The 576,716-nt window shown below is 41.0% G+C and overlaps 4 protein-coding genes across 9 annotated transcripts; 2 read left to right on the forward strand and 2 right to left on the reverse strand.

The window, feature by feature from the left end:
- Positions 1-51,799: 51,799 nt before the first annotated feature.
- AFF2 (ALF transcription elongation factor 2) lies at positions 51,800-395,325 on the forward strand. Its single transcript, XM_082323594.1, has 21 exons — positions 51,800-51,871; positions 139,684-139,804; positions 148,932-149,822; positions 239,580-239,624; positions 264,519-264,605; positions 267,368-267,404; positions 267,655-267,706; positions 304,887-304,938; positions 320,653-320,690; positions 362,299-362,461; positions 362,994-364,013; positions 366,142-366,266; positions 372,452-372,686; positions 374,635-374,774; positions 375,329-375,392; positions 378,796-378,932; positions 382,319-382,390; positions 382,750-382,843; positions 386,256-386,305; positions 390,216-390,430; positions 394,964-395,325. The coding sequence occupies exons 1-21, from the start codon at positions 51,825-51,827 to the stop codon at positions 395,083-395,085; spliced, it is 3,807 nt and encodes a 1,268-aa protein (XP_082179720.1). The 5' UTR covers positions 51,800-51,824; the 3' UTR covers positions 395,086-395,325.
- Positions 395,326-492,620: 97,295 nt separating this feature from the next.
- On the reverse strand, positions 492,621-514,795 carry IDS (iduronate 2-sulfatase). 3 transcript variants are annotated; one of them, XM_082322823.1, is made up of 10 exons: positions 514,694-514,795; positions 513,776-513,912; positions 512,531-512,708; positions 511,566-511,654; positions 510,089-510,289; positions 509,310-509,480; positions 508,520-508,646; positions 506,809-506,982; positions 505,772-506,102; positions 492,621-492,707 (listed from the first exon to the last, which is right to left on the reverse strand). In XM_082322823.1, exons 1-10 carry the CDS (start codon positions 514,788-514,790, stop codon positions 492,629-492,631), a joined length of 1,584 nt encoding a protein of 527 aa, XP_082178949.1. In that variant the 5' UTR covers positions 514,791-514,795; the 3' UTR covers positions 492,621-492,628. The 3 variants fall into 3 exon arrangements, with proteins under 3 accessions (XP_082178949.1, XP_082178950.1, XP_082178948.1); XM_082322824.1 differs by lacking the exon at positions 492,621-492,707 and having other exon boundaries at positions 505,559-505,873; positions 505,967-506,102; XM_082322822.1 differs by lacking the exon at positions 492,621-492,707 and having other exon boundaries at positions 505,559-506,102.
- A 17,325-nt stretch (positions 514,796-532,120) lies between these two features.
- On the forward strand, positions 532,121-546,219 carry TMEM185A (transmembrane protein 185A). 3 transcript variants are annotated; one of them, XM_082323042.1, is made up of 8 exons: positions 532,121-532,266; positions 534,944-535,120; positions 536,339-536,546; positions 539,333-539,416; positions 540,384-540,560; positions 540,891-541,014; positions 542,513-544,838; positions 545,499-546,204. In XM_082323042.1, exons 1-7 carry the CDS (start codon positions 532,229-532,231, stop codon positions 542,755-542,757), a joined length of 1,053 nt encoding a protein of 350 aa, XP_082179168.1. In that variant the 5' UTR covers positions 532,121-532,228; the 3' UTR covers positions 542,758-544,838; positions 545,499-546,204. The 3 variants fall into 3 exon arrangements, with proteins under 3 accessions (XP_082179168.1, XP_082179169.1, XP_082179167.1); XM_082323043.1 differs by lacking the exon at positions 539,333-539,416 and having other exon boundaries at positions 545,499-546,206; XM_082323041.1 differs by lacking the exons at positions 532,121-532,266; positions 534,944-535,120; positions 536,339-536,546; ... (1 more) ...; positions 540,384-540,560; positions 540,891-541,014 and having other exon boundaries at positions 542,763-544,838; positions 545,499-546,219.
- A 413-nt stretch (positions 546,220-546,632) lies between these two features.
- On the reverse strand, positions 546,633-549,768 carry LOC309595977 (protein EOLA1-like). 2 transcript variants are annotated; one of them, XM_082323618.1, is made up of 3 exons: positions 549,690-549,768; positions 548,830-549,113; positions 546,633-547,408 (listed from the first exon to the last, which is right to left on the reverse strand). In XM_082323618.1, the coding sequence occupies exons 2-3, from the start codon at positions 549,080-549,082 to the stop codon at positions 547,191-547,193; spliced, it is 471 nt and encodes a 156-aa protein (XP_082179744.1). In that variant the 5' UTR covers positions 549,083-549,113; positions 549,690-549,768; the 3' UTR covers positions 546,633-547,190. The 2 variants fall into 2 exon arrangements, with proteins under 2 accessions (XP_082179744.1, XP_082179745.1); XM_082323619.1 differs by lacking the exon at positions 549,690-549,768 and having other exon boundaries at positions 548,830-549,164.
- Between the last annotated feature and the right edge of the window lie 26,948 nt (positions 549,769-576,716).

Here is a 576,716-nt window from a genome sequence, read left to right on the forward strand (position 1 = left end):
TGGTGTTCCCCTTAATTGATACAGTTGTGTTTTGTTTGTTTGTCTATATGATCTGTATCACGTAACTGAACCACACGTGTGTAATTAATATAACAGAAGTGGCAGGTATCACACTACCAGAATGGTGATAAAAGTAGCCAGGGGCGATGGCTGGCTGAGCAGAGTACAGAGATGTGACATACTGTCTACACTAGAGACTGGCAGTAGAATAGAAATCCTGAGCACAGAATGACTGTTTGACCACCATACTGCCTATGTGCAGCCACTAATGACTTTACCAGTCTTACTCATTGAAATTATGTCTTGTTCAGTGCCGTAGAAACCATTCAAATTGTTCCTATTACTGCCTTACTGATCCAGGACATGATATACTGATGTGGAGAAAAGGTCCTGCACTCTATCTGTGAAGCAGACAGAGAAATAGGAAAGTAAATGTTTGAGTTATTTACCACAAAGTTTGACAAAATACAGAACCTTCTGACATCCTTAGAGGATAAAAAACTCTGACAATCCCTGCCAAAAGACAGTCTTGGAGAATGAGATGGAAAATCATATGTTTCGTTGAAAGATTCAAAGTAAAACTGTGACAGAAAAAATACGGCATAGCGGTGCAAATAATTGAGGATTTCTCCTAAAAGATGCATAGGTTCTTAAAAATAGCTTGGACCCTTCCAATGACCTTAAGATTACCGCCACCACAGAGCCATACACTTGCCTCCATTCATTTCTGTGTCCAGTCTTTGCTCTCATATTGTCCGAGAGCACATCCCCGAGAACAGACAATCTATATTTAAAGAATTCAAGTGCAGAGGAATTCATTCCAACTGTGGATATATAGTTGTATCACTCCATTATTGTCACTATTTATTACCAAAAATATAAAAGCTTCTTTCCTCTCTACATGAAAACCTAGTTGCTGTTTTCACTAATGCCGCTTTCCTAATAAGGATTATTCTTCCTTACTTATGAGTGAATCGCCTGTTGACCTTCTCTGGCATAACATAAACAGCCAGAGTTTCTGGAGTCTCCAACTGCAGGATGGGTTCTGCGGTCTTGAAATCTTTGCAAAAGTGTTTCTGGATCATTTCCAGCTTGTCAACAAGCTCCTAAAATGTGTGGATCGAATACTTAGGGCTTAACACTGTGTCAGAGGGCAATTTACTAATTTCTTATTTTATGTCATATTCTCGGGGGAAGCATTAATGAATATCCTGGCTGTATCTGTCCTTATCTGCTGGGGTGCACACAGTATAGTTCCATTTCCCTGTCACCAAAACATATAGGTCAGGCAGGCATCTGCTCAAAACCTTTTGGAGTTTCTGTTCAGTCCTTGCACCCCAAAGCATCTGTACTCAGGAACCAGACATGCCTGCCCATCTGGTGATAGACATAGTGCATGTTGTTTTCAAGTGAGACTCCTGTCCATCTTATGCCATGGGCTAGGGGGAGAGAGAGCATTTACATCTTGCTTTCTGATTTGTAGATTGAAAACACTAAAAAGACTGCTCACCTGGAGAAGGAAACTGTACTGAAGCTTAGCTCTATAAATGGTATCAGTCTTGGATGCTTGTCATCACTGCACCTAGCTTTTAAGGGCCTCACTGTCTGTGGCAGCTGTGAATCTGAATTAAAGGCTTTAAATTGGTTTGTATGGGCAGAGTTGGGCATCTCAGAAGGGTGTTCATTGAGCAAAAGCTACCTATGCCAGCCCTCAACCAAGACTGCAAAGAGCGCATCTCAGCTCCCCAGGGTGATGGGAAGCGCTCTGTGCTTTAAGCAAGTCCTATAGAATTTTTTCTCTATCATCTCTAAAGATAATCTAATGTAAAATGTCTGAAAAATTTTGGGAGTGCAGACTAAAAGTCCTGCCCCCACTTAGGGTATCTGTTGTAGTTTTCTTCCTCTGTAACAGGGAACTAGAAATGTTTTCCTGCACAGTGCTGCAACTTCAGTTTTAAGAGCGGCGAGTCCCAGAGCCAAGAAGAGCCACTGGTCCTCTTACAAGACGGGAGAGAAGGTTTTACGCTCCCTTTCCTGAAAGGCTGTTTAGCCCGGACCTCCTACATACTGAGCAGAGCCAGTATAGACAAGATGGACACCACCACCCAGCTGAATGAAAGCTGCCCTCACTGCTATGCTTTTGTGTGCAACTCATTCGCATCTGTGCACGCTAAGCTTGGTTTGGGTGTCTGGCTCTGGCTCCTGCAGTGATTTGGACTGTGGTTTGACAAATTGGAGAGCCCCTGAGCAGGTGAGGCAATAACTTACTGTGCTGTTCTGGGAGGGCAACACTTCTTGACAGGCAAGTTAAATGCCTACGGGCTTTAGAAATGCAAATTTAGACATCTGGGGACTCCAGCTAGGCTTTATGTAGGACATTTTAGGAATTCTACATAAGTGCCTAAATTCCACCCATGTTCCACTTCAGGCTTATTAGTCCCTCTGTGGATTTAGGCCTGGGAAAATAAAAGGCAGGATGCAAGAACCACTAGACTGTACTTAATAATGAATCTCTGAGCAGAGAACACACAGGCTTTGGTTTGAGGTCCAGCCAAAATTGGAGTCAAATAAGAAGAGAAAACACATGTCTTTGGGGATTGCAAATCAGCAAATTGGTGCTGAATAGAAAGAGAGCAATAGAAGAAGAAGCTGGGCGAGAAGAGAAACCTGGGACTTAAAGAAAATTGTCCATTCTCTCAAAAACATTGGCAACATTTTCTACAAGTGTGAGCTATTAAAATACACACAGTCAAAGATGTTCCATTTTGTTTGGTTTGGTAGCAATCTCAAAATGGCAATTTTTATGCATGATGAATGCTTAGTTAGAAACTGTCATATAACATTGAAATCTTTCACACCTGGATTTCATATATATTTCTTTATACAGCTGCCTTACACCAAAATGGCTAATGAGGTGAAAACTTGGAACCTCCTCTCAGGTTAGTTTTATATTGTGCAAGGAAGAGAGGTTCCCATTTCAATGGAAAGAGTGGGCCATGGTCACAGTAAGGTCACAGGCAATGTTCACCCGCTGTTTGGCATGAAGCCGATATAGTCCAACCACAAACGCCCAGCTGAAGTTTTCCAGCTGGAAATCGCCATCCAGTGTGTACATCTACCCACTCCGTACTGTTCCTGAACATCGTTGCCTGCAATTACAGCAGCAGCCTGCTTGTGCTGAATTGGGGCTGGGAACATCCAGCTCAAGAGTGACCTTCCCAGCAATCCCCATCTCCCTTAGCCTTTTTAATCTAGTGAAATAATAATAGTAACAGTATTAGTAGTAATGTAATCACCAAACTAAGAACTTTGTTCATCACTACACGGAAGTTCAGACTGATGTTCTAGTTCATGCTGAACAACGCTTTAAGCTACAAATGAACTTGAATGAGGGTAATTGTACAGAAAGCGATTACTCAGACTGCAAACCCTGTGGGACAGCCACAATCTCTGCTCTCTGTTTGCATAACACTTAGATGCACCAAGGTCCAAGTCTCTTCTGGGGAATCACCATCTGTGCTGAGATAAACTCTAACTAATCTCCGAGGCTTAATGCCATCAGCACTATAGAGTCTGTTTTCTCTCTTGATTTCTCCTCCGCCATTTATTCAAAGATCTTAAGCAGAAGCAGTGAGAGTAACAAGCATATAAGGTTATGCAGAAGAACTCTTTATGGCTTTTTGGGGGGTTGGCACAAAGGGGGAATCATCTTTAGCGCTATGCTTTCCATCCACATCGATTTTCTGCCATTGGCAGAAAACGGAGAGAACCTAGGGCAGCTGGGCAACTCTTTCCCTCTGTGACTCTGAAATTTAAGAGATCAGAAAAATATTAGAGAAATAATTTCATAGCTAAGTTCTAAAAAACAAGCAGAAATGTCAAAGATGTTTCAGGAAATAAAATGTAGTTGTCTTGGTCACTGGAGAATAATTTAAAATCTATTTTGTTTTATGATGGCTGACTGTCATATGTTTTTCAGTGACTGATAGAATGACTCTTTATGAGAAAGGCTGCGTTTTTTTCCAACAACAACGCCACATTTTATTCCATTTAACCAATGAAGAGGAGTATGAATATTGGAGGCATTGGCTCCTTTCTGTGTTTGGGGTACTTCTACTTTTTGCTTTGTAACTCTTCTATTATGGTCATAAATCCATAATGCCAGGATACTGTGAAATTCAAATTCATAGCAGTTTCATAGTTGTCCTCATAAATTCGAGTTATGGCAGCATGCACATGTTCTAGGGAGGATTGGAACTAAATTGCTCTGGGTGCTGAACAAACATAGGAAAGGTGATTCCTCATCCTCAGTATGAGTCTATCTAAAGAGGGGATAGAAATACTTTCCTATGATTAAAATGACCAATGGACCAATAGAGTTTAAATCTGAGATATTGTGTTTTGCAACTGATCCTCACAATAAAAGAATGTAAACAAGTTAATATATGTACATATTGTCAAGTTAATTCAATTGAATAATTGGAGAAAATCACAACCTGTTTACATATACTCTATGCAGAAAGTGAAGCTATATTAAATCATGTAAATTATTCTCTGTGAGCTGTTTACTCTTTTCCAGTAATGATGTTATTTGTCACCCCAAGCCCCTGTATGTGGATGTAAACCAAAGCACATGTTAGGAAAAGGAAATAAGTGTACACAACATGAGCTTTTCCTCTCTAGAGAAGTCTAGTGCTGCCCATTTACACTGTGGCCTTAATTAAGCAGTGATTGATGCTTATTTGGAGAGCTAAAGATAATTACTGCCTTTTCCGATGTGAACTGGCTATCCATTTGACCTCAATATTTTAGCCAAAGAACGTTGTGGGGAGTACAGTTCTTTTCTAATGCAAAAGAAAAAGTGCTCTTTTCTGTTCTTGCGTCTGGTAAGTTTTGCTCCTCAGAACAAGACTCGTTCCCCCTGCCACGTGGGTTTCCCAGCTCCTGTGGGACACAACAGGAGGAAAAGGTGCTTCAGGATGATACCTTCTTAAGATGAAGGAAGATCTGCCTACAGCCTGCTCCTCTTTCAAGAAGGGAGAGAAGGAACATCCCAGTTGTTGCCTGTTGCTTCTGCCATGTGTTTGGGTGGCTACAAGAGCAGACAGAGACTGCACATGCAATGTCCTCACAAGTGGCTTTCAAATATTTTAAAAGCTAGAACATTATCACCATTTCCTTCAAAGGAACCTTGTTAAGTAAGTCTCTTTACCATTGCTAGATTTTTTTTGCATTAATACAGAGGTGTGTTAATGTCTCAATTTTATGGCAAAAAGGAATGAGAAAAAGATGAGGAGCACGCTTTCTGCCATCCATCTCTGTCCATCTGTTTGCTTGCGGTCAGCAAGAAAATAAACTCCTCTCAAATACAAGCTTTTCCTTTTTCCTCATTCTTTTCCTTTGTTGTTTTCCATGCTGACACAATGTGAGGCCCTACAATGGCAATCTCCAAAACTGTTGAGCTCCCTGCCTTATCTTGATTTACATTACATGCAGCTAGTTGGGCTTTATTTTAAAACAGCCATCTGGAGAGGTTTAACCACCTCCAGCAGGCTTCATGCTTCAAATAAAATGTGGCAGATACCTGGGCCAGTGATCTGATGACATATTTTACCATTCTAATGGGCATTTCCCATTCTGATAACAGCAACTCCACAAGTGCCATCATGCCACTGGGAGTAAAGAAAAGATTAATTTCCATTCTGTCCAAGACAATGGATTGGGTTTCTGTACGACAAGCTATAAGCAGGTTAATTGACTTCTGGGTATCTTAGAGAGACATGAGAAATCTTTGTGCTAGATATTTTACTCCAGTGTGTGGTTCGCATGCTCCCCTCCACAGCAGCACCTGCTTGCTTTTCTGAAGTGCTGCACTGACAGTCTAAGAAAACACCTCTTTTCAAAACCACCTTGGGAGATTTCAAATGGTGTGATAAAACAACTGTGTGATAGAAATTAGAAATCATACAGTAAGTACTCAACTGGGGATGTTTAAAAAACTATGGAAGTGTGTGTGTATGTATATGGCATCATTAGGAACTATCTGAGTCCCTTTCTGATTTTCCTATTTTTTTTTTTTTCAAGTTCTACATTCCTTATTGTATTCCTGAAACAAACAAATGGGAGCAAGAGCAGCAGATCCCATCCACAGTCAGGGAAATGCCAGTCGCAGCCCCAGCTCACGTAAGCAGGTGATGGCAATTGCATTTTAGAAGCAAATAAAGGAACTTCTGGAGTTTCCACATGCACTCTGTGATTTGGCAGCATGGCAGAATCGGAGAGATTTTAATGTTAGTGCTGAAAGATTGTAAAATCATGCCTTGCAATGTAGAAAATGGAAGTTCCTTTGAAAGCTGCATTAATGAGCTCATTTTGCTAAACTTCATTAAACCAACCATATAATCTGTGCAAACTTAGTCTGCTTCTCAATTACATGGAAATGGAGTGCGCTCTGACAAGTTAGGAGCCAGTGGCCATTACTGATTGTGTCATGCCAGGGAGGCTAAACTATTGCAGATGTCTTCTTTTATGATTTTTTGAAGCTGTAGGTGAAGAAGAGTTTGGCTGAGAAATGCAGCATGTGGTTGTGGGTTGATAAAAGACCTGCGGGACACAGGGCTGTGGAGATGGACCGGCAGATACAGCGGCACTGTGTTTGGGTCGGTGGCTGTGCTGGCTCACAGAGCAATGCTTCTAGGGGTACAGATGCAAATGGATGTTTCCAGTACTCATCAGAAATGAGCTTAGACCTGTGAAAGGACAAGGAAGATCCTCAAAGAGGATGGGATGATCAAATCTATCACTGAGAAAAACAAGATGCGGGTAAAACTTCTATTTAGCAGAACAAATTGCTGCTTATCTTCCTCCTACCCTAAAATTTCTGCTGTTGTCTCCTGGTGTGTTGGACAGGGATGGGGTGGTGTCTGTGCTCTGCACCCCTGTGCAGGAGAATCGTGGTCCCACAGACACTGTTCTCTGCTTTATGGGGGACTGTATGGTGCAGATGTCTTCCATAGAGTATTTTGTTTCATTTCACATCCTTGAGAGATGTCAATCCATCAAATCCAAAATGTTGTTGAAAGAAATTCAGTTTTATGGAATTTCAGAACTCAAAACATTCCTGTCAAAATATGCCCCTAATACTTATGTTCCTCTATTAGGAAATTTGGGGGATTAACTTAAACGTCACCTAGTCCATACCCCCTGCAATGGGCAGGGACATCTACAACTAGATCAGGTTGCTCAGAGCCCCGTCCAGCCTGGCCTTGAATGTTTCCAAGGATGGGGCATCTACCACCTTCCTGGGCAACCCGTTCCAGTGTTTCACCACCCTCATCGTGAAAAATTTTTTCCTTGTGTTCAGGAACTTAAAATTAGAAATCGAATGGAGGAAAGGAAAAAAAAAAGGAACTGAAATCAAAACATTGAATTAACCTGAACCAAATTCATCGTTTTCTGTTTTCAGTTAGCAAACAATTCTGACAATTTAACTTTTCATGCCATTTCAGGGATTTATTTGAAACTTGTGACATGGAAAACATTGGAAAGAAAGCATTGGAAAGATCAGGTGCCTTATGATGTGTTGCAGCCATGTCCCCATTGGTGAGGCAGACTAAATTTGTGCCTTGCACCTTTTGGTGGAGTTTTGTTTAAGTATCTGTTTATTCAAACTCTATTCCAAACCTATCGTATATATTAATTGCTAATCAAAGACTCCAGTTGTGAGGAGCAGCTGTGGCTTGCTTGCCTGCTTTCCATTTTATTGTATCAACCTGTCCTTCAAGTGTCCCGGTGTTTTTCTTTTAATTATGTACCAGTTGTGCCGTATTCTGTCTTGTGGGACACAACGTGCTGTAACAATTAAGACCAGAACATCAAGGCTGACTCAGCTTTTATTGGTGAGAGGAGAGTAATGTAAGTGGTAAAACAGCACTTCTGGGATACCGCAGACCTCCAGCCACAGTTGGTGAAACCAGAGGTTATAAAAGAGAGCTGGTGACTTGGTCTTCTTCTCAGTGTCTTTTAATGTGACTTAAATAAAGATTTTAAATCTGATACAAGTTAAAAATTTAAAAATTACTCAATGTGTATGAATCACCTATTGGTTTAGAGATCCTAACCTGAGGCGCTCAAAAGGGAGGCAGTTTTCAGAAAGTGTTAAGTATCTGTCCATCAAAAAGTTTGCCATCACTACAGTGCTGAAACAATATCTGCTCTGCCTGTGGTTAGAAACATTGAAGAGTGGCAGATGATTTACAGTCCTGGTGGCCGCCACTGCACCAAACCACAGGCAGATTTACCAGAATGCCACCAGCCAAAACAAATTACGTATTTGGACTGTCCATGATACCTGGATAATGTATTTAGAACCTCCCTATTAAGGCTTATAGTTCCTACACCGCATATAATCCCTCATTATATCACAAAAAACATGCTGTAAATGTAGTTTGATCTGATGCAAATGTTTGAAAGAGAGTTTGTGATGAGGTTATGTAAATGAACTGGCTATGCCTGTTTTGCCTGCATGTGGGATGATTGGTTCGAGGCAGGATTATTTCCAGAGGAAAGGTCATATCTCACAGAAAGTTTGTGAACAAGGATGTGTTTAAGGCCTATCTGCAAAGTCCTGTGTGTTGTTCTACAAGCCCAGGAGATGCATAACATTATAGTCTAATGTTGTGGCATTAATCATAATACTAACATTAAGACAGTGACAGCAAAACTGACTTTGGAAACACCAGAATGCTTAACAGGACAAGAGGAACCACATAACGTATGAACAGGACCATTTTCAAATCCTTTTGTAACTGGGTTCCTGCACGTGGCTCTGTGCACAGAGGAGGCTTAGGAAGACTGTTTGGAGGAAAGGGACGGAACAGAAAGACTGAGAGCTGGCTCTCAGGGTAGGATGGCAGAAATGAGGCAACAGCGACTCTTCCTTAAGTCATTCCGAGTTTTGCGCTGGGCCTGGCACAGACTGGTGTATGAAATGGGGAAACTGTAACTGGTTGCTGCTATTCCCCCAGGCCTCCAGGCTGAGCAGATCTTGTTCAGAAAAGGTTCTCGTTGAAGGCAGTAATTATCTGGTAATTAAATGATGCTGTTGCATATGGTAGATTTCCAAAGTGGGATTGTCCTGGATTAATATAAACCTGTATATGAAGAAGGTGAGCAAAATCTTGCCCTAAGACTTCCATGCATTTTTTTTCTGTGTGCTTTCTGTAATATAAAGCCAATGTTAAATGAAACTATAAAGTGAAACTATCAGCTATTTGGCAGTGGTTCAGGCAAGAAATACTTCTTAAAAACAAATTATAATATAAGAATGAAACTTCTGAGTGGCTGTGTTCAAGGATAAACAATAGTTGTAAAACTAATAGCAATTGCATAAGAGGCGAAACAACATGTATAGCTAAGGGTTCAGTGTGAGTAAACTTTGGAAGCTCATATGTTAGATCTAGTGTTTGGGGAGTGTTAATAAGATATTAAGAACCATCAGAAAACTCCTTCTCCATCTGTAATTTTTCCAGTGCCCTCCTGGAACAATTTTTTTTTGCAGCAGCAATAGTAGAAGCACTTGCATAGGTTAGTCTACAGACCAAGACATGCTAAGATTCAGGCTAGCAATTATTTTGAACACAGAATGTAAATTTTCTCAAGGCAATGAGATGTTCAAAGGCTGGCCTCAACCTGCCATTACAGCATTTTTCTAATTTTTCCTTATTGCAGAAAGCAAGTAAAATTTACATTAAGGATCCATATTATGTTTCCTTTAGTGTCCTTTCTGCATAAATAGGGCATCTAACCGAATCTTCCAAAATTTTATCTTTTTTTTTTTTTTTTTTTTTAACATTTGTGTCTATGGTCCTTTTGTCATCCTGAAATATTGACAGGATTTCCATCCTTGTTGGATCATTTTTTTACCTTTGAGAAAATCTATGTGTACAGTGGGGGGCAGGGTGTGATCAGGAGATCTAAAGTACTGTCCTGGTGGGGTCTGAATCAGTGCATGGAAAATTCTGTTCCGATCTGAGGACTTAGATGAAATGTTTTCCCTGAGGCCAGAAGCATTTCAGTGATGGGTCAGTTCTAAAGATGAGTCACTGGGGTTGAGAAAAGGCTGACCAAAGAACAGCCAAATCATGCTGCTGATGCAGAAGTGTGTAGGGAGTGATGACAATTTGGGTTAAGAAATGAAGAACGTACTTTTCTCTGATCCAATTTTATTCCCAAAAAGCAACACTAAAAATAAAGCAAAAGCTTTCTCAAGAGGTTTATTCTGCTGTTCCTATCCAAAACAAAGTAGATATGTTGCTACTGAATAAAACCTCTCTTTTTCCTACATTCTCCAGTGCAGTTTTAGATTCCCAATCAATACAGCCCACATTCACAAAAGGTATAATTTCTTCAGGTGTTGGCCATAGTTGCTTTGTTCCTTATCGTCTGTGGAGCACAATCCTACTTCAAAGAGACAAAAACAGTCCTCTGCAAGCCATGGGGTGCATTCTTGCAGTTTCCTCTCTGTCGTCATGCAGAATTTATGAAGGCCTGTTTTTTTGTACTCTGATGTGATAGGATATGGAATATGGCCAGGTTTTCAGAGTATTCTGCAAAGCCTGTGCCCATGGCCCCCAGCCTGCAAGGTGCCTGTTGATAACCCATGTCGGCTGCACCAAAGGGGAAATGGGGCGAGGGCAGGAAAAGGCCTGAGCTCTGCTCCCTAGTGACAACAAAACTCCATCAAAACTCTCAAATCAAATTAAATACACCTCCTGTTTATATTCAAATTGTTGTTCACTTGGATTGCAATGGCAATTGATTGATTCTCACTGAAAGCCTTCCTTTCACTCAACCATCTTGTTAAAAGTCAAAATGCTTGTCTTATGGATCAGAAAAGCTTGAAGCTGGATATTCATCAAAGCATGCTTGCACAGCTCTGGTAGGAGCAGAGGTCAGAGGACTCCAGAAGAGTTTCCCTGACCATCCAGAGGGGTGGATAGAAGAGGATGGGATGTGGACTGTAAAGAGGAGGGGGGTCTGAGCTATGCTCAGCCTTCTGTCAGAGAAACGATGGTTTCCCTGGAGATTTAGGGAGATGAATTAAACTCTCTGTATTCCAAACTTCATTTTAAGATTACTTCCTGATAGTCTATTTTTGCTTGGAGAGTGAATCTGTACAATTAATTCTGGTGCAATATTTTTTGTTGCTCTGTTTTCACTAGTGTAGCTTAAAAAATCTAGCCCTGTAATAAATAACAGCTCAGTAAGCCCTGAACTCTCTGTCAGTGAATCTCTTTTAGTGCCATCTGATTCATTTCTAAGGCTCCAGTTTCTCATTGTGGCTTATTATTACATTTTGCTGTTCTGAAAGATGACGTAGGTAATTGCACTGGTCCCTTAGCTAACTATAGATTCTTTTTAGTTTCTTAATAATAATGAAATTGCCATAGATGCCTTATAATATTTTTCTTCAGAAATAAACATTTAAGTAGAGGTTCACACAAAGTAATCCTGGGCTGCCCTGTGGCAACAATTATAATTAAAATATAACTGTTTGATTACATAATTGAAATTGCTTCCATTTGATTAGCTTGGATCCTTTCCATGGCCATACCCCTCTTTTTTAATAGCTCAGCCTTTGTACTCTGTGCTGCAGGAACATCAATGTAGATGCAGTCATGGGCTGAAAAATACATGCCTATTTCAATCCACAGGTAAAGAAAACACTTGACTGTAATACTAATTGAAAAAATCTGGTTTGCATGTAATTAGATGGCTGCACAGTCCTGCTAGAAATACAGGTCCACTGCTTAAAAAGACCAAAACAGACGGTGAAGAGCAGAGCTTGAGTCTCTCCACTCCACCGATGATCAGTCTAACAACATGCTCATGGAGTCACACTCGCCCTTGCTCACGGGTGTTTTTTACTCTTGTGCATATTTATCATCAGAATAGGTCTAGAGATGATCCTGAGAGCTCCCCTTGTCCATTACTCTGTCCAAATGGCAGAAAATGCAGGCTGCCTGGATTTCTTTTAGATCCGCCCCAAGAACACTGGTATGATACAGTATGGCGTGGCATGGCATGGGATGTCCCCTGCAAGGGAGCCAGAGACAGATGTCTGCTTTGTGCACCCCAGGGCGGTTTAAGGAAGAGAGAAACACAAATATATTCACTTCTGGGAAGACTGAGGCATTGCTGGCAGTGGAGCGCTTTCCCGGTGAAGCTCGAGTGGACGTTACATTCCTCCTCAACAGCTGTATGGTGAAACGTGGTGGTGAAAGCATGTAAGGTTTACGTACAGGGACCTGAAATGGCCACTTGGCATATACAACTCACCCCAAATCATCCCTGGGAGTAGCGCCGAAGGGCAATCAGTATTCTTTTACCACAATACGAGTGAGCTCAGAAGCTGTGAAAGGGCACGGCATGTAGAGAGTAACTGATTATTTAATTTACACAGTTTGCAATCAAGTTGGGTTTATCTGGTAGCAGAAACATAAAGCAGATCTAAATATTGCTAGAAATGCACAGAAGAAATAAAATAAATTTGACAGTATAATTACAGCTTCCTTTTATGATTCCATCAACGTTATTTAAGTGCACATGAACCTGTGCTTTTACAAAAAAGCTTTATGAAAATCCCAAATTGTATTGAAATTTGGGAGAACAAGGGAAGAAAAGTCAAATTCCATGTTTTGATTGTTTTATAGTGAATACACACAGAACCCTATTGTAGTGCACTGCATACAAAGCATGACATTCAATTAAAGTGTTGGTTAATGATTTCTTCATTTAGTGACAATCATGTAAACAGCAAAGTTGGAACATAACAAGAAAAGGACTGTGGAATAAATTTCAATTCAGGTTGAAAGCTAATGAATTGAAATGTCAAGTCAATCATTTTAAAAATTAGAATTCAATAGTTTAAAATCGTTTAATCATTTTTATAATTATTTTGTGACATGGAAGGAGCAAAGGGTCAAAATACAAAACTGCGAGCATATTTTGGCTAATGTGAATATTGGAATGAATGGTTTAGTTGCATTTCACCTGGAGTACATTAGCAACTTTCACAATGATTATTTTTCTTGCTTTCAAGGAAATTAAATAATCAACCAGCCAAGACAGTTCTAAAATAAGCACTTGGCCTGTCACAGGATAGAGGGATTGATTATTCTATAGTCTTCATTTCAGTTTACTAAATACATATCAAAGCAGACTTTCAGAGGTGTCTAAAGGTTAGCTCAGCCATTTCAAGCCCCAGCCTCAAGGCTGTGAGTACATTCAGTTCCCACTGAACTTTATAAAAGTGAACCATGGTTGATTAAGCATCAACCCTTAATCACCTTCAGACAGTGGATGTTGAGGTGGGACAGGAAGAATGTGTCAGGAGCACCTAAGTGCTTTGCTCTAGAAACACAAATATTAAACAGTTTACAGCGATGCTATGAAGTATGAATATGCCAAACTGCTACAAGAGTCACTGGGTTGCTTATTTTGTGGTTCCTATCTTCTAAATGTGATAGGTGACTAATGGAGGAATGAAAGGGTTGGCTAATCTTCAGTGCGAGAGTATGGGAGAAACACCATGTCAGCAGGTTGAACAACCATTACATGATGATGGTTTCCTGATGTTATGCTCAGTAAGAGCTGAAGCTCTATTTTTAGAGAAGACATTGATACCACTGCAAAACTTCTAGAAGCTTATTTGTGCTTTGTCAAAAGCATGGGGAGAATTTATTTTTGGTAGGTGCCTGTACAAGAAGAGAGGGTCAGCCACAGTGGGATTTTCTTGGTCTGTGCTTTGCATGCTGGACTTCCAGGGAATCCAGAGGGCTCTCTGTGTCCTCCAGTATTTACAGAATAAACACCAGAGAACATCAAAACCATGCTTTGGTTTTGTTCTGTTTGTTTTTTTTAAGAAAAAGAAAATGAGATTGTTTTCCAAGTAATACGATTTCTGACTACAGTATTTAGTGCTGGTGGTGATACTGGGTTTTTGTTAATAGCGGACAGCAGGGAAAATAGTCTGCTTGCTTCCTGGGCACTGTATGATATAATTAAGGATATAACCACACAAAATAATTGTCTTTAAGGACAATTGGGAAAAGCCAGAGTGGTTGCATCAGTACCCACGCACAGGAAAGCAGAAATGACCACCTGAGACAGCAAATAAGATGAACAATCTGAGAAAGTCTATCAGACGCTACTCCACGTGCCATCCCCCAGCCCAAGACAGTCTCCAGTGTCCCAGAAGAAAATTAAATTCTATTGTACAAACCCACACTGACCAATAGTCCCAGAACAGATTGTATTTGTCTTGCTGTGGTCAGCTTTTCGTAGTTCACGTATCTTCCGCAAATGCTTGTGCCGTGTGACAGCTTGCAGACTGCACCCAGGAATGACAGGAATTACAGATGGAAAGGAACTGTTAACCTTGGCCCCACGGGACTGCTATCCACTTCATATTTTAATGCAATGTGCAGTTGGCCCATTCTAGATGATCTGATATAGATGTTACTGTCACTTTCCCTCTTAGTCAGAAGAGCTCATAAGTGACAATGGAACAGATTATGTTGCTGCCAATAGGAGAAATGCCTGCTGAAAATCTGAGCTACAACTCTATAGGTTCTTTTGAAGGAAAACGACTTAATTATAAGGCTAGAAAATTACCATGGAGTAATTAATATGCTTGGTATTTACACTTAGGAAAGTGATTGTAATGCATAAAATACAGTATTAAATTGGAATTAGCTACACTTATTTCAGTTACTAATATAGCCGCCCTCCACACCACCTCTTGTGGGACCTCTCCAACATCTGTTTGAAAAAATGAAACCAAATCAGCCCACAGTTTCTGCATGATCTAATTGTAAATCTCCAGTAACTTCTTGGGCTCTATCCAAAACAACATGAGTTCCAATTTTTCCAGTTTTTCCTTATGCTGGGAAGTCAACCACCCATGTTATTACTGGGAAACATGACCCTGTGTTATGTTCCCTCACTGAGGTCCTTGAGTCAATAATCCCAGCAGTGCCTCAGCTTTTTTAGAAGTCTTGTTCTCTTCTTTCAACACGCTTTACTCTCGACATAGTGCCAAATGTTACAACAAGTTTCTAGAGGTGCCAGAGTTATGATAATTAATACTAAGAGAATTGTAGAAGGGATGTAAAAGCTCATACCTTAGGGTTTCAAACACTTTCCCACTCTTAGAGATTAAGATGAACCCATCAAGGGGGGTAGATTATTCCCTTTTTGCCAAAACTGAGATTTCTTGTGCTTTTGTCCAAGGCATCTGGTTCTGGCTACTATCAGAGACAGGAAATCGGACTAGGTGGACTCTAGCTCTGATCTAGTCTGGCAGTTCAGATGCTGGGGGAAAAAAAAAGGAGGCAGGCTTGTTCTGTCACTAGCTTGTGGTTTTTATGCACACTAGCACAGAGACAGCCACAGCAGCTGCTTCCACAGAAAGGAAACGGGGCAGAGCAAGGCTGTACCAGGCCATCGAGATTTCCAAAACGAAACTTTCAGTTTCACTTCAAAGTGTGCAGACCAGTACTTCTGAATTCCTGTTTTAGCCACGTGTTTTGCATCTTTAAAAGGTTTCACTCAGAAGACAACAACCAGCAGTAATTCTGTGAGAAAACAAACCCTGACTGGATTTTGCACAAGTCAAGATCTTGTACCCCTTTTCCTCAGCCATACTTGTAATGCTCTTTTTCTGAAACCCCCAGTGCCTGCCCACACAGGAGTCAGGGTGATATTCCCTCACCAGGAGTTTGCTGCCTTCAGAAACAGTGTTAACATATATTTCATGTTTGTATTTCCACTTTCTGCCTGTCTTGCCAAGCATTGAGCCCCAGAGCAGGTCCTGATGCGGATGCCGCCCTTCACAGGGTTTTCACGAGAAAGTGGCCCAGCGTGCTGCACTAGCCTGGCCCGCTTGCGTCCCATCCCCGGGCAGCGCACAGCACAGAGGGACCCTCTGTCGTGGGCTGAGGGGGGTTAATCTCTTTGGAAGACTTTCATTTTATTAGAGGGTGAGTTCCAACAGTTTTTCAGCATTGAGAAAGAGGTTGTGACCCTCTGACAAAATTTTGGCTGCAAAATGAAATTTCCTCTCCATGCAGGAAACCACTGGAGAGAATATTTCTATAATACTTCCATTCAAGTAAATCCAGGTATTCCAGTAATTGTATGGTCTCCAGTAAAAATACCAAATAAACCTGTCATAGACTTTTCTCCCAGATGCTTAGATACTGTCTCCTTTCACTGCTCATCCATGTAACACTGCCTGAAATGCTAACGGACATCCAAGGTTATGCTCCTGCAGTTCAGGCTCCGTGGCTTGTCCTGGAAGGAGACAATGGTTTCACTATGCTCCAGGGTCTGCGGCTCCACGGCGTTCCTGCTGGCCCAGTAAATGAGGTCAGAGCAGCACTCTCTGCTAATATATTGGGTAACACAGCCTCTCGGAGAGAGCAGTTTGAACGTGATGCAATCAAAGCTCATAACTATATAATTTATTAACTTGCTTTGTAAGGCAAAAATGGCATGGCACAGAAAAGGTGTACTCCGTAAGGAACATACAGCAGCCACAACGGTGTAACTGTCTAATAAAATGTTTGTGCTGTTGGAAAGGTTTGCTGCAGTGGAAGATAAAAGACAAAGATCAATAAAATGTAAAAACCTTTACTTGGAAGTCTTCTGTCTTAAGACGAGACAGGTCTGCTTAGCCAGTGTGCAGAGGGCGCGTATTCTCACGGCTGCCTTTGTGCTAAGCCTCATGTCTGACTGCTTCTGCTCCCTTCAGGTCCACAAAAACTTGTCTTCACCCATGCCAAGGCCTTCCAGTGTCAGCCCTTGATAGAGCTCTCTTTTGATACAGAAACATTTAAATAACTGTTGGTCATTTACTTCAATTTGCTTCCACAGCAGCCCTCTCTGCTCATCCGCCCAGCTGCAGAAGGGCATTTTCAGCCTTTTACATGCAGCTCACAGCCTCAGCACAGCACCATAGACTCAAGCCCCCCAAACATTTTAAACAAACCAGAGATGAAACACTAACACAAGTAGTAAATCTCAAAGACAGCTCAGTGATAGCATGTGCCGCTTTAGCTATGACATACAGTAGCTTAAAAAATTAGAATTAGTTACGAATAGTAGATTTCTCACACTGCCAGACTGTATCATTTATCTTACATAATTTACTATATCATTTTCTCTTATAAACAGCTCAGAAGCTCAAGACTCGGTTAAAAAACAAAACAAAAACCAGAAATGGATTTATTATTTAACAGTTCCCAGGGGACCAAACTCGTTCCTGGCAGAAGTGAATGAGTTTGACCCACTCTGGGCAATTCCCATCAGCTTTAATAGACTTTCCTCAGGGCGGGGCTCCACCCAATCTGTTTTTTAGCTCTTCTCTGGATGACACTCTATTAAAATTAGAGTACCTTGACCTCCACTGGCAAGAGACAAAAGCCCAATGTATTTTTCTTACTAATTGGCACACCCATAATGACTTCCATTTCAATGCAAGCACTTTGGAAATATGAATTGATGGGTAGCAAAGTTCATTGATTAGAGCTTGTGTACAGGCACCTTTCCTCTTGGTATGGTTTTTGCACATAATCACTCAGCGGTAGCCAGCACTTACTCATGAAAGAGAAATCCAGAAACATATGGCTAAACATCTACATGCAGGAAACATTTATCCAACCACATACTTGAGCATTAATTTTACATACAGGAAGAGGGATTTCCCTTTTGATGGTGATAGTTCCTGTAACAAAGAGATGGAACGGTCTGAATAGTTTATACTATTTATTATTACAAAATGGGCAGAAGAAATTGAGTGACCTTCTGGGTTAATAAGAATTTTGAGCAATGGTTTCATTGAGATATAATTCAGTGTTCAGGAGGCATAAGTCTTATATCTTAATTAATAATATATAGATATTTTAAAATAACATTTTAGGAGTATTAAATCTATTATCACAATAAGACACTTCAGTGTGTGAACTAGTGTGAATTAATTCACACCTAGTTGTATGGATGGCTCTTAGCCCTTTGGCCCCATACTTGACAATATGCTAGGCTTGAATTAATGCACTGTAATTCACAGCTTGTCATGTCTTATTGCCGAAGCATATCCCTGAAGTGGCTTCACCAATATATAGGGTGGCTTCACACTTTCTCATAGAAGAATGGCTTCAGCTCTTCCCAGTCACAGCTACTCTCCAACGCTGTGACCTCTGAGAAAGGCGTCACACTTCCCCCTGCCATCAGCTGGCATTCCCCATTCACGGAACTATTACTACTACCTGTATAGCCTCGGTGTCTGATGTGCAACACACAGCTCAGGAGCAGATCTTCCTGCAAATAAATAAAGTACAGTCAGCTTCCTTGCTTCCAAACATGGATACGCTGTTTGGAAAACCACAGACTTATTGAGAGACACCTCACTATAACTTGAGTGCGACTGTGGAGTGAAACGTTGTATTGCATCAGCACGGTGCTGGCAAATATGAGGGCTCACATACAGTGGAGAATAAGATTTCTCCTCCTTTCTTGCTGAACAGAAATAATTCTGAATAAACCATCCAAGAGAGACAGTGACTCATCCACTGCAGGAATTGCTCAAGAGAACTTCATTTCAGTGCGTGGGAAAATACTACCCCTGTAATATTGCTACAGACTGCATCATCTTGATTTACCTTCATTCTAGAAGTGCAAGCATTATTTGTTGCATCCACCTGGATGGTGGCCTCACATAACCTGCTTAGTTTCTTGCTTATTCATTTGTTTGGTCAGCTGGCTGGTTGTTTTTCAGATGCATTTGATCCCATTTGACATTCCCGATTTGGAGCTGTATGTGGCAACACCAGAGCTGCTCCAGCACTCCAAAAGAGTAGAAAGAGCCCCAGTTTTGTAGTGAGCCCACAGTAAAACAGCTAGGGTGATGAAGTCTGGGAAGTCCAAAAAAAAACAGAAAAAAAAAACATGTAAAAGTGAAGAGCTCAGTAGGTGTGGTGATAAACCTGAATAAATAAATGAGAGTTGCTGCAAGACACGGAGGTAGCAGTTTTGCTGAGCTATGTTGGAAGAAAGCCCTGATTGTGTGCCAAAGCAAGAGAGCAGCTGTGAAACGCTGGGTGTGGGTACTCAGCAGTAATCTGTTTTAACCCTGTACATAATGATATAATGCAGTGTCCAGCCCGTGCTCAGTAAGTGGTAAAGCACACTAAGTAGGTGCCACACAGGCATAAAATATGCATAACCTGTTTCTTTCGTTCTGCAGCAATCTACATGAAGACAGCAGTCGTTCTTCTGTCCATCTCAGGAACCATGAAAAGATGAGGCTGAAGTCTTGGTGTGATCAAAATCTCTCTCCAGACCAGGTCACAGGGCTGTGTTCTTTCCTGGTGTCTTCCTAGTGCTCTTCTCAACATTTCCCTCACATAAATCGCCAAAGTTACCCTTCAGTGTCAGAGTGAAGACAGCTAGAAAGTTGTAAAATACAACTACAACAACAACAGCGTTTATTGAGCTGCAAATTCTACAGAAATGTGTGTTTTCCCAGGAAAAATCCAGAAGATCTCAGTGGAATTATTAAAATATAAGGGCATTCCCAAGGTTGTCAGCTCTGGGTTTTTTTCCCAGTTGTTAAGATCTGTTTTCAAATGTGAGTCCCCAAAGTAATTTATCAGCACTTTAGTACAGGTGGCACTTTTTTTCCTCACCTGCCATAGATGTCACCTATTCAGAAAACAAAGACCTGTCTTGTTAACAAAATTAAATACGTATTTAGGAAGATGGTATCAGGTATTTCAGTTTGAAAATGTTTTCAACATTGTTTTTGTTTCAAGGCACACCTCTGCTAATACAGCATGCATATACAAAAGCTGATAAGTAACTATATACATCATGTCTGAATATATACAGAAGTTCAATATTTCTATTTACAGGGTAAAGTAATGGAGTCAGTCTGATCTGAGAGAGGTTCTGCATGCAATTTGAGGGAATCTATGTTTAATTTAATAGGTCATGTATCTGTCTCAAGTGGGGATTACAGTATCTGGTTTAAAGTGATCTACAGTATCAGGCTTATTATGTAGCTTTTATTTTTAGCAAGGAATGGATTTAACAGTTGACACTCCTACTTAAGTATGAAATACATCAAATTTACAACCCAGGCCAGCCTGCTGGCTGTACTAGTCATACCAGTTTACAAACAACCTTGGGACTTCCACTCGTCGGGTAGTTAGGGGCAGTGGGAAGTGGCAGGCTGGAGGCATAAAATCATCATGATCCTGCAGCAACCTGGGCTGATCTATGGAGCAGTATTGTTGGTGAGGTTGTAAAGCTGATTGGAGGACGGGTTGATCACTGCACTGGGAAAAGTTATGGAGCAAAACAGGGCAGAGGGAATCCGGAGTGAAAAATAGTTCATGCTTGAATGCCCTGGAAAAGTGTATCACACGCTCTGCTTTATACTTGATGAGTGCTAATACAGCCAGACAGTGGGACCAGCAGAGCTAGTCTGCAGTGAAGGAGAGAAAAACAAACAAGCAATAAAGAAATAACACGAGCATAAGATTTCTGAGGGCTGAAGGGGAATATATAAACAGTTGCACCACACGCTGAGGCAGAATGAGGGTTTTCACGTGATGCTGTTGTTGCCGGTTACAATGTTTAAATGATTTGGATACAGCAAGAGATTAAAAGATTATCGTATTTCCTGTGATGATTGGCTGCTCCCTTGATCTCTCCTTGTCTGTACCTGCCTGTTCTTCACTGCATCCATCACTGTAGCTGGTTTCCAGCTAGAAACCAGTAGCAGGAAGCTGAGTGCTGGTACAGTTTCTAGCATAATGAGATGACTTTCATTTCGCTTGTGTAATAAGAGTGGCAAAACAGAGGTAAGTCATAAAGAGCTTATCTGTATTCTAATTAACTCAACTTTTGCTTCTGGCCTGGTCTGTAGGTTTTCTTGGCACAGGAATGAATCCTCTCAGGTGCAGAGAAAGAGGAGTGTAATATCTAGTCATCATAATTGCACCAGTGAAAGCTGCTATATAAACAGAATTATTCTGCTAAAATTGCACTTCTCCAAGGAAGCCTACTCTACTTCTGCAAGTGGCTTTACTGGAGTGATACAAAACTTTCCTTGGATGGCCTGGCTACACAAAGACTGCTGTGCCGGGACTGAGCAATACTAGCATGCGTATATGAGCAAAAGGCTTCCATAGCAGACATCGCTTTGGTCACTGACATAAAGCTTAGGATTTTTTTTCCCCTTTATTTTAACTCATTTATACCTAGCTGTAAAATCAATATCTCATGACCAGAAGTACAGCTATAAAAATTCCAATAAATCCATTTTCAAGTGCAATTTTTGCTCCTGAAAATGCTGTAACAGAGTCATCACACAGTTCCATGTCCACCACTGAACAAATCTGCTTCATTTGCAATTAAAGGTTAGCTTTTCTAATTGCCAGCTCTAGTAGCTCTCTATCTGAGCTCTGGCAGCCCAGCCAGGGTCAGCCTTCCTCACACATCCTTACCAGCCCAATGACTTTGCAAGCTGAATTCTGCCCTGCCTTACCCTGGATTCTCACACGAATGCATTGAAACCGTGAGAATGGACGAGGGCATAATTTCACCTTTCACCTCAGTTTTGTACAAAAGGGAGGGAACCTGGTCCAGGTGACAGAGCGCACGCTGAGTTCGCTTCTCTGGCCTTTAAGGTTTATTCACTTACATATTTACTTGGGCACAGTCTCTCCCTGGCGTTGACTCTTTGGGATACCACAGGCAAGGAGGCCAGGTTATTGCCACAGGGTGGTTGTTTTGACGAGGTCAGTAATGGAAACAACTGAAATCTTCTTTCTTTTGTCTTCCTCTTCTACTCTCCTAAAGGATACAGCCCTGAACTAAACTCCACTTTCCCAGCCACTGCACAGCAAGTTGGTTATTTCTGTAGGCAAGGTGGCAGGTTAGTGGCAGGAGGACACTGCCAAGCAGATGATGTCCAGGAAAGTTTAATTGGCTCCCCACAGGTCCTATACTTCCAATATCGCTTTTGTAATAAATCCAAAACGTCACTTGTTAAATAACCCGAGACCTTTCTTGTAATCACAGAGGATTACATTAGAACATTAAATCAGACATAATTGGACTGTCCCATTTAGACATAATTTTAAGGTAAAAATAAAAAAAAAAATCACAGTAGTGTATTATATGTAATGAGAAATTTATTGCAGTTCCAAAAATATCTTCACTGAAAGCATAAAAGAATTTATGGGCTAATTTTTTTTCTTGAATATAAAAAGGACTAACTAGAGTGTTTTAATCTGCAGCCACTGAAGTAAGCACTCTTTCTGACACAAAGGGTTTGCTTTTACTAACAGTAATTAGATCGCTAGTCACCTGTAGAAGAAAATATTCAAATACTCTGTTCTTTGCTGGTCTTATCTCTTTAAATTACACTTTCTACTTGTTCTTGAAATAGCATCAGCATAACTTCATTGGCTTGGATATTTTGACATATAATCAACTCACAACTGATTTCTCAAATGAAGGGCTTAGAATTAAACTTGAGTCTGTTGAACCGAGATGTATAAAAATATTCATTTCCTTTCTGTAAAGTTTGTTATTATTTATAGCCAAATATATTCACTATCAGTACACTTCGCTGCAAAAGAGGTTGAGAGAAGGCAGAACTACTATCAGCGTTGCCACTTTCCTGGAAATTTATGTTCTGCAGGTATGTTCAGAGAAGTTTTTTACAGAGATTTCCCACTCCAGAGAGTGAGGAAAATGATTAGGCAGTGGGAAACTACCCCGGCGGCACAGACATCCTGCCCACAGGGCAACCCCGGCGGCCCGCGGGTGCGTGCACAGGATGCGGGCGAGTAAAGAAGCACGCGCAGGATGCGCGCAGCTGCGTCACGCCAGCAATGCTTCCTCGCAAGGCTCCTGCGATGCACCAGAGCTCTCCTCTGCCACACAGCCCGGCATCAGAGCAGGGTGGGCAATGGGTTCCTGAGGTGGCTCACGCTCCTTCGCAGCATGTTCCCATGCCCTGCTAGGGTTATGCCTTTTTACAACTGTAAAACTAATATACGTGCAGGAGGTTTGGCTTAAGAGCTGGTGTAAATTAAACATGATCTTGGCATTTTTGTATATCAGCCAGTCTCTGCCTTCAAACAATTTCGTGCTAATATTGCTCCCAGAGAAAACTTGTGCTTCAGGAAGAGTTCTGAGACTTCAATCTTTATTTCTCAAGCACTCTCTTTTTGGTGTGCTTTGCATGCGTTTTAAATGAGATGGTTTGGAACTTATGGATGGTGTGCTTCCATCTGTGTTTTATAGTCTTAAGATTTCTAAATGCATACACTTCATATTTATATCATAGAGAACTCTAATAACCTTGTGTTATTATCATTTATTTCAGCTTGACATAAATCAAGAGCCAAACGAAAGGGAGGACAGGTTTTTCTGTGTTTAACTAGGTTGCTTCACGTTGCTTGACATTCTCCATGACTTTATTTAAAAGCTTCCCTCCAGCTTCATTAAACTGCCTTTGACAGGCAGCAGCTTAATATACACGTGCACACACACATATGTATATATGTATTCATTTGAATTTGGGCTCTTTCCCTCCGGTCTCTGGTAATTATGATTTGTGTCTGGAGGAATGAACTGTCTAAAAAATAATAAATAAGAGGCCATGAGAATTGAAAGCCAGTGTTCAGGTTCATCTAGAAAGAAATTAAGCAAATCAAGTTCAGGTTTATAAAGGGAAGCAAATTACCCTGGGGTCTCCACACACTGGATCAGAACTGACTTGACATATTTAATTATTTTGCATGTTCCTGCCCTTCTAAAGAAAATTGCAGTACTTTTACTACAGCCACCTAGGGAGGTGACAACGAGGATACCAGGCAGTCTAGAACTGCTGCAACAGGTCCTTAAATACACCCGGCCAGGGAGGGCTCCTAGTGCTAACGACACCTCCTTATACCAACAAATTAATGCCCAGCTGGCCACTAACCATCCCCAGGGCTGACGGGAAGTTTCAGCCTTTTGCAGGTGTGGGTGGGAGGGAGGGAAGTGCCTCCTGAGGAGATAAAGGAAGAAGAGATGGCTGGGAGCTGGCCATGGGAGAAGCCACTGATCACACAAAGTGTGCCTTCAAAGCAGCAGCGGGCTGGCGCGGAGGCCACCTCTGCCCGCTCCGCTGGGTCTGGGTGGCAGCAGCTGCTGGATTTGCAGTCCAGTTGCAGATGCAGCTCTCGGTATGCTGAGAATGCTGTGTACCGCAGAGGTATGCAAAAGAGATGACTCAACACCACTCTGATCATGATCCTACAAGCAGCTTGGGGATTTGGTCCTGATGGTGAGCTGATTATTATCTCTTACCAAACTGCATAATTCACAGCAGTCTAATGTTTGTGTGTTTTCTTTGTAAGCTACTCTTGCTATTTTATTAGTAGCTGTGTTAAAAGAGAAAAATGCCTTTCCCCCCACAAAACTATTTACTCTCTTTCATGCAGACTGCTCCCAGCCTTTCTACCTCTCCACAGAACCCTTAGCCCACTTGAAGGGTTATATTTTTGTAATCACTAAACAATCCATTTCAGCTGGATGCAGAAAACCATCTTTGATTTCAATTTCCCCTTAAGTGATTTAACTAGGCTCCTGGTTGAGAACAGACTTTGAGAGGGGTCTGGAGTGGCTTCTGCATTCAGCCACCCAGAGGAGAAAGCCAGATTTAAAAATGTTTATGAGTGTGCACAATGCACCCTCGCACACCTGCAGCCACAGGCTGCAATGACAAGTTGATTGCTGATGTTTTGACCTTGCTTTGCCAAGAACTTGACTGGAGTAAATATGTAAGTAAATAAATTATTGATACGGTAGGTCGTTGCACAGTTACCTGGAGTGAAATCCAGATTCCGATTATTTAAGGGTTTGATTCTTATATAGATTTTTTTTTGGGGGTGTTTTCAAATTATGACCTAATGTGTTACCTGAAACAATGCAAATATGACCACTCGGGTAACGACTTGCTTGTCTTGCTTGAGGGAGAGGAGGGGATCGGACAAGGTATGAACCTGCGTGCTCTCAGGCTATCCAGGCTGTATTGTTGCATTTCTCCTTCACTTAATGATTCTGATAATCTGATGACACCTTCTTTAGTCTGTGAATGTCCACATTGATAAATAGCAACTGGTAGTTATTTTGGCAGTATTTAGCAGCAGCCGAGGCCATGTCATACTCGGTGGGGAGGTCCCTGTCCTGCTCGATGCTTTGTTACAAGACAGAGTGGATTTTTTGCTGCAGTTGTTGCCTGTTGTGTTAGTTCTGTAGTGCAAGAAATAGCAGTTCATAATTTTGCATCCAAAACTGCAGGCTCAAAAGCTGCTGGCTGCAATACAGGTGACAGGGGCTGTACAAAGGGAGGAATGGTGAAGAAGCATGGCTGCCAAGTCCTGCCGGTCAACACGCTTCTGGTAAAGCCAGACTGTAAGCACAACTTTTGGATCACAGTTGTTTTGACAGGGCTTTTGGATAAACTGCATTGTGACATTGCGTATGTTGTGGGCAGAACTGCACTTTTCTTAGCCTGCCTGGATTCTGGATGTTAAGGTCACTTTTAAAAGGTGTGCAAAACCTTTCAATCAACCCATCCAAAGGTTGTTCAATTTGCTTATACAAGAATATACATGCAAATACTTTTTCTAAAGTAGAATGGTAGTGTCCAGACAGAACCAGTAGTTTCAAACAACCTTAAATATCTCAGGGTAGTCCTCAAAACTCTGTCTCCATCACTGAATAGAAGCTGCTTTCAGCTCAGGGCTTGGGGTTTGCTGTTGAGCCCAATTGAAGGCTGCAGTTTGAAGAGCCTAACCCAAGTATGCGCAGTGAGGCTGTGCAGGTACAACACGCTCAGAAAACTGTGAGCAGGATCACCAGGTTAGCTAAGTGCATGCAAGGGGATGAACAAGTAGATTCAACAGGGATGCTCATTTTAGGCCATGAACACCAGGTACAGCAAAACCAGGAATCCTGGCCTACAGAACATCTCCTATTATTAGTAGTGATAATCCATTTTACTGATAGTGCTGGAGTACTTGTACATTTGGAAGTATGAACAGATGATACCTTTACAGACTCACCTAGAAACACGTGAGTTGGTGTCTCCTCCACAACCTGTGCAGTCTATTCCTATGGCAACATGCAGCCGCAAAGATGGTTCCCACGCTGTGCAACAGAGCAATGAATAAAACAACAAAGTGCCAACCAGTAGGTGATACCGATGGTGTGTATCGGATAAGAGGTTGGAGGGAAAAGGGGAAGGGGAGAGTGCTGCTGGAGCAGCACATGCTGAGACACAGCTTATATGATGTGGTCCTGAGGACAGGCCTGCTCACCCTGTGATTAGAAACAATAACTGACAGCAGAGGGAAAGGCATGGGACTCAGCCTGGTCTGTGTTGCTTTCCGAATGGGAACATCATTTGGCTGAATGACACTCAGCTGCTACCGAAGGATTTGGAAAGCAATGCTGTGAACACACCAAATGCCAGTGAGAGTGGAAATAGGAAGCCCCTTCTGAAAACTGGGCTGTTCTTTGCTACCTTCTTCAAATAATTGACTCCCGTTTCATTTGTTTTTGGAGGGGTATTTCGGCATTTGTTTCTTTAAAAATAAAACCACAAAAGTAGTAAAATACTTGTATCTCATTGGTAAGAACCATGTTCTGCTCAACTTGCTCTTTCAACAAGTCCCTTAAACTTTATATTTACTGTATCCCCTATAAAATGTGTCTAAACTGTTCCTTTGGTTTTGGAGGGGTTTTTGTTCTGAACGTGGCATATTTTTGCAGCCACAGCTTGTGACAGTTACTAGGCGTTCCTGCTTTACTAACAAACGAGACTTTCACTTTCAAATTCTTTACCAAATTGTGCAATACACATTCTTTATGAGACACTGAGTTAGCATTTAAAAAAAAAAAAAAATTGGCAGTGGAAAGACTGTTATAGTAGTGTGACAAAATTCAGATTGGAAAGAAATAGCTCACAAAAGCATGAATTAAACATCTAATTAAAAGTGTTAAATCTCATTTTAATTTTCTTTAAAACACCAAAGACAGAAAAGAAGCTGTGTGCCTGAAGAATGCAGTATGATAGGATCCAGTTGGGTATGAACACAGGACTGATATGGAGAGCTCAAGGAAACATATATTTATGGAAAATGTGGATTTTTGGGATTCTTGAAGACATGATTTATCATGGAGTAGATGTTTGTAAGGACTGCTTATGAAATGGCATCTGAAATGGGAGTGGCAGAATGATGTTTTTCCTAATTTGTGGTGAGCAAATATATATTTAATTAGCTTCATCTTTTCAATTAGCAGATGGTACTCCTATGCATAATCTTGCGCCATGCCTCTAGTTTTGGACTAATGGGTTCACAGGGGTCTGACATAAATGGGCTCATATTTTTAAGTGACTGCTTTGAAGCTATGCAGTTGTCTCAGCTCAGGGTTGCAGTGTCCTGCAAGCTGTGGTTTCAAAATGTTAAGAAATGATTTGGCTCCTTCTCCAGTTAGAATTGCAATTCTAAGCCAGAAAAAAATGATGCAAAAAAAACCCTGTAATTTTAGAAGAATACTTTTTTTAATCTTCCATATTACATATCTACTTAAAAAGAACATAGAGCATAACCTAGGACTGTTATCTATTGTTCAATAATGTAACTGGACAGTCTAATATTTGCTCTATGAATATGAAAATTGGAACATTAAATTGCTTGGGCTATTTCATGTGATTATGGGGAAAAAAGCTCCTTGCCTAATTACAATTGTGATTCAAAATGTATTTTAAAATATTAAAAAGTTATCTGCACTTGCAAAACTCAGTCTAACCAAAAAGAACTGTGCTGTACTTGTATCCCTCCCTGTGGGCTGTATTCTGTCAGACGCTGAAGTCAGGTTCGGAGAGATGAGCAGTGGAGCTGTATGAAGTGCAACTCCCCTTGTTTCAGCCCCAAACTATGCAAAAGCCTACCTGCCCAGCCCAGGCAGAGTCCAGGTGCTTCTGCAAGTTGAAAGACTAGACTTGGATCTGCCCTCTAAATTAGAGTGGTTTTACACTGGCGCAACTGGGATGGAACTCCTGATTTATACCAGTTGCTAGGAATTCAGAAATGGGCTTTTGAAATCAAAGCATTTTTCTTTTCAAGTCTGCCCTGATGTTGGGATGGTCCCTGTGCAGAGATTCCTGCTGAAACAACCGATGCTTCTAAGGAAGCAACACCAGCGAAGGGCTGTATTTTATTCTGGCTTTGCAGGCACTGACACCCAACAGGCCAGGTTCTTGGGTTTATGCCTTGCATGTCTGAAAATCTGCGACCAACAGTGAAACCACACAGTGGAACAGTTCTGCCCCAGTTCTTCCCTCTCCCCGAGACAGTGACGCAGCCGCCTATGGCTGAGTGTTCCTGCGTGTGGCTTGGGGAATCAAGCAGAGCAATACATGAATTTCAATAAGTATGCCCCCCCCCTCCATGCACAGTCCCACATGCCTTTCTCAATTGTGTTTCTGGATGGAACAATTAAGGCGCACGGGCTGTGTGAAGCCATGGGCAGCTAGAATATGGGTGTAATTTAGCACTGCAGACACAGTACTTGTAGACAGGCACGTTGGGCAGAGAGAGTCAAATTCAGTTCTTTTGTTATGGAGTTCCTGGGTGCTAGTCTATACGGGTAGAATATGTGCATAAAAATGCATTTAACTTTACTGTGGGTGCTTCTTTATAAATACTCTGATCAGGTCTAGATCTATAAAGAATGCCTTACGGTACAGCCAGGAATCATTGCGCACGCCTTGGATTAAGAGAGGAGGAAGGATAGTGTTCTAAGAAAAATCAATGAAATATTTAAGCAGAAAAATAAGTAATTTTGTCTCTTTGATTTCACCTGGTAGCAACTGAAAATACCTTTTAGGAGCCTTTGAAGTACACCTAATTTTTTATTCACTGTCAAAAAAAGAAATTTTTCCAGTTATTCATAAATACAAGAGCAGTATGAAGTGGTTACTCATTTATTCAATACATTATTGCACAACAGTGTTCTAAACTAAGAGGTTTAAAGGGACTGGAAATACAAGGCATTGAAGCATAGCAATGGTAATATTAATTTGCAGAGGGCAGCTTTATATGGCTGTAACAACTGAAAACTGGGTGGGGGAAATGGGTTGGATAACAAGATCAGGAACTCATAAACTGAACATTCCCCCCCCCCCCCCCCCCCCCAAAAAAAATCCAAACCAACAACCAAAAAACTAAAACCAAAAACCCTCAACAAAACAAAGAAATCGGAGAAGCTGCTGAAATCAAACAAAACATCAAACCATAACCAAGAGAGGGGTGGGAGAGGAGAATTGGGTAAGTTATTGCTGGAGAAAGGGAAATGCACTGGGAGACAAATGCTGGAAAGGTAACACCACAGTGAAAAGAGCTTTCTAATTAAAAAAAAAATATTACAGTCACTAAAAAGACGCCAACCTCTGGCCTAAAACTCAGAAATATTTCTCTGCATAGAAAAGGATACTTGTATGCACATGCTGAATTCTCTGCCCACGCACAATACGTGTGAAGCTTTATAACTATTGAGGCAAGGGTTGAGCCAACAGCTGGTGCTGAGGACCCGGTGTCTGCTTTGTCCGGACTTTGGGCATTCATGTTTCAGGTCGGCTCTAGCCTGGTCGGGCTTCATGTCCTGGCTTGCACCGTGGAGCCAGCCTGGAGTAGGCAAACAGGCTTCCTTTTGGTGGAAACTAAATTGAGATGTGGCCCAATTTGATGCAGACTCACTTCAAAAGAGCTGTCTTGACCTGAGCTGCCAACACAGACACCCCCAGCCTGGGAGCATGGGGTGCACTGCTGAAGTGCTTGTGCCCAGGTGCAGCCGTTTGGGGTTTTGGTACTTGTAACCTTGTCCAAAGTTGATCAACAAGATCATTGCTTGCAGCTGATGAGTCTTCTGCACATCTCGTGTTTTAAGTAATACTTATTTTTGGCAGAATGATCATGTACTGCTTCTGCTCCTCTCACCCACAAGTAAAGGGCTGATCAAAACAAGATTGCTGCAACAGTTTGTAAAATGATGATTGCTGGGGACTGCTTGTACTTGATGGGGAGTTTACCTATATATTTTTATGTTGACGAAGTCAGATGACCCTGATAATCCTGCCTTTCCTCCCCATGTTTATACAAAGAGCAATGCACGGTCCCAGTTATTAAATACCACACAGTTGACAACAGAATTGATTTTAGGGCAATCTTCTTTAACTTCTTGTGCATCTGTACCTCTGCATTTTGTCTTGGTCGTTACCCAGAGGACACTACTCATAAATTGCATGGCATTTGTGAGCAGGGTATTAGGTTAAGAGTTGTGTACCCCATCAGAATTTTAGTTTGTTTTATTTAAAGTCCCATTTGTGATTAAGAAAAACAGGAGCAAACCAAAATGTACTGGAAATGGTTAGCATCAGTGCCTTGACTATTGCATAGGAAACAACTAGATCTTTACAGTGCTCTCCAGGCACTTTATCTGTTCAGAAAAGGCGGTACAGGAGGCTGTGTACCATTTGGCACTCTTTTCATGTAAATGAGCACAGCTGAGGATTGTGGCTATTAATATATTTTTAATTGAGAATACATTGACTAGGCAAAAAGAGATGTTTACTCTACAGAAATGCTATTGGCAGTCTTCTCTCCACAGAGCATCAACCAGGAAAAAAAAAATGGTGGCATAGGGGTTTCATAACTTAAAGATACATTTTTGAAGTAGACCATAAAATTCAGCGCAGGATAATAAAAGCAAAAGTTTCTACTGCATTGTCTTGCTCAGGCTGTCCCAAGGAGAATAGTGTAGGTGCTGGCCTGGCATGGAGAGCAAAGGTGCCCAGAAGAATTTCCCAGCACTGTGTGTCTTTCGTCATACTGCTTTAGTTTGTTCCCAGCAGTAGCACCTTTGGCTAGCCCCCTGCCTTCAAGAATACAAATAGCCAAATACCCTTAAAATGGTGTATGGGGAGCAACAGTAACTTAAATTAAGCCTGATCCAAGAGAGTGCGAAGTCACTGGGCCAAAACCTGCTCGCAGTTCCACCAGTGCAAACACCAGCATCCCACGGCTGTGCTGGCAGAGTGCTTTATCACAGCCAATAAACCTAATGAGCACCGCGGAGTCACCTCACACGCGTGGCTGGGCCCGCCGGGACCTGGCTTCTCTGGGCCAGTCTGGGCTCCTCTGCTTTGCCGTGTGTTGCATGGCGCATGTACACCTGAGGTCAGGCTTTATGCTTGTGGATAAAATTGAGAAGGATTTGTCTCTAGTTATTTTACTTAAGGAATTATTTCAGTCTGCTTAAAGTGAGTTAAATATCTTGTATATTGAATTTTTGTATCAATAAATAAGAAAATAAAATCTTGATAACCACTCATTATCTATGTGTCCTAGGTCTTATCTAGCATGAAGACATTACTTTCATTACTTTTTTAAAGTATATCTTATTCTTAAAACTGTAGATTACTCTGAGTCATTTTGGTTTTTAAACCATGAGAGTTTTATAAGATTATATTGTCCAGCCTAGAAAAAGGAGGTTGAGTTGTCTCAGATAGTACAAAATGAAGTTACAGATAGGGCCACCCAAAAATACTGGTTCTTAACTGGCTTAATTTGCTTTGAACTATAGGAAAAGCAGAATTCCTGGTGAAGCGGGGGTCAGGAGAGGTGTAGGCTTGATGTTTGGATGTAGGGGATTTCCCCTGTGTCAGATGGGTAGGGAGCAGATGGCTAGTGGAAGGTGTTTGTACCGCAAGATCTGAAAACATAAGCAAAGCAGCACTCTCATTTTCCAGTGAAACAAATATTCACTCCGAGTACTTTAAAAATGAGGCTCCAAGTGTGGAAAGAAAGGATAAGTGCTCATAGCAGATTCTCAAGCTTCAAGGACACCATTATGACAGGTACAGCATAAGAGTAGGGAAAATGATAGGAAGCAGAACAAAAAATAAGCTTTTCTTTATAAAATTCTCATGTTTATTCCTGAAACCTCCCACAGCACTATTAGGGCCATCATATCTTGGTTTAGTTCCCTAAACGGATGGACTCGCTTTCCAGATAAGATAGTGGCAAAATGCATGTTTCAAACTAGAACTGGTCCTGTGATTCTCAGGAGGTGAAACTACCTACAAGGCAAATGAGCCCCTGGACTAAGTCTCGGTGTATGTGAATAAATGTCCTCCCTCAGCACTGGGGCGGCTGCCTCCAAAATGCTGCAAGTTTGGGGAGCAGTTAGATCTAGGAAATTAGTGCTAACTCTGTAGGAGGAGACAAGTGTGGTAAATCAGCCCATATAACTCTTAAAAGGAAAGTGTTTATCCAAAGGATAACTTCCACCTTCCATTATCCGAGAGGCTGGTGATGCTGGGGAAGTACTGAGCTAGCTACAAAGGGGCACAGGACAGTGTGCTGCTACAATGTTCAATTCTGAACATCTGATAAAACTGAAAATTAATGCTTTGCTATGAATCACACGGCCCAAAATCAGAATAGCATGAAATAGTGGTACTCAAGGGATACTGAAGTGGGACTTGAAGGAAGTAGAAAACTCCAGCAATGGAATAAAACATAATCAAGTAGAAGAGTTTTGCATCAATGTAAAGAATAATTTCAAATTGCCACAATATTTTGTTTAAGTGAGAACAGGCCCATTAACACAAGGGAAGTAAAAATCCTGCGTTGTCAATTAATTCCTGAACTGTGGGATTTTTTTAATGAGGAAAAAAGACTGAACTTGAAGCGGGGAGGGGGATAAAGAAGGAAAGTCTTTATACCATTCTGGGACTGCTCTGTATCTACAGCAGGAAAGTAGTCTTAATTTTATACCATTTGCTGCCTGGGGAGTGGCGGTTTAAAATACGGTCATATCTGCACTTCTTTGGCCTTTTATAAAGCACTATCATTTCAATTGGCACTTCTGTTTTTAAAAAGTCTTGTTACTTTTTCTCAGTTCAAACTCTTTGTCCTCCTGGAGCTGTTTTGTCCCCTCTGATTCTGATACTGTCAGAAATGAATTTCCTGAATATCATTTGTGGCCTTTAATTATCTCTGGGTTAATCTGCCTTCTTACAGGAAGGCTATCTAGCTACCCAAACCAGTCTACAGGGAACGGAAAGTCCTGTTCCTACGCGCCATCCCTTGGGGCTCTGCTGGCAGGAGGTGCGTTAGCAGCGCTGGTGAGGGGGCTCTCCCGCAGGGGCGAGGGAACTTATGGCAGCGGCAGCACCGCTACCCAGTTCACCCCACTCTGACTTTCCCAGTCAGATGCATCCTCACGCACTGTCACCCCTCATCACTGCAGACTTTTTACTACTCTGTACCTATATACTGGTCTAAAATGGCAGAAGGCAAGGTAAATAAGTTGTTAATTTTATCCAATGCTATGTGACTGTGCAGCTAAAGAATTTATTCACTGGAGATGCCATGAGCTAAAGGTCCTTTTTGGCTTATTCTTTCTCATGAGCTGAATTTTAATGCTACGCTCAGTTTAAGTCTGTGTAATAACTGATGTACTATTGGATGGTTCTGGATAAGGCTACACGGGGAGAAGCCACTTGCAATTAAAAAAGGTTCAAGACTGAGTAGGCTGTGATGGAACAAAGTTGCCTTGTAAAGGATTGGTTTTCTTCCCCATAATTCTAATCTGGAAAATATTACCTGGGTTTGGTTTTCATCTATTTATCCATTAACTATTTTTAAAGGTAATCACTTCCTGAAGCAATAAAATGTTAATGTTTGTACAATTAACAATAGGAACACATGAAATGATGTAGCAGTGCTTGTCTGAATGCTTAAATGCAATTTGGCATCTCTGATGCTACTGTGTACCTTATGACAAGTAAAGGTAGGCGTGACGTTATGAAAACAGTAAGTTGATTTGCACTTTGCCACAAAAGCTTTATCTGTAGTAGTATAGCATCTTAAAAGTACAGTGGAATTATGAAAACGACACATTTCATACAGTGAAAATGGTGGCTGTGACTTTACCTTACCAGCAGTCGTGTCAGTAGCTTCATCTCCCTAGAAGCAAAGAATTAAGTCAAGAAGCAAGATACTTGAAGTCAATCAAAATTAATTAAGAAATTACAAATCAATCAATAATACCCCCAAAAAGTCTTGTTATGACCTCAGTTACTTGTTTAAGCATAAACAAGTTAATCGGCTACATTTCCTGTCTAGAAATAAGATCATTGCCAATTAACGTAGGACTTAATTAACTCTCTAAGGTACTGAACTTTAGATGCATCATAGACTATGTCTTAACATTATTATTAGTTATTGCAGTGAATCTAGTACGTTCTTGATTTATTATTATTATATAACTATTACTTTTACACTTATGATGCTATTAAAAAACAAAGCCTTCAATATTACATTAAAGTTAATGCCACATAAAGGACAGAGGCATTAAATAAAAGCAGAATTAAACAGACAATATAAGTTTACATTGGAAACCCACTAGTCCAGCTTCGGTTCTTTGCTGTGAGGCATCAGCATAAGAGTTTATATGTTTGGAGGTATCAATTTTCCATTGCCCAGCTATAATTGCACTTTATTTCTGGTCATGAGCTATTGGATTTGCCAGCCCTTTGGCAGCTCAGAGAAGTCATGGTATAGTACTGTAATGTAATCCCTACCTTCTTTTGAAGATCCTTCCTGCTTGTCTCCTCTATAACAAAACTTGGGACAATCTTCATTTTTTGTCTTTTTCTTTTCTCTCATGACATCCCAGCAATTTCTTTTTTCTGACACCTCAGTGACCCAGTTTTCTTCTTTTACTTCTCTTTCTGTTTTAATAACTACAAGCTGCTCTTTTTCCAAGGCTGAGAAGAATTTGTTCCGTGTTTGCCAGGAATAAACAGTCCAGTGGAACAAGTGTTTGTCTGCTGAACAGAGGAGTGAAGAGAGAAAAAGTTGGAACAGTGCAGACATTTAAAGCTGTTCCTTTGCTCAAAGTGGATGTTAACATTAGTTGTTTGGCAGCGTATGATAAATGTCACCAGAACAGTGAGTGTCTGGAAATAAACCTACACTATAAGTAATATGCAAGTGTAGCTATCGCCTCGCGAGCTGGCAATAACAACACCAGCACGCATCTTTTGTAAATGGGTATTTTGTCTTTTTTACGACCCTAAAAAAGTCACTACAAAAATATTCCAATCTTTTATTTCAGAAATACTGTCACCTTGTCTATAAGTCAAATCCTTTTTGGGTGCCTTTATGTGCTCTTTCCACCAGACAGAAGAGTACAATCTAGTCTTCACCTTTGGCTTTACCACAGTTTTAGCTGGCATCCAGGCTTTGGCTTCTTTACCATTTTATGACTGAGCTGGACAAATGGGGCTAGGAAGGCCAATGTACCTTTTGGCACTGATTATATTTACAGCAAGAGTGGGCTAACAGCAATATTCTGTTTCATGAAAGAATCGTTTCAGCTTTAAGAAAAGCTCACAGCTCCCATGTGTATTATCTTGTGGTTTTGGGTTTGTTTGTGGGTTTTTTGTTTGTTTGCTATGTCCAAACTTAGGAAGTAAAACAATCTATCTGCTTCAAATCCGGCAACCTAGACATATGTGGATTTAGGATTTGCAGAGCTTCTTTTGAGAAAGAAACAGGCTCACAAAGAACCCTTTGATAGGATTGACCCTACTCCTTCACAGCGTCTGAAGATCAGGAGCTTCCTTGTCCAAAACACTCATGGGTACCTGTTTTGTGACCGACTTGTTAATGATATGTGCATGTGGTAGTGTTGCCACAAGCTAAACTGAAGCTTCTGCATCTCTCCATCCACTGGTCCTAGGCTGGGACTGTAGTTAAGATCTCCAACTCCACAGCATCTCTGACAGGTGCTATATATATATTCAGTACTTCACGCACACATTTTCCCTTAATTCATGTCTGGCTTGGTCACATAACATTTTACCTGGATCTAAGAATAAGTCCCTTACAATAAAGGGGGTGTCTACCCAGGGAAGTGGATTTGGCAGAGTCTGCCAAATATAACAGGTGAGCTATTGTTTCTAAAAAGGCTGAAGGAATCCAAAATGAGAGACTTTTGTTCTAGAATAGAAATATCCATGCTGGGAGTGTCCTTTCTGGAAGTGAGCCAGGAATAACTCCCTGGAATAATGCCCCATGAGGGCTCAGCCCTTTCTGTTGTCTTGTGGGCTTTTTACTTCAAAATGTGAAGCAGTCAACACAAAAATCTAGTGCTACATAGAGAGATGTGCTTGATTATCTTAGCGTATAGGTTTTTTTCCCAGTTGCTCTGGGACTTACTATTAAACACTTTCACAAAACTCCCGGTGTTATCCAAATTCATTTACTGAGCGCATTTTCTATAGAGGTCATGTTGTTATTTCTTTGTAGGAAAAGAGCAAGCAATGAAGAATGCCTTTTTCTTTTAAGATGTAGTCCTAGCTGCCCAGGATATATGGTTAGTTAGAGCAACATTATCACAGGACAAATGGATCACTTTTCACATACGTGTCTGCCTTAGTTTGTGTACGTGGGCTTGCTAGCAGAAACACGGCTGGGAGGAGATTGAGGAGAACTGGTGGTGCTCGTGCAGAACTCATTTCTTTAGTATTATGACTCTTGCTCTGGTGCCTTTCTTCTAGGTCCTTTGCCCCTTCCTCGCCATTCTTTATTTCCCAGGGTAAAACAAAATCTAACTCTGGGGTAACTGTGTCCATTGTTAATGTCAAGGATCACATCAGCCTCAGCTCTTGCGCTCTGTGGTTCAGCTGCTGCTTTGCCTCTGCTTGGCCCCAAAGCCAGGCTGAGCAGGGAAGCAGCTTCTGCAATGAACTTCTCTGGGTTGGCTTGTCAGTGGCTTCCGATGTGCAGGGAGAAAATGATGATGTTATTGCTATTGCTGGGTAGTGCACAAGTGCTAATATCTTTACAGGCATTAAAGAATTGAGTTATGCCTGGGCATTTGCTAGTTATGTACTTGCTCAGAGTCACGCAAAGAGCCTGTTCAGAGATGGAATAGGGCACATCTACTCTGCCTCCCTTTCCTGTGATTTAAAGGCCACTCCTAATCACGACTATTATGCCTGCCACACACTGCTTATATTTCTGAAAGGAGCTTGACTGAGAGTACTGACATTTCTTAATGATATTTTGATCATTTTCCTGTAAATTATACTATTAGGAAATGTGCCATGAGGAATAGAGGAAGGAATGGAGAATTTTACTTTCAGTCAGACTTAGATGACTAAACCTTTCCATAGTCCTGGGTGCTCGAGGTCTTTTAAGATGCGCTTAAGATATTAGGGGCCACATTTGAAACTTCTACTGAATTTAAATAGGCTTTGGGTTAGACCCTTGAACATGTAACCATTTTTTATTTTTTTTTTATACAGACTGTCATCATACTACTTTTGTAGTCTTCAGCTGACCAAGTTCTCATAGCCTCATGAGCAAAAGTAATGCCACCATTGCTGTTGCTCAGGAGCGGTTATTGTACCGGGTACAGCAGCAAAGAGTTAGGAGATTCACCTCCCCATGCCGAGTGAGGAGGGAGGCAGCCTATGATGGGAGGTCAGGCTGGTGGCAATTAATGGCCTTTTCATCATATTCAAGTACTTTGCTCTATTCTGGTAGCTGGTGGCTTAGGCAGCAGAGATTAAACTTCTGGGAGATAAAATATAAGGGAGGGAGAAGGAAAGGGGAGGAAAAACATGAAATGTGTGACACATTGCAATGATGCAGTTATCTTGGCAGTTCATGAATGACACAGCAAATCCCAGACACTACAAACAGTGTTAATTCTGTGGGCTGTGATACAGACTTATCATGTTCAGCCTACCCAGATCAGAGGATCTATCATCAGTAATTGTCACAGGCAGAAGCCTATGCTGCTGAAAAAACAATCTGACATCAATGGCAGGTGGGACTGGAGCTTGCAGCAGCTATGGAAGGTTTGCTTTATTTATATTTTGCTCCATGATGTATGGCACTGTGCATGGACCAGAATCTGGGGGTCCATTCACAGATTTACCACCTCCCCTACCCAGCATTCTTTAATCCTGGTGCAAAGGGTCTTGTCATCTGGAAGGGAGAGAAATCCCCACTGACAGAAATGACTTTGCAAATTGGAGGGCAACAGCTAAGAGGGTCCTTTATCAATAACACATACTGGATGCCAGCAAAACCATGAGCCTATCTGAAATAAGGCAAGATAACCTTTTTCAAAACCTCCTTCAGCATCACACTGAGACCAGGATTTTACTGTTAACTTAATAAAATCGTCTTTTGTTTTCATGACATGATTTACAGGACAGACTGCACAAGCTCACTGGGCTTTTGGTTGCAGCCTGCATGGCCAAGTCTTCATTGCTTCCAGCCCTTGAGTAACCAGGCAAAATCTGGTCAAACATGTTGACCCATACTGAAGCTCCACTTCTGATTACACTATGGGTCAGCACTTACGGTATGAAATAGTTTGCTGGTGAGTTCTTAAAAGAAGCAGCAACAACTTAAACCCTGACATTTAAGTTCTACTTCCAGATGCTTTTATAGAACTATCCAGCCCAGGCAATCCTACCAAAGTTATGTCCACTTAATGGCATTTAATTCAGCTGCTTTGTTGTTGTTTTTTCCCTCCACAACCAAATGCTAAAGCTCTCCATTTCTTCCATGAGCATGTTCTTGCAGAGCTCAATTCTGAACTATAAACCACAAAAAGCTGCAGCCAACTGCAAATCTAAGGAGCAGCTGGAAAACACAAAATGTAACTTCTGAACTTCCTAATGGAAAACATAAGCATATCACACCTGCGATTGCTCTATCCCTAGCTAATGTACCTACTGCCATTTGCAAGTAGTAGTTTAGCCCTTCTGCTTCAAAATTCTTCGGTCAAGCAGACCACACACTCATAAATTGAGGTTATCTGAAACAAATATTGCCTCTTCATTTTTTTCCTCTCTAAAATCTTTAAAGGTTTTAGACACATGTAAAATAGAGCTTAGCAGAATATGTACTGTTATCGGTGACTAGAGCCAAGCAATCAATCTTAGAATCATCCCTGGAGTGCACTAGCGTTTCCTTGCACATGGGTGCTTTCAGAAAGCAAGTAAATTACCTGTTTAGAGAGATTAAGTGAGTTGGTGTACTAACCTGCAAACTATAATTTAAGGAGTCAAAAGCCTTTCTCTCCCCACCCCCTTCCACAGAAATTAACAACTCCAGTAGCATAATGGTTTTTTGTACTGCTGCTCTCTCTACAGTAAAATATACTTTATTACTATTTGGAGGCTTTATCCTTTATGACAACCAGTATCAAGAGTAATATTACACCAATAACTTGGTTTGCTAAGTATTAATACAAGGGAAATTATGCTAAGAGCACTGTGTGAGTTTAATTGCAATTCACACTTTAATATTTTGATGCAGCTGTAAAAATGTAGAATGAGAAACATTACAATTCTATTAGATACTAATAAATTGTGTTGTGGAGGAGGAGATGAGCTGTACTTGCCATAATGAAGCACATTCTACTTCCCATCTCTCTGTTCTGATCCTGCATGTATATGGTTTCACAGAAAGGTTCAGCAAAGGTGCCACAGAACAAGTAAGAAATGAATGCAGGGTTATATATTTTTATTTCCAATAATCAGAAACTAAATGAAAATGTAAATCATCTTGCTCATGAAGTGTTTAAGTCAAACGCTACATTTTCTTTATGTAAAATGTGAGATTGTTTAGAATTAATCCTATCATGTTTAATTTTTTTTTTTCTTTTCTAGGCTTAAGCTTTCCAGGTTTGGATGCATCTAATAAAATGGCATCCTGAGAAATATTCAGACGTTCATCCTCTTTCATTTTTTCCTAATAGAAATGACATTTTTAAACTTCTGTGCTTTTCTCTGCTATTTCTATTCATAAATGAGGGATGCGTTGTGGCAGCAATGCTTCCATGGAGCCAAATCTTGCTGGCCTGCTCAATTAGTCCCGTTGCATTTCTCTGGGTAACCATTTGCTGAAGGCAAACGTATATTTGGCCCCGGACTAGTAGCTTCAGCACATAATATCTGAGGCTGCCCCATAAGAGCCCTCAGAAGGAGAATGTGATCCGTGGTGCATATAGCACAAAATTACATGTGAGATATTTGGGTTGTTGACCCCCTTATGGTGTTTCCAAGTACCTCTTTTTTGGTCGTTTTGTGTGTGTGTGTGTGACAGTAACTAGTTATGCTTCAGGAACTCGCTTTCAATCAGCTGTCTGTGCCCTGGATCAGTTGCTACAAAAGACACTAGTTCTCATGTTCAATAATTACAGCTCTCTGAGAATACAGCCAGGATCAAGGACTCTTATGCTGGACACTGTAGATATCTTTAACTCAGGACCATATCTTTTTTGTAGCTCTTTCAATTAAGGCAAGTAAATGACTGAAGAAGGTAGACTGCACTCAAAGATCCCCAGCTTCCATGTCTTGTGTGTTCTGAAGTAACTTGTGGGTGTTCAAAGCATAAATCTCATGGGTTTTCCCCAACAACAGAAAGGAGACTGAGCTAACAGTTTAGTCTTATGATCTGACATCCAGACTAAAATACGTAGAACTATGTGACTTCAGGCAAATCACTCAAGCTCTTCTTGGCTTCTGTTTCAGTAGCTGGGAAGCAGAAATAAAAATGTATCTCTCCATCCCCAGTACATTCTTCTGATTAAATAAGAATGTTACTTGTGTCCATTTTGGCCTAGATTACTTAATTGTCAGAGAAGTGCACGTATGAGTGGGAATGACCCCACTGCTATGCCACTGATACAGAGGGAGCATACTCTCCTGTAGCAACACCTTCCTTAATTTATCATTAACAAGGACAAGATTAGCCACAAAATATTTTAGCATCAGTGCTTTTGGTGTCACACTACTGACAGCAATACAAGACTTCATGGAAGAGCCAATAAAGACCCAGCTCACATCCTCAGGGAGGACAGCAGAGCACCAGTTGAACAGATCTGCTGACCATCTGCATGTAACTGATATTAAATGGTGGTTTACTGTGATTTTTTTCCTTTGAATGTATGTGAATCATTGTGTGCATGTAGGGGATGATGCAAGATTGCTGGTTAATTTGTTCTCCTTTATAAAGTAGATATTCAGAGTGAAACCAAGGCTCATAAGAAAAAGGTAAATGTTGCTATTATCAGGCTTGATTCTCAAAGGTCAGTGTAGTTTTCCACTGGCAACAGTGGATTTTTTTGGGGGGGATGAGAATGATTTAAGTGAACAGGTGTTTGTAGACCACATTGCCAGCCCAAGTATTCTCACCAGCAGGTTATGTCCTTTCACATCTCCTGGCTTGTAACACCTTGCCTCTTCCCCTTCAATCCCTTCTGCCCCTCCTGATCTGGGTATTTTGTTGTATCTGGTTCTCTGCCTTCTGTATGCGCTCTCAGGCTGAGCACAGCCAGCTGCACATTTCTCTCATTCCCGAATCTAAACCCATCCATGTGTCTTGAATGAGCAACTTACACAGGGATCTTCTCAATTAAAATGTTCACAGAGTCATTAAACTAACTAATGGTGGAAACTTCAGTAGAAATAATGCTGTAATGAGACAAGCTTTCATCATCTTGCTGAGGAAAACATATTTCACTTGATTCAGATAAATTATATGCCCCTACATATTATGATCAATATTTTAGCAAGACTTAGCATTTAACTATGTCATTTTTGAGTAATGAATAATCACGTTGAGTATATGAAAAATGAGTAATGACAGATATCACTGGACTGGTACGTTTTCTACTTCTCAAAATGATGTTTAATTTTTTACAAAAATGTTGTATAAAGGATTCAATGACTCAAACTTGTTCCTTCTAATGGGTATCTATCATTTAATACTGTGACTGCTCTCAAAGTACAGGTTAACATAACTAATTCTAAAATACATTCAAATAGTTCTGTATTTTGACCGAGGAAAATGGAACCCAGTTGTCAGGAATCGTATGTGATAAAACTGGACTTCAGAAATTGAAGGCCTGAGCAGACCACTAAAATTACTGTCTCACGTTACATAATGGCAGTAGTACTTAGTACGTCATGGCTACTTCATGGCTTTGCTATTATACGAAATGTAAGAGGTCTAAAGTGCTTTTATCAGAAAGAATATCTAAAATAAATAATGCTTTTCAAATAACATGCAGAAAACTACAGCAGCTGTCCTGACATAGGCATGCTTTAATTTATTTACTTGCCTCTGCTTACTGTATCACATTTCTTTTGTGTACAGCCTTCCCAATGGCTCCTGCCCTGATTTTTAAAAGGTTTATGATTGAAACTACATTCTTAAAAGCACAAAACAGGACCAAAAGAACTGTTTGGATTTTCCTCTAAAAATGCCAATGCTATTTCAAGCACCTACTTAAGAAAATCTTTGCCTCTTCTACGGCCTGTTGAATGAACCATCAGTAAATGCGTGCAGGTCTTAGAAAGATCAGGAAGCATTTGTCACTGTAATCCAAAAAGAAATCTCTCTATGCATAGGATACTAATTTTTTCTCAGTCAAGTAATCAGTCACTTGATTACATTGATCTGTGGCTGACTTTTTTCCTCCCAACAACTGATCTGTCACGCAGTTTTAAGGTTGCAATTGGGGTGATAGATATTGTTCTATATTTTCAATATCCTTAGGCTGTAGTTGGCTGTTCTGCTCTTGATTGACTTTTTTTTTTTTTTCAGGATGACTAGCAGGTGCCTAAAAGTAATTTGCAAGTATGACCACTGACATGGTGACTTGCTCTTGTCAGAGCAAGAGCTCTTGCTCTTGTCTTGTCTTGCTGGGTTTAGCGGTGCAATATTGTACTTGTACCTTTAAAAAAAAAAAAATGGTATTCATGAGTATACCATATTTCAATTGCATTAAAGAGATGCATCATTGGCTTCAGTTGTTATTTCTGGGCCTTTAAAATTAAAACACAGAGAACAAGCAACAGAAGGGTCCATGATCACTTAGGTCAACTTTTCCGTCAAGCAGCTCCTTACGGAGGTTTGCACTGTTACCTGTAACAAGCACTGTTTGGTTTTAGTCACCTGTAGTATACAAAGAGGTTTCTATTCCTAACAGAGTGGACAAAAGGCTTTTCAGGTGTCCACTCATTGTAGCTGGCTGTAAGGTTTCCTTTCAATATTTAGTTATTTTAGCATAGTCCTGACAAATTTCTAATATTTCTGTCATGTTACGGAAGAATAACGTCAAGGAGATCAGCTATAATCTTCTCATTATATTTACATAAATACTATTCTACTTTTAAACTCCTTGCCAAGCACGGCTTTTTCACTCAAAGTGAAATTCTCCCTTTGTCAATATCAGTGTTTTCCTTAGGGATGAAACAGCTAATAATCTATACTATATAATCGGAAAATTCACATTAATACTATCACAAGGATGATGATTACTGACTCTTATAGGACTAGTTTTCCACAATGACAGAAAGGCATTCTAAAATGCATTTTCATAAATTAGGTCATTTAAATCAGTTCAATATGTAAGTCATGGTAGCAAATTTTTCACTTGGCAGCTCTTCATTATGTAGCTTGGATTAATTCTGATTTAAGAATTCGCTTCAGTTATTCACTTTTTTCCTCAAAACTTTATTTTCAGTAAATGTGGTGACATCACAAAACAGTATAACATCATTTGATGCCACCCGCCTCTTCTAGCTGTGGAGATGACTTCATGAGGCACAGTCACAGTAAACAGCAGAATCACAAGCGAACCAGATAAGTGACAAGGCAGCAGTTTTTCATTGGGGATAAGGGAAAAAAGAAAGTGGGAGCAGAATTGCACCCGAGGCCCAATGATGGGAGTAAATAGAAGTTATACTACTCACTTTTGGGGATAGATTTTAAGAGCATAAGTCATTTAACCACTTTTAAAGACTTTACTCTGGGGTGCCTCAGTGCTAGAGCTGTACAAACACATGGTAAAAGACAATCCATACCCCAGTGAGCTTAATAGCGCTCTTGGTTTCCCCCCCGGCAATGCCATTACGCTCCGACCCTCTTCTCTTGTGTAGGATGAAGGCCTCTGCCTCGTCCTCCTGATTATTTTAACAGGCCTCCGGTTAGTGCACGGAGCGAACCCTCTAGACTTTGCCATCAGCACTACAATCCTTTCAAAGCTCACCTGGCAGGTTTCCCAGAAAAGCAAGACACGGTCGTTTAAGCTGGTTGCCAGGAAAAAGGCTGAATAATGCTCATTCTAGCTATTTGTTTGGGATACTGGTTCTCACTTTATGAAATAAATATGCCAGACATTCATCTCTTGAATGAAAAGAAATTGCTCCGATGGTCTTGCACTGTTCGCAGCAGAACCTTTCTGAGACCTCTCAAAGGCCTTTGACGGACCATCTTGGATGCTCTAATCCTAACGCTATTTCTGTATGGAGTATCAGTTTCACCGGGTCTTCCAGGGCTCAGATGGAGTTTGACTGGGGAGGCTTCTCTATCATTCTCTTGTAGGTGGCCCTGAATATCTTTTTCTCAAGTCAGAACTGGCTTTTGTTTCTTGTAAAAGGCTGGGGGGGTGTGAACACCCAAACCCACTAACTTTCATGCAGTGCTCTGTGCTTGCCAAAGACTGAATAGGTGCACTGATACTCTAAAGGTATATTCTGTACCATAACATTTGTTACATCATACCTACATACATAACTAGGATGTAATAAATTTACACGATCCATCCATTAATGGCCGAAGTGTCTGGATGAGCGGCTGCGGCTGCCCATGGAAAGCAGACGCTTCCGTTTTTCTCGCAACGCAGCCAGGAAGAAGTCTACTGACTCAAGTCTATCGGCCTCCCCACGCACCAGCAAAATGCTCCTGAAATCCTGTGAAACTGATCAAATTTGTGAACGAAAACTCCAGATACCTTCAGCTGGGTATGCATTTGTGAAACACAGTGATCCTGCAATTAAGTTGACATAATTTATTAATGCTTTTTACTAGAAAAGAAACATTTTGTCAGTATTTATGAAACTCGTCTTGGGGAAAAGTCGCTTCTTAAATGAATTTCAATTTTGTCTAACCTCTTCATTGCATACATGCAGTATTTCCTATATGCAGGTTCTATTTGCACTTTTTAATGCTTTGTATTTATCATCAAATTCCTTTGTTTGGTATTGGACATCTAGACAAAAACTCAAGCTGCTGGTTGAATTGTGTTGGTTCCTTATAGTTAATCCTGAATGGCTACAGGATCTGCTCTCAACATATTTGTTAGAGATACTGTGCTCTAACGTTAGTAGAAGACAGGAAAGTCTATTTTCCTAACATAGGGTGCCCAGACAATTGATGTTGAAGGGGATGAACGTAACAGCGTGATCTTATCAGAATAAGAGAAGAAAGGGGGGGAAGAGAAAGGGAACAAGAGATCAACTTTTCTTGTCTGATATTCCACCTCTGTGCTAATGCTATCTGCCATACATTATTCTTTTTGTTTCTTTCATAAAAAGGAAGCTTTGCCTAGTCTTACATTTCTGCAAAGTGCATTAGAGAATATCATCATAAAAATCACTGAAGACAAGACAGTACTTCACAGCGACGATGTCTGTATATAAGCTGTTGAAGTGCTTCTGGCTTTTGAAAGCAACATGGCAGAAAGAAGAAAACTTGATGTGAAAAGCCTTTTTACCATGCTTTTGCACTTCAGTTTTCTGGTTGTGTTTGTGTTTCTAAGTTGGTACGGTAGTTTTGTTTTATGCTGTGCGTTAGCTTTGGTTCCACTCGTAAGGAACATATGGTCATGCAATCGGTGAAAAAGCTACTCCAGGGATTGCTTCTGCATGCCTGGCTAGGAGAGGGTAAGAGCCATGCTAAGGCTGTAAGCGATTGGTTTGGTTAAAGGAAGGGATTGCAACAGATGGCCTCCTCTTTAGCTGCTCGCTTTGGCCCATCCTTTACAATCAGTTAGTAAGCATGAAATAAAATTTTGTTCCTTAAATCTTAGAAGAAGGTAGCCAGCTGCTTTAAAACCTGCAAAACAAAGTATTGCTCATAAGCTTAAAAGCAAGAAAAAAAGAAAAGAAAAAGGGGGGTGATTGAGAGAGAAGGATCAAATTGTGATGATCCTAATTAATTAATGAAATGTCTATTTGAAAGTCAAATTGGTTTTGATTTTTTTTTCATAGAACTTTTGTACTTTTGACCACTGGTGCTCTCCAAATTCCTGGTTGTGTTACCCTCCCCCTTGCTTTTTGCAGTTGATTTGCATCTGTTTTCCAATAGATCTTTTTGGTTACTTCTTTCTGAAAAGCGACTTTCTCATAGCTTTTGAATACGGTGACTATCTTGCCTAGTTTTGAAAGTTTAGACTATTCCTGACAGTGTTTTAAGAGTTGCCTGGCTAATGTGCAGAGTGCCAGTAATAAATAGGAATCTTGTTATTATGGCCTCTTTTCCCCTTGATTTTTTTTCTGACAGTGGCCAAGCATCACGGTGAAGCCGTGCCTCGGTCAGGTCACACAGTGTGGCAGTCTAAGCACCACAATACTTCTAACGTGATTACTGGGTTATCTGCGTGCATCTCTTGAAAGCGTTAGCTTGCAACCTGTATTAGGCAGGACTTTCTCACCACCTGAATGGTATTCCTGGGGCTTTTGTTGACATGTGGTCAACATACGGAGAGGTACCAAAAGAGGGAGCTGAAATCCCCTGTGACCAATCCACATCCGACTATCGTGGGACCTTGTAACATCCACCGTGCACCTTATATGAGCAAAGCGTGATGAAACTTGGTGTGTCCTTGCAGCTAGCTGTAGACGCGTCTTAACGTGTGATACGTAAGAGCTTGCCATTGTGAACTCTAATATAATAAAAATACCAAAATGTCATGTTTCCTAAAGAAGTCTAGAAAAACTTACTGAAGGAAGGATTATTCAGCAGGATGTGAAAATTTACCCCCTTCTTACAGTAAGAAAACTTTATCAGTATATTTTCAGAAGTGATTATTTTATTAAATTATTCTTGTTTCATAAAATAGGAGTAGCAACTCTAATAAGAGAACAGCTCTGCACAGTTAAATAAATCACTCGGGCAGCACGGAGATGATAATTACCATTAAGATGGCACGAAAATAAGGGTTACCTACACATATGCACTTGAAACTGAGTAGCAACATACTTTCAGTAACTAAAATTCTTATGTACTTCCAAACGGGAAATTTAGCCATAGAGGCAGCACATGATGGGTTCTTACTTTATATATGCACATCTCAATAGTGATTTTTTTTTTTCTGATGTAGCAGCTTTAGGATATGTAAGATTTATGCACTCATGCCAACGGCCTGTTCTCATGGAATTGGGCTAAATGTTCTTGTGCTCCCTTCAAACAGACGCTAATGTTAACTTAATTTTCAATATATTAATGTAATCGGTGTACTTTATCTAAGGTGTTACAAGTTTGTTCTCTATACATGTTTAGGGTAGTATGAATGAGACACAGAAAGAAAAATCAATCATTACTTCACAGAGAAATATGAACTCTGTTAGCTTCATTTTTCACACTGTGAAAATGACTTGACCTTCCTTTCCTCAGAAATCCAAATATCTGCAATCTGTATTCAACAGCATAGCTGGGCACAAATTTTCCATTAACATTTTCTGGATAGAAAACTGTGATTTCATTCTTGTTGTTTAGTGGAAAAATAGGGTTTTTCTTTGGAGTATTCTCAGCAGAAAAGGTTTCTGTGCTGTCTCACAAGGGTTGCAGTTCAGTTACCTTTTCCCTCTGCGGCTGTGGACCGCTGACCTCAGTCCCCCTTGCCCGACACACCATGGCCACAGTTCTGCCACTGCTCCTTCAGGAACAGGGACGCCAGGGTGGCTCGTGGTGGCTGCAGCCGGGCTGCCGAGCCCTGTCTTTGGAGCAGAGCACCGAGCGGGCCCTCATTACTACATCTCCACGTCTTCCTCTTTGCCTTTGTATCTCCCTTTGCGTATACAGGGCATGTGTGCAAAGCCTTCGGGTAAGGAGGTTAGCACGTCACGTGTGCAGGTTTGAAAGAGAAAGGATGAAGCTGGGATGCCCCTTCCCTGCTTCAAACTCTGCACCCTGCTGTTTGATGCTGAACCTGAAGGAGCCGGTGGGAAGCCCGACCATTTTGGTGCAGCCTCAGCAGCTCCCTTGGTTGTACAGTGCTTTCAGCCTTCTGCTTCCACCCACGGCTGCTCAGTCTCAACCACAGCAGCAGCAGCCGTCCAAGGGGACCAGGCATTTGTGCCTTCATCAGAGGGGCGCTCCGGCAGCCCTCCTCCTCCTTTAAACCCAGTTTGGACAACTGCCAAAGCCACCCACCAGGAGCATCTTGCCAAAAAGCCGGCTCTGGGCTTGTAGAGCAGGATGGGCAGGGGAAGGGCTGGCTGGCGCAGGGCAGGGGCGAGTGAAATGGCAGCAGGGCTCATAGCCTGCAGCCTCGTCGGCAAAACCAGAGCCTGACCCATGCTGAGCCAGCGTTCCCCTTTGTAGCAGGCTGCGGGAGCAGGCAGTGGTGAACAGGGCCAGGAGGCCTTGCTGATCTTATTGTCCCTGTCCTGAGCTGTTGCAGGTGCTGGGAACCACAGTTGTATTTTCCACTGTAACTGTAAAAGAGGTCACGCTGAGGGCAGTTGAACTTTCTATTCCTGGCAGTTCGGGTAAATGAACCCTTCGCTCTTTGAAGCTGGAGCCGGGACAGCCTCATGCTTGCGCTTGCCCCATAGCTGACAGTTTGCAGAGGCTGCTTGCTCCCTGCTGCTGGCAGCCACGCACTACGGGAGCACGTACAGCCCTGACACGCTCCCCGCAGCCCTTTGCTCCTGTGGTCCACGGCCGCAGTGAGCAGGCAGCGAGCTTGGCCAGCTCTTGCTCCGGCTGGTGGGCACTGAGGTCGTGTGGGGCCAAGTGCGGCCGCTGGCAGCGGAGCGTGCTGTGTCCCGGGGGAGAGGGGTGGTGAAGGCACCCTCCCACCAGCCCCTGTGGCAGCAGACAGCGTGTCTGGCGCTGGGCCTCGGTGAAGCCTTGGCTGGGTGCCTACAACGGTGATGCTCAAGTGCGTCCTTGGGCAGTTTGAAACCTGACTGCCAAAAGCTGGTTCATGCACAAACTTTCTCATGCAGCTGAGGGCGCGGGGTGCTTGGAGAGCTCCAGGTGCCAAACGTGTAACTTCTAAGGAGAGGGATTACCTCTACTACTGCCCCTCATGGGAACAGGAGGTTTCCTTGCTCATGCAGGATCTCCCACCCTTATCTTTGCTATGAGCTCTGAAAGCCTTTTCAGGAACTATTTTGTGCAGCTTTTGCTAGTTTCTGAAGAATTAAAAAGGGTTTACTTTAAGAAAGTGCATGCACTAATACCTGAGAAGGGGTTTTTCTTTCTGCTGGGTAAGAGCAACTGCTGTTGCGGATCCTTTCGGTGCAGGAGCGGCTGGCTGGCAGCCACCAGACCCCCCTCCGAAAACAGGGGGAGCAGGCCAACTCCTGCAGTCCCAGTGCGGAATGCTTTCAGTCGGTTGTTCAGGTGAGTTTGATGGTTCAAGCTCAAGATACTGAAAATAGGTGAGTTATTGAATGTAAGGGATTAGGTGACTAGGCTTTTACTTTTATTAATAGTAATTTTTTAAAAAAAAAAAAACAAACCTCTGTACCTGTTTGTAGAGAGAAGTTCTGAAAATGTGACCCCACCTCTCATGTTGGTTCAAAGTCTTGGCCACAAATTCTGATTTTGAACAGTGCTTTAAAAACCAGTGATGACGCTAAAATAAGAAAGAGAAGAGAGGGGGGCCTGACTCATGATATTTTAAAGCTCGAGGCCCAGAGCTGTGTGTTTGAGTCTGTTTGTGGAGAAAACAGATGCTAGAAAGGAAATGCTGCGTGCACCTGCCTGCCCGCAGCGGGTAGAGGAGCAGGGCTTTGGGTTTCGCTGAGTGCGAGCGCAGACTGTCAGCGGTGCAGCCTTGCCTGAGCTCCCTCCCTTTTGGGGGCCACAGGCCATGTGATGCAAATGCAAATCTTGCAGCGAAGCCCAAGCTAAGATGATGAAGTCTGTCACGTTTGACTTCCACTGATAACAGTCCCACAACTTTTCCTCAGCAATATTTTTAACCCAATAGCACTTATAAAACAATTGTGTACTCCTTAGGAAGACAAAAACTGTGGATTACATTAGCTGCTCTGCCGCTGATCTACTTTATAAGCTTGGGTTTGTCTCAATTCTTAGGAAGCCCATAAAGATGCTTCTGTTAGAGGGTTCACTGGAGCCTGGTCTCTGTGGCGGCAGAGCTGGCCGCTGTGACCCGCTGCGTGAGCCTCCCGGGGCTGGGGCGCAGCTGTAGAGATGGGACCCCACCAAAGCAAGGGTCGTTTCAAACTTCGCCAACACCAAGGCCCCAAGACTCGCAGCACGCAGGGAAGTTCAGGGTGCAATGGGTCCTGTGGAAAACCGGAGTACAAACGAACACCGCTTTGGTCTTGTCTTTGCAATACCCGTGTACATACTTGTTTGCTCAGTGGATATATGTATTTGGAATTTTATATTTAGCAAATGGATGTGGAAAATCATAAGATATTAGTTACTGTTTAGAAGGCAGTTAGAAACACAAGCATGCGGGCAGGGTGTGTGCACCTGGGTAGAAAATAATTTGATTTAGGGGACGGAGGGTGCAGCGGGCCCCTTTCCCCTTCGGTCGTGTGTGGGGCAGCCTGGGACTGGCCTCTCCCCGGGGTCGGCGGGGAGCGGGATGGTCTCTGCAGGAGCGCTTCGGGAGGCCCCTGTCCTGCCCGATGCCCGCAGCGGAGCCGTGCCGCTCGCCGTGGCTACTGAGGCACGCCGGCGGGGGAAGGGCGGCCACCCCAGCGGTGAGCAGATGCTGCCCGGGGGGGGGGGGGGGGGGGGGGGGGCAAACCCCAGGAGCGCTCGGGAGGACCCCTCTTCTTCAGCCCCCCCAGGGCTGCCCGGGCCTGTGCTGTCCTCTGCCCCCTTCCCCTGCCATCGTGCATCTCCCGGTAAGGCTGACCCAGAGCGTCGTCCGTGCCACCTCTCCTGTCAGCGGGAGTCAGCTTTGTTCACTCGCAGGAGTTGGCTTCGGCAGTTAAATTATAGGTGCCTATTTTTTTTTTTCCCCTCTCCCCTGCCCCCAGTTCTTTCTCCCCCTCCTCGAGCCCAGCCCGGACGCTCTCGGATTACCCCGAGGCGCCCAGCCGCGCCGCTCCGCGCCATCCCCGCTCCTTCTCCTTTGCTGCAAAACTTCCCCGCGCACCCGGGGCGGGGGGCTGCGAGGGAGGCCCCGCCAGATCCCGCCGGTGCTGCCGCGGCGGCTCCATGCCGCGGCTTCGGGCCGCCCCGGCTCCTCCCCTCGCGGTGTGCGAGCGTGTGTGCCTGTGTGTGTGTGTGCGAGTGTGTGTGCGTGCGCCAGGGCCGCCGCCGCCGCCGTGCCTGCCTCTCCCAGCCAGGCAGCCAGCCGCGCCGCGCCGCGCTGCTGGCGGCGGCCGGAGCGGGCGGCGGCGGCGGCGCTCGGCGAGCCCCGGGCGGCTCCGCGCGGCCCCGCGGCGGCCGCCGCTCCCCGCGGCGCCGCTGCCCATGCCGGCCGGGCAGCCCTAGCCGCGCCGGCTCGGCTCGGCTCGGCTCTCCTCGGCTCGGCGCGGGGCGGGGAGGGGGCACCACTTCTCTGAGTCTCCCCACCAGATCGTTATGGACCTATTCGACTTTTTCAGGGACTGGGACTTAGAGCAGCAGTGGTAGGTTTTTTTGGGTGTTTTTTTGTTTTGGGTTTTTTTTTTGTTTTGTTTTTTCCCCCCTGCCTCTCCACCCCTCTCCTTCTAGCAGCTGCCTCCTTCCTCTCCTCCCTGCTCGCTCCCCCGGTGCCTTCGCCTTTGTTGAGGGGCGAAGCGCCCGGTGCCCGCCGGGGAGCGGGTCGGCGCTGCGCCCGCGGGGAGGGCAGCCGGGGCCGGCCGGCTCCGGCCACGCTCCGCGGCCGCGCCGCCATCCGCAGCCCCGCCGCCGGCTCCGGCTCCGGCTGCGGCTGGTGGGGAGCACCTCGCCGGCTGCGGGGGGCGAAGTTGGCCGGAGGGGGAGAAGAGGCAGGGGAAGAGCTGAAACGTGCCGGGGTGCCGGGCGGAATACCGACAGCCACAGCAAACCCCCTCCCCGGGCAGGGAAGCGGTGTGGAGAGGCGATGTTTTCCCCGGGATCGCGGCTTTGCTAATGTTGTGTTTACTGCTGTCAGTGACAATATTCCTTTCACGGGGAGAAACGCAACTGTAGTTTTGCTGTGTGGCACAGTTCAACTGTAGCCCTGTCCAGTGTGGGGGTTTCTGTTGCTGTTTTTGCTGGTTTCCTATTCTGGATGAAGCGTTATTGAAGTTAGTTTTGGAAGTGGGAAGATCAGTCCCCGTGATATAATAACAGGTCTTTTTTGTTTCCTCTCTGCCTCTTTCTTTTTTCTTTCTTTCTTTCTTTTTTTTTTTTTTTTTTTTTTTTTTAGAGTGGAATTTTAGGCTTATATTGCTCTGCAATTAGGTGCACACCTTGAAAAGGTCGGTGCGTTTGTTTAAGCGTATTGTAAACTTGTTACCAAAGTCAATGTTAAGGAATTTTCGATGGGTGACAAGTAGCTGGGAAAGTTAGAATTTGGGTAGGTATTTAGTCACTTCCCCGGCTGGTTAATGAGATTATGCTTATTCTTTTGACTGTTTTTATTGGTTCTTTACTTTTCAATTTAGCAAATGTAATTCTTTAACTGTGCACGGTGAAATTCAGTGGTTGGTTACTGCTTTGTTAAATGCTTTTAGGCTGGAATGCGGTTTGCCAAGAAAGAGAGAGACTAAAATACTGTATTTTGTTATCCTAATCTCTGAATGTCACACAGATTATATGTATGTGTGCATGTGCATTTGGACCTCATGTTTTGCAGAGGGTTTACTTTACTTTGTTGGTAATATAAAGGTATGTCTAGGAAAAAGATCATATATTTAGTTAATAACTATCATTTTGCCAAACACAGTCTAACAGCTATGGTTGCAAATCCAAGATAATCAGAACCAAATACCTGTCACGTTCTATTTTACAGCAATTTGCAGTAAATCCTTGGAACCGTAAATTACCCTATATCAATATTAATCTGTAAGCAGGCGTTTTGGATCATGTGCGTGTTTTATCAGCTCTGCATAAACCATCATATTGCATCTTTTAATAACCATGCTGTTGTTATTTAAAAGTAATAATCACAATAAAATTAGTGCTCAATTAAATATTATGCTTCTACCACACTATCTTTGCTCTGCTAACTAATTTATTTTGCAGACAACTGATAACCACCGTATTACTACTCAAATAATATTTGCATACAATTTGCCTAATTTATGGTGTGGGTAACATCGTTAATTTAATAGAAGCTGTTACAACCCAATATGTGGGTGTAGTTCAAATACTAAGCACATTATAGGTATTGAGTTTTAATGTTTGCTTAATAACTTACTTTCATTTGACTATGGTTTTATGTGGATTTAGAGATGTGCATCAGAAAGAGGGGAACTCTTGTGCCTCTGTTTTTCCATAAAATATTAACATATTGCCACTCGTTCTAGAAATTCCATTTGCTTGCTTTCATACAGTGAAATTTATTGGTTTTAGTGTTTTTAGAGTCCATGAGGAAAGAACATATTTACTTTGACTGTTTCAAAGTGTTTGATATCTATACAAACTCTCTATATGGCACAGGCATTCACACACAATTACTTATTGCAGATGTCAAGTTGGATTTAGCTTTTAATAATCCAATTAATATATCCATGGGCACATGTATGTAATGTGTAGGTATGTAATCTACATGTACACACAAACATGACCTGTATTTTATTGTACATGTAAAGATTTCTGTCGCTGACAAGTAGTTGCTTGCTTAAGGAGATACGAATTTAGCTCATCTATCCATAAATATGCGCATGTGTATATATGTAATATATGTTATACATGCATCATCTCTACACACCCAGAAATATGCATGCTCACCCATCAAGATGTATTAATTTTTGTCTGCGTATCCAATATGGTACGGTTACTTCATAATATTTACACATAAGTATATATAACATGATGTGTGAAGTGCTGCTTCTTATTTTGAAACTGTCCTCCTTCCTTCTGTCTGTAAGCTGGCCTTTGTAAAACGTGTTTCACAAGCATTTATAAGGCAATTAGAGACCCTCTTCTGCATTCCTTGCAAACCCAAAACTTCTGCTAATCTGTGCTGCAATCGGCAAGAAGGCAAGCTCAGGCCTACAGCGTGTGTGTGGGTGTTTGTATGTATTAGCTGTATGCAAAGTACAACAGAAACATAGTTAGCCTGAGAAATATATTAAAAAATATTTATCGCTTGAGCAGAGATTTTTATCTGATGAAAAGGTATAAAGGTAACACTTTCTATGCATTGCTGTTATATCAGGAAATGATTCCCCAAAAGTTTTGGGCTGATGGGAGAAATACAGTTAATCTTTCCCCCCTCCAATGGAGGTGTGTCTTTGTGTCACTTCTTGAAATGTATTTTGTCAAGAACTGTCAAAGTTACAGCACGCGCTGCCACTACATGTGTTCTTAAATTCTCGCCTGGCATTCCGGATGATTAGTGGGAGCTTTGTCTTGATACAAACTGCAGAATCAGCCCTTTAGTTTCCCATATTAGGAGAGATCACAGTGGTATAAGAATGAGGTGTTTCATTGAACCTTCATCAAGAATGTGGTTGGGAGGGTAGCTGAGGGTTGCTGTGGGTTTTTTTGTTAATGCTTGGGTAAAATGTGTAAAATAAGGCCACAAATATCCCAGTGGATGTTTTGCCAGACTTGAAAAGCTGAAAAAAAACCCAAAACAATTTAAATGAATCTAAACTCTGGCTGGGGTGAAAGGGCCAAAGCTGAAGTCTGCTGCGATTCCTGGACAAATAAGACACGTTCACCTGGGCTTGCATTTAATATGAACCGTTCTATGAGGGAGAAAGGAAGGGAGATGGATATAATGAAAAGCTTGAATGGCTGTGTGCACCAAGGGGACCACTTGCTGTTAAAAATCAAATTTCATCTTTTAAATCACTTTCCACGCTTGTCTGTGGTAACCAAGTAAATGAAATCTTGAAGTGTCCTGGGACCATGTGGCTAGATTTGAACCTGCGTACGGAGTAAGGTGGTGCCATTAATCAGCAGCTGGGAAACAACAAAACCCAACAAAAACCCAACCACGCAGAATATATAGCTCCTCACTAACACAAAAAAGGCAGAGAGATTCATGGTTTATGTTATATTTATTGTCGTTGGTATTAATATTTTTTAAGTCCTCCAATCGGTAAAAAAAGTGGAAGTGGAAAAAATAGTTAGCGGGAAAATGCATGTTGAGGTATATAAAATAAAGCCTGGCAAAGGGAAATAAGATCAGCAGGTAGGAGTATCGTTGTAGTTGTGTGGTTGTGATAGGGAAGACTTCTCACTGCAGAGAAACAAACCTCCTGGTTTTTTTTCTTTTTTATATTATGTACCACAAGTAGCCTAATTACAGCAAAACCAGCAAACTGCCAGTTATACAGGAAGAGGCTTAAACTCACTAAACTGTTATATAAATAGAAAGTTCAAAGGTCTGTTTGTGGCTGACAAAGCTGAGAACAGGCCATCTGTGGGCCAGGTTCCTCTCCTGTGTGAATGCAAAAACATACTGCACGCCACAGCAGTGCGTACTTTCAGCATAGTCCTCAACCTGGAGGGGGTGATCCTGCTCTCCAGACAAAGGTGAACTGTTTCAGTGCCAGCCTTGGGTATTTCCCCTCCTTCCCCCACCTTCCCCCTTCCCTCCTTGCCCTGTGCCTCTGCAGAAGACCTCCTCAGTTACTGTTCTTTCACCAGGGTCTGGAATAGCTCACTAAATGAAAAGTCTTCTGAAAGTGGAACCAGTGTTGTGTTTTTGATGGGAATGTGTGAAATAGAGTAAATAGGCTCTTTGGGAAGCAGATTGATTTTTTTTTTTTTTTTTTTTTTTTAATTTTTTGGGGGGGTGAAGGTGAGAGTATTAGTATAGGAGAAAGTCACATCTGAATGGATTTCTATAAGGTTTTTCTCCCCCTCCCTTTGTTCTCCTTAAGAAATATTACAGTTGAATTGCAGTTACTTTTTGCATTTGTATTACAGACATCCCCGAGTAATTATTTGAAAACGTTTCATTTTCGATTTGCCTTGGAAGTGTAAATGGATAGATTGTGTGGCTGCTGGTGGGTGGGTGAGGGGGATTAGATGCTGTCAAAACAAGCAGCTGAGAAAGACCAAAAATAGTCTTGGGCCAAAACCTGTATTTGAAGTACATCCTGATTTAGTAATTCTTCCCTGGTTGATATTGAACTCCATGGAGTGTAAATCTTAAAAGAATATAGCCGTTTGCAAACATTAAGTTCACATCTATCCTATGAGGCAAAATTACAATCAGTTTAACAGCATTTGAATTGTTTTCCTAATGATTCATTCAAGAATTTAATGACTTTTAAAATATACAAATTGGGATGGAGAGTAGATACTTCAGATACTGTTCAGCTATTCTGATGCCAGGCAGAACTTCAGAGCATTCAAGCACTTTGTACGTGAATGCCAATTATATTGTTTGGGATTTTCTTCTTGAGTAAAAGATGAGGTTATGATGCAGGTCCTTCAGTCAAGCAAAATTATTCCTTTTGTCTGTCTGACAAGACTGTCACCGCAACCTGGAATTTAACTAAATAATTTAAGGAGAAAATGTGACATTCTGTAAAGTATTAAGTTAATTAAATATACTAAATGGTCTCTGAAAAAATGGGTGGACACCATTGGTCTTTTTGAGCTTCTTAGGACTGAAACAGTATGCTCCAGCGTTGTGGAAGGAGTGTTGTGATGCTTTTTGTGTTATGAGGCCCAAATTCTGTTTTTATCTGAGACAAGCAAAATTCCCATCATGCGAGATGGGACAAAATTGACTCTAAGACTTAGAAAAAGCACGTGGGCCTCAATATAGCAGGGTTGATAGGAGGGTATGATGTAGTTTTAGGTACACAAGCAGTCCTGTTGAAACAACTCTGATTTCAAGTTCAGTTTTACTGAACTGGGTTCTTGATCACTCCCAAAATGCGCAACCTGTTTTACTAATGACTAAACCCCAGTCCTCCATGTATTTGGTAATGGAAACTGATGTTATTTTTGACTGTACACATCCCTTTGCCTGAAATCTATCAGCAGTTTTACGTGATTGTACAAATAACTGGGCAGCCAGGAAGAATGCAATTATTAAATCTCATTTAAAAAAAAAAATCTAGAAGAATTATAGGAAACGTTTATACGCTGAACCCATGAAGTATGTGGAATAAGCATCTAAACAGATAGACCCCATCCTGTATTTCCCTGGTGCCTTTAGTTTGAGGTAATGGAATTTCTTTGTGTAGAGGACTTGAAGGATTGGGCTCCTGGATGCTTGTTAAACGTATATAATCAATAAATACCATAAAGTACCCGTGTCCTTCTCCAGGTTGGGCCTGAGCCTGTAGCCAGTGACGTCAATGGAGATGCTCCCAGTTGACTTCAGAGAGTACTGGATTTGACCCTGTTTTGGCCAAAAGGCAGACTTCAGGAAATGTGGAGCAACTCTCCAATGACCAGGATCAGCGAGGCACTTTGCGCACACCTAATACTGTGCATGTGGAGAAACTCCACGGAGCCCAATTCTGAACCTGTCTAATTCAAATTTACTGCCTTTCTTTTGAGAAGAAAGAAAAGAAAAATGGAGAGGAAAGCTTGAATCTTTTCTCTTGGTTGCAGTTAACAGAATAGATTTTATAAAGCCATCAAACATCTATTAACACTGAAAACTGAAACTGTGCCACAACTCTGGGTTTTTCAATGTTACGAATTCTTTCTTAAGCATTGAAAAAGAAGATAGTAAATCCAGTAATATGTCAAGTTAGTGTAACCTTCCAGACCACTCATAATATAATGTAGTCAGGAAGTCACAACAGTGACTCAAAAAGACAGTTCTTTCATCCTTTTATTGTTACTGAATGTTCTATATTGATGCTTTGTAATAAAAATATTTGTTTAAATTGTTCTAATAGCTTTGGTCAGAGGTCAGGAGGTATGTTAGTCCCGACTAATGGACAACTGTAGAGATAAAAAATGAGAGGAAGGATGGCAACGTGCATGTCAATAGCTTTTAAGCTCCATTTTGAATAACTTCTAATGATACAGTTGTTTGACCAAAGATTCTCACAAAGGGCATGTGATATTCAGTCTGCATTTGTGAGTCTTCATTTTGGGGAATGAGCTGGGGGGTTTGTTTTCAAAAACTCTGTACTGGAGCCTGGTCTCCCAGAAACTTGAAAAGAATTGCAGGTTGCTCCTTAATTTCAACAAGACTGCTGTTGAGTTCAGCCAGTACTATAGGTTTACAAGGTTGGGCTTGTAGTGCTGAAAAAATAATATGGAACTGGAGAGCTGAGGTAAGGGAATAACCCAAAACTTCCTGCAGTTAACTTCCCAGCTGTTACAAACTGTTTTATCATGAAGAGGCTGTTTTTCAACTCGTACATAGCAGATCCACACCATAAATTATTATGACTGTTAAACAAAGGTCTAGTCAGTAGTCTCTTCTTCTGTAAAACTTTATATCACATTTTAATGACATTTTATGAATGTGTTCAAATCAAGCCACTGAGAGAAGAAAACTCTTAGTTGTGGAATTTCTTTTCTTTGTGTGACCTCAGCAGTTAATCTATGTCTTTTTACTGGAGAATATCGATGAGTCCTTATTCCAGGTGATTTGAGATGGTGAGTTTTAAGGAGAGTTGGAGATGATACCACAACTGGAAGCTGATTTTCATTGTAGGTGACGCAGAGAATGGGGGAATGCCATTTATTATGTACAATGTGTAGGTCTTGTTCAGTGAGGAGCTGTAGTCAGCAATTCAGATTCCTGACTCAGATGCCGCATGGTGCTACCAGTTATAGTAAGACATGAATAGCCCACTCATAATTATATGTTTTTATAGGGGTGGGGTATTAACAACCAGCAAAGAAGAAAACGAGATAGAGCACCAAGTTAAAAATCACTCAGTTGTTCCTTTGACAAGTATTACAATAGCTATTTTTATCGCTGTGGGCGTACATGGTGTTGTGGAACAAGTAAATTCTGTAGCTCTACATTGCTTTCAGTGCCTGGGGCTCAAATCTGCAGATGTCTTACTACTGAGATTAGTGCTTTTTCCTCATGGCACTTTGCATGGATTGTTGTCAGGATCTGACTGTAGTTTAAAAGTTTTCTTCTTGGTCATTCAAGTGTAGGCCCTTATGATAGGTGATGATATCTGCGTCCTACAAAGTGGTAGACACCTAAAAGTAAGACTGGGTGAAAACAGAGCAGTAGTTGGTGGCTTGTGATCTGTGCTGAGAAGGTGGCTTCACAATGGAAGGTTTTTCATTTAAAATATTTTTGGGTCTGAGGGTAACAATCCATTATGTATGTCTATTTATTCTTCTTTCATCCTTTACTGTATCACTGGTTTAGGTCAAGATTTCACTTGTGAGGAAAAAAGCAAACAGCTGTCAGTAGGGAAAGCAAATGCAAAGCTTTAAATATAAAATCAGGAAATATAAATTGTCATTAAGGTTGCCAGTTCCCATTTATTTTAGTCTCATGTCATGAGGGAAACTAAGATCCTGCAGTAGTACAGTGTTTAGGTGAGTCTGTTTCTATGCTGCTGTCACTAGCCATGCTTCTATTTGAGAATGTAGTATTCAAGGCTTGGACAAATATATGCTTGTTGATTACGGACCTCTTTGTCTGCACAGAGACCATGTGAGAGATGATTTTGGGGGGCTTAATTTCAGAAGGTTGCATGCTTTTTAGGTCCCTGTCCTGAACTCTCAGGTGAGACACCCATAGCTTGGGGTAGCCAATTCATGTATAAAAAGTTTGGGCTGCTCTTTTGAATGTGGGGGTGATTTTTCTTCCAGTTTCTTTCCTGTAGAACAATGGAATGACATTCTTCCTGGTGTTTCCTATGAAGAATAATGATGAGGAATTATCTTCTCTGTCTACAAGTGTTTAAAAACTCATTAGTTAGGGTCCCTGAAAGAATTCCAATACAAGTCAGTGGGTGTGGTGAAGCTGATTGTAATGGGAAGCGGACTGGGCCCTGGGGCTGGTGGTCAGCAGGGAGGCAGAGCTGTAAAGAATACTGTGCATATGCTATAGTAAGCATTTTCATAGATCTTCTCTGTGGGAGAGCACAATGGCTTTGGAGCTCATATTTACTCAAAAAGCAGCCCTTTGATTTTCATGGCTTTATGCTTCATTGCACATTGGAAGGCCCATTTGTCTTCACCAAGCCTTTGAAGAGGGATAGGTGAAGGGATTGAGGCATAGGCCAATGGCTGAGGCTAGCGGTTGCTTGGAGAAGGAGCTAAGTTGCCTTGTTTTTTTGGTAATACTTGGCAGAGTTGCTGTCGTCCTTTTTAAGTTTGCTAAACCAAGGTGAATATATACTTAGGAATAGAACATGGATTCTGTTAGTGGCTCTGCCACTAGCTGCTTTACTGCCTTTGGAAAGTCACTTTGTGTCTGTCAAAGTGGGGTAACGATATTTATATCTTTGGTAATTTGCCTTTTTTTTTTTTTGTTCAGGTGGAAAGCATGAGAGAGAAGGGCCAGCTGTGTAGTTACCTTTATGTGGTGTTTCTGTTCACTTTTTCATCTTCCTGGGGGTCAGTTGGGACCTATTTTTGACATTTTTCTCTACTCTGAACTTCACGTTAGCTATATAGTCCTTAACTAGCTTGCTTGTACTGCATTACCTACAAGAAGAGCAACCAGTGTTGACACAGATTGTGTATGGCATAGCTTATGCATTGCGATCCTGTGTCGCATGCAACTTTTGTGCTGATGATATCAGACACATGTTTAGAAAAATGGGGTGATATTTCTGGCCACAGACCTTTCAAGCAATGTTGATTTACATATCTCTGCTTTACCTCCTTTTGTAAAGTGAGAAGAATAACATCTCAGAATTTTACTGGTAGACTGAGGCATTTTGCAGAGAAGTCGCTGTCATTGCCCCTTCGTATACGCAGGGGAATGGAAAGAGAGGAGCGAAGTGACTTGCAGAAGGACTCGGTGTTGGTCAGGACTGCTGTCAGCTGAGTTCCAGTTCACTGCTTGCCCACTCGGATGGGTATATTTTCCTATTCTGCAGGGGTGTGATGAGGTTAAGTCCCTTAATGTTTATGAATGTTTATGGTGATAGAGCAAGACAGGAACCTAGGCAGATATATTAGTAGGGGAAAGGCAAGCCTGTAAAGAGAAATGGTAGGATTTGGGCAGAGCGTATCTGCAAGAAAAGGTAATCAAAGCAGAGAAACTCTTCTGAAGGGCAGAATTTATTTACAGTGTGCATATTTGATATAATTTATCCTGCTCTCAGCTGGACAGTGAAGGCCATGGACCTTTCGGAGACAGAACTGTCTTGTTACTCCAGAAGACTTGTCACTTCCTGGGTCTTATAGAAAAGCTTTGTATATGCAGCTGTAGCTTAACTAAACATCATGTCTTGGATGCTTCACTGAATAGTACATCCACACTTTTTCAGAAGCGTTGTTGCTCTTTGAGCCAGCTGCCTTTGTTTCTAGCAGACCGCTGCTTTGTTGGTTAACCCTGGGCATGAGTTTTCTTCACATATGTTATTAGACTGAACATATTTTCTATTTATACCACTTGGGGATACAAATTACTGCGTTGTGTTTAGCAAGCACTAGGAAGAGTACATCTTTGTGATGTGAAAAAAAAAAAAATACAGAGGCAAAATTTTATTTGGAAGTCCTTTCTTTCAAGGTTCAAGGGAACACAGGCAGCAAAACCAATTGATGGTCTTTATTTTTATGTCCCAGAAAAGCGGGAGGTCTTTGCACATATGGGTTTTAATAGATTATGGTGGTGGAATTTGGTTCTGAAATGAACAATGGGCTTTAGAAGAAGGGAATGAATTTTGATGAAATCCTGTGTATCATTTTAAGGCAATTAGGGAGATTATTAGTAGCGTACATACTTAGAAGTGTTGTCTTCGTGGCTTTGATAATTATCTGTGGGCCAGGAAAGTTGCCCTAGAGGGCTTGAGCCGGAGGCCACTGCAGCCAGTTGAAGTTTTCCATTGATTTAGTAAGCTCTAAAACATACTTAGCCAGAGCTTCCTTTGCTTTCTCACTCCATTTCTGGAGATGACCTTTACCTACTCTGTGGTAGAGCTCCAGAAACATTATGCAATCTATTGCAATATTTTTGTTACTGCTCAGTCTTTCCTTTCCTCTTTAAAGAGCCCTTGCCCAAACTGACTGTTCTTTAGCGTGCACATAGAGGGGTCATAGGTAAGGGAACATGATTTAGGATGGTTTTGATGTTTGTGTAGGAAAACACCTGTGTGCTTGTTCAGAATCATACAGCCCCATCAGCAGGACATTGAGTACATTTGGATCGTAGACCATTATTAGGTGTTATCCTCATTGGAATAATAAATAATACACTTAAATAATACACTGTCGCTTCAGTCTGCCTGGTTCTTTCCCCATTACCCAAGACAAGCTGTTGTGTGAGAATTCTGCCTGGTTGTAGACTGCTCATGAATCTTGCAGTACATGACATGCAGACATCTAACAAACATGACTAGAAACTGCATAAAATACACAGACATAACACAGAAGTCATATGTTTGAAAACACATTAGAGCTCCACAAATAACCTGATATCTAGAAGGCTTTTTTTCTGCTGTATATCCATAACCGAGAGTATTCTGCTAGCTGCATTTCAACCAGATCAGGGTTATTTTACATTTTGTAATGATTTTCACTTGTGTAAACTCACACAATCTGCCTGCAAATTCAACTTCAGTGATAAAAGGTCTCATCAAAAAACTGAAGCAGGCTAGAATGTTTGGTTAAGATTTAATATCTTTCGAACTAATTATAATGCAGTGTCAATATATGCTCTAATATCTGTGGAAAGAAAAGGAACATAAATGATACAGTTCCATTGTACTTGGTCTTTTGTAAACAATTAAGGGTTAGGTGGATGTCTGAAGCAAGGGCGAGAGAATTGATAAACCTATTCCAAAGGGCTTGAAAAGTTGAAGTGAATTCTAAATGTAGATTAGGAGTAAATGATGACAGCCAAGCCAGCATTACCTCAGTTGATTAATTTATAAGGATACTGGTCAATGATTTTAACCAACAGCTATGCATAGTAGAATCCTAATGGGATCTGTCTGTTAAGATTACATAAAGTAGAGCATTTGATTTATTTCATAGCTTTCCAACGCTCCACGTTAACTTCATACAAATAATGCATTAGTCACACTGGATAAAATGGCGTATTGAATAAAGTTGTGATTTTGTCTGCTTCTTATAATCTGATTTTTATAAAGGATTAAATCTGTTTTAGTAGTTTATTCATATCATAAAGGAGATTGTCGGTTGAATGAAATCTTTACATCTGCCACTTTCTATCTCATTAGAAAAGACAGTAACATAAAGTTCCTCATTTCCTCCCAGTCTGTTTTATCCCCTGGTGTGTCTGAGTGTGTATATCTTCTGTACATGTTTGTATATTATAATGTCAGTGTGTTTTCGAAGTTGTGGTTAAGACTGCGTTGCATCTTTGGGGGGGGTAATACAAGGGGTTATAAATGTTCTCGCAAAGAAAATACCCAGCCAGGAACAAATGGGGATGCGGCAAGGGGTGACTGTCAAAAATCTGAAAATGATGGCTTTTAGTGGCATGGCCACGTGTGTATGCATTGCCAGATTCAGCAAGGTATTGAAGTACCCGCAGTACTTTGCTGTGAGTATGCCTACCTCAGTGGACGCCAGTGCATGCTTAACGATAAGTGCGTGTCGACTTATGGCTGATTTATGAGGACATAAAGGTTGGGCATTCCTCTGAACTTGAATGTGAATTGTCAGTTGGGATCAAACTGTCCAACTGTCATTCATCTGTCACGGTTCCAGTGGTTTTAAAAATATTCTTCTAATTCAAATGCATGGTTGTTGGTTTTAAACTAAATATTTAATGCAAAATTACAAATTCAGGTATTTTTATCCATTGTTGCTGGAATGTTGGCTTATTGTTTGTGTATTTTATTCCTTTTGTTTAAATGCGTGTCATAGACAGGATGCTGTTGTTACAACTGGCAGTTGTTTTCATGTAGACCTTTAAAGAGCAGCAGATGATCTTTTCATAGATGTTTTCTTCTTTGTATTTAAGGTTCTTGCCATTTCTGTTTAATCCCATTAAGTGTTTAGGGCCAGACGTGGTCTTCTGAACATGAGGTTCTCTTGGTTTCGGATGCTGAGTGAAGAGGTAGTATCCAGCTCTTTCAGTTGCCTTTTTAGTTAGAAAAGCAGATTCTGAGGACTTACTGAGGATGAAACTTCTTCATTCACATTTTCATTTGTTGATACATGTTGCAGTTTTACTGGCTCTGGCATTTCAATCTTGGCTCCTTTTCCCACATACTTTGAATCAGTAGGAGTATTTTGATATGAAATGTGTAGTCAGCCTCTTCTGTAGAGCAGGGAGCCACTTGCAAGCTTTGGTTGCAAATGCGGTGGGAGCAGCTGTAGCGCCTGGGTGGGCAGGGAGGCTCGTGCTGGGCTCTGCCCTTGCAGAGGGCCTTGGGTTGCCAAGGTGTTAATGCAGGATTATACCCATTTGACTCCCAGCGCAGGACTGGGCCTGTCTCTCTCTCCAGCAAGCTTCTTGAACCAGACTTTAAGAATCTCATACCGCTCATCAGCCCACCTTGTTTTAGGAGAAATGACAATGGGACCTAGCTCTTTGCTCCGCACTGGCCATTTTCTTTGCAGCGGTGGTGCACTCACTAACTGAGCTGTACAGTCAGAGCTGAGTCATTTTTTGCTTAAATTGTGTTTGTTACTGAAATTGAGGAAAAAAACCCTTTACTTGTCACGAAAGTGTTTTTGGTCGTGAGTACATTCCCGTGACGCAGAATGTTCCTCAAAAGGGCAGTAATGTGTGCTGAGGTGGAGATAGACCCTACGTTGTAGCTTTTGGGGCCAAATCTGGGGGGTATGCACGGGTTTGTTTGCTGAGGGCAAGTAGTTTCCATTTGGCATTACTAAATGAACAGTGCCCTCTTTCTCAGCTAAATTTAAGTATCCTCTGCAGCAGGTTTACCGACGCACATGAAGCAGCTCTAATATCTCTGACCTTGCTTTAAAAATGGGTAGTCATAAGAAGCAGACACAGCTCCAGTGTGTGCTGGTGTGTGGCCCCAGTGGCACTGGGGGAGGTGGGAATTGCAGGTGTCTCAGGAGCCAACAAGCCTTCCCCAGCCACCCTCCTCCCCAGCAAACCTGGCCTGTTGGAGGGGTCATCCTGGAGCTGCACTTGACTGGAGCACGCGTCCATCACTGCTATCGGAGAATGTCCAAACCTGGCACCTTCTGCATGCACAACTATTTAAGTGGAAGTATTTGTCAGCTTTCTCATATATGTAGTAGCATAATGTCAGGGGTGGAAAGTGCATACTGCTTACACATGCTTCTAGTTGGTATTCAAGAACGTGAGCTGATGCTGGACCCACGGTTCCGTAATACACTGAGGACTAGCGCAACCTTCCAGCGGTCGGTTACCAACAAATTATCCTGTGAGATAGTTATGGCAATAAGACACAGCATAAGTATTTAAATATGAAAGAGCAGTGCCACATTGTTTATTTTCTGTGAGGAGTACCGACTGTATCTCTGAATAAACAGACAACAGCCTTTTATGGGAGATTTTTGTTGTATTTTATTTGGCAGCTGTTTGTCTTAATAGGAATTCTTCAATAGTATTTATTGTATTTTGTGCTGGTAGGGGGGAGAGCCAAAGCAGAATCTGAGCAGTTTTACTTGCTTTCCTTGTGAACAATAAGAAAATATTGCTGTATTAATTACTGTTGTGCTTTATTGGCAAAAATAAAGAGATCCTATAATATGAAATTGCTAATATAAGAAAGGCTTTGATTTTCTCATTAGCACAGGATATTTTGCATCTGTTCTGGTTCACAAGTGCATTGTCGGCACTTAAATAATAATAATGACTCAGTAATGAATAAGAATAACAACAAATAGGCATGTGAGTATGCAGGCAGTCAGGCACCCTCCGGTGTTTATCAGTAGGTTGGTTTTGGAGGTCTTGCAAAACGAGCTGTTCCCATATGCCCATTCAGATTTTCTTAGATCATTGCACAGCCCGGAGATTCATTTCGCTGCTGGCATGGCTGGGTTGTATGCAAGCACTTTTTTTCATTGTGTGTCAGGAGTAAAGTGTTAAAGTTCTCACTTGAAATGGAAAAGATATGTTTCTTCCACTTAGAAACATTTAAGTCTCCATTTTCCCTCTGTTCTATTTTTTCTTTCCTTTTTTTTTTTGTGAATAGAGTCTTAAGTATCTCATTGTTTTGAATTCGTGAAAATATCAGAGCTCTGGATTGTTCTGCCAGTCTTTCAAGTATGTTCTTAAAAATGTAGCCTGGAAACCCCTTCACTACAGTTCAACTCAGTTTGTATCAAATTGTCCCTGCTTCTGTAGTTACTATTACAAAAACAGATAATGTTAAACTAATGTTAGCAGTCTGTCCTTAACATGAAAAAGCCCAGGAATCTAAAGTTAAGGTTCAAATTCTGATTTGACTCTTGGTTTATAGCACTGTCTCACCTTTTATAAAGTTGCCTGCCTGTCGGTATAATATGCCACCCAGTACAATTTACGGATTTCATTTTTTTCCAGGTCTTATCTAATGCTGAGTAGTTAAGAACAGTGGTAAGTGAAGGGTAGCACAATACTCCCTTTATTGTTAAAGCAGTGGCTAATTTCATCAAAGAATGTTAACTTTTAGCCTTATTCTCAAAATTATTTGGACTAATGATGTGGCTTAATGGTTCTGAGTTTACTCTAAGAGAAAAGGAAAATGCTTAGTTCAAGTTGGGGGAAAAATCAGCAATTATGCTTTGAGTTACGATTTTCTTAAAACACTACTCTGCATTGTAAATTATACCCTTCTGAACCTGCAGCTCAAGAGAAAGTCACAAAAAAGTGTGTGTGTATATAAACAGTGATCTGGAATTTGACAATTCTGGTCAAAATACTTAAAGTTCTGGGCTGACAGGCGAGAGGGCATCTTCTGCGTGAAAGGTCTAAATTGTACCTGCCATTTAATGCCATTAAAAGGCTACCTTAAAAAAAATTACCAAAAAGTGGCCTTACTGATCGCTCCAAGCGATACTTGCGTGTGTTAATGTGCACTTTAACAATATCTGTGAAGCAAAGGAAAGCAAAAGTGATTTTTTTTCTTTTTTCCTTATTCATTAAAATTATTGTTTTGGTCCAACAGCCCTTAACTATAATTGCACAAATCTTACAACACATGCAAGGGAGGAATAAAAAAAAAAAAAGAAAAACAAAGGAAAAAACAACCTTCCCCTCCAACTAAAACAGTTTAGCCCTGGATAAGCCAAAAGAAATTGGTAAAGCAAGTAGTTTATCAGCACATGACCTGTAAAGTACTTAAAGTGATCTGTGAATGGAAGCTACCCTAAGTCTGTTTCTTGTCACAGTAATTTGTCTGGCTTAAGGGCAAAGCAAGTGGGTCTCCTTGGCAGTACAAGAGCAAGTAGAGCACCAGGTAAGATCAGATAGGAGTCTCTGGTGGTAACAACAAAACTACAACAAAGCTCTTCTTTTGACACCATTTCTGCTGCTGTTACTGCTGTTAATAAGTGTGCTAATTATCATGAACCTGATAAGGCTTATATTAATTGACTGAACTAAATGTAAATTCTGGTTAAACAGAGAATAGTTTAGTAGACTTGACAGGTGCTGGTTTGCTTAGCTGCTGTGTTCAGAGTAAAGGCATGCTTCAAAACAAAATAAATATCTGTATTTTAACTCTTAGATTTTGGGGAGGCTTAAAATGTTCAGATTTGACTCCTAAAATAGGAGAGCTTAAGGTTTTCAGAATATCTTCTGCCTTTCTCCCCTGTCCAGTGATACTTTATGCAAGAGCAAGTAGTTCTTCCAGTTTTTGTATTGCAGTAAAATCCCTGTGTAGTTATTTGTCACATGTTTGCATGGCACAGAGTAGTGTGGCCTAACTGTTTAGTCTCCAGACACTGTTACAGTAGTAAATGTTGGATAATAAGTAGCAACAGCAACCCATCTGATGGCTGTAGACTAGATGTGGAGTTCCAGTCCGAGAGCATTCTTTGTTGGGCTTTTGGGCATATCATCTCTACCTCACTCTACATGTTTGCCAAATATAGTGTACGTTTGGCTTTAGAGGTGGCTTAGGGCATGCCTAGTAGTTGTGAAGACGCTTTGAGGTCTTTCAAATATCTTTCATATGTCCAAGCAAAACAGTATCAGTATTAAAGAGCTGTTCATTTGCCTGGGAGGAGGGCATTTCCTGACTTACAGAAGCATTTAAATACTCAGTATTTTAAGTGTAGACATGGAAGTGGACATGGAAAAACCAAACATGATACCTCTGGTGGTAAATGTCACAGACTTGCTTTGGAAATGCTGGAATATTTATAGTATATTTGATGTATTCCATAATTAAGCATTACCATTAGTGCACACGACCTCTTCATTTTAATTGCCAGGAGAGCTGTCACACAATAACGCATGCTGCAGCACGCTGCAAGAGGAATCAGCTTTTGTCATTTCTCAGCTACATTTTATTACTTTTTAAAATGTTTTAATTCTTTTCCCCCTTCTCCCTCCAGTAAGCATAACGCTCATGTGTAAGGCTGACGGCTCTGGAAACCGGTGTCCTCTTTGCCTATCAAGAGGCCTTGGCAGAACAAGGTTCTTCATCTGTGCTCAGGTCTGGCCGCTTCCAGAAGGAAGGCGGGTGTTTCAGTCCCCTTGTTCCTGTACTTGATGCCCACTGTAATCTGAATCATGCTTGCTAGGGACTGACTTCTGTGTTATTCTTGCTGTATAATACTCCCCCTCAAAAAACACTCCCAAAGCAATCTCCCACCAACCCAACAAAAGGGAAACCTATCGTGAGGCTCGTGCAGGGTTTCAAGACTCTGTAATCTCACTGTGAATGGGGCTGGAGGGGTAGCTCAGTTAGTTTTGATGCATGTGGGATAAAAATAGCTGTGTGCTTTCTGCCCTGTGCATGCCACCTGTCAGTGAAAAGAGGAAGCCTTAGTTACTTATAATGGTCACGAAACTAGCTGCTTTTTACTGAGACGTACAGGTGCAAATAACCCCCTATTTTAAAATATCTAAGGTGATAAATTGGCTGTTGAGAAATTAGAATGCAGCTGGACTCCTTTGCGGGGTGAGGGTGGCTTATTTCTTTGGGTGCTCCCTTTTCTATCAATGCATGGTAATTACCGGACGTTATACTTTATTTTGGATTACAAGATCATCACATGCTTTTACTACATGCAGTGCTTTATTGAAGCAATCCTGCATTATGTCTACAAAGTTAAAAAAAAAAAAAAAAAAAAGGAAAAAATTACAATTACTTCCTGCCTGAGGAACATGCTGCAGGGCTTTTTTTTTTTTTTTTTAGTTTTGTATTCACTAATTTACTGTTTGTTCTAGAGCAGCAGTGAGTGGGAGTTAAACTTTAAGTGCACATTTGGCTCTTTAAAAAGACATTTAGTGTACAATTACTGCTGTTTACCATCTTATAATTGTTGTGTGTTTAGGCTTAGTCAGGCTTAGGAAGATGGGTATCTGTAATCTTTGAGGGCTACAACTCCCTGTCCTAGTTTTTACAAAAGAGAAAGTAATTATAGATATTGAGATAGATACAGAGGTAACACAACACTTTGTGCTGTGATGTCGTAGTGATTAGTGTAAAATAAACACATAGACAGAGAGGTTGTGGTAAAAGATGCTGTATGTAGCTGCAGTTTCAGTCAACGGTATTCAATGTGATGCTCAAATCAGGTCTGGGAGTCAGGGCTGCTCTTCATGGAGTCCCCGGATTTGCTCTTCTGTTGTTGCACAGGTGCGCAGTTTGCAAAACACTGGGTTTCCGTAAGGGGCCGTATTTGTAGTAACAACTATACGTTACACCACATCAGAGTAAAACTAACCAACTGCAGTCATGCCTCGATTGGCAGCCCGTTGAACAGGGGTGTCAGCATGTCCAGTGACACAGAGGAGAAATATCTCCATCAGCCTGTTTTGGTGGACATCTTTGTTAGATAGGAAATAGTAGAAAGGTAGATGAGTATGTATTTGGGAAGACCCAGATCTGTATCAGGATCTCAACAGTGCTTGAAGTACAGTTTATGGGAGCAACCAAGGGTTGGAAGCAGCAGGTTTCCCAGTTTGATGTCATCACAGGAAAAGGACAACTATGTGTTCCACCCTGCCGTGTAGCTTGTTGCTCAGTAAAACCGTTTGTCTTTCCAGTAATGTATGCACAAAGCACTTGAGAAATACGGCTGAATCCAGGTATAAAATGCGTAGACAGTAGTAGTTCCATTTTACAGGCACTGAAATGTGGTCTTTGTGACTTGGCAAATGTTACTCTGCTAACCTATGTTGTCTGGATTTTCTTAACAAAGAAATACATCTCTGAGGAATGGACTGAGATGGGGATGTGATGTCTACAGTGAAAATGTAAATTAAGTTGTATGGGTTGATTTTGCTTTGAACTCGGGTTGAAAAGACAGTTGTGTGAAAACAAAATGTAACAAATGTGTAACTGAAAATACCATAGTACTTGAAAGGCATGAGAGGTAGGTAGTTAAAAAGCATCATTAGCTAAAAAAGTGTCGTCTTCCTTTAATTCAGTTTTATGACCCACTGTAATTGGAAGACATAGCTCCACTGTTTTTCTTTAAACAGGAGAATATTACTGGATTTCAGGCCAGTCATCTGAAAGTTTTCGCTTATAAACGTAATGAATGCTTTCAGCTGTATTTGTAAGAAATGTTTTTGGATTACAGATGCTCTAGAGAAACAAATCTGAGGGCTATTTTGTAACTGAAAGCCTTTGAGAAAATGTTCCTATCATTCAAAAAAGATCTGAAGCTCTGAGTATGTATTGTGAGTGTCATATTAACTTTCATACTCAGAATGCAAAGGACAACTAATCCTTCCCTCCTTGGTAGGAGTCGTATGCTGCTTTTTAACTTTCCTCACCATGTTTTAGTTTTAATGTAATTTTAATGAAAAGGTGGATCTGGCATTATAAAGTGGTTGTTTGTTGCTTCTCTTCTGATGTCACAGTGATAGGAGTTCCAGCAGTGTTACTTTTTTTGGAATAATATATATTCTGCACTTAAACTTTGATCTTATGTTTAGTCCTACGAGTTGAAATCCATGACACTTTCTTTGGGCTTTATCTGTAGCCTTTTAAAATCAGCTGATATTTTTTGAACAGACTGTAATAGTCTCTGCTTGAGTACTTGGGTGTTAACAAAGGTGGAATATGGGGAGGGAGGTGGTGAAGATCAAATCCACCCTCCCATTTAAAGGGTGGAGATAAAGGCTGATGTAGTACCCCACCTCTCCTTGATAAGACTGCTCTGTCTGTGTTAATGCTGTTCCTCCTCGCCATGGTGAACTTCACCCACTGACATTAAATCCTCTCTCATGAGTGACTGGTGTACAATCCTACTCTGTGATTTCCAGGCGTGTCAAGGGATTTAGCTGTACAAGCTTTTTCTTGTATTTGAAATGCAACTTTTTGATAGTAATAGGAAGCATGGATCAAAATGTGTGATTCATCCTTTTTTCTACCCATAAAATCCTGTAACAATAGCCAAGCTAATTAGTATAGTTAATTAATTTGTTCGGACTACTAACTAGTAGGGGAAAAAAAACCCACCCACAAAACAAATCCTAAAGCTTATCTACTTTAAAAAAGAAAGGAAAAAAAAAAAAAGGCTTTTTTTCATATGAATCCCAATTTTTTTTTGAAGCGTGAACATTTATAGGGGAAAATATATTTTTCCCATAAAGTATAAAATTTCAGCAATTTTATGTCAGTACTGGTGGAAAATTTTTTAATTTAGAAAAGGATCATTTTTGCCAGTGGAGGAGGAAAATTGTTTTGCTTTAAGAAATAAATCTGAGCATCTCTTAATAAACACTAACATTACTGTGTTTTTTATCTGTATGTGCTTTCATAAAAGGTTCTTTTTAGTGCAATACACATTTGGTTAAATCCTGCGATACCTTAATGCCTTTCATGCTAGTGCATCCCAAGGCACTTTACAATCTGTAAAGTTAACATTAGAAATGCAGCACATAAAATTCCCTAAGACAATCCTTTTTAAAATGCTGAATAAAACATCTAAACTGTTAAGTTTGGATTAAATGGCCCAGCAGTTGGTGCATTTTTTCTTTCTGTGGAAAATATGTTTGAAACAAATGACTGAAATGAATAAAGGCTCTGTAAATAATATGACTTCAAATGATATTCATGAAGGCCAAAATCTGCCATTCTGCAGGAGGAAGTCTAGACATGTACAAAGTTCAGCTCTGTTAATTAAGAGGGAGCAATACGCTGCAGTGAGTCAGAGCAATTTTATAATCCAAATGCTACTAAAAGGGACTCTTGTCAACCTCAAAATCTTATTTGTTTTATAATCACTGGGTAAGGAGACTTGCTGGCTGAGGAGATACGTGTCTCTCTTAGGTTTGAATGCCATCCAGCTTGGTAGTGACCAAAAGCTGTTACCATCTGATAACTGTTTGTTAGGCTATGTAAAATAATTGTAGTCTCCAAACAGTTCCCAGTGTCAACGTCACAAAAACGACCCCCACGCTTGGCACTAATTATTGCCCTTGCTGGCAGCCCCGGCGAGGAGGCCAAGGTTTGACTGTTATTTCCCCTTCCAGTGCTTGCAGTGGTCCTGCTGAGAGTGTGTGTGTCTGGTTTGTGGTTAAACGGTGTATGCTCTGTTCTCTGCAGGGCTGCCAGCCTGGCATCTTTTATAAGTACTGATTTTTATCATTAAGAAAACAAGATCCTTCATCATCTTCTCACTCCACCTTTAGGTCTGCTGCGAGCTGATTTTTTATGTTGATGCAGTTTTTTTAAAAAAAAAAAAAGAGAAACCCAACAAACCAGCAGAACAAAACAAAAGCAGTGGCAGGTATGAATTTGTTGTGCAGGATACGGTGAGGCCAGAAAGAATTGGTGCTTTTAAAAATGTTTTTTTTCAAATTAAAAGAAATAAAATGTACACTGAAAAATAAAAAGAATAACAGCCAGCTGATAGCAGTGGAATACATAAGAGGAAAAGAAACAGGATTATGCAGCTTCGGAAAGAGCCAACAGATGTTCAGGGCGGGTTAGAAAAACAACATGATCAACGGTATGAAAGCTGCGACAGATCTAAACAAAACCCCAAAATAGATGCAATTCTAGAATAAGCCTGAAAAAGAGAAAATCATTATAGGCTTTCCTCAGCACAGCCGCCCGTCTCTGATAAAACAAGATTGAAACTTCTCAAAAAGGAAATTTATACTGAGGTGGGTTTGCAACTTCATTGCTAGAGACTTCTCATGCACCTCTGCCAGCGAGTAAATTGGAAACAGGATGAAAACGAGCAGTCTGGTCCTCAGGCAGAAAAGGTGCCTGAAGTAAGAGCTAATTGCTGACCCCGTAACGGAGTGGCACTTTCTTAGGAATTGGGAACGTGGTTGTTGCATCACTTAAGGTAGTTTTTTTAATTTTGCTGGACAAATTGAGCTGGAAGGAAGTCCACACAGACCATGTAGTCGTATAAAATCACCTCTCTCGCCCTTGATGCGGTGGTGTGCATTCCCATAAAAGGAAGGAAATTTGAAGCGCGGGTGAAACCAGATCAGTGTGTGGTGGTGCCAGGGATGCTGGTGTCCCTCACTGTGGATCATGGCCGCGCTCCGAGGCTCAGATCAGTGTTATTGCCTGACTTAATCGTCCTCCTTCCTCAGCACCGGAGAAATCGCTTATTGGGGCGGTCCTGAGTGCAGGCCATTTCAGGGGGGTTCGGCTGGTACGAGCCGGGTTGTGCTCTCGGTGAGGTCCATAACAGCTTTCCCTCAGACACGGGTGAGATGGGAGTGGGTCCGTGTGATGTATTTAATGGTCTGAGGCCCTTTCGCTCGTACTTCAAATTGTGTCTGGCCTTAAGTGCCACTTAATGGGCCGGATGCTCCTGCCCAGGGAGGAGTAAAGCCAGAGGCATCTGCGGCCGCCTCCGAGAAGAGGGGACGCCGTGCCTGGGCAGGAGGCCACTGGTCGGGGCAGCTGCATGCGGCCCCACAGCCATGGTGGGGCCTTGCGGATGGGGGTTTGGGGCTGGCCTTGGCCACAGCACCACAGTGGGGAGCCGAACTTCGCCGGGAGGCGAAGGTGGAGACCGAGCGGCTTTTTTTCAGGAAACCTCCTTTATTGGGATATTGTCTGCTGCCTGCCGCAAAGTGAGACCACAGCCACTGGAACCAACAGGGCCTCTTAGCTGTGGCTAAAAAGTGCCATGTTGAAAAGGCAAGCGTGTACGGGTCTGGTTAAGTTACTCTAAATTTTAATAAGCTAGAATATCGCTCTATTTTTATCATCACATTAGAGAAACAGCAGAGCAAAATAGTGTTACTGTGAGAGAGGCTGGCTCCCCTGGCGTGGGCGCCATGTTGGGCGAGGTGTGCTCCTGCTGCTCGGGCCCACACGGGCCTTCTCTGGGCTCTAGGAAACCCTCTCAAAATGCTAATTATCAAATCTACATTAATTTGTGTAAATTATTCAAATCAAGCAGCACCGCTGTGGATTAGGTGGATCTCGTGCTGTACTTACAACTTCGCATTCGACTGACACAGGTTTTATTCACTACAACAAATGGTTTTGCTGTGGAGTGTTCGGAAAGCAGCCAGTGGTGGTAATTGGTTGTAGGTGACACTGGTGCACTCTGTTAAGGTTTATTTAGTAATATATTCTTCAATGGAGAAATCCAGAAGGTCAGAGAGCTTAACTGGCTGGTGAACATGGCTCAAACCTGCAGTACCTGGGCCATTTTGCTGTAGGGGGATGTTTGTGGAAACATTAAAGTGATTGTGTGCACTATTAAAAATAGGTAATTTATTTGTCTTTCCTCAGGTTTAGGAAACTGTGAAAGTAGTGTTGAATTGTACAGAAGTGGGGCAGTTTTCAATAGTTGCCTTTGTACCTTGGTTTTCAGTGTTGCCTCGCTTTGCAGCCCTGTGCCACTGGCTGCTCTCCCCTCCTGTCGTCTGGGGCTGACATCCAACACCTTCCTGCGGCACGCAGCGGAGCTGAGCTCTGGGCATATGTTTCCAGAAGGAATCCAGCTCTAGCTTTTCAGATGAAAAGGTTAAAGACTTTGACACAAGATAATTATAAAAGGAAAATGAATCTTTTCTTGGATCAAAAATTATTGTGTAAAAGAGTGTGTAAATTATGGCGTGCAAGTTAAGTAATGGCTTTTATACTGAAATCTGGAATTACTGTGATGAAGGAGATGGTGTCAGACTGTGGTAATTTATTTCGTTTTGGTTTCTCAGATCTGCAATGAATTTAGGAAATTCAAATTTATAGCAAGTGGGCCTTTGTAAGAATTTCTCTGTGAGAATGAGGATACTTTATGGAACTTCCATTGGGGTCATATTCATACCATTATTCTAGCTAGGACTTCCAGTTAGAAAGTTCCCACATAAGATTTGTTCCACTGGCTTCTGTAAATGGATTTTTCAAAATTTAAATGTTACTTTCATTTTCTCATTTAACTTGCATCACTGCTCTTCAGTGTTTGAACAGGGATACGATGATGAGCATAATGCAGTATTTTGCTAATAAACCATAAAACCTTCCAAGCACTGTTTACCTTTTTTTTTTTTTTTCTCTGGTGGAAGGTTTGGAAGTTGGTGGATTTCTTTCCAAGTCATGCATAATTGTAGCTTTTGTTATTACACTAGAGTACTAAGAGACCAATTTGAAGTTTCCCTGGAAAGAAAATTAAAAGTTCTTAAAGTTGTATTTTTGGGAGATTAAGTCAGGTTAACTACAAGGGCTCATTTTTATTCCCAGTGGAGGGTGGTTATGATTTGGTCATAAGCATAACTCACCTTTGAGTCGCAGCACTTCATACAGAAAAGTATTGTTGATGCTGCAGAGCATATAGTCTGCCTTGCAGTAAATCAAAACCTGGAGTGTAGAGTCTTTCCGTGTGTGTTTAAAGAAAGAAATGAGCAGGCTATATATCTGCTGTATCTAAACTGTGGTCTTTTGTAAACAGAACGGCTATTTTTGAACCTCTAGCAGGATGTTTCTGGCGAAGGGATAATGCAGATGGATCCTTGCGCGCACACAGACGCGCACCCGTGTTTATCACTCAGTGAAGGGGCGATGTGTATCATTCATTTAACTGGCAATTCTTTTGTGGTGTCAGTATCATTTCCTAGCAAAACCAGCTAAAGGAATTGTTTCAAACACAAAAGATGTTTTGAACTGGCCTAATTACTTGCTCAACAGCCAATAACTTCGGGAATTGTTTTCTATGTGAATTCTGGATACAAATTGGGATATCTTTCCATTTGTTTAAAAAAGATTAGGCCAATAGGAGAAAAAAGGATCTTTACCCATTTTCACTGAGCAGTGAAGTTTGAATATACAGCTTGCAATTGAAACTATTTTTTTTCCAAAGCCTTTGAGGGCTGTTTCTCAGTCTAGTGTAAACAATTTATTGTTAAAGTCCTAGAATATTTGCATTTTAATTAAAGACAATTTTAATTAAATACAAAACTTTAATCAGAAAAGCAGAGTTTAGGCAGATAGTGTACTTGCATGCTAAGCAAGCTTACTCTGAGGGGACCTGTACTCTGTGTAAAACTGGTTTGTGTGGTAGTTTAAGCAGGAAAGTTGTAAATGCATCTTTCTTGCCTAACTTACCTACAAATAGTAATCTCCCTCCTGCATCTTTTACCTTGCAGTAAGATATTCTTCCTACAGGCAATTAAGCGAAAGAGAGGTGATGCAGAAATCTTAAAGGGGCAGTGAGCAGAAAAAAAGTTTACTTTGAACTCATAAAGGTGCCTGTAAAAGTAAATGTTAAAATTACTGTTGCATTTTTTAAATGTTCTGTTTCCATGATGTGTTCAAAGTTTGTTTGTTTTAAAAAAAGCATAGGCAATACTGTGAGCGTTTGATGTCAAATAATAAATGTCACATCTGGATTTGCCTGTATTTGGTAATGCTATAATGCTGATGCTATAACAGCAATTTGAGTTATGACCCATTGGTTTTGCCCTGTTTGTAGATGAAGCTCTCTCCGCCCAGTCATAGAATTAATTAGGGCCCTAATGGGCACATGTATAATAGAAAGCTGGGGTCTACCATGATGTGGTTAAGTAAATTCTGAGGTCTAACAGGGAAGTGTATTTGTGGAGCTTTCCTCCTTCATTCTGATGGGAATTTGCTTAGGCCAAGACTACATACCTGGACATTGGGAGCAAATCCTTCCACAGTGAGGTATGAACTAGTCTTCTGAGAAACATGATGGTAGCCCAACTCTGAGAGGTTTTGATTTCTGGTTGTTGTATGAGTTTATTTTTATACATAAGGTTTTAGTATCCTACGGTAGACAAGAAGTAGGTGATCATCTGTGCCCCTTCCATCTGTCTGTTGGAATTCACTTAATCCTTTGTAAAATAACAACTAAGAACTAAAATGATGAACAGTCATAACATGAGAAGAGGATATTTCATGTTTACCCGTAGCTACGTAGTTTGAAAGCAGTACTTCTCATTAAGGTCTCATCATTGACAAACTGCTCATAAAAAATTAGAACGCAGGTGTCACTCAAGATCTGTTTAAGACTGAGACTTTAGCTGTGATTTAGTATAATATCAGCATCGTGTTTTAATTCAAAATGGATATATAGCACACATAAAAAAATATTTTCTCTGAGGCTTAAAGTTACTTGCGGTAACGGCAAAGCAGTTAATATATTACCTTTGCTAACAGGAAAAGTGCTGCATATAAATATTTTTAGTCAATAATGTATTTTAAAAAAGGTTTCTCAGTGGGATCGGATTTATGTTGTCAGAAAAATTTATTCAGCTGACAAGTGCAGATGCCCAGCACGTCATGTATTTTAAGATTTACAAAGCAGTTTCTTCCTGGACGTCAGTTGGATGTGGTTATGGCAGGGTTATGTAGAGAACCAGGGAATCAGTCCAGGAATCCTTTTGTGCGAAATCCTGCCTTAGATTGGTATGATCCACTAAACCTCTGCCTCTACATGTCCATAGCAGCTTCTGGTAGCGTTAGATACTCAGGTCAAGAAGGGGCAGAGCACTGGAGTCAGGATCTGTGGTATGGATCTGAGAACAGAATTTTGCCTGAAGCATTTGAGATTTTCCTTATATATTAAATGGGCCATTTTCCTCCCCCTATTACTTGTGTGTTGCTGCCAGCTGCAGTTCAGCTAGAAGTTGGAGCTTGCTCCTTTGGTTTCCACAGATGAAAAGTAGAGGATACTAGTACTTGTGCCTTAGATTTTGCCAAGTGTGCATGTTTCAACTGCTATTGTTAAAGAGCCTGCATATTGTTTGTTGTACAAGATATGTATATAATGAGAAAAATATGCTTGAACAGAGATTTCATGTTGCATAGCGTAGCCAAGCCATATAATGAGTAAAAAAGAACAATGCTGCGTAAATCCAGTTTAAAACTAAAGATCACAAAATTATTGAAATTCAACTCCTTTGAAAATTAAAAGCCTTTAAAGTATTTAAAAAGTCATAATTCCCATTTGGTTTTACAGTTCTAAGATCAGTTTGTGAACTTGTTGCATCAGCCTTTATACCTTTTGATGGAGCTGCATTCAGTTACACTGAATTTGTTCCAAAAATTTTAATTGGTTGAATGGAATCTCTTCTCCCAAGATAGAGGTAGCTAAAGCCAAGGAGGTTTTTAGCTGCTTAATTAGCCCGGTTTGTGAAATTATTTGGTAGAAGGGATGTCAGGAAGAATCTGACATATCTGTACTGACTTTGAGGTAATCCATCAATTTTATCAAATAAAGAGCTGGAATTTTTGGTTTTTTGATCAATAGGTGTAAAGTAAGGAGAATTTATTCCCTTCGTTTTATGTCCTTTCTGAGTAATTCTAGTTATCTAATCAGCATAAAATTTGCACTACAGTTAAATAGCAATGCATGATTATACCTGATGATACGAGTCTTTTTTAAAAGAAAAAGAATCTAATAACAGGATTCTTTATTGATTGTGCTGCTAATTCTGCCTCGTAGCACAGACTGGCAGAAGGCAGGTAGCTGAATTGTATTTAACGGTTTTATTGTGATGTGACTAAGATGGATGTGACATGGTCCTCTATTATTCGTTTGAGAGTGTGGACACTAATGAAGCCATTAGCTGAGCTAAGGCAAGTGGAGAAAATAGGGAAATTACCATTATTCTGAAGCCATTAAGTTGTAATCTGCCACTTTCTCTCCTTACTCAAAAAGGCATCTTCTTTTTAAGGCCTCCCTGACTGTCCTTTAAAGATTCATTAATTCATTAACTTTCCAAAGGAGATGGAGGAAACACAATTGAAATTTTAATCAGCTCGGCGTGTCATATTATTAACATTTTGAGTGTATCTGTATTCACTGTTGCACCACATCAGGTTAAGGTTAAATAAACTACATTACAGCAAATAATGTTCTGTTTCATACCGTAAAACATAAAATGTTGAAGGCAGAAATTGGTTTCATGGTTAAATTAAATTACGATACAGAGCTCATATTATAAATTCTGTTATTCAAATGTATGTTCTTTGAAGGAAGTGCAATACTACCTCCATGTTATCAGCATTCATATTTTCAAAATATTCATGACTAGTTATTCTGTGTGAAAGGATAGAGAAAGCACTACAAAACTTTTTTTATAAATGTCTGCTTTTACTATATACTCACTTATGATTAATGCTTTTATTTTATCTTTTGTAAAGTGACTGATTTTAATGTCTCTCTTCTAATGGGTCATTCAGACATTGTGTACAATTACAGCTGCAAAATTTTCTCTTTGTTATTACTTTCATTTAGATACTATGGAGTGCTATTTTTATCTATCTCTACTTTCTTATAAAAATATTCCCTTTCACCTCAGCTGTACTGGAGCTTCCTGGAGTACAGCAAGCAGCTTTTGGCCTGTGCTGTTGGAACTGATTGAGATACAGCTGTGACAAAATGGATGAGCGCTCTAGCTTAAGAATTACAATACCCTAAATGTACAGAGGGGGTGACCTCAAACCTGAGTGTGGGAACACTCTATTTGATTCCAGGTAACCAACAGGAACTTTTTTTGGGGGGAAAAATGCCTGTTTCATTTTGGGCTTTCTAAGAATGGTTTTATTAATTTATTTATTGGTTTTATTAATGCCTCAATTAAAACAAGCCTGGGGTTCTGACACTTTCTGGAAGGTGCATGTTTTAAGGGTTTGCCTGAAATCCTTTGAAACCATTCCAAGGATAGGGCTTGCACATACACAAGGGTATGGTAGAAAATAAGGTGTAAGAACAATAAATAGAGGGGTGCCGACAGCCTGCAGGTTGGAGGTAATACGAGGCACGAAGATGAAGGGAGGGTAATCAAGGCCTGAATGTGCTGTCGCTTGTGTGAACTTAAAGTTCCTTTCCAGGTTCTTCCAATTTCTTCCTCTTCTTCCTATACTTTTATGTTTGGAAACACTTTCTATTTGGTCCTGGCCTGTTTTGCCCTTGTGCTGTATCACAGAACTTTTAAGCAATGATATAACAAAGCCTGCATAGCTTGATGTTAGTATTTATGCTAGGCAGGCAAGCCTGGTATAAATCTGAGGTGTTTTTCTTTTTTTCTAGCTGTGATAGTGTCAGTTTGATATATCACCTTTTATGTTGTGTTTGTACTTGAGGTCAGGAAACTTCTGAGTTGTGCATATCATCAGCATTGTAAATACAAAGTAGCCTTTGGCACCTTAGTGTGGTGCCTTGCAGTGGATTTGTCAAAACAAAACAAAATCCCCTCTTCTGTTTTCCCCTGGAGTCAATTACACTCAGGATGAAGCAGTCAGTGACACCAAGGATAATAGTTGAAGCATTACAGGTTAACGTGCTTATTGGAAGTGCTGGCATCGGTGTTTTACTGGTATCACTGGCTGGCTTTACTGGTCCATTGAGAACTTCTGCTTTCAGCAGGACTTGCAAAACTCACTAAAACTTCTTTGCAGATGTTTGAGTTTCCGAAAAGCACCCACCTAAATAAACCAATTCTGCTGTGTTGGTTCTGACAGTCTTTCAGGGCAGGACCTTTCCCCTTTTGCCTGTGAACACAGGCTTTGATCAGGGAAGTGGAGCGGTCGTTGTGCCTTCCAGCCCTGTCCTGCATGCCCTGCTGCAGAGACGGAGGACGTGGCAGCCCTGCTGCCCTGCCCGATACCCACTCCGCCACTGTTGAGTGCATTCTGCACATTTATCTAGGATACGCTATCCATAAACAAGTCCTGAGTGTGTGCTATGGAGAACTCTCAGGCTTTAGAGAACTCGCATATAGCTGTGCATATATGTGTATACACACCCTTGTAGGTGCTGGTGTTGTTTATATGCTGTGTGATAATACCGGAGATATATATATGCATTATGTACATAGATATAACAGTGTATGGCATGTATATTATCATGTGTGTACAGTATATCCGTATGTTCTTAAGATGCTGCTTCTCAGCATCACGCAGGATGATGTAGTTGCAGCTAGTTTCTCCACACACTTGGAAAATGGGCTGGTGAGCTGTGGTTTTCCTAGGTTCAGTACAGCCGTGCTGTAGTAATTTAACAGCAGTTGGTTTTCTGTGTCTTGGATTTCAAAATGCCCTCTCCTATGCTTAAGTATATATAACTTTATAATATGAAATAATCTAAATAGACCTATTTCTGAACAAAGCTTTTGCTATTGTGGAGGAAAAGTTTGTTTTGACTCATTCTCAGATAGGTCAGCTCATTAATTTTGTTGCAGCTGCAATGGCATAGTAAATGTGGCTCAGGTGTTCCTATATCGCTGTTGCATGTCAGATACAAGCTGGCTTTTGTAAGTAGTTTCCATATGTAGGATTAGATTTTAGCCATGTGCTGAAAAAAAAAAACGGAATTCAAAATCCAAGGGAGAAAAATAACTGTGTGCCTCAGAAGCAGCAGAATGTAAATCATGTATTGTTTTGACGATGAGATCAGTAGCTGTTCATTACACATCAGTAGACTGAGAAACTACTATTGGTTTGGGATGGGGTTTCCATATCTGTCTGCTGACAAGCAAGGTTTGGGACCCAGTCACATCTGCTGTGATGTTCTTTGCTTGAACAGAGCTTTCTTCCCATCTCCTTTTGCTGGCTGGAGATTAGCATAATATATTTGAGTACAATAAAAGGTCCAGGCATCCTGGCCAACAACCAAAATACGCTCTATACTTAATACTGCCTCAAATTTCTCATAAATGGTCTGTGATTATTCCAGTCACAAATAACATAGGGAGGTTTTGAGATAGACTTTGTCATATGGTTATGAGTTCTTTTGTAAATAAAGCCAATCCTCAGGAGTGAGCATGAGTAATGGTTGATCCTGAAAAATGAGGAATAGGACTGTGTTTTGAAGCTGGATGAAAAAACCCACATGTTGTAATTTATTTATTTACTTCCATTACTCTGCACTTCTCCAAGCGCTGAAACACAACCAGAACATAAGAACTTATTGCAGATCTGCAAAGTCCTGTACAGCAGGGACTGCTCTTAGTTATTGCTATCAGCAGCAATAAATGTAATAAACATAAACCTCTCACGACAGCCTCATACATCCCTCAGTCTGTGACTTCCCCAGCGGCCAAAAAATAGATGAACTCTGCAGTGGGCCTGAAAGGGGTTATCGGCAAACTCTGGGTCTGCAGGCTTGAGGAAAAGATCAGGTTTCAGTGTCCCATGTTCTTCATGGAAAATACTCTCTCATTGGGGCCTTCTAAATTTTTGGGGGGCTCTGGTCATAATTGTTGCCATCTTCCATATAAGGAGTAGGAGACCTTTTAGTACGCAAAATCCAAGCTAGCAGGAGTGTAAGGAGCCTAAAGTGTCTAAAAGCCTTTGATGTGTCTGAAAGCCTAGGTCAAAATTAGCCAGCTGCCTGTACAGCCTTTGGAGCACCAGTGGCACGTGTGAAGTGGGACTACAGAAATAGGTGGCCCAAAAAGTGTACACCAGTATCTTATTTTGAAGTGAAAAACAAAGCATGGCTGATTCTGCAAAAATCTCACTTACAGCTTTCCTGAGTTTTTCCTAAGATCCTTATGAAAACTCAGACCCTGCTTGTCTTCAAATGGTGTGTCCCTGGTGAGCCCACCATTCCTGGCTCTGCTTCGACATCCATTGATAAGGGGGGTTCTGGGATTTGGTTTTGTTCCCCCCTCCCTTAAGTGTGTGTAGGCAGGGATCTCAGTGCTGTGGGGTGGGTCACCTGAGTATACTGAACTTAGGAAATGCACTCCTTGCGAGCTTGGTTTGGGATGGAAATATATGTGAACAAACAATGTGTATGATTCAATTCTCCCTCTCGTGGTCAGATGAGGTCCTTCTCACAACCTTCAAGTACAGACAGATTAGATGTTTGTTTGTTTGATGTAACCTGCATCTTTTGGAAGACTCCCATGTTTGTAGTACAACCAGGATTTAGTGGGGAAGTTACTGATAGTTCTTGAAATACATATATTGACTTTTTGCCACACTGAGTGGACAGATTGGCGATCTGAACTGAACTGCGACAAGAGGAAATAGCCTCAAGTTGCGCCAGGGGAGGTTTAGGTTGGATATTAGGAAAAATTTCTTCACTGAAAGGGTTGTCAAGCATTGGAACAGGCTGCCCAGGGAAGTGGTTGAGTCTCCATCCCTGGAGGTATTTAAAAGATGGGTAGATGTGGTGCTTGGGGACATGGTTTAGTGGTGGACTTGGCAGTGCTAGGTTAACGGTTGGACTCTATGATCTTGAAGGTCTTTTCCAGCCTAAATGATTCTATGATTCTGTGGAATTGTGTTAACCTTACTTACACACACCTTCCCTAAGTGCTTCTAATTTGTCTCTGTTTAGGTGTTAAAGTACTTCCGAAACATAGCTCTGTTTATCATCCTCCTGGCATTCCTGTTGACTCCTATCACCAGTGCGTGATACAGCGTAAGAGCTCTGTTGCTTATAAAGGATGCTGCAGTGTCATTGACTTTGCATAGGAGCAGTTCTCTAAATAAGGAGAGTAGGATTTGCCTCTCTGTTATAAATCCCACTGTTTGGTAAGAAAAGTCCTGAGGATTTTGTTCAATGATATTTAAGTTTCCCCAGAAGCAAAAAAAAAAAAACCAACCCAAACCCTGACTTAAAAAAAAATTGCACAAATGTGCAGGATTAAGCATTCCCAAATCAATTCTTAATTATTGTTTAATTGATTTCAGATATAAAAAAGAAACAAAAAAGAAGAAAATTTTCAAAGGTATTCTTTATACTAGGCTTAACAGCCATTTTCTGTCAAAGTGGATATTAGAAAAACACCAAAATTCTGTCATGGACAAGGCCACTGTACACCAATATGCCTTTGGTTTTATCACTGAGGAACAGAAGTTTTACTTTATTAGTTTTTCTGTTTTATTTCACAAATACTTTCTGTTGCATGCATCATTTTTAAGTGCTGCTAACACTTATTTTCATCCACTAGTGTGAGAAAATAATTGCCACTGTTTTTAAAACTCCTGTTAAATTCTGAAGCAATACATTTAATTGCTTATTATGTATTTCTAAGTAGTTAGTTTCCTCTAAGAATTGGCTAAAGATTTTCCTCACACAGATCTTGACTCAGAGATTGTCCTTTAGCTAGAAAATATTGATTTGCTTTTGTTTGGCCCCTGTGGAGAGCACCTTATCTCTAAGACCGGGTTTTGTTACGATGAGAGTTGACAGAATTCAGATTTAGCCAGGTGAAGTCTGTCACGGTCAGTAAAAACGTTAAAGAATCACAGTAATAAAATATGATATTAATCTTGGTTTGTTTTTTTTTATCAAAGGCAGTTTTTAGTGATGCAGAGATTTTGGGGAGTTTGGGCTTATTGAAGTAATTCATGCTAATTGTCTCATCTGCTTAGTATGTCACTTGTCTTCTATGAATATCAATGCCTCCATTCATTTAATCCAAAATAATTAATACCCAAACAATTAATATTGAAAGATAGAATCTGAATTGAAAAGAACTTTAAAAGATGTTTAAATATGTTCATGATTGTTAAGACAGAAGATAAATATTGCATTACATTTCAAATTATTTTATCAGAAAAATTATATGAACAACTAATACAAAATCATATGTATCTTTTTGTTATGCATGTCAATGTTATTATTTTATTAGCAAGTGTATTGTGGTAGGTCAGGGATCAGACTTACATACCATAGTTAGGCATTGTACAAGCTTAGTAAAAGGGTACTGGCTGTAGATGGACAGCCCAGACTATTTAAGTGAAGTGCAGCGGCTGCCTAGCTGATGTAAGCAGGGAGCTAGGTGCCTTTGAAGAGTGATTCAGCAGCTCTCGGTGCTGACTAATCACTAGATTTAGCCACTAGCAAATGCAAGATCCACGGTGATGTCTGAGCTCCTGCCTTTTAGGGCTGGCATAAGGCTCTGACTCAGGGTTGTATCTGCCCACTAATGATCTGGTGCCTACAGCCCTCTTCTGATGCGAGATACCTGAGCCCTTCTTGTTTCCTTAAAACTAGCAAAACCCTAACCAAAACATTTCTGCCTTAAGAGTACTTTGTGGCTTTTCTGTAATAACCTGGTGACAGCGAAAGCATGGCTTTGGGGCTGTCAGCACCCTGAGGGGGCAGAGCCTGCTGCCCTCGCCTGGGAGAGGGCATCCTGGAGAAACCGGCCTCTATGCACCCGCCTGAAGATGAGCTACGACACAACCGAAAATGCAGCAATCGCAGCACCAGCAGTAAGTCTGATCCTGTACCCTTGTGGCCTCGGACTCACCTGAAGGGGGTTGGTTGGGTCTTTGGTCTGAAGTGTTCATATGTTTTCTAGCAGGTAGGAATTGGACAAAATAACCAGGTTCACTATTTCTAGTCTTGGCTGACAGATGTGAGCTGCTGTTGTAACATGGAAGTGTACGTGTTGCCTGTGAGGTTCAGCAGGACCTATGTGACCATGACTTCCACACCTCAGTGGGGTGCTTTGCGTCTGAAGCGCTAGTTGCTTCCCAGTGTCTTTTGCTGGTTTTGGTTTTAGCAGATCTTTCATGCTGCTGAGGAAAGGATGTTAAAAATGTGGAGGACGATTAAGTAGATGTGCAGGCAGTAGCTGAGAACCTGTCTTTGGCTCCCAAAACCTGCTGCGCTCATCTGTGCTCTCAGGCATACTTGTGACATGGTGATGCGGGGGGTTAGCCAGGTGTGGCTAGCGGCGGCATGTGACCTGCAACACAATTTAACTGTCGTGTCTCTTAGTGCTGACATCTTTCTTCAGTCAACAGGGGACAGTGCACCCTTGACTACCTCTTTTCTGAATGTTTTAGGACATTGGCCTCATATGTTCTTCCTCAGCAGCTTTCTGGCGGTCTCTATACTTCAGGGAATTATCCCACCAAGCAAATTGGTGGGCTCCATGAGTGTGTTCTCTGGATGTTATTTAAGTTAATTTTCCTTACTACGGGTATGCCTACAGGCTATAACAGAGCTGGCATAGTTTGGCCATTCCAGTTCTGTAGTAATATCCTGATGTGCTACTGCTGCCTGGCACAGAGGACATGGTAATGTTGTCAGTTGTTACAGTGATATGTTTTATATGTAGTTATCTGAACCAGAGGTAATTTGGATTTCCAAAGGTGAGAGTTGGAGAGCTTGAAGAAGACAAAGGGGATAATGAACCTTGGATATTTTTTAAGCATCTGTAAAATACCCTCAGCCTGGACGCTGTCAGTTGTAGGTGCGTTTCTTCATTCACTTTAAATCTGACACATACACAGGCCGCCAGGACAGATGCTGTCCTGCCTTCCAGTCTTACCCCAGCTATGCATTTGTTCTGTCTGCCGTGCGATGGTGCTGGCTTTTAGGATGTCATGTTACGAATCAGATCAAGCAAATGATCCTGCTGAAAGCATTCTCTCTTTTTTTTTTTTTTTGGGGGGGGGGGGGGCGGGGGGAGGGGTGGGTGCGTGGAATGGAAGGGAGGGAAATTACTTTGCAGCTGGATTAATTTCCTGGTCTATCTGCCTGTGCAGTTGCATGAATGCCACTGCCAGCACAAGGAGGGGAGCAAAATTACTGCTAAATTAAAATGTTTGTGGACTGCCATCTTTAGATATGAAAGAATAAGTATGATTACTTTGTTAATATTAGTTTGCTCTAGGTTTTGATACACTATAGGCTAGGACCATATGTCTGTAATAATTATTCACTTTTGAAATGTAGAGTGATCATCAGGCATGTTTTATGGCTTCTCTGAGTATATATGTGTGCGTATGTATGTATGCGGTATTCTTTGTTTACTAGATGAAATACATTTATTGGTGTAAAAACATAACTTGACTTTGCACCACAGTAGTCTTAGCATGAATGATTATGCTGCATCTGCTTGATGGTGTTAGTGTCTTTTAAACACATGTTGGTCTGAAGATGGTTTATCTAATTGTCACTGGTGCAACTCCGCTGTTTGCAAAGGGCGAAGATGCTGAATAACTGAGTGGTCTGTGCTGGCCCAGTGACCGTGGCTTCTAATCTTGCCGTTGACTTTTACTGTGTATTTTTTCAGTTTCTGTATATGAATTTACCCAGCACTACACTGAAGAGTCTAACAGTTTTACATGGTGATTTACATTAACATAGCATATCAGTTCCATGTTAATGTTGCTATTATAGAAATCCTCTTGTAGAATTCCGTTTGGTCTTTAATCAATGACCTGCATATCCAAAGTAAAGAATGAGTAATTCTGGTATATATATTTTAATTCTGTAAACATAATCATAGTATCTTGGTCATAAAGTTCCTGAAGCAGACAATTGCTTCAAATATAGCTTATGTTGAAGTAAAGTGAATATATTCTGGATAGATGTCTATCCATTAGAAATTACCAGCTTTAGATAGATATAGTGAAATACTTAAATTCATTCTGTTCCCATATTTTTTTTAGTTTATTAAGGCAGAATGACTTCAGTGGATGTGGGAGGCAGTAAGGGAAAAATCTTAAATGCACATGAATAAACAGGTTTCCAGACAGGATACAATTTTTTCTTTCCTTGTAGTATGTATTTCAAATTATTAATTCACAAAGTACTTAATAACTTTGTAAATGCAGTTAGTGTTTTATATGCAAGATTCTACTTCTTTCCTTTTTTAAGCCTTTTACACAGAATTCACTCAGTTTACTTGTATCTCTGCATAAATACCAATAATGCTTTAATTTATGGGTGTTTGCTGTTGGGCTTTGTTTAAATGAGTTCTATCCAAAAGGAATCAGAGCCTTCTATTCTTGCAGAAATGAATAAACCACATGAGGTGAATTTTCATACCACCCATTTCAAACCTGAAGTTTTCAGGGTATAATTTAGATATTGCATTGGTGGTTTATGACCATATAAAGTGTAGGTGTGTAGGTAGGAGGTTAGATAGATGTACTTCTAAATGGCTAGAAGCACGGAGGCTGAGTATGGTCTCCAGCAGTGCATATTTCAGCTCACAGTTTCACATCTCTATCCTAAGGCATTAGATGTTACTAATTCTCCAAATGCCAAAGATTTGTTTTACAGAAGAAAATTCTGATTTGATTAAGATACTGCTTCAAGACCTAATGTTCCTTTAGCAAATCATGCCACGACTGGAAACGTACATGATTGGAAATAAACTGCATGTTATCTGAGAAAGAGAGAAAGCGCCTCATGATTTGGAATGATCCTGCAGAAGCAGCGTTTAGTGTAATGACAGTACACTTAGATTAATTATAGTGCTGCTTGCAGGCGCCACTATATACTTACTGTTGTGTCAGCACTTTTGCTGTTAACCCTGTGTTGCAAAAGTTTATAATTTGACTCTATAAAATGAATAAATCTTCTGAAGTCAGGCTTTGCTGCATTCACAGAATCAACTTTTAGTTAGGGCCTGAATTTTATTTTTGTATCCTTAGCCCTTCCAAGTGTATAGCTGTAGAAATAATCATATCTATTTAATATTGTGTATGTTTTCTGCTCCGCCCACTTTTGATGGAATATTTAATTTCAGTAAATGCCTAGACTGTGTTGCGATTACTTCAGATGGTCTGAAATAAAGCACCAAGATATTTGACCTTGAAAACTGGAAGGTGTAAGTATGAAGCCACCATTTTTCTACTCAGTACATGACATGAGCTAAACTTAAATTTGGCTTAATGTGTATTTGTATGATTAACTGCAATGGCTCTGAAGGATTGTTAAGGTCTGAAATAAGCCTTGAACAGAGCTTAAAAGGCTGTTTACACAAAAAATTGGAAGTACTCTAAAGAAGCTATTATAATTAGTCATGTAAACACTGCAGAGTGGTTTTTAAAATAAACATTCAAAATATACTATAGTCATAGAAGCGACAGTGAAATTAAGTAACTTTTTGACTAAGTCATCAGAATGCTCTTTATCCTCATTTTACTGTTGATGAGACAGTAATAAATGCTGAGCAAATAAACTTGCTTGTACCTAGAACATCTCATCCTGCAAATGCAGGAATCTCTGCACATTTTTCTAGCAGTTCTAAGTCTCTTATCCTCTCTTCTTTCTAATTTCCACTCTTAGATTGTATTTTACTTTTTTCTGAGTAGTGCTGGCAAGTGGCTCTTATCAAGAACAAATGATGCCATAAATCAGGACCAAAATCAATGATGCTGTGGGGCTGTAATAGCGAGATGCGGTTATGCGGGCCTGAGTGTTTTACCTGCCTCTGAAGCCAAGAGTGAGGCCCTGGGTACTGTTCCAACCCTTGGATTCTAATTTACTGGCAAGTATATATATACCGCTGTTATGTCTCAGTCTTAGAGTGGAGATACCAATATTAAACTCCTGGTTTAATATGCCTTTCCTCATAATGCAAACAGTAAAAAGCAAGTGGACATTCATATTCAAGTAGAATTGCATAGGAATACAGAAAACACTCGATCCCTCCATTCTTAATACTCCTAGAGTAGGATTTAGGACTGGCAGGACTGGCTGAGATGCCTGGCAGTGTATTGGCTCCCTTCTTTTTCTTTTGAGCATGTGTTCTCAGTAGGTGCAAAGGATACTGGGTGTTTGAATAGGACCAGTTCCTTCAGTTGGAGGAAGGTTTATTTGCCCAAAGCAACAGGGTCCTTAACATCATGACTGGCCATTTTCGGCAGTAGTTACTGCTCTTCTCCATGATAGGTGGTAGTATAAACAAGGAATGATTTGTGCCGCTGGAATAAGGCCATGTGTGTTATGCCAAATATAAAATGAGAGGGCTGATATGAGTGCCTCTTGGACATGTCTTTCATTACCCTTTACGCTTCTCTTTCCTAATAGAATTTGGAGGAACCAAACACATGCTGTATGCAGGGTTTTATTAGAGTGCTTTGCCTCGGGCCTTTAACTCCTTTAGCTGGTCATTACCTGACCAGTAAAGACCTCTAAACGGGTCATTAATGCTTAAGTAATAAACTGTTTCACAAGACTGTCTAGTACAGAACCTCTTCTATCATTTTTACAGTTACTGTTTTATAGATAAATCAATGACCAACAACTGGATATTCTTGTTTTGCTACATAATCTCGTAATAGCGGCCACAGCAAATAGGCAGTGGATTCAGTTAACTGTGTTCAGGAGAACTGGAGATGGCCACACGCAACTGGGACCTGGAGTTATATGTAGGGTAAACCGGGAATAAGGTAAAGAATGAAGGCACGTTCTGCTGTTAGCAAAATAAAGCGTATCTGCTTGTAAAGGTGTGGTATAATTTAAATAAGGTGGCTTTTCTTCTCCCACTGCCATATTAGGGATGAGTAGGCCTCAGTATAGTCTAATGTTGGCAGAGAGAGGTTTTATACTTTCACAGAGCTTTTCTGAACTAACAGTTAGTTAATAATGAAAGCCTTGCACTCTTCTATACCATACATCTGTTGACTTTGAGTTTGGCATGTATGAAATGCTTTCTAGATATGACAGTAGAAGTTAGCTGTGGCACACATTTTTCTCCTGGTTCTTGACGTGAAATTTTCAGGCCCCCTCTTTGACCAGCATATCCCTTAAAATAGGTTTGTGTGCTCTTTCTCCCTGGAGAGACAGACAGAGAACATGCATAGTAGGGACCATACAATTTTTTGGCAGATAACCAGGCATTCGATATTTCCATCCTTGTTCATATCAGTGTGTCGACTGCTGAGCGCTGGTATAAGCAATCCAGTCATATACATCTTTTCTCATGTTAACTTTTGAGGAGTGCCAGTCTGTGCTGGGACTGTTGGGCATTTTTTTGTTTGTTTGATTTTTGGTTTTGCCTTTTTTTTTTTTTTTTTTTTTTTTAGTCATAATGGATGAAAGTTCCAAAGCAGAATGACATTTCGTGCTGAAAATGGTTCTTTGTAGACACACAATGTTTTTCTATGGAAAAAATGGAACAACTCCTCTGCAAATTGATGACTTCTAGTGAGATTAGTGCCCATGGAGCAAACACTTTGTAATTATTTTTCTAAGAAATTGAAAATATGTTAGTTATGGGACAAGTTATCTCTAGCAATGTAATACAATTAATATTGAACAGCTGCTTCTATGATAGGACTAACTGTTTTGCAAAAAATACAACATTGGCATGTTTCTCTATTCAGTTCTTCTACACTGAATTAGAGTTTTGCATTTGGAGCTACCATCTTGAATCTAACAAGAAAAAGGATTAAAAAATATGAGACAAGTTATCTATTGAAAGAAACAATAAGTGCTTTTTTCTTTCCCTTCTCTTTTTGAGAAAAAATACCTTTTTGAGTAAAAGCCTCAACCAGACCCACCAAAGGCTTTGAGGTGACTTCAGTCCTGCACATTATTGTGCTTGATCCTCAAACATGATGCTGAAAGTCATAACGTTATATATAGCGGTACGAGAATTTGTGTGCTGCTGACTTACAGTTTAAGTGGGGATGAATCTGATACAGCACTTTGTTCTGTGTACAACTTACAATATTCTTAGCACCTGCAGAAGGATTTTAATTCGTTTAAAGCAAGAATGCACCAAAGCTAACATAGGATTAGAAAACAAATAACACTTCACAGGTTGCAACTTCACGATTGTCCCATTGTCATCTGTGCTGATAAGCAGACAGTGCTGGTGCGGTAGCGGCAGCAGCAAAACCCGTATTTGTCCTGAATGCTTCCTTCAGACTCGCTGGACAGAAGCTGTCCTGTGTGTCACTTACCTGTGTTAGAACAACATCAGGTATCAGTTTGGTCCCATCTGCAATCGCCTGATATAATCAACCTGTATTCTGTTTAGTTCAACTCACTACCTACAGTAAGTGATTTTTGTGTGCATGAATATTAAACTCTCCAAGTAAACCTGTGAGTAAATATGAGTTGACTATAAAAGAAAGTTATTTATGTGCACTGAAAATGAGTTCCCATTATTGTTTTTATAAAAAAGTATTATATTGCATCATCATGGTGTGAATAATTATTATTGCTTCCTTTTTCTCTGATAGGAGAGAACAGTAGATCCCAAATAACATCTTTGTATTACTGCTTTCACTTCTGGCCAGCGGAGTCTCTGTTAGTCTATTTGTTGTAAAGATTTTCTTCTCTAATTTTTTAAAGTCAAACCTCTGTTAGAGAAATTTTTCATGGCTCAACAGCTCTTAGTTTTTTTTATATGACTGAGTGCAAGTCTATTTGCCTAGTGATTACAACAAGGCAGATACAATATTTACAAGCCTTAGCAATTCCTCTGCAAATGCAGTCTCCAGAGAAGGGCACAATAACAAAGCAAGCAAACATCACAGTTATCTAAATAATAAGAAGTTGCAGGCATTGGGGTGGTGACTCACAACGCGGATGGGAACCCTGGAGTTTGAGAATAATTTATGGGGATGCTGAGGAGATGGATTTCATTTAAATACAGTAACTGCTGAAAAATTTCTAAGTTAAAAAGTCAACTAGTGGTTAAGTAAATATCCTCTTGACCCCTTTTAACTCTTGTGATGTACCGTTGTTTTAAAGTATTTACTTTGAAATGCTTGAGTCATAAAATGACCCAGGAGAGATGGATTGACCACAGATAGTTAATGCATAGGATTGAGTTGCTTAAAATTTAAACCCCATGCCCATTTTTTATCTAATCTATTGTTATTTAATTGGATAAATGAGGTTATAAATGGAGGGCTGTGGAGTCTAAAAAAAAAAAATTGGTTTCATACAGTACTGCAAAAAGCATTAGGGGAAAAAATTTAGAGAAGAACAGAGATTCCTTCTTGTTTCTATAGAAACCAATAGTGATCAGGAGGGGAGAGGATTTCTTTCAAGTGTACATTTTAGTGAGGCTGGCTCAGCAGCTCAGCGCACTGGAGGGCCGGTGTAAAAAAAAAAAAAAAAAAAAACCTCTAGCAGCTTGAGATGCGGTGTTCATGCCCTGTGATACCAGCTGGAATGAGGATAACACATCGCTGAGACTTTCTGGTTCGTACTGCTGTGGGTGAAGGGAGCTCTTTGCGCTGCCACATCCCCCAGGGAGTGCAGCCTGGCAGGAGGGCTCCGGGCAGCTGAGCATCACTGAGACGGGGAAACCAGCCGCAACAGGAGCTTGCACGAATTGGATGTTAGAAAGGTGGAGAGGACAAAAGAGGGGGGAAATACTGAAGCAGAAGTGTGCTGTCCTGTGTCAAAATTAACTATGCTAATTGCTTTGAAGCAATAATTTCCTTTCTTTTTATCATGACAGAATCATGGCCACTGAAATACCGTGTGTCAAAATGATTACAGCCAGGACTCGGTGACTTGGCTTTTGAATCGTGATCTTCTTCCTAATATACTACATAATAGATAATCCCCTCCACAACAGAATTATATTCTTAATTATGTTCTGTTTTCCTAATAGCACCTAAGTCTTACCAGAAAGAGCAGACCAGGGAAACATTTGAAAACCAAATTCTAAAGCAAATCTAAGTCTTAATCAATACTGTACCTTTAAAATAATTGCAGGATTCCTCTAAATGAAGTTCAGGTCAAATGCAATGTCACAAATAAGGCAGTTTCAATTTGCTGCAACCTGACAGATCCAAGAAGTGACTGAGGAATATCTAGTAACTGGCAAAGACACCTCTGTTTGACATTTATTTTCGCATGTAAACCGATGGAGCACTGTATACTGGCATCTGAATGTATTAGCTGGTGGTGATCCAAACCCTGGTATGAATTTAGATGGTTTTCCTTTCTGTTTATAAATACATAGTCTTGATAACAAGGGAACATTTACTGCAATCTTGCTCTGCAGTTGTCAGAGCAGGATGAATCATTTTGAAACATAAACCTCCTCAGATCTCAAAAATATCAAGAAAAACATAAAACATAAGGGAAAAGGATTATAAAATACAAATAAAAAAGGTTCTTAACATATTTAGAGGCCTATGGGCTGTAAACACTGTAGATTATCATTAATGAAACTCTCTGCCAAGTACACAAACCACAGTTCGGTAGCAGCTGTTAAGCAAGCATTGTTCAAAGCTGGATAATCCCTTGAACATTATACATCGTGGCTCTGTACCTCTTCCTATTAGTAATCAGATAATTGCCCTGCATTTTCTGTTACAAATTTTTCTTTTAAAATTCAGTTTCATTCCTTTTTATGTCAAAAGGCTTTATCTTGCAATAATCACTTAGGCAAAAATCCTGCAGAGGTCAACAGGCAGGGCTGCGGTCTCCTTTATTTTCTGGAAATCCGGTGTAATACAATTCAGCCCTGTGGTGTTACTTTGGCTTTACAATGGTAAAACAGAGAAGAATCCCACTCTGCAAACAAGGTGCTTGAATTGTATTGTAACTTAGTTACGTTTTTTCCTATAAAATGGGTTTTTCTAAATAATTTGGGAATTAATTGAAAATACTTTCTGCCACTGCCTTTTACTTTAAAAATAAGCTTGCTGTTACATGTTGGGAGGAAGAGGAGAAGGTGAGGGTCTTTCTGATTCCATTTGTCCAAGAGTTCAGGCCTCATAGGAAGGCTTCCCAGGACATGATATGCAAGTATCTTCCAGAAAGAAATTTGGAAATGATGGCAACTGTTTTTTTCCAGCATTAAAATATCCTTAAGTCATAACAACACAGAAATAGTGAGCCATAGCCCTGGTAATTGTGAGTTCCCTTGAGCTCCATTGGCTATTAGAGTTGAACCTAGAGAGTAGCTTATCTTGCACTTCTGGAATTTCTCATAACCCTACAACAAAGCACTATTGATTTTAATCAGCCGGGCAGGAGGGGAGGAGGGACTGAAGAAGGTCACATGTAAATGTGCTAAGTTTGATAAACAGCTGGACCAAATATTTCTCAGTCTAGAACCTCACCTATGCTAAGTAAATCCATTTTATAACCCCTGAATTATGCATCTGCTGTTTCCTCTCAATTAGCACATTGCGTCTCTGCATTGGAGTGTTTAGCCTAACAATACTTACTGACACGGGCCATTCAGTTTAAAACCACCACATCTTTTTGATGGGCACTGGCTTCACAAGCTGCTGGCATCAACTTTCTTAGTCCAAGATCTGGTTCCAGTCCCAAAAATCAAAGCAGATGGAGACATAATTCGGGGAGCAGAAAAAATAATTCATCCTTAAACCTGCAGGGTTGCAGGGACTGTTTCTGCCTAGTGCTTAAAATTATTTTACATCACATGGCATAAGCAGAAGTTTGAGAGATGGTGTCGCATCCCCCCATGGGCAAGGGATAATGGATATTTTCTAGCTAACATATCTCTGTACACGTGTTAGAAGAAGAAATCGTTTGGGTTTGGTGTGGTTTTTTTTTAAATTGCAACATTTTGTTTTCAAGAGAACCTAATGCTTTCTGTTCATTGCAGAAGCAATATTATTAAATGCCAGTCACCAGGAAAAATTAGAAAAAGGATGGTCTTAAAGACAAAAAGAAATGCATTTTCCCCCCATTCTCCAAAAAATAAATTACCATTGAAGCAGGAGCTGTCTTTAGGCAAGGTTTCAAGAGGCAGATTAGATAGCAAAACTATTTCCTTGTTCTAGTGAGAGGCAGTTTTCATTGAAGGCAGGAATTTAGGAGTATTTCTAAGGGAAAAGGTCTTGCAGCAAAACTGCAAATTGGGCAGCACTGTGCATAGAGCAGCTAACTCACTGATCCTTCCCTCAAAGTACTACCAATTAAAAAGGCATCCGTAACCAGCAAAGTACAAATATACTCATCTCAGTTGCTGTGAAAGGAAGACACGCATGAAACAATATGATTATTCTGAAGTGCAACTAAAAGGTTTGGAGAAAGTGTTCCTCAGTTGCTTTGTTGTAAGAAGCCCCATTCTGTGCAGAGTATCTGCTGACAAATTTCTTCTAGCTTATGCATTAATTTCTAGGATAGTCTAGAAAAAACAGCTCTGCAAAGATTCTAACTTTTGGATGAATTTACTGGCATTAGGATGTTAATGTTGTGCATTTCCAACAAAGCACTTTGACCTCTGTAAGAAGGCTGCGACAGTAGCAGTTTCTGTACCCGGTTTGGGTACAGCCATATGGGGCTTCCTGCAGTGACGGTGGGCTTCCGCTGAAAGATTTTCTTGCCTGTAATCATCTTTACAGTTGCATAAAACTCTTGCATTGTCTTGGCAGTTGTGTGTTGGTTTGGATTTGCATTTCTTTAGAATGCAGAATGCGTCAGAATCTGCCAAACTGTCTCAGCAGCACTGCTACCCAGGAAGGCTAAATAGTCTGTGATTAACTCCACATTTATAGAGGGTTTAGTGTGCCAGTGGTATGCAGCGGTTGAGGGAGTTTGCAGGTAACTGTTGGGCACAGAACACCAGCTCCTGTGCTAATAGCGCTGAACATTAATTTCCGTTTTATTGTTAGAGATAACGTTGGCCAACTACAACGGTTGTCCTGTGGTCTGATGCTTTCATTTTAACGTAGAAGAGCACATTAGTCATAGATGGTCTCTAAAGTTCAGATAGATGGACAATTTTGAGGAATGTTAATCTTTGGGTATTGGGTATGAATATGAAAATAAACCACTTTGCTTCCATCCTCTATTAATTATTGGCATTTTGCCTTTTGTGTAAGTGCAAAGGGAAGAAGAGGTATGGAAAACGGGGAAGAGAGAAACTAGGGTAGAGTCAGATCCCATAACTAATCCCGGTGTAGTTTTCAGAGAAGCTGCAAAGCAGTTGAGTGGAGTAAGGGGTTGAACAGTTGTTTCCACTCCCCTTCTCTTTACCTGCCCATATCCTGGGATAAAACATTGTTTCTGAGAAGTCTAAAACACAGCTGACCTGGTTGCCAGGCAAACAGAGAGTCTGAGACTTTTCTTACATTTTAAAAGAAAACAAACCCCAACTGTTCACAGTTCCCCTTGAGTGGCATCCAGGAATGCCTTCAGCGTTTGACTCCAGATGATGGAAGGCTCACAGCTTCGACTAGAACCCAGTCAGCTGCCGTTTGTGATTTGGGCAGTCTCTTTTGGGTGAAACGAAAGGATTGAAAATCTTCATCTTATTTGAGGGGAAAAAAAACACCATTCTTGTCATTGACCAAATGTGTAGGGGCTTTGAGCATAGAATTCTTATTCAAGGATTATTCAAATAAAATAAAATACTCTGACTTCCCTACTGGAGAAAACTTGCAAAAGCAAATAGTTGTCATTGAATCGGGTAGAACATACACTTTGGGAGTAAAAGTGGAGAAGTTCCACAGTAAAATTAAGATACTGTTTTGGGAAGGTGCAATTATTAAAAAAAACCAACAAAACAAAAAAACTATGGAAAAAATAAATCTTATAGAAAATGGGAGGGGAAAAGCAGTGCTTTCCTACTAATTTGCCCCCTTCATTCTGTGTTTAATTTAGTAAAGCAGTCATAAACCTTGCTAAACAGTCAAAAAATTAAATGTTGCTGTATAATTTATGGTGGTTACAGGATACATGAGAGTGCACTTTAATTAGCAAATTGCATGTTTATTTTATTTGCTTAGCATATAATTTAGATTGGATAAATGCGCTTTGACTGGCTATGGCACCTTGGTATCCTCATTTGGTATAATTTTTAATCACATTGTTTTGGAATTTTATTGCAACATTATACAGTTGATATAACAGTGCACAATTAAGTATGCTCAGTTCACACCTTGCTCTTGAGGAAATTACTTTTTATCTGTATTTGGATGGAGCACTTGGTATGGCAAGTGAGAACTTGGGAGTAATAAAGAATGCGCACTGTGGATGCTGGAGCTGCAATCTGAATAGTAAATAATAATAGTAATGATGGTGCCCTGTTAGTAAAATGTGTTTGGGAGGAAGATTAAAAAAACACAAACAAACCCTGGAAATAGGCAATTGGAAATTATTATTGTATGTAATAGTATATTAGCCATATTATAACAATGCGTTCCAGCTAAACTGAGGGAAGATGAGGATTGTGCTAGGTGCTGTACATAGCCAGAGGGTGAATGATTTTCATCCAGCAAACATTGGGAGAGGAGGCAGATGTTGAGAGAGGGTAAGTAGGTGATGCAGGGTGTGGGAGATTATCAGACAAAACTGCCATCGCGGGCCTGGATCCTGCTCCTGCATCACCGCTACGCTGTGACCCGCGTCAGGATGCAGACCAGCTTGTAAAATGTTATGAGTGTGAGGAGTACCGTAAAGAGACAGTACGCTGGGAGAGGCATGCACAGGCACGGTGTGTGTTCCCGTGATTCCGAGACTTAAAAATATTTCTGCACTTCTTGGTTTGTTTACTACTGTGTATTTGATCATGCTCAGGGAGTGTCAGTCTGGGATGTGTTCATGGTATTCTGACTTCAGCAGGCTTTGAATCTGGAGCTCTGTTTTCCTTGTTGTTCATTTGGCTTTTTTACGTGGTGACAGGACTAAAAGAAGGCTGTATCCATGCTTTGGGGAAATTTAGATTCACCTTACCAACTGCATTTAAATCCCCACTTTAGGTAAAAGGTCAGCAGCATGTTCGGATATTCTGTAGATGTTACTGGAGAATGTAATAGGGCTACAACTTGGAGGATCTGGAAAGAAAAAATAAATAGATTTTTTCTTTAACAGAAAAATATTCCCTAAACATATAGACATTAATAGAGCATATTATTTTTGCAGCTAAAATATGGAAGGAATGTAGAGTATTTCATTGAGATCTAGAATATATGTCAGCAGTGGCATTTTATATAGTGGTTTGACTTACAAAATTCTGCAGAAAAGCTATCATTTTCTCTTATATTCTATGGACTTTTTCCATAAGGGCTGCCCGAGTATTACATATATGCCAATCTGAGATCCCAAGCGACTCTGTGTCAGGAAGATTGATGCTGGGCCAGATTATGCTTTCAGTCACACAGGTATAAATCTGGGGTAACTCTATTGTCTTGCTTCCACTGAGAAGAGGATCTGGCCCACTTTCCTTTCTTCTCTGCCTTTGAGTAATTGGCCCCGTAATGCGCCTGTGCTGCTCTCCTGTGATTGGCACTGATCGTTTCGCTGTGACAGGACGTCGGCGGTGGTATGTACTGCTTGAACACTGACATTCCTTACTTTGTTACAGTGTGTTTTGATAACGTTATCTGTAAAGAATGTTCCTTGCACTGATTATGGTTATTAAAACATACAGAGATCAACAGATATGGCAAACAGCTGCTTAGTCACAGCTGATGTGAGAAATTTGATTTAATGTAAGTTTCACAATTTGAAACTATATCCCCTAGAAAAACACAGGCGATTAATCCCTGCTGCATGCAAGCTAGTTGACTTTGTTTAAAATAGGATTATATCAGGATGATAAACAGAGACTAGAATTAAAGCACCTTTTGGAAGATTGTTGAAAGACAGAAGAATAAAAGCAGAGAGGAGAGTTTTTCTGTTTTGGTTTTGGTTTTTTTTTGTTTTGTTTTGTTTTTATTATTGATGTACTGGAGTGTTTAAATAATATTTATGGGACCTATCATACAGATGTCATAGTGCTGTAAGAAAATATCTGTGGTATTCAGAGCCAGCGATGCAGTCCTTTTAAATATCTGTATTGCTCTATAAAGGCAGACAGTGCTTCCCAGCATTCCTTATGGAACGCAGGGAGAATGGCATGGACCTCTTGAATAATTAATATGGTTTTCAGAGCAGTAGTCATGGAAACCCAGGCAGTGTCACATATATGGATTTTAGGAATTAGGCACGTTTTGAATTGCACATTTAGCCAAAAAAGAGCATGCTGTAAGTCCTAAAGATCAGAAGCATTTTCTCAGTGAGTCTCTTGTTTACACTGACAAATACACATATCACATATATTTTTGGATTTAAATAATGTTTGGATGCCTAAAAATTTACATGGTAGCTATCTAACGGGCCGTTAAAGGCACTAACTGCCATAAGTCATCTTTTAGCTTACTCTTTTTTTTTTTTTTTTCCCCCCCCCTTCTTCATCCCAGACCTCTGAAGATTTTAAACTGTATAGCCAATTGCTATTCACTTAAAGGACTGCAGCTTTACCACTAAGTTGCTAGGCCCCTTCTATTAGTTCAGTTGTGTGGCTTTTTTATCTGTCTCAAAAAATGTCTCTTCAGGATCAATATCATCATTACCTTGGGTGTGTATGTGGAAGAAGTCAACCAGGCAGCAGTGAAAAGCTATCATCCAGTCCTCAGTAATATTGTACGTGTAAAGAATAAAAATACATGGAAGTTATTTATAGACCATAAACCCTCTGGTTTCATAAACCATTTTATACTATTATTTGTCCAAGTCTACAGAGTCTCTCCTGAGTTCACGGCACACTCAAAAGCCTCTGTTCTTTATTTCTGGTTGTTTGAATTGGGAAATTAATTAGAAATATACTTAGCAATTTATGGACATGAAAAAGCCATTTGGCCCAGTAAGCCTGCTTTCTTTCACCTTTTTTCATCCTCATTTTGTTTTGTCGCTCTCTTTCAATCTACTCTCTACTAATAAAAATATCAATCTGTTTCATAAACTCATTGAGACGTTGTGGCAATAATATTACTTGGCAGCATAATATGGCATATTCATTACTCTCTAAGCAAAATGATTTTTCTTTACATTTTGTGATCCAGATTCCTCAATTAGATGCACACTTGCAGCTTTCATTGAAGTCAGTGAGAGTTTTACAGCTGTCACCGATAGCAGATACTGCCTCTTTATTTCCAAATGTGAAACGGTGCCCACAGTTTTGTTTTGTTTGTTTTTTTTTTTATTTAAACTGGTAATGAACAGGTTCTCTGCCTCTCCCAAATCTCTGTGCTGTGTTCAAATTTTTCCTAATATGCAATGAAATATTTCTGTTCAGTCATTTCAAAGTTATCTCTTTCCTAGCAAGAATAAATTCAGTCACATTGGCCTGTCTTGACAACAAATCTTTAAGTATCCAGGGTGGTTCAAGGTTTTTAATGTTGCACCCCCTCTACAGTAAAACTAACTTACCTGTGTGATGCTTAAAACTGTGGATAGAATTCCAGTTGTGAAGTAGTTATTAGAGAAATCATCTCACTTCCTATGATTTGTATTGCAGCCCTTTGTTGATGCATCTCTGTGTCCTTGTTGCTTTTTCTTTTACTGCAGCCATACACAGAACAAATGGCTTCAGAGATTTTTCTATACTAAGCTCTAAATACCTTCCCAGTTGCTCTGAGCGCTGTTCGGCTGTTCCTTTTCATGTGTATTCCCCCTTTGCTGGCTTATTACGCTACAGCACTCCCAGCTAAGTTGTCCATCTGTAGACCTTTAAAAAGATGTATGTTAGTGATGGAAATAGTCATAAAATCAAGAGGACAAACTCAGAAGGATATGTAAATATCTGCTGCCTATTGGAAATGTCTCATAATTACCTGAGGACTTTCAAGACTCAACCCCAGAAATCCCACACAGTTGATAATCTTCTCAACTGTAGAGTTTTCTGGGAAGAGTCGCAGGGAGTTAATTAAAATGCTGATTGTCCTTCAGACTTTTAGAGCGATCAGAGAAGTTAAAGGGGGACAAGAATATGGTCCAGGACTGTAGCTGCATGCAAGACAATTTACGGATAAGTCAAACTGACATTCCCAGAAACGCAGCTTGGGTCACATAAGAATTACAACCAACTGAAGAGCTTGTCTTCTGGGCATGTTTGGCTCTCCTCATTTTCTGCTGCCTTTCAGGTAGGGCTCCAGTATGTTAGTGCTACATTCCGTCCTTCTTCCATTGAGAACCGATACATTCGTGGTACCAGTACTATCCTAAACTCTTTCCCACTCAGGGTTATTATGCTTCCCTAGTCATAGAAGAAGTCATCTTAATGACAACTTTTGCAAAAATCCAGTTGTCTCCCGGTTTTAATGCAGAAAGTTATTTAGCAGTTATTTAGTTTAATTCTCACGGAAATATATATATATTCTTACATACAGAGATACACACAAACACTTAATATTATAGTCTCAAAACAATTGATGCTGCTGTCATATCTGCAAGTAATCTGCAGTGCCATCATTGCTGCGACCTTTCAGACCGCTGAATGTAAATCAGATTCTTACCCTCTGGTGGTCTCTGTGGCAAACTAAAATTACCCACAGATTGTGTTCGAACAGTGCCTATCAAGTCAGATGACAATGCAAGCAGCATATCATCGTTCTGGTTGCGCTGGCATATTTCCAGCGCTACACCAACTGCAGTGTTTTACAATGCAATCTGTGGTTTGTCGAGGGAAGTGTGTCTGTGTCTGTTAGCTGTCACGTGCTTGCTCATAACCATTGTGTTCTCCCTGACTACTACCCCCTGTTGATGGAAATCCCTATTCCTGTTCTTAAGCCATCAAATCTCTGAAAACATTATTGGCTTTGTGGATTTGGGCTTTTCAGATTGACATGTTACAATAACATTGTGCCAGGTAGTTGGTGGAAGATACTTCACATGCCATATTCTGCCAAATTTGCATTGTTCTTTACAGGGACATTTTGAAGTCCAGGCAGGTGTTTTAGCACTTGGAAATTTTAAGCAGGGTGCAATACCAGGCCCCTGGGAAGACGGCAGTGCGAAAAGAAGCAAGTGCAATGTAGCGGGGTAGTACTGGAAATTCTCCATGTGGGCTATTAAAATCGTTTCCTGGCATGATCCCATGGAAAGACGTGTGTGGGTTACGTTCTGTCCTGCAGAAAGCAAAGTGACCATGATCACAAGTTTCATTCATTGCTAAAGCAAGGCTATGATTAGACTGAGGGAATAAGAGGATCAATAAATATGATTTCCACAGAAATTGGTAGGTAGATGAGTGAAGAGCACTGTTTTTTAGTTCATCCACTGGTGCTTCGCATGTGACTGTAACAGCAGCAGTCTTATCGTATCTCGCCTTCGTTAGACCTTTCAGCTTTATAATTTGTCAGTTTTCACCAAAAGATCAAACAAGGAGGAAAATATGTGTGTAAGCCAATCTAGGCTTTGACCTCTAGAGCCTTGATTCTCAGAGCAGTCACGTAGGGCGGGTGGGCTTGAACTGTAATTCTTAGGGCGTTCACCGCGTTCGGCTTTCTCCGGGATCCCTCTCTCCTCTCAGATGTGCTGTGGAGAAAATCAGGTAGGAGATTGATAGTCCATCCCTTTTCTTCTTCTCTGAAATTATACATTTAAGTGGCTGCAGGAATATCAAAATTTAACACATTTATTTCTGACTTAACAGAAGAGAAAATGTGTTTGTTTGGATATCTTGGTGTTCCTAGTCTGTTTTCATCATCTGTCCAGGATTGTGTAAAAGGGGCTGGTATGAAGCTAGATTAGAGAGGCTCAAAGCACAGCTGATCTGTCTTTTAATACGTTGTCAGTAGAAGAGACTGTCTGAATGCTGCAGTGGGCTTTAGATCTTGGTTCCATCATCTCACAGTGGAGATCAGGTGAACCACTGTACCTCATAGAGCGAAAGAAACTGAAACCATGGATCTTTGCCACAAGTCTACATGGCACGTGGCCAGTTAAGAGCTGAAATAGGTTGGTATTAGCGGCAGGGAAGTCTGAAAATGCTCTAATCATACCTATCCCAGCAGGGCTTTTAGTGCAATGACAGGACGATTGTCTTGACAGACTTTGAGAACTTTCTTCTTTAAACACATACAAAATGGGGGGGGGCTGAAAAGGGGAGGAGGGAGAGGGGAAGACAGAAAAAGCTTTAACTGTGCTGATGTGGCTTCTTTAATTTGCTGTCAGTGATGCCACCGATGTTAATTCTGGCAGGGTTAATTATGAGAAATTAAAAAGCCGCTCAGAACAGACTGTACCCTTCGTACTCCAATAAAGAGGCAGCTCTGGCGTGAGAAAATTTCTTCATTAATATACATCCCCAAAGGGCTACTGCGTACAGCTTTCTGAATATGAATCATAAACTCCCAGGGACCCTGCAGGAAGCAAGGGAGATAGGATTCAGAGGAGATTGACTGTGTTACTTTTACTGCTTCAGGAGAATGACGCTCAGGCTGGCAGGAAATCACCATGCCGGTGACATTTGGAAAGAAGAATTTATTAATTTGCATGTTGGCATGTTACAAGCTTTGAAATATGGTTTTAAATACGTTCTGTACAGACGCTGCTGTATCAATGTTCGGTATGTCAGTCTGTAATACATGCAGCTGTTAACATGGAGCTTAGCATAAGCATTGTAATTGTTTACCATTTAGTATTTTGCAAAAATGGCTTTAGGGCATGCATTTATTTCTCAGGAAAATTTCACTGGCTTCTCACAAACTAGGCACTATATACCCTTAATCTAATGCGTTATACTAAATGGCAATGTGGTTATAGCAGATACATTGTAGAAAGTAAACTGAGAAGAATACCACATACAAATTGTGCAGCTCTGAAATATAAGCTGAAAAAAGAATGTGTCCCAAAACAATAATCTATAATTTATATTAGTATAACTTGGCAAAGCCACATTACCAAGCAAATATAAGTGCAAATGGAGCTAGATAAAAGTGAAATACCTCAGTGATATTAACTTTCAGCAGAAATAAAGCCCTATTGTTAAAAAATTATGCACTTAGACCATTTGCAGTGTAACTCTCTGATGCTGACAGGGTGTTCCGAAGTGCTGGTGCAATTTTGAAGTCTCTTCCCAGGAAAGGTATTATGGTCTGTAAGTCATTACTACAAAGACAAGAGTTAAATAAAGTTAACTTACAGCACGGAGGTCTAAAAGGAGGCCAGAAAATTAATTTTCATAAGAAAACATGTCTTTTTTCTCCTTTAATATACAGTGAAGCACTGATATACAGTGTGTAACCTTTCATACAAGAATCTCAACAGTCGTCAGAACCATTAATTAATTAGCCATAATAGCAGCTATAGGCTATGAGTATTACTTTGCAACTTGTTGTAAATGGTCATTCAGAGGACTGATAAAAATCAATTGAGATGGACCTCTAAGAAAAATGAAACATTTCTTATAGCAATTGAGAGTACTTGGGGACAACCTCTTAGGAGAAGTTGTTATTTAAGCAGATTGCTTTTTCTGGCAGGTTACATTGCAATTAGCAGTGTAACTTTGGACAGGAGCAGTCTGGAATACAATGTTAGGACTTGTGGGAACCTTCTCCGCGTCTACAGTCCCAGCGTGCTGGGACCTCTGTTTTGGCAGCTCTTTGTATACTAAGTTAACCCTGCTTATCAATATAATTTTATTTTTCTAGTTGCTTTATTAACATGGAGCTAGAGGTAGACAAAGTGGCACGCACAAGGCCACAGCACAACGTGACGCAGTACTCCTGTGACTGAGGAACAAAGTCAGAAAACCTGATAGCCATTTTCTTTGTTTCAACACTGGAATCCCACTTTCTACCTATGTAACTTAACATCTGCTATCAAAACTAAGGGAAAGATTAGGTATGTGCTATAAAAATGGCATTTCCTTTGCCACTGAAAAATGACTTTAACATTTCCAGGAATAAAGACCTCCTTTGTTTTCTCTGATTCTAATCCCTGTCTCCAGTTTCACCTTAGAAGTGTGTGTCCCTCCCAAACCCTGAATCCCTGCTGTCACCAGCTGTGCATTTCTTGGCAGAAACCCACTTATCAATGTTAAGGATGAACTTTGAGGCTCATTGAATCATTCATTGTAATCCTCATGTAACAAACATAACATTTCAGCAAGATTTCTAATTACCTTTTGACTGTTTTTTTCATAATGCCCTGTTGCTGTTGGAATGGCTCTCATGGCATACACAGAAATAACATTAGACTGTAAATCTATCGACCGGAGCAGTGGTAGGAAGAAAAAATGTAGAAGGGGAGAAGGTCATTTTTATAATTAGTGTAATATATCAACATGCTAGGAAGCTGAAATGGAAGAAGTTGTTAGAAATGGAAATTTGACTGAAAGTGAAAGTTCATCTGTGAGTCTCTTCTTCCCCACTTCTGTTACCTTACTCTCCAAAGCAACCCTTCTGACAGCTCCTGGGTGTACTGTTCTCACAGTCTGAACCTGCAACCCAATACACGGGCAGGGTTAGCTGCTTGTACCCTCCTGGAGGACAGCTGCTTTAAAATATTCACGTAGTAGAGATGGGCACTATTCTCAAATGACTCCAAACCACTGCTTCCAAAGCCCTGAGGGGAGTAGAGCAGCAGACCAGTGCAGGACTGGGTTATGCAGCTGTGTCTTCACTACTTCCCATTCAGGTCTGCGTAGATCAATTAGAAAGCCCTGTTTGTGTCCAGACCTTGCTAATTGGTGACCACTGGGCACCCAATAGTTCCCAGCATTAAAGGGAGGAATAGCAGCATGTGTGAGTCTGAGATCTATGGTGAGGATGGTCAAAGTCTAGTCAGATGAGATAAGCCTTATGTACTGATACACATGATATCAATTGGGAATCAATATACAGGCTACTGTGATTGGGAATGGCTGCCCTAAAACCCTTTCAAAATCTTTTGATTTCTAACAGTCTTTCCCAGACATCAGCATATTATTTAGGCAAAGATCGTGAAAACTGCTCTGTTTTCAACTGGATTTTTCATCTAAAATGCAGCTCACTTGCAACTTGTTACTGTCTAAAGAGAATGCTAACACTGCCACATTTCCTCATTAGCTTTGCATAAGACAGACTCCTGTGTCACAGCTGATGGAGCCTTTATGAGCCTTTTAGCCAAATGACTGATGTTTCCCTCATTATGTCAGATCTGAGGGCACTGCTGGCACCTTTCTTTATTCGCTGTCTAACACCATCAATCGAGCAGCTGCCATGCACCCATGATCAGGCTGATGATTAAAATGTGCTCAGGAGGCTGCCGACACCAATTTTCTTTCATCTGAAGAGGCCAATATACACTGGCTCAAGCCGACAGTTATGTACATGGAATATTTAGTGCAGGAACCAGCAGGTAAGACTGAGGCTGATTCCTTACAATCTGGATCCAGTCCATTTGGATTATCATTAAGATGTTATAGAAACAATGGTGATCTTTGTTTTGTTTTTTTCTCTCCTTTTTTAAATAGGGAAGTTGTTCTTTTTGTTGGGGAGCACTTTCTCTAAAACATAGCCCTTCCTCCTATAGCTACATGTCCCTGGTGATGAGGGGTCACAGCCACTGAAGAGCTTGTTAAACTTGAGTCCTGCTAAAAACAGGCTCTTGCAGGGTTGCTCACCCCTAAGGTTTATAATACTGGTTTTGCTCTGCTGTCTCTTCATTCACTGATATGTCAGTCTCTTTCAAAGGGAGACAGCCCTTGCCTTCTTTCTGATGCTAATAGTAGAAAAAGCCTTCTGCAAACAGTGTAGTTCAGAGCCATGGGCTGACACAGCATGTCAGGGATTGATCAGGAGCTCAAGCTCGCCTGGAGTTTCCCTACCAACAGCAAACACAACAGCTTGGCCGCATGTTCAGGTGTGCAGCTAGGAACTCTCCTGTTAACCCACTTCTGCCTTTGGGGTCTAAAATCTTGAGTGTCTTCATCTCCAAATAGTAAGTTCAAATCTTTATTTCCAATGCACTTGTCATTTTGGTATTCAAGGATGACCTGTGAAGGTTTGATTGATTGTTGTTGTTTTTTGTTGTTGTTGTTGTGGGTTTGTTTTTTTTTTTTAACTCCAGGGTCATATGTTTTTTAAAGGAATATTTTAATGGTTATCAGATGTAGTTTTGTCTTAGTACAGCAGTGTGGTTGTGTGTGATGAAAAGGTACACCCAAATACATGTCACATAGAGGTTTTATGCATAGGCTCATGTACATGTTATGAGTAGAGTATAGCACAAGAGAGAAGGAGGGGAAAAACCTCTGTAGATGTCTGGACAAATCAGGCTGCAGAGCAAGGGGGGGCTGTCATTCACTTTCACCAAGTTCTTGTTGGAAAAAAGGGGGCAGAAGTTTTATGCTCAGATGTGTTGGATCTCCTCCTCGTGCCCTTGTCCTGCCCAGTCTGTTACTGTGCTCAGGCCTCCCTTTCTCTGCGTTGCCTTTTAAATAGACCGGTATGCTTCGGAAATGGTTTCTGCCTGTGAGAGACTGCTCATTCTCTCCAGTTGCTGCAGTGTTTAGACCCAATCTATAAGTTGGTTGGAGAGGAATTCTAGGAGCTGTACTGCTCCCTCCGTTTTAGTAATGTTATACCGTCTACTGTGGTCCTACAGGAAGTGCAAACCCAAGCTGTATCACACTGTATAAATACACACATTTTTCCACAATTCAGTTTTTATTTTTCTCAAAACAAACAAACAAACAAACAAACCCCACAAACAAACAAAACCCCCACACTACTAAGCTGTCTGTATTCCTAGGACATGGGGATCCCTCATAGACCCCATGATAATCAAAACCACCCTTAAACTCTTAATACTGCTGATTAGCTACATAACACTGCAGAGCAGTTAACACTTTTATTGTCTGTCTCAAGTTCACACCCAAGAGGTAATTTCTCTTGAAGAAAGCCCTCTCCTTAGGGAGGGACTAGAAAGGACCAGATGAGAGTGACTGAATTACCAAGATGCTGAGAGTGAAGCCCCAGGTACTTTGAAACCTGTCTTGCACCTGATGTACCAGTAGGAGGGTTTGCTGCGAGAGTTGGTGTAGGGACTTGTCATAAAGAAGACAGTCACAGAAAGAAGAATGTTTGATTATGGTCTTAAATCTCCAAACAGCTGTGTCTCTACGTTGCCTTTACGACGGTAATTTTGAGTGGCTGAGTGTCTTTGTGTGTATGTATGGTGTGCGCGCTGAAAATTCAAAGACCGTGGTCCTGTGCAGTTTTTAAACTCTTCTTCTGTAAATGCTACAGAATCAACACAAATTCTAATAGCATGATATTCTATGGTATTAAGTGAATACATTTTTTTCATGGCCCACCTGCTAGTGTAACTAATTAACAGCCATTCTCATTAATTACATTGATCAGGATCATAAAATAATTTCAAATTGCTGAATATGATCAACAGGAGTAAAATCGTTTCACTTTAATCCCTTAATGATTTTTTCATGATTAATCAAACAAAATATATGTAGTTATTTGATCCATTTTTTCTTCTTGGAACTGCAACTCAGAGCAATTACAGTAGACATAAAGTTGATGCAAACAGAACTACATTTCATCCGGTAGCTAATTAAGCAATAAGGCACAATAGGATGGGGGGGGTGAGTGTTGTGAGAAAATCACCCCCCTGAGGATTTAAAAAAAAAAAAAAGTGCACATGAGGACCTCTGGTCCCCCAGGAATCTGATTATCTTCGTATAACCACATACCCTGCAATTGCCTTATTGCTAGCAGGAAGTTCTTTAAGATTTTATATGAAACTGAATTAGGAGGGGGAAAAAAAAAAATCTTGCCGGAGTCTGCTCAGAGAAATGGTGAGCTGCAGTCTCAGCGTCTAACTGGGAGGCTCACCAAATCAGATGTCATTTACAACTCGTAAATACCCAGTCACCAGCTTTTCTCAATAAAACCAGCGTTTACTGCCAGTTCTTTGGATGTTGTATAGATCTGTCTTTGACAGTATGTAGCTCTTTTTTGATGTGCAAACAAATATGGCCTTTGTTCACATTAGCTTCAGACAGTTGATAAACCCTGAACTCAGGCTATTGAATTGGGGTGTTAAATATTGGTGGTTAAACTATAAAGAAGCTTCAGTATATCTATGTGCACAAAATAACATATGAATCCAAAAAAGGTTTACAATGATGTTTGTCGTAATTTATTATACTGTTATTACTCCTCATTATCCCAAATTACTGAGACATTAACAGCGTTTTGCATGGTCACCGAATCAGAATGGTTTATAGCCATACTGAGATACGAGCATGCTTCTGTACATGGTAATTCGTATTCAACATATCTGTATATTAAAAAAAAAAAAAAAAGGATGGCATCATTTCTGATAGTTATGTGCACATGAGCAGAGTTGCCCAGACTCAGAGACCATAATGCTCAGATACTTCCTAAAGACTAAAGATTAGCGTTTCCTCTCGTGGAGAAACGTGCCTGGTATCTACCGGTCCTGACGGTATCTGGAGCAGATGTGGTAGGCCGCTGTCACGCTGCCCAAGAAAAAGAGCTTGAGAGACCACGTGGTAGGAGCACCTTGTGCTCCAGCTGCCCTCTCCAGCTGGGGACGTGGCTGTTGGCGGTGGGAGCAGCGTGTTGATCCTCGGAGCAGTGCTGCTGGTGAGTGGGGTGGGGTGGGGTGGGTCGCCCTTGGCTTGCTGTGCCCTCACGCGCGCCGAGGAGAAAAGGGGTGCGTGATGGATGATGTTGTTGCTGGACCTGAACGACCAGGCAAGTTCAGTAATGCGTTCCTGTGAAAACTTCAGCAGGCAAACACTTTGTACTTAAGGCTTGATTTTTTTCCTGATTTGATAGCTTGTGGTTGGACTTACTGTGGCTTACCCAGCAACAGAAATACAATAGCGTAGTCTGTCATGATAATGCTTTCTGTGTGGTCATAAAGATCCACAGTATTTAACCTAGTTTTGCATGAAATAACTAGATTTAGATCAATCACAGTCATTTTGTAGAAGAGGGAGAGAATATTAACTTGGTCTTGAAATGTGATTAATTCCAATTTGCTGTTTTCAAAGATAAGCGATGCTCACAATCCTGTTAATTAAAAAATTTGGAGTTTTCCATTTTACTTCATGCACTATTTTTTAATGAAATAAGTTTGTCTTTTTGCTTCTTATTATGACTGATGCCTGGCTCAACATGCCACAGGCTTCCTGAAGGAAAAGTAGTGTGTACTTGTTGTGACCCTATGAAATGAAGATAAATGGTCTCATGCAAGATACATTATAGGCTTTATGACATGCATAAATATACAGTAGATTGTATTCTTTCCATAAAAATGTTCTTAGATTTCTAATATTGTGTTTTAATGCAGTTTTGTTAACAGGATGACAAATAGTAAAAATATGTAGGTATTAAAATAGGATCCCAGATTTGTGTGCTGTTCATTCAACTGTCAGCAATTGCCGCTTCTCAAAGAGCAGTCTGACTTTGACCTTGCTAAATATTCATTTCATGTCTCCACCATTGCTTGATTAAGTCAGGCAACTTTCTGTGTGTAGCTGTACTTGGCATGAGTCTGACTGCCATGTGGAAACACTTTTTTGGTCAAGGTTAGGAATGAGCAAGACCTTGTTAAAAACTAAACAAGCACAGGAGTTAGGAGATTTGCATGATCTAGAAACACTGGTTTCTTATGAGAACTACTGGTTTCACATCTTATCTTTAGTGCGCAGCAGTTGTCAGGCCTGCATTATATATTAAGAAGAGGAAATGTCAGTTATTAACGTACTGTAAGTGGCCTAGCTAGGAATACAAAATGACCTTTAAACCAAAAACCGCAAAAAAGGGGAGAGGAAATAAAACATAGATTTACTTTATAATTGGCTTTAGTATTTTTATTGAGAGTGTTTGGCATTTGGATCTTGCTTATGCTGCTAAACTCAGTTACTAATAAAAACAATGATGACAAAACCAATAATCGTCCTTAAAAAAAGTTTTACTGCGCTGTGAGTGTATATGGGGGGGGGGGGGTGTGTGCAGTGTTTTCTGTCTGAGCCCACATTGCTCCGTCGTTACCTCTGAAGCCCTGATTGAAACCCACTGTTGCTAACAAGCCGCACTGTGCTGAAGCGTAAGTCACCCGTTAATTGACAGGTTGTGGGACAGTTCCTGAATGTGCAGAAAGTTGTGCATCAAGTGCGCTGCAGTACTCCGCTGAGTCATGTTATTTGACATGAGCTTAGTGTCTGATCCCATGTCTTATTTGGAAAATGAATCTTAGAGCAAATTGTGTGTTTTTAAAATTGGATTGAGTAATTATTGTTGTTATTCAAGAAGGCAACAGGGTGTAGGAATGTTTATACCTGTAAATATCCAGGTGTTTTGCTCTTTTGAAGTAAGCAGCAGTCAGAGTTGATAAATGTCTTGGCTCGAATTTAGCAACACAATGAACCTCTGTATAGATATCCCACATGGTATCAATTGAAGCTCCATTTAAGACCTAATTGTTGGCCCATACAAGCAGAGGAAAGCTTGGCTAGACAGATGGAAAGAGCTGCTTTAAGAAGGGATCAGAAAAGGCATTGCTACTCGGCTGGCCTAAATCCACTAATCTGATGTTATTATTAGCGATAAGGAGCAGCGACCAGGATAAAATCTCATTCTCTGCAAATGTCATTTAAATAGGACTCTGATATTTTCCAGTCAAGTAGACAGGCTTTAGTCAAATAGTGAGCACTTTATTTGTAAATGCAGGAGGAAAAGAAAAGCTTTAGTTCAGCAAGTTCTTAAGATGTCAGCTTACCAGTATTGATTAATCGTTCAGCAGTGGCAGCTGCTTCTTTATTAAAAGCGTAGCTCTCCATACAAAAGATATCAGATGTAGGAAATGTTTGTTGACAATTTACCTTTTCTCACAATGTGGCAAGAGCTCAGTCTGTTACACATTCCCCTGCTTTCTGGCCCTGCAATTCAGATAATACCCGTGAAGGAATGTATTATCCATCTGCACGAGGTAGATTGTGGCAGCTGGACTCCGCTGGAAACATCACTCTGTTTGAAACAGACCTGCAGCACCCGTTCCCAGCATGGGAATTAATTCATGGAGAGCCAGTGCTGCTTAGGAAAAACCTTTGGTTTGACTGCGTATGGATGTGTTTGGAGTATACACAAAAATATGGCCTGACGAAGCCAGAGTGAAGAATGAGACGAATGCCTGAATGTCACACAATGAGGGATATGACCTAAGGTGCATTATTGGCCATTTGCATTTTGAATATTTTAAAACCTTTGATTCCACCCACTACTGAATCAAATGGTTGGTCTAGTAATTTGTCACACCACACAGGCACCTGGAGGTGTGCATGGACGTGGGGACTTATGCAGCTATGCACAGAAAGACGTTCCAAGATGAGTATTTTCTTCTAGCTCTTTGAATACATTTCTCCTTATACTTAGGACATGGTTCCTCTTGCTGAATTTTCAATGTCTGATTATGTAGACTCCCTCAATGGAAAAAGGTAGGCAATCTGATGCATTTCAGGCTGAAATGATTCACCTTTGGAGTTGCCCCTTTGCTGTTTAGTACAAGGGAAGCCTATGTGTTTAGTGTAGACTGCTGTCACCTCATTTCTTGAGTGTATTTCTAGAACTAATGAAGCTGAATCCCACTATTAACTGACTGTGGAACAGCGGAAGCAAATATTGCGTAGTGTACTAGGAGCACAAGCCAGGCTTATCCTATTGCCTATATCTTCTTTTCTTGCCAAATTCATAGCTGAAGAAAGAGTTGCTTTGCCAAGGGATTAGAAGGGTTCTTAAGTCACATCAGCATACATAATGTCTTTTCTTATAATGTAAGTACAGTTAATAACCAAATATTATTCTGGAAATTTGAATACTTTCTTTGCTGTACACCACCCTTGACTGAATCTACTGTCTCCTGTTTCCTCTTTTGGCTTCCTCTTTCAATCTGAGCTCTCCTGCCATGTTTTTCAGAAGTAAAGCGGTTTGACTGATACCCTCTGAATTTGACCTCAGCTTTCATGGAGGCAGGGGAATTAAAATGGATTAAAAACTACAAACTCTTGTCTCACCTTCAGCAAATACATAGCTATAGAAAGAAAAAAGAAAGATGCTTTTAATTCCTTGTAATTATTGAATGCTGAGCACTCCTCTTATTGGGTTAGTATACAGGGTTTTTTAGTATGTTAAATGTATCTCATGCTTGATGAGAACATGTCCAGCAGAGCCGGTCATATTAAGTGGAGTTGAAACTATTTGGTGTCTGAGCTATGGCTGAATAAACCAATTAAGGACTTATCCAAATCTTCACTGTCATGTCCAAGTCCTTGGGACACAATAAATTATTTGATACCTTGTCCTTGTCCTTTTCATTTATATGATTTGCTTTATACAGCAAGCTGGCTTTTAGTAGATATTAGGTGTATGAGCTTACTCCTTGAAATGCCAATTTGTTGTTTCTAAGAGCTTCTGTTCAGATGAAAACCCAAAGTAATTTTTGAGCTCTTTGAGGTGTTTACTTGTGACTAATTGTCCTAAACAGTTTTGCAGTAGGTGGTGAAATATTTGTTATTAGTCCCTGATCCAATAACTGCAAATTTTCACGAAGACTCTGTGACAGTAGTTATACTTTTAAGGTTTCAAAAAATGAGGTGTCTCTGTCAAACACTCAAGCAGACCAGATTTCACTTGTCTTCTCTTGTTACTGAGACTGTGACATTCTGTTTGTCTCAAATGCCTGTAGGTATAGGTTGGGTTTTAGGTGTTCTGAATTAGTAATTTATGGAGTCATCCAGCAGTAAATTCACCCGTTGACCTTTGTTTGTGCTGTCCGACTATTTACCGTTAAGAACCCAACTGGGGCTATCTGGTGGATAATGTATGTTACTGTGGTGTGTCAGGCATTTCTTTTCATTTAGAAATCAGGATTCATTTGTAAATGGTGTTTGGAAAATGGCATCTTCTACACTTACTCACTCCCATTTACTTACTAACCTGTTATATAGAGATCAGTAGGTGACTGTACCATATATTTTTGGCCAGGATTTGTATTTTAAAAAGAAAAATAATATTAATCAAAATGCCAATAACACTGTTCACTATTGATATTATGCCAGATTGAAAAAGCAGTTCCCTAGAGTTGACATTTCTTTACTTTTTACAGTAACTCTTCGAAAGCATATATAGACTCATGGAAGCCAGGGTTTGATATAAATTGATAGAGATATGGCTTAACATTGGCCATATAAATTTCATATTTGTCTTGCAAATGCTGTTACTGCTCTGTTGTTAGCTGCTTTGACCAGAAACTGGTATTAAATCTCTGTAGTGGATACAGAATACTGCCGCTGGTAGTGGGGCAGCCTGATCTGAGAGAGTGTATTTTCACTTGCGATTTGCCATCTCCAGCCAGGGTGAAGCTCCAGACTCCCCAGATAAAAACCATATTTCACTTAGCTCCATTGTACTGTTGGTATAATCCTTACTAAACAAAACCAAACAACAAACCAAACAAAACCAAAAACCAAACCCAAACAAAACTCAGAAACCCCCACCAAAAAACCCCAAACAAACAAAAAAACCCCTCAACCCTCCCAAAGACTTCAAGGAAACTAAAACCAAACACCATCGCTCCCCCAAAACCCTAAACCTGCAATGGCTTATGTAAAATGCCAAAGTTCATAGTTAGAAGAATCAAAGTTCCTGTAAGTTCCCATCTGCAAGTCGTGATGTGGTAAAAAAATCTGATTGTGCATTTATAGTGAAGTCAGTAGGATTTGAGGGCATTCAGTTGTATTTGAATGGTGTAATGTAGAAAATGAGCTAATCATTTGATCAGGGCAATAGTATTACGGCCAAAGTTCTGCTCCCCGGTACACATGAAAGTCCTTTGTTACTGGCAATACTTGCCCGTAGGTGACTGAGGGCAGCACTCGGTCTGTTGTTTTAGCCAGAGTTAGATATGTCAGCTTGATATCCATCCCCTCCTCCAAATGCACTCCTAATACAAACCGAGAGTTTTGAATTGCTAAGAACGGTCGTTACTGACACCAGTTATCTGTTTTTAAATATTGACTATTGTAAGTACTAAGATAATGAAATGGAGGAGGAGGGAAATGCAGCAACAAAATATTTGCTCATCGTTTTTATGTGGCACTCCCAAATACCGTGCATGAGCTCACCTTTAGTAACTGTCTGCGGAGTCAAGAATTACTGAAGTTTGGGGAACCTTCTTTTCCTTTTAATTACAAAACAGTGTTTAAAATATACGGTGTGAGGGCCATGTTTTATTGGCTTGGGCACAACCTGGCAAATACCTTCTGCCAGCAATGCCACTTTCTGATGGGAGGCGCTCCACAGTGTCCAGTAGGAAATGACTGCAGGCTTGGACTGATGTGAGAACACAGAGGGATCCTTTGCAACCTGTGCTGATGGATTTTAAAGACACAATTGTGTATTATTTTCTAAAACACATCTAGAACATAAGATGGTTTTGGTGTTAGCTCCTAGGGACCACAGGAATGCAAATCGAGAGCGCTGTATTTATAAAATAAAAATAGGTGCTGGTCTGAAGCTGTCTGCTAGAGTAGAAATGAATTTTAAATTGCATGTGCCTGAGGCTTTACCTTACTTGCCGTGGGCAAGGCAGATCCTCCAGCCACGGCACTGTACGCACAACTATGCTACTAACAAAACACTGCTTGGGGAATAACTGAACCTATACATTTTGTAAAGCTTTTCCTTCTGCTGAAAAAATGCTACCAGATGATTTTTTTTTTTGCCATCCTTCCTGCGTTTTTAGTCTGTCATGCTCAAGTTAATGCACAGTTAAACACAAGGCTGAACTTCCACTCTGGCTGAAAGCAGGGCTCTGCTAATGCCATCTATGAATCTGAACCTATGAGCCAGATTAATGGAAATGAGATGTTCCACTTTTCCACCAGCCCTAAAAGTGTTTCCCTACCTGGCGGGGTAAGTGCAGAGGAGACTTGCTTTCTGCTTAGTGTAATTATAAAATCCAACCAGACCAGCAGCACTTGAAAATATCAGCTTCCAGAATCAGCAGAATCAAAATACCAGCCCAGTCTTGCACATCCTACTTTTTATTTTTCTTGGAGCTCTTTGATGATGCTTGTATTTTTGAGAGGAGGATTAAAAAGAAGTTTTCATACACTGATTACATAGGTTTTTAATCAGTAGTTGTATGTGGAAGCATGTAAGCAGGAAAAAAAATACAATTCTTTAAGTGTTTTGGTTTGGTTTGTTGGTTTTTTGCTTACATGCTTTTCAGTGCCTGGGAAGAAGTATCTCTGCTTAATTGGAAAGATGCTGCAGCTGCTGAGTAAAGCTGTTGGCTTAAGTAGGATTGCCCATCTGAGCAAGGGCAAGTTCAGGCCTTTTTTGTGTTACTTGTGCCTCTGCTTCCTAGGAATATAAAATGTCTTTTGGCAATGGTAATATGAAATGATGAAACTAGCGCTGGAGAGTTTAGTATTTACAAAAACTCAGTAAAATAAAGAGCTCTAGAGATTTGATTCCTAAGTTCTGAAAGCAAGTATAAAAATCTCCCACATCCATGAATGTATGTTGAGCAGAAATGAAACATTTAGATTTTGCTTCTCTTTTTCGATTTGTGCCTTTAGGGGGCTGTAGTAGAAATGGAATACATAATGTATTGACAGGAGATATATATTCCACTTGTGAGTAAGGCTCTGAATCCTCTTGGCTTCACTGTTTCTGAATCATCATGTCTTTCCTCAGTGGAGAGATAAATATGGCATTCACTTCAACCCATTTAGCCCATTATTCATTTATATAAAGCAGGACCAATTAAGACATTCTTTTCTGTATTTGCACATTCTACATATGGAGCAAAAGGGAGTTAAAAATATCTGTTGCAGCAAATGTGACAGGATGCTCTCTGAATACTGAACACGTTACTCCTGCAACTCCTCTGAGCAGTAAACTGACATTCGGGAACTGCTGAAATACACAAATAGACACTTGTTTCGTTTTGTGTTTGCTCGGTTCCTGATGTGTAAGATTCATAGTCACCCACTCACTTATCTAAAAAAGTGCATTCCTTTTCACTTTCACAGCTGCCTGCTACTGAGTGGCGAGTGTATAGGCACAGCTCTTCAGCCGTGGACAGAGGCAGAACTGACCAAATAGTTTCTGAGGCGGATGTCTGTATCAGGGTAGCACTGGTGTATCAGAATGAATTATTTTGTTGGTATTGCTGCTTTCTTTCAGAACATGTGTTTTGACTTTTTGTTTAATCTCTGAGAGTTTGAGAGGAGAATGAAGTTAAAAATAAAATAATAAAAAACCCCTAAGAAATTCCCGCTATTGCAGGCTTAAGGAAGTAAGCCAAAATATGCATTTTCAATTCCAACAACATTTCAGAATGGTATAAGTCTCTGTTGGCTTAAGTGTTTCTTGGCACAAAATGCTGATTATATATGTCTCAAGGAGACAATCAGCATGTTCATACAAAAGTCTCAATCCCTAAAACACAATAACATGTGGTTGCCGCTAAAGATTTGCTGTCGAAATAGATAAGAAAAGTTCTTCTGGATTATGATATGGGGCTTTACATTGAAAAGCTTTGTTTTGCATTAAAAGGTAGTTTGTGGCATTGCGAAGTGATGAAATGGTATGCAGCATAATACAGTTTGAATGGAAAGGAAATACAGTAAGATATAAACTGGTTTGATGGTATTTTTCCTAGCAACTCAGTAATATTTAACTATTGCATTGCTGCCTGGAACAAGTCAGGCCAGTCCGTACTGGGGAAGATGCGGTGGAGCGCGAAGCTTTTCCACAAGGCCTCGTGTCCTGGCCCTGTGGCCCGGTTGCAGATGGGCAACTGCTGCTTTTGCAGAAGGGGTTGTCTGGGGGAACGCAGCAGAATGGCCCGATATATTTCGGTGGGTCAGAATGCATAGGAATAACTCCTGTCTTGCGGACCAGTGTAACAGTGATGGATTCAGGTGCATCACTTTGTATCTGCTAGGCTGAGGTTTATGTTTTTCACCTAAGACCTTTTCCAAATCTCTCTCTCTGTTGTGGCTTAGAACGTCAACATCTTTCTGTGCGCAAGTTTCTGAATGTCAGTGTGAACATATGCTGGAAACTTCTGGTCGCGCAGTTTTGTTGTGTTCCTGTGATGAGTCTTGTGGGCTTGCAAGAGGCCATTTATGGATAGGTCCGACTTTCTCAGCAGCTCAGGCCCCAGAAGCACACCCATAGAGCGTCGAGCGAGGCGCCCACCCGCTGGGCCGTGGAGGGCAAAGGCAGAGGAGAGCTGTGCTGCTTGGCTGGAGAAGGCTTCGTTTCATCCCTTCTACCAGGGCCCATGCCAAGCCCCCTGCGCTGTAGTGTATCTTTAAGAAAGACTTCCAATGCCTGTTTAAAGGCTGCAAATGGCAGTGAATCCCCTGCTTTTCTAGTTAAGTTGTTAAAATAGTTATTATTTTGTTATCGTTGAAAATTGATGCTGCATAAACTGGTTTGAATTTGACTGGCTTCAGCTTCCAAGCACTGGATCTTGTTACGGCTTTTTCTGCTAGATTAAATACCCATCTGCTCTCAGCAATCTCTTTCCTGTGTAAGTATTCATAGCCTGTGATCAGGTTGCCTCTTAACCTTCTCCTTTATGAACTAAATAGACTGAGCTGTAGTCTCTCCTTGTAAGGCAAGTTTTTTCCAGGCGCTCTAATCGCTCTTGTAGCTCTTGTCTGAATCCTTTCTAAGTGTTAGAGGAGGTAGGGAATAAACCAGCAAAGCAGCGGAGGCCCACTTTTGTGTGATTGAGCAGTTTGGTATCAGGAATTGTTCATTCCTATTGAGAAGACAGAGAGGTACAGCATGATGAAGAAGAAAAACAAAGCAGCGTATTTCATCTGGCAAATGGAGGAAAATTCATGTCTCTATGTCAAGCATCGCTTTTGTGGAAATTCAAACTAAACCTGTAGTTGCTTTTCCTTCTTGGTCCCTCTGTCATATATATTTCCCAACATGTCCCAGTGTTCACCTGTGGGGATCAGGTCTCATGACCTCTGATCCTACCCAGTGTCTGGGGTAAAGTTTCTATACTTGCTTTGTGTAATGCCAAAATAAGCGTTAAAATGACCACAAGAGGTTCCCAATAGAAGCACCTTGAAAATTGCACGATTTTAATTATTTTAAGAATTATTTTAAAATAATAAGTGTATTATTTGTTACTTTAAATATATCTAATGGACGACTGATCTACTTCTGCAGAACAAGGCATTTGTATGCACAGCTTAGCTGACCTATTAATATGGCTTTTCTGGCCAACTTTGGGGCATAAGGCAGTCATAGTTTATTATTTGTTATAACTGTAAAACAGTGAGTTAAGAGGGAATGTCTGTCTCCCTCTTTCTGTTTCTCATTTTCCAAATAGCAAAATAACTACCTATAGGCAGACATGACTATATCTTCATGCCATACTATTAAATAAGTTTTTATTGTATTGAGATTCTATTTAGTATAAACAACAAATGTGAATAATTGAAGATCTTAGTGAGGTCTTCATATTGATTGTATTGCCACTGGTTTGTTTGTGCTGAGCATTTGGGATTCAATAGAAATATGTTGTAAATATGTTCTGCTTTAATGCTGCTCACATTTAAACATGATACATTGTTAGGATGAAGCTTGAATTATTGAAGAGTCAGAACAACTAATCCTTGATAAAATCAGAATGCTTTAAAAAGTTTAAGCGAATCCTTTGTCCTTCAGGTTATATGACCTGAAAATAAAAGTATGCAAAAGGATTTAATAAAACATAGGCTACCCTGCGTGAGAGCTCTCTCAAGGCTTTTCAAGGAGTAAATGGTTACCATTACCAGAGGTAATGTACTTCATTTGCTTTCCTAAGAAGCTACTTTGATATTAAGAGAAACTCCTGAGCTAGGATTGGAATTTCAGCTCCTGTAGGGTATTTCATCTTGCGCCCTAACCGACCAGCAGCTTGTTTGATTCTGAGGTCAACTGTATTACTGGGCATCAAACTGGCTTTAATAATTTCAGTGTTATTTCTCAATTTTAAATTTTTTTTTTTGCTTCGTGCAGCTTCAGTAACTATTTTGAGCTGTTATGTGCTGTGATTAGAGTAGCTGATGATTACTCTGTTCAGAGTTTCCCATTAAAAAAATCCTACATATATTAATATTTTTCTCTCTCACCAGTTCTGTATTTTAAGTGCAAATTTTTTTTTATTGTAAATATGAAACCATACATGGTTTCTTTATTGTAACACAGCTGTAGTTGGCTCCCTAGAGTACTCCTCTGAGCAGTTTCCCAAGGGACTAATAGTACATGGGTTCTTTGAGGGTAAAGGGATTTCCCCCCCTTCTTAATAATGATTCAGTGGAAATATCTATGTAAAGAAGGTACTATATATGCGTGTGTGTGTGTGTGTATCTTTAAAAATATTTTATACTTGTGTGTTACATTATATATTTTGATGTGATTTTGATACATACCGTCTATCTCTTTGCAAAGTAAAGCCATCATTGGAATGCACTGGGGCCTGATTTAGTGTTCGCCGAGGTCAGCAGAGAGCTTCCACTTCATTTTGGTGGGATTTGGTTCTGGTGCACAAACAGGGAAAGCTGATCCGCAAGACTGTGGAGCTGTGCTTGGGATAGAAAGAATAGAAACTGCACGCTGCAATGTGGTACTTGCCTTTAGGCACCTGGAGGAGATGGTGACCCAATGGAACTAGAAACAAATATATTCTTGACATTTTTGCAATTTCAATTTCCATGTTGTATGAGAAAATTGTAGCCCATTAAACTCATTGCTTCATCTGTGAGCCACTTTTCCTCTCCTTGCTTTAAAACGCTGCAACAGTTTCAACACAAAAGATACCTATTCGCCTCCTGGGTTTTTCAAGCACTTACAGGTACGATTTTTACATTATATGTTTCTTTTAAATTTCCCCCTCTGGTAGCTCAGGTGGTGGGAAGTGTAAGCTGGGGGCATTTAAGAAACTGGTGCAGGTTAAATGCATCTACACATATATGTACCTGCTCTGAAATCTGCCTCGATTTAACCAAAAAAACCCTCAAAGATGTCCTCTTTGGTGTTTAACACCAGAGCCTTGTGTTGACAAGTGAACGCTAAATGTAAACATCATCTCTCCTTCCCTTGCTTTTGGCACTAAGAAATGCCATCGTCTTAATGTATAAAATGGTTATGTTTGGCAGATGAGTTTCATTTTGAAGCAGGACTATGTCTGCGTTTTGTTACAGGCATACATTCATTCCATTTATTTGTAAGTGTAAAACAAAGACTAGAATTTCATCAGGTATCGTACCCCCTTGGGTTTGTTTAATTGGACTTGCTGTATGCAAAGGACTGGCAGGTAAATGTATTAAGTATTCATATTGGATGTTGGTTTCTTAGGTAAAAACAAAAACTATTTGACTCCCAGTTTATCATGGTCAAGTAATATGTAAGAAAACTTTCTTCTAGTTGATGAGTGAGGATTATATTCTGACCTGTTACTTCGCTGACACTAGGTGTGCTCCAATATTTCACATTCTGTGCTACTGCACAAATAATAATAGTATTTTCAGTTCTCACAAAATATGATTATTACCCAACTGCTGACGACTGTTCTGTTTTCCTAGTCTTTTCCCTGGAAAGCAGTTTTTTGCTGCCATAGGTCTCTGCATGCTTCCCTACAATCCTGCTGCTCTCCAGTAGGGTTCTGTCAGTGTTTGCTGGATTAGCAGGATAATTTGCTTTCCTGGCATGTTTTGCTTGTCCATAGGGACGGGCTGCTCAAAAGAAGAGAGACCTAACCTGGTGCATCAAGATGCAGAAACTAGTAACTATCATTAGTTGTGAGTTCGAACCTCCCGGCGCTGAACTGCACGGTCTTCCAGAATAGCGAGATTGATGTGTCTGTTGCTAGTTTAACATGCCAGCCTAGCCTGCTTCCAAACTGAGTTGTAGCATTATTATCCTTCAGTGACAGATATGTGCCGTGATGGTGATCTTTGACCTGCATAAAATAAGTCAAAGGAACAAAGCAAAACTTCAAAGAACACGAGTGTGCCCAACACTTTCAAGCTTATGAGAACAATATACTGTTAGCGTGAGTATTGCGGAGATTTGATCGTTTCATCTGTACCTTAGCATGTTTTTGTAATTAGAAATCAGACAATCTTTTTAATTTTAGAGCTAGAATTTCTTTCTCTCCTTTTTCTTTGTTTTTCTCAGAAATCAATCCTATGCTTTGATTTTCTTTTAACATTTTGCATATCATATACTCCGATTTATCACAAAAATGTATGTTGCATATGCAAGTAGTAAAGAGCACTTATGGTCCTGTTTTTGCCAGAACAAGTCGTTTGAGCCAGCTGCAGTAAAATTTTCCTGATTCAGACTAATGATCAGGAGAGTGGTTGCAAATTCCAGAATTTTCTGATGTAGGGAATCAGCAAACAGCTATAAAACTCAGAACAAATGCATCCTATAACGTACTTTTCTTCATTTATTTCATACCATAAGGATAGTTTTGTTTTAATTATTTATGATAATAAACTTCTGAGTAAAGGCATTCTGCTGTATTTTGTAATGATAATGAAACTTGAGTGATGCAGGGCCTCTCCACAGCCTCCTGGTATTAAACGTGTCTTGTAAACAAAATAAGGATTTGGTCATATGCCCTTTTAGGTTTTTCTGTTTGCTATTTAAGTAGGGATTGAAAGCTTGTTTTCTCCTTCTCTCCTGTCTTTCCCTTCCCCTCAAGATAAAACAGGGGCCTAATGCTGTTTCGTGTATCAGAAATTCAGACTGTTAGAAAGAAGCTCTTAAATAAGGCTCACTATCCTGCACTTTTTAATGTATGAGAGCTCGTGAAAAGCATCTTAAAGAACCTTTCCGAACATCCTCTGCGAGCTTATAGGGAGCATCACAAATTTTGCCCACTGGCTGCCTTTATTATTATGCTAAGGGAAAAAATGGAGTTGGAAATACAATTAAAAAGGCCTTTGCAAGTCACCTGTAAAGTCTTTATGTGCAAATTATGGCAGATGCAACTCAGAGGCTCTACAGTAGTTCATTTCTAGTGGCGTGATTTTTTTTTTCTCTCGCTAGTGATCTATTTAAGCAAAGGCTATTGAAGCAAAAGGCATTTCCTGGGGAATTAATGATTGGATGGGAGGAGCTGATAACCTAAAGTACAAGTGAGGGCCATCTATCCCAGCCCATCATTAGTCTCCAGAAAATGCCCTGTACTGAGGTCACTGATTTACTGATTTTTTTTTTACTGTGGTTTTTTTTTTTTTAACGTAAAAAGGATAAAGAGCAGTATCAATTTGCTGTCTGCATTTTTGACGATGCTCAAATATTGTGCTTACGTTTAATCTGTTTTAACCTGGTAGATTGATAGGATGACATACTACACAGTGCTTAAGAACTTGATAAATAATAATGTATGAAGCATTTATCAAGAATTAATGCCTCTCTATTAGCCAGTGGGAGTACTTTAAAATTTGTTAGTATTTTATTAATTTGATAATTATTAGCCTACTGAGTGCTAAAATTGAAGTCTTACTTTGCTGGTGGTGGCTGTGGTGGCGTTACATCTAGAAAGAGACAAACACTATAAATAGCATATTACCAGTAACATCCAGTTTAGGTTTTAGCCCTTACAACATGATACACGGAGGGTGTATTTCCTGGTAGGGAGTGCAAATAGAGATGCTGTAATAGTAGCTCCTTACCGTTAAAAAGGGAGGTTAATCGAGTTGTAGGTAACGGGACTAAGACATGGGCAACGGGAAGTGGTTCCACTGCCGCTGCTGCCACTGGTTCGTCCCGTGGCCATGAGCAAGTCCTTTAATCTCTCCACGCCTCAGTTTCTCCATTTGGAGTGCATGTTGCTAATGGCAATTAACTGCTTAACTGGAGTGTTTGCATTGTTCTGAATTAATAGCTGTCAGGAGAGCTTTGTTCCCTGTTGTTGTTACCAAATTTGTAAATATTAACAATGGGGAAAAAAAAAAAGTGATTTATCTGATAATTCACAGGTTCTCATCGTTCGGCATGGCAGGCAGTCCCATCTTCTCCCTTTGCTTGATGATTTCTGTCAGCATTATGAGATGGAGGCCTTTAAAATGTTAAATCTTCTAGATCAGATCTGGCTACAAAATCCTATTTAGACTAATGCTCTGATGTGATTGTGCTGTAATCCAGTGAATTAACAGGACGATTTTTAAAAAGTGGGCAAACTACATTTTATTTAAGGAAATACTTAGCCAGAATCTGTGCAGAACTGAGGAATGTAGTTGGTACAGTTTCTTCAGGAGGGTTCATCCTTGACGGGTTGACCTGGCAGAAACCCATGAGATCAGTAAGTGTTGCTAGACCTGCTCTCCAGAAGGGCAAGCTGAGGTATGGAGGGACAAAGGCTGTTTCTGTTCAGGTAGTGAGACACCGACATAGAGGAGAAAAGAATCCAAGGAGTCATATAAGCAGATGCTTTTATATTTATAGAGTACATTCCTCCTCATATTAATTTGGTACAATACCAGTTAGAAGAACATAAAGCTGTAGTTCTGTCTTCTGACTGCTGCTTAATGTGTTTAATACCTGGCCTGCAATGGTGAAGAGATCCACACGGCTGTGGCCAGATGGCCTCCTTGAAGCTGAAATGATTAATTAAAATGGTTAAATCATCAAAATAAGTAAAGGTAGATGTGGAATGTGGCTATACATGTGCAGTCGCAGGGCTCATAGCTAACGATATGCAAATTGCTGTCGAGGCTGTTAGGGCGAGGCACTGCGCTCTCCTGGCTGACGCGCTGAAAAGCTGCATTTGGCCATGGCCGACCGATCCCAGGGACGTTGGCTGGTGGCTCCCGGTGTGCGGGGAGGCAGCCTCGCTGGGACCCCCTTTTCTGAGGGTTTGGGCTGTGCTGGCCACGGAGATGAGCTACCTTAGAGTAAAGGCTGACGCTTCCTGTGTGAACTTTTTATTTGGTGTTTAACTTAATGTTAGGCTGGGTTCATTTTGCTCCTTCCATCAGCTCTTTTAGGGCGTGTTGTCCGATGCGGGTGTTTGTGGCCCAGGAGGCCAGGCTATATCTGTCGAGGCCCTTGCTTTTGTGTCTCAGGCTTGTCTTAACCATAGGTGGGTGTTATGTGGCTATAAAATCCACTCTGTAGGACTGTTTGCTTGAACAGATGTTACATTGGCTTTAGAGCTGTAATTATTCTTTATTTATGTCTGCTTGCTTGAAACTGGCATTTAAAGAATGACAGGTTCTGGGGTAATACAGAAACGTGGCGGGGTTTGAATTACATACAGTATGTTAAGTTAATGTGAGGAGAATAATCCACATTGTAAAAATCAGAGAATCCTTCCTAGACTGACAGTGATATAGACATTTTTTTTTTTAGGCTTTCAGTGTAGCAATGCAAGACTTTCAAGTGGAAAATTGTTAATTTACTATAATGAATTGAAATGTGAAAAAACAAATATTTAGTTAATTGCCTCATAAATCTGTCTGTTACTATCAGTGGAATTAAATTGATAAACAGTTCTTTAAAATTAATTTCCACATGGCAATGTGCAGATTTTATTTTATTTTATTCAAACCCCATTAGGTATTTGTATGAAAGAAAACATAAATTTGTATTTCTGTCACATTAAAGAGTGTGTGTGACAAAACACACATTTCCTACCGTGGGTACTGAGGTTCTAATACATTTGGCATAATGAGGAGAGCTCAATGTTAGTTGTTTTCAAAGGCAATACCGGCTGAAAAGTGGAAGTGCATTATGCTATCATGGTTGTATCATGTTGCTTTACTGTCAATACAGCTTAACTGAGAGTCCTTTTGCTGTTGGGGTCAGAGGACCGTGGACACGATGCTTGAAGGTCACATGCGGTTTGGGGCTGTTGCCAATGCTGAAAGTGCTTCAAGAGGCTGAGGGGAAGGTGGGCTCTCTCAGGGGGACTGTGAAGCTTATTTCTGGTCACGGCCAGGATGGGACATCCTGGTGAGAGGAGGAGGAGGTCAGTGTTTTATGTTACTGGGCCCGTATTGTCTCTGCAGCCATAACTTTTCCCAGTTTTGCGCCTGCTGCAGTAGCACTTCTGCAGGCCCTTTGTATGAAAGGAGGTGGGAAGCTGAGTGCTCTTGTACTTTAATCACCTAATGACAGTATGCCCTGTGCGGTATCAGTTTGTCAAAGTAAGTGGGGCACTACACAAAATTAAATCATTTGATACACTCCATCCTTCCAGCAGATGTAATAAGAACATCCTTGCCGACCTCTCCCAGTGACATTCGGCAGGAGGAAACTTGTCTCGCCGCGTATGACCCAATGTTCTGGAAACGCACATAAAGATAGTTCCTTCTTGCTGTATGGTGGTGTTAGATAGTCTTAAATTTCAACTTGATGGTTGTCATCTCAGAGTTTAGTGGATGAATGGTTGCAAGTTACAGCTGGTCTTACGGTGAAGTTTAACATCTGAGAGTCGGGACTCCTCAGTTTTCTTCCCACAGCCATCTCTTACTTCTTGAATGACTGTCATCAACTTCCTTAAACTTTCATTCCCTCGGTTGTTTTGCTTGACAGTAGTTGCTCCTTCCCAGAGGTGTAATCGGGCATGACCTGCTCTGATTCATAAAGAGCTTTGAGATCCCCTAAAGAAGCCAGCTAGAGGGACAAAATATTAGTGATAACAGTGACCTTATAAGACTTCAGAGGAAGGAGGTTACAAACACATTTTCATTTAGCTTTAATAATACTTTAATAATCAAAAGAAGAAATGTAATGTTTAATATTTAAACAAAATTGCATTCACTTTCTTCTCATGTTAAGTGAGTATTAAAGCAGGATGGAAGCTAGTTTACATATTTTTACACTAGACTATTTCATTATTAAATACTGAAATGTGCTGGAGTTGGCCAGCCTCCAATGAATGAGACTCAACTTATATTGCATTTTAATATTTGCATGTTACATAGTATAATATTTCTATTAGACAAATGGTTGATGGTAGGGAATTTAAAAAGGATGCACTTTTATTAAATAACACATTGTGTTCATGTTATGAAAATAAGTGATATTCATTTGCTGATTGACAGCAGAAGGAACAAAAATATAAAGGGTTTGGCGTGTAAATAACTATTATTCAGGATGCAGTAATCCATGTATCTGGTCTTGAAAATGCATGGTAGAGTTAGTGCCGTGGGATGTGCGCCTGAGATTCTCCAGAGACTGAAGAGCACAGAAGCTTCCTGTCTGTTTGCCTGCAGTAAGTGTAGGTGCCCCCCAAAAATCCATGTGAGTTCTCTGCTCACATATTCACAAACAATCTTGTTAAATCAATCAGGTTTTCAGACCTATATGAGCGGTAAACCTAGTTTGAGATAAGGTGGTAATTTTCAGATGAGTTGTGAAGCTGCTAGCCACAGAGTATTCTGTTTGAGAGCATTCTTTGGAGAAAAGTCTTTGAGAGATGTTAAATACAAAGATACGAGGTCCTTTGTACTTAACACATAGCTTCATGTGCCAAAAATTTCTCAGGGCAATGTCAGTAGTTTGGGGAGCGCTTTGCTCTGTTCCTAGGGGCTTTACTGGGCATTTGCTGTTGGCCGTTGTCAGAGGCTGGATGGGTTAAACGGAGCTTTGGTCTTACTTTCTTCTGGGAATTTGGCCTTAAATGGCCGTGTTTTCTTCATTGTGATATTTCTATCATTCATGAAGTCAGTTTTACATGTGAGAGTTCAAACGCATTCAAAACATAATCGGGGAAACAGATATAGTTTCTGTTTGGCTCTGGAAACTGCAGTGCTGGGATAATCATTTGCATCACACCTACCTTAAAAATTCAAATAATTTCAGACATGAAGTTGTAGTTTTGACCACTCTAAATAAGATTGTGTTGTGATTTTGCTCTGTCTAAAGAAGTGAAATTATTTTACAATTTTTTTAAGTGCTCATTTTTAGCTTTCAAATCCCAGGGCACGTTTCAAACTTGTGTCAGTAAACCTACATGCTATATCCCCAATAGCACAGCATTCCTATGTTGAGTTAAATTTAAGGGCAGTGTTTTTCCAGGGAGCATGGTATATTTGCTTTACTACTTCTCAGCGACAAGGTCTGTGATCTGCTGCCTGGTGTGGGGGGGTGTGTGTGGGGGTGGGGGTGTGGGGGTGTGTGTGGGGGGTGTGTGTGTGGGGGGTGTGTGTGTGTGTGTGTGTGTGTGTGTGGCAGTACTTACTGTGGGGTAGAGGCAAATTTCATTATTCCCCAGTCGGTTGAGATGTCATGTGTACAGTCTATAACGTCACTAAAAAAAAAAAAAAGAAAATTGTGCTTTAGCTGAAAGTGGTATTTGGTATCTCGCTTGATTTTATTTTTTTTTTAAGAAATTCCTAAATTTCATTTAATTTGAATTTGTCAAACAGGAAATCTATGCAGTCAATATCTGTTGTAAATAATGACCATAGAAGCTCTGTAGCTTTGGCATCTGCTGATTAGTACTTAAGACTTTCTAAACTCTTGGCAGTGGATAAAGAATTTGTGTTAGCATGAGGAATATAACAAAAAAGCTAGTTTATACCAATAAGTTGCTGCTGCTTAGAGCTGTCTGTGTTACGAGACCTGGCTTTTTTGTCATTATTAAGTGGCTAGGTCCCATCCAACCCTCATTGAATTCACTGGGAAAATTGCCAGTAGCATCAGTTGTAGTTGAACTGTGACCTTAGAGAGGATGTAAACCTCAGCAATGCTGATGAACTTTGTGCTGCTTTGGGTAAATTATTTTGTCATACTTTGTACTCTGTTTATAAATGAGGAATAAACATTGTATGTTTGCTGAAGACATGAGCAGTATTTGTTATAGATTATCTTCCTCACTAGAAACCAATGATGATGATAATCCATTGACCTGCTGACTCTGAATCTATTTAGGAAAAATAAGTACAAAATATTATTATTCTTTCCTAAGCTGTGTGTAACAGGCACCTTATTGCTGTGAGGCTTTTTAAGGTCTAGTGGAAGAAGGCTTAAAATTTGGAGTTTGAAACGGTCTAGGTTCTTTCCAAGCTGATGTCCAGTAAGTCTCATGAAGCCACAAAATCATTGCATCTCCTGCAGTTTGCCAGTGCCCAAGATGGGCAATATATTTCATAACAGCACTGAAAAGGGGATGCATGTTTACTTGAATTTGAAACGAGAGCGCCTTGCATTTATTTGATCATCTCTTTCCTTTCCGGTAGATATTACTACAACAAATGGAGGCAATTATATAGGGTTTCAACTGAGAGAAGAATAATTTCTTAGAAGATAATTTCTCTAGCCAAACAGTGTCCTGAATAACAATCAATTAAATTATATTAGGCTTACAGCACTATTTTTCTGTGCATTGGGGTCTCTGAACCAGTCTGCATGTGTGCACAGTACACAGAAGACTACGTGCACTTCTCCTTCAATCTAAAATTGAGGAATGAAATAGTCGTCCTACTGAATTCTTAATTTTCCTGTGGTGGTGTTATTCAGCACATGTTAAGTTTAAGAACATGTGGTTAAAGAGCTGCTCAGCATGTGAAAATGCGCAAGGGAGTAGAGGTGCCTGTTAGTAAATGAGTGCATTTATTAGAGCTGTAGGAGTAGCACGGAAGCACTTCTGTGATAAAATACTCAAGCAGTTGAGTCTGCTGATTCATCTGTCTCCAAAAGGATGTGTTAATCAATGATTGTTTTGTAACATTTTTTAAAAGGCTAGATTTATTTCTGTTAGCTGTGTATTGCATATCATTGCCAATATTTCAAGAAAATACTTGCAAGATGTGGGATTCCCTTTTTAAGGAAGCATCCTACAGGTGCCTAGAAAAGTTTTGAGTAGCAATATTAAAGAACAATTTTAATTGTAAATACGAAAAAAGGTAAAGACAAAAAGTAGAGTTCCAAATGCTTTTCAGCTCAGATGTAAGAATGCAATCTGTACACATTAAATGATAATAAATTAAAAGATTTTGTGTTTCTGTATATTAAAATACATTTTAATCTTTGGAAATGGTGCATGTACAAAAAGAAACTTGCACATTTGCAATACATTTTTAATAATTTGAGGTACCCAGATGAAGGAAAAACAGCCTGTAACAAGCATTGTCAGAAGATCTTTAATTACATCAAATTAGTGTTATGCCTTGGGAGTAATATGTGTACAGATATACACTTTGTAGCAGTACTATGACATGTTTGCTGGTGATGCGTATAAAGAATAATGCACAGCATGCAACTGAGCACAACTATATTCATCCCTATCACATGAATACGTAGAATGCTGGTGCTGATGGGCATGTGAAGTATGATGGCAGCTAGGAAGCCGTTAGGAGATATGCTGTGAAATATGTTTGAATTATAGTGTATATACTTTGGCAAAGACTTAATGGCTTCATTGCCATCAGTGAATTTTGAAGAAACTTCAAATTCCAGGAGAGATCAACAGAATTAAAAACAAATTAAAAAAAAAAATAAGTACTGTCATATGCTGTTAACTCATAAGGGCGATGAAATTCAGAATTTAGGTTGAACCTCTTTCCATATTCAACCCCCTTGTATTAATCAGAGTCCCCTTACAGTCACCGCACATTACTCATTTAATAGAGCTTCCTAACCCAGCTCCTGTCCTGAATGTAATTCCTTTGATGCCAAAAGCGCTCAGAAATTTCAAATTTATGGAAGTTTATTAGAGTTTATCAGTGGTTTAGTATAAGTCATAACTGGATTCCAGGTGTTTCTGGGAAGTTGATATCAATGCCTTAATGTGCATTCATTTATTAAAGGAAAAAAATGACAACAAAACCAACCCCATAACATTAGCTAGCTCTTTTATTTACTTACCAGGTATTTACTCTAGAAATATCGCATGTTGGAAAGCTATTTTATGTTCTACTGACTATATTTGTCTTTTAATGTCCTTTTGGAGCTGTGGTTATATTGTACATTTTTTGTCTTCAGTTTTCTTTTTTCCCTCTTTTCCTTCCGTTTTGCTTTTGTTTCTCATACTACGAATTTGAACTGACAAGACGACTGTAATAGGACTCCAAAACATACCTTGAACACACATTGTTAGCCAAATTACAATCGCTGATGTCATTTACACATGTTGCCTTTCAAAGGATGAACATGTTCATTTAATTTGCTTTTTAAATATCCATAACCGTGTCCCCAAGCATTTTAATAAAACAGAAACAGTTAATTATTGCTGAATAAGGATATCCAAATATAGTGGTCTGCAGCTTGCATTTAAATATATCTGACAGCATTTCTCTCTTGAAGAGAAAATTGTGTAAATTGCCAGTTATTATCATTTTTAATAAATAAGTCTTATCTTGACTCTGTTTCTCTCTTTCTTTCCCACCCCTCTGCAATACTGTTCAACAACCATACTTTCAGTGGGACCATTTCTATTACAGAGTGATTGAGCTCTGATTTACACATCAATTACCCAACTTCATGGAGATTTTCATGCTCCCCTAGCTGACATCAATGAAGCATAACTGCGTAAGCGCTTTATTTCATCCCAGTTTTTGATAACTCAGACTGATAACTAATCATATCGAAAGACAATGTGCTATGATACAGGAAACAATAAATGCTCCCCTTTGAAACCTCATCTATTCTTTATACGCTTACTATTCAGGAGCTTATCTCTGTCATCCATTCCCCCAGAATCGTTCCTTCCAAATTCACGTTAAGGAAAGGTTTGGGGCTGCATAATACCAAAAAGAGGAGAAAATTGAGTGAAAATAACATTTTCTAGGTACTTAGGGGGGGAGAAGAAACCCTAAAAAGAATGAAGAATATGACAAATATAAGCCAAACCCTTAGCCTCCTAGCTTAAATTTCCATAAATTGCCCAGGGGTCTCTTGGGTGTTATTTTGTTCAGAGGCTTTAATCTTCTGTATTCTCTATCAAATGTGCTACAGGAATGGCATTGTTTTTAATGCAAATTGTTAAGAGATTTAGCTCATGTGGATAGATAACCAGTGACCATCTCAAGTGTTTCTCTACAGAACTGTTGAACATCAAAGACAGAATATTCTATATTTTAAAATAAATCATTTATCTTGAAGTGCAGTGGTAGATATGTTCTGTGCTAGATACCTTCAGTAACTATTCATGATATGAAGAACACCACAACATTAAAGTAAGTGTTAAATATGAAAGATAGTGAGAAGTTGTAAAGCTCTTCTGTCATGGCTTGATTGGTCTCTGTCAAGTAGTAAAATTACCAGGATGAAGATGCAAGTTCAATGGTGATAACCAGAGGAAGAGGAGTTGTGCTGTTTTAAGTGCTTATGATGTTTATCATTAAGTGAAACAGAGAGTTCAGATGAACAGAGAAGATATGTTGTTGGCCATATTTCTGCTTAAAGATCAGGTTTTGAATTTCCCCTCATTTGCTGAATATATTTTAAGACCTGCAATGAAATTTAAGACCCGAGGCTGCTTTTTCTCTTTTTCATTTGGAATACATGTATTGAAATACCAGAGTGTATACTGGGAGAATCTGAATATACCAAGGGAGCCTGTTCTCCTTCCCTTGTACAATATTGTGGTACTCTGCTTTTAAATGAAATCAATGGAGTTATGGTGAGATAAATCTGGAGTTATGTAGAGTTGAATTCCCATTGTAATGTATTTGCTAGAAGTAGTCTTTTACCTAGTTTGATTATCAGGTGAAATGCTTTTTGCCTTACATTTTTTACACGCACTGAAAAAGAATTGCCCTGGTGTGGAAAAGCAAGCATGTATTTTAAGCATGGCAGTATTCTCATTGACCTGAATTGGATTTCTCATGTAAGTCAAATATGTTCATCAGTAGTTTTTGATTTGGGATGTTTAATACCTTGTGCAGGCATACAAGTTAGTTTTCGAGGAAACGCTGTTTCTGAGCTTACTTCACCAACCTCCTGAGTGCTCGTGGCAGAGCAACAGTTCTGTCCCAAAGTCAGAACTATGAAGAAATAACCTTGGGAAAGGCCTTTCAGTTCTCAAATGTATACAGTTTTATATCCACTGTGTCTTAGTTTAGAAGCTTGTGTTTATTTCTTGTTTCCACAAATGACAAACATTTCAGTTTGAGAATGTCTTTCATCATTTAGGCATATCTGATATTTTAAGGAGGGGTGGAACTAGTGCAGGGGAATATTTGATTTGATCATGGTGTGCATTTTTGTGAATTCAGAGACATTAATGAGAACAGCAACTACTTCTTCCTTAACTTGTGGATAAATGCTGTTTTTCTTGAATATTGTTCATTTACCCTCATGGATGTGGTCTGTCACTACTGTAAAGCCTCTCTGCTCCAGCTTTTTTATTGATTCTTTCCCTATTGGGCTTTTGTTGTTTCGACTGAATCAACAGAGCAGTGTTCTGTTCTCATTCATGATTCTTGTGCAACATTAGGTGTTTGATCATTTTATTCCTCTTCTACTTTTCCTTCATATCACAGTGACTACTTCTTCAAACTTGTCTGCTCTGACTTTCTTCTACTCTTTCTGCCGCCTTTCAGGCTCTAGTCTGCCCTGCCTAGTCTTCTGTGCTTCGGGAGACTACTTCCGTAGCTTTAGATAAACCCCAAATGCTAGGTCTCAGCCTTCAGCTGTGGGTCTTACTCCTTCAGCTTTCCTTTAACTCTTCTCTCTAACCTCTTGCTCTGTTGCAGTCTGTTCTAAAAGGTTTTTTCTTTTCCCTCCAGATCTTTTGCACCACATCCTCTCACTTTCACCACATACGATTGCACTGTCCTTTCCAGTGCCCCCAATTTTATTCTTCTTCTAGTTCTCCTTTTTGTAGACAGTGCATATGTGACTTCCATCTCTTACCACCAGATCAGCATTTTTAGCTTCCAGTTCAAAACCTACATGCATGCCTGTTATCTTTTGCCTTGATATAACCTCCTCCTGCTCAGCCACCTTCTCCCCTTCTCCATTCTCTGCTTGATTGGAATTGTCCCCGGAGCCGTCGTGGGCCACAGCGCGTGTGAAGGGTGCAGCTCCGTGGGCCTCGCTGACACTGCAGATTGATACAGGCTGAGCACCTGGCCTGTCGCGGTGTCCCTTAGGGTGTCTGTAGCTGAGAAGAATGAAAAATGGAGGTATGCTGGTCTGATTTTAAAGGATTAAGTATCAAATGCTGTTATTCAAAACACATTTGCAGCCTGCCTCGATGTTAAACATACCAAAACAATAATACAGGTATGGTTACTATTCTTTCTGCTATATCCAGCTCACTGGTAATTTGTAGATCAGTGGTCTCGTGTGCTCTTGTAGCATTCCTACTGCTCACCGTTCCTGATCTTCTCAGATTTATGTGCAGACTTCCCCATTCAAATTCAGTTATTAATCTAATAAGTGGTAACAAAACAATAAAGCTCATGTATTTAAACTACATTGTCATGTAACAGCTGTGTCTAGGGAACTGGCCCTCTTGGATACAGTGAGTATCGTGGCCTGCAGCTGTTTTCTTCTAAATCTCTTTTTTAAAAATGTTTGCAAAAGTCTGTATTTGTGATTTCCTACTCTCCTGGCTTTAGAGGAGTCACGAAGTATTTCTCATACTAATGAGACAGACTGAACTCTGGTGTTCCTCGTGGTATGTGACTATAGGTTTCACTGACACCTTCACCACTAATCACATATCTGTATTTCACAGAACATTAGTTAAGCTAAATATTAAACATAAGTCCCAGAGATTGCGTTGTGGATGCATTAAGAGTTTCTGGAGAGCATCCCATTAGGTTCTCAGTGCACTGCAGCCTTGAGATCTAATCAGCATCCCTCTTTGGATTACCAAGCAACCCAAAGAAGTTGTTATGCTAATCTGTGTATGATCTTATAATATTTGACTTTCTGTAGCCACAATCAGCGCCCTGTCAAGCATTCCCATAGCAGAAGGACATTTGCAGAGAAATAAGCCAAGTAATTGACCTGACAGGATGAGCAACCACTTCTTTTTGAATAGATACTTTGTACACTGAAGGCTGGGGTGTGACTGTGCGAGTGGAAAGTCCAAAATGAACCTTCGCATTTTTTTGGCTTTGTTTTTTGTTTCACAAGAGAATATATATGAGAGAGAGATTTGGATTGATGCATAGGTAGCAATCCACTTAGGGCTTTGCTTGTGTTGTAAAATGGATGCTCACAGTCTGGTAAACATCGTTGGGGTCAAGGGCCCGAGGTGCACCTTTGTGCTTACCTCTTGGGTGCATGGAATAGATACCTTTCATAAACGCATGCGCTAAAAGAGAAATACTTCAGTATGTTGTGTTGGAAAATTATAAAATAAAAAATAAATATTTAAATAAAAAATAAAAAATTATGCCATTTTGAATTACTGCTGTTTTCATCAGGTTTGGATTTGTGGTTTTGTAATGTGTCACAAAACATATCTAAATAGCCTTAGAGCCTTTGCTGCTTTTTCTCAGATAGGGTATGGCCTCACTTGGTTCCCTAAATACTTTGCATGCTGGAGACCAGAGCCAGCTTTTAGATAACGAAGTGCTGGAACCTCACGTGAAGGGCGAGATCTGTTCTGTGCTGTGATCGGTGATTCTGTCATCTGTGTGTGCAGTGGCCAGATTCAGTTTGATTTGAACGGGCCCAGGATTTCACCCTGAAACTCCAGGCCAAGGTTGCCATTGGGAAGCTGCAAAACACGGCTCTAACTTTAATGAATAATTCTTTCTGAAGTGAATGCTGGCAGTGCCTGGGATAGGATGGCTCCCATAAGGAAAGGCTACTTGTGCAGGATATGAAATCCTGCTTACGCTAGATCCACTCTGCTGGCGTTGAGACTGGGCTCATAACCTCATAATGATCTGATCTTGCTGCAAGCGTCACACAATCTGTGGGTGAAACTGCCAAAGAAATCCCGTGGAGGATCTCCCGTGAGAGGGGTGAATACAGTGTGTTCCTACTGCTCCTGGGCTGGATTATTCCTGGGCTAAACCAGCCCCCTGCTCCAGAAGAGCTGTGGGGAGAGATGGAGTCAACTTTTTCCCTATCTTCATGTATCAGTTTGGGAAACAGGTTGTACTCACTTATTCCCATATCTGTAGATTTTAATCTTGATTTAGGACATGAAAGGAAGGGAAACTTGTGCCCCCATTCACCTTTTAGTGAACAGGTCGCTTGTGGTTTGCAGTAGTGTGTCAGCAATATGATCACGTGTAGTATAGTAAAGTGACTGTTGCTTACAACAATTTCCCTTCTGTCTCCCTCAGGAAACCAGCAAATAGTACTATAGCTTCTGCAAAAATACCAGGGATGATTATAACTGTTCTGGAGCTTGATGTTGGTGCCAGTGACGTCACTACATCAGGAGGGGTTGTAAATAAATAAATGAAATGTGGCATCTTTTCAGCCTTCTAACTTGTGAAAGGAAAATGTGGATAGAAGTTATTCAGCTCAGCCTATGTAGGTGGCTTTGCATTCTGTTTACAAGCCATACTCAAGCCTTATTCAATCCAAGCCTGAGTGATCTTGAATTGCTTAAACCAATTATTAATTCATATTTTTTTATTTAGGGGTCTCATGGTGGCATCAGTCTTTCTTTTTTTCTTTCCTTCCCTGTGCGAAAACAAGAATATGAGTGTAAGGATACATGGAGTCATCAGGCAACAGACATATGCTTTCCTGTGCTCTCTGCAGGGCTTGCAGGTTCAAACACAACCTGCCTGAATCATAAGAACTTTAATTGAGTAGATAAAGAGGTCCTCATAATTATAAACTGCAGTAGGTATAACAAGAGGCTAAATACATAGCTGTGGTTTTAATTAGCTGGTGCTTCAAATTAGTAATTGTGGTTTCACTCAGAAATCAGTGACTTTATACACTGTTAAAGCCTCATCACCGTGCAGTTCATTCCTCATTATATCTCTCGGTGTGAAGCTTTCAATACAACATCATGCTGAGCTAAAAAGGCAAAAGTTGTAGATATTTGGTTATCTTCCAAGTGCAGTGGAGCTCTACGGAGATTTAATTCATTCTCGCCAGAGATAGGAGAATTACCCGTTCTTTGTTACATATGTAATATGCATGTTTGTATGTATGCATTTGTACATAGAGCGTGTGCATGGATGTGTGCACGCATGTCCAGAATCTATCAGGGAAATACTGCTTACAGCAGATAACATCAGTGCGCGTACTGAATCTGCTATTCAAATTGTCGTCTGGAATTTGGTAGCTAATTAACTGACACAAAGCAGAGCCAAAAGCCTCATAGCAAATCAAATATGGGTTGAAAGCACAGAAGTGTCCCTTAATGCTTGTCACATGAGGGGTTGTCAGTGCAAGTTGAAGCATGCATCTTTTCCTTTCCTCTTTCCTATTTTTCCCCCTCCTTCAGGGTTTTAATTATATCTTTTCCCTCAGAGGAGCAGGAGGTAGTTTGCAAAGCCAAGAGACCAAAGTACTTCAGTGCTATTCAGAGGAGAAGTGAATGTCGTCTCTCAGCTTGTCATCTAGGTCTGGCAGGTGCACAAAGTAAGCTGACATACAGATAAGTGCCACTCGCCATTGCTACGCTGAGGCGCTAGATCCTTTTCTGTTTGTTTGCGTGTGGAATTATCTGATACTGGAATCAACTATCCTAAAGTCTCTTCCGGGAGCCTGCTACAAAAACACTGTTTAAAACACCCTTGACACCCACAATGAAGGCGTACATAAATTTTAACAAGTACGTGGGACAGAATTAGGTGGTCTAAATCACATGAGGCTGAACTGGAGCATTGGGATGGATGGAGACAAGCGTTACACAGTTAAATGGATTTGAAGATGTTGCTTTGTTTCCGTGACTTCACATTTGCTTTCTCTACGCAGACATACTCTTTGTGGGCACACATGCGTGCGTGTGTGTGTGTGCGCGCGCATGTATCTTACAGACTGTTCGTACAAATGCGTCAAAATGTATTTTATTCTTTTGCATAATGCTCTGTTAATTTAAAAAGAACATTTTTGTCTGTTTTCGTTTTAGAAGTGTACTGACTGTCCCATTGCCCAATTTCATATAGTATTATGATTCCAAATTTACACTTGGGAAAATTATTCAGAGGCTGCTTCTTTCTTTCAGAATTGTCCCCAGGAGTTGCATTGTTTCTGATGTTTTGCTGCTCTTACTGATAGTAATGAACATGTAACTAAATTGTGGGGAAAATAACGTGTTGTCTTTTTTTGTCTTTCTCCAGCCACTATGAGCAAGACCGGAGTGCACTTAAGCGGAAGGAATGGGAGAGAAGAAACCAGGAAGTCCAGCAAGATGAAGATCTCTTTGCTTCAGGTTTTAACCTCTTTGGGGAACCCTACAAGGTAAATTGCATTGTTATACTTGACATTTTCAGAATGTCTTTTACCTGAATGCATTTTACACATACAAATAAAGCTTCTCATCACCTGTAAGAAATGAAAGTGTCGCACCTGCCTTGGTACTTATACTCTTGAATACGCTGATTATCTAAATCGGCATACAGCAGCAGAATAAACTGAACGCTCTGCCTAGCATTGCATGCTAGCATTGACAGAATCAGGAATTCTGGTTACAGTCCAGTTCAAGATTTCTTCCTTTAAACACACAGCAAAGTCCTGCAATAGAAGTACGTGCAGCTGATATCTCTACAAGTGCGTTCGTACCTACAAAGCTACCACTTAGTCCTTTTAATTTTAAGAGGAAACTACACCTGAGTAGTTAAAACCGGTGTTCTCTCTATGGATAATGAGTCCATAAGCTTTCTTGTGCAATCATAACCATCCAAAGAATTCTTTTGGGAGACTGTCCGAATCTTTGGGGAGCATAACAAGCATATGAAAGGGACTTATGACAAGTCTTATTCTCTCTAAGGAGCTTTGCTGCCTGAGATTTTCATCACCAAGGGATGTCCCCCTTTATGATTTCTGCTGCTTTGATTTTCGGTAAGATATTCCCTGAAGAATTCATCAGAATGTAAATTTCCATATCTTTTTCTCCTCCCAATCAGTGACATCCATTGAAAGGCCACCACTTCATCTTTCCATTTTACATTGTTAGCAGCTATAGGGAGAATGAGGGGTCTTTGAAAATTGCCTGAAAAGGAGGAGGAAAGACTGGCATTATTATCAAATGCTGTCTAATAATTATAGACTGGGAGAGTGTGATGGATACACTTGACTCCTAGCTGTACTTTGGTTCAGGCTGGCTAAGGAACAACAGGCCATGGGGCCTTCATGGGGCCTTCATGGGGCCAAGTTCATCCTTGGGGTGAACTTGCGAGCTGGAAAGCCCCTGGCTCATGTACAAGGGAGGGAAGGTGTCTTGAAAACTATTTCAAAAGGTGATTTCAGAACCCAAAAGTGCAAGATGACCAAAGTACAGAACAAGATACCAGAACTAAAACAAAGGCATCTATCTTGTCTGTACTATTGACTAGCAGCCAACTACGTCACCACCCAATATTACCATCAGGATGGGCCCAATTTGAGCTCTCCCTGAATTGCAGCTGAACTGCACGCCAGGTGACTCTCCCCTTGAGCAGGGATGCCTCTCAAGGGTAGAGATTCCTCACCTGAGACTAAGAGATCCTTCCTTACCCAAGGTGGAGAGATCCCTTGCCCACGACAGATCCTTGCTAAGTGACTGATAGCATGCTGAGTTAAAAGTAATGAAACATTACCAATCCATGTAGCTACTCAATATTACTGTAAATATTGTATGGATAATTCCATTAGACATAAACCGTTGACCAAGTCTGACACTACGATTGGTCCCAGCTGCACCTGGGCTCCAAAAGCAGTTTGGGGTCCACTCTGAACCTCATGACTCAATGGGAGGGTCCTCCTTACTCTTTGTGTCTCTGGTGTCTGTGTGAATCATTCTAAGTTGATTCTGACTCAATTTTCCTTTGTATGTTTCTTCCATGCAGTAATTAATAAGGTGAATCTTGCCATCAAACTTATTGGACCTTGTCAAATTATTATTTTACTTCAGTAAAACATACTGCTGCTTTTCTCTTTTGAGTGAGGTGCATTCCACTCATCTATGACAGAGACTTATTCAGCCAAATAAGGACTATGCACTAGGACAGTTTGTTTGTGGGGTCTTTTTTGTTTTGTTTTTATAAAAATCTAATTAATGCACTATTTCTGCATTGGGCCACATTTTAGCATTCCCTTTATTTATGGGAATAATAACCTACTATGAACTGATTTTGTTGAGACTTCCTGCAGGTCCTGCAAACGTTTTTGTTCATGTAAGTGGTCATTTGGATTTCAGTAGGTAGACCAATATGCAAATCACTGCAAAGTTTTGTGTCTGCAACTAAAAATACACCCCGTCAATATCTATTGTACCATAAGAATGATAATATCTGATTTTACATCTGTTTAGTGTGCATTTATTTGCACCAAACATGCACAGAGCATATGTTTTGTCAAACATATGTCTCTTCTCCCTGAGGAGAAGGACTTGGGGGTGTTGGTTGATGAGAAACTCAACATGACCCAGCAATGTGCACTTGCAGCCCAGAAAGCCAACCATATCCTGGGCTGCATCAAAAGAAGCGTGACCACCAGGTCAAGGGAGGTAATTCTCCCCCTCTACTCCACTCTCGTGAGACCCTGCCTGGAGCACCGCGTCCAGCTCCGGGGCCCCCAACATAAGAAGGACACAGACCTGTTGGAGCGAGTCCAGAGGAGGGCCATGAAGATGATCAGAGGGCTGGAGCACCTCTCCTATGAGGACAGGCTGAGAGAGAGTTGGGGTTGTTCAGCCTGGAGAAGAGAAGGCTCCGGGGAGACCTTCTAGCAGCCTTCCAGTACCTGAAGGGGGCCTACAAGAAAGCTGGAGGGAGACTTTTTACAAGGGCATGTAGTGATAGGACAGGGGGTAATGGCTTTAAACTGAAAGAGGGTAGATTTAGATTAGATATGAGAAAGAAATTCTTCACCATGAGAGTGGTGAGGCATGGAACAGGTTGCCCAGAGAAGCTGTGGATGCCCCATGCCTGGAAGTGTTCAAGGCCAGGCTGGATGGGGCTTTGAGCAACCTGGTCTAGTGGAAGGTGTCCCTGCCCATGACAGGGGCGTTGGAACGAGATGATCTTTAAGGTCCCTTCCAATGCTAGCCATTCTATGAAAAACAACAACTAAAAAGCAAAAAATTGTCCTGGTGATTTTCCTGAGCAAATTTCTTTTTTTAATTGCTTGGCAGAAAAGTTTGTCATATTTGTGGGATTGAGCAAAATATAATGTATTGCTATCCTAAAAAAGCATTATAATTATTAATTGCAAAAGCTAAAAAATAAGAGGAAATTGCATACAAAAATAATGACATCTGTCTTAAGTTTGCAAAACAAAGAGAACTAAGACTGAATAGGAAAGCTAGGTCTTGCCCACATTTTACACTATAGGGGAAAAAAAAAGAACAAAGTGATTGACTGATATTTCCTTTGTAAGTTCTGCGTTGCAAAGAACCGGCCACAGTACAGTTTCCTGGGAACCAATGAAAGCTGGATCTAACTCTTAGTGGATATGTAGTGACTTGTATTCTTAAGCAAGTGCAAAACTAAATTCAGGGGTTTCTTCATGTTTATTCTAAAGTAAAATGAGGAGGCCATGAGGTGAGAACAAGTGTGCTGCACGTGCAGTTTGAATTCCTTTTCCATTTTGAGATGAACAGATGTTTATGTGTGGATGAGACTCAAGGCCTGGTGCACACAAGCTGCTCCCACCTTGTCTCTTCTGCTTGCTCTCAGTGGGAGCAGAATGAGATGAAACACTTCCCAGCAAAGTCAACTGTTGTGGCCTGTGGTGGGCACAAGGTCCACATCCTCAGCCGGGCTAGCTCTACTAATGTGTTGGGTTTGCGTGGCAAGGTTTTGGTAGCAGGGGGGCTATAGGGGTGGTTTCTGTGAGAAGCTGCTAGAAGCTTCCCCCATGTCTGACAGAGCCAACGCCAGCCGGCTCCAAGATGGACCCACCACTGGCCAAGGCTGAGCCCGTCAGCGACGGTGGTAACACCCCTGTGATAACATATTTAAGAAGGGGAAAAAGTTTCTGCTCAACAGCAATTGCAGCCAGAGAGAGGAGTGAGAATATGTGAGAGGAACAGCCCTGCAGACCCCAAGGTCAGTGAAGAAGGAGGGGGAGGAGGTGCTCCAGGCGCCAGAGCAGAGATTCCCCCGCAGCCCATGGTGAAGCCCATGGTGAGGCAGGCTGTGCCCCTGCAGCCCGTGGAGGTCCATGGTGGAGCAGAGATCCACCTGCAGCCCGTGGAGGACCCCACGCTGGAGCAGGTGGATGTCTGAAGGAGGCTGTGACCCCATGGGAAGCCCCTGCTGGAGCAGGCTCCTGGCAGGGCCTGTGACCCCATGGAGAGAGGAGCCCAGGCTGGAGCAGGTTTGCTGGCAGGGCTTGTGACCCCGTGGGGTACCCATGCTGGAGCAGTCTGCTCCTGAAGGACTGCATCCTGTGGAAGGGACCCAGGCTGGAGCAGTTTGTGAAGAACTGCAGCCCATGGGAAAGATCCTTATTGGAGAAGTTCGTGGAGGACTGTCTCCTGTGGGAGGGACTCCACGCTGGAGCAGGGGAAGAGTGTGAGGAGTCCTCCCTCTGAGGATGAAGGAGCAGCAGAGACCATGTGTGATGAACTGACCACAACCCCCATTCCCTGTCCCCCTGCACCATCGGAGGAAAGCAGGTAGAGAAATCATGAGTGAAATTAAGCCCGGGAAGAAAGGAGGGGTGGGGGGGAGGTGTTTTAAGATTTGTTTTATATTTCTCATTACCCTACTCTGATTTGATTGGTAATAGATTAAACTAATTTCCCCAAGTTGAGTTTGTTTTGTCTGTGATGGTAATTGGTGAGCGATCTCCCTGTCCTTATCTCGACCCACGAGCCTTTCGTTTTATTTTCTCTCCCCTGTCCAGCTGAGGAGGGGAGTGAGAGAGTGGCTTTGGTGGGCACCTGGCACCAGCCAGGGACAGCCCACAGCAACTAATGAGCGTCAGCTCAAGGGATGGCTGGTATGTTCCTGAAAGCTCTGGGGGCGGGAGGTAAGATGGAGACTACAGTGACAAAGGGAAGGTTGGGAATATCTGGTCTCAGGAAATAGAAAATGTCTCTTTTCCTTTCTTTTATTCCCATACCTAGTGCCCTTACTTGCTTATCATTCATTCCTCATTTGCTTCAACAGTAACCCAGGGAAGGGACTCTTGGGGTAGGGATACAAACACTGCTGTTTTGATGTTTTAAAGACTGAACAACTGGCAGCTGTTTTAAGACCTCTCTAAAGTTGGGGATATTAAAATGGTCAAAGAAAGGAAGCTAAATTTTCTTATGGAGCTTACTGCCATTGTGTATCATGAGATGTGTGGAGTATCTGCCTCCATCTATCATCTCTTTGCTCTAGCTGTTACAGCATCTTTATTTCTGTCCCTCTGTCAAATAAAACGTAGGTGGTCACTATAGTTTCGGACCAGTGCATGTTTATACATTGATTCTTTGTGGTATGTGTATGTGTGCACATACATGATGATGTATTTATTTCTGTGGGTATATAAAATACATTTGTACACCTTTATTAAAAGATGAAAGTGTTCTTTTGAAGCTCTGCTGTCTCGTGTGGGAAAAGAACACCTTTGACGATGTGATGACACCCAGTGTTATTTTGGGAAGGTTGGGCAGCGAGGGCTGTGTTACCGACATGTGGGTTGCAGGTCTTGCCTTCGAACTCCGGGGCAGCCTGCTAATGCTTGGTTTTGCAGAAGCGACCAGAGAAGAGCCTGCAGTGTTACGACAACAGATATTTGAAAAAGCAATGTCAGAGTTGTCCTGAGAGAAGCTGCAATTTTACTACTGAATTGTTGATACCTTTTAATGTCTTGAATTAGTAAAGAGTTTCAGAGATGCGTATTTTAGAGAAAACAGTAGGAGTACTTTTGTTACTTTTCAAAGGAATTGCCTCAGAAGAGTTGAACTTGAGAAAGAGAACCCAATGGGCAGCATTTCCATTGGGGAGCTTTTGGTGAATGTTAAATCATTTATCTTTTTCAGGTAAAGCCCCTCCCTGCTATTCTAGCTTAGCATAAAGAAGATCTCGGCTTCTAATCCATAGAGGTTAATTTAACTATGAGGCCTGAGAAGGTGAATGAATTATGAAGCCTCAAGTTTCATAAAAATTTTGCACAGAACCTTTGTAAATTGGGCCTATAAGTTTGAGTGTATTAGTTCTTTTCTTTCTAAAACTGTAATGCAATAGCTAGCTAGCAAATTAGTCTTCCAATAGGATTCTATTACAGATCTTTTCTGAAAGCAATAGAAGGAAATGTAGGAAGGTGTACATTTCCTAAATTAACAATAGCCTAGAGTGAGGGGGAACGCTACTAGCCGTGAGTCACAAACCAGGCATATAATTTATGCCTTGGAATACTCGGAAAATACTGCATTTTCTTGACAGTGGCAAAATTGTGATTCAACATGCTGTTCAGAAAGTAAGATGTACAGAGGTTTCCTTTAAGAAATCAGCCAATTATCCAGAATATGAAGGTAGAAATTGTCCCCAATCTGGAAGTAACAAAGAACAACCAGAAATTATGGCTGGATTTTGTGTTTGACTTGCTGGTATCCAGCCTTGTCAGGAATACTCTGCTTCTCACGAGAGCCCTGAATTTGTTGAGGAAATAAAATAAAAACATTCATGTTATGCTTTATGTCTTAAATGCAGGTAGTACACTGCACTACACACCTGAGCTCGTTCAGGCTGTGATGCACAAGTCTGGTCTTAGTTGTGTGTGCTCTGGTTTTATTTAAGCAGAAGCCAAATTACTACTCACATTCACTATGTGTTTTTGCTTTGCAGTCTGGTCCAAAGGCCGTTGAAGAGAGTAATAATCCTTCCATTGACTTCCGTAACTATTGGATATGAGCTTTAGTGCACTTAAAATATGCTAAGGATGTTTAAATTAATTTAATCTCCATGCTTTTCAGGAAATACATTTTTATTAATGCTCCCAGTAAATGACTACAAATAATAATACCTAGCATTTATGCAGTGTCTTTTATCCTCAGGATGCGAACATTCGGCATAAAACAGAGTTAATATCAAGCAAAATTTTATTTATCTTTATGTGACATGTAAAAGAAAATAAGTTGAGAGAATCGGATACCTCCAACACAGAAATGATTGAAAAGCTCTACATTCAAATTAAAATATTGATTCCCTCTGTGAGGATCTAGAGAAGAGTCGTTTAATGTGCTGTGATGTTGAAGTATTACAGTGATGATATGTTGTCAGTACTCTTCTTTTAAAAAAAAAAAAAAAAAAAAAAAAAAACAAACCAAAAAAAAAACCCAAAAAACAAACAACCTTTTGCTTTCTGAAAAGTAAGCTAAATGCACCCTGGAAGTGTAGCTGAACCAGAGGTGAAGGTTGGTGGTCAGGCTTTTTTCGATACTTGGTTGTTCCCCATGTGCTATCCCATAAGGAGTTAAAGTGTTTGGGGAAAGAGGAAACAGAACAAGTATGTAAGTGTTTAGACTTCGCATCATAATTCCTGCTGGGCCCTTAAGCACAATGGAATCTCCTTGTTTTAAATTTGGGGGTTGAACAGAGAGAGCCTGGTTTTGGCTGCTGCCCAAACAGCTCATTGTGCAACTCAGTTGAAGGAGACTGCTCATATACAAAGAGCTTATTCTTGGCTTAGCTAGAATATAATTTTTGCCACTAAAATGACCAACCTAGGGACTTAGTTAGTGAATAAAAGTGATTCGTGGTTCTCCACAACTGGGATTATTAACTGTGTCAGTTAGGAGCACTGACAAAATGTATATAGATGAGAACAACATTGAACAGTTAATTTTTAAATCACTGCCTCAGTGCAGTAGTAACGTATGTTACAGTCCCTGAGAATGAGCAAAAGGAAATTTGCATTTATTATCTTCTTTTTCAACATTTTTTATGGCATGTGCAGTACTAAGGAAAAAAAAAATAATATCTTTCTGCGATATTCTCATCTCCTGACTAGTTCAGCAGTGGGTAATACAAGCAGATATTTCAAAAGAAATCCATGCATGGATTTTTTTCATCACTCAAACTTCTGCTTAATACTTGAGGAAAATGGGATCAGTGGCATGGTAGGATCCCTTGTCGAGGAATGAAGCGCGGCACTCTCTGAGCGCAAGCTCATAGTGCTGCCTTTCTCCATCTTTATGGCCTGGTGTTAAGGTGTTTTTGGACTGTGGCACTACTCACTGTATTGAGTGAAAAAAACCCCAAATATAAGTAACAGTATAGTTGGCTGTATCCTGAAGGATCTTACATACACTGCAACTTTGTCATTTAATTCCAGACTGTAGAAGTTAACCATCTGCTTGAACAGGAACTATAGTTTTGCTTTGTTTTTATCCTTTGAGTCTTGTAAAGTAATACGCATGGGGAATAAGATGTTTTAGTTCTCTGCTGGTCGTTTCAATGGAACATGAAGGTCAGTAAGAAGGCTGGTACCTTTGGGTCTCTGTGGAGTGAGCTACAGCAGGAAGAGAGAGGAAATTAGCTGTGTATTAATTCTAGCTTCCAGCTTATTTGTCCAGCTTTTTACAAGTGAAAGGGAAAACGAAAAAAAACCAAAACACTTCATCGTTCAAAAGAAAAAGTATAATAGCAGTGAAACACAGATGAGTCAGTATTTCTTTAATAATTACTGGAATTCAAAGAAAAGCACGATTCACAAATACAACCAGCCCGCAGACAACGGAAGAATCCTGATACTTAAGAATGCGGCAATCATGTCTATTTATGTTCTATAAGAAAATACTTTTGAATGATCTTTTAGTTGAAGCTACCATAGCGTTTGAGTGTGTAGAAGCTTTTTCTTTTCTGGATTCAGGTGGTAGATACCTTAGGTGAAACTGAACCTTCTATAGAAGAGTAATTGGAGTTACACTGGAGTGAAGAGTTTGGCGCTATATGTTTATTACAGACTACCCAGCTTCTATTTATGGCAGGACTATGGGTCAAGGGGCTGATAAAGCAATAACATACTTAAATAAACTGTGTGATTGCAATTCAAATGCTCAGTAGCCAGTAATTGCACATTCATGTTTTGCACGATATGAAATGTACGGGCCCAACATCTCTGACATAAAACTAGGCTATTTTGCTCCTAACATCCATAACTGATGCAATTTAAACACTTCTCTGAGAGCACATTTAAGAAAATGGGAAGCAGTGTACAAGTGTTACTCATGCAAGCCTGTTTCAAGAGATTCTTTGAACACAGTTATTGATAGGTTTTTCTTACATAACATATGCAAAATGTAATTGAAATTAAATTAAATGTCAGCATGACACCATTAAACAGCTAACATTTGCCATCTTCTAAGACTATTCTGAGCAGTAACTTCGTAATCAGGAATTTACTCACTCTTTTCCTTTTTTTTTTTTTTTTTTTTTTTTAAATATTTTAGACAAATAAAGGCGATGCCCTTGCAAACCGTGTCCAGAACACATTGGGAAATTATGATGAGATGAAGGACCTGTTAACCAACCATTCCAACCAGAGCCACCTTGTAGGAATCCCAAAGAATTCTGTCCCACAGACACCCATTGACAAAAATGAACAGAACTTTTTCCCAGAACCTAGAAACAGGATGATCCCATCTCATCAGATCAGTGGCCACTCATCGACATCAATGCCTCCGCCTTCTTCATTGTCATCTAATTCTACTTTGCTACACAGTCACCAGAGCAGCCGGAAGTCGAGGACAGACTGGTCACGTGGTGGTCACAACGCTAGTGGGGCCCAGCCAAGCCAATCCAGTAGTCAGCAGAGTCGGACAAAGCATAACTCTTCTCATGACCAGCCACAGGGCAGGTATGAAGACCTCTATAATTGTCAGAGTGAGCAGCATAAAAGTGGAGGAACTGAGGAAGCAAATTCTATGGCAGCATCTTCACATTCAAGGAGGCATACTCATTCGAAGTCAGCAGCTGGAGAACATACTTACAAAGAAAACAGTCATTCGAAGTCACCCACAGAGCTTGAGTTTGTAGGTCATGGTCCTGGATCCCCACTTCCTTCCACATCTTTGTTATCTGCGAACAATGGTCTTTCGACCCAGAATTTCCCACCAGGACTTCACTGTAAAAACAGCATGGTCCAGCAAAAGCCTACAGCGTATGTCAGGCCTATGGACGGTCAGGACCAGGTACCCAATGACTCACCTGAACTGAAACCTCCGATAGAAATTGAGAGTGGATATGGAAATCAGTCCTTTGGAACACTGCTGGAAGGAAAAGTGAACACACCTAGTTCGAAGAACAAAGTACCAAAGCTCAACATTCCTCCTGTTACTGAAGTAAGTAGTCTAAAATATCTTCTCTCTCATACCGCTTGAGTATTTCATGCACTGAATATTTTCCTCTGGAAATATGCAGTTCCATTTCCTGGAATTATGGTCTAAACCATTCCTTTTTTTCTAAAACGTGCATGACTACTTTTGGCAAAGTTTGTTGTGATAGTCCTAGTAGCAATATTTAATGAAGTTTTAAAACCACAGTTTGGAAAACTAACATTGCTTCTTTCCAATTAATATTAAAAGGCTAGATCTCTGTTGGATGCAGTACATTTATACCAGCTAGAATTCTGGACAGAGAACTCTTAATATCTCAATTCATCTGCAGTTTTCGCTCTTGCGTTTTCAGTTAGGAGCTAGTTTGGTAGAAAGATTGCTGGTTTAAACTCTAAGGAAAAATGGCAGTGTTCAAATTTCAGTGGTACTAAATAGTTCTACCAGTAAGGAGTTTATTTGCAGAGTTTGCTAAATTCCCATTGCTTTTAATGGAATTAATGTGGCTTAAGTTCTGAGTAATGCTGATGAAAATGTGTCCCATTAAAGCTTTTATGCATTTTGAAGAGCTCTGAATATTGGGATTCAGTCCCAATCTCTGCTACCAACAGTTTAAGCTGTTGCATTTTGTATTGCTGGTCAGTACAGTAGTCCTGTGAGGAACATTTTAGTTGGTTCATATTCATGTCCATTCCAAGCACAGATGTATAATAAGGATACCAATTGAACTATTTCTACTGTGTATACTTTTTCTCTTATTCCGAGTTTCTCTAAAGCAGTAACCTTTGCAAGGTAGGTTTATAGTGTACATATGAGCAGAATTGCAGTATGGGTTTTTCATAGCTTTCTGTTTTCCCCAAAATATTTCCCTGCTTGGTAATATTTTAGAGTAGGAATGAGGAGCGATGCATTTTTAAACCACTTTATTGGAAAAGGTCAGCTTTTTCTATTGGAATAATTGTTTCAAGCCAATAATGTGTTTGACTATTTAAAAACTTGATGTTATTTATTAACATTCCAGGCAGCAACAAAGACTGATGTGTTTTGCAGTAGAGCTTGGAATAATTTTCTGGGAACTGCATCTGAAAACAGTAAAAGGCCTATTTATATCAAGTGGAAGCTGAGGGTTGCTTGCAGATGGTGTTTTATTAGAAAATGTATTTGTTAATAAACGTAGCTTTGTACAAGATTACTTTACAGATGTTTCTGTTTATTTTTACCTTAGGTTAAAAATCTGCTGATGTAGATGGCTTCATAGTCTGTTGCGATTTGTCGCTAGCATTGTTTGGCAAGTAAATAATTGCATGCAAAGGAAATAATGATGTTGCAAAAGCAAATACATTTTTTCACTTTTGCCATCTATTAACACTGTGAGTCAACAGAGGCACTTCTTTAAAGTGCAGCATTAATACGAAGTATTTTTGGAAATACAATGTACCTTTTGCAACTTGTATCAACTATTAAGAATGCATTATTTTTTTTTCTTTAATTTTTGAGTGAAATCCCGGCACTGTTGAAATCAGTTGAGCTGTTAGCAATGGTTTTTGGGTGCAGGATTTCACCCACAGCCTTCTTGCATAGCTCTAAGAACCTCTGATGTGAACTGTTGTTTTTGGAAAGATTCCTAGTCACACAGATGAAAAATTACATTGTGAATTTGTTGCTATAGCTGCTTTAGTTTATATGCTGCATAGTGAAAAGTATAGGTGTATAATTAATTTCATTTATGATCAGATAAATGGTAAACTCTAGGCACTTTAGAAACGAATGCAGATAATAATCTTAAAACAGTCTGCGTTATAAGAGCAAACAATAATTTGAAGAGGGAAAGAAAACCCAAAGCTGTGTTAAGGTGACGAATAACTTTCCTTTCCGATACAGAACATATGACAAGAGCCAGACTGATGGATCTTTTAGAGGCAAATCTCCTCCTGAGTTTGGAGGGTTGGATTATTTTTTTTTTTTGCCTGTGTCAGGACTGTGAACTTTGGCCCTCTGTGTTTTTCCACAGATGTGTATCCTGAATTTGATTTACCCTGCGTTCAGCAATAAAACTCCTTCCAATCCAACGTTATAGATAACTGGTTTAGTTTAAGCTTAATCAGAACTGACAGTGCACACCTGTGAAACCCATAACCTTTTCAGAATGACTGCAGCGAGTGGCTCTGTTGTAATCTTTATACAATTGATGTGGAGGCTTATGATCCTTCGGTGGTGCTTATCAATTTATGAACCTTCCCTAGCCACCTCGAGCCATAGTGATCTGCTCGAAACAATTTTGCTCCTGCTCCACAGGTTTCCATCCTAACGCTGTTCTAGGTGGTGATGGTGATCTTCTTCAGACTAGCAGTAGGAGAGTTACTTGTTTAGGGCACTTCTCCATAATTTGTTCTGTGGCTCTCCTGTATCTTTGAGTCCATTTTTTCAAGTTGCTGAGCTTACGCATAGAGATTGCACACCAAATGTTTTTCAGTGATTTCTCTCAAAATTTTGCATGCTTTTAAGATGAGGCACTCTGTGAAGAAATAAAATTCCTAGGTGATGGTCCTGCAATAATGGCATCTATTAAGGCATTCAAAGTTGGAAAAGAAAAAGACAATTTTTGCTATCTTAAGGAGGGGGAGGGGAGTAAGTAACCAAATATTTGAACCAGCAGATTTAAAAGATGAGTTCAGACTGATGTGGAAATATGGTCTCATTTATCATGGCTTAATGGAAGAGGATGTTGAGTGCCCTGGAAGCATTCTGCCATGTGTAAGGAAGTGATCAATTTTATAACATAATTTGTGTCACTTGAGGTGTTGCTCTAAGAATCTTGGCTCGTTTGCTGGGCCCAATTCTGCCCTTGGAGATGCCTATCCATCTTTCAGCTCCTCTGGAGTGGACAACATTGTTAATGCCTTGCTGCTGGCATGTCTCCACTGTGCAGTGGATTGTGGTTTAGTGATTTCTGAGCTTGTAGAGATTCATGGTAAGTTCACACAGACTTACGAGACCGGGTCAGCACGCAGTGTTAGCAGCACTTACGCACCTGTGGACTAATCCTTGCCTCTGAGTGGATGCTGTTGTGTGATTTCCAGACCTTGACTCACCCACACGGAGCTAGTTCAGACCTGTCTGCACCATGCGTGGCCATTCTTGTAGTGAAATAGGAACAGCAGAGACTCTGTAGACTTTTAATTATGTCCTGTAAGGATTTCTTTGTGATTTTGTGATCCTTTTGATTTCTTTTACCTTTCTTCTTCGTCTTACTTATCAGTATTGTTTTCTAAGGGTGAAGGTAAAAAATTTTATGGTTTGGTGCCTTGAGTAAAACCCAGTGTAACCACTAGCACCCAGGCTTGCCAGCCTCTGAGATGCAGAAATTGTGAAGCAGACCTTTCAGAACCGGGAGGCCATAAGGCCATCGTGTGACTTCAGGGGGACATGCAGAAGCGCGCCAGATATCATGACATAGAATTGATAACAGTGGCCCTGGAGCGGAAACTGATAGAAAAATTGATAGAAAGCCTCAAGCTGTAAACATTAGTTCCTATTCCTTTCTTATTAACTCTCATCTCTTTAGTCTGTATTTATATACATACTTACATACATATATATATTAATTCTGAGCTTGCATTTAACATCTGGTAAACCGTGGCAAGCCTGGGACATTGCAGAGAACTTGTGTATTATGTAGAATTCCACCTACTTAAATTGTATGATGGCAGATGATTGTTACTTACTACTCCAAGAACTGCATAGTTAAATCCTATGCATTTCTTCAAAAAAGTAGAGGATAGAGACCACAATAACAGCTGATCCTCTCTCTGCTGCATTAAAATCCAGAATCTTGATACATGTACGTATATTTAAACCTCTAGGAATCAGATGCTTACAAATTATTTCAAATCAACTAACTCAGTGGGAGATAGCTGAAAGAAAGCCTGTACTTTCCAGACTGGGCTCGAACACAACTTACTGACAGTACTGAGTAAAGAAAAGGGGTTTAAGGTCTGTGGGAACATCAGAAGATGCATTCCTGGAAAATCTTGTGTGCAGTTCTCCAGAGCAGTGCATGGATTTCCAATAAATGTTTAGGGATGGGAAATCAAGGGCACTTGAGATAATGTTTGATTCTCAAGGCAGAGTTTTTAAATCTCACTGCAAAATTGACCTCATGTTCCTACAAAGTAGGAAATGCTTGTATACCAAATTTTCCCCAAAATACAAAGCTAGGAACAAATCCAAAAGGCCTACAACATCTATGCCACCACCCACTTAAGTAATAAAAAATGGAGAACTTCTATTTTCACTTTACTTCTAGGAAAATATTTTGATGGGTTCAGTATACTGCAAAGTGATAAGCTTCTGTTACGTGTTTCAAATCATTTTGTTATCGCTGCATGTATTGATTAGCTTAGTACTTTCTGAGCTAGCTATAAAAAAGGCTGCTCTCTTTCTACATTAAAGAGCAAGAAAAATTGACAGGTAGATAACCATATTGATTGAACCTAAATAGTAAATGCAAGAGGCTTATGTATGACTTATAAAAAGTCTTTATAGGAACCAAAGCCAGTTTATTTTTTTTTTTAATTAAATGGAAAGTAGATGTCTTTAATTAACCACCCCCACACCCTTTTGATATACATGCTACTCTAGTTGCCAACTATAGTACATTACCATAGTTGTGGGCAAATCAATTTTTTCAGATGGAAGCTTTAGCAGTCCCCCAGACTTTGAGCTCTGAAGAAGAATGGACTGAATCACGCATTAAACTGAAATCCCTTTGCTTGGTTCATATTTCAAAAGTCTGAGGCCAAAAACAAACCCAAAGAGCAGTATTTCTTGCAGTATTACAGGTTACAGCCGTATGTTTTTGATTTGTAAATACTGTGAGAAGTAATGTTCTTGTGATACTTCTAAATGAAGACCATATGACACCACTCGATTGAAGACCTCTTATTGTGGCCTTTCTAAGGCTACTGTCCAATTGCTTGGACAATTGCTAGCAAAGCTATTTTGCAGGGATAGCAAGCGGACAGCTTGCTTATTTTAAATCAGACATAAATAAGCATATTTGGGACCTGATTTTGAACCACTGTGACCAATGGGAACTTCGCATTTCACATCAGACTGCAGAACAGGGCAGTTTTAATTTCAGTTAGTTGAATAGGTGTGGTTAAAAGAACTGACCATGTATATTTGGTTTGGGGAAGGAAGGGTTAGATAGCTTCTTTCCCATTGTGCATTTGCTAGTGGGTTTTTGTTTTTTAAGCTGCTCTTAATCTTTTCTTGCTGAGAGGAAGAAAAAAAAATCTCAGTGAAATTAGAGTACCTCTGTGTGAAGAGTCAGTCTTGAAAAGTGATTTTTTTTTTTTTAACCTTTTTGAAATTCCCAGTGCCAAAGTAACTGCTTATAAGTGGCTTGTTATTGGTCCAAGTTAAGTGTAAGAAATACTGTTATTCAAACGGTGTCATATGAAATGTCACAAAGTAAAATGACCTCAAAGGCTTTGGGGATAGCGGTAGTAGAATTTGTTTTGCTTGAGCAAAGATGTGGAGGCATCATTTAACGGCTGCAGGGGGACTGTAGGGTGTATTCGTAACTCCGCCAGTAGATTTGGTGTGTGACTATGGGACGGTCGCTTTGGTACTTCTCACACTCATTACAGCCAGTTTAATTTGTAGAGGTTTTTTAATCAAACAGAAGGCAGAAATCTTTATCAATCCTGTTTCTCCTTTTGATGAGTGGTCCTCAGTTCTTTGGTGCATCTGACTAGGAAAGGGCATTATAATATTTACTCTTCACCCTTAGAGGAATATTGTTCAGATATCTGATGAAAAAGCATTATTATGGCTGCTTTTCCATAACTAAAACTGCATCTTTTCCTGTTCCTCCCATTAATTTAAGGAAAACATCACAAGCCATATAAAAATGGTGTTAAGTGTTGTGATATCTTCACGTTGACTGGTAATGTACTTTTTGAATAATGACAAGGAGTTGGTAGAGCTAATTTTTCAGCATCTTGTTTCCATCCATCTGGCATGTAAGCACGTAAGGAAAGGATGCTCTTGGATCTTGATTGTCTGCTTAGTTGGAAGCTAACAAGGGCGTTCTTCTAGGACCAGTCCAGCAGGTGTAACCAAGTTGGAGCCTTTGCACTGTTTCTTGATCCTTTTCTGGAACATGACCTGCTTTAATAAATATATTCTCTGTGAACTGTAAAACAAAGAATGCTTATGTAAGAAAAGATGAGAAAATGCCATTTTCAGGTATTTGAATTTTTTATGATGTGTGTTTTCACTCTGGGCTGTGATCAGCCCTCGAGTGAACAGCATGCATGCTGCTTACTGAGAACAGGATTGGCAGGTATTTGGGTATCAGCATTTGGCCTTCTGTGCTAGAATGAATGGCCATTTGTAAACTTTACCATCAGCTATGTTAAATATTATTTTATCTGATGCAAATCTTTAAAGTAACACACAGCTAGTTTGAAAGAACCTACCTACATATTCACTGCTTTTTCCTGTTGCAACTTTTGGATATTTTTTCCACAAATTCTTCTGTTATTTTCTTTGCAGAGAGCACAGGAATTAAGGTTTTAAATAGTTCTGAGAACACAGAAGTCACGTGTTTTTTAAAGTACAGGCAAGAGAGTATGCACACATTTTTGCATGGGCAATGCCAGCTGTTGTGAATCATGACTGGGACTGAGCCTGTGGCTTTTCGGGACAACCTCTGCTTCTTGAACAAGAGTGGGGACTTGCTAGTAGCTGTAATTTACTTTCTCCCAGGGCCACTCATTTAGTGAAAATGAAAACACGACATCCAACATACACCTGTTAAATACATAAAAAGAGGCATAAAGAAAATACAAGAAAAGCAGTGGGTGTAAATGTAGACTCAGAGAAGAAAGTTCTAATCCTGATGAAAATGATAGTCAAGTAGAAGATTGGACTTTGCTTTATCTGGTAGGCGTAGATCAGTAAGGAACAACTGCAATGCTCTCTTGCAAATGCCAGGAATCTGGGCAGCTGAATGGTGCAGAAAGTGTGCTTAGATGTTGTAGAGGTAACAGGAAACCAAACACAAACCACTGTTCAGATGCTATGTTAGCAGTTGAGACTGCAGTACGGCTAGCGAAAGGTAAAGGAGGAGGGATAGTACCATATATTGTCAAGCTGAATGAAGATTTACAAAGAATATTGCAACAAGTAAAATAAGGCCTAGGGAAAGAATAAGAAGAAAAGGTTACTTACGCAACAGAGGTGTGGTAGACATGGAGGAGACACGGGTGTGATCTGAACACCCATGAGTGAACCTTTGCTTCAGCTTTCAGTAGGAACGTGCTGACCATGAAGCAGAGGATGGACAGGGAAACTGGACTCACCATAGACATAAGAGGAACTACAGTCCTCAGGTGTGGTCGGCTTTCTGGTGGGAATCGCAAGAGCAGAAGCGCTTAGCTGCTCTTAAGCTCATCCAACTCCATCTTGTGAAAAGCTGTATGTGATATGCAAGCAATTAACCCGTGATCCAGAAGGCAGCCTCCTCCTGCTCTGTGTTCTTGCATTTTTACATAAGATGCTTACTCGCATGCGTACCTCTGGGTATTTTGTATCCTTACTTCATTGGCATGCAGAATTATACTCAGATTTTAAACCATTAGAGCAATACCATATAAATCATGTTTATAAGATACCTTTGAAGTGTGAAAATCAGAGGAGGGTCTTACATGAGCATTTCTGGCTTTGTGGTCGGAGCCACCCCACTATAAGCTGTAAGTTGTCTCTGATTCAAGTATGGAGAAGCATTTAGGAGCTGCAGGTGAAAACATCATATGGGAATACTTTAATAAAAAAAAACAGAGTGAAAGAAAGTTGAACATATAACTTGGCAACTCTCCATGAACTGCAGATATAGGTTAAAGTTATTTAGTTGGCAGGCGATTGCTAGTGTATTAGCAATGTTGGAAAAGAAAAAAAAAAAAAATCTAATTTCTGTATTTTGGCTTGTGCAGTAAAGAAATTCCTCCCACATAAATATGTTCATTTCACCTTCTGGGAAGTAAAGAAAGGAAACTGTAGCTGCAGTCTGTTATTTAATCTTCCTGAAATTAGCATTTGGTGCTCAGGAAGATTGAAAGATTTAATGCCAATGCCTTCCTCAAAAGAAAGAAATGACACACCACATATGTTTTAGCACTGGTTAGACTGTTAAATGGAATTAATCAAAATCCATGTTAAAATATTTCCATGTGTTAATTAGCAACGGTTTGGAACATTAAAATACATATTGGCTTGGGAATAAATTAGTGAAGAAATATCAGATTGAGTTTGTGGGCTTTTAATTGCAACATAATATACTGTGTGTTTTAGAAAGGTAAATGTAAATACACTCCTATGAAATGCTATGGCAATGTGCATTTAAAAATAGTGTAATAAAACAATCTAAAACAGTCTTTCGTTACGGCAGAGAGAGTGATACCATTTCCCATTTTAAAAGAAACATTAAATCGTTCCCTCATATAATAAAGCAAGAGAAAAACAGTTTAAAAATGCCGAGAGTTTCATCTCAGGCCAAAGGAAGTTTTAAAATTGCTCCTTTGAAAATCACGATGATGTAGCAAGTACCAACACCAGGTCTCCTGTTGTGAGTAGAAGAATTCACTTTTGCCTTTCTATTCCTGCTGGGTCACTGCAGAGTTTGTTTCCTGTTCCCTCATGCTGAGTTGAGAGCAGCAGAATAGCATAAATTTAGTTAAGTATGTAAATGAGACCGGACAAATGGGTAAGTTCGTACTCTTAAATTAATACACACAAAGGAGGTAGAGATATCTATGTAGCATTATAGATACCAAACTCCTCACTGAGGGTAGAGGCCATGGTTGGCCCCCAGAGTAGGGAGGACCCATTTATCTTCCTAGGGAGGGCCTGACCATTCTTTTCCATGATAAAAGAATACGTAGGAACCACCTCCAAGAGATTTCCTGACGTTGCATCCTGGGGTTGATCTCCCACGATCACATTGGTGGGGATGATTTTGTGTACATCCAGCATGGGGGACTTAAGAAGAAGGTAGGTGTTGATTTTTGTTTTTTCTATGGTTGCTGTTCAAGTAGCCATTTGTAAAATAACATTGAGCGTAAAGAAAAGGTTTGGGGAGCAGAGGGACAAAGAGGCAAGGTAAGCAGAGATTCAATCACTTTCCAGGCTAATGAGCCTATTTTTGCTTGGATTTGCAAAGATCTCTGAGAAGAGTCAGTGATCATAGGTGTAAGCCTCAATCCCCATTAATACTGCCAATTGATACTGCCAGTCTAAACATATTTCAGTTAATACATGCTGCTTTCCCTTGCACGCTTCCTCGGGATAATTTCCCATTGTTATATCCCCCAGATGTGTAAACTCGTTGGGTTCTATTTCACTGAGCTGCAAGCTGTGACACTTAAATCCACAAGACAAGCTGGCAATTACTTCTGCTGTTTGTAAATATCCAGGCACCCATTTCCATTTGCCAGTATTTTAAATATAAACATTGAGATAATTCTTTCTTAAATATGTTAAAACACTGACACATACCCTTTGTAAACCTGGAAAACCGTGAAGATCCTCACATCACTTGCAGGAGTCAGGATTTGGATTTTATTACTCGGAGTTCACCCTGAATGAAGGCTTCACGTCCTGTGGGGTTTAATCCTTTTTGATGCCGAGAAACCCTAACTTCCATGTCATCAGAAACTAAAAACATCTCAAAAAGATATAATTTCTGCTAGCACATGCTAATGACGCTTGAATATGCTTAATTTTGAACCTCCCTCTACATCCAGGAGTAGCTTTCTTAAGCGGCTTCCTTGTGAAGTAAACCTTCACATGTATTTTGCGTTGGGAAGAAGAAGAGACTAACATCTTCCCTTCCCGCCAGCACATGCAGTTACACATTGACATGAAATATGGCACAAATTTAGCTAGGGAAATATTAAAAAGAGTAATTTTTATTCAAAGCAATTATCCTAGCAACCACATCATTTGCTGCACAATACCATGATCACAAAGGTCACCATTTAACATGGTTTCATGGCGAGGACCACGCACTGTGGTGGCATGGACCACAAATAGTTTGCAGATCCGAGTTTGGAAATCAGGTATTTAGGGCTTTGCCAATATTTCTGAAAGCAAAACTTTACCATTAAAGTTTCCTAAGGTCTGTGGAGTCACAAAAAGCCGATGAGGGGATATGCAGTGTCTGTGCCAACAGTTGACGTTTTTTCATTGTCGTAAATTATTTCTTCCACCACCAGATAGAAAACGGAATGGAGGGGGGATGTGGAATGGAGGCAGGGCTGCATTCAAAAAGTTTCTGCGTGTGAATACCTTTAAATCCCACTAAACTTCTACTTGCTTTGTCCTCTCCATGTAGTGATAAACTAGTTCTTGCCAGTTCCTTAAAACATAAAATACCCAATTTGCTGTACTCCAGATAAACAAAATAAACCAGACTGAGGAGTAGACCCTCCTCTAAGGGGTGTAGAGGTGATTGTAACATACAGCCAGGTTAGACCTGTCTTACCCATTGATGTTGGAATTGCTGTGCAGGTAATTCCACATGAGGACTAAGGCTTTCTGATTTTGAATAGAAGCAGCAAAATCAGGCCATAAATGATCAGTCTGAATAAGACTTATTTAGGACTAGCAGCAAGAGTAGGATGTAGCAGGGATATAGAGAATTATTGCTCTTCAGAGGAGAAGAAGAATTAAAATTTGCAAATGCTGGTTTTGTAAACACATTTTATTAAGATGTAACTGCACCTGCATTTCATCAAGAAAATTGTTTGCTACAGTTTTTAATATACTTTGGTATATTGAATATATTTGATTTATTTTGATAATAATATTTTTTCTGCTTGTATTAGTATTCTACGTACTTTAAGTCCCTAGTCCCAAGTATCAGATCTTGTGAGAGATGGCCTGTTTACTTGTAATTCTTATCCCACTTTTTCAGAACCACTGTTTTAGCTGTAAGGAAGACTTCAGATAAGCAACCAGATTTCAGATGTTTAGCCAAATCAGGAATATCATATTATTATTGACTTTGCTTTGTTGCAAGAGCCAGGTGCTAGAAAGAAAAAGGGTGCATTTCTGTTAGCATTTTAGTTTATCTTAGTAGCACACTTGGAAACAGATCTGATCTTCCCCAGTTGCTGCTCTTTGGTTCATTGGGGAGTGGTCTCAGGATACATGAACTAAATTTCTCTGGGTTGAAAGGAAAACAAGAGCCGCTCTGCAGGGATGCCCGTAACGTGCTCCGGATGCTCCCTGGTGCTCAGGAGAAGTCAGGCTAGTGCCACGCAGCCCCTGCTCTCGCCTCCTCGCCCCCAAGACGCGCACACTGCCTTCGCTGGCTTCTTGGTACCAACTCTTTCTCTCCACAGATCGACTCCTGTTGTGCTGCGCTTCTTGCTAATGTAGGTACAGTTTAATTCTCTGGCACTAGGACAGGTAGTGACCTGGGATAAAATTAACTGTCAGAGTGTTACAGAAAGGGTGACTGACTTCTATAGCTTGCCTATAGGAACTGTAAACACCTATCTGAGCAGGTGGCAAGAATGGAAAAGACTCTGCCTTCTCCTCACCACAGGCTGCACCTCTACAGAGACAGCCTAAGTCTAGCCCTTGTAGAAGGGAAAACTTCTGTAAGTGATGGAGGCAACTTCCATAACTAAGCACGTTAAAAGGGAGCTGATTTTTACAGCCTAGCATGGGAGATTTTCCATAACAAATCTTGCATGTGGTTTCAGAAGTTGGAGCCCAGAACAATTCTCCATGTTCTTGGCTGCTCCAGTCATTTTGGTTTCTAGGGTGAGGCACATGTCAGGTCACTGAAGGACAGAAGGGAACACAAGCATGAACAGAGAGAGGGATTTCACTTTCATTAGCCACAATAAATATGTTTGTTCAAGAACAAATAGCTGGAACAAGAAGACGTGCAGCTCTGATGCTGAAGAAAAGGCTATTTGTGTCAAATACATAGGAAATGCTGTTCACATATAAAGCATTGTAAGGATTGTCCTTTAACCAGGCCAAGTTTACTTGGGATCCTGACTATGTAAAGGCTCGTTCTTTTTTCCATTAGCTAACACGGGGCACTGCATGGTGAGTAAAGATGTGATTGCAGTCAGCTGGGCTTTAAACTATTTCAATAGAGTATAGTGCTTTACTGCAAGCTGCCTTGGACTTTGGTGCTGTCAGAAATCCTTATTGAGTGGGATTTCCAGGTTTAAAGTCAACAGCCAGAGGCAGAAAGAAGATGCTATCTCTGTGGCATGCCCTTAATAAAAAGTTTGCTTGAACGTAACTCCCTTATGATAGCAAACCTGTGTATAATGGCGAGAGTATTTACTTGGCCCTCTGCAGGATTACCCGTGGTATTTTGTTGTAATGGTGGAGACAGAGAGAGAGAGAGAGAATTCCAGAGGGAGACCCAGCCTGTGGCAGTGGAGCATAGCGGGGTACTTCCATGGCTGTCCCAGGCGGAGAGGTGGCACAGGGGCAGCTGGGCAAGGAAAGAGAAATGGGTTTGTTTTCACCAGTGGACTTGGGGCCCAGGCTGAAGGCATCTCTGCTAGTAAAAATGTGGCAGTTTGTGTTTGCAAAACAGGAGGCTCGATCAAGGGCAGCCGGAACTGAAGGCACGAGCTCCAGTAGGAGGCCGTGGCAGAGGACATGGGGGAATGCCTACAACGTGCTGAGGGTCCGTTACCTGACTTTCCTAGCTGCTACAGCCTCTGTCTGGGCTTCTCCAGAACCAGGCTGTTTCATCTTTGTGGGGTTCTTGCAGATCTCATCTTACTTCCCTTTCTGTGGGTACCTAGTTCTTCAAAGTACTGGAAGTAAAGTTGACTTCTGCACTGTGTTTGGGAACTTGAGCTTTTGTGGACTTCATAGATGATTATTTTCCTGGCAGTGGTATCATCGGTTTGTTTTCCCTGTGTGTGTGCATATGTACAAATCTGGATGTAAAATTATAGATAAGCAGTACATAGCCAGTCATACGACCACTTAGATCTACATCCACACTTGCAGTACGCAGGCTGAAAAGGCTTTCCCTGGCACAGTGCTGTGGTTTCACAATAGATCACACATGACGAAAGTGGAAAGGAATTACATATTTTGTTGCCTCCTCTCCTGTGACATAAAGCCACGTGGAGCTCTTCACTGCATCTGGTTTCTGATTTTGGCCCTGGATACAGACAAATACCGCAGGCCCTAACAATTGTCATTTCTGGTCCTCCCTCCAAAAGTGAGACCCAAGGGAATTAGTTTTCAGCTGAATGTTCTCTGTTATGTTCAATGCTTAAATTTACTGGCATTGCTTGTTTGTCTCTTGCTGAGTGGGATCATACAATTACTTCTTAAATTCCTCTTTGTTCCCACAGCTACTTTCACGCTTAGTCCCTCTCAAAACGAAGCAAGATCAGCGTTGCCCACAGTGCTGGTGTCCCATGGCTCCCAGCGCTTACCGTTTCCTCTGCCATGGGGAAGGGTGTGGGTCTGCGGTGTGGGAGCCAGAGGAGGGAGGGAGGGAGGGAGGAGAAAAGTTTGGCTTGTTGCCTGCGGTGTAGGGAGCAGAGCTGTGTGCCTCAGGAGCTGGAGGAGAGGAAGACACTGTAATCCCTAGGTAGAAGAGCAGAAAAGCGAAGGCATCAGTGCATGCTTTAGTGAACATGACAGAAAGATAAGGGCCTGGAGGGGGAAAAGGGCAAGGGCAGAGCAAGGCGGGGATTCATCCAGGTGCAGGGTGCTGGACTCCAGCTGCCTGGAGGAGGCAGCAGTAGGAGTGCCCACCTGGAGAAAAGGAGAACCTGGAAGATATTTTCTTGGCTGACTTCTGAACTGTCTTAGCCTCTTCCTGTGAGTTGTCTGCACCATTTGCAGGGAGTAGCGGTGACCACAATAATGTGTTTTTAGATCAGATCACTAATACATCCACTCTAAGGAGAGGTAAGCTGTGCATGAGACTTCTGCCCAACTCCAGTTTCCTCTTATATACCATCAGATGCACGTTGCAAATAGCTGTGGCTGTGATAGCAGCATAACGTGTACTGTTGTCATAGAAAAGCCTGAACATTTTAAGTGAGTGCTTGGTACCTGAGAAACAGTCCAATATCTTCTGTTAGGAAGCTTTGAGTTAGCAAGCTGCTCTTTAACCTTGAGGTGATTATAGTACGCATGTATAAGGTGTAGAACCAAAGCTTCTGTATTTGTGTATGTATATAAGAGAAGGTATTTAAATGTGTTCTCCCATCATTTTTCATGTATTTTTACGTTGGTGGCTGGATTTTGCATATGGATTATTGTAATCTTACATCCTTGTAGCAAAGCCTCACCTTGGATTGAGTGCCACATTGGGCAAAGAACATAGCAGGTATTTTGGAACAGAGTTTTCCTTTGTGAATGATTGCTTTCTCTCTGCTCTGAGGAAGGAAAAAGAAAAAAAGCCACAGGACTGCATTTACCAGAGCTCTGTGTCTGAGCTAATAAACTCTGCCGAGAGCTTCAGCTCAGGCTTACATTTTTTTTCCCAGCCTGAAACACAGGCTGAGATAACTCAGGTCTGCCCACAATAGACAGCACAAATATTCCTTGAAAGGGTTCCAAATGTTTTGAGGCCTGGATAGCTACAACAAAAGTTTGTATGTGTGTATAAAAACATATACCATACAGGATGTGTATAAAGCCATTTGAAAATCAAGCAAAATGTGCACACAGCTCTATTGAGATTGCTCTTGGAAAAAAATATTTGGAAAATTACAGAGTTCCTTTTAAAAAAAACAAAAAAAAAACAAACCAAAAAAACCCCACCAACAACAGAAAACCAAACAACAATGAAGAGCCAATACAGGCATTTTTGCATGTGGCTGTTACACAACTCTCCTTAGGGATTACCTTTGACACTGGGCTCTTAAAGTTGCAGCCTCTTGCATAACATGCCTGCACCGCAAGCACTGCGCTTCATGGGCAGCAGGTTTAGACCCAAGGCAGTAAGCAGTGATCGCTGCCGCTGACATTGTCTGCAGCATTCTGTGAGAATGGTCTGCACCATTCCAAAACTGAAGGGTAGAAAATGGAGTAAAGGAGACTGTTGGGGAAAAGAAAAAAAAAAAAATCCACACAGCACATCAGTCTTGCACATTTGGCTTTAAGTAAAAGAGATATAAGTAATTATTTCAAAATCTGGTGTCTAAGCTTATTTACTAAAAGTAAATTTAAAGTTTTTTTAAAAGGTTTATTTACTTAAAAGGAAAAATCAATGCATTTTCTCTAGGAGGATCAATTTGTGCTCCTGCCAAAGTCAGTGTAATTTTTATTTTTGGCTTAAATGGAAACAATTTTTGGCCCTTTATAAATAAGGTTAATAGATGAACAGTGTTCTCCATTCCCCCCCGACCCCCATACATCTATGCCTACTCCATAATATGCCAGACAGTGAGACCCAGATACGAACCTACTCTTCTGCAAGATTTTATTTTTAAGGACTGAATTCCATACCACTGTTGCTTATAGAAAACTTGTCATTGGCTTCAGTAATGTTTGGATCAAGACCTGTAAAAATAAACTGAGAAAGAACCGCTCTGAAATTGGCACGTACAGATGACGACTGCATTATAGATTGGACTGGACTGAGTATTTGTGCTATCCTCTTATGTAGCACTTCAAAACACCACAACTTGCACTGAAACAAGCTCTTGGGAAAATAAATGGAGAAGTTTCCAAATACTATAGCTGCTTCAGTATTCATACATAATAAACCCAGCTTCTGTAAATAACTCATTTTATCTGTCAAACATTGTAGGCACATATGCCACATTAACTGTCACCGGGGTCGTAAATAAACAATGTATCTGTCTACACATTACGTATGTCTGGGGGGAAATGAACAAGTACACAAGAAAACCAGTAAGGAACATATTTTAATTGTAAAATAAAATGTTGGTGTTGCTTTCGCTAATTATTTTAAATACACGTGAGCTTGAAATACAGTTCATAACTCAATGCAAGATGCAAAAGGGCAATATTCAAACAAAATCGAATTAATAATGCATCTAGTATGTATTTCTTAAATGCATTTTTACTTCCAGTCATTCAAGTACAACTCTGGGCACATATTGACTCTTTACTGTTAACACACCACCACAAAACAGCACATGCCCCCCCGCCAAACTGCACAAGCAGAGTTTGGAGCCATGGCACTGCCTGTAACTGATGCTCTAATGATGCTTGACTTTGTAGCTGGAATCTTCTCGAAACGGCATTTGCAGGTTTGGCTCAGAATCAAGGATGTTTTCTGTATATAACCATATAGAATTTACATTTGGGTTTAGAGTGTAGGTCCTGACTCTGCTTTACTGTATGTCAATGAGCTGAACTTACATCTCTTTAACATTGTCACAACGGACTCTCCTTTCTAATAGTCTGCTTGCGTGGTTTCTGCTTAGCAGTCTGTGCTGTACCAGTTGTTTGTCATCTCATTTAGGCACCAGAGATAGTAAGAGACTTCTAATGAGATGCCAAAATATCAGGAGTCTGCCCTTGACCACTGGAGTATCTTGGTTGTTGAGATGTGTTCTGTACGCTTTTAATTTTGTTTTCTGTAGGCAGTGTCGTCACTTAAAAGACCAATTTCTGAGCCTTTCTTAGAATAATTTGTTTCTTGATGTATGTTTGAAAACAAACAAATCCAAACCCAACAAACCCACAGATTCCTTTCAGCCCCTTCTAAATTTGTTGTACTTTTGGTGGGGGAAGAAAAAAAGTTCATCATCCAACTGGGTATGGATAGGGATAACAGGCTTGATTTATGATAGAGTAAAATTAAGTTAAGCTCTGTCTGAGCCAAAGTGATAGTAGATCTTATATTTATATTGTTAGATGATATTATCATTATTAATTATAGAATTATTATGATTTAGTGTCTGTACTAACCACTAGCACTGCAAGAGAGACAATGTTTTAAAACAAAAGCCTTTATAAATTCTGTTGATTGGCTAAAATACACCTTTTATATTAATAGTCTTTTACCTAAGCTAATGAGCCAGAATATTAAGATTTAAGACATTAGTGCTATTAATGTAATAGCTAATGATGATGAAATTCAGCCTTTAGATATTTCCATGGATCTCTTGGCAACTTATGAATGGGCAGAATTTGACCCTACATGTTTTGCTAAAACACCAAAATACCACAATGAAGGAGTAGGGTACATTTAATCCTGGGATGATGAAGTCACAAGGTAGCTTTATCTTTGAAAAGAAACGTATTTACTTCTGCTTGGCATGCATATAGCAAGCATCCATTCTGTGCATCCATGTGCTTTTCCTTTGACATTGTTAAATATCTGGTAAGTTGTTTTCTACAAATGTACAACATTGCAAGTGGCATGCTAGAAAGCATATACAATCTATAAGGAGCTCTTGTTGCTGGATTTAAACAGCACAGCTATGAGAAGAATTCCAGTGCAGACACCTCTTGTTAACAGCCCTTCCATAGGTGCTTAAGTTCAAATTAACTGTTCTGAAACCCAAATTAGAGTCAAATCTGATGTGAGCCAATTTACTCTGCACAACAATCATGGGCAATGAAAAGTGTTCTGCTAGATTGCTGTTTAAATCGGATCACTATAGCTCCCTCGGTGGGAAAGTAGTGCAGAATAACAATGGCCAGCGGCTAAATGTAATTTAATTATTGGGTTTACATATTGGTTAGTTCTCGCATTGTTTAAAAAGAAACGTTTTCCAGCCAGGTGTACAATGTCTGGCCAGTGTTAGAAATCATTATAAAAAGCTGGAGGAATAATAGACTGATGATCTAACACATTTAAATTAAGGAAGGTCTGATTGTCGAATGCTGAAGGGTGGTGAGTTCATTTCCATCGAGGGCTGACATTTTGTCCTTTTTGTATATTGCATTGTTAGTGGTATAATGCATACAGAAATATGATGATGAAAAGCCTGAAGACTCAGAGTTTGACAATAAAGCTTCGTTAGGGTTGAAATATCTGTTGTTTCACACAGCAGTTTTTCTGGTTGAAACCACATGGTAAATTTGAGACCCTCCATTTAATATTTACACCCCAAAGGAAAAGAGAACTAATAAGATGTCAGTCCATCTTTTATCTTTCATCTGGCCGTTCGACTTTCTCATAACTGAGAGATACTCCAGGTTGCTTAATGTAAGGTGGTGTAGGGCATCATTGTTCTAGTACTGCACTTTCTTCTCCAAGTTCCTTCTTTTGTATCGTAAGAGCAAAATTCCATATCGCATCGTTGTTTGATATGAAATTGCTTGATAGGGGTGTGATGACACGTTCATGTTATGTTAGCAGCATAATTTAACTGCTCCATTTTTTTAAACCATTTGCAAAAGTGCCTGAAATGTGTGCATTATAAAATAGGGTCATTACAGCTATGGTTGAATTGGCATTTCAGTAATAAACCCTTTGTAGAGGGCTAGATGTTAATGCAAATCTTTTATCATTATAAATATGAATCATTCAGCAACAATATGGAGTGACTTCAATAAATGGACACTGGAAAACCTGATTTGTTGAATGCTGATATTGGGGCTCTCAAAACCCTGACATCATGCCACCAAAATGTTTGCCAGGGGTGGTGCAAGTTGAGAGCGTAGTTTGTTGGTTGTTCAGGGGAGGAATGCTACTCACGGATCTGCTGGCACCGCAGGTCAGGAGCGGCTGGCATCTGTGTTTGGAAGGAAGGAGGTTGAAACGGATTGCCGTCTTCTAAACGTAGCCTCAGTTTGCGCCTGTATTTCATACAGGTGCCAAAGCCCATCTCATTATGTGCCTCTGTGGCACTGTGGATCCAGCCCTCTGTCTTTACTCAAATGAAGCCTACTACAATAAATATGAGTGTCTCCCAGTAAAACTGATACAGCCCTTTGCACTCTGTTTCAGAAGAATGTTTTTCATGCTGTGTTGAGAACAGAAGTGTCTGTATTGCACATAGAGAACTGAACAAAAAGATTTGTATGCCAGAGCTTCTTGTCTCATTCTTTTCCTGCCCTTTCTTTCCAAGGAAGTTACTTCAGATGAGGGATAAAAGACATCCCCATGGGAAAGTGAGAGCATCTGCTGTTGCGAAGAGGAGGCTAAATGCTGATCTCAGGTTTGGACTTGAAGTAGGTTAGTGGACACATGAAGAATCCTTCCAGGTGTGGCTCTCTGAGAGCAGAACCTCGTGTATAGTCGCGTATACAATTCCCTTCTCTTCTTCCTGAGGCAAGGGATGGAAGGAGCAGTTACCTCAGCTTCAGCACCAAAGCTTACTTTCGCCAATTCGTTACTTAAGGAATTTAATTGGCTGCATTCACTTAGCTTTTATCGGGATTTAGACTTTTAGAGGTCCATCTTTGGAGTACCTGTTACGAGCTCAGGAGGGATGCCAGCATGGCTGCAGATCTGAACACAAGCTCACAAAAGATGTGACTGCGCAGGTAGAGTGGAGAAAGGGGGTGGCCATGGATCCTGCCTACGAAGGGTCATGAATAACAAAGATTGATAGACATTGGTATGAATGCTCCCTCCATTAAGAAGCAATATCACATATATACGCCTGTCAGGAATTATACAGTTTATGTTGTCACTTAGGAGATGTGGCTCCTTTTCTGCTGAGTTTCACTAATTCCATTTTATACTCTGTCCATGACAGCAGCTAGTAAACTCACAAAAGCATGTTTTTACTGCTGTAGTTTTTCTGTGTACTTCTTTGTCATTTAGTACTGTCTTTTGTAATCCGTGCCATATTCTTCTGTCTTCTGTAGTATGATCCCATAGCACTGGACGTGGTAAGACTCATGGGACAAACTAGTAATTTCTTCAGCAGAGGCCTTGACTGTTCATAGACTTAATGATTTTCTTCATCTTTGTCAAACAATGGTGTTATCTCCAGTTGAAAAACTGCCAATAAACATGACTTTTTACTGTGTGATAAATTTGTCACTTAGTATGTTGGGACTAAAGAGGACATTTATGAATGAACCATGAATAAGCAAGGTCCATTCCCTCTGTATGTCCATTACAGAATGAAATGGTATAACTTGGTCTGTTTGTACACTCTATGATTTATAGAAATTTTAACTTTAAAATATCTAGCTCTTGTTATTGGAAAGGCTCTTGTAGTGGAAACACATACCCTAAGTGAGTACCAGGTGAAAATGCAAATGGCATTTCTCAATTTCAGTTCATTTTGTTTAAATTTAGAATAGTGTTGGATGGCTTTTTGAATGTTTGTTCACTCAATAGGCACATAAAAGTCATATCTGCCTGCATGGTCTATTTACTTTTTAGGTCAGATTTGACACATATATGTGTTATTTCAGGAGCGTAATCACTCAACTTGTTGCTGGTTTCAGGGAATACTTTTATATTTAGGTCCTTGTGAATTGAATTAAATGGATAAAAGATTAATTTGTTGTGGAACATAAATAAATAAATAGATTGACGGATATTATGCCTCTAATTAAACAGTGTGAACCAGAGAGATGGTTCTTCGTTATATTTCTGTGTGGAAGGCCAAATGTTTCAAGCGTTCGAGCCAGCCCTCATGTTGTAAACTTTAAGAAACTGAAATCAGTAAGGTCCTTCTGCTAGTGGAGATATGCCTGACCTCTGAAGTATTTGCAGTTTATGAGTCAGTATTATTGAAACCTGTAGTTTAAATGCAGTGATTTCCCATGTTGAAAAGGAACAGGGCATTTCCAAAATGATAATATTGTGGTATGTATATGCAAAATCTATAGGTGTTCTTGATGAATAACAATGCACTCTGACAGCGAAGAATCAACACAGAAAAATTAGGTCACAGCAGCTTGCTTGCTCTTTACACTGTCATGGTTGATTGGTTATTCTCATCACCCTTTGTTTAAAATCATTTCAGAATTAATTGGCGTTCATTAACGCAAGTCTTTGTAGCAGAATTGCAGAAACAGTCATTAATGTAGCTAATAAACATAAAAAAGAAAAAAGGATCCTATTACCAGGTCCCTACAGGCTGTTAACTAACATTTTGAATAAGAATACATAAACATAAATTAAACATTTTTACAAACTGCTAAGGATGTGGGAATTTAGCATGGTGGTCTGTAGTAATGCTTTGAACCAATTTGTTATATTATGTCAATTTTTTAAGGTTTCTGCTATACAGATAGTGGTACTGATTAGCTTAGATTTTCGCTGCAGTCATGCAGGTTTCTTAACAGGTCTGTCTACCTCTGCCAGCTACTACAGATGAGACTCTGATCCTTCTCCCTTGAGTTCAGGGAGAGTTTTTCTTGAGGAGTGTAGAGGTTCAAGTTCCTTTTGTGATGATTTGAGAAGAAACGGAGCAAACTTAGAAGCCAGAAGGCTGAGGGCCCAACAGCAGCTATTGACTGGTGCAAGCATCACCTGCTTCATTTATGTGGGTGAAGGTTGGTCGCTGACTTTGTCTGGGTGCTCTGCCATCTGATTTTCATGTTAGCTTTGAGTTAGACCAACTCAGTAAAATGCACTCTCAAATTTGCTGTGTATTAATTACAGGATATCCCTCATTTGAATATGCAATTTAGAAGGCACTGCTGTAGCTCTTAAACACCGCCCCCCCCCAAACTATTTTTTCTAATGGATCTCCCAAGGTTAAGAATTGTTAGTGGTCGACTACAACACATGTAGGAAAAGTCACCCCTGCCCTGTACCCTGGCACGCATGGGAGGAGTGGGGGATACGATGGTGCGTGTGCGGCTGTGGGTCTTGGAGTGTGTTTCTGCCTGACCTCTTGCAGGTCTGCGGGGATGCAGCAGGTCCCAGTTCCCAGTGCTCTGGCACAGGGTCTGGGGTTGAGTTGTTTGAGGAAGACAGGCTCATTCCTGTGCTCACAGGTACTCGTTACCCAAAACAGATGATGCTTGTACTGCCTACTTTTACAGGGAAGGGAAGTGTGGTTTTTCAAAGGGTGATAAAAGCAAGCGTGGTGCTGGGCATGCAGCAGAAGCTCCCAGCGCAGGCTCTGGCTGGCTCTTCAGGATCTCCTTCCAGCCGCACGATAGCTCCTCACACTGCCCATCCGTTCGGTGCAGCGCGGGGAGCAGGCGGCGGAGCCGGCAGAGGCGGCCAGGCTGTCTGCGTTCTCCCGGCCTTTCTGCACCTGCACTGGGCTGGCACAGCTGCCTCCTGGGCACCGGCCTGCCCCCGAGGGTCTGTAGGACACCTGAGTCCCCAATTTGCAGGCATGATGAGGCACCTAAGCCGCCAAACGAGCATGGCCTGGGAGCAAGTGAATGGAAATGCCAGATTATTTATCCTGAAATGTTGTAGACGTTGAAATGGAGCCTTAGTGAGGAGCAATTGGAAAATGCGTGCCCTACTATTTAATTTTTCTGATGTCTTTGCTACAGCTTACTGAATGTAAAGAGGGTAAGTTGCAGACGAACCACCTAATGTAGTTGGTACATTTTGAGGGCACTGTAATATCTGAACAGCGTTGACTGATGCACTCTCTGCTTTGGTTAAATGCAGAGTCTCCATGCAAATGCAGTCTTGGCAAACACAGTAAGTTACAAAAACATTTCAAATACAAAATCAACTAGACAAATATATTGCTCTGTATGTCTGACTCTTGATACACGGTGTCAGTATACATTCTGACATACGCAGAGAAACATGAAGGCTTGCCAGTGATCCGTATATATTACTTTTTATAGCATACAATTTCAAAGAATTGAAGCCTTAAGTAGGATACAATTGGTAAAGGGACAAAGAAATATATTTACCCCTACAATTAAAATATAATACCAGAAAGACTAAAAATTGTTTTAGTCTAACTTTTGTTTACTGACTAGAACATATAAATGGCTTTAGGCACTACTAAACAATAAAAAAAATGTGGCTCACTATTGGGTCTTTTATCCATTTTAATTTATTTTGATGCTGCATGCAGTTTCTGAATATCTTTTGTGGGTTGTAATAAAATAGCCGCAGTGCAATTTTGCATGTATGTCAAGCGGTGCGTGACCTGATATGCAAATTTAATACCAAGGTGCCAAAACTGAATTCGTAATGTTTCACATCTACAGAGCTGTTTAAGGCAGTTTAGAAATCAATGAATATGTAATATGAAGGTGATAAGACCTAAATAAAAACCCTATTTATCTACTATGAAAAGTATTTATACACAGAATATTTAGCACAAGCAGAAAATGGACAGAGTTTCCAATTATATGGTTTGCATAAACAAATGTTAAACCATGTGCTTAGAATAGATAATAACATAGCTAGTTCCTTTGCGTTATACTTTAGAAATGTTTACAGATGTCTCTCTTTTAGTGTATATATAAAATGAAACACTAAACTGAAGCAGCTTTTGAAGAAAACCTCTTTGAGGTCTCATTTATTTTTAATTTACAGTATATGGGGTGCTTCATTATAGGTTTCTGTTACCGGTTTTCAGGTTATTAAAGATCAGTGAAATAAGATACACTTTTGTGAAGTCTTGTAGTTTATGGTGAAATAAGGGACATAAATTTAACTGGTAATAAATAAGAATCAAATGTTTTCCATCTGCTTACCTTTAAAAGCAGAGAAGATCTAATTTTGGAAGCGTTTCGACTTTTGAGATCTTTTCCTGAATCGATGAACTGATTATTTCTATTGTTTTGTCCAAAAAGTTAATCTAATAAAGTTTCAGGAGTTTACCAAATGATACCAGTGAATTAGATTGGCCTTTCACTCAGCATACTTATATGTGGAGATGGACTGGGAATCCAAGTCTTGATTGATGGCAATCAGTCCCAGCTATACCACTGAAAAAATACGCTATCTCCCCATGGAGGAAGAGAGAGTATGTGTTTGATTGTCTGCGTTGTTTTACAGCACCCTGCCAGTCAGCACAGAGAGACATTTATATCTCTTGGCTTGAAATAAGTTGCTACAGTAATGACTACCAATGTGTTGAGCAATCAAGAAAAATGTAGGGGTGCAGCAGGTTTTGAAAAATGTCCATCATGCCATATGCGTACTGCTGATATTTGGAAGAGATTTTGCATCCACCTTGCTAGAGGCCAAGGTCCATCATAGGAAAAGTCAGAGCATTAGACTGACAGATGAAATAATGACTTGAAATAGATACTAATTGATCTTTGTTCTTGTGTAAGAAACTAGAGAAAACTCAAACCCCAGAAGTGTACGCTTTTTTTCACACCTGACCTTAAACCAGTTCAGGTGTAGTTTTCCTGAGACTGTTGGTCAACAGCCTGTTGACTTAATGTCTTGAACCTCAACAAGAGTTTAAAGTTCACAATAAATTTGAACACCTTCTTTCTCTGATCAGATACAGATGAGCAGAACTGGGAGGTAGATAATAATGAAGAAGATCTTAGGTTTTGTCCCTTGTGTGGCTACTGCCCCGTGAAATTGCTGCCTCCCTCTGAGAAATGACTGATGGGGTCATTTTTTGTTTCTGCATGAGGGATTGTCTACGTTTCTTCGGCAAGTGCTACAACCATTCATTTTTATGAAGTTTTCTTTGGCTCGTGCCACTATTTATTAAAAAGAAATTGTATAAAAAAAAAAATAGTAGCCAACATACTGTGAGTGTTGTACTCATACAGGAGCCTCAAGTTAATTCTCTGTACCAAATATGCTGCATTAACCGTTCTCAACTGAGGGGATGGCGCCACATTGCTTGGAGGGGAGGACATCCTAGTTTCCCTTGCTCAGAGGTGCCCCATAAAGGTTTGTTTTAAAAGGATCCATATGGATCCTTCCATATGGAAATGGAAAGGTCCCTGAGTCCTCACAAAATTCTCTTTGCATTGTCTTCATGGTCCTGAGGGGTGCTGAGCTCTCACAGGAGACCACGTCCTTTCCGGTCCTAAAAGAAACCTGCAGTAAAGGACCGCATTGAGGTGAACCCTGGAACTGTACTGTGGAGAGATCTACCTTCCTCCTCCGCTGGGATACGCTGTGCTTGTAGGAACTGTGCTGTTGTGCTCCCCTTTGGTTGTTCAGACATAGCCACTGAAGGGAATGAAAGCCCAAAACTTAAGAATTGATATAGTAAATAAATGAACTGGAATATACATGGTTTAGTAAATCAGTGAAATGGAGTATATTGTTTTTTTCAAAATTGAAATGAAACATATGGCATTCTCAGAAAGGAATATTTCTAGTTCTTAAATCTTCCTCTGGAACATAATATCATAATATTTCTGAATTTATCTTTAAAATTAATGGATGTTATTATGATCTTCTTGGAATTTTTATTTTGATCTTAGCTATGTTTTTCCCTTTCTGACTTAGAGGCAATTTTTTTTTCTTTTTTAAATACAGAGTTTTCCATGGAATGCAAATACTGGTTCCTAACCAAGTCACAGAGCACAGGATAATGTTATAGTAAGCAGTCTGGGTTATTTTTCTCCAGAATCATCATTTCCCTCTCCAGCATCATCATTTCCCTCTCCAGCCTCTTTCAGAGAACATGGAGGAAAACGGCAGGAAGAGCTGGTGGTGCAGAAGGACCTGAATGGGGCAGGAGACCACCACTTTCCTTTGTGCAAATTCTGGGTTTCCACCAGAGTCTTTAAACTGTAATAGAGATTTGAGCTTTGACTGCTTCCTCCTGGGTTCACCTATGAGGTTAGGTGAAAACTCCATCCTCACACCAAAACAAAGTGATTTTGCATTGAGCTGAGCTACTTAACCTTTCTTTATGGAAATCCTGCAGCAGCTGTATTATGTGTGGCTTTGAATTTTTCATAAATTTTGGACAAGCAGTTGGACATGGACCTACAGTGCAATGACTGATTAGTCAATGCCTCTAAAATTAAATGGGAAGTCTTAGTCTATCAGTGAGAACTGGGACCTTATTAAGTGACACTAGGCTTCCCTTGGGATTTCTCCTTGTACAGAAAGGTGTAATGCACCTTTATACTAATGTTGGTGTAAAGACTCGAGCTGCCAGTTCAGGGAAGCCTATACGCAGAAAATATATTTCTGGGAAGTTCATTTTGTCATCCTGCATTGTTACCTGCTTCATTATTCAGCAGTTATGTGAATTAAGAATTAGGGAGACTGATCTCCTTTGGAAAATATTCCTAAAATTGGGAGTATTTTTGTGTTACAGATTTGTTTTAGTGATAGTTTTGCTGCTTTGGAGAATATCCATCCAGGAGAACTATATTAATAAAGAAAGCATTCAGTACTTAAAAACCTAATGTTCTTGGCAGCTTAAATGTCTTTATTTGTGATTTTTCTGTCCCTGTCTTTTAATCAGTGTCATGCTGTGAAATCTGCCATTTTTGCCATGACCGACCCATGAAATTTGTCATTGCTGTTTCTGTGATTTGCATGGGGCTTGCTTTATGATTAGCAAGTGGAGTTCACAAGTGTGTGCTTTATTTGCATGGATCTCTGCTCTGCAAAAACTCCATCGCCTCTCAGTCTGGCCCCCAAGCTAGACTGTAACCCAAGGCTTAATATTTCTAATATTAAGGGGTAGTTATTTCAAGTGATAGTTATGCTCCTTTCTGAAAGTGGTTATTAGGTTAGGCAACGTGGTGCTGTCAGTGGAGCTTACCTCAAATGCTTGGGTTCATCACCTTTGTTTTGCAGCTTGCTCGTACTTACTCAGTTTGGCATATAGGGGAGCAACACAAGCTTTCTGCAGAAAAGAATTCAGGCGCTTTAAGAGTGTGTCACGCAGCAAAGCAGATTACCGTAACAAGCTCAGCTAAGGGTCGAATCCCCAATTTGGCGTGCAAAATCTGTAGGAGAAAGTGAGGCTCTTACTATTTGATATATAGCAATTATATAGTGAATTGTAGATATATAGTGAATTGTATTTTTAACACTGAAGCACTGTCTTATGAATCTTTTGGCCCAGCAAAAGATAGTATGTTTCGTTTAACAATGAGATGATATTTTGACATTTATTAAAAAAAAAAAATGGGTTTGGCTTTAATTTTAAGTGTGTGGTCAGAATGAATTCATTTGCTCTTACTGGAAGAATACTTATCATAATGGATTCGTGTGGTATCCATGTGCTTGTCACATGTTCTTTTTTATACACATCCCTCTAATTCCATTTCAATGCCACTTTAATTTAGCATTAGTTAATGGACTCCACATAAAGGTTGCTCATTTTTTATCTGGATTCTCCAACTAAATTTCTGGTATTTAAAACTGCTAAGCTGGAGAGGAGAGCACTAAATGTTAATAGCAGCACTTTGAAAAATTAACAGAATTATCTTCCTTTTTGTCTGTTGTTTCCCTTTTATTACTTTACAAATTAATAAGCAAAACAATAAGGGGCTAGAGATTAGTCATGAAAAATGAAATACATTGTTGGAAGAGAATGTGCAGCTCACCTACACGTGCCAGTCATCAGTGGCTCTTGGGCAGCGTGGGAAGATGTGCAGGTCAGCACTGGTGGGCATGGTAGAACAAGAGTGAATAGAGTCACCAGTTCAGTCCAGAAAAGGTGCTTCTATTAGGAGCCCACCTCTATGTGCTTGCTGTAGCTGACAGAAGTAACCACTTGCTGAGGCTGAATTGGGAGCCTGACTGCCCAAATTATATGACTGCATTTCTGGAGACACCTGCTTACCTTGGACGCCCACCTAAAGCTAAGGTGGGTGGTGGGAATATCTCCTGATACATAAAATCCACAGAGGTCTGTGGGAGTTATGCAGTTTAATTTAGTTGTAAGCTAGGTTTCACCCAGAGACTGAAGACCTGAAATTGTTGAGAAGTTTTTCCATTGACTCCACTAGGGTTTGGCTTAGGTTGGATGAGCCCACAGTGTGGTGTGAGACAGCCCTACACAAGCCAAGGTAGAAAAGATCCGTTATGATAGCCAGTCGGGAAAAGAAAATACTTCAATGACTAAATTGGCTCCAGTTGTTTATTATCTATTATTTATTATCCCATAAAAAGGCTTTATCCAATAAGACTGAAGCTGAATTTTCATAGGGCGTTTTAAACAAAAGTGGCTTAATGTCAAATTTATGCTGGAAAGGTCAACATTAGTTTACATCAAAGGTTTGGGTTGTTGAGAAACAATAACATAAGGTCATAATTTCAGCTTGTTTGAAGAGCTGCAATGAGCTGTTTGCCAGAGATTCGATCTCTGGTAAACAGGCCCCTCTAGGCTCACTTGGAAAAGCTTGCAAATGCACTGACGCTCTTTGCCCATTAGGTTCAGGATGAAAAGCAAGCCTGAAAGCTGCCAGTGTTTATGTACAGAATTTGGTTCTTGTTTCTTTTCTTTTCTTTTCTTTTTCTTTTCTTTTTTTTTTTTTTTTTTTTAACCTTAAGAGTGAAATCACTTAGAGAAAAACAAAAAACGATGGCAGGTGGAAATAAGGGGAGTAGGCAAGAGGAAAGGGTCATGACATTTAGACCCCAGCCTAATCTAGCTTTACAAGTGCATGGTGCAACTGAAAGTTGCAATAAAAGTTGTTGATCCTAAGGGGCCTTTTTAAAAATATGTTATAAACTACAGGCTGGAGCCCCTTTACATCAGGTTGAAAATGGGTCAGAATTGAAAGCTTCCATCCGTAAGGGAGGAGGAAGCCCTGGCTTAGCTGAGGGAGGGCGCTCTGAAGTGCCAGGCCAGCACCTCTTCCCAAAGCTGGAAAGAGCCAGCTTGGGTCTTTTCTGAAGGCTGCCTGCGGCTGGCTGTTGCGGGCTGGCGTACCCCGGCTCGGGGTCACGCTTGTTTCGAAGGGTGCTTTGCTGCAGATTTGCCCCTGCGCTGTCATTGCTCGCGGGCTGGTGGAGCGGGTGGCCTGAGTGCTCGGGCGGGAGCAGGGGGAGGCACTGCCCTTTCTTTACATGGTCAAGGTCTCTTTCCATCCCCAACCTTTCCCTCTCCTCTGATTACCTCTCAAAACGCACCTTTCAATTGCTTGGAGAGCACTGCAATGTTAGAAGGACCTTGTCTAACACAAATACTGCAGCTGTTTGTCGGTCTTTAGGAATCCATGCGTCCTTGCACATTTGGTTATTGGGGTGATGTAATTTCCATGCTTTCACACACATGGAAACTATAATATCTCATTACAGATGGAGGAGTCCAATGATTAACATACAAAAGAAGGCTGTCTAATTCTGTGCAGTTTAAAAAAAAAAATTCCATACCTTTAAAAAAAAAAAAAGAAAGCAAGAACAATAGAGTTGTGGTGGTGTCTTCAACTCTGAGTGAACTTTGTGAGCCTCATTTATTGGGGTGGAATACTGGGCCTCTGGGGGTTGTTGAAGCCCTAGAGTCCCTTAGGATCAAGTGACAGACCTTATATTGGGAGTATCCAGTAATTACCCAAATCCTTTGAGTACTGTTACTCACAGTTCTGATTTTTACTCTAACATTGCTAGTGGTACTAATTTTTAAGTTTCTTCACAGACTTCTATTCATTACCCCTCAGTGATGTGCTAATTAGAGCAGCCAAATGCTACAAATGACTCTGTGTTTGCGATTTTTCAAGGACTGGAGTCTAATCATTTTCTCCACCACTATAAAGATGTCATGAGGTAATGTGTAAAGTTATGCTGTGGGAAACCAAACAGAGAGAGAGGGAGATAAAGCATTCAAGGGTGTCTGATTTAACTCCTCTGAATACAGTCATGCTCATGTGCTCGGGGTTGGAAGAGCTGGTGTGCACAGGGTGCTCTGCAGCCTTGCATTTTCAGTTGCATCAGTGTTTTTTCCCTCCTAAGAAAGAGACATACTTTAATACTCATAAACATTTATTTAATCATTTGAGTCTGGAAAGGGGCACCTCCAGAAAGGCTCCACGCAAATGTCTGTTCTTCAAAACAGGCAATAAAGAAAGTCTGCTGTTAGTCTGCCAAAACCCAAGATCCACCAAACTAGACAAAAATCTATGAATAGGGAAATGCCCAAAGAAAATACATGGATTCAGTCTCTCTTCCCCTAAAATACCTTCCACAATAAAGCAAAAATAATCTGTTTTTGTTCACAAACAAGCACTCCAAAGCAGAGCCACTTTTGTCGCAAGCCTAGTGTTTTGAAGCAGCTGAGCGCAGTATGGCAGCTCTGTGACATGTGGCAATTCCATCAGACTTGGGGAAGCACAGGATAAGGTAATTCTGCTATCTGAAGTTAGATTTAAATCCTCGCAGTGTGCTTCATCCCACCAGATTTTAGTCGCTTAAAATGTAAGACATTTCGTCCAAGATTAGGTTGTCTTCTGTAATCAGGTGAGAGATCTCACCTGCCTTGTCAGTCTAGCTTGAAACTACATTTCAATGTATATTGACCTAGTACTATACCTTCCAATAAGGGTTTAAAGTTTCAGGTGTGTTTACTCAGGGGAAGTAGCATCTTCTTTCAACACATGCTATAACCTGTTCTGCATATATATATATAACCTATTCTGCATGAAGAAGTGTGGCGGGATCTGGCCCCCAAAAGGCAATCACTAACGCTTTGTTAGTGGGATTTATCTGTGGTTAACCTAATGGCACAGAACAGCTTTGTATACATATTAAGTTTTGAATTTTTTAGCAGAGAAATGATCCAATGCCTCAACACAGCATGCAGACTTCACGTTTCATGCATATGGAGGCTTGCCTTAAATGCATTTACCCCATGCTAGAGCATCATACCTAACGCACAACGGAGAAAAAAGTAAAACTATTTGCTCATCCACTCAAGGACTGAATAAAATCATTCTGAAAAAAGTCATCCTGCTTTTCTTGAACATAGTGGCAAAAATTCCTCTCCTCAGCAGTTTAAGATTGAAAACTCTCCGCTGCCCTTTTTTGTGTGTTCCTTGATGCTTTATAAAAGGGTTCAAAATCTGTTCTGTAACACTCTTTGACTAGATCTATGATGATGTATGCCAGAACATGTCAAAATAATTGTGTGGTGACTATTCTGGGTTAAGAAGAATCATATTTAATGTTACTAATTTTCACATTATTTCACCCATAAAAATCTTTCTAGCAGCAAAAGTTTTATTGCACTGTATTTCAGAGTCTCTAATTTATTCATGGGATAAATGTTTCATATAATGAATTTTCTAGTAAATGTATTCTGAAATTCATGCAGAAGCAGGACCACTGTAAAACTGCACACAGTTGTGCTAAAAGAGATGGATTTCCCCCGTTGGAAAGTTTGGAGGGCAAATCCTGTAGCTTTCTGCCCTTATAGCCCTAGTTTCTTCTTTTATTAAGGTTTTTCAGAGCTTTAACACCTTTATTGTAAAAACGCTACTGCCACGTAATATGCAAGTTAGCTTTTGAGTTGGTTTATATGTGCAGTCCTTTGCACTAACAGAATATTATTAAGTCTGATGTTTTTCTTGATCATGAGGCTTCACCGCATTTTTAGTGTTTACACTGAATTGTCTTTGTTCCTATTTCACATCTTGGCACTCGCAGGTAGGGAGCAAGAGATCTGAAAGCTCGTATTATTTTTGCTAGAATAAGGCACTCTGTTATAGACATGCATAGTGTTTGAAGAAGAGGCAGAGAAGAGCTATGTAGAGACTGATTCTACTGTCTTTTGCTGATGTCCTGTTTTTCTTATGCTAAAAATGGCACCTGTATGAAGTAACATGTACAGAGCAGCACAGAGATCAAGGGCATAACCACAAACAATATATTAGTGACCTCAGGTTTCTCCCTGAGTCAGTGTAAAGTCATTTGGCTGTAAACTGTATCTTGCTTCATACACCGGGTACCAAACCCAGTCTTTCTATCAATCTAAAAACCTCACACTCCTACAGCAGGGAAGTAAGCAACAGATGTTCCTCAAGTGCCTCACCCTTTCACACCTTACCTTAGAGATTAAGCCTCTCAGGTGTTACTAAAAAGGCAGCTCTAACCATGCTGTGCTGCACTGGTGACAAATTTGTGGATCAAACTGGTCTTGAATAATAAAATTATGTCACAGGGGCACTTATCCTCAAGCTGAGTAAGTTTCAGGGACAAGTTCACTGCCAATCAAATTGGTTATTAACAACTTGCAGCCAAGCAGATCTACCCTACTGCTGTGTCATATAAAATATACACAGTGATCAACATTGACGTAGTCCTTAGCTATAGTTACCTCTCTATACAGAAGTGACATCCATGTATTTCTGACTCTAGGTATCAGAAAATACTGAAGTGGCACTAGTTTTTAAATGTTGTCTATTTAGCAGGGATCAAAATAATAAAAAATGAGGGATCAGATCCTAAACTGGAGTTAATCGATGTCAGTGATACTAGTTCAGTTTATCAAAAAGTCTACACTCCACTGTTCCTAATTCGTTAGAGTGCTGCACCATAATCTTCCATATGGTCAAGGCAAACATTCAGCAGTAATCAGAAAAAAGAAGCATTTCCAGTCTCTGTGGTGAATGGAGTGGACATCTGTAATCTGAATGGGTATAGTCTCCCGATGTCATTTCTTTAAGGCTGCTTCTTAAATAAATGAGGTAACCTTAGCCCATTCCAGAGCTCTGTTTTAATATTCTTTTTAGGGTGTGGAAATCTTAGGATGTGAATCTCTGAGTGACCAGATGCATAGGAGCGGGTATTAAACTGCTACAATCTAACTGATATATGCTGCCATCAGTTCTGACCCAGGTAATAGCACAGCTAAAACAATTTTGAGTGGGTCGAAACATCCCTGGAGTACTTACTGCAGTGATATAAAAATCTTGAAGCAATGTGTCTTAAGTCCCGTAAATCATGTTAGACTTAATGAAACCTTCTGCAAGAGTATTCCGTATCTATGGTGCATTCAGCTGCAGTCTGTTGACATTTTGTATCTGGTTTTAAGAATTATGTAAACTTTTGATGATGTGCTATAGCTGATAGGACTGAAAAAAAGGATTGCTTTTTAATGGTTCATTTTTGTGGAGATACTAATAATTGCAAAGGAACTTCCTGAAATCCAATGTATTTCATCCTAATGTTTTGATTTCTTTTGCCCAGAGGAATTTTTCCTTATGAAAACTTTGAAACCAGAGATGCGTCTGTTGTGTACACAATATCTGTTTCAGCTGGTTTGATACAATTGAGTCAGACCAACTTCATACTCATGTTGCTTCAGTACATAAAATTTATCTGCCTTATATTTACCAGTGAGCTATAAATGTTGTCCTTTGGAAGGGAAGTTGCTAGATAATGACAAGAGAAAGATAACAGGTGAGACTGCAAACACATAGGCATACATTCTTCCCTCCATATGCACACATAAATCCTTTTGACATTAATGAGGACAACATGCACGTAGTGAAAAGCAGACAAGGCTCCATAATGAAAGTTATGCAGTGTGAAGCACTTAAAACGCCGTATCAGACTCTCTGTTTTCAAATATTTTCTTATCATTATTACTGTGCTTAACATATACAAAGGTCTTCATCTCTTATAAATTAGGGTTGTGCTATGGATTTTCCTAAATTATCCTTCCATAGCGTTTTTTATTGATAGAAGCTTACTGCTGGAAGAGAAGCAAATTCTGCTATGTTATGCCTGGAATATGCCTGGAAGAGATGAATTCAGCAATTCCAGGGAACTTTGCTTTGTTCAGAGTTTCAGAGCTGTGTAGCTGAGAGCTGTACTCCGCTCTAATGCCCACTTCTATCTTGTGTATTCAGGTACACTGGGCAATTTCAAATGCTTATTTTAGGAGGGAGTGGAACAAGCTAAGGGACTCTAAAAAGAGCCTGAGTTTCACAGAAAACATTCAGCAATTTTGAAATTCAAGTTGGACTTCCTCTAATTAAGCCACACAGACCAATAATCATTTTGGAAAATGTGGTTTGTAATGCCAAAAAAGTCCTAGCCTCCATTTACAACCAACCATTTGTCAAACTGGATGTTGTCACGGACAAGTACTTAAAAAAAAAAAGAAAAAAAGAGACAGACAAAGGTTCTTTCTCAAAAAATCATGAGACTGGCATAGTTATCATGACATTTAAAAAAGTAATAAGGTCTTATGCGCTCTTATTTGCTTTCTGGTTTCCAAATGAATAAGGGTAACATTCTGAAGCTTTTCTCTGGGACTGTGTAAGCTAGAAAGCTCTTAAATAAATTGAAACTAAGTTCTTCATGTGAATAAATGATGTAGTAGCTTAGGCTTTCGGAGAAGCACCAGATGTCTCAGAACTCTATGTAAATCTGGTGGGCTAGCACTGTTTCTTTAAAGTTGGTAGATTTATTCTAATGCTTGCTAGATAAAGGTAAATACCTTTTAAAAAAATCATGTTGTTGCTGTCTTAAAAATGTAAAGGTCCTTACTCCTGTGGTCTATCTGATAGCAAACAGAAACTGCTTGATTCCATAAATAAGATGTTTTGTTTCAGAAGGGGTCTCAGAGTGCATCTTTTCTTCTATAATTACCTTAATGTTAACGAACGTAGTGTTGTTTTACTGTGTAACCCAAAAGCTGTTGTACGCGGGGCTGTTCTGAAAGGAACTGGCACGCATGTACAGAGTGGACTTCGGAGGGCAAGGTATGGAAAGAAGCTGCCATTTAATGGAAACAAACATTTTGAGTATAAAGGTTTCTAGTCCTATAAATACTAAGCTTCATAAAAACAGAGCCCATACTTAGTTCTTCAGTGTCTCACAGAATTGTGTCTTTTTAAACCCTTTAGAAACATTAAACCAGTAGTCCACATAACTCTGACTTCTTGTCAGGAGAAGTTTTACTCTTGAATTCTGCTCATGGGCTTTAAAAACAGGGCCCTGGCTTTGCCTCATTGAATCTGGAAGGGTCAGAAGAGGGAAGCAGAAGCAGCAGAGCCCTCTGTGGTGTAATGCAAGAGGGAGCACATCGCAGAGACCCGCTGGCCTTGTGGATAAGACTGTAAGGAATGCTGACAGCTCCCACCACTCCATGCTGTCTGGAATTCCTCCTCTTTGTAGGCTTTACTGTCATACTGCCTTCATTACTGTTGTTAATTGAGTTGGTAAATTATTACAAGTCTTGAGCTACCAGTAGTGAACCAGGGATGTCAGAGAGAGAAAAGGTCAGTTTGGTCTTCCTGGGTCAGTGGAGAGCTGAGCTCTGCTGGTTTCTCTCTCTTGCAGTGCTCTGTGGCAGAGAGCTGGGCTCAGGCCCTGCTTCTTCTCTCGTCCCCGGGCAGGGCAATGGCTGTCCTTCAGCCGGTGGCTCTCCTTAGGTGACATCCTGCCGGGCTCTGGCTCATGCAGTGAGTTCTGCGTGTAACCGTGCTTGTTTGGCATCATGGGGCAGTTAGGACACTGGGTCTTCTGCCATGGGTCCGTGCCCAGCTGCGACTCTAGTAACGAGACAGCCTTTATTTGGAAACAAAAGTACAGTTTGTTTTAATACTATGTGAAAATGCGTAGAAAGAGAGGGGTTTAGAACAATCCACGTGCATTTCCATCTCACCACGGGGCTTATCATCCCCTTGGAGCAATCCAGGCTGGCCTAATTCCTTTAGTCACCTTCTGTATATGTAAAAGTCGATAGAGAAATCTGATTCCCCTGAGCAGTTCCCACTCTGAAGAAAAAGCCTCCTTCTAAGCAGCAATGGTTTAGTGTTCCTGGCTGTTCTGGGTGAAACCTGTCATGTATGCTTACTAGAGATAAAACCGTTGACTCTCAGCACATCAGCACATCGTGCTGGCATGGCTGACCTTGAGCATTTCCCTTTCTTCTTTGCTTCTCCTGTGTGTTGACATCACCTTATGCAACTTGAATCAGAGTGATCATACCTTAAAAATTGCTGTTGAACAATCTGGTCAACTTACAATATCCTCTACATTTCCCTCATGTTTAGGTACTCAGTAGATGTTCTTGGGTGATCAGATCTTTTTTGAAAAATCTGACCAGACCTCCCCAGTGAAATGTGCTGATGCTGAATGCTTTTGAAAATCTGACCCTTATGAGAAACGCACAGGCCATAGAGTAGAAGTATTCTGTGATACGGTGTTCATGTAGTGAGTAGTTTCTTTTGCTGTCCAGACCACCAGGTCACACTGTGAGCACAGGTATAACTAAATTCCTTAGCACTGTCCTATGGGATGCCTGGTTAGCCACTGAGTTTTACAGTTTCTGGTTCAAGCCAAATAAAGGATCCATCCCAAATACAGTTAGATGTGAGAGGTGTCAGTAGCCATGGTGGAATACATATCTGAAAGCAGTGAGACTTTCTGAATAAATTCCACCTTTTTTAGATCTTTGTCAGTCAACACTGTTGATAGCTAAGGTTGCTCTCCAGGCATTTCTTGCCAAAGGCAGCTGTACCCATTAATTAATAGCAGGGATTTACAAATCCTCCAGTCCCTTCCTTCTCAGCACTGCTCCTTATCCGCAGAAAATCCCTTCTGCCTCGTCTGCCCTGAGTCCCTGCCAGGCTCACAGCAGGGCGACCCGGTGGGCACCGTTCAGCACAGGTGGAGGCAACCAAAATCTCGCTCCCCATAGATGTGGGAAAATGGTTTGAACATGTTGGTGCTAAGGGTAGTACCTGTCTCAAAACAGAGTAACGCTGTGCTTCCTTCCCTCACTTGGGACATCCTGTGGAATGTAATCACCGACTGAAAGAGTAAATCCTCCCTAAAGCCCATTCCAAAGGCAGTCTGTCGCACTCGGACACTGTAAACGCTAACCTCCTTATCCCAACCCTCCCCATGTACCCCCTCCACATCTCCGTCCTCCTCTCTGCTTATGATATCCATTTTTATCTTTCCTGTTACATCACTCCCACCACACTGTATTAATCATCTGGCCACTATCACATTACACTTAATAAATGAACAAGACCTAATACAAAAATCCCTCTAAACCAGATGACTTAATACTCTTTTATGCTTAACTCTTTCTTTATTTTATTCCACAGATGTGTTGCAAACACTCATGAGTGTTCTGTAGTGGATGAAATGCTTTTAACAAAGATAGTTTAAAATATATGTAATTTATATAAGTTATTTTAAATACCACTGTTCTTTTCTGTTTGATGGAGTATTGTACCTCCTGTCTTCATTGTAAAAAGAGAGAAAATTGCTATTTTTGTGTGCAAAAAAGGACAAACCCCACTAAGTTATAAGCCTAGTTTAACATGTGGCTCTAAAGTTAGGAGATGTTCTCAGGGCAGAGCCGGGACAGGCACCACTAATCATAGCCACAATATTCCCTTTTAACTGAAATACCCTGTTTTCAGGGGCAAAACGAATCACCTTTAGGAGTGCAAGTTTGGCTCTGCTGGGAGCCACCGGCCCCTGACTGAGCCTCTGTTTCGTCTGCTGTCACGCTCCCTGATGCAGCGTCACCTTCTCATGTGTGTTTTGTACCTCATGCAAAGCTGAATTTGCTTTTGGTATTTCTTGGCCCTGCACAGCTCCTGTGCCCAGATGAGGCTGCCATCCCCAAAGCTGAACCCTGGGCTTTGATAAATGAATCTGCTATCCCATTCCCCCCGGAGGACCTCGCAATTGGGCTCTGCAGCCCCTTTTTGACCTGTTTTCTTTCCATGGTGCCCCAGTTGTTCATGCACACTCCCAATGCTTGCTCTCTGTGAGTGCTTTGCTTTATAACCTTCCTTTCCACGAGAGCCACCAGGTGAGCGGGACATCCTCGAGGCACGCCTGCGCAGCCCCGCGCAGTCAGCTAGCTGTGCGTGAGGCAGTGCGATACCTCCCTGCCCCGGGAGGCAGTGGAGGTGCTGGGCATCATGTAGTTGTATGAGCACTGTGCTTTGCCTGGGCTGGTGGACCCCACTGCTCCAGTGAGCCGGTTCATACAAGTGGCGTTAGCAGGTATCTCTCCCTAGTCTTTTATTGTGCTCTGTAGATACACCACAGGTGCTTTTCAGCGTTAATTCCAACTCGTCACCCCTTGCAGTTTCATCCTAAACTGGGTGTAGAAAGAAGCCTGAGATGATGGAGCTTTTGGTCTGAAATAGATACACAGAGAAGGCCCCAAATACCTAAAAGTACCAGTGAGCCCTACGCGGATGTGTTCTGTGGGCTGTGACACATCGCCTGTGCTGTGGGAAATAAGCCGTTAACGAGAAGATGCCTAGGAGAGAGAAGTAATAGGGATTTCTGAGCAGGATTTTGATAGGGTTATAATAGGTGATTAAAAACCCCTCCAATAATCCCCTTTATTTACTCACAGAAGAATCTTTACTTTCATTTTCAAGAAAGAGGGTAGTCATTTAAGCGAGACTCACAAATTTTCACTGTCTTGGGTTTGCCTGGGATGCCCTTATATTTGGCTGTCATTTGCTAAAATAGACATGACTTTTTAACTTTCAGATTGCAATTTGTTCACCCAAAAACATTCTACAGAACACATTAGGTTTCTAAATTGAAATAGTAATGACCCTTGTATGACTGTGAAAGATTAAGCTCTGGGCTTTCAACACTTCAGAGGCTTAAAAACACTGGTAAGTAGGTATAGCATTAGGTGATTAAGAGAAAGAGGTTGAACTTTGCATCTGGTGTAGCTACCGTAAAGCTTTCTTGGAAAATGTAAACTAAATTACCCGAGTACTGGAAAATTGCATTTGAAAATAATAACGGTTTCATTTAGTTTTATCATGCAGACTGACAGCTGGAGGAGACTCGGTCCGTTGCCGAACCCCCAAATCAACAAGTTTTGTCTCTTGACACACGTGGGGGTGGGAGAAGCTGCTCATTTAAGACCAGTAAACAGCCACTGCTGTGAATTTCTAATCCTTTCATTAAGTCTCGCACTCTGTGATTGCTGGCTGCGTTCACTGTCCTTTCTTTTAATTCACTATCTCCTAAATTATAATAATTGAAAACACATTAGGACCAAGAAGGGGAATGGAAAAAGCTAAGTAGACAATCACCTTGTAAACATCTTGTGATGGTGATGGCTATTAAACAGGAACGTTCAGTACCAACTGAGGCACAGGCGAGCTTATCCAAGCAAATCAATGCAAGTTAATCTTTCAGTGTCAGCTGGCTGAGTTTTGGACTAGTGATGAATGCCTTGACTGGAAAGATGAAATGCTGGAATGCCAGGCACTGCTCTGACAGCTACAGATGGTGCCAATTACTGCCAGTAGAGCCTGTCCTGCTGTGAGCCCAAGATGTCTGATTTGTGGTCACAGAAAAATGAAAAAGAGGTTTCCCAGCTGGGCCTGTCACCTGTCCTATATTGCTCCATAGCAAAAATGGTATTCGTGTTCTAAAATCAAATTTCTTTGTATATTTATGCTAATGATCCCACCATGCTAATTACCAGACATATGCCTTGGAAAGATGCAGACACTACTAGAAAATAGAATTTTCCTTTCCCTTGATTAAAATAAACTTCAGAAATTATACAAAAGTTAGAATAAAATGCATTGTTGAAATAAAGGGGAAGGAGGTGAAAGGAGGAGGAACAAGTAATTCATAGCGCAGGCAGACATTCTGTGCTTAATTTTTCTCCATGCAGTTGAAAGGGATTTGCAGGCTGTAAATCAGAACAGATTCTAGCCCATGGTCTCCAGTCTTGCCATACCGAGCTTGAATGTTAATATAAGCCTTTATTTTCCCTTTGTACATTTGAGCCTTTTTGTGTTTGTTTTTCATGTGCCGTCTTATTCCACCACTACCCAAGCTATACAAATTGTCATTTATTGCACTTTCACGTTATTTCCTGCCTCTGTGATATTTAAAAGGATTAGTCCAGACATCTGTGATCTGTAATTGGCTTTTTCCATGAAAGGGGATCAGCTGTAAGAACTTAAGCAACCCAGACTTATTTTACTTGTGATACTTGAAAGCCTTCTGGACAGAGCACCTTTGCTGCAATGATTTAACACCAGGTTACTCAGTGTGCAAATGCAGCTTCAGCCAGCCCTTTGCCATTGAATCCACTGTGATTTTATCCACCTGAAAATAGCCCATGTGTTTTAATTAAAATACGTTTCGAAGTAACTGGTTCCAGGTTTGGCTTGCTTCAGCATTGTGCTGTGAAAGGGGACCCGATAGAATACTCGAACTCTGAAATATATTTCCATCCTGCTTTTATTTATATATTAAATTAACAATTGCATAGTAATTATCCTTATTGGAGCATGAAATACAAATCTGCCTCTTTTTCCGCTGTCCTTGGACCTCATTTACCACAATTTGCCTAATTGTTAAGAGCGATGGGGGTTGGGGGGCAGATGACTTATTTCCATTTTATTAGACTCAGCCTTTGCTAATGAAGCTATTTTTCCCTCAACTTCAAACACAAATGTTTAAGCAAATTTTAGAATTCATTTAACAATAGTAGTAAATCAGTAGACAAACTGTACTATAAAAATAACTCTTACAGCAGCTGTGGAGTGGAGTGGGCCAAAGTACCTTTAGGTCCTGGCTTGAATCACAGAGTATTTGGTGCTTTCAGATAACCTCTCAGTTGCCAGTTGTAATTCCACCACATAACTTGGGAGAACTGGCACTGTGAGTTCCCAATAGCCGTGAATGATAAATGATAAGCTTTCAAGTGATCATTTCTGTAAGTATTTGGGAATTAAATGGTGATGATAAAATGAGAGATGGGAAGAAACCACAATTTCTCTTAATTTTTATCTTTCCACCTTCTGTCAAGCGGTGAGGAAGGTTAAGACACCTGGGAAGTTTGGGAAGACTTTCAGTATGTCCATAAATTGCTGTAGCTTTCACCAGCCTGTTGTCTGCGAGTGCCATTAGATTGCAATCTTTATTTGTTTCTGGGTTCACTTTCCTCTACCCGTAGTTATTTAACAGTTAAAACCAAATATACAGGTTTTGCTGTCAACGGTCTCAGCTTCTTGTAGAGCCTCTTGTTTTAGCACACACCAGTGAAGTCGCTTGCTTTTGCTGGTTCCCTTATTCTGCGTAGGCTGCCTGTATTTAAAGACATTATCATTAATATAAATGCAAAGAGAGTTTGCTTTTGCTGGACTAGTGGTGGGAAGAATCACATAAAAAGCCATTACCAGAGTGGGTAAGACCCATAGGCTCATTCTCAGGTACAGCTATGAGTATTACAGATTTGATAACATAAAATAAAAAAGTCTCTCAAGCTCCTTTTTTATCAGCAAAGCAAAGGTGGTAAAATAGAGAGATGCCACATTTGCGGCTTAATCCTGCAGCTGCTCGAGGTGCCGAGGCTGCGCTGTGGCCCCGCGCGGGGCAGCGGGGCCGTGGGAGGACGCCCAGGGCCTGGGCGCGTTGCACAGCGGGGTGAGCCCGGGGCGGCTTTCGCGTGGCTGTTGTCAGGGAGTGCCGTTAGGCTGCAACCTCCGACTTGTTACTGGGTTTTCTTTCCCCTACCCCTAATTACCTAACAGTTAAACCCAGATATATAGGTTTTGCTGCCATTTCTCGTAGAGAAATATTTTGGTTGTCTTCTGAACGGCTTTTTCATTTCCTGACTGCTGGGAGAAGAAGGATAAAACGAGTGAAAGCCACAGTGGTGGGCCCCCCGAGTACAGCGTTTTTGGGGGCAGATATGCTGTTTTGTGTAACATTAAACCTGGGGAGATACTTAACCACTTTGCCTCAGTTCAGCATGTCTAATACTTGGCACAAATCAGCGTATTCGTGTTTCATTCAGCTTGGCTAACAGCCAGCATAGAGACTCTATTTTCATTTTTGAATTTCACTTGGCAGATTCTTAAAAGTCACTGGAGAACTTTGCCTGGGTAATAAAAAGCAACTTTTTTATTGAAAACTAATTATTTTTTCAGCTCCATGTGCCAGCTGTTTAAAAATGTTGTGGTCACGTTAGCGCATACTTTAATTACAGAGTTCTAGAAAAATGCAGATCCTATTGTGAAATGTTCCTCACAGCAGTTAATAAGCCACTTATTTTCGGCCACATCCAAACTGTTAAAATACACAGATAGATTTTTTGGCTATAATTAAGTATCAATTAACACTAAATGCACTAATACCAGGATAAAGCATCTGCCTGTTTTGGGTGGCAAATTGTGAGTTTAGGGCTAGAAGACCAAGCTTGTGCGTATGTGTAAGGATGTGGATACACTGAGCGAGGTTTTCAGAAATGCTCAGGACTTTCGCAGTCACTGGGAACGCCAGACTCAAGGTACTTTTGAGACTTCCTCTATTCCTAAGGAAAATCCCTTTAGGCATCCCTATGCATCCTTAGGTGCCTAAATGCTTTTGAAAGTCAAGCGTGAAAAGACTCCTGGGATCCTGTAATGGGCTCTGTTAGCTCAGGGCTCGGCTTGGGAGGAGCTGGACCGTTCGGCACAGCGACACAGGCCACAGCTCCAGAGACCCAGTTTCTTGGCAGTTGTGTCCCTGAGTTGGATGGGGTTTAGGTCTCAGGAAAAGAATATGGGCGAGAACAAGAGGATCATCAGGGAGGACAAGCGCTACATGAACCAAAGCAGGAGGTCTTTTCTCCTTTGAAGTGAGCACCGCAGGGATGGTGGGAGCTGGGTCCCTCCGTGCAGCTGCGACTTCCAGCTTTCCTGCATTCACCCTTCCTGTGTGACCCGGCTTCCTCCGCGGAGGAAGCGTTTCTTCCAACACGCTGTGTCGCATGAGACTTCATCTTTCATAGTGCCAGCATTTGCAGAGCATTTGGCCTGCCAGATGCTGCTTCAAATTAAGGATGGGTCCGAGCCAAAATCTTGGGTTCAAACACCTTCAAACTTTGGGAAAGTTTGCATCCCAATTTTATGGCTTTGCTCTATCCCTGCTTCATTTCAGTCTTACCTAGTTATAGTTTTTATATTCTCCTGCAATCAGAAGCTGCAAAGAAATGTAACGGGAACAGAGTGGGTGGATGTTCTATGGGAGAGTAGTAAAACTTTACCTGGCTGGAGGCATGCTCACTTTCCTTGGTCAATTTATGAACATATAAAAAGGATTATTCAATGGACAAGAACAGTCCTGCATCCCTACCTTTTTACACTCTATTTTTGGTCATACCTTTCATATAAAAATAAAGTACCTTTTGCCTATTATATTTGATTCGTTCCCGTAAAAACTAATGTGTTGCATATATATAAGCAGAATTTTTATATAAGTATATAAACACCAAGGGAAAACAGCAAAACAGATGGCAAGTAATAAAGCCATTTAAAGGTATTGCTGGACGTGCAATACCAGACATGTATGTTTCTTCTCCATAACTTTTTTAATTACTCTTTGAGTTTGTTTAGATTGCATCTGGCATCATTTTTCCTCTTATTGTTTTGAAATAGACTGAAGACCCATTTCACTTATATTCCCTCATTTTAAGTGTAAGCATGTAGTAGTAGAGTATGTTACCACAGCAAACTGTGTGGGTGCAATATTTGGTATATTGTTATATCTAATTTGTGTCATTAGAGACAACTGTGGCTGTTAAAAGTAGCCTGTCCTAGAAATAAACAAAATAAAATGGAAATGTCAAAACATTCTGAACACGTGAATTTCAAAACCATTTCTTTGACCACAGAACGTGTCAGAATAACGCAGCTGAGGACGTCTTAAAAAACTGAAAAACCCAAACCAGAGTTTCTGTTTTGGTACTGTGCAATTTGACATTTTCTCCTAGGAAATGGTGAAGACCAAGGAGATGAACCAGATTAAGGTGAAGAGGGAAGAAACAAAAAGTACATTTTAATGAGACATTTACAAATTGTTCAGCACAGAGAGAGGCACATTATGCTAGCACTTTGTCACTGTAAATATTGCAGATGTTCCTCTGAGTTTGTCCTGCAGCATTATTAGAACAAAATATACAAACATACGGCCAAATCTTTTTGTGTTGATATTAATGCCTTTGACTCAATCAGGCTTGAGCAGGGAATCCAGATCTGCCTCACAATCAAATAGTCGTTAGGGCCCAAGACGAATTGCCGCGACGATTAATTGTGTGCAGACGCCAGTACTGGCGTGGTGGGTGTCATTCAGCTGTTGGTGGGTTTTGCGTGCAGCACCGGACAAAAAGCAAAATCCTGGTGGAGCCGTGACCCATGTTAGGTGCTAACTGTGGTTCCTCCATGTGCCTTACCTAGCGCGGCACACTGCGAGCAGCAGGGAAGGCCGGCAGGTACGCCGAGGCATTCCCCCGGGAGCCCTTCCCGGGGGACAGCCCGATCCTGACTCTCTGGCCGAGCGGCAGCTTGAGGGCGGCCTGTCAGGAACAGCCGTACATTCAACAGCCACGCTCCTGCCTGCCCAGCACCGGCATCTCTCACACCCCCCGAGACTGGCTGCTGTTGCAATCACACAGCTGGCTCTGTTATCTTGTCCAAAAGGAAGTTTTCATCTACTGCTTGTCAAATGTCCCTGGCCTGTCATTGCGGGCAGACGAACCCTGCCGAGCATCTGGGTGGACCAGGCAAGGTGTGTGGCTGCCGGTGGGCTCCACCTGACCGGCTGTCGCGAGGGGGCTCCGCAGGCAGGGGGATTCAGTTATGAAGTGAGAGACTGGCATGGGACCTAGCAGAAAAGAGGACAAAAGAGAATTGGCTCAAGCAAGCCCGCATGTAAACAGGGGAAGGGTTTTCCTGGCTGGGGAACAGATCTTTACAAGCAAACATGTCTCTGCATCTTTAGCATCCTGTCACTCAGCAAAACAGCTCCGTGCCTTAGACACCACACATCCATGACTTTATTCATTTATTTCACTCTCCTTCCACACTTTATTACCAGACCTTTTACCAGGTATTTTAGTTAAACAGCAGGAGCCTAACAGATTTTGTTGTTGTTCCTACCACCCTGGAGCCATCAGTCCCCTTTGCCTATTTATTTCATGGCTGTACTGGTTCAACTGGATTCAAGTGATGTTGAAAAATGTGCAGGTGGAGGCATAAGCAGGCAACCAGGAGTGAGGACGGAAGATCTGCTGGTTTTGCCTCCGCTGTTTGCTTGGCTGGCTGCGTTTGGCATAACCGAGTGCTCTTTAATGTGGTACAGGGAAGCGTGCTTGCTTTGGGGTGAGCTTCTGCCTGAACTTTCTCAGGTGGTACGTGTCCATGAGGTCCTGCGGCAGATGTCCCGCAGGCACCATCACTGCCTTCCCCCACGGTAGGTGGCAAAGCTCCAGCTGAGTTTTACGGGGTGAGAAGGGTCCTTAAGAGAAAAACATAATGGTTTTGTTGTGTTCCTTCTTATCGGACACTGATGGTTTCAGTGAGAGCTATGAAAACCAGAGCATTCCTGGATGTTTCAAAAGCTCTATTTCCCTCTTCAGATTTTTCCAGGAAGCACGGTTATTTTTCTTCATGCTATATTTAAAAAATGCAGTTGAGCAAAAAGTTCATATTTTCTTAAAAGTCAATCATTCTTTATAAATTACTAATGTTTAATTTTTTTTGGCTGCTAGGCTTTTTTGGAAAGCTGCCATCTTCTTAATGTATCAGTGTGTATGTATGCACTCCCTACCACCAGTGAATGTAATTAATGTTTGAAAATTGTGGCTTTCAGTCTCACAAGCATAAAGAAATGTTTTAATTTGACAGTATGGCTGACAAAATACTAATTTGTTTTGGGATAGACCCTCACCTAGTTGCGTGGAGACAAGCACAAATAGGAAGCAAAGCCTTTCCAGAGTTTCCAGCAGGAGCAAATATCAGATTGGAACCTGTATTTAGAAAACATCCACATCCATTATAATTATGCATTTGTAATATTAGCAATTTCCAGTAGTATAATTTGCTAAAACACTCATGGCACAATTAACTATTAGGAAAGAAAACTAAGAACAGCCTTTGAGAAGCATTAGGTTCTTTTGTTTAAGACAGATTGGTGTGCCTGTGAAAAATAAATGTATATTCCATTTATAGTACAATGGACTAAGATAGAAAGGCTCTCTAAGTGCAAACAGAGAAAAATACAAATTTTATGAATAAGATATGATGGACTACTTTCAGGAGTCAAGGTAATTGTAAAAGATCTATGTGGGCTAATGTGACTGCTTTATATTTTTGTCATGCCTTTGTAACATTGGAGATCATTAGGAACTGTCTCCAGGGAGAGGGACCTGTGTCTAAAATCAGTTTGGGCCCATTATCTTCGGTAAGAGACTGTCTATACCCCAGGCATCCTGAATCCTCTATTTACTGGCGGAGGAAGCACATTATGTAATGGATATTAATACAGTGGGACCCCACATTTCTAGAGCTCATTAATCTGAATGACTCGGAGAGTTGAACGTCAGTCTGTTACTGCCTCTGCTGTGCCTGCTGCTCCGGCGGCTCTGTGGGGTTTTTGTGTTTCCTGCCCTCCCTTTAGTTATTGTTTCTTCTGTTTTGTCTTGTCCTGAAATACTCATTTGCCGTGGAAGATCTTTAGTACACAACTTAAAGGCTGCGTGGTGGCACAAGCAGGGGCCATGGGCTGAACTTTGGCGACGGTGTCCCCAGGTTTTGCTGTTAATGAGGTTCCTCTGCTGTTGTGTGCATTCCATGGAGGAGAGGCTGAAGCCGGTAAAGGCGCACGCCTTCCTGATACAGCCAGCCACGAGCTTGTTTAGGTGTTGAATTTGAGGTTACCAGCAGCCTAATTCGTTATGTGCTCATGGGGCCAAGTTTCTTCCTTTGCAGCTTTCCTTAAACACATTATTTTTAAGCTGTTCCTCTACACACAGTGGTAATGCTGAAATAACGTAGCGCACAGATATACTCTAATGTAATCTAAAGTAAAATATGACTATGAGGTGGTAGCAGAAATGTAAAATTAACATTTTTAAAGTATTATTTTGAAAATTCATGTAGCACCTGAGGCTTTTTACCTCCCTCAGAATACAATTTAGATGTGCAAACAAAGAAACAAAACAAACAAAAGGTAGAGGTGACTGTTAAAGATCTGGCTTTTTGACTATCTGTTAGAAATTTTGTGGTTTTCAAACAGCTGAGAATGTCTTCTGCTTTTCTTTTGAGGATGAAAACACTATGAATTACCAAGTAAAATACTTATTAGTCCCCTGTTCACTAATCAAAATCTGTAAGAATTGGCACAGTGTTATTGAATCAACATTTAAAAAACATATACTTTGAAAGACTTTTTTTTAAAAATCTAAATATGTTTCTTCTTTATGTGCCTCTAAACAGTTTTTAATAGCTGTGGAAATAGACCTTTAAATGTCATGATGTCTTTAAAAACCACAGGTTACGTCATCTGGCACATTACGCGAAGGTGTAGATAACGTTAAACATACGAGCTTTATAATGACTATACAAATACGTACAAATGATACAACTTGAGATCACACAGAAATTATATGTATAAGCGTTAGATAGATGTTATCTCTAGTCCCAAAATTACCCTAAATCTGGTTAAATAGTTATTCTCCAGAAGTACAATAAATAACTCCTGGGTTTATCTGTTACAAAGATCTCTTCTGAGGTCATCTGTACAGATGTCTGTGCTTTCTCTTGTAATTTGATGACTGCATCTCCATAGGCAGAGTCCTGGGAAGTCTTCGGTGCCCTTCTGACAGGTGCTGAGGAATTGCAGGATTAGTGAAGCCTCAGTAAATTGAAATGTTGGCGATGTTGCTGAATTCACTCGTCTCCTGAACAAAAAGAAATTATAAAGCTAAAAAGTATGCCCTTAGATCATTTTAATGCTAGAATATGCCTCCACGTGAACATATTTCTTTAATTCCTCATCCAAATGATGCTGATAGTAGCAAAATGAAAATAAACAGATATAGGTGTCCACGTGCTAGGCAGGCAGGCATATTCTTATCCCTGTGTGATTTTTAACATTTTAATTAAACTGGTAAAAGAGAGACGTGAGTGTGTTTGGCCAAGTCACGGGGCGCAGTCCAGCAAGTCTCTGGGCTGCGGTTTGTCAGCACCCAAGCTACTATATTAAATGACACCCACTTTTTGGTTTATTGAGCTAGTCTGCTCTAGCAAATATGTGAAAGAACAAGCAGCCAAAAAGGACATTTTGATTTCAGTAAGAGCTTAGTGCTGATAGCTCCTACCCAGAACATGCCTATCAGAAATGTGAAGTCCGATCTTTAAAACTCAGTGCTCCGAGCTGATTTCTTTTCTGCTCTAAGAAAGCGGGGCTCAGTAACTTCCATTTCTCTTTCTTAGCTTTCAGTTCAAGTCTAAATAAAACTCAAAACTGATCTCTTTGGACTTATTCCATGCTACTGACCTCATGTCCATCTGCTCACATACCCTCTCCCAGCATGGCCACCTCCCTGTGACAGTTTTCCTTCTTGGTATATTAGCTGGTGCACTGAAGAGAGGTCATTTTTCCTCTTGAGCTACCCTACAAGTATGGGACATGGTCTACCCACCCCCTTCAACTACAGAACAAGATCTTTTCTTTAAACATCATCTTCATTTTCTTTTTGTTTGCAGCTATTTCTACTTTTCCCCCCTTTCTTTCTCTAGTGTCTGTGAGACCGCGTCTTCTGAATACTATATAAAATAAAGTGTGTTGTACTGTAATGTCGTAAAGAGAGCTGCTGCTTGAATGAGGTGCTTCCCAAGGAGTAACAATATTTGTTGAGCAGATGTTATTCCATTCTGAATAATGGAAACCATTTGGTGTCCTTCAAAATCATCATGAGGGCAGTAGACGGGAATAAAAAAGATTCAGCAGAGACGTAACAGCTGGAGAATTTCTTCCCCCCTCCCTCCGTACCATGAATAGTAGCTATTGCAGATGTTTCAAAATGGCCGAGGTGCTGTTCAGGAGAAAAGCTCCACAGCTTTCTGCACCATGTGAAGCCATGCAACTGGCTCCTGCACCCTGCTGAGCTATTCAGTAGAAAGCTCAGCTGGGTCATGGAGTTCCTGCCAAGGGGCCAGAGGGCAATTCCTGTAGAGAGCATCGAAATCAGGGCAGGAAACTCTATTCCCTGGGCTCCTCTGAGTCTAAGGCAAAATGTCCCACAATGGGCAGTTTTGTTTTTATTAGACAGAAATTCTTTGCTGTGCCAGGAGATGATCAGTTAGGTAATTTAGCAGGTATGGTTACACTTCATTTACCAAGCCTATTAAAGGCCAAAAAAAAAAAAAAAAAAAGTTTCGTTCCCTGCCATGGATCAGAGGAAGTGCAATTTGCAATATTTTTACTTTAAGAAGCTCTTAAAATATTTAAAACTGCAGAGCTGATTGGCAGCTTTCCGCCAGCCAGATACTTGCATGCTTTCCTGAACAGGTATTTGTGAAATCTGGAACCGTTGGACTGTTTTTCTAAGACACGCTCTGAGGCTCTGCGGTTGTGTCTAGCTCTATCTGATGGAGAGGGATCAGAAAGTGCTGGAAAATAAACTGAGGCTGGTAGCTGGAGTGATTTATATCAGGAGTCCCGTAAGAATGGTTGGATCTGGTTACCCTCAGTGTTCATACACAAGCTGAATTTGCAAAGATTGACTTGGTTATGTGTAATAAGCAATATATTTGCAAACCAACTTCATACCTACTGCCTTCTGTCCAGGGGTTTGACATATGTATATATAAAGAAGTCATAACACAAATTTGTGAAACCAGCTGTTGTACAGGAACCTTTTGGTCTCCTGCAACTCAGTTGTCTGAAGCATCTCCAGGCTGTAATGAAGTGCATCAATTTTAGCAAAGTCTTTTATGTTAGAGGGCAGTACTGAAATAACACACATTTGCACACCCCTAACTACAGGATCACAAAATACCTCCTTAATTAAGAAGTGGTAGAGCAGCTATAATGTAAGAAATACCAATCTTTAGGAGACAGTGTCAGAAGAAATGGCTGCTTTATTAGCGAAAGTTTGATGATACTACAACCACTCATGTAGAATATTCATCTACTTTAGATCTATTCTTAATTAATTCTTGAATACTTGACAGGCTTTTTCATTTAAAATTCTGTTTTCCCCCTTTGAATATCCATCCTTGTTTGTGCATTGGTACTTAATTTTCTTATGGCTCAGCCTAACCTTTCTTTTCAAGCCTTTCTTTTTTGAATGAATACTTTATATCATCAGACTTTTGCACAGAAGTTCCAATGTGGTTTGAAAGTAAAATAAGAAACTGATGTTGCTTTGCAGCAGAGAACAGCACTTCTGACACAGTGTGTTTCATGGCATCAGCCAGACTAGAGTCCAGGTCATTTTCATATTAGGAAAAAAACTTGAAGCCTGGACAAGTGTGATTATTTTATAAAGTCAGTCTTAAGATAGTCTTTGAGAATTCCATTTCCAAGTGATGGTGGAAGAACCAGTTTAGGTAAGATCAAAAATGGACCTAACCCAGCCTTTTTTGATGGCTGAAGAAATTGAAGATATTTTTGCTTAATTTTTCTAAGGGAGAGATGAGATACTCTCAGACCCTCTGGAAAGCCCTACCAACTGGATCAGTTGTGTGATGTCTTTGGTGGCACCCATTTGGTTTTAACCAGCTGACCAACGTGTGTGTATCTCCAGGGTACTCCATGCATGGTACCGTATGTGCCCTGCCGGGCCAGGAGGAGCGTAGGGTACTGGATTATTCTGCTGTGCAAGGACCGGGGGCCACAAACCCAGCCCTTGGTATCTTCACAGCTTGTGGAACAACTGTTCTGACTGAAAAAAAGAGTGTTGAACAAAGAAAGGACCTTCTTTCAAATATAATGGAAAACCTAGGCTGGACGTGTTTCCAAAACACTGTTTCTTTTCTTTCCCGTGTCTCTATTCACATGTATGTACATGGCTTCCTTGTGTTCCCAGGGCAATCTGTCCTTTGCTGTAAATTCAGAGATCCCAACCTAAAGTGGTGGGCAGCTGGGGGCAGGGGGCATTCAAACTGCTGAGCCTCACCCCTGTAATTTAGTGGCTAACTTAGGAAAAGAGTCTCCTTGGCTTCCAGAGATCAGTATCCACAGAGATGGGCATTTCTGCAGTGTGAATTGGAGCAGCTAATTCAGCTCCTGATCCAAATTCATCCCTGGAGGGGCTGCTTTCTTCCTCCAACTCTCTAGGGAAGGTGGGGAGACCAGCGTCAAACCAAGACACCAAAGTGTGGTCAGGGACCACATGGTTTAGGGACACTTTATGTTGTGGTTTAGGGACACTTGAGATGAGCACTCCTGCACCCATAAAAGCACCCCAATGTTACATTGCAGCCAAGCACGTGGCTCCCTGCACTTTTGATAGAGCTACGCACGCACGGAGTGGGTGAAGTTGCCCTTTAGGGGGGAAATAATAAGCAATACCTATTTGTAGGCTTATATGAGTTGCATCACCAGAGCTTTTGAGAAGTCCCCGTTCTCAGTTGCGTCCCAGCTTCAGCCCTAAACCAGCAAAACTTCAGTAACATGGCCCCAGGTAAAGCTCCCCATGTTTGTGCAGAATGAACACGGTTGACTCAGAATCCTAGAAGGTGACTGATTTTCTGATTTGTTCTTCCAAAGACAGGGAAATTTCCCTAATAATTCTTACTGAGTCTCCCAGCTTGTTGTTTATGGCTTTTGCTGTCATTTTCATTAACAGCAAATTGTTCAATATGATGCTAAACTGAGCTATATTAGATCAGCTAGAAATCTTTGTAGGCTCTCAAAGCATGGGCATTACATATTCAAAACAGGACCTAATGTTTCAGAGATTCATATTCTACTATAATTATATGGTTCAATGCAAGTGATTATATCTCTTCTTCAGTATCGGACTGAAAAGTTTTGGTTTGCTGGCTTCCTCATAATTTACTGCCGAGGCATAATAGGCCAGTCTTGCGGAAAAAAAGATGATAAATGACGCTGGCAAGGATTCATAGATTTATTAAATTTCTATCAAACGGTGCAACAAAAAAAATCTGCTTAAGTTAGAAATGGGCTCAAATTTTTTAATCAAAATTCATGAGTCCTGATGCTTGGTTCAGTAGGTCCAAGGAAGGCTTGAATTGAGGACTGATTAAAGAAAATAAAAGGCTTATTTGAAGTAATTTTTCAATGACGGCTTTTAATTGGATGTTAAATCAAATTCTTATCTGCTTTTCTGCAGATAGCACATTATATAAAATACAGTTAGTGGCACTACCACTGTAACTGATACACTGAATAACAATTGACTTCTTACTTTACACCAAGAGGATAGAAGGACTGCAGTTGTCAACCTGTCAGAAATTAAGTATGTAAATTAATGCTTAAGTATATGAATATGATTTACAAGAGGCTCTGAGTGCTGTTGGTAAAAATACTGATTTCTTCTCCCTCCAAGGTTAACAATTACTCGCTGACCTTTACAAATTTGGGCTATATTTTTTCCTTTTTCTTTCTCTCCCCCCCCCCCCGCCCCCCCCCCCCCCCGTATGATGTTCCAGGGGTCTCAATAATGCTGAAATAATCTGAAGTAATCTGTCGCATACAAAGAGAAGTATCTTACTAATACCTATTATATTTCATGTGTATAAGGCAATACATTCCTAAAGATAATAGACTTATTATTTAGTTCGATGGTTACAGTATCTGTGAAATTTGTTGCTTTCTTTCTTCGTAGGCTGAGTTGTAGTGTAGCACTATTTATGATGGGGATGTATACTTAATAGGCTACCCATTAATTTTGTAACGTTTTACTGCTGAGAATAACATCTGATTTCTTGGGCTTCGGAAAAAACCCTCTGTCTCACCTAGACTAATCAGGACCTATAAAGAAAAGTAAAATATGCTGTAGAATTTATGCAGTCCAGAGTGTGGGGGAAAGAGGAAAACCAGCAAGGTTTCAGCTTCGATGTTACACTTACTTTTTCTTCAGTAGGAGAAATGCATATGTGTGGGTTTTCTCTGCTGGAGTTTGCATCGTGCACAGTATAATCACTGTTCTGAACATTATGATTATTTGTACCACTGGAATTTGCATCTAGTTCTTATGTATTCCCCTGCCTATTCCTCCACAGAAGTGTTCCCACAGGAAATAAAACTCCATATTAGGAGGTCGTCCATGAGATTTGATTTTAAATTCAGAGAAGCTATCCTCCAAAACCAGATCAGAAGCTTCTCTGAACAATTAAACTTTACAATGTGTAACAGCCTGTTTTCCACAAAGAGGCAGTATGGAACACAAGGTAGTGTATCTGAATTCCAGGATTCCCAGGCCCAGGATGGAAAACTAGACTCTCCTCATGGTTTCCTTGTGGTTTCTCATGTTCCCCTCATCTCAAATACCCAGCGCATTGGGATCTAACTTCTGTGCCTGGGACAAGAGCACTGAGAAAGAAGGGAAAGCACGCTGTAAAATTATTGCATGCTAAAATGAGGTTAAGCAATCACAACTTCTCCCAGTGCCTTGTAAGACGGACCCCCTGAGCAGAGACAAACCATCTTCAAAAGATTCTGAAATTTGGTTCGGATAATCGTCAAGAAATTCAGCTTTTTCAAAGCTTTGAAGTCCCTTATTAGTCATGCCCCACAGCACATGGAGCTTCAATGGCTTGTGGGCTTCTACAGGTACTTCACACATTGCGGCGTGTAACGGATCTTCCCGCCTGGACTGGCAATAATTGGAGGGTGCCACCGTGCTCCGGGCAGCTCCGGGGTTGCTCTGCCAGTGTCGGTTGTGAAAGGAGAATCCGGCTCATTTCCCTCAGAGGTGACCGCGCGTGGCTGTTGTCTGCTCTCTGTCAGCGCCAGCCCCTCTCGTGTCAGCCCGCAGGAGGCTGCTCGGAGGAGCAGGTAGAAAGGCCCTCTCTGAGTGCTGACACTGCTCACGCTGCTCGTAGTTTTGGAAATCCCTGATTTAGTTACTTGCTCAACCACCTGGTTAACTCTTAAGTGCTGTGCTGCATCAGGGCTTCACTGCTTCCCAGAGGGAGGTTGGTCATGAAAGTAATTTGCATTTGATTTCAAGCGTTCTTCTTACGTGTCTTCCTATATCATGAAAATCCCCTATTTAAAGCTTGCGTTCACTAATTGGGAAGTGTAAACTTTAATTTTGAGGCAAATTCTTCTCATTTTACTAGTTCCATCGTTTCCACATCATAATGCCCTATTTCGTTTTCTATAGATGAAATTTGGGCTTCCTTTAGCACTTCGGGCGAGTTTCCCATGTTCTACTTTAAATTCTGGGCTGTTTCTCAACTGGTGCAAATTAAGCTGTGCCAGCTTAAACCGCACAGAACTCTGACACCTTAACAGGAGCAGGCCTGAGTTTGCATAATGAAAAGGGAGACCTCAGTCATTGTCCCTGTAAAATAATATAAATATACGGATATGTAAGTCAAGTTATTTGTGGGAGGTAAATGACTACCAGAGAAGAATCTTTCAAGGTGCAAAGGTGTATGCAATTTTTCACTTAATCTTTATGGTAGCAAAATTCATCTTTTTGCTAAATCTGTATTTGGTAAATACCCCAGTAAATACTGGCAGCAGTTCATGGGGAATTTTTCTTCTAACAGCCTGGAAGACAAATAGTATGTTGCTCAACCAGATATGGTTCTAATTATAGCGTTTGCATTATCCTGTTTTAATTGTCCTCTTAAATGCAGTTTTTGACATCCTGCCAAGAACTTCTCAATGATTTCTTCATTGAATAGAGGACTTTTAGCCATCCACTCTACTTCTTAAGGCCATAAGTTTCAACAACATTAAAATCCACTTTTTCTTCCTTGCCTTGTGCTGCAGTTAATATCATTCATCTCAAGAACAATTGTCCTGTCACCCATTTACCTGGGAAGCACAGTCTCCTTTTTTTTTATTAATCCACAAAAGGTAGAGATAGAGTGGTTCAGGGAATGAGTAACTCTGCCATCCTGCTTGGCTTACATCGGGGAGCTGGGGGTGAGGTAGCTTTTTGCTCCTGGGATAAGAAGTAGGAAATCAAGAAAATTCATTCATTTCCACAGTTTTCATACTATGCATTTTTAATCATATTTTTTGTATGCAGAAGTCAGAGAAGATGCTCTTTACTTCTTGTTGTATAAGAAAAAAGCTGCCTTAGGGTGACACTATTTTAAATTCTCCAGGAGAAACTATGAGTAGAAACTATTGCACTAGTTGTTTTAGCTCTGTGGCTGCTTTGTAGTTCATGTTTTTTGCACAGAAAATTACACACTATGGGGTAAATTTTAAGTGTAGTTATAAATTGCCAGAGGAGACTGCTGCTGCAAGTAATAATGAATTTAAGAGGCAACTCAGTAGTTCAGAGCAGGGGGCAATGCTGTAGAATTAGGAAGAGCCATTTAAGGTCATTCAGAAGCAATCAACCTTCGTCAGTCCCAGATACTTTTGTTGTGGTTTTTTTTCCCTCAAAATATATTTAGGAAGTAGGGGCAACATGTCAATGTTATTCCCATTACATTTGTATCAGTCCAGAGGTACTCTCTTGAACAGAAGTGCCTGCTGTTTAAGTACGGGTTTACAGAGGGCTCTATAAAAGACTGGATTTTATCTTGTCATACAAATTTGCTAAAGTTTCAATTATTATTTGTCTATTCATGTCCTCAAAAACCAAACATTTGCAAAATGAAAAAATACATGTTAGACCCCTCTCCAATCAAACACTTGACATGAATGCTTAACTTGGAGTATTTAAGCTGTTGAATTGAACTGAAGTGAACTATATTTTTGTTAAAAGTCTACAAGTGCCTGCCAAATCAAGGTCCTAACATAGAAACCACATCTATTTGGAAGAGCACTCAAGCCTGTGTTTAAATGCTTCCCTGAATCAAGGCCTCGTTTCCAAAGAATGTATTTTCTAACAGATAAACCCCAACGAATTCTAATGGCCATTCTGATTAGGCAAGAGCTCAGGCAATCGGGTCTGCAGGAGGAGGTAGGAAGTACCTTGAAGATGCTCTCACTGTTCATTTTTTAATGATGTTTATAATGATTCAGAGATATTTCGGTTTTAAAATGTACATTATAAATTTATGGCAGACATTTTTACTAATGTGTTTCTTTTAATCACCAGTTCAATCATTTTATTGCGTGCTCTCCAGGAAAGAACATGCAGCCAATATTCATCTGCAGATGGATGTAGTCCAACGCATTTCAATAAAAGTCATTCATTTATTAGGAATATTTGGAGTTGTAGGTAAAACCTTTCTGTCTCCCCAGTCTGCAGAATGTTTTTCTGGTAGCAGTAAGCATCTGACTATTTTTAAAAGATTAACTAAAACAAAATTAATAGGTAAACTTACCTATTACTCCCAAACTATTGCTGGAGTTCTTCTTACTGGCCATTGTTGTTTGATAACTGAAGTACGGCTGCAATGATATTATAAAGTGTTTGTCTGCATACACTCATCTCCAGCTGGATTATTTCAGCAATGAACAATTAATTGGAGGTTGATCACTGAAATTCATTAATTGTAGCCTAATTTGCCACTAGTGAAAGCTGGCAGAGATCTGTGAGATCAGCATAGTTCTGGCAGTTTATACCAACAGTGAATTTGACCCATTATCTTTTGTTGTTAAAGCTTTATTTCTTTTGAAGTAATTGTATCCTTTGTCCGTAGTTAATTATGATATTAAATTGCAGAGGAATGTTTCCATTTTCTCCAACTGCCTAATCTGAGCCTTTGGTCTGACACATCAGATTAGTTGAGATTTAAACCAATGACCTCCTGGCTCTGGATAATGTCATGTTGGTTCCTATACAAAATAACAGGGCTGTCCCTGTTCAGGTTACACTAAATCACAAGCTGATGAGAGGTGACGGCTTCTGCAGCAACTCTGAATCACATGTTGTTTGATTTCTGCCTCTCTGGGCCAAATTCCTCCAGATAAAAGGTACAGAAGGTCACCCCCTGTCCAGGAACACTGTGCTGAGATCACAGCAATATTCCAGCAGTGTATTTTTGTTTTGGAAAGTAAAACAGCAATGTTCTTATAAATGAAAAAATTGAAAACCTGTTTATAACGGCACCAACCCAAACAATGCTTTTGCGTGCATCCCATCTCTCATTTATAAATAATGGAATGAAGTGATGTGATGTTGTGTAAAAACACTTCTAGGCTTAGTTTTTCTTAACACCATAGAATAGTCAGAAGATGCTGTAAATATATTCTGAAGACAGTGGCCACTCAGAAGTACTTACATGCCAGCTTGCAGCCTTGACATGCTCAGAAGTTGGCATCTAAGAGAAGAGTTGGCACAGATCAAGTTGGAAGTCTAAATGAGAAGCTCCCTGGAAGTGTTCAAGGCCAGGCTGGATGGGGCTTTGTGCAACCTGGTCTAGTGGAAGGTGTCCCTGCCCATGGCAGGGGGTTGGAACCAGATGATCTTTAGGGTCCCTTCCAACCCAAACCATTCTGTGATTCCATGATTCTATGATGTCAGGGAGTGGTAAGCGTCTGAATCCCGATCTCTTGTTACGTTGCTTATTTGAGTGGTTTCCCCCTGAGGTGGACAGAAATGTCAGGAGAAAACTGTTCAAAGGTACGTTGCACCACTGAGCTATTGGATAGTAGCTAGCCTTGTTGAGTCTTGACTGTGATCGTAAGGTTGCTATAAGCATTTTTTAATTTTATTTTTTAGTATTCAAATAAAAATGATTTTTTTTTTAGCTTTCTAATGAACCCTAGAGATTCTATATTTTGAAAATTAGGTGCAATCATTTGTTCTTTCTGAGTCTTACAGCAGATAGGTATGTGCCTGTGGAGAGCAGGGAGGGAAATGAGGTCTGGGAGGAGATAGCAGCTGAGAGGATGAGCTAGAAAGAGACTCTGGATGGAAAGCCAGACTTCTGCAAGTGCAGAACTGCCACAACGTCTGCGTGCTTCAGTGAAGCCTTCAAAGTTTTAAGTCTTATTAGTCAAACTTCTTTAAAAAAGGATGGGTTCATGTATGTGGTTGTGTCCATATGTATCAAGGCTTTTGATTTTGTCAGGCAATTTCAACCAAATGTCAGTGAAGCTGTTGAATACTGTTAAAGTTGCTGTAAGTTTTGTGAAAGCAGTGGGATAAAAGACTGTTTACCAGCCCTACTAGCAGTAGGACTGGAATATGAACTCAGTTTATGTTAGACATATGAGGAACCCCTCTGAGCTGTGCCTGGAGACCTGACTCCACAGCTAGCTAGCCCTCATTTCTCATGGTTCTGGTGGAAAGACATGTTGTTTCAGGATGCGAATGCAAGCAAGGTTAGGCACAGTGGTCCTCGCGATATTTGAATCATGCCTCTGCCAAAGCGTATTCTCTTGCTACCTCCAGAAGAGCTTTGTCAGAAGACATGGCCAGTGGGTCGCGTCCCATTTTGGCCAAAGCCAGGACTAGCCTACGGTCTTGAAGTTTTCCCTGCAGTGCAGGCCCGGCAAAACTCATAATTTATATAGTTTTAGATGCCTGTAAGTGTGAGACTCCACTCAAAGTCTGGACAAATACAGCAGAATTACCTATCCGCTATTTCTATCTTACTTTCTTCCCAGAATGCCCACAGAGTGTTGATATGCTCGATGACAGGAATCTCTCTAGACTATCCCCAAAACCTCGGCTTCCAGACAGGAAAATATCAGGGAGATATGTTCCGTGTTAGTCAGAGATAAAATTATCTTTCTCTCCATGTTAAATCTCCTATTCCGCCTACGGGGTATCATTCAGTATTTTCAGTGTGCTCAAGTTCAAAGCCCATAAAGGTCATGTTTCCTTAGGAGTAAAGGGAGCAATTAGGGCAACAAGTTTTATTTCATTTGATAAAAGTTCACATACTTTAATATTCAAGTAATAATTACAGTAATCCGTAAATTAGTCAGCTAAAATATTAATTCATTTGGCACAGTCCTAGCGTACACTGTCATAACAGTGCCTGACAGGACTAGCTGAAATCCTGTAGTTACCTTTTTAAATACCACAGAATTTCTTCATTGTTGTGATAAAATACAGATGTGGCTTCGAACAAAACTTGCATGGTGAGCAGAAATAGAATATATAATTAGAACAAAGAGGGCTTAAATCAAATTAATCTTTATCTGACAGGAACATTTACATTTACATCACTGAGTGCAAAGTCATAGCCAAAATTGAAATTAGAAACAGATAATTATGATAAGAGAGGACACTTATGCTGACTTTTCTCATGCATAATTGGAAAGCGCACAAAATGCACTGCTTGTTATAATTAGAATTAGTGTTAAAAATATGCCACTTTTGATGAATGCTGGTTTGTTGCAATAAAAAGTTGCCTAAATACTTGTCTGGTAGAAGCACAAGTTGGTTCTGATTAGAAGATCATAAAGAGGGTAGATGGTTTAATAGCTTTTCAAAACCTATAATAATAGAAATGGACTCGGTAACATTTTGTCTAGTGTGTACTAGGTCTTTGAAAGCATAGATTTTTTGATGCAGGGCCTAAGTCCATGCATCTAATTACTGTCATTTAAAAATTGTACGCGTGCATTATGAATGGTTCACCAGGCACTGAGCAAAGCACTTGCCACACCAGGATTTGATCTTGAGAAGAGCAAGCTTCACTTTTGTCAATCTGGAGCAGCAAATTAAAGGCACCCAGCACCTGGGAGGATTGTGCCCATCTAATACCCACACAACCTACTTTTAGCTTACTTCTCAGTACGCATACCTTGAAAGCATTTTACATATACGAACCTGTCCCCTTTGCAAGGAAGATGCTGTTCATTTAGCTTACTGGGAGTTTTGCCCCTGGCTTCACTGTGAACACAGAGTTCGCTGCTCCTCAAGTCCCAGGGAAGAAAATCTGTGTTACGAAGTTGCTGTACGAAAGAACTAGCTTGAAGCCATGGAGGGTGTCAGTATCAGAACAAAAATCAACATGGAAAATTTTAATTCATTGGTTCTCCACTATATCCTTGCTCTATAGATCCCTCATCCTTTTCTGTATGGTTGCAAATTGGAGGGCTAGATTCTCAGTTGCTCTAAATCCAGTATGACGCGCTTGACGTCATCAAATTTGACTGATTTACCAGGCAGCTGAGGATCAGAGCCTGTGTATATAATGCTACAGATACGCACACATTTATGGTGTTTGCAAACAGTGCTATAATTGCCCCTAGCTGTAAAAAAAATCCAGATGTTTAGATTTTTAGATTTCAAAAGAGGTATAGCTGGAGCTCTAACAATGTTTGTCTGCTTAACACCTTCTTGGCATAAGGGAGCCGTTTCCATGACTTAAGGATGATGGGAAGAGCTGGGATATGAAGTTCAGCCTTTGGGTGGATTCTCACAGGCCGAGCAGTTCCTCCTTTGGCTTGCACTTGCAACTTTTATTAATGAAACAGATCCAGAGGGTCTCTGGGAATTCACCACCACAGTAGTTTAGCATGCTGTCAGAAAGTAGCTTGTCAGATGGCTCTATTGTACTGGGATGTGATTTTTAGTAACATGTAGGATTAGGGAAGTGATTCATGTATTGTGCACTGTTGAAAAGAAGGGTAATTTGAGGTAGCAGAAAGGATTTTCAGTGCCAAAACAATAATGATAATTCATCCTGTGGTAAGGAATTGTTATGACACGTTTTCTATTATTAATCTGGTTAGAGGGTCTAGGTTAAATGACTGCAGTCGATTAAAAGATATATAGATAGAAAAGCTTTATGTATTTATTACCTGCTTAAAGAAAAGGAAATTTATCTGAGAAAATTACAACATGGAAGAGTGTACAACTGTGATTTAATGAGCTGCCTTTACATGAACATCTGGAATTATTATTATTATCATGATTATTGTTATTTTACATAAAAACAAAATACTGACAACTATGAATGAGAAGTGAGTTTTTTATGTTAGCTGTAACAAAAATAACCAGTGTGGTTAAGATAAATCTAAACTGTAGTATTTCTATGGGCCCTGTGCTGCCACAACTACTGTAAATGAGTGTTTTTTCTCCTGGGGAGCGTCCTACTTAAATCAGGGAGTGCAAAGGCACTTGGTGCAGAGTTTGTACAATGTAGTCCCTAAATGATAAATATGAGCTGCTGTAATTTTGAAGAAAACATTGCTAAAGGAAATAATGTAGCAACTAGGAGTTTCATTCAGCTGATGCCATAGGAGGGTTTGTTCAAGGAGGTCAGCTCAAAGTATACGCAGTGGTATTAGCTCACCTAAAGTCTGGCTTTTCTCAGACACAGCGAAGCATGGTCCTGGCTCTGGTCTTCTGCATAAAACCAAAATTCACTCTTGCATACATATTCGTTTGCCCAAAGCCTAGAAGTGGCCACACGTAAATATATACAGTTGCTTGAAGAAGGGCTGTTCTTTCAATTAATGCCATTTCCCTGTATTTTCCTCCCAAATACAGAACTTTACTGTAGCTTTAAAACCTAAGGTAAGTCTGTATCTAGGTATACTTGTTTGTGATACTAATCAGTTAATTTTCAGTGCCTTTTATTGTTACACTAAATAGAGGAGTTTAATGATAAGATTTTGAGTGATTCTGAAGTATTTGGTGTAGAACAGAACTGTAGAGACAACAATGTACTTCCGATAAAACCATCATCTTGCAATTTTCTAAAGCATAAGCGTCGTTTCAAATGATACCCAAAATGTATATATCCTTATGCCAGCAAAAGACTTCATTGATCAGAATGGTCTGTTAAGTACCTACTTTTCTTTAAAGCAGCACTCCTAAGTTTGTTGGCCCTTTAAATTAACCTCACCAGGAACCCATATTTTAAGGTATTCTATAAAGAGCTGAGGAAGATAAGACAAATTTAAATGAAACATAGCTAGATTAAATATGAATGTTAAACCAAAGCACCTTTCTCTTTCTTTCTATGCTCACTGTCTTCGCCCTGTATAGTAAGCTATTGTGAACACATTTCTTTTTAGTTGGAAAACAGGACAAACATTCACCAGGTTAATTTAATATCCAACAAATATCCCTTAAGGAAAAATTATATGAATCTTTGTTACAGTATTTCACAAATCAAATTAGCAACTCAACATTAATAGATTTTGATTGACGCATCTGATATTAACCATTAGTGTCTCTATGGACTTTAGCTCTTCCTCATTAAGTGAATTATACAATCCCACCTCTTGATCAGAAGAAGGGTCTGTTCTGTCTTTTTTGAATGGAACCAAGGGCAGATCTTCAGCTGGCATAAATCAGCCCACCTCCACTGAAGTCGGCTTAGGTACTCCAGTTTACATTTGCCTCAACAATAAACTCTTCATTTCTAATGGAATTCATTTTGCAGGACAGGACTTCCTGGTAGCACAAGTGAATTTCTTGGGATTGAAGTTTATCATTTACAGGTAAAATTGTGGCAAACCAGAGGTGGTGTTACCCCACTGCTCACACTCCTCTGGCCGATTCTGACCGTTCAGTCTCAGATTGGAGACTCCAGCCACTGATGCCCCTTTGTTGTGTGTTCTGCATCAGCAAAGTGACCTGTTTGAAGGAATTCACTGAACACACGATTAGCATGCTCTCAGAAAATACAAGGGATTTCCACTGTAACACATGTGCCTGCTTGGACAGGAGAGGGCCACCATTTTGGTGGACAATGGTGAGGACCCATACCCTGTCCAGCAATCAGAGCACTCATTTGTGATGTGGGTGGCAAAGCTTCATGCTCCCATTCTCCTGAACTCAACTCAGAGGCTTGAACCTTAATCTGTCACATACCTTGTCAGTATTGTAAACACCAGGGTGGTCTTGGTTATTCTGCTGCAAATCTCTCTTTGCTGAGTGTGTTGGAACTGTGCTTCCCTGTGCAGGATAATTAAATGTCAGCTGGGGCTGGAAATTTGAAATTGGTTGCCTACCTTGTAGGAGACTATTTTAGCATCATTGACTGGTCTGGTGTGAGTGTGAAGGAGCAACTCTCTTGGCTTTGTCCTGTAAAACTTGAAAATGTTTAATTCCCAGCTTCTCTAGAAAGGCACTTCAAAAATACTTGGAGAAAAAAAGAAAACCAGAAGAATTAATAGCAATCAGGGCTCCTTTCAGAAAAGTGAATCTTGTTTAGATGCTACCTACTGGTTTGTGGAACCAGAGCCTGAAAGCCGTGAATCTTTCAAAGAGAAAAGATGACATAGGTAGGGAGAGAATCAATACCTAATTTCTTCTCTGGAATTGCTTAAGAAAAAGAAGGAACACAGAGAACAGTGTTGCTATCATCATAACCATATTAAGTGTCTCTTTCTTAAAAACCACGTATGCAGATACAGATATGCACAGGAAAGCAAACAATAGATAGCGGATTTGCTAAGCCTTCGTTTGTTGGGCTTCTGTATTACACAAATTGTGTTTCCTTGAAGAAAATGATTTTTTCTTTTGATTTAGTTAGTGTTTGCCCAACATCCTCACCTCTATGATGATTATGAAGGTGACTTACTCCCTTAGGAATAATGTCTTTTATGACACCTGATGTGTCTTACAAATTAAGGTAGATAAGTGGGCAATTTATCTCCACAGATGTCTCTGCAGAATCATTTTACTTTACTGACCAATACTTTAAACTTCCCCTGCACTGGGTGGGAGGCTTCTCAATTTCTTTTGCTGTGAGCAACATACCAGTTAACCCAAAACAAATGTATATGATAGATGAGACTAATTCTCCAAAAAGGAGCTCGGCCTCACACCTGCTGCAGACAGGTTTGTGGCCAACCTTCCTTGACAGAGCTGGTGTGAATTCAGATTCAACAAGAGACTGGAACATCTCTGTGCCTCCTTTAATGACTGTTATTTTTAGAACAGTTAAAAGCCAGCTATGCAGTGTGAAGGGTGTAAAGGAGTATGGAGTATGTTAGATAAGACTAAAAATATAACAACTCCGAAGGAGGCAGACGTGGGTTTTTGTGTGTTACCTGCAAAGCTGCCTAGTCCAGGGTGAAAGCATCTGTATATAGATGTTTTTCTCAGAGTATACGCTCTTTCCCTGACAGATAACTTGACCAGACCGTATTTTTAATGATGTAAACACATTTAAAAATGAAATGTTTTGGCCCTGGTTTTTTACCTAAATGTCTGGATTTTCCATCATTAACTCTGGTGACTTAGCACGAGTTTCTCATGATTTATCCCTGTGTTGCATAGATTGCAGTCCATTTCTGTGCCCCCTTCAAGAGTAAGACCCTTCACAGTGGTCATCTGGCCTAGCTCTGTTGAAGTGACTGGAGTTGGGACCATTGACACAGCAGCTTCATAAATCAGAAATACATCTGCTTCCCACACTAATACTTTTATAGTCTTCAGCACTGTGGTGAAACTGTTTACAAGCCATCAGTGTTTCTGCCTCAGTTCTGTACACCTGTATTAATGCAATACTTCTGTTTAAAAATTTGCAAGTTTAATTACAGACTCAGTTCTACTGGGATTGCCATGAAAGAACTCTGGTGACTTCCATTTAATTACTTCTGATTAGACCTCTGGTGCAAGTGAAGGCAGAATCAAGCCCAGTATAACCCAAAAGGTTATTCGGAGTGATCCCAAAGGAGAAGCAAAGGAGAGGCATTCTGAGAAGTCTCAATGATATATAAATATTTTAGCATGTGACATAAAGCAGATTTTTTTCAACCCATTTGTTGCAGTGAGTACAAATGAGGCAAAATATAATCTAAACTGGTTAAATGAGGTCCTTCAAATATTAGAGGTGCTTACTGGAAATGAAGTGGTTTAAATCAATCAAAAGGAACATCACTCAGAAGTTAGTCACGGCCAACCAAAGTTGCATGCTAATTTTTTTTTTTTTTAATAGCTTCAAGTTAGCGTTAGAAACTTTCACAAAATAAGAATTTCAGGACATTTACAAGATTTTTATCATTCTTCACAGACAGCTGGGTCAGATCTTGAGTTGGATCATTGACTCCAATGCAGATTTACCCTACTAAGGATAGGGTACTTTGTGTAAGATGACAGAGAGACTAATAGCATTATGAAAGGCCCAGTAAAACATCAGGGTAATGGTGCTCTTTGTGGATTTTCTGTTGCTTATTTTCTGTGTCTTATTTGCTGTTTAACTGCTCATACATGGCGTGTTCTTCTGCATAATTTTGAAGAGACAGTTGTGTGTGTCGTTTATATATGTGTGTCGAGTAAACAGTGTGTATGGAAGGTAAGAAGGCAGTAACATTGCAGGAATGAAAAGGATACATTTCATGTTTATTTGAAAAAGACACCTGCAGAATTCATGCTAGATTGGCCATTGCCATGAGCCTGTTGGCCCTACAAATGTGTTTTTTGACCCATAATAGGTTACAGCTTGATTTAATAGGTCACATTTCACTGCCTTTATGGACACCTTTACATCTTCTTTTCAGGGTAATTATCTTTACACACATCTGATGTGGCAACGTAATTGACTCCTGCTTTTGTATGGCTATAGGTTAATGAACCAAACTGATAATTTTTTTAAAGAGAATAAATCACTTGTGTATTGTTTTTGAAATGATAGTGAAGCTGTATGTTTAGAGGGCTGCTTTTGATTTAGCAAGAACGCTTTGCAGAGAGGCAGCCACCATCTGGGGCTTTATGCCGCACGGTGCACAACGCACAGAAGTGTCCTGGAACGGTACTCCTGTCTCCGAAGGGCTACATTCTGCAGAGGCTAATACACTGAAAGCTGATCTGAAGTAAAGAAAATGATGGCAATTTGCATCCACACAGGTGCTGACCTAAAGACTGGATGGGAAAAAAATTCTAAAAATCAGGAATTCATTTTTGTAGAACAAAACCACAGCGCTCCTAAAAAACCTGACTATGTCCCTTTTATTCCAAAGCCAACATTTTTCCTCAAAATATGCACCAATGTGAGTTCAGTCATTTTTCAGTTCCTCATGTAGTAAAGCGTGCAGAGACGGCAGTTCACCATTTTCGATGCTGGTTTGTTTTCATACAATTTGAAAGGAGTCTTTGATTAACAGTGGTCATTTGGCATGGTTTCTTAGCTATTTTAAAAATCTATTTGAACAGTGGAAGCACTAGGGCAGGAAAAGCCAAGTTTGCAGGTGCTTTTAGCACTTTCAGGATCTTAATGGGCACTGCACAATGTCATTACACCTTTTTTTTGCTATGGCCTGAACAGAACCCAGCAAATCCTGTTTGTTTTTTTATGAGAGGGAAGGATGTATTCATGAAGCTGGGGGGGCGGGGAGGGTGGCACGGCATGCTCTGATATGAAATCTTCCTTGCAGCCCCAAAACTTCCGTGATGTCCATGTATGTTAATTTTTTAACTTGCAAAATTTCCCTATATAGTTTTCCTTCTACAATACTGTTCTTCCTCTCCGGTTTAAGGCTGAATTCTGCATCAACCATAGGCCACAACCTGTGCATGGGGTGTCAGAAAGCCATTTAAAACTCTCCAGATGGACTTTAATGCAGGTTTTATGCAGAATTATTCGTGTTTATTAAAATGGCAGCTCTGTTTCTGCCTCAGAGTATTTTCGGCGTTTTGATTTTTGCAGAGGAGCTGAAGATGGGGAATTTGAGGCTAGAACATGCTTTTACAAATGTTACTCACATGAACGGGCCTATTAACTTTAGACTACCTGTGTGACAAAAGACAACTCATGTGAGCAAGGACCCTGCTGAGGGCCCTAATTAGTTAATGTGTGAATGCAGAGAATGTGCTCCAGAAGCCCATTCTCGTTACTATTCAGGACGTGTTGGTAGGTCTTAATAAAGATGTCACTTCCACTTTACTATCCCTGATTTACTTTGTTACTGATTAATAAATATCTGATGGATGAATTGTACATAGAGTGCCAGAGCTTGTCTGGCCTTTTGATCATTTTGTGTCAGAAAGAAGATGCAAAAGGGTCAGGAACTTCTGGGTCTACCCAACAGAGGACGAGTGCATTACGTGGGGATGCAACCAGGTTGCCTGGCAGCATTTAGTACCTTAATAGCCCTTGGGAGTGAGGGGCATCCAAGAGTTTTGAGCTTCCCTGAGGATGAAAATGAATGGAGTCACAAATGGCTCATTTACACCTCTCCCAGCTGCTTATCAGGGCGTAGCCGAACATGTGGACACCAATGCACTCAGTGTGCTGAACATCCCATTCTTAAACCATGCTTATAGCTGAGTCACCGAATTCCCACTACCTGCTGGTAGGAATGGGGCTTACGCAACTGGGGGGCCTCAGTGTGTCTGTTTGCCCACCCAGCACCTCTTCACCAATTTCCACCAAATGTGGAAGAGACGGTAGCACTCTCAAAGTTGAAAGTTTTGTGAAAACAAGCAGTCAACTAGGAAAGAGAGAGCCTAGCGAGGCTGTGGTCGGGAAAAGGGACATAATATGAGCCCATATTTCATCAGACATTAGAGAATCCAGGCACAGAAGAGAGGACAGACAGATGCACACACACAGAGCTGTAGGAAATCAGCCTTACTTGCACTGATCAAAGACCCGCTTGCTTAAAGCTTTGAATAAGCTCTTCGACTTTAGTTTTTGTACCGCGGGATACCTTTACCTACGGGACTTAAGAAGAGTATACTGTAAAGCTTTGGTATTTGGTATTTTGGAAAGTAAAACTTGGAAAATATTCTCCAGAAAAAGTGTCCGAATGCAAATCCACCTGCTTTCTGCAGTCCTCCCTCAAGCCCTGGCCCATCTTGTAATTCAGCTCTCTCGGCAGACCCAGCAGCAAGCCAACAACTTCATGTACAAGAGCAGACCTGCTGAGTTCAAAGGAGCTGGGCATATATATGTAAATGTTTGCAGGACCAGGAACCTAGATATTGCCTGGAATTTGGCCTGGCTTTCTGCTTCCCTGTAGGATTTGACCTATTGTTTTTAAACACCACAGTAATCGGTGCATTTTAATATTGCTGTGATGTTATCCTGAAAGGCAACTTGGAATTAGCATACTGTATTTCATTATTTCATGACTTTTTATATATTCATATTTAGACTGAGCAGTGTTAAAAAGAATATTTTATTTCATTATGCAATTTTTAGTGAGCTTATTATCAGTAATATGTTTAGCATAAAATTTATTAGTGACATGCCCTTTAATTTAGCCTGTCTAATTGGTGCTAATTTAGTTAGATTGCATTAAATTACACCCTTTAATGTAGCTATGTGTGGGTCAAGAAATCCATTCCAACAGGTTAGGTAATTTTTCATGCAGCTGAACAGTAAAAATGGTATTAAGGTAGCTGAAAAATGCAATCATGTTCCAAAATAATAGTTTTCCTGGATATGATTATCGGGGAAACAGGATTTCTGTTATAAGTGCTCTTCCTTTGAAGACTTACAGGGTTCATCTTCCATCTAAACTCATGTCCCCAATCTCCACAACAAAGACAAAGGGTGCGAATTAAGATCATTACTCTTACGTGAGGGGGAATTATTAAGGATGATCTTTATTTCAGCCTTCATTCCTTCTTTATCATGCTCAGCACAAAGATAACAGTGAAAAATATGTTGTCCCTTCTTTTATCTGAGTTTCTGCTTTCTGCTCCATTAGAATTACTTTGGTCAGATGGTTGGAGTGGAAAGTAATTGATTTGATCTCAGCAGTGTACAAAGAAGCAATCTAAGCCTGACAAAACAAAACAAAAAATCTGACCTGTAAGAGTCATCGATCTCTAGCAGTAAGAGCAGAGGGCGGCGAGGCAGGACTCCTGGGGGCAGGTCTTCAGCTGGTGTAAATTGTCGTAGCTGTTATGAGTCAATGGTGTTTGAAGTCACTGGCAATTTCGCCAGTGGACGTGTCAGACCCTGGATTCAGTTCCCAGTTTCCCGTACAACCTTCAGAAAACTCTTGGTCCTCCCTGAGTGTGTCACTGTCTCTGCTCTATGGATCAGCGACTGCCGCACTCCTTTGCCTCCAAGCTCTCCCTCTGTCCCGACTTATCTGCTGGGAATCTAGCCCAAGCGCAAGGCAAACTTCTTCAGTCTTTGGAGGTGTTTTAATACATAATTTCTGTGCATCAGGAAGCCCCTTCACGTCTTGGTGCTGTCTGTAGCAATGGTTCCAAGAAAAGGTGGGGGAATAAAAAGACATTAAGCCTTTCTCTTAATGAATATAAGTGTCAGCCCTAGCACGTAGAGGGCATGCTCTCAAAGCCGTGGGAGATCAATAAATAATCTTCCCGCAACCCACGTTTTTTTTACCCAGGGAACTTGAATCTTGTATAAAAGGGTCTGACAGGTTTTGAGCACACTTCTAGGGATGGCCCTTGTAGCATAATGATTCACCGACCTGTTTTTGTGGCTGCTGAGGTTATAGCGTGGTGTTGTCATCATTGCTGAAGGAGTTATTTTGTTAAACTGCACTTTCCAGTTTTATTGTCATCATCCTGTTCTTGTTGAGCTTAGTTTTAGACTGCTTGAATAAATAGTAACACTTGCTCTGGTTTCCCATATAACCCACTCCTGACGTAGCAGTATTTGTTGCAGGTTACAATCTCGGATTACCCACATCCTCGGAGAGCATCTGCACAACCAGATGCATGGGAGCTGGGTGTGGAGGAGCAGTCGGTAGGAGCTTAGATGCAGGGAACCACTAGGGAGGAAGAACAGGGGTATTGGCTATTTTTTTACCTTTACCAGCATATGTGATATTATTGCAGCTGAGTCGCACATTATTGGGATTTTGCAGGTAACCAGCAGCACAGAGTCAGAAATAAAGCTGTCGCTCATTCAGCTCCTGGCCTGTGCCATGTTTAAGCAGTTGCAGTTTTCCCCTGCAGCACCAATGAGAAAAGTGACTTGGAGGAACAATACTCGTAGCAATTTTCTTTTCCTACTAAGTGCTAATCCGTAGGGTATCTCCTTGGCAAAAAAGAGCCAGTTATACCAAAATATCAACCTGAGTTTCCTAACACAGCCAACCGAGCATTGAGAACAAAGCTAAATGCCTGTTAGGTCTGATCCAGGAGGCTTTTTGATTCCTTGGAAAAGGCTCCCATTCAGATGCTAGAGCAGTTGTAGGGGATTTAACCCCTGGAAGGCATCGGAAGAGCCCCTTTTTGAGAGCAGTTGTCTGGGCTAAGCTGATACCTGTTTGATTTTTGGAAGGATGTGAGATCAACTTTGCCTAACAACCCAGCTGTAAAACTGGCAGAAAGAGAGCAGCAGCAGCTCAATTGCAAACATCACGCTGAGTATTATGTTTTGCGTAAATAAATATAAAAAAGAATAAGTGGAATCTTCCTCTAATAGGAAAATACATCAATGATACTGTAATTAGAACCAACATTATTCAACTGTAATAAAGTATTTATTTTACTGTGATTACAACAGTTGTTTATTCTTGGGAGCTGTATCCAGAAGCGGAATATCCAGACTGGAAAGGATACAGCAGCTGCCTAAAACAAGTTTCTCTAAATCTGTGCTTAGTGGCTCAGTTGGTACTTGTCAGTAGAGCCTCCAGACAACAGACTGGGCAAGTACGCCAATCCAGCTGGGTCACAACCCGGTTACAGCTCTGTGCCTCGGAGTGTGTACCTGGATTTTAATGAAACTGCAGCTCAAGCAGTATGGAGGGAACAGGCAGAAGCGCAGTACAGCTGCACAAGAAATTAGTCCGTTCAAGCAGTGCCGTGGTCCTGCCATGCATGCAGCAATGATAGACAGATTTTATCCCAGAAACGAAACTTAATAATCTGGGTGGGTTTTCAGGGCTTTAAGGAAAAGAGTGGATTTTTTAAAAGATGTGTGTTTATATATTGGCTTTCGAGTTAGAACAATAAACACTCTACACACACTGGCGCTGAGCATCCTTCCAGCTATTTAAACATTCCCAAACTAAACACACAGTTCAGTCCACTCCTGTGCTCTGTCATCAGGAGAAAATGATCAGCTCCAGCAGCAAAGCCAAGTATACAGCCAGACCAATGGGGCTGATTCCAGGCAACTTGCTGCATCCCGCTCAGTAGCCCTTCCTAGAAGGCGGCGGCTGGGAGGACATAGTGGCTGGACAGACTGTCCGGGTCGGGGGATCTCTGCGGAGGAAGGGAGAGAGCAAGTGCCTCTGTTTCATGGACTCCTACCTGCAGTCTGGAGGCCCTGATAATCCCCAGTGATTCAAAATATTCAGAAACATCACCAGGATGTTGTCTGTAAATTAACTGTATAATAAAATGTTGTAGGTTAATTCTGAGGTTTCATGTTGATCTAAGGGAAATTAGCTCTTCAGTTCTCCCTGTGTCCCCCCCCTCCACCCTGCCACAGGGCTGATGAACGGGGTGGTCACTCCGGGCCTTGTTCTTTGTGTTCAAAGCGAGAGGAGAAGCGGTGCCAGCCCTGCCCGTTGTTCTGATAAATGCAGAGCGTGCTAGATCTGGTGCCAGGGCTGTGCTTGCCAGCACTTAACTGCATAAACGGGGACACTGGGAGGTGATGCAGGGTTGTGCTGGGATGCTTCTGTTACAGAGATCTAGGCCATTGGTAGTGTTCGTGATCTCTCGTGACATGTTAGACTTGTAGCTTTTGGTTTCTTGCTGTAAATTCAAAGCTCTCACAAGGAAGTGCTCTGTGGCTGGCTGTGTGCCTGCAACCGAGGTGCTGGTGTAGGGAATCGTGAAATGGCTTCCCCCTGTCAGGTATGATGTGGTCTTCCCAGAGTCCCTGTGTCATCGTTCTGGCCTTCGGCTAGAAGCTGAGGGTCAGACAGAGAGCGCAGTCTCCTGAGCTTGCATCTGAAGCATCTGCCAGAGCAGCGAGCTGAACCGAGGTCTTCCAAGGAGTCCGTGACACATGCCACAGCCATTTTGGCACTATGTCAGGCTTTGGGAAAAGATGCAAGTTGTCCTGAATTGGTTCCCATTGCCTGCAAGTAGCAGGCACCAGCTCTGGCATTTGATCATTGTTTTGAGTGCTGTTAGGTGGGACACTGCCGGGAGGATGCAAGCCAATACTTTGTATGATAATATTTAGCAAGAGATAAGAAGAACCTGCTTTTCATCTAGTCTCATTCTTCCCTGCCAGCCTGTGCTTTCTTTCAGCTCAGGAGACTGAAATCTTCTTTTCTCTTGTAAAAAGAAGTCGCTCTGTGAGCAGAGGAGCTAATGAAGCCTGGCTTGTAATGTCTCTCTCTCACGTGGATCCTCTGATATCTTACAAAGGGTGAGCTTTATTGGCTTTTCCTGTAATGGGACAGCAGTAGGGTCCCTCTCCTCTCCCCCACTGCCTTCTTTTCAAACTCCGAAGAGTTTCTGTATCTTTTGACCTTGATGCTGGACAGCAGGGGTGAGTTGAACCCCCTTTTTGTATGAGAGCACAAACACGTGCATTATTTCAGACTCCCATGACTGCAACCGGTGGGTGTCTCATTTCTGTCAGGAATCAGGATAAAAATAAAACAAACAAATCCCCTGAAATTAAAAAGGAGCATCAATGTTCAAATGACTTTATTGTATAAACTGGGGAGTCATCTAAAAAAATCCCAAATAAGGGCTATATTGGCTAAGCTGAAATCCACCCACTCGTAGCAACAGGAGTTGATACTTTATTAGAAGAGTGGGATGTCGCTCCCAAAACTTCTATTCTGTCTGTTAACATATACACAAGACAAGCCCATCATGTGGCTTCTCTTTTTAGTCCATGGGTCAGCTTTTCATTTTCTTATGGTTAGAATTGGTGAGGCAGGAAAACAGTGGTTCACCCCTGCTACTAACAGGCAGAGGGAGACGGGGGAAGCTGCATGGGTTAAAATCAGTGCTGGATTCAAACATCAGATTTTCCTTGTCAGTTTGTCACAAATGCAACCGTATTTAAATTCAGCTGCTTGGGTAACACCCAAAAGCTATCATTGCACTAATGCAATTATGATAGTGCATCAATGGCTGTAAATCACAAAGCTATAGATAGGGTGTAGTTGTCATGTTCTTTGTGATTAAAAGATGTAGAATCTCTAATCACTGCAACAAGAGAGGCTGTCATCGATAAAGGGAATCTGCAGCTGGAGAGCAGTATTGATCGTGCCGATGAATTTGCAAACTCTACTTCTCAGTTTTTGCATACTTTGACCAGCTTTTCAAGAGGCACCATCAGCTTCACACACACCCACACACACACACCCACACACACCAGGGCTGGGGTAATAAATGAATAGGTTAACATCTGCCTTGCTCAGGTTCTGTAGCAAAAGGATGTTCAGGAGATGCTAATTTTTTAGCAATTTCTTGTCCAAAAGGGCACGCTATTTGGTAGATCAAAATTAGAAATGGTACATTGTATTTCCACCTTGGAGGGAGTAATAGCCATTCCTGAGCATAGTCTCACATTGTGCTGGTTGTGGGGGTCTCGGTCCCCCCAGTTGCACTGGTGCCAACCCAGTGTGAGCTCTGTGCGGCTGGCAGAGGCTAACTGCAGAGCCAGCGGCATGGCCCCTGTGCTGAGCCCAGCCGCAGCACAAGCCAGCGTTTTCTCCACTGAGACTTTAAATACCTCCTTGAACTTTTTTGCAAATGACACAACTTCTTTACCTGTAACTGAGAATCAGGCTTTCCCTTGCTCCAAGAAGATGTCAGCGCTTACCATACATGTTCCTCCTCTTTAAAAAAAACCAACCAAACAACAACAACAACAACAAAAAACCACAACAAACCCCCAAAAATAATTTATGGCCAATATTCATAAATTATTTACATTCCAACTGTGGAATTGTAGGCAAAAATGAATATTAAATGACCAAGTATGATGAAAATGGAGGGATAGCACTGGATTGTCAGGCTGCTTGGTTGTTTTTCATGCATCTGGCTGTTTGTTTGCTTTTCCCTCAAGAATCTCCATGGATCAACATGCAAAGAATTTATGTGATTTTTTTATTAATATGTAGCATACGGCTTGAAAGCTTTTATACATTTATAGCTCTCATACACAATGACATCGTTCCTTGTATTGGTGTGTTTGCATATAGATCTGTGTATGTACACAATATCTGTATGTGCATGTGTTTAAACTAATATTCTTTGTATAGAAACAGTACACCCTCATGTTGCAGTTTCTCTGGTTTTCACCACTCTCTTCTTTATGCTTGGGTGGTCATATTTTGAAATTTCCCCAGGACCAGTTTTTCATGCAGTCACGTTTCTCATCACATCTGAAGGATGTTGTGCTTCGCATGGTAATTAGGTCCTCTTTGTTTCATCTGCTGAGCTGCTCTCTGTTACTTCCTGCAGCACACTCACGACTGGAGGCTATTGCTGAAATGTTAGAGCAGTGGAGATTCGCTAGGAGTAAACAGCTTCACATTAACTTGCCTTTTTTTTTTTTTTTAATGCTGATTCACATCCTGTTTAAATCTTGTGCAATTATATTTATCCTTGTTGGTTTCTTAGAGTAATGCCATTTATTGGAATAATTTATTATTGCATTGTGTGGCTGGTAGGTGTGTATGGAAATCATCTGAGTATTTACAAATACATATGACTATATATATAAAAACACACAAGTATCTGTCTGTCGCCCTAAGGCTTGAAAATGCTGATGGCTTAGCTGGGAGTGCAACTTGCTGTCAAGCTTTACAGAGTTTAAGCTGTCATGGCTTAAAAGAAAGCTCTGATTGTTAGTTTTTCTGGCCCTGCATGAAGGCAGGCTGAGGGTGGCTCCAGGCTGTGTTCGGTGTTGGTGGGGCTGGGCTGGGGCGGCAGTTTGCTGTGGGAGCCCCGCTCTGCGGGTGCTGGGACGGGGACCCACACGTGGCACAGCAGGGACCGACAGCCAGCGCTCCTGCAAGCCTGGCCAGGCCACTCTCTAAGAAGGGGGTTTCTTCCAGCACAATTTTATACCTCCCTTCTAGCTGTCAAGTTACAACAGAGAATCAAGTCCTAAGTTTTTAGCCTCTGTTGTTTAGAAGGAAACTTTCCAAACCTGCACGACCCCTTTTGCTGGTGCAGCCAGCTCCTGCATCTTAGGGCTCGCAGGTTGCTCAGGCTGGAGCCAGAGGGCAATTTGTTGGAGGTGGCTCGGGTGGTGCTGCTGCCCTTGCGAACCCTGATGGTGCCGGGGAAGGCAGCAGGAACCAGGTCAGGTTTGCCCTGAGGCTGCTGGGGTCCCTGCCTGGGGTCCCTGCAGAGAGGGATTCAGGGCAAGAGCACTGAAAATGCCTGCAGTCATCTCAAGAAATGGGAAGTGATCTAGTAACTGACCCTGAATTCCCTTTTAGTCGGTACGAAGCTCTGGAATGACTTTTTGCAAAACATAAACCAGTGTTGTTTTAACGGGGACCGCCATGCTGTCTGAAATGCCTGCCCGCTGGAGGCCGGCTGGAGGGGTGGACAGGCAGGAGCTCTCCAAGCAGCTCACGGTGGCAGGGCAGGGGTGGCAGCAGGGATATTTTTCACCCTGATCGGTTGAATAATACCCTCGGGCTGATACATGTTGAGTGTGCTGCCAGCCCAAGTGGTGCACGCATATGTACGTGGAAGTGCGCCTAGGCAGCAGAGAGGGAGAGATGCAAATGCTGATGATAGACAGCAAATGCTTTTGCCAACACGTGGAATTCCGATGGGTTGCTTATCTATTTTTTTCCTCTTGTAATTAATAATGCCGTGATTACTCTGATTATAATGATTGCATATCCCTTTAAGTGGTATCTAGATTGAGGTTTACATGGCATTTTTTCCCTGTTTGTGCGTTCTGCAAACATATTAAGAAAGTCTCTACAATAATATTACCAAACGTCAAGTAAAATCCTGTCTCCTGAAGGGCTGATGAGATCATATGCATATGACTGTGTGTTATCTTGCCCTGACACATGGAATTAAGTCTTGGACTACCCTCACCTAGGAAGACATCATTCTGCCAGTGTTTTCTCTCTTCTGGCCATTTCAGATACGACAGCTTTTTTCCCTTCAGCCAGTTAAAGCGGGGCTGTTCTCTGTAAAAGCCAATGAGAAAATTTTGGCAGTTTGATAATTTCTGAGAGTTTCTTCATTTCATTTTGTTGAGCTTACTGGTAGCACACAAGCAGAGGCATTTGTGTCAAAAAACCCCAACCTTAGCCCTGTAACAATTCTGTGATTTTAATGAACTGAGTTGTATGTGGAAGGGAAACTGGATTTTCTGTTATCCTACTGGCAAAGCTGTGGGTGAGGGAGGCCTGAAATTCAGCCATACAGCTCTGCAACTTGGGGGACACAGTTTCTACAGTGGAAGATCAAATTTAACAACACTGCCACTTCTATTAATATTTTTTTATTTTATTGGGTTCTACAGATTCTGGGAAATTGTGAAAATCAAAAGCAGTTAGGCATTTCCCTAATTGGCATTGCCACTTTTTTAAACAAATCCTATGTTGTTTCTTTCTGGAGCTCTTGCCACTGTTTTGTTTTGTTTTCTTAATTAAAGTGTTTTACCAGGTTGGAATCAGTAGGAGACACCTCCGTTTTTGTCACAGTGAAGTTTTTTAAATCAACACAAAATGAACAATTTCAAATTTTTAGCTTTCTGAAAAGTTTCTAAAATGGCCAAATCAAAGCAATTCCTCTTTCTCCTTCCAATTCAAAATTATCATTAGACAGCAAATTGCTCATTGTCTAGCTTGACAAGAGGGGTTGGGTCTCGGTCTTGCGTTGGGATCCCCAAGCCACTGTCTGATGGGGAATTTATTCCCCATCTGTTTCCATTTCTACGTTGTGAGTTCAGCCTGGCACATGAGCTGCAGCGCAATTGTGGGTTTTGTGATCCATATTTAATTCACCTAACTTTCAGTCTTTTAACTGAGACACCCCGATTAAGCAGAGTGGTGACCCTGGCCTCTCTGTGTAGTCAGTGCAGAAGTGGGTTCATCCAGAAGGTGACTCTGCCCATGGAAGATCTCAATTAAATGCCTAAAGAATAACTTCTCTAAGATCAAGCTGCTATATGCTTTAAGCAGTTCCACTAAAAGAAACCTCGTTGGCTTATAGAGACACGCTGATAATGGGCTCATTGGCTTGTTAGGTCAGCCAGCAAACGGATGCTGGGAGGTCCTTGGGGCTTAAGTACCAAGACAGCATTGTATTTCTGGGGAGATCATTGCATTTCAAGGGTGTGATGTGAGACATGAGACTGCAAAGTCATCCCCAAGCTGCATTTATTCCCCTGAAATGCTCAGTGTGTCAGACCTGATTTCAGTTATAAAATGGAAATAATAGATAAAAAAGGTCAAACCATTTATTGAGGATTGACATTTACAGCAGTCAGGAATCTCCAGTTGTATACAGCTTTGTGTATATATGTCACTCCTATATGACACTGTCCTGCTGAGGATCTCCAAACCACTGCTTTCCTGCTGTAACTAGACGGTGGCTAGTTATATATTGCTTATTGGTTTTATACAGATGCACAAACAAAGAAACCCAGAAGTTAATTAACTTGCCCAAAGTTGCAGTATACCTCTATAGCAAAAGGAAGATATTAATTCCCAAATCCTCTCTGTCTCTGTGGTTTCAAAATTCTTTTATTTTCTACTTTAATACATTTTGTCAGAATATTTACTGTAAAGTTTGTAAAAGAAAACTGAAATTAACTATGTTTTCTATGAAGCTGGCTGTTAAAGGGCCTGTGTCCTTGATCCCATTGTAGGCAACGGCAGTTGTGCGTTGGATCGTGGACAGGGCGTGCGGATTGAGTACAGTGCAGCAAACTGTAGGTCCAGACAGGGATCCAAAGTGCGATTGCTACCTGTATTGCATCAGGACCTGGACACAAACAGTTCTACCGTAAGAGGGGTCACACTGTGTGTGTGAAATAACGCTAGCAGCAGTCCATAGAGCAGTAGATCATCTTTGCCATTAAGATCTGAATAGGAAGAAAGGGACGGAGAAACTCAGTTACATGCACATACACCCGTGTGCACGTACAGACATGCAGAGTAGGAGACAGACACTTGGACAGGGCTGGTAATAGCAAAGTAATTAAAGGTGCTGAAGCAGTAAGTGCCAAGACACCCTCTCCAAGGGTACAGAAGGTTTGCTAATGTCGCTGTTGATGTCCCTAAGGTATCGTGCAATTCTGGTATTTGTCTCAGATGCCCTTCTGTGAGATTTGCATTGCCTAGGAGCCGGTCTGTTTTCTCCTTGCCTTAATGGTCTGACTTTGAGAGCTGAGCCTTAAGATCGCTGCACCTCAAGGAGACCCAACACACACCCAGTTAATGTGGTCTTCAGGGCTGTTTTCTTCTCGTTGCTCATGCATTGCTGCAGCATTATTTCTCAGTGCTTTGAATTAAGGGCACTAAGGATTTAAGGGACCTTGTGCAGATATAGACAGTATAATTTATAGAAAAAGTACAATAGTGGTCTTGAAAACATTGATAAAATGACCTATCATTGCATAATAGGTATTAGATCTCATGTTCCCTGTTCCCCATTCCTGCTCCCAAAAAGGAAAGTTTTTAGCCCCTCCATAAGATGCCAAGAATTACTAGTTAGCCCCAACTGTAAAAATGAAGAAAAAAGACATTTAGGTTTTAATGAAACATGTCTTCCAAGTTAACTTAAATGCTTGTTTAGATAGCTTTTGAGATTAGTCTAAGAATAATAAACTGTTATTTATAGGGAACTTCCTAGCCGAAGACCTCTGGGCAGCTCCAGAATACCAGAACAAAGGATTTACAGCCCACTGACTACTTAAAATGGTGATGCCATTTTCAGATTCAAAAGTCCTTTTTCCTTTATGACAACCTGTTGGTGAAGAGGCGAAGCTGTCTACTGATCCTTCAGATTCTGGAGTTACTCTTGATAGTGCAATACACGTGGGTCGGTTTATTTAGCTTGAGTTTGGCGCTTTTACGGATCTGCGTTATGTCTTCTGTGCAGATTTGTTTTTCTGCTTATGGCATCAGTCAGAATAAATGGAGGGATGGGATCTGCCCTGGCTGCTGTAGGGAATTTCCCTGAAGTGTCCCCATTCTCCTGATAAATCAGTGTCTTTCCTAGTCCGTTTCTGACGGGCTCCTGCAGCAGGTCAGCATCCTTAGGTAAAGAAAGGCTTCCTGAAGCGAGCAGCAGTCACAGAAAGTAAATTAATGGAAGCTGGCATCTGCTGATCTCTTTGACAATAAGGAATTTCACTGCCAACATTTAGAAACCATTGGAAATGGTCTCCATTGGAAACCAGATTTCGACTTTCTGCCCTGGGCTGCCAGAAGTATTTCAGTATAAAATGCTAAAGTAAGTTGAACTTTCAATTATAATTTCAATGACTGTCTAGTGAAATGGATTAATGCTCTGGCACTGCACCTTTGAGGCTTTGGCTCGAATCTTGTAGGATAAAAATCTGTCTGCTTTGACAGTTGAAAAGGTCAGAAGTGAAATAATGTCAGGTGGTCTTAGCCCGATTCAATGTCTCGATTAAGAAGTAGATGTAAAAGTTGTTGATATGGGATATCATATTAGATCCTTTGCAAAAATATAAATAATCTTTTATTTACATTTTATCAGCAAAATTAGACGCAAACAGCTGCATTCTGGAGAGGTGGAGCTTAGTTCAGACTTCAGGAACACAGGATTTCAAAGTGAGCAAAACACAGGTTACAGTATGCGGTATCTTAGGCTCAAAAGCTCATATCCATCATGAAATTGATTTCCTGATATTTGACTGTGTCAAGCATAGTTCTCACTTAAATATTTTTTAAAGTTTAGTTTGGGAATTTTTATTAGCTGAGAGTGTATAGAAAGGACATGTTTTTCTCACTGTTCAGGCAAGACAAGGGGTCTCTTCAATTTACTTTTTGAAACCGCTGCAATTCAATTCCTAAGCTTATTAAATAGGATTGTGGTTAAGGAGCAAAATATGGATGTTTGCATAATGTATTTTTCTCTTATTTGGATACATATATAATTTTATATGATAATAATATATAAATATAAATTGCTTCTTCAGACATCCCTGTGGAAAGGTCACTATGGCAAAAATTTCTAGCAATAGTAACAGGAATTTCTGTTGGGGAAAAAGGAAGGGATAAGGGTTTGAGGCTGTGTGTCTCAGGGATGGGGCTAATGGAGCTAACGGAGCTGCAGAGCACTTGCGCTGCCTTTGATTTGTCCCAGCCTCGCTTCTCGCCAGCCCTCCTCACGTGTCAGGCAGCCTTGGCACTGCTCTTCCCAGGGAGGTTGCAGATTTTCTTTGCTTATTTCAATAAGAAACACACGTACAAGATAGTGCAAATTGGAAATCAGCTGTCATGGTATGCTACATAAATTATCCAGTTCTGCTTGGTAATCTATTGCAGATGATTAAATAAGTGAGCAGTTATGTCCTTTTCAGCGCTGGTAGGCATCTTTGTTTTATTTAATTCCCTATTCCTTCTCTGTGTGTATGTGGTGTGTCGTGGGTTTTTTTCAAGTTGTGTTTCCATCTTAAGGCAAAGAAACCACAGTCTCCATGTGTTCATGATGCAACGCAAGAGCTGATGGAACCGTACATATGTTGTAAAGATTAATTGGCATTCAGTTAGGCCCCATAAAGCATGGCATGCCATGCATTATCCTGTATTTTGCCTTCAGTTTACAGTGCGGTTCAGTTCACATAGTGGGCACAGACTGAAAAAAGTGCATTTCTGAAGTATAAGACATGTACTTTATAGTAGGCTGATCTTCCCGGTGACAAAACCTTAGAAGAGCTTCGGAGATTCAGATACGCCTTAATCGTGGGGCAGTCATCACACGGTCTTGCTTTTCTTTGCTGAGATCTACTAAGCAGGGCCCAGGGGACCATTGAAACCTCAGAATTATTTTTTATTTGTTCTATAGATTTTTCTGACAAAAAGAAAAGGTGACACATTGCCATCCTCACACGTAAAGGACGTGGAGTTTTCACTGCGGTGCAAAACCAGAGGACCGTGGCTGCGAGGGCACCCAGGTGCCGTCGGCTGCTGACCGCTGGCGGGTGCGGCGGCGCGGCCCTTGCCGGGCTGCCGGGGAAGGCAGAGAGGCCAAGCACCCTGATTGCGAACCGTTATTTATAACAGAGCAAAGTGGTAATTTTGCAACTATCACGGCTCAAATATGGGACCATTTCCCTAGTAATAAAACTATTACTCTGTAACTGTTTACTTATCAGGAGACCATTATGTGATTGATGACCTGAAAATGGAGGTTATCTTTCAATTCATTTGAAATGCAAACTGACTAGAAAATCTGTAGTTATTGCGGCATATTTTTAAGCAAAATCAGGCACCTACATTGACCTCCTATTTACATTTCTTTGAGAAGAAAAATCACATAAAAGCTATCAAGAAACACATTTCACAGCAGGCAAATTAATTGGTTTTACTGTATTTGAATGGAGGGTTTGTCAAATAAAACATGCCATGACAGTTAATAGTGTCATTTAGAGGCAGAAAATTATTGGCTTATTTGTTATTGGATAAAAGGAAGGCAAACACTTTGTATTAGGAAGTTTTAATGTGTTTAAAATCCTCATTAGGGATTTATGGACATTCTTGCTTAGCATAGCGCCTCATTAATTTGAGGCTAAACAGTTACTTCTGTGTTTCAATTCCAATTTTTTTTTCCCTTTTCTTTAATTAGATCTCACATTAGAGTTTGGTCTCTACACCACTGGAGCTGTAGAATTAATTAATGTGATTTATAAATCTAATGGAAGTGAGTTATTCTTAGATATCTTTTCATTTTAGTGAGCGGTTTAACTGCATGCAGCATAAGTGCACACAGATCTAAGAGATTTTGGGAGCTCAGGAAAAGTATGTGACTTCTGCATTGAATACATTTAGCAGCGTCCCTTGGCATTAATAGATCAAAGCATTTTAATTAGAAATGTAACTAAAAGGGAGGCCATACAGATCCCATTCAAAATCAGATTTTCTTTGTTCTAAGTTCTGTACTGTCCAAAAAAAGTGTTCTTTTAGTTCCCCTTTTGTCTAACCATGACATTCAGTGGCAGTTGGGATAATCATGTGTTTTACTATTTAATGAGCATAAGATCTGGCTCTTAATGTAGTCTGAATTTGGATCCTGTCCCAATAAAGACATAATCATTAATCGTGCTGTTTTGTTATTCTTAATAAAAGGAAAATGGCTTTTACTTCATATAGGAATTTCATTTATGTGATTGAAGTTTATGTCAGAAACGTATTTGTGTGGACTAGTTACGCTAACAGGTAGCATTTGTTTGGTTTCCCCCGGGCAAGACCATGTCCTTGCCCTTTGAATTCTGGCCCTCTATTTTGAAGGCAGTCTGAGGACATGATCTGCAAGCTGTGGCTGTGGTGGAGGGACGTGTGAAAACGACTACTTTGCAAACAAGCTCGGAGCAATTAATTTGGGTCCCAGCATTGGCCTTGAAGCTGTGCAAACTGCTGCACAAATAAAACTCAGGAGTGCATTTTTCAGTGAGGACATTCATACCTGCTGTAAAAAAAGAAGTGGAAGAGATAACTGGCACAGCCACCCACTGTATTCTTGTAGCTACGGTAAAGGTATTGTCAGATGTAAATAGATGCTTTAAAAGGTTCCTCTTTAAAACCTCAAAAGAAATGTTACAGTCTGCATTCATGAGGTCAGATAATGCTTCAGGTTACACTGATGCAACTTCACTGACATCAGCGGAGTTCTAGTCGTGTCACCGAGGCCGCGGTCTGACCTGGTGACTTTGCTACTATTTTAGCAGGAAGGTACGCAACTCCCGCCTGATGCTGCTCTCGCGCTGGCGTGTACTGGGAACAGGCACCAAATTCCAGTAAGGTAAAATAGATTTAAAGGAGATCCAGTTCCAAGTTGTATTAAATTTAGACAGCCATGTCTGTATAGTAAAGGGATTTCGAATGATTTCCAAGAGGTTCTACTCGAAGTGTTACAGTGAGAATAAATACGGCGTCTAATTTACATCCCCCTGACTGAGGGCGAATAGTCTTGGAAGCCGAACTCCCTTCACACTCCTTTTATACTTATGCTGCTTCATTGTCTTCCGAGGAGTTAGATTTCATTCACACGGGTAAAAGTAAGACAAGAAACAGACACTTGATCTTTATTTCTGCCACACCATATATTTCACCGCACCAGAGGGTTGCATAGTCTGTTAGTCAGGCTTTGATGTTTCAAGTGGACAAGTGCACAGTGGCGTTTTAGGTCAGGGTGCCTTTTATCATCAATTTAATGGAAATGTATAAGGTAACCTCTTCCAGAATAAGGTGAAAATACCAAGGCACATAAGAAAATGTACTTATCTAAGTAAATAAGTACTTGGAATCATTGGAGGAGGAGGGGCAGAGAGAGAGAGAGAAAGGAAGGAATAAAGGAAGAAAGAAAAAAGAAAATGTGAAGTTCCAGATTTCCGTGCTCTCTGTCAGTATTAAATGGTTGTAACAGCCTTTATGCAAGCCAGTGTTTTGGTCACAAATTAGGTACTCCAAATGCCACTTCTGCTGGGGCCTGGCTGAATACTGACATTACCAGTTACTCTGGTATTATCATCATGGCAAGCTTCTAAAATACTACATTCAGAATATTCCATAAGTAAAATGTACAGCCTTACCTACATTAAAAAACTCCCGGGAGACCTTGAAGTGAGAGATCACTTTATCAGGCTTCTCTCTCTAATAGAGTTTGGCAATTTGCTGCATGAAAATAATGGAGAACCATTGAGTTTAAATTGAACATCAGCATATTGTGCTTTCATGGAGCCTATTTCATGCTGATCAACATTGAAATGGTATTGTTAAAAGAAAACATCAAAGAAATGAAAAAGAAAAAATGGGCTAAATACAGCATGCACTGGGAAGAACAAGAAAAATATAATTGTCACATCCAGGTCAGTCTGGTTTAAGAGCTGCTGTAGCAGAACTAAATGCCCATGAAGAAACATTGTCCTTGCAGTTGGGGTTGCTCTGACTGGGAGGTCGTTGTAAGCGGAGTTCGTTGTAGGGAAATCAAACTATAATTCCTTCCAATTTGTGGGCTAGCGCCCAAGTGCCCCAGCCTGGTGTAACTGAGCCGTTTTAGCTAGCTCTTAGGTGACTGGAGAGGAGCATATTAGAGTCATTGGCTTCTGTGTGAAACTAAAGGTAGCCATTGTGGGCGGTTTCAGCTTCTGAACTAGCGACCTTTTGGGAGGTTCACTAAAGTCAGCGGGAGTCTGATTCAGTCACATTTTGGACCACACGAGTAAGTTGTTTTTCCTAGCTAATGTGCTTTACTGGAGGGAAGAGGCATAAACTTCTCCATCCACCACTGGAGGAGCAGCGCTGACTGCAGGCCAGGCCGTCTTAGCTTAACAAATGAATTACCTCAGTCCGCTCCTTAAAACTTTTTCCTGTTTTCAGGTTTTCCAGTAAATGTATATTTGACACAACTGCTTCTGCAGTGTTTGTATTAAGGGGGAGCAGAGGAGCAGCTTTCTGTATTTTGTTTTAGGCAATAGTATTTTTCTCTCTTATTTTTTTTTTTTATATATATATATAAAGTATATATTTTCACAGACCTTTTAAAAAGCCCCAGGAGACATTTTTTGGTTGAAAGAATGGGAAATGTAGTCTTCTCATGGTATTTTCGTTCCAGGATGGTGGAGGTACTAAAAGAAAACAGTGGATATACATTATTTGGGACCCACAAGCGGCTCCCTTGAGAATTAATAACCCTGTGAAAAACACATATATGTGCTCGAATACCAAGGGAGCAATTTTATTTGGGTTTTTTTGCATACCACCATGTCTGACTTCATTCAGTTTCCTCCAGAGCCCAAACATACAGTCCTCATCTATGTTGGTGATAACCTCATGAATATCAAATGCACCAGAAAAAAAAATACCACTCAGGTTGCAATATTCATTCCTTGCTCTTTTGCTGCTCCCATTCTTACCCATTTGCACTAAAGTTAGTAAAGAAGAGCCAAGATCCTCGCAGCTAGTGAGATTAGTTTGACATCTATTTCAGGTGTCTTTAACATGAATGACCCTTTTGGGATGAAATATTAGCGAGATAGGAAACAGCAAAAGCCCGCTCTGAGCAGTGGTGTGAAGTTTACCTCAAGTAAATGTGAAACAGCCTTCCTCAGGAGGAGAAATGTGTAGTCAGATGGCAGCTGAGGGGCAGGCTGCTGTCTGAAGAGGGACGAGTCCAGAAGAGATGTAGGGAATGACTGAAGAGGTGATGATGAAGCCTGAGCGTGCAAGGAAATGCTGACGGCAATCAAAGGAAAGCTGGTGTTGGAAAGGCATGGGTGTATACTCCATTCAAGTGCAGGTGAAGTATTGCATCTTCTTAGATTTGTAGTGAGCATATTGCAAAAATTGAATCATAGGTTTGTATAGGTTGGAAGGACGTTCAAAGGTCAGCTAGTCCAACGTCTTGTATCTGGAAACCCTGCTATACTTAGTACTGCCTGATCCATTTCCCACTTGTATTAATCAAAAAAAGAAGCACCCTCTGTTAATAGGAAGCCTGGCAGGAGCTGAAGGCATTCATAGGATGAGGCTTCTGCTGACAGTCCTGGTTTTGCTGCTTCTGGTTTTCTAAGTGTTTTCCTCTTATCACTGTGTAGTGCACACTGGAAATGATCAATCAAGGCTCATGCACAGGATCTTTTCATGCTAGCAAGAGAAAAATCAATTTGTGTTCGAAGGAGTAAACAGTAGTATGAGCTTCATCTCCCCAGAGTGAAAATGGGTTCCTTGATAAAGGAGATGACAATGAAAGCTGAGCTCTTGATGTATAAGCACATAGGTGCTCAAATGCAAGAAATGAGAGTGGGTTCCTACATTCATTTAACATGCTACATTTATCTTTCCAATAAAACAAAGATAGGAAGAAGAGATTACTTGTTGAATGCCAATTGTGCATCAATAAAGCCAGAGGGATTGTTCACGAACAGTTTATCCAGATGAAAATGTAGTTGGTGAGTTCTGGCAAAGACATTATTCATTGTGTATTTCTGCTTTCTGACACTACATTTGAATTTTCAGAACTATTCTGACAAGTCTGTTGGAAGATTTTGTTGCTAACATTCCTGGGAAATGCCTGCTGTCGTATGTAAATTACAGGGGAAAGAGACTTTATATGATTTTTCTGTGCCACAAAACCAAATCCTGATCTCATGCAGGTTATAAATTGTCCAGGAGGTAAGAGTGGTCAAGGAACTGTTGAATGAATAAATGGAAGGTTAGATCAACATGACTCATCAGATATCCTAACCGTTCACCCAATGTCATTTGATCTGCATAACATTAAAGGCTACTATTCCCTCGCTCTTAGATTTCTACCCTCCTTCCCTCCCTTTAAAGTTTAGCACTGAGCCATCCAAGCCATACATTAAACCTTTGGTTCCACATCATTTAAGTTCTGTTCTCTCTCTTGTGAGACCGAAATGTGAAAAGAGCCTTATAATGCTGGCTTGTATTAGGTGGAATATTTTGACCGTCTGACCTTTCCTTTTTCCTTCTTTCCTTTTTTTTTTAGCAAGCAGTATTTAAAAGTAAACATGAAGCGTTTTGATGCAAAAGCGTTTTGCCAGATTAAAACGAAATTGGAAGATGAGTTCAGTGTAGCATGTCGCTGTTGTGAAATCTTTTTGTTTTGATGGAAGTTTTATTACCTCGGGACGTCTGTCTGCAGCTTATGTAATATTCCCTGTTCTTCAGTCTGGGGTTACTGAATGCACTGCCGGCCGAGGGAAGGGCTCACGATGTGAAGTGCAACTACGCAGTCTGACAGAAGCCAAGTTCCTGGAATCCGTCCTTTCGGTTGAGTTAGCCCATGCTGCTCTCAAAGGAAGAAAAGCACCAAAAGTGTGCACAAATGCAAGCTGCGCCCTCCTTTTTAGAATCTGATTACTGATGGAAGCTGGAGAGGAGAGCGGGGTGGAGGATCACATAATGGGTCCTAAACTACTTGATTTTCATTAGATTAGGCAAGTGATGGTATGGGATGGATGTCCAATCTTGACTAAACTACAGGAGGAACGTGGCGTTTTATTAACAGCAGTTCTAATAACAATTTGTTATAGGGCTAGTACTCGAGAAGGTGATGAATATTGTATCTGCTCTGTTTCATTCTGTCCTGATAAATCTATGCTCGGATGCCATGGTTTGCCATGTGGGCCTGCTCGCACTTGTTAGCTGAATGCAAGTGTTTATGGACAATTAAACCTGCAATTTTTGATTCACAGCTTGAAAGGTTGAGAGGTTGTTTTTTCTTTTTTTTCCAGGATAGACTAAGTTTCTAATAGATCTGTGCCTTTCAAGTCTCTTAGAATGTGCAACTGTAGCATGAATTTAGAAAAATGGTCTCATTTCTTTAGAAATCCATTAATAGTAATGTACTGAAAGACTCTTACATTGATCTTCTCTCTGATAGCCATGTTGTAATAATTATTCTTTTAATGTTTGCATCAATCTAAATGTTTTCCTCTTTGTGCTAGCTCCTACTTGGATCTCCCTATATGACAATCACAGCACTTTGACATCTTGCATTACTTTAATACCAGTGATTCAAAACAAAGCAATGCCAAAGGGAACAAAAGTTCTGTCAAGCCATTAAAATCTTCTTTGCCATTAACACAATTAAATTGATGCATGAACATTTAAAGTTATTAGCAAGTGCTGCCAGCAGAAGCTGGTTGTGATTGCATTATATATAGTGGGCTTTATTAAAGTAAAATGGTATGTTTATTGTTATTAGCATCATTAGTTCTGAAGTAACATAAACAGGGCTGTGAATTGGGAGAGGACTGTGAAACAAGTACGAACATGCTCTGCCCTGTGTTAATAGTCAGGGACACAATTATCACAATTAAGACATTTCTAAACAAAGGAATACACATGGTATCTTGGCTAACCATTGAAAATGGCATGTGTAATGGTAGGGAGGGGTGTTAAATGAAGAGAGGACTTCTGTATCTCTGCTGCTCTCACTCTTCCCAGTCTGACTCACTCAGCTGGATTTTGGGCTGCTCCTGTTCCTGCTGTGAGAGATTTTGTGGTTGGTGTGTACACTGCAAACTTATTGGGGCAGTACTTGTTTTGTTTTCTCATATTCCAACATACCAATTTTTCAATGAAAAAAATCAGGAGTGTATTAGAGACATATGTGCTCCCACTGCACATTGCAGTAATACCTGTGCTTGATAATCTTTTGGTTGAAGTTAACTATATTCCTTGCTGAATGGAGAGTTGGTATGAGGTATGGAAAACACAGATTAGCAAAGAACTTACAGGTATTGAGAGGGAAAAAAATGATTTAAGTGAAAAGTAGGGGGATGAAGGAAGGCCAATGAAGTGCTGGAATATCAGGTCTTGAAGTATGAGGGTGGGCTGCATCCCTATTGCAGTTAATGCTGACCATCCACTGGAAGTTCTCAGCCTAGGTTTGTTAGGTAGAATGTGAGCTGAGATGAAACTGGGTGCAAAAGGTAAGGCTCTTTTTTTGGTCGGTTGAATGTTTTTAAGTGATATTATGGAAAATTATAATCTATAGTTGCTGAAGTAGATAAAAATCACTAATATTCCTGCAGTGTAGTCATGTTCATGTGAGTACTTCTTTACCAAGATATTGATGAACTGTTGGAAATTCAGAGAACAGTAATGAAATAAGCCAAAGGGATGGAATATCTTGTTTATCAGGAAAGAAGGTAAACATTGAACATGCAGCATTTCAGAAAAGTGGAGTATAATTCTGCATGTCTGTGCATGGTGTAAGTGCGAAGGGAAGTAAAGAATTACTTAGAGTAGTGGGAAGAGCTCTACAGAAAGGCTGAGGTGACTCTGAAAGCAAAACTTTAACAATTATCACAAAAAAGGGCCAAATAGTTTACAACGCTGCTCCATATTTTATTAAGGGAAGGGATGGGAGACCCATTTCCCTACAGTTTTTGGGTCAGACTCGCCGTACTACTAGAAGATATGGGGAAAATGTGCTACATTAGCAGAGCGTGAACTTGGTGATCTAATAGGTCTTTCTGGTCTTTGACTTTTGTAGCTGTGTGGATTTATTCTTGAAGCTTAGTGCTGGCTGAAATACAGGAGGAAAGCCATGGTCAGTGCTTTTGGTCAAGCTCTATAGCAGATTAGGATGACAGGGATTAAGTTTAGTCATGAGTGTCTTTTACCAAACTAGTTACTGAGGGCAATAAGGTGGAAGCATTGGGCAGAAAAGTCTTGCTGAATATTTATGGTACGAAGCACTTACCTGTTTTTTGGTACCTTCCTGAATATTGTCTCTTCCTCTTCTGCTGTACCCCCGTGATAAGGACCCGTCATAACTGCCTGCAAGTGCTACAAAATGGTTGTACATACAGGTCATGTCTGCCTGTTGTTCATGTAGTCGGTCACAGTACCTAGAGGTTTTGTGCTCTTTCATGTCCCTGGAATAAGGGATTGTGGCAAATGCTGTAAGTACCATTTAAAGAAGGATTTTCAATTGGAACACATGAAGGGCACCACTGCGTGTGTGCGTGGGTATGGTTGTGTACATAGATATATTGCATCTTTCTAAGGGGAGAAGGAATATCTGTCAAACCTCTCGAGGTGCATTCCTGTGTGCTGTTCAGTCTTCAGAGGATACTTAACCTGCAACAGGCTGATGAAGTGAGGGACAACAAAATCAGCAGCCACCCTTATAGTCCAACCAGTATTTTACTACAGTATATGTTTAAGAGCTGTCTTGGCTGTTAGCCTATTAAGCTGTAGGATAAGATAGTTGATGATAACAGCTTTCTCCTAACTGTTATCACCTCTGTCCTTCACTGCAGCGTGCAGCAAGTTAAACCAAACCTTGCCTTCTATCTGAAGGCTGCCGATAGGAGTAACAGTGGGATCTTCTTCAATTACAGAAGTTTCAGGCAATTCTAGTGCCAGTTCTCAACTGTGAGGAAATCAGAGTACTTTATTGCTTCAAAAGTGTCGTTAGTAGCACAAAGTGGCGCGGAAAAAAACCCCAACTTTTGACAAAATGGGTCCTGCTGATGATTTATGTTGATCTGAACTGGAAAATCTGGTAGGCAGCAAGCGTGGATACAGCAGTCTTCAAGCAGAGGCAGTTGCTTGTTAGCTGTTCACCTGTGTGGTTGTAGTGACTGAACTTTGCATCCAGCACCTGACTAAACATTTCTTTTTTTCTTTAAACCTAGGTTACCCTTCCCAATGACTCCAGCTGTGTGGAAGAAATATTACGGGTGAGTAATACCCTTTGCTTTTGTATCTTCTGTATAATTGTAGTGCTGTTATTTCATCTTTCATGGAGAAGGGTTATATGGCTGTCTTTAACAGTGTAGTTAAATAACAACATATTAGTGGGTCTGTATTAAAGAGGCACAGCCAAGTGGGAGGCCCATGGTGCTCCTTAGTGAGTAAGGTCGGTTCTCCTAATACTCTGCATCTGCCAGCTTGTCTCGGTCAGGATTTACACGTGTTCCTGTTCTTTTTTAAGCTCTCAATCTCTGTGAGTCTCTCCGGGACGCATTTCTCTCCTACCCTGAGGTGGAGTTGCCTTAATTCTGCCATTCACAGACTGACTTAACAGTCTTCCTCCTTCTTCCCCCAAACTACAGTTGCTCATCGTTCATGGTTTTGTTAAAGACCTACTGACATTTTTTTCTGTGAGCTCTGGTCAGTGGTTGAATACAGAAAATTAAAACAACCACTCCAAACTGAGCATGGCTTAATTGCAACAAGATCGTATAACAAGAAAAAGGGGAGTGTACACAAGTAGTATATGTGTAAATCTGCCTTACTTTAAGTGTAAGATGGGCTTTTCCTCAGACACCGGAGCTTTGGGGTCCCCTGTTGGCAGTGAGATTTGTCTGGGGGCAGGTTTGCAACCCACCAGTCCCTATCTGGGATTTAGGTTTTTATCCTCACGCGTTGAGTTTGCCGTCTCTCAGAGCTACCTCCTTGGGATTGCCAGCCAACCTGCTGGTTTTCAGTGTAGAGGAGATAAAATTTCAGTGGGAATTTGTGCCAGCCATGTCCTTGTCACTAGGAGCAACTGGTGCAAACTAACCCAGACCTGAAATCATGTGTAACAATCATGCCAACTTGCTTGCAAAGACATGGACTTGTTCTTGCTTATAAAATAAAATAGGCTTCTCAGTATTCATTGCAATCCAGAGTTAAATAGTTTGGGAAACTTGCTCCTGTTTTGTGTACACACATTATCTTGGGATGCTATTGATGTCCTTATGGGTTGCCAGTGTTGCTGTAGAAGTATGTTGAACCGGCAGGCAAGCATGCGTGTGCAGGCCTGCAGTAACAGAGGAGTATGCATCTGCATGTGCACCCAGCAGGAATGAATGCAAGGAAATAAATAAAATTTAGTTTCAGCCTTCAAAGTGAGCAGGGGTTTATTACCTATAGAACACTAAGGGAGCAAAAGCAAAGAAAATGTTGAAAGGCTGTGCGAAATACTTGGTACATTTTAAATGTCTTCTTCCCCCGTTTCTATATTTCAATTAGGTTCATTACTATAGTTGGAATGAATGACTTGTTAGCTGGGGAAAGCAGTTGTTTTCAGTAAACAGCATCAAAAGGAAATGTGATGTAGCGAATTTCAGGGATCAATCATCCAGGTGACAGTTTTAATGTGGGAACAGTGCGTATAAATCACAGGAAGCAGAAATGTCTTTTTTCTAATCAAGAGGAGGTGATCCTATTTCCTATCCCATGACTGTAATTTGAGTCAACAAAAAGAGGCAGAATGTCCCAGGCTTCCTTCTGAAACCTGCTGAGATCGGTGCAGGACTTTCTGTTGTCTTCAGAGGATGGGGATGAACTGCAGAGTCCCTGCAGCTGCAGGCAGCACCTCCTGCCTACCTCCTGTAGGCTGTTAAACTTGGGGGGACTCTTGGGGTGGGCAGAGCAGGGATTTGGCAGGTTTCCATGTCTCTGGGGATCTGTCTCACAAGGGCATGTAAGGGGCACCCAGAAAAGGGATACGAACCGGCAGATCTTTCTTGGCTGCTGGGTGTGGATGCCCGAGGCACCCCCCGTGCCCAGCCTTGCCATCCAGCCATGGAGCAAACCTGTCAGCCATAGGCGCGGGCATAGCCAGAAGCCATCCCTTGCCTGCGCCGGGGAGCAAGTATGGACTTGGCACGCCGCAGGTGGGCACGGGACCTGGGCCATGGTTTGTCTGGGGTGCACGCTGCCTCGCCACATGCGCGGCTAGGTAGGTTTGCGTGCTGTTACATGGCAAGGGTGGCTTAGTATGCCATCGGCATGGCGTTAGGCAGCTCTGGGCGCTGACAGGCTGTCTGCAGCCTTCTTGTAACCTGTCTGCAAGCAGGCTGCAGGCTGCCAGGAAGGCCCTGGGTGTATGAAAGCAGCAGATCACAGAGCCACTTCTGGGGCTGCCCGTCAAAGGCCGAGCAAACCCCGGTCCCAGTTGGTTGCCTTCAGTGGCAGCGTTTTAGGCTTTCAACTTCATATGGTGCTGAAGCACGCGTGGAAGTAGAAGGAACAGAGTTTTGTCAATTACTTCATTGTTCTCAAATTTATAATGCAGAATAAGCTAGCGGGAAATGTGTTTTGGCTGCATGCAGAGTATCATATTCTACTTGATAGGCAACAGAGAGAAAATGAGTAAGAGAATGTGATGCCCAGCAGTGGTCAAAATTCAGTCTTCAGGCTCCCCGTGGAAGCCCTGTATCAGGAGATTCAGGCTTTCTGCTCCAGATGAAAGGGTGACCCTTGGTTTCAACAGCGATTTGTGCTTTGAGAACCTGGACCAAGTTCCCAGTCTGGCCTTTTGGGGCCATGATGTAGGCTTTGAAGAGCCTTTGGGAGTGTGGGCCTCAGCTCCCTGATGGCAGCTTCCCCAGGTAAAAAAATAGGCTGTTAACGTTTCCATCCTGTCAGGGACATTGCAGAGGTAAACAAGAAGGATTACAAGACAGTCAAGTCCCGAAGGTAGACAGATGGGGCTGTAATAGCGTGCATTTTGACCAACCAAACCATCGGCAATGACCGGCAATTTCTGCTCTGGGCCATGTCCGCTGCTGAGCTGTGCGCCCCAAAGTGCCAGAAGAAGGGTGCTGCTGCCTGCCTCACCCTGCCCCTGCCAGTCTCCCTTTAGAGCATTTCATGCCTTGAAGTTTGCTTTTTTCCTTTTTTTTAAGTCAGGGAATTATTCAGTTTCACCCCTTAGAAAGACTCTTGTAGGTTTTTTTGCTAGACTTTACAAGGAAGAGGGACCAAAGCTAAGATCTGTGACCTCTGATTTTACAGAGCTCTTTTTTCAAGCTGAACTTGATTAATGGTTTTTGTAATTGTAGAGGTTTGCAATTCCTAATCTCTGTCGTCTTTTTTTTTTTCCTCTAGAAAAAGAAGGTTTAATTGAGTTCATGGTCAAAAATTTCCAACCGAGTGAGGGGAAAGGTCTTGAGTCCATTCAGACCCCTGAGTCTTCAGAGACGAAATTTCACAGTCCTTCAGATTTCCTGAAACACTTAGCCACTTATGTCATCCTGTGTAAATGCTTTAAGGACTGTTCCTGATACTGCAACCAAAGGTTAATGGCAGACCAGTCTCATGTTGATTTTGCTTTTCTAACCAGGATGGCTGAGAAGGTTGTTAAAAATAATAATAATAAAAATAATCTCTCTCGCACAGCTAAGGCCAAGCTGTAAAGGTAGTACAGAAGATACGCATTTAATACAGGTTGCTAATACCAAATTGAAAGATGAAGGCAAATACATTGGTGATCAGTACACTTTTTTCTCTTCCAAGACGTGGCTTAGTTTTTTAAACCAACGCAATGGCTTTGACAGTGTGGATAACATGGAAGACAGGCAATCAACAGTGTGCGTGTGCGCGCGTGTGTGTAATTCACATTTTATTAATATGGATTTAAATTAAGTTGTCACTTGCTATGTGCAGCCATTGAAAAATGAGTTCACTGAAATGTTGTGATACAAAGTGCAGATGGGGCGGGAGAACTGACATTTTAAACCAGTATTCTGGAGCTGTTACTTGTGCCACTTGTACCAGTGCCTGACATCAGTGTGCCTTGCTGTCATTGCGCGTTATGTGAACCATCGTGCTGGCGCAGGCGTAGGGGCGTGTGTAGGTGTGACGCTGAGTGTGAACTAGCAACGATCCTTTTTCTGCCTATAGAGAGCACAGGAGGGACCTCCCTTAGCATTGGTTTGCCTCTGGGTAAAGAGATGATAAGCACACAACATTACATGGGAAAGAAAGGAAATTTTATTTAACTAAATTTTCTTGAGGACTTGTAGTGTAAATTGAAACTCTGGGCTAGGTGTTTAGGCAATTGATTAGACATAATCCCGCAGAAGTGAGGCTCTGGTCTGTACACATAAAGCTTTCGTGTCTGTGTTGCTAACCATCTGGGCAGGCACTTCTGTCTAAAAATCTGTCCCTACTTAGAGGAACAAAAGAATTCTTGTAGGTGCATATTCGCCGTGGTAAGGCATCAAGTAACTAGATGGACTTCTGATGTTATGTGGACAGCTGTGATATTAATTAAAAGCTTTCTAGTCTGGAAGCAAAACAAATCCTAAATATAATTCAGATTGTAATTAGTGTAAAAATGACTGGAGTTAAATGAGCAAAGTCTATAATTTGTATGGTCGTCTATTCTTCTGATGACTAGCTCATGTCTAATGATATTGGAGAATATGTAAATTGATCAGCAGGTGAAAATGCCCTTGACTGGGCAAATTATGTGTCGTATTACCTTCCTCATGCCAACTGAAAGCATTAACGGGTTTAATATGTGTCATCCATAGCTGAGGTGAGCTGTTCACAGAGCAGAATTAGACTGTAACAGATATAGCCCATTATTTGCCCCTCAGTAATTGTTTTCTCTTCTAAAGTACAAACCAACATTGAAGAACGATGCTAAACCTAATTATAATAATTGTAATTTGAAAAATACAGGTATGCTGTCCAGTGTGGTTACAAATGCACTTAGTAGCTGACAGGCAGTTTAAATATTTTCATGTGGAAGCTGGGGGCTTGCTGGGGAGGACATGATGTGAATTTAAAATGATTACCCAGACGTCATTGGACAAGTGAATAACGAGCTGACTGGCCTAGTAAACCATGTGAACCTGTCAAATATGGGAACACGTTGGGGAGGAGATGATGTCAAGTAACAGTAACTTAGCAACCTGGCATTTAGCTGTCCAGAGAATGAGTAAGAGTAGCCACTTTTAAATAGCTGAGTAAATAAATGAATCCCTATATGTCTTAGGTGTGCTATAAAAATAGCCCAGCACCGTATGTTTTGTGTCAAGCTGCTTCTTTCTCCAGGATAAGGTGATTTATTATTTCTATTGAAATGAAAAAATGGATTGAAAAGTTAACCCACGTGTAAATGTGTATCTGCGGCCTTTGTCCCTCATCTGGCATGCAGCCTTTGGAAGTGTGTAAGGAACAGGTAATAGCCTGCTTTGAAAAAGGCAATGTGTTACAACTGTAGGGTTTTTTTTCCTTTAGACTTTGCTTATGTACATGAAGATTTGGATGGATAAAACCAATTAATTTCTTAGCAATTTCCAAGCCATTGCATTTTCAGCTTTTTATCAGCATTTTCTCAATGGAGGCAGAACCAGTTTCTGCTCTCACATCAAAATAAATCAAGGGGTAATTCCACTGACCTCTGATCTCATTTGAGTTCATTGAATTCTTATTCCTCACACACTGGTATAAATTGGCAGCAGCTCCACTTACATTGCTGCTGCTGTTTGTCGCGAATGAGTGATTTAGATCGCTTAAGGAATCACCGTCAAAGGTATTAGCAAAAGTGGTTTTAATATGATGTTGTAAAAGTACAACTTAACAGAGTTCAATGGCAAGGCTCGCTCTATTAATTACTGCATGGAAGAATCATACAAAGGAAAATTGAGTTACGCTTGAATTAGACCGATTCACAGAGAGACTGGGGATGCAAAAGGGTACGGAGGACCCTCTCATTGAGTCACGAGGTTCAGAGTAGACCTCCTTGGTTTCTAAACTCCTCATGGAGCTTAGGTGCGACTAGGTCCAATCTTAGTCTCAGATGGACAACGGTTTATGTCTAAGGGATTATATATGCAAAATTTATCAATTCAGCATGCAATCAAAGTTATCAAGACAAAATCAAAGTTACCATACTACAAGGTTATGCGCAGTATCGGTCGCTTACCAAAGATCTGCCATTGGTAAAAGGTCTCTCTGCCTCGAGGAGCAACCTTGAGAGGTGTCCCAGCTTAAGGGGAGATCACTGCCACGCAGCCATGCTGCCTAGCAGGGAGAGCTCAAAGAAGGCTCACTTAGGCTGCCATATTTATAGGATAAAGTGGTTGGCTTGTAGTCAAATTACATGCAATAGGAAAGGTAGGCATATGAGGCTCCTTGTACCCACAACTTCTTTTGTTGCTTGATAAATGAGTCTTGGAAAAGCCACCCACTATTCATGTGTCAGTTGCATGATTGGTGTTCCAAGCTCACATGCATCGATGCTGACTGGTCCTTTGTGGGTTTTCAGAGAATAGTTTGAAACTAGAGGTGTTCATGGCCTGGCTACGGCTCAGGCCTTTACCTCTTCCAGAGCCTGCACCAAACCACTTTCAGTCTGGTCAGGGAGTCAAGCGCACCCGTCACGCTCCACCCAGTGACTACAGTCAATCTACTTTATCAACTCATAGAGTGGTAGTACCGCTACCTCTTGGCTCTATGTCATAAATATGCAGCGTATTGCAGATCAGTGGTGAGAGTTCAATTATTTTAGTTTAAGTGTTCTAAGTAATGTTAGTTATATACCATGTTACATACAGAATCAGTTGATTGTATATGTTTTACATGCTGGATTGGTGTAATTTGTTTCATTTTTTGCCAAACTGTTACACAGAATGATTATAAGCAATAAACATCATAAGGTTAAAACTAACAAAACTACAATTAGATGTAGCATCAAATTCAAAATTCCAGTTGCTATTGGTGACCATCCAAAAAGAGTTTCCCACCAGTGATGTTCTCCATCTTTCTTCACTCTTTCCAGGAGATGGTGTATCTCCTCTGCATCGTTATGGACAGTAATTAGGGGTTTTTGTCCGTTGTTCCAAATTCGTTTTAGCAATTGACTCAGGTCATCATGTTGCAACAGTTTTCTCACCAATGTGAGATTCATTCCAATGGGGATAGGCAATAAATCTTGATATGATGTACAGTTAGATTGTAGCAATTGGTGTGTTGTGACAGGAGCTGAATAGTTAGTCACATCCCATAATTTTGGTAAAATTACAAATACAGATACCTGAGTGATTATATGTCTCTACAGTAGTGTTGTCCATAGATACAGAATCACAGAGGGTTCTCATACAAACACATCCATTTCCAACATATATAAGCACAGTTTCAGGGGTTTCATCAGGATGTATTTCAAAGTGACAAACATTTTGTTCAGTGCCAAGACAAATGTCTTGGGCCTTAATGGTATTACTTTCACAAATAAATCCCTGTTTTTCCCGTACAACACATGCATCAACATCAATAGTTTGCCATTTGTTCCTGTTTTGTTGGGCCCCTACTCTGTGTTCTAACAGAGAGAGGACAGTTCCACTGTGATGTGATCCCAGTGCAATGACGGGGTATGTGGTGGACACCGAAGCATTGCGTATTGTCAAAACAAAAGCTGCGGCTTTACTGTTGGTGGGGTCATAAGTGTGATTAACTAGATGCCACCAAGACTGGAAATTCCTTTCGAATTGAGGAGTTTAGAAAGCAAGGGGGTCCACTCTGAACCTCGTGACTCAATGGGAGGGTCCTTCATACCCTTTTGCATCTCCGGTCTCTCTGTGAATCAGTCTAACCGGAGTGTAACTCAATTTTCCTTTGTATGATTCTTCCATGCAGTAATTAATAGAGCGAGCCTTGCCATTGAACTTTGTTAAGTTGCACATTTACACCATCATATTAAAACTACTTTTGCTAATACCTTTGACGGTGATTCCTTAAGCGATCTAAATCACTCATTCGCGACACATTAAATAAAAAGGAGTTACCCCTGCATTACTTCAAGTATACATAAAAGCAGCAACTAGTCCTCTGCTCTGATGACTCTCTAGATGTAGTCTCACTCCAGAAAATGGAAATGCCGAGTAGTTCCTTGAGAATAGCTCATTCCTGGTTTGGTAGGTGATCAGCTCAATTCTTGTCTCAGTACCACCACAAGCATTCAGCAACAATTCCGGGAAGGTCAAAAGAAGCCTTTTCCCAGCATTTTGTGCACTGTCCAGCCGTATACACACAGGCACGGTGAAATGAATAGTTGGAGTCATTTGAGGACAGCCTGGTGTAGGCTTGAAGTGCAAAGGCTCTTTGGGAGTTGGAGGATGCAGCCTTAGGTCTTCCCAGTCTAGAGCAGACCCTTAAGAGAGAAGCTTGTCTTGGCCACTGTGAGTTACACCTCAATGCAGCAGAACAGGATTATTCACGTTTTTGGCCATTCACCTTTACAGTGGCAACATTGTGGTGCCACCCATGAGAAAGGCACCTCAGGAGCATTATCCCCAAGCTGTCTATATTAACTTGAAGGTACGTAATGTAGAAAACTCAGAGCTAGCTTCGGGCTAGCTGAGTAGGAAGTTGGCGTGAGGCAATGCTCAAGTACTTAGCTTATGCGGTTGGTTTTGTGGGCCACCGTTACACTGCTGGCATGGTACAGGTTAGGTATGAGAGGAGTTCACTTCTGATGTAGATATATACTATAAATCTGCTTTGTGCTGCCAGATCAACGCAAAGCAGACTGCATGCTGTTGGGGAGGTGACGGGGAGGAAAGGTTGACTGTCTGATCTGACAAATGCGCGTGGGTGTGCAGTGTTTCCTGTATTCGAAAGGTGGTGTTTTGCACCTGCCTGTTACAGGGATAAATGCCTCTTCAAGATGTAAGGCAGCAAAAGATTAGACCTTTGTCAGGACAGACAAGCAAGGTCTGATTCCGGCCTGCAGGCACATTTATCAAATAAAGGTTTTATTTTCATAGCGGTATTAAAGAAATTATTTAGCAAAGAACTTTGAAATGTAAAATCTGATCATTAAGTGGGTCTATTGCAGCCTGTCTACACTGTAGCAATAAAAAAAGATTACAAAAGGTATTCAGGAAAAGAGAGAGAGATTGCAGTGCACTACTTCGAACTCACTATTCTATTCTGTTTTCTTATCTCCTTAACCATAATATTTTAACATATATTTTTGTACTGCCAGATTGAAATATTGCTGATTTCAAGTAGTATTATATAATTCTGCTATCATTGCCAGATTTACCATTGCTACTAAAATTACTGTAACGTGAGCTGACATCACAAGGGTTTGGACATGTGTTACTGCTCCCGAAGAGAATGAAAACACTCTCATGAGAAATGAATGACTAAATGAGAAAGTGTTAATTCTTATCTGTGTTCCAAGCTCTTCAGCATCTCTTCTGCACCAAAACAACCGCTTTTAGTTTCTCTTCCTCATTGACAGTCACCTCAGAAATGATCCACTGCGTATTGCAACATGTTACATGCTCGGCATCCTCACTCTAATTCAGTACTCCGTTATGATAAAAATAATAATATTTTATGAGAATATACAAATAATTTTTTAAAAGCCAGTTCAAACAAGAAAGTAATTCAAGCAAAGTCATTGTCTCAGAGGAAAATATAATGTTTTGCAACTTCTGTGGAAGATCAGGTGCACCCTCTGCAGCATTTAAAAGTTTTGGTCGCTTCATATACTACTTTTTCAAATACCTCTAAGTTTCGTACTTCCAGAAATAACTGGAAGTGAGAGAGACAAAAAATGTGGGAAAATGAATTGATGGGGTCTTGTAGTTGAGTGGAGAGTATCATAAAACTAAGATTCCTATTCCAGATTTGCAGACCCATGGGACCTGACTTCCTGTCGTTTTCCATCATTGTGAATAAAGAGTAACTCCCTTATCTGTGAGTGAAAGTGCGAGAGAAAACAGACCCAGGGAATCTGGGATATCAGATCAACTTTGACCTTTTGTATGCTCCCATGAACAAAAAAGGCCCCAAGTGCTGAACTCAATGGAAAACTTTAGACTCTTCTACACTGTTACAGTGTTCGGCTTTAGCCGTACCAGGTATCCTCCCTTAAGGATCTCGTGGGCTGCACAAATTTATGTTGTATAAAAACGTGATTAGGAACTTCAGAGCCTGTTGTGTGCCTGTCCTGGAGTACTGCTGATTCCTAAATGACCGGTAACAACAACTACTGGCACGGTATGCAGCACGGTCAAGCAGAAAAGCCATCTGAAGCTCCTGTACTCCACTTACACATCTTCCTGCCAAAGGATTAAACAAAAAAATCTAGCCCTATTTTGAAATATAGGTAGTAGAATATTCCTCTGGTCTCAGATTAATCATTTCTGTTATTTCATCTTGTCCTGTCAAAATGAAACATGGTTAAATATGGGCATGGAGTATTTAAACTGCTAGCAATGTTACCTTTCATTTAAGTAGATTAATAATGTGTACTCTACTTAACAAATTGCTTTAGGCACAGAATGAAGACATTGAAAACATATTAAAATCGAGTTAGGCTTTCTGAAATGAATGAATGCTTTAGAAACAATTCTGGTTTGAAATGACAGAGTCTGTAGCATCTTCTGTGGCTCTTTATCTCACAAAAGGGAAGGGCTCCATTTTTGCAGCCCTGAGGGCAAGTGTTGTGGGTTTTAAGTCCGGGTAGGAAGCCTCCCCATAAGTCAGCACTGCTGAAGAAGCTGGTGGGGCCCATGAAGGATAAGTTGGCCATATGTGGTTAGTCAAGCGAAAAAGAGCTCGGAAAAGACTAGGCAAACTTGCAGTGTCCAAGGGAAGACAGGGCTGGGAGATGTAACTAAATGAATCTTCAGAAAGAGTTTCAAGAGCTCTCCTCTCTGAAATTCTTCTCTGAAGTTTCAGCTGGCCATGACAGTCAAAACCTAAAAAAAATTGGTTGATGGTTAAAAATATATATGTAAGGAAAAAAAACAGAGAAATTTAAAAAAATGGGCCAAAAAGGGGCCAGATACTTGAGGCATGCTCGGTTTCACTGCTTTAACTATACCTGCCATGTTGCAACCTTTGATGCTTCACGGCTCTTGTGCTCTTAGAAGGAAAATAAAGAAAACAGGACAAAGATGACACCTGGAGTAAACCTGAAGTTAGAACTTTGAATTTCACTGTTTTTCTCAGAGGAAATGGGTGAAAGTGTTCTGTCACAGCAGATACTGGAAATAGTTGTTGCCATTTTCTTCATGTACTTACTGCAGTCTAAATTTAACCCAAGTCATTCCTAATCTCTTCTTCTTAAGGCAAGAATACAAACACCAACTGAATTATGGGCCAAGAAGTATTTCTTCCTCAGAGACCCCCTGGATGAGCAGGTGGACTTTTCCTTTGAGAAGTCATGTGGTGACACGCTATCGGCCTTGCCAGCCCTCATGGGGTTTGTGGAAGCAGCCTAACATGGGAAGGCAGTCTTGCAGTCATCATCTGTCTTAAGTTGAAGTTATTCCACATTCTGCAGGGAGAAAAGCTCTGGAAGCCGCCTTTTTGCGGGAAGCAATTTACGTCTTTGCTACTTGACATTGATCTGTAGGCTTTAAGACTGTCATGCAGCATAGTCAGTGGAGCTCTTTCTGAAGATGTGTTCCTTCTTACCTGTGGAGATTGTTTCAGCTGTCAAAGTCTTTAGAATATACCACTTCACACCTGCCAGTAAAAGACAGATATGGTCCATCTTCCCATATCTTTGAACATCCTCTCAATAGAAGTTTGAATACATAGACTCAGATAAAACATCCTACCTTTACTCTTCCTGTATAACCTTGAGATGCCCCTTGGCTCCACAGTGTCCTTTCTGTGAAATGGGGAGATAGAACCTCACCCACACTGCCATCGTGCTGCGAAGTTAAATTAGTTGCTAGCAAAATGCATTGAGGTCGTCAGCTGGAATTATTGGTGTTACAATTGTGCAAAAGCAAGGCTCAATCAGATATTTAAAATTATACTACATACCGTGGCTTATCCATTTCTATAGAGAATTTCTAACATTTCTTTAAAGAAAGCGTGTCATTGAATTTAATGTTCTGAGAAACCTTATGAACTTCCAATCTATTTTAGCCGTATATTTCAAATTGTGCTTATAATTGTGTTTTTTATTGAATATGTAAGTTCCTTTCAGTTTCTTAATACAGTACATGGGTTTTAATACACATTTGAGAAGAATGCATACTGTGGATGGGAGGCACTTTTGAGCGTTTTCAAATTGTCACAGTAAAATTGTCACATTTGTTTAATTAGCCTGTAGATCCTGCCACATTGATTTATGTCAGCCGTGTAACAATTTCTTTGGATAGCTAGAAAATCTGACCAGAATGCTTTTTTTTTCCTTCTTTTTTTTTTTTTTTTTTTCCCCAAGGAATTTCTCACATTTCTTTTTGATTTAAAAGCAGTCATACAGGCACCCAGCCTTGCAGAAGGCAGCTGAAGAAAATGTCAGGCTGTAGCATTAGAAAGGAAGATGGTTTTATTAGTTCAAGGCATTGAGGTGTTTGTTGACCATTGTTCAGAGGCAAGAGATAAAAAACTGGCTACAAACATGAATCTGAAGTTCAGACCCAAGTGCCCAGATTTATGTTTGTTCAACATTCTGCGTGCCCTGTTTATTCCGCCTGCTGCCCGTGTTACTGTATTGCCTTCCAGGGCTCCTGGGGCAAGAGCTCTGGTGTGGGTGTCACCAAAAACCCTGTTCTCAAGGGTTTACAGCTCTTCTTTAACTATTTCCTCTATTCCAAAATTTCTGTGCAATGTCTAAGCAGATATTTGGGGGGGGTGGAAATAACACCTACTAATACTTTGCAGAGTGAATCAGGAACATGGACACACGTGGACTTAGGAGACCTGCATGGCTTGCTAATGGGGAATAAAAAACGGGCAGGGTAGCGTTCATTGCATTTGCTGCTGGTTGAGTTAATGATTTAAGGCATGGACCAAATTTCACCTCTGGAGCCAAGCTGGAAAATGGCGGGTACTGATCTCTTATGAGGAATGCTTTGAGATCTTCTGATGGAATTTATTGCACAAGCACTGAGCGTTAAAGGCCCCTTTGGGCTTTGTAGTCCATTAATTTATTTGCCGTGAGTATATCCTGCTAAAGAATATGTTGTTTGTGTACCCCAAGGTACAGTAACCTTTAAAAATATTCTACTGAGCCTCAGAAAAAAACCTTGGTGTTTGGTTTGTAGGAGAACATTCCCAGTAGTGATTTTTTATTTTTTTTAAATCAAGCCAATTAATCCCTTCCGACTTATTCCAGTATTTTATCATTTCTAACCTCTGGAGTTCTTAGGCTTTTCAAAAGAGGTCTGAGCTGCCAGTTTATCTGAAAAAGGAGTGTTGTACCAATCAAATGAAAACTGATGCTCGGATTTTTTTGAAGAGCAGCCCCTTGTCGTTCCTAAGTTCAGACAAAAACAAAGAACACAGCTTCAATAGTGAGGCGTTCACTGGAGGCTTCTTTCCATGAAAATAGTTATCACTCCTTTTTTCCTTGGCAATTGAGTCATTGTTGCTTTTAAAAGAAGTTGTCATGATCTCCTCATTACCATTTTTCTTAATATGATAAGTGTAAACCACAAGAACGCTATCATGTTTGAAAGGATACCGGAATGCTAAGGAATGTTGTACTAACTGCTTGTGCTCTTTGAAAAGGCTTAGGCTGGGAATTTGACTAAATGTATCATTCTGTCTCCTTTGCAGCAGCATTGTCATTTTATAGTGTCTTTCACTTACAAGACAAGTTTACCCTTCAAACAGAATGCCGTGTTACTGCATCTCGCCGTTGTATCTCTCCAGCAAAGTGAGATCAACAGCTCCTTTTGGTAATTGCTTAAACATGATAATACATTGCACTTTGTACTAAAATAATAAAAATAAAAAAAAGGTTCTTTGGCAGGTTTATTCCAGTTTGTCTTTGTATGATAACTGGTAATTGTCAGTGTTGGACACCAGCTGGAGTTGCAAATAGCACTAACTAGCAACCGTGGGTCTACTGGGTGGTCTTTTCTTGGGCTTGCTCCAAGTTTGCTCCAGATTGCTCCTATGACCCCTGATAAACTATTACTAATGAACAGTTTGCTATTCCTTTTTGGCCATCTAGAAGCAACAAAGGCAATACATGTCATCGTCTAGTAATGTAGATATATAATTTTTAAATGCTGGAGAACCAAACTTACTGCATTTTAGTGCTGTGGCTTTTGTGTCCTATTGACTCGTTTTCCTGTGGGAAAAAAAGTAGTGTAGTGTTTGGAGACAAGAAGGTTATGGACTTTGCCCTTTTCAGCCCTGTTTTTTGGAGTTAGCTTGTTTCAATGTAGTTTGTTGTCAGAAGGTTTTAAAAAATGCAGGCATGAGCGGAGGATATATTAATCTGGTGTATAGTCTGAACATGCTGATTTCAGACGTTAGGACTGCTCTGTGTGGGACCAAGCATCCTCAGCTGTCATATGTCTTAGTGGCAGTTCTGAGTATTTAATGTTTCCAACCTCAGACTTATTAGCTTTGTAAGAGAGAACGAGCTGGGAAACGAGGAATCAAATGCATGCGTGTGACAGTGGGAATCTGTCTACCAGAAAAACTCTGAAGCCTCCATACCTTAAGGGAGATCAAAAAAGACCTCAGCATGTTTTGGCTTCAGTTTTCTTTACTCTTTAAGCTGGCTTATTTGGGTAAGGCTGACATGCCAAAAAAGTATATGTTGTATCAAAACATCTTCTATAACATACATCCATTTTTTCTACACCTGTTAGCTTAGCAGGAGTGGATCAAAGGAGAGTGTTGGCATGATTTACAGGACACACAGATGCAGGAACAGACCTGCTTCAAGGCACAAGTGAGGAAAAGGAAATCCAGACTGAAATGTTTGTTCTTTTCCAAAGGCTAAAATTACTATAATAAATGCCAGGTCGCGTGATAGGGTTTCAGGTGGCTGCACAGGTCTTTCTGTAAGTGAAGGGAATTAAAGGGTTGAGTGTGAGAGGCAGCAAGGACTCTACCTCTCTCTACAGGCCGGAACCCATCGCATATTTTTTGGCAAACATGCTAAGCTTTTAACCTTATAGAAAAGCAGGGTGCCAAATTAAAGGATCCAGTGACCAGGCTTCAGTTTAAAGTTTTCTGTCCGTCCAGGGCTTGCTGAATGCTGATCAAGCTGGCTGTAGTCCACCCAGGATTTTCCAGCCAATATTCACTGTTCCCAATTTCCAGCCAATATTCAGAAGTTCCACCACTGCCCTAGGCATTGCATAAGACAAAAAATGAGACAGTCCTTGCCCTCAAAGCATTCATAGTCTCTGATGTAGGCACTGGGAAGATAATCGTACTCGGTAGGGGAGAGTGCATTTTCATACGCTAAGGGAGAAGCAAGTTTTCAATGGGACACATGGTAGGGAGAGCATCACGTAGATGAAGAAAGGGAAATGGTGAAAAAGGACAGCTTCTGTAAGAGCAGGTTTGAGCTTTTCTAGGTGTTCACTGTGTCTTCGCTTCAGCCTCAGACCACTGTTCTAATGGCATTACAGTTGAGGTGTTGATGAGACCATATAAGAGGGAAACATTCAACATTAAAAAGAAATGTTACCCTGGCACAGCCACTCAGGAAAACCCATGCTGCAATACTGCTTGTGTGGTAAGCAGAATAAAAGAGATCTGGCAAAATCTTGGTTTTGAAGGCAAAAAACCAGCTTTTGTGAAAGATTTCAATGTGTATTGTACAGCAGTGTGTGGTAGCTTCATTTCTTTGTATTTGATGAGTAACAATTTGGAGCTCAATTTTAATGAAAGCAAATCATGGCTTATGCAAAAGAATTCAGCTTTAAACTCAAATAAGTTGCCTAATCTGGTTTCTTAATTTCCCCCTATATGCTGTTTCAGATAATTGATGCTCCTGTTGTAAGACTGAAGCTGGTGCCTTCTGGCACAAGTTGATGCTTTCAAATTCCTAATGATTTTTAGACTCTTTCATCATATTGTTAGGATGTGGGTTATAAACTGGTCTTAAACTTAGTGCACAATGTAAAACTTAAACAGTTTCTGTGCTAAGCCTAGAGAAGGAGAAGTTTTGTAGTTTAGTAATTTGATTTTGCCTGATACTGAATTTGGATATTTTATTTTTTCACGACGTTGGCATAAGTGGCTACAGGAATTAAATGCATTCTGTAGTAAATTACATGGATAAGGTCTTGTCATGTGACTACATAATTCACTGTTGTGTTTTGTATGAAAAAACCATGAATTGATTACATCTGGCAATGTAAAGGAGATGGTGTAATGTATTGTATAAATGTGCGCAGTGGAGTGCCTCAGGGTAGGTGCAGTCTTGTTTTGTAACTGTAAATTATAGTTCTGCTCTCCTCTTGGTGTGATCCCTAAGTTTCAGAGAAGAAAACAGGCGATTCAAGACATGCTTTTTTGCTTGTGAAGCTCAGGATGGATGGAACAAATTACCACATTCCCTTAAACAAGTGCCAGCAGTGAATAGTTTCAAAACACAGTTGCTTATTTACTTGGAGAAATGTTGCCAATGTTTTTTAAATTGCAGAGATGAAATTATATGTTGGTATTAGTAACTTTTGAAAGAATTAGCTTTTTATTACTTATTGTGCCTTTGTTTATATTATACTGTTGTACTGCCAGGATGTTATGTTGTATTTAACAGTTCAATGCATACTTCCTATCTCTTGGGGCCCTCATGAAAATTAGATGTGCCATCCCTGGAGATGGTTACCAACAAGTATCGTTTTGAATAAATAAAATCAATGGGATATGGCTGTGCATCTCAGTGGGGATGAGAAGTTGCCAAGAATGGGAAGTATTGCATTGGCCATGCTGTCCACAGCAAGATGCTGGTACTGTGTATTGGGCAACGAGGCCATTAGTTTAGTTACCGAGAGTGACAGATGAAGGATGCCTAGCTTTCTGGAAGTGGGTTTAGTACACGTGACTGCAAGTACCTGAATATTTATGGGCGTTTCATTAACTTCTAGGACTCTCAAACTGGTGTTAGCTGGTATTAACTGAATATCCAGTTCTGGATGCGGTATTAAACAGATAGGATCTCAGCACGGCTGAGAACTAGTAAGTATGGAGGACCGGGATTTTACCCTCGTCATTGCTCTGGTGTTCTTGAAGTGCCCTGTGAAAGACACAGCACCGACCGCTGTCCACCAGCATCCCAGATGAGCGGGACCTTGAGTCTGACCCATTCTGGCAGTTCCACGTTCCTGACCCGTCAGTAGGTCTGTCCAGAAGAACAGTTCTATGGAAATACAAATACCTCATATGGCCCAGCGTCTCACACGTGCTTGGCAAAACTTCAAAGCTTTGATCATCCTCTCCCTGCATGCAGCCATTACGGCCTATCCTTAACAAACCCCACATATTCTGCAAGTAGAGATGTCTCCTGCCTCTCTTGGATGGGAATTGGAGTTACCTCAGTCTCCTTATTCCTGGTCGGTATATGCCTGTCTTTGGACTCTCTGAAGGCTCATGGCTTGTCACAAAGACAACGCTGGCTCCTGCTCATCTCCTGGACTTTCACTAGAAAGCTTAGGGAATGGTATAAGACAAAGAGAGCGTGGGTCAGAGAGGCAGTCATACATGCAGGATGCATCTACCTTGACTTTGCCATCTCTCAGGCCTCCCTTTTCCACAGAACTCTTAATTCTGTCTCATCATATCAAACTTGTCAAGAGAGCTCTCCTGTGTGCTTCTTGTAAGGGCCTGTTTCATTTTTTACACTGTGTGATTCTACTTCACCTATTATGTTCTGTGAACCCCTCATGTCCTTCCTGCACTTCACTCATACAGATAACCTAAGCCTGACAAGAGTAGGGATACAGCTGCTACAGGCCTCTTGTTTTGTTGCAGTTCACCGTAATGATGTTTCTATAGTAGGACTCCTAGGGGGCTGTGCTGCATGTTCCTGAAAATGCCAAGAACGTGTGAGAAGGTGCTTGAGGGCACAAAACCTGCTTGGGATTGAATTGAAGGACTGTCCTGTGCAGCGTGAGCCACATTCAGGACAGTTTTTGACCAGTTTTCCTGAGGTGGACTATGAAGAAAATTACCCTGATCCACCTTGGAGAGAAGTATCCAACCTGTTTCACAGAGGAGCCTTGGGAATGAACTGTTCCATGCACAGCGTGGACCATTTGGGGCCCAGGACCCAGCAGGGAGCTAAATCATTTGACAGTGTAGACACAGTATTATATAGGCTGTGGTTACTTTAGGATTGTGTCGGACTCGTTAAATTGGAAATCCGGTGGTGGGTTCATGTGGTGTAGCTTCATTACTCTCCCCCTAAAACAGCCTCCTGAGCCAGGATACCTTCTCATGGTAATAGAGCATTGTTTTTCTTCACATACACAAGATTGGTTGGAGCAGTAAGTACATCAGTCATGATTTGCTTTTTTTTTTTTCCTTCTAAATGCTCTAAGCAAAGAATATGAGTGTTATTAGTTACAAAAGCTACAGTATGAGGAAAATATATTGAAAAGTGTGAGGTATACGGGAGTCAGAGAGTACTGAGAAGCTCAACAGAAAAAGAAAATGTCCATATTGCCATCACTTTCTTTGTGGATTTGCAAATGTTAACAAAGTAGGAAAGGAAAACATATGTTGTAAATTTTATGGTCAACCCCTATTGGCTTCTAAAGCAATTTCTATACTCATTTTCACTGAATATCATTTTTGTCTGGCCTTCTCCTTCTTGTTAATATGAAAAGGAATATTAATTTACCATGGGAGGATATGGAATGCATCCCATTCCCCAGTTGCACAAAGGGAACTTATTTGTTGTCATTGATAACACCCACAAGGTGAATGCTGTGTTTTTAAATTATGGTCAGGGAAATGGTTGCTTTTTGTAGAATAAACTCGAGCTTTTCAATAATAAAGTCATGCGTGTATGCACTATATTTCCAAATGGCTTTCTAGTAGTTTTTGGTACAGTAGCAAGATAAATTCTAGTATGACAAAGGCATCATTGCAGGTGCCGCCACATTGTTCCTCCAAAAATCTGTACTGGGCACTAGCCACTGGTAATAAATTTGCTAAAATATTTGCATAAGTAAAAAGTTTCCTGCCTTAACATTCGTACCAGGAAAACTGACTTGCTCTTGGAGGCCATCAGGCCATCATTGAAGTCGTCTTTTTTTTTTTTTTTCCCTTACAGGAAAAAAGATGTGGTATCCCTTTGATGATGAGAATTTTTTTAAGTGCTGAAACATGATAATCAAATGCATATCCGTGTATTTATCTATCATGTCCCTGTCAATACTGACAATGTATCAAAATCCCTTCCTTAGGAAGCCTTTGGTCCAGTATAAAGCAGGCCAGATTACTGGTCAGGATATTCCCAGCTGCTCATGGAATTTTCCATTCCTTCATAAGGAATATGAATGAAAAACAACCTGTAGGTTTATTGCCTTTGTGTTCCTTTAGGCTTTAGTGTCATTTGCTTGTACATGTCTAAGTATATATTTATATATTCATTCTCTTCTTAGCCTTTTCCCCAAAGATGAAATGGGTTAAGACATTTTTTTAATTCAGTATGCATCACACACATAAAATGTGGCTGCCCCTCATGCTTGGCTTCGTAGCAGAGAGAGTTTGATCAGGTTTGTATAAATGCAGAAACCAGAAAGATACTGTGAAACAAGACATGCTTTTTATTAAGGTTGCATTGATAAATAGTTAATAAAACATTAATAAATCATTAATAGAGTCTTTAATAAATGGTAAATCACTTGGTTATCTTTATTCCATCAAGGCAGGAGGTTGCTTAGCACCAGCTGTTACATCAAGTTTGTAATAACCTTAGAACATCTATTCATCATATATTAATTTTTTCTGAATGCAACTTTAACGTACTGTGTAACCAAAAATTGGAGAAAGTTTAAAGCACCAGATTTAGCTAAGAGTTAAAAGGACGGAGAAGGGCAGTTGACAGAATACCACAGATAAGGTCTCATTAGCTGCAGTGGCCTCAGATTGCATTTATTGCTAGCAATGTGTGCAGGGCTGCTCCTCCTCCAGCTCCTCTGGCTGCCCTCTAATGATGTGGGCACAGTGTCAGCCTGAAACTGCCTTTGTGGCCTGTAAGGCCACAGAAGAAAAACACCGGGATTGTTTCTTTCTTCTTCTGCCTTTTTGTGGATCTGCTATCCACAAGAGAGGCAGTGAGGGTAGCGTTTGGCCAACAGAGATCTGTCAAACTACAGAACAAGAAAAAGGGCTGGGAAGGGTCTTAGAAATCTCATCATCTACTACACATCCCTGTCCCAATGCAGGAATCAATTCTGCCTAAGCCATTCCTGACTGATGTGTGTTAATCTGTTCTTAAGTGTGTTCCTCCAAAGATGGAGTCTGTGTAGCTCTCTGAGCAATCTGTTTCAGCGCTGCGCCATCCTTACCAGTCGAGAGCTTTTTCTTGTGTCTAACTGGAATCTTTCTGGCTGCAGTTTCAGTTCATATCCACCATAAAACTGGAGAACAGATTATGCTCTCCTTTAGCAACAGCTCTTTCTGTAATTGAAGACTGCTCTCCTGTCTCCCCTCAATTCTCCCAAGGGAAGTAGCATGAGCCCTATATCTCGGGAGACTTCAAATTAGATCAGGCAAAGCAGTTTAGAGTGCACTGTAGGAAGGGAAGCTGCCTCGGTAGGAACACAGAGGACAGAGTCTAGCTGCTTTTTTCCATAATGACCTCTCAGAGCCTGGCTCAGTGCTTTTATCTGTATTTAAAAACACTGCACACTTTCTTTTGAACAAGAAGGAAATGGTGGAAAAATGAAATACAGAGATAGGAAATAAATCTTGAAGGCGGCTATTAATTTTAGGGACTGGTTTTGTAAAGCTATTTACCATCTGCCCCATATTCCCTGTACTCAGTTCTCTCGCTCTGACCTTTTCCTTAGAAACTTGCAAGTTTAAATCCTTTCCCGGTCCTCTCCTTCCGTTTAAATCGTGATTTGGCCTTGTACCCCTGCAGCCCTTAAAAAGTTTGCTTGGAGTATTTGTATTTTTGGTGATTCATTAGATTGCATCTGCATGTGTCCTTCTTAGTTACTTACCTGAGGGCTTTTATAGCTGAAAAAAGCAGACTGAGCTGAAGAGACGAGCGTGCCTAGCTCTAATAAATAAAGCACATGGAGTCAATTAAAACAATGTTTAAATAATTTTCAGAAAGGAGGATGCTTGATGTTACTACATCAGAGGACCACAGTGACTTTTAAGCCAACAAACTGTGCAGGTTTACTTTCTCATTTAATCTCCAGGTCTATTAAAAAATACATGCTTCCATAGCAGTCATCTACCCACTCCAACAGTTAACATGATTTTGGAATTATTTTAAGTCCAAACCATGTGAAAATAAATCCTAACTCAATTTTGTGGGATTACTTTGTTTCCATTCAGTTCCTCTTTAAAGCATTTCATATGCTCAGTTGTATTATTGTTACTTCCAGGAATTTCTAAATACTTCCAAATTTGGGTTGATTAAAGTTTTTTAACTTTTCCTGGAAAAAAAAAAAAAAAAAGAATGCAATTCCCTGCCTACTTTCCCAGGTATTTACAAACCAAGATGTTTACATATACATCTTAATGGATGCAACCACAACACACACACTGTCTGTGTGGTTCTTTATAGTCATAACACATTAGAAGGTAGATATATCAGATTTCAGAAGTTAAACAAAGTAGAGCTTAGCGAGTACTTAAAGATAAGGGACCTCCAAAAGAAATTGGGGCATAGCAAAGAATGGTGAAGTCATGTGGATGATTAAACAAATGACATCCTTTCTTCTGATTCTCCAAAGTAATGGGCATGTGCTTCAGGAACAGAGTAGGAGAGAGTTAAGCAGGCGGTCACATCTCTGCGGGATGTGGGGTTGGGGTTTTGACCCTGCACTGAAAGCTGTGCAGTGCCATTTCTGTGTGTCATTCTGTAGCTCAGTAGTGCTCTGTGTGAGTGTAACGTGCAGCTGCGTGGTGGTCGGCCTGGGGTTGCTGCCCGTACCTTTTGAAGTGACATTTTTCATATGAGTAAACTCAAAACTTTCTCTACAATCATTGAAGGTTCTTTGGTCAACAGTGCTGTGGCACCTATCTGTAGGTAGATGTAGGTATGTTTCTTTAAGTAACTATATACTTCCTCACCACTTCAGACAGTTGTGTTGCTTTGCATTTCTGGAATTTTCTATCCAATAATTTTTATTACAGTGATAATTGAAATTAAATGCTTCAATGTAGCTAGCTTGTACCTTCCTAATAGACTTTGATGCTCACAAGGTCACTCTGTAAACACATAGATTGGATAGTCCTAACCTCACTGAAGTTGACTTTTGCCTCTGACCTCAGTGGAGTCAGGATTTCTTACCTTCTAATTGCATTTCCTCAGATAATAGCAGACTCATTTTTCCTTTTCCCACTTTTTATGTTCAGGTGTCCTCTAACAGGGAGATGACTAGATTTGCTTACACTTCAGCCCGCTGAGCTGGTACCCAGTGGACACTAGATGCATTTTGACAGTGAATATTCCAAAATATTTGCTGGCGTCACCTTCCCATGAATCCTAGGCTCTCTGTCCAGCCTTTTATGCATGGGCAGGAAGAGACTGAGGTCAAGCCTGTAATTGCAGTTCTAGAATATGCTTCGTTTCTGCCTTCAGTCAGGCTGCCTGTCCCTCTTTTAATTATGTGATGTAGTCTCTGTTTCATCGTTTTGCTATGAAGAGATTTGCCACAAAGCAACCTCTGGCATAGGATTTGGCAGAGGCATGCCGGATTTGGATTACATTATCTCACAGAAAAGTTCACTAGATGCTTAAAACTTTTTCTGCCTTCCTCTGTGCAGAGGTCAAACAATCGGCACAATAGAGTAGTGTACTGCTCGCCATTGCGCTGAGCTGCCGCAGCCTCACCCACCGGGAGGGATGAGCTGTTCAAGAGCTGCCTCTTTGCTCCTCGTTGCCACCATTTGGGCTTTGTGCAATGAAAACAGGCCCTGAGCTCCACAGGCAGAAACGCAAAAGCTCTTTTAGGAGTGCAGAGACATCTGCACCCTCCCCTGTCCCTGGGTCATCTTCCTGGGCACAAGGAACTGGCAAAGCTTGGCCCGAGGCTGCGCTGCCTGTAGCTGTGTGGCCCTTTAGATAAGCCCCAAGCGTGTCCATGGTGCGCTGCGCCGGGGCAAGCAGAGCGGCAGAGCCCAGTGGGGCCGAGCTGCCGGACCAGCCCTGCCCTCCTGCCTCCGCCAGGACCCGGTGAGGGCTCCCCTCCGTGGTGGTCATTCCTGGGCTCTGTCCCTTGCGGCGCATAGTCAGACCTTGCTGCAGTAGCAGCATTGCTAAGGGTGGAAATTTGATGGGCTTCAATAAAATACTAGTGCCTAACAGGAGCTTGGGGGAAGTTTGCATGTCTGCCTGTCCCATTGACTAAGGACCGTGGTGCAGAGTTTTCCTTTCTCTCTCCTAACCTCCTGTATGACACACGATTTGTGAGGGACAACTGGAGACCTGAAATTTGCTGGCTGTATCTTCAGTGAAGGACACATTAGCATCCAGCTGTAGCCACTCAGGCCATGTCTTTAGCCCAAATGCACCCACCACACTGCCCTTTTGACAACAGTTATATTTTCTTTAATTAATTGTATTATGTTATATTTTTATTTGTGGAGTGTTTGCAGTGGTTGTCATGTTACCTACAGAAACTTGTGTGCTCATAAGCTTTGTTGTGGCTGGCTCTGGGCTTGACCAGTGTGAAATAGCAGCTGGGAAGTTTAGTTTACTGCAGTCAGGATTATGGCCGTTGCACGCAAAATTTCCTAGATCAGACCCTCTTTTGCTCTTTGTCTCCCTTGCCTCAAGAAAGAATCCTTTCTGAGCTTTGTAGGCAAAGAAAAACAACCAAGACAAAGATGTAACAGATTGCCAGAGACAAGTCTTACTGCCTCTCTGAATATTTATTAAATTAAAAACAAAGATAAGAGAGAACGGAGCAACATCTACCATAAAACACACTCATTAGAAGGGCATTTACAAGCTCTGCCTAAAACAACACTTCTGCAGTTTCTCTGTTTTACTGATTTTTCCCCCTCCTCTGACATAAGCCCCAGTCTGCTCCCGCCGAGCTCGGTGGGGCGGCGGTTCTAGGCCTCAGGGTGAAAAAGCAGGGTGTGCACTGTCTCTTCTGCTTGTATTTCACAGTCATGGGCACCCAGGTGATTTCTTTGAAGACAGTTGGAACACGTGTGTACAAATGATGAATTAACACACTGATACAGAAAATGGGCATGTTGCTTAGATGGTCTGGTAGGCAGGTCTTCACCAGAGACTTGGATTTCTTAGTTAAGTACAGGCTTTCTGTGTAACCCTGGGCGAATGACCTGGTCTCTCAGTCCCTCATTTTAGAATGTAATCGATAGTGCTCTGATGCTGTGACATTGCATACCACAGTAAGTGCCTATGGGCAGTGCTATGAGAAGATGCTTTGGTGCATAGCACGCTGTCCCTGCTCTCTTCTACACCAGGCGTTCATGCTGCAAGCCCGCTCCAGCTTTTTCTAGACCTGCCTCTGGTTTATTTTCACACTGTGCAATTTTGAATAGGGTTGCATTTTGCCGCCATGCAATCCTCTATAGGGTTGCATCCAGTTCGATACAGGAGGGGTCTGCTTCCTGCTTGGGCTCTGCAGGTAAAACCCTGTTCTATACCCATGATACGGCTTCATTCATACAGCTTGACAGGCTGACCACAGAAGTGGAGTCAGCCGCCACCTGATGAAGATGCAGATGGTCAAAATTTTCAAGAGCAAAACCTGTCCTCACCCTCATTCCCAGGAAGCGCTGCCTGTTGGGTAGTTAAGATGTTCATCTGCCACATAAGGATGGGTGGTGATGCTTCCTTAAGCAATTGCATCGCCAGGCTCAGTGGAGAATACATGGTCATTTTTTCCTCTCTTTGTTCTTTATGTGCATGAATTTTTTTTCAAAAACATGTTTTTTCTCTTCCCTAGGAGATGACCCATTCCTGGCCTCCTCCTCTTACTGCTATTCACACTCCTGGCAAGGCTGAGCAGACCAAGTTTTCTATCCCAAGCAAGGTACAAGTAGGCTATTACCAGTGACCTGATTAACATTCTGTTCTGTTGAGTGTTCTTCGCTGGAGAGTTTATTTTTGTAATTGGTTCCATTTTCAAAAATTTCTAAGACTATTTTTAGTTGGAAATTCCCAATCAGACTGTTGTTACTAGTAGGACTGCTTATTTAAAGCTGCAAAAGTTACAGCAGAGGCAAAGTGAACTTTATCTCTGTTGTTATAAGAGTTTTTCTACATCAAGTACAATATATTTTATTTGTTTGTTTTTCTTCCATTATTATCTGTGCAATGCAATGGCTGAAATGGTCATTTGTTCCTACTTAGTGATTGATTGCATGATGAGGTTTAGGTGGTATGGTCAAATTAACAGTGACTGAAAATGTTCCTGCATGTGAACAGTGCTATGGCATCTGCCTGTGTGCACACTCCAAGGGCACATGAAGTTGCACAATCCTCAGTATCGGCCTTGTTAAAAGCACACGCTCACTCAGCACTTGCCACGTCTAAAGCATGGGCCTGGAGAGTACCTGCAGTTCACCCAACACACAGTGAGTCATTAAGTTGTGTGATTTGAACATGCCTTTAGCCCAAATTCTGTTGTTGCCTTCTGGCTGTGATTCTGGTGGCACTGTTAGAGATCGAGCTCATACCCAGGGCAATTATTGCCAGAGATATCTTCTGCTGGGACCTGAACAACTGTGAGCTGATGATGTTTGGGGAAGGGGAGAACTTCCTCAGGGTGACAAATCTACACCAGCCTGACATGGAGCTACATAAAAGTTTCTTTCTAAAGGCAGGACCTTGGAAAATAGCTTATATAAAACTGGTACTACTTGATATCGTTCAAGCAGTCATATCCTGTTCTAGAAGGTGGAATATGATTTTCCTTTTACTGATTTTACCTGTTGGGCAGATACTCCCCCGTCTGAAATGCAGCCGCCATACTTAATTGGAAATCGTATGAAATTAGCAGTATCTGTGGCTCCTTAAAAAAACAAAGCCAGTGCCCAGAATGTCTTATTTTAATGGCATATGATTGTTACTGCTCTAGCAGTGCCACTGTCGCTCAGTTAACCGCTGCAGCATTAAGCATCAGAAGTCATAACCATACGAGAGTATAATCCTCATGGCAAATTGGTTAAAGTCAGTTGAACCCATTTAGGTGAAAGTGGAGTTTGACCTGTGTGCATACAGTGAGAGTAGAGGATTTTGCCCCCTGGAAGCTATATTTTTTTTAATTTATACCATCTCTTATTTAGTGCTCTGTTTTTGATGCGCCCTATGGAAATTGGTCTAAGTCCTGCAGACTGGCGCTATCTCCATTGGCAGCAGTATAAGCATAGGTTCAGAGACGCTAACATTTTGGTTTGTTTTTCTGTTTCTATTAAGTTTGCTTTGAACTTTTAAGACCCACATCAAAGTTAATTTCTGGGTACGTTAAATGTTGATCCTAAAATTCTTGACCATATCACTTCAATACAAAATATAAATTAGATTTTTTTTTTTTTTTGAGCTAGCATTTCAGGAAATAGGCAAGCACATAAATGCTTCCAAGTTTGCTAGTTTTTCTTTAAAAAATACAACAGAAATGTCTCTTCAGAACATCACATTAAATCAATTATAGCTAGCCAAATTATAGATCTTAGACATAATGCGGCTAGAATGTACAGCCGTACAAACCAGAGACGGGCGCTATTAGAAGTTCTCAATTTAACTATTAAAAAAAAAAGTATCCTCATGAGAAACGTATATAAAAAGTGTGATAAAAAAGCGGAACTTATCAGAACGATTTATCCCTTTGACATTCAAATTTGAAGTGCCATGTTTACTCTTAGGGCATGATTTACTTCACAAGGGACTGACTGACAGCACAGTATAATATTAGGAACTAATAATGCCCTAAGAGGAAGTGCAGTGAGGGCTTTAATGACTTTAACATCCTACAGAACTAACACTTCCAGCAAAGTAGTGCCTGGCTGTAAGATGAGGTTGTAAATAACACCTTAATTTCAAATGATCAGACTCTGCTTGGAAGGAAAGCTGATTACAATCACGGTGGACTATAAAGCCTAGAGAAAAACTAAGCAAGAAAACACTGTGACATTAAGGAAGCAGCTTAGTTGTTGTGAGCCAACAAGAACCCTAGCATTAGCATGCTCGGTGCTACAAGCCAGATTCTTTGCTGCTTTAAAGTTGTTGGGCTTCCATTGATTTCCTTGGATTCGGACCACTTTCCATCAGGTGACGATCTGCTTCCTGCATCTTTATCAAATCCCATGTGTCACAGTCCAAATAAAAACAGTGACTATCAACAGAAGGTTACTGTATTTCCAAGCAGTGAGATAAAAAAAAAAAAAAGCAGTGGTGCTGAATTCAATGCACAGTTGCATTCATGCTGCGGTCTGAATTGGACATCATAGGTGGCTCATAGACACATCCATGGCCAAGCCTGGAAAAGGCTAGGACCACTGCGGGTATAAATCTGTGCAGTGTCTCCGTAAAGCGGGTATGTAGATTTACAGCAGCTGAGGACAAGCTCTTGTCTGAGCTGTGAAAGGGTCCCTCAGTGGTGCTCTGTCTCCACAGTTAATGTTTTTTTAAACTAATGTCACTGGTGCTGCCTTAACAATCACAGGATCCCTTCCCCGTACCATCTCCTTCCCCGTTTGTGTAATGCCAGTGCCCTTAATCTAGCAGGCTAAGATATAGCCTACCTTCTTCATCTTATTTAACTAATGCTGACATTTTGTGTGTTCTTCTTTGTAGGACTCCCAACATCTGACCTCAGGATACAATGTACAAAGTAGGTCTTTATCATCTTAGTCCTAACAGTCAGGGTTGGGTATTTTTTTTCCCTACTTAACATCATTAAAACAAAGGCTAAAAAATTAATTTCTGTGGTGCTAAAGCAGATCAGTTCCATTTTTTATTACATGTTATGCATTGTGGCATGTTGTGAAACCAAGTATAATTAGATGGGCTGACAGCTTTGGGTGCATTTTAATTCTACAGTAATCTTTTGACATTTGAAAATGTGTTTCCTTTGTTTGCAGAGTGGAGTGATCCAGCAGGGAAAGTTGCAACTAAGTCAGTGCCACAAAAGTCGTAAGTATTATTATTTCCAGCTTTAAATCTCATTTTAAATTTATCATAAAGAATGAGCTTATTTCTCCAAAGGTAACTAAAATCTAGCTTTGCTCATAATCTTGTCCTGGTGTTCAGGTGTTCTCAGTAGTCCTTAAAAATTAGCCATAAACCAGTTTTATGTTTTCAGTGCTTATTATTCTTTCTTCTTTTTAAGCATTAGCTAACAGAGGTATGTGTGAAAGATGAGTTTATTAAGCAGAAATAATGCTGATTTTAGTTGTACAGCTTGCCAAAATTAAATCACTTTTATGCTTCTCTCATCAGATACTAAGCCTCTTACAATAGAAAATGCAACCCAATGAACAGATGATGCAGGAATTTTAACATTCATACAGTGAGAGAGAGTAAAACACATCACACAGAATGATTCTACTAGCTGGTGTTGAAAAGCTGGTCTTGAGTTTCATACACTTTGAAACAGCTGAAAATCGCAGATGATCTATAAATATGACAGTTGGAAATTGTGGAAGAGCTAATTCTCCATTGTGTTAAACTATTTTTCTTTGGTGCTTCTCTGGTGTAAGGCTGCAATAATGCAGCAGTGAGTTGAGACCGAACTGGTTTTTTAATTTTAGCCCAGGATCTCGAAGTAATTTACAAACAGGAATTAAATAATAACTGAAAAGTCGGTTGTTGGTTTTATACTTCTGAAAATGTGTGGGTCTGATTTCAGTTCAGAGCTGCTATTTTGTTTACTGTTCAAGTGTTTTAAACTACTGAATGCAGATCTGCACGAGCTTAACTGGCATTTGTGTAAATACAATATGTTCATTTAAAATTACTTGAAAATTATTCTGGTCGTTCCCCTTAATCTACTGAGGACACAATTTTAAGTAAATCCCTATAGGGGAAGAAAAATCAATGCAGAGATACCTACAGAGGTTTTTAAAATGAATTTAAATATATTGATTCTTAGTGCAAGTTTGCGTACAGGGAAGGACGTGTTGTAGTTCAGTGTTTTGTCTGTGACCATGTGAGAGATGCGGGACTAGACTAGTCCCACATCTAGTGGGTGCTGAACCCATTGATGTACTCCCCAGGCTCTGAAGGTCCAGTTCTTCACTCATAAACTCAAGTCATGGAAGTATTCATTCAAATAAAATTTGTTGAGTAAAGCTTTACAAAATTATGGTTAAACAACTAATTCAGTTTTAAAATGAAATGTTTTTTTCTTCAGATTGAATGAGTATTGGACAGGAATGCTAATGATAAAAAGATTAATTTGCATGAATAGCATTTATTTATGAAACTTAGTAACAAATTAGTTTTTGCTCCTTGCTATGTGATTTCCAGTAATGGCTTGGTTTTTTTAAAGAATCTAGCCAACTATACCCACTGTTCTTGGTAACAGGATGGGTGCATTCACGTTTCAGAACATCTAAGTGATCCAAACCTAACATCAAGCATATTCCGTAGTAAAAAAAAAAAGTAAAAAAATATTATTACATCTTAAAATTATTTTTCTCCTAAAGCAAGTGTATTTGGATTCCACTGTGAAAAATATTTTAGTGAGTATACCATAAAATACAATATTTCAATAGTTTGTAACCAACAGTAATAGACTTGTCAATCATGGTTTATAGTTATAAGCTGAATTTCAAAAGAACAGTGCTTCAGAGCTCAGTGGTATATAGTGCATTTAATGGGACCAAAGCTCTCTATAGGAAGCCTGATATAAAACCTGAAGACACTGAGTACATTTTATGAACCAGTTGCTCTCTGTTCTGCTGCTTGATCTAAAGTTCCAGTACTATCAATCAGATTTCTGCTGCAATGAACTGCCTTCTTATGGTAGGTGATAGATTTTACACATGAGAGATCAGAGCTGCAATAAAGCTACTTTTATTTTTAGCTTCCAAATGAAGATCAGCTAACCCATTACTATCACTTTTTCTCTTTTACTGCAGAAAAATTGTTAAGGCAGCTTCTAAGAATTTCCATAGGGCTTTGGGAGGTTAGAAGGCAGTCCACTGTGAGACTTGGTATTACGAGGCCAATTTGTTTCTTTAGATCTGCGTGTGCAGTTACCACCACTTTCACTGGGAATTACAGTACTTGAGGACATAATGAAATTAAAGCAGAGAGTGGGGCAGAAAGACCTAATGGTATCAAGTAGAGCTGGATAGTGTGATCCATATAAACCCTGATAAACTGACAGCTCCTGCAGTCATTGTGTATTTTAATAATATACTATTTATCAGATTGCAGTTGTATTAAGAAGGATTTAATCTTTCTAACGTGGGTCAGTTTCAGGGATATTGGATTGTATTACCGTCCGGCTTATCCCCAGTCACATTTGTTGTTCCACTGTCAGCCACACAGCGTGATCTTACTGACTTCAAAACTGTAGCCCCCGCCAATTCCTTATATATTTTGTCAATGGGATCTGTTATCTGTATTTCAGTTTGATCAAATCTGACTGAATTTGCGTTTGTCCATCTGTATGCTTTGTTAGAGACCTTTTAACCTGGACATGTTTCTAGATATTCCCCAACTTTTCTAAGTTTACATGCAATTCAAGTAAAACTTCCATTATATTTTCCATTTATATTGGTCCTAGTGACAGTCTTATAGATTCCATTGGCTTTGTCAGAAATCCGTAGGAATTGGTGGTAATGTGCTTGCATTCACCATATCACTGAGTTACACCATGACTAGTTGAGCGATGTGTGCAGAACAAAGATACTTTACCTTCATAATGCTGTATTCTGCTCCAGCAGCCAAGCTGCCTGTATGTCATTACGGAATTCAGGTGTAGAAACACTGGCATCACGGAAGCTCAGACCAAAGGGATGTACGATCTTTGCAAGATAACCTTTCAGGTGCGTGCTTCTAGGGGGAAGAATGGAGGCAACGTACTGCAAGACAGATTAATTGACCAACGTCTTGCTTTTGTAGGGGGATGCAAGGTGCATGACTTCTTGTCTAAGTAAAGCTTCCTGAAATACGAATTTCATCCTTTTTATACTATTTCAATGTACTTCACTACATCCACATGCTGGAGAAACCCAATCTCCAATGCTTCGCAGCAGGTAAAATAGAAGGTAGAGTAGTTGAGATTGTGTCTGAATTCTGCACCTATGTTGTACATGAGGACGTGTACATGTAACTAACCTCAGATCCTACTTTCGACTCAAAAATCTTGACATTTTCAACACTGACGCGCGTGCGTGTGTGTATACTGTGGTGAATTTTTATAGCTGAAATCAGGCAATGTAAAACTACAGCACTTGGCTTCCCTTTTTTTTCGTTTCAAATTCACTGTAAATCTCCATTGGGTATTGTGCAGGCAGTTTTCAGCCAGTCTACTCTGATTAGTTTGTTATGAAGCATAGTAAGCAGGAACAGATAAGGTGCAACCAATTGCACTGAGAAGGATTTTCTGTCAACTTCCATGAATTTGAGGGTACGAACTCAGCTCACGACTTAGGTTTCTGTTATATAATTACCACTGCAAGTATGTCATCCTCAAACATCCAGTCCTTTTGTTCTGATTTGGTTGTTAGCATTTGGCCTCTGTCCAGTTGGAAACTACCCAGAACCTTTTTAATCAAGCACATCCTGTGTTTCGAAATCATACTGCAGAGTAGTCTTGGGTAGTTTCCATAAAAGCCTAGCTAAAAAGAAGAATGTAATCATAATGGTATTCTTCCCCTGTCATAAAATTACTTCCTATACTTACTGTATTAATCCAACATTAAAAGGCCCTTCTCATGGGCTCAGTGAACTACCGGAAACCATTTAAAAACTTAGAGCAGCAAATTTTTATGGATCAGTCAAAACCAACTTTATAGAGTTTTTGTTATCCATCATACTTAATGATACACAACCTGTGTGGGGGCTAGAGAACAGCTAAATACAGTGGGCTCAGAAACAAAACAAGCAGCTGAAACTCTTTATGCGATATTTCAGCAAGGATTTTTCAAAGGGGGCTCACCACTGGTTTCAGTTGGGCCAGGATTTCATTTCACAGTTCTAAAAAATTTCAGTAAATACCAGTACTTTTCTAATCCCAAAGATTATCGTAATACTTGATGGAAGCCTGTTTGAAAATGGAAATGTGCTTCTTGACATCTAACTACTTTTCATAAGTATCTAATGGCTTGTTGGAAGTTCTCCACTGTGTCAGGGACAGCCACCTGGGAGCATGGAAAACAGAATTTGGCAGCATGTTCAAGCTATGAATTAAAGGTAATTCACGGTTTGAAATGAACCAGCATGAGGTCCTTATGAAGAGTAATCAGACATCAAGAGGATTTTACGCCAAGGATTGTATATTGGATAATGCGACAACAAGTAATGTTGTTATTCAGAACATTCAAATCAAGAAGCACTGATGAATTCTTAACCCTGAAAGGAATCAGTATTAAAAAACGAGGATTCATTCAATGTTGAGGCATCATTTCCAGTTCAATCACATGAACCAAAAATGTAAAATTCATCTCTGACTGGAATAGGAAGAATGTTTATATTTCTATATCCAACTCTATATCTGAGTTCCAGTCACAATCCAGCCCAGGTGTAATGCACTGAAGAAACTGAAATTTTAGTATTCCTAATTAGAGTTTTTAATCGATCATATGAAAGCATAAGAGTGTAAATTGATCCCACAGTGTTGATAGCTGGCTTTCTTTTATAGCACACGTTCATTTTCACTTAGTGAGTGTGGCAAGCTTTAATCATTAGCCTAAGTACTGCCTGTTTGTTAGAAGTAGAAAGTTCCAAAGATATTCCCTCTGGGTGAACTGGGAAAGTCATGAATACAAGGGACTTACACTGCCATGTACAAATTATGATAAGTGAAATAACAGTGGCATGTAATTGGAACTCCATTAATCTTTGGAGAGCTCCAGTGTACCATATTAAAGGGACAAAGAGCAAATGAAAATAGAAGGGCCTGTTTTGATAAGATGTCATTCATCTTTCATATTTACTGTTTTGTTTTGTTAGTTTGAAGTTTGCTTTGCATCCTTTTGCCTCCTAAGTTCTTGGGTTTGGAGCAATTGTCAAGATCGTATCGTTTTGTTCCTCACTGCCGCAGGCTTTTCCTTTTGAGCAAAGTACTAAGTATTTGGGACTAAAACATACAAGCGCTTCCTATGGACAGTTGCCTATAGAAGCAAACTTGCAAAATATTTCAGCTGCTGTGAAATACGTTAAAATCCAGTGTCGTAATTAAAAGCCCTGTATCCTTGAAGATAAGCCCATTATTCAAAATAATTTCTAAATTAGATTTTTAATTTGTTTTCGTTATTCAGCTGGCTCACATACAGTTTAACCTCCCTGTCAAAATAAAGTTATTTCCCAATACATTCTTTTCCATGATCTCTTTCTCCTGACATGTTTATAAATCAGTTTAAAAGATTGTGGGAACAGAACTAAATTAATTCTCTTATATTTTGCTGATCAATGTTGAATAATTTTTCTTGACTATCAGAGACTTACATAATTACTGCCTTTAAGAATGCCTGAAACAAGCTAACCAGCTGCATTCTTGCCAGCGTTGCTGATTGCAGCTCAGGTGAGCACTGAACCATTTGAGTTTCCTCTGATACTGTATAACCCTCCATTAAAAATTCAACATTTATTTGCCCTAACTAACGAGTAGCAGTTGAAATATTTTGTTCTCAAGTAGGATGCACTACTGCGTCACTGCCAAATGTATGCAACGACTGAACTGCGACCACTGAAGTGTCACTATTAATAGAGACAGGTAAATGACACACATTAACGTGTTTGGATTCGGGATGTATTTCCCTGTCCGCTACGTATCAGTTCCCATTTTGGAAACTGGTTAGACTGCAAATCTGCCACAGGTTTCCCTGCATTTAAAGAGCTTTTCCACAGGCAGCAGCGTATGTGATGCCTTCATGGCTTAAGGCCAGTCTCAAACCGACCTCCCAATTTACATTTCTGTGGGATGGAATCACTTCCGAACTTCAGTGCAACTTCAAACATTCATTTTGAAAAACAAATGTAGTCGGTAAATCTGAAAATGTAAATCAGGATAGAGCAGAGGAAGCCACCACACTCAGTACCTCTCCCACCCATTTGTTTTGTGAGCTGCACGCTTGCTGATAAAATGCATATAAACTAACTTCTTGCTTGGCTTTCTGGCCACCATAATTTGGACCTCAGCCTGCTCCCTTTTGTCTTAACTCTGACCTGTCAGTAAGTTTCAGGTTCAGAGCCAAGCCATTTCTCTCTCCGGCTCTTTCCTCCTGATGCTCTTCGCTATAGTCCCTTTCATTCTTACTGTCATCTCTTACTGGCTTTATAGACTTCAGTAGCCTGAGACAAACTGAGAAAATTGTCACCTAGATTCATCTGCACCATGCTGCAAAATAGTCATAATCGGAAATGGGTGATAAGCTTGAAAGAAGAATGGATTTTGCCAGGATGCTTGGCATTCATAATACCAGAGTGGGCTTGAAACTCCCAATTTGTGTCCTAAATATCCTAGGTAAGACTAACAGCCACTTTTCCTAATATCACAACTTAATCCTTTGCATCTTTCCTCTGAATCCCTCTGACAACCCCAATAATCCACCACATTTTTCTCAGCTTTACACTCTCCATCCAGAGGAACTTATATTGCTACCATTATCCTTGGGCTGAGGGCTCAGCAGGGCTCCAAAGCCTATCAATTTTCTGGCCAGAGGGCTTATTTTTTATGAAGTGAAGTTCTCACAACACCCCATGGGGCTAGGCCACGCTCACTGCATTATCCTCCGTCTTGGATAGCCCTCGGAGCCACAGATTCAGAATAGCTTTACCTTACAAATAGATCCTCCCAAACGGTGAAAAAGGAAAATATTCCCCACTGCTGGGCTAATTACTGTTCTAAATTCCTGGAGGAAGAACCGCTTCCCTCACTTGTGTCCATGCATCTCAGAAAAATGCATTTTGAGACTTTCCTAATGGTGTAACCACAGCTTCCCAAAAAAATGATGTAGCCCTGGAGGAGGAGGGAGATGTCTGTAGCCTTACGCCAGTAGGTGCAAACCAATCGTTTAATTAAAATCCATGTTATGGAAAACACAGGAGGGGGCCTAGAAAATTGGCAAATAAAAAGTTATTTCCTAATTTCCACAGGAGCTTTTTATCCTTCAAGATAAAAATAGTAAACAAAATCTGAAAGTAGTTTAGCTTTCAGGAAATTGTCCCTTACTGGAAAGTCTTGTTTAGTCAAAATGCTTCACAAAAAGATCTTTACAGGTTTTGAAAGAAAGATGTTGACTCATCTACCTCACCTTGACAAGAAAGACTTAAATGCGGCTGTCAGGCTCATCTGAGTCTGCAAAAGTAGTAAGAATCTCCAGTAACGAGGGGATTGCTTTCACAGCTATTTACCTGTTAGACTCTACCGAGGTATTTGCTTTTTGGGAATCCCTGATCAGTTACGTGCACCTAACTGTGTTTTAAGGACATATATGTGCTTTTCTGCAGAGAGAGAGGAATGCGAATCAGTGCTGCCCATATTGGATTTAGCATGAATTTCAATAGTTCCAGACAAATTTGAAAGCCTATACAAATCATATAGCTTCAAGTCTGGCTGTGTGCTAGACTGGAATTTTTTGTTAGGTCAGACCTTTATCTCAGCTTCTTTTTGTGGCTCTTTATGGGGAGATTGAAGAGGAACTGAAACTGGTGACCTGTCTTGACCTTTAGTACTGGATTAAAATTCCAACTTGCTGCCATGGCAACGGGGCCTTGAAAATTAGATCCTGACAGAAGCAGGGAGAAACTTAAAACTGCAACTGCTGCACTGAACTGAAGAAAGGTTGCTTACAATTGTCAGTGACAGGCTCTTAATTCAAATAATCTGCCTTTCCCTGGACTTAAAAAAAATAAGGAAGAGAGAAATGAAAAAAAACCCCAAACCAGAAAACTCTGTCTTGATTTTTTTTTTAGGCATAAATCTGTTGCGATTCAAAGTAAAGCACACACTGCAGAATCCAGCACAGACTCTGATATTAGAGGTGGCAGCAAGCAAACCTGCATGGCAAGAAAGGAGCCAGACATGCACTTGCAAAGGTCTAAACCACCCAGACCAGACTGGTAGCAGGAGCCAGACAGTGGCCAGTGTTAAATCACAGGTTAACTTTCTATTTTTTTCTCCTTTAACCTGACACCAGGGATCAAAAGAGACATCAGTGTCGCATCTGACTCCCAGGATCCATGCAATTATCTGTTCTGTAGATGTAAAGGGATAAACATAAGCTAGATAGTGCTATTTCAGATCAAGTGTGATAAAAGTTACTCATTTTCCAATCTAATCAATGCAACAGTCAGAGGGAGATGATAGTGCAAGTCCTTCACTGCTAGAGGAGGTTAAGTTGGTTTTACCCAACGGAGAGCAGAATGCATCTGTAACCTGAAGGGAGAAGGTGCTGAGGGTCACATAAAGGATTTCCTCCCAAAATCAAATAACCTTGACGATCAGGTTGCAAGACCATCTCATGTTAACCTGTAGCTTTCCCAAACACCCGAGGGTCCTGAGGATGCTCTGGGCGCCCTGCTCCCCTTCCCAAGGCGAGGAAGGACCAGAACGACCCCCCCATCACACAGGGGGATGCTGCCTCCTAGCAGCCACTAGCCCCTATTTCTGAAGTCCCTGTAGGGATTTCTGTCTTCTTCACAAAAAAAAAAAAAAAAAAAAAAAAAAAAAATCATAAAAATATATGGGGTTTACATATCAGATAAAGGACATTTCTTAATGGACAAATAGGTACCGTTGAATTGGATTAGATGCTCTGTACAGCTAGATAACTGCTGCAGAATCAGATTGGATTGTAGGTACTATATATAGCTAGATGAAAGTAGATGGCATTAAATTTTTGGAAGAGAGAGTTTTGTCAAAGCTTAGCGTCCAAACTTACTGCAAAATCCTAAGACCGTGTTTGGAGTCTGAGTTCAAGTAGAAGGCATGCACAGAGAAATACTTCCTTTAGTTTTCTTTAGACTGTACTGCCAAAGTATTGGATTTGTTATGTATTGGTGTATTGTATAATTATAGGATCAGACGAAATATTACAGGTGTTCACAAACACAAAATTTTGGGTAATGTGTTTTGTATCATTCACTGCATGGTTTAGAGATCATATTTATCACTAATACTGTCCATTATCAAGGGCAGGTAAGCATGAGGCAAGTGCAGGTTGCGTTGAAATAATGCGTTGTATCATCTTAACAAAACACTGAGTCTACTGGAGTAGACTGTTGACTTGATACACAGCAGAAAGTGGGTGAGTAGACGAGCAGTTTTCTAACAAAGGAAAATAAAATCCACTTAACATTTCTCAGGCTCTGAGTTATGTGCTTCAGTAATGTCAGACAGTTAAAAATAGAGGCCATTATTTGAAATTTCAAGTGTCAAATTAATTCCTAGAGTAAGTTAGTTATTTCAGAGGAGTTGCTGTCAGAGATGAATTTGGCCCATCCTGTTGTACACTTGCCACTGTTACCATTCCCTGCAAAGCACCACTAATTCTGCCTTAATTACTGTCAGAGTGGACTATGGAGCCCTGGAGTATCTGGCAATAAACTTGCATTTTGCTGGGAGGGAAGGTAAAGAAACATTTAAATAGGTTTTTAAAATAAGCATGAAATCTCTGAAGATGTACTGTTGTAGTGCATGCTGTATATCAAAATATATAAGCATCTAGTTGTAACAATGGCTTTGTAAACACATTACTGAGCAAACTATGAAAAGTAATCCACCAAGGGGCTGTTTCCCTAACTCATAAGCAGTAAGTTAAGAGACCAGTGCCATAAAGTAGATATGTGCTGTTAAAAAATACTTCCTTTTATGTGAGATTATTTTGTGGTAAGCCCAATAGATGATTCCTTTTTTATTTTTAGATGCATATCTTTTAATGCTTGGAAATATTTGTGTTTAAGGCAAAAGTCAGCCATCCTCAGAAAATCCATGAATAATTTATTAATATGTGAACATGGGGCAAACAATGCTTAAGGGTGGCATGAAAGTGCCCACACGCACCTCACGTGGGCAGAGTGCAGCAGTGTCATGCAGTCCTACTACAGCTATCCGCTAGCTTTTTGCGGAATTACAATATTGCAGTGCCTAATGAGAAAAGCTTTCAGCACTGTCATTCCTTTTAGCAGCCTGCAGGCATGGCCTGAGGGGCGGTTGGAGCCCACCTCCCAGGGCACACAGAGCCTCCTCGCTCCCGAGCCCTGCGGTGGCCGGTGGCCCGGTGAGCTTTCAGCTGCTCCAGGGCAGCCGCACCGCAGCAGGGCTGGAGGCTGCTTACCCAGGAGGAGCACAATGTCTTAGAGCCATTTTGGAGGCCACAGTTTCCAGCTAATCTTGGCACAGCTGTCAATCACATGTGCGTATCACTTGCTTCCGTGTCCCCACCCCAAACCAGTTCAGAGCAGCCTGCTGCAAAATAGAAAAGGCATGAGGTAAACCATGCCATGGTATGAATAGTTCTGATCTCGTGTTGGCATCGTGCCTCATGCCTGGCTGGGGAGCCTTCCCACCGTGCGGCGTTCACGGATAATGTCAAGGACAGGGAGATCACAACCAGAGGATAATCTGAATTCTGGGTTGATAAGCTTTTCTGCATTCACCCATCATGTCTTCTTTCAAAGCAAACAGTGATGTTCCTGGTGAATACAGGGGGAGTTTGCTCAGATAGTGTGCAGCTCACTCTCAGAGGGATTTTATTCAGGAAATTGCAAAACTTGAGTAAGAAAAGGTGTTAAGTGAATTATACACAAACTGGATATGGAATTAATCTGCCATAGCCAAAACCCAGTAAAAGCTCATGTATTGCCAATTGCTGACGTTTCGTGCAGTTTTGTTAATTGTGCCGCTATGCAAACACTGAGCTAAAAATCCAATATCACCTTCCTTCTCCAAAATACAGAACTTTCTATGCTATTTTGCTGTAGCCAGTGTTACATACTATTGTTATTATTATTAATTGACTGTTGTGAATTAAAAAAACTACACAAGAATTGATGTTGGTTGGATCCTTGGTAATATATGGTACGCAGCTCAGACTGATTAATACCAGTGAGAGAGCATTCATTGATTTTGTTTGCTTTGTCTCAACCAGTAGAAAAAGTACCTATTTAGGGGATTGGAGAAAAGTTATATAGTTGAAATCTCAGATATGACTGGTCGTGGTGCTCTTCTTGGAAGTAATGGGAGATTGAGACTTTTCAGAAGTAAGAGCAATATGCCTGGTTATGAAGATTTTGCAGGACTTGCTTATTAGTATAACGAGATGGTGTTTCAGCATTGCTGTGTTTTTAAAGACTGAAGGCTTTAATAAACAGCTGTTGTTCATCTGCAGTAAGTTTTTTAAAAGTCCGTCCTGCTAGGTAAAATTACTTCACATGTAGTCTACAGAAGACGCACCATGCGTCATATTAAAAGAAGAATAAAGCAAACACAATGAATCTGTTAAATCGTAATGGCTCCCAATCGTGACAAATTTGCAGATTAAAGCTCATTGAATACACATTTAAATGATAAATGATAATGGCTTGGAAAGAGCCATTATGATCTATTTCATCGATAATCCACATTTTTTGCCTTGTAACTACACCAAGGATGAACATAATGGATACTGCCTGATGAAAAAAATATTTTGTTTATGAAAGAGAACCAGAGAACAGAAATTCTCAGATTAACAAATTTAAGTGGTTTTTATTGTTTGTTTATATTGTTTCTACATGACAGATTTTTCCCATTATTAATATTAATCATTTACAGCTCCCAAGCTTGTACTGTGAAAAAAGCATGTTTAGTCTTAGTATCCCTCAAACTGCAGTTAATTTTACTGAATTCCGGAAAGCAGAAGTAAGCAGAATGAAGCAGGGATGCAGAATTAAACATTCAAGGTTTTCTACTGCAGATTGTTCAGCCTTCGTGAGCACCCAGTCCCACAGCGTCTGTGAGCGGCATTCAGTGGGTTCCTCACAAACCTGTCATGTTTCCCATGCAGAAACACATGCACTTAATTTTCTTAATTTACTGTGCGCTGGGATTTGCCGTGCCTGCCCAGGACAGCCTTCAGGGTACTCCAGCAGTTCCCAAGTGCATTCAGTTCAGCCCAGACGGTGCTGGTGTGATTTGGCATGCACGGACATGCACCTGTAGAAGACCTGGTGGGGCTTTGTCGACAAAATCCTCAAATTGTGCTGAAACAAAGCTTCCTGCTGAAGAAAGAGGAGGGGTGAGGGTAGAGCCAAGCGTGCTGTGTTGCTAGCTCTTGGTTGTAATCTCATGTGCACGTGCATGTGATCTCATGCCTCATCGGGTTAGGACTTCAGTGGCGAGTGCCTTTAGCACTGAGTTCCTGAAGGCCATTTATAAAGCAGCAGTGAAGCTCTGTTTGGTATGAGGGATGACAAAGTGCATCTTTGTGGAATATTCTGACTGGAAATTAGCAGTTAACTTAAAGCTGAAATTTTTGAAATTGTCTGTTTTCATATGTGACACGCAAAAGCTAAATCTGCTAGAAGAATGAACTGTGGGGGATTCTTTTGCCTTACTGTGTTGCTGGATAAATTGAATGAGCCAGCAGTGGAGCAGGATCTCAGCACGCTTAGTCATAAAAGTCATCTCAGTGAAGTTACTGGAGTCGTTCAGCTGAAGGACGTGAAGGTCCTTTCAAGAACAACGTTTACCAAGTACTTCTGGGCATTTTCTGTTTTCTGGTGACATAGCATTGCAGATTAGGACCATGGAGCCATTTAACAACAAACAAGACTATTGGAATGTCATCTGAGACAAAAGAGCGAGATCCAGTTCTAGGGCCTAGATAGCCCTCTTAAAAACATCCACGATTTAGGTAGCTCTCTTCAAAAAACATTACTTCTTATTTTGCTCTTTGATGTCATGTAGCACACAGTTCCCACCCTTCACCTTAGATATTTTCACGGGGAGCGAAACCCTTCAAGTGGCTGTTGTCTCAGGCAGCCGGTATCTGTAGCAATTCAGCCTTAATAGCATCCCCTACTACCACAACGTTTTGAATTATAGAAGAGAGGGTGGAGGGCTTTTTAACTTTGAACACGTGCTTTATGTAAATACTCAAGTAAAACAACAGTGAATTTCTGTAGCCCTTCTCCTCCTGCCGAGATATCCCTAATGCCTGGGCCTGGGCCTCGGAGGCTGGGGTGATGTCCAGAAGTGCCCGCGAGGATGAGCGCCGCGGGGACGGCCGCGGCGTCGCCCTGCGTTAGAGCTCCCCGAGGCAGTGCTGAGGAGCAGGGCCGTGGCGCTGCCGCGGCGGTGTAACGCTCGGCGGAGCGGGGCCAAGCGCAAGCTAAAAATCCCCTTACGGCACACAGTGACACACGGGAGGCGCGGCCTTAATACTTGGGAGGTGTGAAGATGACCAGGTATGGGAGAGGCCGATTTCTCCACCTGCCCTGGCCGGCCCGTGGGTACTGGTCTCAGCGGCCTCCGGCAAGCCGAGCGCGGAGTTGGGCCCTGTGTTTTGATAACCTGGTCACTGCCTGTGTGGCCTGCTCCGGCCTCCCAAATCCCTGCGGTCACGTGAGGTGCTGTTATGGCCCGGCTAATGACTTAAAAACTTCTCATTAAATATTCCTCTTGGCAAAGTTTGGTTCATAGATGCCCTCGGGGGGGAGTGGGGGGGTGTGTCAGTCCTGAGTGTTAAAAAACCAGCTCTATTTTTAGGCCTTTTTCCATAATAAGGTTTTCTCAAATGACTTGCTGCAATAAATGGGTCTTTTTAAATTTGAAAAGTTCAGTTCTAAGTTCAGGGGTAGCCCTCGGGCACTGTAGTGGAAGATCCTTGTACATATTACAGAGTGATTATTGACAGAGTTTAACTTTATTGACCCTGCTCTCCTAATTCCTAACAAATTTTCTAAATGTGCTCTTTGAAATCCCTACAGAGCACTGCAGACTTTGGGTAATTCCAGAGCTGCGTCTGAGATTATTGCTTTATTACCTTCCTTCTTTCCATCCCCTTCCCCAGGCTGACTGGTCCTCTGACATTTCTTTTTTAATATATTCTAAGCAGAATATGTGTGTTTGTCCTTCCTACAGCTTTCCGCTTAGCATTTATCCAGCACATCTGATCTATTCTGTTGATTCAGGCACTTTCCACTCCTGCTCTAACCCATTTCAGCAATGTAGTTGCCTATGCTAAAAAAAAAAAAAAAGGGTTTTTTCAGCAATTTGATAGCTTTGCCAATGGGTTCAATGAAAACAGATGACATGTTTATTCCTGTATTGACAACTGAGAATGTTCTGAATATCTGTAAACTTTCTACTTGTCCGACTTCCCGGAGCAGGCTCGCCTCTCTCCTCTTCCCAGCACCTGCCATGATACAGAGATTCTTGCTGGAGGGTTGACTTGACTCATTTTCCCCCGCTGTCAAGCTTGCACAATTGAGGGACAAAAATCCTACTTGAATCAGTAAAGAAAAACTGAATATTTAATTCCTGCACAGGATTCTGGGGTTGATAACTTATAGCTACGCATCATATAAATTAAGTACAGTTTGTGCTTAAGTGCTTTTTTATTAGACACTGCTGAGATTGTTAATAGCAGGTACATTCTTTGAATTTTAGAGAAAGTTACTTGCTCTGAAGTGGTTGAAAATCAAGCGATATGTCTATCTTTAGGTAGGAAATAATCCTGAAAATGAGAAGGAAAACATGTTCTTCCTTATTTAATGTTTCCACTTTCCTTGGAAATAACTTCTTTGCATTAATACTCAATATGCCTAGCAATTCACCAAAGCATTTCCTTAATCTCTCTTTTTTGCTATGATGGCAAATTAAGTGCTTCTTTTAAGGGTTAATCTTAATTCATACAAAGTTTTAGCGTTCTCGCGTATGTGAGTTAATAGAAAAATAGTCTGTAAAACATTGCGTAAAATTTTAATTTTTGTCATAACTTTTCATGGAATTTTCACCTGAAAATTGAGAGGAAATATTTACTTTTAGAAAAGTTTAGGTACTTTGGGTGTCTTTGTGCCCCCTTTCCATTTTTTTCAGAAAAAAGAAGAAATCTTAGGTTAATTACACAAATTCTCCCTAATTCTGTCCAAGCAGAATGTGTAGTTGGAGGCACAGAGGTGTCCAGAGGGACTTCTCTGGGTGGTGGTCTTATTTCAGGTTGAATGTGGCAGTGCAGGAGGTACAACTGTTGCCTGTATAATCCTCACATGCATCGTCATGAGTCAGAAGATGTTTAGAGAAGAAAGCAAGGGAAAGTAGGAAAGAAAACTGAGGAAAATGAGCTTAACTCTGCCCAGTCAGCATCAGCTCTGTTCCTGTTTCTGTTGCAGCTTTCTCTGTGGGGCTAAGGAATTGCCTTAGAGTAAGTTTACACAGTTGGTTGGTAACGGTCATTGTGCAAAACTTCACTGTCAGTTCCTGACCCACTGAGTGCATGGCCTGATAACCTTACTCGTGCTCCTCACGAGTTGGCTTGTCCAGGTGTGCAGTTTGTGCGTGTGATGCTTTAAGTCAAGACGGGTACTAATCGTGTTGCTTGCAGGACTAAGGAGCAATGTTTAAATGGTGCAGGGATGAGCGTGGAATACAGCAGATGAAGGAAAACACAGATGTTGGGGGAAGATGAATTTGTTGTTAAGGCACTGGATTGGTGGTCAGGAGAATTTGATTTTAATTCCAGCTCGAACCGGGACTTCCCGTATGACCTTTTGGAAATCTATGTTTCAGTTCTCAGTCTGTAAATAGGAATAATGTTTTTTCCCGTTCCCTGTCTTTTCAGTTTAGCCAGTACAGTTGCTAGAGCAAGAACTCTTTTATACAATGTCTTCATACTGACCTAGCACAAGGGGCCGTGTTCTCTCTGGGTGCAGCCACATGTCTGTGGTATGACCAAAGGTGTGGTTAGAGAGACAGAGGGGAAAAATGTAAAACTGCAGAGTGGATATACATGTCACTGGTTAAGAACTTCTGGAATTTAATACGGGATGTTTGGGATAAACCTAATGAAAACATTGCCTAGTATAGATTTTTATAATTTCTGTGAACCTCTGTACTGTAAGAGGCTTCTGTAAAAAAAAATGTTTGTTTAATCTCTGTTAAACTCTAATAGGACTTTTTACATAAGCTGGTTTTTAGCATGCATTTGGGATGAGTGCATTACCCATGAGTAGTGAACTCACGAGCAAGTTATGCGGGTAATCCCAAATGAGTGCCAATAAAACTTTTATAACACATAGCATCATTATGGAATTTGTTTATGCCACATGTTTTACAGGGGAAAAAAACCCCTATTTTGGTCATATATTAGAGAGTTTATAATTTTTTTTACTGGTGCTGTTTTTCACATCCCTCTACCTCTAAAGCCAAGCTAAGTGTATACCAGCAATCCTAGAAGGAAGGGAAAATTAGAACAAACACATGTTTGAAATCTGTCTGAAAATAAAACAAGGGCCAGATTCTAATCTCCTTACTCATACCAAACACCACCTTACTCGCCGAATAGCAAAGTGCTATTTGACATGTGCAGCAATACCCAGAATTGGCTCAATCTAAACTAGCTTTTTCCATTTAAGCCCTCCAAAGCTTGCTGTCTTCAGTGGTTAGAAACACATATTTATGGTTTTTTATTGCATCAAAAAGAAGAATTCTCACACTGCTTAGAGGGCTTGTTTCAGCCCCTTTTTAACAGACTTGGGTGATGCGAAGCAGAATCCCAGCACTTTTATAAAGGTGAGACAGAGAAAAGCCCACCTAAACGGGTGGCTGGCAGGCTGAGCACGCTGCTTCCCACCCCATTCAATAGGTCATGTTTGGGCAGCAGAGATCGAGGAATTTGGGCCTTCCACTTTCACCAGCTGGAATCAGCAGCTTTACAAACCCCACCTCATACCACTGGTACAACAGATGTAAACCTGTCGTGCTGATGTAATACCCTTCTCCCCATCGCTTCGGCATATTAGCTGCCATGTTCCATATTCAGTTCCCGTCCTCTTGGGAGCAGTTATTTCACCTTAGAGACTTGAATCCTATATCTGTCTTAGTGTAAACACAGTGCATTGTAAGAGAGAGTTTTTATATCTCTTTCTTTTGTTTTTCTGCTGCCATGTTAATTTTATTGGCAAGATTGTAGATCTGAACTAGTAGGCAAAAGTCAACAGAAGAACTCGATTTGATTTTACTGAGAGAAGAATCAGGCCATAAATGTCCTGGGTTTGTTCTTCTGTCTCACATAAAATAACTTCACAAATAAAATGCCCTATCTGATGATGGCTAATCAAGGATTGCTCCTTAAACTCTACACATGACCTAACTATCTCCACATTAACCTCCTCCTTTCATTTCCTTGGTTATGTTGAATAGGAAACAGTTATTGAACTGCAGTTATGTTCATAGAAACCATTTGATTAATTGGCTATGTTTTGAACTCTTGTGACCTGAGGTTGAAATATAGCTCAGACAAAAGTGACAGAAGCCCAGCGATGGGATGGGGCTATAAAAGAGCACCAGTAAACTGTCCGTGGGCAGCCCATATTCACATTCATGTTTACCCTTGTGGAACTTGCTAAAAGTAAAGACAGATGTCCAGTTTATCTCATGGAGTCAATAGCAATAATATGTACGGATGCTGCTCACTACGAGTTGAGCCTACTCCTGCTGTCACTATGTCTTTATGCGTCCACAGGGAGAAAACCTGGAAGGCAGGGAAAAAAAATGTAAGTATTGCCAGAAATCCCTGTAGGCTATCTGAGAAGGAGCGGATGTGTAAAGCATTTCTTTCTGCATAAACATTTAGAAATCAAGCTCTCATAAGTCAGGGATCCACCAAATGTGGTGTGAAGAGGCAGATGAAGCCTGCCTTCTGGCATGCCAGCATTTGCTGATTGATTTGGAATGCAGAAGGGCCCTTTTTATTTTTATTTTAAAATTTGAACCACATCTTAATACAAATCAGGTGAAAAATAAATTGAAAAATAGCTTGAGATTACAGATGTGCCAGCTTCATATTGTTCAGTTTAGCTGAGGTCATAGTCAAACCCATCAAGTTCACATCGTTTAGTGTACGACCACTGAGGTAATATTCAAACAAAAGAAAAGCAGTCAGAATACTGATACGCTCCTACTTTGCCAGCTGGCCTCATTCAGCTGTACAAAGCACACTGGCTTCAGCTATGTAAGGAACTCTAAATCAGTAAGGAATACAGGTTTTTAAAAGGATATTCTGTTCCAAACAGCCTATTCGTGCTCCTGCTCTGTGACTTTAGATCAGTCATAAAGAGGAAATACCTCTCCTAATATGCAGCTTCATAGTCTGAAATTTAAAATGTAAGAGCTATGCTAATGATGATATAGTTAATTTAGACAAAGGAAGTTTTCAACGGGGGACATTTGTATTCTGCTCAGTGGTTTAGGAAAAGCTTGAATTTCCTAGAAAGCCTACAAGTAGAATTACTGGCATCCGTTCCTCCTCCATACTGGTGATGTTACCATGCTGGTTCCCTGCACACAGGTATAGATTTATGTAGATTAATTTGGTATAGTACAGTGAATTGCCACTATGATATATATTTTAGAATTACTTCCTAGCACAGCCTAATGGCTGGAATCAAATAAAACATAAAAGTAGATTTATATAGATTGCTGTATAAATCAGATAAAGCTTTATGTTACCTAGCATTGGTAATGGAAGCTTTTCCTGCAATAATATAGAAGTTGTTCATGTAATATTTTCATTATTTCAGTGAGAGTAAAGAAACAAAAAAGAAGAAAAGAAATAAACAAGTCTGTTGGGCTTAGCCACCATTAAACATCATTAACTACAATTTTGCCTGACAAGTTCTCTCATCTGGTGATGGGTGAAATGGTAGAAAAGTAGACTGAACAATTGCATAAACCCAAATGAAATATGCCCTTGTATTCTAAGTGTGCACAGTTCAGTCAGTTAAAATAGAGCAATTTATTATACTTTAGCAGCTTGAGCTTAATCTGGTTTTAAATAGATTGTTTTTTCTTTTAACTCCTTGCTGAGATTTAACTGGTTTGAGAAGACACATGACGTAGCGCTACACAGTCTCTTGCTCGCTCTCTCACCAGTTTACTTTGAAATAACTTTAATAGAGTACTGATGATGAAAATAGCTCACAGGAAATGTAGATGAGCCTTTAAACAACAGTGAATATATTTGGTTTGTTTGAAATGGGTGGATAAAGGCTTAATGAAAGAGACAAGAATACAGAGCGGAGAGGATGGAGGCGGGCGTAGCAGGCGGAGCGGTCAGCAGCACCCTTCTGGGGATGTGGCACTGGTGCATCTGCTTTTCTTAGGCTTCTCAAGGTTAACAGCGCTCAGCATTTTGGGGCCAGCCCATCAAATGGCTTACTGGTCAGTTGTTACTATCAAACTGCTACTGTGAACCAGTCTGAAACACTTTGCCGTATTGGCCACCCGTTGTCAAAATGTGTTGGGAATGTTTATCAAAATATCCTCACATAATATAGGCAAAGCTCTCACCTGCCTGCATTCAAAGTGTGCCGTGCTCTTCCTCGAGGCGGGGAATATATGACCTTTACCTAGTGGAATATTTTGACTGTAGACATTTTATTTGATACTATGCTGTAGTTTTCCACTTATTCATTAGATCCCTCAGCCTTTGTGGTTTTTCAGAGGTAATTCTGTAATTACACCAGCTGTGATAAATACTTTCTTGAAATCTGACTTGAAGAAATTTAGCTCAGTCCCTTTGCATGTGGAAGGAAATAAGCATCTAACTTAGTGTTTGCACTGTTGATTGATACAAGCAGCCATGCCAGATGCATGGGTAATTACTTGTGCGTTTATATTAGATCCCACAGAAATGGAAGAGGGAAGGTTTTTTCAGGAAATTGTGTGTGTGTGTGTTTGTGTGTGCAAGAAGTTCAGCAACCAAGTGACACCAAATTCTTCTTATAACTGGGAAGGGGACTCGGGCTGGCACAGGCTGCACTAACAATAGGATGATGGACCCTTTCACCTTCAGGTTACCAGTTCAAATTCAAGGCAGATTTGTAGTGAACAGAAGTCATTACACTCTCAGAGCTCTTCAGTGGCCTGTGTGAAATGAATTTAAGGTCTCAATCGGAGTCTAATGGACATGTGTCCAAATCCAGAAGCTGTAATCCTAATTGGCCCTCTTGCTGATAGTGGCGGCACAGAGGCCAAGGACTGAATGGGCATACAGATTGAATTTACTCTCCTTGTCCAGAGCTGGGTTAAAGACCAGTAGAGTAGATCATAAGATGTTTGTGTTATTGCTGCACATGATATGAATGTTTTCTGGATTGAGAAGGGACTGCAAACTTCAAAAGCATTCACAGAGTCTTTAGTCTCCTAAAAAGCCCTAAGCTAACTGTTTTTTTCATTTAGAGAAAAAATTGTTAGCAATGTTTGTTGAGCTGGCTGAAGCTTTGAGGTGTCTTAACTAAATAATAGGGAAAAAAGATTTAATTAAAAGTCAGAGAATACCAGGAAAATCAGTAGAGAGACTATATATACTGTTACTTCTTCTGAAAGACTTTTTAAACAGAAGCAGATTCTCTGGTCTTTAAAATGTATTTTCCTGGAAGAAATTTGCTGTTTCCTAATAAAAAGGAAAAAGAATAGCCCTAAAAAAAAAGAATATGCCCCCATCTGACTGCCTGAAGCAGCTCTATGACCATGAGGATGTATTGTGATCAGAGACCGTATATTGCTAAAACTCCTTGATGGAATGAGTTTTAATTTGGTTTACAGAAAGCTTTAGGGGATATGGCTCTCTACAAATTAGACCACAGGAGCTATAAAATGAAGGATGTCCTCCCTAATTAGAAACAGTGGAGCAGCCTGGTGTTCTTCCTAGTTATAGCCTCGTGGGTACTCTCTCACAAGTGAACTCTGGGCAATGGATGCTTCTCTAGTAACTGTTATCTGTCTTTTTACTGGAGTTTATCTGCTGTCCAATTTTCTGTCTCCAGTTCTGAACACGCCTTTCTACACAGCTGTGGTAAACTCTTAACTGAAGTTTTGAATGGCTGCTGCAAAACAAAAATTCGTATGTTGCTCGGTGATTAGCCACCACTGCCAGACTAGCTTATTTACTTCAAATACTAGGAAATGGTTCTCAAACTCAGGTGAACATGGCAGTCAGTTTAGGGGGTTCCTTTTGCAGCGTGAGGCTGTACTAACTCTGTTTTCTCATTCCTCTTCTGTTGAAGTTAATGAGAGCTCTAAGGAGAGGAATCTAGATGGACTGAAATAAATTATGCTTTATGGTAATCAAATTCAATTTTCTAGACACATTTTTTAACAAGAAAGCGTTCATCAAACTGGGATCCAGGATTTTGGACAAGAAAATAATACAGTTATTTAACTATGGCTAGAAAAAAAATGGTGCCTGCAAATCTAATAGTGGGATGTCTACAGCTTGTCATGTGTGCCAAACGATAAAACCAAATTTAAGCATAACTGCAAAAGAGCATTAGGCATAAATGCAGAACAGTAAAAAATCAGCTACAAATGTATTTCCAAACTGCATGTGACTGGAAAGCTGAGTGTGGAGCTGAGCTGGGAAGTACGCTGAGGCTGTGCTTAGGCAGCTGTAATTTGACTTTTTTAATTGTCGGTAAGGGAGGACATCCAGGCTCTTAATTCATCAACATCTTTTCATGTAGACTTATATGGAGTAGGACCAATGACTGGTCCAATGAAAGCTTTAATTTACTTGTGACATATTGTTTCCACTAGGAGTTGTTATAGATCAATCTGAGAACAATTACTAGGTGAATAACAGAGAGGAAAAAAAAGTCAAGCATTGGTCTGGAATATAAGTAAAAAATGGAAATTTAAAATGAATCAAAATATTTACTTTGCTGCCCAGCACAAGGTATTACTGACAGGAAAGGGCTGTATTTTTAAGTGTGATTGCTGTTGAGATTTTACCAGAATATATAACTGAACATGTCTCATGACCGTCTTATTTTCGTGTAGTATTTCATCCTCTGGCTTTGTGGGGGAACTTTATTCCAAGAGAGCTCACTGGAGACTGAGTGACAGATCAGGCTGTTGTCCCACATTCCCTTTCTACTAAATCACAGTTTTCTTTAGATGGAAGGTGGCTATTGTGAAGCTGTCAAACTGAGGAAAGTTAAATGGGCTGAAGTGAAGGCTCCTGTTAACAATAGCAGCTATCTCTGTCAAATGAAAGCTCAGCAGACAGTTACAAGGCAATTCGGCACTGATGGGTGGTCGATTAAAAACAACAAAAGGCAAGATGAATGAAAGGGGAAAATCCCTATTACTTTGTGGTAGGAGCAAGGGGAAAACCAAAAATAAAATAAAAAGCCCACCTCACCCAACCCCGTAGCAATTGGAACAGACTTGTAGTTAGCATGACCTTCATCATCTCAGATACGGCACAATAAAACTGACAAGATTATTTTCTCTTCAAGCAGTGCTGAGGTATTTTCATTGGCAAAAATCTGGAAAAGTAAAATAAATGCAGAGTTCAAGGCGATTGAAGAATTCTTGAATCTGATAACAGCTGGAACGTAGTGCCACCAGGAAAAATAGCTAGGTGTTGTACTAAAAAATTATGAGTTGATCATTTTTTTACAGTGTCATATCTGAGATTTTGAAGGTTACGCTATAGACAACCAGAAGAGGATTAGAGAGAAATTATCTTTGAGCTCAAGGGAGCACCAATTTAAATTGGATTTGAGACATAACTTTTGCATTACCTTAGGAGATGAAAGGTAGTGTTGTGCCCTGATAGTTACCCAACTACCTAACCATATGTATCAGCTGGATTAGCGTGCAGATTAACAGCCCGCGCACCAAGTGCAAGGTGTATCGTGCAATTTCCTCTTCGTGGGACTCATCCTCTTTCCGTTGAGCTAACATCAAAACTCAGCAAAAGTGGGGAAGGCTTTGCAGCTTGCATGTCAGACGGAAGCTGAATGTACATGCTTGTTCCTCAGAAGATAATTGTCACTAAGACTTAGACTTGCTACAGCAGGAGTATAAAGTAAAACGAGAAAGTACAAAAGTAATAGTACGGGGAAAAATATGTCCTTGTAACTGTCCTGATAGAAAATCGAGTTTTGAAACCATAATGAAATTTAATGGGAGGCAAGCACCCAGACCCACTTAGATCCTATGAAATTCCCATTCCTTTTCTCACAATTTAAATGCTAGGAGGCATTCCGTGGTGAGATTCGGAAAGCCAAGAAAAACAAATAGGTTCTTACATAGCACACAATTAGGACTCAGGTTGCTGCCAATAGTGGAGCCAGGGTTCAAAGAGGTTCTGAAAAAAGACTGAAATAAAGAATTTGGGAGACATATGTGCTGCATGAGCATAATGAACCAACGTCTCATTCAAGTTATATTCGGAAGAATAATTCAGTACTAACAAATTGTTTCATTGAACAATTGTCACAGTCTCCTGTGACAAGATGCAGAGCTCGATGTACCACAGGTCTGATCCTGTCTGACAATTTTGACATATTATTATACTATTATTTCTCTTTGTAAAGTCATGATGTCATTAGGCTTTATCAATGAAATTAAGTTTAGTCTGCATCACCCCTAGGTTTTGCCCTTTGAAGAAAAGATTTAGTGTCCATTTATCAATTTTATGTACTAATATTCTTGTTTATTTGTTTTATAATAACAGTGAGGTACTCTCGTCATGGACAAAGAAACCAGGTGCCGGGCCTGGTATAAATGTACAAAAAGAGAGGCAAAAAATTGATATTCTGGAATTTTCTCGAGGTTTTTTCAATGGTAACATGCATTTCATCTCATAACTAAATGAGTTTGAGAGTATGAAAAGAATATTAACCTGCTTCTCAGAGAATCAATCACAATGTTCCTCAAAGGCTTTGTGGTAAAGGAAGACCAGAGTGGTCTCGGGATGGCTTTGGGAGAGAGACGTTAAAGCAGGGAGCTGCTAAAGGAGGTCGTCTTTCTCCTGATCTCAGAAATGTCAGTGTAACTCATGTTCTCACCAGGATCAGAACTATGATAACTTGCAGGGTTTGCTCTCAGTAATTGGGCATAAACAGCATCTGTGGGTATCTCTCCTGTAATCTTTTAAACCAGTAACTGAATATTCCGTTCTTGGTTCCTCCCAGCTTCATTCTTCTAACAACGGAGAGGGCTCTGCAAGCACAAATTAGCAGGCAGCCCAAAACTAACCTGGGCTTCCTAGGGAATATAAAGAACAGAGAGTATTTGTACGTGGGGTGTGTGTGAATGTGGGGAAATGCTAGCTTTTCCAGAGTTACAGCATTTTCAGTGATACGGAAAAAAGTAACCTTTGCAGATTTCAGGCCAAAGTGTGGTTTAACCATGTGGCATAATTTATAGGGTAAACAAACTTTCAGTAAGAGCTAAGTATATCAGAAAACTTGTTTAACATGCACAGAAGGCACTGTTAAATTATTTCAGTGCCATAACTCAAAATGCTGAGGAAAATTCTCCTGTATTACAGCCAGTGCAAGATTGGATCTGTAGCCAAGTACATCAACATAAATGTTCAGCTGTCTGGGGAAATACAAGTCTTACACTGTTACTTAGGGGAAAATGTGCACAGACATGGTGGAGCCCCTTATGAAACAATCCTCATTTTGTTAAACAATAGGATCAAATTTTCAATCAGGTTATCAAGCATATTGCATTCTTCAAGCTTGCCAAGCAAGGAGAAGTATCAGCATGAAGATGGATATATTTTTACAGAATTAATGATGTATGAAATCTGGAAGTGGAAACATACATTTTCATTTTATCCTCTAATTTTTCTTTTTACATTATAAGTGAAAGGAAATGCTTGGAAGTATTTGCAGTTATTCATATCTGTTTATCTTAGAGTGATTATCAGAGCAAGCAGTGTCAGGCATTGTGTTTGGATCTGAGCCTGAAAAATAGTGCTTGCAGGAGCAAGGATTACTTGCATGAGTCAGTGTTTTCAGGACTGTGCTTGGTATTTGATTTCTATCATGCATATTCAGTGACTTATAAATCATCCAGATTCAGAAATCATTTAAGTATTTCATTCATTTATCCCCTCTATTTATATTAGTTTTAGTCTTGCTTGGTTTTATCCCCTCTATTTATATTAGTTTTAGTACTGCTTGGATTAATCTGGTTTTACATTTTTAGATTGATCCACAGAATGTTCATTTAAGGCTAGAAGTGAACTGCCCTGCTGAAGATTCATTTCTCTTTGCAAAATTTGTTTCAGATCTGTGGGGCAGGTATGGATTCTCAATGTAGGATTTTGCAGCTACAGGAGAAGTGGCTTTAAAAACTGATCAGAAATTTATTGCAGGAAAATAAAGCTCACCTTCCCCAAGACCACCTTATCTTTGCTTTCTACAGGATTTTGCTGATTGATCAGCCCTGGACTGCCTTGTGTACCTGGCACGGTCCAGCAGTATATTTCATACAGGTGTAATGCTTTTGCAGCATTGAAAACCCCAGTCAGTTCTCTCATGCACGCATAAGCCCCTGGTACTTGCTTTATGGGCGACCCTTGCTCTTTATTCACCGTGCACCATCAGCAGGCCACTACACAGGACTTGCACCCCCTCTTGGAATCCTGCTTTGGTAATGCACACCCCTGAAAATCTCTCTTTAAGTCAAGCGCTAAGCTTAAAGCATTCTTTAAAAATCTGACGTGACAAATTTCACTTCTCTCCATATGAACAAACACCGTTTCTGAAGCTAAAGCTCCCATTCTCCATGGCCTAAAACATCACTGAAAACCATGGCATGGCTGCATTGCGTTGCCTTTTCAGTATCTGCCACTAGAAGACCTCCCCCTACCAGTCTCTATTAAACATCTCGAGTCTTCCTTTTGAACAAGTAAATAAATACTTTACAGTTTTATAAAGTTATTGTTCATTTGCACTGAAATGAAGCAGCCAGACCCCTTTATTGGGTTACAGGACACTCATCCCTGACAATTCATTCTTGAGGACAAATTGACCCCAGGGATTCAAAAACCTCTCAACCTGAGATCACTGTCAGAGAGTCTTTGTTGCCATTCCTCCACTCATCTGATTAGTTAGGGTCCGCTTGCACTGAACTGTTTAAAATACAAGGACATTGGTCACACTGCAGCTTTTCTAGAGGCTAGTGTTGTGAAAGAAACTGGCAGGCTTTGCCTTCAGCTTGCTTCTTGCCAAATACTCTTTATCCTTTCTGTGAAGGGATGAGCAGATCCCAACAGTGCCTGAGCTTTTGAGGATCTCTTGAGTTCACTTTAGGAGTTTGCAGGTTTCCTCACATTAGCAAACACTGTAATTTGAGTAAACTTCTTCTAATGGTCAGTTAAAAAATGATGTTTCTGCTAAAGTAAAATCTGCTTTGTATCAGGAAGAAAAAACCATATATCTGCTCCTTTCCTATCCCTTCTGTTCTTCCTCCAAAGCAAGGCTGGCACAAGTGCATATTCTACAAAAGCACAGTGAGATACTTGGTTTTAGTTTGCCTTTGGCATTTTCTTCCTCCTTTTCTTCCACCTCTGCCTTCTCTTTTCCACTTTTCTATTACTACTTTTTACAGGATTTTTGTTCTCTGTCTTCCTCTGTTCTTTTGTCCCTGTCTCCTTAACCAAGACATGACCCTAATGGCATCCGTGTTTGAGCTGGAAAACTCCGATGGGCCTAATACTAGACAGAAATAGATTTTACTAGACAAAATTGTTTTTTCCTTCTACATGCGCTTAAGCGATGAAAACTGAGTGAAAAGCTCCCACATCACATTAGAGTGCTGTGAACCCATAGGAGGTGATGTCTGCACTGGAGAAGCATTAACTGAGCAGTACCCTTTTGCAGACCTGTGTTTGGTTTCAGGGCATAAACATATATTGGCTATGAACACTGTTCAAAGACCTTGTTAAGGAATGGAGGCTATGGAGGGAAATAGTTCTCATGTTAATTGTAGTCAAGAGGTTGTTGGGCCTTGTTATGGCTAAAAGAGTTTAAAGTAGGGAAATGATTTGTGAACTGGGGATAAATTGTACTCTGTTGAACTTTTTATTTACTTGACACCCTGTTCTCAGCATCCAAGGTCCAGGCAGCTGCTTTGATTTCTTCACTCGGAGCTTTCTCTGAGGCTCTTTTGGCTTTTCAGATCCACCCTTATTTGTGAAGTGTGGATAAAGTTGACTCATTTTATAGAGGAAGACTGCAAAACCACCCCCATCCTGAGGTCCTGCCACAGGACTGTGCCAGGGCAGTGAGAAGAAGGAGGCAGAGGTCCCTCTGTGTGCGTTATGCTGCATATTGGAGGTGCAGGACACCCAGTGCCTTCATTGGGTACTGCGAATGGGCTGTGGTTGGGAGGGGACGGGCGGATACTAGTCCCAACATCACACACAGCTGGTGTGGAAGGGCTGTGGGTGCCGTTGCAGCTCACAGACTGGAACAGACCGGCGCTACTGGTGAGCTGCCGTGCAGCCTTACCCCATAGCAGGCGCTGGACGAGTTTCTCTTCCTCATCACCCCACTGCCCAGCTCCGCGCAGTCCTAATACCCATGCTGGAGAGGAGCAGTTTCTCTCAGTCCATACTGCCCCTGTAAAGCGCCTTGAGGACTCGGTGTCATTCTTGCCGCTAACACTGACGTGCAGTCTCTCTCCGTGACACAGAACTTTGCAGACAGCAGTTTGGAATTAGAGGCAAATAGTTCAAATGGCAGAAAGACCTGCAAAAATGCATCAGTATAAAGGTTTTAATGAACAAAAAAGCTGCTTCCACTCCAGACCAGGTTACTGAAGCTTAAGATTTACCAGACACAACTAATTTCCAATCCACAGAAACAAAAGAACTCTGCTGTTCAGATATGAGATTGGTCTATGTAAGGGGAAAACAGAGCACAGAGGAAGATCTGTGAATGTCATGTTGGTACTGACAGCTCATCAAACAGCTCCTTGAAGGACTCACTTTGCTACCAGATTAAAAAAGGAATAAAAGATAATATAATCAATGAATAAAATTAATGTCCTCCCATATGCACTGTAGAACATTGGATACATGAGCCAGTCCTATTTTATTTGTTCCATGTTGAACAACTCTCTATAATATTAATTTTCTGGTATGATTTTTTAAAGTCACCTTTGCAAGTTGCTATAGAATTATCAATCATTGTTTAACTGTGCACTAAGTTCCCAAAGCCTTTGTGTGTAAATATGCCAACTGAAGGCTTGTTTACCAGAGAAAATACTGGTGCTCTGGCTAGGAGACAGTTTTAATCAAACACGGTTGCAGTAAGCAGGTGTTTTTCATGTGGAATGTATTGGAAATTAGTATGTATCACAGAAATGGCTCTTGGACTACATGTTGCTCTTGATAGCTAGCAGAACCCAAAATCATATCAGCTGTTGTAGTTGGTCAAAGGGAAAATAGTAAAAGCTTTGTGCACACTGGCAGAATTTGGCACGCCAGAAGAGGTGGGGTCCTCATTTTTATTCTTCAAAAACTTCAAGAATACAAGTTTTGCACTGGTGTTTTTAGAAACCGTTATTAGTCCCTCCCTGTATTTTTCCTGGACCCATACTTTTCTTTGTTCTTGTCTCTCTTTTCTCTTTCTCTCACCCCCCTGCTTTTTGTTGCAATGGTACATCATTCTCAGGCCTTGCCAAACAGAGAGGTGTGTTGTACTGAGGAGCCATCGGAGAGTGAGGGAGACACGCTGTAATAGAGATCGCACTTTCCTAGACAGAAGGCATAAACAGTGGTATTAGTGGTACTGAGACAAAAATATCAACACACCAGCTTGAAACAAAAAGGTGCTGCTTTTTTTGACTTTTTAAACTGTTGTTAAAATATTTTGACGCAATTCTGCTCCCATTCTATTGGAAGTGTTCTTTGGGAGCAGGATGGGACCTCAATATGGATGTGAAGTTAGTAGACGTGCTACAGTATTATTCATGCTAAACATACAAACTTCCATCTACGCTTATTATATACAGATAAAATTTGGCAGTAGGTTTCTCCCTCCTCCCAAAGTTCTTGTCTCAGCTTTAATGAAAAACAAAATGCCTGTCAACAGAGCAGTAGTTATAATGCACTTAGTATCAACTTAATATTTTAGTTGCCTTGAAGAGCTTTCTATACATAGAGATTAATGGATGGCTAGATAAAGAAATTCTTCTACTGAAAGAATTAATTTTGCTTAATCCTTTTGAAATTAAGAGATGATACGGAGAGATGAGTAATGAAGTGCACTCTGTGATTGTGAGGTACCTAATAGATAACCACAGGGGTTACTTCTCTCTCACCAGCTGTAATTACACTAATTACTGATATGGTGCCAGGAACACTAAGGCAGGCTGAGTGTGACAACACAAAATGGAGTGTTTCTTAGCAAGCCATCTTTCTCCATCAGCTGGGCCAGAGGGAGGCTGACCGTGTTAGGAGGCTAATGTGTGCCTTCTCCTGCGGGAGGGGAGAGACCAGGTACCGCTGTTGCTCACAAGCTTTTTTGCCTGTGAAGACACAAAACTTGACTTGTTCTTTCTGAGGGGAGGCAATTTCAGGCCAGAGGCTGAGGACCTGATCTATCCTTAAGCAAATTAGTCCTATTCAGGCCACTGAAACTACTCGAATGAGTAGAAATTACTCCTGTGAGTAAGAGTTGGCCAGACTGACCTCAGCATTGACAAGAATGTAGTGAAAGAAAATGGTGCGTGAGGAGAAGGAAAAATTAATAAACTATATTTAAGTATGTATAAAATTCCTGGACAAGTGGCCCTGACTATTAAGGTAAATGGTGCTTGTAAATTCCATTTAATCTTCTGAGATTTTCTTTTACCGTAACTCTTACAATATCTCAGAGGAAATATTTTAAAGATGACTTGCACATTTCAGCAAAAGAATGAATATCAGGTTTCAAGATTTATCGATGGGATGTCTTAAAACAAAAGATCTTCTTTTTTCCTTTGGAATTACTCTACCATTTATTTTCATTTCCCCAGGTTTTTTGTCCACTCTATTATAAACTTCTCTGGGGAAATCTGTTGTTAGAAGTTTTCACACACGTGGGCCCCCTTCTTCCCCCTTGATAAATGATAAAATTTTCCTCCAGTGTGTGCAACACATTCTTGAAATACATCTGAATTCCATTATACAGTTTGTCATTTGCATGATACCTTTTGAGTTACCGCTCTCAGAGAAGTCTTATATACTACAGAGAAATGCACTAGGAAAATGAAAAACAAGTTCTGTATTAAGTCCATTGGGTAAACTGGCATAGATTGTGTTGCACTGATGGCCGTACTTCCATGAAAGTTCAGGGGTAGGAAAGGTTGCGTCTCAGTGCCAGTCGCTATTTGCATGGACAGTGTTCCCTCCTCACAGGTATGGCTGCACATGAGAGTGTGACGAGGGCTTCATAGCTCAGGATGGCAATTTACTACTTTTTTCACCTCAAAGACATTTGATTCCTGCCTGTTCTGGATTTAAGTCTTATTAAGTATCACAAGTGAAATTTGCTGTAACAGTCTAAGCTCTCTCTTTAATATCGAACAGAATAACTAGTTGTAGCACATGCTACTCCAATCTAAATCACACAAACCTGCATTTAATATTGTCCTTTTGTGTCAGTGGAAGGTTGAAGCAGGAGGGAACTCTCTCCTTGGAGAGCACCCACATCCTCCATATGCTTCCCGTACCAGCCGCTGCTTCTCCTTATCAGCGCTTTACTCTGTCTTTCATGTCACTAGGCACGGTTTCATCCTCACCTTTTCAGCCAAATTTAAGCAATACATCCTACCCCACTAATGGGACAGAAGCATGGTTTGCCCATTGAGGTTGCAAGGACAATGTTACAGGTTTACATACGGGCTAAGTATTTTGAAAAGCGGGAATCTTACAAATATATTCTCATTTTACCAGAGACAAACCTGGCAAGAAAAGAATGGCATGTCTGTATGTCTGCTTAACCCCATTGCCTGTCCTCCTTCCTGCAGAAGCAACACTTGTGTCCGTTGTGACATGACCCAGATGGGATACGCGTTTTGTACAAATGTGGTTTGACATGAGCAAGTTAATTTTCTGGGCAGCTCAGGATTAGGGAATTGCCCAGTATTCTCTTCGCTGTCTGCTTTCAACCCCCTCTTCCCTTTTCTCCATCCTTTTCATTCCCACAAGGCTTTTTTTACATCTGAGTGGAGCTCCAGTGCAGTGGTGAACTGACCCCAGAGCAAGTTAGAAGTGCAGAACCTGGATCCTATTTAGGCTGCCTTTTAAGCGCCTCCTCCTTGATGAAGCTGTCTCACCAAACCTCTAACATCTTACTATAAACACAGCGTACTCCCATCATAGCCCTACACAACCAGAGCAGGAAGAAATGCATTCTTGGAAGTTCACTGGGAATCCGGACCTTATTCACTTGGAAAAAGCATTTAAATACGTTATACATGAAAGCAAAAAGCGGATGTTGAGCTGTGAAAATACTCCTTTAAGAAGTTCAATGTCTTCTATAAAAATATCTGAAATTGAGTTATATCATGATAGTCCTTTTTCAGGAAGGAGATTATCTCACATTTTCTAATCAAATCCTCACTTGCACGTTCACAGGATCCCAAACCAGCAGGTCTGGCGTGCACAAAACACCTGCTGAACTCAACAGTAGGGATGGGCTCCAAGTCCCATTTCAGTGTGCCTGCAGCTGAGCTTGGTGACACCCCAGTAAGTCAAGGTTCTGCTGCCTTTGCTCCTCCCGAAACTGATGGGTGGAAAAACCTATTTCAGTGACCCCAAAAGTCTCCTCAAGTCCTAGATCATCTTGCTTTGCAGCTTTGTCCTCTCACTATTCATCGCTTCTCTGAAGCAGTTAAAAGAACATGCCTAGACTTACATTTTAACCGAGTAACTCATGCTGTAACGGCTGTTTGGAGTGGCTAGAGGGACTCCGTGACTCATTCATGCTGAACATGGAGAGTAAAAAGGTATAAAACAGTCTGTCCCACTGAGAAAGAGAAGGCATGGTGGGACTTGCATCATCTTTTGACATTGTCTGTTAAGAGAACAGATACAGAGGGGTTTCTGATTATGTTTAAACTGGTTTATTATCATGGCATTCTTTTTTTAATGATATTTTTGGAAAATGCATGAAGAGTCTAAGAGAGAAGATAAAAATTTAGCTTGCTATGCCAAAATAATAATAAACTGTTATAAAAATAGCTCATTTTGATTTTGGTCCATCTTATCATCTCCTGAGACCTGGTACAAGTTGAAGGCTCCTAAAAATAATATTTTGTTGCTGCTATTTCTAGTGCGACTCATCCTAATAAACTCATCCTAATAAAGCCCTCATTCAGCCATTTGTCTAGTTAAATTTGTAACGTAGGAACAATCTGCTTTGGGAGCCGATTCATCCCTGGAGGAGGTGGGTATTGTAGTCAGTCAATGAGATTGCCCCTACTTACACCACAGATAAATGTGTTGCTTTGTCCCGACGTTTCTGCTTTGCAGTAATTTCAGATTCCAAATTATAAACCTCTGAAAATTGTAGATTATAATAAATGTGCTGACACAACTTCAACTGTTACAGTAAATGGCATTGCTCTAATAATGAAATAAAAAATCCTACTTAATCCCACTCTTTCCCTAAAGTGGTGTTTTGCATTAGCTATGGATGAAAAGACAAACAAGTACATGTATATTCAATAACAATGTCAGCTGGGTCAGAGAAGAATAGGAAATAAAATGAATTCATAACACCTCTGGAGATAGCTTTCTGATACAAGCAGTTTTCTCTTTGATTTGCCCTCATTGACAGTATCCATTGTAACTTTAACAAATCCACCAAATCGGCCTTTATTAATAGCTGACCTGATCTTCATAACAAATATACTCTGTAATCTCCAGTCTGGGCGTTTCTGAGGTTAACAATTACATAGAGCAGAATAGATCACATGCGTATTTACAGGGATCTCTCATTTGAGAGGGCCTAATTTCACGATCAAACCATCCCGACAGTGTTTCAGAGAGCTGAAGGTACAGAGCTCTTCTGTCTCAGGGCTTTGAAGCCGAAATGGGTTACCTCTCTAGACACGATGGTGAAATAGTCACCTTGGATTAAGGCTGCTGGCAATCTCAAAAAGCCCTTATTGGGCTTCGAGTGTGATCAGATGCTACTTGCTTATAAATGAGAGTTAATCGAAACATTAAATGGTACAAGCTACTGTGACCCATGTCTTCAGAATATTAAGCACATTTTAAAATTGTGGAAGACCATCTAGTCCTCTGCTTTCTGTAAAATATTACCTCTTCCAACCAATATCCTCTGGGAGGAGGTTATTTGAACTCTTCAGCATTCTACTTTCATTTGCACATACTGTGTATTTTTAATTTATTCCCTCACTTCTCTGGCTACCATATATTTATTGTTGATGCTGTACTCAGTTTCTCTTTAATTATTCCATCTGCCAGGAGAGTGTGATGCATTTTAGAAGCTGTGTGGTTTAGTTGTTTAACCTTTGAGTGTTGTAACTGAACGGGATGACTTATTCTTCATTTAGCAGAACAGGCTAAGAAGAATTATATACTCCAAGTGATAAGCTTGGAGCTGCTAAAGAAATACCAAAATCCAATTTTTTTTCCTCTCTCTAGTCATCTAAACATCCATTAGTCTCTTGAAGGGAACTCATAAATCCTGCATATTTAGTTTATCTGAAACCAACTCTAACAGTTGTCCTTCCTACTAATCATGTTTTATATCCATTTTATATTTTTCAATATTCAATAAACATGTCTTGCTCTTACTGTACTTGTTAGAAAGTGTCTGCAGTATAGGCTGTATGAGGACAGTTATTAATCAGCCGTTTCAGATGGCTGTTTGGTTAGTTTAGTAAGTGTATTCATTTATCTTTTTTATGTTTTCTTCTTTGTTCTTTCCATTTATCCAATATGGAATTTCCTTTGTCCTTTTTGGTTTATTTCTGCCAGGATATGTCAAAAAGGAATTTAACATGTAACAAATGAAAAAAAAGGGATAGCTAGAAAGAAAATAAAAACATCACCCTTTGGGCTTCATACATGAAAAGATCCTTTGCATTATGTCCTCTTAGATCTGCATTAAAAAATAATAATAGAGCGCATTATCTAGTAGTGCTGCTTTAAAGCAGTAGATAATTTACACATTAAAGTGAGATGTAGGTTTAAGAGTCGGAGTGTAGGACTGAATTAGAGTTAAGAGTCGGAATGATATAGTCCTGTATGAAGATGGTCTCGGTTTCCTGCGGGTATTGTCCTTCGGGTGTGTAATGAGACTTGCAGATAACAGTCTGGGGCTGTGGATGGACCGAGGTACAGCGATACGTTGAGAATAGCACAGCAAGTAATGACACTGGGGAAACAAATGAATGTCTCTGCTAGATAAACAACATTAAAAGTTCCTGTTCATCACCAAAGCCCAGGCCGCTAAAGATTAATATTTCCGGAAAAATTCTGTGATGGGTTTGCGTGGCAAGGTTTTGGTAGTGGTGGGGGCTGCAGGGGTGGCTTCTGTGAGAAGATGCCAGAAGCTTCCCCTACATCCAACAGAGCCAATACCAGCTGGCTCCAAGATGGACCTGCCACTGGCCAAGGCTGAGCCCATCAGCAACGGTGGTAGCACCTCTGGGATAACATATTTAAGAACGGCAAAAAACTGCTGTGCAACAGCAATTGCAGCCAGAGAGAGGAGTGAGAATATGTGAGAGGAACAGCCCTGCAGACCCCAAGGTCAGTGAAGAAGGAGGGGGAGGAGGTGCTCCAGGCGCCAGAGCAGAGATTCCCCCGCAGCCCCTGGTGAAGCCCATGGTGAGGCAGGCTGTGCCCCTGCAGCCCGTGGAGGTCCATGGTGGAGCAGAGATCCACCTGCAGCCCGTGGAGGACCCCACGCCGGAGCAGGGGGATGCCCGAAGGAGGCTGTGACCCCATGGGAAGCCCCTGCTGGAGCAGGCTCCTGGCAGGGCCTGTGACCCCATGGAGAGAGGAGCCCAGGCTGGAGCAGGTTTGCTGGCAGGACTTGTGACCCTGCGGGGTACCCATGCTGGAGCAGTCTGCTCCTGAAGGACTGCATCCTGTGGAAGGGACCCACGCTGGAGCAGTTTGTTAAGAACTGCAGCCCATGGGAAAGATCCTTATTGGAGAAGTTCGTGGAGGACTGTCTCCTGTGGGAGGGACCCCACGCTGGAGCAGGGGAAGAGTGTGAGGAGGAAGGAGCAGCAGATGATGTGATGAACTGACCGCAGCCCCCATTCCCTGTCCCCCTGTGCCACTTGGGAAGAAAATAGGAAGTAAAGTTGAGCCCGGGAAGAAGGGAGGGGTGAGGGGAAGGTGTTTTAAGATTTGGTTTTATTTCTTATTATCCTGCTTTGATTCAATTGATAATAAATTAATTTTTTTTTTTCCCAAGTTAAGTCTGTTTTGCCCATGACGGTAATTGCTGCGTGATCTCCCTGCCCTTATCTCAACCCATGAACCTTTCGTCGTATTTTCTCTCCCCTGTCCAGCTGAGGAGGGGAGTGATAGAGCGGCTTGGTGGGCACCTGGCATCCAGCCAGGGTCAACCCACCACAAATTCTTACTTTTAGAAGATTCTTTATCCATGCTACAGTCTTACTTTTATGGGTTCACATATTACAGGGAGGCATCTGCCATTTATCAAGACGTTAATGACTAGTAGTTATGTGTCCAGATACTTTGTAACCACTGAGCTGCCTGACAACAGAGGTCACCGAAAGACAGATGACTTACAAACCGGTTTAAAGATCCCCTTGCACTTTCTCTTTTTAAGAGCGCCAGCAGGGCTTCGAACCTTCTGATATTTCCACATTGGGGTTATTGTCACCTCTTTAAAATTCCTTATACCAGGAGGCTTCCATGATTTACTGGTAGTCTTCAAACAAAAAAAAACTTCCTAACAGAACATCCATTGATTGCTACAGTTATTTAAAGGCTAACAATAAAAAATCATAGACTTCAGTCTCCATCAAGGCAGAAAGGAAACAGTAATTGCAATTTGCGAGCCTCCTGCCGTGGGTAAAGGAGCCCAGGCTTGGAGAGAGGAAGCTCGGCAATTTCAGTGGCTGTCACAGCGGATCTGGGTGAGATGTGCCGATTCATTCGTACGTCATCCTGTGATAAGAGAATTTGTCAAGGTGAAAAGATGGGTGTGAGGTAGAAATGTGCCCAAAAGAATATCAGTTCTGAGGAGGACCACCAGATAAAAGCATGAATATATGGGGAACTGTACGGGAGTGTACTTAGTCATGTCTCTCTAGGTAAACAGACCTCGAAAGAAGAGACCTTTTCTGCAAAGACGTAACAGCAAATAATATGGTTTCTTACCCCGCGTATTTTGCCATACCCAAGTCTCGGATTAAAAAAAAAGAAATAATATGAGTCTTAATATATAGTAATATGCATTATTCAACTCTTTCTTCTGCCAAAGGAAAGGAAGGAGGCATTGGGACAGCCACATCTTTTAGGAGTTTCCTTCCCCTTTAACCAAGGGCAGGGAGCAGTGATGTGAGATTTCCCTGTATTTAAAAAAAAAAAAAAAATAAAAATGGGGATATGAATTAGCAGATTCCTAGCTTGGAAAATGTTTCCTCTGCCTTTAGATACTAACAGCTGTGAGGTCCCATCAAACCTCAAACAAGCTCCTCCTCTTCTTGCTTTTCTCCACTCTGCATTCTCAGTTTGATAAGGTGGGGATTGGTACCGGCCTCGGAGAAGATCAGTGATGCCCTAGATCACGAATGAAACATGGAGGACTTTTTCTCAGTTTTTAACAGTCTCAGAGCTGAATTTCCCTCGCACCTTCTGATGTAGAAATACACATAGGTGTATATGGACTAATCACCATGAGACAATGAGCAAATAAAAGAGGACATGGAAGAGGAGCTGACTGCCAAACTTTATGGTGGATGAGTCTGAAAGTCATTTGTTCTTACCTAGCATCACGCAGAAGGACTAATACATACATACATGGAGTATTCATCAGTTTACTTATCACAGATCTGACTTTGCTGTTGTTGAATTGAAAGGGAGTTTTTCCTCTGACTTTGCTGAAGGGTAGATTCAGCCCATTGTATATAAAGTTAATTCATTAAAAGTAATTCCGTATTGTCTCTCTTTTTTTTCAGAATGCTTGAGGATGATCTGAAACTCAGCAGTGATGAAGATGACAATGAACAGGTAAATACATCTGATATAAGTGCATAGACCATATAATCTGAAAAAGTTGTTTCATTGGTTGAATGTGATTGCATGTTGGTTTACTGTATTTGCATCAAAAGCATTTTGGGATGCTGCAGAATCCATTAGCTTAAATCTTGCTTGTGCGTAGAACCTCTGTGGGAGGATACTTATTCTTAAATAAGAATGCATTTTGTCAGTTTTGCTGAATTAACTTTGTGAAGTGGATTAAACTAAACCAAAACATGACTTACTAGCCTTGGAACAAGAGACCGCACATGGCATCACCCAGGAATAGCTAATGTGCTCTGAGTTTCTATCCTCCATTGTACCAGCCTAACTGTGGAACAGCCTCCACTTGTTTTGCAATCAGTTTCTGACCTTTTTGGAAGTGGATGGAAAATGACAACATCAGACCACTATCACAACTGCAGAGTTGGTTTGCACTTTGCATTTCATTTGTACAATTGCACCCGAGAAGATTGGGTCACTAAGTTTTGTTCCAGTCAGTGAGTAAAGGGCTGGGAGTCCATAGTGAGTAACCCAGTGAGTCCCTTTTGTGAGAGGGAAAATCCTCAGTGGGTAGCTGTAAATCAGTACTGAAAGTCTCTCAGCCTGCTTGGGACATTGATGAAGAATCATTTTCAGAAAACTGGCTCATGTCGTTCTCTATCCTTCCCACTTCATGAATATTTGTGGATAATGCTGGGAAATAAAGCTGGTGAAATTCATATTCTCTACAATCTTATCAGAAAAAAAAAAAGAGACCAGCTTAAATTCATCCTTCAAGTTACTTTATATATGCAATAGGTTCAAATGTGTAAACATCTGCAACAAAGAGGAAGGTAATGCTATAATTCAGCATAAGATCATCTGTTCAGCCTGGGAAATCTTAATTATAAGTCAATCTTTCTTTCTTATTTATTTTTAAACCACCTAAATGTTCTCCTTCAACCTATCTAATCCATCCTATAGGGTCACGCCAGGAAAGATTTACCTTCTGGTGTCTGTTGACCCCATAGTCATACGAGTCAGTATTTTTTAGCACCAAGATAGACTTGCGCTCTCATCTGAAGCCAAAGGATCAAAAGCCTGTACTTGTGCAATGCGCTGTTGTACAAACACGGTGGCTTATGAAACCAACAGGTTTCCTGGTCTATTGGAACCTTGCCCAAATAGTCCTGTAAAATGATGTTGTGATACTGAGATGCCCAAAATATAGAAATGGAAATATATTATCAGGTAGGAGTTACTTTTGTTTTCCTACAGTAGTAGTTTTCTAGTGACTTAAGTAGAATTATTCCAAATTTACACAATTTACACTGCTAAGATGAAATCATGTATCATTGCTGAATGAAGAAGGAAACGCCTGGACCAGCATTTGCTGACATTAAACGAAAAGCCCTCGCTGACTTGAATAGGTGTCATCTCTCTTGTTAATCCCAAGCAGGAAAGACATGGTTATGTCTACGCTACACAGTGGTAGTATTGATAGTTCTCAAAACATCATTGCTGCCATGTGGTACATGCGTGCCTCTTACCCAAAGGCAGCGTCATGCTCGTGAACCGTGTCACACTGCTCCCACTTCAGGGGCTGCCACCTGAGTCTTTGTGTGGTGGTGATGTGCCCGAGCTGTAGGAAGCCTCAGACTGCACCGAAACTCCATGTGACTTCCCAGTAATACCATTCACAGCGTAAGCTGCAGAGAGACAAGAGAGCACAATAAGGACCGTTCATGTAGTTTCTCAAAATTTTATAGTACATAGAAAATGTTTTTCCTTTTGGCAGTGTGAGCTTCATCTCACTCTAAGTGATTAGAATTGATTCAAATCTCCTAAGCTCTCCCAAATAACTTCTTAAGAAACAGATTATGGTCTAAATATTTAGGGATTGCAAACATGAACCCTTCCAGTCACGCAAAACATGAATGAACTGTCTGGAGAGGAAGCACACTGAGCATATTTCTTAAATGCCCTGCACTTCAAGGGAAACCTTCACCTTTCCTATGTACCCCACATATGCATGGTTGCATCTCTTTTATTTGTATTACAAATAGAAGGTTTAGACAAAATTACACACCTTATAGGAGAGAATCCCGCAGCTTTTTAGGTTTCCTGAATGAATGACCATATGTGTCCGTCCTTTAGATTTTTGTCACACGCTGCATTCCAGACTAAGGCCTTGCAAAGCTGAGCAGCATGGCTGTGCGGCATCACTCGCGCATTACACTGGCAGTGCCTTCACACTTTAGCAGCTTCTGCCGTATCTCTTTAAAGAGAGAGGACTGGAGATGGAAAGAAAGGTTGATCTGGCCCACTGGTCAGACGCATAAACATCAACAAAGTAACTGCAATGATTTTTCACTGCAAAACATTTTTTTCCAAAAAGCATATAAAATATTCATTCATGAAGGACAGATCAAGGCAATTACAATATGTGAATTTTACAATGTTGAATGTTCAGCTGTGGAGCCCAAGGTTAGAAAAATACTTCTTTTGTTTTTTTTAACATAAAGATTTTGCAGTCAAATGCCATAGTAATTCAGCTGTACACACGCGCACATTCTGACAGGGAGAGAAAAGAGTAAAACTCTCAGCTCAAAACCATTCTAACAGTTTATGCAACATTTCTGTAAGGAAATGGGATCATTGTCTTTACAATCTTTCTGATTTTTTTTGCTATAGACTTGCAGCCAATGTCAAGTGTGAGCTGGCATTTACTCATTTTTATTAACAAAAACACAGTATGTAAAAATCAAGCTTGTTATCTTTATCTCTACTCGTATTTCAAGGAAATTGAAATTCTTTGAGAACAGTGGTCGGTAGGGAGCCTTAGGATTTGTCCTTTGAAAATTGCTAGGGACCCTTCAATCTTTACATGGCAGGGGTGGTGGTGACACTGATCCATAAATGCACCTTGATCCTGACTTTTAGTGAATGTCTATGGTATGTGGAGAGAGTTTGATCTATCAGCCTGTCTTCTGAGACTACCAGTAGTCCATTTGTCATGGTGGAAGATTGTTAGAAGCTTGTTTGCAAGAAACAAAGCTCTTCTGTCTTACTCTCTCACTCCTATGAACGAGCACACTTTTTTCTGATCTGTATTGCATTTATTTAGGGGTCTGTGGACCTCATGCTCTTTCAGGTGTTAAACATCTCCTTCCTTTTCTCCTCACTGCTGAGAAGAAAACCAACACACATGATAGCTTTGGTCAGTCATATAATTAAGAAGTTGAGCCTGATTTCTGGATATGATGAGAACTACCAGGTTGAAGTCAGTGGAAGGTATTTATTCTATAGAAGGTATTAGCAGGGCTGTTACGGAACGTGCTGCCCACTTTTGGCATTCACTTTTCAAACAGGATTTTGAATAACTGGGAATTGTTTTTAAGAGTTATAAACATGATCTGGAGAACCATCCTTAATGTAAGTGTTAGGTCTTTTTTGGTTCAGCCAAAAAGAGTTAAGGCACGCATGATGATGGCCTAGCAACCTGTCACCAAGAAAAGGATTCCGGAAAGGAGGCTATACACTTTAATTTCACCCCAGAGGGCTTAAGAGGCTTCAGCAAGTGAGAGCTAACTGGAAATCCAAACTACTAGTGCCAAACTGCTGAAAATTCAATGAAAACCTTGTGGTTTCCCTCTTCTTTTAGACTCCTGGCAGTTGTGGGTTTGGTGTAGAAGTTATCGAGTGAATTTATTTGGGCTGTGATGTGCAGGAGGTCCAACGAGATCTTCATTGCAGGTCCCTTCAGACTTCAGATCTGTAAAGCTTTGGACCATATTGATCTTTGCAGTAGAGCATGAGGCAAGTTACAAGTCACTCCACGCCAGCTGCAAACTCCCGTCATCACTTTCTGGGCCTCGCTTGGAGAGACCGCAGTTATCGCCTGTATCTAACACGTGTAAACACACCCCCCAGTATCTTCAGTGTAGATACTTTGGAGCTGGCCATATGACACACGCTTTGTCCCATAGACAAAATGCTGATTCTTATGTCTTATTGCAGGTGATTTGGGATTAAAGACACACAGAAAACGACGGGTTAGATCTGGAATCAATTTTCATTTACAGCTGAGAAGCAGTTATTGATGCTGTGCTCACAGTTCAATAAAAGATCTAAAGATATAGACCTTGTGTTTCTCTTTCAATATAAGCAGCATAATCAGTCTCAAATGTTTTTACAAAGAAAATTGTATTGACAGTTTTATTAAAATTGCTGTCTTTAAAGTTTTAAGTTATCCAAAATTTGACCTACTTGAATGGTTTTTAATATGCATACTGACCAACCCAATAGATTTTTATGTCACATATTTATAATACCAGGTACACATCTGTTTAATGTGTTATTTGAGAGATATTGTTACATTTAAGCATTGCCTGGATTGCAAACTCTTATAGTATTGACACTGAGAGGAACATTGGCATATGCATCAGCATTGCATTCGGAAGTCCTACTGCACAATATTTTTAGATTGGCTACGAGAGATACAGTCAAGGCAGAAGGCAGACATGTTATTAGCAAAACCATTAGATGACAAGGCATTTCAGAGATGCTAATGGTAGCACTCTTCTGTGAGGAAGGACTGAGCTTTTAGATGGCTCTATTACTCTGTTAAAAAAATACATCAGAAATTAGGAAGAGTAGTGAAGATTTTTAATTAGTAGCTCGATTCAGCTAAAAGAGCTTAGATAAAACACAGGTTAGTATTTTTGTTCTTTAAAGCACCTCTGTATAATTCAAATTGGCTTTGAGCTCAAAGGCATCCAAATGAGTTGTGCCTGGATACAGTATTTTAAGTAGCTGTAGTGTACCAAATTTTCTTTAACCAGCTCCTCTTTGTTCTTCTGCCTAAGGAATAGTCCTGTTAACCTTTGAGACGTGTACTTAATTTAAAGCACATTGCTAGCATTCTGTGTGTTTTTGAACCAAAGAAACTTTGATACTAGTTACAGACCTGCTGCATTTTCAGTATTTTATGTATATAGTGTCTTTGGCAGAACAAATCAATAAGGTGTTTTTCTTTTCTATTTGATTTTTTTTCCTCTTTCCCTTAATGATTGCCACTTTATTGCCACTTCTCTGATAACCATACAAACAGAAGACATGCATATAATCCATGGCCCTGCTCTGTCGTTTGTATTTTACACAAACATAATTCTTTTTTGCTAGGTTACTATTAGGTAATTACATACAAAATGTTTGACTTTGTAGCTGAATCTAAAAAGGTGATCGACCATAGGCTGAGCTTTGAATTCTTGTAATGCATACTGAGCTTTCAAAGCCTTTACTCAAGTTAAATTTTTTAAAAGTATATGAAATTCTAAGACACAGTATGCCTTCATTGTATCACGTAAACACTTTTTCAAGTGGAACAGTGACCACTTTCCTTGTAACAATAGATATTCTTTCCTGTTGTAATTTTTTAGCTGGATCCTGAACAAGCTGTTTACCTGCCCAAGGTTTCTCTGCATTTCCATTTACTTTGTTAGCAGCAGAAAGGCTGAAGAACAGCTCTTCAGTAATGACATCAATACTGCACACACAGTGAGAGAGGTCATCTTGTCAAAGCTATAGAAAAATCAGATGGATTAGGATGAAACTAGGTGCAAAATAACTTTCATGGAGTCTTTTGATGTAAACAGTTTATCTGTCATTGGGTTCCATTGAAATCCCAGAGTGATGCAGCATCAGTTGTAGCCACAGCAGCATGTGTTTTGCTAAAGAACCCACGTTCCTGTGTTTAAGATCTACAGTCATGTTTTATAATTGTAGGGAAATGTTTTCATTAAGCCGTTAATGAAAACAGAAGCTATTAGGATAATATAGTCATTCTCCAACTTTGTCAGTCTATAACCGTGAAAAATCCTTTTGTGAAGATACGTCTCTTCTTGCTACCTCAGTCCATTTTAATAGATATTCAAATTATTTTATTCTGCACAACACTAGTTGAAACAACCATATATCATCAACTGTGTAAAATGAATACTCCAGCTTCTGTTAGACAAATCTTTGGTAATAAGAGGTTTGATGGCTGACATGTCTAAGGTCATAATTCACATGGTAGTGACGGAGGTTCATATCATATATTTATTTATTATCAGCAGAAGCTTTCAGTAACCAGTCTGAGATCTGGGCTGAGGTTGCTGCAGTTATGAGTGAAAAACATTGCACACTACTAAAATACACAGTGTTATCAAAAGCTTTTAACTTGTTCAAATTCACGGAATCTCATGTCATTGTTTCCGCACATGCTGTTATTGTGGAGGTCATCCATCAGTGAGGAAGGGGATTAATACAACCCTCAGGACAAACGGTTGCTGTAGAGTGCACGGTACTACAGATCAACAACCATAAGTTTGCCCCTGCAGGTTGCAGCCATGCTTTCACGTGGGCTCTGGGGCAGCAGCTGCCCCGACCAGCACCGGAGCTGGAGGAGCCCCATCCCTCCCACTGATTTGCCTTTTCCATGGGTTGCCTAGTATGCAGTGGCAGCTCAGTGTCTCAAAACCCCTCCGTTGCAGTAGAGAAACTAATGCAGGAAAAGAAAATACTGGCAGGCAGGCAGGCGCCCTCCCCAGCAAAGGGGGAGTGAAATGCCTTAGTTGAAAAGATGGATAACTACAGCTGCAAGAATTCCTCTCCTCGCTTCCCCACAAGTAAGCAGACACTTCGTAGCCCCTCAGCGCTCCCTTAAACACGTGCTTCTCCTGGGTTTAGTTTTTCATGCCACCAGCCTGAAGCAGCCAGGCTCTGTCAGCCATACCATAAGACATCCTTCACCTGAAGGAGAAGCTTTAAGAAGACCTGATGCCTCCATCACTAATTAAATAGAGGTGGAAAGGCCAGTTGTTCCTCAGTACGGCCATAAAGACCAGACGCTGGAGATCTGCCAGCCTTTTTGGGGTAGGAGGGACGAGGGAGACGCAGCTTTCAGTCCACAGGACGGATCACGTACTCTGTGTGTGCATGCTTGTGCACACATTTTTTTGTGATAGAGCCTTTATTATAAGCATGAAGGAAAAATATATTTCCCAAGGGCCTCTTGTTGTGTATGCCACTTATGCAAAAGCCCTGTATTGTTTTGGCAGCAAGCAGAGGCAGCAGCAGGTGAGATAATTGATTGACACCAGCATTGTTGTTGTTAAGAGAAAAGCCAGACTTGACCATACTGTCCTATAAAAATAAATCTGAAGTCTGTGATATCTGCAGGCCATCTCAGTGCTCAACACTCACTAATCCGACCACATAGGAAACATTTATCTCCCTTTTCTCCTCAAAAGGAGAGTGTGATTTTTATCGTGAATGCCTTGTGAAGCATTTTGGTAAAGAAAGTGTCTGGCTTTCTTACACTGGCCATCTGCAGTGTCGCTCTTTTGTAAAAGCCCAAGCAACCGTCTGTGAACTTCAAAATCTAAATTCTTGGGAGTTTTTTACACCAGTAGAGGATAGTGCTAGTGCTGGCTTTGAGACTGGGGGGGGGTTGGTTGCAGAAGGCTGAAGGAGGGATTCATAGGTGGCCAGAACAAGCGTGAAGTAGGTGATGAAAAGGGCATGATAAATCCAGTAATTAGCTTCTGTCAGCCAGAATAAGGGGAGAAGAAGTGAAAGTTGATCTCCCCTGGAGGTATTCCAGAAGGAGAAGAGTAATGAGAACTAAAAACCTTAATTTTTCTTATAATGAATTCTGCAAGGTTTGCTGGGGTTGGAGGTGCTCCATTCAGTGCCGGCAGGATGAATCTTCCCAGAAGAGACCTTCTGCCCGCTCGCGGGGACAGGTCAGGAGCACAGAGTGACAGTGCAATTGATTTGGGCAGGGTGCTCTCACAGAGAGCATGCCTGCTTTACAGAAGTACCAATTTCATGGCAATACTATTAAGTATATTTTTTGGAGCTGTACAATTTAGTAATTGGCTAAGTCATCTGAGTAATGTACTAAACCAGACCAAGGTCAGCAAAGAGTTATTTTATGTGTGTTTACTTCTGATACCTCTGCTGCCTGTTTGCAATAGATTTACCATTCGGTATAGATGTAATGTTCAGTTTAAGTTAAAATCCTTAAAGTCTTTAGTCCTGCACAGGAAATAAATGGGCGGCATGAACAATAGCAACATCAATTCACATCGTCCCAGCGCTGCCGCTGCTGGTACTCTTTGACTCTGCCCTTTTGCTTTGCAAGCCTAGGGAACTATTCATTGATTTAGAGTAGGGAAGAGACTAAGGATAGGTTGGACTCCTGAAGGAAGGAGATGAAGGCCTTTGCCACAAAGGAAAATCTAAGGGCATAAACTGCAAATGAGCAGGGGTACAAGGGGCTGTTTCCAAGATGTCTGTCTATCCTCCTTTCCATTTTGACACAGCACGTTACAACTCGTGTGAACGTTGCAAAAGTAACAATCGGACAGTGCGCACTAAAAGTACTCCTCATTATAAGACCTCAAAATATCAGCACTGTTTAGGTGACTTTCAGGGATGGAGACACAAAGAATGACTCTCCTTCTGTCAGAACTGGGAAACTGAGGAATACAGAGGTTGTGCAGACTGCAGCTGCACAACAAGGTCACGGGATATTGTTTGAATCTAGCCTTTTGCTGCTTATTTCTTGAGGGAAGTTTAGAGAAGACTTTTTGTTTCTCTTATAAATGTTTCTTGACCTTTTCTCTGTTTCTTTTGCCTGCTTGAGATTTTTAATCACGTGATTAACATGTTGAAATGCGGCTATGGAGTAAACCCAACAAATAATGGATTTTTTTGATTTATTAGCCATCTGGAGGGTTGAACCAAACACACATTTTAGAAGAATCATCAGTAAATAAAACAACGACAAATGCTGAGTTTTATTCCTAGCTAGATGTTTTATATTTTCACAATAGGATTATCATCCACTAAGCCTAGGTCATTTGTAATGAATTTGTAACAAATTATTTACTAGGAAATGATGTTTCAAACGAGAATTTCAATTTAGAATTTTTTTCTTAAACATGAACCATTCAGTACAATTTTCCTGAGTTTTTCTGTCACCAGGGCTATATATTTGTTTTCCAAATAAAACAATTCTTATGAAAAATCAGACCTAGCTCTAGCCAGGAGTTCTGTTCTGTGCCATAGAACTCTGCAATGACCGAGTCAACTGGTATTGTCAGAGCCTTTAAATCTACTAGACTTCATGAGACGTTGATTAGCATTTGTAAAGCAACTTGACAATGTTTTGTAGGGCTACAAAAGTAGAATCAGGAGAATTTGTAATGTCATATTACAATTTCTCCTTTGTTGGATGGAGGAGTCAAAATTAGTACAATTAGCAACTTCCCATCGAAAGCTTTTTTGAAAGAATCCAGCGTATATCGAAATAATTGGGGAAGGAAGGCATTATTTCAAGCCCCTTCTGTCAAGGTACATTGGTACCAAAGTCCTAAAATAAGCATACATGTTATGTGAGTTATCTTTGAAATAAGTCCGTTCACCGACAGATAGCCATAACAGTTTGTATTGTGAAGTTCACCAAAGAAACTGAGTGAACTGAAGCCTGTGCGACAAAAGCAACAATGTTCACAGGACCCACACTAGCTAACGTAAAACAGCTCAGCTATGTCTATGCAAGCAACAAGCACTCCGCAGAGGGTAGCACGGACTCACTATGTGTACCTCTTTTCTCCATTTTTTAAAAAAATACAGAATAGTCCTTCAAGAATGGGAAGTGGCCACGTTTTTCATTGCACACTTCCTTAGTTTGATTTCCTCCATTGGCCTGATGGAAACATAGGGATTTGGGGAAAAATGCTGACAGAAGCCCAGATAGGTCTGTGTTGTTGCTCAATTAAAAGCAGTTCACTTACATCAAGGATGAAGGTGACTCCTAACCCACAGACAGACTAGTTTAGATTTGGTCACTTAAACTCTGTTTTTCATTTTACCCAGCCTCCACTGCACCAATTGAAATTAAATTTCCAGTATTTCAAGTATTCTTGAGCATGTCTGTGAAGCCATGAAGGTTACTGCATTGCTCAAAGCAATGATGAGAAGCTCTCTGTGGTTCATACACAGCAAGAGTTCAATGAACCATCCTGATTTGTAGATACCACATGCTTGCTGCCTTGATATTTCAAAAAATGGATCTTAGCTGATCCATACCACATGTTTGGCTTCTGAAAGAAAAATACTTGTTTTTTTAAAAATACGATGTGATGAGGAGAGTATCATCTTCTCTGTTGTTTTTGGTCCTAGATACGGTAACATTCGGCTTTTTGTCCTCGAGGTGAGACTGACCCGGAACATCACACACAGAATCTCAAATACAAGGTTGCCAACTTCATGTCAAAGGCAATTAGCTAGAAAGAAATACAATCTCCTCTGTTGACATTAGGGGACAGGTAGAGGAGAGTGTAACCAATGAAGTAAAGAAGGAAAAAAAAAAAAGGAACACAACACACACATTTATGCATGTATCATCACATACTAATCCTTCAGCCCTCGGGTTTGGGCTTTCTGACTCCCAGCCCAATTCTGGATGGTTTGTTTGCTGCACACTATGTTCTCCTCCTCCACAGGAGGTCATAGTTGGCGCCAACTGTATCATTCCAGAATCAGAGCACAATACACTGCAGTTGATAAGTAGTGGGTTTTGGTTCGTTACTTAGGATCATAGGTAAGGCCTTCTGTATAATTAAGAGCATGACATAACTTCCAAGACAAATTATAATCTATGAAGATAGATAGATAGATAGATAGATAGATAACTATAAATATAACTCAACTAATGTGGAAAGTTTCTTTGTTTTTATTGGATTGTTGAATTGGGTCTCCCAAGGAGTCTCTTCTATACCTACAGGACAGAGGAACAGCGTGGTGGGTTGTAAACTTACTTGTGTTGAGTCACTTAGCTGCTCACCCAGGCATACAGAGCTGGTTAGAAACTGGGAGATAAACCTAAATTAGATTTGCAGCAGCTCATGGAAAAAGTTAAAGCGTGAAGGCCTTCCTTCTTCTGCCAACATGTTCAATGGCAAGAAGTGCCATCTGGCACACCCTAAGAGACTCTTTGAGGCTCAGCAATTGCCTTCTTAGGTGGCTGATCGGTGTTTCTGAATCAAGAGGGTGAGGAGGCATTCTTAAAAAATACTTTTTATCTAATCTCACTTTCTTAAAATCAAATACTTTTCCCTGAAAATCCTGGATTTTCAGTTATGCAATGGAAAATACATATTTTTGCATAGCAGACACTTTCCCTGTAACATTTGACCAAAAATCTAATTTGCCTTCTGCAGATGCCAATTATTTTACTTTGATATTTTTAAGCCAGCCTCTTGCCAGTTCATTCTCCTCAGGTCTTTCCGATGTAGGAAAGCTGTACTGACTGGAGTTCTTTTTCTGGTTCTTTCTATCCAAACGCCAGTCTGGTAATTGATAGTGACAAAGAAAAGCATCATTTTTCACATTGTGCGGTCCTTGTGCACAATCTAGAAGCAGTTTGTGCTTATGGCCATCTTTAATCTTCTGTGTAGTAGTTAAATACCCGCTAACAATAGAAGATTATGGGTATATCCACACTGCAGATCAGGTAAAGCATAGTGCAGGTGGTTCTTGAACTAATGCTAAAACAACTAGTGCCAAAATCAGGTGTGATGCAACATAAGAGGTAGGAGTCATTCCGAGTTATAAAAGTCAGGGGAGAACATCCCTGGGCAAATACTCTCGGATGGATGATCCTCTGTGTCTTACTGCTTTTCATGTATTCTTCATCTTCGTCCTTCTTACTCAACACCAGAGTCAGCTGTTGAAATAAGGTCTTAGAGAGCAGAGGCACAATTATGGAAAGGCCATAATTGTAAAAAAAAAAAAAATCAGAAGGAAATTACAAATTAAAGTGGAATGATTGTCTAGTTCACTCTGGCTCCCATTTTCTAATCATCCTAAATTATTTTAATGCATGTTTTCAAGCTCAAAATTAGTAAAGGTCCCATGATGTAATTCTCTTAACACCCATTGAATATTACATTATACCAGTCCAATTTCATTCCAATCTTTTGCAGCATCATCTCCCACTCCTGAGTAAGTATCATGGTTTAGGGACCTCCTACCTGCTCTGTTTCTAGATAGTACTTTTAATACATGAATTTTAGGAATCATTGTGGAGTTAAAACCAGTTTCTTATTTGTAAAGGCCTAGGAATATAAGATAAAAAAATAACTCTTAAAACATGTTTGTCTTTGAAATATCTTAAATTAATAATCAAAAGCTCTCATCAAGTCTAAAACAAATCAAACTCAGTCATGAAGATGAGAAACAGGAATTATTAACTGAGTAGCGAGGCTGATGGAGGCTCAATGAGATCATTTTGTTCAAAGATTAAAGGCGATGAACACTGAAATAGTTGAGGAGGATGGATATGAACACATCTGACTAGAGCTGCTAAATTCAGTAATGATCAAAAGTTAATTATCAAAGCAGAGAGAACTACTCAACACAGACAATTTGAGTCAATAGCTAAGCAGCCCAGAAAAAAAGTAATTTGGAAGAAATATTTTCCTATAATGAAGTTATATAAAAGACGTACATTTCAAAGAAACCTGCCTAAAACAAGATTGCATTCTTCCTGATCAGAGAAAAATAATTAGCTCTAATTGACAGACCTGCTGCACACCAAATATTTTCAAACAATACGTTTCTGCATCAAAGCTTAATGTGTAAGTTACTCAATGTCACTTTGATTTTGCCTTCCTTTATCGTCTGCCACTGGGCATGCTCATGATATTGCAACAAATACGCTTTGAAAAATGAATGAGCAACACCTACAAGGCAAACAAAAGCAGAAGGCCAGATCCTGCATTTCTTTCTCAGACGGAGTCCCTGACATGTATTCTGTGCCGTGTTTAACATCACCATGGTCCCACTCAGAGGCACACGGAATCATTTGTAATAGGAAATGACCAGTTGCTTGATCATCCAACATTAAACTAGGCTGGCATGTAGATTAACCTGAGCATTTGCAGTATTTGGTTAAAACTCTGTATGAGTGAGCATGTGCGTGAAGAACGCTGTCCCTCCAGCTTGTGCCTTTTCTTAAGAGTTAGGAAAGTGCCTTCTCCCAGTAACAAAGGGAAAAAAATATGGAAATTCTCCATGCAAAAATCTAAGGAAGATATGTGCTAGAATGTCATGGTCCAAGAAAATAAAATATATCTATAAATCTTTCTTCCTAAAGCTACCACATTTCTTTCAGGGTGAACAATTGCCATCAACGTAGCTAAGCAGTCAAAAATCAAACATCCAGTTTAGACTCTGCTCTTTAATATTCTATGACTTTGACATTGCCAGTTCTCACTCCCTGAAATATCTTCATCTTCTTTAATCTTTCATGTAAACAGTTTAGCTCACACCATCACGCACATGCTCTCCAGAATATCTTCTGCTTTACTTTGTAGTGGAATCGACTGCATTATTATTTACTTGTGATCCTAGACACTCTTCACTCTTCTGTTTTCTCTTCTTTATCTGTATTTTGATATCAGGTTTTGTGTAGTGATTTTTGAATAATTCAGGGGAAAAAGAACTGATTTAGATGCACGTTTCACATGCTTGAACTCAGAATCATTATAGTCCAGCTATTTGGTATATAGAAGGGTCAAGCAAAATACCACTGTACAGTCAAAAAACTTCTGCCATTGTGGAAGGCTGTTTATGAGCTTTAAAAATAATTTTAGTTCCCTGCAGGATGGGACTGAAACTTGGCATTTAGTGGGAGGCTTGGGAAACTGAAATGCCATTTCTGATGGTGTTTTAATCCATTTTAAATGAAGCATTTGTGTGTTGTTACATGTAGTTTATTACTCAGAAAGATTTCTTAATAACATGCTTCTGACTCTGCAGTTGCACGTGGCAGCTGAAAAAGGGAGATTTGGGAGAGTATCACTGGAAAGAGGCACAACTCACATTATCTCACTAATGAGGCAGGGACCCCATTTCATCATAGGCTTGTTTGAGAGGACATAATTAGGTTTGGGTCTGTAACACTTACTTGTGCAATCTTAAGTGTAGCATTTCCTGAGGTTTAAGTGTTTTATTTAGCAACCCTACTGTACAATTAATATGATTGTTTCCCATCATGCATTCATTGATTTATTCTTTAGATGGAAAATATAATCCAAATGAGACAAACACATTTTTCTTCGCACGCTGGGAGCCAGCCCAGAGGATTGCTGTTCCTCCATCTCAGCTCTCACAAGCTTTAATTCTTTCTCCCAAATTTTGAACTCATTATTAGGGATTTCCATGGATTTAAACACAGATTTTCTCTTTGCTATGACTGGAGGCAAAAGTGCCAAAACAGCAGGTGTTTTGAGATATTAGCCCCATTGTAGAGCCCAAAGGAAAACTCATTCTGGCAAAATTTGGAACCCAGTTGTGCAGGTCCCAGAGGTTTCTAAAGTTAGTCAGTTTTCATAAGGGATTTAATTCCTCAAGGGCTTATGTGAGCATTTTTCAGGACCACTAGTATTAGCAGTTCCTGTGTGGGAACCATTTTATTCCCATCCCTAAGCATAGCAGAGGTTAAAGTTCCTCACCAAAACCCTTCTCTTCAATTTTGGTAGGCTTTATAAAAATATCTCTGAAGGTAATTAAGCACTAAAACTTTCCTTACCATAATAGGTTTATGGATCAGTTGTCTTAATTCTGCCTTTCACCACTATCCGTGCTTGTAATCTCACTAACCATCTGACCGCTTTCCACATTTAAATCTATTACAGTCTGGTTCTGCAAACGCTAGGAGGAATTCTCTGAAATGATAAGACAACACTAGTTTATCTGAAGGTGATATTTCAAGCCCTCTTGCGTTAAAACGTTATTTACCTATTCTGAAAAAAATCAGAGGGGGGATGCAAGGTTGGTTCAGATTACATAATTATGCCACAGAAGCATTAAAAAAAAAATCTCCACTAAAATCTCGAGCAGCTTAACCAGTGTGATAGACTGGCGCAGCTCTGCCATCGGTGCCCCCAGCTGTGTTGCTTAGCAACATTTTAATTCAAGAAGAATCGAAGGAGATGAAATCCCCGTGGAGAGGGAAACAGAAATAAGAGGGCCGTTGACAGATGATCTGAGTTGTTTCTTCTAATATACTGTGAAGATCACTGGCTCTTTTCATGAATGATAAATGGACTGTACACAGATCAATGGGTTCAGCAATAAACTGGAACCAGGCTCCATGTCTGAGGTGGTACAGGCCGAAAGGCCCAAAGATTTACTCATGTAGATGATTTGGAGTGTGTTTTCTCAAAGGTTTCACAAGAGGAAATTGATCTGAACATTTGGTCATCCCTTGCCCTTTACTGTTGTCGGCGAATAAAAACTGTTTTGGAAACGGAGTCCGTTCTTCCCTTTATTTTTCGCTGTTGTTCCAGATATGGACAGATAGCTTGTGACAAAGGGGCCAGAGCTCAGAGCGGGAAATGAAGTAATCGCCCTGAATGGGCAGTTCCTAAACACTCGTGGCCATTAAAAATAAACAAACCACAGTGACAGCACAAACTGGGGCAGAAGTATTTAAAACCCATAGCGCTATCTCCCTGAAAGGGTCCTGCTCCTGCAGCCCTGTGCCCCGGTTGTGGCGGGCTGCCTGGGTGTGCGCTTCGGAGGAGCATCCGTGGGTTGATGTTTGCTTGCGGCTTGGTTGTGCTTAATTGTTTGTTTCCCCCACCCCTCTTCTGTTTACAGGCTGCTGAAAAGACAAAATTGAGAAACATTCCTGTAAAGTAAGTTATTTTTATATCTGTTTGAAAATGCAAGTTTAACGAAGTTGTTGTATACAGTCACTAAGAAGACTAGGACAGTAAGAAGGGTGGTGAAAGAGATAATAGAATTCAAGTTGCCCCTAATCATAGCTATAAAAAGGTCAGTATCATTGAGGAAAGCTTTCGATGTGTCCCTAATGATTGCACTCCCCAAGTTTCATCCAGTTTCCATAAATTAATGTGTTGTCTATGAATAGCTGCCAAATAATATCACAATCATACTCAATACATAGTGCTCCTCGCCTTGGGGAGGTTTGTACATGCTAAAAAGATTATGATTTTTAATTGCAATCCTTGAGAAGGTCTGACAGGGGGGAAATAACTAGGAATGTGCCAAATGATTTCTAGACACATGGGAATATTTTGCACCTATGTATCAAGGCTTTGCCATCCTGTTGATTAAGAGCTCTTTCTCACTCCGTGTGTGCGTCTCTCTCACACCATACACACACGTATGTTTCTGCTCTTTACAGTAGGGCTCTGTGAAGGATGAGCAAGCTACCAGGGAGCAATTTCCAGGGCATTTTATGAGAAGTTCTTAAATCTTAGGGCACTAGTGGCAGCACTCAACCATATATCATTGAATTAAGAAAGTTGCTATATAGGTGTCCTGGCTTTTTGAGAAAAGGCATTTTCAGTTAAAGCTACCAGCAATCAGTGATTCTGTTTAAATAATGAATACTCCAGTCTTAATGGGCTCTTATGTACCAATAAAACACATATTTTTAGCTTCAGTAGGTGATCATTGCAGTTTAACTAAGTCCCAGTAACTGTATATTCCTGTTACAGACAGAGGAAATGTTCTTATTTTTATAGTAGTTTGCTGATCATGCTGGCTTTTGGACTGGAGCGGTTTTGTATTTGTAGGAACATGCACTGACAGGACTCACAAATCATTGTGTTTTAGCACACATAACAAAAGAATACAGTTCTGCTTCTCCCTTGGCTTCCGTCACATATAGTCATTTACACCTTATAAAGTGAACGCAAAATGTGTATGAACACTCCTTGGAGTGATTAGGCAAGATGCAAGATAGTCATAAATCAATCTTTCTTTATGTTTCATTCAATCTGATAAAAATTAGAAATAGGATCCAGCAGGGACCTGATAGCACATGAAACTTCTAATAAGACAAGGGACCTTTCTTGCCTATAGGGCTAGTTCAAATTCAGTGGAAGCTGAATTAAAGTCATTGTTAGCTGGTGTTTGTTTAATAGAGAGCGTGAAATGAGCTGTGTTTTCACCTCACATTCTAGAGGATCCAGGAGTCGCAAGGTGATGAGAGTCCTGGGGAACAACTCCAAAATAATCATTTATTGTTATTCAATTTTTTTTTTTCAATATTTTGAGTCAAATTCTCAGTAATGGCTCAACTGAATTGAGTTTTCCCACATATAACAGAGGTATTCAGCCTTGCAGTCATTAAACAGCATGTATGTGACACTGATGTCCAGTTAATCCACCAGAAAGATTTGGGAGTGGGGGGAAAGGGTGATTTAGGTTAAATAATTCCTTTATGGGACTTGAGTGAGTGTAACATTTTGGAATGGAAGAAGGCCAGATGGATAGTCTCGCTCTTTCCACCTACATGTGCATATTTCACCCTGTCATGTTTCCCCCAACTGGTTGTTTAACTCCTCTTTGACTATGTTCATGGTGGCAGCTTCAATTAGTACCCTAGGGAATCCATTATACATATTAATTACACTCTGCATAACAAAACAGCTGAAAAATCTGCCTAGTATTTTTCAGTGACATGTAACTATTTAAGGTACCTGTATACAATTATGATTGTATGCTAAAATATTACCTCTCAAGGCAAAAGTAAGAATAGTGTCTTCAAGGTAGCAGTAGTAGATATGGATTGCATTTTTATACATGTCACAGGCACACTTAGTACAGCTCAGGCTTGTCTAGCTTTTAGTCGTCACTTTTGTAGCTCTCAAATGTCAAAGAGAATTTCACTTGAATTTTAATGTTCTTCAGCTATGCAAAATAAAGTTAGTAGCTTCCATTGTCATAAGGGCTGAAAGCTGTACAGATTCCTTCTACCATATGTGACTTATCACATACATTTTTAAAAACACATTTCTGTTATTAAGACATATGTGATAGTACACTTCTGCAAATGTGAATTGCTTTTGGCTAAAAGCCATGCACTAATAAGTTGAGTTGAATCTAACTGCATTTGACATCTGTTACAATATATGTATTTTTTTTACATATATAAATATATATATAAAATACTCGCAGTTGTCATTAGCATAAAAAAATTTCCATGTTTTTACGTTGTGCTGACACAGTTCTTGTGTCCCAAAACTGGAATCATAAATCACTCCTTTTAAAGGCTATGGTTTATATAGAGTCCTTGGACAGGGCCTAATAGTGCCACTATTTAACATATTAGTTTAGGAGCATGACGAAGATTTCTATAGAAACAGTCTATTTACTGTTCTATTGCTCAGTTTATTAATGTTGCTGGTTTAATGTTCAGGAGAAAGTTTGCTGTTCTTTTTTGTTCTGTTGAACCCCTCCAGCACTTAACACTTGTGGAGGGAAAAAAACAAGGAATTTTCCTTACTACAGTTCAGTAAGGCAGCCAAGCAGCTGGTTTCTTAATGTCCGAGTGTCTATAGGTGCTTAGACTAACTGGTGTGAAATTCCTGATGGCCCAGGTAGATGCAGGTGGCATTTGGCTCCTTCAGAAGGCTTGGTCTCAATTCCATGTTGCTTGTAGCACTGCAAGACACAACACATCCATAGGAACTCATCTTTATGTATTGGTAGCATCATCTGACATAATATTACTATAAATAAGCACACAGAAAATAGCTGAGAAGTCTTTGTGTCTGCAGAACTGATTTTTGTGTGTGTGTGTAAATAGTGCAGTTACTTTTCCAGAAACATAAGACCCTTTTCTGCCTGTATGTGGCACCAAGGTGGCCCGCATAACTGCAGAATCCATTACATTTAACTTATTTATCCTCTCCTGCCCTTGTCATATAAGGAACGCTTGCCTTCTCCCATTGGTTTTATCCATATTTACACTGAGAGTCTGTAGTAGAAAAGGGATTTCCTGGATGCAAAGTCCTAGATCCTTACTTACTTGCTGGTCCTTATCATGCTGTTCCTATCCCTGAGTCTGAAAGAGGTAACATGACTTAAACAAGTTTACCCTGTGGAGGGTTTATGATTTCTAAAGAGCTGTTACATGAGAAATGGTTTTGAACTAGGACACATCCAGAGGAAATAATCTTCTGTATACCCTGTGATTTGATGGAAGAGGGGGAGAACAGCAATATCATTCAAATTCAATAGCAGCTTTGTTCTGAAACTCAACTGATGATCACTCTTCCCAGATTTTTTTCCAGAGTTGGGTAGGCAATGGGAGCCCACATCAGCACAGAGCCTAGAGGAATCATGTTCGTGTTGACTTGGACCACATCCCTTGTCTTTTATGAGTGGGTTGAGCTGCAGGATCCCCTCAGATCCAGGCACAGTCAGGGTTAGGCCTCACTCCCAAATACAAATACACTTGGCTTGGCAGCCTCTACATTAGCATGCAGTGAAGGTCAACCAACCCAGTGCTTTATCTTTGCCAGTGGCAGAAGGTGAGGGAAGAAGAACAGCAATGACGGAGGCATCCTCCTTGGGGAGTATCCTCCCACCTTCCTGCACACAGCTTTTTACACTTCCATAACCACACGTCCTGTGTTTAGGAGGTACCAATGGACTTATCCTCCATGCAAAATCTCTTTTGAAATCTGTTTATGCTTCTTGTCCCCACAACATCCTGTGGCACTGAGCACCACAGTGTGTGAAAAAACACTGTCTTTTGTTTGTTTTAAATCGTTTTCCTCATATATTCACTGGAATCCACACAAGTAGTTATTCTTACACAAAGGAGCAAATGATTACTCACTGTTCTTAATTCCTGATATTACATATCTCTGTCATATAGACCAAGGAGTCTTCCTACTCAAAAGCCACTAATAATGCTGTTTTCCCCCTAAGTGTGTGAGCCTACCAGTGAGCTAATATAGACACAAGGCAAGTTGAGAGATTTTTTGCATTTGGGAAAGGAAGGCTGTGTGTCTGCTAGTTGGGCAGAGACAGTGGTTAGGAAGATAACTACTATCTTTTCACTGTTTTCCGTATTAAAGAGATGAGTTCTTTGCATGGCAATGCACTTTGGACTAAGGAATGGCTATAACGTCACTCTAAACAAATGCCTCAGATTACAGGCCTTTATGAAAATGGCCAAAGGGATTCCTTGGGAAAATGTGGGCAGGTGAAAGAATGATTTGGCTAAAACCTGATGTCATCCAACACTACGAAATACAACAGTTTTGTAAGAGAGAAATTAGATTTTTAAAATGGAAAATGAATGCCTTTAAGAGTCGTCCATGTAGTCCATGAACTGCCGTAGGACTGTGAGAATATTGGAATTGACTTCTTGCTTCAGGGAAGAAAACATTGCCTTCCTTGAGTGTCCTTTATTCTCTCTTCTTTTATAGTCCCTTTAAAAATCTTCAATAGAAAGCAATGGCATTTTCCCCAAACACCTGCATATGCTTAAATTTGCTGTAGATTTAATGACTTCCAGATACATGTTTTGGGATTATAGCTTGTGTTAAAATCCCACTGCTTTTTATATTTTCAAAATATATTTGTTTTCCATCAGCCACAAGTTTGTTAACCAGAAAGACTTCTGGTGTTTATTGTCTTTTCCTGCCATAAAACTCATCTTCTCCTCAGAAGGGCATCTGACTTGACTTGGTATGGTTTTCTGTCCCAACCATCATTGGAAATGCAATCCATTAACATTTGATATCTTGACATTTCAATTGACCTCTCATTTGCAAAGCGCAGTGGTATTTTTCGTGGCCTTTTCATCCTTGATTATACATGGAATAGGAGTGACTGTTTCTACTGACTGCACTTTAAAAATATCTTTGTTTTACCAGCTGGAGTGGCACCTTGTTTTTCCCTCCCTGAACAGACCTTATTCTGCATGGAAGGTCTGAGGTCTAAGCAAGTCAAGCAGAGCCAGAGGATTTTCTTATTGACTCACTAAGCAGGAGGGCACGCAGGTCAGACTCCGAGGGTCAGTTAATGTATGCTGTAATAGCAGTAACCATAAACAGATCTTTTGCTCCCATTGGCAAAAGTGCAGGCCAGTGGGCTAGGTCTGAAGGTTGGTTTGTTTTTAACCAGTCAAATCAGGCACTTGTAACCAATAGAGGTACGAAAGGGGCGGTGTGCCATTGGTACGCATGCTCCGCTCTTCCACTGCAGGGTGTCTCCTGTCCTCTATTTAAAAAAAAAGAAGAAAAAAAGTGTGTCATGTCTCAGTTGAAAAAGCCTCCCATTCATGGATAATTGTATGGGAGGATGGCCATCTATACATATATGTATGTGTATATATATGTACATACATGTATACATATGGACATTTGTGTATGTGTACCTAAAGGACATTTGCTAAAGGACTTAAACCACTTTTAAAGAAACAAAAAGCCCAAACCTGCTATAACACCCATTCTCAGTAAAACTCCCAAGCCATTTCCACACTGCCACCTGTTAGTCTCTGCTTCTAAACCTTCCTTCCCATCCCTTCTCCTCAGACTATTGCTGGTGAACTACTAAATCAGCCAGCACCAATTCAATTAGTTCTAAAAATCCATTACAACATAGTGCCTAAACTGCCTGCCCATATTCATTTCTCAAGGAAATCCATTCATATTTATGTTTTAATACTTTAAGTCTGGCATGCGAAAGCGCTCAAATCCCCAGTAGAAATCCAGGAAAAAGCCTGCTTACAGGCAATTACAGACAATGTTCTTTAGCCCCTGATCCTCCTAGTCTGTCCACTTAGGCATCTACACAGGTGCAGAGTTAGGTCAATGGGATCAGTTTATTATACCAGCCATAAAGTCCCTCCAAAAATTCACAAAAACCCCAGATGCCACTGGTTCTGCCAGCGGGGCCCCGTGGTAGGGTCTGTACAGACATGCAATGCTCACAGCAGGGTCGGCACCTGGACTATCACCGTGAAAGCCAATACGCATATGCTGCTGTTGATTTCCAGTGAGTTTTATTTCGGGGGCTACATTTCCTCAGCAGAATGTGAACTCTAGAAATGTTGCGAAGGATTATTTTACTCTTACAAGTTAAAGGTTAGTGTTGGAAATGGATTATAGAACTGCCGCTTTTAAACTGTTTGCAAAGAAACGCACATATTAAATCCTTTTTGATGATATCACATTAATCCCAGATACTGATTTTTATGTAAATTTTGACTCTTGCAAAGCTCTGACAATTCAGCTATCCCCATGTGGTTTTATCAGAGCTCAATTGCTCCTTTAGATCTTTTCTCCTTTTTGCAGTACCTTTCGCTTTATTCCAAAGTCATCACCGCAGCTGGAAGATATAGTACTTCAGACATAAAATAATAAGTCTATTTAATATTTTACCTTTATTTTCTGAATTTGTTCCTCTGACACATCTTGTTAGATATATTTTTATCAGTCCAAAGGATAACCACAGTAGGGCTATTTTTATTTCTAGGGAAATGATGCATGATAACTACTGGCAGAGCCCAAAACAGTAAATCAGTCCTGTTCCAACCACAGAATGTATTAAAAGTCTGTAGCCTGTGGTAATAAGTTATAATTTAGTTGACTAGCAGTTTGTTTGGACTTAAAACTGTACAAATGAGTCACATTGGCTAAGTCCTGAAATATAAAATAGTTTGTGCTTTATTAAGGTTTTCAGCTACCACCACAACAGGTACCTGGAGAGAACACACATTTTTCAAATGGGCGCAATTCATTTTTATAGTGAAATGCTTCCGACTTGATTGTATAATTTATAGTAGATGGTTAAATTACCACACGTCCTGTGTAGTGCACAATGTTTGCTTACAAGACAATGAGATGAACAGACTCTGAGAGCTCATTCATCTGATCTCTTACAAATCTGAGCACGCACCACCAATACCAAGCACCGCTGGCTGTATCCAGCCCCGAGGCGCCCCTCAGCTGCCAAGCCAGGCATGTTGCTCAGTAGCCATCACAGAACTTCAGACAGCCAGAGAAACCTTCTCTTTTGTGTATTTTTATTTACAGGGACATGTATGTGCCAGTTGACCAAAGTGAATCGTGCATTTGTGTAGAATTTGCTAGGAGTCTTGCAGCTGGACAAAAATGAATATTTTCGTTCTAAGTGGGTCACTTTTGTTATTTTTCAAAACAACAGTTTTACACCTTCATTGTGATACAGCTTGTCAAGATTAAATTTAGGTCAGTTTTTAAACGTTGTGAAAAAGTGAAAGTTTGAGCCAAACAAAACCTTTTTTTGCCTGATTCCTTCTTTTGACAGGAAAAAAAGTTAGTTAAGGTCAATATTTTTTTTCCGGTTTTAGCATGTATCTGCTGTTGATCAAAGGAGTAGCTGTTCTTCTCTCCTCACTCATGCTGTGGTTTTGATCATTTTAGATTTTATATTTGCCTTTCTGGTTATTATTTTTAATTTTAAGTTACTTAGCATTTATTCAAACAATTAGAAATTCTAAGTGTTCGCTTTGGGCATTGTATTAAGTAACAGCTGTTTTCTAACTACCTGTGATCTTTTTTAAATTAATGCTTTAAAAATGTGCTTCTGAGCAATTAAGATATTGCAACCAAGGAACAAATGCTAGCAAAATTGAAGGAAAGGCCTGATCCTGGTATAAATGGGAATACCTATTCTGCTGGTTTCAGTAAAGCTGGCTTCAGATCTCATACCCCTGAATTTCACTGCTATGCCATTTTTGTGCTGCTGGAAGATAAATAACCAGAGCAAAACCGTAAGGAGTGTTAGTGTATGTATATGACTATATGGTTTATTTAGGGTCTAGCATGTGCTAGACACTCTCCAGATGAAGATCCCTGCCTCGGAGAGCCTGGTTAGAGGCAGTGGATAAAGCTACCAGGCAGTGGGATTTAACCGAGGCTGTCAACAGTATCTTTGACATCTGTAGGCCTGTGTCTGCTCTCCTTTGGACTGCAAAACGCCACTAGTTTCACTGACATTTCTCCTAATTTTACCTTGGTGTGAGAGGGGAGAATGAAGTTTCCTTGCTCTTTCTGGCTTGTGGCCTCATGGTAATATACCTAGTAGGCTTCCTCTGCCTTGCGGGGTCATGAAAATAGGGCAGAATAAAGGTGGTCCTCCTTGCTAGCACCTTTTATATATCCAAAAAAAAAGTGCCTGCCATACAGCAAACAGTCCTTCACTTTGGCAGTGAGTAAGTGCAATAAAAGAAAAACAGGTGTCTTTCAAGCATGTTTTTTTAAATACTAATACAAAAAAATAATGATCTTGTGCTAAGTGAGAGAAGTAGAAAAAAAAATCCAGTCATTTAGGATCGATGAATACGAAAGAAAGGCAAAAGCTAGATAATGTTTCAGGAAATAACACTGCTACAAGGTTAATTTTGCCTAGTACAACATTTCCTAGTATTGAATTGCCTGATATACTCCCTCAGGGATTGCTCCTGCGCTTGCAATAATCGAGGCTGATTTTATTGGAAAATCACCTCTGGATGAGAGACATACTCTAGAGAGAACTTTGCATGGGTACAAATAGGTTTTTGGTGCCAGTGCCATGTTGCCCAGGCCAGCACAGTTATAGTTCCCAATCTGTCTGTGCATTCAAGCAGCAAATTCATTAGCAACCCTTCTGGCAGGATAGAAAAATAGACATATTAGGGAAATTTACTTTGAATTGTTTTCAGGATTTGTTGGATAACAGTTCAGTAATCAAATTGCGCCTCCTAACAAGAGCATTAAATATTTTTATTAATAGTGGCAGGGAAGCTGCAGATATTCCTTTAAGTGCAGAACACTTTACTGTAACTCTATGTGACTTGCAGAGATCATGGATGAAAGAAGAGATTAGCATAGCTGGAGCGGGGGTGCTTGTAATGTCGGAGCTGATTTTTGTTTCGCATTGTATGTTGAGGCTGTGTTGAGTCGCGTAACTCTCACGTTACAGATGTAACGTTTGTTCAAGTATCGGCTCATCCATCAGACCCTGCCAGTTTGCTGGCTCTTTAATTGTAGAAGTGGGCCATATCTTGACAGCGCTGTGCTCTCTCTAACTACGGGACCTAAGTTCAGATATACGCAGCGGTTTCCAGGCCTTGTCAAGTGGAAACTGAGCATATTGTAAACAGAGCATGTTTTGCCTCCAGCTGGGAGGAGGGACACGTGGAGCACCCGCGTACGAGGGCCCTCCGCTGACCTTGGAGCGACTTTGAGTGTGGGGAGTCTGGAGGAGCACTGGGAAAAGGTTGATTCAGAGAGACAGATGAGTGAGGAAGAAAAATCAAGGAGATTGGCACAAGGACGGTGGAAGAAAATCTTTCTAAAGAAAGCAGGAAAAATTTTTACACTCAAGGCCAACACCAAGCCCTTATAATCAGGCTCATCTGGCCACACACCAACGGTAGCGAGAGAAAAAAAATACTGAATATGGCTTGCAAGCTAAGGTCTGTGCAAAAGCTAGTGTTCTGCCAGGGAAAAAAAGAACGTGGACTGAATTTATTAAAGAATAAATTACATTAAGCTCCAGGAACTGATGGGGTTAAAAATTGGGATTGTAAAAAATAATCTGTTTACTCTGTTTCCTAATTCCTGTTGTCTTCATGATTGTTTCACTGTGAAGAGGAGAGCCACCCTCGGTATCAATCATAGTAAGCTATTTAGACACAGAAATAAGCGGCATATGGCTTAGCACTTTTGGGTCTAGCAATCAAGTAGCAACCTTCTGCAATACAACTGTAGTTCGGTTCCCAATGGGCTTCACTTTGATGATTAGATATATTGAGTTCCCTGTGTCATTCAAAGACAGCAGAATTTCATGCAAGTCGGTGTTAGCTTCCTCTCACTTCATTTCAATTTTCAATAACCAGTGTCACCACATGTAACAGTTTCTTCGTAATGGAACTTCATGTCGAATCAGATTTGTCTTTCAAGTGAAAGAGTGCTGTGAAAAGTCTTCTGAAATACTGATCTCTGGAAAAATTCTTACCACAGTGAAAGGGGAGAGATTATATTTATTTCTCCTAAAGACGCTTAGGTGCCCAATCCCCAGATCATTCAGGAATACTCAGAAAAAAAGCTTTAGTATTGTATTTGGGGATGGTGGTGGCATTCTTTACAGGACTTAGCCCAGGTGCTTGCTGAAGTCATTGTTGTGCTAAGTAAATAGAAAATATTTGTTCAGTCATATTTGAAACCAAAACTATGATATTTAAAGCCAAGTTCTGTGTAAGTGGAGTTATATCAGAGGAGAATTTGGACTTTGGATGTTAATTGATCCCTCTATATTTCAGCACAGCAGCTGTTAAATACTAACATGCTTTGCTGACGCAGAACTGCTCCTTTCTTGGTACTTACCTTCTCTCCATCGGCGCAGCCCCTGTCCCTGGGCAGTGGAGAGGCGTCTCTGCAGGCAGATGGAGGCAGCCAAGTGCTTTGCCCACTGGAGGATGAAGGCATGAGCCCTCCTGGAGGTCAGGGTATAGGGAAGGGAGGGGAGAAACTCAAAGAGTAAACAGCCCAGAACGTGCATCATGGTGAGCATGAACCTGCAAGTCAAGTGTCTGCCAGTTCTGTCAAGGATATTTCTGGAGAAATCTGGTGTCTTGGAGAATCTTCTACCCATGACAGTGCTTGAATCTATATCCTCCCCAAAGGGTTGCGATCTCAGTTCTCCCTTTGGTGCCCCTTCTCCATAAGATTTCCAAAATGGAAGAACTCTTTGAAGGTCCACCTGTGTCACTCAACCTGTACATTGAGATTCAGCTGGCAGCTTACCATATAGCACTTCCCCTGTGTACAGATTGTGCCAGATAGCATAACAGTGCAAGCAGTGTTTTTAAAAAGTAAATTCTGGGTCAGACATTCACAATGAAGGAATTCCGCTAGTTCACAATTAGTCTTAATATGCTGTGAGAAGAGCGACTGCAGACGAATGTCTCACAGCTTTATAAGCCCAACATTGACCAAGCAGCAAAGATGATATGGCTGTCTGTCTGGCATATCCAAGACTGCCCATCCCATAGTTTTATTTCTTGGCAGTTTCCTGCAATTTTGTGAAATATTTTTTTAATGTGACAAAGTCACTTCAATTACACAGTCATTATAAGTTTTGCCAAGGTTGACTATGGATCGTTTTGTGTTCATTAGAGCACAAAATTAGAATTTTCATTGCAGCAACTGTAAACAGTATTGGCTCAAAGGAGTCAAGCTTTTTTCCCTCCATAAAATCTTGGATAAGCGATAACTGAGGACTTCCATGGGTTTTGACAGATTTTAATTTTTTTTTAAACTGCCTTCTGGGTTGTTGGATTTTTTTCTTCTTCTTAGCCCTTGATATATTTGTTTAACTGAATAACCAGTTCCCTTCAAAATGATGACATTGCCACTATGTGCATGAACAAGCCAGTGCAGTCAGTGTGTTTCTAAGGCTGTGACTATATTATTTCTTCAACTTTTTAAATGTTACAGCTTGGTGCTTGTCACTTTAGACCCAGTCGGGGTTGTAAAAGCCATAAATGGTCTTCAGGAAATAACCCTGTTTCAGAAAATACTTCGTCATCTGTTTAAGTCCCACTAAGCCCCATTAAGCTTTCACTTAAGTAATCTCAGAGTTTATTACTTAAGTAATAATTAAAGTTTCTATTTAATATTCTCATTAATTTATGGATATATATGATTGAATTTGCTCATCATGCTGATGTAAATATAAAGAAATTGCATCAAACCCAGCCATTTTATATATGCAAAAATCAAGCAAATAGGAAATAAATCCAGCACAGAGTGCTTCACGCAATGGAGAAAAAACAGAAGGGTTTCCAATAAAGTCCAGGCTTTCAAAAGCTGTGTGGAACAGATGAAGAATAGGACTACTTCTTCTTGTCTGTATTTAGAAAAATAAATAAGATCCAGAAAAGCATCTTGGAGAGAAGGAGATTATGTTTTTCGCTTGATTTTTATAGTAATTTCTTTTAGGTTGATTTAACCTTCTTATTGCTGATTTAGCTCACTAGAAACAATAGTGTATTAAGTAGTGGGAGACTGCTTAGTAGAAAATATAACCAAATGTCTCGTCTGCTAGTTTTTTGGGCTCAAGGTGAACCTACGCTGCTCTAACTTCTTTCTCTTGGGATTTGGGAGCTTGTGCTGCTCCTCACTTGTGCTTCACTTGGAGGAATTTCCAGGCTTTGTTTTTAACCTAATGTGTATTTACAAGGAAGAAGAGGCAACAGAGGCTGTTAAGAAAATAGGAAGAACTTCAACAGACATCCCTGTCACAGCTTGCACAGCAGCAATCCTCTGCCTTGCTCCTACAAATCCATGGCGTGCATGCTTCTCTTGGCATGTGGCATGCTCGTGTCTTGCCAATGGGATGCCCAGTCCTTAACAATTTTTTTTTAGATATAATATGCCATGATAATGTCATTCAGGATAAGATATGTCAGCAAATGCATCAACAGGCTTTATCAGCTTATACCTCTTAGCAAAACCTGGAGCTACAGTGAATGGGGACAGCAGACATACAGCAAAGGCATATCTCTTCCTCTTAAAGAAATGTGTTTAACAAGATTATGTACTATTTGCATTCCAAATTTGCAATTAGCACCCCATGAACACACAATGAAATCATCCAAGTGGCAGATAATGTGTTAGATATATGTAGTTAGACTTTTGTAGATTAAACACACCATTAGATATGTGGTAGCACAGCTACAGGAACACATTTCGTAGAAATCAATGTAATCTGAATAGTATGAGAGCTCGTTGAAACATAGTTTTCTTATTAAACCTGCGAAGTACGTATGTTTGTGAATGCATGTGTGTGCATGCAGGAATGCAAATTACTAAGTGGAAAGATTAGCAAATTGTGGATTGTGGAAGTCTTACTGTATATAGTAGAAAATTTTCCTTCAAAGCACATATAAAGGTTTGATTTTGCAACTTTATTCTCAACCCTGTAATTCTACACTAGCTGGCATAAATTAGCAAGCTAGAAGTCTAAATATATGTGTCTGACATGCCTCTCAAAAGAAATAACAAGATGAATGCACATGGTGAAACAGGAGCAGTATGTGTAAAATATCTATGCTTTTCTGCACATAGGTTACATTTAAGTCAGGGAAAGGAAAGAAAAATCGTTCAACTGCAGTTTATCTGTGTTGTTTGTAGTCTGGAGTTCTCTGAATATATTTCTTTTTAACTTCAAGGACTTTCTGTCTGTAAAGAAACTGGCAATGCCAAGCATTCCTTCTCTACCAAATGTGATAATTTCTGAATCCAGACAGTGGCTTACTTGCATTAACGTGCTCAGTGGTCTGGTGGAAATCAGTAAAATGATGAGGCGCAGTGAAGGGGGAAGGCAGGCCTTCCACATTATTTATTCTGGATAAATGGTACCCATTAATCTATCAGGAAAATATGGAATTAGCAGGGAAGAAACCGCAGTTGCAAATTTGGCAGTTGCTAGCATGCACAGATGGTCTTTCAGTGTTTTAAGATTTTCCAGTCTTTTGATATTGATACCAACATTGAAAAGTAGCCCGTGTATTGCGAATGTTTATCTAGAATAGCCAAAGGAAAATAACATTGTGTATTTTGGATTGTTCAATCTCCTCTCGGTGTATTTGCATAAAGTTTTTTAATCTTAAGGGTAAACTTCTTATGCTCTGTCTGTCTTTGGTTATTTTAAGAAGCACAATCGGAGTATGATTTCCTAAAATAAGAAAGACAGACAGTATATCCAGACAAAGGCATTAGGAAGAGAGAGACTCTTACATGTGAATTATGTTGAAGAAAGTTTGCAGGTTGGTAGTCTGAATTGCTTTCCTACTGTTACAGATAGTATTCTTCTTCGTCAAGTGGTGTTCTCAAAACCAGGCTGTTGAGTCCCTCCTTGATAGTGTTGTTTATTCTTATTCTGCTGACAAGCACTGCTTTTCAGTCACTGTAGCTTCACTGAAGCTGGGAATCTGACCCTGGCAATGTTTCCATTCAGTGTTTCAGGGCATGAAGTCAAGAAGGAAGGAGAATGTCATCTGCTTAATTTGCTTTGGGAATGTTTGGTTGAGTCTTTAAAGACCTTGTTGAAATATTTCACAGAGGAAATCACGGAATAATTCTTCCCAACTTTACTTTGCGTTTATTCTCAGTTGACCCAGAGGATACAGTACCTTAATGATTGTTCTGAAATGTGCCTTCTGCAGCACTGTAGTTGCATACGCAACCTGCCTGTGCACAGGGCAAAGACATCTTTGACTACAAACAGCCCAAGGTGCTTTGTATTAAAAATCAGTAAAATTTGTTGGTGAAAAAACAAAGAAATAAATCAAAATTATCTCAGTGCGCCACAAATTTTAATCTGGTGAAAAAGGATCTGACATGCAAAAGTAAGGTGGAAGTTTTACATGTGTGACAGAAACACTGTATGCTGCTATCTCCAATGTATCCAGGTGTATAGGTCTCATTTATATAGATCTGTATGAAGACAGATAGACAGACAGACAGACAGATGGACCGTCAGGCAGACAGACAGGAAGATATGGATATCTAGACTAAACTTATAGGACATTAGGGCATATAGCTATGCTTCTAAGGCTTTTTTGTTTTTGAATAAAACAAGGCAAATGAACACTGTCTTGTCAATATCTACCAATGAGAGAAACATTTCTGAAGAACTAAATATTAGGTGCTAACGAGAAAGTTGTCTAGTTACTGTTCAGCAGAAACCTTCCTCAGCATCTGTGTGGATACCATAGAACAGACCTAGGAGCACCTCGCTGCTTCAGACAGTAGCTCCCATCTTTGATGCACATAGCCAGATTTCATGTACCACCTCAGAAGCAGAACTTGGTTTTGTTTTACAAGCAGGGATGCAAAATGTAGAATTTTACTTCCCAGCTTGCCAACAGCCATCTTGGGTAAACAGGTACTTTAGCTTAAGCCATACCTGTCATATCAGGCAGAAGAATTATGCCATATATTTTGCAAGCTACACTTCTATTTACTCATCCCAAGAGAATGGTTGCCTTTCCTGCAACCACTTGATACTATTGACTGATGCGCAGTGTGTAATCCATTATAACCATCTGATCTTTTCCTAGAAAACTGCCTCACTGGTCATTCTCTGCCTTATATTTTTGCTGTTGAATTTTCCTGATAAACTGTCGTACCTTGCACTTGTCCACACTGAATTTTATCTTGTTTCTGCAGATCTGATCTCCACTTCATCAGAATCATTTTGTATTCTGACCCATCCTCCAAAATACTTGCACACCTTCTCACACGGGTGTTATTTGCTAATTTAACAAGCATACTCCCTGTTCTCTCATCCAGACTGTTGATGGTATTCTAAAATGTCCATGTCTATTGTAAAGCTACTGTGACAGTAGTTAGGCTTTAGTCTTGACAGATGTTTCTTGCCAGATCTATAATAAAAATGAGATACAATACTGATGATGATTTGCACGATTTATGTGATCTATAATGGATAGCTTACCAGAATGGATCAACTCTTTAAAATCTTGAAACGGCTGCACATCTTGCAGGACTTCTTATGAAAGTCTGAAGATCCTGGAGGGTGTGTTTTCAGCTTTTCTGCACATATATGAAACTTCCATTTAGCAAGTCACAAAAATGCACAAAACTCAATGCAACACATGTCAAAGTCCCTCTCCAGCAATTAAAGGCTCTGCAGCTCTGATTGTTTGTTTGCAAACCCACCGCATATGAATTTCATGAAATACTGCCCACTGTCAATGTTCTTGCAGCACTGGCAATTCTTTAGTTCTATATGTTTCTATTTTGTTTTGAAAATTGTATTGAGGAAAATCCCAAATTTCTTTCTACTCTATGTGACACTTAAGAGAGTAGTGCAGATCCTACACCATTGAGGGACAGAGATGCAAAAACAAAGCAAAAAAATGGAAGTGGCTGGAAGCAGAGAGAAAGAAGTCAGACATCACGCTAGACTTAGAAATGAGCATGCAAGATTGTTGTTGTGTAAGCAAAAGCTGACCCTGGTCAGCTCTAACTAGTGTTATCTTCACTTATTCCAGATATTCTGAGAGGAATTTCTTCATTTGTTTAATAGCAACAAGCAATTCATCTAGACTTCACTCAGCAGTCATATACAATCAATATCATCACTCATGCTCATACTCCAAACTCCATCCACGCATTTCAAGAATAAAGCCATGCATCTAATAATATATGTGGAGGATTGTTCCAGACATATACTCTAGCATATGTACTTCAGCTTCTCTTTTAAAGGGAGCCATTTAATATTTTTTTTTAAACTTGTAATTGTGCTACAGTCAAATTATTTTTAATCACTGCTCTAAAGTCTTGGTTGCAGGGTAAAGGATTCCCCACTCCTTTTGTCCCGTGTCCACTGCAGTGAATTTCTCAGTTCCTCTCCCTAATTTGCCCACGTACAGGTGTACAGAGACCTAAATACTGCCTCCACTCCAGAAGCTGTCTCAGACCTTCACTCTCCTACTTTTGCACCATCCTACAGGAGTTCACTAGCATTTGGGGAACACTAGCACAGTCACGTTCACTTGTACAATGCTCTTCATATTTATAGCATTTGTTTTGCTCCATCTTCCAAACAAAATGTCCTGGAACTGAGCTCCCTCGAGCTCTGTCGGGTTATTCCCCTGCTCTTTGGGTGTTCCTGACTGCATTTGTGCATACCTGATTATTTTATTTTGCTTTGACTGAGTTACCTGGGCCCATCTCTTAATTTCATAACATTTACCAGAGTAAAGGCAGAGCCATGGGCTTGTGCTTTGGCCCAGTAGAATATTAAGTGTCATTCTCTGCATAAAAGCATTTCTGACTCATTTTTATGCTATGCCTCCATCAAAGATTATTTTTTCTCCGCCCATAACCATTGTACAATGATCAGTCTTTTAAAGGAAAGTGCATATCTCCAACACCAAAGCCCAAAGAAGTTAGTTTTGTTGTCAGCTTTCTAGTGTACCCAGGAGAAAATCTATCCTCTGCCATCCTCGCAAGTGAGAACTCAGGGAACAATCTCACATCCATTTTTCCATTTAGGTTCCCAAGTGCCTTTGTGTATTTGCTCTGACCTTATGTTGGGAAGAGTTTACAAGTTACTAGCAGTCATCTTCTCCATATTTTTTCTGTGACCATAATTCAGTGTAATGGAAACATTCCAAGACAATTAGAAATGCAGTCCATATAGCAACCTGCACTCAGAAATTCAGTGTAAAACACTAACCTTCTTTAGAGGCAAACCCCATCAAGAAGATGGGGTTATTTAAAGTCCCGGATCTGTTCTTCATAAGCTTTACACTTTGTTCATATACTAGACTGCATCTTAAATATAAACCTATCATCAGGTTTAGCAAATCAATACAGTAAGAGTGTGAAATGGTCCCCAGAAATCTCCAGAATGCCATTTCACAGTAAAAGCAATTGAAAAAGAAGCTGCAGTGGAATATCTTATGAGATAGCCGTTTAGATCACAAAAGGATCATAAAAGTCAGAAGCAGTTTGTTTGAAGCAAGGTTCATAATATAACCATACAGAGCTTGCTGGGAAGAAAGAGGAAAATTGCAAACCAGTTTGTGGTTACAGCTTTTTCTGTCAATCCTACAGGGATTTAAAACTTGTAAAAGGTGGAACTTCTGCCATCTTACATTGCTCAACTAGAAAGAGATAGCTATAATCACAGTAGCTAAACAAACACCAATTATTGAAAGGCAATGTAGGCTTTATGAACTTCAAAGCAATTAGCACTTCTTTAGTTCATTTACTACTGAGCAAGGTGGTGTCAGACAGTGGCATTTGTCAGTAATAATCTGAGCATCTTTTGAGGATTGCCTTCCTGTAATCTCATAATATTTTGTCAGCGAAGTTTTGATACTTTCTCTCTATGCGCAATAAAGACACTAATGAAAGCATTAAAAGGAATGTTTCTGTAAGCAAATGCCACCTGAACATGTTTCGAACATCTTGTATCACATAACTACATATTTCTTAAAAGGTGATTGTGTCCCAGTGCAAGATAGTAGGAGCGGAGCGCTCTGGAGGAAGTCATATGTCACAAAGCAAAAAACCCACTGTAAATCATAGAATCATAGAATCACAGAACGGTTGGAAGGGACCTTAAAGATCATCTGGTTCCACCCCCCCTGCCATGGGCAGGGACACCTTCTGCTAGACCAGGTTGCCCAATAAATAAATAAATAAATAAATACAGTTTGTCCCACCCATTCAATTCTACAAGTGTCTTGTACACACCCTTTGAAATAATATGTAATCTTTGTTCTTCTAGAACAAAGCTAGAGCTAGCAGATGCCCTGCCAACTAGAATGGCTCAGGTCGGATTTAAACGAATCTCTCCAATGGCTGGAAACTTAATTAAGTTGCAGTTACAAGTCCTTTAATATTTTTTTAAAAAATCTTTATGATTCATCGTTGATTAGAAGCTAATGTGGAGCCAGTCTTCCTTCTTCTTTGCTTCCTTTTAAAAAAAAAATCCAGACAATAAAAATAGTTTCTGTTTATTCTTCTGCTAACATTTCTCTTTAAAGAGTGGCACTGCTTTAATAAAGATATAGGAAATGAAATTTCAGCTGTGTTACACTCAATCAGATTACTTTGGACAAATGAAAAGTAATACTGCCTCCTTTAATACCATTAGAAGAATTGATATTGCAGAATTCTTTTCAGATTGCAGTGCACTGATGATTAGAGGCCTGATGCCATTTAGCCTTGGTGACACCCATGTGCTGTGTCGCTGGGAAATGGCACAGCGGCGAGCTGTGGACACGGGAGGTGGGGGGCTGACGTGCTGCGATGCGCTGGGAGCCTCCCCGTTTTCCTCGCTGCCGCCGCCAGAGGTGAGGCTAAAGCCCCGGGCAGGGAGCGCAGCCAGGGCTGTGGGAGAGCAAGGGGACTGTGTAAGGATGTGACTCTCATGCCTCGGGATGCTTTCCACAGTACTGTTTATGGACTGGGACACAGCCTTGACTCTCCTGCACCTCTCCAAGATCCAGAAGATTATGCAGGATTATTCAGTTATGCAGCATCAGGTTCTAATTACAGTATCTTTAAGTGATGCTTGTCCTAAAGAGTTCACATCTGTATAATGGAGTGAAAACATGCAGGCTGCATTTTTTCTGCTACCTTCTAGATAGCTGACCCTGGCCCACTGCAAGGAAGCCTAGCTAGCCAGCTCCAGGAGGACCGCGTGGCTCTCCGGTAGTGGCAGCACAACAGGTTTTTTCTTCCTGTCTCTGTGTGGTATTGCCAAAGAGTCCCTTCTTCATGCAGACTCACAGTCGCTGTCGCGCTGGGGCTCCTCAGGCGCCAGGCATGGAGCCGAACAGGCCTCCGCCAGCTCTGCAGCGGGACGTGCCAGTGCCCCAGGAGCAGGCTAGCATCGAGTTGCGCTCTTGATTTCCTAAGCTACTGCTGTTCGCTCCTCGGCAGCTCAAGTCCTGGGCTGTAGAGCACTAAACGAGTGCTTAAAGTGATTAGGCGTTATTTATCTACATTTATGAACAAAGCATTTCATTCATGTCATCGTTTACTGCACATATTGGGAAAGTTATTGGGCTCTTTGGGCGATTTCTGTTCCAGGAAGCGAGTGTGGCATTTTTTTGTCTTACATAACCCTCCATTTATCTCCCAGAGCCTGCTTTCTGGATCACCACATTTTTTTTCAGTTTTGCACATATTCTTGTGTCTGAAACAATGAGAAAAAAATGCACATTAAAACATCTGTTCTAATCCATTTATCAGAGAGGGACAATTACAAATAGCACTTTACCAATTAATTAGTAACCTTATTCATCATATAAACTCAAATCATGCTAAGGCAGCTTCTTTTCCTTTGCATGATTTGCACCATTTTTATCATCTTATGTGACTGACGCTGCTGAAATAAATTTCTCAACATGGCTCAGAAAGACAAAGGCAAATTATCTCTTTCCCCAAGTGAGTGTTAATGAGCAGGAGGCTGGTGTACATCATCTCTACCACTTCTTGCAGCGTCCCTTGTTGCAGGCTGGAAAGAAATCTTAATTATGAAATGCCACTAGCAAATCCTTTGTCCTGGTTTGTGGGTAGCCGGAGCACTCTCCTAGCACAGGGCCGTTGGTCTCTGTTAGCCACATCAGGAGCAGAGCTGCAGCTGGTGGGCTGCCTGGGCTAACCAGCATGTGGGAGAAGTTCACAGTGTTTAATAACAGCTGCAAATACTCCTGGCAACTTAAAATCATCTACAGGCTGGAAGCAAAGGGACACAGATGCCACTGATAGCCAGTCTGTCATTACAGGCGTAACGCACAGCCCTCAACTAGTGTAAAGCAGCGTATCTCCATTTACTTCATTAGATCAGCATCATTTTATACCAGTGAAGGGTTTGTCCCATGAATCAAAACCTCTTCTGGCATATCTCTTGATTTCTTTGGAGTTACCCCAGCAGAGAATTTTGTTTCAAAGTATTGCAGAAATAGAGAAAGCTGACAAGATGAGCATAGGGGCTAGCAGCTGAAGCCAGGAGGTATGAGACAGAGAGGGAATACAGACAGTTTGTTGCTTTGGGGTAAGCAAGCTAATTCTCAAGATAAAAGTTTTTCTTTTTTTTTAATCCTACTTACTTAAGAGAATGTAAATAAAGGCTTGTCTTACATAGCTAAGCTTATCACAGCATTAGACTCTCCAAGTAGGGCCAGGAGTCACAGGAGTTGCACTGGTGTAAATCCAAAACAATTCAACTTTAGTGAAGGAAATATCTATTACATTAAAAAAAAATTGTTTCTTTCTAGCTTAGTCTTAGGACTTCCAGTCAAAATAGACTTCTATTACTAACATTTGCTTTAAAATACAGTATCAGCAATGAGAAATGGGACTAAGGGACTATGTCAGTGACATGCAGCTCTTGCTCATGTTTAGAAGTGAAGTTCAGCCACTTTACAGCCACCAGAAGGATTTGAGGAGATCTTCTCATAAAGCTGTGAATGCTTTCAGTAAAACTGAACTGAAAGAAGGAAGAAGAGTGTGATGCTTCCCTATGAAGTTGTGGAAGTTTGGTGTTTTTTCATTACTTTTTTGTACTTCAGAGCAGCAGCACTTTGGGGGGTATGGTTTAGGATCAGCTCCAACTCTCAGTCAAGTTAACATGAGCTGGATCGGTTCCTCCACGACATGCAGTTGTAGTCGAGCTCTATGTGGAAACAAGCAAATGTGATTGAACACATGCCTACGCGCATCATGCGTCCCAGGCAGCTACGGCGGGACCTTCACACTTCTCATTTTGCAACTCTTCAACCAGCCTTTAAAAAAAGTCTTTAAAATGTGAAGCGAGTATAACTGATACAGAAGTGTCTGGCTGGCTTGTGAATAGCCTTGAAACTGCATTTCTCTGAGATGCAGACGATACTGTTCAGTGCAGTGCGGGCTGATACAGATGATGACAGGGATGCTTCAAGGAGCAACATCTGTTACCCAAACAGTCGGCATAGCCAGGAAGGAGGGAACGTCTCTCAAGGAGAATCAGTGTGGGCGTTTATAGGGTGAATTCCCCCCATGCTGTGGGAAGTAAATCTGTGACAAACTATCAGTATGGAAGATGTGTGCGGGAGAGTTAGACATGAACATGTGCAGGCACTGAACAAGATGTAAATGCTATCCTGGATGTCCCTGGTTGTATTTTACTGCAGCAGCATTCTGCATTTAGAAAGTAGGAGAAACTGCTCTGGTAAAGCCTAGTCCAGTGGCCTAAAAACAAGACTTGAAATAGGAATCCTAATTTTCCGTGCTTGCTTTTTTTCCCCCAAATCTCTGTAGTATTGGTCAGACAATTCAGAATTTTCCAGCCTGTGTGCCAAGATTTAGACGACTTAAAAATCCTTATAGAAACCAGAAGTACTAAAAGTTTTGCTTGGGATTTGGTAAATTGTTGCGGGAAATGCACAGAAATTTGGAATAAGACATTTTGTTGAAGAGTTCATATATTAAATAAATGTATTAGGCGTTCTCATATACGTGTAATATATACACCCTAGGTGGCACACCAGAATGCAGAAGAAAATAACTCTGATAGTTACATCACTGCAAAACCTAGATATAGGGAAGAGCCTCGAAACTCTTAGCAAATTCTTCCTGGTCTTTTTGTGAAAGTATGTGAAAAAAATGATAGCTGTTGGTCATGCATAAGAATGAGGAGAATTCTAGCATAGTCTGAAAAATTGTCAATTTTTTACAGAAAAGAAACAGAAACATGAATTCAGCTATATTAAGTGCTTTTTCATAAATACCTCCAATCAAATAAAATATTTTGACAGTCTTGAAAACAACACATTTTTATTAAATTGATCAAAAGGTTCCATTGGCTTTGCATTGCTCTGTGTAAGAGATCCCTCAAAGACAGGATGCAGCCAACTGAAAGCTCTCAGCAGGGACTGCACTCTGGGCTTAACTGATTACATAAAACATTTTAAGTCAATTTAATAAAACAAAATATTTCATTGTGGATGAAATTAACTCAAAATATTTTATTTGAATTTTCCCAATAGAAATGTGTTACTTTGGAGGGGAGTTTGAAATTTTCTCGCAGGTAGTAATGCCACTTTTAATGAGAATTTGTTTTTGTCAGGTTAACCTGGGGGAGAATTTCTAAGAGCTCTGCTATGTTTTCCATAGAAGAGGTAATTAGGATTGCACTTCTCAAGTCCTGCTGGGGGGAAAATCTGTGGTACAACCTTCTGCATCATCAGTGGAGCACCAGACCCCCAAATAAGTTATAATAGATTGCAGTACCCCTACCTGACTGCGAGACAGGATCAGGCCACGGGCCTCTGCAGGCTTGTACTTGGGGCAGTGCCTTTAGGTGATTTAGCTTTGCCAGCAGCAGAGGGGTGAAGAGCACTGCAGATGCTCAGCTGCTCTTCAGCAAAGGCAGCTGGAGCTGATGTGACTGAATAAAGAGGATTTCTTTCAAGCCCATTGGGCCCAGGGTGGTTACACTACAATCAGGGTCTTTTACTTTTTTTTTTTTTTTTTAAGTTTGATTGCCCTCGCATGAGACTGGAAGGCAGAGAAAGGGCTGTGGCAGTACAGATTCCTATGATCTCCCCTTGCCATGTAATCAGAAGAGCTCTGCAATTGAATATTTCACAATAATCACTGCATTTTCAATGGGGATGATATAAAAGCAAATATCAAGGCCTCTGGCTGACAAAAGCAGAATACAGAGGGAAAATATGAAAATAGCAACTTACTTCAGCAATAAAGAGAGTATATTTTATACTGCAGTTTTTCTTTTTGTTAAATCATGACTTTCTAGTAAATGACATCCCAGAAGATATTTATCAAAGCAGGAAAGCACTAGAAAGGAGCACCCTGCATTCACTTTAATATTTCTCCTTTTCTTCTGACATTTTCTTGCCTAGAGATCTAATTCCATTAAATATGTACATTTTTGACTGGAAGACTTCTTCATGTATCTTTCAGATGAATCTTAAAAGTACATAAGGTCTGTAGGGCAGGTTTTTTTAAGTGCAAATGAGGCTCACAGTAGAATATTGTCTATGAGCCTTTTCAAATTATTTATATTCCTGCAGTGCTTTACCTTTCTCTTTCTGTGATAATGATAAGGAAGAAGTGAAACTCCAATGCACCTTCTGTGGAACACTGTCAAACAACATTAGTCATATTGAATATCTGACATGCAGGAACTTACTTTGGTTGATCTCCATTTTTATTGGATTTATTAGATGTTATCATGTCTGTAACTTTCTGTGATCCCATAGCGCATCGAAGTGTTAAAACCCGTTAGGCCCATGATTGGTCAGTGTTAGAGCCCCCTTACGTTCTTGTGAATGGATATAAATTAACATTCCCTCATTAAGCCTACTTTGCAGTACACGTCAATCTGCTGTAGGAATAATGACAGCTAAATGCTCTGTTGGCCCCCAGCCATGCCCACTTGTGCTGTTCTCCTCCAACCTTCTTCTGAAGCTGTGTAGAGCTGGGCCGTGACAGAGCTTGGACAGACGTGCTCTCCCGGTCACTTGGGTGCTGTAGAGTGGTATGGGGGCTGACGAGGTGGCTGTTTTCCCTGCACCACCTTTGAAACAATGACCTTATGTTGTGTTAGAGGCCACCGTGCTCTGAGAGTTGCTGTTTCAGAGTTGGTATAAAGCAAAGGTGCTGGCCATTTGCAGTCATTAAAGATTTCATTGCTTTCTCATAAGAATGTGAGTTAAGGGTGTTAATCCTGGTGTCCCAGCCAAATTGCTACTTAGGTAATTATAATCTGCCTAAGTGTCTGCCTGCAGTGCTGGTAGTGTCACCCTCCTCCCATTATCTCTGAGCATCTCAAGCCTGATTTCAGATCCCACATTTGAATGACTTATCCTCCCCATCGTGCAGTGGCCTTATCTGTGCTTTACCAAGAAATATACAGAGCTATGCTGTCATGAAGACTGGGATGGTAAGACTTTGCTTTCTCTGGTTGTGTTGAGAAGACGTTCAGTGAGGGACGTTCAGTCTCTCCTTCTGCAGAGGAGGGAGGGTCTTCAGCAGGAGTAAGGAGTGACAGAGTGATCTGTTAAGTCTCTCTAGCAGGAATCTGAGAGCTGAGTAAGTCTTTCCAAAGCTTTTGCTGGTCTGAATGTTTATACCTTCCATAGTGTTACCTATACCTCCAAAAAATTATGTTGCCAAGGGCTGTATGAAATATAAGGCCATCTTCAGTCCACAAACTCTGGGCTACTCATTCCTATCCTAACAAAAATAGCAAATTGTTTAACAGAGCCGCTCTTTCTCCTGCCCTGGCTGTGGCTGCTCGTGTGTTCTTGTATCTCCTCAGCTCTCCTCTCAAGACCTCCCGGTTCTTCTGTCCTCTTGCAGACTTTGTCTTGCTGCCCCTTTCACCGGTTACTTCTTTAAGCTCTCGTTTTCTCTTTTCTCTCTTGGACTCTTCCTTAAAGCCACACTTGCAAATAATCTCTTTTTGTGTTTAATGCCTCCCACATCTGGCGTTGTGGGCCTTGCCTAGTCCAGCACCGCGGCAATGTGTCACAGGTTTGAGGCGTGGTGTGGAGGCCTGTGAAGGTATCCCTTACACAAAGCAAGTGCTCACTTACCTTCTTTTAAAGGATAGGGTCTATTTCCCCTCATATGTTGGCCAGCTTTACTGAGAAGAAAGAAATGGCTGTGGCAAGTTATCTTGTGTATCCCACTTAAATATCGGTTCTCCTTCAGATGATGAGCAGCTTCCCCACATGCGAGCAGCAGCTGCTAAGCTGAGCAAGGTCCATAGAAAATGTCTTTCTCCCGAGTCTCTCTTACTGTTGTACAGAAGTGCAAGTGCCTGTGGGGACGCTTGCACTAAGTGCATATACACACAAGTTGAACAAAATGCAGCAAAAATCAGGACTGTACCTAGTCCCAGAGGCTTGAAGTGTTTCTCTCAGAGCTGATACTTAGCCTTTTCCAGGAATTTAGTTTACTGTTTGCTTACAAGTCACAGAATATAAATAAGCTTCATTTATGGTCACCACTAAGAAAGCTGAAACCCCGAATAATTGACACCAGTGTATTAAAACATGGCACACTCCCAGTGAAAAACAGTACCTGTATACAGGCTCTGTAGCTTTGTGGTTGCTCTTGAAGTTCAGCTCCATGTTAGACTTGGAGCTTGAAAGCCCAGGCGTAATTTTGGTCTCCACATTCCCCAACAAAACTCCTTTTGTTTCTCATCCTTGCATATGTTGTTTTGCTGTTGAACTTCATTCAATGTGTAATTTGCTATGATAATACTGCCTTCACCTTAAGTTCCTGAAGTGCTCTCAGCTTCCTTTGCCTTCTCCTTTCCTCTTCCTCTTCCTCTTCCTTTTTTCCATTTCCTTTTTTCCTTTTCATTTTTTCCTTTTTTCCTTTGCCTTTTCTCCTTTGCCTTTTTTCCTTTGCCGCCTTCTTTTCCTTTTCTGATGTGTGGCTAATTGGTCCCACATCTGGAAGGAAATATCCACCTCTGTTCAAATTCCTTCTGGCTCCCTGGCTGAAGGAGGATACTACTGCTATTCATCACTGAAGTCAGACCATGTGAATAGGATGCCCCTTCGTCCCTCACTGCCAGCTCAACCCCCTTTAGAAGTCTGTAGGCTTATCTTACGTAAATATAGTACCTCTCCAGTGTTGACAGCCAGTTTCTAATGTAGTAAAAACCTCAGCCCTGCAGCCCACTGAAATCCCAAGCCTTTTTTCTTGTAGGCCTGTTTTTCCTGAAGTTCAGGAAAGTGGTTGCCTTTCTTTAATTGTTGGTTTGTTGTATGGGATTATTTCTTCTTCCCGAGTCTTAACTTGACTTTCAGGTGGCACCAAGGTCTGCTGTTGTAATTGCACATGACCTTTGACAAGGGTTAATTCAAAGAATAAGTCATCTAACTTTGGTTGCTGCAAGTTTTGAAAAATCAAATTGCAGATGTTGAATTATATCTGAATCTTTTACCTGCTCAAGGAGTTCTTGTGCCTGCTGACTTCTGCAAAGTGTTGTCTGATAGCATCTCCCATCAGCTCGGTATATTCCCAGAAGTATTTGATCTGTGGCAGTTTTAGTTGCACTGCAATCAGTGTCGGGGGAAGAAAAAAAAAAAAAAAGTACCTTTCAGTGTAACACTGAGACTACAAGAACTTCCCTTCCATGTTTCCTTCCTTTGGGCTGCCTGGCTGCTGCTCTCCACGTACACTCCATCCCCAGATGTTTTGATAACATCTCTGCTGATAAGTACTAGCAATACATCAACAAATAAAAGTGCAAAGTAAATAATCACTGTCAGCAGAAATATATAGTGGAGACAGCATGTTTTGAAATATGCAGAGGTGAGAGTCTGTGATCCCTTGAAGAGCCAGGACCCACGTACACGCTGCCATATGGCTGCAGGCACCTATGGGATCCTATGCGATGACTGTGAGCAGTTTTTCATTTGCACTCACATAGCAGGATGCAAGGTGCATGCTTCTCTTCATGTCTTCCATGTAAAACATCTGAAGACAATGGGTGAGGCATTAGCAAGATAAATACATGGCCAAGCCCCAAAGAGAGAAGACAGATTGGTACTAGGAGGAAAAATTAAATTATATTTTATGCTTAGCAGCCTGCCACAGGAAACTGGTTGAGAGGGGGAACGATGCTAAGTATGAGAAGCAGTTCCTTCTTTTCACACAAGGTTTTCCTTGCTTGAATCTCATCAAGCCAAAAGAGCTTCGCTAAGGCATCTTGTCCCCACTAGGTAGTTGTTTTATCCTTGTTTTCTTTTGTTCCTACTTCCACCACTGATAGCAGCCTGAGGGAAAAGGGGTGGGGAAATACGTTGCTTCTGCAAAAATCATTGTAGGAAGAATAGCCAGAACATAAATGATACTGTTTTGGCTTCAAAAGGGTAAGCAGGTGTCTTAGGAGTCCCAGAAGAGCGATGTGCAAGCTTGTACAAACAACCTCCGAATCACGCCTGTTTGTTATTCACACAAACAGAGTTGAAACCGGCTGAATTCCTCAGTTCCCAGAATTCAGCTGGTGCACAATGGCCCATAATGAACAGCACCTGTGCTTACCTCAATTACTACACAGAGCCGAACAACAGCAAGAAGGGCTTTCAAGAATATTTTTTCAATAATAGATTTAGTTATGTCTTTCATAATTGGATTCAAAAGCTCAGAATTTCATTTTGCAACTTGTTCATGAAATTTGTATGAAAAAGTCTGGCGTTTATTCAAAAGAAATACTCTATGAACAAGAAATTGCAAAACAGCCAACTGCTGGTAACTAAGCAGCCAAATTATAGTCCAAGCACTTGGCAAATACACCGTCTTTTTTATTATTTCAGTAATTGAATTTCTGTTAAAGCGTGGAGCATAATTTAACATCAGGAATTTATTTATAATACAATAGTGTTTCAGTAATAAATGCATTATTATTGTCACTTTTAATGGAGTCTTATGTATTCCCTCAGAGACTATGTGGCAGACTCTGAGACAACCACTGCATCAGTGTTGTTTGTAGACAATTGAATTAATTGGAGACAGGGTCATTAACTCGACCTGAATACCTCTGATTGCTTCTGTAAATAAGGTTAGAGAGCAAATGGCTAATCTTTGTTGTCATTATAGATTCTTTTTACATTTTCACACTGCCTTGTATATTAAGATCATTTTGCTAAGCAGCTTTTCAGGCTGTCGTCGTGTTTACAGTATTGTCTTGCATGGCATACAACCGTAATTGTATCAGACTTACATTTCATTTCCCATATCTATATAAAACACGATACTAGAGAGAGACCTATTCTGAATTGCAGCACATAAAAACCATTGGACCAACAAATTAATAAACCAAAATGTATAAGCTGTAGCATTAAAAAATAATCAAATCAGAAAACAAAAGCTGATTTTGTTTGCTTTTGTTTGAAAATTCCAACCTGCGAGACTTGCCAGGGAAAATATAGTGAGTCCATTACTCAGTTGGGAACATGACCCGCAAGGCCAACTCTGTGTATACCAGCCCGTGAGTTAAATGTTTTCTGGACTTTTGGCATGGATTTTCTTGGAAAACGAGCAGCAGGCTGTCATTTAAGCACAGATAGAACACAGATATTTTTCAAGGAGAGATCCAAAAAAAGGTTGTGAGCACGCTGTTCCATTTCTCAGCAAACTTAATAAAGAATGTAGCCTGAGAGGCCTAGGAAGGCATGTGTCAGGAACAAGAGACACCCTAAACTTGAGAATGAGGTCAGGTTCACATTGAACTCAGGGATATCAGCTTGTCATCACTCCCATATTCCACCATATACTTAAAAAAACACATTGCTTTCTCAGAAACGGTCTTGTAAGTGGAAGAAAACAGCTGGCAGTATCTTATATTATGCCTGGTATTTGCATGTATTTCTTTCATTCTAAATTTATATTCAAGATGGGCTTGAACCCAAACCCCAGATATGCAGTGTGAGTTATCCAAACTCTGGAGCCAAGTGTGGGATCCTGAGTCCATCTGTAACCTAGACGATAAGCGATGTTTGATGAATTCAGATTCAAAAATAACAGCCTCTTCACTTCAAAACTAGCAAGTACAGCTTTCAGCTTCAAAACTCTGCCCATGTCAAACTCCCATTGACAGTCTGTTGGTGCAGGAATCCAGCCTGACTTGAGCGTGGTGGGAGGAACATGCTGCCACACTATGTTTTCTCTCAGCAGCCTCTGCACAACTCACTTATAAGAACATTTAGGGATGCTGTTTCATTTAAAAAGCAAAGAGGAAACAAAGCATTGAATAGATGCTAAATTGTGCCAGGGTCTTGAAGGCATCAACTGAACTTATAGACTGGCCTTGTAGGTTTTGCTCTGCAAAAGAAGAGAGAGAGAGATCGGCCAAGCAGTGTTATTACTTAGCTTAGTACTGATCTGAAATTCAGGGTGAACCTTTTAGGTCTGGGCCACAGTGTCTGTGTCTCTCCCTGCACGTTTGAAGGGGATGCAAGCACTGGTGGCGGTCACCTTGGAGCCCTGCTGCAGAAGCAATCAGTCCTGCTCAGCCTCTTCGACCATTTGTGCTCCCTTCTACTGTAGGGGCTGGCTTTTGAGCTCTGTCCTTGGTTAATTTAGCTTTATTGTCCATGACATCCCAAATACTGCAGGCAAAATTAGAGAGGGTGAGGTTTGTTTTAATTTTAATGCAGAAAATAAGTCAATATTTCTTTCCTTCCCTGCTGGTAGAGTGATGTCTTGCTACTGATTTTTGTCATTTTTGAGGCTGTCTGGGCAGATGTGTGAAGAACGCATTTGCACCTTACTAAAGGAATGATTATCAAGTTGAAAACAATAAAAAGTTCAAGGGAGATCGAACTTTGCGTATTTACCTCTGTATCCATGAGGGGTTTGGGTCTTCCTGACCTTTGCTTGTTTGCAGACCTTCAACAAATCATTGCTGATACAATAACCCTTCCTCACTCTGAGAAAAAATGGATGGTGGTAATGTTGAAAAATCCATTTCTCGTAACTCAGGAACATAAGTATCCAGAATGAAGGCTTCTTAGCTGGAAGGTTTTTAAGAAGAAATAATTTAACTAAACCTAAAGATCTCAATTATTTTGTCCATATTGAAAAAATAGACAAAATGCTGCTTTTTTTGCACCCCATTGGCAAAACCCCCTTTATACTCACGATTATGGTCACTCCACTTCTCTTTTCCTGAACCCCTCTTGGGGAATACAATGTTCGTCCACAGTCCTTTCCAGGTCAGATTTTAACTGCCTCTGCCAGGCATCCCAGTTTCTCTCAGCCTAGGTTAAGAAAGCCGGCAGCGTGCCAGAGGGGATAAAGTACTGAAGTAACACTTCAGGAAGGCATCCAGTGTTCCAGCTGCTACTTGTGCCGATCCCAGTTAGTCTTTCCCATTTAAATCAAAGCTGGCTCCAAACTTGTCCTCAGCATGCACACAGGCAGTGCAATCCTATTTGGGGGGTTTTGACTTGACTCCCACAGAGCTCCATCCTGAAGGTGCTGAGCACCACCAGCTCCCTCTGGAAGACACGGCAACTCTGCCCACAAGATCCCAGCAAGTAGGTGCGGAAGCTAATAGGATCTTCCCTTTATTTTGGTGTTGATGAAAAAGTCTAAAAGGCAAGATTTTCAGCCAGATAAGGTTAAAGAATTAAAGATTCTCTGTTTCCTTTTGCTGTCATTCAAAATAATAAGCATAGAAAATTCTGTTTAAAATAGCTGAGCCTTTTGACTTAAAGGGTTTTCATGTCGAAGATTTAAGATGTCAGGTTTAAACATGACACTGATAGTATTAGGCAAAGTATGAGAGCAGATACTTGTAGTAACTGTCATTTTTTCTGACTGTTTATTAATGGCCTTTTGTGATTTATAGTGAATGTTGTGAAGGATCTTCAGGTCCCTTTATCGCTCAAAGCAGCGCCTTTTTTCCCTTAATACCTACATATGTCATAATTAAGGGTGGATGCTGCTTAAAGATTTAGCTCTGTTCTTAACACAAGATCCTTCAAGATGATATTTAATCCTAAATAGATTTAATACCTTTTTTTTTTTTAAAATCTATAAAGCAGTGTATTATGTAACTGGCAAAAATCAACAGCATTAAAAAGAGCTCACATTAGACAGAAATATAGAGAAGGTTTAGATTTTCACTCCAAATGGAGCTTCTCACTCCATTTTAAAATAAATTGTAAAGAAGACACCTATGTTTCAGCATTCAGCTTTATTAATATTTTACTTGACAGGTTTCTCCTTGTTCAAAAAACAAGTCATGTGTGCCGAAGTACATCTTTATATCCATGAAAGGCTCTGGTGGCATGCCATATATTCATCATGTGCCTTTAGGAATACTTCTTTAAAAACTATTTCAGAGTAATTGCCCATTGTTAATAATGATGATTCCTTTTTACTGTCATGGCGGTAGCAGTGAAACGAAGTGTCTGCTTGAGGTTTTCATTAGTATCTGTGTAATTCTGTGGCCCCTGTTATCCTACAACTTAAATCTGATGAACGTAAATATGCTTGGAGTCTCACAATACTATCTGTATTAAAAACAGGGAAGAAGTGCCAGGAATTGAGTTATTTTTACCATTAAATTGTAGAGAGACACAGGAATCAAACCAGTTCTTTAAAGTGTCAGACCGGTGCTATAACCACAGGGTTGCCTTTCTTTACAAAGGTGCAGTTGTCTTCTCCATAGAGGTGGATTATTTGTGCCTTAATCATTTGAGTACATGCCTACCAGCCATGCCATGCCTCTAGCACCAATCTTGCTGTTTCATGCTTTGTACAGTGTATAATGCATGGAGATTGCTACCAGTTTGTGAGCAGCTGAAGCTCATTTAGTGAAATATTACCCAATTTGTTCTGATTGTACTCAGTTTTTATCTCTGCCCTTTTCAGTATTGCTTGTTTTACTCCTGGTGCTCCTGACAATAGCCACAGTTGGAGCAATCTTGGGCCTTTTTTTAAATAGGGGTGGCTTTAACAGACTGCAACAGACTGTTTTCCCTTCTCTGGCTTGCAGAGACTCATGTTCCCGGTTCATCCTCTTTGCTCCAGTCTGCTGTACTGCTGATCTGCTCCCAAGGGATTCCCCAGGAGAGTAAATCCTCAGACGGTTCCCTGAGCTGACGTTGTGACACTGGTACATAGCACGCAGGTGTGAATGCCTGTGTGTGTGCTGTAAAGCTCTGGAAAATCAGGATATGCCTTTTGGCACCTTTTCACGCTCAGAGGTGTTGTCTTATACGGGGAAAGAAAAAAAAAAATCCTACTTTCTCATGTTTTCTGACTGCTTGGTTGCTCAGGATAGTAAAATTAGCTTTCCTCAGATAGCAGATGAGACTGGAAATGTTGAGGATTTAGAGGTGTCATGTGGATCCATCTGCACCAGTGTGTTTTGGTCCCGTAGCTCCCAGTTCTCTTCCCACTGGGCTCTGCAAGCTGGATTCTGTTTTCAGTTAGAACTGAAGTAGAACTGAGTCAGAACGAGCAGGGTAGCTCATTTACAATGGTATGTGTCCAAGTTTCTGCCATACAGGAATGAGAAAAAAACCACCACTTTGCTTTTAGAGGTTCACTTTGGACATTTTTTATCATGACCACACTTTGACTTTCTGCTGAAATAAGTAAAATCAAAGTGCAAATAAGTGACTCATTAAAAAACATTTTTTGTTAAGTTAAAATTATAAACAGTAGAGGGGTGAATATGTACTTCTAAACTTTCACAGGAGATTCATAGTGTACTGAAAGATGCAGTATTCCACATTTCCTTTGTGGAAAATAAATACGTTTCTATGTATCAATACTCATATCTAGCTTGATTCAGTGGGGCAATATTGATGTAATAAAATGGTTCCACTTACATCAAATGAGGCCCTTTGGAGTCTCACAGTAAGAGATAGTATTCGTGCTCTTCCAGATGCCAGACAAACAGTAGCACATCAGGGCGTAGTACAAATAATGCTCTCTGACACTTGAATCCATTCTCTAAAATATTGTACATCAAAAAGTCTACATACATTGCATTCCCAGAATAATATCATGCTCACAAAATTGTTTCCAAACTCTGAGGTGAGCAGGGTGATGCATGCACAAATCATGGATACGATATTGCTTTTAATATGCAAAATCCCCTTCTCTTCCATGTCAAGGGTGTATGAGAGTGCTGTGAAATTGGAAGGAAAGCAATTACCATACGAATGGTTCAGAAAGTTTTTTATGTGCACCGTTAGGGATGTGCCATTAAAATTCCTCCTCTTCTGTTTGTTTCTTATAATTTCGCAGGCAGTTTGATGTGTTCACCTGTTCTTCAGCGCAGGTGTGATAAAGAGTCAGAACTTACTGTAGCCCAGGAGTAAAACCCAGAAAAGGATCAGAATAGGACAGCAGAAACAGCACCGTGGTTAAAGTCACACTGCAGACGTATATACACAGTTCCACCTAGGATTTGTGGCTAATGTAATTCTTTATTGGAAGGCTTTGACCTTGTTACGGATTCTTGGCAGCTTTTCCCCACTCTATTCATTACTAATGCAAGCTGTCAATCACTTTAGTTCTGCTTTGACATAGATTGTGGCTCATAGGAGTTAGCTCTGTCATTCTTTTTATTTCTTTCATCTTTACTATCCTTTTTTATGGTCTTTAAAGCTGGAAGTATGAAAGGGTTATATGTATACAAAAAAATCTGTTTCGGTAACTCTATCAACCTTGTTATAAACAGTCTTTGATTAAAACAGTTACTTTCGAACACAGTAAAATGAGAACGTGGCTTTTTACATACGACATTTTGTAAATTACCCTCCCCCTCAAAATAAATCAGAACTCCTATTTGCATTACAGTGTTCAGGATTGATACAGGCAGATCAGCTGCCACATCCTGAATAACATATTAGAGAGGTTTTCCCTTTCCATGTGTTTTGACATGAGAGAGCCATCATAAGTGATGTCTTACTACGCGTGCTGATGTTAGCCAAAGTAACAATTTCCACACCTTATTTCATTCCATTGACCTGGGTGCTGATTAATATTTTAAAAGGGCTTGATACATGTTTTCAGTTCCTGTGTCAACCCAATCTTTGAAAGTTTAGATTTGAATCCTACCAGCCTGATGATAAATAATTTAATACTAACCAATGGAAAGGCAGTGAACAAATCATTCAGAGCAATCCTTTTCTTTAAAAAGCAATCTAACGGCAGTCATATATAAGTTTGGAGATATAGATATGAACAATTCATTATAAAGAAATGGCAGCTCCCTTTCAAATTAGAAGAGAATATTACTTCCTGATAATGGTGTAAGAATAGAAGAGAAATAAAACTTCGTTATTGAACAGTTATGGTATTAAATTCTGACACTAAATATTAATCTGCTAGGTGCTGCTCTATTATTATCTGCTAGAATAATGAAGCAGCCTTTTTTGAACATTTACGCAGAATTCAGTGAGCCCAGTAACTCCTGGTAATGCCCCTCAGGTTCACAGTTTTTCTGTAGAAATAGACTCTGGAGGAGAGATTGGGCTAGCTTCTGAAAAGCTGAAGCCAGTTTGTTCCTCTGTCTCTTCTCGCAGAATAAAGTGTAGTGAGTGGGGAAACAACCGTTTCCCCCCAAGAGTGAGTGTTGCCGTCTGCTCTGGTAAATGCTGTAGCGCGGTTGTAGTGCACAACAGTCTTACTCAGAGCGGGGTGCGTGCTTTTCAGTGCCCTGTGCAACCAGAGTCTTTGTTCTGAGGAATTTGCATTTTAAATAGTCAGGCCAGATTAAGGATAGGCAACATAGTCTCTCTTTTACTTAGCAGGAACTGATGCACAAACCTATTTTCTTCTCAGACACAAAGCAAAATTCATCCAAGTCCCAATCCAGTGCCTCAACAGGAACATCGACCACTCCGTCAAGTCTGTAGTCACTTTTCCAGCATAGACCTTCCCCTTTCCAGATTTCATTGGTTGAATTTTCCCTAAAAATAGGCCTGTGCAGTAAAGCAACCTTTGTGGAGGGCTGCTTCTTGTGGAAGTACCTTGCCAGCATTGATATACTGTTGACTCACTGGTCAGTTCCCATCTACAATTTCCCACTGCCCAGCAGCGCTCTGCTTTCTCAAAGTTTACATTTTGATTTCTGGGTAGAGCAATGGAACAAGCGGCCAATTCATCGTTACCCTAAAAAAGAAGGGTTGGAATGAATAAACTTATTGTTGGAGAGCACCGTCTATTTGCCAAATTCTCTTCACAGCAATTAACATGGCTACATCTAATTGGTGAAAAGTTCGGGGAGATAGCTAAGGACTTGTTAGGAATTTTTGTTCCTTGATGAGTTTTACTGCAGTAGTCTGAATTATACGACTTTTTTTTACATATGTATTTACAGGGTAAAAAGTTCATTATTTTTCTTATTAGAGGTTAATGAGTTTTAGTATTGCACATTATCTTTGTTGTAACTACCAGGTTTAATCTTGAAAATAATTTATTACAACAGTAGAGTAAATGATGTGTTGAAAATAATATAATAGTCTAGATGACAACAACAACAAAAAAAGTGTAAGCCTCATGTTGGGCCTTTAGTTCTCTAAGCAGCGTAATAATCCAGACACATAATAATGCCATGGCTGCTTTAATTGGCTTTGGAAAAATAACCCATGAGTTAAAAAACAGACAAGCTGCAGGGAGACATTTAAATTTAGGCAGATCACCCGTACCAGTGAACTGCAGTGAAAGAAAGATGGTTGGTGTGTGATGAGCTTGATGCTTCAGCAGCCACACACCTGCAAGTCTCAGCTGCTCTGTAGTTAAGCTTGAGCTCCACAAGTGCTGAAAACCACTGGCAGGTACTGGCGATACCGGTGTTTGTCCTCTCCTTCAAGACATTTCTCATCTCATACTTTGTGCCCACGCTGCGCACCATCATGCTGCCATGCAGCAAGGGACAGGGGAAGCGCCATGTGCTGCAAAAGGAGAAGAAGGGAGATAGGTGAAAGTGCTGCAGAAGAGTTTCCTTCCAAATTGCTTCCAGATGTGCAGGTCTCTTCTGTCTGCTTCATTGTTTGATAGCAGGGAGGAGACCAGCTTGCCAGTCTGCAGGCAACTAGAGATATCATCATGATGGCCTTTGCAAAAGATGGAAGTCTGGTTCTCCTCCCACCTACAGTATAGGTGTCTCTCCACTGTCTCTCATCTCCGTGGCACAGGAGAAGCTACTTTGGAGAGGGGGAAGCAGACACTGATCCCTCTGGCCTGAGTCATGGGGATCCTTGCTGCTGAGTCACGTGTGTATTTTTCCCACCAGATCGCAGACCCGTGCTCTGGGGCAGGGCAGGGCACGTCTGACTGCCCTGCAGGATTCAGCTCAAGTGCTGAGCACAGGGCTTGGAAAACGGGGAGAACAAAATTAAAAGGGGGGCAAAACTGATGTTTCCTTTAACTGCAGAGAGGCCTCGCACTTAGTGTAGCAGGCCTGCCCTGAGTGTGAGGATGATTGTAATACCTCTAATGTTTGCTTTGTGTGTTTGGATTGCAAGCTCTTTGGCCCAAGGACTGTGTCTCATCATGTATTTACACAGATCCCAGCACAGTGGGTCACTGGTCTCAGTAGGCGCCTCCAATATCAAGTGATAATAATGAACTGGCTTTCTTCTAAGTGTTATTTACCCAAACAATACTGTGTTGCATTGTGCGGCATTGTTTTTATTAATTTTTTTTTTCTGTTCAAATGAAATAAAAACATTGTCCACTCAAACACCGAGAAACAATATGAGTGCTCATCTCCTGCTGGGAAATAAAAATTCAAAAGTTTCAAATACCAGTGCTTCCTGCCCCCTTTAGTCACTTTGAGGACTTGTGTCTGATGATAAAATGCTTTAAATCCATTTTAAACCTTGTCCAGGCTGGCATTCCGTGTCTGGATCTTAGCAACCCAACAAAGCTTGCTTTGAAAGTCTCTTAGAGAGGCAACCCCCGGTTCATGTAGTTGATACTTACGTGAAGAAGCCCAATTTATTTGTATAACAGCTGCTTGAATGCACATTTGCAGAATCTATCCCAGCATCTTTTAAAACATGTGATTTAACTTTAAAGCTGAAGAAGTCTTTAGGAAGAGTGCAAACCAACCCTTTCTTTTGAACTAAAAGATACATTTTATTTAAGGAAAAAAAAACCTGGAAGACAACCAAGAATCTCTCCACTAAACTCATTTTGTTGGAAGCAAAGATTTTTTTCCATGCACTTGTATGTGAAAGGTCTGTATATTTTCTGTTCTGCTGAGCAGCATTGTTAGAAGTTGATTGTGCATGTAGCTATGTGCAAGATCTCTCTGTCTTTAGTATGGTGAGATGCTAGGAGAGGCATTTTGGGTCTTATCTGGTTGTTTTGCAAAGCATACAAACAGAGTTTCTCTCAATTCAAACTACATGATGAGAAGTGAATGCTTCTACTTTAAAAATGTAGATCAGCAATGAGGTCTTCAGCATGAAACCGCCCGATGTAGCCAAGGCATAATTTTATTATCCCAGATGAAAGACAAATATGACCTCATTGTGTTTTGTATGAAAAACATTATTTTGAGTCTGTCTGGTTCCTGCAAGCTTGCTGAGCTGTGTTATTCAGTAATGTTTGGCATATGATAACTTTTTCTGAGGCTGGTGTGCAGAAAGAAAGAAAATAAGGCCAGGTTGGAGCTGCCATCAATTTCCATGGTTTTATTCTTGCCCTTTGAATTCTTTGTCAGACAGTGGCAGTCTGCTGCAGTACAACTCCAGTTGTTTTGTGTAAGCACATCCCAGCTATAGTGTCAGTTCTCTTCCAGAGTGCTAAAAGACGTAGGTTGTGTTTAAAGGCTAGAAAGGTCTGGCCTTAGCTGCTGGGACACTGGCTTTTTCTTCTTTGATCTATTATAAGAGGTGATATTCTTTAAATCAGTTATCTTAATGAGAGCAAACTTGCCAGCACTGACAACAGAGCATTTTCTTAGGCAGATCCGCACAGATGTGTGAGCAGCCCCACGCACATCCTTCTGTGTGGGGGTTGCCTGGGCATAAACCACTCCAGGCAAGGAGCTCTGTCGCTGCAAGAGTCTGGTGCAGGTTTCTGTGCCCTGCTACAAAGGTGCATTAATTCCCTGCAGGGACTGGGCCGCAGGGGACGCGGCTGATGCCCCGCCAGCTCGGCGCAGCCACGGGCCCCGCCACTCTTTGCAGGACCGGCATGTGGCGGGCAGCCGTATGCCCAGCCCTGAGCTCTCGGAGAGGCTGCTGAGGGTTAAACATCTCTTCGGCCTCACAGCCAGCTCTCTGCTAGGGTTGTGGGAAATGGAGTTTTCAGCAAGGGTGAAACATTAATGTTGCCATGTTCACTTCCGTTTTGGGGAGAAAACAGAAAATAGAAGTGAAACAGGTGAAGCTCACAGATCTAGGGAAAAAGTCGTTTCTAAATTTCAACTTCATTGTACTGATAATTCCATAAATAACATTTTTTTTCAAGGCTGACATTTCATTTTGTTATTTTAGAATGGAATTGTCATGTTTGACTCCTCAGATTGGGAATCCTTGATTTTTTTTTTTTCCTATTTTTTTCTTATTCTTTCTTCTTGGAAACAATTGTAATGAAGTAGGAAAACTTGGTTTTCATCTACTTTTAGTGTTTTCAAAAGAGAAAATATAAGACCAAAATTACAAGATATCTTTATCAATGTTCTCGACAAGGGCATCGAGTGCACCCTCAGTAAGTTTGCAGACAACAGCAAGTTGGGTGGAAGTGTCGATCTGCTGGAGGGTAGGAAGGCTCTGCAGAGGGACCTGGCCAGGCTGGATCGATGGGCTGGGGCCAACTGTATGAGGTTCAACAAGGCTCAGTGCCGGGTCCTGCACTTGGGTCACAACAACCCCATGCAATGCTACAGGCTTGGGGAAGAGTGGCTGGAGAGCTGCCTGGTGGAAAAGGACCTGGGGGTGTTGGGTGGCAGCCGGCTGAATATGAGCCAGCAGTGTGCTCAGGTGACCAAGAAGGCCAATGGCATCCTGGCTTCTATCAGGAACAGTGTGGCCAGCAGGACCAGGGAGGTGATAGTGCCCCTGTACTCGGCACTGGTGAGGCTGCACCTCGAGTACTGTGTTCAGTTTTGGGCCCCTCACTCCAAGGACATTGAGGTGCTGGAGCGTGGCCAAAGAAGGGCAACGAAGCTGGTGAAGGGTCTGGAGCACAAGTCTTATGAGGAGCGGCTGAGGGAGCTGGGGTTGTTTAGCCTGGAGAAGAGGAGGCTGAGGGGAGACCTTATCACTCTCTACAACTACCTGAAAGGAGGTTGTAGCGAGGTAGGGGTCGGTCTCTTCTCCCAAGTAACAAGCAATAGGATGAGAGGAAACGGCCTCAAGCTGCGCCAGGGGAGGTTTAGGTTGGATATTAGGAAAAATTTCTTCACTGAAAGGGTTGTCAGGCATTGGAAGAGGCTGCCCAGGGAAGTGGTTGAGTCTCCATCCCTGGAGGTATTTAAAAGACATGTGGATGTGGTGCTCGGGGACGTGGCTTAGTGGTGGACTTGGCAGTGCTGGGTTAATGGTTGGACTTGATGATCTTAAAGGTATTTTCCAACCTAAACGATTCTATGATTCTATGAATTGAAAGGCAAACTCCCCTACAAACACATTCACTTTTTCTCCACTGTTCTGTTTCCTTGTTTACTGTAAAAAAGAAGTGAAAAATGTATTTTCTTACGCTTTCTTGAGCTTCACTGAAAAGGAGGGATAAAGAAAGAAAAACAAGTGCACAAATGGTTTCCAAAAATAATGACATTAAATACAAAGTGTAAGATCCATTTTTTTACATTCAGCAAAGTTTAGTTTTCCATACTATTTTTGGAAATGCCTGTATTTTTAAAAGTATCTGTTCTTTTGATTTACCTGTTACTTCCAGTTGAAATTTTTTAAGTAGCTCTACTTGAGTCAGTTGAGTGAAGAGCCTCTAGAAGAAGAGAGAAAAAAAAAAAGTATATGCACTTAATGAGCAACAAAGTTAGTGATCTGTAGCAATTACCCAAGTGAGTAATTTTGTTTCATTAATGCACCCTAAAGCACCAAGCTGTTTTGTCAATGGGCACTGCAGGGCCATTGCAATGCTCAAAGAGACAGTTATGTTACCAACCGCGGTGTAAGGGATAGGTTTACCAACAAGGAGGGAGAGAGAAAGTAGCTTAGCGTAAGAAGAAAATTAAAGACCATCTATTATTGTCACAGAAGCCAATGGCAATACTTGTAAAGACTCTAGCAGAGCAGGATCATACCTCAGTTTTTTCTGGCTTTTCCAACTTCCAGTTTCTTGGTTGCTGTGGTTTTTTAAGAGGGCATGTTGATGCACATAGCGTCTCAGTTTGAAAAGGGAAGGAGGGCATGTACCTGGCTTACTTGAATTCTTCTCAGAGGAAAGTAGAAAAGCAGATAGCAGAAATGAAGGCAAAGCTGTATTATAACTTCTGGGCATCTCTGGATCACTCAATATGGGACACACACAGAGCATATGATATATTAAGGTGAAGTATTGAATATCCATAAAGGAGTACTAGCAAATGGTGTCAATTTTCAAACACTTTGCTTTGTCAGCTTCACAAATTTAAAATCAATCATCAAAAAGTCTCTGTACAGATCAGCTGAAGAGACATAAAACCTTATGGTTATCTCCCTGACAAAAAAGTTGAAATTAAAGATGAGTCTATAAAGACTCAGACTGGCAGAATTCCGTAGTGCTAAAAACTGGGGTCATCCAACCTCTCAGTTTAGAAATGAATGCTGAGGAAAAACAATGACACGCAGTGCACTGCTAATAAATACATCTTAGAGGACAGTTGAACACGCAGAAAAATAGATTTCACAGAGAGGCTTATTTTCAGCATGAATGCCATTTTCTCACTGCATTATCATAAACATGAGAGAAAAAACAGCAATAAATAAAAAATTCTTGGGCAGTCCCTGGAGACTTGTCAAAAATATGTAGTTTTTGTATGCCGCAGTGTAAAAGTATTCATTAAAATTAATTTTTAAAATGCCCTGTCCAATATTAGTTGCCTGATGTCCTTCCTTTGATCATAAATTATAAATGAACCGGCAAAAACTGAAGAAACCATGATTCCATTAATGAATTATTTAAGTGTGATTGTTAGTTTTCACAATCATTGGGCTAATAAGCTCAGGCTTGTGACACTGAAGTGTTTCTCATTTGAGAGTGGTGATGATGGTAATGTTATTAACACCATTATCAGTGTGCCCCGTGAAGCAGAAACCCAACCGGCTCCTTTGGTGGCTACGTGGTGGCGTGGCTGCTGGAGCTTTGGTTGGGTCTGTACTGCAGGAGAGGGAGTTGACACTGAGGAAGGTCGGTGTGAACAGGGTTCGCTGGGTGGCTCCCCCCAAGGCAACACTTTAAAAAAAGACAAGGAGCATACTGACACGAGAAGATCTTCTCCCCACAGCAGCCTGCCAGTGCCAGCAGCACACGCAACCGGTTTGACCCATTCCAGCGGCGGCTCTGGGAGCTCCAGCGAGTCTGAGAGCAGCTCTGAGTCCGACTCTGACAGCGAGAGCAGCTCCAGTGACAGCGAGTGCAACGAGGAGTCACGCAGTGCCACGCCGGAGGTAAGGCCGCGCTCTCGGCTCCTCCCCAGTGGGGGCTCAGAGGGGGAAGCGTGGAAGGGAGTGAAATCCTGCTCCCTGGTAGGAAAATGTTAGAGTTCTGTGCTGTTTGATGCTGTCGACTTTTTTCTCCCTTTACAGTTTTACGTGTATGACCCACATACTCATTCTAGCTTTTGGAAGAATCCTTCTGGCCTACATTTGAATTGCTTTAAAGAAATATTTAGATTTTTGCCAGTAGCTAGAGAAGATTTTATTGACACAGTATTCAGCTGGGACTAAGGAAAGGCAACATGACAAAACTATGTCTTCAGGGACCAGCTAAACTTTTTAGTTGTATTAAATTTCTCCAGGGCCACATTGTAAACCAGATAAGGAAGCCTAATTAACCATAAATACTCCATAAATACTCCCATAAAACTAGCAGTCACCACTAGTTGACTGAAATAAAAGGGTACGTTAAAAACGTTCTCATTTAAAGGGAAAAGCATTGCTTCTGTCTGAGATCTGTTCCTTGTCATTCTTCAAACTGCAGCCTGAACCTCCCTCAACAAACAAATGGCAGCTGGATAAATGGCTAAATAAAGTGAACCCCCACAACAAGACCATCATCAACAATCAAAATGAGCCTCACAGCGAGACCAGCTCCCAGGCCCAGAGCAACCAGCAGGCCGAAGGGCCAAACAAAGGGAAGCTCAACAGCAGCCTGCCCCCGACTGATTCCAAAGACCGGGCGATCCTTAGTCCCATCCGAGAGAAAGCCAAACCGCGGGTTGCCCAGAAAACCCCAGAGGCAAAAAGCTCCAAGCAAAAGTCACCAGCTCATAATGAGCCAACTTCACAAAGGACTACTGGGAAAAAGCAACCCAAAAAGGTAGAAAGGACTTCCAGTGTAGAAGAGTATAACTGGCCCAAACCAAATAATACCAGCAACACTCCCAAAGAAAAAGACACACAGGAACCCCCCGAGCAGCCAAAGGTTCGAACTAAAGCAGCAGTTGGGAAGACCGCTCCAAGGAAAGAACCACGAACTAGCACAGGTCTCACTTCAGAGAAGAAAAAGTACAGAGGCCCCAGCAAAATTGTCCCTAAGTCCCGGGAATTCATTGAAACGGATTCATCTACTTCTGACTCAAATACCGACCAGGAGGAGAGCTTGCAGGCTAAGGTATTGCCAGCTTGCACTGGGTCTGGCAATGGCGTCAAAGTGAAGGACTCTGGCAGTAACATCCTCAGCGTAAGTAGTTTAACTAGCAATGGCAGCAACACATCCATTGACCAGACCAGCAATGACTTGGAGGAGCAGCTCTTTTCTCCTATCCCAATAGTACAAAATGAACTTCTGTCCCCACTGAGAGAATATGAAGAACTCAAATCTCTGTGGGTGAAAATAGACCTTAGTTTACTCTCTAGGATACCTGGACAAGAGCCTTTTGAGACCACGTCTGTGAAAAGTGAACCAAGAGAGGCAAATGTGAAACACAGACGACCATCTCGAGAGTCCCCTACCCCAGCAGCCGAAAAAACATCCACAAAATCCAAAAGGAAACACAAGGTAAGTAGTTTTCATTGTTCGGAGGAAAACACTGAATTTCGATGAATCCTCGAGGTCAGGACTGCAGTCAGTGATTTCTCACTGCACCTGCAGCAGGGCTCTATGGAGGCATCATAACACTAAGGCTTTATTGTTTTTTACAAAGGACATACATTTACAAGTACGTTACAAATTAACATCAGAAACTAGTAAAAAACAAACTCCAGCCGACAAAATCAATGAACAATGTCTTTTTTTGAGATTTGTCGTACAAGCTTTTTCACTGTATTTGCTCATTTGCCCATTAACTTCCAGTGTTCTGTAATCTGCAGAAAGATTCACAATGATGAGTTCATATTACTACGGGTTCAACCATACTCAGAAAATGTGACTTCTGTTTGGAAGGCACCATTTTGTTGTCTGCAGAATTAAGGCATTTTCACCACTGGCTTAAACAGGCATAGCTTCATTAAAGTCAATGGAATGGGGCTTGCTTATGCTCCTGGTGAATTTAGTCTTTATGTTGTTTTGTTGTATAAATGAATGCGATTCATAGAAATATCATTCGCTTAACTAGCTGCTTTCTCTACACAGCTTCCTGAAAAAGCAAATATATTTTGACTTTACGTTTTATCATGTGGTTTATGTTATTTATGCCCAAGGGTGTCCTATCTTGTGGGATATGACAGTGCACTTCAAACTAAATGTGTTTCCAGAAAAGAAACTGAAGTTTTATATCATAAATGAATTTTTGTAGTCACTTTTTCCAGCTGAAATGGTTGTGCTCTGGTCTGTGTGTGAGAAGTTCATCATAGCGTATTTTTTTTTTTATACCCCAAATTTTATAAATCATTGTGAATGTGGCTTCGGCTGTCTGTTCCAGTGGACTTCTTGAAAATCCTGAGGCTGAGCAGTCCAGTGGTACGAGAGAGTTAATGCAAGACAAAGACAGACAATGCCAGGCAGACACAGGGTCTGCACCCCTGCCTACATGAGTCACTGCACTGGCTCCTTCCCTGTTGAATTAAGTGGAAATAATGACATGAATAAACTCAGCAGGTTTTTATTCAATTTATATTCTAGCTGTACACTAAAGGCAGAGATGTAAGAAGGAAGGAGAAAAGGAAGAAAGAGGAAAGGGATGTATAAATGTCCATGCTTATGTGTATGTATAAGTACACCAGGGTGTATATTAATTATACAAAAAACCTTCTTGCTGGATAACCTAGTGGAGTCAGTACGATGGAGGAGGAATCTTGGCTAGTACACGAGTATAGTATTGGCAACTAAACTGAGGGTTTCCCAGGGGAAAAAAAAAGGGGTTATATGGAAGTTGGAACCTTATAATTTCATTAGCTGGGACTTTGAATCAGAAAGTAACAAAATGAGGAATCTCGCTCCGGGACTGTACAAACATAAGCTACACTCTGAAACAGCCCGCTCAGTTGCTGTATGATCGTTCACTGCTACCCAAGGGGAAACAAACCAATTAGGACGACTTGAGGGTATATCAACAGTTAAAACAGGGTAGGGAGAGCCTGATTTGTGTTTCTAAATCGTGCTATTAAAAGATTTATTTTAGCCATCTACTAGTGGGCTTGAAGGCTGATACGAAGGTTCCAGTGACAGAGCAGTAATCAGCTTTGCTTGTATCATCCTAGTTCAGGCACAAAAGTCATGCATCAGGGAATCTTTCAAAGCAAATTTTAAACCAGCTATCGCTGTTAATGACTACCCCATCTCAATCCTGTAGTTTTTTAGTCCTGTGAGGAATACTTACTCAGGGAAGTTTTCCCATCAACTTCCATTAAGTCAATGAGTAAAAGCTATTTAGTTGAGTAAGATTTGGTGCTATCAAGCCATTCCATCTGAATTATTAATTAAATTCCAGTGCGCTACAGAAGATAACTATAGCACGTGAGGCATTTTGCTTCCTAATTATCTGGCTATGTCACTTGTTATATAACTTCATGTCATGTGTTTGGAGCACGTTTAGCCCTGATTTCAGGTGACTTTCACCTCTCTTAGTCTAGGATTGTAACTGCTGCTAATGTAAAGGAAATACACTGAGATTCCTGAGCTCCTCTTAATGGCAAGTGAAATTGTGTATACAAGCTGGATCTTTCAAGCTCTACCTTTTTTGTTAAAGCAGACGGAAAGCCTGGATACCTTTGTTGAAAGCAAAAAGCAGCGCCTGGAGGACCCTTCAGCTTCATGCCTGCTCCCACCTTGCATCTCTCCGATACCGAATCACAGATTAACCAGCACTAAAGAGTAAGTTCTTTTTTTTTCACGTAACATTCATGAGGGATTTCACGGTACTGTTCTACAAATGTCTTTGCTGTAGAGCCAGATGGGCTTTGCAGCCCATAAGCATAAGTGACCCAGCATTGCTATTCCCATCCATCAGGGAGAGGAACCACATGGTTTTGGATGAGATTCATTCATCCTTCTGATGGACTACAGGAATTCAGAGTGCCACCACAATCCTGGTGTACTCTTCTATCCCCATACTACAACCTTTCAATGTTCTTTCTTGCCCCCATCATCCTTAACTTCTATGGCCAGAGAATCCTACTAAAAGTGGGCTTTATTTGATTGCCTGGAATTTATTTTTTAAAATCGTTTTCGTAAGAGACAGTTCTCAGTTTTATTAAACGAAATAGTGACTTTGCCATTCACTTCAGCAGCTCTTATTCTTGAACTGTGTATACAGCAATGCCAGTGGTGACCATCCTAAATGTTTCAGACATACATGCTTTGTATTTCAGCAGATGTATAATCAAATAGTTTGTGCCTTTCAGAGTGTCTTTGAGACATGGCTATAATGCTTGAGCAAACAGGCGCCATGTAAATAATGATTCTGATTAGTATAATCGCAAGATTAACATTCTATAAATAACCAAAGAGTCCAGTTCCCTTCTGTCATCAATTTTGTGCTTTTACAATTTTGAGATGAGGCACTTCTTTCTGCTTTGCACGAGGACAAGCAAAGAATCAAACCCACAATGTGCTTCTGAAAACAATTTGATTGTAGTAGTATTTAAATTTAGATAAAGTTCAAAAGTCATCTGTGAAATAGCACACAAATTTTAAAATCCATAAAGAAAGTTGAGGATCATTTTATTTATACTGGTGCAATTACGGAGTGACTTCAGTCCTTGAACTAACCCCTCATTCTCCCACTGAGAAAATCAGGGTTGGAGTCTGGAAAAGGCAGATGAGTTGAAAGTTACAATGTGCTCTGTAACATGTTGCACATTTGATAAACATCATGATGGGTGTTGCCCGATTGTCATTGCTAGAAATACAGTGAGCAGAGATATATTGCAGAGGGAATCAAGGATTATCCATCCCCAACACCTCCACAATCCATTAAAAAAATCTTTCTATTCTTGTTGCCAGCAAGCCCTAAGGATCCACCCCCAACCTGATGTTTCTTAATTTGAGTTTGTTTTCCAGGTCATTAATTTGATTCCTCGGAGCTTTCAAGCCTTTGGTTTTCTCTGTTAAAATATAATTGTGTCCATCAATAGTTATTTCCATATGCTAGCTTTTCCTCTTGTCTGCCTCAAGTTTTGAAACAAAATTTTCTGACTTCTTTTCCACTGCAGTGATGGAGACCTGGATCACACTGCATTTGTTATTAATGTCTTCTGAGTTCACTTGAAACAAATGCAATATTGTTTGATAATTCAGGTCTTCAACTCCCAGAGACGTGCAACTGAATATAGATCAACGTATTTCCCAAAAGATTAGGGAGCTGGCTGAACTGTGTGATGACAAGTTTCTGGAGAGCCCAAGATTGTTTTTAAGCAGTCAGGAGTGGTTCTGTTCTCCAGAGGGTTAAGTAGAGTTTTAAGGGGAGGCAGAAGAAGGAGGCAGCTGAACGTACACTGTTCAACGGCATGGGGGAAAATAACACTTCAGTGGTAAAAGGTTGAAAAGTAGGCTTTGCCATTTGCTCCTTTATTCCCAAAGGTCCTACGTTTTCTTTCAGAACTCCTAAGTCTCTACATAAAGACTTGGAGAAATGAGGGTGATTCTGCTACAGGTGTGATGATGATGTTCATCCATTAAGAAGGTGTTACGTCCCATGGTGGATGTTCTCACTCAGGAGAAACCTTAGGTCTCTCCCCTTAGAACTTGATCCCTGTGCCAACAAGCCAAGTTCCCCAAGGCAGACTTCAGAAACTTTCATTAAGCTTTTTTATAGATACAAGAGTGTTTTGACAGAAAGACCGTGATCTCTGAGCCAAAATTTGGAGGCATTCTGGAGTCTGGAGGAATTGGTGAAAGATAGGCCACACCTGTGCTTCTGCAGCTCCCACTGGCTGCCTATCTATGGTTTAGGCATTTGAATACATTTCTCTTATAATCTTTCCCTAAATATATGGGCTCAATAAAGCAAGCAAAGATGCACAATTAATTTTTAAAGGGTTACATGTCTAATGTGGGCAATTACATGCCTAATTTCCACAAGTTTCTATGACTACATGTACAATTTGAGTGTAGAAATTTCAGATGGTCAGTTGTGAACCTAAAAGCCATTTGCACAACCAAAGAGCCGGGCTGTATTGCATAAGCAACTAGTACTCTCTCTGTTCCTTCCCTCACACACGCTGGGGCTGATGCCTTTTCCTCAATCTGATGTGACACTTAAAATATAGTTATTCAAACTGTTGCCACTGTATTTTCCTTATTTCTGATATTTCATACCAAATGAAGGAATAGATGATATTATGTTTTGTCCAAGTAATTCATAGCAATACCTTGAAACACTGCTGTGATGCTGGATTTTTGTCAGATCAGCTGCCCACTTTGCAGCAGAGGATTATTTATATAGTTACTCGTTTGCCAGAGCAATTTGAATTTAAGCATTAATTGTATGTGCTGCTGAATACCATTTATATCTGAATACCCGATTGGTAGACCCAGTCCAGACACTATTCGCCAACATTTGGCAGTTTGTAACAACACAGAGAGTTATTTGCTGATGCAAACTGCGAGTCTGAATTTCAAACTAGACTCATACCAGTGAAACATGGCTGGCGTCTAACAGGCATGCTAGAAGTCTGTCCGAGGCAAGATTTCAGCCTGTTTTTCAAGATTTCCTGTTCCCTTTTGTTTGACCTTTCGTTAAAGATGCACCTGTACTTGGCAACATATATTAGCTGATCCCTTGGGTAGTCACAACAGCGTTCATTGGGGGTCCTTCACGGCGGAGGCAGCCTTCTACATCTATGACAATGACTTCGGCTTCATTCAGTTGCTGCCATATGGTCCAAGCTAATGCGGGAGTGACCTTTCCCTGCTAACCCCCTGCAGAAAATCAGATACACCGTCAATGTGCGGCATTTCATTGTGGACAGGGAGAGTAGAGGCAAAGGAAAGCCAAGTGATTGGGATAGACAATGGCTTTGTCTCACTAATAGGCCAGAGATACCACTGCATACCACAAGGAGCGGATAAAGAAAGGGCAAAGAAAGGCAGCTTGAAATGTGAGAGTAGATGGAAATTCTCTCTCCTTCACACACTGACCTCTTGTTGCCTGCTTGCTTGCTTTCTGCCCTAAAAGAAACCAGGCTGAAAAAAAAGCAGATGGGGAGCCTTCTCATTCCTTGATAATTGGCCTTTTCAGACACAAAGATTAAACCCCGCAGCCGCAAGACCATCAGTTCTGCTTGTATTTTTTCCTTGCACTTTTATTGTGTTTCTCCCTAGATTTTAAATATAGTTTAACTAACAATCATGTCAGCAAATTAAACCATTGAGTCTCAGTAATTATTGCAATAAATTCATTCAAAATTAGCGATTACTGCAATCAAAGACCAGTTTCTTAGCCCATTAACAGCCCAAAGCAAAGTGACAATTTGGTTAACTGCTGGTAACAACCTATTTCATGGAGGTTATTGTTAACATAAATGCTTTGGCGTAAATCTGAGGGAGGTAACATTGCTAAATAAATTATCAGCTTAATTCCTGCGAAAACTCATAGGATTAAGTGGGCAATAGGGAAAAAAAGAAAAAAAAACAGTATTGTTTGTTTGTTTTTTTTTTTAATTTGAGTTATGTAGAAAAAAATATCCTCAAATGCATTTGCCGTTGTGGTTAAGTCTTCCACCCACAGAATGTGCCAGAGCTGAGTAACTGCACCTGTATCTTGGTTTGCCCCATCTTATATTTGAGCCCAAAGATGAAGTGAACTGGTGAAGTTTTAAGTAGTGAAGTTTTAACCATGGTACCTGCAGCCTTCTTAATTTTTTCTTGTACTACTCTCTTAATCCCTGCACCTCCGTGTAGCAGCTGAGGAATGTTGCTTCAGTTGCTTTATATGTGCCTTAAATGTCCCCAGGCAGTGGCAGACTCTGTGCAAGCGACAGTGTCTTGCCTTAGCCCTGGAAATAGCCAGGAATGTGCTGAGGAACCTCACTAGTGGTGCAGGGTCAGATCCTAAAGGGGACGTGGCCAATGGCTCACATTCAGTTTTTCTTCAGATGCTTTTGAGATAGATCTGCCAGACTCGGTTGCTCTTCCCTTTGCAAAGCTGTAGCAGGGAGAGAGAAGAGCTCCACACACCTCTGTGCACCGGGGCACGGGGAGCCACTTCGGTCTGTGCTCCCACCCGTATATGCACATTCGGGGTTCCCTGTGTAGGACGCTCATTTGGGAGGCAGAGGGTTTGGATTCTGCTCCTGGGTATTTCATTAACTGTGTCTGCTTTGCCTCTGTACAACCCAGTAACACGTGCACGTTTTCTTGGGCTAGTGCTTACCCTCCTTTGGAAAACTTTCCTCTGGAAAAAGTTCAGAGTATTATTGTGCTATAGCTATGGTAACTTGTCTGAGTTCCAAAATGCCCTTTGGGGGTAAGAAAGCTAACAGATGGGGCTTTGAGTGAGACCTTTTCGGAGGACATGTTGCAGGACCACATGTGCATAAAATCAGTCTCCTCAAAGAACTGCCAGTCTCCTCCAACCTGGTTGCTTTCCTTTGATCTTCTTCAGGCCCTTGTGTTTTCTGAGCAGGACAGCATCCGTACCAGTCCTACTGTAAGGCAGTATGAATTCTGTGCTCGTTTTATTTCTTCAGTCAGAAGATCTTTAATATCAGAGAGTTTCAAATAAGATATTTTTGACTCTGCTTCAGTTGCATTAAAAGAGTTTTGAGTAGAAGAGCTATAAAACCTGAAACATGGGGAGTTTGTTTGATTTCACTCTGTGATTTCACAGATAGGCTAAAATATTTTTGTATCACCGAAGGTCCAAAGTCGGGGATTGACCAAAGCAGGTGTAGATATTGATAGTGTTGGTGAAACTGCAAAAGTGGCCAGACTGGAATGAGAGAGAGCTCCAGAATGAGAAGGAAGGAAACTTGGGTTGCCTTCTCCTCTTTCCCTGGTTACTTTAAGGCAAAGTAGATCTATAATTCCTGACACTGACTGAAAGTGACTGGGAACGAAACATAAATTCTTGTTGACTTAATTTGTTATTGAAATTTTAGTCAATAATCATGAAAAGTAAATGATCGTGTAGTGCAATATTAGATGTCTAACAAAAGATTAAAATTCAGGTTATCTTCATTGACGGAGCTAGGACAGTACCTAAAGTAAAAATCTATGAGTAGATTAACATGTTAAACAGTCAGTGGGGTGTTGGGTTTTGGTTTTTTTCTTTTTTGATGGATTTGAGGGGAGAAAGGTCTAGCAGGTTTTTTTGGTTTTACTGTGTATCACAGCTGCCATTGCTAGCCAGCTAAGAATTTCTGTACATAAAACAGACAATAGATTATCATATTACTTGAGCTTTCATGTCAAAACCACATTCATTTTCTGAATCACGTTCAATTCATCAACCAACATTTGCTCAAGGGCTTTTGCCAGCTACAATGTATCATTTTAATATAGTGTTGAACATTGGTTTTATTCTAGAGGTCAAATAATTATTATCTTGTTATTGTTATGGTTATCATTTTGTAGTTGTTATAAATTATTTTTTTTGGTTCACATGCCATGTGCTATTAAGTTTTTTTGCAAAGGTTGCTTATGTGGGCTCTAATCCACCTCTTAAAAAGATGCTTAATGTTAAACACATAAATAGCCATACTTGATGTCAAAGGAACTAACCCCATGCATAAAACTTTCCAGCACTTTGCTGAGTCAGAACCTCTATGACCTCTCAAATGAAGACTGACTCAAATTAGCATTTAAATTGAGTGCAATTTGTACTAATGCACTGGAAGTTGTCCTCCAAAGCAGGAGGTTTCTGCAGCCATTGAAAAGGCAGAGGTAGCTCTCCTGTTTTCACTGCCTCTCCCGTTTTGACTTAGCTCCTAGGACATAAGGACTGCAGGACATATTTGAGGGTAGAGCTGGCACTCAGTAAGTAAAATTTAGAGCTTTGTTCTGTGGACGATTAACCAAGGTTCTTGAAATGCAACTGTCTTTTATCTGTGTCCCAGGAGCAGCGGTAGCTCAGTGAAGAAGGTGGCGAAGAAAAGAGAAGAGAAGCTGTTCCCTCCTCCATTATCCCCCCTCTTGGATGAGCCTGTGCACCGGCGGCACAGCAGTGACAACAGCTCCTTCAGCCAAGAGACCAACATCACAAACACCTCTCAGACCAGCAGCTCTTCCTCCTCTGTTTCTAAACACAAAAAGAATGAAAATAAATCCTCTTCTAACCCCAAAGGAATCTGTGTAAGTAACCGACCTCAGTTGCTGGAAGTGAACAAGATAAAATAAAATTAACTTAGCTTTGTTCTGTTTGATTCCCCGCCCCAGTGTCTATTTTTAAATGCTTATGTAGCCCTACTCAAGAGCAGCAAGGAGTGGATCTTTGCAGAGCTGAGCACAGGCAACTCTTGCAAGTTCCATTTTTAGGTCAGCGTTAGGCATCTTCTTGGCGTTGTGTATCACTCCCTGAAACACCCGCTCCCAGAGCCTCAGGAGAGAGCCTTTGCAGCCACCAACTAGCCGCAATCAGTCCCTTAACTCCGTAGCTACAACACACGCATTCTGAAAATAAAACATCAAGAATTTTGGTATCCATCACCTGAATAATTACCCCAGATTCTCAGCCAGAATTAAGCATTTTAGTTACACTGAATATTGCGGCCTGAACTAAACAGACAGTAAAAATCTAACAAAAAGCTACCTGTCCATAGCACACTCAACATGGAAATATCTTCTCGTAGGTTTGCAGGCTCCCAGCTTCCAGCAGTAAGGTTTATTTACACCTAATCTCCATGAATTAAATATGTAAGCTTTTAGATACTGTGTAAATAGAGGGTTTTTTTTCCCCTAAAAAACATCATTCTGTTAGGGCCACCTCCCCATTAAAGGTTTTCACATAGACAATTCTTGCTTGCTTGCTTTTCACCAGATTCAGATGGGGTTTTTTACTGAAAATACAGGAAAAAGAGTCAAAACCAGAAGCTGCACAGCAAATTCACTAAAAAAAAAAGTAAAATTTCGCATCAGTGTGTCATCCTCTTTTAGAGAAAACAGGGAAACTTCAGGGTTTTGGCCCATTTTAGAAAATAGTCTTCCCTCTAGAGTTTCAAACATATCATTTAGTATCAAACGGTGTCTTGGTATCACTGTCAAAATTAAAAGACAAGAAGAAAATTCTGCCACAGAAAAGGACATGCATAGCCCCATTTTTCACAGTTCGCCACTTTGTGAGAGGTTGTTACCCTGCACTGTAATAGTAAAACTCACAAGTTGCATTGGATTGTAGGTGACAAATCACTTCACCTTATTCATTCATCCCTGTTGCTTTCTGATATCGTTGTGTCACTTCAAGCTGAGAGAGTAATACACACGCCTTCAACTGAAATCAATGCCAAAATGAACTGCGTATGTCAGCAAATAAACAATGCTATGTAAACAGGAGGGCCACTTCCTCTCACTCCCAGCATCTCCAGCCAGATTTATCCTTGGTTTATCTATTATCCTGATACATGAAATATTTGTCTTCTAAAATCTGTTAGACTTCTTTCCCTCATTCATTGGTTCATCTGTAATTTAGTTTACCTGGTTGTGGACCTAGCTTGCAAGTTGGAATTACCCGATTTAAATACTTCTGTTATGCTTCTGGTTTTAGTCAATGCAAAGTCACAACTCCTGACTTTTGCTTTCCATTCTTCTCTCTGTTCTGTGTAGCAAGGGTGAGGAAACCGCTCCTTACTGAAATCCGTGCAGACTTTTCAGACACCTTACAGTTGGCTAACAATAATATAGAAAAAAATGTTACATTTATGTGATCTACCTTGAATGAAGTTGAGATTACATCCAGCCCTTCTGCATTAGATTTCCCCACCCTTGCTTTAACCAGCATCTCTAGTGAGTAACACAGTGGTATCCACGCTGACTTCACCTAAGAGAGTAAGTTAATAAGTTCAGGTGAGGAGTCAGAGGTGGAGTCACATTGCCTAATTGATCTAGTAGGCTCATGTTATGAAGGATGGAAGGGCGGTTTTGTGAGGTAACCTGGATGTAGTTGAGTATATATGAGTCCTGCTTTGTATCTTAGCCTTTTGTTTGTTTAGGGGTTTTTTTTGGGGGTGGTGGATGTGAGCACTTGCATTGTTGGAAGGTGTTTGTTTGAACTATGAAGAGTTAATAACAGTCCTTTTTTTTCTAGGAGGAAGAATCTCACAACACACCAACAGCCAACACTCTTCTTGACACCAGCCATTTAGAAACAGACATCTGGTCTGCAATGCCAACGCTTTCCAATGGGAATTCTGAGCCCAGAAGACCCAAAATAACATTTGATGATGTGTGAGTATTATTGGATCTCTGGGCTAGCTGCATGTTGTGTAGTTGGGATTTCATGCACGCAGAGCTCCCAGTGAGAGAGTGGTATCTTTGATTATAAAGCTAGCATTGGGCACCTGTGTGGATAGTGTGCATGAAGGCACACACAGTTTTAATCTTTACAAACGAACTGTTGCTACTGATTAATGAAGACTCTATTGATAAATGTTTTCAGATCGTGAATGTCGGTTCATGGTAATTCTTCATTTTTTACTTTAGCTTCTCTAATGGAAACTTCTTATACTTAATTAGTTTAAAATATTTTTCCTTTTTCTCTGTTCAGCACACATTAATGGGTCCTTTGGGTGGCCAGTTTCTACAGCTAGTTATTTTACATTCTGGTCACCCATCACATCTTTGCATACAGCAGCTTCAGATGAATATCAGGTTAAGATTTAAAGAGATAAGTGGGCATATATGTCAAAATTGTTCTTGGAAGCAGTCAGCAATTTTCCCAAACGACGTTTGTCCAACTGTATGAAAACAAAGACTTGCAATAATTGATTTTGTCTCTTTAGGCTTCACAATGCGGATTATTACATGCAAGAGGCTAAGAAGCTAAAGCATAAAGCAGATGCATTGGTAGGTTATCACAGGTTTTTTTGTTCCTTTCCACTATGGAGCTCGGTGTTACAAAAATGTACATTCTGAATGTACTCCAAAGCCTCAGAAACCAAGAGGAACCCTGCCATTGACTAAAGTATGCTTCAGATTGTACTCCATAAACACACAGTCCACAACAAGTCAAACCCTGAGCACCCTTCCTAGCCTTTAACAATTCATTCCCAAAAAAAGAAGCTCCTTACAATAGCTGATATCTCTTCCAAGGAGGAGCAACAGTCATGCTGTTTATGAAGGATGTAAGATAATTTCATGAAAGATGATGTGTATTTAAGATTTGTTTTCCTATTCACTTTGAGACTAAAACAAAAGTGTTGAAATATTCCATAACAGAAAGTTAAGAAAGGCAAATCACCCTCCACCCCATTATCATGTGGTAAAACTGTTTGATATTTCCAATCCAATTGTTTAAAATTTATAACAATTGATTTTTAAATAGTACATTCATTTTTATTGCATGCTTTTAGGCTGGTAAATAAAGACTCAATGTGCTTCTTCCCAAAAAAATCTTGCAATGAGGTAGTTCAATGCTGGGAAAGCTTTTTCTCTCATTTTACCGCAGATTCCACTAAGATTGACCTAATTTTGTGAAGTGTTTTGATTTCGATAAAACTACTTAATCTGACAGATTATACTCTGTCATAGTTTGTTCAGTCCAAGCTATTGCTAGCACTGAAGTGTCTTTAATAGCCATTTGCTTTGTAGTTAGGCACTTTGCTCCTGTAGTTAGGCACTGGAGAGTGCAGAACAGCAGCTCATTTAGGCAGGCCTAGTGGAACTTGACCCCTCTATTTATTTAAACTAAGATGTCTAAAATGGAGAGTGGCCATTCACTTTGCCCCTCAAAATCACAGCTGAAAAAGAACTGGGTGATTATTCAACTCTTGCTTTATTATTTGTGGGTTTTTTTCATGCATATTATATCATTCCACAGCAGAGATTTTTGTGCTTGGAAATAAGTGTTTGTCCAAAAAAAAAAAAAAAAAAAAAAAAAAATCACATGCTATGTTTTTAAAAAACAAAACAAACAAATTTTAAAAATTGCTCTCCTTCTGCTGTCAGTGAGCTGAAGTTGACATGTCAAGCTGCCTCCTTCAGCTCTCCAAGCTCCCTTTTGACTTGGGGCACAGTGTTACCAAGTGTGTTTTCTGTGGGAGGTGGGTTCAGGTTTTTGGCAACCCGCCGTGAGTGTCAGAAAGTTAGCAGTCGTCCATCCTGACCTGCCCGTTTGCAGGAGGTGGCCTGCACTGATTCCTGCAGCCCGACTCAGCAGAGCGTGTTCAGCCAGAGCCCTGACATCTGCACGTGGGGAAGGCTGGCAGAAGCAGACTGACACCACCTCCCACAGCTGATTGACCTTTAAAGAAAATACACATGGTTCTGGCACAGGGATGCCTCCTCCATGGTAGCAAATATTTACAGGCTCAGGCTCCTGATGATCTCAACATGCTATGTCAATCCACTTCCCTCCACAGCCTGATTCACTCAGAAAGTGTTGACCTGTCTCCCGTCCTCTTACCTTTGACTATGCCTTGCGGAATCAGGGGTGTTTCTCAAGCAGAACTAAGAGGAGCAGGCATGGCACATCATGCTGCTGCCTGCAGGCAGGCCTTGCCTGTCACATGCAGTTTGACACTCCGAGTGCTCTTATGGGAATGTGAGGCCATCCGCTACAATTCAACTTCTTGGCAGACATAAATACCCATGAACAAAGTATCTGCTTTTTCTTTCCGCTATTTAGGTCTCAACTTTTTTTTTTTCCATCCAACACAGCTGCACACAAATTATCTCCATGTAACACATTTGCTGTGCAATCCCGTAGTGTTAGTTGTCCTATGGAAACAATTGCTTATGGTTACTTGGTGCTGACATGACAAAGTACACACAGCATTGAAAGATGTGTTGCAGTGGCTAGAAAGATAATGCGTGTGACCTCAAAATGTGTCAGCTAATGTTAATGAGATTTGTGGCAATGCTGTTCCTGAGCTTGTACAGAAAATGGATTTCTGGTGAAGGGCAGGGCATTTTGCATCTTATGGGAGCGACCCCATGAAAACCTATCCTTGTCTGGGACAACGGTAAGGAATCAGCTAATTTGGATGGGCTGCTGCAGTGGCAACTGACTGTACCATATGGAAGAGATCTTGGAGACCTTGCTCTGTTCTCGGCTGAGCTGTGATGAGCTGGAGTAATTCCACCTACTCCACTAGAGTCGGCGTGGAGCAAAGGGAAGGACCAGATCCCATTTCTGGCTCAAGCTGTGTGTCTGTACTAAATCTGCTTGCAGCCAGATTCAGGTTTTTTATACCACAAAAAGTCGTCTTTGGAAGACTTGAAGCAAGGAATTTGAAGAATATGCTGAGAAGTGGCCATTGGAATAGAGGGAAAACATTTAGAAATATTTCCCCTTTTGTGATCACTCAAGTGATACCTATCAGTTATACAAAGGCTTTGTACATAAGCAATGCACAAGAGCAGGACTTGAAATTAAAGGTATGCAGAGGGAAATAATTATAAGGATTGCTTAGAAGTAGCCACAAAGGCAAACATTACCTTGGACCAATACTAAATGTTCTGCTTAATATGTTGCTAGGATAAGCTTCCATTTTGTGAATGGAAAACATATGCAGATGCATCAAAAATATTTTGATAGAGACATACAAAAAAATTTTTAAATTATTTAAAGTATATTGGATCTCTTATATCAAATGCCACATTAGTAGAATTCTTACATCCAGCTATCAAAAATTGAAAATGTTAAATACTATTATAAAATACTTACTATAAAAATGTCATATATAATATTCATTACACATAAAAAAAGAAATCAGTATGTCTAAGTCAGTTTAATCACAACCATTATGAGGGCTAAAACCTTTTGCAATAAAATCCTAGTAAAATAAAATATTTAGCAGTGCTATATTTTCTCCCCTTTTTTTTCTGCTCTTTCAGTCATCACATAAGTGATGAGATTTTTTTTTGGTCAACAGTTAAGAGAGAATGTGATATCTGACAAATGGCGTGGAGTTGTTACTTAGCCCTTGCATAGTGACGTTCAAACTCAGTTCATATATCGAGGAGCAATATGGATTTTTTCAAACATGCTTAGCGTCTCTCATTGCCTGTGTGAATCCATGCATGTCAGTGGACGTACACTGACTTTCCTCTGTGGAGCACCTGGCCATATACTACCTGAAAAGGTTTGGTAAAAACATAGACCCTGCCTTAATGACTGTATGAATTCATTCTTAACTACCAGCGTTGCTTTGCTTTCATCCTAATGCTAGTGTTGCTTTGTATGATGATCTGTCTACCTAGAAATTAAAGCTGAAGGATTTTCTTGACGGTGTCATTCCCATTTCAGCTGGAGAAGTTCGGCAAAGCAGTGAATTATGCTGATGCTGCCCTCTCCTTCATCGAGTGCGGGAACGCTATGGAGCGAGATCCATTAGAAGCTAAATCTCCATACACCATGTACTCAGAGACTGTGGAACTCATCAGGTTAATGTCCTTTCTGTGATCATTTTCATAATCTCATTTCAGTCATAATTAGAACCTGCTATGTTTTAAAAAATACCATTTCAACGTATTAATGATTTGTCCAAGGCATCTTCATCTCAGAAGTCATCATAATTAGTTCTTGCCATTTTATTAATGTCATGGAAAATTTATAATTGATGGACACTGCTTTTATAAATTATCCCCTTTAGAGGTTATAATGTGAGTGTTATAATTTGCAATATTCATAAAATTAAAATTGAAATGTAGTGGGTGGAAGTAAAGTATAGTAATTTCACTGTTTGGCAATGACACTTGTCTTTTAAAAGGTGTAGTTTTATAATTCAAAACATTAAAGTAAGTCTATCAGGATTTCTATTACAAACCCTGGTTTTAGAGGTTTATAACTTGGCTGTTAAAAAAAAAAAAAAAGCTGAAACTTGGCACATAAGATCATAGCCACAGAGGAAGCTTTCCATGCGTATTGTATTAAAAAAGTATATTTTTTAATGTTAAAGGAATGTGAACCAGGTGAATTAGTTTTAATACGGTTTCGTAGACTTGTAGGCTAGAATATGGATGAGAGAGACTTCACTTACTAACAAAATGTCTGAATTATTATTTTAAAATCTGCTACTGTTCCCTATAGCTGTTTCATAGTGTTGGCTCCATAGAAATAATGGTCTCCTGAGTAACTAAGGGCTTGTTTGCTTTACTTGCACAAATTATCAAAGTGAAATCAAGCAGGATTAAATTTACCTGTAAGTAGAACAATAGGATCTTTCCTCTTCGCTGTGATGCACCTTTGCTTTCCCCAGTGTATGCTGGGAATATCACCATTAACGTCTGTGTAATTACTGGCAGTTTACACAAGAGAAAGAAAAGGAGGCAAATCAGGCCCTAAATGTTTGGTTTTTAATATGACAAAGGTGTCTTTTTAATGTGCAGAATTTTAACGTGCCACATTAGCTATTAGGGACTGCCAAAAATAATGCATGTTTTACATTTTGAATAAGTAGGTATTTACATAATAAAATGTATCAAATCTTAAGAAGCTTTTACTCTCAGGTAAATAAGATGCCTGTTAAATATTTAAAAACATGTTTTTACATTCTAAACTTCATAAAGAGAAGAAGAACATCTAAAGAGATTACTCAACAAAAAAAAATGATGTTCACTCACGGCTTATGATCCCAGTTAAACCCTTGAGAGCAAAGGTCTTAAGAAAAGGAGCTGCCTGCCTCTGCTCCACTGCGCTGAAACTCTTCCTGCAGCCTGGCAGTGGACAGTTCAGTCCTTTGTGTCCTGAACTACACAGCTACAGTTGTATGGCAGGACAAATTGTATTTCAAGAAATATTCTTTCAAGAAGTGAGTGCTTCTTCATAGGAGCCCGCATTTATTTTTATTTTTTTAAGAAAACCACATGGCACAGTTGAAAATGTTGTGCCTCAGTCCAGCAGTCTGTCTGTTCAGAAGCGGATGGACCAAAAATCTTCGTTCATTCAAGAGCCACAACACGCACACCACTTAGCTCGGAGAGCTGCAGCTCTCGGAGTAGCTCACAAATGGGTGATGCCTGCAGCTCCTCTCCGCCTACAGTGCTGGTGCTGGCTGGAGTCGGCTGAGTGTGTGGCTGCATCTTGGAGCAACCGGCACTCATCAGCGTACGCAGCCCCGCTGCCTTGCTCTTCCCAGCAGCTCCTGTATCAGCACAGCCCTGCTGCAGGCTACACGATAGATAGACCTTGGCATGGAAGCAGCACCTGGACTGCTTTTGGATTGCTTTTTGAACTGCTTTTGGCTATGGAAGAATCTGGAGGACTTTGTTATAGTAGATCTCCAATTTCTAAATAGCTAAAGTCAGGTGAGATTAATTCCACCACCGACCATCAAAGGTAGAGCTTAATTTACCAACTCTTGTAAGCAGCATCTTGTAGGCAGCCAGTGAGAGACTGATTTGCCCATTTAACTGCTGTCAGTGGTCAGACATGGAAAAAAGGTGATTGCCCAGGTGAGCAGTAGGCTGGTACGGGTTCAATAAACTCCATGGACAAATACACAATTCTTGTGGGCTACAGTGGGTGCTGAATGTACAAACCAAGTATGCGGCTGTGCACACACACTTTCTCAATGTGGCTCCTAATGTTAATGTAGATTTTTACTGTGAGATAAGAAATAGGAGATTTTTCTCACTTTTACTCCTCCCTTCATCCGAGGCACCATTTCCCCCTTTTGCATTAGCTGTGTCTGCCCTGAGTGTCTGCATCAGATGCCTATTTGTGAAAGCAAGTGGAGCATCAAAGAGATTGGGAATATGAGAGCTGACTGTCAAAGGTGTTTTAAGTTAATGGTAATGCTAAAATCCCTAACTAACACTGAAAATCCCAAAGAGACATAGATCTTTGCGTTTGATCAGATTCATTCAGTATGACTGGAACAACAATAGCAAAGAGCGGGTGGGATGGGACATGGAGGAAGCACATCAGGTGGTCTGCTACAGCTGCAAGCTGGGGGCTGATGGTGGGGGTAGTGGGAGGAAGGCAGAGCGAGAGCAGCACTGCCTGCCTGCACTCCATTACCTCCTTGTAAATGAGAACTCATCAAGACTGCCTGGATACCTTAAAACTTTCTTACGCAACACTGAACCCTATTACTTATTCTAACACAAGTACCTGTGAAATTGCATTAGGGCTCAGAACAATGATTTTATGCGATGAATTGATTTTCAAGAGTCTAAATGCATGGAATGGAGTGTGCTCAGTTAAAGAAAAAAAAAAAGAGAGAGGAGGTAGGAATACTCAATCTTTGATCATCCAAATGCTGGACAGCAGCAATTAAATAGAGAGGGAAGACAAGTACACAAGACTCATAAATTAGTGGACCCAAGAATTTAAAAAGCTGTGAACATGACCTTTCCTGTATTTAAAACCATTTTCTATATAAAATATATTAAAAGCTTTGAAGAAGCATTTATGAGAAGGATTTTGAAGGTATTATTCAATCCCAAAGTATTACATGTTAAACCTTATTATATATTACTCTACTCTTTAGTACATATAGGGCCAAGATCTTATGCTTCTGTCCAACACTCATCACAAATGTTTGCAGGACTCAGCCTAGATGGCTGGATATAATATCATTAATGAGCCCAAGAACAGTTCACCTCGTTGGCCCAGAAAATGGGCCGGTGATTTACTTTAGCCTTCCAGATTTTCAGTGGTGCTTTCTGTTGAATTTTACATTGATCTCATCGTTACAGAAGAATATGACCATGAACTACTGCAGTCGGAGAAGAATATCTATGTGTGGCTGTTATTTTTCAGTGTCACTAGTATTCCTGGAAACATCTTAACTCTCAATTTCTTCTCTCCTCACCTTTCTGACAAGGTATGCAATGAGACTCAAGAATTTCACAGGCTCTTCTGCCACGGAAGGGGACAAGAAATTAGCAGTTTTATGGTAAGTCCCATTGCGACGATGAGAGAAGCAGCTAAAATCTTAAGGAGGACTTTAAAAGTACTGAATTACTTAAGCAGCTTACAGAAGATCATTATTCTTGTTTTCCATTAAACTATTAAAGGATAACTAATGGATTTCTTCAGCAGCTGACTAAACATTTATTCTTCTAATTTATACTCTTATCAAGATGGGATTTTAATGCTTTTGACCACTTTTTTTTTCTTTCTCCATTTGCTTGTTTCAAAATCTAACCTTAGAACAGAAACTGCAAAATATAGGTCAGCATTTTTTTTTTTTTTTACAGTTTATAGGTTTCATTAAGCAATGGAATTAACATAATCCTTTCCTAATTACCACAGCTACCGATGCTTATCACTTCTCTACTTGAGAATGTTTAAACTAAAGAAGGACCATGCTATGAAGTACTCCAGATCTCTGATGGAATATTTTAAGGTAATCTTTATTCTGTTTAATTTATTGATATGAAATGAAATTCATACCAGCACTGAGAGCTCTCACAAATATAACAGCGTGACTTAGAAGTCCCACATTTAACCTCTCCCCTGGGAATTGCAGGCAGGATGGCTGCCAGGGAGTGGGGACAGAAGTGATTTGGGGGATTTTTGGATTAGTCACTTGATTCAAAGGACCATACTCAGTAATTCTACTAAAATAACATTATTCTCAACACCATGTAATGTTTATGCAAGTTACTGTAAAGGAAACTGATTCTTTCAAGATTTCAATGTGCAAGTGATTATGAACTGACCCTCAACGAACCATAATAAAGCAATTATTTAGGCTTTAGTTAGTTAAATTTAGATTTTAAATTCAGTGAGATTTGCTGAAGTTTATTGCAGACTCAGAGATTTCTCCTTTTATTTCTGTGGAACTTCAAATTGCCTTATCTACATCTTGAAAGTTTACCTTTACCTTGAATCGAGTGGAGATCAGCCGATTGTCATGACTCAGTGATGTTTTACTCTACCTTGTCAAATGCTGTTTACCCAGTGTAAGAATGACAAGTCCTCACCATTCCTAAATTAAGGGAGAAACAGAATCTTTCTTCAGCTCTGCCAAGGTTTTGCTATTTATATTTTACTGGTTAATGCTGTTCGAAGCATACATTAATTCTTGTACTTTATTACTACATATTATTCTATAATTATGTAATTATATTGGTTTGTCAGCCCATCAGTCTTTTTTTGTTGTTTTTTTCAGCCTCTGTTAATTTGTTCCAGGCTTTGACATATTAGTACTGCAAACCAGTAAAACTTTTAACACTGCAGTTGTAATATTTTCATGTAAATGGTGATAAAATGGTCTTTCTGCTGTAAAACTCCAGTACTATCATGCTAGCAACCACCACTTAGTCCTGACTTCCCTGGTGTCCTCTGTGTGTGTGTGTGTGTGTGTATCTCTGTAACTTCAGTAATGTTACTCTTGATCTTCTGCTTAAATTGAGGCTCTCTTGAAGTCATTAGGCATGCCTCTGTTGTACTCATGGAGTTTTCAGTCAGGGATTTGCACAGCAAATTAAATTTGAACTAGACACATTTATAGCCCCAGCATTTTCATGAAATGTATTCCATCCACTTCAGATTTTATCTAGGATGAATGTAGATTGCCTCTTAAAAAGACGTTATTAGACAAATCATTTGATAAACTTTTTCTGCAGAAAGTAATGATTTCTAAAAAAAAACAAGGGGGGGAGGGGAGATTCTTTCTTCCCTTAAAGCCACTTTACTTTCCTAGCTGTGCAAATAGGTACAATGAAGAAACATATTACTACTCCCAGCATAAGACCATTTTATTGCATCCGCACAGAGAAGATGACTTTTAATGTAAATGAAAATAAGAGAAAAAAATTTAAGACATAATAAAATAGACAAATCAGGAATGCTGGTTTTAGGCATCCAGTTGAAGCTGAGTATTTCAGCTAATGTCACTGTGCGTATGCTGTGGACACTGTAACTCATTTGCTAGAAGTAGTGTTTGAGTGTATACAGATGATATGTTCAGGATCTTTTTGTAGTAAAGGCATAGGAGGAGAAAAGAAAAGAATGGGAGCTATTAACTCCGTATTAGTTTTGTATTGCTGCACAATGTTCTCTGTGTTCACTAGCAAGGATCTGTAATACAAACGAAATGGATTAACTCTTTGAATAGAGTTGTTATTCAAAATTTTGCACAATTTTAACTGTGAAAAGCAGCCCACTGTTTACAGCAGAGCTGGAGAGGAATTTTTTGGCAGAATTGTTTTTCATATTTTTCCTCACAAATGCCACTTTGTCCAAATTGAAACCATTTGTGGACAGAACTGGTTCTGATTAATTTCCAATTAAAAGTTTCAAATTGATATTTTTGACATTTCAAAACAGAAAATAACCATTTAATCATAAAAGTAGTTTTGAAATTTAGAGGCAACTTGGAGTAAAATATAACTAAATGATAAATTTTTAAAATTGAAGTCAGACTTTTTAAGATTAGCAAAAGTAGCGTCCTTTGATGCATTTCACCTACAAGTTTGAGGGAGATATTTATGTTTTTGAAAATGTGTTGTCAGTAGTCATTGGCAAAAATATTTCAAATATTTTCTTTGTCAGATAACTACCTCCATTCAAGATCTAGTCTTAATCTTGACAGATCTAGTATTTGTCTCTAGATACTGTCGGGAACAATCCCCAGACAGCAGAAATTAACATCAAAGCTGCTTCTTCAGCCCTGAAAACTTTCCAGGGGAATTCAGGATCTCCCTCCTTCTTACATATGAGCGGGTGGCAAAAATATACACTGCATGTGCTCTGTACTGCAAAACACCCCATTTCATGCTCACGTCTTTAATGAAACACAGTGGCATGCTGTACAGGAACGTACAGGCAAGGCCACTGTCATGGCTTGGGCGGTGTTTTCTGCTTTGGTCAATACTGTTGGGCAAGTTTAGCTATGTTTGAGAAGTCAAGGGTAGGATTTTGCTCGCAGAGTGAGCTGCGTGACCTGGGGCCATGCCCTGGGCTGCTCTGTGCTCCACTGAATCTCTGTGCCTCACATACAAAATAGTGATTACAGTAACCAGATGAATCTTGTAATAATGACAGTAATACTTTGCAGAGAACTTGTAAAATTTGATTGAATTTTCGCTGTGTGTGCTGGCTTCTTTGCAAAGCAGCTCAGAGTGATTGTTTTCAGAAAGCACACATAGATAGCTTCAGCCCTGATACTACCACTTTTTATGGGAACTAAGTAAGATACCACCCAGTCTGAGCAAGACTGGAAAAATCTGGGCTTTGTTGTTGCTGGGCAATCTCTTTGTACAGGGTTGTACAAGGTGCTACACAGACGTGAAAGGCCGAATGAGTAAGCAGGTAAGGAAAGGCAAATTGTGCAAATAAAATACATAAAAACAAGGGCATTCAAGCAGATCCTTACTAGAAGTTTTATTTCTACTACTATCTGAATCCCAAGCCACCTTCCCTAGCAACTTGGGAGGGATTAATTTCATTAAACCATCAACCCAAATTATTTTTGTTTCTTATTAAAAGCTTGCAGGTCCCCCTAAAGATAAGAAGTCATTAGCACTCCGAAGAACTTACTTCATAGAATAAGTTTCGGTGGTAATTAAACCACTTCTTTGTGAACTACATCTGCTTTTACTGGAATTCCATCTTTCATCAAGTGACTTTCAAGCTACTGGTTGGAACCTACCGATCATCCACCAGCCATTTAATTATGGGGCTGATGCGCAGAGCTGTTCTGCTACATGCACTGTAGCTCTTGCAATGAAAACAGGGAGTGTTGAGCCTTGTGTCATCAGTATTCATGTACTTGCATCACCTTTATTTACATTTTGGTTTTGTACTTACAGAACTCTTCAAAAGCCTCACAGGCCCCCTCACCTTGGGGCGGCAATGGAAAGTGAGTATTTTCTGCTGAGTACTTCTGTCTGGGAACAAGTGGTTCCGAGAGGGGGGGAAATGTTTTGGTGCCTCTAAAGGCAAAGGACAGGCCATGACTCAGTGGTTTGGGAGCTACAGGTATGTTTCACATATGTAGCAGGTAGAAAATGTTCTCCTGGGCTACAGAATTATCTTACAGCTGCTTTGGGCTTGTGGGGGTGAGGGGCTCCCTTTGGGCTAAATCAGGTACCCATGTGAACCATCCAGTGTGGGTGGGAAGGAAGAGCTGAAACACACATTCATCTTTGTGCAAAGCCCCCTTAAGTCTAAAATCAGCCACGGTGGGTCTGTGCCGAATTCTTTGCCAGTTGGCTTCTCAAGCCAAATGAAGGCCATAAAAATATCTGTTAATTAGCTAGCAAGTACCGTGTCATTTCAGGAAGCCAAAGTAAAGTTAACCTTCATTGCAATGATTTTTCAATGATTCGTTCCGTAATGAAAGACCAATGAATATTTCATTGATATATGGTAAGTGCCGTTTAATAAAACTGAAGGCGTAATAGTGGTGAAAATGTGAAGGCACTTAGTCAACCAATTATCAATGGCTTTATACTAACGTTAAAGCACCCTTGCCTCAGATATGAAGTCAGGGTAACGCGGTTATGATCTGCTGTTCAATGAAGGTGCATTGCTGCTGCAACCTTGCCTTTATCTTGCAAAGTCTGTTGCCACCTGACACGCATCTCTCCTGCTCCTTTCTCCTGGCCACGCGTACAGATACAGGTGAAACAAAGGAGAAGGATTTTACCTTCTTTATTTGAGCAGGCTGAATTCTAGGTGAAAATGATTGTTGTTAATGGTCTGTTTCTGGTGGTTCATAAGAAGAAATGACTATTAGACACTCCAAGGAAACAAAGTAATCAAGCTGTAGAAGGGGTTGAAGTTTAGCACACGAAGAACTGAAGTTTTCAAACAGGCTTTGTTCTGAATCAGTGCAAAACCAAAAATTCCAACATTTTGCTTAAAGGAAAATATTGTACTAGATAATTCAAAATATTTGGGGTATATATACACACACGCACACACGCACACCAAATACACAAAATTATTTTTCATACGTGTGTGTATATAGGTATTTAAGTATCGATGATAACACAAAGTGATGAAATACAAAATCACTTTAAATAAATACTAAAAATGTATTTTAACATTGGTAAAGCAACTACTAAATTAAATTATTCAATATGTGCCAGTTTTTCAAGGCATTTAAATGTCAGTGAAACCTTGTATTGCAATAAAAATACAGTAAGGTTTACATAAAGTTTTAGTGCCGAAATAGACGACTGGAACATTACACCTCTTTTGTTCCTTAAGAAGTGGCTTATACCTAAAAAATTTCATGGAGCAAAAGTTATTCTTTTATTCCTGTCCTATAATAGACCCCTATGAAGTGTGTGCTCAGCAGGTGATGACATCTCCCTTGCTATTTAAAGGAGCTGATGAGGTGCCCAGGATTCAGAATCAGTGGGTTTTGACTGGAGGAGAAAATTCTTGTCCAGCCACAAGGCAGGCAGCAGAAACCCAGCATTTGGGTCAGCATCACTTCTAACATAACACCCAGCCGATCGGTCTCTTCCCACTGACTTTGGAGATAAGGAAGCAAAGCTCTGAAAGCACACATCCCTGTCTTTTATTCAGAGAAGGAAGCACTTGACATGTAAGAATAACTGAATACAACAAGGCCTTGTTATAACGGTGTTATTGTGACATTTATGACCCAAGACACAAAGACCACAGTTAGGTCTTCTGTCCCCTCTGTCTGGAGTCTCAGAAGAAAAGCTCCAGCTGGCTCGACGTTGCCGTACATCTCAGGTGTCTCCTGGTGGCCCCAAGGATTGTCACAGGCCTGGCGCTGCCACTGGCGGCATGTGCTCTGCCTTCCCCAGGGCTGCTCGCTCTACAGTTTCCTCTTATTCCCCTGCAAATTTGTACCAGCTGGGAAGAGAAGTCGCACACCACAGAGGAGAGACCAGACACCATCAGGGTATGGCACCACTGGAGACGGATCAGCAACCTGGTTCAGAATGGGGAGACAGCAGGGTATTCTTAAATCTTTTTTTGAACAAAGCAAAACTTATCAACTGCCATGAAGTGTAGTCTACTCGGGATCTCAAACCATCACAAATCTCAGCTTGGCTTACTGGAATTTCTGGCCACTTTTGTTTGAAAGGGTTATGAACCTCTACAAAGTTGGCTTGAGTTCCAGGCTGGCAATGAAACAAATTTTCCCTGGTTTCATTACAGAAATGTTTCCCACCTCTAGCGACAGAAAGCACAAAATAGAGAGATTTAATAGACTCACCACAGTAATAATGGCTGTGCACAACAGGGTAAATCCAATGAACAATGTGCTTTATTTGGCAGAAGTGCGTCAGCTTGTTGTAAGTGGCTCTAACAAAATACTCCTGGTCTCCTCAGATACTTATGATTTTTAACTGCTCCCAGACCTAATCTAGTATAGTTCAGCTCTTCTGTGCATTAAAGACACTGTGGCGTGTCAAGTAACCGGGATGTTTTGAGACTTAAAAATAAAACGTTTGTGCCGTAGGATATGCTTAAACTATAACACATAAGCTGTGTATAAAGCTACTAGCTGCTGAATTAACGTGGTCTCTAGCTCTGTAAAAAGAATGTATCACAGGAGCCTGTTGTTGAGCACGGGTAATAGCAGGGCACTGCTGGAAAATCTGCAGCAAAAGCTGTTGCCATAAATGCCTTTCAGCCCAAGGCTGTGCCGTGGCGGCAGTCTGTCCTACAGCACCTGCAAGGTATCAGCACAGCAGCTCTGTGCCCACACTTCATGGTCAGGGCCATTGGCGGTGGCTTGTAAAGCCAAGAGGAGGAGCCTTTCTGTCCTGTGGTTTGGATCAGGCCTGTAATGAGTCTGAGCGAGCTTGGTGCTGTTGCACAGCGTGAGGCATCAGTGGCCGCCTGTCAAGAGAGGGGTTGCAACATCCCCGTCCGGAGAGTTTTGGTGTCTTTGCTTCATGCAGAGAACGCCGGGAGCGTCTCGGCCCTGCGTTTCAAGTGTATTCCACAGCAAATCAAATGCATTTGTTTAGGTAAGTGGTTCCAAATGGGGACAAGAGAAGAGATTTTTGGAACCCTTAATCTTGTTCACTGAAACAAATTTTCAAAGAGAATAGCTGTATGTGAGCGCTCAGCGCTGCACAGCCCTAAACATGAGCTTGCTGTGCTGACCTCTGCACTGCCTGCAGCCAGCAGGTGATTCCTAATTGCTGGTGTTAGAATTAAAGGAAAATCTATATTAGAACATTAGTGCTGCACTAAGTAGGGAACTTAAAACACTGCTCTGTACAAAACTGTGCAGATGAACTGTAGGCAATTAGAAACAAATCTCCATAGCCAGTCTTAAAGAATCCTATAGAGATATTCATAATCCTACAGTACCCTCAGCTCCTAATACTGCTCTGCAGGGTGCTTTTAAGACTTGCACTTTACTTATTGTGGTGACTGTATTTGGAGCAAACTGTCATTGTGATTTCCACAAAATGCTTTGATCATAAGCCAATATTGCACATTGAGTGTTTTCTAACTGCCATTGCAGCTACTGGCAGCAGGTAGAAAAATCATTACAGCTATGAGATACTTCTTTCTCTGAAAGATTGCTCTATTTTTATGATAGATTTCTTCTTTTTTTTTAAATAACAGGTTCATTTGTAGGGAGAATTAAATCCCTTTTTATTTTCAGTCATCCCCAGTTTATAAGCTCTCCTTTCTCATAAAACCAGCAGATACTACTGCACATTCTCCCCTGACTGGGGTGCAGAGTTAATTTTTCAAGTGCATTTAGGATGGCAGTAAGTGGTGTGTGTGAGGAGGACTCACTCTTCCTTTACCTCTCGCAGGAGCACAGAAACGCCATCGCCCATGTCCCTGAGTCCGTCCCCTGTCAGCTCTGCTGGAAGCAGCGCGGGCACCGCCGGCTCCTCCTTGGCGGGGACCATCACCATCCCTCAGCGCATCCACCACATGGCTGCCAGCCACGTCAACATCACCAACAACGTCCTGCGGAGCTACGAGCACTGGGACATGGCTGACAAGCTGACTAAGGAGAACAAAGGTGCCCTGCTCGGCTTCTTCCTTGTTCCCTTTGGCTCATCAGCTTTAGCTTTCTTTCTGTTCTTGTAGGCGTTGTTGGGAATTGGACCCAGAGCCACCGCATCTAAGAGCACAACTGTGACAGCTTGAGCAAACAGACCAAATCTGCTTGCTGGTCACTGTAGCCAATGCGTATCTTCTCTTGTCAAGCACAGAGGGGGGATGTGTAACACACGCTGAACATGGGGTTATCAGAGCAGCTGGCAAATAATTTAGCGAACATGAGCCCCAAGTGATGAGAGCTTTTGAGCCTGCAAATTCATTCACAGTTTCAGCTTCTCATAGAGCACTGAGGTTATTTTCATACTGCTCTGTCGCCCGGTTTAAGACTATTAAAATGCTAGCTAGGATAATAAGCAAACATTAGATTTTATGTTTATGCAGGGAGTCCGATTAGGAGATGTCCACTGAAAGCCATGACCTTGACTCTCCTATGGTTGGATTGCAAATCTGCTTGTTTATTCCTAACAACAAAATGTAAGTTTTTACCACAGTCATTTCAAAGGAGTTTTGGCAAGCAGTTTGTGACTGGGTTATATCAAGCATAGTGGAGTGGCTGAGATGTAACTAAAGGACAAATTTGGCCTATTGTCGGCCAGCTGTGAACCTCCCCATCATAATGTAATTATTCAGATTCCAGCTTTGGGCTTACACAAATCATTGACAAAGCTTTCTTTGACACTAGAGGTGCAGAGCCTAACTGGGAAATATTCTCGTCATGAATTGGCTCATTCTCTTAAATTATACTGAGATTTCAGATGGCTGACTTTTCCTGACAAATGTGCTCGCTGTATGCAGTTTGATCTTACTCCCATTAATGTCAGTGGCAAATTTCCACTGATTTAGAGAAACTAAGCTTGAGATTTATAGAGTTTTATGTCTGAATGGTGGGTCATAATGATCTATCCCTGGATGAGGAACAATAATAGAAGTTCTGTCCAGTCCTCCCCACTGCTTCTTGTCTTTGTTCGCATTGGTTAATTTAGTAGCAGAGCAGTCATTTTGGATTTTTTCCATAGCGGCATCCATTTTCACAAAATGTGAAAGTGATTCCCTGTCAAATGTACTGCAGAACGTTACAGTGGGAATGCAGAAGGATGCTCTGATAGGAGAAAGAGATGGCGATAATCTTGTAATTAGCCCTGTGTGTTGTGGAGTTGTTAAATGTTCTACTTGGTATTGAATCAAAATAGCTCAGGCATTCAGCCAGCAGACAGAAAATGTACCCAGCCACTGCTGTTATCAGTCCTAGAGCTGGATGAGAAAAAAAACCTGCTGACTCTCTTTCTGCATTTTCCCCGCTACACTCTTCTTTGTTCTCTTTTTGATTTACGATCAAATAAACCCAATTCTGCAAAGCCATATAGCAATAATCTTTATTCAGATGAGCAGTCCCTTTGACTTTAGTGGGACTGGATGCATGAATAAGGGTTTCCCACACGAGCAAGACATCGAGGGTTGTGCCCTGTTCTTTCATATCTTGTTTCACAAACTGCAGCCGTGGTACAGGGAATGGAAAGTTCGTGTTACTTCAAATTTCATTTAAGTATTATAAACCATTGGAGAGAGATCAGAGTTTCATACATGCTATAGCGTGCCTGTCTTTACATTTTGTCTGGAAAGATACCTCATTTCTAATTAAACACTCGATTTAAAGTTGCATGCTTAAATACAATTAAACTGCAATTTGAAAAATTCATGGTGTAACAAAAAAGTATGTAAGAACTGCTCTGCTACTCTGCAGGTCTTCGTCATATCACATGATGGATTTCATTTACAGCAGGATATATTTAAGACACTTTGACGTGAGATATCTTATAGTGTTTTGCGAAACCTAGCTGTCATTATTTTAGTAGCTGTCATCTGCACCTCTCAAATAATTGAAAACACCTGTATCTTGCTGTCTGGGACAGGACTCATCCTTTTCCCCATAGCTATCTCTAATCCACCTTTGCCAGCTGGACCGGCTGTTGCAGTGCCCAAGCTCTGGTATGCTGGCGTGCGGACTGTGCGTTCAAAAATGCCCCATGACAGCAAACAGGATAGGGGCAAACCCCAGACTTTGCCTGGAGTCCCAGGTAAAGGACAGATCTCTCGGCTTCTCTCTGAGGGGTTTGGGCAGTCAGTTCACCATAAAAAATGAGATCCCCCCATGAAATAAGAATGGTCTCAAAAATCAACAAACAAACACAAACCCACAAAGAAACCCACGTTTAAGATAAAAATGAATTTTCTTTTAAAAAACAACAGATCCAGTCAGTTTTGGTTGGGTTGATTTTTTTTTTTTTTTTTTTTTTTTTTTTTTGTGGTCAGCTCTCATTGTTTCTGTTGTCTTCTGAATCACAGGGGGTGTCTTGCCCAAGAACATGTCCCTGATGAGCTAATAGACATGGGTATAAAAATGTGGCACCATCATTGTAATGTCTAATGGCCTTTACATCTGGGTCTTACTGCTGTCGTAGATGTTTCTCAGGTCATGCCCATGCAGACACAAGAGATTTCTTCCACGTTGTGGGAGCTGTGCAGCCTCCCCTTGTCCACGGCTGTCAGCTTAGGTTTTGTGCTCCTCTAAGTGTGCCTGCACGCTCCCAGTTTGGACTTGACTCATGTCCAGCTGGCTCAGAGCAGGAGACAGAAGCCTTTCTTGTCAGCCTGACAAAAGATGTGCCATTAAAATAAAAAGGCATAGCAAGAGGGAGAGCAGCAGAACTGTGCCCCGCCAAGCTGATCTGGTTTGAAAAGGAAAGTGGGAAGATACTGCCGTGTTCCTCTGCTTGAATTTCCCCTGGTCAGTAGAGTTTAGCGTGTGGGAGAATAGATGGAGTTTGTCATAAACTGCGTCTGTAGCAGGCCAGGCTAAACTGCAGACTTCCCAAAGCCAACCCATGGGCTGCTTTGTGTTGGATCACCTAAAGAGTTGTTCGCCATTTATAACATCAAACTCGCAGCTGACCTTACAAAGTCAGATAATTTTTTTAGGCTTCCAAAGACAGCAGCACTTTTTCTCTACAATAGAAAACTATCAGCTCTGTAGTGACAAAGGCCTGTTCTTTCGCGTATAAATTTAATAAGTGGCTTCAGAGCTTGTAGCTTTTTCAAGAAATGTTAGCTGAAATCAGGCTTTAAGGTGAATTCTCAGTGTTTAAAGCAATTATTATTTATTTGAGCCTAGAATGAGATCTCTAGAATGCAAGCAAGACAGCGCATTATTTCACTTCTAAATGTATTGATTTTACACTGGAGGAGGGGAATAAAAGACAGAGGAAGGAAGATTAAAAGTAACCACTGGCTGCAGCATCTTAACGCAACTGGTGATAGCCCTAAGCTTTCATTATGCTTGCCTCCGGCCAAATCACTTTGCGCTGTGATACTGGTGTAGCTCCCAAGCTGACCAGGGTCAGGCTGTCAATACTTGGATAGAAGACCTCAAAGCAGCACTTACTTGCTGAAGAAAGTACTGATAATGATTTTGTACCCAGCATCTGCTTTCCCGAGCTGCAGCCAATACAGCGTTAGCTGGCTGAGTGCCACGCACTGGATTTTAGACAGGGCGAGAATGTAGGGGCTCAGCCACCGGTTATTGTGGTTGTTGGTTGTTATCTGAGCTCTGAGGGGCTTTTAACTGAGAGCAGGCTCCCACTCGCCTAAATATAGTGTAAGTGTTGTATATGTGGGAATGCCTGAGCCCCAGTGAGCAACAGGACAAGCTGTGGGAGAATAGAGGATGCAATCCAGTTCTGCATTAAAAGCAATTAGGAAAGTTCTGTTGGCCCTAACAGGATTAGTCTTTCACCCAGATAGCATCTAACACAGGGCATACAGTAAACTGGTGTGTTGCTTCCTAACTATGGCTCTCTGTTTAGTGACCTCCTGTTAACCCTTCCCAACACCAGATCTCAGTGGCCTTACCCATCTTTTCTTTCCCCTGAGACGGTTCCCGTCTCCTAGATGCTCTTTTCTTGCTGTGTTCCCTCTCTCCTCTTCCTTCTCCCCTCCCACCCCGCACATGTCTTCTGGGGCCTGCAGCTGCAGGGATGAGCAGAGGGCCAAAACTGCTGCAATGGCAGTAACAGAAATTGGAGGGTGGGGAAAAGAGCAAGCAAGGTCTACGGCAAGATCCAGACTAGCTCTTCATGCCCAGGAGAGGGTACAGCATGGAAAAGGAAATGCCACAGTTCATTGCAGCTATTTAAATCATGCAGTCAGCAAACCTAGGCTCAAAAAACTGAAAGTACAGATCATCAGAGCTAAAGGAAGACTATTGGCAACCACTCATACCATGTTGTGGTTGACTTCCAGCATGGATAATCTAATTTGGTCTGTATAAATAAATTGTTGCCTTTGTTTAAGTTCTTTCCTAGTGACCATGTGCTCATCTGCAGAACGTCTTGAGAACTCACTAATTGCACTGCTGCTACTGGGGGGAAATCATGGTAATACATGTATTTCTGTACCACTGCCTGAAACAATGACTTCTGTTTCTTGTGTATTGCAGAATTCTTTGTAGACCTGGACTCAGTGATGGGACCCTTAACACAACACAGCAGTATGACCAATCTGGTTCGTTACGTTCGCCAAGGACTCCACTGGCTCCGCATTGAGGCTCATTTGTTGTAGTGACTGCTGCCCTGTTCATAACATCCCCATTCTTCTACCTCTACCAGCGCAGAGACGATCACTGGTGGAACTCCACTCATTTCTGGAAGTTTATTCATGTAACTTCATTTTTATTGCCTTTTTTAATATCCTATCTATTGGAAGTAGAAGTCACCATAAATGGAACTTATGACTCAAGAGCAGTATGTGTTGTACCATCTAATCATTTTCGACAATTTTCTATGCCTTGTGTCTCCTGGATCCTGCCATCCTTATGTGCTTTATGGAACGGTACATTCCCTGCAGTATTGTTTTAAGTCCATGCTGCCTTCAAGTGAAAACAAAAAAAAGCACTTTGAGAAGATATGGATTCCTCAGAAATAGTACAAAGCGTCTTAAATATTTGAAGGTATATATGAGAAGTCCCTTCTGAAATAAATTAGTAGAAGTTATAGCTATTCATTCAAAACCGTCTTCTGAACCTGAACCAAGCTTTTCGACGCTTAATTCTGGCATCATTACCTGACACAGTACATTCCTAAGATTTCGTACTTCCTATAGGCTTAATCTCTAAAAGAGAACATTGAATATCTTACAGGTACATAATGTAAGATCACCAAAGGTGTTAAGAGGTAAAAGGTTGAAGGAATGCCTCATTAAAGAACGATGACACACTATGCAATGAGGTTTTGATATTCCATTCTTCCTGTTTATTGTTGGCTTAATAATTTCAGTAGGCAGCAGAATTTATTGCAGTTTTTAGGCAATTTCAAAATATTAGCTTTCATAGTCTTATCTACCATTCCTATACTAAATCTGTGAATTTTCTTTCAGTTTTACTGTTTAGTCTCAAACAAATACTCATCCAAGATTTTTCTTCAAGAACAATCTCTCCTTGCATAGTGACTCAGCGAAAGCAGATTTTAACAGGACCGCTACACTCTAAGCATTGATATTGTATGTAAAAGTCCATTAATAAGTGTATGCAGATTCTTCATGAAACTCTCTAGAAGTTTAACTAACCAGCTACTGTTGAAACATTATAATTCCATGTGGCATCAATTTTCACCTGTTTTGTTCATTTCAGAGCGTTAGAAACGAACAGTATTATCTTGCTATTTTGAAAACAATGTCAAATTAAATAAAATCACCAGATTTACCCAAAAGCAATATAATATTTGTTTAATAATGGCCATGAATACGTGAGTCAGATTACCTATTTTCCAAGCTCTGCATCTGTTTACCCATGCTGTCATGTTTTGGACCATTCCTCTAATGCGTGAATAATAATGAGACAATTCAGATAGAATTTCAAAGCAATTGTGAATAAATTACACCATTTCACATTTGCTCTTTCCTCTTCTTTTTTTCCCCTGTTATAAACTGCACTGCTCTTCTGGTGCCACTGCAAGAAGCGCTAGTGCATGAAACAAAACAAAATGAATTTATATCAATAATTCACAAGACTTTAAATGGTCTCATCTCATTCTTGATATAACGCCTGCATACCTTACTGAACTGTAAATTCCATTTCTATAAACAGAAAATGCTCATAGCAATGTAAATATTATTCTGTCTCGTCTCATTGAAATAATACAATATGTGTATTAAATGCCATCCAGATATTAGTTAATTGCAATTACCTTCTGCTATATAATCCTGTATATCCTTTAATCTGGTGAGTTATTGGATTCTACTCACTGGGTTGTGACCAGATAAATAGGACAAATTTTCATTTAAAAGGTTCAGACTGTTACGATTTTTAGAGCAGGCCTTGGATATTTGCAATAAGAGCAGTTTAAGGACTCTGCCCAATGCACATATAAGGCAAACATTACTGTAGCTGTTGTATATTAGCTCCCTGTAGTACTACCTTTTTTTAAAAATCAATAATTCCTAATATTTTGTTCCACAAGACTGTATTGTAAATGTAGCCAAGGTGCATCATTAGAGAAATCATCCCGTTTAGGGTTGTCTGCAAAGGACATTTGCAGAACATGCACATCCTGTACTATCTGCACATTCCTGCTCCTGAAGTGGTCGATACACCCTTATCTGTTCTCCGAGGGTTTCGGTGACATGGCTGAAACGTGAATCTGACAGCATTTGTCACGCTGATTCTGGCCCCAGTAGCTAGTGAATAAAACCACAACAGCGAGAACTGTTCGGAAATGTAGATGAAAGGTGGTGGTTGGGTTTTTTTTAAGGAAAAAGAAAACAAAACACTTGAAGTATTTTATTTTATTTTTTTGAACAGGGTGAGTACTTGAGATGAAGTAGTATTGGGGTGGTTTTGTCATAAGCCAGAGTTTTCCATTCTTTTCGCCAGATCTCACTAATGAGATTCACTAACTATTTAGTCTAATTAAGTGCATTGTCGTCACTTGTTCCTTTAATGTAGACTGAAATCCTAGACTTCCATGCCTTTATGAAGGATAGATACGTCTTGAAATACAATCTTCAGACACAAGACTGTTCAAAGAGTTAGCTGCAGTCACTCAGTGAAGACAATGTATTATCTTTCCCCTGTTGCTTGCGGTAAACAGACTCCTCTCTCTAAATTTACCCCATGTTTACAATCTTTTGCTTAAACAGCTTAAGGAATTAGCCCACCTGATTTTGTATCCTGTGACTTAGTTTGAAATGCATGCTTAATCAATGTCATGATTATAATAAGTCCAGCAGTCAAGTCTAGGATCACAAGCCAACTTACTATTTAGCAGTCTTGTTTCAAAAGCGGCTTAGAAACAAATTAAATATGGAGAGTGAATTACCATCTTATCCCTGGGGATGATGCTTCTTTTGGGTTAGTTATTAAGGATTATTGCACTTTTACAGGCACTATATTCATCTCATTTCAAATGCCAACGTGTCATCTTTGTGGAATCATTTTACCCCTTAAAATATTACTTCCAGCAGAGTTAATCAAATGAGATTGTTTGTTTGTTTCAGTCCATGGGGAAGCAGCATGTGTTTGCTTGGGCATTTGCTGTGTCTGCTCTTAACACTGCCCACTTCAGGCATTCAAAGTCATGAACGAAGCACGAAAAATTACAAGATTGGCTTCAAATCATGTGGGTTTTGGTTTTTTTTAAATAAACTTTTTTGGTTCTTGTGTTGCCTTCTGGATACTGAGCTTTGAGACTGATTTCATGACATGTTTTCAGGCATTTTTCAAGCATGCCGAAAGCCAGAAATGACACATTTGTTTTTAATAGTGATGAACTGGGACAGCGATGTAATCTCTTGATTTCTGCAGCTGGGATTTAAGAAGGACACCAAGCTTCATAAAAAATTGCCAGAGCTGACAAGACTGTCATTTGTGTCCCATGCTTCAGGAGGTTTGAAGCAATATCAATAGTTCAGCAGTGAAGGGAGCATGCCAGTAAAGGGCTAAACGCAAGCATTTGGGAGCTCCATCGGTACGAGATCCAAGGGCAGCAAAGTCCTAAGTGCTCAGGCGAGGCATTTACATAGCACTTAACCTCCATGTCAAGAGCTGCAGCAGGTCTTAAGTAAAGTATTTGACAATGTGCAGGCAGAATATCCTGCTCTGAGTGCAGCGAGTGTCTCTAGCCATGTGATGGGGGGGGGTCCTCGAGAGCAGGGATTGAGGGGAAGGCCTGAGATGATGTGTCCCGTATGGGCCGTGTTCCCCCAGACCATGGCCCATTGGCACTGGTCTCAGCTGTGCTTCTTTGGCTCCTTGCACAGGACGAATCGCTCTTCCCGCACTTAGCAAACTAACAGTGTAAACGGTTCGCGCTGAGCTTGGATAGCCGGGTTTGGCCCAGTATTTGTGCTTTTTATTTTATTTCATTTTGTCTTGTCTTTATTTTTTTCATCATTTTGGTTTAGCTTACAGCCTTTTTGGTGATAGTGTTGGTGGCAACTTTCACAGCTTGCTTCTTATAGTTTAATTTCACTTTTTCTTACATGATCTTTGGACTTTTAAACATTTAAATAGTCTCTCTGTGAATATATTGTCTCATTTATAAATGAGCTCCTCTGAAAGAAAGGGACAGGTCTGTTGATATCACTGTGGGGTTTTTTTAAGAATAAAGATCGAGATCTTCATTCTTCCTAAAGAAACAAAATCTGAGAAATTGAATCTGGACCTTAATTTCTATGGTTTTTTAATTTCACAGATTTTATGATGTTCTTCCACTGTAACAGTTTGGTTTCACTGACAAGTTTTTAGGTACTTTGGAAGAAATGTTTTCATTGCATTTTTATCAGTATTTAATGCTGTCTAAATCCAATGATTAGTTTTGTGAGTGCAACTTAAAAGATAGCAAAAATGGGGCTGGAAAGGATTCTGACTTAGGTATTAATGCACTTCTTTGCTTTGAGTTCAGGAGAAACTTCACTACACACAGTATTGAAGCAAGCACGTGTGTGTGCGTGTACATGTGTGTACACGTATGGATGGATTTGGATGTGGATTTGCAACAGAAAGTCCTTGCTCATTACTTCATAGCACAGGAAAAGAAATGCAATAGCTGTAAAGAGAAAACACTCTTACCACTGCTGAGTGGTAGCAGAATTATTAAAGTGTTCCTCTGTAGTTTGTGTATAGTCCTACTCACATCTGTTGGCTCCTTGCAGGCAGTGAAGGTATGACAGAAAGTAGCAACAGCTCTGTCGTCTTGGTCCTGTGGTCCCTGAAGTCGGTGTCAAAACTGAATGTGCTCTCAACGTATTGTTTTTCAGAAGGTTAACTCATTTGCAATAGACCAGTGTCTTGAAATTTTAAGAAAGGCAAAATATTTCACAAGTCACCAAAGAAAACTAATTTGTCATTTTGAACTGAGTGTAGAAATGTCCTGTAGGTGGGCAGGCCCGCAGACCGAGGTGTCATCGCAAAGGGCCTTTGCCTCTCGCAGCATCTCCCCGACCTCACCAGGGTGCACTGGGGGTGAGGCAAAGGGTGAAGGTGAGAAACCACTCCACTGTCCTTATGACATCTTCCAGCTTTACTTTACATCCTATTTTATAAATGCAAATAAAACAAGTCTTGTTAATGTTGGGAGGGCTCAATTCCTGTGTTTCTAATACTCCTCCTGGACTTCCATGATATAACCAGACCACTATACACAGCAATGCATATAGGCATTCTGTATTGTCTAATGATATATAGATATCACTAGATATAGTGACATATTTTTGACATGTAACTTGATATTTTGTAGCCTATATGTATAGGCTAATAGCTCAGTTAGGCTCTCCTTCGTTATCGAAACCTCCCCGCTACTGAATGCAAAATGTTCCTGCCTGACTTACAGAGTAGCCATCTTCTCTACGCTGTTCTTGTCAGCCCTGCCTTTCTGATGGACTCGGTAGCTTTACTTTAGCCATTCTGTTTCAAAGATGATTTGTCCGTTTCTTTTGTCTTCCAAGATCAGTGATTCTGATCGTCTCACGCCAGTTTAAACCCATGGTGGTAGCTGTTGAAGTCAGAAGAGATTGAGTTCAGATCTTGTGTACAGCCAGGGGGATCCCGTGGCTCTACAGATAGAAATGAGAGCAAATTCAGGTGCAGGTTACTGCATAAAACTGGTGTCAGATGAGAATCAAACCTGCCGCATCAGGAGGCACTTCAACAGGAATACTATGAAGATAAGCTGTGCCCAGAACCACAGGGTATGTAGCAACATCTCAGGCAGCTCATTGACACATGTTAGGCAAGAGTGAAGATGTGAAGAGTGGTTTAAAGAAACTGGGGCAAGTTGGTGTGGTCTGGCATTATGAATTGTGTGCTTCTTGGGAAAGGGGGTGCATTACTGTTGATATGTCCTGCAAGATAACACCTGTACCGTGGTATCTTACGAAATCCGAATATGGCACTATCCCATCCAATTCCTTAATCCACCTCGGGGTGCCACCACATGTCACAAAGAGCTAATGCTTGTCACTGCCCTGAAGTCACCATAGGGTTAAAACATTTTTCCCGTACAACTCCAGCAAGGACCAAGCCCAGGGACCCAGCGGCCAGCTCAAGTAGCGATGTGTGTACTCAGTGCTTTGGAGAGGGGCCACAGAAAAGACCTGACCTTGCCAACCACGGGCTGTGGAGCCGCGCAGAGCTCCCTGAGCCCTCGGCCTGCTCAGGGTGTTGGACTACTACAGGTCTGCGCAGTGTGAATCCCCACGTAGCCCTGGCCACAGTATTGGTGTGTGGGGGACGTGGTGGGGGACCAGTGCTGTGCCCAACCGGACTGAGTGACCCCAGCCCCGCCGCCTGGGTGCAGCGGAGCTGTGGCTCCATGTTGCTTTTAGGTCTTGGTCCTCTGCAGCGGCAGATGGCACTTGGATTTGAGCCCTCGCTTTTACTTGCACTGCATCTGGAAATGCCAAACGAGTTGACAGAAGCAGTGCATGCAGTGACATCATAAAACTAAGGCAATATTCACTGTGTGCAGAACTGCAATTTGAATTGTGGTGTCCACAGGACCACTCGTGCTTACAGGACTCTAGCTGAGTCCTGCTGATGCCAGTGGTAAAAGCCATGTGAGTGGATGATGCAGCTGTTTGAGACTTATTTTTCTTCTTTGGTTTTAACTTAGTTCCCCTCTATGCAAGTTCTGTAAACTCTCTGTGCTGGATATAAGTTTAGTCACAGTTGTGTGAGTGTCACCCTGTGGTAATTCCATTGAAAAACGCGTCAAGTAGAGAGAGCCCTAATTTCTCCTCAGTTATTTCCTTCTCTGAATTAGAAGGAAAGTCAGATTCTGAAGTGAATTTCATTGTTTTAATGGACAACAGTTAACTACAACGGACCAAACTTTGAGCTAAGCAAATGTAACTTGGCTCAGCTTGTGGAATTCATGGGACCAAATTCTGCTGTCATATGGCAATCATGCAAGTCTTACAGAGCTTGCTGAGCACTGTTTATCAAAGGAGAAGCTGGTTAACAAAAATGGCATAGCATTACCGGAGTTAAGTTTATTGGGCCGGAACTTCAGTTGCATTAACCCAACTAATTCAATGGAATTACACCCATTTTTGTTCTGGTTGAGCACTCACCCCACTGAAATCAGTCTCCGGACTAGTGCTGGAATAACTGCAAGCAGACTTGCTCTTCAACCAGACCATATGTTGACTCAGCCCTTGCTCAGGGAAACCACCATTGACTTCAGTGACAAATAACGTGGAGTTACAGAGATGAAGAAGCTTTGACCCACTGGCAGGAGGCATTTACCCTTGAATTTATGAAGGAACCGAATAGTGGATAGCAACATGCATGCTTTATTTATGCCAGAGGTAGAGTACAAGTTCGTCAACTGGTGTAACCTGCTATAGGGGTACTGATTTCAGTGGAGTTAATCCAATATGCACGCACTGAGGAGCAAACCCTTTAACCCCAGACTAATTTTTGCCAATGTATCTCTATGCAGATGAACTCCCAAAGCTTTTATCATCATGCCTTTTTTACTGATCATGCCAATGAAATTGCTAATGTACCATAATCCTTGCCTGTAAGGAAATATTGTACTTTGCAAAGCTATGCAGTATAGAGCACATCGTAAAACTGCTTTAGACCACACAGTCTGGAAAAGCGTTATCAGAAACTAGACGAACAGAGCAGCTTTTTATCTGATGTCGATTACGCTTTCACTCTGCACTTCCACCGCTGAGATTTTTTGCATATGGAGTGAATGATGGTTGTACGTTTCTGATGACTGTGGGCCAAAGCTTCAGCTGATGTGCCTCTAAGTAGCTCCATAGATGTCAGTGCTGATTTACACCAGCTGAAAAACTAGTCCTCTCCCTTTTCATACTGTGCTGTATGCCCTAGTGCAGCTTTATAAATACATACTGAAGCTGAGTATATTTTGAGCTATTCTGATTCAGCACCAGATAATCCCTGCTAAAAGAATTGGAGGGTAATTTCTGCCTGCCGTCTAGGCTTGCATATGTTTTGGTTTTAACTAAAAGGCATGTTGCAATTTCATTACCTCCGAGTTTAAATATTTACTGGCATCAGCATTAGCTTGCATAGAAAAATGGCAAATAAATTGAAATGTGTCATAAATGCTCTCAGTCTAGAGATGGAATCTGTTACTTTAGTTCAAAGACATTGCAGCAGGCTAAAGTGGTTTTTCTAAGCCAAATGGGTTTTGTACATTTAAAAGTCATGGCAAATATTTATCTAGGCCCAATTCTGCTGTTCTTCCCCTGAGCATTGTAATTGGCAGGTTGCTCCACTGAGGTCCGCGGAGTAACTGTGTAAATTAGTGCTCAGCACAGAGATTGCAGAATCAGGCACCGAATATGTTAGGTTGATGCAATCAGGAGTTTAATTTTAGCCATATGTATCATTTGAGGACACTTAAAAATTGTGTGCATTTTATCCAAGCTGACAGTCCTTGTAATTCCATAAAAGATTGTATAATTTATTCCTGTCTGTGTTTTTGACATCTCTGGATTGCATATCTTCTACTGAATCTTAAATGCTGTTCTTTTAAAACCCACATTCAAAAGGTCTAGGACATACCGTCACAGTATGAAAACAAGTCAAAAGATCTGGTTATTTTTTGCTTTGGTTTTGAGCTCTCCTTTGGTTTGTGCTTTGTCTTTGGCTGTAGTACTCCCGGTATTTTAAAAACGGCTCGATTCAGTTCAAGTTGCTCCCTGTCCTCTGAAAAAAAAGCAAAATACATCTACGGTTCAGGAAAAGTAATCCTGGCAAACTCAGTGGATGTTTGCTCTTTCTAGCTGTCTTAGTTTTTTAACTTGGACATGTTGGGAGTAGTTTAGTATGTACGTTCTCTTGGCCACCATTTCTGACTGTTGTGGCAAATACTATTTTTTGCCTTTTTTTTTCTTTTTTTGTGTGTGTGTGTGTGTACGCGCATGTATAATTAACCAAAATATCAGGAAAATTTATATATGCTTTCTTCTGGTTCCTGGAAATAGAGCAACATGATGACCTTACGGTCTTCCAGCAAAAGTCAGATTTAATTTCTGCATTGCAGCGCAACTTAATTAGCTATTGGAATTAGATTACGGTTTACTAAATGGCCCTTTAGCTTACATTCCTACTTTTTATTTACTATTAAAGTAGCCTTTCTTTTCTCATGTGTGCAAATATCATATCAATAATCATTGCAATTCCACAAGGTGTCTTTGTTCTGAACAAGCATGTTATTCTTGTAAAGTTTCAAGTATAAGTTAAGATGTTTTGTACAGACCAAGGTAACTGTTAAAATGTCAAGCAATTACTGAAATGTTGTATAGTTATAAAAGTTTGATTTCTTTTGCTTTATATGTATAAAATTGTATCTTGCCTGTTTTGCTTTGTATTTCCAACGTGTTGCACAATTATGCATTTTGTTTACATTTGTTCCTTCTTCAGAAAAAAAGAAATAACAGTAATACTTTATGTACAAACATTTTAAATGTACTTTTGTTGTTTTTAAACACAATGTCTCTGTATAAATAATATTGGTTGAACTGGTACATTTGTGTCTCTCATAGAGGGATTAATTATACTGCCAGTGCATTGAATTATTTAAAAAAAAAAAAGTAAAATAAAATTTTTATGAAAATGTAACCCATTTTATCACTATAAATTATTCTGTCTTCTGCTGTTTTCTCATTCCCCTCCCAGGATACAATAAGTATGGTACAGTAAGTACTGTTTGTGGGAGAGCTGTCATTGGTTTTAATTTTTAATCAATGTGTTTGTGTCATTGCAGAGACTTAAAATGACTTGATGTTAGGAAATAATGTAGTGCTGGTACCAGCTGTGAGGTAGCAGGATCAATAGTGTGTTTTCCCCATCCCTGAGGGGCTGCAGCTGCAAGGCAGCAGCCTAAATCCTGTCTGTCCCAAACCCAACCTAAAGAGCAAAGGAGCCAGGCTTCGCAGGCAGGATTTTTTTGGTTGCTTGCTGAGAAGCGGCCCGAGGCTCCGGCGGGGCTGTGGTGCTGCAGCTCGGCCTGCTGACCCGCTGCACAGGGCGGCGTTTCTCCCCAGGGGCTTCCCGGGATGACAAAACTGGAAACGCCAGGTTTTATATCGTCATTGCAGAAATAGCTCTAAGAGCCAGTGCCAAGAATACCAGCTCAAGAGAGATATAAAAAGCTCTCAAGAGATGCATGTGATGTGGCTGCCCAGCGCAAGGCTGAGCACTTGGTGCTGCTGAGCACAGTGCAAGTGAGGTCAAGCTGCCCGCCGGGGAGGGGCGAACCGCAGCGCTCCCGACACAAAGTCCATCTCAGGCCACTGTCTCCAAGCAAAAGCTGTCACTGTGGTTTGCTGTACGGCCCCTCACACTTAGGGTCCTGCTTAAAACCTCTTCGTCTTAGTCTGGAGAACTGCGTGCGCTGGAGGTGCTGCAGGAAGGCACGGCCAGGAGGCGGCTGGTGGGGCTGGCTTAGCGCAGCCAGTGTCAGGGACGGGGAGCGTGAGCCTGGAATACAGGTGGTGTTGCAGAAGAATGCCTTGCAAGGCATGCCAGTAGGTGTTGGGCTGGATTTGAGGCTGAGTAGTTATTGTAATGTCCTGCTTAAAACAAAGGGCCAGTGGCTGATATCCTCCAGCTTCTCTGCACCACTCTGATCACATGAAGTGGCTTAAAGCTGTGCGGTCCGTCCAAGCTACAGCTTTCCCAGTGTTCTTCATCCCACTTGTGTGAATAGTTACCCGTAAAGCGGCTCCTAGAGCCCCAGTCCTTCTTAGCAATAGGTCACTTCCGAAGAAAATCTGGAATGGCGAATTTGGAGCTGACTTTGTATGGCATGTGCCCATTTTGCATTCAAGGAGCCAGAAAATATCCTCTCGGAATACCTCAGAGAGAGATGGCTCTGCGGTCAGCGGGAGGGAGGGAGGGCAGGTCTGATGCTGTGTGGGCCGTTCGTTCCCCGAGTCCTCAGCATCCTCTGGGTGTGCCCAGGAACCAGCTTGAAGCTTGACTTCAGATAGGCAGCTCGTGTCGTTCCCTGCATGTGTAACCTTGTAATCGGCTGTGAAGTGTTCTGTGATCCCAGCTATGAATGATGAATGGCTCCACATAAACCTGTGCTGTGCGGCACTGTTAGTGCGACTGCACAACTCAGAAAAAAATCCTCTAGAAAAAAAAAAAAAGGGGTAATTCTTCATATAGCCACTACATGGGATTCCCACAGTAGCAAAAGATGCCGGCCTGTGGTTAGAGGGCGAAGAAGTGTCTCTTCCAAATACGGCAATGAGGGGGGTAATAGAAGATGGGTGTTTGGATGTGCGTTTTCACACAGAATGTCACAACCGGAGGCAAGGTACCGTGTGCCCTTTTCCCCAGCCGAGGAGACGTCTCCTCTCCCTCCCTGGCTGTGTGGGGCGGAGGCAGCGGAGTAGGATGTTGGTAAGAGCTCTATGCAAGGCTCAAGAGAGAGACGGAAGCACTACAATTTCTCAGCCAGCTAAGATGATTTAACCGCCTGACTCTCTCAGGAATGAATTTGACCCAAGCTGCTGTAGACCACGGGATGTTTGGTTGCCAGCGCGAAAGACGTAGAGGTTGTGAAGACTTATTTATGTCTGAAAAGTCTGGCTGGAGCTTCCCATGGCCCGTGAAGCTAAGGAGTAGGAAGCGTAGCCTAAATCCTTTCACTGAAAGGCTGAGACTCTCTTCAGCCCCTCCTACATGGTTCAAAAGGAAAGCAATGCAGTATCAGCTCTACGTAATAGAGAGGAATTTCAGTTACCAGCTGCATTTCAAAGTGAATTTAGATATCCTTTTATCCCTTTGATTGAAAAAGGCACATGTGCATGGGGAGTTTCAGGGGTTTTTTTCCCCCCTCATACTGTGTCCATGCGGTTGGAAGGACTTTATTACAGCTAATGTAAATGTGTTCAGCACACAAACCACATGTGAAGGTAACGTTAAACAGAAGTTCGTGGTCATATGAGCTACAGAAAAGTCCCTGTTGATATTTTTAGGCATGTATGTAGACTGGCCTTCTGAAAATGAGACGTGCTCTCCTCGCTTTTGGGAACCTGTACGCCTATGGGCAGATGAAAACAGCTGAACACAAGGGATGAGTTAGTAGGTTAGACCTCAGGAACTGGCCTGGAAAAGAAAAGACACTACCTGACAGTGTTGGCCTTCCTAGCCCAAAAATATTTGGCAAATTTGGGCAATAACCTTTAGGATCAGTTTTCCTTCAAGTTATATGTCATTCATCTGTGAAACCAACTTTAGAGCTGTTCTCAGCTGCTTTCTGGTTATGTTTCTCACACGCGAGTTTGTCCCCTGCCCCGGGCACCTTGTGTGTTTTGCTGGACTCAGCAGTGATTTGCAGCTGCTGACATGCAGCTGCCTGAAAATGTGGCTGCTGGTATTTGTAGGATTGCATGAAGATTTGCTCAAGAGTTTACATTTTGAAAGGAAAATTTGAGTGAAAAAGTTAAAAAAAAAAAAAACAACAGCCACCACTACCACCACCATTCACTCCCCAATTTTCAGCCAGCTCCAGGCAGATGGGGTTCACCCTTTTGGCTGGGGGGGTACTATGAGAAGTATGTGTGGCTGGACGTGATGAAGCCACATGAAAAATGTTCCATTTTCTGCTTTCTAAGAGAGCTGAGTCTTGCTGCCTGGGTGCCAGGGTGCCAGCCTCCCTCTGCCCTGCCGCCCTCGGTGAAACCTCAGTGCCACTGCTCTCATTCAGCACGCCAGCTCTAATTTGCTGTAAGAATGAAGCCCCCGAGTGTTTGCTGCACTTGAAGCGCAATTCCCACCCGTGGCACGGGCTGCTGGAAAACTCAGCACGTCCCGAGTACCCCTTAGTGCTGATCCCGGGCTTTGGGCAGCACTGGAAGCCTTGTTTAACTCTCCATCCCAAGGAATTTCAGCCTCACAGTGGTGTAACAGAGAGCAAATTCTGTAGCACTTTTTTCTTTTTCTTGTTTTTTTTTCTTTTTTTTTTTTTTGGCAACTCTACATTCGCTGCCTATCAAGCAGGAACTAAATAAAAAGGCTGTTATTGTGCTTCAAGCCATCAATTTGAGAGCAATCACCTATGCGTTCGGGATGTGCTGGCAGGGAATTATCTGCAATGAGAAGCTGCTTGCCAATCAGCGTTGTAAAAGCCCGTTGCCCTTAGCTGTACCTAGAAGTGGATGCGAGACATTCAGTTAAGTGTAGCGCTCAGATCTCTAATGCCCTCTATGGTTTGGGAGCTGATTAGCCAAGAGGAGCCTCCTCCAGGCATCCCTGGTGCCCCAGCCACCCTCCCAGCGCTGCTGGAGCCCGGAGCCTGAGCTCTCTTCGTGAGTGTCGTCCTGCCACACCTTGCCGGGCTCCACGGAGCCGCAATGCGAGGCAGCAGATTTGCCGTGGGGGAGCACAAAGGCTGCAAAATCGTGACTGGGACAGGACACGTCAGAGGAGCAACATGCCGGGAAGCTCTGACATTGGCGTTGAGGAACCATAGGGTATCATGACGGAAATACTTTCATATGTAATTTTCCGCAGACAAGATGACATGATGTCTCCAGCTTGGACCAAGCTGTGTCAGCGAGCCTCTGCCAGCCCCAGGCAGAGAGATGAGTTTCTCCCTGAGGGCGCCTATGACTGAAGGTCATGTGGGTGTCCGGAGACTGGATACAGACATTTTGGCAGCAGGCTCTTTTCCACTCTACTCAAATAAATCCCTTCTTGGCTCCACAGAGCTGGTGTTGGTTCAAGGACAGACCCATATTCTCCAGGCTGCCCCAACGTGATGGTGATGAGGGACTGGCCTTGCAGAGCATCTAATTAGTTCTGCTCTAGGCAGGAGAGGCCTCCTCCACTGCTCAGCTCAGTGGGTTGCTCCCTCCTTTGGCAGCGGTGTCCTTGTCACCTTGTCACCTTGTCATATCCTTGGGGATATGCAGATCCCCCCGCAGCTGGGGCTGCCCCGCCGGGCTCTGTGGTTATCCTGGCAGCCGCTGCCCTGCTGAAGGAATGGGCTTGTTGAACCAGTAAATGGAGACTTGAACCAGGACTTACCAGGTGAAGTTTAGTGGCCTGTTGGCATTCAGGAGGTTAAAGTAGATGACCACAATGACTAAAAAAATCTATCACCTGTTTATTAATCAGGTCATCTGCCCTCACCACAGTGTCTTTTGGAGATAGACAGAGCCTGAGCCTAAATCCAGGTTATTTCGCACTGATTTAACATGTCAAATCCCAGGGTAAGTGAAATCAGATTCAGGCCTTCAAATTTGTAACAAACACCAGCATGAAAAAAACAATGCAGCTGCATTGACTACTCAGGGTTTACACAGGCGTAACTATGATTTTGCTGTCAAAACTGGCATCTCCTGTGGTGAACGCTGGACTCTCCAGGCCTACAGAAATGTCACCTCCATGCCTCTAGGAGGCATTTCAATCTCAATCATCTCTGAATCAATCAATGAAAATAGCACATCTATTTTAATAATGAAGCACCATGGGCCAGCACACGAAACGCCCGGTGTCTGGCACTGGGGCCGCCGATGTGCTGCCAGCCCGTGGCTCAGACCCCAGCTCTCTAATCGCCTCCACCAGCACTATCAGCCCCCCAAAGTTGCTGTTCGTGTGCGATTCCAGGAGGGTAATTTATTACCCTGAAGAGCCTGACTCTTCTCTCCCATCTATCTATATCTCTGTGCTACATTGTTTATGTTAGCATAATCATTTCTCACGAAGAATGTCAATAAATGCTGGAGACAAAAGCAACACCAACACCACCAACAACGAAAAGCCCAACTGCTAAATAATTCCTAGAATGAGTTGTCAGAAACCTTTTATTTACTGATTCCGTGCATTTCATTTATTCCTGGCAGCGGGCCAACCTTTCTGACAGTTAAGATTTATTGATTTAATTGCCTAGGGTAACCATGCAATAAAATCATCTCAAAGATAAATTTTCATGGCACTGTGCAGCATTGAAGTAATTTTTCAAGTGCTATGGCTATATTTCTGCAGGTTACAGGTGCAAAATTTGCTTAAAGCAGAAATGTCTCATTATTGTAACCCCAGCGCATCAGTGTGGTCCCTCCTGTGAAACTCCTTTCTTCTTTTCTTCCCCCCCCCTCCTTTCTTTCCCTTTCTTGCTCTCTGTTGATGGTTCTTTCTCTACTCCCCCCCATTTTTTTTTAAGGGGGGGACAGCACAGGTCTCTCAGAAAAGAAATTATATTTTCTTAATTAGTTCATATATTCAATGCCCAGGAGAAGCAAAGCTTCAGTTTAATTAGTAGTGGGCTTAGAGGTTATTTACAATGTTATACAGAAGCATTTGTTTCCAGCTGTGTGATGCTTTTTAAAACAGAGGCCTCACATGGTAGATGATTGCCATTTGTGACATTATAGTTTATTGAATCTTTAGATCTTTTTATTTACACTGTTAAAGGGCTCATTATAGTTCAGAACAGGGAGCAAATGAAAATCTCTGATTAATTCCCAGGTTAATGGTAACATGGCTGAAGTCAGAGATAGTATAAACTTTTAACAACGATGTGAAATGTTTTCTTCTCTCTTATGATTTATTTGGGGTGGGGGATGTTGTTCGGTTTGAGTGTGGGATTTAATGGCCTATTGCTCTGGCAGCCTTGGCAGCTTCCCTTGCCAGATCTGACTGTTTCATTTCACTCTCCTGCCCCATTGAGGACATTTGGCCCAAGGCAGCTCCGAGGTGCTGCCAGCACAACGTGGGCACCCAGCCTCGCGGTGGAAAGGCTGGCTGCTGGCGGTCCTGCGGCCTCGGCCACCGTGGCCTCTGCGAGCCATGCCAGAGCTGAGTCCAGCAGCCAAAACGTCAGAAAATAAACTAGGAAACAAAGTAGGGGTTTCACTCTGCCAACCTGGCACAGAAACACAGTGAGGACAGGAGATAGCTGTGGTGTGGAGGTGATGAGCAGCTGGCTCCCAGGCGGTACCCTCCTCAAGGTGATACTATCACTTCAGACCTGCTCTCCCATCAGACCCGTGCTGCTGTGGGCCAGTGGAGCTTCCCCAACACCTCTGATGGCTGCCGGAGCCCTTGGCAGGGGTTTGCCCTGCTGAGCTCATCTTGAATGACTTATAGTCCTGTACGCTAGTGGACTTCCCCTTACCCTGATCTCATTCCGCTGCTTTCTCCTCCTTTCTCTTCACTGGGACGTACAGACCCGATACCTGGCCCTTAGCACCTCCCTATGGACTCACCACTGTTCTGCAGCATGGTCTTCTCAACTGCTGTTGCCAAATCTGAAGACCTGCCTGTGGAGAACTTGCTTTCTGCAAGGGTGCAATGAATTTGCAGCCATCTGCAGGGCACGATGCATGACCTGGTGGCTGCCATGCTGCACAAGTTGTCCACTAGCCCTTCCCTGCAGCAATCCGGTGAGGGTGCAGGTCTCCCCAGCCCAGAGCAGAGCACCGTCCCAGCACGCTGCAGGAAAGCGCTGCTGCCTGCATGGACACCAAGACACTGCTGAGCACTTCTGCTCCCGCTGCCCTAGAGAGCTATGCTGCATGCAAAAACTGCCCAGTAAGTCAATCAATCAGAAAAAAACCTCTATATATAGAAAATGCATAAATGACCTATTAAAACTGAGTTTAATTTACAAGCAAGACAACTACAACTTTGGTCTGATAATTTGGATTAGCTCCAAGACAAACAGCACGTGAGATGTGTTCCTATCTGTGAGGGAAAATTTGCTCCTTGTTCTCAAAATCATACAGTCCGAGATGGGCAGATTAGGGCCTGTGTTATCATTGTTAACCCATGAATGGATCAGATGGAGGGTTTTGCAAAACAAGCTTATTTAAATTCAAATTATTAGTAATAAAATGTGAAACTGGCTTGACAGCTTGCTTTTTCTGCTGGAAAAGAGAGCTCGGACTTGTAGATTTGCTCCACTGACAAGCTTGTGGATGTCACATATAGCAAATGCTGACTTTAAAGCCTAGGACCTTTACGCTTGCAGTTTAATCTCTTTGACCTCTACCCCTCTGACTTCGGCCTTTCATTAGGTGAAATACGAAGGCAGGTTGGATACGTTAAAAAGAGTATTAGTGAGAAGAGAGGCAGTTGAATCAATAGTGTCAGTAAAGGTAGACCTATTTATAGAGAAACAATGTCAGCATATGATAAACCTGTGAGTAAATTGGCTGAAAGCCCAGAACTTTGTACTGGTTTGGAGAGCTTGAAGGGATCTGGGCAGCAACAAGCACAATCAGCAATCCTCAGGCTCAAAAATGTCAGCCATGCCAACTGGAGATCAGAAAAACCAAAAAAGTGTCCTGGGGTGGGAGAGGATGAAGGAAGAGGGAAAATAGGCATAGTTTCAAGTATTGTCAAAGGGAAATGCCAAGTCCTTAAGGCTGGGCGGCAATGGTGGAAGCTGAGGTCCATCTTTGCTCTCTTTAAAGCAGGGAGCTGAGCAGGCTGTGAGCTGTGCAGACTTCCCACCCTGCAACTACCCATAAGCCTCCAGGCACCTAAAAATCAATAGGCACCTCCAAATTCAAGACAAAATCTGTCCAGGTATTCAGAAAAAACATCCCACATGTACCGATTAGATACACAAGTCCCTCCATTGATCACCAAGAGAAGAAATTTGGCAACTTGAGAGAATCTGATTCACCAGTCTGATTAACCAGTCTGATACTTGAGCTTGGCTTTTTTAAGGTGGGAGACGACTCAAAGCAATCTGAATACAGTCCTGAGTCTATACTCAAGTCTATAAATAACTAACGTTGACTAGATGTAATATCTTATTTCTTTTCATTGACTCTATAGAAAGTCAAGGGATGTAAGCTTTATTAGAGTTAAGTTGATGTTGTAGACACCAATCCTAAGGGTCATTGGGGCCTACCATGAAGAGTGACATTCTGAACATACTCTTGGTAATTAGCACTAGTTGGAAAATTTAAACAGAACAGCATTTCTGTTTCATAGAATCATAGAATCATTTAGGTTGGAAAAGATCTTTAAGATCATTAGGTCCAACTGTTAACCTAGTACTGCCAAGTCCACCACTAAACCATGTCCCTCAGCACTGTATCTGCCCATCTTTTAAATACCTTCAGGGATGGGGACTCAACCACTTCCCTGGGCAGCCTCTTCCAATGCTTAACCTTTTCACTGAAGGAATTTTTCCTAATATCCAATCTAAACTTCCCCTGGCACAACTTAAAGCCTTTTCCTCTTGTCCGATCATTTGTTACTTGGGAGAAGAGACCTCGCTACAGCCTCCTTTCAGGTAGTTGTAAAGAGTGATAAGGTCTCTCCTCAGCCTCCTCTTCTCCAGACTAAACAACCCCAGCTCCCTCAGCCGCTCCTCCTAAGCCTTGTGCTCCCGACCCGTCACCAGCTTCGTTGCCCTTCTCTGGCCACGCTCCAGCACCTCGATGTCCTTCTTGTGGTGAGGGGCCCAAAACTGAACACAGGATTCGAGGTGCGGCCTCACCAGTGTCGAGTACAGGGGGACGATCACTTCCCTGGTCCTGCTGGCCACACTACTCCTGACACAAGCCAGGGTGCTATTGGTCGTCTTGGTCACAAGAAGGTTGTTTCATGTGAACATTTGAGTAGCTCTTGTTCTCAAAGCAAAATTATTCTTTTTTTTCCCAATTGTCAAAATTCTCCTTTTCTGCACCGTGACACCAAAAATTCCAAGTTTGGGGCAACTCCTCTAGGTTCTTCCCAGAGCACTCAGAAAACTTCATTTTATATCAGCCTGAGTTACAAAGTGTCCTTTGTTTTATTTTTGTTTCCTTAGGTTCTGAGATGGCTTCAGTGAAGTAGGACACACCAGATGATGTGGGTGGTTACGTTCCTTCTTACCTAACTCTAACGGCTAATTTTTTCCTTTCACAATTCACTGCTGCTATGGGCAGGCTGACAACCCAGGAATGTAAGAGTACATGAAACACGATAGACTCATGTTTATGGGGGGAGTTCATAAATAGCAACCAAACCGAGGAACCTTCAAGTGAATAAAAACCCATTCAGAAATGCAACCAGTGAGATCAAGCCTCTGCCCTGAGTCGTAGGTGTGTAGCACCAGATGTGTACCATATAAATGTGTGAGTACTCTGTATGTTCCCAATAAAAAAACATAGGAGGAGATAGGCCCACGTCAGAGCACACAAATCACGTGAGCCCTACCAAAAATCCACAGTATTGAGCCCTATCAGATCTCAGTCATCCTCATTTGAAGTAAGTGGTCAGATAAGACAAGGGTGAAAGTGTAACGGGTGGCCAGGTTTAGAGGGCCTTGTGAGCGGTGGTGTCTGAGAGCCACGTCCTAAACCATGCCCGGGCTGCTGGTTTTGCTGCAGTAGACCCAGTGTTCAGTCTGGAGCCACGTTAGCCCACTTCTGGTCACACAGTAAGTGTGTGCTCGATGTCCCAAACAAACAGAAAGTAAATAAAAAGGGAAAGGGCTATCAATCATGTTAAGACCTCCTACTGACACATACTGTGCTCACATACATAGTATAAACACCTCTAAAAAGCTCATTTTTAAAGAACCAGAACTACAAGATGTTTCAAAACCCCTGCACTTTATTAACATTGAGAATGTGTCCTTTGATATAAACTCTTCTAGAAATGATTCAGATGAATTAGCACAGGAAAATCTTGCTGAGTTGGAAAGCGCTGAATCGGAAGCAGTGCAGTCAGTGAATAATGAAAGTAAACCATCATTCTGAAGTATGACTAATGGTGACATGGCCTGTCTAGAAGAACAAATAACCAAAAGACATACTACTTGGCCCCAAAACTGGGCTGAGCATTTTTTGAAATTACTTCACTGCTGTATGAAGACTATTAACAAAACAGGAAACCCTGCCAACTTGTGGACTGCAAGTCCAATGAGGGAGAATTTCACTTGTCCACAGGAGAGACAGATGATTCACTTTATAAAAGAGCGGGACCTATTACTCTTAGAGGCAATATTAATAGATCCATCCGAAATCGCCCATGGAACAGATCTATTGATGGTGCCAAGATCCTTAGCTGAAAAATGTGCAGAGAAACTTGAATCTGCAATGTAGAATGCTGCAGTGAAGTGATTACGCTTTGTGGCATCTAAAATGCTTTTATCAAAGGATGACTTGACAAGACATCAAGATAGCTAAATGCTTAGGATTGAATGTCAATCAAAAACTTACATGTATTATTCAAGATGCAGACTGAGCTTCAGCTAGGCAAAGGGAAAATACTAAACTAAGGCTTATGGAGAGTGTGTTTGTGAAAAGATAGGCAATACCTTTTCCAATCTAAGTACATTCACTCTGCCTCTTGGGCTAGATGCATCAGGTGCGACTTTACCAACTGCATGGGGACTGAATTTGACCCATAGTGTCTCATTTAGGAGGTGGGGTAAATACATTGCCTAGGCATGGTGTTGTTTCAGGACCCAGTTAGGGCTGCAAAGATTTTCAGCTCAGTGTTGGCAGTCCAGCAGCTAATGGCTGCCAGTTGTAGTATGCAGTAAAAGAAAGAGCTGCCATCAAGAAAACATCTTTTATTTCCAACAAGAAGGGAAGAACTGAGCTGCGATTCAGATTTAGCACAGTGATCCACCATTTGAATGCTCCCACACCGAAGGATACTCTCCACCAGTAGGAGGGTACCCCCGCACCTCAATATTTTAAATTCTTAACACGACCCAAGACCACTATAACTTACCCATTCAGCATCTCAGCGCATGTCCCAAACCTCAGCTTCTCTGGCCGGGAAATAGACGGCCCACATTTTCAATGGTCCCCAAAGACCTGCTGAAGCTTGTTGAAGTGACTAGCTCTCTGTACACAGGCTTGGCTGCTGACCACAGCAATGGTCGGCAAGAACAGGCAAGTCCTGCTCAGGAGTGGGACGTGCAGCTGAAACCACCACTGACTTTTTTCAACCAATCATCAGAGCTGTGTAAAAGTCATGAGCCTTATGCTCAGTCCTGTAAAAAACACCAGAAAGACAATCAGTCTCTAGCTTAAACAGCAAAACCAGCCTTCCTACAGCAAATGAACAACTAGGAGAGACAACTAATGTATCTCTATGCCTTTAAGCATGTACACATATATATGCTTTCTAATTGCACCAGTGTCCTAAGGGTTACACGGCTAAGAAACGAGGGAGATATACACATTATAGAGTCCAAGACTGCCCTTTATAAAATTCTCAGTGATTCCATTGGCATTGTTTCCTACAGACCTCTCAGAGCATCTGACACAAAGTTATTAATTGTACTATGGAAGTGATCAAAATAGTGGCAAAATGATGTGACAAAGAATCAGGCAAGAAAGCAATGGCAGCACAGAGGCCAGGCTTGGGAATAACCCCCCACTGGTCACCCAAAGAGGAGGAACACATACTTTCACTCTCCTTCCCTCTGTGTGGCCCAGCTGAAATATGGGGCATCACCTGAGAAAAGGACAGGGTCGAATTAGTGCGCCATTAGACCAGGAGTGAAACAAAGTTAAACAAAGCCTCATGCATGATCTGCCATCTCCTTGCGACTGTCTAATTGCGTTCCATACCCAAAGAGTTTGCAAAGCAGGAGTGGGAGCAGAACAAGCGAGAACTGCATTAAAGATATTAAATATACCTGTTAAGGGGGAAAAAAGCAAATTTTCCTATAGGGCACATGTATCAATTAAATCTTTCAATGCGGAGACCTCCCTTGTGCTCCCAACATTAGCACTGGCTATGTTACACAACTCTATTTATGCCTTTAGTTAATATGAATGAGCAGTTACCATAGCAATTATTACATTTTACGATGTACATAAAGCTCCTGATACAGTTAAGAGATAGGGTCAGTGTTTGAGCTTAGCTCAGCGTTTAGCAAGCTTTCCTTCCTAGATGTTTTGATTACTTGGGAAAGCCTTAACCTCTACAACATAATGAAGGACTGGAAAGTTGTAGGGTAATTTGTAGGAGAACGGGTGTGCATGAGGATATATGCGCTATTATAAAGCTCAATAAATAATCACGTGAAATCACTGGCATTTAGGACCCTCCAGAGAGGAGCTTTCCCAGCCAGCTCCTGATCCCTCATACCCTGAGTAATTCCAGATTAAATCCACTGACTTTGTGGAAGTGTACGTGACATCAGAAACCCAGCATGTATTTCCAAAATGCATGTTAATTGGCTCCAGACAGCGGCAAGGGGGTTGTACATGGCTACAACCATAGGGCTTCAGCTCCTCCATCCCCAGTGCGGCTCAGAGGGAAAGTGGTGCAGTGCACAAATGGCCAGAGCTGTGGGAATGATGTAAGATGTCTTCCACTTGCATTTTATTGAGAGACCCCATAAAATTCAAAATCCAGCTGTGCACGTTGGTTCAGTCTGCCTATTAAAAGGGCGGCATTTTCTCATGCCTATGATTGATATGGTTTTAGGCACATCTGTGTACTCACTTAACCCCCTTCCCTCCACCCTCTCCATCTCAAACCACTGCGTAGACATGAAAAGTGGGAATTTGTCTTTTGTACGTGAGGGTATAAAAGGCTTCTTGACTTCCACTGAAGGACAATAAGTGGCGGTTCACTTTGGTTCTCTCTCAATGCTAATTTTACCTTAGTTTTACCCAGGGAAAACATGGAAGCCCAGCACAAGGGTAATCAGCCCTTTTTTTTTCTTAACTTCGAAGGCACAGGAAAGGGGCAGCTTGGTAAAGTGACCCGGACACATGTTACAATAGATAATCAATGGCTCTAGTAAAATGCACATGAAAGCATTTCAAGCCCACATTTCAGTAAACATTCTCCAGAATCTGTGGCTATTTATCAAATATGAATGCGCTTTTCAGGATGAGGATCTCATTTCGCCCTGGTGTTTTTGTTCCAAAAATAATTGGAAGTGACAATACAGAGAAAGATGATGTTTCAACTTCATGTTTAAAATAAATATAAGGCTGTCATCAGAGCTGAGCTGTCTTGTGAAGATCCCTCTCACAGGAGTCAACAGGCAGCTCTACTGATAGAGAATCGTGTTCCATTATTGATTAGCTTTTAAGTTCTTGTTACATATTAGATTAGGATTGCTGTATGCATAGGGAATGAATAGCCCAATTACAGTCTAAAATAGCTCATCTCAAAGTGGTTTAGGATTTTGATATTATAGAAAGAATTTTAAGGAAATTACAGGGTTTATTAAGAAAGCCTTCAAGGCAGATATTTACATTTTTATTGCATGGCTTTTAGGATGGGGAGGGCAAAATATCCCTCCTTTATTACATACAAGGCTGGTTTCAGCTCCCTCCCAATTAGCTTTTAAAAACTTTGGGAGTTAGGGGTTTGCTATATTTGGATTTTTTTCTGCATAAAAAGTACCAGACTAAGCAGCCCCAGAGTTACACCTCTGGGTTCCCCAGTTTAAAGGAGAGCACCCTACACTGAAACGCGCACCAGGCTCTGCTCTAAGTGCTGCTGCGGAGACTCCAGGGCTTCTTTCGGAGGCAGTGGCAGTTCTCAGCAGAAGCTGGCATTCAGACACTCAGGACCTGTTATTTCTTACTGTTTTGTGCAGGAGGAAAATCTATTGATGGTGCTAAAACAGTCACAGCTCCCTGAAGCTGACTCTCAAGGGCACTGAGCATTGACCACGAGTAACCTGGAGCAGACTCAGGGCTGCTCGAGCACATCCCAGCTCTCAGCAAAGGCACCAATCCTGGTGCCCAGGGCTCTTGTGGACGTGGGACCAGCACTCTCATAGTACAGTATTCCTGAGGGCGCTGCTTAATCTGCTTTAGTGTTGCCAATTTGTATAAGACTGGAGCAATTTTAGGGATTTATGCTTAATTTTCAAAAACAAGTAACTTCTTAATTTTTTTGCTAAAATATGGCGACCTCGAGGCCAAGAAATTTTCAAGACTAGCGTAAGCAAATCCATAGCTGATGCAGTCTGGTGTTGGCGAGGCCCCTCTCCAGGCAGGAGGTGGGACCTCAGACCCTCAGAGCTCCCTTCCAGTTGGTGTTTGTCGTCCTTGCAGACACACGGGAAGGGCCCCACAAGGTGCTGCCTGGGGCTGCCCTGGGGAGAGGTGAGGGCTGCTGGCACAGCCCTGGCCACCGCAGGGGGGTCACAGCTCCCCGGCCCTGCTGGGGGACAGGGAGCTGCAGGTCGGCACGGCCGGCCGCGTCCCACAGCAGGGCTGCCGAGCAAGCGAAGGAGAGCGGCAGCAGCACTGCATGAGAAATGCTGGAGACACCAGTCTGGCTGCAGGGGAGCGTGAAGCAGGAGTCGATGGTGTGTATCGCACTCGGCACGCAAGCCTTGACAGGATGGACTGCCGGCATAATTTAGGGTCATCTGAGGTACCTCTGAGAGATGCCCGCCTTGGGGACTGTGGGAGGGTGACAGAGAAAGAGCTGCTTCCCGCTCCCGCTGACACACACGTGCACACGGACCCACGCCACCCTCCGCCCTCCCTCACAACTTGAGATTTAGCACCAGCTTTAAAGCCCCCAGATGTTAAAAACATTTTTTATAGTTGTCCAAAACATAGTCATCTTTCATTTCACAACAAAATATAGTTTTGAACTTGGATACAGAAACCCAAACTCAAGCCTCAACTCTCCGTATCCACTCATCACAGTGCTGACAACATTGCATTTCACGGTTTTCATTCCGTATAACCACCCTGAATATTTTGGTATAGAAAATAACCACTCTTTTTCTACAGAGAATTTCCAGCCTTCAGCAAGGTGGAACAGTTTTAAAAATTGATCTGACTTTCCCTTAAATTTGCCTAATTAATCATTCCCTTCGTAGGTTAATCTCCCATATGAGACTAGCATTGACCACATCTCCAACAAAGCATAGAAAAGGTCACCAGAAACAGATTTCCAAGGCCTTGAAGGGACTTTGTGGGTAAATGGTTGCCTCTATCCAACACTGCAAAAGTGTGATTAAAGGTAAAAGGGAAAACCAGGTGGGAGAGTTGCATGACCCCAGGATCTTTGCCAATGAAAAACCGCAGTGACAACATTTCGTAAGTACTCCAGGCCCACTGACTCACTCTTTTTGGAAGGTAATACATGAAATCTTTAGAGAAATGTTCTGCTCACCAAGTTGTACAGCACTGATGATAGACTCATAATATTCATATTATTCTGCCACATAAGAAGCCCAAGTTCCCTTATTTTTGCACAGCTGCAAGCAATGTAAGCACCCAGAAGGCTTTCCTTCAAGTATGTAAGTCCAAGTCCTCATATATATATGTGTGCACACAAGATCACACGGGATGCTCAGGTTAGATATTTCTCTTTCGCACCCCTCCTGAACTGTATGCTAAGATATCACACACGAATTTACAATGCCTTTCCAAATAAGGACCAATTCTGTGAGGTGCTGAGTACAGTAGTTTAATCCAGGGAAGTATTTTTTGAACTGAGACTGCCCACACATGTTTAAAATTAAACAGACTCAGGACAAATTGACTTATGCCCCGCAGATGAACACTTGCTGGCTGCGAAATCCAGGATACAGTCCTAATAGGTGTCTGCTCCACTTCATGCACATCTGCAATCTAATAGGGAAATCCATAGCTTCATGCAGGAAAAGTACAGCTGAGCTTAGCAAGAAAACAGGTTGGCTTGAGCCCATGCAGCTATTTTTTGAGCCTGGGGACACTCCTATCTCGAGTGCAAGGGTATGGCTGCAGATCCCAATGAATGGGTGGTGGACATGCCAGAAGGAGTCAAAATAAATTACATGGACTAAATGAGAGATGAATAGCTGGATCAACCACTTGTTCTCCAATTCCGTAAGTTCAAAGTGATCCTTGGCCCAGGACAACGCCTTCAGCAGTGCACTGGGTTTGCATCCTGCTCCCACTGCCAGGAATGGGAATTTTACCATTTGCTCCATCGAGACAGGCCCACCATCAGCACAGCAGAAAGTCCTACCTGAGGTGCTAGTTGCAAAATCAGATGGGGCAGGTAAAACCAGCCAGTTGGTGCCTTTCTTTTTCCAGGGTGATGGAAAGTAGACAGGGAGCATATCTGCATGGCAACACAGAGCTCAGTGCAGGGATGTTTGGACGTGTGGAAATGTGAATCAGGAAGTCCAAGTCTGGATACCACCTGCCTCAACTGACAAGCTCTAAACTTGAACTTATGGAGGAAAGCAGGGCTTATTAGCTAAACTGCAAACACCGCATCAGTGCCAAGCAGGCTGTGGATTACCCACACGGGTGCCATGCCGTGCACCGCCCAGCTCTCCCCGCACAGCCCCACGCCAAGCAGCCGCAAGCCCAGGGCCAGGGACGAGCTCCTGCTGCATCGGTGTCCTGCACAGTGACCTGCGCAGGGACTGAGCCAAAGCTCCCATGCTGGGGTGTGCTCCATCGCTCAGCAGCTCCGTTAGTCCCTCCAGTTAGTCTTGTGTCTAAATATCCCTTTACAGTGAGGACAAATTCTGTTAGACAACAAAACTTTTACAAGTAAACAGATCAAGCTGACAAATGCATAATGGATGCACTGAACTCTCATTAGAGCACTCTGTCTTCGACAGTCTACATACTCCATCATCTACATTAAATAACTTTAGTTAAACACATGGGCAATACTTACCTGTCCAAGTGGAGGCAGTACTTACTTTGTTTCTAGTTGTACATTGTACTTTTGTAGCCTTTACGCAAGACCAGAGTGCTCTCTTTAAAAAAACATTATTATTATTATTATTATTATTATTATTATTATTATTATTATTATTATTATTATTATTGTTGTTGTTGCTGTTGCTATTGCTATTGCTATTGCTATTGCCACCTTATGCTTAGAAATGTTTCTTTGCTTTCCTTTACCTGAGCAAAGCAAGAGCAATTATGTAGCTTCATCCATCTCTCTAAAGGGCTATGGAAAAATGTTGCTTTCAAAAAAAAAAAAGATAATTTTTTGCAAATACATAAAACAAAATACTCAAGGCATTTTTGAGAGGCATTCTCACATATTGCTGAAATTACACACAATGTGTGAAAATTTGCATAACAAATGTGACAAGATGGTTACTTAAGGGACTGAAACAGAAGGAATAAAATATATATTAGATACATCAGCTCTCATTAATTATTATTCTGAATGAGAAATAATGCCAGGAGCAAGAAGGGTGCCAGAAGAAGCGATGGGGAAATATACTATCATGTATTTAAAAACCTTTAAAAGATATAATAATAATTAGGAAATTATTGCACTACTGATCTTTTTTAGTAGCAGAGCAGCCACCTGTTCACACTTTTATTAATCGCTTGCTCGCCTCTTCCTTAAAGATGGTCTGTGAAGATCATTAAAGGAACAGCTACCTGAGTAGAAATAAGGAGAAAGAATTCATGTTATGCAGGCAAAAAAAAATCCCTATAAAATTCATAACTTTAATTAAAAGTCACACGTGAAAAGGCAGTACTATTTTAAGGCTGGTTTATAGCAAAACATAATTTGACTTCAAACAATAGCGATGGAAGAGAGTGAATATTATTATTATTGAGCCTGTTAATTTGCTCCAAATGCCCTGCCTTACCCAGCTTTGTCTTCTCAGTGCTTCCTAAAACAGCGTTGGTGCAGAAATGTAGTTAGGGCAGCTCTGGGGGGCCTGCCTAGCACCGGGCACCCACGCAAGGCGGTGGCCACAGGAGGTCCGGTCTCCTCCGGCAGTGCCCCGGGCTGATCTGCAGCAGCGCGTGGCCTCAGACAATATCCCCCAGGCAAAGTTGTTGCTTAGTTGTTGCTAAGGTGGAAAACTACAGCCTTCCTATTTCGGGAGATAATGCCAGTTAATGTATGTTTGTTGTCAGACACACATTCATCTCCTGAATTACACTGCTACGTGCTGGTGAGTGTTGCACAGGCCCCTACTGCTCCTCTTGTTCCTGCCTGCCTACGGATGGAGATGAAAGCGCCGAGGTGTCCTGTCGCTGGATTGATCCCTTCCCCACTGCTGCTGCGGAAAGGCGCGTGCCACAGCAGAACCGCTGTGGGCGTTTGTGCACACCATGCTCCATAATTACGGCAAGCAATTTCGCAAGCATTTCTCATCCTTCCCTCCTTTAGGCTTTGAAACATTTATGCTTCATCTGTCCTAAAACAGAGAAATCCATTTTTCTATCAGCCTCTTACCTTCAAGCCTCCCATGGAAGCAGCACAGAATTTCCTATTTGCTCCTTGCTGCAGTCAAATCTTGTCTTGGGTTTCCCCAGAGGTTTTGTCCTGGCCTTCCCTGGAATCACCGTCTCCCACAGACAGCAGCTTTGCTTAAATGCAAAAGTCCATTTTCCCCATTAGTCTCCCTTATGTTTCTTTTTTCTGTTCCCTCTCCTGAACCTCTTCGCTCCCAGCTTCACCATTTGGAGGCTGCTTCCTCACTGTTTGGCCTTGGGAAACACTTTGGAGGGCTGCTCCTGTGCCTGTGTGCTGGTCCATCCAGAAGCTTCTGAACTCAAAAATGAGTCCAGCAGGCCACAGTATAGGCCCCTCCACTGGTCCCACACCATTCTCCTAGTCCACCTTCACATGGGAAATGGATAAAGTAAGCTCAGTATGGTCAGAAATAGGTGAGAGAAAGAAACCTGCTATGCAGTGGCACTCCTAGCTTTGCAAGTACCCGTTACTGTTCCTTATCCTCCTGGAAGTAAGTCCGTTCCCTGACATCTCTTTCCACTTTTAAGCCCAACAGCTGGGGCAGGCAAGCTGGAGGGTGAAGGAGGTGGAGAGGGAGACAAAACATTTTGCACAGGATCCTCTGCTGGTAAAAAGCAGAGAGGGTGCCAGTTTATTGTGCCATTGCATGCTCCAGCTGTGAGAAGACCCGTGTCTTCGCTTCGGGCTCTGTGGCACGGCTGTGTGCCCTCACCTCCTGCCAAGACCCCGCGCTACACTAGCACCCACACCGACATGCATTATCAGCAGCGGCTCACTCGCAGGGCAGACATTTGCACACTGCAACACAGGAGCCGCACGACTCCATATCAGTGGGCTAGAAACGGAGTTTCATTGCGTCCACCTCCCCTGCTGAACGCGAGTGCAGCAGTTAGTAAAAGCTAAATCCATTTAAAATCATTTTAAGAGGGAAAATAAGGCCCTTTCTGGGGATATTATTTCTAAGTCATGTTTTACTCTGCCATTAATATACTTTTGGAATGCATGAGAGCTCCTTGCACCCAAGGCAGGTAATAACGGTCTATTAAAAGACACCATCTCTGTTTCCTAATGCTCTATCAAAGGTTCATTGATGAAAATAGCCATCTGACTGCTCTCATCAGCTTTACAGAATTCCATAAAAGAATGAAATATGCTTCCCTCATAATTGCTTTTGTATAAGATTTATGACAATGTGAGTAACGAATAAACTGGGCACTTGCTGAACAAGACTTGGATTTAAGATGTGCTGATGCAAACGAGGAAGTGTCCAACTAAGAGATGCATTTCTTGGGAGAAATTTGAAAGTGTTTGCAAGAGCCACAAGTTACAACGTACACCTGGCTACATACACTGCTGGTGTAAACACATACAGCCCCAGGGAGGCCAAAGGTACTGCATCGGCTTGTTCTAGCAGTAAATTTGGGTCTTAGAGGCCAGTCTCTGGACAGCTCACAGCTGAGAAGAGGACCTTGACAGCATCTGGAAGATGTCCTGGGTATAACTATACAGCTGATTAAGCAGTAGCATGACTTTTTTGCCACCTGCACCTGATGATGTTGTATGTGTAAAGAACATCACATGCTTGGGGAAAAAAAATAGTCCCTTAATGCCTGGCAGCACTGTTCATACTCCTACCAACAGTAAAAGTGGCTTCAATGGGAACGAACTGTGTGATTAGTGTTGTGGGATAATTAAATCCCATTTGCCAGCTATTCATCTGGCTTAAACAGCCAGAGGTGCAATGGTCATCGCTGTGCCTCTTTACCATTATGTCAATAGTATGGTCCTATGAGCTTTTGGCTCCAAGATTATCTAAAGCACAGGACTGACACTAAGGAGATTGTTTATCTAGTTCCAACTCTGCTATCGGGTTTTGGCATCACTTAACTTTTTTGTCCTCATCTTTTCCATGTCCAAAACAGGAATAATCATAGAATCATAGAATCATTTAGGTTGGAAAAGACCTTTAATGCTTCCTTGCCCAATTTCATTGCCCTTTAGGAGGCAATCAGATACTACAGATGTAAGTAAGTGCTGCTTAAATGCTTGTAAACATGCCTGTCTCACTCTATATGATAAGGCAATCACCACGCTCTCACTCAATGCAAACAAACTTCAGTCATATACAGCAGGGGTCTAAAATTGCTAATGTACGCACATTTCTGAAGTTGCTCCACCTCTATGAGTGTTTGACGTGCCCACCTATGTGTCCAGAGTAAGTTCAGGGGTAGCCCAGTCCCACACAGAAGCTGAGAGGAGGTGGTGGGCATTAGCTGCTCAGTGCTAGAAGATGTGAAGGGTGTGAGGTTAGATGCTTTTTAGATTTTGAATCTAAAAATTTTGAATCTGCCAAAATTTGAGTTATGCAGATACGCACGCTCTCTCAAAGCACTCTCTCTCTCGACACTTTCTCTCTTTACAAACACACCAATTTTGGGTATTATTTGCACCCAGAAAAGCTAATAACTAGTATCCAAAATTTTGCACCAAAGATTTGAAGCTTGTCAGAGCTGTAAGTGAGAGCAGAGTATAAGAGGAGAAGAGCCAGCCATTTTGGTAGGAGTCAGTACTGCAGCCATACTTTTAACACCCCAGTTATTCATTCAGCTTCTCCTTTTTTTTTCAGCTAATTACATCAAGAAGACTTTATGGAAACTTGCCAAATGTTTAAAATGAGAGCAGTTCAGTTGTTATTTCAGTCCCAGGTTGCTGTGGTAAATTGTACATGCTCACCTCATGCATTCATTTGTTAACGTTTGACATACCAGTGATTAATTAATATTAATGGCAGAAATCACTTCAAACTTGCTTTATGTTAGAAATCGCACACAATCCTGACTCTAATCACTCGGCACATAAAGAAAGTTTAATTGATAACCCAGGTTTAATATCCATCAGGAATGGATTCTGTAGGAGGAACAGAGCAATGTTCCCTGTAATCATCCTAGAGGAGATAGAAAGCTTGTTCTACCAACATCAAAGAAGATTAGGCAGCAGAAGCCTGATAGTAAAGTAGCAATTATGGAGGGTTTTTTTAATTCTGTGCACCTGCTTCATCAAAATAATAGGCATCTTTTAGCAAAATAACCTGAAACTCAGTTCACTGACTTTCAATTATCTGATGCTGGGAAATGCATCTGGAGAGACATGAAAAAAAGTGATAGACACACAGAAATAAAGAGAAGGGGGAAATTAGAATAAGGGAAAATATGAGGACCTATGTAAGTTGGTGTTATAAATATCCTGTGCCTCAGGCTGATTATAGAACAGGAACATTTTTGCTGAGTTAGGATTGTGGCATCAGGCACATTTGACCAAACCAGTCCCTGGTGCAGTGCCTTTGACTCCAGTAAACAGCTTACACCAGGGACGGATTTGGCTCATTGCTTTTAAGTAGAATTTTAGGCATCAAACCTTAACGCAAGCCAGGGAAGCACATGGTAACTTTCCATGACCATTTCAGGCTGTATAACTCCAAGTAAAAATGACTATCCTCAAATTCCCCTTTATAAGGTAGTCTTGCTACGCCAAACTAGGAATGACCCCATAACTTTATTTCAAAAGATGAGTCTAAAGTTAGACCAGAGCCAGTCTTTCCTGGAGGTGGGAAGGGGAAGAAAGCCCAGACAGAGTCTTAGTTCTACTTCAGGGACTGCATCCCCATTTCTGGAATAGCACAAGGTAGACCCTTAGACCCAGACTTAAGAAGCCTGCCTGGGGCTTAGTACCCTTCCTTGTTAGGCTCTATGGGTGTTGTTTGTTTTTTAATAAATCCCAGTCTTCTCTGAAAACACGTTTTCAGAGGACAGTGGGCAATTCACTTAAACATTTCATGATCTGCAGCCCTGGAACCTCCAAAGGCAGAGCACAGCAGAGCTCTTACCAGAGAAAAGCCCCATCACCAGCCCCATTACTGGGTAGAGTTCCTGCCAGGCTCAGGACAAAATCAAGGACAGCACTTTTCCACCTTTTTTTCCAGCTTTACATCCCTGTCAAATTCACCGTGCCCTCTCATGTACATCTTACTCCCTCCTCCGTTATATGCAACCACCCGCATCTCGTTCTAACTCAGAAATGATCCCCACGTGAACGCTGGACAGGAGAGCTGCTCTCCATATTTTATCTCCTGAGCCCTTACAGCTTGTGTTTGAGGTCCCATCTCCCTGCAGGCAGATCTCCCTACCACCACATCCTCCTCTGCACTCCTCCTCCTGACTCTGCAGTTCCTCCCATTTGCTCACAGCCCTGTCTTCAGAGCTCTGTCTAAAAGTCTAAAAGTGAGACAGCACTGTGGATGAACATAGGCTCGGGGCAAGTGTAGACTTGCACTTAACCAACATGCAAAAATGGGCTCTGTGTGAGGCAGAGTAGTTGCCCTCCCTTCAGCCGTGCTGCATCCTGGCACATCGCACATCCAGCAGATACTGGTCTGCATGCTGGAGGCTGAAGCACAGAGGATCGTGAACCAACAGCCATGGTTGGCAGAGGCTGATCCTTCAGCAAGAACCACAACCACATCCCACTTCATGCGAATGAAGTAGAAGTAATTCCATTGTAATTAAGTAGGAATTTTTGTGTGAATTCCAAATGAACCTTTGTAACATTATCATTAGTTCTCAATACATCTCTTATTTTACCTCATTAGAATTATTGGTAATAAATGGTAGTAACTGGATTGTAATTAAATAGGAATTAAAATTTAACTTCCTAATGAACTACAGCAAAGCAATCACTATTTCAATATACATTAATTGCTGTTCTGTTAGGAATACAGGCAACTTATTTTTAATGAATTGCTACAAATTATTATGAATATATGGCCTGAGCCTACAAAATAGTCTCACATCAGTAAGTGTGCCTGGTAGATGTCAGCCAGCTGTGCAGTGACAGATCTACCCAAGGAACTTGGGACTTGCAGCATGCTAATGCCAGGAGAGAATACACTGAGTTATGACATTTCCACAATAAACTATTTTTCAGAAGGTTGCAATTAATTTGCAATAAGGCCAGACAAGATGCCATTGGGGGTGCCATTGGGGAAGTGGATTAAAAAGTGTGAGAAACCAATAGCAATAATACAAGACTAGTGCATTTTTATGTTATTGGTTCCTGTTTGATTATAATAAAACTGCTTTGTAATATGTCCCAGGGTGGCAAACCGCATATAGAAAACCCCATTTTATTGTTTATACATTCTCTCTCTGTATATAGAGATATATATAATATATACATGAATAAAATTTCACTTCTATGACTGGTCTAGATTTAAAAGCCATAGATAGCATTTGCTGCTTTGTATCACTGTTGAAGATGTAACAGGCGTTTGGTATAAGAACATGGAAGCTATGAGAGGCATGTAATAGGGAGTACTGACTATCTAACAGAGGTTTTGTGTCCACATTCAGGGCAGACTTATTCTGGTTTGATGGGATGGGTGAACCCAAAGCATGCATGCAACTGCTGAAAAATCAGCTTTGTTTTCACTCTGAAAGCTGGCAGCACGTGTCCCACCAAGCAGCCTCTCACTTACCTTCTGTCTCCAAAGTGACTGACACTGGGCTGAATTCCCCAGGTTTTCGCAGGGTGTAAGTTCCTCCCATTAACTACCGAGGAATTTTTTCCATCCAGGTTCCTCATTTCTGGCCCATCATCGTCATCTCACGCTGTTGATTTCTAGGGGACAGCAGCAGTCAGCCACCGCAAACATGGGACAGCCAGTTCCCCTGGACACTGCGTGAGCTATCCACACTGATGTGATCGCAAGGCCTGTCTCAACATGGTTTTACATGCCCTGAAATATCTTCCTGTCTCGATTTGTTCGCCATCGCTATCATTTTACCTCTCATCATACTGCAAAGTCCATGTCTGACTTTGACATTTGCAATCCCTTTGGATTTCCAGACCCAGCAGGGGAAATTCAGAATCAGGCTCTGGATGGGATCTGCGAGAGCCACAGTCACACGTGTGGGCTCGGGAGGGGGCAGCTCGCTGCTTAGGCATCTTTGTTATACCCAAATTTAAATCACAAAGATTGAACAGGGCAAGAAAACTCACTTTTTCAATTTTGTTACCTAATCAAAACTCTGAAGCTTTCTAGTGCTGGAGAGTGTTCACATATCATCCACTTTCCATATCCAATGCTGACAAAACAATAAGGCAGGAATAACATAAGTCGTGAGAAAACTAGACTGTCTCATAAATCTTCACAGGAAAGTGGCTGCTGTTTTATGTTATTGCAGTGTGTTGTTTCCAATGAAGTGATTACTGTTAGATGTATTTTTAAATTGCTTTTGGTATTTTTAAAAATACATGACTTTGAGAGTGATAGAAACGAGATTGAGTGGCGGTAGACAGTACCTACAATATGATTAACTTTTTCCCAGACCAGCTACTTCTGAAATTAAGGTTACCAGCACAGCTATTGTCAACTTTCCCCTGTCTGAAAAGGGCTCATTGGAGTCTGTGAAATGTATGCAATTATCCGATGGCCCACCTAAACCCTCCTCTTGCTTCAGATGCTACATGGGCCTGTGTTCTGCTTCAAGATGTTTAATAATCGCTAGTGTTATTTTAAAGTGAGAATGTGCATATTTATGCACTAAAGCTCTGTAACACAGAGCCTCAAGTTCCATCCCGTTGTGACTGAGAAGCGGTTTCTGTCCATGGAGGGGAGTAACAGCCTTGTGTGTTAACGGCTTCAACCAAGGCACACACGCTTCTAAAAAAGCTGCACTATGTTTTAGATAAAGTTCATTTGGAAGACATTCAAGGCAATAAACATCAAATGAGAGGATTTCTCAGGGCTTTACAAGTCATTAAAACTCCAGGTAGATTTTACCTACCAAAGGCTTCACCTGTGGCTTGCTGAGCTCACACGGTCCTTTTCCTGGATATCGTCATGTCCCTTCAGAGCTAATGAAGCCTGTAACCATCACAGAGCCACCGACTGGGTCCCTCGGGTTCCTGTGTGCTGCACAGACCAGGCACTACGGGGTTAATCTTACCCAGGCAAGAGGAGACTCAATAAGAGGCAAAAGGAAAATGAATTAGAGGAAAATCAACAGGCAGCAAAGGAAAAACTAAATTACATTTCATGTACACACATGCACTCTTTTGGCTGGAGGGGCAGAAAATGTAGCCAAAACCGAGCTGTTTTTATTCTAAACAGTGCATCAATCCATTGATTAATTTTACACTTTGTTCCTTATGAACCTGGGCTGGGGCCATGAATGCTGCTATGAAAAGAAGAATATAGCCAAAAAGGAACTCTTAAAAAGTTGGCAGCCGTTTCAAGGCAATGTGTCTGGCCAGCAGGAAGGAGATGGCTCCTCCAGGGAAGTGTATGGAGCTGTAAAACCATTTGTGAACCGGCCCTGCTCAGTTTATAAGGTGTGTGACTGACTTAAAGTCAAGTTTCTTGCACAAATTTGTGACTTGTAAATCGAATGATAAAAGTAGTCTTAAGTATCATTTTTCCAAAAGGGCATTACAAGATTGGTTAAGAATGACTGTATTTCCTCACTAATACCATTAACTTCAGAATTGTTTCCATCCATTACTGAGTTGAACAAGGAAGGTTTACCGTAAATTGCTACATGCTGTAAGGTTCAGCTGGTCAGCTTTATGGTATAGGAAGCAGAAATAAAACAAAATCAAATAAAGGAATACAATAAAACGCCATGGACCAACTTCAGCCTTGGTGCAATCAAATGCAAAGGGAAATGAATGGAGTTGCACTCGCTCACACCAAGGCTGACACATCGCTTGGCCACAGAGCAAAGGAAGGCAGCTAACCTCATCTCTCCGTGTTGCTTCCCAGGAAAAGCTACGGTGAGCAGGAGCAGGCTACTAGCTCATCATTTTCCAGTTACCTGCTATCTGCTGCCTAAGTGTTTCCTGAAAAGTTTAATTTAACTCAGGATTTCCCTTCCATAAGTGTGTATTCCTTTCAGCAAGTTACGAGGTTAAGGAATGATTTGGGAAATACCCCTAAAGTCTCACCAAGATAAGCCAAGAGTGACTTTAAGTAGGTGGAGGTTTCTGTAAGATCTCAAGAAAATGGGACAGGAGGAAGGGGGAATTCTGCCTGTGATATATCTTATTCCTCATCCAGACCACATTGCTTAGTCGGGGATAGGGTCGGGAGTTTCCATCTACAGGAGGTTCAGAAATCCCATGATACTGCTTATCTTCTTTGCATCAGGCAAGAGATAGCACGAATCCCACTTACTGATGGGGAAACTCACCTTCTGTAGAAAAATAACAGAAAGCCAGGACATCGCTTAAATGCTTTAAAATAGGGATCTGCAGAGGCTCAGAGCAGCAGGGGTTTCACACAGGCAATCTGACCATTCACCAGATCGACACCCAGCGTCCCGCAGTCAACACATATCCTGGTATCTGCCTGAGGGAAGAGTTTGGCTCAATGATGAATTCGACTACATGTTCAAATTTGGCAACTGCAATGCAAAAAAAAAAAAAATCATATTTAGGTGAGTTTCTAAACCATTGCTCATCTAAACCACAAAGCCCCTTCTGCTTAGGTTGTTTGACTACCTGACTTTCAGACCTCCTAAGTGCCCACCACCTCAGCATAAACCCTTCTGAGCAGACAGGGGTTCAAAAATCTCAGCACAGAACCAATTCTTTCCCTTCTCACTGCATTTCAATATTGCTAATTGCTAATTAACCACAGACTTTACACAGCCTCCCCCTTGCCCAAGTTTTACGGTTAAAGTTTTGTTTGAACTACACTTCACCCAGCTGAACAGTGCTTGAGGGTCAACAGAGCTATGCAATGTGCTGTGAAAAGTGATGCTTCTTTTAAGAGGCCTCGTTATTGAAATAACTTTTGAGTTAATGTTTGGAAATAACTTTGAAATGAGGACTTGCACAGATTTGTTTTCTTAGTGCAGCAATTAGCTTCATGAGCAGTGACTGGCTGCAGTACCTTCTGCCATGTCTGACACATTAAATAAATTATTCACTCAGTTCATTAGTTGGAAATACAGTTTGTAATACCTGCCGAGTTACAGGACATGCAGTAAAGCCACAGATCATCTCAAATAGAAAAATGAAGTCAGGTTTCGCTGCTCCCGCATAAACAAAAAAAGGGTGGGGAAAAAGGTAAATAAGATACTGTTTTTCCTACCACGTGGCTCAATCAGTTTCTTTCAGAAAACCGCTCCTCTGCCCTGTTCCCTTTTTAATGATCAGATTACAATTCTCTCCTTCCCACCAAGTTGGACTGCCTCAGCAAAAACTCCCATTGCCTCTGGTGGAAATATCCTCAGCATTGGTTACTTTTTAATGAAAGTACGACTTCACAGCCTCAAGAAACAGCTTATTATTTTTCCTGCCAGTCCGTCTCACTGTTGCAAGCAAGACTGTTGCAAGTCATCTGTTTGTCAGGCTTTACGTGGGCAGGCAGCAGCAGACAGATCTGTGGAAAGGTAGAAGCGGGGGCAAGCAAAAGTATGGGTTGTCCTTCATGCTTGCTGGTCTCCAGTTGGTGCACTGGGACAGACTCACAGCACCGTCTGCTCCCGTGGGAGATGGGACAAGCTGTGGAAACAGCTTTTCACCCCCCACACCTGCAGACAAACAGGTCTGTGGCTGGATCTGCAGCTGTGAAGTGTGGATGGAGACGCAGCTACTGCTGGTCTGAGCTCCTGGCACACAGACATGGCTCTTGAGGAGCCTGATCTGGATGCAGAAGGTGGAGCTGGACCCAGCTGAGAGCACTAGGGCTTTTCATGACTGGGGATGTGGAGGGCACTGGGTAGAGACTGCAAAGGGCCACCCAGACATGCAGGTCTTCCACGTTCATTACTGTCCAGCAGCCCATGCAGTCAGGGCCCTGGCCTGGGGTGATACAACATCTAGGATCTTATCATTCAGGTTACGACATTTAAAGAGAGAAGGGGACTTTTAAATACCAGTTACCAGTTGAGGTTAACTGGAGGTGACAGGGCAGGAGGATGAGGAAACCTTTGGAGCCTTACCCTGCTCTTCCATCCTCGTCTTTCAAAGCAGCCCTAAAAACAAAGCCCAGATCCAGCCAACAACTACATTCTTGAGCTCAAGATCTCCTCAGCCAAAGGACAGTCCTCCTTTCTTCAAAGGCACTAGAGCCAGTCACTAGTGGTCACTAGTCAGGAAACACCATGGAGTGAAATGAGTGGGATTCAGGTCAGAATGCTGGGATGCATTTTACAGAGACAAGCGCCTGTAATCAAGCTCCTAAATACATAGCCAGGTTTCAAAATGGGTGACATGATTTTGCAGAAGTGCTAAGCAGTGATGGCAGTGGAGGCACCAAGGTGAACCCCAGTACATGTGGCAACCATGTGCTCACTTCCAGCAGAGCTGTCACCCTGAAGCAGGCCTTGGATGACTTATTCCTTTATTTTGTTCAGTCAGATTTCCCCAGGTAGAATTAAAAGGTTTAGCCACTGCAGGTCAGCTGCACTCTTCCCAATCACATACCGTGGATGACACAGGTCTGCTATGTGAAAAAACCTGTTGTGTAAAGAAGAGGAGAAAGGAGAGAAGAAATCTAATAAATATTCCATTATTTCCAGCGTATATTATGCAAAATTTGGCATGAAATCCTTATCTCACATAAACGTGAAGGTCACTTATTTGTTCATTAAATTCTCCTCAGTCTACATCATTATCCTTGTAGTTTTTCTTATACTTAATGTAGTAAGGGTCTGCCAAACTCATTAGACATCAGTTGATAAATGGATTTGAACTCACAATCTGTTAAAAATCACATAGGCACATTAGAGCAATATTTCCATGGCTTAGAGACCGTATACATTTAAATCTTCCCAGAGAGGATTTTGAGTATTTTTGATCCAGTGCAGCAGACTCAACACATAATTCAAGTCTGCTTGCTGTAAAAATTTACAGGCTGGGATCTTAGTATCACTAGTCATAAATCAAAGCTGCACACTTAGAAGTGTGGTAGTGGCAAAACTGTTGGATAGGCTGTAAACATCATCAAGCTCATTGTCATGTAGCACTTGCATTGGAATAGTAGGGGGAGATATTGTTAAATGTTGCATATATTTTCTCTCTTCTGGCAGAATTTGTACGTATAACATATAACTCTGTGTAATTTCCAGCCTGGGCAAATCTCTGGATGAGGAAGAGCTTCTGAAGCTGTCCTGGATTCTCACCCTACTGCCATGACTTCAGATAAGCTTTTACATGAAATGTGAACAGAGGGGAACATGGGGCATGTTTATGCCATAGTTTATGTTTCACTTACTCATTGCTCTTTATTGTAATTTCCCCCAACTGATGATAAAATGCTTATAAAGCATTGGGCTGATAATTTGCAGGCTCTCCCGCTGCTCTGTTTGTTATAAAGCTACTCATGTCTCCAGGAGAGTCTTTCTTTCTTTTGGATTTATGAGCCTAATGAACCACTGTTATTCTCCATCACAGGAGCCAGTGATGCTGTGACATTATAGCAGGAAGATTTGAAAACTTATAAGAAAGCACTTGAAACAAACTGCTGCTCTTAATAAGTGCCTCTTGTCTTCAGTGTGGTCTGAGGAATATCTAAACGAGCTAATGAATGAAAAGAACAAACTGAGTCCTGCACTAACCCTGCAAGCTCCACTGCAGAGGAAGTAGTGCTAGTGAGACAAATCCTCTGCCGGGATGAACAGTAGTTATCAGCGGCAGGATGCTGCTACACAGCTCCAATGAAGGGCCCACTCAGCATACAAGGAGCCCAAGTCCTCAGGACTGCTTAGATTTTCCAGATCAGGGTTGTTGGATGTATGAGATTAAATGCAATTAAATCAAACTGCAATTAAATTTAACTTCCACCTTACTGAAAGGTCTTTCACTGGAGCTCAGCTGGCTGACTAGACAGCCTTTTGCCCCCTACGTACTCTAGATTCACTCAAACATGTCTTTTTCTGGGGCCATTCTTGACAGTCATCAAATTCAGGTAATTTCAAACCACAGAAGTGGAGGTGGGGGAAAAGGGACCACTTCCTGAAGACTAGCTGCAGACTGCCAGTCATCTCGTTATTTCCATAAAGGAGCACATTTCTGCTTACCATGGCAGGACACAATGAAGAGAAAGGCAGTACCATGGCTAGGCCTGCCCCAGGCTATTTAGGAAGTTATAGGTCATAACCCACACCTTCATGTCCACCTGGAGACCATTAAGAAGCCCATGTAAAGCCTGGAGCACACGGTTCATTGGCTCCCAGTGAGATGCCAAGAGTTAAAAGCATGTCCTGTTCAGACCTCCATTGTGCAAGCTATTGTTATCAAAGAGACAGTTCTTGGACCCAAAAATTTACTTCAGCTAAAAAAGTGTGAGGAGCAAAACAGAAGCAAGTTGCCCAGCGTTAAGCAATAAGTCAACAGCAGCGCTAGACATAGAACCCAGGCGTCTTGGCTGGGAGCACAAGCGAGACACCAGTATGCTCTGGCAAAGTTTCTGCTGCCTTTGGCTGTTCTGCTGGATTCCCAGAGACAAGTGGGTAGAGCCAGTAGAGCCATGCTGCCTGTTGGGGCAGAACTTGCAATGATGCCAGGCCCTCCTCACCCCAAATGTCCCTGCCTGCAGAGCCAGCTGGCTCCCTCCAGGCTCAAATCGGAGTGTCAGACAACACCTCCGCAGCGTGGCTGGTCAGGGAGCTTATCTGTAGGGCAACCCTGAGCCATGGGCTTCTGTGATAGTCTTGACATACTCCTTGCTGTCCAGGGGGGATGTTAGAGGTGGCTGGAAGTTTTGTTTGCAGGTGAGCAGCCTTGCCAAAACAATGAGACTTCCCACCCCACGCTATGCTTAAGCATGCTGTCAACTCTGTGTATTATTCATAAAAGCTCTGCTGTCTTCAGTTACTCTGTAATCATCACATCTTTCATCATGGCACACATATCTCAGCAATTATACTCATTACAAAACCACCATGGCATAATACGAAACAATGACGTGTTCCTTCTTTTTTCTGTGATACAGTGGGATTGGGAACTCAGTGTAGTACAGGTCATTTAGCCAGCAAAATATGTGTGGCGACATGCCAATCAATGCTCTGAACAGCTCAACCTGGGTGACTCTGTTTGTTAAAAAGTATTCAAAAGCCCCAATTACAATCAGTTAAAAGCAATAAGCATGCAAATTATTTTAAAACAAACTTTAATTAATTTCAGCATATGTTTCACTTAGGCTGATTAGTCAAATCTGATTTTCTGAAAAGAAACAATAAACATCTGCTAATGATGATTTACATATTACCGCTCACATGGCCTGCAGTGTGTTCTGTGGCGACGGAGGTTCTGCACAGCACAGGGAAGAGACATCGTGCTGTGCCAGCTACCCCCAGCCTGCAGCCATCAGGTACAGTGAGCGACAAAAATAATTCTTTGCTAAAATGGCTAGACATGTCCTAAAAGAACATGATGGTGTTTGTATGAACAACTGTCCCGGTAAAGGCTTTCCTTTTCGTTAAGCACTCTTTGGATGAGAAACAGGTAAAGCAGCATGAAACCTGGGCTCACAGGACCCCAAGCTGAAGCTCTCCACAGCCTGACCTTGGTACAGACCTGTACTCCAAGATGCCGAGTCAGAAGCTATTCAGGCAGCTGCATTCAGAATAAAAAGAAGGGCTTAAACTATTGTTCAGACCCCACTTCCCTCTAAAATCAGTGGGAAAAAATTATCGTTTGCTATAAACACATAACTTAGCCAACACAATCGCTTATTCTCTGGTCATTATATAGGGAGACAGGATGTGATAATCCTGCACAGTCAGGAGGCTAAATCCCTCTTACGCCCGAGACTCCATCATGGGAGGCCTGAATACAGCCCCTCGTACCTTTGGGCCTGTAGCTTACAGTAATGTAAATATTTAAAAAAGTCCATGGCATTTTATATTCACAAGGCTGACAATGGAATAGCTTTAATATCCTTACAATGCCAAATCCAGATTAACGCGATAATAGTGGCTCCCAAGCAGTTTATTAGCACTCATACCCAATATGTAGTAATCCTAGAGGGGGGAAAAAAGGAAAAAAAGAAGTCCTGCCAATGTATACTGCACACCAAGCCGGAGGATGTTGTATTCCAAGAGTTATTTCAGTTGTAGAAGCCACGTGGTGCCATTACTTGGCATGAAGAGAGGATAAAGAGAGAAGAGTCTATGACAGGTGTTGCTTTAAATATTTTGAAGATATGCATCAGGAATAGTTCATAAAAGTGCTTCCAAAGTAGCTCTTACACCCACTGGGCTTGGCAGTCCTCACTCTTAAAAAACATGAACTTGGCGCAGTAGTCTCCTAAATCTTTTAAACTAGCTTAATCCTCCCAGTAATGAAACATGCACTCAGCTAGATGGGGGCATTTATCTGAAACTCACTTATTTACAAGCAACTAAAACATGAAATTAGCTGGTCCCGGAAGGCAGCTTTGTACTTCCCAACTCTTCTGCTATCATAAATCAACCCATTCAAGAGGGTGCCACATTTGTTTTTCCCATTCTCACATTCTGTATGAACAATCATTCCCCATTTAATGCCAAAGATGATCCTCTGGAGATGCCTCTGCACGATTCTGTGATTTCTGGCTTCTGTGGGACTAAAAGTGCATGTGTGTTGGCAGACATCAGGAGGTTTGCAAAATCTGGAGTTCTGGGAACGTTTCAAAGGAGGTTCCTTTACCAAACAATGCTACTGCGGTGTGGGCATTGAATGTGAGTGATAACAGTAGGATCACCACACTTCCACCAGTTACCCCTCTGCAGAGAGCAACCCCCTTCGGCTGGGGCTGCACGGCTAGAAGGCACGTCCCCTGGGTAGTGGATAGGGGATCCCTCTCTGGAGGGTGCACCGGATAAAATTGAAGAAGGTGCCGTGAACCAACGCAGCCTAAGGGAAGGCCACCCTGACGGAAAGACCACTGGCCCTCCAAGTCATGGGGGTTGGGCAGGAGGCCAACTACCTCCTCCCGGAAAAAAAAAAAAAAAAAAGTTGCAGAAACAACGAGCATCAGTTTTAGAAATGGCGGGGATGGAGAAAATCAGTAACGAAGTGAGGAGGAGGAGATGGAACTGGATCGGTCATGTCCTGAGGAAAAAACCGACAGAAGACTGCGCTGTGGCCCTTGGGTGGACTGCAGAGGGAAGAAGAAAGCTGGGTCGCCCAAAAACGACCTGGCGTCGGATGGTGGAGGTTGAGAGGAATGGTGCAGGCTGGAACTCTTGGGAAGCGGCACAGCACGCAGCTGCAGACCGATCGAAGTGGAAGAACGATGTTCGCGCCTTGTGTGCCTCCTGGCACTGAGAGAATTCAGATTCAGATTCAGAGAGCAACCCTGCGAGCAGGAAATAGAACTGTACTTCAAATGTGTGCTCCTTTTATACCCATATTGCTGTGGAGGCTCAAGTGCCCAGACAGACAGCCAGATGCACTCATCACAACCACTCAGCACTTTCTGGGGACAGTAGTTCTGCAGAAGGTTCTTGTATCTCCTCCATGGGGAGGGAGAGTAGCCTTAATTTATTAGATGTAAAGAATTCACTCCTGTTGTGGCTTAACCCCAGCTAGCAATGAAGCATCACCCAGTGACTCGCTCACTCCCCCACCGTGGGATGGGGGAGAGAATCAGGAGGGTAAAAGCGAGAAAACTCGTGGGTTGAGATAAAGACAGTTTAATAGGTAAAGCAAAAGCTGTGCACACAAGCAAAGCAAAACAAGGAACTCATTCGCTGCTTCCCAGCGGCAGGCAGGTGTTCAGCCACCCCCAGGAAAGCAGGGCTCCATCACGTGTAACAGTTACTTCGGAAGACAAATGCCGTCACTGCGAATATCCCCCTCCTTTCCTTCTTCTTCCCCCAGCTCTATATGCTGAGCATGACGCCATACGGTGTGGGATATCCTTTTGGGCAGCTGGGGTCAGCTGTCCCAGCCGTGTCCCCTCCCAGCTCCTTGTGCCCCCCAGCCTCCTCGCTGGTGGGGTGGGGTGAGAGGCAGAAAAGGCCTTGACTCTGTGTGAGCACTGCTCAGCAACAATTAAAACATCCCTGTGTTATCATCACTATTCCCAGCACAAATCCAAAATACAGCCCCATACCAACTACTGTGAAGAAAATTAACTCTGTCCCAGCCAAAACCAACACAACTCCCCAACCTTCTGCCCAGCTTGGTGAAATAAGGAATTTTCCAGGATTCCTCACCAGCATATTCGCTCGTGCCCTTGCTCCATTACGCTATTTCTGCATAACAAAGTGTTCAGTGGTTAAGTAGCACCAATATATAAGATATTTTCAGCTTTAGGATTCAATATTAGTATTGAATCTTCTCTTTAGGGAATTCCTTCCAGAAATTACACCACCTCAGCAGAGATCATTGGTTCATGACTGCAGAGAATAACACACCTGGTTCATGACTGCAGAGAATACCACACCTTGGAAGGAGGAAACACCAGAGCAACAGGAGATCAAGGCTCACAACTGGTAGCTGAAAACACCATCACTAAGCCAGCCAGGCCCTGGGCAATCACAGAGCTTCTCCACGCTTCATCTCTGACTGGAAGATAATGCCAGTTGGCTTCTGTCAGAAAAAGTAAGCAGCTCTTGCAAGGTTAAAACATTTCATGCAAAGTGACCTGAAGATCAGAATTTGTTTTTTATTGTTCTTTTATAATGTGGCACATAAGACAGTTTAAAAAAAATAAAAAGGGTGCTTTTCTCACTTGCCTGAAGAGAATGGCATATTCATAAATACACCTTCATTTGCCTTTTTATACCAAATTATCACCTGTCACCTGATCATTTCAGCTGTATGACTACTACGAGGATTTCCCTTTATTCTGGAACATTTTCAAGTACTGTATTTAAAACAACATGAAGAGCAGCACCAGGCTTGAGAATGCAATCAGGACCACAGAAATAGGAAAAAATCTGTTTCCCCAGAAACTTTTAGAAAAGAAACAGCAACTTCATTCATTCCTGTATCCTCTTTGAGGTCTGGAGTAAAGATTTGCTGGAAAAATGAGTTACATGTGAATATACCAGATGATGAGTCAGAAAAGCTCTGGGCAAGAATTCAGCAAACGTCAGTTTTATCAGTGCTCATATGCTTCTAAAACAAGATCCTGAGGAGCTTGTTGTCAGGCACAGGAGAAACTGGGCATGCTGGATATGCAGCTTTTGTCAGCCAGCAAACTGGATACATGTGTGAGATGGAGGTGGCTTCTCACAAATTCTAATCTCCCCTAAATACAGGAGTCCTCAAATTTTGTTGGCCTGGGAACAACTGTGAACAAAAACCATTCTGCCAGAATCTCAGACTTTTCTCATCTTGTCTGCATCAATTCAAACGTTTTAATTCCCTGATGATACAAGCAACACTGGATGGTCTCAAAGGCAACACAAGAAGCCTATGTTGTAAGAGATGGGCTCTTTTCTGACAGGTATCAAATAACACCTCCAACCTCCTCTGGAAAAAGTGAGAGAGGGAAACAGAATAAAATATACAATGTGATAGCAAAGTTCCTTGTCTTTGAGAGCAGAACTCCCATCCTGTGCAAAGAATATGAAGGAAACAGATGTTCCCGTGTGGAGTTTAATGGCCAGATTGTTAAAGGGATAACAATTTCTCCTATCTGCACGTGCCTTGCTCAGACTAGTACAGCAAAACTTTTTCCTCCTGACATAATTATTCTTGATGAAGGACCAGATTCTGACCAGTTCCAAGGTAAATGAGCAGAAATACCCTGATGGCACTTCCTCCATGAGCGTTCTGCATTAGAAGCGGGAAAATTAGCCCATGTGCCCAGGGGAGCACAGACACCTTCCTCTGTAGGTTTCTGGAAGCAGGCATTTCTTGGTAGGAATAACCCTACCAAGGACAGGACAGAGGTGAAGAGGTTTCTGGGCAACCTTGCTTCCCAACTAGTAACTATAAGCAGTTATGTTTTGGGGTCCACAAGCTCACATCAGTTGCAAACCCCAGTTATGCAATTGAGTTTCCATCAAACTGACTTGGAAGTGTCCTGACCGCAGACAGGTTTTCAGCCCTCAGCTCTGAGAGGCAACCAAGACCCCCTGAAAGAGAAGGTTGCACGGCACTAAACCCTCTGTGCTGTGCCACGCTTCCTCAGTAATCTTGAGGCATTAATGGACAGAATTTGTCCTCTAGAAGGTCACAATTGAGATTTTACCACCAGGCCATACACCTTCTCTCAGTTTTTTACTTTATGTTTTGAGCAATTGTATTGGCTACTTTTCAGGTCAGCTCCTTTACTCTTAAGTTAACCCTGATTTCTATCTACAAATAAAAGCAGAGAACACCAAGTACATTGCTGGGAAAGTCAGTAGTTAAGAATCACCTATATGACCATGTTATGTCCACGAGAGCTCCTAGAAAAAAGGTCACCACGTATTTATCTGGCTGCACGCTCTGTAGGAAGCGTGCTCTATAAGAAGTGCTTTTAGCAACAGTTAACATTTTCAAGAAAATATGTCAGCTAACGGTAACCTTTGAGAGGAGGGTTCGACGAAAGGTTAAGGGAAGTTAACCTAAATAGCTTAGAGAAATAAAGAGAAGTGTTGGAGGTAATTAATACTTGAGAGGAAATAATGTAAAGGAGAAGAAAGACTTATTTAAGGTTGGCCAAGTGCAATGTACTACAAGAGGTAATGGCTTTAAATTAAAGAAGGGCAAGTTTAGATTAGATAACAAGAAAAAACTTTCCAACAGGAACAGTAATTCAGCAGCGTAGCAGTCTGAAGAGAGCAGCAGCGCAAGCATTATCAACAGACACATTCCAGCCGACGCCAGCTAGCACTCTCAGAGGGAAAATACCTGGAATAAACCGCAAGAGATCCTGGTGATTTGACTCAACAATCTATAAAGACCATTCCAAACCCAACATCTATGATCCTGTGATTAACACACACATCACCTATTAATCTTACATGTTCCAATGGCTACCACTTCCCCTTTAAAGCATACCCACCTGACATAGATGGATGGTAGATTGTAGAACCATAATGTAGCCCTACAATGGATTATTGGTCTGATCCTCCCCTCAGCCATGCATCACATCTCACCTCATATATGTTATGTTACAGTAAATTTTCAAAGACCGGCCTGCTCCACGAGAAAAGCCAGATGCAAGAATCAAGTTGGAAAAGTTAAAAAGTGTTTCAGGTATTGATTTAGCAGCGTGTTTAGCTGACCACAGTTTGTAAATGCACTGAAATGTTTCAAAATTAAAATGATTGGATCTTCTAACAACATAGCATCAGCTCCTGTTTTATGAGTTTATTTGCCATGATCTTTATAATTCTGAAAGATTCGTATTTCCTTCCTCAATCTCGTAATTTTCCTTCAGCATACAGTATCATCTGTTAACCTCTTCTTTGTTTGCAAGGGCAGTTGTTCAACTGAATCTCAAAAAGATTTGATGGCTTCTGGCAGGGAAGAGAAAATACAAGATGCTGCGTAGTCTGAAAGAGGAAACAGCATAGGATCTCATCTATCACACAGTATACCACATAATTAGCAGAAGCATTGTTTCACTCTGATTAAAACCATATTCCTCACAGCACAGTCATTCTGCTGTGCATGTCTCTAAACCCAGACATTCCCTCAAGATTAAACCTTCTCAGAAAAGTATGGGGAAGTTGAAGACATCCCACAGGAAAGTAGTAACTGGCTCCAAAAGTACAGTGGTTGTTCTCAGTGAGGGTATCAGTGGGGCAAAGAACTGCAGGATTAGGGCCAGATCAGCTGTGATACTTGGGTGCTTAGCCACCACTGAAATCTGGGAGACACTGCCCCATGCTGGGCTACAAAGACACGGTCAGAAACACAGCCATGAAATTAGGGCTCCTGGGTTTTCTTCCCAGCTTCACCATTGACTACCCACAAGATTGTGTGCATAATAATAATTCAGTGGAGGCTTGCAAGGGTTAATTTATGGACTTTGAACCACTTGACATAAGGCTAAGTTATGCCTCCCCTGCAGCTGTGAGATGAGGTAGAATGAAACCTTAAAGGGTTTGCCTGGGGACTTGGGAGCAAGATTTGCAGTCTTGGCTCCCAGCTGAGGGTTGAAACCCTAGCTAGCTCCAGAATCACAAAGTTTCTCACAGGCTAATATACCCTGCTGAAAGTAGAGGTTGGATCTCTGAAGCAGCTAGTAACAAAATAATCAGCTAGTAACAAAAGCCAAGCTTCTGATAGCGGTTCATCCTCAGCTGCTTTCTCAGTGCTTGCATAAGTCACCCACAGGCAAAGTCTGTGTCATGTCTTTCTCCTCACGGGCTGTCCCCCACAGCCATCACGGGTGCAGATTCCCCACTTTCAGGCAGAGTTCTGTGACGGGGCAGAGGTCTGCCTCGGACTAAGCTCTGATGGGAAGAGTTACAGTTTTGTTTACAACAAAAATTCTGCTCAAAAAATTAACAATACTAAAAACTTCAGATTGCCAGAAAAGCAAGCAAAAATTATGCTTTACTACCATTATATTCCCCTGGGCAACTTTATTGTACATAGATTACTATACAGTCTTATATGAATGGCCTCACAGATACAACTAACTATATGTGGTCTACCAATCCATATCCATCCTAAGTCTGGGGTGGATAAAGAAACAAGAAGATGACTGAACATTCAAGTGATGGTCGTTAAACTCAGCATGGGAAGGTTATCTCTGTAATCGTTCATATGCAAGTTTCCTACATAACATCCTATTATTACGTATAGACACAAGAATTTTGGAGGGTAAGTGGTCAAATAGAATTCTGCTATTTTGCAGCCATAGTATTCTCTTAACATAGGTTTTAGAGATGACATTTATAAATCACACATATCCTCAAAAAGTTGCCAAATACATGGTCAAAAATAGTTCTTCCTAATGTATTAATCACTCAGTCTTCTTACTTCTCTGCTTACCAGATCTAGATATGATTTCCATCACTGAAAGGTTTGGGTAGTATATCTAGCTATATTAGTCAGACCAAAAGATTAGTGGCAGAAAATTGTCCAGGGTTCAACAGCAGCATTGAATCTTATAGCTGCAATGTAAGGTTCTCCCATCCCTCCTCTCAACAGGTTCATTCATGCAGGTTTATTGATGGCCGCAGTGACGGTGGGCTCAGAAGAGGCAGTAAAATAAAAAGGGACTCTAAAGAGGAACTTAAATTAAATTAAATTAAATAAAAAATTAAATTTAAACTTAAAAACTTAAAGAGAAAAGGAAGAGAAAACCATTGATTTATTATGCAGACCCTCGGACAGACCCAGGTCTAGACGAATAGAATTCCACTTGCAAAACGAAAAATTTAAGCTGAATAAAGCTCAGTAAAAAGTAAGTTTCATTTCTGCAAAGAAACTCACAGACCACTGCTACTGGCCAAGACTGTCTCAACACGGCACCTCATCACTTGTCTTTGCTAAAGAAATTGTTGCTTTTACAACTTTTATTGCCTTAGAACAGGTGTCACTCCGCCCTGTCACTCTCTGCAGAGTATTTCACACGCTCGCGTTCATCCTTAGAGCAACTAGAAGCCTTCACAGGAAAATGAAGGAGAAAAAAACACAGGTCCAAGTTCCCATAGCAGGACAGACACACTCCCTGATCCGCTCAGGGAATCAGAAATCAGTGCTGAAGTACAAGATTCTCTCTGGAAGTTAAATTACCTTTCCTCTGAGGAAAAAGAGCGGCACAGAGTCTTATTAAATATGGTTGTCTTCAAAGACCACGTGACCATACATTTGCCAAAAATTTAATAGAGCTAAAAGTTGGCTATGAAGTATGAGCTGGATATTTGAACAGGTTTCGGCTCATCAAAGGAATAAGATATTTAGAACAGCTGTCCAACAGGGACAAGAAAGCAAACCCACTTTAAGGAAACGAATTGGTGAAATTGCAGGATTGACTTATCTGCAACAAGATCATATTTGGGGAAATTAAGTGTTCTTGTAAGTCATTGATTTGCTTCCTGGCATCAGTTTCAGTGATGTCTAGCAATGTTACAAGGTGACCTGCGATTTCTAAGCACTGCCACAGTTCAGGTTAATGGTTACAGGTAACATGGTCTTCCAGAATAAAGCTGTATTTGTGGTTATAATCCACTTAGACTTTGCCTACAGGGGTTTTTTTAGTTCTTGTTTCATCATCTACCTCAGATGCTAAATGCCTTGCACTGCACAAATGAAAGGTAGGAGTCAAACAAGCATTAGTTGAAGACATTTCAGGTTTCTTCATTAAGTATCCCAGCACCCACAGCCTACACACTGTACCTTGGATCTCCAGCCATCCACCCCACACTTTCCTACATCCATGCCCACCAACAACAGCATTCACCCTGTTACTCCCAATCGCCTGTGGCTGATGAGACATTTTCTCCATGATGGCGTTAGGCACCGGCTTCAGCTCTTCCTTCCCAGCAAAATGGTGGGAAGGACATGACTAATTTGTCTGCCATTCCCACAGCGCAGCCTGTGTTTGGGTGTACCCGATGCCTGCCCAGAGTCCTGGTGACTTCAGTGGAGCGTGGGCGTGCGTGGCTATCTGCGTGCCTCAGAGCACAGCCGTGGCATTGCAATAGTCTGTAACAAAGGAGGAAAATGAGCAACAAAACTCTCTTCTGTAGCTGTTGGCAGCAACTATACATCATATATACATACATCTACATGTATTATTTTTCTACAGGAGTGCGATACTTTGCCTGCGCAGCCACACGAGCCCCTGCCGCTCACATCCCAAGGAGCTGCTTGCAGGAGTCTGGAGATCAAAACTCACCCGCTGCCTTTAGTCCCTCATCAGACACCAAAGGCATTCACACTCCAGAACAGGTTTCTATGAGCATTTTATTAATACTGTACATTTCTTGGGTGACTGAAATTACTCAGTTTCTAGCTTGCTGTCTTACAATTCACAGGGGCTTATTATTAATGGCTCAGTAAAACAATATACAGCCTGTTGTATCTTAATTCAGTAGTCAGTAATGACCAACTTAGAGAAATCATTTTAGACCTATGGGTTTTCTAAGGCCTTTTGAAGGTAATGGCAGTAAAATATGCATATATTAATGCTACTTGCAGAAGGCAGAATGTAGTGGCAGTATAAGCAATAATACAGCACTGTGTAATAAAAATTGAAAATTCTTTTCCCTAAGTGTAAATATAAAATACCTCTGGGGGACATATCTAAAGGAAGAGTGTTTCAATAACACATAGTTAAACTCAAAATTATATTTTTCAAAGCTATCCAAGTATAGTCTAATAAATAAACCATAAAATAAAACAACATTTTACAAGGAAGACTCATACAGTATTTCAAGCTTTTTGCCACTCTTAAAATCATTATTTAATACGGACAGTTTTAGTCACAAAATTTCAAGAGTTTATTCAATATCTTTTATGTGCTTTACAAGGTTATTAGAGAATTTATTTTCTCTTTCCCTTACAGATTGGAAGGTAGGCAGTGATATATGAGCTTTCACATTTTATTTATTCACCAAACTGTTCCAGATGTGATCCCATCATTTATCCACTGACACATCAAACCTGCTGCGTGACCTTTACAGTGACCTCTTTACAACATTTGCTTTCATGCTCTTAAAGTTATAGCAGCTTAACAGTGCTTGCTTCAGTGGGAAGACAAGAGAACTGATATTGGGGGGGGAGCTATAATTTAAAAATAATAAAAATTTAATTCCTCTCCTACAATATGAAAACTAAGTCCAGGTGGTAAACTAGCCAGTGGAGTTATATTCCCAGAAATGTTTCAATCATATTTTACTCCAAACAGTATTTCACTCCATGGACTTGGAATGTACTGGATTTGCACAGCCTAAATTTAGCAGGCACTAAGTCTTTCTCCACTTCTTGTGATTTGTCACAGCAATAGGCATTTTTGGGTTGATATGCCTTTCCTTACTATACATCAGCAAATAGAATGAGGGTCCATCTGCAGTTTTCCTTCTTACAGGGAAAAAATTGCTTATAGTGCACCGAAAATTTCCATTAACTAAAAAATATCTACATCATTATGACCTTAGCATTACGCAAAAAAAGAACTTTGGCATCATGTCTTAAGGAGCTAGTGAGTACACAAAATTATTTCAGGTACAGATCATTCCTTCCAGCCAGCTCCCAAAGCCCAAACCTGGCCAGCTGGGAGTTTCCAAGTCTGGTGAACTCTTCCTTAGTATTTTTTTGTTTTATGTACTTCCACATTTGGGCTGATACCAGCAGTAGACATGCCTCCACTGTGGTTCACACAATATTTATGGCCCAAGAGGTAGCAGGGAGTATCAAGAAGCAAGCACACATACACACATATGCACACATACCCCCCCACACCGTCTGAATCCAGGAGAGTTCTAGCCAAGGGATGAAGCTTTGATAGCATGAAAAAGATGCTGCACGCCTTCGAACTAACAACTCCCCACACTTTAATTTCACTTAGAAAAATTCCCACCAACTTAAACAGAAGTGTTCAAGTAATGTGTAAGTAAGTAAGACATAAGTAAAACCTGGGAAAGGCTGTAGTGAGAACTTCTGGATGGCCTTTTGGTTTCCATGTGCTCAGCTCTTTGCTCTACCCACACCCACTGCAGATTCATTTCACAAGAATGTCTGAATCTTTTGATTGATATCAAAGCTAAACCTGAATTGTGAGGCACTGAAGAACACCCCCGCGCCCCCCCCCCCAGCCTTTTTCCTTGTCCTCTTCTCCCTTCCCTCCCTCCTCATCACAAAGGTGGTACCACTGCAGGGCAGGCGTCTGAGCAGCCCAAGGTACCAAACCACCTGAACCCACGCTGCAGATTCACCGTGTAAAAATGAGAGGAGCAGAATAATCCCTGCAACTGCCTTTCAGCAACCCCTCCCAGAGCTATATACAGACACCTACGGTTAACCCAAACATGGGCTTCTATTTCAGACTTTTAACACGGACCTAAACACTGAGCTGAAGCTGAGCCTATAAGATTTACACTCAAAGCAGAAAATCAGATTCACTCCTGCCATGGTTTTTCCCCCTCTGTAACACAGTGTTCTGAAACTGGGGTTTACTACTTTTTTTTTTTTTTTTTTTGTAGAAATAATGAGGTTTCAGAGTAAGATCTTAAACAGTCTTTTTTGTAATATTAGTTCACCAATAATGGAAAAATGACATCAAAGAAAACATACTTGTTTCTTTAGGTGTAAATCAAAACACAAAGCAAAGCTGGTAGAAAAACAATGCATTAACCTCATGTGCTTTGAGAACAGATGAACGGTACAAATAGTAGATCTGAAGATGCCAGCAGGAGAATATTATGAAGCTATCTATCTGGAAGTACTGCTTCCAGGTTAAGTGATCACAGAAAGACTACAGTAACACACCACACTAAGTGATTAATTCTTAGAAAAAAAGAAAGGTGCAGCCCTGTTTTGATCACTTCTCTAGTTCACAGACTTACATTTCAGCTGGAGTCATACTTAAAATAAACAGAGCTGAGATTTGAAACTTTTTAAATAACCCTCAGAAATAAAATTCAAGTGAGCTCCCCTGCTCGCTTTCTATCGCTTATCCCTGCTGGCAAAGGAAATGCAACTGTTGGCTTTTGAAAGCCACAAATTTGCAAGGGTCTGGGGCGTGAGCTGGCAGGAGGCTCAGGCTCCTCGATGTTTGTAATTGAAAAGGACATGAAGTAATGAAGTAATTTCCCTGTCCCTATTCTCCATGTTTATCTGCAGTGGAGGAAGGGTGACAGGGTAATCTGAGCCTCCACAGAAAACCTGCTTTTTCTCCAAAGTTATTTAGATTTCCATGAGCGCTGGCAGAATTTTGGAAGGAGTCCAGGCGAATGAAGGAATTTGGCTGCTCTGAAAATATCATACAGGAACTTTAAAAATTGAACTAATTTATGCCCTGTAATGTTTTCAATACTGTATAAATTAAGTTTGAGTTCCTAGCCTGGATTTTAAGAAGAAATTTTATATGTTATGAGCCATGAAAGAAGTAGAGGAAAAAATATCTTATTGTAAGATAATTCCACCTCTCCTATAAGAAGTGCTAGACTTTGCATATATAATGTGTTCAAAGGAATAATATGGAAAACGCATTACTTTGTAGCATCAAAGGATGTTCCAGAATACCTTGAGGTCCTGACAGCTATTTGGAGTTTTCTAATATCACACAGCACTGTGAAATATATTAGCAATATAAAGTTTGTATGTTCTGTTCACCACTGACTAACTGTGGGCTTGGGAACACTGTAGGTTTCTGAAGTGTGGCATCTAGAAAGTGTGACCTAATTGGAGGGAGAAAATTATCTCCTACAGGAGACTGCTTAAAGCCACCTTTAGTCTTTCATGTGCAGATGGCAATGTCTGGGCTTTTTTCCCTCGTGGACATGCTAGCCTATGTCAAATAATCCGAGCAGCGACTTCCACGGCATAGTCTCAGGAAGTCCTCTAGCATCAATAAACAGCCATGTGCTTTCTGTGGCTTTATGATAAACTGTGAGGTTTTCAAAGGAACCACAATTTGCACATCTAACAAACATAAATATGTTTATCCATGGTGCCTTGTCCTCAGTCAGAGGGAGATACAGCTGTAAATAGCTAAATACATTTTCCTCTTTTAATCAGCCATGGACCCAACCTCAGCTGGGGATCTAAAGGTTGAATCACAGTTGATCCCTAAGTTGATTAATCACTGGCCTCCTCTGAGGTTTGAGTCTTGTTTCTGGTTCAGAGGTCAGCATGTACAAAAGGCCATTACCAGTGAGCCGGCTGCCTCTGTGCTAACCAACAGAGCGCAAACCAACACCGCAACTGTAAACCGGAGAGCTGCACAATACGCAGCTCAGCGCTCAAGCTGGTCCCCAGCTTCAGGCCCTGCGAAGGAGCATCAAGAGGGTGAGAAGAAGTAGCTGCCGTTCAGAAGTGTGTAAACAGAAGCCTAGGAGGAGATCGCTTTCTTCTGGAGCCTGAAAGAATAATCGGGAAGTTAGCAGAAACCGACAGAGTGACCAGAGAAGTGAAGTTATAAAATTAAAGCTGTGCTGGCTGCCAAACCTCCCTCCAAGAATTTAGGAGAGCGTTGCAGGTGAGGAGCCATTCACCAGGCAGCCAGAAAAGGAAAAAAGTTGTTCATCAGGCAACTCTTTCATAAGCAGACGTGTACCTTCAGCGTGCAGATATGCGCGGGGTTGTCACTGGCATTTCCCATGGAGAGGAAGGGAACAGAACCTATTGTTGAATCTGTTGAGTCTGTTGTAACTGCTGTCATGCGTCACTGGTCTTTCATCCCCACACTTTGAGTCATCTTTTCAAAAAAGAGCTCTAAATTTTCTTTTTTGCAGTCTTCAGTCCACGGTTACTTGTAACCAGCATCATCACCTGGCACATATTTGTGTGCAAGCATCCCACTCCATGCCTTTCCACGTGCAAATGAGACAACTATTACACCGAAGCTTTGGTACAAATGATCATGCATGGGCAGATTAAAATAATTTAAAAAAAAAAAAAATAACAAGAGCTACGTCTTCCAGGACAGATGTTTCTCTCTCTCTTTCTCTACTGTGTGCCATTCATGGTGTTTAAGATATACATTGTCACACAGTCCTTTGAATCAAGACAAGAACCCCTCTCTTCTGCCTTTTGTGACATTAATAGCTTCAGCCCCTTCTTGCCTGCTGAGACAGGCAGCAATCCCACCCTTTCAGCAAGCCATCATGCTAAGAATATACCTTTCTCTTTTTCCAAAATGTACACTTTCTTTCCCCCACTACATGTCCATAATCCTGGCATGCCTAAAGCATGAAGAAGAACTAACCCCGGACCAAAACCACCTTTTATACCTGTGAAAATGGAACAGCCATAAAACCCAAAGCTGTTCTTAGTTCTGTGGAGAAACCTAGAAACTTCACCTATTGGGAATGGGTGTTTCCACAGAGACTCCCAGCAGAGTGGAGAAAGTTTCAGATTTACAGTGTAATTAAAATTACATTTTTCCATTATATTTTCCACTGTATGGCTTTTTTTTTTCCTCTGCTGTAGTATTCTGCAGGCCTTAAAGAAGTGTCCCTGTATCTTAGTACACAGAGGTCTTGGGATATTACTTGAAAACAGTACACCAAGAGGAAATTGTGCAATCAATTCCATGAGAATGCCTCCCTCAGCAATAAACACTGCCTGTGCCAAATAAATGGGTGATGTGCGTCATAAATTTCCTTTTCCTGTCAGAGCAGCCACAAGAAATGGATGAAGTTATGCACATTTGTATAAAAATAAAAATGTGTTATTTGCTCTACAGCATACTGTGGACAGGGCACTGCAAGCACTGAGGAGCTGCAGAGCGCTGCTCGGGCTCCCAGCACCGAGCAGCCGAAGGCAGAGCTCCTCCACACAAAGGAAAGCACATCCAGTTTTTCCTCACAGTTATATTACACCAGTTCCAGCCTAACTGGTCACAAACAGTGAAGGAATGCCTTAATTTTTGCACTCAACTTAAACCCCTATCAAAGACCTCTTGTTGTTAAAGAGGAGGTGTTTACCACTTGCTGCAAATCAGACCTAGGCACACAGTCTTGGCTGAACAGCCCAAGCTTGACAGTCCAAAACCACTAGCTGCTGGGGTGAAAAGTCAGGATCTTTGACTCTCTTTTTTCCTAGGTAGTATTTTTCCTGCTGACTGAGCCTACAGAGTGCGAAACTTGCTTTGCATTTACATCAAAAGGACGTAACCCACCACCCTTACACACTAAGTTCAGCTCCTCATCTGGCATAGATAAGCACAGGACACCAACTTTAATGTCACTCGGAAAGTTCACTCCAAATGGGGATTCAGACTATGGCAACAATACAATTTTGGACTACTTTATTCTATTTCTTTTACTATTCTTTATTCTACCCCATTCTGGTGGTGTTCCTAACTGCAGAAGATTGTTACTCACTGTGATCGACGGCGAGACCGTCTGATCCTGAGCCCCTCCACATGCCTGCGCAGTGATGCCATCCACATCCCCTCGCACATCTCCAAAGACCGTTCCTGCCCAGGACACGCACTGACACGAAGCAGTATCGTCTCTGCCTCTCCATCGCCGCTGCTCGCATCCCTCCTCAGGAAACAGCTCTTCTTTACCAGCCACTTCCATAAGATTCCTGGCTCAACTGGGGGAAAGAGAGAGCTGTCAACACTGATATATTAGAAATACAATTCAAGCAGCTGCTATTTGTGTTTTATTTTTAGATGGCTTTATTTTTTCCCCTCAGACTGATCTCAATTTCTGTAATATTATTCTTTCTCCTAGGTCAAACAACATCTGTTATATAAAAAGGAAAGTAAACTCATTTGCATTATCAAGTTTACATCTTTCCATTTATATTTTACTATAGTTGCCTCACTAGGAATTGCCCTGCTCTGCCCTCTGATACTTCATGAACTACTGGGTCCATAAGAAGACCTTGGCATGACTTTAGCATCAATAACCACTGCACAGGCCGTAACCTGATAAACCACAACTGCTGCACAGCAGGATTTACAGGCTGTCCATACCACCCCGAGAAGCGGGGAGCAGAGCAGCGACGGGTGCAGCACCCTCCTCCCACCCTTGCTGCCTGCTCCGTAAGTGCAACGGGCTGCATCGACAACCTATCGTCCCTGCTGCTGCGGAGGGCTCGCTCTGGCCACGAAAGAAGTCACTGGCAATGGCCTTTAACATCAGTGTAGGCACAAATATAATCTGTCAAAAAAAAACCATATATAGCGACATAATGTCATCAACTGTAAACTAGCATAATTCTCTAAAGTATGCTGTCAACTACACCAGCTGGGCATCTAGCCCTGGGCTGGCTGTAGGACTGGTACCAGCGAGCAAGGGTCCTCTGTCCTGTTAGGGCTCACAAACAGTGAACCAAACCAATCCAGAAAGTGAAAATCAAGTTCCTACATCCGAATGTGATTTAATCCAGCAAGAGCAAAGCTATTCAAACTCATGGAGGGCTCTGCAGCCCTGGCTCTGGCCTCTGTGCCTGAGGACCACTGGCAGCACTCAACGCCTTTGTTTCGCTCTTCTGCTTCTCAAAGAATGGAGCCAGAGGAAAAAAAAAATTAAAAGGAAAAAATCCCAGCTCTCTGGAGGCACAAGATGAAATCAATGACATTGATTTGATCCCAGCTGGCATTTCATACACTGAAACGCCAATCTCTTCCCCTCCAAGTCAAAAGGAGCCAAGAGTTAGAGCAAGCAGGACTGAGAAAGACCATAGTGTTTGGCCAGATGTGTTCCTCAGGAGCAAAGATGTTATTCTCGTGTTTGGTCACTTCTGAGATGAGCAATTGGTTCAGCCATCAGAGGACAGATCCACATAAAAGCCAATGAAGAAAGGACTCTCTTGCCTGGAAGGACGGGTAGGACCTCAGGAAGCCAAAGAAAACTCTGATGAGGCCCCATCATTTTTCCTGTGGCTCATACTTGACCTTTGGTGCTTACTTTCCTTCTCTGCTGCTACCTCTGCTTTTCAAGCAATAACAGGGATCAGAGCTGTAATAGTTTCCATCACGTCTTTCATAAAAAAACCGCTTGACTTTCCATAAGGCTTTGCTCTAAGAAAATGACAATTTACAAACATGAAAATCTTTGCTGGTACTTCCTAAGGTTAAGAAAAAAAAGGCTATCTCCATATGTTCACATTTGTTCTTTTAGGTAAGTAAGCATGTTCCCTGTAATTCTACTAAACTGCTAGGACATGATGGATTTCCACAGCAGACTTTCTCACCCTGAAGACAGAACAAAGCCCTCATGCACAGAAAAGAGCACACAATGTGAACAACCATGTGCAGAACTGATTTTCATTCTGGTCTGAACTTCCAGTATATTTCTGAGAAGCAGCACCTTTATTGCTGATCATGAGAGCAGTAATTTTGCTAGCACACAGCTGGCCACAGGAACATCCCTCCAGTTGTTTACGCTTTCTGTTGAGGATGCAATCTCAGAAGAGCACACAAACACCCCTCTGAGCCCTCCTCCTCTGAGACAAGTAGGAGCATGAAGCTGGCCTAACTTCACTTCCAGCGGTGACGTGAAGGACGCTTTCCTGCTGAAACACAGAAGTTGCTCCTCACAACAACATTCCCTTTGTGAGACCAAACTAAGATACGTCTTGTGGCTGAGGGTGCAAGCTGCCTGCCATCTCGCTGTGGTGGCTCTAAGTGGGAGGATGGAGACAGTTGCACCATCTCTTATGCTCAAGGCTTGTTGCCCAACGCACTGAGTGGCTTACACCCAGACAGGTGAAGTCTTGCGGGCCTTAAGTCAACACATAATTCAAAGGCCAAATATCTGCAAAAATGAAATGTTCCCAACATCACCGCTTTCACCTAGATTTTCTTGTTGAAACTTGACAGGGAACAGGCACTTCTGCTGCAGCCAGTAACAATCAGAGCGCCCTGCACCCCACACCTGCCCCTTTGCTCCACTGTCAGCTCCATCCCACGGCAAGGCATGGACCTCCAGACTCTGTCATGTCCAAAGTCATCCTCTGCTGAGACACCCCAGAAATCAAGGGCGAAGTTTCAGAGGGAGATTGTGGACTTGCATCTATAGCCTAGAATTATAGCGCTCCTGGTCTAGAAAAAACTGCTGTGAGTTGTGGAAGAGCGGGATTTTGTACAATGGTTTGAATAGCTGATGGTTCCAGTCTAGTCAAAAAGCCTCACAAGAAGGGCCTGATTTTGGAGCTTGAAGTATTTCTATTCCCAAAGGGCACTAGGGTATGGAGAATCATGCCACAGTTTTTATGGTTAACTGAACATTTCTTTTCAATCTCTGAAGGGCTTGGGGTTTGTTTGAATTGTGAATGATGGCTCATGTCCCAGCTCTGTGTGTGACATACTCCTCTAGTGACAAAGTTCACACACTGAGCCTCAGTCAAGAATCCACACGTACCCTGAAAGCTGCTGGCACCCACAGCGTATAATTAAGATCATATGAGACTCGGCATTTCTTTCCCTTGCCCAGCTACATGCAAGGAAAGGGCCAAATGACTCTCTTTGCCCTTAAGATTTGGAAGGTAAATCCTATCATTTGGCTTTTCCTTACACGCCTTCATTTCCAGCTGTAATTTCTATTTAAATGTTTCTTTACACCCTCTGCAACAACCATTGTCATGGTACATTATGGCATGACCATTTCCCGCAAGATAGCAAGGCAATATTTTCAAAAGCAGCTAAAAGAGTTAAAAGCACAAGTCCCCAGTCAAAATCTTTCCAGGATGAATGGTTGTATAAGCAGGGAAGTTACATGAGCAGCACAACATGGATCCTCACGTCAGTGGTGCCAAGAGAATATTTTGGCAAGTTCCTCTAAAGACCTGAATTTAAAGGGATAAAAGGTTAGTTTGGCAAGTTGAAATAGCAAGGATAATTCCACAGATTTTATAGCAATAACCAGTTTTGCTCCACAGGATTTAAACGACAAGAATAATAACAAGTTTTCCTTTTCTTATTAGACACATATTTTATCATTTTATGCATCAGACTGTTGATTGTTGTATCAGTTAATGAAGAGAAAAAAACCACTATTTTAGAGAAATATTAATTGCTGTCATTTAAACTGCTGTCATGATTGTGACTTGTAACTAACAGCTTAAGGTACATACAAACCTAAAATGCTCAGCCTTCCTCCAGTGGTCAGGGCTGGTTAAGAGAGGAGCAGAAGAAATGGGTATTATGGCAGTTTGTCAAGTGCATTTCTTACCTGGCACAACTGTGTCGTATTGACTGGCTCTGGGCATTGATTGACAAGCTCACCATAATCCAAGGGAAAGCAAAATAAGATAGTCTCTTGTACAGCTCAAAGGAAATCAGCTGTCCTCTATAGCCGGGTAAATTCAGAGCACCTTGCTGAACTTGCTCTGAATGCACACCCGTGAAAACAAAGGAAGATTTTGGTACTGAATTTTTATGATGATTGGAAACAGCCATAGCATTGTGAACTCCTTTGAGAGTGGAAGGAAAGCCACATCTGAGAGTTTCGATGGTCACTTTGTGTAATATTCCATGCTCTGCCTTCAGTTTGATTGCTGAGCTTCTCCTCTTCCACAGTAATGACTTTGATTTCTTTTCATCCAAATCTATGGGGAAAAAAGTATTGTTCACCCTGCTGCACAGTCTGTAAAACTTGTATTACTTAAAGTAACAACCCCTTCATTGGAGATGGGGCTCCTCCAGGAGTCAGAAGCAGCAAGGTGACTAAATAGTCTCACTGCCCGGGCAGGGGTGGAGGAGAAGCAATATATTTAGGGAAAGACAAACCAAGCCCCAGACTGGGCATAGGAGACAAAGAGGGAAGAAAAGAGGAAAAACTAAAAGAGAAAGAAGAGATGGAGGGACGAAAGCAAGAGAAAGACAGAGAGACATAAATACTCAGGAAAAAAATATAACTGACTTCAAAATTCCCAACCTCTGTTAGAACTTAAAGGGAAACTCTTTGTGCTCCTCAGATTTCCTCTTTAGATGATGAATGGACGGGGTGGGCAGAAGCCTGCGGAGGAAAACCCAGCGCTCTCACCTTTGCTCACAGGCTGGCTTCTGCAGGGCTGCTCTTTGTTGCCTTACGCTACAGCACACTGTGGCCAGCACCGCTGACAATATTCCAGGTGGGATCCAATGCCTTTTACAGCAACACACATATCACCTCTTTTGTTTTCCATCGTGTCCCTCCATTAATGCAGCCTTGTCTCTTGCTTGCCCTTTTACTACAGCTGTGATCTACGTGGACGGTTTCAATGATTTTTCCAAAAGAAACTAACCCCCACACAGATCAAATCCCTCTCCTAATCCCTTTGCTGAATGCTTGCTCTGTTTAGCACATATTCCCCAGTTTGATTCCCTGCTTGCAGATTAATTACTTTACATTTCTCCGCATTGAACTCCATTTTGCCATTTGTTAGCAGAGTCACGAAAGAGATTTTGGCCCTGGTGAATCTGTGTAGATTGTGCCCGGTCTTGGGGAGTCCTTACAGCAAATTATCTCTTCCATCAGCGCACTGCAAAGCTGGAGTAACGTCTCAGACATCAGCAGCTTCACATTTACACAGTGCTTCTGAGGAGCAGGCTCACTGTTTTCAAAGCCCAACAAATACAGTGACTGCTCTGAAACGTGGCAGCACAGCAGCACTGGCAGCCCCTCGCCATGGCCCCAGAGACACTCGTGACTCCAGACCATGCTGACAACTGTTCCCACCCAACCAAGACATGAAAGGGCTCCTGGCTGATCAGGCTGGGAAGTCAGAAGGGGGTCTAGCCAGGATGCTCTGCCGCTGGTGGTGCCAAACCTGGGCTGCCTTAGCGACACGAGCCTGCTGGGGCACTTTTGTGCTGTCTGGATTATGCATTACAGAGGTCCTGAAACAGTCCCAAGAACAGCCTTCTGCCAGCTTGAAAAGTTTTCATCCATGCTTATTGTCTCATACCTGCCCTTGAGCTGGTTTTGATCCAACAGCCTCTATTACCTCCTCTTCCTTTACCTTTTGCCTTAGCTATTAATCTCTGATGTGGAACTTTGTGAAATGCTCTTTGAAACTCTAAGCGCACTGCTGAATTCCCCTTATCTAGCCTGGCAGTAATATCTTCAAAGAACTCCAGGAGGTTAGTTAAGTATGACCTCCTCTAGCTTCAAGCTCAGCTTCCCAGCAAGCCCTTCACTTCATTGCTAGAGATGAGAGGAAGAGGACGGGGAACTCTGGGACAAAGAGGCACATCACTGTTACAATAAAGCCAGCAGCAGACACAGCACCGCTCCTGCTGCCCAGCACATTTTTAAATTACATTGGTGACACCACACTCTCCGACTGCAACTTCTGTTTTACAAGGACCCAATGCAAATCTTGTCTTTGCAGGCAAGCTGCCACTACCGACACAGGAGGGCTTTCGAAGGGGCACCAGGCATTTCTGAAATAAAGCTGAGGACCCAGCTGCACATCCTGCACCTTTGAATACCCCCTCAAGCCCCTTCAATGCCTGCCTGTTGTCAGGTTCTCATCTTTCATGGCCTCCAACCATGGAGCCATTTTAGACTTATTTAATGCTACAGGAAATGTTTTCCCCATGAAGGCGCCCAAACACTAGAGCAAGTCTCCCAGAGAGGTATCTCCATCCTTGGAGATGCCTGAAAATCAGCCAAAGTCCTGAGCAACACTGCCTAACTTCAAAGCTGGCCCTGATTTGAACAGGCAGGTGGACTGCAGGCTATATTAGAACAAGGCTTATTGGTGATTTTTATCTGCTCTTTGGGCCCAGTCCCATCTTCCAGCTCTTAACTGGTGAGCCCAGGAACCCCAGCCTAATTGTCACCTGTCCACTGCCTTTCCAGAACCTCAGCTGGGATGAGGTACAGCTTGGTGAGTTCCCTCCCTTCTGCATCAGCCCAAGCAATATTTAAAGTTTATCCCTGCGATGAAGTGACTCCCCGTTTTAATTCCACCTCCACTCGCGATGTGCAGAATTTCCCCTTGCGCTGCGCTTGCTGCGCCCTCACAGAGCACCTTGCTGTGTTTCCATTCACACATCATCTCTTGCTGGTTTCTCATTTACATCATAATACCGGAGTTGCTGTTTACACTGAGCTGCACAAAGGTATGTTTTACATCTTACTGCGGTGTGATCATTAACATCACACTGTTGGCCCCAGGGAGTTTCATGACTGGATTCAGATCCATCCGTCCTGTGTTCCCAACAGGGGTTCCCCCTGCAGGCCTGAATATTTTGGCAGGAGACAATTCAAAATGTGCAAAACACTACATGCCAGGCAGAATGTGTTACCTTAAATGATGATCTATTATATGAATGTGCTTGTTGTTTTGTATCTATCTTACCTCTTTAAAGAGCAGCCTCTTCAGAAATCATGGTGCAATCTACGCTCCATCGCAATAAAAGTGCTAGGTATACCTGGAGTGAGGTAAACTCCCTTAACATTCTCAATTTATAGATGAAATCCCCCCCAAAAGAATAAAAAAAGACACGAAATAGACTTCCTTCTTATTTACAACTGTTACAAGGTTAGTAGATTTTGGTGCATTCTCTTTATAGGTTTGCATCTCAAAGGTATATATAATTTTTCTACCACCCGTGTCTGCATAGTCTGTCTGGAAACTAAAATAAAGACACACATGGCAATGCTTCAGCTTTAACCCACAGAGCCACAGACTGATATAGCTCTGAGCGTTAATCATGGGGGGAACCAGGTGTTTCAGATATGCTAGCAGCCACGCTGTCCACAGGCAGTGGGATCCAGGCAGGGGGAAGGAGACATCTGCTTTGGAAGTAAACATCCACCTGGCAACCTAGGTGAAAACAAGAGCTACGGAGAAGAATGAGGATGGTGAATATGTCTTTTCCTTATAGGAAGTCCTGTAGAGGTTTTGTCACTTTGAGGGTTGGTTTCAGTAGGAGAGAGTCCTTTTTTATTTCTCCTCAGCTGTATTTACACCCGAGGCTTACTGCAGCTGCCCTTGAATTCCCTTCCACTGTGTCTATCTACCATTTGCTCAAGTACATTAGATCAGATCCCTCAAGATTAGATTTTAAGGAACATGAGTGGGTGGACAAAATCCAGCAATTTTGTACCTTCAAGTGTGAGAACAGAACTTAGCTCACTTTCTGCCCTCTCCTCCTCTACGTCCTTGGAGGGAAGAGACACCTTCATCTGCACTGGTGGGAAATGCCTCTTCAGCTTTAAGGACAAAAAGTCATTCCTGGCACTTGGCACAGAGTAGGCTCAAAACTACAGCCTGAAAGTGGCTGGGTTTTGTGAAGGAAATATGAAAAAAAACATTACTAGCAGAATAATAAATTTGACAGAACTTTTCCTAAACAATAGCAATCTCTGTAGGCTTCTCAGAAGTTGCAAGGCACACACTTGCAAACAGAAGTGCCCTCAGGAGAGATCCACAACACAAACTGGGCCCCTAGGCTGGCTTTGGGCTGCATCCTTTCATCTGTAATACACAGCTCAGGCTGACCTTTAACTAGGAAAAATAAAAAAGGGAGGTGACTGTTACTGAGTCACACAGAGGGGAAAAAATAAGGTGTGAATTACGATGGGGAAGGATGGAGAATATTTAGAAAATCCTAGGAGGCAGAATATTTTGAGAACGCTTCTGGATGGGGCAGACACACTAGCAGCATTGTTTTGCAGAAGTGGTTGCTTTGGTGCAGGTTTGCCACTGGGTTTCCCTAGGTTTTCTCAGGATAGATACCTGAAGTCTGATATTTCAAAATCCACAGGCGCTTTTGAAAATCTTGGTACCTTATATGTTCCCACAGTGCTCCAATAGCTGTGTAGCCTTGAATTTACTTAGCATTAAGTGCTGCTACAGGGATCTGTCTAGGAAGCTGCTGAGTCCAGATCTGGCAGATTCAGGCCCCAGGACCTGGCAGGGAAACTCCGTCTCACCCTCTACCCCCAGACTGCAGGTAACAAGCTCAAAGAGAAAGGGGCATGCCTCAGCATCTGCCCAATGCTCGTAGATGAAAAAGAATAAAACAAATCTCAGGATCATTCTTTTTCCTTCAGTGTAGGGCTACAAAGTCAATATAATAACGTTGCACGGATACTCAAGCTGGCTTTAAACAAGCTGTGCTACAGCCAGCAACACAGCAATGACAGTAGCACATTATCCAGCATAGGCTGTGTAATAATCATCACCAATTTATTCACTTTCTTGGAAGAGCTTTGCAATCAATGGTGGCAACTATCTATCCTTCACTACTTTGCTCACCGTACACAGGGTAGGTGGCCTGCAGCTAGTTCAGCTACACTTGTATTTACTCATGCCTACAGGAGGAACAGAAAAACCCTCCCAGCTGACTTACCTCCGCACGTATCATCCACTTCGCAAACTCAGGCGGGGCTCCAGGATCCCTGCCCTCGCCGACAGGCCCAAAGCTGCCTTTACTTGGGGCTGCAGGGGAGGCTTCAGAGACTGCGCCAGCTGCAACGCAACTTCATGCCAGTCAGAAGAGTGGCGTGGAGGAAGGTGGAGAAAAAAAAAAACGACCAAGAATTAATCAAGCCATCATCAGTGGCTCCAGGTGCAACAGCTGTACAAGAAAAACAAATAAATCAACCCATGGTTAAAAATAGCCCTTTTGATTACTGTCTTCAGTCTTCATCTAAAGACAGCATAACGACATAACGTTCTCTCAGGAACTAACCCTTGTCCAATATTTTACTGCTCCTGCCCTTACTGCCAGTCAATACTTGCTGAAGATAGAGAGGTAGATTGATTAGAGGTAAAAGATACCTGTACTGTACACGCTTGCTCTTGCTGGGCCCAGCACACAGCCCACAGGGGTCACGGGAGGGATCCCCAGCACCCGCACAGCCTGATGGCCGTGCACAGGCCTTCACGGCCAAAAAGCCACGTCAAGCCAGTCCAGTGGTCAGCCAGCCAGTCAAAGGCAGTGAGTACTAAGATTTTGGACAACTGACCTCTTAGGAAATATTTATATTGATATCCATGTCTCACAACAGGAACTGCAATCCTGCACCTCTAGGAACTCGTGCCTACCTGTATCTGCAACTTAATGTTTATGAAATACATTTCAATGGGCTGTGCTGTCTCTGAGGCAGGTATCGCTCCTGGTAGTCTCTGCTAATACTCAGGTTTAATGGCATTCATAAAATAGGAGAAACATAAAAGATATAAAGCTGGAACACAAGCAATACATTGTTAATTTTTTAACTCCTTTAGATTCATTTTTAAATGTTACCACATCCACCAGAGAAAAATAACTTTCATTAGCGTTATCATTTCTAGCAGATTCTCAACGAGGTTTTCTAGCCTGAGTAGAAAACCGAAGTTTCATGCTTCAAACCAAACCAACCAACCAAGCAGATCTAAAAACGTTTGCAGCCCCCGGGAGTGTACCGGCGGGATCTGTTTGCGTTCGTGCCCGGCACAGGGACCCTCCGTGCAGGGGAGAGCGGCGGGGACAGCGGCGGGGAGCGGCGGGGACAGCGGCGGGGACAGCGGCGGGGACAGCGGCGGGGACAGCGGCGGGGAGCGGCGGGGGAGGCCGCCCCCTGCTGCCGCCGCCCCGCGCTGCAGCGCCGCGCCCCGGCCCTGCCCACGCCCGAGCGGCCGCCGGCAGCCGCGCACCGGGGCCGGTGCTAAATCCGCTCCCTCGGCCCGGGAAGTCCCCTTAAACAACGAGCCCCGCTTATTCCCTAACGGTGAAACAGCGCGGGTAATTGCCGCTGTTCCCATTGTCCACAAAATGTCTAATCCTTTCCGGAACCCCGCTAAGCTCGTGGCCTCAATTAAATCCTGAGGCGGTAAATGCGACGGGTTAATCATAGGGCTTGTTTCTGAAAACCCAAGTGGCCTCAGTTAATTTTACATGTGGCACCTTCCCATTTCAATATCTTCTTGAGAAAGGGCAAACAGGAGCGACCAGTGTCTGCCTCCATGCTATTCAGTATTTTGAGACAGTCTTTATTATATTTCCTTTATTAATCATCCCAGTTATTAGTTGGCCCAGACTTTTCAGTCTCTCCTCACATTAAAGTTTTCCCCTGAATGCAGCTTGCGGATAATAAACCCCCACCTTATTACGTGAAGTGTCCATCATATTTAACCTGGTCTCACCAGTGCCAGGGATCGCAGTGAAGTACTTCAGCCCTACTGACCCAAACATTTGCGCTGCCAGGCCTTACCTATCCCGTATGGTCAGCTCAGATGTGCAGTCCTGCCTTTCCTGCATTTATTCGAGCATTATAATCATCATTGCGCCATTACCCAGAATCATCTAAACTCCATTTTAAGTGTAACGCGGGGCCAGCTCCTCCTTCTATTTAAAGAGAAAAATGGCTCTGATTATGCTCCTTTCTTGCAGTTTGTGTGTGGTTGCTCCAGCATTCATCTGCAGCTCAGTGTTTACATAGGACACAACCTGTAAATCTAAGATTTGATTATACAGAAAGATGTTCCACAAATGTTACACATAAACAGATGGCCTCAGTGCAGTCTGATTCATCCAGACTAATTTTTTCAGACTTCTGACCTCACGTCATTTGCCCAAGAATGTTCTCATTTGTCCAAGTACCATCAACACTGACAGCAACAAGTCCTCACCCCAAAATTACGTGCCCTCCTGCTGGCACCTGGCTCAAGGAGTCTCAGACAGTTGTGAAGAATGAGAGTTGGAGCTTTTCTGAGCCTGCAGGGAGGAGGTGCCTGGTCCCTACTGGAAAACCCTAAGAACTGGGTCGCTCTTCTGAAATCATGCTCCAAAACAGATCTTCTGACTCACTACACAGTGAGTCACTGACCTGGCCCCACAGGAAAACCAGGGAGCACAGCCCTGCGCTGTCCAGACCTCCTTCAGTGGCTCCGCACACCTCAGCCGCACAACACCAGCAACCACATCCAGCCAGAAACTCACTGCCCCAAAGCCCCTTGATCCACGCAGTGCGGTCTCCACCAGCTGAGTCACGGCTATGGACGGTGTGGTGCTTCCTCCCATCCTCCATCCATCAAGGACAGCATACTCCCCTGGCAAAAGGGCCAAATTCAGTGCTAGGATAACGGAAGAAATTTAAGTAATATTTAGACATTTCCACAACATAATAATTACTAGTGACAGTGTATCTCATGGTAACACATCAAACTCTGAGAATGGGCTGGAGCATGTGCAAGTCTGGTTGCAAAAATCAGCTTGTAAACAAGTAGCAATGAACACGCAGTTTGACTTGAGCACGACAACAAAGTCCTAATGTCCCTGGGTTACTTCTTGCTTTTTAATCTTTACAAGTTGATATAACCCATCTCTGCTGTACAAATCCACCAGGATCGCACGTGCCCTCTAACTGTTTGTGGGACTGGCATCTCCACATACTTCTATTGTTGCAATAAAGATGGGAAAGGAAGGTTTTTGGAAACATGAGTCAAGTCCTCAACATGACTTGAAAACTACCGGGCAAAAGATACAGGGTGACATTTCCAGAAACATATACATGACACAGGAGTGTACGAGTTAAACCAGCAAAGGGACGTGGCTCAGATCTTTCATGTTCTCCCGGAAGGCTCTTATGTCATTTAATGGGCCACGCTCTGCCCACAAACCCATTTTCACAAGCCATCAGTAGCTTTCATCTTTTGTGTATTTTAAATTAACACTTAAGCCATCCAGCTCGTGAAGGACCTGACCGGTGCAGAGACCGAGGCACTGCCGTCTTCTCGCTTCTGGAGACAAGTGACTCACAGGAGTCCTGTACAAAACCAAACCCACCGGCTTTGCCAAGTTGCATGCATTTCTTGCAGCAGCCTTCCATTGCCTGGCTTATCTGTTATACCTACAGCAATACACTGTTTCTAATGAGATTATCTTTTATCTTCCTCAAATGCGCATAACTTCGCTTCATGAGAGAGAGCTGAAGCACAGTGATCGAGGATCTCAACTGGCAGTTAACTTCTTTTAACAAAGGCCTGCCCACTCCACGTGGTGTCCGTCTGTGGGTCACACAGTGACCCTCAAATGCTGGAATGTTGCTACCTAAGAGTGTGGGCCTGATTAAAAAGAATGGGCCAACAGTTAGAAAGGTAACCACAGCTTTGCAAAAGGCTAGTTCAAGTTCATGATCTGCTAAATACAGTTTGTGTAGTGTTGGGGAAGTCATTAAACTCCAGAGTTTTCATGTAATTAATGGTGCAGCTAAGCACCACCTAGAATTTGCAAAAGTATCAAGGAAGGTAGAAAAAATCTCTCTCTTCTCAGTGGCTGCATTCTTCAGTGGTAAAAATGAAGAGAAGGACCTCATCCCACCTTGCAGGGCTGCTGCGAAGAGAAATTCACTGAGAACTGTGACACTATGGTCATGGAGATCCTTTTGATTTTTGGCTATTTATTTCCTTCACTGATGGGCTTATTAACATAAAAAACATTCATGAAGGAAAGAAAATACAAATATTTATCAGTATATTTCCGTTAAAAATTCAGAACATCACCATCATTTTTAGCTATGTTAAAAACATCATGTATTTCAGAGTGGGATCACTTCTCCATCTTTATTAATAATTCCCTATTGTGAACAAGAAAAGTATCATTTTCCTTACACCTTTAGGGAACAAACAATTTTCCCATTTTCTATGACAGTAATATACTTTTAATGGCTGTAAATTGTGCACACATAAGAAGCCAAAGATTCCTATCATTTCAATCTACATGAAAGTTTCAGCTGCAGCATTTACCTTATTCTGACTCACTGATTTTAAAATTACACAAATGCCCCCACAGATCTTTTGAATTAAAATAAGATACAGCTTCTGGTTTAACGGGTGAAGTTAGCCTCCTGAGGTAGGCAAATCAATACCGTACAAATCCAGATTCCAGCATTTTTTCCATATTGAAACGAGCATTTCTTGAGAAAATTTGAGTGGTACCCACACCCCACATGTACCAAATGACCTGATTTGGAGCAGGACTTTGATTCATCACCACATCAGGCAACAAATTCCCTTGCGCCGCACCAGGAGCAAGGGTAGCTGAATCAGAAATGGAGGATGGGGTGAATGAACCCATCAACCACAGCAAAGGAGAAAGCAGCAGCTGTGGTGAGACTCAAGGCTACGCCAGTTCCTCTTAAGACCACTCTTATGTTGCAGCGTAAAATCCACATCCTTTGTCAGAATTTATATTGCAGTCAGAGCCCAATTTAGTGTTACCCTATTTGTGACAGTAGATCTACCGCTGCAGTCCACAATCCAACGTTAGCACGTTTCTATCTCTGCTGGCTTTCTGTGACCTAATGGTGAAACACTGACTGTTACTAATCAGATTATTAGTAGCTGGAATAAATGCAAAGGAATGGCCCGTCCTAGGATTTTTCTGTTAGCAAGACCTTGTTGGAGAAGAGAATGTGCAGCTGTGCGAGCAATTACAACAGCACCGACAGCGCGTCACTACTGAGTCTCAAGCCTGTGTTTCCAAAACTTCTGCTAACACCCTCTTCCAGCCTTGACATTGTGGAGTAACACGCACCCAAACTGAAGAAAGCAGGCACAGGCTATTTGCACTCAATGCTTGAAGACTGTGCTTCTGCATTGAACCCGTGTCCTTTTATTAAAGGTCATTCATCAAGTGCAACGTCAAAACACAACTGGTACTCTAACCTGGTGGTACAATATGTCTCAGATGTACCTAGGAAACTCCCAGTAACTGGAGAGGAAGGGCATGTTCCATTTTGTAAGGGGAAAAAAAAGGGAGAGACAGAGACATGTCACCACAGAGCAGCTAAATTCCTCTTCTGGAGGAGAACAATACATTCATAATACAATTATGGCAGAATGGGAAAAAGACTGATAAACTAAATAGCCTTAACTCACTCCCCAAGTTCTAAGTGGTGATGTGTTCACTGGTTTAACTTTCCACCAAGATTACAGCTGTGTGACATTGGAGCCTATGAATTTAGATAGCTCATTGGTCGTAGGAGACTAAACACGTACCCGTATCAAGTATGTTTTCAGATCCTTCAAACATGAGGAGAATTCAGGTAGAGTATCATGTGCTGCTGCCGCCTGGAGTCTCTGACACAACTCTGAATTTCTATTACAGCTTTTATACATAACTTTCAGACTTCATTAATTCTGGTGGAATTATGATTTGTCTTTCACTTTTTTTAAGGTTATGTGTGACAAAAAAATTATGCTTTCAATTTGTAAAACCAAATACCTACGTGGGACCTGTCGCCACCAACAGAAGCTCCAAACAATCACACTGATGGGGTTAATTGGCATTTTAAAATAAATCACTGCCTCCAGATTGATTTATTTCCCCCCCTCTCTTTACACAACATTACTGCGTTTCTCTATAATTATTCGATGCTAAGTTCATGGTTTTGAAGCAGACGACTGCAGACTTAGGAAATGGTGTTTGATTTGTTGCCATGGAAACATCTTGCTGTAGATGTACTCTAATCCCATGACAACTCTGTCTCTTAAGAACCATTTTTTCTGACATAATAAAAATCTGATCAAGGTCAGATTTAATAACAATCTCAGTTCCCAGACTTTATTTCGTAAAGGTTTAGCAGAGTTATTTTTTTCTGAAGGGATTCTCTGGAAACTTTGTTTGTTTTCTTAGCTGGATTGGAATTTATTCCCTAAAATACATAAACCTGGTGTGGTGTCATGTTAATTTACAGTGCACCTTTTGTTATGGCATAATTGCATCATTAAAAGAAAGTTACTTATAATTGTTTATATTGTCTTGACAGATGTTAACATTTTACATAACATTGTCCCTGCTAATACATACATTTGGGATATCAATAATGCTTATCGTTTCCTAACAACTGGTGTTTACATAGTAGCAAATGCCAGTGTAGCTTAACTTTCATTTCGCGCTATAATGTTTTTCTGAGCTATTTATCACAGGCACGTTCAAACCTGGAGGGCTGGAGACAAGTGCCAATGCTTTATGTGTTCTACCAAAAAATAAAACCAACATATCTACAGGAGAGTCACATTAACATAAAAAAGTGACTTGGCCATGAGGAACTTGCCAAGAACTCAGGTATGAGTTTGGGGATTTTTTTTCCCTCCTCGGCAGAACTGTATTTGTCCTTGGGCAGTTAGGTATCCACTGAGGCCTTCGAACAGTAATAGCTCGATAGGAAAAGAGATTCGGGCTAACGCAACTCAGCTACGCACTTAAGGCTGGACTTTCACACGACAGTTAGCTCCTGACAATGCTGATAGACAAACAAAGAGATTTCAGAAACACCTTTTCATCAATTCCAGTCCAGCCCCTGAGCAACTGAGTCCTTAGGATTATATGGTCCTGACAGGTGAGGGAGGAACCAAACTTAGATCTACGGCGGGGACTTGTCCGTGTATGCTACTTGTCCAGTATGACTTTATAGCCCCGAGAGAGAGATATTTTACATGTTCATCTCACCCTAAGGCACATATCAAAAGGAGATCAGATAAAACACATCCTTTCCATTGATTATGAAAGGAACCCAAACTAACTCAGAGGCAAAGGTCACAGATCTTCTGTCCCAGAAGCGCTGTCTGCAAACCAGGTCCAAGACAGTGAAGAGAACATCTGTGAAGAATACACCCTCCCTACAGCAAGAATTTTTTTTCCCACATCTATTTAGTCTTCTGCCTGTCAATGATTCTATCAAAGAAAATATATAACTACCTCATTCTGTCAATGTAAATAGCGGTCCTGGAACTCCTTAATATAGCACATCGTAATTCTTTGCATCACAGCCACCCATGTTTCTTCTTATTCCCCCAAGCACAGCTTCACACATACAGAAGATCTTTGTGTCTGTGTCTTTTTAACCATCCCACACTGGACTATTTGATCTGCTCTGGAAATTGATATCACACCCTTGTAACTGGCATTCACCAACCTGTATTGCAGTACTGGTTTGGATCCACTCACAGGCCACAGTGGATTATGCATGATACTCCACAAGATACATAGCAGAAAGTCCTCACCTCAGAAGGATGGGTAATGGTCTCTGCCCAGTAGGGTCTCTGGCAATCAAGTTTGACCACTGAAGCATCATGGCAAAGACAATTTCTAGGACCACTGTAAAAACGTAAGGAGTTTGTTCAGCAAATGTTTATATTGTCATGCAATACTACCACCAAGATCTATGAAACCACAGAAACCATCATTTAAAGTAAGGATTGTAACAAATTTTGTACATTATTAACTTGTTCAAGAACAACAGCTTTTTCATACTGGTTTTCAAGTGTGACACCACAGGCAGATTATAAACCCTTCTTATAGTCCAGAAAAAACTGAGCTACATCTGTTCTTTGACATTACAGGTGATAAAGCATCACTTTGATGGCTCAGCTGAGATCAGAGCACATCCTAGGTACCACACAGACACACACTAAGATACAGCATCTGCCCTGCAGAGCTTTCATTTTAAGTACTGTAAGACAGAGAGAAAAAGGAATTATTCATATTCCTGTACTACAGGTCAGGAAGCCAAACCCTGGGCTTCAAGTACAAGATTGTCCTTCTTTTTGCATTATCAGTATAAACAAGGCCTATTTACAGTATTATTGTGACCAAATAAGAAAAGCTGAGACAGCTTCAATGAAGATTATATTGTGTCATACAAATTATTTAAAGCATACATGTTTGGCCCATAGGCATGGAGACAGAAAATACTGATGTTACCGCTGTCAAACTTTAAGGTACTGATGGCAAACCCTGCGCCCTTTCTGCTGGGTGTTGTAAACACGCATACATTTACACACACCAAAAGATGGTTTCTGCTCTGGAAAGCAAAGGGTCCCATGAGGATACAGCTGCAAGATCCATGCGTCAGTAAATACAGCATCGTTGTGCTGTCAGTCTCAGCATTCAATCGCCAAGTGAAAATGCAGTATAACAGAAAAGGCCACCCCGCGGGACAAGTCAGTCAGGCACTCTATAGCAAAGGGAACAGCAAATCCCATTCACCCAGGCTGCCCTGCCATCTTCTTCAATAGAGCCAGCTAAAGTATTTGAGCTCTTCTCCATGCTTGCCTTCAAGCCTAAAAAAAGAGGGTTTTAGTGACTTATCGCAGTGAGTGGACCAATATTGTACAACAGCTAAGTGGTGCACAAACATAGAACAAAACGACACTATTGGAACTACAGAGCTCAGAAGTTGCTTCTATGTTAAAGATGATCGATGTCTATTTTTCTTCTTTTGCATGCTCCAAGAAGGCTCCCTAATCTGCCCTGTTAAACACTAGACCTTGATCACTACCAAGAATAAGTTACAGTCAGAAGCATCAATTCCAAATATTGGCTGATTTTCTATTATTTCCTCTTGGAAGGAGTGTCAGTCCCTGGCTATTTTTACTCAATCATTTTCTATTGAAAAATAAAAATGACCTAAAAAAATCTGTGGGGGTTTTGGGGGTTTTTTTGGAGGGGGGGTGAGGAAGGGATTTCAGAGCCCACATTTGGAGCACTAGTAAAAGCAAAGTTGCCTTGACAACTGTAGCCATCTTAACATAGTAATTCTCTTTGCAGAGTAGAAGGCTGTTTTAATTCCTCATTTTTCCTCTCTGTCTACAAGAAGATCCCCTCCCACTCCCAGATAAGGTTCTGTCATATGTACGCTGTTTCTTCTTCAGTGTATACCCAGGGTACAGCCTGATCTCATTGACTAAATCTGGAGTTTTAATAGATGTTATTTGACTTTTAAAAGCATTTCATATTAAAATTTTCAGATTTAATTGACAGATATTCAATTTCAAAGTCCTACCCTCCTCTTCATAAATTGCTAATAGTATTTTATCCGAAACAGAGCTAACCTAATAAACAGATGAAACTTTGTTGTCATTTCAGCTGCTCAGAGCTCTGGGCTGTATATAATTGCTCTCTTCATTTTACAGTTCTTCTGCTTCAGATTAAACTTTTTCAGGATGTTGCAACGCCAAAACATGCATTCTAACAGGAAATCAGCATCAAAGGTAATGGGCTCACAGACATCTTTGATGCTTTGAAACCAGAGGAAGAGAAGTAACTGTTTAATTTACAACAGTTATTGCAGAGGAACAGAGGAGGGAAAGGAACAAAAAAATGTGACTAACGGATACAAAGGAGAATTTAGCACTGATGCGCCGGTGCGTTATTCAAGCCAGCAACCCGCCGCCCCAGCCCAGTGCACGGTCAGGACTCCCTCCCGTGCCCGGCCGGTGGCTGCAGCCGCCCGGAGCTCGGTGGCCTGGGCCCGGCACTGCCTGCGGGCTCCGCGCTCGGGGTGGCTGCAGCGCTGGGGACTCGAGAGGCACAAGCCCAGCACGCTGCTGAAAGGCATTACTGGCTCTGCAGCTTCCTAATGGAGAACCGGCCGTTATTAGCGGTAGGAAATTGCTCTGGAGCTTCATTTAGTAAGCCTGCCAAGATAGGCATGAAAAAGGCATTAGGATCAGGGCTGGGTGGAAAGCAGTGGTCCTTCTCTGTGTGATATCCTGAATATTCTTCACACTGAAAAAACAGCAAGTGAGGCAAATTGTTTTTCGCAACAAAATAAAAGACCAGCCAAATAAAATAATCCTTTATGACAAAAATTTCTTCATGCTGGGGGTTGGAGGGGCTTCCAATAAAGAATTTGAAATTTTCAAGGCAAACAGACATTTTTCACCAATCGCTGCAATTTTCCATTCAGTAAAAATGGCTTTCACAGATTGTCTTTAAATAGCTCTAGTTATAACAACAGCACCCACTCATCTTCATGCTCACCTTTACAGAAACCAAAGTATAAACTTATAACAAAAGAACTCGGGAGATGTATGTTAAATCATGGAGACTCCACCCTTCCAGCAACCCTCCTCAAGAATAAGTAATGACCTAAGGATGGCAATTTTTGTTACACACACGCAGTCCCTCAACCAAAAAGCCAGATGCTGCATTACGATACTTGGGTACACGCTGGCTTCCTCCTCCACCTCCAACACCCAGTGGCAGCACTTTGAGAACGAATTTGTACAAAATCTGGCCTTTATCGCCTCAATATGCAGAACTGGCAATTTTATTTCCTCAGTTTAAAGGTTTAAGGCAGACCTTTGTGGCTTAGTCAAGTGAAGTAGGTAGCAAATATGGTTAGAAGGGATCTTCCCACCATAAGCAAGTGCACACGTTGGCCACCTGCAGTCAAATTCACCCCGTAGGGTACTGCTAGATCCCCACCTACGGCTGGAAGAAAACAATGCAGCAATGGTTAGAAATGAAGCCAAAGTAGATATGTGCATGTGTGCGTGCACGTGCATAAACACAGACAGAAAAGCAGACACAATAATTAAGCACATGAACTTGAAATATAATTTAAAAGACTCAAGAAGAACTGTAAAATGCCCTGGTTAAATACCATTTTGGTTCAATAAAATATTTTATTGCCATGAGATTTTGAAGAAGCAGTAATTTATTTATGGCCTTTATTTTTTTCCACAGTGAAAAAAGTCATGGCAAATATTCCCATTTTTCAGTTTACAAAACTGTGGACCATTTATTTTCATTGAAATTGTTACTCTTGGTGAATAATACAAAAGTATACTTATATTTTGGTAATCTTTTTTTAACCACACTTTAAAATGCCTGAAATAAAGACTGAACCCTCCTGGATTGGATAATGATTTCAAAATATTTTTTTTCTTTTGAAAAAAGACTTTTGTTTAGGGTCAGTTCTTCCGTCAAGTGACAGGGTAATGTTTAGGATGGCCTAAGACATCGTGATCTACTGGAGCTTTGACTCTGATACCTTGCGTGAGCTACTACAAGACGCCTATCACTCTGAGCCTCAGTTTCCCTTGTTGTACAAGGGTACAATGACTCTGTCTTTAAAAAGCACTCTAAGGTCTGCGGATGAAGTAAACCATATGACAATTGCCATCAATCAGAGCAGCATCCAAGCAACTAACAGCAAAATGTGGCTCATCTCCCAGATTAGTATTTGGATAACATACATAGAAACAAATTATCAGACAAGAGAAACCTGTTTCCATAGGAATCACGTGTAATAATAAGAATATTCATTATACTTTTTGGAGGATAAAAGAAAATAAAGATGAGTGGACACACATCTAACTTCTCTTATAGAACTGTATTTTGTTTGCAAAGTCAACTGGCCCCTATCCCTCCTACTCAGAGGAATCTTTGATAATTCACATGTGAAATTAAAGGCATCTTATTTATTCAGTTATTTATTATTCTCTGTAAAATGAGTTAGGAATTTGTCCCTGTGAATAATGTTAGCCATAATAGTTAATTTACTCCTATTCATTGGCAGTAATAAAAATGTACAAGGGGATGCAGAAACATTATTATTTCTTGCTTGAAGTGCAATTTCATGTGGTGAGAAAAACATGCTAATATGCTGCAAAGTGCTACAGGAATTTAGTTCTCAAAGGAATGGTGGTATTAAATGTATTCTGACAAGAAGGGGCTTTGGAAGGGAAACATTTATCTTCATAAAGTCATTAAATTTACTGAGCAGCACCGCATTCTTACTGCAATCTGCTCACTCCATTAAAGGCAGAGCTGTGGAACGGTCTCTGCTGTATTAGGAGCATCTACATTTTTGAAAATTGTAATAATGGGGGAAAAGAAGACTCAAAGAAGGGGAAATAATATATCCTTCTTTAAAAGAGCCCTCTGCATTAACAAAAAAAAAAAACAAAAAAAAAACACCTCAGAAATCGCCACTCAAAAAGAACAAGTTTCACTGCCTACCTCTGGAAAGAAACATATTATAGGGGAACTTTGAAAGATAAGACTTTAAAACACTGAAATGACAACTAATGGCTTTGAAGGCATGGGCAGCACATAACTGGCATGTGAGGGATGCTCAGGGTAAAGGGGTGGGAAGAGCAGCTTTGCACATTCGTATTTGGCTTGTAACGACTTTCTCATGTTCAAGTTTATGGCAATAAAATGGAGTTAGGGCAAGTAGGTAACTCTTGAAATTGGAGATGCTGTTCTCAGTGTCATTTCCCATGCAGTTGGTTACTTTATTTCTCTTCGTCCTTGAGAGCTAGATATGTTATAAGGAAAAATATAAAACCTCTGTGCATACGGCAGTGCTTCAGTAACATTTTGTGTGAAGTCTACCGTGCCAGTTCACACAACTCAGTCCAAGGGCCTGGGTCAAAGTCACACCACAGTGATCTGCATAACTGAAGAAGAAAGTCCTTCCTCTAGAGGAAGCAGGAGAATTTCTCCAGCCAGGAAAAAGCTAGCAAGGGTTATTTTTATAGAGAACTTAGCACACTAACTCCAAAAAGAAAACAGTCCCAAGATAAGTCATGCCTTAGATGTAAAAATTGTTGCATGGAAGGCACAAGAACCAGGACACACATGTTGTTCTTTTCTATCCCATCATAACCTCTTTAATGACTTCCGATGCACCCACTGGAGAAGGAAACTACTTGCGCTTGCTCTGATTACAGCAACATCAAGAACAGAAAGCTAATGAAGTACCAGTCAAATATGACAGTAACACTGTAAAACCATATTTCTGAACAACAGCCAGAGCCATCAACAACATTTTTATTGCATGCTTTTGATATCAATATCACAGGACACCGAAACTCTCCAGGAACTCATTTCAGAAACAAGGCAGCAGAAAACCATAACATTAACACCGCAAACCCACCTGCCCTCCTAACCACAAAAAAATACAGCACACAGAAACACCCTGTCAAGGAGAAAAACCTACATGAGCATCAGAACCTGAACCTCATGCTCAGCATGATTCCACCTATCTAAAACAAAGGAAGAGCAATACTCTTAATGCCCCTATTCACTACAGTAGGGAATATCATACCTCCTTTAATTGATTTTGTTATCATTACATCCGCAGACTCTCAAAAGCGCAGAAACGTTTTTGCCTGGTGCATGAAAGCAAAACAAGGGGTTGATAGAACTAATCGACCCCTTTTTCACAGAGGTTGAATGCAATGGGTTTTAAGTGGTGCAGGTAAACTTCTCTACAAGCTTTTCCTCTGTGAACAGTCACCATCAAGGCCCAGAAAACTAAGTATTCACTAATTTCTGGATCTAGTAGGTCTGAAGAATGATTTTCTAATGGCTTTACAGCACAAGTGCATCAGTTCTGCAGATTAGCGTTGTCCCACACTAACAACACCTGGGTTAAAGGTCTGAACCTCCTGGCTTTGTTCTGTCTCTAAATGTACCAGATAAATATAGCGGGTAGAAGTTAGATAGCCTGCAGAATAATCGTACAATCATACCAATTTCTAATATACTTGTAGGCAGTTGCAACCTTGCTGAAACAGAGAAGGGGGAAAAAAAAAACCTACATCAGGAAACCACAGACTTCCCTAATGGGTTACAGTGCATAATTGAGTATAAAGAATAGTTATTGCTTGAACTACAGTTGAACTGAGATTTCCAGCTTCCCTAGCAAATGTTCTGCTACTGCTGCTAAGCTATAGTAATAATTTCTAATTGTGTGGGTTTTAAGTGAAAACAGTAAGAAATGCTGTTCGATTGGTTACCGTAAACCATTCCTTCCATCGCTACCAGGTCACTGGAATCAGAGCCCTGGAAATCAGAGGTCTTTTCCCTAAAGAACACCAGCAGAAGCTGGAAACTAATGAAGCAACGCTGCAGTAGCAACACGCCCATTACACAATTAGAGGGACAGCATTGGACACCATGAGACTGTCACACACCTTGCTAATGAACCATGTTTTACACACATTTAATTAATTAATTATGGCTGAAGTCATTCACTGCTAGGCAGCAACTGCTTTATTATACACAAACCTGACCACCTTACAAATACCACACTGGAGTGCTAATGAGCTATTAAGTGGGGCTCCACGTTACCAGCAATTTTGTGGGAAATCAAGTAATAAGAGATCAAATATCAAATAAAAGAGCTTTTAATCCAAGTGAGATAATTAATTGCACCTCCTGTCTCACAGCTTTCCTAGTACTTTACATGAAAAAAGAGCTTTCTCATCAAGTTAATTTGATCCTATTGCCAAAAACTTTTTTTTAAATTATGAGTGCCATTTAGCAAGTGTGACGTGAATTATCATTATTTACATAGCAGTTTCTCCTTGGGATTCCAATATACCCCAGAGACATTGCTCAAACACCCGGGGAGACGGTCAGTAAGCCCAAAGAGCTGAAGAGATGGGTGAGGGAGGAAAGAGGGGAAGGTTACGGTTTCTGCATGGGAGCTAAGAATACTCCACTACTTTCCCAGATCTCATTCATTTCTCAGCTGTCCATCTGCTTCTCAAAACCATGGAGAATATAAGCAGGGTGCAGAGAACATCCAGTGCAATTTGCCAAAGCCCGGGAAGAACTGCAGTCCTTGCACTGAAGGCAGCAGCTCTCAAGGGCAGGCAAGGCAGGGGAGCAGGGTAAGAGTCTCCAGCATTAGAGTTTGGTGGACTCTGCACAGAACAGTCTGCAACCACCTCCGTGTCCTGAAGTCCCCCTACACCGCTCTGTTGATCCGCAGGACTTGTTGCCCCGTACATTCCAGCCTGGAATAAGAAGGCATTTATGAACACATTTCCTCACGCACCAGTTGCATTTAAAAAGAAGCCACTAGCAACACCATCCAATCTAATTTTAGGTGCTCCCAGACTAATAAGAAATGAACTCTGCTCTGCCTTTATTTTTCCCTTTATCATAAGGATGATCATAAGACAGTATAGAAGATGACCAGAACATTTGAGGAACATTAAAGCATCCCATTTTTCTGGAGTCGGGAAAATCAATAGCTGAGAAGGCCCCAGCTCAATTTTGTAGCCTAAATAGCGTTCTTCTGCATTCTTCTTTGGCTTGTATATGTGTATGTGCAAATGTGTTATAAATCCCTGGGGCCTTGATAGAGCTTTTCTTCTACAGTTTCAGTTAAACATAGGTCGGCCATGACTTTTATAACCCCCATAAAGTGTCTAAAGTAACGTGATGAAAGCATACTTCATTTCTCCTTGGATCCAGAATTAAATGTTCACTATGCTTAAAATTCTTATTATTTTTTAGTTCACTGGCTCATACCATCATCTCTGTTATCCAATTATTTCCTTTCTACATGTTTTTTTTTCCCCTTAAATCTTCTAGTATTCCAGCATCCTACAGCCCATCATTAGTTAATTCCTGTTGACTTTTATCATTTGTACTCTCCCTAATTGGTTTGTCACATTCCTGTTTCCTCTTCATTCCCTTTCCATTTTTCTTTTCCTACATTCTAACTTCCTCCAATTTATTTTCTTCCTACATAAACTATGATTTTTATTGATGCTGAATGCAGCCCGCAGGCCAAAAATAATAGTCAGTCCAAAACCAAGTGACCACAGTTCTTCAGTTTTTCACAGATTAATTTCAGAAAAGAGGTTCTATTTGGCTAAATTTCCTTTTCTATATTTCTAGCTACTGAAGAAGCTGCACATACAATAAATATTTAATAGGAAATCCCCTCCAGCTGAATTCAGGCCCCACAGCATCTCATTACCATGTCTTGGAATAGCATCCTCATTGTCACTTGCTTAATTATGCTAAGAAAGAGTTGAATCGTGTGGCTGTTGGGATCAGAAAGTGATTAAATTCACTTGGCAAGACTTCGGATATCTCATTATGATCCTCATTTAGCACTTCTAATTGAGTCCATTTTTAACATTTTTTTTAGTTTTCTAGAATCATGATTTGGGAAAATCTTCCCAACAGCAGTAAATATTTCCTTAACTTTTTCCTTCTTTAATACAAATTTCTGCCATGAAGAAGAATCATGTGAAGATTAAAAGCAATTTGATGTCCTAGTGCACCACTAATCCTTTTGAATGACTGTCACCCTTACAGAAAAGGGAACTGAAACTCCCTAGAGTAGACACCTAATTTCCGACGGAGTTCTCTTTCCTATGCGCTAACACTTGCTGAGTATATTGCCCTCCATAAGTGATCATAAATGACAGCTTGCTCCCAAGCAATCCCCGTGACCACTACTCTCCAGCAGTTTTTTGAGAGCTTGTCTCCTCATTTCAGGTTGGAGCATCAGCATTCTGAAGGTGAAGATGAGGATGCTGCTGGGAAGAAGGGGGTTTCTGCTTTAAGAGTTGCTACCTCACTTGCAGGAAATTCACTTCTGTGAAGTAAAGAGGCAGAAGAGCTAGGTATCATTTCAATCACAATTAACACGTCAAAAGATGACTCAAGTGATGCACAAGTGCCAGATATCTGCACAGGGGGTTAATTTCATCCTAAGAAGTCAGATGACAAGAGAGTGCTCCATTAAAATCAACACACATACAGTTTACCAGCATAGATATAGTTCATGTATCAGTATTGGGAAAGCATCTTGATAGCATCATAAGGCAAACTCTCATAGCAATGGCTATATACAGTCAGAAATAGACAGGTTGTTCCCACACTCTGATTTGCATGAAACTGTCCAAAAACAGCATCATGAAAATATACCTTCAACAGAACGTGGGTAACATCCGTGCTAATTGAGTCCTATCTCAGTGCAGAAACACCGGTGAAAGTCTCTCCCTCACAGTGAGATACAAACCACATACCTATAGCCTCTGAAATTAACCATCATTAAAGAATAAAAGACTTTGAAGGGCAAGAATAAGGACTGGTTATGCTAGAACTTCTCCCACAAAAAGCAAAAAGAAATACTTCCTACGAATATCCTTAGCAGTCTTTACAACCAACAGCCGTAGCTGAACAGTGGTTGCTACATCTCCATTTTGTAGAGATATAGGCAAATGAAGGAAGGTACTTTAAGAAACCCTGGAGCAATTCTGCTGCAAGAATAACAGAAAGAAGTAATAAGAAACAGGAAGTCATGAATCATCGCAGCATCCAATAAGCATGCACATAAAAGATCATTTCTGTTTTATATATGCAAAAACAGAGATGGGAAAAGGTTATGTGACTTTGCTGAAGCTTACACAAAAAGGCCAGTATGACCTGAGAAACAGATCTTTAATGAAACCCTTGTCCATGCAGAGCCCTGCTGGAAGACACATGCTCTGCCTCAGCATAGCACCACTGCTTTTCTTCTGCTCCAATACCTGGCATGCTAAAATGGCCAACTACCCCCTCCCAGGTCTCATCCAGAGAAGCACAGAAAGCAAGGGTACTTAATTTTCCAAAACCTAGTCACTTCTTTCTTTCTTATCCCTGTAGAAAGACTTCTTTTTTGCAGTATCTCCCAAGCACCTGTTCCCCTTTTCAAGAAAGAAAGAAATTTTAGGGCTTCCTTCTTTGCAGGTGCGAACTTACCCCAAGAGGGTCACTGCCTGTCCACCATAGCTTAGGATTTGACCCTTTACTTTTAGCACAACAATTGCCACAGAAACGTTTCTCCTTAAGAGTTGACTAACAATGTCCTAAAGATATCCTTAGCTACTCCAAAGCCCAGATTTTGATGACTGGTAGTCTTAATTTTGTGAACTACTAAATATTTGCTGGGATTAACATCTCTTCTACTGGTTCTTTACAGTTTAGTCAAAGAAACAAAGGAAAAAACTAAATGGTCGAGAGAAACTTAAAGCCTCAAGGCCACCATCAGCCCAAGGATTTGTGGTTCTCCTGAGTGCATTTTTTTAGTGTCTCTGTTCAAGCTGGTACAGGAGATTGACTTTTAAGGTTGATGGTATTGATCTAATTCACAGCCCTATACTCATTTATCATGATTCTTTAATCAATAGTCTAGCTACTTAAGATACTAGGAGTTTGGGTCCTTATTTATCTACATGACATTTTGATAGCACCTATCTCCTCAGGGGCCCTTGTCTTTTAGGTCAGCGCTTCATTTCACCTCATCTTTCCCCAAGGTGTGTAAGCAGTGGGAAGACGTTAATGTCACTTGCCCCAGCATATGCTTGGGTGTGGCAACATCACGTTTTGGACTCCTCAGCAGGTTTTATCATGGTAAAGGCACACAGGTCAGGTGCTGAGCTGGTGAAAGCTGACATCCTTTCAGCAGAGCCACACTGATTTTCACCAGCCTGAGCTCTCTCCTTCACCAACCATGTAGGCCCCTCTACTTCTAACACAAAAGGAGCTGTTGAAGCTTAACGAAAATACGATCCCAGGTACAGCAGGCCTCACTGTTCTGTCTCCCCACCTTTTCTGCCCTTAGCCTCAGGAGTAAGCACCAGGAAAGGAGCTTCAGTTCTCCAGGATGAACCAGCTTGTCTGCAGCACTCCATTGTCCCTGCTCTCCACAACCTGAAGTCCTCCTATCAAAATACATTCTGGCAATGAGATTACCACAAAACCACACTCATGTATCTAAGCACAAGTTCCTAGTTCAGTTACTCATTTTAAAGATCATTCTTACGTTGATGTTTTTTGTTAGGATGGAGGGTTCATTGCTTTCATTCCAGGAGGAGGCAAAGGTTAGTTGATATCTGGCTTTCATTGCAAAAGCAATGCACCTACACTGCAAAAGACTGCTGAACACTTCAGTAAAAGCAAGCTAAGAATAAACAGAGACCTGCTGGTCCTTCATGCTGAAAAATAAACCGTCTCAAGCTTTGAGGCATCAAAGAGTTGTATGCTGCAGCCCCAGTCCCACTGTACAGCACTGCATCCTCAGCTGGTGTGAAGTCAGGGAAGCTACTTCAGTTTCACAACTGAACATCTGGTCCCCTGCAGAAGGGCTTTGCATTACAGTAGCTGAATTTCTTTGTCACTATACAACATAAACAACACAAGGGATAGAGCCTTGAAAGTGAATGTAGCTGAATCATGAACGCCCTCAAAATTTGCCTGCTTCAAAATTGAATTCAAATGTTCAGTGTTTTGCATGTCTCAGAGTAACCGAGACAAATATACTCCAAATTTTTCCACAGCTAGGCCCAGCCTTACCAACCTAAGCAATTCTGCCTAACTGGTTTCATGCAGACCAATGTCAACAATTCCTGGTCTCAAATCTTTTCTGAGACCAGTTGGGAACAGAACAGCTTCCCCCCAAAAAATAGGATCCACAAACTTCCAAGGCATGAAAAAAATGCTGTAAGTCACAGGGAGAGGTTTCTGGAGAGAAGGTAAGAGTCCAGAGACAATGTGTTTTTCTGTCTATGAAAATTCACTTTATAACCTTTTGCGATGGTTCACAAGAAACCATTGCTCTACAAAAAATACCCAAACTTCCTAAAGCTTACTTTGATTGGATAAGTGTTAAATAATTATAATTTACAAAGGTAAATGCATACACAAGGATAAACACGATTTTGGTGGTGCTGCTGTCATACTGAGCACTATTTGTTTTGGAAGTAATTCTACCTGCTGCAGCGAGACTCCTCAGGAAGCACGGTGTTATCGCAGCCTGGGGCTATGGGATCTCCTCACTTTCTCCTGCTACAGACATGTCTTCTCACTAGAGTACAGCGACTCTGCAGACTTAATGTCTGCGTGGCTGCTACTGAGTTTTCCATACATCATCATATTGGCTGCATGCCACTACAAGGCTCACTCAGTATAAGTTTCCACATTGTTCCCCTGCCTTCCTATCCCATAAACTTGCTTGTTCAACCTCACTGTGAATTATAATCTCTTCTCACAGCACTAGAAGACGGGGGATCATCTCCACCAAGGTCTGTAGAGTTACAGTGACACAGTATGGTCATGCTGCATCCAGTCCTCATGTCATTATGAACTTCAAGTCGTTTGCATCTGAAAAATAAACCTCTTCTACTGCTTTAGCACGAAGAGCAAATATAGTCAATTCCCATTGACAGATTTTCCCTAAACCTACCATAACACTGTGGATGAAATCTACTCTTGTACACAAGGTCTTCACGTTCACTTCCACCTTTAAAAGAGGTTTATCTAGGAGAGAAGTGGTGCTTGAACCTTCTGCTAAGCCTCTGTACAGAGGGGTGAATTTCACCAGACTATTTACCCAAAGTCATTGCTTCCCAAATCAGTATAACAAGTACAGCTGCTCCCTGACATGCAGAGAAGTGTCATCTTTAAGAAGGTCTGCTGCAGTTTGTATCTCAAAGGCAGAAAAAGTAATGCGGGGTGACAGATGCTTTCATAGCTGTTTTTGCATTGTAGAACTTACACAGCACATACATAAATATATCTACCACACATGCAAGAAAGACTTTATTTACACATTTCCTTCTTGTCATATTTAATTCACACACGCACGCACTCAGTCTGCTATGTTCCAACTTGGCCAAATCCTTATGCACCAAACTATCTTCCCTCAGCACTGCAGCATCCTAAGGGCACACAACTGAGAGAAGAGGGAAAGCCTATTAAGTGATGAGGATGCAGTGTTTATAAAAATTAAAATGTGTGCCGGGTGTTTGGGAAAGAATGAAAAAAACTCAAGAGCTGCATTGAAGTATGCTGAATAATTTTAAAATATTAAATCAAGGCCTTAATTACTATGTCTCTAATCTCATACAGTCACACTTCACTTTGAGGCAATTTGTGATTAAATAATAATACTTTAAGGCAAATAACAACACTTGGCACTTTTATAGTGCCTTTTGCCTAATTAGTTTGGGATTAGTTCCTTCGCATTGGGTATGGGGCTTTGAAGATATAAAGTGCTAAGTATCATTATGACCTGAGGATCTCAAAGCATTTTACCCATATGCATTAATTAAGCCTCAGAGCGCTCCTATGAGGTAGGTAAGTATTTTTGTATCCCTTTACATTTGGCAGGCCCAAACGGAGAGAGGATTGGTCAGTGCTTTCAAACTTGCAGACACATTCCGCAAGCACTTATGTGCACAAGCTGCCTTCCTGGACTGGGCATTCCCATCGCCCCCCAACCAGAAGAGTATCCATATGAGCATCTTCACATTTAACCGTAAGGCTCTTGTATCAGAAAGCTCTGCAGTGATGGCTGGGCATGCCCAGGACTGCTGGGAAATCAGATCATTACCTAGGAAAAAAACGTAAGAGTTCGTTCATAGAATCACAGAATTGTTAAGGTTGGAAAAGACCTTTAAGATCATCAAGTCCAACTGTTAACCTAGCACTGCCAAACCCACCACTAAACCGTGTCCCTAAGCACCACGTCTGCCTGTCTTTTAAATACCTCCAGGGATGGAGACTCAACCACTTCCCTGGGCAGCCTGTGCCAGTGCCTGACAACCCTTTCGGTGAAGAAGTTTTTCCTAATATCCAACCTAAACCTCCCCTGGCGCAGCTTGAGGCCGTTTCCTCTCGTCCTATCACTTGTTACTTGGGAGAAGAGACCAACCCCCACCTGGCTACAACCTCCTTTCAGGTAGTTGTAGAGAGTGATAAGGTCTCCCCTCAGCTTCCTCTTCTCCAGGCTAAACAACCCCAGCTCCCTCAGCCGCTCCTCATAAGCCTTGTGCTCCCAACCCGTCACCAGCTTCGTTGCCCTTCTCTGGCCACGCTCCAGCACCTCGATGTCCTTCTTGTGGTGAGGGGCCCAAAACTGAACACAGGATTCGAGGTGCGGCCTCACCAGTGTCGAGTCCAGGGGGACGATCACTTCCCTTGTCCTGCTGGCCACACTATTCCTGATACGTTCTCACCTGCAGGAACCTCAGTGAGAAAGCTACCCTCATTTTCTTGGTCAAAGTCTTTTAGACACGGGGAGTGAAACTGAAATATTCCAACAACTCAAATCCAAGGATTTACGTGGTGGAGTCAGACACAAAGTCACGGCCCCCATTTCGGGTTATATAGCCCTCAGGCCTTCTCCAGAAACATGAGTTTCTCTTCTTTTGTTTGTTTCCTCCAAACACCAGAACTCGGAGGCAGCCTAGGGATCACAGGCTGTTACCAAAGCAAAGAAAGGAAACTTCTTCCTTTTTACTTCATCCATTATGAAAACAGAAATCAACAATAAGAAGCTACAGAATCTTCATTCTATTTATAATTAATATTGTACCTGAAGCAGTCACCTGCAGAAGAAAGAGGTATGAAAGGATTTCAACTTACTTTGATAATTAAGGGTATTTAGTGTCCTTTAAACATAAAGTTTAGAAAAGGGGAAATCCACAATCTGCCTGAATGTTCTTAGTTCAACAAAGTCTTTGAGTTGACAGCTAATAATTAATTAACAATGAATGGTGTCTTTCAGCCTGTCACCGTGATTGACACTATCATCTTCTGAAAAGCGAAAGATTTGTTAATGTGGTAGACTACAGTCTGGGAAACATTAAAGCTTCGCAATTCCCACTGCTTTCAGCTAAACGCTTGACATGACAGGTTAGCTAGCTTGAAAAGAGGATGAGGTGAAGAGAACAGCAGCAACCTCTGCCGGCAGAAGCGCGGCTTCCCCTCTGAGCAGCGATTTCACTACAGACAGGAGAAATTAGGGATAAAAAGACCTGACTGGCTCTAAAAATCAAAATCGCTGGAGGCTGGGTCAGTAGGCTGGGAAGCATTCAATTGTGCACTTGCGCTGTGCCGATAGCCTGGTCCCGCTCAGCAGGGGCTGGGCTGGGCCCTGGGCAGACCCGCTGGAAGGGCTGCTGCAATCACCCTTCCCTCCACCAGAATTACTCCGCTCAGCAGTGCGATTCCTGGTTTATCCCAGCATATTCACCAAATAAATATGAAACAGCTGTCTAAGTCAGTAATTGGGAGCTCGTTTTCAATTATACATATTTGTTGATTTTTTTTAAATCCTATTTTTACAGACACTGCCAAAAACTATTAAATATGTGTTCTAACTTAAAATAACTGACCTAATTAAACTAATTAAGCAGCAGAGCGATACTTCATTCTAGTAAACAAGGAGTCCTGCCATCTCGACCGCTCAGTATTGCTACTGTCTACCATGGATCCAACTTCTCATCAACCTTCCTTTCCAACTGACTCTTGGCTCTCCTTCAGCTTAACTCTCAATGACAGCAACTTCTGTGCTGATGAGCCACCTGCACTCATGGCCACCCATCTCCTTGGTCTCACATCTGCAGGTCTGGCTTGACTCTTCTGCTGCAGAGCCCTTGTTCTACACCTGCCTTTATTAGCACTATCCCCTTTCTCCACCTCATTCCCACTTCATGTCTGTCAGCTTTACCACAACTCAGTTGCATCAGGTGTCTATCACACAGGAAAAACTTTTGTTTGCTTCCAGCCGCCTCCTCACTGCCTTCCTTTCTCTCTTCCATTAATAAGGTCTCTCTTGCCTTTTCACACTTAACAAGGTCTGGTTTTCCAAGCTTCCATCCCGGATCATCTCCATTTACACCACTTCAGCTCCTCTACTAGAGAAAAGCAGCTCCGGTAGAATCGTGGAAACAAGAATTACTTCCTCCATCAGTTTCTCTGGCATCCCCCTAGCAAAGTTTGCTTTTCTGATCAAAATAAATCCACCTCCACAATTCATTCTGCCTCCTATTCTTTATCCACACAAGCTTTTGCCAGCTTTCTACCAAGAAAAAAAGGACACAAGACTTTTAGACATTTGCACGTCTTATTCTTCCTTCTGCCTTTTTCCTCCTTCTTTTCCATCAGACATAGAAACTACTTTGCTTCTGCCAACTCCTTTAGTTCTCCAGGAATTCTTCTCATCCTCATCCCATTTCCTATTTTCTTCTGTGCCTTCGTACACCCAGCATTACCAGATTCAGTGTCTGCCTGCTCAGAAAGTCCCCACGCTGACTCTGCTTGCTTCTCCACCTGTTGATCCATCCCTACTTCAGTCTTCGCATCCCCATTTTGCTGATTCTGTCTGCGTAATATTGGGGGGTTTTCCCTGCTTTTTCACACAGGAACCGGTCAATCCTGCTGTCACATCAACGTTCTTCTCTCTGGCCTTCCTATTGCAATCTCCCCAATACCATTCCCCCCCACATCATGTTGCAAATACCTTTTTCTTAGCTCATGTGTTGCTGGTTTTCCCCTTCCTCCTTGGGCTCTCCCTTCTCTGTTATTTATGGATTGCTTGCCTTGAGTTTTGAGGCTGTTCATGATTACTGACACATCCCATTTCCTCTCATCTGCTCCCAAGATGTCAGTTCTTGCCTCCAATCAGCCTTTGGCACCAAACTTCTCCATTTGCTACTTTTTAAAATTAGGACTTTCTTGCTTTCTTTTCTTCCTCGCACGTTGTCCCTTCACACAGGAAACAACCTAAAAATTAATTCATTCTGTTTTTCAAAAATTCTCCTTTCCATTTATGTCTACAAAGAAACTGACAATAATAGATCATTTTTTGCTCAGATCTCTTCACCTAAAATACTGTTTCCTTATACTATTTACGCTGCTGCCTACCAGGAATGGTCAAAGTCCCTAAGTGGATCTTCTAGTTGCTATAGAAATATAAATACTAAATAACAAAAAGAACTTGGAACCAGAGTAGGCAAAGTACACACAATTTATACCATTTGCTCCTTGCAGAGAAAACTCCAGAGAGCACCTGCAAATAAACTAGCAGCCCCACATCCCTAGCAGGCTTACATGCCAATACTGATGATGGAGGATACTCAAGCTCTATACACTAGTTTACCAGCCTCCTTCAGGGGTTGTTTTCTTCCATATTTCAAAGAAAGAAGGGCAGGGGAGAGAAGGGGGAGAGCATTACTAGACATCCCCCCTAATATACAGTCTCTCTGAAGATGAAACTTGGGGAGCCTTGTATTAAGTATGCTAAAAACACTGCAAGCTAACAGATGCACAAGAGCACAACAACTTGACTTCTGTGGGACTCCTGCGAGCACAGTCTGCTTAGGAAAGGCCTTAATTAACAACTTTGCAAAGGACAATGAGATTATAACAATTATTCACTGCAGGCAGCCTGTTTTTTCCTCCTCCAGTCTCCAGCATTTGCTTTAGCCTACATTCCAGATAAATATTTTATTCTGTACAGGCAGAAGAAGGTTCATTATGTAAGTGACAAAGAGAAAGCATCAGTTGCCATATACACAGGTCCTAATGCACCTGGTTAATGTAGTTATAATATGTCGCTGCAGAACATCTTGTCAGCATTTTGTAATTAAAAAAGAAAAGCTACTGCAATAATAAAGGCAATGCATTTAACAGAGACAAATATCACATGTAAGATGATCTTTCAAAGCAAAAATAGACGTTACCAAAGTAAAGCCTTGATAACCTTGCCCTACATACTTCAGTACCCTTGAATGCTCTTTTGCCCAATAAAGTACCCTTTTCCTCTCTACAATAGCACTATTCAGATAAGTAACGCTGACCAATCTGCAGGGCTGCAACATTTTTCAAAGGACAAAAAGCGTTTCTTTCCCATTGAGTCAGCAGGATATTTATTTCCTTGTAACAAAGAGTTTTCGGAACTGCTGAGAGATTTGTCAAAACGGAATCACAAGTGATACATTAAACAACCAGAAGGGAGAACTTATTATTAGGCATTAAAAGAGAAAGCTGCAAGTTTACAAATAAGAATAGGACTGTGTACTTGACTTTGTAAATTCTCAGTTAATGAGAAATCAAACATGAAAGGCAAACATTTAATCTCAAGTAAATTTAGTCATTCAAATCACAGCCACTCACAATCCTGCTGTCTTACGCTTCATAATATACAGTAAAGGGCAACTAGCAGGGCATAAACATGTGCCTGCTCAGTGCTCCGGAATATGCTGCGGTTATTTAAATACAAGTTATCAAACCACCAGAAGGAACTTTATATTAACAAAATGCCAGCTGCCTCCATTGCAATCTAGCCCATAATAAAAGGCAGGCCACTGAACTGGCCTCAGCGGTTCCTGGGCAAGACAGCACCTTTCCTTTTCCAAGGACATGCCCTGCTCACAAGGCTGGAAAGTCTCGTTGCCTTCCTCTGGCATGATGAGTCCTGGGTGGTTAACTGCAAATGCCCAGAAGGCCACAGCACACTCAATGGACTAGTGTTTAAGACTTAAGAAAGACAGAAGGAATGGTGGTTTTACATTCCCACAGGCCAACCACCATATCAAATCTGGATGTCCTGCACCCCAGATTTCAGCCATGAAAAGGGAAAGGAGAGAGTAACTTCTGCTTCCTCCATTAGCCTGAGTATCAACTACTGTATTTTAGCAAGGGACAACATGATACAGCAGAGACTTCTTAGCTGTATACACTGGTCTGACACCAATGCCTTCTTGCTGCCACAGCTCCAGAGAAATAGGATTAAGATTTGCTCATTCTCGAGCTTTTTCCACTAGCTAAACTAAGTACTTCCCTGCTCAGCCAGCCCTCTAACCGGAGTCCACTGGGAAGCATTTAATGGCTCCTGCACATCCTAAAGCCCCCGGGGTGTCTGGTCACGGCAGTGGGTTGTACCCCAGGAGCCAGGCATCTCAGCATTCAGTGCTTGCTCTCCAGTGACGATCCTGAAGATTCTTACATAAAGCATAGGACTGGAAAAGACCTCTTGGGTCACCAAGCCTACAAAATCACAGTCCTGGAAGACACCCCATTTAGAAGGCCTTTTAGTTCATCGTTCTATCCATGGTGAGATCAACTGTAAATACGGTATTTGCTCTTAAAGACCTCCAGTGATGCAGACATCACAACGTCCCCGACAGTCTCTCTCCAGCTTTCGCTGTGCTTTCCATCAGTAAGGTTTGTATTTTTTCTTAATATCTAGCTTGAACTTTTTGCTTCAGTTTAAGGCTATTACTTCTTGCCCTGTCTCCATGGACAAAAAATATTTAAAAAAAACAAGTTTCAGAACATTAGTGCACTTATATATATAGAAAAATACTCTGCATAAGCAAAAATCATACACCTACCTTCTTCCAAATTTGACCTATTAATCTATAAGACTAACAGAGGAATTTTTTAGAATTAAAACTCTTCCTTGTTTTCAAAACAAGCACTATGTAGAACGAGAACATGATAAGGATCTAAGTGTTTTGTGAAAGTTTTTTGCAGAGATTTTTATGAAGAAGAGAAATACAAAGGTGATTCAAACTTTGTCCTCATATTTGCTATTCACATAACTAATGATGTTAAAGAAATCCAAATGCCTAAAGATGGTAAAGGGGCATGCATAGCTTAGAGATGGAGAGGAAGATTAGCAATAACAGAACTGATCTGGTTCTTGATTTGAACAGTTTCTTTTATTCAACTTTAAAAAGGGACTCACCCCATAATTTCAGAATTTCAGTCTCTGGTTGAACCATGTCGTGGATTATCGTGCGCTAACACAATTATCCTGCAGGCAGTCAAATAGAAGCTTCCCTCTCCTTTCCTGATCATCTCTCGTGTACATCCATGAGCACACATGGTGTTCCTCTCTAATTTGGTATCCTCCAGCACAAGCGGTTCTTCATGCATTACTGCAATCAAGGCTGATGCTGGAGGATAAAACAAAGAGAGAAAAAACAGTACTGGAACTCAAGGAGAATTGGTCTATGCTGTGAACACATATTGAATAACAGGAGGAATATATTGGTATTTATTGCAGTCTGCCCATGGCTAGAACAGCTGAATGTTCCCTGTTATATGTATATTTTCAGTACTTTACAACTTTAGGAAGAGTATTGATAAGAACACATAGACTATTTCAACCCATCAAAGATTCATCTAATAAATTATTAGGATGTGGCAGTTGGAAACATTTCCCTGCTAGGGACTCCCTCTGTCCTAGGTGCTCTACTTGCGCCAATAATATTTTCTATAAGGAACACTTGGGGTTTTTGGTTTTTTGAGTGTTTTGTTGTTGTTGTTGTTTTTAATCTAACATGTCTCCATAGCAGCAGAAAGTTAATCTTTAATTGATGAATGCAAAAGCTTAGACAAACCACAAACACACTATTCAGCATGTCAGGCTTACAAAGGAAGTTCTGGTTCTATCAGGTTTCCACACCACATACAGCTGCAACATTGGCTTATATTACTAATCACTTGCAGTATTTGTGTCTTGGGTTGTAACAGATGGTGTTTGCGAGGCATGCAAAAGCTTCAGATAGCCAAATGGTACAGCAGTTGAGATAAGGAAAAAAAATCCTCAAAACAAAATACCCATCCCTACTGCGGAGGCTGGAATGTGAGCAGTGTTTAAATTATTCCTAGTCTCAGCAAGCACAGTGGATTTACAGACTCTTAACCCTAAATAGGACTAGATTCAATCTTTCATATTTCATTACCCCAGTAAATCCACACAATGCCAGCTAATAGACATGAAGCACAGCAACACAAGACAAACCACAACACAGGAAAGTTATGTTCCTGATACTTTGAGAGGCCTGGGCTCCAGATTATACCAGGACAACTCAGGGGTAGCTCACAGATGTTTTGGTAACATCTCAGTTCTGATGGCAAAAAGTACCGCGTATACTAGGGCACTTGAAAATTCAACATGATGCACCGTTAATTCAGTCTGGTCATCTGTAGAGAGTGTAGTAACCTGCTCTATAGTGGCCCAATAAGCTGTAATTCTCAGAGCTGAGCTGTTGGCAGGTAATTTTTAGGGGACTTCTATGAGCCTCCACCTCTAGGGAATCATTTTCAGCCATGAGCTTTTTTGCCTACATGCTGACCTGGCTTAATGGACATGGAATGGATGAAGGACACAACGCACATCTTCATACCAGCACTGAACTTACTGACATCTCAGGAGATCTCTCAGTAGTTTCACAAGTTTAACAAAGAAAAAAAGATGCTAGAGCCCAGGGCAGCTGCCAGTCAAGACTACCTAGGCTTGCTTTGAGATGAAAGAATAGAGACAACAGAACTAATTTCTGTCAACTCTTTGCTGGATTCAAGTCAATAGTAGGTCTTTCTAATAGCATTCTCAAATAATGCAGTAATAAAATTATGACTGTTTGCCTATTGCCTTTGGTTAAGTGACAATCAGTCAGCAACACAGCAATGGTATTAGATGAGGAAAAAGGAATACTTCATACCTAAAAATTGTAGCTGCTATTGTACTTTTTTGGACAACAAAATAGCTCCTCCCTGATTTCTATTGTTCATTCTTTATCTTCCTTTTACATTAAAAACATAGGAACAAGACAAAGATTAGTTTTTCTTCATTCAATAAAAGAGAATGCCTCTAAAAATAATTTGGAAGAAAGTCCTTTTTTACAAATAAAATTTTAGAATATACTCTGACCACTGCTAGATACCATTATGCAGAGCTGACTCGCATTATATTGAACACAGCTGGGCTCAATTATTTCTCTATTTCTAGGGGTTGTTAGCACTGAAAAGCCAACCTGCATTGCTTTTAAAACTCTTCCAACACACAGGCTTCAGATTCTCTCACCGCTGGCTAGTGGGCTTAATTTTATGGTGATATTCGTGCTCTCTTTGCTTTTAAAGCTGCCTAGGTTTTATTTAAATGATGATAATATTTAAGCACAATGCCAGTCTGAACAGCCCTTACTACAGGTTTACATGACCTTGACATGCAGCAGCACTGACATTTATTACCAGTGATACCTGGATGATATTTTTTTGATGTCTTACTATCAAATTTGGAACCACTGAAGAGAAAAAGATTTTACTATTACTCTCTGTTAAAGTAGGACTGGTTCTTAGAGGGATGCCCAAGAACATCACCACTGAGTCCTGTTACTGCAGAACACAAAGCACAGATAATTAATACGGCATTAAAATACAGAAAAATGTGCTTGACTGGGCCATTTCAGATAATGCACAGGTGGAAGTGGAACACACCATTCACCGAGGATTTATATGAGCACCCAACAAAACACACCTGACCACATCTTTCTGTGGTACCAAAACTACAGTCACCTGCCCAGATAATCAGCGCTTGCCTTTCCTCCTCAGCACGTCAGGCTTACGAAGAAATCAGTAATCTGATGCTTCTGAGTGCTTTCAAAGGGCCTGATCCTGAAAGAGGCAAGTGTTTTCTCAGATCTTCTCTCAGAGAGGTCAGAAGAGAGTTGAGATAAACCTCAGCACTGCACACAACAGGCACATGATGTAGCTCTATTTGCTTGTGCTATACCATAAAATTATAAGGAAGTCAATGCAAGTGGACAAAAAGGGCTCAGCGTATGTAGCCCACAGAGAGGCTCTCAAGAAACCCAGTACCTGCTCCCAGCTGTACCAGAGACCTCACGGATTACCTCACAAAGGTCACCTCTTCTCTTCCTCAGGTCTTCAATTTATCTTACTGTAAAATAATAGCACCAATTATCAGCATGATTTTTTTTTTTTAAACCATCACCAGCATCGCAGCACCTTACAAGGATTTACTTGCTTCCTCTCATTGCACAATACGCCCACGAGCAGAAAAAACAGAGGCATGCTCTGCCAGCCACACAGAGAGGCCAGTGTTAATGCTAACTACTCCTGCAGCGCTCTGCAGCAAGCTTCATTGCATGCATTTAATTGGAGATTCTCGTATCTAGCTCCTTCCCAATCTTTCTCTTTCCACAACAATCTGAATACTTCAGTGGCTGATTAGGCAACACTTCTGTCACTCGTGTCCTCTACTGCTACCATTAATGACCAAGTGAGCATGACAAATTTGGGTTGAAAATCGCTCTACTTGTGGAGCTGAACGTGGAACATGTAGGAATACACCAGATGTTGAGCTTGAGGTTGTTGGCACTAAAAGCAGGTCTGAACTGGAGGCCTTCCTACATGGCAGCCATCTTGCAGTAGACATATCAGCATCTTAGGTATACCAGCCACTAGAGATGCAAAATCACATGCTACAGTAATGCAAGCTACATTTTTAACATTATTAGGCAAAATCCTGGGTCACTTGACTTCTATTAATGGTTAAAGAAAGAAATAGTTTCTCAAAGAGGCAATCAGTCTTGCCAAAGTACATGAGCATAAACTGATTCAGAGCTTCAGAAACTCACTTTTCCTATTTTTATATAAAATGTAAAGTAATATATGCAATAGAGCCATTAAAATGCATGTGCATTTGTGTGCAAGTTCTCTTTCTTCTCTTCCTTTCCTTCCCAGCTTGATAACTATATTGTTGATAGGAATAAAATATCAGCCTTTACTTGTACACATACCCGAGATCTTGTAAGTCATTACAACGTGTTTTTGAGATTTGCCACTTCACTGCTCTATAAAAAGCTTCCTGAAAAAGTATTAACAGATGGCCTCTTACTCTCTGAGACTGTTCGCAATACACCAGATGGCAACCTGAAAGAGAAAATCCAACTTACATTTTCAAAACTGAAAGAAATGTGACAATATCCTCACAATAAATATACAGCATGAAGGTAGCAATAAACGATACGTTTGAAGCAAACTGGCTTTCTTTATTTAAGCAGTGAATCCAGCCCTCATTTTATAACATATTGCAGAATGCTTCATATCCAATGCTGGAAGTAATTTCTGATGCAAGCAGAAAGTTTGCTTTAAATGAGCAACAGATTTATGAGAGGCAAGGTTATTTGAAAGAGTGAAAAAATGGGCCAATAGCCTTGGGGGTTAAGACTTTGTATACTGGATCCCTGGTATCTGGTTTGTGTCTGAGAACTAGTCAGTAGGTTGCAGTGGTTTTGCTATTAATGTTAGAAGTATTAAACCCAACTTGCCAGTCAGGGTCTTGTTAGGGGAAGGTAATAACTGTTCCAGATACTGCCTTCAAGCTTTCTGATTCACCTGCTAGACAGCAGCTTAGCTCAGCTCACAAGAACTGGAGAGCTCTGCTAAATACAATCAACCATTCTCAGTGTTACTAGCCGTCCTTTGGGGCTGGGACTATCACTTAGATGAACCCGGGTATCCTTCAGATAGATAGAGGGAGTAATCCCTACCCCACAACAAGTCCCACTAAAACACAAGGACTACTGGTGGGGTTAGAGGTGTCTTCCAGCACACGCCAGGAAACCTAAACGAGGTCTTCGTACTCGTACAGTATCAGCATGATGGGGCTTCTTTTTCGGATAAAGCTTTGAGGTGTCGCTGTAATTTTGGTAATGTTCATCTAAGTTGTGATCCTGTTCCTGATGGCAAAGCCCCAAGGGATTCTGAAGAGATTAAAACAATTCCTAAGGGGAGGACAGGTAAGTTTCCAACTATTTGGATCAGTGTAATTGTTCCTAGCAAGTTCAACTTCCACATGTTGGACACACCTGGAAAGCCCACCGATTTCTTCCTCCAAAGTCTCTCCAAAGAGGTACCTAGAGCCTGGCAGTGGAAACACAAATGCCTACACCTGCCTTCACGGAAATACAGAGTTATCTGTTGTGCCATCAGGTTTTAAGCAGAATTCCCTATTGAAGTCAATATGCCATAAGCACAAAATTGCCTGCAGGACAAATTATAAAATTACAAACTAGACAGCTGTCCTACCATCGCCCATAAAAGGAAACCATTTCTGTAAAACTGCTATTTGTTATTAATAATATAAAATATTTATAATGATACCAGATGTACGAAAATTGTCACAGAGAGAGTTTCCCTCTTTGCTTTCTCATTGGCGATAAGCCCGTTTTCACAAGCTATAAACAATAACAAAAATAACTCTATGGAGATAAGGCAATAATAGGACTAAAACTGGGCTTTCTGTGCAAGCGTACCACCACGTAGCTGAAAGACCTTTTTGGTTAGTCCAAGACAGTAGACTGTATCAGCAGATTGGAGAGTTTCAGGGAAGAGGAGAAGAAATCCTCTAAGTTCCAACCCTTTAAAGTCAACTGCAATATGCCCACAGATTTTACCTGGAGCTGGAACAACCCATTCACCCTAAAACAAGCATTGTTTTAGCTGCCTGTTAACATTGTACAACTTTATCGTTTTCTGGTTAGACTAAGGATCCATAAGGGTAAAAACTACATTGTACAAAAATTAATCTTCAGAAGAACACAGGATAAAGCAACATCTCAGTGTGAATACTATTAATGTTTTTTCAGTCGTTATCCAAGCCACTAGTATGATGCTTAAGTAGCAGTGTTTAAATCGTCTTCTGTAGCTGACAAAAAAAATCAGCGTTTTAGGATCTTGAAATTGCCCAATTTGGAAAGTGATAGTATCAGATCCCCCTAGTTTTATTATTTGTTAAACTGCTGTTCATGATATGAGCTCACCTCATCCAGTTCCCACCTGGTGCTCATCACCTTCTGGAATCAGGCCAGACGACCACCTTCACCCCTTGCAACAACATACTAATCCACACCCCCTAATTGCACTACTGCCTCCATACAGCTACCGCACTCCTTGCAAAGCCACTTGAGAAGTTCAGATACATTGCTAGGAAAGGCAATGGTAATTGCATTTCTTTCATCTGCCTTCTTCACAGAGGTGCTAAGTTCTGCAAGGCAGGAGCTGTGTCTTAGGTCACACACCCCTTCCGGCTCTGGTACTCCTCTAACTTCTTGGTGAGCTAAATCAACAGAAGAAAAAAAAAAAAAAAAGTGTTTTTTGTTGGGTTATCAAGCTGAACCAGCTCGCAGGGAATCAGACACGCACCAACAGAAGGGTGAGGGCAGAGCCAGCCAGCTGTGAGCAGCAGCAGGGAGGTGGGCCCGTCCCCGCTGCTGGCAGTCAGCTCAGCCACAGCACAAAACCTCCCCCCTGCAACGGCTCACACGGTGTCTAGCACAACTGGGCCCTTATCCAGGTAGAGTCTCTAGACCCAACTGAGAATGGGAGATTTGAAACACTGAACATTTTCTAGTAAAAAAAAAAAAACCCACACATGGCACCACTTAAACTAGAAATCTACCTTTGCCATTTGAGTGAAACAATGCAAATCTGCTAATCCCGGGGGCTTTCAGGCAGTCATACTAGCAGAGAACTTGATTTGCTTTATGAAAGAGGTTAAAAAAATAGAGTTCCTATTACATTTTGTTTCCCCTATTCATTCAATGATCAAATGCATGAAAGGATTTTCTACCCCACAAGCTTGGGTTTCCATTTTAAAACTGATTGAATGACAGGGGATAACAGATGATGACGGCCTGTCACCATTTGCTTCTGGAGCTGGCAGGCTGGAGCAGCGTGCTTTGCCAATGTACGAGCTCAAGAAACAGAGATGCCAGACCCTGAGAGATGACTGCACTGGGCTTTTAAAAGCAGTTATACTGTTCAACCTCCAGTCAGTGACTGCTGTCTGCGAAGATCTTTTTGCCTTGCTGGTGCTAAAGAGGGAGGTGCTGGTAGCACATCAAATGGGCCAAGGCTGAGTCCCCATCCCTGGAGGTATTTAAAAGACGAGTAGATGTGGTGCTTAGGGACATGGTTTAGTGGTGGACTTGGCAGTGCTCGGTTAACGGTTGGACCCGATGATCTTAAAGGTCTTCTCCAACCTAAACGATTCTATGATTCTATGAGGTAGTAATCATGAAAGTGCAAGCTGGCCACAAGAGTTAAACTGCTGTGCAGGCTGAAGCCTGCCTGGAGAAGAGAACTGAAGAAAAGGACACTACTTTTCAGCCTGATCTCAGTTCCAAATGAAACTATGGTTAATAATATCCTTACAAAACTAAATACCAACCCTCAAGCTCATCTCCATCATCCTGCCCATAACATTTCCAAGGCATAATCATTTCTTTAAACCAGCCACTTTTAGACTAATGCATTTTGCTGCTCCAACACAAGGGGTCGCCTGTGTTTGCAGCTCACAACAGGAGCCCCACTGACCTGGTTTTATATCTTCAAGTTTTCAGTTCCAATTACACTAAGAGTTTCTTAATGCTAATGTGACTTTATATTCCCCATATACAACAGGTTCCCTATGAACTTGTCTGTATAGATAGTAACCAACCTGCACTGAGAAAACACGTCTCAGAGACTTTTTATTCTTTGTCACACTTCTGAATTTAAAGGGGGGGGGGGGAAGAAAGGAAAGAAAAACACAGAGCCAAAGCACAGAATCCAGCTAAAATTAGGTCTTTGGCTGTTTTGAGCCAAGCTCATGAGAAACCTGTGTTAGATAGCATAACCACCTTTACTCTCTTATTTCAGAAAGAGATTTTTGGAGTGCAATGAGCTCAGTGAAGTCTTGGGGGTCTGGACTGATGGCAGGCCTGTCACTCTTGGTTGCCAATACATTGAGAAAGGCTTACGTCTCTCATGTTGATATTATTCATTAGAATTACATCATTCATTATAAATGTTGTTAATATTTTACATTTTAGAAATACTAGGTCTGGTTCCACTCTTACTAACTCTGGCTTTATTCACAATGCAGCTTGCAAGGGTAAAACTGGTGTGAGGGAAGGAAACAGGACTTGGGTAAGAAGACTATTGAAATGCCTTGGCCTAGGTTTCTTTATGCGGGGCGGGGAGGAGAATCAACTTAACTGAGACAAGAATGCTGGGAAACAGCAATTTCTCCTTCATAAAGAGTTAGAGCACAGCTCTTAGGAGTGCAGCATTCAAATAAGAATCAGCATTTTAGCTGGAGACAAATGCACTAATCACGGTCATGAACACAGCTGAACTAAATGTCTCAGCAAAACCTCTCAGTAATGGCATTAGTCATGATAAAGGAAATGAGTATTTTCAGGATAGGACACACTCAAAGAATACAAACAGAATCCTTTGAGCCTGCTTCTATGGAGGAATGATTCAGAGTATGTATTTGAACAACTTGCTACTAAAATAGCAGCACAGTTCAAGACATCCTTTAAAGAAATGCGTCTGGAAGAGAAAGAGCTGCTCCATAAATTGTTTTTTAATTGTCCAGACGACCAATTCCTCTATCACCGAGCAAGAACAGTTTAGCAGAAAAAAAAAAAAAATAATGGAATGATTACAGGAACAATAAGGGTTATTTTTAAAGTAAATTGAAACAAAAAAAAAAAGTCTATTTTACCTTTAAGCATTCCTAAACTTACCCTTTATTAAAAGGTGACTGATCTATTCTATACTCGGTGAAGTTGTAAGGACATGACAAATAGGACTTTCAGCCTATTTGTAAAGTAATCTACTTTTAACCACCTCTGCTTCACACACCGATCTTTTCTTCCAAGCACATTAGCTAGCACCGCGTGAAGAAAATGCCAATGCAACTGAAGAGACTATATAAAGATTTAGCAGTAAAAATTCCTAGAAGTCAGATTTTTTCTAAACTACGTATCACATGAAAACGTGCAACTTGCTATGTAAGAACAAATGATACTAAAAGGGTGATCATTTTTCTTACTGTTTAAAATTTGGAAGCACTACTTCCAACATGAAAAAAAAGACAATAGAAGCATTCCACTACTCTGGTCACATATCTCAGTGACTTATAGCTGATGATAATTAACCATATCACAAGTCTTCATTTCAAATGCAAAAGAAAATGTCTAGCGGTAGCTAATATCCCACAGCTTACGATTTTGTCTCGTGTTCTTTGATGTGTTACTGACCTCTAGTTGAAGAGCTCTGGAATTACAGGGCAGAGCCGCTCCCACATATGCAGATGACATCTGAAGAACTATTACAAAATCCTAACAAAGACATGAAAAGCTGGAGGACTTTTGCCTCCTTTCAGCTGTGGCCACGAAGAAGAGGCAACGCAAAGCGTAGACAAGCACTACCTGTAAAGCAGACGGAAGGTTTACATGAGGTTTGTGTGTGAGATTTGATGTAGGAACGCTTATGTGTTTGCACTTTCTAGTTTTTCATTTTAATGTCTTGTGACTCATTGAAACCTCTCAAGGAAAGTGAAATGCTATTGATCTGCAATCAAGGATAGAAGAAACTTTGAGAAATCCAGACCTGGCTACTGTTTCAAACTAATAAATGTGTGAGAGAGAGAGAGAAGGGAGAGGTGCAAGAGAGATGTGGGAGCCTTATGAAGTCTAACAAGCATAGAAATTCTACCCTGTGCTACCAAAACCTTGCCACGTAAACCCAATACATTCCTGAAAAGTGAACAACTGACCTTAAAACACAGAGTGCCAAGATATTTTTTTCTAGCAGAGAAGTCTTACTAACACTCAGGTCCCCACTGGGGCGGGTCTCTTCAGCCCACGGGCTCCCTTTGGGAGCACTAGCACTGGGGCGCATGGGCCACAGTCTTCTGGCGCTGGTTCAGCAAAGCGTTTGAAACACATACTTAACTAACACACTTAAGTGTTTTACTGAATAGGAATGTACTTAAGTTCATGGCTTAGTGCTTTACTAGGTCAGAGCCTATCTGTATTTAATGAAGGTAAATGGTTAGCATTCATTTCTTTCACAAAGTGAATATTAAAAGAATCCTCAGACTTACACAGGCAGTGAAAAATTCTGATCTCATTTGCATGGGTGTACATCAGAAAGAACATCATTACTTTAATAGAGCAATATGGAACAAATACAGAAGACACTCGAGGTGTTTCCAGCGAGTATTATCTTGCAAAACAGTAATTGCAGGCAAGAGTAACAGTTACAGAAACAAATAACCCTCAAAAGAAATGAGCATTTGCAAATTCTTAAAATATGAAGACCCATTTAAAGCAAACCCATCACAGCTTCCCTGTCCAGAATGCTATACCTCCAAAATAAATAGCTTTAATCTGTGCTAATCTTATTTCAGCAAAGAAAAGCTAAAGCTGGCGACAAGAAAATGATTATACCATCAAGTTCCATAAGCCGATCTATTTGTTTTTAACATCTCTGACCTTGATTTTGTTTAGTAAAACAAGGTATCCAAGTCTTCCAGCAGAGCACATAAAGGAAAAAGATGAGTATCCCACAGCTGCATGTAATGAGGGCTCCCTAAGTAATGGATCACATCCTTCTTGCTGTGAAATATTCGAGAGGGCTCAAGTAAAGAGAATCATTTCCTTCAGCACAAGATCAAACTCACTTTGAAAACAGGAAAACGTGGGAAGAGTTAGGCTAGGCTGCAGGTTCAATCAAGGATAGATATTATACACTTCATACCTGCCAAGATTTGTCTTCTAGGAATTATATCCTAATTCTATTACCAGGAAAGTATTTCAGAAAAGGCTCTGTTCTTTAAAGCTGGAATAGCAGACACAGAGATCAAAACAAACTTTTTCCAGACATGTGATTAATACTTGCCCTTTTATTAGGCAATTTGTTGGGAGAGAAAGCCCTGCTTAAAATTCACTGCAGTTCCCCGGCCAGGGGAAGCATTTCTTTGGCTCTGCAGGGGCTGTGTAGCCTGGTTTCCCAGGAAGGAGAAGAGGAAGGGGTGTCCTTCCGACAGCAGGATCGGGGTGAGCCTGCCAGGCAGTACAACAAAGCTTGACGGTGGCGGGGTAAGAGGGGAAATGGAGGAAAAAGCTGCTGCTCCATTTTTCAGAGAATTACCACTAGCCTTTTCCAGCTGGGCACGTGTTCTTCATAGCAGCACCTCCTCAACTCGGACTAGTTCGTGTCATCTGTAGACCACATTCGGAAAGCTTTGGAAAAGCAGAAACAGCCTTGGGTTAAAAGCACCAGAAAAGGAATCAATGTCCTTTTAGATCCATGTCTGCTCACAACTCTTGTCCAACCTTGAGTAAAAAATTCAGCTCGCTAGGCTGGAGTCCCCTCTCTGTAAAACAGCAGCAATCTTCCCTGACTGCCCCTCTCTCTTTCAGTCTGAGCGTCGGGGCACAGATACCGCTCTCTTTCTAGAGCACTGCAAACAGAAAGGGCCTAAACCCAACTCCAGCTTTCGACACTGTGCTAATGTGAATAATCAGTTGTGAAGCCCAATTAGAACTGGCATTTTTAACACCATAGAAGCTGCATGAATTGGGATTTTTCCATCACTTTCTTTTTGCCAATATTTTGAAGTTTTCCCGCCAGACAAAAATTACAAAAAAATTCTGGTTTAAAAACTTGAATTGACACTCTTGAAATGAGCCACTTCATTTTGACAAAGGTGAACACTTTCCTTCTATGATGTCAAATTTTTTGTTTTGACTTTATTATTTTCACAAAGTAATTGCATTCTCATTTGTTATAATACCCTTTTATATTATGTCAAAATTAGGCAATATAATAAAAATTGAAATAAAATTGAAGCAAAGGTCCCTGATCTTATCAGAGCAAAACTTTTCAATAAAACTGTCACCAAAGCAATATCTCTACATAAGACGGTTTGATTTAATCAAATAACCATTTTCCTGACAAAAAAAGACTGCAGTCAGATGATCCTCAGCCAGCTCTTGCAATCTCGACAAAAGATGCATAAGCAAGACTTTGTTCCTAAGACTTGAGCTACACTTGCAGCCCAACACGGCCCTGAAGCACGACCAGAGTCTGACTTCACTTGTATCCACTTCACCGAGCAGCTTCAGTGGGCCGCCAAAGAGGAATCCAGCCCAGAGAGCTGCTGAACATTCAGTGCAGGCTGGCCACAGAGCACGTTCAAACAATTAGGAATACGTAACCTACAGGTAACTGCTCTTTGGTTACACAGTAAGGAGTAAACCGGGAATCTTCAACACAAGTGTATAACATACTAGAAATTAAAGACTTTGATTCTACTTCGGCATCAGGACCAAAAGAAAAGAGCAAGGGTTTTGAATACATGGATAATGCCAAATTGAGTATACTTGGGACAGGATCACAACACACTGTCCAGAGGTAGATTTTGAAAAGTGCTTCAGAGAGAAATTCAAAGAACTTGTGCAGTCAATCACAACATGTACAAAGTTTACAGATTTTATACCTAAAACACAGATTAGAGCAGCAACAGGAAGATCCGAGTACCCCTACATGTCTGCAGTGTCTACAACCAGAGATAGAAAATATTTCCCTTTCCAGTCTTGCTCTCTTTAGATTTCTGTTTTCTACCTTCTTGCTGGATCCCAGTCTTTCAGATCATGACTTTATATCCGATTTCACTGCTCATTACATCTTACTGTTCCTTTCCTCTCTGCTGCTTCAGTCTATTATCCCCACTCCATGTCCAACTGCACCTACAGAAATATCACAAACTTTGCCATTTCCTCCTGCTTACTCAAAGCTCCATTATAGTTGGGGCCTTCAAACGCTGCTGGATAAAAATGTTCTTCTACTACTCAGCATTGAGCCAAGTGTTAAAGATAGAGGGCAAAAGGCTCTTTTTGCTGCTTCATATGGCGGATCTTGACATTGGTAGTCTATCTTCTTTCATAAGCAGAACTCCCACAGACTTTAAAAGGAGATCTGTGCATGTAGGCAGAGAAGAACATTGGAGTCAAGCTCCACCCATGCAGATCTGAAGATAATTTTCATTAGCTAGGAAGTCAAACACAGAGGCATAAAAAGTTTTGACACAGAGCCATCTTAACTTGGCTGGGAATTTCTGATGTGAAGCGCAAGAAGGTCTATAGCCTAGAAAACTATAAAGTGCTGGAAAACCTAGTTACCAAGAGGGTAATTTCATTCTTTATGTAGCGTTTCACATTTGAATGCTAAGTAACCACTAGAGAGAAAAAAGAAAAAAAGAATTGCACATTCAACGAAGGATCTCAGCTGCAACCACCAGGCACTTGCAAATATAGCCTGAGATTCTGTCCTAAAGGTCTGAAACGTAAGCTGAGCACAGTGCCCTGCAAAAGCTGGGTGCTGACCATGACATTACGGCCATTTTGCCAGTGGTGATATTGCCGCCTATCAAAGAAAACACACATTAGCACCAGGAATTAAGAAACATCCCTGGCAGAAGCATCATACCTACATGCCATCCTTCATGCTGTGGAACACTCGTTCCAGCAGGGGACTCCACTTGACCAATACAACACAGCAGCAAGTCGCTGATATATAATTAACATGCAACAGTGATTAATAAGGTAACATCTGACCAATAGCTGGGACACTCAGCTGCCTTTGTCTGTCTTACCATGCAAAAACATTTGCAATTCGCACAGACAGCTATTAATTCAAAACGTACCCCATTTCCCCCAGCAAGCACAGGTCACAGGCCAAAGGGGGGATCCCAATCTGTGGCACAGCAGCTCTGTTGCACAGCTACAGCATTTCCATACGCTCCAGTGTGCACGGCATGCCTGCAATCAGACCCACATCTTTCCTTTGCAAACAGCACGTTGTAAACATTCAAGTAGAGTGATAAAAAGTACACCCAAATACACAGCCGTCTCCATTTTTTAAAGATTCCTACTGCTTCTGCTTTGTACATAGCCTATTTTTTACTTTGCGTTAAAAACTTTGATTTTAGGATATTGTACATCTATACACTAGAAACAATGTCACGAGTTATGATTGACTGATGTACAGCTGTTTAGAGACCAAAATTTTAATTCCATTGCTTAATCACTCCTGTACATTAGCTTATTAACAGAGGCCTGTTTATTGACTCTGCTTTGTGCCAAGTGCTTACGACAGCTACTCTGGGGTCCCCGGTGGAATCCCTCCATACATGTACCACAGGTAACAATTCCTGCTGATGCAGCATCATGTTGTTCTTCCAGCTGTTCTGGTGCCATCCTGAGAAATAGGGTCAGCACTGGCATCTCATTTATTTGCTGATGCTTGGCTTGCATCCTCTTCCCTCTAGAGAGAGCGCTGTTCACAAGAGCACTTTACTTTTATTGCTCCTGTTAAGCTCTTTCGTTCAGTGGAGGCTGCTCAGCCCAGCAAAGCCCACAGCTCAGGCTCTCCAGGAGAAGCAGCATTTTGGTTTGTTTGAAAAAAAAATGTGCCTCCTCCCTTTGTCTCTGCTGGTTTTGCACCTCGCTCAACCAATTCCGTAACAAAACTAACTCACACGGCACTTGCCAGAGCAAAGCTTTTTTTACTGCTATGCCTCACTCATCCTCAAAAACGTGACGCCTCAACTCAGCAGCAGGCAGAAGGAAACTGCTCGCTAGGCGGACGGCAGTCCTGCTCAGCGACTTGTGCAATTATTCAAGAACGTCCTTGCCCTGAGCACGTGGATACCAGCCTTGATTCACTGGCTGTCAGAGACAATTCTGTTTCATGTCTCCCCAAAAGATTACTGGATTTTGATTAAGGAAGGTCAAGGGCAGCTTTTCCCTTCCAATATAGAGAGAATGACTTGAGGAAAAAAATACTCCTCACCTAGCACCAGGACTTTTATCTCCACTTGAAAAATTAAATTGCCTCAAGTGATGGGAGGCTGAGGGCAGGGTATGTACAAGAACGTTTTCATGCAAATAAATTCCTAAATAATTTATCTACATGCTATAATTTTAAGTCCCCCCAAAAAGGTTTTGGGTTTTTTGTTTGTTTGTTTGTTTTTACAGGTGTTTTAGCAGGAGAACAAAACTCAAAGCTCAGGTAGCCAAGTCTAAGATAATACCCATTTGCCAGAGCAATTTTAAATGTACATTGTGTTACTGACCTAGCATACCAGAGATTTAGATTAATCCTTAACGCTTCAATACATCTCCCCAAAATAACTTTCCCAATATTTGATTTTCCTTTGAAGAAAAGTGTGTCAGAGATATAATTAGCTCTAGCTGCAGACTCCAAATCTCTGCCTGGCACCGTTCTCAATAAAACACACCTTCAACCAGTGTGAAATTGGTATAGCTACATTGAATCTGCTACATGCGACTGCAGTATTTCACACCAGCTGAGGATCTAAGTATACACGCGTAAGTGAGGGAAAAATATGTTTTCATCAGGAATAATAATGCTGCTGAACACGCAGCATCTTGGGCCGAGTAAAACAAATGACAAGTTCATAAGAAATATATTCTTCTAATTGAGTTTAAGGCACTAAATAACCACTGTCTTCTAACAGAGAATCAGATTCATGGTGGGGAGCTCTACATTAATTAGGAATAAGACTGTCACATGGATTTTAATGAAATAAAGTTATATCTGTGGCTTCTCTAGGATATTAAAGTCAATTTATCTGAGAAAGACAAGTAATCGCTGGCTTTTTCTTTTTGTAGGAATTGGAGCAGTTCATTGAGGAAGGTAGCAGGAGTTAGCACTGTCTGAGCAAGCTCTTATCTGTTAAGGTACAAATTTTGAGAGCCTCAATGACCAAGATGAAATTGCAGAAATCCAGCAGGCTGACAGAACACAACACAAATTACTGCCATCACACTAGAGCACAGTGTACCTCGTGTCTGTGAGCACAAGGTACAGATAGCACTTAAATAAAATACTCAGCAAATGCATTTTTCTCAGATGCAAGCTCCCAAACATATTTACCTTAATGCACTTGGCCATACGGAAATTTACCTACCCGCATTAACTTGGGACAACTAATGCTCCACATCCTGCGTTGCTAAATGCCACATTAAAAACTTAAAACTAAATGAGAGGCTTTTAGCTATACTAGTCCAAAACCAAGACTGCCAAGCCCCACTTGGCACCTAAGAACACAAACATCCAAGTTTCTGTCACTGGATGTGATAACCCCCAAAAGTGCACTGAGCAGTTCAGCAACTACAGCAACCAGCAAGCTACAACAGCTAAAGGTTTCCCTCTCTTTTCACCTGTGGGGCTTCATCGGACCAACCCTCATGAAAAAACAGAGAAGAGCATACTGGTGTTACCTTAACCCCTCAGTCTTATTTAGTGTTTCAGTGATGAAAGCACTCATTTCATACATGTTAATTAAAAATTCAGATCCCATCCTGTATGATAAGAAGCATGAATCTCCAAATTAAAGCTTTTATTTAAAATAATTAAATTTTGAATGAAACACATGAAGTTTCTCTTTTAGCTTTAGTCAGAGGTAAGGCTGATGACAGCAGATAACCTCAGTCCTTCACCACTATCAAATGTCTCCTTGAACAACTCCAGCCCCAAGTCTCCCAGGTAAAGCCGACAGGACCTGCTTACTGACACACATTCTCTGCACAGCCTTTCAAACACAGAAGTTTCTCTTTTTCCACCTTTCACACCACCAGTTTCAGCACAGATAACGAATTTTAATTCTTCAGTCACTACAGAACAGAAGACCAGAGATGTTTCACAGTATGGGCCTGCATACCCTGCGTGACCTTTTCAGAAGTGGTGTAAGCTTGTGTTTGAAAACACAACTACGGAAGTTTACTCTGACTACTTCAGTGTAATAAGGGCTGTAACACGACAAAGGCAATAGCTAGTGTTTTGACACAAACAGGATTTTAATTCAATCCAAGTGTTTTCTGTACAACAGAAAGATTTTATACAAAAAAGGAAGTGTTACTTCAGTTGCAAGAACATGCACGAAAGCTTCTGAACCCTAGTGCTTCAGGAAGCGAAGAATTTTTTTGAAAAAACAACCATGTGAGGTATTGTTATAGATGTTATAATCCTGATTTGGATCAGTCTCCACCATGTACAACTCTCCTGCATGGACATCCTCAAAGTTAGCACTGAAGTTGTTAGGATTAAACTGAACCCATACAGTATACCTGTAGTCAATGGTACGCATGGAATAGCCCATGATTCTGATGTCTTTCAGCTTCGGCTTGTCAGAGTTCCACTGAGGAGTGTCCGCAGGCCGGGGATATTGGCTGAAAGCAACAGGTTCTTCATTAAAACACCTGTAAGTGTCATCATACCCATCCTTCTCTTCCTCCATCTTCTCTTCAGAGACATTAAAATACCGGACAATGCTTGCCCCCTCAGTGCACAGTGCAACATGAAATGAAGTCTCTGGGCACACAGGAGGAACTTGCAGGCCAGCGAGTTCAGCAAGCGTTGAAAACAGAGACACGAGCTCAACCACTTTTTCACTTCGCCCTAGAAGAAACACCAAAATACAAGTTATGGAACATGATGGTTTGACAGACACTGCTAGAAGATTTTAGAAACTTATTCTGATAATTAAGTTGGTGCTTTACTGAAAGTGCTTTGTACTGGATTTGTGGGGTAACAAAATCAAGGCAATTAAAGTGTGGCAGTTAGCTCTGAAGATGCTAGTCTATGCATTTCTGATGTATTTTTAACAAGAAAATTTTTGCACTTAAGTTTCTCAAATGCGCAGCCTTCAAGACAATAATATTCATTACTTTGAAAAAGAACTCTTCAGAAAGAGAAAGCAAATTCCAGTGTCAGTAGTTTAACATGAGAGTGCCTCCATCAAAACAGTTTCCAAGGCCACCATTTTAAGTACAGATGCTACACAGAGAATATTTACTAATCACCGTTGGAAAGACAGCAGCCACCACTACAAAAGGTAGGTCAGGTATCGTTTTAGGCATCTACACCACACAAAAATACATCACCTGCTGTGTTAACACAGACATCCAGTCGTTTCGACTAAAGCAGATCTAACCAAAGCAAAAGTTTGTGTCCAAGGATTCCCTTCACCATCTTGTTCCTCATCTGTACAAGAAGCTCCGTCAATGACGCTGACTCAAGCTGCCTGTAGCCAAGCATCATTACATCGCCACTTCTCCTTTACCTATATCCACAGCAAACAAAAAAATAAATGCTGGAAATTTACCTTGAGGTACTAAGCCTAAAATATGGCTAAAAGGGTTAAGGTAGGGGAAGATCCTCTCTCCTTGACTAACAGAGGAAGTTGTCATTCCTGGTACGTAAAACATCAGCGGCACACGGGTAGCAACATCAAAATTGCTGTATTTTGCCCATTCACCATGTTCTCCCAGGGACCATCCTAGATGACAAAGAATACAATTCAGAGCAGATACTGGGTTGTAATTTAGTAGTCATTTCTTTTTCAATATAAATTGACTCTAGCTGTTGAAGCCACTAGTCTGTTATCAAGGTTATATTAAAAGGCAAATAAAAATCTGTATTTAAATATAACAAGATATTTCTCTAATGCAAAAGCTATTTCAACAGCCAGCTAAATCTTGCAACTTGATCCTCCTATTATGGAAATAATTACACCTTTCCTTATTTCCCCTACTCTAGATTAGAATTAGGAAATCAGCATTAAAACAGCAGAAAAGAGGAACTGAGGTGTGTCACAGTGCCTGCTAGAGTCTCCAGATCAATTCCACAAAGCACTCATTTAAGTTTTGGGCAGCTGCCAGCTCTCCAATACTCCTGTTAACGCTGTAACTGAACATCCCTCGGAGCCAAGGCTGCTATCTATGCCAGACTGCCATATCAGGATGTTACCCCTGAGGAAGCAATAGAGATCAAAACTCTTTAGCTCTCCTCTTCCTCTTGGAAGAGATGCCAACATGACTTCCTTCCAGGCAGATTTATTGCCAACTTCACTTCGGGGGAAGACAAAGGAACTCTATGACAGCTATGTTAACACATGATTTTTTTGGACCCCACTGCTAGCCATGGTACTGGAAACACCAACTGTTGACAGTTAACCACAGCAAGGAAAAGAGGAATTCAGTTTGTAACAGAAAGTCCAAGTCAAAGTGGCAAGTCAGAAGGAACATCTAGAGTCACTTTAGTACCAGAAGTATTAATCCCATTGCTCTACAAATCATAAGGGCTTGTTTATACACACACGCTCACAGAAGTCAACCCAAATTAACTAAATATGTGACTTTAAATTGATTTAGTTAAGCCATATCCTAACTGTTTTAAGTCAACTAAGCCATCCCCCCAGTTAAAGGGATCGGGGGGGGGGGAGAAGGGGGTAGGCAGTATTTTAATGAATATTAGAGTATTGAAACAAACATTAAACGCTTGAGGTATTTGTCCCACAATTCAAATTCAGATTTTTACCACCAGGATCCAGCGTGCAAGACCTCAGTTATGAGGTGGGAGCCATATTGCTATCAGTTTAGATGCTCTGCAAGCAGCAATGACAAGTGCAAGAAAACACACTTCAGCAGTTAATGAGAAAGCCTGTCACCCACTGTACCAGATGGCTCTCTAGAAATTGTAAGGGGGGAGGAGTGGTCGCTATCCTGTTCCCAGCAAGAGTCACTCCTTGGGTAGGAGGTGGGAATTCAGCAAGCTCAGCCCAGTGTCCTGGCAGACAGTCTCGTCACTCACTAGCAGACCCTCAACCTGATTAAAGAGAGGTGCCTGCAGGGGGACAGAGCTGTGCAGCCACAGAAGCCTGTGTCAGTCCATTTAATTAGAGACAGACCAGCCAGCTATACGAGGTATGGTAGCTCTGCTGTACATTATATAAACACACACCTGATTAATATGCCAGCACTGAGTTGCACAATTAAGTTATTAACAGTGAGCTGGAGAAAGATTTAAATGCTTACCATGATCAGCAGTAAAAACTACTATTGTGCTATTTGAGAGTCCTACATCATCCAAAGCATTCAAGAGCAGGCCAACTTGCATATCCAGGTAAGAAACTGCTGCATAATAGCTCTGACGAATCTGTCGCTGCAAGTTAAGAAAACAGGGAAGAGGAAAAAAAAAAAAGTTAGCTCTTCCCCAGACACCCACACAGTGGGTGGCTGTGTAACTAAAGGAACAAAAGGATTTTACGGGTCAAGCTTTATTTTTTAAGTGTCTGTAGCCTGATTAATGTCCCAGAAAAGGTAAACAGGGAGGGGGCAGTTGGAAAATTCTATCTATCTCCCAGAAGTTCTTTCAAGCAAGACGTTGCAAACCAATCAGTTCTGCTTCTCTCAGGGTCCAGACAGTGCACCTTATTTTGGCATAAGCACTGCAAAGTCAAGGAAAATCTTGCAAAAGAAGATACACCGAGTGGTGGCTTGAAAAAGATAAACAGATTCAGATAATGAAAACAAACACAACATTGGTAGCTACTACATACATTCCCTTATGTACAAACCAGCAGCACATACTACTATCACTGGCTGATGGCTGATCTCTTCCTCGCCACCCCCACTAGCCCGACTGCAGTTACAGTGAAGGTTTGCCTACAAAGCTGGAGGTGACAGTATGCAAGGCAGGGAATTCACACTGTTTGCAAACTGTCAGTTGCTGAATACCTGGGAACATCGAAGAGCAGCCAACTGCTCCCTTGCATCCGACCAACTTAAGGCAGCTTGACTTCAGTGCACTGTATCAACAGCTTACCTGGAAGTCATCTGGAAGTGGTCCATAAGGGAAACTAACATTTAATGCTTCCACATCATCCCTCTGTCTGATATCCGTCCAGGGGTTGTACGCCACAGAAGGTAGTTTCTCAGGCACCCAGGGATCTGGGGCTAACATGATGTTTTCCAAGGGGTACAACTTGAGAAATTCCTTTACAATACAAACACACATAAAGACTGCTCTCACCTCTAAAGTCTATTGTAAACTTTGTGTTGTAAAGCAGCAACCGTTTTGCCTTGCACGATTCTTAACAGTTTGCAAGGCTTCACTCCCCCTCCCCCAGAGTGTAAAAGGTAGCAATAGTACGCTAGTCAGCCCCAACCACTTCCTGAAAAACACTGAGTTACTAAGTACCTAAAAACAGCCTCCTGTATCTCAAAGCAACACTGAAATAAAAGGTCCAACATCACCTCCTCTGAAATGAGTAGGAGTTTTGCTACCAACTGCAACAGGGAATGGAGTACAAGATCTTGTAAGGCCTCATTAGGTCATACTCCATCAAGCTGAACACTATCTCCATGCAATAGCAGTCACTATTATGGTGGTAGAAGCCTGGCTTTGGCCTCAGTGCTCACAACTCATTCTCATTAAACATTCTGAAATGTAACACAGGCGACTGCTGAAGTTACACCAAATCAAGGCTGGTTTACAGCTTGCTTTCCAGAAATGACAGCAGTAAAGCATTTGTGGAAACACCTTTGAAAAGCAAAAGCAATGCTTGTCTAAGTTCCTTTCCCTGCAGGCTCCGGTTTCCTCACCTGCGGGTACCTCAGTGGGATATGTGGTTTGTGGTAACCGACAGCCAGGAAGAATTTTTGCTTGTTGGTTTTCATAACATTCAGTAAGCGTATGGCCTCTTCAGTGCTCTGAATATCAGGCAGAGTACCACTGGGCATTTCTGTCACATCCACTGGGCACACCAAGTTAACATAAAGTTTTCCATCTTTTCCCTTACAAGTCTTTAAAAATAAAAAAAAAAAAAAAAAAAAGAAATAGTTACGTACCTTAACTTCTGTAAAAACAAGGAAGAAATCCTCTGTTCTGTAACTTTCAAACCAATTTGTTTCTCAATGCTTCTACCAACAAAAGACTACAGATTGGATACGAAAAGGAATTTCACAATTTCTATGGACAGTAAAGGTGCTGAGTACATTAATGACTGAGCAGACAGCTTCAGCAGTTGAAGAATGCAACTTCCATGCCTATGGAAAAGCAGAATCCTCTCTAAAGCTCAGCAGAAGATTAAACACAGCCATATGGGAAAACACACAGCTTCTACAATAAATAGAATCTCTGACCTATTGGCAAGGCAGCAGAATTTGGTTATACTTCACACATGCATTTTTACTCCTTCTGATCCCAAGAGCTCATAGAAAGCTGCCTGGAAGCTACTGACTTTCTGAGCAAATGCCAGCAGTGGCTGATGTATTATCAGTGAACAAAGATAAATTAAACTAAACGGTTGCCAGGAAAAGGTGGCCGGAGCAGGGTGTTTGGGAGAGCTGCTAAATAAACATAAAGAAAACTACGTCATGGATGCAAATACTGTTGTTGTTAAAACCAGCCTTTTTCAGCAGTAAATGCAAGAACAAAGCATCGTCAAGGCTGTCTGTAGCCTCATGGCTGGAGCTCCTAGCCTTGCACTGTACAGACTCCAGCTCATGATGCTATCGCCATGTTTGCATAAGCGTAAAACAGATGCTTGTGGGCCACACTTAAGAGTAACAAACATTCTAGAAAACTGAATCAGATTATAAACTTTCAGATTATTTAAAGATTATTTTAATTATGACCTCCACGGGCTCAGCCCTGAGCTCTTTATTGAATTAAGTTCACCAAGGCTATTGACAATGTTTTGTCACTTACTAAGCAAAGCAAGATTAAGGTGGATGTTAACAACTGCACTTTTCAGATAAAGGAATTCATGACTTAGACACAAATTAAGATCGCTCTTTCTTGCAAGCACTGTTCTATCTCAGTAACTTAAGTTTCCAAATATTAATTTAGAAATACTTAAAATATCTGCAGGATGGACACATGAATTAATATGACAGACAACTGAGGAGATACGCCTTCTTTTGGAAGACTAAGAAACAGAATACCAAACTGGACTAGTTGTTTCCCTGCACAAGGTTGCACTCTCAAAAAACACAGAGCATAGCCTGCACTTGACAGAAAGAACTTGGTTATATCCTGAAAACCCTTCTTTGTTTGGGTCCCGCAAATCACCCTTACCTTATCATTTTCATACTTTTCAGTTGAAGGATGAAAGGGTGGAATGGACCAACTGTATGGATAGTCATCACTGTAATTGGATGAAACCCCTGAAAAGGGTAAAGACATTAGAAATGCTCTAATAGTTCACTGAACCAGCAAGAGCTCAAGCACAAGTTTAACTTGTTTTCAGTTGCCTTTTTTTTTTTTTCAATATGCTAAATGAAGAAAGATTTCAAATCATCTTTGACAACTGAGAAAAAGAAAACCAAGAAATAAAAGTAAAGAAGTTTGACAGACATTTGTCCCTGAAATACACCTTTTACTGGTGAGGGAGACTCAAGCCTCTTGAAGAACCTTACTTCAGGGAACAGCAGCAAAAAAAATCACCAAAAAAAACAGGATTAATAACAGTCTTCATGTACATCCTTCATTAGCTTTACTATCACCTGAAAGTTCATATATCCACACAAGTTTAGTTCTGGGGTAAAGAACTACCAAAAAGAGGGTCAGTATTACAGTATTTTTCAATACAGTAGCATTATTGCTGTTTAACTAGTGAACTAATTTCCTATTTAATTGGTGGTATTTGTCAGACATTCTATATCTCCTGATCCAAACAGACAGCCTATTATGAAACATGAAACGTGTATATGCAGAACTAAGACAATGAGGCTGTTCAGTAATTTAATCTTCAGCGGATACCTAACTTCCAGATATATTTTTAGAATGTTAGACATTTATTCCCAAAATCCCTAGACAAGATGTGAAAATATTCATTAGATAAGAGTCATTTGATATATTCCTCTCTAATGCCTTAAGATTTAAAATTAAGATTTAAAGACAACCTACAATCAGGCTCATGATTATGATTTAGGTTGTCAATATAGACAAGAATCACACAATTGATACTTATACGTAAAGTCTGTTTGTGAGAATACACATGTTAAGCATGTATGTTAAGCACATGACAATTCAAAGCATACCAGGATGAAAAACTTTCCCAACAGATAGGGTCACGTAGCCATTCTCCTTGAAATACTGGGGCATTGTGGAATAGTTTCCTGCATGTACTCTCCAGTAGGAGTAGAAATCATACAGTCGGGTAGTATCAGGTCTGCGTCCAGTGAGAAACGACACTCTACTGGGAGCACACACAGCTTGCTGAGGAGAGAGACAGCCAAAAAGAGGATCAATTCAGAACAAAAAGCAAACACACGTATGAACTGACTTAGGTGTAGCTGGGCAAAACATCCGAAGGCTCAGGAACTGCAGTGAAAGTGTTTCATATCGCTTCAAGCTGGAATGAACACCGTTCTTATTAAGAGTATCAATTCCCAATTGCAAGCTTTTAGCAAGATATGCATTTACCTATCTATAATTTTTCCTTAAATAACCAATTCCTAACCACTAAAAGCTTCGGTTATGAAGCTAGCAGTGCAAAAATAAAAAAAAAAAAAAAAGTCAGGTTGCGTTAAAGACAGTGCTTTTGAAATCTAATAGCTCACACCCACACAGAATTAAGCAGAAGTGGCAGATGGACTGCGCTGACAAAAGCCCAAAGTCTAGTTGATCTGGACTGCCTTAAGAATAATGAAAAGGATAAACATACGGAAGGTCCAGGTTATGGTCCAGAGGCCTCACCACTTCTGGCTGATTGGCAAAAGCCAAGACTTATTGCTTTAAAGTCCTAATCCCTAGTCAGAATTAGACTCAAGCTTCTAATTTCTCAGCAGAGAGAAACTTGGGAATGTAGGCATCCTATGCAAATTATTCAAGAGCAATTAGTGAGATTTTGAGCCCTGTATTTAAAAGTGATGCTTACCACACAAGTTGCCCCTTCACAAAAGTCTATAGAACAGATTTCCTCAAAAGAAAAAATTAAAAAGTAAAAAATAATGTTTTATAAACAGTAGAAAAAAATCATTCTGATTTAGTAAAACAGCATTTTTAAGCAGCATTTTGCTGCTAACAGTGAAAATGTTTGAGTGACATTACACTCCTCCAAGGGCTGCACAAATACCACCATTCAAATGCCCTGTTTTCATTTTTCTCACCTTAGTAAAGATAGGTTCAAACAGCACAGTTCAGCCCTACCATTTATTTTCTACTGGAAATACTTCAGGTTAATAAATAGTTGCTTTTTCCAACGGTCTGCCTAACGCCTACTGTGATAAAACCAGTAATTATTTTGCACAGAGAAAACATTTTTATTAAGTTATTTATCTCACCTGTGCATAGGCATTGTTGAACACAATACTTTGAGAAGCAAGCTGATCAATGTTTGGAGATTTCACAAGCTTATCTCCATAACAGCCCAAAACAGGACGCAGATCATCCACAACTATGAACAGGACATTCATGCCATCTATGAAGAAACAGAATTAGGAATATATTAACTTGAGCCGCAAGAGGCTACTTTATGCAGATTTCTGTATCCGTTTTTAACCCTGAAGTATACTTAAATAAAATCAGCCAGAACATCTAGTATCTTTGTAAGGAAATGTAAATACTGGGATTAATTCCTTCAACATGTAGGAATTCTTATTTGGCCTAGGCAGAACTATGGTGGTTTTCACCTCCCTTCCTATTTCGTTGCTTCCTCCCATGCTGTGTTCTTCAGCTGGCTACACAAAGGTGGTGTGAAATCAGGAGGTATTTTATAGTTCTACCTACTACTGAATTCTACAGCCTACAAGCTTTGAGAGGATATCAAGCCACAGGTAAAACTCGGACACTGTTATGCTGTATAATCCTGTATAAAAGGATGCTGTTATGTTGTATAATCCTGTATAAAAGAAAGCATTTTTTAAAAAAATTAATTACATATCTTTTTTTTAAAACGCCCTCCTAAGGGGGCAAGCTACGTTACGGTTCGAACAGCGCACAGGCTGCCGCAGGCGCTTCAGGCCGCAGCCTTACACGGGGCAGCCGGGGCTCCGCCGGAACCCCGCGCCAGCCAAACCAGGCAGCGCCGGGGCCCGCGGCCGGGCCCGCCCGGGCGCTCCCCTACGAACCCGGGCAGCTGCGGGGGCTCGACCGGTCGGGACGGGTCGGCCCCGCCCGGCTCCCCAGGCCCCGCCGCCGGCCCGGCCCGGCCCGGCCCTCCCCTCCCGCGAGAGCGAGCCCCAGCCGGGGCCCCGCCGCACCTCCGGGCCCCACCGCCGCCTCCGGGGCGAACGCGAAGGCGCGGCGCGGAAGCCCCAGCAGCCACAGGCAGAGGCAAAGCCAGGCGGCCGCCGCCATCTCGCAGGGAGGGGCGGGGGCGGGCGGCCCGGCTCTAGGCCCTCCCCGCGGGCGGGCCCCAGCCCCAGCCCCGCCGCCCTCCCCGCCCACAGCGGCATCGGCGCCGCCGCCGGGAGGAGGCCGTTCCCCCGCGCGCCCACAGGGTGGCGCCCCGGCCCCGCGCGGCTGTCGGGAGGCCTCACGCCGCCTCGCGGCGGGGCGGCTGTCGCGGCCCGGAGGGGACAGAGCCGCTCTGGCCGCTTTTCTGACCCGTCCTTCACAGACCTGCCTGCCTTTAGCAGAGGGGAAAGCTGCCAATTGTCCCCTTGCCCCCAATATTAAAAGTTTCAGGAAGAACTAGTTGCATAAAAAGCTCTGAAATTTTTCAGAGTTTCCATCTTCAACTGTAGAAGAGAGGACAGGTTTATTGCCAGTACTCCTGTACAACATGAACTCACTATTATCTACACAGATGTTTCCCAATCTACAACTGTAAGGTTACTGAAGACCAAGATGGTATAATAAGGCTGCTCACCAGAGGATTATAAAAGAATTAAAAGACCATAACTATGTAGTCTTAAACATTTAACAAGCAGGTAAAGTGATGACAAATACACCCGTATTGAAAACACACTGCCAACTTTTCACTCGCTTGCATGTGAAGACCACTGTGACAATGGTACCCGTGATGGTATGTGGATTTTTCTTTTTTAGCAAGTGTTAGGTTCTCCTTTGACTACAAATGGCAGATAACAGTGAAACGTACTGACAAATATCAATGTCTTTAGGATTAGACTATTAAAAAAAATAGGGAAAAAGCCTCCATTTACAGAAAAGCAATGCATCTCTAATGGAATCTATAATTTTATTCTTTCTGTGCTTCAGGACTGTATTGGTGGCTCTTTCTTAACAAAATTAAAATGTTGGCAGCATGAGTTCTGAGACAGAAATGCCTTAATTCATCACCTTTTTTATCCTGAGGACTAGCATTTGGAAAGATAATCGATAGCTGAGCGTGAAAAGTTCAGACAGGACAGCCTGCCTCATCGGAGGCAGGCAGGTAGGTGGATTAGTGCTTCTGTGCTGCTGGGATTGCGCCAGTTGTGGTATTTCTGCAACTTTGAAGTTATCTGCACTAAGAGAAATCACCATGAAAACAGGCTTACTGGCCAGACTTTCCTAGATGCTCCTCTGTTTTCCCCACCTAGAAATCTTATTCAAAGGGAATATAAAGATTTTGAAGGTTTATCTGGGATTTCTGCATACCCTGCCACTTTCTCAGAGGCAAGACAGTAGATTTACCAGCTGCAATTAATTCACACCATGTCCAATGCATAAATAGCAAAAAGCACGCACGCAGCTTGCCTTCTTGAAGTGTTGGGATATATTGTGCATGTGTACATCAACTGGAGAACACACTTGATAAGCCAAGCTCTTCTTGGGTCGGTTGGATCTCCTGCACGCCTGCTGTGTTGGTGGCTCATGCAGGACCTCCAATACATGCAAGGAACATACACTTTCTCTAAACTATTACAGTGGAGTTTATTTTTACGTGGATCTTACACTTCCTTTCTACACACACTGGAAATGCTTGAAAATCAAGAACCCTGTTACTACAAATTCAGTTACTACAGAGTACACGACATGCAACCAGATCATGAATATTACTCAGTGTATTTGATGATTGCATATTTTGGAATTAATTTTGTGTGTAAGCAGCATATCTCACAGGTATCAGCAACTCTCCTAGCATAGATCAGCTGCTGGAAATGTATTGAACAGTGCATCCCCAAGCGGCACTTCTCTTCATTTGAAGACTTTTTATGGAAAAAGCCAAGGAATCATTTTGCTATTGCACATGCGTTTAATTACCATAACGCTTGCCTCTCTCAAATGCGAATATGTTAAGTGGTACTTGATACGGATTTCCTGGTTTGCCTAACTGAGTATTTAGCAATCATCTTAAGTTCAGTCCACTAGAAGAACAAATTACACAGAAAAATTCTTTTTCAAGCAGGACACAAGTTCTGACGCTAAAAAGCAAATTGGGGTGATGCCAGGTGAATGACTGCAGACACTGAAATCACAGCCCTAGCAGTATGTCTTTGACAAACTGGTCCCACAGCTCGGATGTCCACTCCACCCCGGATGTATGGGCATCTGAGCTGCCTGTCATTCAGCTCCTGAACTAAACCACTGCTGTATTGGGCATGATGAGTCAGGAGTGTAACAGGAAAGGTTAAACCTAAACCTCGCCTGAACTGGAGATACCTTGTACAACACTCCTCTTCAGTCATTCTGCTAGAAGTCCCAGAAGCCCTTATGAATGTCAGCCGCCTCCACCTACCACCACCACTGAGTATCAAATCTGACAATCTGCTAGCTTAGCAATATGCTGAGGCATATACTGAAGGTTCAGGGGTCCACAGTAGTGCTTGCACAAGTGTTAGTAATGCAGATGAGCCACCACCATAACAGCTAAATATCTTAAAATCAACTGTTTTCTGCGACATACCCACATTAAGACATGGTAAAAATTCAGCACAGCAATATTTTTAGTGGGAAAAATCCTATTAATGCAACTCTGTAAGAAATGGCTATACTATCAGCTACTATAAAGTAGCATTTTCATACCTGGTGATGCTTTCCAGGAAAGTTTCCACATGTATACTTTCTGGTTAAGGGAGGATTTCATCAGTTTCATTTGGAAACTGTACTTCTTTAGTGTTCAAACTTCTTGAGCCAAAACCCAAGAAACTAATAGGTAACAGTCTCTCAAGTCAGCATCTATGGAATAGGTTATAAAGAAATTAATGCAAGTACCAGAGAAATAATTTTATTTTGCTTTACAAAGTATGTGATCAACTTGGCTTTCTCTGCTATTTCCCTATGCTGCAAAACGGCTTTGATCCTCCTCTGTTGCATAGAGGACAACAACATGCCAAGGAATAGCTTCCAAGATGAGAATCAAAACTAACATTAACATTTGCAGGTTTTCATGTTCTTTGTTTCCTCTGACAAGGAAGATAAAGTGTGTTTTTAAGACTAAGTGAATATGGTCAGGGACTATAACATAAGCCAGGTGTTGAGCTCTGCCCAGGATGTCTTGGCTCTTCACATATGTAACCTGTCCTTGCACATGTCCCCCAGTGATTTCACCAGAAGTTGCATTTGGCTCAAAACAGTAACTGCAAATACCACATTACATTCATTAGCAAGTCTAAGGAATTTTTCTGCATCACTCAGTAATTCTGAGAAAGCAGGTTTTCACAAATGGTTGGGCCCTGTGATCAGTTCACTCAAACTCTCAAAGAGTGATGCCGTTTTCAATGAATCAATATAACTAATCACAAATAGATTATCATTTATTTCTCACGCATTACAAAAGTATTTGACTACTCACTACAGGAAGCTTCTGATTGGCAAATTTCTTTACCCCTAAACTGTTTTTTTTCCAAAATGCACTGTTTTCCTTTTTGTTTTATGGACTGATGAAATTCATTTCTGAACAAGTTGCTATGAAGAAAATGAGAGAGAAGCCTGTTAAAAATAATAACACCTGCATTAACACCTGTAGCCTTCTCTGGCACATATGGTGAGGAAGTGAAATACCTATAGCAAACACGGAGCTGCCTGAACCACTGAGACATAATGTTGATAAATCTCTAAAAAGCATTTTTATTTTTGAAAGATTCCATAGCTCTACTTTCAGAACCAAAGCAAATATACTTCTAAGTCATCTGTGAACATTAGCACTCAAGGATAAGCTAAAAACATTGTATCAGAGGCATCTGCATAGACGTTCAGTTTGTTAACATTCTTAGGATAAATGATAAGATACCATTGTAGTCTATCCTTGCAGTCTAATCTGCAGACCCATGCACTAGAAAATACATTGTAGGCCTTAGATAATATTTCTAATCCAAAAATACTCATTATAAGCCTTCATTTCATATACAGTCATTTCTCCATGGCCAAAGTGAGTCACCTGCCGCGCGCTCTCTCTCTCTCTCCCCCAAGTCCTAGGTTAGCAATCTCACACAATGAGTTTTCCCAAGCACATGTAGTAGCGGAGCTGTCTCTAAGATACTATTTAGACTGACTTCAGACAGGCAGTAGGTGAGGCAGGTGCTGTTACCACCACAAAAGCAATGAATCAAAGGCACACCTCAGTCACGGTTTCTCCCATTTCCTGTTTGGCCTATAAACGTGGCAAATTAGACACTACCAGCTCCGTCCCTGATGTGCTGGCCAGAGAAGAGATGGGTGGATGGAGGAACTGGAGTTCTTCCTGACCCTCCCTGCACCCGTTTCGGGAAATGTGCCTACCCTTCAGGTAATGCTCCAAGAAATCACACTGTCCCAGCTGCTCAGCGAGGGCAGGCAAGCACACTGCAGCGTAGCCCCTAAGAAATAGCTTTCATGCACATAAGCATTGACACAGGCAATTTCTCAGGTTCCATGGTGAGCACAATAAAGAGATAAGGCCTGCAAACAGGAAAGCCTGCGTAAACAAGATGTCATGTAATACTACTGAACTCTTTAATGTGGGTATCTGGCAAGGACTGGTCTATTATTTAAACATTTACAAACTCTGTTGTGTTTGCTATTCTGGATTAATAGTTGCTGCAGATTTTAGAGGGCATTTTGGATGGCATCCTCTGTGTAGTTACAAAATACAGTTGTTAAAAAACCCCAAAATAATCTGACCCCCATTTATTGTTAATAGTGAAATCTAACCGACCCTCTATTCCCCTTGTTACAACTGCCTTAGAGGGGAAGTGAATAAGCTCATCAGTATTCAGGTATTGCTGACAGGGAGGTCACCGTCTTCTGTTAAGCAACTCTCCATTTCAAACACTAAAACCTTACAATTAGTAATTTGACAAGGACATCAAAGTACACGACTACTTTGCTCTGACTAAGGTGATGTTTTCTACTTACAAAGCATGAGAGGAGCGATTCCTGCGAAGACACAGATCCTGCCTCCCATATACACGTAAACTGTGGGATGCAAAGCAAGTGTCATGAAGGGGGAAGCACAGGGGAGGATAAGCAGGGATCTGTAATTAGGCAGAGCAAGGCAGAATTAAAAATTGCTCGAGATTAGGATAAAGCCTTTTAGAAATTACCAAGGATTTGCTGCTCTTCAGGGTTCTTTTAATGACACTTTTTATCACGCTTTACTAAAACAGAACAGTAGTAAGACCAAGAGACATAGAACTAGCAATTGTAATAGTGAGTGACAATGTCTTTTGACAAGAGCAAATTCTTCCTTTTTCTGCTATCTCCTTTCTTCACAGTTCACCTGAGGGAACAGATCTGTGAGGTCAAAGATTCCAAACTACAAAAAAATTTTTGCTCACAGCCACTGTAGACATTTCTTGCACTGCTCCGAGTTTACTGTGTACACAGTAGGAGACTGGTTCTGTTACTATGCCGGTAGTTTCCAAATTCTGATTCACAAGACCCTACAAGCGGATCTACAGCTACCCATGCGTAACACCATTTCATGCGCTGAAAATGGCCTATACCTCCAGAAGCATCCCACGAACGTGCCAGATATGACCCCAGTACACAACAAGCTCCGCAGCAGGCTTTCTGGTCCACCAGAAGAAAAATTCTTGAGAACCACATTTCCACAACAGTCACTTGCCAACTCAATACGTAACAGATCAAGATACAATCCACAATGTATTCAGAAATTGGCACTATCCTCAATATGACTGCAGGATGGAATAGCTGGTGTCTGGTTACTAAAACAATGATTCTACGTTTCATTCTTTTTGTTAGTATAAAAGGAGACAAAACTCAAAGATTATTTCTGTCTAACCTGCATCCTCAGTCTCCTACCATAATAGCTGTCAGCGTACTGGATCCCAAAGGCTCTATGCTGAGTTTACTCAGCGCTTTTAAGCATGACACCTCAACAGGGTAACCAGTCCTTTCTGGATACCATCATTTTCCTTTGAGTCAATGAGACTCAAAGGTGCTTTGCAGGAGCTGTTTGATGAACAGCTCAAACTAGTATGCCCTTTCCAAGCACCTTTTTTCCCGTAATTTGTCAATAACATTCTATGGTCCAAAAGGTTCAGGTAAAAGCCACAAAGGGACAAATGTGTTCTAGTATGTGTTTGTTCAAGTGAAATTACATCTCTGATCACTTTTTACGTAAAGGACTTTCACATGTACCATGTAAGTCATGAAATGAAGCTCATGAACCGCCTTTGCTTTGAAATGCTCTAACAGCAATAAGCTTTGGAAAACCGATTTGCTGGAAGGAGGTAGCTATAGTGATAGCGGGAAGCAGCAGGATATGAAAACTCCAAAATCCATCAGAAATTAACTGGAAAACCAGGGGAGTAAAATAAAGACAAAGCCCCTGCAGGTCTTAAAAGGTGAAAACAAACATAAATGGTAACTTTATAAGCATCAGCAACCAAAAATAAGCATTGATCTAGCTGTCAACTTTCATCAACATGATAATGTTATAAGCCTTCTTTCAAAAATAAATAGAAACCCCTTTGCACATGCTGAGCAGAAACTCCAGCCTCAGCTGAGCAAAATTTTCTGCTGCTCCAGGCCACCACAAGGGAGGCACAGAACCAAGCTGCGGAGGAGGGAGCAGCTGTGATCTGGTTACCCCTTCTGCAGTGCTGCCTCATGGGCAATGCTCCTGTCTGCCTTTGGAAGGCAGCAGGCCAGGGGGTGTGGAGGCAACTGGAGGCTAAGCTATCACGCTATTTCAATACTTTGAGCACAGAAGTGTTTGTTTCTTCACTAAGATTTCATGCCTTTGATAAAAGGATAGAATTAAAGAACAGGGAGAAATAGGAGACAAACAGATTACAGCCCAAATTGTGGTCACTTATTTTGCCCATCTAGAACGCAAAATTGTGGTTACTTATTTTGTCCATCTAGAATCTGATTTTCCAAACTTTTTGTTGTTACAGAACCCTATAATGCAGGTTTGAATGAGCATACTACTGCAGGTGAGAGGGGACTAGGTCCCAGAATCTCAAGCACGGATACCCAGTGGGTAAGGAATACAAAGTGGGGAAAAAAGGACCAGTGAAGCCTGGCTTGTACACACACAGACAGAGCGTAAGATTCAACTGCCTTAAAGGAAAACATTCTTTCTCTTCCTTAAATTCCTTGACTCCTTCACAGGACATCTTTCCCCTTCAGTAACAAAAGCATACACAAGGTGATGCTTTACTAGACAACCCCAACTTACTGCAGGAATCCCGTGGGGAAGAACAGCATGTGATCATGTCATTGAAGATTACTTTGCAACAGCTTGGCTGTGTGAGAGTACCAATGCTTTAAAATACTTATGTTTTTTTCGTGTAAGATAAAAGCATTGGTACTCTCACACAGCATTTGTTTTTTAATTTGTATTGTAGTGAACATTAAAAAACAAATGCCTGACTTACGTAAAGCTGAAAGCCCAGGGAAGATGAATCGCTTTATGCTGTCCTCTTACTTAGTCATCCTTTGTGAGCTTGGACTTGGTAATCCAACACTCCTCTTTGGACCATTGAGCTGGAGCTTTCTGATTTTTCTCTTCTATTTAATTTGGACAGCTCCTAGACGATTCCAAAACGTCATCTTGCTAGATCTCAGACCTGAAACCAAGGTAAAAAACCAAAAGCTCATCTCTTTCATCTTGTTCACTTTCATTCCCTGCCTCCCATCCAATTTTGTTAACAATTGGTTTCTTGCTTCATGGCTGAAACATCAGAGACTTAAGTGAGTTGTATTATTTTAGATACCTTTATGTGTCTTTTCAATGTGGTGAGATATGTCAGTTCCTGTCAAAGCATAAAATGCAGCAAGTAGCTGGCTAGTGTTTTACCTCTGTAAAAGCCACGTAAATTCGCCACAATCATATTGACATTTAACCTGATCCTTTTCCTTGAATACGCTGCAGAAGGAGCTATGCTATATCCCATTACTGGTAAGATGAAGCCTGATTTATCATTGTCCTGCATCACTGGCTAAAGTATATGTTGCACAGTGTTACTACACCCGGGTGCCAGTATTTTAACCCACGTGCTACACTGCTGCAAATTATTACACTGCTGCAAGGCATGCTGAACTGAACTCACCTCTTGTATATAAAATCCAGAAACTGTTATTTGATTTGGTGGCATTTAAGCATTTATCTTGTGCTATCTGGCTTGACTTCTGAAAGAAACCCAGAGAAGTCATGGACAGAAATCTCATTTGAAGTCAGTGTTACCTGGACACGCAGATCCTTGAGATTCTTGTAACACCTGACCTGTGTCAGTACTGAAGTTCTTAATCTGAATAAAGCTTTAGGTAAAATTACTACGTGCCTTTACTTAAAAAAGGAGGAATGTAAATAGTTAGAAGCGTAGTGTTGCATGCAGAACTCCCATCAGTTATCCCTAGGCATAACATGATAGGCACAACCAGTTCCTTTAACTCACAGCCTCTGTCCTTGGTGAAAGGCTCCATTCCTAGTGCAATTTCCTTAGTTAAAATACAAATGTTTAGCGAAGACAAGAGCTCCTAATTTTCATAACAGTTGACAAGTCAGTCTTTTCACATGAATTATCAGGTCAATGTAAAGCTCAAATTGCCTTCCCTTCATAACATGCAGGACTGATCAAGTAGAGGTGGAGTGGAAGTTAACAAAAATCATAGCAAATTTAGAGAAAACACAATCAGAATTGTACTGCAATTTGTAAATTACTTAGAAACCTCATGTGGAACACCTCTATATTTTTCAATGATAAGAACACAAATTATAGAATTAAATTACTTTGTGTTGGACTAAGGTGATGGTGTTATTCAACCACATCGTGAAATTTATAGCAAAACCATGGGAATTTTACATCAAATATTCTACCTGTACAATCAGTCTCAGTTTACTGTATTAAAATTAAATGCACCATTTAAAGATAAACCAAAGAGATGCTGTATTTCTATTATATAAGCTACTTAATGCATTTTTTCCCAATTGCATATTTATACAATTTCTTATTCAAAAATACTGCAAATTAAATGTTCCCTTTTCTATTTTATAAGGACATTTCTGCTGGAGATACATTTTTTGGTAATGATAAACATGAAAAATATTTAAAATAGCGAAGAAACGTGATGCTTTGCTATTAAAAAAAAATTTGGTAAATTCTAGTCATACAATAAACTACTGCAGGGCACAAAAATCTGCACTTTCGTTAGTTGTGTGTAGAATTTGGACGACTATTGCTTTTGGCCATTAAACAAGAACAAAGTGTGAGCTGAAAGAAAATATGAAAATCAGCACTGTGCTAACTTGAACAGACCAAGTTCACTCGTGATTAAAAAACCAAAACTTTCCACGGGATGCGGCAGGAATATCAATGAAGAAGTCACATAGTGACAGTGTTTGAAAAAGCCATCAAAAGGAAGAATCTCACTAGTTCCTGGATCTGTTCACTTTTAATGAAGAAAATGTTACCTAAAATACTTGATGAATATAGCACACTGGTCAAACTAAAGATATCTAAACCCGTGTCAGGTTGACCTGTGTCCTCCAGTTAATACAAAACAGACTTCACTTTGACTTCATTTGAGTCAATAAGGACACCACCACCACTGAATTTTATAAGAGCCATATTGGGCTCCCACTTCAATCACCATAAAGCACAAAGCTACTGTGGGGGTAGTTTGTTGGTCACTACGTACTGAAATCTCCAATGCTGTAGAGACCTGATAAATTATCTGGCACAGGAGTTATGCCAAAAGTTAGAAACACGAGAAGAGGAAAACATGCTGCTTCAAAGACAATTGAGATGTCACTGAAAGCATCCACAATTCTAAACACTCATGACACCGGCAGATATATTAGCTATGGCACCCACAGCACTGACCTGGTATGAGAGGAGGGCTGAGGAGACTTGCAGGTTGTTCTTACTGTTTTAAGGTTGACAGCATCTCTAACATCTCCCTGTGCATATGACAGCAAAAATCTAGTTTATTCAGTTTTCTGTTTGGCTGGAGCTCTCTTAAACAGCCTTTGTCTCTTGGAGCTAAATATCTCTCAGTTGGTGTCTTCCTGAAGAGGTCACATCCTTCTCTTCTCAGAATCATATCTCCACAGAGAAATTTATGGAACTTCCTTAAACGGTTATGGGTTCAGCTGGTCCAAGTAGCCTAATAGCACAATAGGTTGAAAGTTAAACCACTGCAAAGAAGAGTCATGTTTTGTGCTGGATACTATGCATGGGTTTTAAGAACAGAACATTATATTAATTTTGCCAGGACAATATGTGTGATCTGATCCACCATCAAAGCCTAATGGAATTAAGGAGGCCTTGAAGGAAAGCACTAACTCTGACAAATCACCATTATTAGGAGACTGATAGGATTTATAGACCTATGTTCCAATGCCTTCCTTTCCAGCTTTATTTCAACACGTCCTAAACACAGTGGAAGAGAAAGGAGTGGCAGAAAGCTCAGGCGTAGAGCATCATAAAAAATTAATAACTTTGAAGCTGTGGCAAGGCAGGAAAAAGACAGATTGCGTAAGAAAAGGGGCATGGAACGTGACTTGTTTAAATGAGCTTTCTCTCAACAGGAAGACAAGTAATGAGTGAAACTAGCTGAACAGTTTAAGATGGAAAAGTGTAGTACATATAATTAGACCAGATACATCTTTTGCAGGTGATGTCAAAACATTGTGTCAAATCTTGCTTTGGCCAAATAGCTGCACAACAATGCATTTTCTAGCATCCCACTGGCAGAACAGCTTCTGAAATTTGTAGTGTTTTAGCAGTATAATGTGCTTCACATCAGAATCCTAGTTGGCATTAATATAAACAGCAGCTTGCTGAACTCCAACTCTACAAACAGGTTTCAGGCTGGAGGATATTAATTTAGGGGCACAACATCCAATAGACAGATGCAAATAGAATGATTTAAAGCCTTTGCCCTTAAACTAACTTCCCAAATAGGACACAAATATTCTTACAGAAATTATTGAAATCTTTATGGAAACTGAAGGCCCTAATTTCAAAACTAAGCAGCTGCATGTAATGCCAATGACAATAACATCTGTGCAGATTTAAGATCATGACTTTTTAACTGTGCAAAATTACAGGCCGGTCTAAAGACTTTATAATAGATTGAGCAATCTCTTCATTGTCAATTACCAGTCGATCTCTGTTTATTCTGTGAATAAATGTTAACAGTAAGGCCTACAGTAAAATCAACAGAAATTCAAATAGGGATTTTCAAACCTGGAGATTTGTTTTTGTAAACAATTTGATGTTCTGTCATAGACCATGAAAGATGATCCTAGAAACAGTCCATGGCTATGCTGTCAGCCACATAAGTCAATCGTTACTGAACTGCTCTCTTCCCTTTAGATGGTACTGTATTCCAGTCATCTACCAGTGACACTTTAAGAAGTCTGTAAAACAAACAGGACACATGAATTACAAGGTATGTTAGAAAGGAGTCAAGGCTGACTGTCAACAGAAAAGCAAGCTTGACAAATTAGAAGGCTGATTCAGGTTTTTTCTCCTTCACTTAAGTTTGGCCAGTCAAGGATAGGGAATCTCCTGTTTTGTTTTTTTTTTTTTTAAGCAGAGTAAGAATACAAGTAGATGGCTTATGAAAGCAGCAATAGCAGTGACTATAAAGTAGACACTATATATGACTTTTTGAACTAATTTGAGGAACTAGATAAATGGAATGAAAACTAAATGTCTGTTTAGTCTCCAGGGGATTCAGTTCAATTCCTACTGTTCAAGTCCCAACCAGCAGTAGACAGGAAGTCTTACCAGAAAGCAGATGGCTTGCTGCTGCTTTTATCCCCTCCCCATATTCTTCCTCCCACCCTTAAATCACCATAAAATGTAAACTCAAGAGAAACCTTGTAAATCTTTAAGTTCAGACAACACTTTGGTTTTTCTTTGCTGAAAAACTCTCCTCAACATCACCCTCACAAGTATAGCATCGAGCCATAGCAATCAAGAAACGTGAGACCAGCAAAAGATCTAAGAAAGCCCCTAAAATCCCCGTTGCCAGTTGCTTGACTTCAAGCCAAAACTTTAGCCCTAGCTTTCCTGAGGTAACAGTACAAAAGTATGTCACCTGAGCTTACCCACAAATTCAACAGGAATTTAATCATGGCTAATGACATAGTAACGGTTTCAGGTTATTTGAAAGTCACAGCTTCAACATCCAATTTAAGGGGTAAAAAATTAGGATATAACAATTAATAAAAAAAGTCTCTCTTTTAGTATCGTATCTCCTATGAGCCAGAAGAAGGGCAAACAGATCATCCTAAATCTCAAAGGAATCAAGTTAGAATTGAAAGGCAGATTGTTTGACTTATCTAGGGGTCAAAGGTATTGCTGTTGTTTTCTCATTACCTACTCTAATACAGAGCTTTTACTATAAAATATCAGCTGTTTTCTTGCAGCACTACAAACTTTTGGACCACATTGTGAAGGAACATGTGGATGAATTGCTGAGATCAGGAAAATAAATCATTTTCATTTCTATGCTATTAGATTTACCTGAAGGTGAACTGCTGGAGGAAGCTGACATCAGTCTTCTGTCTGCATACCATGTCATTTTGGTTTTCATTTTACAAGGCACAACCAAAACGAACAGGTATCCTGCACTAGTCACATCTCAAACTACTTTGCACTGTCTCTCTTGGGTCTGAAATCCCCCAGCAGTCCTGCAAATGGAAGTTACCGTACTGTATAAAACATCCCAGATGCAAATAAAATGACTTTAAAAAAAAAAAACAAACATCTAAGCAAGTTAAAAGCCACTTAAAGAAACTTAACAGACAGGCAGAAGGAAACAAAACCATTTAATTTGGCTCTGAGTAGAAACACCACTCACTAAGAGTTACCAGCTACAAGACCAGGCAGTGTGAGACAGTGATTTCCCTGGGCATGTACACACACATGCACACAAACACCCACCCCCAGCACCCAGTACCTGGCAGCCCAGGGCTTGGCGCTGGCTCCAGCCTCCCAGCACAGCTCTCTTGCACTCATAGTCGTCCCTGTGTGCTGGTTTTGGCTGGGATAGAGTTAATTTTCTTCACAGTAGCTGGTATGGGGCTGTGTTTTGGATTTGTGCTGGGAACAGTGCTGATAACACAGGGGTGGTTTCATTACTGCTGAGCAGTGCTGACACAGTCAAGGCCCTTTCTGCTTCTCACCCCACCCCACCAGCGAGGAGGCTGGGGGGCACTGCTGTACATGTGGATGGGTGTGTCTGTGCCACGCATGCACGGTCGCATCCCAGGGAGGCCTCTGGGGCCCCCATTCAATCCCAGCCCTGCCTGCAAAGTCTTTCTTTCCACCATCTTTTCTGTGCCCGCTGCATCCCCCTTGAAAGCATGGCTTTGTTGCTTGCAGGGAAAACAAGGTATTTTGCAGGCAGAAAAACATCACCCAGCGCGTTTGTCAGATCCAACAGCAGCTGCTAAGCAGCCAGATCTTAACTTTTCCTCCAGAGGAGAGAAGGGTGAAAAGTCTACTATCTTATAGGGGGCTAAATTTGCTAAGTATTTTTTGGGGGGAAAAGGCAGATAAAGTGAGTGGAGGTTTTCTCAGCTGTGGCACCTGCAGGTTGGGTCTGACAGCAAAGAGCTGTTTTCTTTCTGTCTCGTTACCTCCTTTTTTTTTTTAGCTCTGTCTCTATCATGTTTTCTGTAACTTGGGATTTCTTTTCTAGTTCTTTGTCCGTTGTAGGAACTACTTTGCTGCCTGGGCAGTCAGCCAAACATTGTAACTGCAGAAGAAATCTTTCTTGATTTACTCCTACAGACCTTCATGAATATTCTTAGAAATGGCATGCTGCTTTATTAGCCTTCTGAATTATTAACAGTTCTCAAGTTAAGATAATTCCTTGTTAATATTATTTTGACTTTGTTTTATGATTGCATCTGGCTGAGGATAATGCTTACAGGTACTGTCCTGTCTAGTAGCTTCTTTATGCATTGCAGTAGATGTATTTTATCTTGGATAAATACATTATGCATAATTGTTCTCTTTTCCAAACTGCTAAGGCTCAACTTTTGAAAAAGCAGAATGAAAAACAGGGTTCTAGTTTCCGTTTTTTTAAGCCTGGTAATTCTTTGGTTTCTTAGAAGCTTGTATACTGCCCTGCCACAGGTCCTATCATATGGGTACTTTTCATCTCATCAGTCTCTGGAGACTGCCTCGCCTTCATCCTTTCCTTTCCTTCTCTTCTCTTTTCTTCCGTTATGTTTTCATGCTTCTCTCTCATCCTGATTTCTTACCAATCTCCTCACACACCCTCCACACTGCCATTACTTGTTTTGGCATGTCCTTCCTTTCTTGTAGCCTTTGACATACCCTTGCCTTATCAGAGCTGAAAATATTGTGCAGAAAGCTCCTGGTGTGGAAGGCTGTCAGCTATTTGTGCTGTTGCCAATGGAGTTAAAATTTTATCTACAATTTGCCAGTGAATATCTCCAGATGAATCACATCTTTGAGTAGATTGTATTAGCTGATGAATACTGCCAAGGGCCACAAGTAGCTATGGCATGTAATAAATCACATTGCACGTAAGCCCAGCTTCTTAGCTGGTACCAATTACCAGTCCTGTTAGCACTGGATGAAGACTTAGACCGTTTACTTTTCAGTCCTTTTTTCATCTTTCTGCAGAAGTTAGAGCTTAAGATATGATTGATTTTTTTCTTTTATTAGCATTTCACTTGCAATGTAATCTTGATTAGTGAGGAGCAATGGGGATTTTCAGTTCAGAAAGAGTCATCAGATAATCTATCCCAATATAGAGTCATCATATAATCTGTCCTGATCTGCCATATAATTTCATAACCCTTGTTACAGTCAAGCTCATTGACTTGAGTTTGATTAGCATATATCTTCCAGAGAGGCACCCAGACTTCATTTAAAAATGAAAAATCTCCTGTTTCTCAGGGCCATTTGTTCCAACAGCTAATTACTTCCACTTAAAAAAACAAAAAAGACAAAAGAAACACCAGCTCTCCCCTCTCTAACCAATATTTGTTTAGCTGAAGTCCTCAGCCTTGATTCTTGTTATGCCTTTTCTAGCTTGGCTGAAGAGTCTTTTAGTACCTAATATTTTGTCTCCAAGAAGGTACGTACATAACACAATTAAGTGATCTCAGTGTCTCTGAAATACACTCAACTCCTCATGACAATTTTTTCTGAGCATGCAATCACTTTTGCAGCATTTAATCACTACCTGCACAATTTTCAACATTCATCCCAATGCAAGGACATTTAAAAGGCTGATGTGATCAGTTCCAGAATATGCAATGAAAGTAGTTCTCAGCCTTTTCAGAATGGACTTTTTCCCTTACTTTTTTTGCTTTTTTTCTTACTGTACACATTGATTCATATCTAGAGTAATAAAGAAATGTATTGTACGGGCAGTTTCCACAATAATAAACCAGAACTAAACTCTTGAAATCATATAGTTTAAAAGAATGCTGCCTTCTTCTCCATGTTACTTTTGTATTCCATTGGGCATGTGTGCAGTCCAAGGACAAAACTAAATAACACATGAAGACTACTTTTAGTTCTTCAGGCAACTTGCTGGGTAATGCTGAATAAAAAAAAGTTAACCTAATTTTTGTCCACCTTTAAAATAACACTTTGAGATTTCCTAGTAATTTTGCTGGACGTAAATTTAAACAAGCATTACATGACAGTGCCCTAAAAATCAGCTGGACATTTAAACAAATACAGTGAGGTGCATGTCTCCAATATGAGTATACAAAGGAAAACCAGCCATAAAAAGGGTGGTTTCAGAGGGGCACGTCCCTAGGCGTTATCCCAATGCAACTGTGAAGAAGAAAATCTGTCCAAGACTTGTCCATTGCTACCTCTGCTTCCACCACCTAGAATGAGCTAAGCCCAGGTGAGTAGCATACCTAAGTCCAAAACCACTTCTTCTGTCTCCTTGTGTTAATTCTTACTTTCCCTGGTATCTTCCCTTCCAGCAGCATTTGTTACTATTTCATTTTAACATAAGATTAGCCTGTTCAATCCAATGATGGCCAGATATCACTATCAGTTAATGGGAAGGTCCCTGAAGACAACCAGACACTCATGATGTGTCCAAATAACGTATGATTTCATGCTATAAAAATAATATGACAACTGCCACGTCACAAATTGCAGCAGAAACTAAGTGGCAGAATCACAAACAAAATCTGCCTCCAGATCCTCTGGGCTTGACTCACTAATAGTTTGAAGAATGTCTGATGAGGATTTCTATTAATACATACAAGACAATATAAGCTTACTCAAGGGCGAGATAAAACACAAATGAACAGGTAATAAATAGGACATTTTGAACAGATTCGGAAAAGATTATCTAAGCCCATGTTTTTAAAATAACCGAAACTCAATGCTTAACTCCTGAAAGGAAGGCATAAATTTAAAAGGAAATAACTGAACCTGAGATAAACATTGCTGACGTGACCCTGGGGTTGCATGAAGAGGCTGTTCCTCTATGTCTCCCTGCAGCAAGCCTCTCGCTAGAGTCTGAATGTGAGCAGCCAGTCAGCACACCCGGGCCTCCTGAAGCACAAAGTAAACACAAATTTAAGCCTACAAAGGAGCTGAATAGACAAACCATTCTTTACTACAGTCTGACATATTGTATGTGGGGTTTTTTTTTCAGTAAAAGGCTGCAGAATTATGCTAGTCCATCAAAAACCTTTTTAAACGTAAGCCGAAGAAGGTCATACTGATTCCCCAAAACAAAGTTAACTGGCTTTTTTTAATATATATTTGAACGTCTCTCGCTGAGCACTGGACTAGGACACCTTTCAGTGGCGCTGCTCCCTCGATGCCGAACACACATCGCCACAGGCCCCCGGGCCACCGCACCCCCGACCGCTGCGGGGAGCTCCCTGCCTTCGGCCCGGCTCCCCTCAGGCGCCGCTCCCAGGAGCCGGCTTCAGCGGGGAGAGGCCCGGGCCGCCCCCCCTTCTCCCGGCGGGGAAAGGCTGGCCTGCCTGCCTGCCAGCGCCCCGCCGGGCCGGGCCTCGGGCAGGGCCCCAACCGAGACCCGCTCCGGCGGGCTGCCGCCGCCGGGAGGGCTGAGGCGGGAGCGGCGGTGCGAGGGCCCTGCCGCCACCTCCCTGCCCGGCCCAAAGCCCGGCCCCGCTGCTGGCAGAGCGGCCCGCTCGCCCGGGGCGCATGCGGAGCGCTGGCCCTGAGGCCCGCCGGAGAGGCCCGCCCGGCTCCCGGCAGAGGAGCGCCGCCGCGGGGGGCTGGCGAGCGGCGCGCATGCGCGGGGCGGGGCGGGCTGCCCGGTTCCGGCGGGGGCGGAGCGGCGGCCAGGCCAGGGGAGGCCAGGCCAGGGCAGGGCAGGGCAGGCTCGGCTCCGGTGGCGGCGGCCGCGCCATGCGTGCCTGGTAGAGCGCGGCCGGGGCGGAGGGTCGAGCCGCGATGAACCTGCGCGGCTTGTTCCAGGATTTCAACCCCAGGTGAGGGCGGGCTGACGCTTAACGGGCGGCCCCGGGCCGCGCCAGGGCCCAGCTGGCGGGCCGCTGCCGGGCCACAGGGCGGCGGAGCGGTGCGGCGCCTGCCCCGGTCCCGGCGGCTCCCGGCCCCGGTGTAGCGCTGCTGTTGGGCCGGGACTCCGCGCCGGTAGCGGGACGCGTCCGGAAGCGGCGGCGCGGCGGGGCCGGAGCTGCCGCCGGGACGAGGCGGAGCCGGCGGCGAGGGGCGCGGGAGGAGGCACCGCCGGAGGCGCCGCCGGGCCCGGCTCCGCTGCCCGTCCCCGCCCCGCTCCCGGCAGGGCCGGCTGGGCGCGGGGCAGCGGCGCCCGCCCGGTCTGCAGCAGCCTCGGTGCGCGGCCCCCGAGCGTTACAGCGGGGCCCGGCGTCGGGCGCCTCGTCCCCAGGGCGGTGGGGCGGCCCGGGGGCGGCGGGAACGCGCCGTTCCTGGCCGGTTTCCGTCCCAGCGCCCGCCGGTGCCGGTAGCGCTGCCCTCGGCTGGCCCTTGGTCGGGGTGACTGTAGGGTATCCGTCATCTGGGTTCCAGGCCGAATTCCAGTCCTCTTCTGTGTTTTATTATGGAACTTGATCAGATTCCTCCAAGTCTCATTCTGGTTTTTGAATTTTTCAACTGGATATTTTGGGGCATAAAACTTTATACTGGAAAGCAAAGTTGCCTTATGCTCTCGCACAAGTGTTTAGTGCATGGTAAAGGCTCATTTTTTGCAGGTGTGAAGGCATTGCGCCTAACAACCCTAGTCTAGACCTGGAGAATTGCTGGTGATTCTTTATTCTGGGCTCTCTTACAACGACCGAGACGACAGTCACTGCCACTTGGGCTTCTGCTGTCTTGCCATGCAAGTACGGGTACATGTAACTTATAAAGAAGATGAGAGAATGAGTTGAATTTTACTGGTTTTGCTGTTACCAGGTATTTTAAGACCTCAGAATAAAAGCCTGCAAGTAACTTGTGCAGGGTGGCATGAAATACTGAGAGTCCTGGAAAAATCTTTCTTGTGAAAGAAGCCTTACATGACTGCAGTTACAAAAAGCTGTGCTCAGTTGGTTGCTTAGACAAACAGAAAGGTAACGGATGCTGCAGGAAATGCATTGTTGCAGAGAGGCTGAAATAAACAATTTAAATATGTGTGGTTGGAAGTGGGGGAAAAGTAGGAACAGAAGTTCCAGAAGCTTATCAAGTTTTGTTATGGCCAAGCAATGCTTGCACCTTATTTGGATGCCGTCTAAATGATGAGTGAGCCAGCTAAACGTTGCACTCATGCAGATAACTTAATGTTGAATGTTTTGATGTTTACTGGAATGCGCAGGGAGCACTGGTATTTTACCACATGGCTTTTTACTTCTGTATTTATTGAGGAGCCAGGGGAAGTACAAATTACACAAATACTGAATGTTGGAAAAGTGTGAATAGCCTGGGAAACTGAGGGATCTCTTTGTTGCTGTGGAGCGACTGTTGTTTTGTATCATCCTATGCTGAGGTAGTTTCATCAAGCATGCGAGGAGATGCTGGTACAATAAAACTGCTTTTTCTTATTAAGGGGCAGCTAAGACACTTGTTCTGAATAGAGACAAAGCAGCTTGATATCTAAACGAGGCAATGCTGATCTAATGAATGCTTTATTATTTAATAAGAGTGAAAGTGGGTAGTTTGAGTTGTGCTGTTGGAGTAAGGGTAGTATTCCTGGCTGTTGCTGCTTTACTCTGTAGCAAATATTTACTCTGTTCCTTAGGTTATCCATGTTTTAAAATACATATAATTACTTCACCGAAGTGGTGTTGAAGCCTAATTACGTGTTCTGTAAAGCCGCCTGTGATTCTCTGGTGAATGGGTGGGTGACTTTTTCCCTTCCTGTAGTGTGAGGAGATCATGTACCATGTAATTATTATGTCTGATTTTTGGTGGTACAAGCAATTGCTGTGCCACTGCTCTCAAGTATTCCGGATACATTTATTCATTCTTAGGTTGACTAGTGTATAAAATATATCAACATAACTATTTTAAACTTGTAAGCACCATACTCAGTACTCCAGTTAGAAACTTCACTCTATAATCAGTAACTTTGTTAAAAGTTTAACCTGCTTTTTTTCCATAATGTTGCTTTTTTTAACTGAATGTAAAAATAAATTTAAAAAAACTCTCTGGAGTCTGCCTTATTACAATATGTAGTCATTTTTAATCTTTAGTTAAAAGTAGCGTGGATAAAATTACATAAATTATGTAGCTTAATTTTGAATGTCAAAAACTATCTCATTTGATTTGTATGAAAGAACACATTTTCTAAAACCATGTACAACTGGTATCTTTCTGAGCCTTTAATAATACAGCTGCTGACTGGATCCTTGTGGGAGGGAACTATTTATAGATGTCCATTCATTAAGTTTGTCATGCAAGAATGCTTTTGATGTGTTCCCTTGAAGCAATGGTTTTATAAGTGAAAGAGATGACATATGCTGTATTTATGATTAAATATTTGACTCTCCAGAACTGATTTGATTGTTTGCAAAGAAGTCTGACATACGTTTTCTGTTAGGAAGTACCCTGATTAAATTTCAGCTGTGACCGATTTTCTTGTTCTCTACAAAGTTCCTGTTAAGTTGCCTGCCTTAATTTCTGACTCTGTTTTTTTTTTCCTTTGTTTAATAGCAAATTTCTTATTTATGCCTGCCTGCTGCTTTTTTCTGTGTTGCTCTCTCTACGTCTGGATGACAAAATTCAATGGAGTTACTGGGCTGTATTTGCTCCAATATGGCTATGGAAGTTAATGGTGATTGTTGGTGCCTCAGTGGGAACAGGAGTATGGGCCCGAAACCCACAGTATCGGTAAGTCGAGGATATTTATTTTGCAAAACAGAGGGAACATAATGTGTTTTCCATACTGAATCAAATTGATAAATAGGGTTTTTAACACCATAAGATGTAGCATCCAGAAGGTTTGTTTTCAACATACTTAAAATAATTATCATAACCTATAGTGTATGCAAATAGCTTTATGCAGCTATAGTTGTCTTAATCCTAGTTGCAACAGCTTATCACAAGCTTCGGCAATATTGCCTTTGGGAAGCTAAAACTTCTCGTGGAGTGACTTTTTGTGCTTTTCTTTAGAATGCTGGGAATTCTTTGCTTTAGTATAAGCCACATAGAAATATGTATCTTCATCTGCATTAGGAATATACTATATGTAATTGGATTATTTTTTAAATCAATTTCCTGGAATGTACAAATCAGCCTGAAGATCATTGATTCCCCTCCCCCCCCCCCCCTTGGTGTGTGTGTATAACCTCAGTGAACATGTGGATGAATATTCAGTGATTCTTGCTAATCCGAGTGGGATGTGAATTTGAACATGCTAGGGGAAAAGAAAAACTACCTTAAATGAAGCGTAATAAATTCAATCCTCTTTTCTATCTATGGTGAATACTAAATGAAAAATTTTGTGCACAGGTCTCATTCTGATACACTATATTGTGTGGTTCAGGTCTTGTTTGCCCCTTCTAGTAACAGTTCTACTTGTGTAGGAAAAAGCGTGGTTTCTCTGTATGTGCTGTTATTTTACAGGCATTTTACTTTTTAGTAATAGGTAACATTCTGTTGCAATAGGCTGATTTTGGTGAATAAAGAAATTCAAGGGAAAGATGTTCATTTCAATGAAAGCTCATGCAGGACCCAAACAGATAATTTTAGACTTCGTTTATTTTCTAACAGCCTCCATGATATCTGAGTGTTTACGCAGTAGCAAAGAAATCCTGTTTTATCTGCACAGATATGGCAGATAAATCCTTAGAAAATCTTCAAGGTGTAAAAATCCCACTTCCCCCTTTGAGTAAAAAACTTTAAATGTGCAGCTTTATGGGCAAGAAATCCTGTTCCATCATCAGGAGTGTAGTTTAATAGTGGCTATTTGGGCATAATGTGTACATTTGTTAAAACGTGTTAATATCTGAAACTTAACAATTGTAAACAAAGTGTCTTGGGATGTTTGCAGGATAGCGTGCTTTCTTATTGGCAAGGGAACTGAATGCTTCCTTATCCTCTCTTTAGAGCAGAAGGAGAAACCTGTGTGGAGTTCAAAGCTATGTTAATTGCAGTGGGCATCCACCTGCTCCTGCTGATGTTTGAAGTTCTGGTGTGTGACAGGATCGAAAGAGGAACCCATTTCTGGCTTCTGGTCTTCATGCCATTATTCTTCGTATCTCCAGTGTCAGTCGCAGCTTGTGTGTGGGGATTCCGACATGACAGGTCTCTGGAGGTAATGCTTCATTTGTTATGTGTAAGACCTGTGGCAATGCAAGACTCGGTATCAATTCGGTAACGGTTCATCTCTTAGTAAAGCATGATATGGATGACTGGCATCAGTTGAATTAATTGTTTGCACTGACCTGCTGGAGTGAAAAATCAGGGTTGGGAATAATATAATTTTTTCTAATCTCTTCTAGTTTTTTCAACTACCAAATTGCAGAATGTTTAAAACCTGCCTTTTTATTATTGTGTGTTAAAAGAACTCACACCAAACTCTGCAATATGGACTAATACTAGACACTGAAACGGAAAATACTGAAGAAAATTCCACTGAGAGTAAGCACTGTCCCTTGGCAGAATTGAACTTCCAGAGCTCTAGATAATCCAGGTTGAAAATTTCTTAGTACCCCAATATGTGTGCTTAATCTTTCATTTGGGAATGCAGCTGGTAGGCATGAAACACTAGGTTTTTATTTTCTGCCTCTGTCTTCTTTCCTCTCTAACTCGCTCCTTTTGGTTTTGGAAGAACTTTGCAAGAATTCTCAAGATCTTCCTGTGGTTGTGGCATTTTGCAATAAATACAGAATTCTTATTGAACTGATATTTTTTTAAGGATTTTTTTTTTTTTTTTTTGCTGTGTCCTCAAACTACCCCATGACAGTTAAAAATCTGATTTTTAGATGAGGTTGAGGTTTTAATTTCAAGGGAATATTTCTCTAATGTTAGCATAAGCTGAGTTTATAACTAGAGAAACATTTTTGGTAAGTGATTGTTAGGATGGCTAATAAACAGATAGCTTAAATTGTTGATTTTAAAATATTGCAAATAGAATTTCATTTCACAGAGTTCTATTCACAGTTAACCATTCCTTGAAGAAAAACTTGTGTAGAAGTACTTGCCTTCTACTGGATGATGCTTGATTACCCATTGATATACAGATGACTGCACAGCTGCTAAGTACTGGCAGAAAAAAATGGAATCCACTCACCCCTAAAAGGCAACAGCTGCCTCAAAGAAAATAAGTTATGCAGTTGAACTGTCAACTCATTTTTTCCTATTTTGTCATCTTCACTTAGTGCTGTTCTGCTTTCTTTTCTTTGTACTCTGGGAAGATTTCATTACTTCCCTTTCACTTGGTAGAAACATAAGAGGGGCCTGTCTTTAATCCAAGATACTGATTTTTGGCATGAGTAATCAAAGTCGTTGTTACTCTGTTATTATTTTCATAATTATTTAATCTGTAAAGATACTGTCTTCTTGTTCCTATTCTGAAACTGATGAGGTGATCAGTAAGTACATAGTGGGGTTTTGTCTATGTATCGTGGTGGGCTCAGAAAAAGCTTTCTTTTATGTGTTACACTATTTTTACAGTAGTAAAGCATTATTTATTTAAGGCATGTTGAATTCATTAAATTGTGAGACTAGCTACTCCAAGTATACATGCACTTGCCATATATAGCTCAAATGTTAACTTGATTCTAAAAATTTTTATAGCAGTTGATCCTCTGATTCTTTTTTTTATTTATTTATTTTTCTCTTATTTGCTCTTGCAGTTTTCAGGTTGCTTGGTCTTATGCTTGAGCGTGGGTTTTTTTGGTGGTTGATTCTTTTGAGAAAGCCAGGGGTACAAAATTATTTTAAATCTAGTTTTCCAGTCTTTTTAAAGTAACCTGTACTTCAACAGTGAAGACTTCAGTGCAGTCTCTGAAGTAGGCAAGTGCCGGCTGCCTGTTGGATATTTGACTCCCTGCACTGTGAATTTCAAAGGCATTTATCCAGATCATAGTACGCAATCATGTATGTTAGTGAAAAGTAGCATGTAGTGTCTGCCTTCTGAGAAACAATACCTTTCAAAGATGCCTTACATCCCTATGTGTTTTTGTAAATGGAAAATATTTCTAACTCTCACTCCAGAGCTTTAGTTATTCTTTTCAGATAGTAATTCTCTGTTTGATCTTTGAAGTTCCTACCCATGTAGGGTTGCCTGTAAACTTTAGAAACAGAGTCTTGCCAAGTCTGATGGTGTTTCACTGTTTCACTTTGTTCAAGCTAGACACAAACTTGATTTATTTTTTTTAAGTATAATTTAGTTCGCATAGTGGCAAGTGGGACACACAAAAAGCTTTCATTAACATTTTGTTAATGGAGTATTGCTTTTCTGTGTTGCCTCAAAACCCAAGCGTCTTCAGTGCCATTTCAAATCTCTCTCAGTTATACAGTAAATGATTGAATTTGGATGTCATCTTCTCCTATTCTATGTATTTCTTTTTCCCCCCAGATCGAGCTGGGACTTTTGAACTGGACTGTTGGTAGTTAAGCCCATGTAACTTTCATCTTTACATTACTGCAACTACTAAATGGTATCTTTAAAGAAAGATTTTGCTAATTTTAAATGGGAGGACTTTTTACTACTTGTTACTTTAATTCTCCCATTATGTCTTATCTGAAGAAAATAGTTGAAGTTGTTTTCCAATGCGTTGCTTTTTTGAGTCTGATTAATTTGGCTTTTCTTATTTCTCTAATCACTCTAATAAGCATTGCAGGTAGTGCTTTTATTTTTTTTTTTAAAATACCAGGAAGGTCTTTCCTCAGAAGACAGCTGCCTCTACAGTTACTCTAGTGGGATCGCAGCCTCATAAATGTAGGGATGCTTAGTAATATCTGATGTAAATGCAAATGATGTTCCATATCGCAGTGACAAGCACGGAGTCAGAAAAGCCCTTTGACAGATTCTTTGGCTAGCCTGGAAACAGCTTTATCATGCTAAGAGTTAACTAATGTATTTTCTTTTTCTAGCTGGAAATCTTGTGTTCAGTCAATATTCTACAGTTCATATTTATTGCACTCAGACTAGACGAGATCATCAGATGGCCGTGGCTTGTATGTAACAAGTGTTTTCTTCTTATTCTTGTTTAAATGCTGAATTTCCTAAAGCTATTTACTATAGGTAACAGTTCATATATGACCAGAGTCCATCCATGATCCCACTTTTGCTCACTTAACAATCCTTTACTGAAGGTCTGGCATTTCATTCAGTGGTCATGGGAAAGAGAGGCTGCTCTTTGGGCATGTCGTCCTTCGGGGGAGAGGGACATGCCATCAGTGGTAGTTGATCTCTGATCAGTTTTTGAAAGAGAAATCCTAACCAAAAGTTTCCAGTGGGAACACAAAACTAGCCATGAAAATGACTGGTGAATTAGAGAATGTGTTTGTAAATATGGTGTGGTAAATAACTAGTTTTATTTGTTGTGTTACCATGCATGTAGATCTACTTCTTATGCAAGTGATCACTGTCAAAACTGCCGAGATCTCCTGTCCCAAGTGCCTTAAGAACACAAAAGCGCTGTTTCTGTGTTTGGGTTTTTGTAAACTACCATAAAACTGATAATCTGGCATGATTATGACTGTCCTTTCTATTTTCAAAAAAAAAAAAAAAAAAAAAAAAAAGATTGTAATTTAGAAACTGTTTCAAGTAAGGTGTCCAGTGTAGAAAATAGTTGCTAAAATCTATTTCAGGTACTCTTTGAGCCTAACATAAAATCACAGAAGTCTTATTAAAGTTGAACTATGTTGACTTAATTTTAAATTGTTTCAGCTTGATGGCATTTACAGACCTAACTGAGGAACCCCAAAGAGTTGATATGGCTCATAACAGCACATGTGATTTATGAAGCTTTTCTGTTAGAGGCTATATTAAAGAGCATTAGACTTCGATTTCTTCTTCTTGTTTCAACTTAATACGTAGACTTGCTTTATTTAAAAAACCCACACCTGAAACAAATCAAATTGATAAAAATGTATCACTGCTGAGGGGGGTGGAAAGCAGTTAATTTCTTTTTTCTTTCAGGTTGTTTGTGTCCCACTGTGGATCTTGATGTCCTTTCTGTGTCTAGTAGTGCTGTATTACATTGTATGGTCTGTTCTGTTCTTGCGCTCTATGGATGTGATTGCTGAGCAAAGGAGGACACACATAACAATGGCTGTCAGCTGGATGACAATTGTAGTTCCACTGCTCACGTTTGAGGTAGGAAAAAGCATAACGAGTTTGATGTATCTTGTTCTTTTTTCAGTGGAGTGCTGAATGTTGCTGTGTCTCTTTTTGAACTTACTAAAATCAGAATACTGCTTGTTGTTTTCGAATGAAGCAGTAACAGCAAATGTGAGAGAAACCCAAGCATTCTATGTCTCTTTCAAGTTTTTTGAGGGAAATATGCATGGAACTACATGTTTCTGTGGAGGCCAGTTTTCTTCACAGATGTGTGAAGTTAAAGATCTGAGATCAGCACATGTTTTAAGAAGCTTGAAAGTGGGTATTGCAGTTAAACTGACATTGTATCTTTTTTTTGCCATTTAGATCTTACTAGTACACAGACTGGATGGGCATAATTCTTTTTCTTTTATACCCATATTTGTTCCTCTCTGGCTTTCACTGATAACTTTAATGGCAACAACATTTGGACAAAAAGGAGGAAATCATTGTGAGTATTTACAAATCATGGAAACAGCTTGCAACTCAAGGTTTAAATGTATGTCGTTAAGATTTGTATTTTCAAAAAGGACTTTTCTGTGTATATTCTCTCATGAAGGAATCCAGATGTGTCTGTTACTATTGTTTTCAGGTGATTTTAGTAAGTTTTCAGTGTTTATAGTGTCTCTTGGTTTTTTTCTTATTCCTATAAGAGCATGACTTCTGCTTGGACTCAACTGGACATCCCAATGGGATTTTAATTCTAACTTAGTCTCTTGTCCTTCCTTGTTTCCATGGGTTTCATTCTCGCGGGACAGGACTGGATCTTTCTACTCTGGGTTCTGAAAGCAGTGTAGCGCCTACCATTTTTAATTAGCATTTGTCCTAGCAGCCTCAGCTAGCATTCTCTTTCCTCTTTGGCCAAATAGTGCTCTGTGCTGCTTAGTCGTAACTTGAGTTGCCCAAGTGGCCAGTGTAGATTTCCCTGGCTTTTACCCCACCACAACGAACACTGCCGAAAGGAGCATTGGCACTTTCAGCCATCTTATGTTCCTGAACCACTGCAGATGAGTAGCTCTTCCCATCCACCTTGCAGTTCACATTCCTTGTTGACAAGGCTATGAATTTTTTTTAGGATTTTTCAGAGTTGAAAGGAACCAGCTGTGATGTTTGTTACAGAAACTCATTTCAGTTTTGGTCTGATGGTGAAGTATAGTGAGAATTTCTTTGGGCATGACTAAGCTTATCTCCATACATTTAGTTTACTTTGATATTGTTATTTCATGGAAAATTGTTACTGGTGTTTTGGGGTTTGTTTTTGGTTTTTTTAATGCATGCCCTCGATAATTTGTGGCCAAGTTAGTCTTTTAGAAAGCCACATGTCCATTTTGTCTTCTGTAGGGTTAGTGAGTGAGTATGTAAAATTTTCAAAATGACTATTCATCTGAAGTGAGCCCCCGAAGACTTGCATGAAAATCCACCTTGAAAGTGCTGAGCGAAATACACCAGTTGGCCATGAAGTGCAGTCTCTGCCAAAAGATGGGTTGTATGGGATCTTCCCTGGCAATCGCTTAATACGTTGCTCTCGTTCAGTGTGAAAGATTTGACGTGGGCAGGCTGTTCCTTTTAACACTGACCTTCGCTATTGGCTAACGGAGGAGTGCCATCTGCTGAAGTACAAGTGCTGCTTGTGACACGTGAAATGAAATGGCCTCTTGCTCTGGTAGTATAGCTGTAATTTATACACATGGATATACACGCACAGACACGCGTGATTCTATGATTCTATGTATATGTTCTGTATGTGTATCTGTGTGTACATAATCTGAACTCTAATGTTGTTACATGATAGGTGTAAGTTACACACTGAGAAGCCAGCACTAAGACATTTTATATTGTTCATATGCAAACAATCAAGAGAACTTAAACGAGATTGCATAGTCTGCTTGCTTAATTAAATTTTCATTCTGTTCTGCAATAATGTGAAATGATTTTTTTTTTTTCTTTAGGGTGGTTTGGAATTCGCAAAGACTTTTGCCAGTTCCTGCTTGAAATTTTCCCATTTTTACGAGAATACGGAAATATTTCTTATGATCTTCATCATGAAGATAATGAGGAAACAGAAGAAACACCACTGCCCGAACCACCAAAAATTGCACCAATGTTTCGAAAAAAGACTGGAGTGGTCATTACACAGAGTCCTGGAAAATACGTGATTCCACCGCCCAAGTTAAACATTGATATGCCAGATTAAGAGGACAGTAGCATATTAAATTTGAACTGGGAAGCAGCAGACAAATGTATTTCATCTCATTCCTTGTCCCAATTACTTAAAAACAGGTATTGCTGAATCAGTGGCTTGGATTACACAAATCAGAGATCTTGAAGATAATCGGAGAGCTTTTCCAGAGATACGTGGTGGTCTAATTTGTGAACCTTCCCAATGGGTTGGTTGCACGCTTGCCTGTATAGTATTTATATGAACATTTTAGCAGTGTAATATATTGTTTCAAAGTTTTGTCGTGTACAATATAAGTATTATCTAAAGGTATTTTTTTAAAAACCCTGTATGAAATGCCTATGTTATTCCAGGTGTCTTTTAGGTCCTAAATAGACACTTGATTTCCATGTCTGTTTTAAATGCTTGGGTGATGTCTTAGTATAGTACCTCTTTACTTCTTCTGTTCAGCCACAATCGTTGTCTTAACCACAGAGGCACAGGAGCGTTGCACTTCTCAGGCAAGACTGGAAAGCTTTTTTGGGGGGAAATAGAAGGTATAGCAACTTGCATGATGTTTTTGAGTTAGCTATGTAAATTTTCATGGAAGCATTTCAACTTTTGTGCTGGCTTGGGAGTTAAGTGTTGCTTTTGTTGCTTCTCCAATGTCATGTTTTAATTCTTCCTGAGCAGCATGTACACCATTCTCTCATTAGACTGGCTGTTTAGTAAGCTGTTCCCTCTTGCGTCGTGTGTGCAGTCTATGCCACAAGCATTGGTTGTAGGTTTTACAGCTGTCAGTTAGCTGCTATAAATATCATAGCTTGGTCTTCATTACCAACTTTGTGTTGGTGTAAATGATTAAACTTTTCAAGACAGGAGTTCATTGGTGTTGGCCTAGCATTTTATTCTTTGAAGAAAGACCTCCTTTGACAGACTGTCTTGGACTTCCAGGTGCTTTAGATGAACGTTAGTCTTTGAAACCTGTACTCCAGTAGCTTGTAACAACATGTGTCGGATGCTCCCACACCCTTGCAGCTTCTCCTTGTGCTTAGGCAAGCCCACAGTTTAGGCAGCTTGAATACTACGGATCGTGTTTCCTTAGCGTTAGCAAGGCAATGAGCTAAGAGCAAAGAGCGTATGGACATTTCTGCATGGGTGAAAGGTGTGCACCTGAAAAACTTGAGAGATGTGGCGCTTTCATTGCTAACACTGCAGACCTCCCTCTCCTCCCTTGTGGACCAGCTCCTGCCTGAAACCCAACACAGCACTGTCCTATCACTACGCTTAACATGTCATCATTGCACTTTTATTTACCTTTTGGCTCAAGTCAAAAAAAAAAAACAAAAACAAAAAAAAAACCAAACTGTAAATGAAAAGCAACAAGTGCTGTTGAGCACTTGCTGCTGCTGTTCCATGTCGCTAGGAAACAGACGCTGCTCTGTGATGTCACGGCAGCGCAGCATGGGCGTCACGGTGATGTTTGAGAATTTTCGTTGGGATTCTCAGTCAGTCGGTCACTTCCTTTCAGCTGGCTGTCTGGCAGGACAGTCTAGCGGCGAAGGTAGATGGCTTCAACTGAAAAATTTACTCAAACTGAGACAAAAGAGTTTAAAATGGAGCTTCCCTCATGGGAAACTTCATGTGATTCTGGTCAGGCCAAGGGAGTCGATTCGTCAGGCTCGACTCCTCCTCTCCGTCCAGCATGTGGCAAAGGAGCAGCTAATGACGCTGCTTTTGGACCTCCAATAGAAGAAAGGGCTTTACAAACTTCGGCTAAGCGACCCCAGTCAAAAAGAGAGCGTCTGAGCTCATCGGAGGAGAGCTCTAGCGATACCTTTACACGTCTCAGCTTTCTGAAGAAGCTCTGGGACATCGTTGAAAGCCATCAGTTTGAGTCCATTTACTGGGGGGACAACGGAAAGTGTGTCGTGATTCAAGAAGAATTGTTCAAAGACGAAGTGCTAGCAAGGAGAGGATATCTGAGGATTTTTGAAAGTGAGACCATGAGAAGCTTCACTCATCGCCTCCATTTGTATGGGTTCACCAGAAAGCTGTGGGATTTTCCAAAATGGGGCTCGCACGATGACCTGCTAGCGGAAGAAACAGCTGGGCAGGTATGTTGGATCCTTGATGTGCAAACTAACTCTTAGAATATTCTAGTGGGACAGATTTCTGTTCCAATGAAATAAGCCTTTACTACCTAGGAGATGAGGGTGGTAGTAAATGTTCTGTCATTTGTTTCTTGGGTCACGTTCAGGAGGTTTGGAGGCAGCATTTCCCAGTAGAAATGCTGATAAAATATTACATTGGTTATTTCCAATTACTTTGAGCACATAAAATGAGAAGAGATTCTCATTGTATCGGGATTTTCTTTTGGTATTTGCTGTGTGTCTTGCTGTACCAGATGTGCAGTTGTCTTGTGGCATTTGCTGAAGGCTGAGAAGGTATGTGTCAGCAGCCTATAGTTACCTACCTGGTCATTCCGCACTAAAGTTGCTGAAAAGGACTGGTGTTTGGGTTTCTAAATCAGATTTTATGCTTTTGAAAATCCTACGCTTCTCTGCTACCAAGCGGCAAAAGCACAAGGCTGGTTACTACTTAACAGGACTGGATCGCACCATTTTATTCAGCTTGAACTTCAGGTTTAGAACGCCCCTGACGGTCCTTTTTAACATCCATGTTTCTCTTTTGCAGCTGAAATTCTTAGTTCTCATATCTCTGCGGTTTCCCGTCTCAAGGTGATGGCAACTAACTCTTTTCCTTTGCATTTTTAGTTTCACTTCTACTACAACCCAAATTTTAGAAGACATTGTCTGCACCTGCTAGTGAAGTGTAAGCGAAGCTCTAGTCCAAAAAATCAAACACCAGCAGGTTTTTCACCGGACACGGATCTGCATGCACGCCGCCGGAAAAGAAAACCAGATGTTGAGCTTGCGTGGGAACCCGCTGCTGAGGAGGAGGAGGAGAGCGCTCCCTTCACAGCAGCTCCAAGGGAGAACACGCACGCCTCCGCACCCAGCAAGACCGCAGCTGCCAAGCGACGTGCCAAGGCAGCTGCCCCACTCGGACCTGCCTCTCCGTCTGTGCGCACCGCCGCTCTGACAGCGGGAGGCAGGGAGCAGCTCAATCCTCTGGCCCTCTCCCTTTTGCTGCAGCACAGCAGCCCCGGCCTGGCTGCCATCCAGGGCGCTGCCCGTGCTGCTGCTTCACCAGGTCGCGCCATGCCGGCCGTGCCCAACAGCCACTTTCCACCGGGGCTCCCGCCTCCCCCCTCCCCAGCTGTGCTGGCAGCAGCCGCTGCTCTCGCTATGCCAAGGCCACCTTGGGGCCACACTCCACCCTACTGCTACTGCCCGGCTGGCACCTGGGCTCCAAACAGGGGAGCTGCAGGCCATGGCCTTGGACCCCAGCCCGGGGCACGCTAGGTACCCTCCACAGCTCTTTTAGAAGTTGCATAGTCCAAGGGAATAGAGTGTTGCTAAGTGTTCCAATAAACTGTCTGAATACAAAGCCTCTGCCAGTTGTCCTGTCCTGTTTTTATAGCCATGCCTGTGCCTGGCCTTGAGCCTTGCTCCAGAAAGTCAAAAGGACTTTCTTTCTAATGCAGAGTGTGCACTCTCAAAGTGCCAAAATCAGTGACTTCTATTTGTTACTCTTCACACTTGCCATTAATTCAGTATTAAATTTTCAAAGCTCACTAAGATTCTTCATCTCCAATGAGAGAAAGAAATATTAGAATACTCACTTCATTTAATTGTGTACAAGCACCTTCTTTCCAATAAAGGCCCTTCTACAAAGGCTGTCAGGTCACACAGCCACATACTGCAGACTGCTTCCCCCCATTTTGGGCACATCTAATGGACCTAGCGTGTCCATGAGGAAATTCTGGTCCTTGCGGGAAGTTTTACACTTACAACACGTACGCGCTCCATGCGCAGAAACCTTGTCCAGCAAGCCTCTGTCTCTGTCTGAGAAGCCCCTAGGACTGGCCTTATCTCAGATGATTTCTTTCTCAATGATCCCACAAATGTAAGGTTAGGAGTGGGCTGTGAGACCAATGGCACATTACTGATGGCAGCCTGCTTTCAAGCACCATTTTTCTGAAGGCTCCTACAAACTCTTTCTTCCTCACGTCATCAAAGATGCATGCATCATATAATATGGTTGTATTTACTCATGTTTTAAATTGGCACACAACACATCAACCATGGCTTTAAAAAAATACCATTTACTTAAGAATTATTTATAGAGGAAAAATATAGTAAGCCACTACTCATGTCCAGTAATGGTCATAAAAATGACACCTTGTTTACTTTGTCTCAGTAGAGCAGTTCATCAAATATATTTGCTATTGCAAACAATTACTTTTAGAAGGGAATCCCAAACAACTCAGTGGTATTCAAGATGAGGACTTGTAAACTACAAGTTTGCGTTTAGGCAGGAAAAAGAGTAGTGAGGGCCAAGACCTACACTTCTGGAGGGATCAGTTCTTCAGGGATATCTACCTGCCACACACCTCTTCTCCCTCTGGCAGGAATCGGTTCCAGAAGCCATCTTGGATTTGAAACAACAGTCAAGTATTTCTCTTCCAGGTGACTGAGGACAGCTTTATTTTCCAGCTCCATGACCTTTTCAGGAGGCAAAGTTTCTGGATATAGTGATGTCTCACCAATGTCAATTAATCCTGCATTATAAAATTAAAATGTACCATCAGTTGGCTCTTTGATCTGCTGGAGAAAAGCTTCCAAAAGTAAACCTTCCAGAGGACACACAGAACAGCTCACTTGTTACCAGAAGAACATAGCATGAAGCACGCACACCTCAAACCTGTCTCATTCACTGCTGAAGATGGCCCATGCGACTGAAGAACAGGTGAAGCGTGCAGTTCTCATATTCACAACTCAGTGAATCAGAATCCTGTTAAAAGAAGCCTGCAGCTAAGGAGATACAGCTGCTACCAAAACTCCTGAGCTACATCTGGCCTTGAAACAGCTTCATTAAAAAGAAAACTCTCTCTGCTCCTATCAGGATGCTACTCTATTAACATTTTAAAATCATTAAACTATATGGAAATTCCTGCTCTCTGGAACCCTTTTCATGTCACAAAAGGGAATTTCCATATTGCTTAATGATTAAAAATGTTAAAATACAGATCAAAGAAGCTTTGATACCTACTCCACAATTTAGCATGCAATTTATGTCAAGCTTACAAATCTGCATATTACATAGTACCTAACAATTTTCAGCACTGTAGAACCAGAACAGTTTTTCGGTGTATGTGATAGAAGTAATTTGTTGTGCAGGAATAGCTAAAAATATTCAAATAAGAATGCAAGACAGATGGTGTAACAAAAGATACCTACAAGAAAAGAGTGCAAAATGAGTGCTGGATAAAAACTTTTAAAGTATACAGTGCAGCAACATACATTGTATTTCAGCACAATATAAGCAAAGAAACACCACTTCCATCCTAACTTTGTATTACAGAAACAAACTTCTTCACTGCCCAAATAAGAAGAGCAATGGAGCAGTTGTAGAACTGAAACAGGATTTATTTATGTACCACTCTAATATGACATGTGAAGCACTGCAACGTGACAACTTCACTTGACTACGAGTACTGTAGAATGGTTTCAGCAAGAGTTCCTAAGCTCAAAATGCAAAAAGTGTGGAACTGACATTTATTATCATGCAACAAAATAATATACAACCCATGTTATACCATCTTACTGCATGATGAGTTAGCACAAATGAATTTTATTACTTGTATAGACTTTAGAGTTGTAGCCTAAAGTTTTCAGTGGAGTGAGTGTATTTTAAAAACTGAGGGCTGACTAAAATTCTTTATCCTAAAGATCAAAGATACTTCACATTTCCAACACAATGACAAAGAATAAATTTTATTTACAACTTCCCTCACAGATCTCTGCTTACAGCGATATGGAATCGAAATAGCCCCCAGCCACAAGTCAGGCACCACCCCTTCAAAGTAAGTGTTAAAGCAATGTTATAATAAGCATAACTGTGTAAAGCAGATGTGTACTGGACTGAAGCAAGTTAACGGATTGAAAGCTTGCTTGAAAAATATAATCCAAGGTTGCTTACCTGCAATAACTCCTCTGCCGAATTTTTCCCCTTTGTCCAACAGATCTTGCACTTGTTTTGGTGTCATACCAAACCTATTCAGAAGAATTGCTCTCCATGTTTCATCTTGCCAGTCCTGAACAGCTATATGAACAGCAATGGTGCAGTTCCTGTAGTCTGCTAGCAAGGGACGCCAGCGAGTCTCTAGTGTTTTGACTTGGTTCAAAACTAATCCTGCATAGGGCTGCCGGAAGGAAAGGCAGCCAAATTTCATCGCTTTCCTTGCATCAGAACCCGTTCATTTCCTAGGAGCAAACAGACACCCCGCGGTCAGCCTTCCCGGAGGCGCCTGTCACCCTGACAGACGAGCAGGTCTGCCTCGGCGCCCGCCCCGGCCCGCAGGACGCGGCGCGAAGGCGGGCGGGGCGCTGCCTCCCGGCGGGCGGATCTCCCGCCCCGCGGGGCCCCGGCTTGCGAAGGCCGCTGCCCGCCGCGCTGCGGGCGCAGGCGGCCCCGGGCCGGCGCCGCCCGGAACGGCCGCCTCAGCGCCGCCAGAAACCACCCCGGCGCCGGGGGGCCGCTGCACCGGCGCGCTGGCACCCCGCGACCGGAGGCACTGCCTCGGCGGGCGGGAGCTCCCGGGGCACCGCGGCGCTGCCCGCCGCGGGTCGGGCCCGCAGGCCGCGCTCGGGAGCCGGCCGCTCCCGGGGCCGGAAGGGGTTTAAAAGGCCGCTCCTCAGCGGCAGCCCGGGGCCGGCCCCCGAGGGACGCGATCCTCCGCGGCCGCCGCTGCGGCAGGGCCCGCGTCCCGCTCGGTCCCTCCCCGGGCGAGCGCGCCGCCGCCTCCTCACAGGCGCGGAGGCCCCGCCGCCGCCTCCTACCTGGCGCCGCCAGCTCCGCACCCTTCCCTCCCCTCCCGCCGGGCCGCGCTGCCGCCCCGCTCGGTGCCGCGGCGGGAAGGTGGGCGGCGGGAGCGGCGGGGCGGGCCGGGGGGCGGGGGCGGGCGGCCCCGCTGCTGCCTGGGGGCGGTGCCGGCTGCGCCCGGCGGCGGGGACGTGCGGGGGGCGGCCCGCCCTGGCGGCAGCCGGCCGCTGCCGGGGCTGCCCGTGGGCCGGGGCTCCGGTGCTGGCCTCGCTGCCGGTGCTCGCCACCAAAGCCCCGGGAGCAAAACGGCAGCAGGAACGCGCGGGAGCGCCCCTCCCGCTGCAGCACAGCACTTGTGCCCCCGGCTGCGGGCGTGTGCCGGGGGCCTCGCGTCTCCAGCAGTAGCTAAAAGCCATTTGGCACCTAAAAACTCGGTGGGCCCTTACCTCCCTGCTTTCCTTGGCCCATGGCTCATTTTGGGCAGAGTTTCCCAAGGTGTCTTCACTCAACCCTACTCGTTGAGAAGAATCTCCTTTGTATACTGTTGCCATTTGAAATGTATGCCTTGCATCCATGTCTTGCCTTTCCAATACAAACATTTTGAACAACACAGTTACTGTTTGACAGCAGAGGTTCCACCTGCGCTAGTCTCCTTGTGATCCCTGGTAAGCCATTCCTGGCACAGGGAGCAATATGTGGAGGCCTAGTGAATACAGTAACTACTGGAGACCTCAAAGGATAATTTGGGAAAGGAGGGGGTTAAAATCGATGTATGGTCCCACGGGATTTGTTCTGTTTTAATGGGATAACCAAGATGTATTTTATGTCGTTAAATACATGTGTTTTGACAGAGTTCATTTCCAACATAGACAACTAAAGTGACCTTAGTAAGGCAGACCCTAATGTTGAATAGTGAGAGGCTGTGAAAATGGCTACTGATGCAGCAAGTTGAACAGCTGAGATCCTGCCTGAATTTCTGCAGGTATAGAAGATAAAAAATGCAGATGCATCTGTATCCAAATACACAGGAGATTCATCTTTCCTGTAGAGCCACATCTATCAGTTGAGGGTTATAAATATGAGAAGTATTTGGGGAGTTTTTCCATGCATGCAGCATCATAGAGAAAGAAAGCAGGGAGGAGAGAACATTCACAAAAAGGAATGAGTTTGCAGTAGAAGGTAAGGAGAGACAGGCAAGAGAACAAAGCAGGAAAACTGGGAGAGATGAAAAGAAAAATTAGTAATATTTACAAAGGCGAAAGAGAGTGATCACCAGCATCAAATCCTGCTTTTGAATACTGGTTTCAGTGACTTAGAATTTCTCCTATGCTCTGCTGAACCACATTTTTAAACCATGAGAAATCTCAAAATTATTTTAACAATTGCAGGAACTCAGAGGTCGAAAGAGCAAAGTGACCTGCCAGAATTCCACTGAGAGAGAGATGGGCTGTTCCTGTACTTAAGAAAGGCAGAGGAACTTCATACAGCAAAAGGTAAGATTAAAGAGCCTTTTTTTGTGCAGGTCTATGGCATTGTGAATAGCAGGTATTTATCGGTAAAACATTGTCTGTAACCTTAGTATTCTGTAACTACACTGGAGGGCTAGTTAGATGGTTCTTTTCTGATGATAAGCACTTCAGATAGCTTTCATGATAGCTGTTTTTGGTGTACACTTCAAATTCACATTCACCTTCAGTGAATGTTGTGTATGCTGAAGTATTTTATGGCTGATAGACTTTAACTGTTGAGACCTATTTTTTCTTATCACCATTTTCTGAAACTCCTGTTCTCATTATCCTTTTTCCCCTAGATATTTCCAGTATCTTGTTCAAAATGTTCCATATGGCGTCATTCCAGTCCTTTATACAATGCCGTAATAACAGGAGAAATTAATAGATGACATGAATTTAAGGTCATTGTAGTTTTTACAGGGTTATTATTTGAAATGTTCTTTGGCTTTAAGCTATTTCCATCTTACTAGATCTGCATGGTTAGTTGAAGAACCTGTTGAATCTGTTTAAAGTTGCAAGGATGTAATGAGCTTTCATGCTCTTTTGGTATTTGCTTTTGGTATTTTTCCACTGCATAATTAGTTATTTCGGGAAAAATATAGGCCAAAATTTTTTCATGTTGTGTAAGTAAGTGTTAGCTTTGTTTTACACTCATATAACTCATAGCAGTATTTGTATCATGTGTTTCTTCACATAAATAAAATACATTTTTTCTTGATTTAAGCAAAAATCTCCAAGGTACTTAAAAATCTCAAGTCTTAACAGTTCTAAATAAAATGTAAATAGCACGAGGCTTGTGTGCTACTATGAAAGGTGAATAAATATTATGTTGAAAATCTCCTGTCAGAAAACTAGCTTACTTGGCTTGTAGAAACCTTGTCCAATATATTGTGACATTCACTGGAAGACTTAAAACCAATTTATAGCGGCACCTAAGTAAGTCCCTGAAATTATCAAATTTTGTGTATGTTTTCAGCCTTTTGCGTGATGAGTGGTAAACAGACTTCAGTAGGCTTCCTCAGGACATAAGATAATGATTTGAAATGTACAGCACTGAATATGAAAAAGAAAATTCATTCTGATCTTAGCAGATGATCAGCTTATGCTTGACATCTTAGATGCACGTAATTGTTTTTTGGTCACTGTGGCTTTCACATGCTAACAGCAATCCCAAATTATCTAATCTTGGCATAGTACCTCACATGATGATAATCTCAACAACAGGAAATTCTACAAGTTTGGTCTATAATTCTGTAAAGTATACCTCATTTCAGTGTCTCTAAATTAGCTTTCCTTGGGGTGTCCCTAATTTTCATTTTGATAGAATAAAGACTGCATAATTCCAATTACAGAATGTGTTACTGCTTTCCGTGGAGCTAAAACAATGCCTAGTACATCGTTTATACAGACTCAGGTCTGATCTCATCTAGATAGGCAAGCATTGCTGTGTTTCTTGTCAAATTCGCTTAGTAGCTGATTTTACATGATTCAGTACACAGCAATAGGTGCTGGGATATCTTGGGTCAAAATCGGGTCAAGGTACTTGATCAGATACAGTTCATTTCAGAAGTGGGTAAAGATACGGTGCAGTATGTTTCAGGATATTGGAGGTCAAAACTGAAATTTCAGCTGTTAATAACCCGTGAAATAAAATACAATACAATTATTTGTATTGAGTGGTCACTATTTAATAATAGACACTCATGAGAAGCTGGGATATGTTGACATATGAGCATCCATTGCATTTTCCTGTATTTTAGAACATCAAACAATGTGAAGTGTGATGCTGTGACTCCGTATTTTGGCAGCAATTCCATCGTAACAACTTCTACCAACCTTCTACATTTTGCGCCCTTTCCCTTAATTTTACCCTGTCTCTCATTCTAATATTGTAGTTTACAAAGCCTCACTACACGCTGGAAAACCAGCTTCATATTATTCTTATACCCAAATAAAGAACTTCTAATTTTGGGGTGAACTAAAATACTTACATTTTACCATTCTGTTCTGTATTTCTTTGTATATGTTGTGAGAAATTATGACTGTCTTAAGTGTTTTAGTTAACGTATCTCCAGTTTGTTTAGATTCTCTTATTTCCAGATTTGTTGCAACGCTGTGTTTTCTGAACAATTCTCTGAAAATGTGAATCTGTGGTTCCCTCTTCTTTTTTTACACACACCTCACACACCCCACACACCTGCATGAGTAGAGTACATTTCTGGTTTGTAACGCATCACTGACATTACTATCCTTGTCAAAAGTTTTGACATTATAAATAATCAGTAGTCATAGTTTGTTGGTTGCTTATAGCAGAGTTTAATGAGGTTTCTCAGTGTGGGTAGCTTGGTGTTAAATTGCAGTTGTATTTCAGAGTGCTATTCAAGAATAATATACATACATACTAAATTTACTCTTATGCAGGTTTCAGTATGTTTTCATAACAGATCGTGTGTAGATGACAGATCTTATATAAGAACATATGCACTGTTCTTTTTTAAATACTCAATGCGAAAGCATAAGGTAGAGTATGAGTATTAGCCGCTAGTATTTGCAGTCAAACATACTGCCTTTCGTAATAGTATGTCCTAGTAACGGGATAGTGGTATGTAATAGCTAATATACTAGAAGTTTTTTCTGATTTAATGAGTGTAACTTCTTGTCCATATCACAGTTTCTGTACAGAAAAAAAATCACTGGAAAACTTTGACCTTTGCTTATCAATATTAACGGAGGTAGCGTCATTTGAAAATCAAGTGTGTTGCTGTGATGTAAGAAAGCCTTGATTTAGAATTAGCTCCATAAATCAAATTAAAAAGCATTATTTCTTTTGTACAGAACAAATACACTTACTGGACAAAGAGTGCAAGGAAACTTTCTGGCACATTGCCAGGAATTAAAAATAAATCTAATGTGCTTTGACTGTGCTAGGTGTTCTTTTCTGTTTGCTTTCTTCTGTTTGAGCAGTTGAGTGCCTTCTAACTTCAAACACTTGAATACAGACAGAATAAATGGCTTCAGAAAATACCTGCATGCACATCTTTCTAAAAAAGTGCTTTGGGTGATTTGGAAACATTTAAACTGGACAAAGATGAATTGTGAGAGAGAGATTTAAGAAGGATCCATTTCTGGGGTCAGACAAATTAACATTTAAAACAGCCTCTAGTCACATAGTTGCAGCTAGGTGGAAACTTCAAAAGCTCTTTTCAGATCTTCGTTTGGCTATGGGAGACATTAACTTTTTTGGAGTATATACATATGAATTTTTGGCAAAGGGACATGTGTTTAGTCACATTCCTACTGAGGATGCACCTGCAGGTGCGCACATTGCTTATATAGCTTTACAGGGTATGCAGTGGAAGAAAGAGCCAGCAGTTCATCTGTACTGAGACAGACTGGATGGGATGCAAAGTGGCAACAGGGATCTTATTAACATGGCAGTTGAACTCCTAAGCTTCCATCATAGATGAGTTTTTTCAGCCATTTCATTGCAAATGACTTGGCTTTTTGACTGGATGATAATTTATCTCAGGAAAAAAGAGGACATACATAATACCTAGGTGAGTCTCTGTGTACTTAGAACATTATTTCAGTGATATTCATGTTGCATTCCAGTCTCTGACTTTATGGCACCCTTAGTCCTCAAAAGTTGCCACAGGTGCCTGATTTACTTGTCTGGGTTGAGGAGGCAAACATTGTTTCTCTCCAGAATATTACATTCTGATTAAAAAGTTTTCCAAACACTGATGTTATGATTTGGAGCTCTCATGTAAGTGGAGTCCAAAGATTTCTGATAGGCAAATATCTTTGCTTCCTGCAGCTATGCTTATTTTTCTGTGTTATTTAAAGCAGCTAAGTATGTATATAAGGTATCACTCTGTGCCCTTTTTTTTGAATGAAAGGTTCTTCTCAGTACTATACAATGTGCTAGACACCCCTAAACCTCCCACTCCCCCCCCAATATACGCAGTGTCCTGCCTTGTCCTTTTTACATCAGGTCTTGCGGCTGAATTTTCCATGTATTTGAACTGGGCGTCAGTTGTGTGAGCATGAGACAGGCCAGGTCTGCTGGTGAGTTTTATCTGCTTAGTGATTTATTTCTAAACTTTAAGGTTGCTAATATTCAGAGACCATCCTGGTCCTTCTGCTTTTCTGAAGGTTAAAAGAAGGTTGTAACTAGAGGCTGAACACCGAGCTAGCTGATTTAGAAACATCTTGTGTAGCTCTCTGTAGCAATCTTTTTTTGGTTGAGATACGTGGCTTCATGCTGAGGTAATCTGCAGGGGAAGGAGAGCTTGTAGTAATGAGCTCTCCTTCCCCTGCTGATCATTATGTCCAATCCACAGGCAACTCTGAATGCAGAATGTGGCTGCATAAAACATTTTTAAAGATAAGACTGATCAACACCTTTGTATGGCCATGGATCCACAACCAGAGTTCATGCCCTCTAAAATGCTGATACCTTTTTTTAAATGAATCTGCACTGCTGCTATGAAGGGGGTAGTTATCCTTACTTCATCTGATTGATGCTGTCCATCCAGCTTTATAATTATTTCAGTTTTTAATCTGTTTTCTGATGCAAGGTGTTACTGGAAGTTTTGAAAGATCATTTAGAGCTATTTCTAATAAATGGAAAAAGTTGGCACTACCTGTGGCAGCTAAAATATGAATGGCTTCCTTTGTTTCCTTAGTAACATCTACCTTATATGACACTTACAATGCTTAGGAATTCTTCAGCAAGTTCTACTGTGCTTGGCTAAGTACCTTTTGATTCTGTCTCATCAGGAGACACTTAAAGAAAGAGGAGAAAATGAATTGCCTCACCATTTTGAATTAATCACAAAAGATATTCCTGGCAGGAACTACAAGAAAAGGAATTCATGTGCAGAAGCAAATGCATTTTCAAACTGGTCTTGTATGTTCTTTTGTAACTAAAACATTACTTTTTCACTATTGATAAAACACTAATAAAAATGGAAAACACAGTTTTCCTCTTTGAATTCAAACTAGCCAACTAACTAACTAGCAAACACTATCTTCCCTGAGAGAATTGCCTCCACATCGGGTCAATCCAGTTCTTTTTCTCGGCTTTTTTGGTTGGGTTTTTTTGGTGGAGGTTTTTTTGTTGTTGTTTGGGTGGTTTGTGCTTGGTTTTGTTTTGGAATATTGATGTCAATATAGGCTGTGTTAGAGAAGGCACTGTGGGTTGCTATATTACTGGGAAGAAGAATTATTAAAGAATTTAGGAAAGATGTTGCTTCTAGCTGATACAGGTTGTTTTTCTATTCTTACTGTCTCAAAATATTTGAGATAAAATGGAAACTTATAAAACAAATGTGTTTATAGATGCCTGTGTAAACTTGATGTGCGTGTTTATGATCATGATTAGAAAAATGTATAAAAGCCAAATCTAGAACTGATTGGTTTTCTGGGTGATAGTTAAAACTGTTTTTAGCATTCTACATAAGATCTAAAAATAGTTAACTGCTGACTTTTTCTTAAGCACACGTGTGTATTACTTTAGTGAGTTTTGTAGGTTTCACTGCAATCATGCCGATTTTATCTGTTTGTGGTTGTTGTTTTTACATGTTTTTTTCTTATATCTATGTACCGAATTTTTAGGTCATATTTTAAAGCATACCATCTCATACTTCCTCTGCATTGCCTTTTGTTTCAGGAATTTTTCATATATATATTGGACTTAAATGCTCTCTTAATTGTCAGGTGTCTTGATTTCCACTTCCCTATTGTCCCCATTAGCAAATACAGTATGTTTTCATCATGCATGTCTACTTAGATGGAGTGTTACATTTTCTTAGGCATACTTTCAAAGATAAAGCAGTATACTATCAGTTATTTCTACAGTGTTAATCTAAATGTACACTAGAGTACTCCATATTTTATTTTAATCATTAATCAAAACGTCAAATGAACCTCATTTCTAACACATCAGCAAGCAGAAATTAAAATAAAATATAGTCTGATTTTGTCCAAAATCTGAACATATCTTAATTATCAAAGTAGTTTTGAATTGAAGGCTTATATCCCTTTCATTGTAAATAAACTCTGTAATAAATACCTTGTATCCTATCACAAAAACAGAGCTCAAGATACAGCTAAGCTCTTACTTATGAGATTTTTTTTTTCTCGTCGAAGTTTAGTATGCATTCTTAAGTTCTTACAGTTAGGTGAGCTGGACCAAATTGTAAGTGTTTTGTTCATTTAATATTGCTGTCTTCTCAGTACTTATGTTTCCTGGTCTTTTCCAGCTTTCCCCTAGATGGCACCATGACCCACAGAACAGCTCCTGCAGGCTTCAGAGCAAGTAGCTTACAACCACAGATGTGTCTGCTGAGTGGTGCAAACACATTTTCAAACACTGCTTGGTTGTCCTACTTTCAACCACTTGTCCTGTTTCTCGGAGACAACATTTTTTCCATACTAGGTCAGAAATAGTAATGATTAGAACATGGACAACAAATTATTTTAATAGTATGAACTATTATTTACTTGAAAAATCAACTGACACTGTGCAATGCAATAGACTATGGCACACTTGTGCTTATTTGGGTGACAGAGAACTACTGTTGTCTGTATAGAGCTTCATGTTACTACATGCTTCATTTAGATCTAACTGTTTCCTACTCCCAGCTCCAATCCTAGTCCTGCTTTCTGCCAGTATTACCAATTCTTCTGCACCTCATGCACTGTTTCTTTAGCTCCGAAGTACAAATACCTGTGGGGTAAATGAAAGTCCTGCTTCTCAAGCATGCTAAGATTAAGCAAAAAGAATTTAATCTGATGGTCTGAAAAGCCACATAATTAACTTTTATGGGAGGACTACACTGTATGATCATTAGGTATGTGTTTTGTCTTCATACTCAACATCAAGAAAGCATACTAGTTCTTCTTTGGAATAGAGGGCGATAGAGATTTAATGATGAGGAAAAAAGAGAAAAGCTCATCCTAGCCCATAGTTTTGTTATAGGTGGAAGAAGCCTCATGTCTTCTGAGATATCTGACAGCAAAATAGGAGCAGATGTTTTGGATAAAGAGGAGTTGTGAATCTTTTGCAGTTAGTGTTTTATTGACAGTAGAGCTTAAGTTGAAAGGCAACATGGTATCTGCTGCCCAGTCCTACAGTTTATTTGAGAATTTTCGCATAATAAAAAGGGTGATGGGATTATTATTGTCTCTGTATGTGATGGTGTCTAATGAAAAGATGATATTATGAGAAGTTTTTGCAGTCTTCTATTTGGAGCATGATTCCGTTTTTTAATGATTTTTAGAATAAATAAAAACCTTTTTTGTTGGAGTTAATGCAGTTATCATAGTGAGATCAGAACTGTGTCCTACAACACCTGTCTTGGAGACTTATCACAGCCTAACTGAACATAAAAGAAGGTTCATCATGCAGGCAGATTATTTTTGCCATATAAAAATATGACTTAGAAATGACAGTAAGCAACAAATAATGAAATAATTACAAACTGTACTGCCTCTAAGTCTGTCATTGTTGGTGAAAAGATTGTTCTTTATTTTAATATCTGCACAGTTGTACCTGTCATCTATTTGCTATCAGTTGCAGATTTGAAGTGCTATTAACAAAACTCTAGAACATTATTTTTCCACATATTTTCTTCCTGGTTTTCTTCATTTGTTAGACAGATTCTTTGTGTCTGTGTCTACAGTAGAATTTATCAGGGTGCAGAGCTGGTGCTGAGAACCTGGTATTCCCAGGATTTGTATTTCAGGGGATCAGACTAGCTCTGATCTGATCCGTTGGGGTCTGTTTCATATCTTACAATCATTGGCTTCAGAAGTTCCTGATCTGAACTAAAACACCAATATAAATGCAACCTGTACCTACTGTATCTGAGAGTACCAAACTGATGGTGTCCCGTAAGCAATGTGTAGTTTAAGGTCTATTCACACACACGTGTGCGCACACTTTTGGCATTTTTAATAGGTCCTCATTGTCTAGTTACACTTTTGAAAAAGTAACAGTCCAACTTCACAAGAGTGAAATAGTATTGGCTCTTTGTTGTGCCTAGGCTCTTTTTGTCAGAGATGGAGAGAGAATCCTTGTTTAGTAGCAAATTCTAGTTCCTCTTCTAAGAGCATATTGCTTTACTGCTCATCTAAGGAGCTTTCTCAAACAGATGTGATTTATATGATTGCTTAGCAAAGCAAAGTCTTACCAAGTTACTTTCTTCCATTTTAATACAGCATTGATCTTGTGAGTTGAAGTTCATACCTGGAAAGACAGTTTTCTTCTGGAGCTAAATTTTGTCACTTGGTGCTGTGGATCAGTATTCTGTTGATCAGAAATGCATTGCTATGAGACATCATTTCTTTCAAAATATTTATTTTGGTTCCAGTTCATGGATTTGGAGAAAGTCCTAAAAGCAGAAGATAGTCTTTTAGATTGACCGGTCTGGAACAAATATTCTGTGTTTAATATATGCTTGTATAGTGTCATCCCAATGGACTGCCAACTTTTTTGTCTAGTTGCTGGTCAGATATTAATGACACAAGTAGCAGTATGCAAGGTTAGGAGTACATTTATTGTTAAAGAAAGAGGAAGTCAGGGCTGTGTGGCAGAAATGATAAATCTGGAATGGGCTGGTCAAGGTGCTCTTTTCTAATAGAGAATTCAAGCTTTGGTATTAACTTGAGGGTGTCCAAAACCCTAGTGCCTGTGGTGCCCTGTGATATCAGTTCATAGGGTTTCTATGAAATGTAAACTCAAGTGCTGCAGGAGCAGTAAATTCAATATCTCTGCTTCCTTTATTTCATTTCTTATTTTTTTATTTTGTTATGTTATTCTGTCATTTCTTAAAGTTCATGTTTCTTTTGAGTGTTAGGTTGTTTTTTTTTAACCTAAGTTTATTAAGTTTGATATTTTATAGGAATAAATTCATCTTTATACTCAAATTTAAATTCTGTGATTAATCTGTGCATGTTCCCTTTTCAATGCTGTATGAATAGTGGTTTTTGCTACCACTTTTTTTCCTTTATCACCTTGTTGGGGGGGGGGGGGACGTTGCTAATAGTTCTGTGGTTTTACCTTTATATAACAACCAACATTTTACAGTACAGTTCCCTTAAATATTTTGATTCCTTTTGCAAACATTAGTTAGAAGGAAGGCCAACATTTTAGGACACGGTTACATAAGTTTAGCCTGTGAAAATCTGAACATTTTTAATTTATGTGTTCACTGCTGAGAATGCAGACAGAGGTTTGCGAAATGAGTTGGTCAGTCCTATCTAGAACTGAGAATCAGCAAGTCTCTTGCTACGAGTCTCATCAGGAGGTGTTAACCCCTCTGGAAGGTGTCTTTACTTTCTTGTTAGGCATCTGCATACATGAGGAATGGATCTATATAACTAAATAAGTAATAATAATCCCCTGTGGCATTTAAACATCTGGCATACTTGAGTTTAAAGTGTGCACAGAAATTACCAGAGTTAAAAGTAAATGCAGTTAAATCTGTGCAGAGCCTGAAAATAGCAGTTCTAAATATAAATATTTAAACCTACTTGAAGTCTGATATATCAATTTTGGCAGTGTTGAAGACAGTGGAGCCTCCAGTGTTGTTAGTGCCTGTGAAAATGGCACGGGGCAAATGCAATGTAACAAAGTTTTGCAGCTTTAGATTCCCACATATAAATTATTTCTATGCCCACTACTTAAAATCTAAAGCCACAACGGTTTTTAACCTCAGGAGCTATGGAATCATGTTGATGTAAAAGAGCGGGACTGTGAAGCCACTACAGTATTTACTTGTATATCATCTATTACATATTCTGTCGCTGTTTAAAATGGTTGTACCATACATCACAAGGTACCAGAAACATTGTCACCTATACTATATATTCTGCTTAAAGAAACTGAACATCCTTAGTAACTTGCATGCAGTAGCTATGTTCTATTTGTTTTGTTAAATGCCTACTTCCTTTTTAGTAAGGTGACATTTACTTTAGTTAATTTTTTTGTGCTTGTAATTGTCAGTTACCACAGACAGGTAGTAATTTCCTATGCAGCTTCAGGAACAAGAGAATAAACAAATAGCTGCTGAGCACTGGTGTGTTTTCACACAGTGGATGCTTCCCCACTCCAAACTGTAATTCTGCAACACCACAATTTTTAGCCAGTCTATAAGAACAACAAACCATCGATTCATTAGCACACTTTTTAATTGTACTACTTAAGAATGTAGACATATGTTTTAAAACATTCTTCTTTGCAGGGAAATTATTAATAAGTAATCTTCAACTTGTTAATAATGAGCCCTTACTTTTGCTTTTTTTTTTTTAAATAATTGGAAAAATTTTTTTACTTCACTGCTGTAGGATCATATACATTTCTTTTTTAGGCTAGGGTGATTCTTCAGTTCTTCATCTGAGTGAGTCTTAACATCTTCATTAAAATATATCTTGCTCTCTAGTAGTTTTTCAACATCTACCATGGTTGTGTTTGTCTGAAAATGATACTTGGAGTTAGAAATGCTAATGGCTGAATTCTATGTAGTTTATTCACATAAATAAGTGGTTCCACTTATTTCTACTGGTGCATCGAGTCAAAAGAACGCGAAGCTCAAGATCAAAAGATGACCTTCCTGGTAAATATGCAGCATATAGAGAGCTAGCCTTACAAAACAATTTTATGTATTAGCATTTTCAAAATTATCTACATAGAGGAACCACTGAAATACAGTTTTACATTCACTAGGACTACACTTTATCTGTCTAGACTTAATTATGCAAAGTGTTATTAAAACTCAGTGGTATATTACTTATACACAGATTGATCCGTAGTGATGTATTTATTTGGCATGCAGAGAGTCTAGTTGGTATGAATTTTGAGCTAGTGGATGCTGTTTGGCTCTTCTACGTCACAGCAAATGAGGTGAAATCGGGGGCTGTGTTTGTGGCCTTCACAAGCTGTGCAAACTTCCTCAATGACTTTTAGTTACCTCTCCAAAAGCGTCCCTATGCAAGTTCTCATGCACTCCTGAAAGAACAAACTGTGTGTAAGGAAATTGCCTGGAGAAGCATAAGAAAGAATTGATCCTGTGCAGGCAAGGGGACACTAACTTGCATGTGATACCCTGCTGTACCCGGTGGTGTGTGCTATTACATGCAATGAATGAGTCTGATTTCAGTCGACAGAACAAAACATTCAGGGCCGTACTGTGGCACCGTATGTATATGTGTATGACCGGTTGCCTTTAACAAGAGATGTGCATGCTCCTTGTGTGTTTATCTATGTATATATGTACATGCATAAAACCAGATATAAACTGGAAAGGTATCTTAAGTAAAAAAAGTGTCTGCACATATGAAAAAGGTAATGGTTTGTATAATCCACAATCTGTATAACTCAAAAAGTGGTTTCCAGATATGTCATGGGACTGTCTTCCTAAAGTCTTCTCTCTTTTAGTTACAAGTTCAGCTAAGTGATCCGTAAAGAGTAAAACTAAAACGGATTGAGTTTAGCAACTAAATAAGCCTGGAAAAATAAAAAGAATTGTTATTTTCTCTCTCTTCCTTCCTTCTATTTCTTTTTGCATTTTATCTTCTTGCCTCGCATCTTCCATCCTTGTTGGATGATGTGACAATGAATCCTCATGAAATGTTGAAAGCTGAATGCTAAACTGAATTATTAATAATTGAAGCATTCTTACAGTCTCCTCCTATAGCGTGTGACCTATCCTGCTCCTTATTGGCTTTCCTGCTCTGGTTATCCATTTTTTGGGAATAGGTATTTCTAACTTGCAGAGCAAGCTCAGAAAAGACGGTTGCTCATATAAGAAGACAGGTAATGATATATTTAAGCACATGTAAGTGAGTATTAAGAAATATTTCTTTTCTTCTACTTCCTGTTTTGTTTTTCTGTTACTGTATATTGGGATAGCTGGAGAGTATTTCTTTCCCATTTTAACTCATAGCAGCTACTTTATATAGGTTTTTCTGTTTCATCATTTTCAATTACATTTTTTAATATTTTGCCATTACTTTTATATCTTAAGCTTTGTCCATAACCTCTCCTAACCACAAGAGCTCTGAGAAGCTGTTGTTTGTTTGTTTACTTTAAGACTCCATCTGCCCAAAGGAGGATTTGGGGAGGGACTGATTTCTCTGCATCTCATCTTTCAGTGATTCTGTAGACCTTCCTCATGAATAGCAAGTCATAAATATTTGGATTCTGAGTGTGTTTAAGTACAGGGATCAGAAGTAACCATTTCAGTTGTGATGATACTCTACTGGGAAAACATTTGCCTGGAAGTCTATTTGAAAATAACACTGGCACGCTAATTCTCCTTTGAAACACACACCCACCCACCCACCATGCTACACACATGCTTCCGCGCACACTGAATTGCCAAGTGACCAAGAAAGCTAGTAATAACTATTAAGGACTCAAGGATTGCAAGATCAAGTCATTGCAGAAGTCTCAGGTCATTACACAGGGTCTTAAATTCCTTGCAGGTTTCCTAAACTTCCAGGTGTCAGTGATGGTAGCTCTGGGAAAGGACCGTCCGTACCTTCTAAAAAAATTCCAAGTCATTCCGCCATTCCTGTGTGGTGTTCCAAAGGCTGGCATTTGACAAGTAAATGGCAAGAAAAAAGCTTAGAGGAAAAAAGAACAAGTTTGCTTATTCAATGAATAACTTTTATTGCATCTGTTCAACCTTAGTGTCATCTTCATAGACTTCCTGTGTTACTTCTGGTCATGCACTTAAGATTCAGATTACTGTCACATGATCCATCAAGATGATTTGATCTTATGTTGATTAATTACAGTGCACAGACCCTGGTTTCAGTGAGAAAGAATTTAATAATTAAATCCCATAACTTTGGAAAATATTTACAAAACTTTGTGATGTAGCTGAGACAGAGCAAAGGATATCTGTTTATTTACCTTTATATGTGTGGTTAATTTTTGTTAGAGGTGCCTAGAAATCCAAAATTATAGCAGAACACCTTTGCAATAGCCGTGCACATGGAGATTTTCAGAACTGTGTGGGTGGCTAGAAATACATCTAGGCTTCTTGGTCTGCTCGCTGAATTGGTTGGGTGCAAGCCAGGTAGTCACACTAGATATTGGACATCATGTTGTGCTCATGCAGTTATCCAGTTGTCTGAAAGGCAGAAAAACTTGGGCTTGTGTACTCTTGTTTTTGTAAGCATATTCCAGGCTAATTTTTTTTCCCCCCCCCCCTCAGAAAACTCCCATTAATTTCAATTGAATGTGTGACTTAAAGTTTCTAATCAGTTTTTAAAATTTCAGACACACAGCAAGAAGACATTTTCTGCCCAAAACTGACATAGAGAAATGAAACAGCAAAAGATAAAATCATCTAACCAAGGTCACACAGGAAATCTATTCAAAAGTATTAAATAGGTCTAGAGATACTGAGTTCTGCTTCAGTTTTTCAACTTTACATTCATTCTTTTTGGGTGCAAATGCTCATTTTTCATAGCTGTCTTTTTGACTTTGTTGAAAGGCAATTATTACAACTGTTTAATCTGATCTCTATTTTCTATTGTAAGAAAGACAGTTATTAGTGCACTATAAAGCATCGTCTGGACCTCTGATTTGCTATCAGAATGTCACAATTTGTTTTAAGAGTTTCTATCCATTAATCCTAGCCAGAAAGTGTAATAGTTTTTCAGAACATTCAGAATAAGAACCAAGACTTAGGTAGATTTCTTTGTATGGTTATAAATTCAGAAAAAAATAGTAGGGTTACAGAGCTGGATTCTCTCATTTTTGTAGCTAACTTGCTTTCAAGGAGTGGATAATGCCTTATACAACCAGATAAGTGAGCAAAGTGGGCCTCTGAAAGATCCTGTTCAAACAACATTACGCTACATCTAACAATTACCTACTGCTTCTTCTTTGAAAATGTTGATGTTTATATTGTTTCAATGTGAAACCATAATGTCCTTTGCCTTTTTTTTCAAAGATACTCTGCTAAGAGACTAGACTGCTACAGTCAAGATCTATTGTAGAAGATAAGAATTCTGTACCTTTTTAGATGATCTTTGATAGTATATTTAGAAATTGAGTCAGTACAATGAATTATGATCTAGACAAATTCAGAGTTGCTGTGCATCTTATGAACGTATCTTAGAAGACTTGAACAAAGGTTTATTGTGATTCTTTGCAGACGGCTGTTAGTAAAAATTACTGATTGCATTCCAAGAACCATCTAACTTTACCACAAGATTTGGTACTTCTTAAATGGAAACTATCGAGTTGTTTAAGCTATCATTTTTTCGGTTTTAAGCTCCTAGTGTGACACTTCTAAACACAATTTCTTTCTAACTTTAATTTGCTCTTTGCCTTTTGACATGTACCATTTCTTCACCTCTCTAACACAATTGGCATATTTGGCTTTAGGTTGTACTTTTTCTGCACAGCACTATGAGTCAATGATGTCAACATGACTTCAGAATAAGATTTGTTCTTCAGCTTGGTGTTCCCACTGAAACCTTGTTGAGGTGACCTTTTAAAATTTTTGTCATAGAGACATCCATCTTGATAAATATCTATACTGTTCTAGGAAATCCCAGGTATTTCATTCCTGTCACGGGCCTTTACTTTACCTTTTATATGTGTTATTCATCAACATGAAATAGAGCAAGCATGAAAAATACAGGGTGTGGAAAGTTTGGGTTTTCTTAAACGCATTTTGCAAATTTTAATTGAGTCGAGCATGTGATTCTAGCAACCTGAACTGAACTTGTTGTGTAAGCTGAAGATGGAAGACTCTATCCAGTGATCAGTCTGTGTGCTATGACAGCTCTGAAGAAATCTTGAAATATTTTGACCAATTGCCAAAGAAATAAAAAAAAAAAAACTTAAGAAATCTTAAGATTGCCTACATATTTTGTGAATATCTGTCTTAACAAAGCTAAGTTAGAAGCCATAATTTTCAGCAATTTAAATACATAATAATTCCTTGTAATTGCAACTTCCATGTTATATTTTCTGTGCAAAGTTGTCATTTTACTTTCATACTCATCTGGATAACTATTTGGCACAACATAACTGGCCTTGGATAGTTAAAGGGTTGTTATTGGAAATGGAAAGAATGAGAAACCTGGTGGCCATTAAAAGAAAGCTGCCAACAGAAGGTTTTAAAAGCACATCTTGTGTATATCTACATGTGTTTGTATCACAGTCTGTAAAACTGTTTGTAAAATACTGTGCTCAGTATGTCTAAGCCATATGAGTCAGCTTTAGCGTGAACTGTTTAGTTGCATTTCACATCACGAATCCACTAAACTGTATAACAGTGATGGATGCTTTTTTTTAAAGATCCTGATATACTATGCTCTCTCTGAAACTAAGTGCATATTAAGGCAAAAAAAAAAAAAGATTGAGCCCGTTTCAAATATTTTTGTCCCACCCAATCATCATTCTCAAGTCTTCTCATTTATTGCATGTGTATATATGAAAGAGAGAGAAATACTCCAAATCAATGTATGAAGCTAAACTCGTGGACCAGCTACCACCCTGAGCTATTCCTTATGTAATTGAAGTCAAGCAAAGTGCAAAATAATAATTAAAAAAAAGTATGTAAATAAGGGTTTCAACTGGAAAAAATACTGCAGTTCAAGGGACTCCCTGTTTCTGGATTAGGACCATCACTTCAGTCACTGCAGAACTCAATGCATGGATAGTTTATTTGTTTAATGACAAATTGGCTATTACTGCTAAAAATGATGATCAAATAAAGAAAAATGGCTTAGCTGTTGGCAACTTGTGCTTTATCCATGATCTCTTAACTGAAAATTCCTGGTTGTCAGAGTTCCAGAAATCATTTGTGTTGCCTATAGAGCTGTAGGTATCTCAAGAAAAAAAATGCATTGTGTTTACTGGGACAGATTAGGAATAGGAAGAGAATGGAGTGTTTTCTTCTGGGTGGTTCTGCACTAAATTAAAGGTATTATATTGAAAAAGGAGAGAAGGTTGCAGAAGGGGGAGCTGTGATGGTTTGATCAATCTGGGTTGCTACATCCTAGAGTAAAAGTGAGCGCACCAGAGATTTGTGCTTATCTTTAGACTCTTAATCGTATTTGCTTTGTCACAAGGAAATTAAGTTCAAAATATAATTTACACTGCGAAGCACTAAAGCAGGGATTAACAACCTACCACACAGGTATGAAAGATGATGTGTAAGCAGGCATCTTGTGAGTGGCAGAGGGCCAAGTGTTTATAGCTGGGAGCTGTGGCATCTTGAGAAGAGGCATCTGTGAGAAGCAGTTGCTGCCAGCTCCCACTGAGGTCTGATCTCACTCAGAGATGGAAGCTCCTGCCTTGCACATAAGCAAGATTCTGGGGATCAACAGCATCTTGCCTGTGTGAGAGGAAGAATCTCCTTGTTCCCACCAAGTTTCAGCTGTCACAGTACACTTTGACTTGTAAAATATAAATACAGACCAGTGCATACCCCTCTTGAAAGATGCATGAGCTAATGGATAGGGCAGTCAGAATAGATAATCAATGAAAAACACGTTACTAAAATGCTTTAAAAAATCAAATGTTAAAATAGCCAAAGAATAAAGAAATATTATGGTTAATTCACTACAAATCTTGAGGATTTGTTTAGTAAACTAAAACAGTTGTTATAACTGCATTTGTATTGTGCATGAGTCCCCAATAAACTGCTGGTAGTCTTTAATGGTGCTCTCATACCTGAAGGGTGATTTTTACTCTTATTTTCTAAACAAAACTTGCATGGTAACTATCATATTTGTGGGTTGACCGGTCATTGCTAAAAATTAGAATATTCTAGTACTCTTTTCTTTAGATTGCAGTCCTTGTCCAAGAGTGCAAGCTGTGTTTAAAATTCTGAATTTGAGAGTTCTAAATTACAGGTTATTCATAAAACAACACTTCTGCTATCTGAGCAGAATATCTTTTATTGGTTTCATTTTACAGATGGGAAAATTGAGGTACAGAAAACTAGTGACTCTGCAAGTCACAAAACAAAACAGCAGCACTATATTGCACATCACTTGTATCTGGAAACTTCCCTTCATTTTGAAGACATATCTGTAAGTAAAAAGATGTTCCTTTAGAGAGAAAGCACAGAGGCTTGCTATGATGACAAACATCTGATGAATATTCAAAGAAAAATTCTCATTCCTAGGATTGTTGTGGGTTCTTTTCATATGGCTGGCTGGGATGCATGAAAATTATAGCTGGACCTAAAAAGGGTGGAATTTGGAGCTTAAGTTTTTGATTTTCACTGGCTTTCTTGCATTTCTTGCATTTTGTTCTGAATGCAGTAATGCTGACAGTCAGCTTTAATCCTTCTGACAATGAGTTCAAGAGTGTAGGTCTTACTCCTGTGAAGTCCTAAGTTCTGTGATCACGAATTTCCCTACTGCTGAATGGTAATTTCATCTTTTATAATTACTGCCTGGATGACAGAAATGTGTGTTTCCTCATGGCTAGTTCTGTGGCTTCTAGATTGGAGTATGACGTCTGTAGTACCTGATTAGTATGTTTTATGCTGCTGCAAACTATGAATCTGTGTACTGAGGGCAGAGGCCTCCCAGGCCCACTTACAGGTATATGAGCTGCATACAGAATGCAAACTGATATGCAAATGTTTATGTACCTCCATTGGAATTATGTCCTTAAGCTTAGCACACTATTTTATGCAAAGTGAGAGAAGATGTAGTGAGATGCATGATAAAGTTAACGTGTTTTTCTGACTTTATTAATACTGGCATTTTTTTCCATTCTAAGTCTTTTAGGATGTATTTTCTGTATTAAGCATATTTAATTTGGAGGATTTGTGGGGAGGAAAGTGCAATGAATAGTTTCTTTGGAGATACATGAAAAATGTTGACAGATCTGAAATAAAGCATACAAGTTTCCTACTGAGATTCATACTTACTACTGTGTGATCTGCTGTATTATCTGTAGAAAATGTCTTTGTACAACAGAGAAACAAAAAGACCTTCAGCAGATTGTTTTATTGAACTCTTAATAGATATTAAGAAACATAACGCCAGCACTTCTGCCACATTGCTGTCATTAAATAATAAATCATTGCTGTAGCTGCCTAATGGGATATGTAGCAATGCTGATGGTGGCAGTCTAGACCTGAGCTGAAGTGGATTAATTTAAAACACAGAGCAACAATAGTAGATAGCAGTGCTCAGCAGAACAGTTTTGGGGCTAGAACCTGGTGGCTAACTACAAGAAAGAAGATTACAGAAATTAGATTAACTAAAAAATGATAACAATGTCTTTCACAGTCCTTAGATATGCTCCAACACCTAATTATGAAACTGTCACATAAGCATTAATGAACGTATTTTCAACACTCTTATGTGTCTGAGATGTCCTATCCTAATATACAGATAGAAAGGGGGGGCACTAGGAGACAGGTGGCTTTATCCCAGAAATGACGATGACCTGTACCTGCCTTTTATCCCAAAGGAGCTATGAATGCATGGGGCTTTGGAAAATAAGGCCTTATGGTACTTTCACCTAATGCAGCACCTTAGTCACATAAGTTTTGTGTTCTGTTTTTGTTTGGTTGGGTTTTTTTAGCAGGATTTGCTAGTTAGGTGTGTTTCCAGGCAAGCAAAGCTGTAGAGTTCTGTGCTGCTGCCTTGTGTCTAGCCAAGTTAAAGTCCCACCTTTAGAACTGAGACGTGGGAGTAACATACCTCGATGAGAGCTACCTCCTGGTCAGGCACAGCGGGTCTATCTGAGCTGCCCGCCTCAGGCCATGCACCCTGGAGACACCATCAGTGGTTTGGCCTGTTGTATATACAACTCATTAAGCAGAGATGTGTGAAGCTGTCTACCAATATAGTTGTGTGTAGCATTTGTAACATGAAATGCTTTGTAAAACTATTAAAGCTTATCAAATTGTTAAAATTACTTACCAAATTATTAAAAACTATCTGTTCAAAGACAATAGACTGCTCTGAAAACAAGAAAAAGAGATTGTGAGGAGTCTCTGATCTGAATTCTCTCCGTGCCAGGAGGCACACAAGGCGCGAACATCGTTCTTCCACTTCCATCGGTCTGCGGCTGTGTGCTCTGGAGTCCCAAGGGCCACAGCGCAGTCTTCTGTTGGTTTTTTCCTCAGGACATGACCGATCCAGTTCCATCTCCTCCTCCTCACTTCATTACTGATTTTCTCCATCTCCTCCATTTCGTTTTTTTTTGAAAGTTGATGCTCGTCATTTCTGCAACTTTTTATTTATTATTTTTTTCCGGGAGGAGGTAGTTGGCCTCCTGCCCAACCTCCATGCCTTGGAGGGCCAGTGTTTTTTCTGTCAGGGTGGCCTTCCCTTAGGCTGCGTTGGTTCGTGGCACCTTCTTCAATTTTATCCGGTGCACCCTCCAGAGAGGGATCCCCTATCCACCACCCAGGGGACGCGCCTTCTAGCCGTGCAGCCCCAGCCGAAGGGATTGTGAGGAGTCCAGCAGTAAAAAGCCAAGAAAACCAAAAGCGATTGTTCTGTCTGTGACTTTTGTTGTTTTCTCTATGTAGGAATCTGTTGAAATGTGCAAATGTTGAATTTGTGAAACTAATTAGCACGTAAAAATCCAGCTGTAATAGTAATCAAAACTTGCTGGTTCAACAGACTATGGGGTTTTTTTAGTATTAACACATCCTGCACATATGGCCCCCAGTTGAAGATCTGGAGCTGCTCGTACCAGCAAGTTAATATCAGGGGATTTAGAAGCAAGTATTTATTGGTGGCAGTTGTGGAACCAACATGTGGTCTAACTCTGACTGGTGCTTCCAACGCTGTTTGTGTCTGTAAGGGAAAAAAGGAAAAAGTGACTGGTACTGCTCTCATTATCCTCACACTGTATGAAAAAAAGGTACAGTGTTTTAATACATTTGTTGGCTGAGATTTCAGTTGGAGAGGCCTTTAGTTGATGAATTGTGGCCTTGCTAGAAGCTGTAATTGCAGCAACAAGAAAATAGTGTCGGTTTCCTACAAGTCCCTGTTGAGATTTACTTGGTCATATTTATTTAATTATAGTATCTTGCTGGTATTTTCTTTACATTCTTAGTTTGTGAGCGCATCAAAGAATGAAGAAGATTTTGGTTTACATCCTTTGGAAACACAAAAACCACTTTTTAGGTTAGCTATCTCACAAATCAAAACAGGCTGTCTTGTAAAATGCATTTTAATAAAATCATTTTAAAGCATCTCTTTCATTGTGATTTGCAGATCATGAGCTGGTAAGTCTTAGCATTTAAATTCAAAATTAGAAGTTTACATGTTTCAATGGAAAGAGAAACAGAATCTGTTTGGTATTGTCTTAATAAATGACCCAAAGTAGCTACTGGATTACAAGTAGACAAGTGCTTATAACTGACTAATAAGGCACTTTTAGTAGATCATTTATATACCAGACACAACTTCTGGTAAGAGATTTTCCTTAATGTGAAAATACAGTGCTTTTGGCATGATGCAGCTACCTTTGATCTCTGTAAATGACTAGCAGTAAATTCTGAATGTCGGAAGCTGACCAGTAGGATGTCTTAGGGAAGATGAATGGATGGGATGTTACCTTGCAAAACCTGCAGAGCATTAACAGGGCTCATATTTTGGTGGGAATCTATGCAAGGCACTTGATGGTGTTTAGGCTACATGTTTGTAAAAATACATATAGTAAAGCCATCTTCTTCAAATATGGCAGCAAAATTAGTACTTTCACAGTGAATAAAGCAAGCTAGACTCAGTGGATAATATGCTGATGCTGCATTCCCTTCTCTTCCAGTTTCACTTCAAAGTGGTAAGAAAGGGGTTTTATTAGTACTTTTTAAGGCACTTACTTAAACTCTTTTAAGCATTTTTCTTCTACTTGAGTGAAATAATTCAGAAGTTTTTGCTATGTTTAATCAAAACAAGATTTTCAGATTCCTTATTTTGATAATTATTTCATTTGTGATATTTAAAAATAACTGTGCATATTTTTACTTGAAGCTGCATTGTCTTGTATTTCCAAGAGGAGTGCTTGCAAACTGTTTCATGAAATAGGACAACCTTATTGCAGATAAACTGCATACTTGCTTAAACAAAAATATGTTTAGTACTGTGAGACAGAAGCTGCTGTTGCCTTGATTTCATAGTATTACATAGTCCATGTATTATTGGTGTATTTTTCTTTATATTGTGTTCTACTCCCTTCTTTTTACTCACTTAAATTCAGGACTTTAGAGTTCTCCTGCAATTTGTAAACTGAAATTCTTTGAGAAACATATTTCATAAGAAAGCCTACACCATTTTAATGAAGAATATGTGGACCATGGAAGAAATCTTTCAGTTCTGGGAATTTTGACTGTTGATGGTGTTGATGTTGATGATGTTATTTGAGCAAACCACACACAAAAGAATAGACAAAAAATGCACTTCTAAAGCTACTCTTTCTATTTACATTTTTTCCTAAATTTAATTTTCAAAATTAAACTTGAGGTACACAGAATCCAAATATATTTGATTTACAGCTATCCCATATTTTCAGTGACAAAAAAAAAACCCGAACAGGTTTTAATACTATAACTAAATCTGTAAGCATGAAGTATAAAACTGACAAAGTCAGATGTGAGACTTGGAGTCTGTATTTTACAGGATTCTTCCCTCCCCCCTAGCATTTAATCGAAGCCACAGTCTTTATGTAAATTTAATCACCTTGCAACAAACTAATAATTTTATTATGTTCTTTCCATTTGACAGTTCTTAGCTGCTTAGAAATTTAAAATTTCATTACAGAGCTAGGACAGATTTGCTTTAGAATATTCAGTATTTCTGGTCTCTGTCTACAGTAGGTACTAAATATGTTTGCAAATAATGAGCCAAATCTGCCTTGATTTATTCTTGCAAATAGTCTAAATGAGCAAGCTCTACAGTATTTAGCCCAATGCTAGCTAAATTTATTTTTTATATCTATCTATATACATATCATAATCAAATTACTACAGTTACAATGTGATAAAAATACATATATGTTACATATCCATAATGCTGAAGAACTAGTAGAACAAATCCCTGTTTTGAAGAATATTCCTTGTCTTTATACATGTACACACTAACATTCAATTCTAGGTGCTGTACAGTCTGAGAAAAAATATCTTCTAGTGTTCTGTTGTTATACAGATGTGGCCCAAGATTATACTGAAACTGTGACCTAGACTGTGACTGTGATCCATCAAAACATTTAATGAAGTGCTTAACCTAAGTATGTGAATAATCCCTTTGAAGATCAGTGGAACTACTCAAGTGCTTAAGACTGTGTGCATGCCGTAGTATTTTGTTAGGTTGTGGCAAAACTTCCTGCAAGCAGGTGATGAAACACACCACAGTTTTAACATGCAGTACATTCCAACAGTTGATCTGATGTTTTCAGCTGATCTGATGTTTTTATCTAATAAAAAATTAAACATTTGGACTTTTCATCTCTGTTTTATAACAGTATTCTTGCACTAGACGCAACTGCTCAAGTATATGTTTTCAGGAGGGTGGATGGAGTTTTATCCATTAGGGTCTGTAAATCATGAACTCTTCATTGACCTCTAACGCATGGAAGATTCAAAGAAGGCGGAAAATGGTTCTGGTTGCTAAGGATAAGAACAAAAAAGAACCAAACATCACAAGTTGCAACAAGGAAGGTTCTTATTCAACTTGGTGGAAAAAACCCAAAACTTCACGATGAAACTCCAGCAGGTTGTCCAGAGAGGCTGGGGGTTCTCTGGTCTTTGAATTATTCAAAGCTTGCCTGGACAGGCCCCGAGCAACCCAGCCTAGCCCTGTTTGGAGCAGGGTGATCAGACTAAATGACCTCCAAAGGTTCTTTCCAACTCAAGGTGTTCTACAACTGTAGCACAGTTATTACTGCACTAGGAAAGGTAAAGGTGCAGAAAGGAGTGCATTTAGCAAGAGGGATCCGTAGTAGCCGAAAATAATTCTGCATTTGTGTTGTTAATAAGAGGAAGACTTGGGTTTGCTATTCACCAGAAAATTAAAGCCATCAACAACAGTCAGCAAAAAGCCTGTAGTTCTGATGGGTGGGTTTTTTTTTACCTTAGACCTTATGTTCAACAGTAGGTATGCAAATACTCTTAGCAACAAAGTGGTGAAATTTCAACCACCACAAGGAAGAAAAAGCTAGAGAGGAAAGAGATATGCTAGATATTTTCTAACCAGCTGCATCTGTTAAAAATGTTACCCTAAAACTGATAGTGATGTTATTTAAATGCTTGACTCACTGTCCATGTTTAGAGTACATACTTAGCATAAGTTTTGGCACCTATGGTATCAGGCTGGCTGTACACTGAATATAGGGCCTCTTTCACATGGATGGGCTGAAGCCTGGCCATGTACCAGTCTAAAACTTTGGAGTTGGAGTTTCATAACAGAATTTGGCTCAATGACAAAGTAGTGCAATTCCAGCTGCTGTTTTTCTCAGGGAATGTTTGTCTTAGTCCCACCCATGAGCCTCTGGTAGTGTTAAGATGGAAGTGGAAGAATTTATGGAATAATAAGTGTAGAGGGCATTCCTGGTGTGCTGGGCAGCATTTGGTCTTCCAGATATATACTTTCAGAACACCCCTTCGAAGTTTACAGTTGTTTGCCTTATTGCTAAATGCTTCTTTAATTTACACAGTCACTGCACCCTTTGTCTTTGACTCCTTAGGTTGTAAAGCTCGAATAGGAGAGACATTGCAGAAAACAACTATGATAAATGTGTAATTTCAGTCTCAGCTTTAGTCTTGCTATTTCTTCCTTACCTTTACTTTTAACGTAACAAGTTTCCATTTAACACAGTTGTTTTTACGCTTTTTGCCTTGCCTCTGGCAAAATTGAAATGCCACCCTTCCAGCATATGATTTATGTTGTTCTTCACATTGAACTTCATGATTATGTTCTCAAAGAAGTTCATTGTTCTTTAACCTTCAAAATGCCTACGGACTAATTTAAGAATGTGTGAAAACTGCTACAGACGATAGCATTAAAACTAGTAAAAAAAAATTCCTGTACAATTCGTCCTTGACAGACATTACATGCTTCATTAACTTAAATATGTAATCTGCATTTGCATTCTTAAAAATAAACTCTTCCCTCAGGTATAGATAAACAGCATTCATTTATATCAATAGGGATTGAATGTAGATACCAAAGTGGGATGTGCAGTCCTTACCATAGTAAGTCACCATAATGTCTTTTTTTAAACTACTTCTCTGAAGATGTCAGATGTTGGTTTTCTTTTTATCTCAGTTCCTTGCAAAAGAATAAGCCCTTTTTTATATTCTTACTAACTGTCCTGCTTTCACATGATGCAAGCCCCCAAACTGCTAAATAATTCTAGTTGTGTTGATCAGGAATTATCTAACTAGGTATTTTATTGGCCAGATTTCTTCAAACCAGAACTCTTTGTAGGACGGTAAGAAGCATTTTTGTCAAGAATGAGATTTCTGGTTTAAATGAGAGAGGTACAACTCTCTGAAAATGCACCCTCAAAATGTAATTGGAGTAGGAAATCCACTAAGCTGAAGTATTGGACTGAATGGCATTATAAAAGGGAGTAATGTTTTCTGAAAACCTTCAGGAGAAACTAGTCAATATTAGTTTATTTACAGGATTGGAGAACATGCCCAAGAAGAGTTAGTTGCATAGGGGGAGTGCAGAAACTCCAGGTTCATTGCTGTGATGTGACTCGAGTGGGTGCTGTGGCCGTGGCTGTGTTCTATTTGTCTGCTCTGGCAGCAAATTTCTGAATTTCCACTGCTGGAAATTATGTGGGTTTTGTAAATTATTGATATAGTACTTGAATCAGGGGCTTGAATTTTTTTCTCACATCAGGCAAATGTTCTAGTCTATTGCTAATCTATCTATCTAATCTATTGCTAGATATTCTACATGGAGGTTAGCTTAATCTGTGCCTTTGGAGGGAGGATGGAAATCATTAAAGTGGGAAAATAAATGAAATCTTGATTGTCGTGAGATGGGAACAACTGTTTCTCATTCAGATCTAGCGTTCTGCACCACACTGTAGGCAATGGAATATCTGTGGTTCAGAGTTTTATAGTTTTGATGTAGCGGGAGAATCAAATGAATTAAGCTGCAATGGAATTCAGCCACATTTATTTCTGTCTTTCCCAAACTGATGTTCAGATAATAGGATACTGCAAGTAGAAGATTTTGGGATACCCACGACTGCACAAGAGCTGTGTTTAGCTCGGATATCTTGATAGCTGTTGGCACACTGAGTAGACTTTTCCACATGCCTCCTATAGTAAGGTGAATGAGGCAAACACAGTTACTTTGAAGTTGAATGCAGCAGTATACACGATGCATGTAGCCTGTATTATTCTACATGACTGGGGCAACATCTTAATGTATGCACTGGGCTTTGGAGAAAGAATGGAGGACATACTGTAAAAGTAACCTTCTTTTAAGTGTGCATATAGACATAATCTGTATTATTTATGGTATCTGAAACCAATGGGTTAATTTACATCCTCCGTA

This window comes from Platalea leucorodia (genome assembly GCF_965183815.1).
Source record: "Platalea leucorodia genome assembly, chromosome: 10".
Classification (NCBI taxonomy): Eukaryota; Metazoa; Chordata; class Aves; order Pelecaniformes; family Threskiornithidae; genus Platalea; species Platalea leucorodia.

Bases quoted from the DNA above. Each gene is read 5' to 3' on its own strand.
- AFF2 (XM_082323594.1), top strand. From the start codon at position 51,825: ATGGACCTATTCGACTTTTTCAGGGACTGGGACTTAGAGCAGCAGTG. The intron at 320,691-362,298 runs GTAAGTTATTTT...TTCTCCCCACAG, and splicing joins TTGAGAAACATTCCTGTAAA to CAGCCTGCCAGTGCCAGCAG. The intron at 382,844-386,255 runs GTAATCTTTATT...TTGTACTTACAG, and splicing joins CTCTGATGGAATATTTTAAG to AACTCTTCAAAAGCCTCACA.
- IDS (XM_082322822.1), bottom strand. From the start codon at position 514,790: ATGGCGGCGGCCGCCTGGCTTTGCCTCTGCCTGTGGCTGCTGGGGCTT. The intron at 512,709-513,775 runs GTGAGATAAATA...CTCTCTCCTCAG, and splicing joins TCAACAATGCCTATGCACAG to CAAGCTGTGTGTGCTCCCAG. The intron at 511,655-512,530 runs GTATGCTTTGAA...TACCCTTTTCAG, and splicing joins TGGGAAAGTTTTTCATCCTG to GGGTTTCATCCAATTACAGT.
- LOC309595977 (XM_082323618.1), bottom strand. From the start codon at position 549,082: ATGAAATTTGGCTGCCTTTCCTTCCGGCAGCCCTATGCAGGATTAGTT. The intron at 547,409-548,829 runs GTAAGCAACCTT...TTTATAATGCAG, and splicing joins CGGCAGAGGAGTTATTGCAG to GATTAATTGACATTGGTGAG.
- TMEM185A (XM_082323041.1), top strand. From the start codon at position 544,290: ATGGCTTCAACTGAAAAATTTACTCAAACTGAGACAAAAGAGTTTAAA. The intron at 544,839-545,498 runs GTATGTTGGATC...TTGCATTTTTAG, and splicing joins CGGAAGAAACAGCTGGGCAG to TTTCACTTCTACTACAACCC.